The sequence below is a fragment of the Heloderma suspectum genome, chromosome 1 (assembly GCF_057233095.1).
Source record: "Heloderma suspectum isolate Gila_16-S chromosome 1, 16-S_ref, whole genome shotgun sequence".
Lineage (NCBI taxonomy): Eukaryota > Metazoa > Chordata > Lepidosauria > Squamata > Helodermatidae > Heloderma > Heloderma suspectum.
The window spans coordinates 241,916,680-242,493,395 of record NC_139458.1 but is presented as its reverse complement, the minus strand read 5'-3'; the positions used below and the strand labels follow the sequence as shown (position 1 = coordinate 242,493,395).

At 42.9% G+C, this 576,716-nt stretch overlaps 1 protein-coding gene and 1 long non-coding RNA gene across 19 annotated transcripts; both read right to left on the bottom strand.

Moving 5' to 3' along the window:
- Positions 1–91,844: 91,844 nt before the first annotated feature.
- SUPT3H (SPT3 homolog, SAGA and STAGA complex component) lies at positions 91,845–571,482 on the bottom strand. 18 transcript variants are annotated; one of them, XR_014786036.1, is made up of 15 exons: positions 570,856–571,119; positions 537,342–537,442; positions 325,699–325,783; positions 286,740–286,826; positions 280,284–280,374; positions 278,306–278,439; positions 238,943–239,018; positions 227,720–227,832; positions 225,261–225,368; positions 220,163–220,345; positions 211,255–211,365; positions 168,669–168,803; positions 166,024–166,120; positions 157,476–157,561; positions 155,187–155,936 (listed from the first exon to the last, which is right to left on the bottom strand). XR_014786036.1 is itself a non-coding variant. In XM_084822165.1 (14 exons), the coding sequence occupies exons 3-13, from the start codon at positions 537,440–537,442 to the stop codon at positions 157,520–157,522; spliced, it is 1,131 nt and encodes a 376-aa protein (XP_084678291.1). In that variant the 5' UTR covers positions 539,887–540,021; positions 571,408–571,482; the 3' UTR covers positions 155,187–155,936; positions 157,476–157,519. The 18 variants fall into 18 exon arrangements, 15 of the variants coding, with proteins under 15 accessions (XP_084678267.1, XP_084678291.1, XP_084678259.1 ...); XR_014786057.1 differs by lacking the exons at positions 166,024–166,120; positions 168,669–168,803 and adding exons at positions 198,750–198,824; positions 340,246–340,286 and having other exon boundaries at positions 570,942–571,119; XM_084822165.1 differs by lacking the exons at positions 166,024–166,120; positions 168,669–168,803; positions 570,856–571,119 and adding exons at positions 539,887–540,021; positions 571,408–571,482.
- On the bottom strand, positions 357,968–373,508 carry LOC146358868 (uncharacterized). Its single transcript, XR_014786065.1, has 2 exons — positions 373,321–373,508; positions 357,968–370,148 (listed from the first exon to the last, which is right to left on the bottom strand). It is a non-coding gene; the product is annotated as an uncharacterized LOC146358868 (long non-coding RNA).
- Positions 571,483–576,716: the final 5,234 nt, after the last annotated feature.

Here is a 576,716-nt window from a genome sequence, read left to right as displayed (position 1 = left end):
GGAACGCTGTCACCTTTCCCGCCGAGGCGGTACCTATTTATCTACTTGCAATGTCTTGCTTTCGAACTGCTAGGTTGGCAGGAGCTGGGACTGAAGACGGGAGCTCACTCCGTCACGCGGCACTCGGGTCTCGAACTGCTGACCTGCCTTCCTTCCGGTCTGCAATTCAGCGTCTTAACCACTAAGCCACCCAAACATTGGGAAATAAAACTTACAAACTGTCACTTTGTGTATCTGCAAAAAGCCTCCTTCATGGGCAAACAAATTCCATCCAGAAACTAAAGCAGGGCTGGCTTTTACAAAGGAGTTATCTATGCAATTCTGAAGCTTTCACATGTTCTGAGAGTAATGTTTATAGCCATCACTGAGGACGATAGAGTGATGATTCACTAGGGGTTCTTTACTGCTCCCAACAGTCTTTTCTTCTAGCTTTAGTCCCATAGAAAGTTCTTGGGATCTCTGCCCTTAGTTGTTGAGGACAGATAGAACCAGGGGCATCATTAAGGAGGCCCCACTTGGGCACAGGCTCCATAACTTTTTTGAGCTGTGCCCCGGATCTTTTGAGCTGTCCTAGTTGCCATTTTTTTTACATTTTCCCATTGACTTGCATTGGAAAACAAAAATGGCCATAACTTTTTTTAGTTTGTATGATAAATACATGAAATTTGGAAACCTGCTAGCCCCCATGGAGCTGATAGAACTTGCCCAATTTCAGGCAGTTAGGTCTAGTGGTTTTTGTGCTAGTCACAGGTAAAATTTGCTATTTTCAAGAAAATCTGTCAAAGCAAAGAGCTATAATTTTTTTGTGCTTCCACATAAGTGCATAGAGTTTGGGAACCTGGCAGCCCCTATAGAGCTGACTGAATCTGCCAAATTTCAGACACTTAGGTCCAGCAGCTTTTGTCCTAGCCATGCGTAAAGTTTCCTTTTCTCAAAGACTAAAACAAAAAGTAAAAACTGGCAAGCCACATAGTGGATTACAGATCCTAATCAGCAGGTGTTTAAGGTGACAATTAGGTGGTCACTATCCCTAATTTCTGGTGTAGGATTTTTTTTGAGGTGCAAAAAACCTCTCTCCCCCTACTTTTCTGCTCTTGCATGCCCACTGTTGGGAGCTTGCTTGCAGTGAAATTTTGAAGAGGGAGAAGGAAGGGAAGAAAGAGCTCCATGTGAAATACTGGTATTTCACGCAGCATCTGATTTTACTGCCCCAACCTGGAACCTTTGGGTTCTGCAGAAGTTTAGTAGTTTCAGTACAGCAAAGATCCAATCAGCCTCCACAAACTTCTTTCTCCCCCTCCACTGTAATTTATCCTAAATAGCTGTAGGATTCAAATTATTCCAAAGGAAGGATTAGATGAGGTGGCATCATGCTCGAGGAACTGCTGAGGCTTTTAAATAGGTTCAACAGTTTTAAAAAAGCTAGAAAAAGCCCTCAGCCACCTCACCTCATAAAATTAATTTAAGTACATGCAATCTTTACAAACCCTCCACAGCCTCCTAAATTCCTCTGTAGTACTACCTCTCTGAAAGGAGCCACTTGGCTTAGGGAATTCTCTCTACCCCACCCCACCCCACCCCATGCATTTCCAATCACCATTCTTCTTTTATTTTTCCTTCCCCTCCCCTCCCCTCCCCTCCCCTCCCCTGTTCTTTCTTTCTTTCTTTCTTTCTTTCTTTCTTTCTTTCTTTCTTTCTCTTCTTTATTCCACCCAGAGCATATTGTGGGGAATTCTTAAAGAGAATTCTCTTTGTGGGCAAGAGAAATTCTGAACTGTATTAAACTGGGGCTATTTTGTTTGTCAGTTGCCATTATCCAGCAATAGGAAGGGCTGTAGCTCAGAGTTAGAGCACATGGTTGGTATGCAGGACCAGGTTCAATCCCCAGCATTTCCAGGTAGGGCTAGGAAGGAATCCTGCGTGAAACTCTGGAGAGCCACTGCTGCCAGTCAGTGTCAACAGTACTGTGCTAGATGGACCCAGGGCCTGACTCAATATAAGTAAGCTTCTTATGTTCCTATGAACAGAAAGCTTTAATAAAATATGAGTTTTTGGTTTGTTTTTTAAGTGGAGGGGAGATGTTGTTGTTGTTCAGTCATTAAGTCGTGTCCGACTCTTCGTGACCCCATGGACCATAGCACGCCAGGCCTTCCTGTCCTGCGCTCTCTCCCGGAGCATGCTCAAGTTCATATTCATTGCATCAGTGATGCTATCTAGCCATCTCATCCTCTGCTGTCCCCTTCTCCTTTTGCCTTCAATCTTTCCCAGCCTCAGGGTCTTTTCCAGAGAGTTTTCTCTTCACATCAGGTGGCCAAAATATTTGAGCTTCAGCTTCAGTATCTGTCCTTCCAATGAGCACTCAGGGTTGATTTCCTTTAAGACTGAATGATTTGACCTCCTTGCAGTCCAGGGGACTCGTAAGAGTCTTCTCCAGCACCACAGTTCGAAAGCATCGATTCTTTGGCGCTCAGCCTTCCTTATAGTCCAGCTCTCACAGCCATACGTTGCTACTGGGAAAACCATAGCTTTGATTATACGAATCTTTGTTGGCAAGGTGATGTCTCTGCTAATTACTATGCTGTCTAGGTTTGCCATAGCTTTCCTCCCAAGGAGCAAGCGTCTTTTAATTTCATGGCTACAGTCACCATCTGCGGTGATCTTGGAGCCCAAGAAAATAAAATCTGTCACTGCTTCCATTTCTTCTCCTTCTATATGCCAGGAAGTGATGGGGCCAGATGCCATGATCTTAGTTTTTTTAATGTTGTTTCAAACCAGCTTTGCACTCAACACTTTCACCCTCAACAAGAGGCTCTTTAGATCCTCTTCGCTTTCTGCCATTAGGGTGGTATCGTCTGCATATCTGAGGTTGTTGATAATTCTCCTGGCAATCTTAATTCTGACCTGTGATTCATCCAACCTGGCATTTCTCATGATGTACTCTGCATATAAATTAAATAAGCAAGGCGACAATATATAGCCTTGTCGTACTCCTTGCCCAATTTTGAACCAATCGGTTGTTCCATGTCCGGTTCTTACTGTTGCTTCTTGACCCTCGTACAGGTTTCTCAGGAGACAGGTAAGGTGATCTGGTACCCCCATCTCTTTAAGAATTTGCCACAGTTTGTTGTGATCCACACAATCAAAGGCTTTAGTGTAGTCAAAGAAGCAGAAATAGATGTTTTTCTGGAATTCTCTTGCTTTCTCCATGATCCAGCGAATGCTGGCGATTTGATCTCTAGTTCCTCTGCCTCTTCGAAACCCAGCTTGTACTTCCGGTAGTTCTCGGTTCACATGCTGCTGAAGCTAGGGATGGCGGAGAATTTCTTCCCAAATCTTTGGGGGGCAGAGCACCAACGCATTCGGCCCCCCGAAATCGGCGGTGAAATTCTCCGCCCCCCCCCGGGATGGGACTTACCTTTGGCGAATGTCCCTCCCGGCGGCAGGTCCCAGCGGTGATTCATCGGCCTTTCGTCGGGGGCAGGGGCGGCAGCCGGTCTTCCGACCGGCTGCCGCCGCCGCCATTACAAAGTGTAAAAACAAAACAAAACCCCGTGATAGGCTACGTAACGATTAACGTAGCCTATCACGGCTAGATTTCCAAAGTCAGCCGTGATAGGCTACGTAAATTGTTACGTACCCTATCACAGGTGACTTTGAAAAAAAAAAAGCGCGTACGCAAATGGCGGCGCCCTATGGGCGCCGCCATTTGCGTTCCTTATTTGGTCCTGGTAGTTTACGTAAAGATTTACGTAGATTACAGCGTAGTCTACGTAAATCTTTACGTAGACTACCGGGACCAAATAAGGAATGCAAATGGCGGCGCCCATAGGGCGCTGCCATTTGCGTATGCGCTTTTTTCCCCCCCAAAGTCACCCGTGATAGGCTACGTAATGATTTACGTAGCCTATCACGGCTGACTTTGGAAATCTAGCCATAATAGGCTACGTTAATCGTTACGTAGCCTATCATGGTTTTTTTGGTTTTTTTTACACTTTGTTTCGCGGCCGGGGAGACGGGGCGCTTCTTCCCGGCCTGAATTTCGGCCGGGCGAGGCGGGACGCCTCCCCCCCCTCGCCTGAACTTTGGGGGGAGAAGCGAAGCGCCTCCCCCCCACCGCGAAGCACCCCTGCGAAAAGGTAAGTGACTTTCGTACATCCCTAGCTGAAGCCTAGCTTGTAGGATTTTGAGCATCACCTTGCTGGCATGTGAAATGAGCGCAATTGTGTGGTAGTTTGAACACTCTTTGGCATTGCCCTTCTTTGGAATTGGAATGTAAACTGACCTTTTCCAGTCTTGTGGCCACTGTTGAGTGTTCCAAATTTGTTGGCATATTGAGTGCAGCACTTTAACAGCATCATCTTTTAGGATTTTAAATAGCTCAGCTGGAATACTGTCATCTCTGCTAGCTTTGTTGTTAGTAATGCTTCCTAACGCCCACTTGACTTCACTCTCGAGGATGTCCGGCTCAAGTTCAATGACCGCACTATCATGGCTATCAGGGACATTCAGATCTTTCCTGTATAGTTCTTCTGTGTATTCTTGCCACCTCTTCTTAATCTCATCTGCTTCTGTTAGGTCCCTGCCTTCATGCCCGTCTTTGCACAAAACATTCCCTTGAGATCTCCATTTTTCTTGACAAGATCTCTAGTCTTTCCCATTCTATTGTTTTCCTCGATTTCTTTGCATTTTTCATTTAAGAAGGCCTTCTTGTCTCTCCTTGCTATTCTCTGGAACTCTGCATTCAGTTGGATGTATCAAAGCACAAATTACTTTTGCAGGGGGGTTGCACCTTGATGTTCTGCGTGCTTAATCAGAAATAAGTCCGGAGTTGTGAGCATGGTACTGCAAGCTTAATACAGTGCCTACCCAATTCTGTCTAATGAACTGACTACCCTTTCAGCTCAGTCCTATGCATGTTTCGTCATTTTTTTGTTTGGGTTTTTTTTGCATGAACTCTAGCTTCAGTGGTGAGGGAAAGGCACTTAGTACATGCTCAGAGTTTCTCCATAACTTAGCTCTAGTTTTGAAAACAGACTCATTGGCTGAATCCTGGGGAAGCCTTGGCACAAATGTAGTTATGGGGAGGAAGATACCATGAGAGCTTGCGCATAACAAGGAGGAGGTAGAAGAGTGTTGCACAAACCAAGACATCTGTTTTTATGAAGAGTTGCTGGAGGATGGTAGGATGAGGAGGGATGGTTGCATGGAGGGGAATAGAATTGGTAGGGGGAGAATGTAAGTGCTCAGTGGTGAAAGAAAAGCATTCTGCACATGCTCAGAGGCACTCTATATTTAAGAACATAGGAACAGCTGTGCTGCATCAGACAAAGGTCCATCTAGTCCAGCATTCTGTTCACACAGTGGCCAACCAGATGCCCACAGGAAACCCACAAGAAGAACATGAGTACAACAGCACCTTCCCACCCATATTCCCCTGCTGCTAACATTGGTGAAATGTAAATAAATTCTAGTAACTGTAAATCTGCATGCATGTATACTCTTCAGAAACTTTGCAGGTTTCTTGCCTGGGGGACACCTCTAATGACCTGTGCATTTTCATACAAATTTACCCAAAAACTATTGGGGAAGGGGTGAATGGAAGGGAAAGCAAATCACTCCCTCCCCCAAATTGGAGAACTCCCACATGAACTGCTGCACCTATCCTTCTGAAACTTTTACTGGTTTCTTACTTAGGGACAACTCTAGGCTCTCTGTAATATTCAGAACAATGGTCCACAAGGAAAATAGGGAGATAACTATGTCCTCTTTTGGGGACCTCAAAATGTCAAGGGCACCCTTGCACAAAAACCCTTGTGGCTAGCATTCTGAAATTTGGCAGACATGATCTCCTCTGATGGGGAGATGAATCCTGAAATTTTTATCCAATTCTTCCAAGTAATAAAAAAGTTATTGACAGTTCCCTTTAAAAGAAAATCAAAATATAACCCCTGCATCTATTTTTCTGACATTGGGCAGGTGTAATCCCCTTCTAGGGGGCTACTATGCCTGAAATTATCACCAGTTCTGAGATTTTTTTAAAAAATTTCCCATGGTAGTCCACAGGAAGCATAAAGACTCGTTTTTCTAAACCTTGACTCAGGTTTGGTGCTGAGCTGAAGTGGTCTGACTACAAATTGGCCAGAGCAGGAGCGGGATGTTTTCCAAAATGCTGAATCAGGGTCTGAGTTGAAGGGGGGGGGGAATCAGTGCACACTTCTTATGTATGTGTGTATGTATGTAATCTATGCACACACACAAGCAACCCCCCCCCCACACACACATATCTATTAGAGGTGTACTTAGACTAGTGTGTGTGAATTTGTGTTATGGGCCTGTGCCCCGGATCTTTTAAGAACCTAGCAACACTCCTGGACAGAACTGTGAACGCCCTCAAAGTCTAGGGAGTGTGAGTTCATGTCGTCTGCCAGGTTGCTAGTGCTACTGCTGATTGGATATTAGTCAGCAGGGCAGTTTCTTTCTCTGTTGCTTGCCAAAGCAGCAGTAAGGACTCCAGTATAGAGGCTATTGGGGGATTTTCATTCCCCAAAAGTCTAAGGATTGGTGAGGCAGGACAAAGAAGGTTTCTGCTTTGTATAGACATGAATGATCTCCTTCATCATCTCCCCCCACTTTACCGACAAATGCCAGCATGCTACATCACATTCCACCCTTCATCTCCTTTGCTCCATAAATACCCCATAATCAAATCCTACTTCTTCTCAAATTCCATGGATAAATACAATAAGAACATAAAAAAGCCATGCTGCACCAGATGAAAGGCCTATCTAGTCCAGCATTCTGTTCATACAGTGGCCAACCAGATACCCGAAAGCAGAACATGAGTGCAACAGCACCCACACCCTTATGTTCCCAGCAACTGACATACATGTCTATATGTCCTCTGGCCGATATGTCCAACTTCATACACTGTTTCTAGGCATAACCTTCTCCTGTCCTGTGCTCCCTTTCTCACATTTCCCAACCACCCCTTCCTCTTTGCTCTTCTGCTGCTGTTCCCCACCCTTATCCAGTCATTGCCCCTCCCCACATCCTCTCCAGCATCCCCATTTAAGCATTCAGCGTTCAGTTTTTAAAATGAGATGTTAGAAATCTCACACACATCAAGCAGTGTCCCTTTCCTCCCTTATCTTAAGTAAAGAGGTACTGATTGTGGTTACTAGTAGTGGGAGAACTACATTCTGCATGTATGCAGAGATACTCTTTGCTGTATTCACATAATTTACAGAATACAGTCCTAGGGAAATATGATGAGTAAATCTGTGCCTGACAAGATGCTCCCTTCTACACAGGAGCCGTTGGGGGTTTTATCAGACAGCCGCAGAGTCCTTGTCTAGCCTTGACCACATCCTTTTCTCTCAGCCTTAGTTCCCAGTCTGTATAACAGTAAGTCATGGACTGACTGAGTTTAAAGATTTTCTGTCACAGATGATGAGCCAGTGCACACAATCAAGCAGCTCACCTTGGCTTATTTAACAGCTTTTTTGTAGAAAGAAAAAGGCTGGAAGAAGCCGTGGGAAACCACGGGAGCTTTACAAATGGAGGGCAATGTCATCTCGACCTCCCATAAAATTCCATGAACGGAGCAGAGCTATTACCCAGTAAAAGCCGCATCCAGAAGCATCCTCTGTTAAGGCAGAAGGGATGTAGGAAGTGGCTTGGGAGAACTTCCTTGGGTGGGAGAACGTGCTCATGGGAAGGTAAGAAGGCTTGGTGTAGATGAGGCATAGGCTGGGGCTTGGAGAACCCCATTTTTGGATGCATTGGCCACCACTGCCCAAATTGGCTCCTCTGCTGCGAAATCTGCTGCAATACAGGACTTCTTCACAAGGAGCTTTTATCCTGCTATTGAGATTGGTTACTCATGGAAGTTTGTGGGTCCTTTAGATGACATAGTCAACCTCCAGGGCATTTCCTGCACTAAATGAACTTTATTCCATTTTCAAAAAGATTGGAGATAATGAGCTATCAAATTACCACACTTGAGTTCCATTTCAGTTCCCTCTGTGAAAAAGGAAAAGCCACAATAAGAAGAGCTAGACCACAGCACCATCTAGTGGCTGTATAATGAAACATATGGAAGACTCAGATAAGGGGGGAAAGGAGGGGGAAAGGGGGGAAGGAAGCATATGTAAAGGGAGTCTGTTGTGATCCTGCATTTAAAAGGGAAGCAGAAAGCCCCATTTTAAATGTGGGATTTTTATAGAATCATAGAATAGTAGGGTTGGAAGGGGCCTATAAGACCATTAAGTCCAACCCCCTGCTCAATGCAGAAATCCAGGTCAGAGCATCCCTGACAGGTGGCTGTCCAGCCTCATCTTGAATGCCTCCAGTGTGGGAGAGTCCACCACCTCCCTAGGGAATTGGTTCCATTGTCCTATTGCTCTCACAGGCAGGAAGTTTTTCCTGATGTTCAGCCAGAATCTGGCTTCCTGTCACTTGAGCCCATTCTTCTGTATCCTGCACTCTGGGATGATCGAGAAGAGATCCTGGCCTTCCACTCTGTGACAACCTTTCAAGTACTTGAAGAGCGCTATCATATCTCCCCTCAGTTTTCTCTTCTCAAGGCTAAACATGCCCAGTTCTTTCAGTCTCTCTTCATAGGGCTTTGTTTCCAGTCCCTTGATCATCTTTGTTACCTTCCTCTGAACCCTCTCCAGCTTGTCTGCATCCTTCTTAAAGTGTGGTGCCCAGAACTGGACACAGTACTCCAGATGAGGCCTAACCAGTGCTGAGTAGAGGGGAACTGGTACTTCCCAACAAATATCGGGGAAATTGAAGTCCTTCATTACTACCACATCATGCTTCATGAAAAATTGGCTATTTGCTTTTCAAAAGTTTCACCCTTGTCTTCTCCTTGATTGGGTGGCCGGTAGTAGACTCTGACCACCATGTTCCTTTTATTCTTTGCTCCATTTATTTTAACCCAGATGCTCTCAATGGGGCTACCAAGCTCATCCGCCTGTATTTCTGTGCAGAGATATGTATTTTTAACATATAGTGCAACCCCACCTCCCTTTCTGTTCCTCCTGTTCTTTTTGAACAAGTTATATCCTTCAATTGCTGTATTCCAGTCATGAGAGTCATTCCACCAAGTCTCAGTTACACCTATCAAGTCATAATTTCCCTCCTGTTCAAGTTTGTTCTGTTTGTTTCCCATACTCTGGGCATTAGTATATAGACATCGAAGACCATGTGCTTTATAGTCTGGCTTTCTTCCTACATATTTTTGTAGACTATTATTGGGCACTATTAGAGCTGTTCTCTCCATTGCGGTGCATGAGCCTTTTTCCATTGTTACCCCCAACTTTACATCTCCCTTCCCCGTAGGATTCAGTTTAAAGCCCTCCTGATAAAGTTCTTTATGCTGTGGCCAAACACATTCTTCCCAGCCTTTGTGAGGTGCAAGCCATCCCTTGCCAACAGTCCATGTTCCAGGACGTATAGCCCGTGGTCCCAGAATCCAAATCCCTCACATCGGCACCACCTTCATAGCCAGTCATTCACCTGGAGTATTTTTCTTTCCCTTTCTATCCCTCTTCTAACTACTGGAAGGATGGATGAGAAAACTATCTGGGCCCCAAAGTTCTTGAGTTTCCTTCCCAAAGTTTGAAAGTCTGACGTGATTCCTTTGTATCCCTGCTTGACGGTATCATTTGTTCCCACATGGATAAGAAAGGGATGCCTGTCAGTGGGCTTTATGAGGGCAGGCAACCCTTCAGTCATGTCTCTAATCCATCCTCCCGGGAGACGGCATACCTGGCGAGTCCACAGGTCTTTGTGACGTACTTGGGTTTCGATCCCACGCAGCAAGGAGTCTCCCGCTACTATTACTCTTCTCTTCTTGTTGTTGTAGGCCTGGGTTTCATCACCTCTGCTTGACTGACCTTCAGCCTCATGCTTGCTCTCATCCAGTTCCCCTGTAATTCTTCCTCTGCAGGCTGTTCTCCAGTCTCATCCTCAAGTACCTGGAAACGGTTCCATAGCTCCACTGCTTCCATGGTGCAGAGTGGCTTCTGGTTCTTCTGCTCTTAACTGTTACCCTTTTCCAAGGAGTATCCTCTACTTCATTTTTCCTCCTCAGCATTTTCCTCTTCTGCCTCAGCTTGCTGTTGCTCTTCTAGGTTCTGTTCTTCATTTTGCTGCAGTAGTTCCACCATTCTGTCCAAGAACTCTTTGTGTTCTCTTACTCCCTGGAGGGTTGACAGTTGCTGCTCCAGTCCTCTTTCTTTTTCTTCCAGCAGCATGATCAACTTGCACTTGTTGCAGGTGTAGGCCATGTTGTTCTCAGGCAAGAAAACAAACATTGCACACACCTTGCAGGTCACCACCACTGGAGAGTCTTGTCCTTCCACAGTCTCTTTCCCCCTTTTGTGTCTAGCTTTCTGATTGTTCTAGAGTAGCCTGTGCTTGGTCCTCTACTGACTAGAAGTTCAAAACAGAGTCCCACTGGTATGGAAGTGTGCATTACAAAAAAAAATAAAATTTAAAAAATGTTTTAAAAAATGTTAGGGGCCTTCCCCTTGACCTCCACAGCTGAACTCCCCTGGCCAACTCCTGTTTGCTCTCCCTGATTCGCTCTGAACGCTTGTTCTCTGGGAACTTGCTTGCTTCTATAGTCCCTACATCAGCTAGAGCAGCTTCCTGTGCTCTGCTCATTTTAGGCTGGTGTAGAAATGCTCACAGCAGCCATTTAAAAATCTCACATGAACCACTATTCCCATGTCATTTGATGGCATAACCACTCTTCTATTTTAAATACTGAGATGAAAGGACCAAAGAACAGTAGGCAGCTTGGTCACACATTCTGTATCAAGGAGCATCCAGGAAACTGCAATATGTTTGAGCCTCATGTTGGGAACTGTTATAGAGTACTTGGTGCTATTATTCCCAGTTCTTAACATGTGTAGAAATAAATACTCTGGGGTTGGCAACATGTTGCTTGTATGTTATTTTTCCTCAGTTTACTGTGATGAATAAGGAAGGAATAAAAAAGCAGCTCTTGTTTTTATATGCCCACCGCTCAAATGTCATGGACCCTTACCAACACCAAGAAAGGAATATACTGACTGTTCTGTTCTACTCCATTAAAGCTTACAGTAGATCATGGCCAAACTACATTGTTTCTCAAATATCTTTCAAACAGACATCATTTTACTTTCTGGAACATGTGCTTCTGACATGACAAATCTGTTTCCCAAAACAGAAATCCAAGATTTGTTTCTCTAATTAGACAATGAGGAACAGAAACTGCTGATGGTTAGGGATAACGTCATCCCATTTGGTCAACCTGGCAGTTTATTTCCTCTAATCGCATACCACTAGTATATGCATATGTGTTTCTGTGACCACTACATTTTTCTGACTCTTACTTGTAATGAAATTGTCACTGTGGCTCCAAGAGAGAGAATGAGTAGGCTACCCACTCTGTAGAAATGTTGGGGTAACTGGACAATTCCAGAAACAACACTGATTTGTACATTTCACCATGTCCCACCAAAAAAATGTTAGTTGATGAACATGTGCATCATTAAGATAGTTCATTAGTAATTTTTCCCCAAGTGGCTTTTTAAAACTCTACTTTATTCTACTTGAGTATTACCTCAGAGTCGGAATGGCAATGAGGAAGGATTTGGAATCTATGCACTGTTTCTTCTCTCACTTACCTTTTCCCCAGTTAGTCAGCAGTTCTGAGGATTCAGCTGTGATTGTCATACCATTCACACAGCAGGCGGGGAAGGATTGTTTGTTTTGCCATCAACCGCCTGAGTTTCCCGATTACTGCCATGGCAGGGGGCAGAACCACCAGCTAGCCACTGAAGAGACTTCCACAAGGAGCCTAGAGCTTCCTGCTTCAGGCCACTGAATCTGGACTCAGCATGGGTGGCCAGAACAACTGCCAGCCACCAGGAACCACTGAATGATCAAGGAAACCAGGGGAAGGATTTTTGTTGCTGTCAACATCTCCCTTAGGCTTCCCAGGCACTGCTGTGGTGAAGATCAGCAGAATATCAGAAGTTTCCATCAGCCAGCCACTGAGAAGGCTTCTGGAATACCTGTCACTGTATTTTCATGTGTTTCATAAATTTGTAATCTGCCTTGTGTAGGTGGTGTGCCTTGAAAGGTAGGACAAAAATCTTTTAAATAAATAAGTCAGAAGTAACTTCAACAGAGTTCATTCAGAGTTACTTCCTACTAGTAAGTGTGAATAGGAACGCAGCCATTTTTAGGACCAATTCAGACATTGCATGTTTAGGTGTACACCTAAAAATGAAAAAATGAGAATGTGACAAACACACATCTAAAAGCATTTATATTATACAGCTACATTTGGACCCAGCCTATATGTGAGAGTGGCAACCTCCATCTATAAATGCATGTGTAAAGTTGGGATGGGTGATTTAAAAGCCCAGAGGGTTGTGGTGCCTTGGGGCACTTTCGCTCTACATCCTGTCTCTCCAACTGAGCTCATTACTGGTAGTGGAGCCCAGCTGGGAGAAAAATGCCTGGCAGATGGACTATGGAAGTAAGACATAGGTGGCAAGGGTTTAGCACCCCTGTGACAAACCCCTACTTCTGATATGGCTCAACAGTGCACACTAGAGCATCTGCTAACTAAGTTAGCACCCTGCTGGACTACCTGAATAGGCTTATCTCACTTTTCTGTCCTAAAACCTTACACGTTCTCTCTTTCTCTCTCTCTTTTTTAATAGGTTAACTTGCACAAACTGGCTTGGTGTTTTGAGATGTAAGTTTACAGCAATTAGGAAAGTGAGTCCAGTCACCAAGTAACTTTCTGATTTGCTGGCTAGACCACTGACATCAGAAATGGAGGCCATTGCATTACTGAACAAATGATAACATCAACAATCAGTCTTTGCTAAGGTGCTGGCTTTTACTGAACTCATATCCCTATAAAAGTAAAGGTTAATTCCCTCCTTCTGGAGTCTTCCATATACCATCTAATTGGAGGCCAAGATGCTTTCTCTCAGACCATGCTCTCTGCAATGAACTCTGCATTTGCTCTGGAACCCAAGACTCTACTCAAGTAGATAACATGGAATTAGATAAGTTAGATTGACTTTATTGATTTTATCTGAAATTCTGTGTGTGATTGTTGCTTTCCCTTGTTTTTTCCTCTTTTTTCCTTTCCTTAACAAATAAACTCCTTTTTTTAAATTTTTGGGTATTTGACTGTGTTGTTTTAAAAGGGAATTCTAAACTCCATGTGAAGGACCGCATGGTTACAAACCTACTTCTTGTGTTTGGGGGATTTAAAAAAGGAGGTTGTTATGTTCTGTATTTCTAGGTTTTGGGAAAGAAAATCCAGAAAACTTGGGGCATCTCTACACCAGCCTAAAATCCTGCATTTAAAACGAGGCTTTCTGCTTCCGTTTTAAATGCAAGATCACAACGACTCCCTTTTTCACATGCTTCCTTTTCCCCCACCCCCTTCCCCCTCCTTCTCCCCTTATCTGAATCTTTCATTATCTTTCATTAATCTCGTTCCTCTTCTTGCTGCTTTCCTTCTTTTCAGGGAGGGAACTCAAGTGGAACACAATGGGGTAATTTGAGAGCTCATGGGCTTTCTTCACTCAGAGCTTTTATCTTGCTATTGAGATGGCTCTCTGACAGAAGCTTGCAGGCTCTTTACATGACGCTGTTATTGTCCAAGGCGTCTCCTGCACTAAATGCCCTTTGTTCCATTTCTAAATAGATTGCAGATAATGAGCCATCGAATGAGCTGCCCTTTTGCTTTCAGCAGTTTTCTTGTCTGTAACAGATCATAATAAATCAGTTTGTAAGATAGTTTCTGGCCTTGAAGTTATTCCAGAGTAAACCCACTGACTTCATTGGGACTACTTGGTAAAACTGCCTTGAGAACTGCAGCATTAACTGAGGTGTTAGGACCAGGAAGAAGACTCTCTCTCCCCCCACCCCCATATGTATATATATATGTTTTCACAGAGTCTAGCACAATGCCATTCAAGTCTTGCTACGAGTTGCAAAGCTGCTACTGTAAAGCAGACATTCCCTATTAATCATACTTCCACTGAGACTGATGGAAAGTTTGCTTCTAATTTCAAAAGCAGGCCTGAATGTTAATAAAAATAATTGACTTCTGTTTGAGAAAGCCATTTCAGTTATTTTAAAGCAACCAGCACTAGAAATAATAGAAATAGATACAGCTTCAGCATCTCTGAAAACCCAACAGCTCTTGCTCTGCTGAGGAACAGAATCTGCACAGCAGCCAAAGAGATTTATCTGAATGAACGCCAGCCCAACAGTAGCGTAGAGTTGGAAGCCTAAGAACAAAAATAGGTTCCTGTTGGAATCCCCTGCTCATCTGGACAAGATTAGAGAAACCCCTGCTTTATAATTTGTGAGTGACAGGATGGGAAAAAAAGAAGCCAATTTACAACAGTAGAGGAAGCTCTCACAATTAGTATAGCTCTGAAAACAATGGAATAGGAAGGAGCCTATTGTCTGCTGCTTCAGAAAAGGAACTATTAGAGCAGTGATACAAGTAGCAACGGTGGCTGAGGCTAAATATAGAACCCACATGTCAAAAACTAGTCCTTATGGTGAGCAGAGCTTTGTGCTTAAGACAGCTTTAAAGCCAATGGAAATCCCTAATATTAAGTGTTCCATTTCCAGGTAATATTTTCAACTATGCACAGTGCCAGATCAATCGCAAGGCTAAGTAATATTAGTGGGTACAGTATTTATTATGATTTATTAAAAGTATTTCTGTGCTGCCTTTTAGTCCAAGACTCTCAAGGCGGTATACAATACAAAATTTAAAAATACTTCAACCCATAGAAATGAAAAACTGAAAAGCTTAAAAGCAGATTGGGAACAAGAGCAGTAATCAACTCAGGAACAGTTACGGAAAGCAAAGGCAAATAAAAATATCTTCACTACTCACTGAAAGGCAAGCAATGGGGGAGCCAATCTAATCCCCCGGGAAGGAATTCTACAGAAGGGGTGCTACCACAGAAGAGGCCTTGTCCCATGTTCCCACCAACTTAACTTCATTTGTTGGTGGAACATAGAGTAGGGCCTCAGATTATGATTGTAAATTTCAGTCATGCTCATATGGAAGCAGGAAGTCCTTCAAATATCATGGCTAGAGATGCAAAATTTCCAGAATTTTTGAGGCCATAGAAAACCCCTTTCCCCCCACTTTCCCCCGAGAAAAAGACAGAAATTCTGGAAAAAAATAGAAAAATAAGCAATAACTATTTTTTAGCGCTCTTTAAAGATCTAAAGTCACTTTGTTGCTTTAAGACAGCCTTCCCTAATCTGGTGCCCTCCAGATATTTTGGACTTCAGCTCCCATTAGCCTCAGGCAACATGGCCAATGGTCAGGAATGCTGGGCACCATAATCCAAAACATCCGGAAGGTACCAGCTTGGGAGGGCTGCTCAGGAACATAAAGCAGCCTTTCTGTTCCTAAAGTTATTTTATGTCTAACCTTGTTTACTCATAAAATTATTATATTTTAAAACTTTCAAAAGTAAACTCAGTTAGTAAATATGTAATTATTGTCTGAATAGATTAGAACTACCTTAAAAGATTGCTACAGCATCAGAAACACAGGACTCTATAGAACAAACCCAAATTGTCAAGAATGGACATTTACTGTCGAGAATGCACAATGGTGACTCTACTCACATGGTGGGAAACTGAGCATAAATGTCTATCAGTAAAATACACTTTACATCAATAATTTTAATAAGGAATGAAAGAACTAACTATGCTGGGAATCTTACAGAGAGGATTAAAAAAACATTTTCCCCCATGACCTCATTTTTTCCAGACATTTTACATCTCTAGTCTTTCTATAAAAGTGTTTTTATTACATAGTTTTTAGAAATCATTTTGTGGGGAGTAAAGGCTGGGCAACAATATATAAATACATTGTCTTAAATTCTAAAAGAAAATATTTCATAATCCAAAGCTCTTCAGCTTTTCGGAAAAACTAAACAAAAACGGTCCTCAGAAAAAATGGGGAAAATAGGTTTTTTCCCCCTAATCTTTCCTTTCTTTTTTTTTCCTTCTGGGCCTTCACATCTCTAATCATAGACCCAAGCTGAGAGGCCCATCACTACGGTCAGGGATTCTCAAACGTTAATGTATTGCGCTTCTCCAAGCAGATAAAAATAACTGTACAAGCCTCTCTGGATGTGAGAGAGGCTTGCCTTGAGAAGAGAAGACTGAGGGGAGATATGATAGCTCTCTTCAAGTACTTGAAAGGTTGTCACACAGACAGGAAGGCCAGGATCTCTTCTCTATCATCCCAGAATGCGGAATAATGGGCTCAAGTTACAGGAAGCCAGACATCAGGAAAAACTTCCTGACTGTTAGAGCAATAGGACAATGGAACCAATGACCTAGGGAGGTGGTGGGCTCTCCCACACCGGAGGCATTCAAGATGAGGCTGGATGGCCACCTGTCAGGGATGCTCTGACTTGGATTCCTGCATTGAGCAGGGGGTTGGACTTGATGGTCTTGTAGGCCCCTTCCAACCCTACTATTCTATGATTCTATGAGGCAAAGAAACAGAGTGGAGATACACTTGTCTAGAGATAAGAAGCAAAAAGAGCAAAAGGAAATGATTTGTCAAAGCAAAAGCTTCCTTAAAAAAAAAAAAGGAGGGCTGTTCTTTTGAACATGTATACTATCAATCAAAGATTAGCACTGTAATTTCTGGTCCGAGGCATGTGTGTGTGTGTGTAAGATAAAGGAGCAGTTCAAGTCTCCTCTACAACTGTCTTCACCTCCCTAGGGAGACACTTTTGAGAACTGCTGCACTAGACCATCCCAAGCATATGATTGGGTGGCATTTCAGAAATGACACCACTTTTGCTTTGCAGCCAACTAACAATCAGCTCCTACACTTGGCTCGCTATCTTTCTTCTCTCCTAATTTTTTGCATCACAGAATTGGCAGTAAGAGGTCATTGGTGTTCAATCAATCTAGGATCAAAGAGCCAACGCTGTGTGGTTGTGAAGAGAGTCTACTAGAATGGGTCAAACTGGTTCACCAAGTTTAGCTGGGCCACCTCTAGATCTGTGAAAGGGAGGCCTTGGGTTGTGAAAAGGAGACAGAGAGCTGACTTGCTCTCTACAGAAAATGGTGCTATGGATTCTTCTGTTTGAGCGTTAATGCTGTGAAGCCTTATTTTATACTCAGGCTGTATAAATAAACCCTATGTCACAGAAACATCATAAATCTCTAATGACCTACTTATATGGAAATTGAATCTTGGATAACCACTGGAACCCCCATGACCTTTTTGGGTCTCAGCTCATCAGAGAGCTCCCTGTGCAGCTACACAGCCTTCTTTAAATGTCCCCCATTTTTCTTTCTCATGGGAACAGTCTGTGATTGTCCCTTTAGTATTTCAGTTTTCAGGATCTCCCATCCCTTTTGAACTCTCTTTTCCTTCAGGATTTCTATCCATGGTATCTCACCCAACTTTTCTCTGAGCTTTTTGAAATTGGCTTTCCAGTTTTCCAAGGTACACATCCAACTAAGCTCAGTTTTCACAGCTTTATCATGAATTCAAAGTGACATGCTCACTTTCCCCTTTATGCCACTTCATCTACCGTTTCTTCCCTATGATTACACCCAGGACATCAGATCCCCTTGGTTCTTCTTCCATTTTCTAATAGATGTTGTCAGCAAGATAAGTCAAAAAATTATTGGATGTTCCATTCTTTGCAGAGTTAGACTTCCAGCAGATGTCAGGATAGTTGAAATCCCCCATTACTATTTGTTACAAGACTGGGAGGAGGGGATCACTTTTCCTCACGATGGACCCCTTCTTTATGTGGGTTCCCCAAGAAAAGAATCTCTGATAGGCTGCCATCAGTCGGGATGAACCTCCTGACACACCCTACTCTATCCAGCTGCTTGGGAAGTTTCTGAGCCCTCTTGCCAAGAACCCCTCCCTTCAGGCCAGACCCCAAAGAGAAAAAGAAAGGTGCTTTGGATTTTCCTTCCTAAAGCCCAGAAACAGAAAGCTTTCCCAAAACCATATAAAATCTTAAAACATAAGTGGTACCTTTCTAATCATGTGGTCTTTCAATGGGCAAGAGTTTAGAGAGAAAATCCTTTTAAAATAACACAGCCAAATGTCCAAATATTAAAAAAAAGAGTGTATTTAGGATAAAGGAGGAACAAGGGGGGGGGGACAGGGAAGGCAACAATCACACTCATACACAAAATTCAAATAAAAGGCAGCATATCTTTCAATAAAATAAAAAGGCAGTATTTCAACAGAATGAAATTTAACAGAGATAAATGCCAAGTTCTGCACCTAGGAAAAAGAAACCAAATGCACAGTTACAAGATGGGGGAAACTTGGATCAACCATACTACAAGCAAGAAGGATCTTGGAATTGTGGTAGATCACAAGCTGAATATGAGCCAACAGTTTGATGTGGCTGCGAAAAAGGCAAATGGTATTTTGGGCTGCCTTAATAGAGGTATAGCTTCCAAATCCCGTGACATACTAGTTCCCCTCTACTCAGCACTGGTTAGGCCTCATCTGGAGTACTGTGTCCAGTTCTGGGCACCACACTTTAAGAAGGATGCAGACAAACTGGAGAGGGTACAGAGGAGGGCAACGATGATCAGGGGCCTGGAAACAAAGCCCTATGAAGAGAGACTGAAAGAACTAGGCATGTTTAGTCTCGAGAAGAGAAGACTGAGGGGAGACATGATAGCGCTCTTCAACTACTTGAAAGGTTGTCATAGAGAGGAAGGCCAGGATCTCTTCTCCATCATCCTGGAGTGCAGAACACGGAATAATGGGCTTAAGTTACAAGAAGCCAGATTCCATCTGAACACCATAGCCATCTTTGTCACTTGAGGCTCAAGTTGGCCTTCTACCAACTTCGCTTGGGGGCCCAGCTACACCCCTATCTGGACAGGGGTAACCTGGCTTCAGTTGTCTATGCTCTGGTAATCTCCAAGTTAGATGACTGCAATGCGCTCTACATGGGGCTGCCTTTGAAGACGGTTCAGAAACTGCAGCTCGTGCAAAATAGGGTGGCCAGATTGATAACGGGGACCAGAAGGTCCGAACATATAAGACCGACTCTGGCCTGCTTGCACTGGCTGCCTGTATGTTTCCGAGCCCAATTCAAGGTGCTGGTTTTAACCTATAGAGCCTTACATGGCTTGGGACCACAATACCTGATGGAGCGAACCTACCCATATACTGGACTCAACATCTAAGGCCCTCCTCCGGCTGCCTACACCGAGGAAAACTTGGAGGATGGCGACAAGGGAGAGGGCCTTTTCGGTGGGGGCCCCAAATTATGAAATGATCTCCCTGATGAGGCCCACCTGGCACCAACACTGTTATCTTTTCGACACCAGGTTAAAACCTTTCTCTTCTCCCAGGCATTCAGCAGCATATGATAAGTTTTAATCAATCCTGGAATGTCTTATGGTTATGATTGTTTGCTTTTGAGATTGTTTGTTTGAAGTGGGTTTAGGTATATGGTTCCTTTGTGTATATTGTCATGTGTTTTTTATATAAATGATTTGTAATCTCTGTATATTGTATTTTTAATGTTTTTGATCTTTGTAAACCACCCAGAGAGCTCCAGGCGGTATAGAAATGTAATAAATAATAATAGAAATGTGATAAAGAATAATAATAATTCATAGTAGTCTTTGGAGATCCATTCAACATTGGTCCTGGCTGTATCATTTATTCCCGATCAGCAGGAGAAAATAATAGTCACTTAGTTTGATGAGTCTTGGTAGTCTCTCCATCACGTCTTCAATACATGCTCCAGGAAGGCAACACACCTCCCAAGATGACGTGCCTGGTGTGCACCCAGCTGTCTCCGTACCTCTTTGTACAAGCTTGTCTTCTTTTTTGTTCTCATTTGGGCAAGACTTCCATTTTCTGAAGGAAGCTCTCTTTTCTCTAATAGCTCCCTTGACACTGCTTGTTAACCATGCCGGCAACCTCTTGGACGTGGTGCTATCTTTCCTAACCTGCGGTATACATTCTAGCTGAGCTTCTAATATTGTGGTTTGAAGTAAGCTCCAAGTGTTTTGAAGGGATTTAACTTCCTTGGCATCTCCTGTCAACTCCTTTTTTTACCAGTTCCCTCATTTTAGAGAAGTTTCCTCTTTTGAAGTCAAATGTGACTGTGTTGGATTTCTTTGGCAGTTTTCCATTTAAATATATATTAAAGCTGATAGCACTGTGGTCACTGTTTCCAATTGATTCAGCAACACTCGCATCTTGTACTAGGTCCTGGGTGGCATGAATTAGAATTAGAATTAAATCCAGGGTCACCTCTCGCCTGGTCGGTTCCATGACAAGCTGTTCTAGGGCACAATTGTTTAGGGCACTGAGAAATTTAACCTCTTTCTTAAATTCGTTTGTTAAATTTTGCTTATCAATGGGACCTTCTCAAACTGGGGAGAGGTAACGAGTGGGGTACCACAGGGCTCAGTCCTGGGCCCAGTGCTCTTCAACATTTTTATTAATGACTTGGAGGAGGAGGTGCAGGGAATCCTGATCAAATTTGCAGATGACACAAAATTGGGCGGGATAGCTAATACTTTGGAAGACAGAAACAAAATTCAAAGTGATCTGGATAGACTGGAGCGCTGGGCAGAAAACAACAGAATGACATTTAATAGGGATAAATGCCAAGTTCTGCACCTAGGAAAAAGAAACCAAATGCACAGTTACAAGATGGGGGATACGTGGCTCAACCACACTACAAGCGAGAAGGATCTTGGAATTGTTGTCCATCACAAGCTGAATATGAGCCAACAACGTGATGTGGCTGCAAAAAAGGCAAATGCTTTTTTGGGCTGCATTAATAGACGCATAGCTTCCAAATCCCGGGAAGTACTAGTTCCCCTCTACTCAGCACTGGTTAGGCCTCATCTGGAGTACTGTGTCCAGTTCTGGGCACCACACTTGAAGAAGGATGCAGACAAACTGGAGAGGGTTCAGAGGAGGGCAACAAAGATGATCAGGGGACTGGAAACAAAGCCCTATGAAGAGAGACTGAAAGAACTGGGCATGTTTAGCATTGAGAAGACAAGACTGAGGGGAGATATGATAGCACTCTTCAAGTACTTGAAAGGTTGTCACAGAGAAGAAGGCCAGGATCTCTTCTTGATCATCCCAGAGTGCAGGACACGGAATAATGGGCTCAAGTGACAGGAAGCCAGATTCCGGCTGAACATCAGGAAAAACTTCCTGACTGTAAGAGCAATACGACAATGGAACCAATTACCTGGGGAGGTGGTGGGCTCTCCCACACTGGAGGCATTCAAGACGAGGCTGGACAGCCATTTGTCAGGGATGCTCTGACTTGGATTCCTGCATTGAGCAGGGGGTTGGACTCGATGGCCTTGTAGGCCCCTTCCAACCCTACTATTCTATGATTCTATGATTTGTCATGACTGGAATATGCATTTATCCAGTCAATGTGGGGGTAATTGAAGTCACCCATTATTACAACACTTCCTCGTTTGGATGCCTCCCTGATTTCATATTCCATCTCAGGATCACCCTGAGCATTCTGGTCTGGGGGAAAGATAGCACGTTCATAGTAATAAATTACTTTTGTGTCCCAGTATTGTCACCCACAGCACTTCTGTGGAGGAATCTGCCCCTTTTAGGTTTTCTAGTCTGCTTGACACTATGCCCTCTTTGACGTTCAGAGCAACACCACCTCCAGTTCGCCCTTCCCTGGCCTTCCTACAGAATTTATATCCAGAGGGGACCATATCCCACCAGTTTTCAGTTATGCCCACTATATCTACATTCCCCTTTAAAACCAAACACCCCATCTTGGCTTGGAGGCTTCTAGCATTAACTAGAATGCTAGTTCTAGTTAATGCTGCAGGGTTTTCAAACCCTGCAGGGTTTTCATAAGCCACTCTCTCCCAGCCACAGTCCTTCCAACCTGCAATATGGGAACAATGAACTATATTTGCTTTGGAATTTGCATTAGCAGGGTAATTTTTAAAAATGTTTCACACTAAATTGAGTTAGAAACAACTGCTGCTTTTGGTTGATTTCTATTGGCAGTTCTCACTTTTATAGAATCATAGAATAGTAGGGTTGAAGGGGCCTATAAGACCATCAAGTCCAACCCCCTGCTCAATGCAGGAATCCAGGTCAAAGCATCCCTACTTATCCCTGGGGACATTTAAAAATAGCTTCTCAGTATGCATCAGAAAATGATCCATCCAGATAATGATTCTTTCTACGCTTTTTTACATCTATGTGTCCTTTCTTCTGTTCTCCTTTTCTAACCTTTCTATTCCATTCTGCCTCCCACCTGATTTTCTATTGCTTCCCTCTTAACAGTTGATCAGCATCCTGTTGCCAATGAGCACAATTAGTTCACCCAACTGTTTTGGATATCCCCCTCCCATCTCCATTTTTCCCTAAATATTTTTTGTGTGTATTTGCACAAACCTCTGAGTTTGCTCCAGTCCGTTTATACCTCTGTTTTGCATATGGCTACTGCCATTTTGGTTATTTTAGTGATGTCACTCAGAAAATTCAACTGCATTCAAATATAAGATAATTGTACCAGCTGCATTGGGTAATGCTCCCATTTTGGGTGTAGTTCTAAGTGGTAGTCACTACTTTTAAAGCCCTAAATGGCTTTATGTATCTTGAAGGATCACCTTTCCCCATATGAGTCTGCCCACTCTTTGAGATCATCCAGTGAGGTCTTCCTGAGTGTGTCCCTTTACCTAGTGAGGTTCTTTTGGTGGAGGTGCAAGAAAGTTTCTTTTTTTCCCCTGCGGTGGCAGCCAAAATGTGGAACTTCTAGGCTCCAAAGAACAAAAGAAGAGCCATGCTGGATCAGACCAAGATCCATCTAGTCCAGCATTCTCTTCACACAGTGGCCAACAAGCTGTCTGTGAGAAACCCAAAAGTAGGACATAAGAAGGTTCAGTTTTGTTCCACTTTACCAGTGTTCTGCTTGAAATAACTTATTTTCCCTCAGGCTTTTAATTTATCTGTTCGATAGGCTCTTTTTAGTTTTTGGTGCTAGTTTCAAGTGCTAGTTTAATATTTAACTGCTGTATTTATATTTAAATTTTGTATTTCCTGTTTAATATTGTTGATATATTGGTTTTGATTAATTGTAAGCTCGAGTGTCTGTTTTATGCGGTGGAAAGGCAGTTCTAAGTACTCCAATCAATGAAACAACATTAATTAGATGAGGGTACTTTTTTTTTTTTACTTGTCCTATGTAGTTGATTCCAGCCTTGTGGTTTATGGGTTGTCATTGTGGTTTTGTAGAGGTCAGACTCTATATGAATCAAAAATATTTTAAGTGGCATTCAAACGTCATGGGTTATATTTCTTTGGGTGGTATATGATCAAAATCCATTGCTTGTTGTTCTGATTTAATATGCTTTCCCATTTTTATGGAAGTTGAAAAAAGGAGGCAAAGTCTCAATATTATGCTTGAAGTGGAGAAATGCGGGAGGGAAATGGGGCTTGCCAGCCAGAGCCCACCATGAGGATTGCCTTGCCATCATTGCTGCCCCAGGCCACGGGGGAACGTTTTTTAGGGATTTAAAAACAAACAAACAAACACTGCCCAACTTTTAATGATAATTGCATTTTTGAAACTATTCAAATATTTCACCCCCTGAAATTAACCCCCACCCCTGTTTTGGGAGCCCCTTTCATCAACCCATCCCCCCCGCCCTCACTGCGTAGATAGTTCCAACATTCAAGCTTTCTGCTCAGCCCTATTTTACACATTTTTGAGACAACGTTCTTCAGACAAATCCATACAACAGCTGGAATAGAAATCTCTTTGCCCCCAAATGTGCAGTGGAGCAAGAGCCAGGCATTTCTGTTCTCCTCTGCAACAAGAATGTAGGGTTGCTTAATGCAGCATTAACTTTGGTGTCAACTGTTTTGGGGAGAGCCGTACATTAGCAGTTCCTAGTGGGGCCAGCAAACGTTGACTGGTGGCAGAAAGGACAGGTGGTTGCCCCAACCAGGAGCAGCTGCATATCCTGTGTCCTGTGTTGGGGGAAGGCTGACTGAGAGCAACAGCAGCAGAGTGCTGCCCTCTGGCAGCGCCCCTGAAAAAGTGGTGTGGGTGGCGTTTTTGCACCTTCACCAGTTTAAGCTAGGTGCGAGGGACCGAGGAAATGCCTGAGGTCACTGCTGCTTCAGCTGAGAAGAGAAATCTACTTAAAGAACATGTCAGCTGTGCTCCTCCAAGGTGAAGTAGTTTAAGTGGCTCCTGGGAGAGAAAGGAGGCAGCTACAGCTGGAGATTGTCTCCCCTCCCTCTTTTGAACAACATTTTGAGGGTTTGGGGGAGATTCCAAGTTGATAATCTGGCAACACTGCAAAGGCCAGTTAACGTCGTCCTGTTCAAATGCTACTGAAGCACCCAGAAATCTCTGCTTATAAGAGACTCCTGCAAGCTGCCATTTCAAGAAATCTGTGTCCCCTGAGGCAGATGCCAAGATGCTAATCACCACCAGTGGCATGATTCAGTGCTTGTAGTTCCCGCTCTCGGTTATTGCTGGCTTGCAGGCAGACTTTACATCAGCCATAGCTCAAAATTGTGAACAGATGAGTAGATTACTTACTTGAGCTGTAGTCAATTATGACATCACTCTTGTACTGAAATCCCAGCGCTTGGCTCTCTCTGTATGCGTTTGAATCTACTTTAAGGTTTGGCCAAGTGCTACTGGACTTACTCACTTGCTCCATCTTATCTAAAACAAGCTGCTTTTACCAACATTTTCAGACTCTGAGATCAGCCAGAGCCAATTTATTGATCATTCCAACACACTGACTAAAAGTTGCACGTGCTAAGGACGTTTGGCTCCTTTGATTCTGTTTTGCGGAAATCCCAATAATCTTCATCCGAAAGAATGGAGGTGGGGAGATACTATTGGTGTTTTTTAAATATGTACAGAAAACATTTTCTTTAAAGTGATGGCAACTTCAACTGGATTAAGAAGATGTCTGTTCCCCCCACCCCCCAAACTGCTCATGAAGCTTTTTCTTATGTAGTGCATGTATGGGACTAGCCTAGAGACCGAGAACTCAGGCTGTGACGGACACCTTTATTTATTTATTTATTTATTTATTAAATGTGGTACAATTTTTAATTCCCATGGCAGTTTACAACGTGCATTAATAAAAGAATTATCAAAATCAAATCAAGTATATAAAACATAGCAAATACATAGGACATACATAAAAATAGCAAATACATAAAAACAGAGCAAAAACAAGCACAGCAAACAACAGCAGCACAGTAGAAAGCAAAACAAGATCTAGAGGCATCTGACAGTCTCAGTATCCAGAAATTTGGAGGTCGTTTTAGAGCCAGGTTTTCACTGTTCACTGGAAGGCAAGCAGTGACTGGGCCAGGCGGACCTCCTTCGGTAGGGTATTCTCTAACTATAGTGTCACAATCAAAAAGACCCTTTATTCTGTGCCATTTTGGGAGGGAGGGGGAATCCCTGAGTTGGGGAGGGCGGTGGGGGCTGCATGTAGCTACACACCGCGTGTTGCCCGTCCCTGATATACTTTGCTTGTCTTGTGATGAACTTCATGTTTAAATAAATATACACAGAAAAAAGGCCTCCTTAAATTAACATGTAATGGGCTGGCATGCAAATAATTAAGTGGTTCTGTAAAGAATGACTTCCTTACATTAGCAATGAATGTTATTCATCTTCTTAGATTTGTATGGAGAAAGTCAGCCTCGTTTGTTGTGGCCGATACTCTGCAGAAACTTTAAGTGAGTTAACACTGAGATTCATGCTAATGAAATGCAGTGTGAGTTTAATAGTCAGGGCCAGCCCCAAGTTCTTGGATGACCAAGATGGGCAACCATGCCCCTTTTGCCACCAGCCTGCTCTCGCTTTCTCCTGGGCTGTACCTCTCAGGTACATTTGCTTTCAGGAGCCAGAACTTCCCTTCCCTCTCAGCTGGGCCGCTATGTTGCTGTTCCTGGCTACAGAGTGGGAAGCATAGGAAGAACCTGGGTAACCTAGGAATCGCTGGTGACTAGAACCGCAACACGCTTTTTGACTGGGCTAAAGCATGGTGGCAGCAGAGACGTAAGCCTCCTTGTAAGCCTCGAGTTCTCCCTCTGCCAAATCAATAGTGGATGAGACTAGTTAATAAACGTTGATATCCTATATCGGTAATCTTAATATGGCTTGAAAGGAAAATGCTAGGTTTTCCTTGAATTCTGGTGCATTATTTAATATTAAATATTAGTGCACAAAATGCTTCAAAACATGTTATTTATCTTCACTTATAGTTACGGAGAGGATAATGGTATGAAGTAGGTTTAGGTGGAAGATAATGATAGAGGTTGCCTCCCACCCTAATTTGTGTCATCTCCCTCTGCGGTTGTTTAGTTACCTGCCTGGTATGTTGAAGATCTACTTGACGCAGTCATACCCCCCTGGCCATATGTCCAACAGACATGCGGGAGTGCCCAAAGTGCACACAAATGTATGCATATAGAGCTCCTCCATGCAAGGGGGGATCCTGGGCCAATCAGCCTTGCGTGGTGTTCTGCGCACATACGACTGTCATGCTCCTTCACATGGCCAGTGGTGATGGGGGAATGTTCAGTATGTACTTTGGCAGCAGGCCATGGAGCAGCATAACCCCCTCATGCAGTCTTTCAGTGCATGAGAGGATTCATGTGCTATAGAGGGGCAAGCATGGGGACTTGTCTCATCCCTAAAGAATCATCTCCCTGTTGTGCCCCATCAGCATTCTGGCAGGACCAGCCCAGAACTGGATGAGACCTCAGAGGAGGAAGGGGGACCTATTGCTGGTCCTAGAGCTTGCTGGGGCCAAGTTGGTGGATGCTGATAGTCCTTCTGAGAGTACCACCTGGGGGATGCCCCATGTGAGGCACAATTTCCTATTCTTTATTGAATTACTGCATGTTCCTGCTTGTTCTCTAAGTAAACACAATATTTGGTTCTTTTTTTATAACCAGTTTTTATTGATTTTTTAACAAATGAAACAATAAACGAAAAGACAATTTGGGAATACACTGACTACCATTTGTCATCAATATCCTATATTACTTTACAGAAATTGCTTCACCTATACTCTATTCATCTATCCTATTCCCTTCAAATCCTGTTATCCTAACAAATCTCTCCTTAATTAACCATAAGTTTGTGGAGGTTTTAATGTTCCTTTGTGCCTAATCATGTAACTTATAAATTGATGCCAAGTTGTATGGAAGTCTTGTTTATAGTTAATGTTCCTAGTTGCTCTTTTGACATAGATCAGCTTTTCCATAAACACGATTGACCAAACCCTGAGGTACCATTGCTGTATTGTGGGTCTGTGTGTTCCTTTCCAGCTGGCTGCAATTTCCATCCAGGCTGGTGACCATAAGGAAGGGCTTCTCCACATCAGGTATTTTATCCTGCAACTTTACCGGGGCTTCTGCTTCCGGATTCTTTGCAGGATTAAGATGGGCTCCTTCACACACACTTCCTGGGTTTTTTTTCAGGAGGATTGGCTCTATCTGCAAGTTCTATATGTTTTGTTATACAGCCACTAGATGGTGCATTTGTTATAGCGCCACTTCCTCTTTACATGGTCAAATTCAAACTGCTTCTTTTTATTACCTCATTCTCTCTGTTTCAAACAAAGCTGTGGAAATCATTGGAAAGCATGGGAGAGGCACTGGAGGTTGATGATGTCATGTAAAGGACCTGCAAATTTCAGTGAGTAACCAATCTCAATCGCAGGATGAAAACCCGATGTCAAGAAGCCCAAAATCAGTAGTTCTTTGTCATCATTTTTGTCATATATCAATAGCAGAGCCATAGCTGGAGACAGAGTTGCCCTGTTATTTTGCCAGCTTCTACAAACACCGCCTGCCAAAACTGTTGTATAATGATTAGGACTGTGCATCACTTTGGTGCTGAATCCAAATATCGAAGCGAATCAGGGTGCTTCAGGGGTGCCTCGGTGAGATTCGAAGTGGATCAGACCAGTACTGAGGCTGTCTGAAGCGAAGTGATTCATCGCCGAAGTGCCTTGGTCCGCCTCAGAGATTCAGAGCTATTCTGATGCCTTCTGAAGCCCAGGCAGCCTGTCTCTAAATGTATCAACTTGTGAAAGATCAGGGAGGGGGAGAGGAGGAGGGAGGGGGAAGGGGAGAGGAGGAGGGAGGGAGCTTTGGAGAATGGCAACTCAAGTTGCCAAATTAGGGCTGAATGTAACCCAGCAGTCTCCAATCAGTGACAGTGGTGGAGGAGGGGGTGAATACTGTATATATTGGAGATCAGCCTGTGTTTGTTTCATTTTGAGAGAGGGTGCTGGATGCTTAAAGTTGGTTAGAGAGAGCTGTTAAAGTCCCTTAGTTAGTTGGCTAGATCTGTGTGGTGTATGCAGCGTTGTCGTTCTTCTTTCCCACCCAGCCCTTCTCAATTCACCTATTCCCTTTCTTTCTTTTCTAGATTCTTTATTTAAAAAACCAGAAACATTTTGAAAGTACTTTAATTTCCTTGCCATGCCTTGTTCTTTGGTTCCCCCCCCCGCCCTTCTCAATTCAAGTATTTCTTAGTAGTTTTCCCTTTCTTGCTTGCTAGATCTATGTATCTATGTATCTGTCTATCTATCTATACATACATACATACATACATACACGTACACACACACACACACACACATACTTTCCTTGTTCTTGGCTCTCCTGCCCCCCCTTCTCAGTTCCTGTATTCCTTCCTTTCCCATTTTTGAACTCTATATCTTTTCCCTAAAAAAAAAATCAATTAAAAACCCTTTTCTTTGCTTGTACATAGTTCTGTATTTGCTTTTCTTTTGCTCTTGTGTGTCTGTGTGTGTGTGCTTGTGTTGTGGTCAAGCAAACTGTGTGGCAAAGCACTACACACAAGTCCACATTTCATAATACAGTGGGCAAAGCACTACACATACAGTCAGGGCCAGAAATATTGGAACAAGGATAACTGTTTTGGCAGTTGGCCTCTGTACACCACCACACTGAAGTTGAAAGGAAACACACCCAGATGGGAGCAAAGTCAGGACTTCCAGCTGTAATTCAAGGGGTTTGACAAAAGTGGGGCACTAACCATTTGGGAAGGACAGCCAGTGGCCTACACACACACCCATCGTTGGTGGCTTATAAGTAATGGAACAAACCAACATCATTTCAAACTGAATAATCGCCTTTAATACCTGGATGAAAATCCTTTGCAGTCAATGACTGCCTGAAGTCTGGGACCCATGGACATGACCCAATGCTGAGTTTCCTCCCTCAAGATGCTTGGCCAGGCCTTTACTGCAGCTGCCTTCAGCTGCTGCTTGTTTGTGGGTCTTTCTGCCTTTAGTCTTGTCTTCAGTAAGTGAAAAGCATGCTCTATTGGGTGGAGATCAGGTGACTGACTTGGCCAGTGAAGAACATCCCACTTCTTTGCCTTGAGAAACCCTGGGGTAGCTTTTGCTATATGTTTTGGGTCATTATCCATCTGCTGTATGAAGCGGCGTCCTATCAGTTTGGCAGCATTTGGCTGAATTTGAGCAGAAAGTATAGCCCTATACACTTCAGAATTCATCCTGCTGCTTTTATCAGCAGTCAAGTCATCAATAAACACCAGTGACCCGGTTCCATTGGCAGCCATACATGCCCGTCCCATAACACTGCTTCCACCATGTTTGACAGATGATGTGGTATGCGTCGGATCAGGAGCTGTTCCTTTCCTTCTCCATACTTTTCTCTTCCCATCATTCTGGTACAAGTTAATCTTGGGTTCATCAGTCCAAAGAATCTTATTCCAGAACTGGGCAGGCCTTTTTAGGTGTTTGCTGGCAAAGCCTAATCTGGCCTGTCTGTTCTTGAGCATTACCAGTGGTTTGCACCTTGTTGTGAAGCCTCTGTATTTACATTCATAAAGCCGTCTCTTGACTGTACATGTTGACAATGACATGCCTACCTCCTCAAGAGCATTCTTGCCCTGGCTAGATGTTGTGAAAGGGTTCCTCTTCACCCTGAGCAGAATTCTGCGGTCATCCACTTTAGTTGTCTTCCGTGGTCTGCCAGGCCTTTTGCTGTTGCTGAGCTTGCCAGTTAATTCCTTCTTTTTCAGGATGTTCCAAACTGTTGCACTGGCCGCTCCCACTGTTTTTGCTATCTCTCTGATGGGTTTATTTTGTTTCCTCAGCCTAATGACGGCCTTCTTCACTCACATGGACACCTCTTTGGACCTCATGTTGTGAGTTCCAGTGAACAGCTACCAAATGCACATGTAACACTCAGAACCACCTCCAGGCCTTTTATCTGCTTGAATGGTCATGGGGTACCCAGGAAACAGGCCACACCTGGCCATGCAGCTGCTTGTCAGCCATTCGTTCCATTACTTGTGAGCCACCAATGATGGGCGTGTGTGTATGCCACTGGCTGTCCTTCCTGAATGGTTAGTGCCCCACTTTTGTCAAGCCCCTTGAATTACAGCTGGAAGTCCTGACTTTGCTCCCATCTGGGTGTGTTTCCTTTCAACTTCAATGTGGTGGTGTACAGAGGCCAACTGCCAAAACAGTTATCCTTGTTCCAATATTTCTGGCCCTGACTGTATAACATCCATTATTTACATAATACTGCACTGTGTGTCAAAGTAAGCCCGATATGAGGCATCTTTGGGGTCTTGGCAGGGACAAGGTGGGTGAGGTTTTGCTGGGACTAGCAGTACTGGTAGCCAAGCTGGCTCTCCCCCAGTCTGGATCGTGCGTCCTGGTGTAGGGCAGCAGAGTGTGGAGGCCAGTCGCAGTGCCCGGAGGTCAGTGAGGAGGCTGGTGCAGGCAGCAGCAATTGCAAAAGGAGCAGTATCTCTGTCTGTAGTGGAGGAGGGGAGCCCGCTAATGGACGTCACATCAGAGGTGTCTGATGTCCTCAGCATGGTGGAGGATCAAGAGGAGGACACACAGCAGGCAGAGGCTCAATCTCCAGCATCCGACCCCTCTTCCATTGTTCCCTCTGCTCCTGTGGTGACCCCCGAGCCTCAAGGCAAGCAGAAACAGCAGGGCAGCATCATGTGGGACTACTTTGAGTTGGGAGCGGATCCCAGCACTGCTTTGTGCTGCCACTGCAAGGCGTCTCTGGGCAGGGGGAAACAGCCAGGGCACTACACCCCAGCAGCCTGCTCTTGCACTTAAGGAGGCAGCACCAATCGGTCTTGCTCGGGGAAGAGGCCCCCGCATCCCAGCAGCCAGGCAGCAGGGGCAAGCAGAAGGTTGGTGCAAGCTCTCCGTCTCTCATCCTCAAGAGGCTTAGGCAGGCCACTGTGGAGGAGATGGGGTGGGGGAAGCATGGGTCCACCAGGCGGAGGTTTCCAACACCTGACCAGATCAGCAACTGCATTGGTGAGATGGTGGCATTGGACAACTAGCCATTCAGCCTCGTCAAAAATGCAAGGCTCAAGAGGTTGATGGCCCTTGTGGTGCCCTGCTACAAGCTGTGTTTCACACCACCCTTAGCAGGTGGGTGGTGTCCTCCCCGTACCAGGCATGCAGGGAGAAGGTGCTGGACTGTCTGTGTCAGGCAGAGGTGCAGATGATGCACTTCACCTTGGACATTTGGCCCAGCGAGGGCGGAGAGTATGCTTACTTGTCCCTGATGGCTCACTCATGGGCAGCCACAGGGATGGCCATGGCCAGCACTCATGGGTAGCCACAGGGATGGCCATGGCCAGCACTTCTGGGACTGGGAAGGATGGGTATTACTAGGGATGTGCGAACCCACCCCTGTCCGGGTTCTCTGAGTGCCTGCCCAGCCCCTGCCCTGACTCGCCAGACCCCGGACTGTGCTCGAGCCCCTCCCATGCTCAGCAAGCAGCCCGCACTCACGCTGGTGGCCTTGTTGAACTTGTTGCCATTTTTTGAAAAATAAAATGGTGATCGCAAAAATGTACATATTTGTGTATGCACAAAAATGTGCATTTTTGCGTATGCGCATATATATTTATACATTTGCATATGCAAAATGCACATTTTCCAAATGTACATGTTTGTGTATGCATGAAAATGCACGTTTTGCTACTGAGGTGAGTGCAGGCTGCTCGCAGAGCATGAGGGGGGCTCGAGCACAGTCCGGGGTCTGGCGAACAGGGGATGGGCGGGTGCTCGGAGAACACAGATGGTGGTGGGTTCGCACATCCCTAGCAATACCCATCCTTCCCAGTCCCAGAAGTGCTGGCCATGACCATCCCTGTGGCTGCCAGAGTGAGTCCGGGCTGCTCGCTGAGTGTGGGCAGGGGTTGAGTGGGAACAGGGGCTTGGCAAGCGGGGCTCGGGGGTGTGGGCACAGGTGGTTCCACTGGATTTCCAGACAGAATTGGATGCCTGAACCATCCCTAGGTATTGCTGGGCCCTTCTTAACATGCAAGTCATGGACCAGTCCCGCACGACAGCAAAGATTATGGAGGCCATGAGCCACATGGTGGAGGGGTGACTGGCTGGGCACCAGCTCATGTGCAGTTACATGGTCACAGACAGGGAAACCAACATGGTGAAGGCTGTGCATGAGGGTGGATTTGAGGGCATCCACTTCATCACGCACATCTTCAACCTGACCATGAGGGATGCCCTTGGAATGGGCAGCACCGAGATGTATCCCACACACACCCTGTCTGGCACCTGTAATCTGCTGGAGAGCTGCAGGAAGGTGGCTGGGCACTTCCACCACAGCATAAAGGGCAGTAGGCTGCTGCAGGAGAAGCAGGCGGAGTTGGGGCTCTTGCAGCACAGGATGGTGCAGGACGAGTCAACACACTGGAACTCCTCCTACCTCATGCTGGAGCGTATGGTGGAGCAACAATGTGCTGTCCATGAAGTGTCAAGGGTCAAGGACGTTAGCATCCAGGCACCCCTGGGAAGGCAGCAGTGGGATGCTATGTCCCAGCTTGTGGTGGTCCTCAAGCCATTCCTTGATGCCATCGAGACCTAGGGATGTACAAAAGGGACTTACCTTGTCCCGCAGCTTGCTTCGCGGTGGGGGGAAGGCGCTTCACTTCTCCCCCCGAAGTTCAGGTGAGGGGGGGAGGCGCCCCGCCTCGCCTGGCCGAAATTCAGGCCGGGGGGGAGGCGCCCCGCCTCGCCTGGCCGAAATTCAGGCCGGGGAGAAGCGCCCTGTCTCCCCGGCTGCGAAAGAAAAAGTGAAAAACAAAAACAAAAAACCCGGTGATAGGCTACGTAACGATTAATGTAGCCTATCACGGCTAGATTTCCAAAGTCAGCCGTGATAGGCTACGTTAATTGTCACGTAGCCTATCACGGGTGACTTTGGAGGAAAAAAAAAGCGCGTACGCAAATGGCGGCGGCCCATGGGCGCCGCCATTTGCGTTCCTTATTTTGGCACGTCTATGTAAAGATTTACGTAGACTACGGCGAAAATAAGGGAACGCTATTTGCGTTGCCCTTATTTTCGCCGTAGTCTATGTAAATCTTTACGTAGACTACCCCTGTCCAAATAAGGAACGCAAATGGCGGCGCCCATGGGGGCCGCCATTTGCGTACGTGCTTTCCCCCCCCCCAAAGTCACCCGTGATAGGCTATGTGACGATTTACGTAGCCTATCACGGCTGACTTTGGAAATCTAGCCATGATAGGCTACGTAAATCGTCATGTAGCCTATCACGGGTGTGTGTGTGTTTGGGGTTTTTTTACTTTTTTATTTTGTAATGGCGGCGGCGGCAGCCAGTCGGGAGACCGGCCCCCGCCCCCGCCAAAACGCTGCCAAAACGCCGCCGGGACCCGCCGCCGGGAGGGACATTCGGCCACGGTAAGTCCCATCCTGGGGGGGGCGGGGGGCCAGGGGGGGCGAATGCCTCGGCGCTCGGCCTCCCAAAGATTCGTGGAGAAATTCTCCGCCATCCCTACCGAGACCCTGAGCACCAGCACTGCCCTCCACAACCAGGTAATCCCTGTGGCCAGGCACCTGCAGAAGCAGATGGGTAGGTTTCTGGAGACCAAGGATCCCATCACAGGCAGGCGCTTCCTGCCAGATGTGTGGGAAGTGGTGCAGTGTTACCTGGTAGAGCCTATGGAGAACTGGTCCATGGACCCGATGGCCTACTGGTCATCCCACAGCCAGGTTTGGCTGGACTTGGCTTGGGGGTGAGGGAAAGGTTCAGCTGCCTACCAACCAGAGTCCCAAGCGACAGGGTGTTCTCCATGGTGGGTGATGTGGTGACACCCCACTGCTCCTGCTGGGAAGCTCACTTAGTGGAACAGCTGGTCTTCCTCAAAGTCAACCTACCCCTGTTGAGATACCCCACCACCAAGCCCTCGGACGAGTGAGCGGCACGCCCACTCACCCTGTTGTTTCTGTTTATTTTGGCTGGCTTTTTGTCTTTATTTGAGTCAGGCAGGGCATTATATTTCATTATTACTATTACTATTATTATTTTATTTAATCATTTTAGTGGGCTTGTTTCTTTTGTTTCCAGCCCAGTTCAACACAGAACTCAGGGTCTTCTGTATTTCAATGAATAAGCGCCCTTAGCAGGCTTGTTTTGTTTGTTTCTGGCTCAGTTCAACTCAGAACTTTCTGTATTTCAATAAATATGCTCTCTTGGTGGGCTTGTTTTGTTTGTCTCCAGCCCAGTTCAACTCAGAACTCAGGGCCTTCCATATTTTTTTGTTTGTCTCCAGCCCAGTTCAACTCAGAACTCAGGGCCTTCCATATTTCAGTGAATATGCCCTCTTGGCGGGCTTGTTTTGTTTGTTTCCAGCCCAGTTCTACTGAGAACTCAGGGCCTTCTGCATTTCAATGAATAAGCGCCCTTAGCAGGCTTGTTTGCACCCTGCTGCACCCACAGGTGTCTCTCTCTCCACCAGCCTCGGCCTGCCTCGGCCTGACTCCGCCACCATCTGCCTGCCCACCCACCCACCACATGCCCCATGCCTGGGTGAAATAACTGGGCTTGGTGGCTTCGACACCATGACCTATTGCACATTTGCACCCTGCTGCACCCACAGGCATCCCTCCGCCAGCTTCTGCCTGCCTCTGTCTTCCTCTACCAGCCTCCTGCCTCAGTCTGTCAAGACAACTGTCATTCTTTTGAAATCAATGTGCCTGCCTGGCATGGGTGGATTTCTGTTTCCAGGAAGAGGGACGTTATGTCTGAGGTGTCTGATGTCCTCAACATGAGAGTGATGCACATTCTCCAGTTTCAAGTCCTGATGAGTGAGGCAGGGCATATTGTTACTCCCTTCTCCATATCCTTTTGCATTTAGAGAGTTTTCTTTCTGTATCTGCTTTTAATTTGCTCTCGCTCTTTGGTCCAGTCAGACCAGTCCAACTCAGGAGGACCCACTGTCTGGCATTTGTTAATGAATTGAATCTGCCCTCTGGGCAGGCTGCTTGATTCCAGCCTCACTTCAGTCTGGACAGCTAGGACATATTTGCATCCTGCTGCACCCTTGGGTGTCTCTCACTTTCTGCCTGCCTCTGCCTGCCTGCCTGCCTGCCTGCCCACCCACTGTGCGCCTGGGTGGAATAGCTGCGCTTGGTGACTTTGACGCCACGGGCCTATGGCATATTTCCACACTGCTGCACCTACAGGTGTCTCTCTTGCTCTGTGCCAGCAATGTGCCAGTGTCCTTGCCCGTAGCTGCTTCTCTACCTCCTCTGCCAGCCTGTCTGCCAGCCTGCTTTCCTAGTCAGCCAAAGACAGCCTGAGGTCACCCACTGTGACGCTGTAGTACTAGGGGAGAGGCGTTATATTATTTTTATTTTGCACTACCTACACCAGAGATTAGGGATAGTGACCTCCTCCTAATCACCTCTTAAACACCTAACTTCTCCGATCCCTTTCGTTTATTACCTTTGGTTTGAGTTTCTGAATACAGCACATTTTACATGTGCCTAGCACAAAAACTACTGGGCCAAACTGTCTGAAACTTGGCATGTGGGACCACCTCCATGGGGGCTGACAGATCCCCAAATTTCATGCACTTCCATGGAAATGTGAAAAGTTATAGCTCTTTGCGTTGAGAATTTTTGTTGAAAAAATCAAATTTTACCTGTACTTAGCACAAAAACTGTCTGAAATTTGACAGGTGGGATCACCTCCATGGGGTCTGACAGGTGTCTAAATTTCATGTATTTATCATGAAAACTGAAAAGTTATGCCGTTTCTGTTTTCCAGTGCAAGTCAATGGGAAAACATCAAATACGAATAATTTGGATATCCGAATCTCTCTTTGGATCCAAATCCAAAGCAAAGTGGACTGGGTCAAACTGGTCTGAATCAAAGTGTGTGTCCGTGCACAGCCCTAATTATGACACATGACCACTACATATGAAAAATGTACCAGTCATATTACAGTTCCACCAATACTTAGGGGTGGTTAATTTGTACATCTGGCTTTTTTGTGGTGTTAAATACCACCCTTATACAATTTAAATTGTGTTTTCTTTTTGTGGAAATAGATTTCATTGGACCCTGTCTCCATAATTTTACCCCTTTTGTTTGCTTAATTTACATTCCCAGATCCTTTCCCCATATTTGCTTGATCCCTCCTATATTTCCAAATTGCAAATCAGAGATAAGTAGGGATGTACAAAAGTCACTTACCTTTCCGAAGGGTGACATTTGCGGTCGGGGGGAGGTGCTCCGTCCCTCCCCCCGAAATCTCTCCGGCCGGCTCCACTCTGTGGCAATTCTGCGGGGCCACTAGCCGGGGCCGCCCACAGCCAGACATCCGGCCGCTGGGCAGCCTGCACAGGGACGCAAATGGCGGCTGCTGTAGCCGCCGCCATTTGCGTCCCTGTATTTTGCCATGATAGGCTATGTAAATATTTACATAGCCTATCACGGGAAAAAACCAAACAAACAGCGAACGCAAATGGCAGTGGCTATGGCGGCTGCCATTTGCTTTCCCTTTTTTTTTTGGCCGTGATAGGCTATGTAAATATTTACGTAGCCTATTACGGCAAAAGAGATGGGCGCAAATGGCGGCCACTACGCCATTTGTGCCCCTCTCTTTTTGCCGTAATAGGCTATGTAAATATTTACGTAGCCTATCACGGCCAAAAAAAAAAGGAACACAAATGGCAGCCACCGTAGCCGCCGCCATTTGCGTTCCCTTTTTTTTGCCGTGATAGGCTACATAAATACTTCCGCAGCCTATCACGGCTTCCGCAGGGACGCAAATGGCGTCCCTGCATTAGCTGGATAGGCTACATAAGTATTTACGTAGCCTATCACAGCTATAATGAAGAAGTGAATGGTGGCCGCAGCCGTGGCCACCATTTGCTAAGCAGTGTGAACGGCAGCAGGTAGGTGTCCCATTTCACACACCACGGATTTTGGGGGGCCGAATGTACTGGCATTCGACCTCACCGAGATCCGTTGCAGAATTCTCTGACATCTCTAGAGATAAGCCCATATAGGATTGAGGTTATTCTTCTGATTTCTGTGTTTTCCTGATGTCTTAAATTCTGTTAGCGGGCATACTGTTTGTGCCTTTATGGTTAGACTATTAGAAAAATCAAGAATTTGATGTATTTGCATCCAATTGAATTTTACTTCTTGTAGTTGAGTTGTAATTTGTGTGCCTGTTTTGTGGGTTAATCCCATGTATGGATCTGTTATCCTATATGAACTCTTCGAGTCCCATAATTGGAATTGTTGAAGTGTATGTTTGTTGTAAAACAATTGGTGTAACAGAATGGGGATAATGGGAGTGGGGTCAGGCATGAGTTTATCTTTCCATTTATGCCATACTAGTAATGTACACTTCTGGAATGGATTTTCTATTCCTTTGAGGTTTTTTTAAATTTAACTGTTCTACATATCAAGCCATGTGAATCCAGATTTTTTTTTTTTGCCCCTTTTGATTTATAATTTGCAGCAGCTGACTAATTTGGTAAACTGCACAATACATTTCTATATTAGGTATCCCAATACCCCCTGCTTTATTTTGGTGAAATAGTGTGTTATATGTAAGTCTAGGTTTTATTTTTTTGAATAAACCGCATAATTAGTTTTTGCCTTTTTTTGAGGTAGCCATCAGACAGGTGGAAGGATGATTGAGCACCTTGCTTTTTAAATTTGGGGTGGGAGGGTTTCCTGCATTATTATTATGTCTGGGGTTTTCTTTAAGAACACTCTGGACCTTCTGGTGTTTTTGTTGCGAACCCATAGCTTTTACATTAAATGACACTACTTTCAGTTCTGCCATTTAAGTATCTGATTGATTGCCAAAATATGCATATACTTCCATATGCCCTCCCCCTCATACGCACTTACCTACAGGCGCATACAGTGTATAGACACAGCCTTTTTGCTTAGGATTTTCTTATTCCTATATAGCCTCAGTATGTATTCCACACATATCACACCTTGAACAAACCATAACAATATTTATTTATTTATTTAATTTATTAATTGCCCATCTGGCTGGTCACCCAGCCACTCTGGGTGATGTATAACAATAAAACAGTTCACACAATAAAATTCAACATCAAAAACATCACATTTCTAAAATACCCTAGCCCACCCCCAAATGCCTGCCTGAAAAACCACATTTTTAATGCATGGCGGAAGCTCATTAAAGAGGGAGCATGGCGGAGTTCCACAGGGTGGGGGCCACCACAGAGAAGGCCCTCTCCCTCGTCCTCACCAGCCTAGCTGTCCTGGCTGATGGGACAGAGAGAAGGCCATCGGAGGCTGATCTTGTTGAGCGGTCTATCTGGTGTTGCTAGAGGCACTCCTTGAGATAGGCTGGACCGGAACCATATAGGGTTTTTAAGGTCAAAACCAACACCTTAAATTTGGCCCGGAAAACAACTGGTAACCAGTGCAACTCCTTCAGCACTGGAGTGATGCGATCTCGCCGGCGACTGCCTTTAATCAGGCGAGCCGCCGCGTTCTGTACCAGCTGCATCTTCTGAACCGTCTTCAAGGGTAACCCCACGTAGAGCGCATTACAGTAGTCTAAACAAGAGGAGACCAGGGCATATACTACCAATAGGAGCAGATGATCAGGAAGATAGGGGCGCAGCCACCGTATCAGATGGAGTTGATACAGCGCTGTCCGGCTCACAGCTGACACCTGAGCCTCCATGGACAGCTGGGAGTCTAAGATGACCCCCAAGCTACAGACCTGGTCTTTCAAGGGTAACTGTACCCCATTCAGCACCAGCTCAGCATCCCCCAACCTCCTCTTGTCTCCCACCAAAAGTACCTCGGTCTTGTCAGGGTTCAGCTTCAGCTTGTTCCTCCCCATCCAGCCACTCACCGTCTCCAGACATTTGGACAGGGATTCTACGGCCTGATGAAGATTTGAACAAGAGGTAGAGCTGCATGTCATCCGCATACTGATGACACCGCATCCCAAACCTCCTGATGATAGCCCCCAGTGGCTTCACATAGATGTTAAATAGCATTGGGGAAAGGATGGAACCCTGTGGCACCCCACAAGTGAGCGGCCACAGGTGTGAAACCTCTTCTCCCAGTGCTACCCTCTGGTACCGTGATACGGTGTCTCCAATGCCCAACCCCTCCAGGCGGTCCAGGAGGATACCGTGGTCAACAGTATCAAAAGCTGCTGAGACGTCAAGGAGAACAAGGAAGGAGCATTCGCCCCTATCCAGAGCCCTCCTCATATCATCCACCAAGGCGACCAAGGCCGTTTCTGTCCCAGGCCCAGGCCTGAAGCCCGACTGAAATGGATCTAGATAACAGGCTTCTTCCAAGTGTGCCTTCAACTGCACCGCCACCACCCACTCAATCACCTTGCCCAAAAAAGGCAGATTCGAGACTGGGCGAAAGTTGTTCAGAACTTGGGGATCCATGGTGGGCTTTTTTAAAAGTGGTCTTATCACTGCCTCCTTGAGGGCTGATGGCATCACTCCCTCCTCAAGGGAGGCGTTCACCACCGCCTGGATCCCCTCACCCAGCCTCTCTCTGTAGCTCATAATGAGCCAAGATCGGCAAGGATCAAGTAAGCAGGTGGCCGGCCTTACAGATGAAAGCACCTTGTCCACTTCATCAGAAGGAAGAAGCTGGAACCGATCCCACAAAACCAGTGTGCCACAGACCACCTCCTGCTCACTAACTGTATCCACAGCACACAGAATAACACTCCTAATCCGGTCAATTTTATCTGCAAAGTGCCTTGTCAAGGCCTCACAGGAGGCCTTAGAATGCTCCAGCGGTTCCAGAGCAACTGGACCGACCAGGCTCTGGACCACTTGGAACAGCCTCCTGGGACAGCACTCTGCAGACGCGATAGCAGTAGATATCTCAACTAAAACATTATTCCCCTTTCCGATTGTCTGGGAACATGCCTCCAAGGGTTCCTGTGTCAAGGTTAGAGTTTCCATGACTACCATAGGGGGTAATCAATGTGAGGGGGAGCACAATTTCAATGGGATCACCGCTTCTCCCTCCACTGTGCATATATTTGTAGGTTAACAAACACTTTTATCTTATATATATAATTCAAAGTTGGGAGTTAGTTGGTCATCTCTTTTTGACTGCCTTCCCATTGACTGATTCTCATGAAACACACTGCACTGGAAACCTTTTGACACACAGATTCCACAAATCACTGTTTTCACAGTTCAAAGTTGGGAGTTTATTTATGTCCATAAAGATGTTTAAAAAAAAAAGAAAAAGAATTAGGCTATCTTCTATACCAATGTACTATAAAGTTTTATTTTTAATATCAAAAAAGTCAAGTATAATTAAACATAATTAATTGCAAATTGGAGCAAAATGAAATATGAACACAAAAAAGTCTTTGTACACCTTTATAAACAGAGGTGCAGGCTAAAGTACAATGATATGCCAGTAACATATGGCCTATAAACAAATCATAAAGGGATTAAGAGACACCTACAATTATAAATAACCCAGTCAAAGTTTAGTTATTGCTCAGAAAGGAAGTCTCTAGCTGTCAAATTTAACAAAATAATATTTAAAAGTCTCTGTGCACCTTTATAAACACAGGTGCAGGCCAAAGTACACGCAGGTTTGCTGAGCTGTGTGCGCTCATTGGCAAACCTCAAGATTCAAGTTGTCGATGGACCACAAGAAGGACGTTGCAGTGGCCGCCCTGGAGCTTACACCAAGAACACTGAATTTAAGGAGGTTTTGTAAAGTTAAAAGATGTCACACTTTGAATGTTTCAATAAATGCAGTTAGTTAAGTGAAACCTTTTGTTAGATTTGATTTTTCTCCACAAACTGTGTTCATGGGTAACCAACTCATAGAAAATAAAACAAAGCCATAATGTTATAACGGAATACTCTGGGGGGGGGGAAGCTGTCACCCATCGGGTTTCATGCATGTGCCACCTGTAACGGCAGTGGCACTCTGTTCCTCTCATGCCACTGTTGGTCCAGTCTCTGCCTTTTAGTAATTTAATCTTCTTGCGCAGGTGCATTTGGTTGTCTGTGTTTCCTCTTTTTTCCCCCTTGATCCTTCACATTCTGCATCCAGTGAGTCTGGATCTGTTGCTATTTCATCTGCGTCATCCTGTTCTCCAGGTGAATTCTCTGCAGGGGTTAGGTTTAGGGCCTTTAGAAGATAGTCTGCTTCCTTTAGAGTTCATTTAAAACATTTGTATCCCACCGTATATCATTAAGATCTCAAAGCGGCATACAAATAAAATCAATTTAAACAGTATAAAACAATAAATAAAAGACCTAAAAACATATTAAACTATTAAACAAGCTAATACCAGTTAAAATCTAAAACAATAAAACAGTTAAAGCAATGTGCTAGGGAATACATTTAGCCCTCAAAGGCTTTGGTAAAAAGCCATGTTCTTACTTGGTGCTGAAACGAGACAATGTCTATGCCAATTGGGCCTCCAAGGGGAGGGCATTCCACAAATGGGGTGCCACAGCAGAGAAGGCCCTCTCCCACGTCCCACCATAGTGTATGGCTTGCACTGGTGGGATGCAGAGGAGGACCCCAACAACAGAACTCAGTCCTGGAGCAGGCATATATAGAGTGAGGCGCTTCCTCAAATATCAAGGCCCCAAGCCGTTTAGGTCTCTAAATGTCATCACCAAAACCTTGAAATCCAACCGGATGTGTATTGGCAGCCAGTGCAATCTCTTTAAATCTAGCGTTATGTGATTTTTATAAGAAGTTCCAGTCAGCAGTCTAGCTGCTGCATTTTGCACTAGCTGAAACTTCCAAGTCGTCTTCAAGGGCAGCCCCACATAAAGTGCATTGCAGTCTAATCAGGAAGTTACCAGTGCGTGTACTACTGTGACTAAGTTATCCCTGTCCAGGAAAGTCCATAGCTCAACCGAATCGGTTAGATCAACCGAAGCTGGCCCCAAGTACTCCGGGCCACGGAACCCACCTAGAGCTCCAATGACAGGGATGGGTCTAGGAGTACTCCCAAGCTATGCACCTGCTCCTTCAGGGGGAGTGCAACCCCGTCCAGGACAGGTCGCTTACCCAATTCCTGGACTCGGGAACCACCAATCCACAGAGCTTCCATCTTGTCAGGATTTAGCTTCAGTTTATTGGCCCTCATCCAGCCCATTATAGCCTCCAAGCACTGGTCCAGCACCTTCACTGCATCAGCTGACTCGGACGACAAGGAGAAATAGAGCGGAGTATCATCAGCGTACTGGTGACACCCCACCCCAAAACTCCTAATGACCTCACCCAACGGCTTCATATAGATGTTGAACAGCATGGATTGAACAGCAAGAATAGAACTTAATAGCCATGGGGTAGAACAGGAATCCCCCAACACCACTCTCTGGAATCGGCCCTGCAGGTAGGAGTGGAACCACTGTAGCACAGTGCCCCTGACTCCCATCCTGCAGAGCCGATCCAGTAAGACACCATAATCAATAGTGTCAAAAGCTGCTGAGAGATCCAGGAAGATCAACAGGATAGCTTTCCCCCTACCTTTCACCCGGAGTAGGTTGTCAGTCAGAACAGCCAAGGCTGTTTCAGTGCCATACCCTGACATGAAACCAGATTGAAATGAGTCCAGATAATCAGTTTCCTCCAAGAACGTCTGAAGCTGCCCAGCCACCACATGCTCAATCACCTTGCCCCAAAAGGGGATATTGGCAATGGGGCGATAGTTCTCACACACCTCTGGGTCCTGGGAGGTCCTCTTCAGGACAGGGTGCACTACTGCCTCTTTCAAGGCGGCAGGCACCACCCCCTGACAGAGGGAAGCATTTACCACCCCCTGGACCCACCCAGCCAATCCATCCCTGCTAGATCATATTAGCCAAGATGGGCAAAGGTCAAGCTTACATGTGGTGGGCTGGACTGATTCAAGCATCTTGGCCACATCATCAGGCTGCAACAACAGAAACTGATCCCAGGAAACACAACCAGATGGAACGATGGACACTGCCCCAGACTCTGCGATAACTGTGGCATCAAGTTCTGAGCAAATATGAGTGATCAAAGTGCTTAGCAAATTTATTACAGCAAATGACCGAGGGTTCCAATCCCAATTTCTCTGAGCCCAAGCAAGATCCCAACAGGCTCTTCACCACTTGGAACAATTCTGCTGGGCGACATTTCAAGATGAGGTGATAGAGCTGTAATAAGATTTTTTTTGCCATCCTCACTGCTGCATAATAGGCACAACGAAGACTCTTGGCTTCAATCATACTCACTCCAAGACCTGCGACACCTGCACTCTAGCCATCGTCTGGCCTGTTTCATTGCCCATAGATCTTCTGTAAACCAAGATGAGTTATGGGCTCCACAGCACCGAAGTGAGCTCTTGGGAGTGATTGTATTGATGGCCCTTCCCATCTCACCATTCCATGGTGAGACCAAGGCCTCAACTGAATTGCCAGCCCTATCAGCTGGAAAATCCCCCAGAGCATCCAGGAATCCATTGGATTCCATAAGTCTCTGGGGGTGGACCATCTTAATCGGTCTCCCATCCCTGCAGGGAGGATCTGCTACCGCCAAACCAAACTTCACAAGGAAATGATCTGACCATGACAACAGGTCATTGCTGAACCACCACCTCTCCGAAACCAGATCATTCCTCATCCTCCCAACAGCAAAAACCAGGTCCAGTGTATGTCCTGCCACATGTGTCGGGCCAGTGATGTGCTGAGTCAGCCCCATGGTTGTCATGGTTGCCATGAAGTCCCAAGGCAAGCAGGCCCTGTCAGGATAGCCTCGGCGTGAATGTTGAAGTCCCCCAGAACCACTGTCCTAGGGTTCTACAGCACCACTTCCAAGACCACCTCAGCCAGCTCAGGCAGGGAGACTGCTGGGCAAAGGGGTGGGCAGTACACCGGCAGCATACCTGTTCTGTCCCTTTGGCCCAACACAAGTCACAGACCCTCAAAACTGGTGCTAGGATGGATGGGTTTCCTTGTGAGGGGGATGGAATCCTTATGGATGACAGCAACTCCCCGCCGCCCCCCCAGCCCTTCAATCTAGGTTGGTGCTGCACTGAGTACCCAGGTGGAAAAAGCTGAGACAGATCCACCCTGCCCAGCTCATCCACCCAGGTCTCAGTAATGCACACCAGGTCAGCCTCTTTACCCACAATCAAGTCATGGATTGCAATTGTTTTATTATGGACTGACCTGGCATTCAAAAGCAGCACCAACAGATCATAGGGTGGGCTGATAGGGCAACCTAGATTTTGAGGTATGGGAGAAGGACTAAAAGATGGGATAGGTTTCAAATAACTGTCCCACCTTTCCCTTACCTGGCATGTCCAACCCCCAACGCCATACCTCCCTCTGCCCAAGATTACTCCAAAAGGGGCACCCTGTTCGTCCCTTCACCCCTGAGATTCACCTGAGCACATATACAACTTTAAAAGAATATAAAACTATCAACAAAAGGCCAGTACAGCCAGACAAACAAACCAAGCCAGTAAAACCTGTAACAACCTAAAAATTAAAATAGTCCTACTCCAAGTCTCCTCTCAAGCACTCCACATTTCTACACTCCCATAATGCTGTCATCCAGGCGATGGCTAGCCTCTCTAGCCAATTGCCCCAACCACTCAGCTCTCACCTAAGGGATGGTTGGAACTCAGCCTCCCCAGCTATCCCACGCTCTCACTCTGGCATAGCTCACGCGCCCAAAACATTCACGCATGAGCATGAGCGTGTGTGTGTGTGTGTATACGAATATACACACACACATATATAGACATATACATATATATATATATATATATATATATAGAGAGAGAGAGAGAGAGAGAGAGAGAGAGAGAGAGAGATGCTTGAGAAGGAGATGGTGCCCTCCTCACTCCCTGAAGGAGTAACCCAAAGGGCCATGCCCCCTTCAGTGGCAGGCTTGCCACCTCAGCCAGCCAACTTATATGTTTCTTGCCAAGAAGGGACAGGTGGAGGTTGTCTGCAACAGCTGGTTCAGTACCTGAGGGCCTGGTCCTGCAGGGAATGGTTGTCTGCCAGGGAGAAGTCCACAGTAGCTCTGTCCACAGAAGAGAGCAGTGCTGATAATAATGGTGGTGGTGGTGGCAGCAAGCAAGCAAGCAAGCAAGCAATAGCAGCAGGCACTGGCTGTTCCCTGGATCGTGGCTTCTCCTCCTTCTCCTACAGGTACTAGCTCTTCCGGTCCACCTCAGCCAGCCGGCCAGCAAGCCATATACAGTTGCTGCTGCATATGTTCCATTTACCTTGTACACAATTAACTTGACTGGATGTCCCCATCTATATCCAATCCCAACTTGGCAAAGTTGCTCTGTATAGGGGTGAAACACCCTTCTTTTTTGTAAAGTTTTAGGACTCAAGTCCTGAAAAAATTGTATTTGAGCCCCTTCATATTTCAGCTTCTCCTGCTACCTTGCAGCCTCCAGGATGGCCATTTTTGGTGAGTCTCTCCCGAGACATGCTATTATGTCCTGTGGCTTTGCTCAGGTGTGTGTGTGTGTGTGTGTGTGTGTGTGTTGCATAGAGGGCCGTGTGTACCTGATCAATTTCTGAATTAACTAGGTCCAGTTCAGGGAACAATTGCACAAACCTTTTAGTTAAGAACTCACTATTGGTTCCCTCCTCCAAATTCTCCTTGAGCCCTCTAATATGAAGGTTTGGCCTCCAACTCTTGGTCTCTGAGGACTACACCCAGTCCTGGAGATCTGCATTACACTGGATCAGTCTTGCCAAAGTGTTTTGATGTTTTAAGCCAAGAATTAGGGCTTCATTGGCTGTTTGAAAAGGCTGACAATTTTTCTCCAATTTTTCGGTCCTTTAACAGCTGGATAGCCTGAGCCCATTCCTGCTCATTTGCTTTAGTTGGTTAACGAACTCAGCCATCAGGTCATTTGTTTCTCTTGGGGCCTTTGGACCCTTCCCGCCATTTAACAACTCCTTGTCATCTTCCCCAAGGCCTTGCTTTGAAGCTTCGTTTTTGGCTTCAAAAAAGGTGGTAAACTGACCATCTTTGTTCTGCGGATTGCTCTGTGTCACGCCAAGTCCCCTTCTGTCTCCCTATTTTAATTCAGTAGCTGTTTTGCATGTGTTTGTTTAAGTTGTTTAACTTAAGTTGTTTATTGTGGTATGTTGGAGCTTAAAATGCTACCTTAGTTTGATGACATCATCAATCCCCCCCCATATTTGGTTCAGCTACTTGATGATGTGTTCTATTCTTGGTAGATTCAAGGATAATATATCTCGTCCCACATGCTGGGCTTTATCCGCACAGTCAAGTGTATTTAAGAGAGTCCTGCCACTCTACATAGCTCAGTAGGTGGTGGCAGAGGCTTACCTTTGACAGGTTTGTGATTAAGGTAGACCCAAACTGGGCTACCAGACTCCTAGCTCCGCCTTTGGGCCTGCCAGAAACAGCTGGTCTCCGCCCCAAGACCCACTCACGTGCCAGAACATTGTATCTCAGGAGTTGGCAATCCTATAATTAAAGCACCCACAATTTAGTGATGGGGGAACAGTGGCAGCCGGGGCATCCCACGTAAGGAGAAAATGGGCTGGATTCTCTACAACACAGCAGTGTTCTGGCATAGTGGGGAAGGACAAGACATGTCTTGCTGCATATCTGTATGATTCACAACTCTTCAGACTTCTTACCAAGAAAATCCCAAAATAATCTGCACAACTATAACAGAATTTGCAACAAATGTAGTTTTGAATTTGCCAAATTTACATTTTATACTAAGGATACAATTTGCTTTTTAATGGCAGAATTGCAGCTCCTTACTCCCACCCCTGCACATGCCACTCAAAGTAACTTGGCTTAACAGAATAACCACGATAATCTTTTACAGAAAAGTCCCTCTGAAAAGTAGTGAACTGTAAACCTAAGCCAATTCCTTCTTCTTACCTCACAGATGGTTAGATCTATCCTTTCCAAGTACTAGTTCCCCTCTACTCAGCACTGGTTAGGCCTCATCTGGAGTACTGTGTTCAGGAGAGACTGAAAGAACTGGGCATGTTTAGCCTTGAGAAGAGAAGACTGAGGGGAGATAGGATAGCGCTCTTCAAGTACTTGAAAGGCTGTCACAGAGAGGAAGGCCAGGATCTCTTCTTGATCATCCCAGAGTGCAGGACACGGAAGAATGGGCTCAAGTTACAGGAAGCCAGATTCCGGCTGAACATCAGGAAAAACTTCCTGACTGTTAGAGCAATTCGACAATGGAACCAATTCCCTAGGGAGGTGGTGGGCTCTCCCACACTGGAGGCATTCAAGATGAGGCTGGACAGCCATCTGTCAGGGATGCTCTGACTTGGATTCCTGCACTGAGCAGAGGGTTGGACTAGATGGTCTTATAGGCCCCTTCCAACCCTACTGTTCTATGATTCTATGTTTAATGGTGGTATAATATTATACCAAACTGCTCAATGCATTAAAGCAAAGCAGCCATAAAAAATTATTTTATTTAAACATGACTCAGTTTCACCTTCAGTTGGTACCACAAAAATTTTTGGCCGCCAAGCTCCAAAAGTACAACATTAATACATAAAGCATGAGATACTTTAAAATACTTAACTAGATTTCTCTAGAATAATGAATTCATGTTATACAGTGATGTGGCTTAATTTACCTGATGAGAGACTTTTAGAAAGCTTTTCTCTCAAGATGTTGACTGATTTGGCCTATGTAACCATAAGAGAAGTTGTGTTCTAGACTCCCTCTTTCTCTCCCTCCCATTGACTGACAATCCAGCACCATCATATTTTTGCATTTCATTCCCCAAGCTGCACATATTATGCACATTCCAGTTTTTAAAATACAGGTTTTAGGAATGATTTGATGTGGCTTGGAACAGAGACATACTTACACATTTATAAGAAATCCATTTAAAGAGAAGAGGAAGGGAAAGAGGAAAAAAAATCCACACACACCCCTCCCACTTTTCTCTCTCTTCATTTCCAGCACATGAAATCACTTACTGGTCATTTTCAAACCCACAATGTCAAATTGTGGTTGTCCCAGAGGGAGGAAAAAAGACAGTTCAACTTTGCATTTTCTTAGTCAACTACTCTGAAGCTGTCGTGGCTAAGCTCAATAAAAAATGATGAGCTTTGAGTTTTGTTCTAGTAATGGTAGAAACATGTGTTAAGAGCTCCATACAGTGTTCCTGAAAACACCTTTTTTGTTAGCCAAGTATTCTGCCAAAAGTCAGAACCAAAAACAATGATGCTGTTGCAACACTTTTATTCCAATCATGCAACGTTTTCTCTCTCTTTCAGAAGTTGCAGTTAGCTCAGTCTCTCAGCACAGTCATTCCTGAGTATGTGTTTTTTTCTGACAAGAATACTAGCAAGACTGCCAGAAATTACACTAAGACCCCTAATTTATTTTACATGAACTACTGTCAGGGGTTGCTGGGGCTGTGACCAGGGACCTTTGGATTTGTGTTCTCCTCTCTTTGTGGTGAGACACTCAGAGCTACAGACTGAGAGGCTCCCTGGGCTATGATGTCCTCCCAGGCCCCAGGATAACTCCACCCATTGAATCAGTACATTGGTTTCACCTGAGCATAGGGCTTCCAAATCATCTGGGTCAGGCTTGGCCTTCGCCTGGACAACAATCAGCCTTGATGGTGTCTCCCTGACTGCTAGAACTGGCTGTCAAATGTAAGAGGGGGAGCTCCATTGCCTGCCTGCTGGATTCCCTTCAGGTTTCCCTCATGCCTCCTGCTTCCCATCTTCCTGGCTCTCTAGGCTGCCTACAACCTACCATTATGACAGCAAACCAATGATAGTGACTGGCCATGTCCAGTAAGGGAATGGATGTTTCTTTCTAGAGATACATTTTAAGGCCTTAGATACCTTTGTTTTATCCCAGGGTAGTTGCTGTGGTCTTAGTACAGGAAGAAATGCTGGTTATTCACTTCTAGTAAATTATGTCAAGCCACCAGTGAGAAATTCACTAGGGGCTACTTAGTGGGAAATGCAGTACTGATGTTGCACTTCTGACAGAGTAACTAAGGAAAGAAAGTATATTCTGAGCATATACTGGCCCAATTTATCTTACTGAATGACTAATTATTACAATGTATCCCACTTTTCTGCCAATGGCTCTAATGAACAACTCCCGAATGTAACCTATGAATAATGGATTAATATCTGACGTTCGGAACTAATTTATCAGTCTGGCATTTGTTTCTGTAATAGTAAAGAATGGGGAAAAAAGAACTGTATCCATTTTTTTCATTTGTTATGTAACATATACAGAATTCTAGCTTTCCCTCCAAGAAAATAATTTCCATGCAGAATAAAAAGCCACATAACCCTCATGTTTGAAAAGAACATGTCAATTTTGTTACAACTGAACATGGTTGGAAGCCAGCCTGTGGCCACTTCAAATGGACGGCTGCTAGTGTTACCAGTCAAAAGACACTGACTGGGTTCGGATAACATGCCACAGCTTCTTGTGGATTATTTAACCCACATCAAGCTGCGGCGCCCACAGGAGCCACATTGCATATGCAAACTCCATTCAGGGGTTGTCGTGTTATGTGAACCCAGTGAGCATGGGTTATGTGAGGGCTAAACAATCTTTGCATAACCCAAAAACAGACCTTGTTATCCAGGTTTATACAACAAGACATGCAGCCCCCTCTGAGTGGGGGCTGCATGTTCAAAATGGTGGCCACCCCCCCACACATATGCCGCTACCTCATCGTTGGTTAAATAACCTACGGTGGGCTGTTGTGTCATGCGAACAGCCCCATGGTGTAGCTATTCTGTCTTTTCTTGGAAAAAAAGATGGAAGAAGCAGTGAGAAAACAAAGGTGGGCTATAAGTTGCAGATGACATTTTCTGGCTTCCCCATAAAATACCATGAATGAGTGATTGCATGACAAGTGATTACATCCCTGGAATTTACATGACAAAAGCATCTGGAGTATCCTGTGTAGATTATCTCCGTGTAGAAACAATGTCACATCTGAATCACCACCTAAATAGAAAGAAAGCAGCCTGATTCAAGTTTTATAAAATTGTAAGCATGGAGAGAATACTGGGATACATGTGCAGTCCCCTCCACTCCCAGCCTCTCTGTGTTGATGGTGAAGGTCTGTAGAGAAAACGGCCAAGTTCACACCATCAAATCGACACGTAGCGGCTTAAAGAAGCCACCATGGTTTGCAGGTGCCTACGGGCACCCATTCCATAAACCAAACCCGCCTCATAGCTTGACTTAGATTGGTTAGAAATATTTACTGGAACCTAATTTCCTAAACTACTTTGATTTTTCTTTCTCATTTTATATATAGAGGATGACTAAATATGGTACCCCCCCCAAAAAGTGAAGTAGTATAAAAACCTCACTCGATACTCCTCATCCCCTAAAGCCTTAGAATCCTAGGCTACTTGGGGTCAGAAGGTAAATCGGAATGATTTCACTGGCACGTCTTACCACCCATTTCAAATAATGAAAATAGCTTTAAAAGAAAATAAAAAATATTGATCAATTAAAATTATCACCAAATTCCAATCAATCCCCCCCAAAAAACAACTTTAAAAGTACTATAAAACCCACTTTTAGAGAACAAAATGTCACAGATACAAAGTCCCATACAGAGTTCTTCAAACATGAAGAATGAGTCCTCATGCCCTGGTGTATTTTGGTGTAATATAGAGACCACCTTGCTTACAAAATTCGTAAGAATTGTGTAGATTCCTTGTGATTCAAAGTGCAGCACCAAGTGCTTACTTAGTGTTGCACTTAGCACAACACCAAGGCACTGCCTCTGGCAGCTTTGCCTTAAATACCTGAGGGAAGAGCAGAAGCTGGTTTGCAGCCACTTGACAGCAAAAAGGAGCAACAAACACAGGGCTCCACACATTCCACCCATCCTACTCTCAGCCCCCCTCGTAGCTTGTCATGTCATGCGAACCCAGTGACAGTGGGTTGTTGGTGTGGTTAACAAACCACCCACAACTCTTAGGCTGTTTTAGGGTTGTGGGTGGTTTATTAACCATGGCAACAACCCACCCTCACTGGGTTTGCACGACACAAGGTGTGTGTGTCGTTGGTTGTATGTGTGTTGATTTATGGAATGCCGCAAACCATGGTAGGTCAATCTGATTGTGTGAACCAGAACACTGTAGCTGCCATCAGCTAAAGGCAGTTACAATCCTCTGCATGATCCCTGATGGCACAGAGTTCCCAATGCCACAAGGGATTGTAATCACATGCAGGTGACTGAGAGCTTTTCTACATGAGGCATTTATTGTGCACTTGCGATTCCTTATTCATGGTTGTTTACAGGCTGTTTAGATGACATCATGATTCTCCAGATTCACTTCTGTTTTTTCAGAGCACTTTCAGGTTTTTTTACAACAGGAAAATGGGGTATTATTTCTGACCACGATGTTTGTCCTTGTGTATTTGCGCTATTCTGCTATAGTGCAATGCCACCTACAGGTTATGTAATGGAAAAGTAGGAAAGGAAAAGCTCTTTGTATAGAGCTTGGATCTCAATTCTGCAATGAAACCGAAAGTAGATACAGCAATTAACAGCCTCGTGTAGAAACGCTTTGAGTCTACAGCCTCTACTCAGACCTTCCAGATCAGCCAAAGAAGTTTGGGGGTGGAGGGAGCAGGGGTGGCAGTATATTTATAATGCCTGACTAGGGCTAGTGGCCTTACGTGTTGAGTACTCATCATGGGATTTGCAGAAAGCATTTCCCCCCCAGTTAAAAGCACTGATCACTCACTAAATGGTGAGGTACTACAGCTGACTGGAAAAACATTACTGGGATTTTATAGTCCAAAACAAATTTTGTGGGGAAGAAAAAATGATACATATTACAAAACTAACAGAGAGTTTATGTCCCCACCATTTCATCATGTAGTGGTCAACTACGAACAGTATATGAAAAAGCGTATTGCCCCTCCAACTCATGATCTCTTTAAGCAGCATTCAGCTAGGCCTAGGTCAAACAAATCCCCTCATTCATTAGGCCCCTGTAGGATGCAAACTACTTAACAACTTGATAATCCCCTTCAGCCCTTATTAAATCAGCAACACACTGCAGGTGGGAAGCCAAGCTGGAAAGATGAAATAGCTCCTCACATAATCTGCAAAAAAGAAAAAAGACAAAAAGGATACATGCACCAAAAGGCATCTAGGGTTTCACAAGCTTGCTGCCAACTTTTGCAAGATGGATTCCCAATGTCCTCACTCTTCCCAGAAGTTTATGAGAGCATTGTGTCTGCCTAATGTGACAATGATGTCATTCTTGTTCTTAGCATAGGAGAACAGACCTCCGGCAAGGGCAGTGGAAGTCTTTCATACCTGACTGAGCTGGACTTGCAGAACCCACAGAGTTCTATCCATAAAGCACAATGCTATGATTTAAAAAATAAAATATACAATAACTTAAAAAGTAGACAATTGATTTAAAAAGTAATCCACAATATATAGTTATTTTCCAGTGGAAATGGAGATAGGCAAATCTGTTAACTTCCAGAGTGTACAACATTCATAGAAGGTAACAGATACTGAATCCTTTCCAGTTCTACTTGTATTTTAAAATGTCAAGCTTGGTATAGGAGAAAAACTACATATATTACAAATGAAACAATAAAACAGAAAGAAACAAAAGAGAGTTGTGGATAGTAAGGATGTCAAGGGTATAGATACAACTCAAAATCTGCTATGGTTTGCCTAATTTGTCTGTGTTAGTTCCTCAAGTAGTCAAAACCCTTCACTCAGATTACACCAACTTTGTTTGTGTTAACTCACCCATCAAATGTGAGGCTCTCCTCCATAGATGTCTTTTTATCAGGGGTCAATCTTTGTGGGTGTTCTACTTTTCCAATGTAGCAAAGCTATGCTATGTATAACTAACTGAACTTAAAAAGAAAAGCAATCTGGGAAGAAAATGAGTTCTTTGGATCCATATGTTTTGGTTTTAAGCATGTATATTCTGCTTTTCATATATATAAACCTCCCCAAACCAGTTTACAAAGTGTTGGATAAAATATGCTAGTAATGGCTTTCCAAAAATAATAATGACACATACACTATAATGGTGCTGTAATGACAGCCCACTGGTTAAAAAAACAAACAAACATGGGCTGTCAGAGAGGAAGGCGAGAGAATGCCTGCGGAGCTCCAGGCACTTCCACTTTTACTCAACAACCTACAATTGGCTCATTTGTAGGTTACTGAGTGTGACGTCTGGACCTGGATGTCACACTTGACATAAAGCAGTCAGATTGGATATTTTAAGATACAGGAAGGTGATCTCTACCAAATGTTTCAGCCATGTCCCTTACCTTATGACATAATTAATGGCCCCATTTTTGGAGAGGTCAGAAAGGGGGTATACCCCAACAAAATCTGTCAAATTGGACAGTCTAGAATTATATACACTTTTCCCCAACGAGGAAAAGGTTTCCTCTTATGATATAAGAGGGGAAACATAAATCTCTTAAGTTTCCTCTTATGATATAATCATTGGCCCCCCAAAAGGTGTTTTGGGGGGCTGCCACCCCCTAAACTTACCAGCAGCTGCCCATAAGACTGGCAGTTTTGGGGATGCCACAACTTTTGTAAGTTGTCCAGATAGTTAAACCTTTTGTACCTTATGACATAAGTATTTTGACACGGGCTCTTGGACTATAATGCGCATCTATGTTTAGAGGAAACCCAATGAAAACCAAAGATAAGATCCACAGCAGGCACTATAAGAATCTGGATCAATAACAACCATTAGATTATTTTCATTTTAGTGCTAAATCTTCATTCCACTGAAGAGCTAAATAATCAGTGCCACAGGATGGAGGTTAATACCAATTTTAAGATGAGAGTTAATATGTTTGTTGATTTTGCATCTCCATCCTTCCACACCTTAATTTTTATAGGCTGCCCCATACTGAGGAGTCAGATTATTGGTCCCTCTAGTTCAGTAATGTCTACTCTAGTGTTTCCTAAATTTGTAATACTTGGGTTCAGTCCCCCCCTCCCTGGATTAAGACTGGAAGCACACTTCACTTGTACACTCCAGAAGTTACTAGTATTACTTCTTCCTCTGAGGCAGCGCAGAACAGCCCCGTCCTCCGCACTCGCCAGAGGAGCACGGAGCGGCTGCAAAGGGGCGTTCCGGGGCAGGGAGGGCAGAAATGCCTGTATGACGCATCCAATGTGTCATATACCAGCCTCCTTCCCTGCTCAGCCCTCCCATGGCTAGACAGCTGCAATCGGCTGTCTAGCTGAAAATGCAGGGCAGGAGAAGCGCGAAGCGAACGATCCCCTCCGTGCTTCTCCTGCCTTGCTTTGGATAGGTGGTCAAGTCCGAGTTCAGAGGTGGCCGCCTATCTGAATAGTATTTCGCCCTTAATATTGCCTTCTGGCATCTGCCTTCCATTTTGCCTGGTCAAAGCTTAGGAATAAGACTGTGCATCCTGGGCAATGGCAGTGCCTGGTGATTCTGTCACTTCATTCAGTTGTATTCATTCCTCCCTCCCGCTCTATTTATTTGTAGGGGAGGATGCATTGTATTCTTATTTCATGCTTCCTCCAAGGAGCTCAGGGTGGCCTCCTCCCTACCTCCTGCCCCATGAAGCAGGAGGGTACCTCCTGGCACCCTCCAGATACGTTAGACTACAACTCCCATCATCCCTAGCCAGGGTGACCATCTCCCCAATGATGGGAGTTGTAGTCCAACACATCTAGGGGGCACTAGATTGAGGAAGGCTGCACTAGATGCTCCATCCATCCACCCATTCCGATTTCTCAAGGCCAAATTGGAGGATGCTCTTACTCAGATTACTCTCCTAAATGTAATGGTGAGCAAGATTGCACATTGTATCCCAACCCTGCCGGCATGCCTGTCCTGCCTTTGATGCCCTTGGACATCCATCCGTGCATATTATAGGCAGATGCCTTTTTGTACAATTTCAACATATACGTAGGCCTAGTCTGTACAGCTGATTCCTAGATTTTATCTGGGATATCTATTGTGCAATCCAGGACTTTTTGTGTTACACCCACACTAATGCACCAGGGGCAGGATAGGCATGCTCTAGCTGTTTACCCCATGCATGGGAAAGCAAGCCAGGTAGGAGTATGATTCAATCATTTATACTACCTGTTTTGAAATTTTCCTAAATTGCTGGGCTATTTTTGGTAATGGGCCACCGCAAAAAGAATGGATACATTTGCGATTAACCACCAAAGCAGAATGGTTAGCATTTCACTTCTGCTTGGTTAGCATTAAGAATTAGACAAATGAGCAAGTGGATTTTGTTTAGGGTCCCCTCTCCACTAAATTGTCCTGCCTTATGTTCCCCCTTCTTAACAGAAGTTCATGCTGCTTGGAACCAGGCATATAAAAAGACAGGATATTTCATTTATTCTTCTTAGGATGATATCATCTTTACATTTTTATACATGATGCTAGAAACCCAGAGAACTTTACACTGCTTGTTGCCCGTGCCAAAGGTATTTTCCTCAAAGCAATCCTGTACATACCTACTCAGACATAAGTTCCACTGCATTCAGTGGGGCTTACTCTCAGAATTGTAGCGCAAGATATTTTGTCCTCCCCCTGCCCACCAAAAAAAGTATGCAATTATTTTTTAAAAACTGCCAGTTTAAGACCGGAGGTAAGGCTATCTCATGTTGGCTCAAGTTGCACAAAGCCAGGAAACTGGAAGCTGATGCCTTAACTGATGTGCCCTGTGATCAGTCATGACGTTGTGCAATGTCACAAGCTGTACTTGCCTACAACTTAGCCTCCATGCACCCACAGTTTTCCTGGGTCTTTCAGGCCAAAAGCCAGATGGAGTGCCAGGGGCCAGCAAAGATGCCACACATTTTCCTGGACCTGTATTGCTTTATGAATCATTTGTGTTGCTAGAGGAATCCTCCTGTGAGTTAGAATCATAGAATAGTAGGGTTGGGAGGGGCTTACAAGGCCATCGAGTCCAACACCCTGCTCAGTGCAGGAATCCAAGTCAGAGCATCCCTGACAGATGGCTGTCCTGCCTCGTCTTGAACGCCTCCAGTGTGGGAGAGCCCACTGCCTCCCTAGGTCATTGGTTCCATTGTCGTATTGCTGTAATAGTCAGAAAGTTTTTCCTGACGTTCAGCCGGAATCTGGCTTCCTGTCACTTGAGCCCATTATTCCGTGTCCTGCCCTCTGGTATGACCGAGAAGAGATCCTGGCCTTCTTCTCTGTGACAACCTTTCAAGTACTTGAAGAGTGCTATCATATCTTCCCTCAGTCTTCTCTTCTCATGCCTAAACATGGACTAAACATGAGTTGGCTCATGCCTGTTTGTTGCTTATATCAGTAGCTGGCAGGATTCACCAGTAGCTGCTTAAACAGTGAGAAGGCTTCTTCTAGCACCCTTTACCATACTTACGTTGGCTCAGAACAAAGGAAGGTTGGTGTGGCACTGAATGGCATGTCTCACTGTGGTGAATGACATTAACCAGCGTCATGCCGTTGGTTGGCCTTTCACAACCTGTTCGTTTCCCTGCGAAGGAGGCAGTCGTTTTTCTGCCTCTTTCACAGAGATGTTGAGAACTCTGGAGAATGTTCTCACTGTGTGGGGCTTCAGTGCTTACCTTACTGTAAGGAGGGCTGAATGTACACATAGCAGTTAGTTATACCGTTATCATACTGCAGTGATAACTGTTGGTGCCCATTGGTGTCATGTGCACCAAGAGTTATCATTGCAGCACGATAACGGTAAAACTGCTACGTGTAGATTCAGCTGAGATGACTGGGTGGGGGTGGTGCACATAAGCATTCACTTATATGTCGATTTCATAAAATCTCTGCATCATTCTGCAATTAAAAAAAAATAAAGAAAATGTGCATTTATTTTCATATGCAATTTTTTCTAACATACAAACTTTGTACACAACTTTCCCTAATATACACATTTTTATGCAATTTTTGAGCCAAGAACTTCATCACAAAATTTGGAGAAGTGTGCAGTCTGAAGGGTATACGTGTTCCTCTGGGAAATGCAGGCCAAATGAAATTCTCTTCCATCCTTAGTAGGGAAGGGAGTGATTATGCAGCTAAACAGCACACAGAGTAATCTCAGCTTGTGTAAATCAACTATTTTTCTCAATGCTCACTGGAACTAGGTCAGTTTAAGTTCTGCCATTGCAGGAACTTCATTAGTTTACTCAGTATTGTAGTACTTTTAAATATACTTGTTTTCACTGTCCTAAATAAACACTGACAGTTATTCAAAGTTGAACCAATAAGGGACTGAAACTGGTGTCAATATGATTTAAAAAATCATGTGCCTCTAAAACTAGCACAGTGGGAATAATCCCCCCCACCCAACACACACACAAATATACACTCCCTTTCTCTCTCTGTGGCTTTCCACAGCATGGTATCATGTCACACAGCAGAAGAGGTGAATGTATTGAAGCCATTCATCCTCTGCTGATGTGGCTACTATATTTCAGTGAAAGATAAACAGACAAGGGAAACAGCATGTGAGAATGCAAAATGCTGTGCAGGATCAGAAAGACAATTTTATAGCTACCCATGAGGAAGTGGCAACATAATTCACAGTTGTCATTCCTACTTGCAAGCGAGTTCGATTGAGGTCTGTAGGAAAAGACATATTGCAAATTTCTCCATTATACAATTGCAAAAGATGAGGAAGATCTTGTTTATATTAAGACGGTGCTTTCTATGTAGGCCAGTGATAACTTGAAGAGTGGGTAATATGCATCTCACCTGTTTGTACACTGAGGAATTAGCATGGTCACATTTTAGTATTAGCCAAACAAGAGGCAATTTGAAAAGGGGTAATTTTTTCCATTTCAACTTCCCTCACTATAAAACAAAACGAATACTAACAAATAATTTCAAATTGGTTCCCTCTGGGATGCCCTTTTTGTCCACTCATTAAAACATGAGAAATGTGATGATTTCACTGGAAATCCACTACATCGCTCAAAGTGGCCCTTCGTTAAAGGACTGCAAATTTATTTCAGATAAATATCTGGACCTAACATTTTGCTTTTGCTTTTATAAATATTGAAGATTGTGTGCTAATAAAGAGCAAACACCAAGTGATGTGAAGCTTAAGTTTAAGTAGAATGTGGAGTTGTGCATTGTTGTTGTTGTTGTTTTTAATCTAGCGTAACAGAATTAATTAATTAATTAATTAGGAATTTTCTCTCTGAAATCTCTGGCTAGAGCATGTGGCTCTCCAGGTGATGTTGGAGTGCAACTCCCATATGCTGGCTAGGGCAGATGGGAGCTGCAGTCCACCAGCGCCTGGGGTGGGGGGCACTTGTTCCATGTCCCTGGTCTAGAGCTTACTGTTCACATTTCTAAGAAACAGCTCAGTTCAGTTTCAAAAGCTGCTCTGGCCAAGAGGCTTTCGTATGAAGAAAACACCAATACTGAAACCTAACTTGGATATGTAAGATCTTATTCCACCCTTTTATCTTCTCAGTACAGTCCAATAAAGAGTGTGGATGAAGCTGGAAAGTTTTCAGACCTTCCAACTACTGGCTGGTTTAATTAAAGATGACTAAGAATCAGGTAACACAGCCTGCGTTTGATCCCTCTGGATTACTAGGCAGAAGAACAATATGCAGGTGTATTGTGTGTTACAATGCTGTGCTTTCAAACTGTGGTTTCTGTGATAGCAGTGTCTCTTTCCAGAATGTATCCATGGAGCATCGGTTGCGTCCGGAGCGCTTCTTCGGTGGCCGTCCAGGAAGGTCTACCAATAACCATATAGACAATATTGGGTTATAAACTGGCGATAACTGTACTGGTTACAGCGTAGAGTTTGAAATGGTACGGAGCTGGATCCGATCATCAGCCTGCCTGCCTGCTGACCGATGCACAGCCCAGCCCAGCTCAAGTGCTGGGTGGCCCTAAAGGGGAGGCTTTGGCCAAAGCATGGGGTTGACCATGCCACCGCATAGGCCATTCACATGTCCCCCCCTGTTCCCCTGGGAGTGGCACCAGCATGCCAGCCCCCAAACTGGGCTGGAGCCCTGTGACCCCCCAGGGATCCCCCTTCCGCTGGGGAGTGGGGTGTGTACCCCCTTTCCCCTTGACTTGGATCCAGCTCAATGCCATCCTCCACAAGAGGCGGGCATTGCTTCCGCCTGCCTCACTGCCTGCCTCACTGCAGCTGCAACCCATTCAGAAGTGCCCTTGTGAAGCCAGGCCTCCTGGCCCACGTCCAAGAGGTGAACGCCATCAGGCCAGAACAACTCCTGTCGATTAAAGGTGATGTCCAGGTACTGAATGAAATGGCTTCCCAACTCCTTCACACAGTGTCCCATGGCCTTGTTGACCTTCTTCCGGGCACCTTCCACGGTCCCTGGATCTATGGCCCCCTGCCACACCTGCCGTTGCAACAGGTTAGACCACATGATGTCAGTGTCAAGGAATTGGCACCGTACCTCCGCCAGGTCTTGCTGTGCCTTGCATGTGCAGTTCAAACCCTTGCGCTGCCCCAAGTCATTTCCTCCCAACTGTATGATGACCAGATCTGGTGGGGCTTGCCTCTCGGCTTCTTGGCCTGAGTCCCTCCCACAGCATCCCCCGTCTTCCCAGCCACGTGACCGTCACTCTTTCCTTCAGCCTTAGGTGGCACCCCCACTGCTGGTCCCTGACTCGCCGGCACCTGCTGTGCCTGCGGGCTAAGTTGCTCCATACATGCTGCTACCCGAGCCAGGGCTTCGGATGCCCTTCAGCATTGTGTGGGTCTCGGCCTCAGGGTTTGCCTCTCTGCAGCGGATACTCACTGTTGCTGTTCCTCTCTGGAGTGCGTTCTTGCCTGCAGCCCGTCGCTGTGCTGGTGATGCTGCCCAGGATCTTCTGGGTTGGCCGTCCTGTCCACGTGTCCGTGGTGTTGCTCCACACTTACGCTCTTCTTCTCGGGTGGCATACCTCCCCTAACTGAGAGCCTGATAGAAGCCAACTCTTCTGTATTCATGCCTGTTGGAGCCAGGACTCCCCAGTAGCTCCTCAAACCATGTGTGCCTCTCTCACTGGGAGCCCTCCCCCCTTTTTGGGTCCCACAATCGCATCCAGTAACATGCACACAACAGCATTCTGCCCCCAATCCGCATTTGCTAAAGGCCTGTCCCCTTTGTGCCCTTCTGAGGAGGGGAGGGGGGAAGCCCTTCCTGGTGCACAGGGAGGAGGGCAATAGCCCCCTCTTGCCACCTTGCAATAGCCTGGCATCATTGAGCAGGGGGGTGGACTTGATGGCCTTGTAGGCACCTTCCAACCCCACTATTCTATGATTCTATGATTCTATCATTGCCATTATCATGACCTAAAGCTCAGCCTAGTGCCAGCCTGCTCCACTTTGAACCTGTAGCCCAACCTTCATTATAACTATTACTACCACCACCACCACCACCACCACCACCATTGTTCTGGCCTGAAGCTGAGCCTAGCATGCCTGTAGCCCAGCCTTCATTATCATTACTACTATCTTTATTAAGGAAAAAGCTGCGCCTGCCATCAACATGCTCTGCTTTGAGCTGTAGCCCAGCCTTTATTATTATCACCACCACCACTGTTCTGACCTGAAGCTGAGCCTAGCATGCCTGTAGCCCAGCCTTCATTATCATAGAATCATAGAACAGTAGAGTTGGAAGGGGCCTATAAGACCATCGAGTCCAACCCCCTGCTCAATGCAGGAATCTAAGTCAAAGCATCCCTGAGAGATGGCTGTCCAGCCTCGTCTTTAATGCCTCCAGTGTGGGAGAGCCCACCACCTCCCTAGGTCATTGGTTCCATTGTCCTATTGCTCTAACAGTCAGGAAGTTTTTCCTGATGTTCAGCCGGAATCTGGCTTCCTGTAGCTTGAGCCCATTATTCTGTGTCCTGCACTCTGGGATGATCGAGAAGAGATCTTGGACTTCCTCTCTGTGGCAACCTTGTGGCAACCTGTGGTATTTGAACAGCGCTATCGTATCTCCCCTCCATCTTCTCTTCTCAAGGCTAAACATGCCCAGTTCTTTCAGTCTCTCTTCATAGGGCTTTGTTTCCAGTCCCCTGATCATCTTTGTTGCCCTCCTCTGAACCCTCTCCAGCTTGTCTGCATCCTTCTTAAAGTGCGGTGCCCAGAACTGGACACAGTACTCAAGGTGAGGCCTAACCAGTGCTGAGTAGAGGGGGACTAGTACTTCACAGGATTGGAAGCTATGCATCTATTAATTCAGCCCAAAAGAGCATTTGCCTTTTTTGCAGCCACATCACATTGTTGGCTCAAATTCAGCTTGTGGTCTACACCAAATCCAAGATCCTACTCGCTTGTAGTATTGTTGAGCCAAGTGTCCCCCATCTTGTAACTGTGCACTTGGTTTCTTCTTCCTAGGTATAGAACTTGGCATTTATCTCTATTAAATGTCATTCTGCTGTTTTCTGCCCAGCATTCCAGTCTATCAAGATCACTTTGAATTTTGTCTCTGTCTTCCAGGGTATTAGCTATCCAACCCAATCATTATTACTATAATTGTTACTATCTTTATTATTGCCTAAAGCTGAGCCTACCACCAACACACTCTACTTTGAGCCTATAGCTCAGCCTTCATTATCATTATTTTTATTATGGTATAAAGCTGAGCCTCAGAAGGTAGCCCAGACTTCCTTATTATTATATGTAAATATTTTCATGGGCTGCGTGGAGGGGGTGGGGCAGGCCCTAGGCTTCACCCCTAGCCATTGGGTAAACACAACCAATTGCCCTATTTGGGACCTTATTGCAGAGGAATTGGGGAGAGAGAAGCATTCCCCTGTCAAAGGTTTGCGGGGGGGGGGCAGCATACTCTGCCTGTCTCCAGAGTGGGGGTGGGGGTGGAATGGGCCATAGGCTTTGTCCTGGGCTCCTTGGGTGAGAGCACCTGAATGTCCTGTTATAGGCCTCACTGGAAGTGAGAAATTGAGGGGGGTGGCTTTTTGGCCACCAAAGGTGTCTTTGTGCCTCAGTTCAAGCCACTGGGGACTCTCCCCAACCCCACATGGCAACCAACCCTACCCAGCACCAGGAGGTTGCTGCTCTTGCCTTCATGGCTCCTGTTCCCCATTGCCCCCATTTGTCTCCACTTCCCAAGAAAGCACACCACCACATGCCCTCCATGACCAGCTCCAACCTTGTTCCTAGAGATGGTGGAGAAATTCGCCACAGACTCCAATAAGGCCAGATTCTTTAGAATCCAGCCCCCCAGAGTCCATGGCGGAACGGACTACTGCCCCCTGCCACCCCCCGAAATCCTCCCCAGACGGACCCTAACTGCTGCCGGCCGGTCCGGGTCCATCCACTGCTGGTGTCCATCCGCTGCCCTGGACTGTGGCCGCAAATGGCATCCGGCGTAGGGGACATCATTTGCATCCCTGCTCTTTTCAGTGATAGGCTACGTAAATATTTACATAGCCTATCACGGCAAGGAGCAGGGACACAAATGGTGTCCCCTATGCCGGACGGCATTTGCGGCCGCAGCCTGGCAGTGGACAGAAGTCCAGCTGTGGATGGGCCTGGCTGGCGGCTCCGCAGACTCGGAGCGGAGCTGGCTGGGCAGGATTCCAGGGGTAGGGATGGATCACCTCCCCCCACCCTGTGGACGCCCGGAACGGTAAGTGGGTTTCGTACACCCCTACTTGTTCCCATTGCTTTTATTGGGCTGGTCAGCGCTGGTCCAGGCAGGAACCTCGACTAACTTTCTCTGCCACTTTCTTTCCTCTAGGGATGTACGAAACCCCCCTTACCTGGCTCTGCCGGGTTCCGTTGGGGGTGGGAGGTGCTCCGTCCCTCCCCCTGGAATCCTGGCCGGCCAGCTCCGCTCCACAGGGATTCCGTGGAGCCACCAGCCAGCTCCGCCAGCAGCCGGACATCCGGCCACTGGCTAGCAGGGATGCAAATGGCGGCGGCCATAGCCGCTGCCATTTGTGTCCCTGTATTCAGCCGTGATAGGCTACGTAAAGACTTACGCAGCCTATCACGTCTGGGTTAAAAAAAAAAAAAAAAAGCGTACGCAAATGGCAGCGGCTACAGCCGCTGCCATTTGCGTTCCCTATTTTGGGTTGTCTTAGTCTACGTAAATATTTACGTAGACTAAGACGGCGAAAATAAGGGGGAACACAAATAGCATCCGCTTCGCTATTTGCGTTCCCCCTTAGTTTCGCCATCTTAGTCTACGTAAATATTTACATAGATTAAGACAACCCAAAATAGGGAACGCAAATGGCGGCGGCCATAGCCGCCACCATTTGCGTACGCTTTTTTTTTTTTTTAAACCCAGACGTGATAGGCTACGTAAGTCTTTACGTAGCCTATCACAAATGGGGGGGGGAAGACTGCAAATGGTGGCGGCAGCCGGTCGGAAGATCAGCTGCCGCCTCCGCCGAAGCTGCCGCTGGAGCCACCACCGTCCGGAACATCCGCCCCAGGTAAGTCTCGTCCTGGGAGGGATCCGCGGGGGGGTGGCAGGCCGTTCCGCCACGGAGTTCGGTGGGCCGAATGCACTGGCATTCGGCCTCACCGAGATCCATGGAGGAATTCTCTGACATCCCTACTCTCCTTACTCGGCTGCTCCCTCTTCCTGCGGCAAATGTGCACGTGGCCTCCTTCCCGCTGTGCCTGTGCGCTGTTTTCTTTGTAAGTCAGAGGCAGCAGGGTGAGGAGGAGGCCCAGGCCAGGGCCTCTTGAAATAGCCGAGAAGCAGACTGGGGGGAAAACTCATCCCTCCAGGTCGCTCCTTCAGCCCCACCACTATAAGCACAGCCAGTGCTTCTGACTGGGCTAAAGGAGGTACGGCCATAAGCAGCCCCCTCCTTCAGAGCCTTCCTGGCTTAGCACCCACGCCACAGTGCAAACCGGGACCCCTGTTGAGTAGGGACCCAGGCATTGTTCTGTATGCTAAGCTACCCCTACCCCAGGAATTATCAGGAGGCATCACATGGAGGCAGTTCATATTTGCGGAACAAAGCTAAAGCTGCAAGCCTATAATACTTACCTGGGACTAAGCCCTGCTGAACACAGTGAGACTTATTTCTGAATAAACTTGCATAGGCTTGTGTTGTACATCTTTATTTCTGTGGGCCTAACAAAGCCACCACTATTTATTTATTTATTTATTTATTTATTATTTCATTTCTATACCACCCAATAGCCAAAGCTCTCTTGGAGTTTGTTTCTTTTGCTGCTGTTTTTTTTTAACAAAGCAGTGAGTAATATGCTGCCAGACATCCTTATTTTAACAATATGGTCAGGGCTTTGGGAGAGGATTTTCCATTGTCTTGGAAGTGGGTGTATAATTGTACTGAGATTGCTTTGAAGCACATGGGAGAGCAAGGTCCTAGACTGAACAACAGTTGTGTCAAAATAGCAGCAGCGGATGAGAAGGCAGAACACCAAAACTAGACACTCATTAGAGAGGCAGCCAAAGAAATCAAACACAGAGTAAGCCTTGATTGAAAAGGCCTGTGCTGGCTGAGAATGGAGAAGCAGACGTGGCTCAAACAGGAGACAAAACCACATTCTCATCCAGGCTTTGCCCCAAACTAGAACGTACTTTGTATCTTTAGCAGCATACTGTAGGGTCCATGTGAGGTTATATTCACATGAACTTTTTCCATTAGGAGGTAACTCAGTCACAGCAGATATCTCCACTTGGAGTTTGCCATGAATTCACATCAGTCATATCAGCTTCAAACTCAACATTCACAAGCCCTGAATCTCCTTAGATATCTATCATAAGTTTACTAGAAGTCACTTATTGTGTAAAAAAATAAAATAAAAAGTGTAGAGGTATTTACCTTAATTTGTGCCTCTGGAGTTTCTCAAGACCTTCCCTTATGGATCAGTAACAGTTTGGCTACCCATATGTAATGTTGGTTATGTCTTTCTGTGTGTGGCGCCTCATGTTTATAATCTATGCATACCTCTGCATTAAGGATCCGATCTCGTCTGATCTCGGAAGCTAAGCAGGGTCAGCCCTGGTTAGTACTTGGATGGGAAACCGCCTAGGAATCAGGCTTCCTGCATTGAGCAGGGGGTTGGACTCGATGGTTTGTAGGCCCCTTCCAACCCTATGATTCTATGATACTTCCATTTGTTGCATACTTATTCTACATGTTTCTATAAGACAACCTTCCCCCATTTGGTGCCCTCCAGATGTTTTGGACCATCATTTCCAGCCAGCATGGCCCATGGTTAGGAACGTTGGGAGCTGTGGTCCAAAACATCTGAAGGGCAGCAGACAAGGACTAATAATCCATTGTCACATAACAAGTTGTCAGTGGCAAAGTTGCATCTTCAAGAGAGCCACCTATAGTTTTAATTCCACACTGTGGTGCTAAACCCACATCATGGGGCATATAGCCAAACCAAGCAGGTATGATGTAATCCCACAGAATCCTGTGTGGCCAAAATGTGCATCAGGGGACTAGTATAGACTGAAGATTTAGGTGCATATGGGGTTGGGGGAGAACCAAGTATACTTGGGTTGTGCATTCAGCCTCCTTAAAAACCAATGGGCAGATTTTCCCCAAAGCTATGACTAATTGTATCCATGACCTATATTAAGGGTGGTGTTACTCAATGTCCTCTTTGGACACATGTAGAAGTGTACACATGTTCACGGATACACCCGTTGAGGGACCTTTTAATTTTGGCAATAGCACATCTTGGCAGAAGTGACCCAATGACACACACACACACACACACACGCACAAAAGTTCCTTTAAAAACAAGAAATTTTATTAAGCTCACAAGAATCAGAATGTGCACAATGATACTTCCAGGGGAATTAATTGATTGGCAAAATGCACTTGTCAAAACTCTTATGATGGATTCAGTTAGTTCATAGATAACAAACAAAATTAGGAAGAGCGAGCTAATGTAGAAAAAGATAAAATGGAGAGTTTAAATATCCATGCACTGGGTTCGAATGATGGGAAAATTAGCTTAGTTTCTGTTTGGCATCTAAACTGAGGGCTCCACTGCAAAGGACGACTAGGTTGCAGATATGTCTGGGTCCAATTGGGCTGGGCTATGGGCTCCTAAAGATATTGCAGAGGTTGGGGTTAAGAAAATGGGGCCCTAAAACTAGTACTGGGAGACAAACAAAGAGAAAAGAAAGTTTTAGGGACGAGCTTGCTAGAGCGGGGAGGAGAAAAATCCTTACAAAGGTATGGCTTGGCACAAAGGTGGTAAACCAAGGCTAGTCCTTGCAAGTATGGGTGGGCCAGCCAGAAAACCAAGGGGGTTTCTCCATGACAGTGGACAGAGAAGCAAATGGAGGGTTCCTGGCTGACAGCTGGTTGGCCACTGTGTGAACAGAATGCTGGACTAGATGGACCCTTCATCTGATCCAGCAGGGCTCTTCTCATGTTCTTATGCTCTAATGAGTGAATGTCATCTGACTGGCAGGGGCTGCTCAACCAATAAGAGAGGCTCCCACGCCTGTCCAGGCTCCCCCCACCTTCTCCTTCTATAAACTCCTGGGAGGTTTCCTCTTGTGTCTTCACAAAAGCATTCTCCTCCCCCCCCTCCAGCATTAATTACTTCTGTACAGCACGAAACATTACAGAAACATAGCTGTAGATCCTTCTCCCTACATTAAAGCTCCATACAGCTGGCAAAGTGCTTCAGAGCCTTTAGGAGACTTAACCCTGTGAATACTTGCAGCACTCTGGCTCCAACCAGCCCTTTTTCTAATCCCCTTTCTCCTTTCCCCTGAAGCTCCCAATGCTGCAAAGGAGCAAAGCTGTGAATTAATTACTTCCAAAAAGAAAGGAAGTAAACATCAAAGACAAGTCTCATTGAACACAATGGGAATTACTTCTGAGTAGACACTCGTATTTTTGTGGTGGGAAAGACAGGGACAGGAAAGCAGCCCCCTTTTTAACCCAATGCTGCACACAATCGAAGGTGCGAATTAGTTACTTCTGAACGGCAATGGACCAAACAGATCATCGCAGATTCGAGATAGCGCTTTATAGCCTTTAGGGAATTAGTGCTTTAAAATGTGCTATTTCAGGAGGGGGATCTCTGTAAATTTTGAGGTGCGCATTAATGGGGAATAAGCCTCATTGACCACAATGGGAGTTACCTCTGAGTAGACACTAATTGGTTTATGCTGGAAAACACGGGATGGGACTCACAGGGACAGAAAACACCCCTTGACCACAGTTACGGTGAAAGGCACACCTCTGAGCAGGGCTAGCATACCCAAGGGCAATGCAGGGGTTGGGGCACACAGCAGCTATACTGGGGAGACCCCGACTTGAGGAAAAGAACTGGACTTAAAGTAGTCTCAGGAAATCCAGATTTTCCATGAAAAGCTCCAGGTGTTGCAGGATGGCCACGACATCATGTGCACCGAACGACCCTGAAACGGAGCCAGCTCTCAGCAAAACAACACACGCCCCAAGTGATTTCAGTGGAGTAAGAACTGATGTGGGTTACTGGGGCCAAATGAGGCTAGGGGAGGCTAGAAAATGAGTGGTTTTAGCAAAAGGAGGACCAGTCAGATGCACTGGAACACTGAGGATTTGAAGCCCCAGGTTGTTAGGCTGTTTAAACAAAGGCAACAGAAGGATACAAGGCTCTAAGTCCAAAGATGACAATACAAGAAAACGACAGGGGAAGACACCCAGGTGGGATCAATAGTGGTTTTAGACTCACAACAAAAGACTGGGATGGCTTGCCACTCACATCAAAAGGGCTAGCTTGGGAAGGGCACAATCTAATCAATGCTGTGCCTGAAGATAGTAAAGCTCAAATGTTGGGAAATTCCTGGTCAAGTGATTGAGTCATCCCTAGGGAAAATCACTGTGTGTCCAAAATCTGCATACTTATCTAGAATTTAATTATTGCCCACTCAAGCGGGGGAGCCTTGATTGAGTGATGTTCAATTTGAGTGGTTTTGCTAAATTTGGACCTGTGTACATGACTCAATATTGCTTTCCTTCTGGCAAGATTGCTTGGCTAATTGTCCTGACATGACTCCAAGCCCTGGATCTGCTCCATGCTTGGGCTGAGTCTCTTAAGATGAACACATCAAAAGTTGCAAATACTCAAGGAGCTGGCTGTGAGCGGCTCGCCATCAGTGCACAACATTTTTTTTTGTTGAGGACTGCATTCCCTTGTGGGTAATCTGTTGAGGGCTGCATCTCAGTACTGAGTGGGGCCAAAGCCAGCAGAGGGCAGGGTCAGATCCAAAAGTGGGTGGCTCAGCCCTTTGATCTTTCTGCCACTCTGTTCCTGTCTCTCTCTCCCACCCCCTTTTTTCTCTCTCCTTCTTCCTTCCAGCCCAGCAGGATGCCCAGGAAGGGACAGATGGCTCTTGCCAGAGGTCTGAACTGATCACACACAGGCTTTTAAAATTAGGCTGAGAGTCACTGCTCACGCCCTGTATCAATGGTTTTTGAACTTCCCATTTTCAGAGATCCCATTTTCCACTCACACTTATGTGTGAGTAAATTTACACAAACAACTGGTTTGTCCTATTGGGCCTTCTTGTTGCCCTTCTTGATAATGCATCTCAGAACACAAATAACTCTGTCCTGCAGCTGCATATTGCAGGGGAATATCAAGAGTACTGGGCCACCATTTGTCAACCTTTACTGATCTTTCACTTAGCAATCCTTTAAGAATTTTCTAAGAAACTCCAAGCTTTCCCATGACACTGCTAGGAAACCACCCTTTTACGGTAGTGTAGTGGCAAATTCAGAAGTGCAGTGTCCCTTCATGATGGTCACAGCCACGCCCCTTCCCAAGATTATACAACCTTGTGAGATTATACAATAAAAAGGAGCTTTCAATCAGATACTTTGTGTGGAGTTCTAATTTTTGCCTTGGGATATGGAGGGTAAAAAACAGAAATACCAAAATCAAACAAAAGTCAAGGGGTTGTGGGCAGTTCAATGTCAAGGCAGCTATAGAAAATAGGATCTTCCACCAATATCATAGGGTAAGGGATTCAGGACTGGTAGGAGAGGGAAAGGAAGAAAGACTGGCCCGTTCTCTTTAATTTAAACGTTTTTTCCTATTCTAATATATACGTTTTGTATTTATAACAAAAATGGTCAATATCGAAATCAGATTGATTATGTCCTTTGCAGCCAAAGATGGAGAAGCTCTAAACAGTCAGTAAAAACAAGACCTGGAGCTGACTGTGGCTCAGATCATGAGCTTCTTGTTGCAAAATTTCGGCTTAAATTGAAGAACGTAGGGAAAACCACCAAACCATTCAGGTATGACCTAAATCATATCCCTTATGAATATACAGTGGAGGTGAGGAATAGATTTAAGGGATTAGACCTGACAGACAGAATGCCTGAGGAACTATAGACGGAGGTCCGTAACATTGTTCAGGCAGCAGCAACGAAATCCATCCCAAAGAAAAGAAATGCAAGAAAGCCAAGTGGCTGTCTGATGAGGCTTTACAAGTAGCTGAGGAAAGAAGGGAAGCGAAAAGCAAGGGAGAAAGGGGAAGATATATCCAACTGAATACAGAGTCCCAGAGAATAGCAAGGAGAGACAAGAAGGCCTTCTTAAATGAACAATGCAACGAAATCAAGGAAAACAATAGAATGGGAAAGACTAGAGATCTCTTCAAGAAAATCGGAGATCTCAAGGGAACGTTTTGTGCAAAGATGGGCATGATAAAGGACAAAGAAGGCAGGGACCTAACAGAAGCAGATGAGATTAAGAAGAGGTGGCAAGAATACACAGAAGAACTATACAGGAAAGATCTGAATGTCCCTGATATCCATGATAGTGCGGTCACTGAACTTGAGCCGGACATCCTAGAGAGTGAAGTCAAGTGAGCCTTAGGAAGCATGACTAACAACAAAGCTAGCGGAGATGACAGTATTCCAGCTGAGCTATTTAAGATCGTAAAAGATGACGCTGTTAAAGTGCTGCACTCAATATGCCAACAAATTTGGAACGCTCAACGATGGCCACAAGACTGGAAAAGGTCAGTTTACATTCCAATTCCAAAGAAGGGCAACGCCAAAGAGTGTTCAAACTACCACACAGTTGTGCTCATTTCACATGCCAGCAAGGTTATACTCAAAATCCTACAAGCTAGGCTTCAGCAGTATGCGAACCGAGAACTACCGGAAGTACTAGCTGGGTTTCGAAGAGGCAGAGGAACTAGAGATCAAATCGCCAACATTCGCTGGATCATGGAGAAAGCAAGAGAATTTCAGAAAAAATGTCTATTTCTGCTTCATTGACTACACTAAAGCCTTTGATTGTGTGGATCACAACAAACTGTGGCAAATTCTTAAAGAGATGGGAGTACCAGACCACCTTATCTGTCTCCTGAGAAACCTGTATGAGGGTCAAGAAGCAACAGTAAGAACCGGACATGGAACAACTGATTGGTTCAAAATTGGGAAAGGAGTACGACAAGGCTGTATATTGTTGCTCTGCTTATTTAACTTATATGCAGAGTACATCATGAGAAACGCCGGGTTGGATGAATCACAGGTCGGAATTAAGATTGCCAGGAGAATTATCAACAACCTCAGATACACAGACGATACCACCCTAATGGCAGAAAGTGAAGAGGATCTCAAGAGCCTCTTGTTGAGGGTGAAAGTGGAGAGTGCAAGAGCTGATTTGAAACTCAATATTAAAAAAAACTAAGATAATGGCATCTGGCTCCATCACTTCCTGGCATATAGAAGGGGAAGAAATGGAAGCAGTGACAGATTTTATTTTCTTGGGCTCCAAGATCACTGCAGACAGTGACTGTAGCCATGAAATTAAAAGACGCTTGCTCCTTGGGAGGAAAGCTATGGCAAACCTAGACAGCATAGTAAGAAGCAGAGATATCATCTTGCCGGCAAATGTTTGTATAATCAAAGCTATGGTTTTCCCAGTAGCAACGTATGGCTGTGAGAGCTGGACTATAAGGAAGGCTGAGCACCGAAGAATCGATGCTTTCGAACTGTGGTGCTGGAGAAGACTCTTACGAGTCCCCTGGACTGCAAGGAGATCAAATCAGTCCGTCCTAAAGGAAATCAACCCTGAGTGCTCATTGGAAGGACACATACTGAAGCTGAAGCTCCAATATTTTGGCCACCTAATGCGAAGAGAAAACTCCCTGGAAAAGACCCTGATGCTGGGAAAGACTGAAGGCCAAAGGAGAAGGGGACGGCAGAGGATGAGATGGCTAGATAGCATCACGGATGCAATGAATATGAACTTGAGCACGCTCCGGGAGAGAGCGCAGGACAGGAAGGCCTGGCGTGCTATGGTCCATGGGGTCACGAAGAGTCGGACACAACTGAACGACTGAACAACAAATTTATAACAAAACAATATTTAAAAGCCACTTTGCACAGTCAGAAAGATTTTACTCCCCACAACCAAGTGCAAAAGACAGAAAGGAAATCTTCTGTTTTGTTACTCAAGATGATTTGGAGACTTATTCTCTGACCCTTTCCAGCATTCCATGGTTAGACAATGGTGTTGGTTTTGGGTTTTTTTAAGAGATCAATGGGGCATGTTTTTAATTAATAAGTGAGCAAAAATTCTCCACTGGAAATTACCAATGACTCCAGTAACCAAATCAGAGACCCACCACTGAGACATGATGGGATAAAAGGTGATTGTACTGTTGCACCAGAGTTGGACCCAAGGGCACCTGTTTTCCTACACACACAAGCCTTTTGCTACATAGTTCGACACCACCACCACCTGACATTTCTCCAGAATAACAACACAGAAAAAGCAGTTTGTAGCAGAACCCACTTATTAAAAGCAAGGTGGGGAGGGGGAGGAAGAATCCCATTTCACACAGGGCAATTAAGAGTCAATAACTGTAAGTGAGAGAGTTTGGGTTACATAATCACAGGGTTGTGTGTGTGTTTTTAAAAAAGTGTGGGCCAGCAAACATTAAACCAGAGGATTTTAGCTGGGAAAATGTGTTAATTTTCACCACCAAAAGGAAAGAAAAGATTTTAAAAATCACATATTCACAGTATGACTCAGACGCATTACGTAGCAAACAAAATGGATTCCAGGCCCAAATTTACAAACAGTTCAACCCACCAACCCCTCCCTCCCTCCCTGCAAACGTATCCTGAGTAACAACACAGATAAAGCAATTTTTAGCATAGTTGGCTTCTCCAACACTGAAAGCAAAGGGGAGTGAGGGGGAGGACTAATTTCTCACACACATATGTACATGGGAGCAAGTCCCATTCACTTCAGTGAGACTTACTTCTGAGTAGATCTACATAGGATTGCATATACAGTCAGGGCCAGAAATATTGGAACAAGGATAACTGTTTTGGCAGTTGGCCTCTGTATACCACCATAATGAAGTTGAAAGGAACACACCCAGATGGGAGCAAAGTCAGAACTTTCAGCTGTAATTCAAGGGGTTGGACAAAAGTGGGGCACTACCCATTCAGGAAGGGCAGCCAGTGGCACACACACACACACCCATCGCTGGGGGCTCATAAGTAATGGAACAAACCAACATCATTTCAAACTTAAGGGTCGCCTTTAGTACCTGGATGAAAATCCTTTGCAGTCAATGACCGCCTGAAGTCTGGGACCCATGGACATGACCAAATGCTGAGTTTCCTCCCTTGAGATGCTTTGCCAGGCCATCACTGCAGCTGCCTTCAGCTGCTGCTTGTTTTTGGGTCTTTCTGCCTTCAGTCTTGTCTTCAGTAAGTGAAAAGCATGCTCTATTGGGTGGAGATCAGGTGACTGACTTGGCCATTGAAGAACATCCCACTTCTTTGCTTTCAAAAACTCTGGGGTAGCTTTTGCTGTATGTTTTGGGTCATTATCCATCTGCAATATGAAGCGGTGTCCTATCAGTTTGGCAGTATTCAGCTGAATCCGAGCAGAAAGTATAGCCCTATACACTTCAGAATTCATCCTGCTGCTTTTATCAGCAGTCAAGTCATCAATAAACACCAGTGACCCGGACCCGGTTCCACTGGCATCCATACATGCCCATGCCATAACACTGCCTCCACCATGTTTGACAGATGATGTGGTACGCTTTGGATCAGGAGCTGTTCCTTTCCTTCTCCATACTTTTCTCTTCCCATCATTCTGGCACAAGTTAATCTTGGGTTCATCAGTCCAAAGAATCTTATTCCAGAACCGGGCAGGCTTTTTTAGGTGTTTGCTGGCAAAGGCTAATCTGGCCTGTCTGTTCTTGAGTGTTACCAGTGGTTTGCACCTTGTTGTGAAGCCTCTGTATTTACATTCATAAAGCCGTCTCTTGACTGTACATATTGACAATGACATGCCTACCTCCTCAAGAGCGTTCTTGCCCTGGCTAGATGTTGTGAAAGGGTTCCTCTTCACCCTGAGCAGAATTCTGCGGTCATCCACTTTAGTTGTCTTCCGTGGTCTGCCAAACCTTTTGCTATTGCTGAGCTTGCCAGTTAATTCCTTCTTTTTCAGGATGTTTCAGACTGTTGTGTTGGCCACTCCCACTGTTTCTGCTATCTCTCTGAGGGGTTTGTTTCCTCAGGCTAATGATGGCCTCCTTCACTCACATGGACACCTCTTTGGACCTCATGTTGTGAGTTCCAGGGAACAGCTACCAAATGCACATGTAACACTCAGAAGCACCTCCAGGCCTTTTCTCTGCTTGATTGGTCATGGGGCACCCAGGAAACAGGCCACACCTGGCCATGCAGCTGCTTGTCAGCCATTCGTTCCATTACTTATGAGCCACCAACTATGGGGGGGGGTGCATGCCACTGGCTGTACTTCCTGAATGGTTAGCGCCCCACTTTTGTCACACCCCTTGCATTACAGCTGAAAGTCATGACTTCACTCCCATCTGGGTGAGTTTCCTTTCAACTTCAATGTGGTGGTGTACAGAGGCCAACTGCCAAAACAGTTATCCTTGTTCCAATATTTCTGGCCCTGACTGTATCTCATCATTTAAAAGCACTTGGCACACACAAGCAAATGATGCCAAAGTGTCCTGTATCACAACAAGAACAAGAACAATAAGTGTCATCTTAAGTTGCAGCACCATAAATTGAAAAGGATTTATATTAAGGATAGAAGCCACCCATCAATCTATCAATTTGCAACACACACACACATCAAGCCCAAATACATTTTTACACAACATGGCAGACTTAAATGCATTCCCCTAAACCCTGTTTATTCAGTCACAACCCCATGGAAAGATTTTTAAATGAATTAACTAGACTCTGATGGGAATAGATTTTTAAAACAAAATTATTTGTGCTGAGGGGAATGACCCACCACTGCAGGAGAATGATCCTCTACCCACCCAGAAATTAAGAAAGGAAATAAGCAACCACCACCAGCAAGAGAAAAAAAAAGTAGCAGTAGGATCATACCAGGATGGTGATGACGACAATGATGACATTGATATTTTTGAAACTGTCTGAACCCCCGCCCCCCATGAGCCTTGAGGAGTCAGCACACGTCACCATCACCACGCACTCACACAGGACCTGCTCAAAAGTTAATTGAGACAGCCCACTATATTAGCTCTTCCCTTGGCCAGAAGGGCTCCTTACCACAACCCCTCTGAACCCCTCCATTTTTAGAAGGAGCAGGGCTACATTTGACTGGCTGGCCAATGGAGTTCCCTGAAAGTAAGCACATAGTTTTTCATTTTTTGTAAACTCGTGGGGCTAGTCCATTGCCTGTGCCTGCACAGTTGCTGAATTAGGAGCCCTGCCTGATCCCCAAGCAAGCACAGGAGGTGGAGAAAACAGCCAGGGAGACTGGTTGATCACAGATAGGGAAGGGAGGGGGGAGACTGAGTGAGAGGAGAGATAGATTGATTGCGGGAAGGGAAGGGAAGGGAAGGGATGCACACAATGCACAAGCAAGCACCTCTCCACCCATTTCTCATGCTGATTGGCTAGCGACCCAGTTGGGACCTGGCTCCAAAACAAGTACAGGGTTGACAACCCGTTGAGACCCACCAGGACTACACTCCTGCCCTTTTATATTAAGTACAATGAGCTGACATCAGCATGTTTCTGCTTGAGATTGGGAATGATTTGAATCTTGCTTAAAGTTCACATAGAAGAAATCTCTCTCTAGTTTTGGTCACTGTGAGCAGAATATCTTCTATCAGCTTGCTCTGTCATAGAGCTGTCTTTCATGTTGCATTCACACGTCTGCTTGCGTATGAGGAAAGATTCATGAAAATATGAACGCTCTGTAAGGATGCCACACAAATGTTGAAAAAGCAAGAATAGCCATGCTGGACCATGAGAAAAATATCCAAAATCCATCGTTGGGCTATACCTTTATTAGGATTAACACAAAAAATGTGCAAGTGTTTGAGTTCTGCAGAATTCTTCATCAGGTTAGGTGACAGAAAAAGTAGGTTGCTCTCCCTTTTGTCCTGCAATTTTTGAATTCTTTGATTTTATTTTAAATCATTTTTTGAAGGACAGACATACACAAGCCTACCCAGTGTTGGCGTAGACATCTCCTTTGATTTTTTTTGCCAAAAAGCAGCAAAAATGAATACAGCTGTTGACAGCAGTAATGAAAATATTCCACTGCAGCAAGGCTAGAGCTCCATGTGGACATGGAGTTCTAGAACAGCCTCCCGCCAACCTGATGTTTTGGCTACATGTCCCAGGACTTCTCTCCATTGGCCATGATGGCTGGCGCTGATGGGAGCTGTACTCCGAACATTGGGCCCACATTGGGGAAGACTGCTCTAGAAGGAGGCTAAGGAAAATTCCAGGTGTTTTCCATTTTCTGGGAAAACCTCAAGCCCCTCTCTCACATGAAAATTATACCAGAAGCTGGCCTTGCACAATGGCAGATCCTGCTTCATACAATATATGAGGGCTTGGAGAGATGGGAGTGGGAATTGCATCTGATGCTTTCAGGCACGGCTGGGGCTCAGGAGAGGACCCCTCTCTTGTACCATACAGCTCAAACAGTTTTCTTCCACCAAGGTGCTGCTGTGGGGGAGTTTCAAGATCTATCCACAATGACACAAGAGCCACTGGGGCCTCATGTTCCTGTTTGAAATCTTGATCTCAGTCAGCTGTTATTGTTTTCGGCATCTTTATTGCGAGATGAATTTCACAAAGAGCATAATTGCAGACACATTTATCCTACCAGTGTATTCAATCTTGAACTCTTTCTTTTTTTTTTAATCCATTTTGTTCCCTGGGTTTATTGGCTGGAATGAGTTATGTCTGCTGCATCTTGCCCAAAGCTCTTTAGCTGTCATGGAAAGTTCCTGAGAAAGCTCCCTAGATGAAAACAATGACACTGCAACTTAATGCTCACTGCCATCATGCCATGTGCAGTGATTTATCAATACCCCTTCTACTGTAGAAGCCAGTGAACAGATCCGTCACAAGTGCAGGGATAGTAATACGACCTGCCAACCAGATAGATGGAGATCCCCATGGAGATTAAACAGACGGCACAAGAGAGAATAGAGACCCCTATAGTGTTACAGCAAAGAGGGAGGACCCTGCCTTGTGGGCTTCAATCCAGACTAAGTTTAACAAACACTTGCTTCCCTCCATCAGAAATAGACTTAAAAGATCTTTTTTTTTAAAAAAAAAAAGGTTTCCCTTTCTCAAACCATGATTGTAATGACATATTCAAATATAACGTCAGTATTCTCACCTTTTGCTTTGTCTGCTTGGTCAATTAGTGGTGGCCATAGGCTGAAAACAACTTCCTTTATGAGAAGATATAACAAAAAGAATTTGCCAAAGGAAGGTGGGGGAAGGATGCTGAGGGAGCTCTTGAGAATAAGTAGCTGAGCTCCACCCTTCACAAACACAGCCAGTCAAGGGAGTACACCTGTTCAGCTGATGGTGCCAATTTATATTATGGGTCACCACTCCTCAAAGGCCAGTTGCACTGAAGGATGAAATACATTCTTCATCACTGGCAGAACTGTTCTTTACTGTGTTTGAATAATGGCAAATCCTTGGTTTCCTAACCACTAGTCCCATAATTTTTGTAAGGTGAGATGCTGGCACAGCACACAATAAAATCATATACATGAGAAGACCAACTAAGATCTATCTGGAACACAGAAGTGAGGTTTCAGCCCAAAATTATTACTTAAATCAAATTTTCCACCATTGGTTTTGAATAGTTTCCAATATTTTAAAATCAGTTTACATTTATTTATATATCTAAGTATCAGTGAAAGGAACTACATTACTATTTTGTTTTGGTTCAGCTTTCTCTGACATATCTTTAAGAAACTTGCAGTTTCAGCCTGCTATTACATTATGTGAGCATCTTAATGTGCTTCATCTCAAGCACTTGAAGAATTAGTGACAGGCTATAAATAAACCAAGTTTTAGAGATGAGAAACAGAGAGGTTTTTCTGCAGGAAATTAGTATCTGCTTGTCATAAAAAGCTGCCTTATCAAATCAGGCCCATCAAGTTAAGTCCTCTACAGTGACTGGGTATCTCTCCCCAGTTGTGGACTGGAGCCTTTCCTGCAGATGCTAGGGATTCAGCCTTGGGCCTTTTGCATGTGAAGAATGCTCTCTGCTACCAAGCTACAGTTGGCTGCTACCAAGCCCTTCCCAAATTCCCAAAGGGTGATACTTAGATCACCCTTCAGATCAAGGGAGCTGAACCTCCTTCAGCCCATGGGCCAAATTCAATTTGGAAGAAACGCTTGGGGGCCTAATTACAGTGGTGGAGTGGGGTGAAGGTAAAAGGGGGCAGGGCCAAAAAACCCACACCATTATATTTTAGCTTAAAGCGTTCGCTGCCAGTAACAGAGAATACATCTACACCGCTGCTTTACGGCAGTGTTGAAGTGCCCTGATAACTGTTGGTCATAACTGCACATCACACACTCGATATACTGCTTCTGTAGCGTTATTTTCTGCTTTTTCTTCTACATCATCCAAAATATCTCAACAAATGCCATTGTGTGTCTTACGAGGGATAAATGCGCAAGAGGGATATAGCGTCACCATGATGGGATCGTAATGACGTGACACAAGGTGTAGACCTGGCCTAAGCCCGAGGAGCAGCATGTGAACCTTTTGGAATTGGAAAAAAATGCACAAAAGCTGGGGAACCACCACATGACCTGTGGTTGGGGGGAAGGGGGCGTGGCCATCTGGGGAAGCCTGGAGGGTCAGATGAGGACTCTAGCTGGGCCAGATCTGGTCCACAGGCCTGAAGTTTAAAACCCATGTTTAAATGATTCCATGCACGGCTACTCTCTGTACAAGTACGGGACAGTTTTATACTGAATGAAATGGTAAAGCCCTCTTGGTTTATAACAACCGGCAGGAAGGGAACAGCCAGTGGGGCCAGGGAGGTGATTAATGCCTCCTTGCAAGAGGCAGTGGTCCTGGGCTGCCTAAAAGAGGTGGCAGTCAACTCCTGAAGAAATCCTCCCTGGACGCCAAAGATCTTAACAACTTTAGGCCGGTGGTAAATATTCCTTTCCTAAGCAAAGTCCTTGAGCAGGTGGCAGCCAACCAATTCCAGACTCTCTTGGATGAGACCAATTATCTGGATCCATTTCAGTCAGGGTTCAGGCCAGGTTTTGGCATGGAAATAGCCTTGGTCACCCTGTATGATGACCTGTTTTGGGAGAGAGACTGGGGGAGGTGACCTTGTTGATACTCCTAGATCTCTCAGCAGCATTCGATACCATCGACCAGGGTATCCTTCTGGGGTGACTGTCTGAGTTGGGAGTGGGGGGCACTGCATTTCAGTGGTTCTGCTCCTACTCAGATGGCCAGCTCCAGAAGGTGGTGCTTGGGGAATATTGCTTAGCCCCGTGGATTTTCCAGCTTGGGGTTCCTTATGGGTTGGTTTTGTCCTCCATGCTATTGAACATCTCTACATTAAACCATTCACTGGGGTCATCCAGAGTTTTGGAGTGTGATCCCATCAGTATGCTGATGACATGGAGCTCTAATTCTCCTTCCCATCTTCGTCATGAGGCTGTGGATGTGCTAGATAGGTGCCTCGCTGTGACAATGGACTGGAGGAGGGCTAATAAACTGAAGCTCAGTCCAGACAAGACAGATCCTGTTGGTGGATGGTTCTTCTGATTGGATAGATGGTGGTCTTCCTGTTCTGGATGGGGTTGCACTTCCCCTGAGGGAGCAGGTTCATAGCTTGGAGGTTCTCCTGCAACCATCTTTGTCACTTGAGGCTCAGCTGGCCTCAGTGGCACAGAGTGCTTTCTACCATCTTTGGTTGGTAGCCCAGCTATGCCCTTATCTGGACAAGGATAACTTGGCTTCAGTAGTCTGTGCTCTGGTAACCTCCAAGTTAGATTACTGCAGTGCACTCTCTGTTCAAAGGCTGTTCTTGAAGACCGTTCAGAAGCTGCAGCTTGTGCAAAATCCAGCAAGCAGATTAATAACATGGACCAGACAGGGTCTAAGATATACATTCAGGGCCAGGAATATTGGAACAAGGATAACTGTTTTGGCAGTTGGCCTCTGTACACCACCACACTGAAGGTGAAAGGAAACACACCCAGATGGGAGCAAAGTCAGGACTTTCAGCTGTAATTCAAGGGGTGTGACAAAAGTGGGGCACTAACCATTCGGGAAGGACAGCCAGTGGCCTACACACACACCCATCGTTGGTGACTTATAAGTAATGGAACAAACCAACATCATTTCAAACTGAATAATCGCCTTTAATACCTGGATGAAAATCCTTTGCAGTCAATGACTGCCTGAAGTCTGGGACCCATGGACATGACCCAATGCTGAGTTTCCTCCCTCAAGATGCTTGGCCAGGCCTTTACTGCAGCTGCCTTCAGCTGCTGCTTGTTTGTGGGTCTTTCTGCCTTTAGTCTTGTCTTCAGTAAGTGAAAAGCATGCTCTTTTGGGTGGAGATCAGGTGACTGACTTGGCCAGTGAAGAACATCCCACTTCTTTGCCTTGAGAAACCCTGGGGTAGCTTTTGCTATATGTTTTGGGTCATTATCCATCTGCTGTACGAAGCGGCGTCCTATCAGTTTGGCAGCATTTGGCTGAATTTGAGCAGAAAGTATAGCCCTATACACTTCAGAATTCATCCTGCTGCTTTTATCAGCAGTCGGCTCATCAATAAACACCAGTGACCCGGTTCCATTGGCAGCCATACATGCCCATGCCATAACACCGCTTCCACCATGTTTGACAGATGATGTGGTATGCTTTGGATCAGGAGTTGTTCCTTTCCTTCTTCATATTTTTCTCTTCCCATCATTCTGGTACAAGTTAATCTTGGGTTCATCAGTCCAAAGAATCTTATTCCAGAACTGGGCAGGCTTTCTGAGGTGTTCGCTGGCAAAGGCTAATCTGGCCTTTCTGTTCTTGAGTGTTACCAGTGGTTTGCACCTTGTTGTGAAGCCTCTGTATTTACATTCATAAAGCCGTCTCTTGACTGTACATGTTGACAATGACATGCCTACCTCCTCAAGAGTGTTCTTGCCCTGGCTAGATGTTGTGAAAGGGTTCCTCTTCACCCTGAGCAGAATTCTGCGGTCATCCACTTTAGTTGTCTTCCGTGGTCTTCCAGGCCTTTTGCTGTTGCTGAGCTTGCCAGTTAATTCCTTCTTTTTCAGGATGTTCCAAACTGTTGCACTGGCCACTCCCACTGTTTTTGCTATCTCTCTGGTGAGTTTATTTTGTTTCCTCAGCCTAATGACGGCCTTCTTCACTCACATGGACACCTCTTTGGACCTCATGTTGTGAGTTCCAGGGAACAGCTACCAAATGCACATGTAACACTCAGAAGCACCTCCAGGCCTTTTCTCTGCTTGATTGGTCATGGGGCACCCAGGAAACAGGCCACACCTGGCCATGCAGCTGCTTGTCAGCCATTCGTTCCATTACTTATGAGCCACCAAGGATTGGGGGGGGGGTGTAGGCCACTGGCTATCCTTCCTGAATGGTTAGTGCCCCACTTTTGTCAAACCCCTTGAATTACAGCTGAAAGTCCTGACTTCGCTCCCATCTGCGTGTGTTTCCTTTCAACTTCAGTGTGGTGGTGTACAGAGGCCAACTGCCAAAACAGTTATCCTTGTTCCGATATTTCTGGCCCTGACTGTAACCAATGCTGGCCCACTTACACAGGCTGCCTGTATGTTTCCATATCCAATTCAAGGTGCTAGTTTTAACCGATAAAGCTTTACATGGTTTGGGACTGCAATACCTGATGGAGCACCTTTCCTGATACGAACCTACCCAGACACTACAATCAACATCTGAGGCACTCCTCTGAGTGCCTTGTTTGAGGGAGGCTTAGAGGGTGGCAGCAAGGGAGAGGGATGTTTTGGGGGTGGCCCCCTAATTATGGAATGCCGTCTCCAGTGAGGTCTGACTGGCACAGACATTGTCATCTTTCTGGTGCTAGGTTATGACTGTCCTCTGCTCCCAGGCAATAGTTGGCATATGATGGAGCATTTATGCCAGTTGTTTTTATCAAGTCCAGTATCTTACTTTAACTGTTTTTAGCTGTTTTAAATTGCTTTTTTTACATTTCTATATTAATGATCTTATGTTATGCTTTATTATCTTGCATTTGTGGTTTACAATTTTTCTGAACTGCCCAGAGGCCTTTGACTATTAGGTGGTATAGAAATGAAAATGAAAATGATGATGATGATTTAGTATATACATCGGAAAATTGATTCTCTTAGTGCTCACTCAAACAAAGAGCTTCCTGCTTACACAAAATGAGCATGTCAGAGAAAATGGTTCAGTCTTGCCTTCTTGACATGCTATTTTTCCAGGTCCAAGGGAGTTCCCCCCACCTCCCATGAGGAAGCATCCTAACATGCAATACACCCACACAGCATGAACTGATGCAGTTCAAGAAAAACTACTAGTTTTATGGTTTTGTATCAACTGCTAGGAGGATTAGTTGTTGTTGTTCAGTCATTAAGTCCGACTCTTCGTGACCCCATGGACCATAGCATGCCAGGCCTTCCTGTCCTGCGCTCTCTCCCGGCGTGTGCTCAAGTCCACATTCATTGCATCCGTGATGCTGTCTAGCCATCTCATCCTCTGCCGTCCCCTTCTCCTTTTGCCTTCAGTCTTTCCCAGCATCAGGGTCTTTTCCAGGGAGTTTTCTCTTTGCATTAGGTGGCCAGAATATTTGAGCTTCAGCTTCAGTATCTGTCCTTCCAATGAGCACTCAGGGTTGATTTCCTTTAGGATGGACTGATTTGACCTCCTTGCAGTCCAGGGGACTCGTAAGAGTCTTCTCCAGCACCACAGTTCGAAAGCATCGATTCTTCGGCGCTCAGCCTTCCTTATAGTCCAGCTCTCACAGCCATACATTACTACTGGGAAAACCATAGCTTTGATAGACGGACCTTTGTCGGCAAGGTGATGTCTCTGCTTCTTACTATGCTGTCTAGGTTGGCCATAACTTTCCTCCCAAGGAGCAAGCGTCTTTTAACTTCATGGCTACAGTCACCGTCTGCAGTGATCTTGGAGCCCAAGAAAATAAAATCTGTCACTGCTTCCATTTCTTCCCCTTCTATATGCCAGGAAGTGATGGGGCCAGATGCCATGATCTTCGTTTTATTAATGTTGAGTTTCAAACCAGCTTTTGCACTCTCCACTTTCACCCTCAACAAGAGGCTCTTTAGATCCTCTTCGCTTTCTGCCATTAGGGTGGTATCGTCTGTGTATGTGAGGTTGTTGATAATTCTCCCGGCAATCTTAATTCCGACCTGTGATTCACCCAACCCGGCGTTTCTCATGATGTACTCTGCATATAAGTTAAATAAGCAGGGCGACAATGTACAGCCTTGTTGTACTCCTTTCCCATTTTAGGAGGACTTAAATATCATGGAACCTTAGAATAGTAGGGTTGGAAGGAGCCTACAAGGCCATCAAGTCCAACCCCCTGCTCAGTGCAGGAATCCAAGTCAAAGCATCCCTGACAGATGGCTGTCCAGCCTCGTCTTGAATGCCTCCAGTGTGGGAGAGCCCACTACCTCCCTAGGGAATTGGTTCCATTGTTTTATTGCTCTAACAGTCAGGAAGTTTTTCCTGATGTTCAGCCGGAATCTGGCTTCCTGTCACTTGAGCTCATTATTCAGTGTCCTGCACTCTGGGATGATTGAGAAGACATCCTTCCTCTCTGTGACAGCCTTTCAAGTACTTGAAGATCGCTATCATCTCTCTCCTCAGTCTTCTCTTCTGAAGGCTAAGCATGCCCACTTCTTTCAGTCTCTCCTCACAGGGCTTTTTTCCAGGCCACTGATCATCTTTGTTGCCCTCCTCTGAACTCTCCCCAGTTTATCAGCATCATTCTTAAAATGTGGCACCCAGAACTAGACACAGTATTCAAGATGAGGCCTAACCAGTGCTGAGTAGAGGGGAACTAGTACTTCCTGGGCTTTGGAAGCTATGCTTCTATTAATGCAGCCCAAAATTGCATTTGCCTTTTTTGCAACCACATCACATTGTTGGCTCATATTCAGTTTGTGATCTATAACAATTCCAAGATCCTTCTCACTTGTAGTGTTGTTGAGCCAAGTATCCCTCATCTTGTAACTGTGCATTTGGTTTCTTTTTCCTAGGTGCAGAACTTGGCATTTATCCCTATTAAATTTCATTCTGCTGTTTTCTGTCCAACGCTCCAGTCTATCCAGATCACTTTGAATTTTGTTTCTGTCTTCCAAGGTATTAGCTATCCCGCCCAATTTTGTGTCATCTGCAAATCTGATCAGCATTCCTTGCACCTCCTCCTCCAAGTCATTAATAAAAACGTTGAAGAGCACTGGGCCCAGGACTGATCCCTGCGGTACCCCACTCGTTACCTCTCCCCAATTTGAGAAGATCCCATTGATAAGCACTCTTTGAGTCTTATTCTGTAGCCAACTGTGGATGCATCTGATCATTGTTTCATCTAGCCCACTTTGACCTAGTCTGCTCATCAGGATCTCATGGGGCACTTTTTCAAAAGCTTTGCTGAAGTCGAAGTATATTATGTCCACAGCATCCCAAAAGTCCACAAGGGAGGTTACTTGAGCAAAAACTGAGATCAGATTAGTCTGGCAGGATTTGTTCTTGACAAATCCATGTTGGCTTCAAGTAATCACTGCATTGTTTTCAAGGTGCTTACATACTGATTGCTTTATAATCTGCTCCAGAATTTTCCCAGGGATTGATGTCAGACTGACTGGCCTGTAGTTCCCAGGTTCCTCCTTTTTGCCTTTTTTGAAGATAGGGACAACATTAGCCCTCCTCCAGTCATCTGGCACTTCACCCGTCCTCCATGATTGCTCAAAGATAATAGACAGTGCTTCTGAGAGTTCTTCTGCCAGTTCCTTTTTTACTCTAGGATGCAGTTCATCTGGCCCTGGAGATTTGAACTCATTCAAAGTAAGCAGGCATTCCTTGACAATATGCCTATTGATCTCAAGGTGCAATCCTGCCCCTTCAGCTTGTACTTCACTTTTGCCAGGGGTGTGTATCTCTTTTGGGAGAGGACTGAGCTGAAGTAGGAATTGAGCACTTTTGCCTTTTCTTTGTCCTCTGTTATCATTTTGCCATCCCTATTTAATAGTTGGACCACCATTTCTTTCCTCTATCTTTTACTATGCACATATCTGAAGAATACCTTTTTGTTGCTTTTAGCATCCCTCGCTAACCTCAGCTTGTACTCACCTTTAGCCTTCCTGACGCCATCCCTGCAATTCTTTGCTACCTGCCTTCCTTTGATTTCCTATATGTTTGCTTTTTTGTTTTCAGATCATCTCTTGTGAAGCCACATGAGCTTCTTCTGTTGTCTTCGACCCTTTCTTCTTGTTGCAATTGTTTGTAATTCTGCTTTTAGATTTTCCTTTTTTAAAAACTCCCACCCATCTTGGACTCCTTTTCTCGTTAGAGTTGCTTGCCATGGGACCTTGCTGATCATTGTTCTGAGTTTATTAAAATTGGCTTTCCTAAAATCCAGGGTACGCGTTTGGCTACACTCGGCTTTTGCTTCCTTTAGAACCAAGAACTCAAGTATAACATGGTCACTTTCTCCCAGAGTTCCCGTAACTGCTACTTGATCCACTAAGTCAGCTCTGTTGGTTAGGATCAAGTCGAGGATAGCTGATCATCTAGTTCCTTCCTCTACTTTCTGCAGTAGAAAGTTATCAACAATACAAGTCAGGAATCTCTTGGAGGGGCCATGTTTTGCAGAATTTGTCTCCAAACAAATATCAGGGAAATTGAAATCTCCCATTACTACTACATTATGCTTCCTTGAAACACTGGCAATTTGCTTTTCAAAAGTTTCATCGTCATCTTCTGCTTGACTGGGTGGCTGGTAGTAGTCTCTGACCACCATGTTCCTTTTATTCTTTGGTCCATTTATTTTAATCCAGATGCTCTTGATTGGGCTCCCAAGCTCATCCTCCTGTATTTCTGTGCAGAGATACGTATTTTTAACGTATAATGCAATGCCACCTCCCTTTCTGTTCTTTTTGAACAAGTTATATCCTTCAATTGCTGTATTCCTGTCATGGGAGTCATCCCACCAAGTTTCAGTTACACCTATCAAGTCATAATTTCCCTCTCATATTAAGAGTTAAAGTTCATTCTGTTTGTCCCATACTCTGGGCATTAGTATATAGACATGGAAGACCATGTGCTTTAAAGTCTGGCTTTCTTCCTACGTGTTTTTGAAGACTATTATTGGGCACTATTAGAGCTGTTGTTGTGTCCGTTGTGGTGCATGAGACTTCGTCCATTGTTACCCCACCTTTATGTCTCTCTCCTCCATAAGATTCAGTTTAAAGCCCTCCTGATGAAGTTCTTCATGCTGTGGCCAAACACATTCTTCCCAGCCTTTGTGAGGTGCAACCCATCCCTTGCCAACAGTCCATGTTCCAGGAAGTATAGCCCGTGGTCCCAGAATCCAAATCCCTCACGTCGGCACCACCTTCATAGCCAGTCATTCACCAGGAGTATTTTTCTTTCCCTTTCTATCCCTCTTCTAACTACTGGTAGGATGGATGAGAAAACTATCTGGATCCCAAAGTTCTTGGGTTTCCTGCCCAAAGCTTCCAAGTCTGACATGATTTCTTTTGTAGCTCCGCTTGGTGGTATCATTTGTTCCCACATTGATGAGAAGAAAGGGATGCCTGTCAGTGGGCTTTATGAGTGTAGGCAACCCTTCAGTCATGTCTCTAATCTGTCCTCCTGGGAGACAGCATACCTGGCCAGTCCACAGGTCTTCACAACATACTTGGGTTTCGATCCCACACAGCAAGGACACTTCCACTCCTCCTCCTCTTCTCTTCTTTTTGTTGCAGGCCTTGGTTTCATCACCTCTGCTTGACTGACCTTCAGCCTCTTGATCGCTCTCATGCGGGGTCCCCTGTAATTCTTCCTCTGCAGGCTGTCCTCCAGTCTCACCCTCAAGTACCTGAAAATGGTTCCATAGTTCCACTGCTTCCACTGGTGCAGAGTGGCTTCTAGTTCTCCTGCTCCTAACTGTCACCCTTTTCCAAGGAGTATCCTCTACTTCATTTTTCCTTGCCTGAACATTTTCCTTTTCTGCCTTGGCTTGCTGTTGCTAGGGATGTACGAAAGGGACTTAACTTGTCCCGCAGCTTTTTTCGCAGTGGGGGGGAGGTGCTTCGCTTCTCCCACCGAAGTTCATGCAAGGGGGGGGTGTCTTCCCGCCTCGCCCGGCCAAAATTCAGGCCGGGGGGGAGGCTTCCTGCCTCGCCCAGCCGAAATTCAGGCCGGGGAGAAGCGCCCCGTCTCCCCAGCCGCGAACTTCAAAAGAAAAGTAAACAAAACGCCCCGTGATAGGCTACGTAACGATTTACGTAGCCTATCACGGCTAGATCTGCAAAGTCAGCCGTGATAGGCTACGTAAATCGTCACGTAGCCTATCACGGGTGACTTTGAAAAAAAAAAAGCGCGTACGCAAATGGCGGCCCCCATAGGGAGCCACCATTCGCGTTCCTTATTTGGTCCCTGTAGTCTACGTAAAGATTTACGTAGACTACGGCAAAAATAAGGGCAACGCTATACGGAAGACCGGCCGCCGCCGCCGCCATTTCCCAGTAAAAAAAAAAAACAACAACAAACGTGATAGGCTACGTAAAGATTTACATAGCCTATCACGGCTAGATTTTCAAAAAACACTGTAATAGGCTACGTAAATCCTTACGTAGCCTATCACGGCTGACTTTGGGGGGGAAAGTGTGTATGCAAATGGCGGCGCCCATGGGCATGTTCCTTATTTGGGCACGTGTAGACTACGCACATTTCACGGCAGAGCAGTAAAACTGAGGGGAAAATTACACAAAATTCCTAGCAGTGGACATTCACTCCTGTGCCCTTGTGCAGGACCAGAAAAAAACTGTGAACGTGTTAGGGACACTCTGTGAGGTCCTTTCTTCAAGATTTCTATGAAAAATTTTAAAAATCCATTCTGAGGCAAAGGGCGCTGAGAAGGGAACAGTGGTGGTGGCACTAGTGAGATCATGAGGAGTGGCGGGGGGGGGGGGTTTGCTGATTTTGCTGGGCAGCTCTCTAGTCGTTCCGAACAACCCATGGTAAAATTGCCCTGCCAGGTTCAGACATCAGAAAAAATCTGAGATCATGCCATCCTAAACAACCCTATTACAAGCTATGGGTTCTCTGGGTAGCTTGTTTGCGAAAACAACCCACAACAGAATAAATGCTCCAAGCTTGAATGCCATGCTAAGCCACCCTGCAACCACCCATGACAACAGCCCAGCATGGCTTAACATGACATGCGAACCAGGTCAATGCCAATAGCTGTTTCTGGAACTGTAATGTTTCTGATGTGTTTGTTGTTTATTCGTTCAGTCACTTCCGACTCTTCGTGACTTCATGGACCAGCCCACGCCAGAGCTTCCTGTCAGCTGTCGCCACCCCCAGCTCCCCCAAGTGACAAACTCAGCCTCCAAGGGACGGTTGAAGTAGAATTCACATTTTACCCCTTGAACAATGACTGAGAAACTGGAGCCCACCTGATTACTATTCCTGTTTTTTGGCCATCTACTCTAGTTCCTCCCACCCCCACTGATTAAATTGAAGAAACAGTGTATTGTTTAAGCTGCAGTAGTTGGACACTACTAGGTACGCATTCGTAACGGTAAAAGCTGTGAAAGGCAGAGTGTTGTGTATAAAGAATATGCTGCAATTTTACTATAGCTTCACATTTAAGGCTGCCAAAAAAATAAATGATCATGCTCTAGCTGTCTCTCACCATATGTTATGTCACAGGAAGAGAAAGATGTTCTTAGGGGAAAATTAATAGCATATTCTGTGGCTGCTGTACTTCCAGTAACAATAGCTGACCCCACATGTACTCAACTAACTTAACAGTCTTCCATTCAGTCATGGGAAAAGTTAATTAAAAAATTAACTTAAAGTTAAAAGTTAGCTCCTTTTAAAATTATTTTGAGTTAAGTAAAAGTTAAATATTTCAAGTTTAACTAGGTAAAAGGTAGATTAAAAAGAGTAACTAGTTAAAAGTTCAGTTGATTTGTGAGAAATGCCTGGAACATGGTGAATTGCCTAGGAGCACTATTTTTCCTTTTCAGGTGCAATTAGTGGGTTTCTTTTTCATAAGCCCGCAAAAGCACACTAATTTACTTGGAAGGTACCCTGCTTTACCTTAAAACAATGTTATAATACTTGTCATAAAATGTTCAGAGTAACAACTTACTAATACCTATGTTACATCCTTGTTCTGCCACCTGGAATGAAGACACAAGACAAGCCTTTAGGTAAAGGATCACAACTACATCCACTAACACGTAAGGATCTGCAGCACTCAGTGCACCTGGGTTAAGTGTGGGAACCCCCTAGCCCCAAGAAACTTCTGCTACTGTCCCCTAGTATGAGGCTGGGTGATCTCATCCTGGCTGAAAGCACCAGATCAACCAAGAGCCGATCTGGGCTTATTGCCTGCCCACCATGAAGCTGAGCTGAGGGACCCCCTGGTGACTCCAGCCTTTCTCCTCTGGGTTAGCTTTCAATGAACTAAGGCCTAAGAGCTGCTTCTTGCCTCCATCTTTCTGAGCAGGCTGGCCATAAGAGGTAGGATGGGCTGGTGACCTTGCATCATCCAGGGTGCTCACGACGACAGCCTATTCACCATCCTGGGTGCCCACTACAAGAGTAAGGCAGCTTATGCTTGGCTTAACTCCCACACCTGCTGACAATTAAGTTTTACAGGCCCTGCTGCAGTCCCCGGAGGAACAAGTTCCAACACTCTGCTGACAAATGGACACCATCATCACAACAGAGGTGTGGCAGATTCTGCCTAAGCCCAGGGTGAGGAAGAGAAGCAACCCCAGCAGCAGCAGCAGCAGCCAGTTCTTAACTTTACAGCTTGGGCTGGCCCTAGCAATCCTGCTGAGGTGCAAAGATCCCCTCCATTCTCTCCTCTCTAACATTTTGGACCAGATAATTGTCAACTTGGTTTTAATGACTCCAAGTCCCTCCAGATCTGGTGATGTAGGAGACGCCCAGTGGTTTGGATTAGATCATTCTCACCTCCAAAGCATCTGTGGCATCCTGTCCTGCCTGGCCCTTGCTGAGGGTGTCCTGAAAGAGCTGAATCTGCAAGGGAGATCAGGCACTGGCAATTCCATGATCTAGGCTCAGGATGTAATGGGCAAGGAAGATCATTCTGTATGAGGCGCAGAAACTCGAGTCACATAACCCTAGAGGAGCAGGAGTCCTGGGAGTTTATGACCTGCACTGACTGTGGCAGGGGTGTCATTCTGTAGCCCAGCGGTAAATTGCAATTAGGATAGGGAAACAATCTTTAAAAATCTTAAATCCCTGCTGATGTCCTGACCCATCCACAGCTGAGGCCGTTTCTCAGCACACCAGCAGCCCCTAAAATAAATCTAAAAAACAATCCCACCCCCTGAGTCCAGCTCTGCCTGCAGCTCAGCCTCCAGGAGAAGGTCCTGCCTCCAAAAGGGCACAACATTCTCAAGCTGCAAGAATTCCAGCCATACGAGGATGCCAGCGTGAATTTGGCCTGACACCCTGATGTGGCGATGCCCCAGCCATGGGCCCTTCAGATGGCCACAAAGCCTACAGAGGAAGGCACAGCCAGGAGCCACCACCTCGCACACGAAGGTAAGGTGGCCTCCTAGCTCCTGGAGCTGCTTCAGTATGATTTGCCGGGCAATATGGATGGCTTCTAGCCTCTCCCTGGCAGCACAGATCTTGGCCGCAAAAGATAGCTGCTTGTAAATACCCATGGTGTGCTGCATTTTTAAAGCATTGTCCCTTTGCTATAATTCTAGAGTTCTGTTCCATTCTTGTGATATTACTACTTTATTGGACTGGATGTGTTTGGAATTTAAGATTGTGTTCAACGGGATCTTATGTATGCTCACTTGGAAGTAAATCTTACTGATCTCAGTAGGGTATGCTCCTAAAAAAGTGTGTATAGCCTTGTAGCCTAAATATGTATATGGAATTATATGTTGTAAATCACCTCAAGGGCCCTGTTGGTCCCGTAGGTGCCTCATAAATTGAATAAATACAGACATCAGCTCCAGGGGATGCTGGGGCCCAGACAGTTGCAAGCCCTTTGGATTTGGGTGCCTGTCTCCAAAATGCCCTATGACAAACCCAGCCTCTGTGCTCTTCCCGGCCCTGCCAGTCGACCAAGACTGAGGTTTTGGAGACACACAAATGAGTATCAGCTAAGCTGCACAAGACAGCTTTGCTCTTTCTGGTATTGATTTTGCTTGTTTTGAAGTTAAGCATATCCGTAAAAGCACTCCATTTTGCCTTGAGGTAAATCTCATAAGGTATATTAAAAAAGAAAATAAAAGATTCTTTGGCAGCAATTACCATCTCAAATAACCTGCCTAGGGTTGAGAAAGCATACCAAAGGCCTCTGCAGAAATAGCTTTCATTTGGGCTGTTTATTTTCATATGCATTGTTCAACACTTTACTGCTGTGGCAGGGTAGTTAGCTGTCAGCTCCCATTAAATGTTGTGTCAGTTGTCCCTATTCAAGGTAAGAAACCCCAATAATAGTTCATCTCCCTCTTTTAATTTAGGCTACTTCCACTGCCAGGAAGTAAAGTTAACTAAGGCAATAATGCATAGTACACACATAATGAGCTTCGACTAAGTTCCATCCACAAACATGCATCACATCCAATGAAAGAGTGAGATTTCCAAGCCACCATACTGCATACTACAGGCTGGCATATTGAGTTACTTACAGCAAGCCCCAAATTCTGAACAGGCTTGAGGAAACTTAATTTCAGTTCCGACATCAAGCCAAATTATGGTTCACACTAACTATAGTTTGAGCTTCCAAACACACATGCAAATCATAGTTCAGAGCTGTTTGCCCACTTTCATTTGTCACCTTGCCCAGCATTCCCATCTCTTAATTGCAGTCATCTCTGGAGGCAGAGCATGGCCGTATCTGTGGTTTGTCAATTCAGATATCACATAATTTCAGTCATCATTATTTATACAGTGTAACCAATGTGCATACTTCATGTGCAGCAGGAATGTGCAGCAGGACTGGGGAACCTCCAGCCTATCCATGCTCACCAATCTGGCCCGCAAAGATGCCTGGGCACACTCTTTTTCCGCCATCACACCCACTTGCCTTGTTCTTGTCTTTGGTCTCTTCCCTCACCCCCATTGAGATCTCATTCCCTGAACTTCGTTTCTGCTTCTTCTTTTTTTGGTCCTTCTACTGATCTTTCATTAGTTCCACTGAATTCTTGTTGATAGAATGCAATCTGTGCTTTGCCACATGTTCTGGATCATTCTTGACCTCTGGTGACCTTCCAGCAAGCGCTCCACATTTCCAGAATGCTGTTCTATTCTAGAAGTTTCCGGAGGTTTTCCACAGATCCTGCAACAGCATTGTTGAGACCTGCTCAGCCAGGGCTAAAATTTCCTCAGCTTGTGCTTCCACTTGGTCACAGCTAAACCTCAGTAAAGTTAAACTTTTGATGTGACTGAAAGATATATTAAACTGAGAGGCTCGGTGATTAAACATTTGAAATGCAATGTTTGAGCAAGAGGTTGTGCCAAAGGCTTCATGGAAAATGTGGGTTTTGAGGAGGTATTAGAAAGCAGTAAGAGCTGTGTTCTGGGAGTCAGGTCCAAGCATAAGGGGCAGCAACGGTGACATCATTTGGGGGAGGAGGAGACCTTTGGACAATAGAGTGTGGTGGAGCTGGAGGAGCAAAGGCCACAGGCAGGGATGTAGCAGGATATAACAGCAAAGAAGTAAGGAGGGGCAAAGCCATAGAGGGCTTTGAAGTGACAAGGAGCTTGTGCTAGATCTGGAAGAGGAAGATATAGAGCATTTCTACACCAGCCTAAAATCCCGCATTTAAAACAGGGCTTTCAGACTCCCTTTATATGCGCTTCCTTCCCCCCTTCCCCCCTCCTTTTCCCCCTTATCTGAGTCTTCGATATGTTTCATTATACAGCCGCTAGATGGCACTGTGGTCTACCTCCTCTTATTTTGCATTTTCCTCTTTTCATGAGGGATCTCAAGCGGAACTCAAGCACTGTAATTTGATAGCTCATTATCTCCGATCTTTTAAAAAATGGAATAAAGGGCAAGTAGTACGGGAGATGCCCTGGAGCTTGACGGCATCATCTAAAGGACCCACAAACTTCTGTGAGTAACCAATCTCAATAGCAGGATAAAAACTCCATGTGGAGAAGCCCGTAGACATTGTAAGGATTTGAGAAGGGACCTCACAGGAGGTATCAATGGTTTTGGAAACAGAGTGTTATAGGTGAAGGGAACAAGGTGAGACAGTGGAGGAGCAGAGAAGAGAAGGTTGCAATAGTTTAAGTGAGAGGTGCTCAGGGCATGGACCAGAGGTTTTGCCAAAGGGACAGAGAGGAAGGGCCATATTTTTCCAGTGTCATAAAGAGAGAAGCAACATGACTTAGAGACAGACTGAAGATAAGCAAAGAAAAAAACAGATAAAGATAAAGCCAAGGATAGGCACCTGGATGATGACACTGGCCCCATACTGGTGTTCGCCTGCAACATGAGTAGGGATAAACTAGGGAGAGGATGTGGGCAAGCCTTGCCTCAAGGTCCCCACATGCCTGGCTGCTTTAGATATCTTTGTGCATTAGCACAAAAATCTGAAGGGGAGTTATTTATTTATTTATTTATTTATTTATTTATTTATTAAATTTATTAATCGCCCATCTGGCTGGCCACGCTGGGCGATGTACAATGTACAATAAAACAGTTTAAAACAATAAAATTCTACAATTAAAAACATTTTCTAAAATACCCTAACCCACCCCAAATGCCTGCCTGAACAACCACGTTTTTAATGCACGATGGAAGCTCATTAAAGAGGGGGCATGGTGGAGTTCCCTAGGGAGGGAGTTCCACAGAGTGGGGGCCACCACAGAAAAGGCTCTCTCCCTCATCCCCACCAGTCTAGCTGTCCTGGCTGATGGGACAGAGAGAAGGCCATCCGAGGCTGATCTTGTTAAGTGGCCTGTCTGGTGCTGCTGGAAGTGCTCCTTAAGATAGGCTGGGCCGGAACCATATAGGGTTTTAAAGGTCAAAACCAACAGCTTGAATTTGGCCCGGAAAACAACTGTTAACCAGTGCAACTCCTTCAGCACTGGAGTGATGTGATCTCGCCAGCAGCTGCCTTTAATCAGGCGAGCCGCCGCGTTCTGTACCAGCTGCATCTTCCGAACCGTCTTCAAGGGTAACCCCACGTAGAGTGCATTACAGTAGTCTAAATGAGAGGAGACCAGGGCATGTACTACCGATGGGAATGCGCTTACAACTCTACCCATGATCAGCAACCCTGATAAAGCAGGAATCCCAAATGTGTGTGTGTGTGGGGGGGGGGCATGCACGCCTTCAGTTGAATGTGCTTACAACTCCCTTTCAGACCTTCAGGCTAAAACAGCCGGGTGCAGGACTTGCATGTGTATGTGTATGTGTTCACCTTCCTGGTTTAGTGCTTCTTGTGTTGCAGGCAAACGTCTGCACAGGGCTACTGTCAATGAATAAGGAGAGTGTACATGGAGAGGGGAGTTTAGGCATAGAGATGAAACGTTCATTCTTGGACATAATGAATTTCAGATGATGATGAAGCATTCTCGCAGAAATATCAAAGAGGCAGTTGGAGGTGCAGGGCTGGAGGAAGGGGAAATGTTCTGGGGTAGAGGATGGTGTCCTCAGCATATAGGTGCTTCTGAAAGCCATGGCATTTGATGAGATCACCCAGAAACAGTGTGCATGAGAGGGGGAGCAGATGGCTAAGAAAGTCTGATTAGACAGGTAGGGAGAACCACCAGGGGACAGAACTGCACAAACTTATGGCATAAAGGAGAGTGATGAACTGTATCAAAGGTAGAGGAACAATCATGAAAAACTTGGGCTCGAGACCTTTAGATTTTGCAGTACAGAGGTTGTCAGTGATTTTTATGAGGACAGTTTCCATGCAGTACAGGGGCAGAAGCCAGATTGGAGGGGGCAGGGTCAAGAGCGTAGCTACAGGAGTGAAAATCAAGACAACCAGATTAAGCAGCACATTCCAGGCAGCTGGAGGTAAAGGGTAGAAGGGAGATTTGGTGGTAGTTGGAGAGGAAAGATGAGTTAAGGATTATCCTTTTTAACAACAGGAGGGGTAGGGGAATGTTTGAACACAGTAAAGAAGGAACCAGAGGAGAGGGAGAGGCTAATTATGTGATGGATAATGGCAATTAGGAATCAGGAGGGGATCAGAGGGGTGAAAGGGATGGAAGAGAAAGGAACAGATATCACAGCAGATGGTTTTGGTTTTAGTGTTAAAAGAGGAGCAGAGAGAGTGAGGAGCAGGGAGCAGGAAGGCAGTGGGGCAGGTCTTAGCATGGCATGAAAAGTCGAGAAAACACTCTGATGATCCATAGAGTTGGTGTGGATCAAAGAAGGGTAGGAATGTTGTTTGGCCAGGTAGATGCCAAACAAGAAGGAGGAAAGCATGAATTTATAATGGATGAAATCATCAAATGCCTTTGTTCTTTTCCAGAGGCATCAGCTGCAGGAGAGTAAGAACAAAGATAATGAATGGAGTGAGTGAGCCAGGGCTGGAGATGAGAGGGCTGAATAGTTAATGGGGAGAACCAAGAGCTGATGACAGGAGTGAACTGCAGGCGGTAACTTCAGAGTCTACAGAGCAGTGACAAAGGAAAGAGGAGACGATAATATACTACTTTTCAAGAATTTAAAGCGTTTTGCATCTATTGTCTCAATAATCCTTACAATATAAATCAAGTCAGGCCTTCTAGTCAGAACAAGTAGCACAGCCTTCCCCAACCTGATGCCTTCTAGATGTTTTGGACTTCAACTTTCATCAGCCCCAGCCACTATGTCCAGTGGTCAGGGATCCTGGGAATTGTAGTCAAAAACATCTGGAGCAGACCAGGTTATGGAAGGTCAGACTAGCATTTTTAAAGCTAAGATTAAATTGGAACCAGGAACCAGAAACTTCCCATCTTTCACTGTCACTTAGCACCAGTACTCAGTTAAAATATATGGGAACGACAAATGCTTGCCCTTTTTCCTTTGACTATGTCTGTCTGTTTCTCTCTCTTTTGGCATTCTTTTTGTCTCTTCTCACTTCTGCTCCTGCCCACCAAGTTTGGTGACAACAAGGTTTTCACTCTTCCAACAATGTACAAGATGCAGGTGAATTGTGCCAAGTGCCTTGCGTCCACATCAGGCTGAAAAAACTGAACACTGGTGCGAAGTCCATGTTGTTGTTGTTCAGTCGTTCAGTCACGTCCGACTCTTCGTGACCCCATGGACCACAGCACGCCAGGCCTTCCTGTCCTGTGCTGTCTCCCGGAGCGTGCTCAAGTCCATATTCATTGCATCAGTGATGCTATCCATGACATGCCTCTAAATCCAAAGAGGTAAGGACTAATAGAGACAGTGATGCAAGTATTCTCCCATCTCTCAATGTCGCCACAAACAGATGGGAAAGGGACACAAACAAAGGTTTGGAATTCTCCCAGGCAGGTGTAAATAGCCTGGGAGGAGGCTGCAGTTGTAGCTATTCTTCAGTCTGACTTGGTTCAAACATAATGCCAAACCTGGTGTGGCTGTGAGGAGATTAGAAGCATCCACTTCCATTTCCAGCTAACCATGGTTTTTCATTTTGTTGAAACCAGGAACTACTGTTACTTTAAACTATGGTTTATCTGAACAAGCCGGGATAATAAATTCTACTTTGATCATGGCTTGTTCAGACAAGCCATAGTTTAAATTAACCACAGTTTGTCATAGTTTCAATGAAACAACAAACTGTAGTTACTTGAGAATGGAAACAGATACTTCCAAGCTCTTCATGGCTGTGCTGGTGGGAGCGGGACAGGGAGAGCACATTACAGTTTAGTGCTATATCTGAACACATCCATTGTTTCCATGTGTATAATTCAATTCATTTTTAAGGCAAAATTTTATTTTTTCTGCCCCCCATCTTAAATGTTTTCACAAACAAAATTTTACCAACAAGCTGTTTTTAAAATACAGAAAACTACAGTCTGAACTCCCTAAACTTATTATAATTTGCAGCAACTGCAATGAAAGCCTTTCAGGAGAAAGTAAATAGCAAGCCCACTGTGTAACAAGACCTATTGCTCTATCATTTCGCTGTTTTCTTAAAAAAAAAAAAAAAAAGCACAGCCTTACTATATTTGACTCATTCATTGAATAGATGTTTTTCGTTTGATTCAAGTTTGCTCTCTCTCTCACTCAGATTTTGGGAAGTGGAATGATTAACTGATTTCCATCATCATTCTGCCTATAAGTCACAGCCTGAGATGCTATTTCAAGTTCTCATCAACAAAGATTTCATTATACAAGGCCATAATTTTTAACCAGAGTTTTAGCAAAAGGGTTTAGTCTCCAACTGAATGAGGCCCATATGTTCTAGGAACACGCAGAAAAGGCATGCTGGGGAAGGGAGCAGGAGAGTGTAACAGGTCTATTTCAGTGGCTGAATAAACTTCCACCCACATCAGAGCACAAAGACACTCTGGACCAGTCTCTTTAACCCCTTATCTAAACAGAATAAATCAGAAATACAATTTTTGATTGATGCTGCAGGAGTTGCTTTCTTAGCCCCATAGCAATTTAAAGTTCTCACCAAGTGAGAGTTGTCCAAAGGGCAGAGCTCTTTTTTTACAGTCTGTTACTTCCCAGGTGGTTTGACTTGCTACCCAGGCTGCGATGCATGTGCTGTCATGGCAAAAGCCTGGAGAGACATCAACTGAGATCAGGACAATATTGTGTGGCTAAGCTGCGTTCAGAGCAAGTACAATGAAATATACAGACATGATAGTATTTGATACACTTATGCCCTGCCTTTCCTCCAAGGTACTCAAGGTGGTATATATGGTCCTTCTCCCATTTTATCCTCACAATAGTCCTGTGAGGCAGATCAGGCCTCAGATAAATTGGTGGTTGGCCTAAGGTCACCCATTGATCTTCATAGCCAAGTGAGGATCTGAACCAGGGTCTCCCCAGCTCTAATCCCACACTCTAACTACTACACCACACTGCCTTAATGGGCAAAAAATGAAAGAGGTGTCATCCCCATTTTATAAAAGATAAACTGAGGTGTCAAGATTAAGTGAATCACTTCTACATATGTGGCTAGAGTGCCCAATAGTGAAATCCTTTTGGGAACAAGTGATCTCTTTCCTGTCACGAATGACGAATCAGACAATATGTTTCCAGGGTGAACTATTATTATTGACTATATTTTCTGGACAAAGTGATCAATTACGACATAAAGATTTGATTGGATTCCTTCTTGGTGTGGCTAGATCTGAAATTGCTCAATAGAGTCTGGACAACAGCTTTATTAAAAAAACCTGACAAGTCAATTAAAATACCTAAAAGGAGAAAGACATATGGACAATTTTGGAGAAACTTGGTTCCCTTTTATTTATAAATACAGAAGGGAAAGGAAAGGTTCCTCCTGTGCAAGCACCGGGTCATTACTGACCCCTAGAGGGACGCCACTTGCGCTGGCGTTTGCATGGCAGACTATAGCGGGGTGGTTTGCCATTGCCCTCCCCAGTCGTGACTACCTTTCCCCCAGCAAGCTGGGTACTCATTTTACTGACCTCGGAGGGATGGAGGGCTGAATCAACCTGAGATGGCTACCTGAGACCCGGCTTCCGCTGGGATCAAACTCAGGTCGTGGGGAGAGTTTCGGTTGCAATACTGTTGTTGTTTGGTTTTAGTTTTTGTGAACCGCCCAGAGAGCTTCGGCTATTGGGCGGTATAGAAATAAATAAATAAATAAATAAATACTGCCGCCTACCACTCTGCGCCACACGAGAGCATCAATTGAAGTATTGGAAAGACGTATTGACAGATTTGTCCTCAAGGAAGTAGTAAATACAAAATTAATATTTTAAGGTTTGATATTTTTATTATATAGCCTAAATGGCAATGATTCTTGATGTAACCCTGAATAGTCTACACAAACATGCAGGAAGAAAGCCAGACCGTGAAGCACATGGTCTTCAATGTCTATATACTAATGCCCAGAGTCTGGTAAACAAACAGAACGAACTTGAACTCTTAAAACAGGAGGGAAATTATGACTTGATAGGTGTAACTGAGACTGGTGGGAGGACTCTCATGACTGGAATACAGCAATTGAAGAATATAACTTGTTCAAAAAGAACAGGAGGAACAGAAAGGAAGGTGGGGTTGCACTGTATGTGAAAAATACATATCTCTGCACAGAAATACAGGAGGATGAGCTTGGGAGCCCCATCGAGAGCATCTGGGTTAAAATAAATGGAGCAAAGAATAAAAGGAACCTTGTGGTCAGAGCCTACTACCGGCCACCCAATCAAGGAGAAGATGAGGATGAAACTTTTGAAAAGTTCAAAAGCCAATGTTTCAAGGAAGCATGACGTAGTAGTAATTGTTGTTCAGTCATGTCTGACTCTTCGTGACCCCATGGACCATAGCACGCCAGGCCTTCCTGTCCTGCGCTGTCTCCCGGAGCATGCTCAAGTCCATATTCATTGCATCAGTGATGCTATCTAGCCATCTCATCCTCTGCCGTCCCCTCTCCTTTTGCCTTCAGTCTTTCCCAGCATCAGGGTCTTTTCCAGGGAGTTTTCTCTTCGCATTAGGTGGCCAAAATATTGGAGCTTCAGCTTCAGTATCTGTCCTTCCAATGAGCACTCAGGGTTGATTTCCTTTAGGATTGACTGATTTGACCTCCTTGCAGTCCAGGGGACTCGTAAGAGTCTTCTCCAGCACCACAGTTCGAAAGCATCAATTCTTCAGCGCTCAGCCTTCCTTATAGTCCAGCTCTCAAAGCCATACATTACTACTGGGAAAACCATAGCTTTGATTAGACGCACCTTTGTCGGCAAGGTGATGTCTCTGCTTCTTACTATGCTGTCTAGGTTGGCCATAGCTTTCCTCCCAAGGAGCAAGCGTCTTTTAATTTCATGGCTACAGTCACCGTCTGCGGTGATCTTGGAGCCCAAGAAAATAAAATCTGTCACTGCTTCCATTTCTTCCCCTTCTATATGCCAGGAAGTGATGGGGCCAGATGCCATGATCTTTGTTTTATTAATGTTGAATTTCAAACCAGCTTTTGCACTTTCCACTTTCACCCTCAACAAGAGGCTCTTTAGATCCTCTTCACTTTCTGCCATTGGGATGGTATCATCTGCATATCTGAGGTTGTTGATAATTCTCCCGGCAATCTTAATTCTGACCTGTGATTCATCCAACCTGGCGTTTCTCATGATGTACTCTGCATATAAGTTAAATAAGCAGGGCGACAATATGCAGCCTTGTCGCACTCCTTTCTCAATTTGAACCAATTGGTCGTTCCATGTCTGGTTCTTACTGTTGCTTCTTGACCCTTGTACAGGTTTCTCAGGAGACAGATAAGGTGGTCTGGTACTCCCATCTCTTTAAGAATTTGCCACATTTTGTTGTGATCCACACAATCAAAGGCTTTAGTGTAGTCAATGAAGCAGAAATAGACGTTTTTCTGGAATTCTCTTGCTTTCTCCATGATCCAGCGAATGTTGGCGATTTGATCTCTAGTTCCTCTGCCTCTTCGAAACCCAGCTTGTACTTCCGGTAGTTCTCGGTTCGCATACTACTGAAGCCTAGCTTGTAGGATTTTGAGCATCACCTTGCTGGCATGTGAAATGAGCGCAATTGTGTGGTAGTTTGAACACACTTTGGCGTTGCCCTTCTTTGGAATTGGAATGTAAACTGACCTTTTCCAGTCTTGTGGCCATTGTTGAGTGTTCCAAATGTGTTGGCATTTTGAGTGCCGCACTTTAACAGCATCATCTTTTAGGATTTTAAATAGCTCAGCTGGAATACTGTCATCTCCACCAGCTTTGTTGTTAGTAATGCTTCCTAAGGCCCACTTGACTTCCCTCTCTAGGATGTCTGGCTCAAGTTCAGTGACCGCACTATCATGGCTATCAGGGACATTAAGATCTTTCCGGTATAGTTCTTCTGTGTATTCTTGCCACCTCTTCTTAATCTCATCTGCTTCTGTTAGGTCCCTGCCTTCTTTGTCCTTTATCATGCCCATCTTTGCACAAAATGTTCCCTTGAGCTCTCCGATTTTCTTGAAGAGATCTCTAGTCTTTCCCATTCTATTGTTTTCCTCGATTTCTTTGCATTATTCATTTAAGAAGGCCTTCTTGTCTCTCCTTGCTATTCTCTGGGACTCTGCATTCAGTTGGATATATCTTCCCCTTTCTCCCTTGCTTTTCGCTTCCCTTCTTTCATGAGCTACTTGTAAAGCCTCATCAGACAGCCACTTGGCTTTCTTGCATTTCTTTTTCTTTGGGATGGATTGAGTTGCTGCCTCCTGAACAATGTTACGGACCTCCGTCCATAGTTCCTCAGGCACTCTGTCTATCAGGTCTAATCCCTGAAATCTATTCCTCACCTCCACTGTGTATTCATAAGGGATATGATTTAGGTCATACCTGAATGGTTTAGTGGTTTTCCCTATGTTCTTCAATTTAAGCCGAAATTTTGCAAGAAGCAGCTCATGATCTGAGCCCCCGTCAGCTCCAGGTCTTGTTTTTACTGACTGTATGGAGCTTCTCCATCTTTGGCTGCAAAGGACATAATCAATCTGATTTCGATATTGACCATCTGGTGATGTCCATGCGTAGAGTCGCCTCTTGTGCTGTTGGAAAAGAGTGTTTGCTATGATCAGCGTGTTCTCTTGGCCAAACTCTATTAGCCTTTGTCCTGCTTCATTTGGTACACCAAGGCCATGCTTGCCTGTTATCCCAGTTATTTCTTGACTTCCTACTTTAGCATTCCAATCCCCTGTGATGAACAGGACATCTTTTTTTGGTGTTAGCTCTAGAAGGTGTTGTAGGTCTTCATAGAACCGATCAACCTCAGCTTCTTCGGCATCAGTGGTTGGGGCATAGACTTGAATTACTGTGATGTTGAATGGTTTGCCTTGGATTCGTACTGAAATCATTCTATCGTTTTTGAGATTGTACCCCAGTACTGCTTTTCCCACCCTTTTGTTGACTATGAGTGCTACTCCATTTCTTCTAAGGGATTCTTGCCCACAGTAGTAGATATGATGGTCACCTGAATTAAATTCGCCCATGCCTGTCCATTTTAGTTCGCTGATTCCCAAGATGTCGATGTTCAATCTTGCCATCTCATGTTTGATCACCTCCAGCTTACCTTGATTCATTGATCTTACATTCCAGGTTCCTAAACAATATTGTTCTTTACAGCATCGGACTTTCTTTTCACCACCAGACACATCCACAGCTGAGTGTCCTTTTGGCTTTGGCCCAGCCGCTTCACTCTTTCTGGTGCTACTTGGAAATACCCTCTGCTCTTCCCCAGTAGTATATTGGACACCTTCCGACCTGAGGGGCTCATCTTCCAGCGTCATATCTTTTAGTCTTGTGATACGTTCCATGGGGTTTTCTTGGCAAGAATACTGGAGTGGGTTGCCATTTCCTTCTCCAGTGGACCACATTTTGTCAGAACTCTCCGCCATGACCTGTCCGTCTTGTGTGGCCCTGCATGGCATAGCTTATGGCTTCACTGAGTTACGCAAGCCCCTTTGCTACAACAAGGCAGTGATCCTAATTTCCCCAATATTTGTTGGGAGACAAATTCTGCAAAACATGGCCCCTCCAGGAAATTCCTGATTTGTGTGGTGGATAACTTCCTCCTACAGAAAGTAGAGGAAGGAACTAGAGGATTTGCTATCCTTGACTTGATCCTAACCAACAGAGATGACTTAGTGGATAAAGTAGCAGTTACAGGAATCTGGGGGAAAGCGACCATGTTATACTTGAGTCCTTGGTTCTAAAGGAAGCAAAAGCTGAGTGTAGCTAAACGCGTACCCTGGATCTTAGGAAAGCTGATTTTAATAAACTCAGAACAATGATCAGCAAGGTCCCATGGCAAGCGACTCTAATGAGAAAAGGAGTCCAAGATGGGTGGGAGTTTTTAAAAAAGGAAAATCTAAAAGCAGAATTACAAACAATTGCAACAAGAAAAAAGGGTCGAAGACAACAGAAGAAGCCCATGTGGCTTCACAAAAAGCTTAGAGATGACCTGAAAACAAAAAAAAGTACACATACAGGAAGCAGAGAGAAGGCCAAGCAACAAAGGAAGAGTACAGTCAGGTAGCACAGAATTGCAGGGATGGCATCGGGAAGGCTAAAGCTGAGAACGAGCTGAGCTTAGCGAGTGATGCTAAATGCAACAAAAGGCCTTCTTCAGCTACATGCACAGTAAAAGACAGAGGAAAGAAATGATGGTTCAGCTATTAAATAAGGATGGCAAAATGATAACAGATGACAAAGAAAAGGCAGAAGTGTTCAATACCTACTTGGCTCAGTCTTCTCCCAAAAGAGGGTCTATGATCCCCCTGGCAAAGGCTAAGTACAGGCTGAAGAGGCAGGATTGCAGCTTGAGATCGATAGGCATATGGTAAAGGAACACCTACTTACTTTGAATGAATTCAAGTCTCCAGGGCCAGATGAACTGCATCCTAGATTAATGAGGGAACTGGCAGAAGAACTCTCAGACCCACCGTCTATTCTCTTTGAGAAATCATGGAGGACGGGTGAAGTGCCAGATGACTGGAGGGGGGCTAATGTTGTCCCTATCTTCAAAAGGGTTAAAAAAAAGAGGAACCTGGGAACTACAGACCAGTCAGTCTGACATCAATCCCTGGGAAAATTCTGGAGCAGATGATAAAGCAATCCATCTGTAAGCACCTTGAAAACAATGCAGTGATTACTCGAAGCCAACATAGATTTCTTAAGAACAAATCCTGCCAGACAAATCTGATCTCATTTTTTGCTCAAGTAACTGTCAAGGGCTCCTTGGAGGGCTCTCTCAGTCTAATCCAGTAGCCAAGTCCAGACACAGACAAAGGGATTCTTTTCAAAGCTTTATTCTTCTTTTACAACTTAACAGCTCTACAGGTAGCAACTAGATCTGAGCAGCAGCATCCCTATGCCCTAAGTTAGAACAGTTGGTCCCCGTTTGAAAGGCAGTTACTAGCAGACCCCTGAATATAAGGACTAGGGAGAGTCCCTCCCCTTTTCCCTTGGATTCTCTGGGCGCAACCGTTCTTTGAGCGCCAACCGGGCGCTACGCCTCCTTTCCGCGCTCTCCATTTGGCGCCGCTCTCTGCATCTGCGCCGCGCATCCACTAAGTCTGCTATCTCTGCTCGGTCACTCCCTGGACTGCTTTCGAGTCTAGGAATGCTGGTGGGAGGAATCTCCGCCAGCTGTGGGCCCTGGGAAAGCGGAGCATGCTCCTCTCCCAGGAGCGACTGCTCTTCCTCAGAATCAGAACTACTCTGGGATTCTATGGGCTCAGTGTCCACCCTGACAGTAACCTCCCTTGTGGACTGTGGGAATGCTGTGGACATAATATACCTTGACCTCAGCAAAGCTTTTGACAAAGAGCCCCATGATATCCTGATGAGCAAACTAGCTCAAAGTGGGCTAGATGAAACAACGATCAGATGGATCCACAGTTAGCTATAGAATTGGACTCAAAGAATGCTTATCAGTGGGATCTTCTCAAACTGGGTAGAGGTAACGAGTGGGGTACCGCAGAGCTGAGTCCTGAGCCCAGTGCTCTTCAACATTTTTATTAATGACTTGGAGGAGGAGGTGCAAGGAATGCTGATCAGATTTGCAGATGACACAAAATTGGGTGGGATAGCTAATACCTTGGAAGACAGAAACAAAATTCAAAGTGATCTTGATAGACTGGAGCGCTGGGAAGAAAACAACAGAATGACATTTAATAGGAATAAATGCCAAGTTCTGCACCTAGGAAAAAGAAACCAAATACACAGTTACAAGATGGGGGTACGTGGCTCAACAACACTACAAGTGAGAAGGATCTTGGAATTGTTGTAGATCATAAGCTGAATATCAGGGAACAATGTGATGTGGCTGCAAAAAAGCAAATGCTATTTTTGGCTGCATTAATAGAAGCATAGCTTCCAAATCCTGGGAAGTACTAGTTCCCCTCTACTCAGCACTGGTTAGGCCTCATCTGGAGTACTGTGTCCAGTTCTGGGCACCACATTTTAAGAAGGATGCAGACAAGCTGGAGAGGGTTCAGAGGAGGGGAACAAAGATGATCAGGGGACTGGAAACAAAGCCCTATGAAGAGAGACTGAAAGAACTGGGCATGTTTAGCCTTGAGAAGAGAAGACTGAGGGGAGATATGATAGCGCTCTTCAAGTACTTGAAAGGTTGTCACAGAGAGGAAGGCCAGGATCTCTTCACGATCATCCCAGAATGCAGGATACAGAATAATGGGCTCAAGTGACAGGAAGCCAGATTCCGGCTGAACATCAGGAAAAACTTCCCAACTGTTAGAGCAGTACGACAATGGAACCAATTGCCTAGGGAGGTGGTGGGCTCTCCCGCACTGGAGGCCTTCAAGACGAGGCTGGACAGCCATTTGTCAGGGATGCTCTGACTTGGATTCCTGCATTGAGCAGGGGGTTGGACTCGATGGCCTTGTAGGCCCCTTCCAACCCTACTATTCTATGAACCCATGATTTAATGTTGTAAGAGATAGTAAGAAGCATCCTGTGTGTATGTTAGGTTTTTTGTGGTTTTGTTCTTCTTTTCTTTTCTTTGTTTCCCTTTTTTTTCTGGTTGTTGTTGTTTTTTGTTATGGGTGTTGGTTGTATGCAATTTGTATCACTGAATTTTTTTTTTTTTAAGTTTTTAAGAAGATTAAGTGAATTGGCAAGTATATGCAGGGAAATTTAAGAGGAAAAAAAAGAACTAAATATCCCAAATCCCAATTTGTGCCTTCTCACTGTTGTTTGTTACCCATCTGTTATCTCATCTAATGGCTAAATTTTGATTGTATGCCCTCTTGCAGCAGGGCCCTGTCAAATACTATAAAACTGATGGTGCTTAACAGGGGACACATACATGCATAAAAAGCAAAAGAGAGAGGTCAAATGTGCTTTTAGCGGCATGTGTAAAAAGGCAAAAACCTCCCCAATTGTCTGCAAGATGTAAATAATTACGCTTTCATGACAGCCCCTATGCTTTCTGAAGACCTGTTGTATTTGATATGATAGTGGGTGCATTGCTTTTCAGCACACTTGAATCTACTCCTGTCTGTTCTTTCTTGTACTTTCTGCAGCCCTGTGTCTAGTCTCCACCTTGACCCAGTTTGCATGATCAAAGCAGCCCACCATAGCATAAGCCACGGTGGACTGTGGTGTGTGCCACGCGGGGTTTGACTATTCAGCACTCAGCCATGGCTTGTTGTGTTATGTGAACCCAAGCAGCAGGGGTTGTGGCGTTGTGCAAGGATTAAACAACCCTCACATAACTCATGGTCTGTTGTTGGGCTGTGTGAAGGTTGTTCTATAATTTGAACCAGCCCATTGGGTCGGGAACATCTAGATCAATGGAGCTGTGCCTAGGGATGTAGGCATTCTGTGTTCCCACACTGGAACTACATCTTGTGTCTGCATACAAGGGGACATGATATCCACTTTAAAAAAAACTTTCATAATTGCCCCATATATCTATGCTGTTAGTGATGCACTGGATTACTCAGGGCCACAATGACTAATTGACAGGGTTCAGCTAGCAAATGTGAAGGTTTATGCAACTATTCTTGCAATTTATAAGCAAATGGGGAGGGTACGCAAACCTGGTAGAAATGAGGCTCACGCTACCCACATTGGCCCAGTTCGCATGATCACAGGGTGATTAAGAAGGCTTGTTAACCACCCTGCATGTGCCAGTTGAGTGCCAGCTGATTTGCATAATTACCCTCCCACCTGTTATGGCCTGTTGTGGTCTGTTGTAGGGTTGTGGCATGGGTTGTTAACCATCCCAACAAGCCACCCTCACTGGGTTCAGACAACATAAAAAGCCAGGGTGGGGGCTTGAATTGGCAACCTGGTGCCCATGGGTGCCACAACCCACAGAGGCTAATAAGCGACAAAGGGCTGCAGTGATGGCGCGAACCAGCTCAGAGTCAGTCCCTGATTCCTTCCCCCTCCCAGTTTTGCCTCTTTAGGATACTGTGACCTGGGTCGCATGTAATGAGAAGCCACTGTGGGTGAATTTCCCCATGGGACTTCTCGTTGTGGCAGTGGCCGACATTTTGAATATTCGAGCTGCGGTGGGGTGCACCATAGCTTGTCGTTATGTGCAAACATGGTGAGCACGGCTTGTTGGGTGGTTAACAAGCCACCCAGAACCAACAGCCCGTTTTAGGGTTGTGGGCGGCTTGTTAACCACTCCAACAACCCAGCCTGGGTCACATGTAATGACAAGGTGTGGCTCCCCCACCCCCAAAAGCAGCTTGAACATTCAAAAGGGTGGCTGCTGCAGCAACAACAAACCCTGTGAGGAAATTCACCCACAGTGGTTTCTTGTTACATGTGAACCTGCCCACTGAGAGTCCCCTGAGAACAGACCGTGTTACTTCTACAGTCTGTTCAGCTCCTAAAGCATCAGTGGTACTAAATAAATATTATGTCATAGGTGGAGCAGTAGGGTTAATCAGGAGATGGATGCAAGGGAGGAAGCACAGATAGATATCTGATACCCCACCCCACAAGATGCAGGTTTCCCTCTCTCCATACTGATTTAATTTTGAACCTTTGCCCCGCATCGTGTCCATGGAGCTAGATGGACCTTGAGTCAGACCACTGCATTACCAAGCAACCCTAAGTTCTGCTGTTTTGGGAAGAGTCTGCCTGCGTCTGAAAAGGGGCTGTTAGGACAACTCAGGCCCTGCATGACCCGAGCAGAACTGCATATGTGACTCTTTGCCAAAACCTTTCACATGAACCCATTGTGTCCTCATTTCCACTATTTATTCCTCTCTCTCAACATTTGCAAATTGCAGATCTTGCCTCCAGCAGACAATCACAGAAGCACCTACCAAGAAATGTTTTGCGCTGATTTTTAGCCTTCCTGTTTAAGCTGGATGGAAGGAAAAATTATTAGCCAGTTTTACTTTGTTTAACCTTTTAAACCTTAACACCTTGTTAAGCTTTGAAACCCTGACCCCCCCCCCCAATTGGGTCAGAACTGAATTAGAAGGTAAAGGCAAATTTTGCCTGATAAGAAAGAGGAAGAATTTTATTTATTTATTCACAATATTTCTGTACCACTCCACATCAAAAGGTTTTGGAGCAGTGAACAACAAAGATAAAAGAATAGAACACCATATTGAAACAATTAAAACATTTTAAAAGAAACAGATTTGTTGTATTGCAAGAATCCCAAGACACTAGATACAGCTACTTAAATGCATCTTTATTCTAGGCCTTCACTAGGCCTTTCTCAAAACTGAAACTCAAGCAAAACCGTCTCACTCTCCAATCCTCCTGACTCCTCCCTTTCACTTCCTCTTCCTCCTCACTTCTTTCCATGCCTCTGCTACAACTCCCAACATGCAATTCACCTACCACAATACCGCATATCCCACTTATTTAAAAAAAACAATACCTTTTTCCCAACCAACCAATACATAAAAGACTAGCACATCTCTACAAACAACGTGAGACAAGTTGTCCTCGAATTAGCAACCTTGTTAATTGCAGCTGATGTAAGAAAATTACAGGACATAGTCTTTAGCCCATGCAGGCTGTCGTCTGGTGTGTTGAGAACGTTGAACAGGCAGAGGTCCTGGTTGGCTATTCTGTGCAAGGGGTAATACACTGGAGTTATCAGTGCCAACTAGGTGACCAGAAGTTTCAGTAACAGGATCATACTGAGTAGGAGCCAGGTTGCTGGCATTCCAAATCTGGCCATTTGTAGCAGTGTCAGAATGAACAGGAGCCAGGTACCAGGCATTCCATATCTGGCCATCAGACAGTTTATAGGTGTACTGTCCTACCCTATCGAATACCTTGAGGGGTAACGTGAATCTTGGTTCGCCTTTCCAAATGATTTCTGGTTTCTTCACCCGTAAAAACGAACCACATTGTATTCCTGGTTCCTTGGCTCCATAACGGTGGTCTGTATACCTCTTATACTTCTGTTGTTTCTTTTGTACAGTTTGCCTCACATCTGACTGTAGAGAAGTATCTGGCTTAAGCATGTGTAGTCCAGCAACACTAAGCTTTGTGTGCATCTCCTTCCCGTGTAATAATTCAGATGGTGACTTCTGTGCTGTGGCATGTCTTGTGGCTCTATAAACCTGTAAAAACTCTGTAATGAAAGGTTTCCATGCCTTGCCTTCCAAGTCAGCTGTTTGTAGACTTTCCTTCAAATTTCTGTTAAAATGCTCTCTCTCTCCATTCACCTGTGGATAATAAACTGATGAGCGTCTGTGTTTGATATTCCTTTCTGACAGAAAAGTTGGAAACTCTGCCCAAGTAAATTGGGTGCCATTATCTGAGATCAATTATTTGGGTTCTCCTTCTCTACTGAAAACTGAAGTGAGGAACTTGATAATGGTAGCAGAAGTAGCATTTGGAGTAAAAGCCACTTTGGGCCATTTACTAAAATAGTCTATAAGGATAATGGCATAACGACAATCAGCATGCCCCTTATCAAACGGCCCCACAATGTCAATGGCCAGCTTCTCCCAGGCTGAAACAGGCAGTGGGACAGGCTGTAGTGGAGGCACACATGTGGTTGCTGTCTTGTCATGAAACTGGCATGTCGCACTTCAACTTGCATATCCATTCCAGGCCACCAGTATAAATCACACAGTCATGTTTGGTTCGTACAATCCCTTGATGCGTATCGTGGGCCAATTGTATCAGTTTTGCTTGTAATTCTGGTGGAACAATGAGACAATGAGTACCCTGGATCACTAATCCATCATATAAGGACAATTCCTCATGAATATTAAAGAAGGGCAACAGGGCCTGATCCACATAATGCATATTGTGTGGCCATTTCACCATGAGGTAATCCCATAGTTTGCATTGTACTGGACAGGACAAGCAAGCAGCTTTAAACTGCTCCTTGGAAATAGCTGTCAGAGCAGATGTGATGGAAGCAATCATCTCTGTGTCCTCATCTTGTTCAGTTTCTGAGGATGGCAAAGGTAGCCGGGATAAACAGTCTGTAGTAACATTCTCAGTGCCAAGTCTGTACTCCATCTTGTATGTAAAAGCCAACAGTTTAGCAGATCATCTGGTAATCCTCATTCCTGCCCTCCCCAAACCTTTAGTTGTAAGCAAGGTTGTCCATGGATTGTGATCAGTACGCAATGTGAATGCGTGACACCACAAAAAGGCCCGCCATTTCTCTGTAGCCCATGCACATGCCAGTGCCTCCTTTTCAACTGTAGAGTAAGAGCTTTCTGACCCTTGTAAAGTTCTGGATGCAAAAGCAACTGTCCTTTCACTCTTGTCTCCATGAACTTGTGTAAGTACAGCCCCAAGACCATAGTCAGAGGCATCTGTAGTCACAATGGTAGGTAGTGCCGGGTCAAATAAGGACAATACTGGGCTATGTATAATCAATGATTTCACTGTCTCAAAGGCTCAAAGCTGGTTTGTGCAGCTGATGTCCACATCCAGGGTACAGATTCATGAAGTAACAGACATAGGGGTTCTACTACAGATGCATAATCTGGCACAAAGATTGTAATGCCTAAGAAGGAGCGCAGTGTTTGGACATCTTTAGGTGGTGAAGCATCTGTAACTGCCATGACATGGTCGGGATCAGGTTTCAATCCATTTTGTGATATAATATGCCCAAGGAAAGGTTATTCCTTCTGTCTGAACACACATTTGGAAAGGTTCAACTTTAGTCCTGCATCTGTTATGCATTGCAAGACAGTTTGCAGATGTTTTTCATGTTGTGCTGGGGTCTGTCCAAATACGATAATGTCATCCAGATAGCACTGAACTCCTGGCTGATTCTTAAGAATCAGAAACGTCATCTTTTGAAAGGCACTGGGGGCTGATGTGAAACCATATGGGACACGTTTAAAGCGAAACAAGCCATCATGGGTGATGAATGCAGTGAAGTCTCTACTGTCCTTATGTAATAAGACTTGATGATATGCACTTTGTAGGTCAAAGGTGGAGAATAATGTGGCTCCCCGCAGTTCAGTAAAGATTTCTTCTATGTGAGGGAGTGGGTGGCTATTAACTACTACTGCCTTGTTTGGCTTCCTCAAGTCCACACAAAGACAGATATTTCATGTCTTCTTTGTAATCACAACAATTAGGGAAACCCACCCAGAAGAATCAATAGCCTCAATGGTGTCATTCTGCACTAATTTTTTTAAGTTCCTGTGACACGTCATCTCTCACAGCAAATGGTAACCGGCATAGTTTCTGTTGTGCTGACCTCACATTGTGTCTAATTTTAACTTTGTGAATGAAGCCTTTTGCACAGCCTAATTCTTCTGTGTTGGGAGCTATTATAGTTGCAAGTGAAGTATGAACTGTAGTATTGTTGGGTGGTATTGAGGTGATAGACCCATTGAGTACTTCCATCTGCAGTGCAACAGGGTGGGAGTTCCCTCTGGTACAACGTGGAACTCAGCTGCCACACAATTTGTCTCAATGCTACTTTTGCTGATAGACAACCAAGAACTGAAATTGGATTCCGTGAGTAACATATGAGAGGCAATTTAGGTGCTGTAAGTGGAAAGCTACTGACGTATTGTATATAAATAGACTTGGGCAGTATGGAGACTGCAGAGCCTGTATCTAACATCAACTCAATGTCCTGGGACTTCCATACTGTACTGCTTTGAATCTTTGGGAAGGAAACTAAAGAACTTTGGGGCCCAGATAGTTTTCTCATCCATCCTTCCAGTGGTTAGAAGAGGGATAGAAAGGGAAAGAAAAATACTCCTGGTGAATGACTGGCTACGAAGGTGGTGCCGACATGAGGGATTTGGATTCTGGGACCATGGGCTATACTTCCTGGAAGATGGACTGTTGGCAAGGGACGCGTTGCACCTCAAAAGGTCTGGGAAGAATGTGTTTGGCCACAGCATGAAGAACTTCATCAGGAGGGCTTTAAACTGAATCCTACAGGGGAGGGAGACGTAAAGTTGGGGTAACAATGGACGAAGGCTCATGCACCACAACGGACACAACAACAGCTCTAATAGCGCCCAATAATAGTCTTCAAAAACATGTAGGAAGAAAGCCAGACTATAAAGCACATGGTCTTCAATGTCTATATACTATGCCCAGAGTATGGGAAACAAACAGAACAAACTTGAACTCTTAATACGGGAGGGAAATTATGACTTGATTGGTGTAACTGAGACTTGATGGGATGACTCATGACTGGAATACAGTAATTGAAGGATATAAATTATTCAAAAAGAACAGGAGAAACAGAAAGGGAGGTGGGGTTGCACTATATGTTAAAAATACATATCTCTGCACAGAAATACAGGACGATGAGCTTGGTAGCCCCATCGAGAGCATCTGGGTTAAAATGAATGGAGCAAAAAATAAAAGGAACATGGTGGTCAGAGTCTACTACCGGCCACCCAATCAAGGAGAAGACGTGGATGAAACTTTTGAAAAGCAAATAGCCAATGTTTCAAGGAAGCATGATGTAGTAGTAATGGGGGACTTCAATTTCCCCGATATTTGTTGAGAGACAAATTCTGCAACCACATGGCCACTCCAAGAGATTCCTGACTTGCGTGGTGGATAACTTCCTCCTACAGAAAGTAGAGAAAGGAACTAGAGGATCGGCTATCCTTGACTTGATCCTAACCAACAGAGATGACTTAGTGGATAAAGTAGCAGTTACAGGAACTCTGGGGGAAAACGACCATGTTATACTTGAGTTCATGGTTCTAAAGGAAGCAAAAGCTGAGTGTAGCCAAACACATACCCTGGATTTTAGGAAAGCTGATTTTAATAAACTCAGAACAATGATCAGTAAGGTCCCATGGCAAGCGACTCTAACGAGAAAAGGAGTCCAAGATGGGTGGGAGTTTTTAAAAAGGCAATTCTCAAGGCACAATTACAAACAATTGCAACAAGAAAAAAGGGTCAAAGACAACAGAAGAAACCCATGTGGCTTCACAAATAGCTTAGAGATGATCTGAAAACAAAAAAAGCACACATATAGGATGTGGAAGGAAGGACAAGCAACAAATGAAGAGTACAGATAGAACAGATAGCACAGAATTGCAGGGATGGCATCATTTCCCCCCCCCCCACTGTTTTAGTCTATGTAAATATTTACATAAGCTATTATGGCGAAAAAAAAGGAATGCAAATAGCGCCCACTACGCTATTTGCGTTCCCCTTTTTTTTGCCATAATAGCCTACATAAATATTTATGTAAGATAAAACGGCGAAAAATAAGGGACGCAAATGGCGGCCGCCGTAGCCGCCGCCATTTGCGTACACGGTTTGTTTGGTTTTTTTGCCCAGCCGTGAGAGGCTACGTAAATACTTACATAACCTATCACGGCAGCCTGGCTGGACGCAAATGGCGTCCGCTACGACGGCCGCCATTTGCATCCGCAGCAGCCCGTGCATGGCCGGAACTCTGGATGCGGACGGCCCTGGCCGGCTGTTCCGTGGAGCCACCGCGGAGCGGAGCTGGCCAGGCAGGATTCCGAGGGGGGAGGACCGGATCGCCTCCCCCCCACCGCAAATTAATTCTGCAAAAAGTTAAGTGACTTTCGTACATCCCTAAGCAAGAGGTGTTCCGTGATGCAGGGCATCACTGTCTTCTCTACCAACTGATCCCAGATCATTTCCTCTGCCACATCTCCAAAATTACAAGTAACAACCATTTCCCTCAAAGCAGCGATATATTGATCTGTAGTTTCTCCTTGCTTCTGTCCCTACTGGCAAAATGTATAGCCTCCCACCACAATATTAACTTGAGGCACAAAAAAGTTTCTTAAAGCAGCCAAAGCTGTCTCATATTTATCATCCACAACAGGTGGATCTTCTAAATTATAGGAGATCCTCTGAGTTTCTGCTCCCAAGCAGTGGATGAGTAATGTACGCCTCCTTGCATAAGTTCCTCATCCTGACTAGCCAGCACACAGGTCTCAAACATTCTAGTCCAAGAAGTAAATGGAACCACTGGCTCACCCGGGGTTTGGAGGAAAGGTGGCGGTGGAGTCAAAGGTCAAAGAGCCATCCCACCTTCGGCTCCAAGTTGTTGTATTGCAAGAATCCCAAGACACCAGATACAGCTACTTAAATGCTTCTTTGTTCTAAGCCTTCACTAGGCCATTCTCAAAACTGAAACTCAAGCAAAACCGTCTCACTCTCCAATCCTCCTGACTCCTCCCTTTCACTTCCTCTTCCTCCCCACTTCTTTCCATGCCTCTGCTACAATTCCCAACATGTAATTCACCTACCACAATACCACAAGATTCTGAACTTAATAAACGGCGGCTGGTCACTCAAGGGAGGGGTCTCAGAATAACAATGTCTTCATGAGGCACCGAAAGCAACACGTTAGTGTCTGCCTGACCTCCAAAGGCAGGGAGTTCCACAGGAAGGGGGCCACCACACTGAAGGCTGTTTTCCTGGTGGACTCCAGCCAGACCATGGGTCCATGTGTTGCTAATCTGACATGCCAAAGCATAAGTGACAGCTTTTGTTATCTCAGTGAGACCCTTTGTTTAAAACATTCCTTAAGATCCTCCTGTTCATCTTTCATCTCGATCTGTGATGACCAGAGATACTAACGTAGAAGACCCATCTCCTTCCCCCTCCTCTCACATCAGGAAAGAGAAAGAAAAAACATTTTCTTTTTTCTCTCCTGACAGGCACTTTGAAACCCATCTCCCACATCTGATGGGCCATCTTGAAGTAATAATTTAGGGTTGTTTTATTTTAATTACTATGGGGGGGGGGGAATAAAAAGACCAGCCCAAGTCTCTGGATCTTGGAGGGATTCTTTCAATCCAGAAAGGACCCTCACACTTGCTGCTCAGAAGTGCAATCTTCCCATTCTTTTCTTCTAATTCCCCTTCTAGTTCCAGAAGAAGCTCAACAGAGCTTCCAGCACTCACAAATTCAACAGATAAAGAGAGGTAAATCTTTGCAGTTAATCCCCATTTTCCTTCTAATTGGTCCATAAGCCAATGAATCCTCTCTCTCTTTTCTAATATTCTACCCCATCTCCATCTACTTTCTTCTTAAATCCCTGCATTTGCTCTATGCCTGCCCCCTACAAACTTTCTCATAATTCCCCTCAAAATCTGTTTCTTCCACATTCAAATCATCTCAGGCAGAAACTTCTTTCCATTCCCTAATTTCTATCCCCTTCTCCATATTTAGCTACACACATATTTTTCTAAAATATCACAGATTTTGGGCTGACATTTGCCTCCCCCTTTAAGGGCAAGTTTTCATTCATGCTTATTTATTTATTTATTTATTTATTTATTGCATTTATATCCCGCCTTTTTTCCTCTTGCAAGGAACCCAAGGCAGCTTACATTATCCTCCTTCTCTCCATTTCATCCTCACAACAACAGCCCTGTGAGGTGAGTTGAGCTGAGAGTCTGTGGCTGGCCCAAAGTCACCCAGTGAGCTTCCATGCCCGAGTGGGGACTAGAACCCGGATCTCCCAGCTCCTAGTCCAACTTCATTTCTTTTTGAAGTGCCACACTTCCATCACCCCGTTTTGATCTCACACACAGTGGCGGCTGCCTGGTTGCTCCAGTGTCAGTGGGGCAGTGAATCCACTCTGGGTTTCAGTCAGAACCAGACAAAACTCTAAAGAACTCTAAAGGCGCTATCCAAAGTCACCTCTTGGATAGTTCCTTTAGAGTTCTGATTGGTTCTGACTGAAACCTGGAGTGAATTCACTCAGAACCACCAGTCTCCACTACACACATGCACACACATGTGCGTGCGCACACACACAGTCACACAATGTTCGATATTTTTCTCCTTTAACCTTCTTGGTGTTAATGTCTTTTGATGTGTGATTCTAATTCCCCTGAACTACGTATGACTCTAATTCCCCAGATATGTAATTTTAGTTCATTTGAATTTTTAATAAAAGACACAATTGCTCTGCCTGGGGTTTCTGACTCCCTCAGCTTTGGGGGTATCAGGTTTTCCCACATGCTTAGACTTCAACACCAAAAGACTTGTCATATATATGCTTGGTTTACATGTATGTAATGTGCACACATCCATGTGAATCATAGCATACACTGTAACAACTGGTTCCTCTAGTTTTATCTACTCCGATGCAAAACATTTCACCAGGTTCTCAAACAGGGGTCTTTCCCAACTTAGATCCTTCTCTTCAGTGGTGATGTCAGGGATTGAGCCTGCGATCTCCTGCAAACAAAGCACGTGCTCCACCAGGGATTGATGGAGCCTCTCCCTAAATTTTCAGTGTGTTACTATGATGTACACAGATTCTCGGGTACCTTCAAATATATAGTACCTGAGATCCAAACTCCCATGGTCAGGCAGCAGGAAAGTTGCCCGAACAAGGCCATAGTTATTACATTGTCTAGCAAATTGCATGAAAAGTCTCAAGGGGAATGTGTTTGTAGCACCTCAGATTCTGTCATATAAATACATAGTGTTTCCTTAGCCTTGCTTGAGGCACTGTCTTCTATACCTTTATTCCCAGCTTAGCCAAAGAAGCTGGATTTCAAATTATAAGTACTGGATTGCAACAAGAAATGATGAAAATGTAAAACATGGGAAACATATTGCAAATCACTTATTGGCAGGCCAGTTACCTCATTCTAAAACAGATATATGTTCAGGCTTTTTGGAATTCTCAAATTAGAGCCCAGAAGACCTCACTGAAGATGGACATTTTCTTCTGGCACAAGAATATGCAAGTTAAACGTTAGATGTAATGTTTGTGCAGACAAGTTGCAGGCTCGAAGTCCAAAAAGCAATTCAGCTCTCTGTTGAATCGCTTTTTCTAAATAATGCATGTAATTTTCTGCCTTTGTCTTTTGAAAAAGCAATATATGTGGGACCGCTGATCCTTTTCACTTTTCATTTAAATCATCAATAAATTTATAATGGCATAATCAAGATTTACATGAATCTAATAACCACTTCTTACCTTATTAGCCAACGTTCTCTTTTAGTTGTCTAACAGGCTCTACATGACATTTATTATAAACAGCCAATTGTAAAGAATAGCGTACAAAACAAGTTGTCGATGTTGAAGTTCTAGAGGGGAATCTGGGAGATACATTTAAATTATCTGCTTTGTTCCTGTGAGCACTTAATTCACAGAGAGTTAGAGGTGTTCAGATTTATACCTATTTAGCCATGTGAAGGCAATGGAGGGAAATATTCTGGAATTCAACTATTCTGGATTGGGCTTTTACTCCGGTACTGCCTTATCTATGTGATTATAAAATTAAGGCTGCAATCCTATCCCCACTTACCTAGGAATAAGCCCTATTGAACTCAATGGGACTTACTTCTGAGTAGACACGTACAGGATGATGCTGTTAATGTTCCTTCCTCCTTTGGTTTCCTGTGGTTATCATAGAATCATAGAATAGTATATTCAAGTATATTTGTCTGACTCTGAATGCTTCTTGAATTTTAGTGCTGGGTGGCAATAACTAATCATGATTTGGCCTGTAATGTTTTTTAGAATCTGTCAGCAGACTACAAGTCTTTGTGTTGATGAAATATCATTACCTGCACTGGAATCTAGCCTAGCTGTAGTATTTCAAGGATTCTCTCACACCCCATCCCACTGCTGCCATTCAACACCACCTAACAGGCAGGAAGCAAAGGGAGTGAGCAGGACTTGAAGAAAAGAGGCAATTGCCAGTGAGAAAAATTGATTGCCGGTGAGAAAAGAAAAGCTAACCCATAGATTCAGTATAATAGAGTGAAGACAGCGAAATAGGAAAGATAGGAGCCAGGGTCAGGGTGGATAAAAAATGATGATTTTTAACATTTAAATTGGATTTTTTTAAAATGTAAATATCAAACTTCTCTTAAAGGATAATTAGATTAATATTGAATAATCTAAATAACAGCATGTTGGCCCTATAGTTAATCTCTGAACTGAATCAATGCCTCTACTTGACATATTGATCACTAGACACTAATAACCCATGGCCAGTAAACCAGAGGCATGGCCCAATAACCCAGAGTTCTGGAATTGGGTGTCAAGTAAACAACTCAGGGACAGAGCATCCCTGGGTTGTTTACCGCAATGGAAGTGGGAACCAGAACTCTTGCTGCATTTCCAACAAACCACGGTTTGTTAACTATGGGTTATTGGCGACATGCGAACCAGTAATTGAGTTAGAGAAGATTTTTCTATGCAAGTGAAGGATCAGTTTGAGCATTTCTCAGATATGATTATTTACACTCTACCTAATACAAACATAAGCATTTCATTTTTACCTGATGAAAATAGTCTGCACAGTAACTATCAGGCCTTGCTTCAACCTATTGGTCATGGGCATTTCATTTTTGTGTGCTAGTTTGTTTTTGTAAGGGCAGGGCTGGGCCAAGAGAGAGTGAAGCAGAAAGAAGCAACACTGGGAAGAGAAGACAAAAAAAGAGAAGAGAGCTACAGCTGTCATGCCCTCACTAGAGGAATCCTCCTCAGAGGAAGAACTAGCGCCTCCAGAAACCAAGGGCACACTAGATCAGCTGCTGGCACCAGACCAGGAGGAACCTGGGCCTTCAGAGGAGATGGCTGCAGGACCTTCCCTATCAGGTTGCTCTAATCTGGAGCAGAGGCTGAGCAACTCCCTGGTCCCGAGGAGCGCCATGGCCTCAAGCGTCAGGCCAGTAGGGCTCCTGTGAAAGGAAGTACTTGCTTACAAAGAAGGTCTCCTCAGGAGAAAGTAACTCCTCTTGAGTAGGGCTCTACCGGAGAGCTCTAATGGACAGCAGCTGAGCCTGGGGGGGAGCTCAGCAGCCTTTGGGGGTAAAGGCCTTCAGTCAGAGCTTGCTAGTTGCTGGGAACAGTGTCTCACAAATTCCTCCTGCTGTGTCTCCTGGCTCTGCCTTGTGATTGAACCTCTGTGCTAGAGACCTTGGACTCCTGCTTGATTCTGCCACTTATCAGCCAAATCTTTGTCTGTAGATCACCACCAGTTATAGACCCATATTACATAAAACATTCAAAACATAGATATAACAACTCAGAATTTTACTCTTCAATCTTGTCACCAAAAATAGCAGACATTCCTAATTAAAACATTAGCTGTTTCTTGCCAAAAGAATACACCTTTTTAGTAACCTTTTTTCTCTCCATTTGGAAGTACTTTTTTTTTTTTTTTTTTTGCTAAATAGACCAATCTGCAAGGAAACTAAGGCAATTTCTTTGGTTTACCAGAAAGTTAACAAAGAGAGAAAGATCTTCTTTCTATAGATCTTCTACATCTATACCTTCTCAACAGCAGTAGTAATTATGGAACTCAGAGATCATTATATTCATTTGTCTAAAGCAGATCTGGGGTTATGATTCTGGAGATAATAAACAGGATGATCTAAAAAGCTCCTGCATATTTCCATGCCTGGTCCCTTGGCTGCCTCATCTATTTATTAGTGTTCTCTTCCTTAGTTCAGTAAAAGCAAGCTCAGACTCTCCTGCTACTGGCTATGTAGAGCTCTGAAACCACATGTTTATTTTCCCCCAGCTATAAAAAGTTTATAAGGGTAGCTGGTATTCTTATGGGCCACTGTGCAGTGATTTGCTACTGCATTCCACTCTAATGCAGAAAGGGCTCTGTGTTTCATACCAGAGGGAAATCCTTGTGATACGGCTGTCCGGCAGCCAACAAGAGTACAGACACCTCCTGAAATATACCACTGATTTTCCTTTTTAACAAGCTGATCTATGAAATGGGGAAAAGCTCTACATCTGTGAGGAATGATGAATCTGGACAGCCCAAGGCCCAAGAATATTTGTAGGCACAACATGATATCATAATAAGCGAACAATGTTTCCCCCTTTAAATAGATCATGTAACAGGTACACATTACCCTTCAGTATTAGCATGGAAGAAAAACTATCCCAGCGCTCCTTGCATCTCAGTACTAATCATTTGCTATTATAAAGTTCCCATTCATTTCAATTGAATTGTGCCTATTAACTCCTCCAGTAGAGGAACTGGCTTTCGTAATTTGTTCGCCCCTCAAAGCAGGGTCATAGAACATAGCTGGAAGGGAATCTCCCAGAATACGCATCATACCCAGGTGCCTGCAGAGCAAGAAGCTCCAGTCCAGACCATTCAAACAAGTGAACCAAAGCATACTGCATAGGGAGAGGGGAGGGGGCAGTCACGAGCCAAACTAACTTTCTGTAAACACTGCAGCAAAGTGATGATCACATTACTCATGTAACTAGATAAAACAGCCCTCAACATAGGGTGTCTCTACATCATGGGGGGGAGTTGTTGTGCATTCGACGTTCCTCAAGCATGGAATTTTCCAGGTGCTTTACAGGAGTTGTCCTCCAGTGGTTTCCCTGCACTTTCCCCCTGCTTATCCCATTTTAATTCAGAACAGGGAAAATACAGTATTTCCTCTGATCATGCCATGAAAGCACCAGCGCCAGCCCGTGTACTTGTACCATGGTGAAATGAGCCGCTATGTGTGAGCGGTTGTGTGGGGTGCAGTTATGATGATGATGGCAGTGGCAACGACGGGGTGGGAGTGTCGCCACACCACACCTGCGTCCTTCCACCTCCTCCTCATTCTGTATTATTTGCTGGCACAGCACAACACGGTGAGAGTCTGTAAGAGCAGTGGAGCGGCCTGTTGCCATGCTGTGATCACAAAACCTCCAAAGAGCACAACACAGAATGGCTGACAAGGCGGAATTCCCGCAGTATGCTGGGCAACTGAAAGCCATGTCTTGGGGGGGGGGGTCAGGGGGTTGCTGTCTGTCCATATTGCATGGCTGTGTCAAGCACCACCCACCAAACAGTAATTTGTGAGGGGAGGGAAAGGGGTAGGTACCACAGAGGAAATTGTGCGATGCCCCCGCCACATGTAAGGATTTGTCGTGCAAGAGTAGCAATGTTTATGAGCGGCTCCCTCCACCCCCGATGAAAAGATAATAAGTTAAATGTAGCGAGATAAAGGGCATCTCTACACCAGCCTAAAATCCTGCATTTAAAACGGGGCTTTCTGCTTCTGTTTTAAATGTAGGATCACGACTCCCTTTTTCACATACTTCCCTCTCCCCCCTCCCCTTCCCCCCTCCTCCTCCCCCCCATATCTGAGTCTTCCATTGTCTTTCATTGATCACGCGCCTCTTCTTGCCGCTTTGCCTCTTTTCACGGAGGGAACTCAAGCGGAACACAACGGGGTAATTTGATAGCTTATTATCTGCGATCTATTTAAAAATGGAACAAAGGGCATTTAGTGCAAGAGACGCCTTGAATGATCACAATGTCATGTAACGAGCCCACAAAGTTCCGTGAAGGAGCAATCTCAATTGCAGGATAAAAGGTCAGTGCAAAGGAGCCCATTAACAACCAGCAGACAAAGGCTGCGCTTGAACAGGAATTAGAAACAGCCTAGCTTACCCTATCCATAAATACCCACTTGTAGCATGAGAGTTGACGTTCCTATTGCGTGTTTAGATCTGTAGTGCTGAAGTGGGGAAGCTGTGAGGATTCTGAAAAGGCAAGGAGTAGCAATATATACTTCCTATCTTTGTTATTGGCCTTAGTTTTTTCTTGTTTATGCAAAGTGCCCTCTCTCCAGAGTTTACATTACCAAAAGCCCCACTTATATACTCTAGATGCAGGGCCAACCCAAGACATTTTGCTATCTGATGAGAAGGACAAAATGGCGCCCCTCCCATTCCTTGTACAAAAGCTGATCAGATTAGTAGTTGAATCTTCCCTCAGCACTGGCAATGGGCCTGCATCCCCCTCCACATCTGAAGGCAGCAGGCTAGCTTAGGGGCATGGGGCCAGCCACACCTCTCTCCTCCAGCATCTTGCTGCTACATCTCAGCATCTGCCGCTTGAGGCAATTGCCTCACTCTGCCTCATGGTAGGGCTGGCCCTGTCTAAGTGTGAGTGATATAGCCCTATACAACAAGGACAGAGTGATATAGCCCTATACAACGTGCCTCATTGTCTGAGTTTTGTGTTCCTTGGCTGGGGTTTATATACCATCCATACTGTGCTATGATTGGCTGTAGGGCTAAGAAGGGAATGCTTGTGGGAAGAGCGGGACTGCACTCACTAGTCCTGCCCCTTACCCTGATGCACTGCCGAGCCATATTCCTCCAGTGGCCTCATGTACAGTGTTAGTGAGAAAGGGTTGTACATGCACAGGGCTCTTCCTCACAGTCAGGAACTCTGGGCCAACCAGGGTTCCTGACTGAAAGGAATTTTTGTGTGCACATGCGGCCTTTTCTCACTGACAACATATGCGCAGCCACTGGAGAGGCTTGGCCAGTTGGCATGTCAGCATCCCAGGCTGGGCTGGTTCCACTCCCCCTTCATATATTCACTGAATACATGAGGGGGTTACTTCCTAACACCCCTCTAGCTGGCACCTTATCTTTCACTATTGTTCCATGGGTGAAGAAGGGCAGCAGCAGTCATTTTGGGTTCTCCATTGACTTCAATGGGAACAGTTTAACTTCAGCTGTCTCTTTTGGTGGCATCATGTTATGCCATCCCTGGGAGTGGGACTCACCTGGTTATGTTCTGCAAAACTATGTTCTGACTAAGTTCTGCACCTCCCTTATGAATTCCTATTGGGGGTCTTACGTTGATTTTAATTCAGCATAAGTCTTCCTCAAGTACAACACAAGTGTACACAGCATCAATCTTATTCTCTGTGCTACTTATTCTCTCTCAGGTAGCATAAGTATAATTTATTTTTTAATTTCCAAGGAGTTGTGAATGATCCCAATGCCCTTGCATTCACTGGCCAGAATACTGGAAGGCAGGAAGAGGAGCTTTATTTCTTGTTAACCGGGGCCCCATCTACATGGGGCTTTTACTCCAGTTCTACTGCACCCCCAAGTTGATAGTGTCAGATGACGTACACTGCTCTCCATAGCTAGCCTGGCGTTTCTTGCCCTAAATCTGTTTTTTTCAAACCCATTTTGTGTCGGATTTTCCTGTCACAGCAGCTTCAGTGCTGTTCAGGACTCCGTGTGACCTCAGCTGGCTTCAGCACAGGCTGGTGGAAGTGGCACTGATTGGTGGAAGGGAAAGTAGCATGGGGAGAGGGTGTGGGGAGAGCAGAGGGGTAAACATGTCTACCCGGAAGTAACTCCTTGCCTTCAGTTCCACTTTGCTGAGTACAGGAGCAGCCCCGCTGCTTTGAAACTGCACAGTTGTGAATGTGGGCTCAGGCGCTGCGTCTCACTTTCCATAGTCATTGAGCTTGTGGGATGGGGGGAGCCAGACAGGGGATCAGTCACTGCCTCTCACTTTACATAGTCATTGAGCTTGGGAGTGGGGTGGCGGGGGGGGGGGAGCAGCCCTGCTGTTTCGTAACTGCGCAGCTATGAAGGAGCACAGCTAAGAAATGGTGGACGCCTGTTGATTTGAAGCTGCTCAGCTAAGAAAGGGTGGATTCCAGGGTGGACGATTTTCACGAACATGTACTCAGAAGCACCTCATTGAGCCTGTGTTTGGGGGATCGGGCAGTTAATGTACGTCAAAGACAACGTGCTCTCCCTCCTCGCCAGCTCTGCACTCTCTGCTCTCAGCTGCCTCCTTGCCTGCCAGCCTCATAAATGTGTGTGCATGTGGCTACGTGGGGTTTGTCATGAATGTCTACTCGTAAGCAAGTCTTCCATTGCACTTCATTGAACACACGAGGGAAGGGGAGCAAACCTCCGCTCATTGGCTGCCCCGCACCTATGCCATTGCTGACGTCCATTTCTACTTGTGGCAGGACTCACCCATCCCAGCCCAATTAATACAGCTTCAATTCCTGTATACACTACAAAAGCGGAGGAATACAGCACTGCGTGTACCGTGGAAAGAGTTAATTCAATACTGTGAAAATGTGGCTTTTGCCCAAAACTCTTCACAAAGCGTTTCCATTTAGATCGGCCCCAGGTATGCTGCCTGTTCTTTTCTGCATAAGTAAAAAGGCCTCAAATTTATTTTTAAAAGCTTTTGATTCTGGGTCTGGGATATCCCTGAAATATAGGATAGACCTTTTTAAGGCTCCTGGCATTTATGGCTCTGTTAGAAGGTGTGTGAATAAAAGAAATGTACATGTATCCTGACCTTCTCCTCCTGTAAACAACATGCATGTACTCAACATAACTTTAGGATAAGAGTTTTTGGATTGTAACTGCCATCCAGTTGGCTTTCCTCAGAGCTCAAGTTGATAGCTTACTCTTTTTTTTCAAAGCATGTATTTCTTACCTGACAATATACTTATGTATACTACGGTGTACCTTTTTTTAAAAAAAAATAACAGCCCAAATGTTAGCACTGGGCACAAGGTCTGTGCAAAATCTGCTTCTAAATGCTCCTATAAGCCGCAAGAAGGGAATAAACTTGGCATAAACAAACAGCAGGTGACAGAATGCTGTAAAATAAACAAGCTGAAGTCAAGGCAACTATTGAGGCAACTCAGTAGCTGCCACCAGCCTGATAATTAATGGTGGGGAGAATAAATGACTACTGTTGAGGTGAATCTTTTTTCTTTAAAAAAATGTAATTTATCATTTATTTTTGTTCTGCGTTTTTTCCCTTGCTCATGCTAAATGATAATAACTGCCAGGATTAGCTCCACTATTTCATTACTGTTTGTTTATTTCATAGGTCACAATTATCCCTAACAGACAAATTGACCTAACTGCCCCCACCCCCCAATAAGATGCATGTGTTGAGGTGGCCAAATTTTCTAATAAAGTGCAGTCCTTTTAGAGCTATGGTCCTAGGAAAGCCATTAATCTCGCGATTAGTAGGCCTGCCATTGTTTGCCCCAAGGAACCAGGTTGTGGCCAGTAAACACAACCAGGGAAGCAATGCTAATGTCAGGTGCAGAAGGTCTCCAGGATGTAAAAACTTGAGGCTCACAGGAAGGGGGTCTTGTGACATTCTGGGGGTGTCAATTCTTGAAAAACTAGATTTGATACCTGAGCAGGGCTTAGGGGTGTGGCTTAGGGTGTGTAAAGGGACAGAGCTAGAGACGAGAAGGCTCCAAAAAATAGATTAAAGAAAGACAAAAAACAGGGCACTTTCCCCATTTTTTAACTCCTCCCTCCCAATTTTTCCAGGTGGACAGATTGGAGATCATTTATACACACTACATACCTTTTCCAACAGAATGTCACATCTGGACCAAGTAGGCATGTGTAGGTGGCTTTAAAGAAGAAGCCATCAATGTGTATGCCTGACAGGGGCTAGTTGACAGCCTGGAGATTTTGGCTGACAGCCTGCAAGCCCAGTGTCAGGGCTCTGAACCTTGAGACTCCAAGCCAAGCCCTGAGATCTTACAACCCTAGGCATTGCTCCCTGGACCACTGGGATGGCTGGTCAGAGACAAGAACTGCAGACAGTCCTACTTGGAACACTCACATAGCTGTCGGGAATCCCCCTTGCCCAGGGGACCCCTCTGGAGCTAAGGTGACACCAGGGGGTCAATCTAATTCCACTGTGTGGTACACTGCTCCCAGACCTGCTGCTTTCCTGCATTCTGGGCAACTATTTGCTGAAGAGGGCTACCAGGTTCTCCATCTCCACCACAGATTACCACCTTCGGCCAGATCAGGGATTTCTACTAGACTATTGCTTACTTGCCCATTTGCCATCTACCTACCTGCCCACGGTACTTGCCCACCCTTGTGTCTGAACTCCTGGAAGCTGAGTGGTCAACAGTGCAATCCATCAATGTCTATCACCAAAGGAACTGCAGAGAAAAATGAGCCAAAGTCTTCATTCCCTGAAAGGCTGGTTTTTGCAAATACTTTTAGCAGGTGTGATAAGCAAAACAATCAACAAGTAATGATAAGAAGTCTAAATGAAGACATCCTAATATCATCTGAAGAGTACAATTCATCAAGAGGTTTAGCTCTACCTGTCATGGCTTGACCAGGAACAAAGTTTTTTATCATTACTATTGTACCACATGTGTTACAATCATTAATGCAAGGATGTTTATGTCATCACCCAGCTGTTTTGTGAATGGCCACTGTTACTAAAGTAATTATCATTTGCCTCTTACCTAACACTTTACAATCTTCCCCAAACATATGTATATACCTTAACTCAGGATAACACTTCATGCATCTGATGAAGTGGACTGTAGTCCACGAAAGCTTCTGCCATAATACTGGTGAAGGCTGAGCAAAGAAATTTGGAAAGCTCACCTTTTGTTTTCTTTACTTTTTTTTACAGAATACTGAGAAATGTATCCTTTATATACAGTATTAAAACCAACCCCTTCATGGATCACTGCCTTGTTGTGGCGAAGGGGCTTGCGTAACTCAGTGAAGCCATAAGCTATGTCGTGCAGGGCCACCCAAGACGGACAGGTCATGGCAGAGAGTTCTGACAAAATGTGGTCCACTGGAGAAGAAAATGGCAACCCACTCCAGTATTCTTGCCAAGAAAACCCCATGGAACGTATCACAAGGCTAAAAGATATGACACCGGAAGATGAGCCTCTCAGGTCGGAAGATGTCCAATATACTACTGGGAAAGAGCAGAGGGTATTTACAAGTAGCGCCAGAAAGAGTGAAGCGGCTGGGCCAAAGCCGAAAGGACACTCAGCTGTGGATGTGTCTGGTGGTGAAAAGAAAATCCGATGCTGTAAAGAACAATACTGTTTAGGAACCTGGAATGTCAGATCAATGAATCAAGGTAAGTTGGAGGTGGTCAAACATGAGATGGCAAGATTGAACATCGACATCTTGGGAATCAGCGAACTAAAATGGACAGGCATGGGCGAATTTAATTCAGGTGACCATCATATCTACTATTGTGGGCAAGAATCCCACAGAAGAAATGGAGTAGCACTCATAGTCAACAAAAGGGTGGGAAAAGCAGTACTGGGGTACAATCTTAAAAATGATAGAATGATCTCAGTAGGAATCCAAGGCAAACCATTCAACATCACAGTAATTCAAGTCTATGCCCCAACCACTGATGCCGAAGAAGCTGAGGTTGATTGGTTCTATGAAGACCTACAACACCTCCTACAACTAACACCAAAAAAAGATGTCCTCTTCATCATAGGGGATTGGAATGCTAAAGTAGGAAGTCAAGAAATCACCGGGATAACAGGCAAGCATGGCTTTGGTGTACAAAATGAAGCAGGACAAAGGCTAATAGAGTTTTGCCAAGAGAACACGCTGATCATAGCAAACACTCTTTTCCAACAGCACAAGAGGCGACTCTACACATGGACATCACCAGATGGTCAATATCGAAATCAGATTGATTATGTCCTTTGCAGCCCAAGATGGAGAAGCTCTATACAGTCAATAAAAACAAGACCTGGAGCTGACTGTGGCTCAGATCATGAGCTTCTTGTTGCAAAATTTCGGCTTAAATTGAAGAACGTAGGGAAAACCACTAAACCATTCAGGTATGACCTAAATCATATCCCTTATGAATACACAGTGGAGGTGAGGAATAGATTTCAGGGATTAGACCTGATAGACAGAGTGCCTGATGAACTATGGACGGAGGTCCGTAACATTGTTCAGGAGGCAGCAACTCAATCCATCCCAAAGAAAAAGAAATGCAAGAAAGCCAAGTGGCTGTCTGATGAGGCATTACAAGTAGCTGAGGAAAGAAGGGAAGCGAAAAGCAAGGGAGAAAGGGGAAGATATATCCAACTGAATGCAGAGTTCCAGAGAATAGCAAGGAGAGACAAGAAGGCCTTCTTAAATGAACAATGCAAAGAAATCGAGGAAAACAACAGAATGGGAAAGACTAGAGATCTCTTCAAGAAAATCGGAGATCTCAAGGGAAAGTTTTGTGCAAAGACGGGCATGATGAAGGACAAAGAAGGCAGGGACCTAACAGAAGCGGATGAGATTAAGAAGAGGTGGCAAGAATACACAGAAGAACTATACAGGAAAGATCTTAATGTCCCTGATAGCCATGATAGTGCAGTCACTAAACTTGAGCCGGACATCCTAGAAAGTGAAGTCAAGTGGGCCTTAGGAAGCATTACTAACAACAAAGCTAGCGGAGATGACAGTATTCCAGCTGAGCTATTTAAAATCCTAAAAGATGATGCTGTTAAAGTGCTGCATTCAATATGCCAACAAATTTGGAACATTCAACAATGGCCGCAAGACTGGAAAAGGTCAGTTTACATTCCAATTCCAAAGAAGGGCAACACCAAAGAGTGTTCAAACTACTGCACAATTGTGCTCATTTCACATGCCAGCAAGGTGATGCTCAAAATCCTACAAGCTAGGCTTCAGCAGTATGCGAACCGAGAACTACCGGAAGTACAAGCTGGGTTTCGAAGAGGCAGAGGAACTAGAGATCAAATCGCCAACATTTGCTGGATCATGGAGAAAGCAAGAGAATTCCAGAAAAACGTCTTATTTCTGCTTCATTGACTACGCTAAAGCCTTTGATTGTGTGGATCACAACAAACTCTGGCAAATTCTTAAAGTGATGGGGGTACCAGATCACCTTACCTGTCTCCTGAGAAACCTGTACGAGGGTCAAGAAGCAACAGTAAGAACCAGACATGGAACAACCAATTGGTTCAAAATTAGGAAAGGAGTATGACAAGGCTGCATATTGTCACCCTGCTTATTTAACTTACATGCAGAGTACATCATGAGAAATGCCGGGTTGGATGAATCAGAGGTCGGAATTAAGATTGCTGGGAGAATTATCAACAACCTCCGATATGCAGATGATACCACCCTAATGGCAGAAAGCGAAGAGGATCTAAAGAGCCTCTTGTTGAGGGTGAAAGAGGAGAGTGCAAAAGCTGGTTTGAAACTCAACATTAAAATAATAACGATCATGGCATCTGGCCCCATCACTTCCTGGCATATAGAAGGGGAAGAAATGGAAGCAGTGACAGATTTTACTTTCTTGGGCTCCAAGATCACCGCAGATGGTGACTGTAGCCATGAAATTAAAAGATGCTTGCTCCTTGGGAGGAAAGCTATGGCCAACCTAGACAGCATAGTAAGAAGCAGAGACATCACCTTGCCGACAAAGGTCCGTCTAATCAAAGCTATGGTTTTCCCAGTAGTAATGTATGGCTGTGAGAGCTGGACTATAAGGAAGGCTGAGCGCCGAAGAATTGATGCTTTCGAACTGTGGTGCTGGAGAAGACTCTTACGAGTCCCCTGGACTGCAAGGAGGTCAAATCAGTCAATCCTAAAGGAAATCAACCCTGAGTGCTCATTGGAAGGACACATACTGAAGCTGAAGCTCAAATATTTTGGCCACCTAATGCGAAGAGAAAACTCCCTGGAAAAGACCCTGATGCTGGGAAGGACTGAAGACAAAAGGAGAAGGGGATGGCAGAGGATGAGATGGCTAGATAGCATCACCGATGCAATGAATATGAACTTGAGCACACTCCGGGAGAGAGCGCAGGACAGGAAGGCCTGGCATGCTATGGTCCATGGGGTCACGAAGAGTCGGACACGACTGAACGACTGAACAACAAAATTAAAACCAAGGGAGAGGCAGAGAAGTGATATGGAACTTCCAGTATTAAAGCCAGTGTTTTAGTGAAAATTAGATTCTCTCTTACAGCATGAGCATTCAGAAATAATCTTAAACACATGGACCTTCTGTCAGCATCCACACTGGCTTGTCATCTGTTGCTCTCTGTCTTAAAAATACACCAATAAAAGGCTGCATCTGCCGAATACAACACGAATGGTGAACTGTTGGTCTGTGGTATAGGCTGTATAGCCCCATGTTAATATATGTGTAAAAATACCCACATTGGATTGTTTGACTTGAAGCATAAACATGTGCTTAAGGAAGACAAGTTTGACAGCTCAGGGACCTAATCTTTTCATTAGCAGCCTTCAATGTCTATTAGCCTGTCTCCCTGGATTTCCTTTTGTGCCACAGCTAGAAACAACTTTTGCAACAGTACAAATAGGTGTGTGCAAAAATTTGCATTCTTTATATTAAAAATGCTTCAAGATGTAGCTAGCATGGGGATTGCTTTCTCATACTATAGGGATCCCTCTCTAACCATTTCCTGCTCACAGCCAATTGCTAAATGACTTGTTCCTCTATCACTTACACTTTGCTCGGTTCATAGGACAAATCCAATCACAAGGGCAGTTACACATATAACTGCATTGGGCTTTTAAAAAAATTGGGAGCTATCATAGCTTAGGTTCCAGGGCTTAGTCTGAAGGCACATGAGGCAGCCACCATGCTGAAGCTAAGCAGGTCTGGGTCTGGTCAGTGCTTGGAGGGGAAACCACCTGGGAACCACATGTAGCCACCTTGAGTTCCACAATGGAAGAAAGGTGGGATATAAGTGTAATAAAAAATAAAAAAAATAGGTGGAAGCAGGCAAAACGTTACACAGAATGTTTTTTTCTTCTTCCTTCCCTCTTTGGATAAATATGGCAACTCAGCAATAGGACCCTATGATCTATTTTCTCTCCAAACATCCATTACAAATAGCAAGTTGATGTGCTTTGCCTTGTCATCTGTGGTGATCAACAGTATACCAATTTCTTAATTCCCCCTCTTCAGCATTTTCTACACCTAAATGGTCTTCACTTATTCTGTTTGGATGCAATATTTGATGGCCATACAATGACTTTTTAAAATGTTCCTGTGAGCACACAAACAGGAGGAACTTACTATGGAATTGGCCATATGTCACAAAACATTTCTAGGAACAGTCCCATGAGCTAGATGCCAGAGGAGCCAGAGCGTATGCTCATAGGACACCCTGCCAACCTGTCATCAGATGGTAAGAAAATGCTTAGAAGGAAGCACTTGGAGAGTTGGGGGTGGGTGGGGGAACCCCAAATATCCTATATTAGTCATCTTTATTGAAGAATTGCCATATCCTATGCAAGATGTGGATAGAATTGTTTCTATGATATGGAAAAGCTGGGTCACACAGCAGGTTTGTGGTGCGTGCGTGCGTGCGTGCGTGCATACACATAGACATAGCAACATCATCATATAAAGTTCGTTCACTGACATATCCCTTGGTCACAGAGGGCTGGTTTCCATTTTTGACACAGATACTCTAGGGTGGGGGGGGGTGTCAGAGGGTCTTGATGCATGGCGAAGACACATGCCCTTTGCCCCATGTAGGGTCTCTCACAGTTCTCACCCTCTTCTCCTCCCACAGAAACAGCACGCCTTGAATTCTATGCGAGACTGCAAATCAGGAAGATGGTTGAACTGGAAAGGAGGGCAAAATATGCCACCCATCGTCGGACACTTTAATTATCAATGTCTGAGGAGGGTTTTGCTCCTACCTAAGTATTGTGCCCAAACTCTAGCTCCTTTATTTTCTCACTGGTTTAAGACCAGAGTTAAGGCCATCTCATGTTGGCTTGAGCGCCACAACACCAGGAAATTAGAAGCAAAGCCTAATCAGTCATGATGTAACACAATGTCACAAGTTGTGCTCACTTACACTTACCTTCCATGCACCCACAGTTTTCCTGGGTCTTTCAGGCCCGAAGCCAGATTGAGTGCCTGGGACCCTCCCCTTCCAAGCAGGAATCTACGAGCCCTCTAAATGTGTGCATCCCACCAAATCCAAGGTTTCAAAAGGTGTCCCTGTTATTTCTTTCTTATTGGTGTACTTCTATTTCTCTTTTATTTGTATTTTATTTGATGTATTTTCAATTGGTGAGTTTTAATTGCAATGCCACTTTTTCTGTATTTTATTATTAGCTGCCTTAAGCACTATTTCAGTGGGAAGGTGGAATATAAATTTAATAAATACATAAGTAATAAATCATATCCAAAACAGGTTGAGTCCGTGTTCCCTCATCTGCCACCCTAGTGGCACCTTTGTCTTGTCTGGATTAAGCTTCAATTTATTCATCCTTATTCACCCTGGAGTCCATTACTGACTCCAGGCATCAATTCAGAATCTCAGTGGCTCCCCTGGGTTGAGATGGAAATGAGAACCTCAAGCCCCAAATCCCCAGATGACTTCCCCCAGCAGTTTCCTGTAGATGTTAAACATTATGGGGGACAGACAGAGCCCTGTGTGACAAGGCTGAACAGGAGTCCCTCATCAATACATCCTGCCAGGGTCCAGCACTGTGGGGTATTTGCTGAGGGCCCATTACAGACCCCACAGCCAGCCCCTGACCTGTCTGCGAGCGAGCCTGTGAAGAGGAGGCAAAGGGGAAGCCCGTCTTTTCCTTCCCGATGGTCAGGTGATGTGGGGCTGGCATGGATCTTGGTGCCAACTGCTGATGTCATATGTGGGTGTGGGAAGCCACTGGCAGTCCCCAGCACCAGAAAGGGCTCAGAAAGAACAGAGGAGAAGGTGTGGCTACCACAGCACAGGCAGCTTGAAAATGCCACAGATCAGCTGGCAGGTGAAGTGAGCTGAGCAGCTGGCAGGTGAGGGGGGCAGGACCACCTCCCCTGTCCAGTTCCTTGTGTGGATCACCAGTCAAGGTGACCAAAGCTGCCTCCATCCTATGCCCAAAGATGGATTAAAATGGATGTCGAAAGGAAGTGGTGGGTGGTCCTCACAAGAATGGAGGCTGCAAGAGTGACACCAGAAGAAGGACCTTGCAGGCCTGGAGGGAGCACTGCAGACTGCCTGAACCATAGGGTGGGCAATCCTAGGTACATATTAACATGCAGCATTTGGGGTTTGAATTGGGACTATCTCACACAAACCTCATGTCAACCATGCTCGTGATAGTGCATGAAGTTGCCATTTTTAAATGTACTTTATACATGTATTTACCACCCTCAATAAATGATTTTAACCTCTAGTGAGTAGAGGAGCAGGCACAGGCTAGTCTAGAACAATCAGAAAGCTAGACACAAAAAGGGAATAGAGACGATTGAAGGAAAAGACTCCCCAGTGGTGGTGACCTGCAAGGTGTATGCAGGGTTTGTTTTCTTGCCTGAGAACAACATGGCCTACACCAGCAATAAGTGCAAGATGATCACGTTGCTGGAAGAAAAAGTAAGTGGATTGGAGCAGCAACTGTTGACCCTTCGGGGAATAAGAGAACATTAAGAGTTCTTGGACAGAACGGTGGAACTACAGCAGCAAAATGAAGACCAGAAGCTTGAAGCGCAACAGCAAGCTGAGGCAGAAGTGGGAAATGCTGAGGTGAGGAAAAATGCAGGATACTTCTTGGAAAAGGGTGACAGTTAGGAGAAGAACTAGACGTCACTCTGCACCAGTAGACGCAGTGGAGCTGTGGAACCAATTGCAGGTACTTGAGGATGAGACTGTAGGACAGCCTGCAGAGGAAGAATTACAGGGGAACCTGCATGAGAGTGCGCAAGAGGCTGAAAGTCAGTCAAGCAGAGGCGATGAAACCAGGCCTACAACAACAAGAAGATAAGAGTAGTAGTAGTAGTGGTGGGAGACTCCTTGCTGCGTGGGATTGAGACCCAAGTATGTCGCGAAGACCTGTGGACTCGCCAGGTATGCTGTTTCCCGGGAGGACAGATTAGAGACATGATTGAAAGGTTGCCTGCACTCATAAAGCCCACTGACAGGCATCCCTTTCTTCTCATCCATGTGGGAACAAATGATACCGCCAAGCGGAGCTACGAAGAAATCACGTCAGACTTTGAAGCTTTTGGAAGGAAACTCAAGAACTTTGGGGCCCAGATAGTTTTCTCATCCATCCTGCCAGTAGTTAGAAGAGGGATAGAAAGGGAAAGAAAAATACTCCGGGTGAATGACTGGCTACGAAGGTGGTGCGGGCGTGAGAGATTTGGATTCTGGGACCACGGGCTATACTTCCTGGAAGATGGACAGTTGGCAAGGGACGGGTTGCACCTCACAAGGGCTGGGAAGAATGTGTTTGGCCACAGCATGAAGAACTTCATCAGGAGAACTTTAAACTGAATCCTTCGGGGAAGGGAGATGTAAAGTTGGGGGTAACAATGGACGAAGGCTCATGCACCACAACGGAGAGAACATCTCTAGTAGCGCCCAATAATAGTCTTCACAAACACGTAGGAAGAAAGCCAAACTATGAAGCACATGATCTTTGATGTCTATATACTAATGCACAGAGTATGGGAAACAAACAGAACAAACTTGAACTCTTCATACAAGAGGGAAATTATGACTTGATAGGTGTAACTGAGACTTGTTGGGATGACTCCCATAACTAGAATACAGCAATTGAATGATATAACTTGTTCAAAAAGAACAGGAGGAACAGAAAGGGAGGTGGGGTTGCACTGTATGTGAAAAATACATATCTCTGCACAGAAATACAGGAGGATGAGCTTGGGAGCCCCATCGAGAGCATCTGGATCAAAATAAATGGAGCAAAGAATAAAAAGAACATGATGGTCGGAGTCTATCCACCCAATCAAGGAGAAGACGATGATGAAACTTTTGAAAAGTAAAAAGCCAATGTTTCAAGGAAGCATGATGTAGTAGTAATGTGGGACTTCAATTTCCCTGATATTTGTTGGGAGACAAATTCTGCAAAACATGGCCCCTCCAGGAAATTCCTGATTTGTGTGGTGGATAGCTTCCTCCTACAGAAAGTAGAGGAAGGAACTAGAGGATTGGCTATTCTTCACTTGATCCTAAACAACAGGGATGACTCAGTGGATAAAGTAGCAGTTACAGGAACTCTGGGGGAAAGCAACCATGTTATACTTGAGTTCTTGGTTCTAAGGGAAGCAAAAGCCGAGTGTAGTCAAACGCGGTACCCTGGATTTTAGGAAAGCTGATTTTAATAAACTCAGAACAATGATCAGTAAGGTCACAGGGCAAGCGACTCTAACGAGAAAAGGGGTCCAAGATATGTGGGAACTTTTAAAAAAGGAAATTCTCAAAGCACAATTGCAAACAATTCCAACAAGAAGAAAAGGTGGAAGACAACAGAAGAAGCCCATGTGGCTTCACAAAAAGCTTAGAGATGACCTGAAAACAAAAAAAGGACACATATAGGAAGTGGAGAGAAGGCCAAGCGACAAAGGAAGAGTACAGGCAAGTAGCACAGAATTGCAGGGATGGCATCAGGAAGGCTAAAGCTGAGAACGAGCTGAGCTTAGCGAGGGATGCTAAATGCAACAAAATACTTTCTTCAGCTACGTGCACAGTAAAAGACAGAGGAAAGAAATGATTGTTCAGCTAATAAATAAGGATGGCAAAATATTTACAGAGGACAAAGAAAAGGCAGAGGTGCTCAATTCCTACTTTGGCTCACTCTTCTCCCAAAAAAGGGTTTATGACTCCCCTGGCAAAGGCTAAGTACAGGCTGAAGGGGCAGGATTGCAGCTTGAGATCGATGGCATATGGTCAAGGAACACCTAAAAACTGGCTATTCTCTTTGAGAAATCATGAAGGATGGGTGAAGTGCCAGATGACTGGAGATGGGCTAATGTTGTCCCTATCTTCAAAAAGGGCAAAAAGGAGGAACCTGGGAACTACAGACCAGTCAGTCTGACATCAATCCCTGGGAAAATTCTGGAGCAGATGATAAAGCAATCAATCTGTAAGCACCTTGAAAACAATGCAGTGATTACTCGAAGCCAACATGGATTTCTCAAGAAAAAATCCTGCCATACTAATCTGATCTCAGTTTTTGATCAAGTAACCTCCCTTGTGGACTGTGGGAATGCTGTGGACATAATATACTTCGACTTCAGCAAAGCTTTCGACAAAGTGTCCCATGATATCCTGATCAGCAAACCAGCTCAAAGTGGGCTAGATGAAACAACGATCCAGTGAATCCACAGTTGGCTACAGAATTGGACTCAAAGAGTGCTTATCAATGGGATCTTCTCAAACTGGGGAGAGGTAACAAGCAGGGTACCGCAGGGCTCAGTCCTGGGCCCATTGAAAAATTGGGAATGACATTTAATAGGGATAAATGCCAAGTTCTGCACCTGGGAAAAAGAAACCAAATGCACAGTTACAAGATGGGGGATACGTGGCTCAACCACACTACAAGTGAGAAGGATCTTTGAATTGTTGTCGATCACAAGCTGAATATGAGCCAACAATGTGATGTGGCTGCAAAAAAGGCAAATGCTACTTTTGGCTGCATTAATAGAAGCATAGCTTACAAATCATGGGAAGTACTAGTTCCCCTCTACTCAGCATTGCTTAGGCCTCACCTGGAGTACTGTGTCCAGTTCTGGGCACCATACTTTAAGAAGGATGCAGACAAACTGGAGAGGGTTCAAAGGAGGGCAACAAAGATGATCAGGGGACTGGAAACAAAGCCCTATGAGTGCCTCCCACGCTGGAGGCATTCAAGACGAGGCTGGACAGCCACCTGTCAGGGATGCTCTGACCTGGATTCCTGCAGTGAGCAGGGGGTTGGACCTGATGGCCTTTTAGGCCCCTTCCAACCCTACTATTCCATGATTCTATGAGAAGTATACATCTGTATCATTCTCCTGCCCACCAGGGGGCATTACTTACTGGGATCCATATCAAAAAAGTTTAAGTATGCCAAGTTCCATTCTTTTAACTCAATGTGCATGATTTTAGGCTTAGTATTTCTCTTGTCTCAGGCACAGAGCCAAGTAGATCACTATAGAACACAGGGAGGGAGAGCAGGGGTCGCAGGTGCATGGTACAATTTAAGTAACTCCCCAAAAGTACAAACTCTAGGGAAGCAGGAGGGAAACTTGGGAGACTAGTAGACTTAGGAGTCAAGGCAACTAATTATTAACTGGCTAGAATTCTCTTCAGCAATATTTTACACTGTTGCCAAAGCAAGGCAAATTTTTAAATGGCGATTGCACTGCCTTTAAAAGCAAACTAAATGAACTTGTTTGGGACAGCCCCAAAAACAGACTCTGAAAAGATGGAAAATTAAAACAACAGTTTCAGAGGCAAAGAGAATGGTATGTTACTAGAATGGAACCAATTCTATTAATTGAAAAGGGTATCAAGATAAAGATATGTAAGTGCATCTCATTATTTAGCCATAGGTTGCACCGGCGCTATCAAACTGCAAAGCTTTCCAAGAAAGAATTATTGTAGCTCAGGAATGAGTGAGCTGCAGATCTTTTTTGATGGAGCTTTCTAGATAACATTGCTTGACGATCAACAGTTGCTGCAGATCTAGTCTGCAAAGATACTGAGACTGTTCGCATGACGTGACTGCCCGTACGTCATTGAAGCCATGGTGAGGCTGTGGCACTTGCAAAGGGTTGCATTTTGAATATGCAACCCCCACTCAGGGGTTGTTGTGTTGTGCAAACCCAGTAAGCATGGGCTGAACAATCCTCAAAGAACTCGTGGTCTGTTTTAACCCACACTCACTGGGTTCTCATGACACGATAATCCCTGAGCAGGGGTAGCATATGCAATCTGGCGCCTGTGGGCACTGTGGCTCACCACAGCATGTCATCTGAACCCAGTCATTGACTGGGTTCATACAACATGATAACCCACAGCCAAGGTTGAGTATGAGTTGAGTGTGGGTTGTTGTGTAGTGTTAACCAAGCTGCACAAATAAACCATGGTTTGTTAACCACAAAACACATGAAGAGAATCTACGGTTTGTTGTTGGGTTGTGAACTGTGGGTTGTTTGTGGTTAGTGCAGCTGGGTTCATACAACACAACTATCTATGGTTCCGTGACAATGCACACACAACCCATACTCAACCTTGAGTGTGGGTTGTCACGTTGTGTGGACACAATAGGTGCTTCCAACCAGACGGCTAGTTGCACTGACAATGAAAAGGCCTTGCACACCTATTGCATCTATTCTTCCTTAACAGATGTTTTTGGTAAGAAAAAAAAAGATGGAAGAAGCAGTGAGAAAATATGGTTACAAATGGAAGACAATGTCATCTCCCCACCCCCACCCCAATAAAATTCTGTGTTTGAGGTAGGGCAATTGCAGGATAAATGTCACATCTGGAAGCACCGTCAAGCAAGTCAGAGCTTTATTCCTCTTGTACAGTGACCACTCAGTGAAGTGACTGGGTAGATTCAGACAGTCATTTGCTGTTATGACAGATTAAAAGATTATACACTCACTACGAAGGAACTGCAACAGCACAGAAAACCAGTAGTCTGGTTTCCAAATCCCATGACATACTAGTTCCCCTCTACTCAGCACTGGTTAGGCCTCATCTAGAGTACTGTGTCCAGTTCTGGGCACCACATTTTAAGAAGGATGCAGACAAGCTGGAGAGGGTTCAGAGGAGGGCAACAAAGATGATCAGGGGACTGGAAACAAAGCCCTATGAGGAGAGACTGAAAGAACTGGGCATGCTTAGCCTTGAGAAGAGAAGACTGAGGGGAGATATGATAGCGCTCTGCAATTACTTGAGAGGTTGTCACAGAGAGGAAGGCCAGGATCTCTTCTCGATCAGGACACAGAATAATGGCCTCAAGTGACAGGAAGCCAGATTCCGGCTGAACATCAGGAAAAACTTCCTGACTGTTAGAGCAACACGACATTGGAACCAATTCCCTAGGGAGGTGGTGGGCTCTCCCACACTGGAGGCCTTCAAGATGAGGCTGGACAGCCATCTGTCAGGGATGCTCTGACTTGGATTCCTGCATTGAGCAGGGGGTTGGACTCGATGGCCTTGTAGGCCCCTTCCAACCCTGCTATTCTCTGATTCTATGACACCCAGCAACACAGAGAGAGACGTTTTTGCTCTGCTGTTGCAGGAATACAGTAATGCTCCCCCCAGTGTATAGCAGGGCATTAGGGGTTATGTCTCTCCACCAGTGGTGTGGTGAAACCAGGGCTTGCAGGGATGCAGCACCCACGCTCTTTCATTAGCAGGGATGCTGCATCATCGGCCACATCCCCCCTCAGAATTGCCTGTTCCCTTTGCCTGTTCCCTCACAGTAACTTGGGTGACGACGGTGGGCTGCGGATTTTACCAGCAACAGTATATCCTTCCTTGTTGTGATGCGAAGTATTTTGGGGTGGCTTGGTTTTGAATGAGCAATTAAGACCCATTAGCTTTACAGAAGACCTGCTCCTAGATGAAAACTCCTAGACCTGGGTTGTTGCTATGGATCAACACAGCTGCCTGCAATTTTGGACTCTCCTTGGGGGCGTGGCTGTGGGGACATCATGATGAGTGCCCGCACTTCAAAATTTACCACTACACCACTGTTCTGCACCACACTGACAGCTGCCCAGCAACCAGTTAGCATACCACAAATGACCATCTAAATCCATCTATTGCTCAGTGAGGGAGTGGTGGTATTTTGGTGTTGAAATTAGGTAGAACTGTGGATGTCAGCTCATCCTATCTGGGGGGAAAGTAAAATTGGTTGGACTAGCTAAAAAAAGATGCCTGACACATGTTATAGTGTACTGAGGGTCTGTTTCCCATTTATCCAGAAGCAGTGGCACTGCTGGCTCTCTAACTAAAAGAACCCTACCCAAGTGTGACTCATAGGACATCCGCATTAGATTTTCTATAGCATTTAATTTTCCACAAAGGCAGCTGCAACCAAACCTACATTAAATATAGGCTTGGTAATACTTCTGACATACGTAGGCTGTCATGAAAAATTAATGGGAAACAAGAGGGAAAAACCCACATGAGTGAGGCAGCTGACTTTCTGAAACGGGTCTGTAAAGGGCTTGTGGTTTTTGTCCCACAGGGTTTGAAAGAGCATTTTAAAGTCACATAGGTATTATCAGTTTGGGGGTAGAGGGTTGCTCTAGGAATCAAACTCTATCCATTCTCCTACAACACACAAACAATTCTAATGGAAACTAGCTAGGTCTCTGTACCTCTGGTAGCCATTAGGTATGATATAGGAGATGACTTTTTTTTGCTGGCCTTAAGATTTTTCCTGATAATGACATTTTTAACATTTTGTTACTATAACTGGTACTCTCTGCAGAGGTACAAATTATGCATTTTTAAGTCCCAATGATTTCTATGGGAAAGTCAAGCATCTTCTTAAGGCTGCAAGCCTATGTGTACTTTCCTGGGTATAAGCTCCATTAAACACAATGGGACTTACTTCTGAGTAAACATGCATAGGATTGTCCTGCATATCTCTCAAAATCTCTTGGATTTCAACATGCTTAATTTTAACTAGAAGTGTGTGTGTGTGTGTGTGTGTGTGTATGTGTATATGTGTATATATATATATATATATATATTCCCAGTATTTCACCCCAAGCAATTTTAATTTAGGATGACATTTTGAGATACCCTCCAACCCTCAATCTCTCCTGCAATTATTGCATTGTTCATCAGTTTTATTGACCACAGCAAGTCTGGTGCACAATAGCTCCTATGAAGAATTTTATATTGTACCTCACTTACGTTTCAGGCCATTGTAAAACTTCTTGCACAGCTTTTTATTTCTTCCAAAATACATGTTCTCATTTTCCATTTATCTTTGTTATATCAGCTTTACTAGTTGTAGTGAAAAGTCCCATTTGAAATATAAAAATCTTTTCTTTCATAACTGAGGTTCAGCTGCCTTTCAGGCTCCATAAGGAAATTGTCTGCCCTTACGTAAACTGGAGTTGGGTGATATGCACAGCTCAGGGGGAACTGCCTTGTCTGACTCAAGGACTGAAATTTCTTACCCACCTTTTCTTCCCCTCCTTTTGATCCTTAATATCTGTCAAAGGTTCCTGAGCATTATGTGCAGGACATGTCTTACCCAATTTTCATAGAATCCACCTAGACACACTCTCAACCCACATGACTGGCTTCTGCTATTTGGATGGAGGCACTGACCCAATTTCCATTCCTAGGGAGTTTATTGGGCAACCTATTTCCCCTTAGCTTTTCTCTAAGCAACAGAATTGAAATTTCCCCCTTCTGGCAACCAGCTTGATTGATAACTGGCAAACAGAGGGAGAAAAGGTGGAGGCAGTGACAGACTTTGTCTTTCTAGGCACAAAGAGTAAAGACTGCAGCCAGGAAATCAGAAGACGTTTACTTCTTGGGAGGACAGCAATGACAAATCATGATAAAATAGTGAAGAGCAGAGACATCACACTGACAACAAAGGTCCGCATAGTTAAAGCAATCGTATTCCCCGTAGTAACCTGTGGCTGCGAGAGCTGGACCATAAGGAAGGCTGAGCAAAGGAAGATAGATGCTTTTGAACTATGGTGCTGGAGGAAAATTCTGAGAGTGCCTTGGACTGCAAGAAGATCAAACCAGTCCATCCTCCAGGAAATAAAGCCAGACTGCTCACTTGAGGGAAGGATATTAAAGGCAAAACTGAAGTACTTTGGCCACATGATGAGAAGACGGGATACCCTGGAGAAGATGCTGATGCTAGGGAAAGTGGAAGGCAAAGGAAGAGGGGCCGACCAAGGGCAAGATGGATGGATGATATTCTGGAGGTGACGGACTCGACCTTGGGGGAGCTGGGGGTGGTGACAGCCAACAGGAAGCTCTGGCGTGGGCTGGTCCATGAAGTCATGAAGAGTCAGAAGCGACTGACCGAATAAACAACAACAAAGCCTCAGTGACTGCTAGCTGTTTCCTGGGGAAAAGCCTTGTTCCTCATGTATGTGTATAAGGGTCAAACTAGCCATGATGTTAACTACATCTTTGAATCCTGTGGTTGGGATTCTCCTCTTCTTTTAAAGTAAATACAACCACAGGGTCCCTGATCCATGGTGCAGGGGAGGGATCTTTAATTCACCCCACTCTCTGTGCTGTTTTAGTCCTGAAAGTTCTCCTCCTCTCTGAAGTTGCAATTTATAGCATAGAAGCTTTGGGATGATTTTCAGCAAGAAAATGACTCAGGAAAGGGTTAAACTGAGCCTCTCTACACCAGCCTAAAATCCTACATTTAAAAGGGGGCTTTCTGCTTCCGTTTTAAATGCAGGATCACCATGGACTCCCTTTTTTCACCCGCTTCCTTTCCCACCTCCCCTTTCCCCCTCCTTCCCCCCCCCATCTGAGTCTTCCATATGTTTCATTGGTCCATCTCCTCTTCTTGTGGCTTTTCCTTTTTCATGGAGGGAACTCAAGCAGAAGACTAGCGGGGTAATTTGATAGTTCATTATCTCTGAACTATCTAAAAAAAATGGAATAGAGGCCATTTAGTGTGGGAGATGCCCTGGAGTAGGGATGTCAGAGAATTTCACCACGAATCTTGGGGAGGCTGAATGCCAGCACATTCGGCCCCCCAAAATTGGTGGCGAAACGGTCTGCCACCCCCCCCGCCACCCCCGGGACAGGACTTACCTTGGGCAAATCCTCCTGGTGGCGGCGGGTCCGGCGGCGGCTCGGCAGCTGCGGAGGCCGGTCTTCCGACCGGCTGCCACCGCCGCCATTTCCAGGGGGGAAAAAAAAAAAAGTGATAGGCTATGTAAAGATTTATGTAGCCTATCATGGCTAGATTTTTAAAAAATACCGTGATAGGCTACGTAAATGTTTACGTAGCCTATCACGGCTGATTTAAAAGAAAAAACAAACAAACGCGCATATGCAAATGGCGGCGCCCATGGGCGCCGCCATTTGCGTTCCTTATTTTGACACGTCTTAGTCTACGTAAACATTTACGTAGACTAAGACGGCGAAAATAAGGAGAACGCAAATAGCGTAGACGCTACGCTATTTGCGTTCTCCTTATTTTCGCCGTCTTAGTCTACGTAAATGTTTACGTAGACTAAGATGTGTCAAAATAAGGAATGCAAATGGTGGCGTCCATGGGCGCCGCCATTTGCGTACGCACGTGTGTTTTTTTTTTAATCAGCCGTGATAGGCTACGTAAACATTTACGTAGCCTATCACGGCTGACTGCAGGGACGCAAACGGCGGCAGCTACGGCCACCGCCATTTGTGGACCCGGCTGGCCAGGATTCGGGGGGGGGAGGGATGGAGTGCCTCCCCCCCGGCCAGAATTTGGGGGGGGGAGGGACGGAGCGCCTCCCCTCCCGGGCAGAATTTCAGTGGGGGGGACGGAGCGCCTCCCCCCCTGGCCAGAATTTTGGGGGGAGGGACGGAGCGCCTCCCCACCACCGCGAATCAATTTCGTTAAAAGGTAAGTCACTTTCGTACATCCCTACCCTGGAGGTTAACAACGTCATCTAAAGCAAACTTCCATGAGTGAGCAATCTCAATAGCAGGATAGAAGCTCCATGTGAAGGAGGCTACTGCCTCCCTTCTTGCCATAGTTCCAGGAGTGAGACGGGCGGGGTGGGGGATCTCAAGCATGGGATTCAAAGATATGGTTAATGTCTTAGTAAAAATGCATAGGAGAGCTACAGTGTGTGTGTGTGTGTGTGTGTGTGTGTATATATATATATATATATATATATATAGAGAGAGAGAGAGAGAGAGAGAGATTTACATTTATATCCTGCCTTTTTTCCTCTTGCAAGGAACGTAGGTTAGGTTAGGCTGAGAAGAATCAGTGACTGGCGGAAAATCACCCAGCGAGCTTCATGGCCAAGTGGGGACTTCTGAGTCCCAGTCCATGACCCTAACCGCTGCACCACATGGGCTCTCGGGGGGGGGGGGGAAGAGAGAGAGAGAGAGAGTTTTATTTTTATGTGATCTGACTGACACATGTTCCCTCTATGGTCTTGTACCTAAATTGTGATTATTTAAACCTATTAACTGGAAGTACTGGGTTTTTGACTGGTGAATTCTCAAACTCGGTGGCTTCTCCTACAGATAAAAAACACTACAGGTAAAAGCGGGACGTGGGAAAAGCCAGGCAAACAGAAGTCTTACTTCATGGAGACCAAGGCGATAGGCTGTCTGTCCCAGGTACCCCTGCTCAGTCCAACCTTCCCCTAAGGAAGCTCCTTTCTTAGGGAAGGTATTAAGAGTACAGAGCAGGAAACAATCTACTTCATCTGCAAAATCCTCCAGATTCACCACACTAGAGATCTGCAGTCTCAGTCCTATACCCACTTACGTGGAGTTAAGCCCCATTTAACTCTGTGGGACTTACTTCTGAGTATAGGATTGCACTGTACTGGGAAAACCTAGTATCTGTAAAAGTAGTTCTGAAGTGGACCCTACCAAACTAACAACAGTAAAAACAATAACCAGAACCCCTTAAAGTCATTAGAAATCCCAGGATATGTCTTTTTAAATAGTTGAGAGATGAGTTTTAGTGCACAATCTTAAGAAATTACCAAATGAACATTGTGAGACAAGGAAAAAGCTTAATCACTACTAAATCACAGTTTAATCCAAAGACCACTGAAACTATGAAATGTTTTCTGTTCTGATAATACAAGTAGAGTGTCCAAAAAGCACAGGGTTATGGACAGGTACTTGTTTTGCTGCGGAGTGATAATAAAATGCTTGCCCCTGTACATTTTCCTGTTGTACTAAAAATACTTTGAGACTGGATAACCAGAACTGCACACAGTATTCAAAGGTGTGATTGGATTCTGGATTTATGAAGTGACATCACAATACACATTCCAGATTACATTCTTTTTCCCTGATGGATTCTAATAAACTGCATGTCTTTTTGAATGCCAACATTTTGTATTATTAATAATAACTCAAGAGTTGTTTTTTGAGTACAAGGAGTGCGCATAGAAGCTGGAAATTGTGCATAGACAGATTCTTACCACTCCCATGCATACACACTGGATATCTCAAAATTGAATTTCAGCAGTCATCTTATTATCTTGAACTAGCCAAGATCAGATTTAAAATCATGCTGTGTCCCCTTCCATCATGGAAAACTTATTTATTTATTTATTTATTTATTTATTTATTTATTTATTTATTTATTTCATTTCTATACCGCCCAATAGCCGAAGCTCTCTGGGTGGTTCACAAAAACTAAAACCAAACAACACACAATAAAACAATTTAAAATATATAGAACATTAAAACCACAATATAACAATACAACCACAATAAAACCTAGCAGCAGTACAGGAGTTTAAAATACAGATTTAAAACAGCAAAGATAAAAATTTAGAAAGCTAAAATGCCTGGGAAAATAAAAAGGTCTTCACCTGGCGCCGAAAGAAGTACAATGTAGGCGCCAGGCGAACCTCACTAGGGAGCTCATTCCAGAGCCAGGGTGCCACAACAGAAAAAGCCCTCCTCCTAGTAGCCACCCGCCTCACTTCCTTTGGCAGGGGCTCACGGAGAAGGGCCGCTGATGATGATCTTAAGGTCCGGGCAGGCACATATGGGAGGAGGCGATCCTTCAGGTAACCTGGCCCCAAGCCGTTAAGGGCTTTGAATGTTAACACCAGCACTTTGAATCGGGCCCGGAAATGGACTGGCAGCCAGTGCAGCTGGAAAAGTACTGGCGTAATATGAGCTCGCAGGCCAGTCCCTGTTAACAATCTTGCTGCCCTATTTTGGACCAGCTGAAGTTTCCGGACCGTTTTCAAAGGCAGCCCCACGTATAACGCATTGCAGTAATCCAGACGAGAAGTTATCAGAGCATGGATAACTGTAGCTAGGCTATCTCTGTCCAGATAAGGGCGTAGTTGGTATACCAGCCTAAGCTGATAAAAAGTGCTCCGTGCCACTGAGTTCACCTGTGCCTCAAGTGACAGTTCTGGATCCAAGAGCACCCCCAAACTACGAACCTGATCCTTTAGGGGAAGTGCAACCCCCTCCAGAACAGGTTGAATATCACCTAGCCGGGCAGACGAACCACCCACTAACAGTACCTCCGTCTTGTCTGGATTGAGTTTCAGTTTATTAGCACTCATCCAGTCCATTACTGTGCCTAGGCACTGGTTCAGAACAGCCACTGCCTCACCTGGTTTTGATGAGAAAGAGAGGTAGAGCTGGGTGTCATCCGCATATTGATGGCACCTCAGCCCACACCTCCGGATAACCTCCCCCAGCGGTTTCATGTAGATGTTAAACAGCATGGGGGATAGAATAGAGCCCTGTGGAACCCCATGGCACAATTGCCATGGCACAGAGCAATAATCCCCCAGCACCACCTTCTGGAATCGGCCATCCAAGTAGGAGCGGAACCACTGTAGTGCAGTGCCTCCAACTCCCAACCCAGACAACCTATCCAGAAGGATACCATGGTCGATGGTATCGAAAGCTGCTGAGAGGTCCAGGAGAATCAACAGGGTCGCACTCCCCCTGTCCCTCTCCCGGCAGAGGTCATCCCACAGGGCGACCAAGGCAGTTTCCATTCCAAAACCAGGCCTGAAGCCCGATTGAAATGGATCTAGATAATCCGTTTCATTCAAGAGTGCCTGGAGCTGTCCTACAACCACTCGCTCAAGCACCTTGCCCAGGAAGGGGATGTTGGCCACTGGCCTATAATTGTTAACATCCTCTGGGTCCAGGTTAGGCTTTTTCAGGAGTGGTCTAATTACTGCCTCTTATCTGGGACTACAGTGCTGCCAGGGGTGCAATATGTGGTGTGCGGCTTGGTATGCAATGGTGGGCGGGCGGGGGTGGGATAGGGGCATCAGCAGCACTATGGTGAAGCCCCACTCAAGCCCAGCACCAGCCTTAGTCCCTAGCAAAGGAATCTTTTGCTACTATCCATAACAGTACAGTGATCGCATTTAAACATGTTACTCAGAAGCAATGGTGCAGTGGAGGAAGGGCTTGCAGGGATGCAGTGCTGACATTTTTTGATTAGCAGGGATGCTACTGTCATCTACCCCCCCCCCCCGCGCCGAATTCCCTGTTCCCTCTGAGCTTAGCTGCAGTCCTCACAGTAACTGGGGGAAAATGAATTTTCCCAGCAACATTATATTGCTCCCTGTTGCAATGCAAAGTATTTTGGGGTGGCCTGGTCTTGAATGGGCAATTAAGACCCAATGGGTTTACAAAAGAGGGCCTTTTCTGCTGTGCCACCCTTGCTGTGGAATGAGCTCCTGGAGAGGTTCGCCTGTCACCTACGTTGTATTCCTTTTGGCGCCAGGTGAAGACCTTTTAATTTTCCCTGCAGTTTAGCACTCTAGTCTTTTAGCTCTGCTGTTTAAAACCTTTTGTACTTTTATAGTGTAGTTTCAAGCTTTCATATTTTATATTGTTTTATGTTGTACTTTGTGGTTTTAATTTTTGTGAATAGCCCAGAGATCGTTGGCTATTGGGCGGTATAGAAATGAAATAAGTAAATAAATGATCTGCTCCTGGTGGAGATGAAAACTGGTTTGGACTGTCCATGGGGGCTTGGCTATGGGCCTGTCATGATGAATGCCTGCACATCACAATTTCCCATGGCACCACTGCTCAGAAGACTCCCTGGGCTTAATGAGACATACTCCCTGGGGGGATTGCGGCCACATAGCCTGGCCCTGTTCATGTATGCTCAGAATTAAGTCCTACTGAGTTCAATGGGACGTATCCCCTGGTCAAATTGCAGCGTTACAGCACAATCCAATATGTGCTGACTCAGAAGTAACTCCCACTGGGTTCTACGGGGCTTACTGCCATGTAAGTGTGTATAGGACTGCAGCCTTAATCTTGCAAATGAAGAATTGTCAAAGTTTGCTCAAGGCAAGAAGCCATTAGCTGCAGAGCAAGCAACTCTTTGCAGGTCAACTAAAATGCAATTCAGTCTTTTAGACAACACTATTCTTTTAAAAATACTTTACTGCAAAATGATTTTTAAGAAACAGCAAAATTATTTTAAAAGTTAGCCCTCTTTCTTATATAATGAACTTTTGTGAAATGCACTATTGATGTAAAAGCAGTACTAGAAAAAGATAACAGGCTCAACGTATTTCTAGAACTAGTGTGATGCCACTGATGACACTTCTGACAAGGAAGTAAACAAGAAGGCAGTGTTAACTTGGGCTCTAGGAAGAAGGAAAAGACTCTGTTTACCAAATGTGACAGGACAAATAAAGTTAGTACAGAAAATCCAGTTTTATTTCCAGCCCTCCTGAAAGGAACAATGTATAAGCAAGAACGATGTAAAGTGTAAAAACATGATTTTGAATTAACTCCTGTGACTTCATATGCTGTTTAGAATTCTGTGAAGTTTGATTAAGCTTGTAATGCATTTGACCTTAACAGACTTGGTTCTTCGCTTATTATAGCAGAGGCCACGCCTTCGGATCCATGTAGCGTCAAGATTCTGTACCATTCCCAGCAGCTTGCCAGGGTTTCAGACAGGGGCATTTCTTGGCTCTCCCTGGACATGCTGGAATTTGAACTGGGACCTTCTGCATGTAAATCCCGTGCTTTTATGGCCTTTCCCAAATTCAAAGGTACAACTTTTCACCAGTTTTTTTTAGGGATGTCGGGGAATTCCGCCACGGATCTCGGTGAGGCTGAATGCCAGTGCATTTGGCCCCCCAAAATCCGTGGCAGAACGAAGCCCCCCCCATGAAAGGCACGTGAAACAGGACATGCCGTTCGCGCTGCTTTGCGAATGGTGGCCGCATTCGCGTATCCATTCGCTTCCTCATTATAGCTGTGATAGGCTATGTAAATACTTACGTAGCCTATCACGGCTCAGGCAGGGATGCCATTTGCGTCCCTGCGGAAGCAGTGATAGGCTGCGTAAGTATTTACATACTTTACGTAAGTATGATAGGCTATGTAAATATTTACGTAGCCTATTACAGCAAAAGAGAGGGGCGCAAATGGCATAGTGGCCGCCATTTGTGCTCATTTCTTTTGCTGTAATAGGCTACTTAAATATTTACGTAGCCTATCACGGCCAAAAAAAAAAGGGAACGCAAATGGAGGCCGCCGTAGCCGCCGCCATTTGCGTTTGCTGTTTGTTTTTTGCCGTGATAGGCTATGTAAATATTTACGTAGCCTATGATGGCAAAATACAAGGATGCAAATGGCGGCGGCTAAGGCAGCCACCATTTGCGTCCCTGTGCAGGATGCCCAGCGGCCAGATGTCTGGCTGCGGGCAGCCCCGGCCAGCGGCTCTGCGGAATCGCCGCGGAGTGGAGCCAGCCGGAGAGAATTTTGGGGGGAGGAGCGGCGCGCCTCCCCCCTACCGCGAATGTCACCCTTCAAAAAGGTAACTGACTTTCGTACATCCCTAGTTTTTTTAGACTGGCTATATAGCTGTGATATAGCACTGTAGTAGCGTTGTTTTATTTACTAGGTTTGGATGAAGTCTGGGCTGAATATTCTCTCTGTACAGTAGCACAGTCATTTATCCCCCATGGAATATGTGTGTGTGTGGGGGGGGTGATATTTGGTGACATTTGGGAAGTGGGGTGAAATTTTAAGAACTTTTGGGGCTTTCATTGTTCTCCAGGAGCACCGAGTCTCAAATTCTAAAGGAAATGCTGCTTGGCTGCTGAGAACAGCCAGGCCACCACTTGAAGCCGTGCCAAAGGTTTTCTTTCCTCTTAAAAAAAGGAAAAAACCCTCAGCCACTTTATCTTTAAAGGTAAGCCCACTTGAAAGTTCTTAGAATTCACACCCCCCCCCCAAATATTAACCCAGTCTTTTGGTGGGAAGACTTTTTGTTCCACCTCCTGAAATCACCCATCCCCTCCAAAAATCTGGGCTGAATATTTTGGCTCAGCACTAGTTTGTATGCTGCTTTTTGACCAGACTCCTGAAAGCGTCTGTAGCCAAACACTGAAAAAATGAACACTGAACTTTCTCACCACCACATCAGATGATGGTTCGGAGGCAGGGGACATTTGTGTGGAAATGTATCCCTCCCCCACCCCACAAAAGATGAAAACAGATTCACAGAAATAGCGACACTGGAGAATCAATTTTGCCAACTGCTCTCACTAAACATCAAGTTTCTAAATACTTCTCTGGGAGCACGATCAAGCTCTAACAGCACAATCCTATAAATGTCTACTCATTGTGCATCATGGTGCTTAATCTCAATAAGTGGATACAGAATTGCAGTCTAAAACACCCAATTTCAACTGCAGTTCACAAATGTAAAAAAGAAAAAGGACTACAAGATTTAGGGAGCAATCCTATGGGGACAGTTGTCCGCCTCTGAACTTGGAGGCAACCAACTGTCCAATGCAGGGTGGCGGAGTGTAGAGGGGGCTGCCCTGCATTTGTGGCTCGACGGCCAGTTTCGGCTGTCTAGCTGTGGCTCCTCGGACTGGGGATGGGGGGAGGCTGGACGGCACACAGGAAACGTCGTAATAGCGCTTCTGCCATCCCCTCCCTCAGGAACACCCCCTTTCCCCCTCCTCTGCGCTGCTCTTACGAGCATGGAGCCAGGGATGAAGCGCGTCGCCTATGAGGTGGTGGGGGAGGGGAGGCGGTTTTCTAGGAACCGACCTTGGAGTGCTGGCTCCGAGCTTGGTTCCCAGAAAATGAAAAATCCTATGGCTGTCTAGCAGCTGTCTACTGGCCACAGGATTGCACCCTTAATAGATAAATTACCTACAGACTAAATGCAGCCAAATTGACCATAGATATGCTTATGTGTTGTTTTTAAAAAGGCAGAATCTACATGTTAGAAATAAGTACTGAATAATCTCTCCCACTGAATTCAATAGAATTTAAAACGCCTCACATTCTGCTGGATCATATAGCATTTTAAACTATTTGGCCATAACCGGTAAGCAAATTCTGGGAGCCATATCTGGCCTTTTGAGAGCAGTTAATATCAAAATCTCAAGTGTCCATAAATTTTGGGGTGTTACTTGGTAAGATAATGTTGCATATGAAAACCAGGAAGGGTTTTCAGGGGCGGCGGGGAGGGGAATAGCCTATCCATATGAAAACAATAATCACATAATATTTATTGTCTGGGATTGAAATGTTTCAAATATTCAAAGTAATAAAATGTCAGGAAAAGCTAGACTTCCTGATGTAAAGAAGGCTATAAATTTCTTTGTTCATCAAGCACTAGGTAGAAAAACCCAATGGTATTTTATGATAAGCAAAAAAATAATAATGAAATAAAGTTTTAAGTTGAAGCTGTATAGAACCCTCAGAGGGCACAAGAGACTTACCTTTGGGAGTCTGAAGGAAGCAAATGGCAGCCAAGAGCACAGTCCGTGTATAATAAAGTTCAAGAAAGTTTCAACTATAATTTTAGCAAGTAGTGAGGTATTTATTTCTTGAGCATCCAGCTCTGACAATTCCCACCCCTGACAATACATGAGTGTCAGAAATATACCAGCTGTTGCCCCCATTGCACAAACCAGCAAATAATTTCTTGTTTGATATCTTTGCTTTTCAAATCATTGTATTGGATTGTTTTTTAAAATACACATTTATTTTTGTAAACCCCTTTAATACCAGACTAGTTTTGAGTCTTTAGAACTAAAACCCAATTATATGGCAGGAACTATAATACTTCTTGGCCTCCTTCAAATAACAACTATGTATTTTTTGGGTCCAACAAGTTTAGGTCACAATTAAAAATCTTGCCTGTACTATAGTGAAAGGAAAATCAGGATGTGTTCCCATTCCTGTAGTTAGAAAGAATGCTTGCACAGCTTCTGGGTTCATGGTACTAAAATCCAAGATGCTTTTCCGCATGCCCATATTTATGCGTTGTAAGGTGTGTGGTTTTTTAAAAAAATTTCTGGTAGTTTTTCCTCTATCTTTATAAGCCGTCTTATAATTCCTATTGTTAATAGCAAAGAGGAATCACCATGCTATTCCTCCACTTCTACAGAACTGATGCTCATTCCAGTAGTTATTAACATTCCTAGGAATAAGATATAAAGATTTCATCTGAATATATCATCCTATGCCTTTTAAAGGATTGTTTCCATTGCCAGCACATCAATGATTTATGCAAGTTAAAGTATCTGATTCCTGTCCTTCCACAATATATAGGATTTTTGTGAAGTGTCATTATCTTAAGGGACCATAAAAAGTTATATTACAATATCTACCCTTTTACTGGTTTTAAAGGCCATCTGGCCTTACTTAAGCCACCCAATGTACATTCAATTCCTTCCGGGATGGTTTTGTTGCATAATTTTGGCTTGTTGCCCTCTGAAAAAGTCAACGATTTAATGCATGCCACTAAGTTTCCCTCGCTGGACTGCTGTTCTATACAGATGTACAGTTGGAGTTTTAAAAACCTAACCTGGTCCCTAGTCTCAAAAAACAAAAACAAAAAAAACAACCTGCAGAAGATTCACTTTGCCAATAAAATGTAATAGAATAGTCTTCAACTGGGGGCTAGACCTGTGACAAATGCCACTATCTATTTATCCTTAAATTATCTGTGGAAGTGTTTATGTACTATGAAACATTCTGCATGAACTAGACAGGAAGCTATAAAATATTTTATGAGAACTGCACATGGCTGACGGCAGAGTTTTAATGTAAACATGGTCCCATCTAAATCTGAAGAATGCCAGAAAAGAATTCTTTCCACAGCAATCCTGCTTTGACCCAAGACACCCGATCCTAAAGAAACTGCTTCCAATCCTTGCAAGCCCAAGAGCCTCCTGAGGAGTGTGAAGTAACACCAACTTTGGTTGATTGAAATGGAAGACAGTAGTGGTCTCCCAACAGTAGCAGGGAGAGAAGTAATGACCGACACTTCACACTATTAAAGGGAAGTCTGATTTAGAATGTATATATTAGCTGTTTTCCATTCAAACCCTTGAAGCTGACTAAAGCCCCAACACAGTAATATATGGGAAACAGTTTCTTATAAGCAGGCTTAGGATTCTACATGTTTTAAACATGCAGATTTTATGCCTGTTTTACATGTGAGTAGACTAAAGCTCAGATAGGTTTCTCATCCTACACAACAGTCAGACCTACTCCTAATCTAGGCACTGATAATGAAATCCCTATATACAGTGGCAGAATTCCAAGGCTATGATATTATTTCTCTGCTTCTTGTGTAAATAACCTACAAGCCAGTTCTAAAAGCTCAGGTGGGGAAATGCATTCTTTGATAATATAGACACGTAGGGGTTTATACTTTGAATGACTTATCTTACTCCCAATCATATTGATTGGCATATACATTTTCATTCCACTATTTGAATCTGCAATAAGGAACCAATATTATTTGCAAACCAAGAGGTATGTAAACACAAGTCTGTTAATATATGGTGCTTGATCTTAAGTGACTTATGAAATTCATATTGTACTTCTTTTTTTACATAATGTCTCCCTTGAAGATTTAGCTCTGCTGCTTATCCCTTTGGGACATATTCCAACACAACATTAGGCATGTTGACTGATTTCATTGGGCTTATGTATACCTAACTATGAGCTTTTCTACACATGGCTGTTAATCCGCTGTATCTATGTTTCAGTTCCAGAACTGAGATCTAAACACTACACAAGAAGCATTTCCTTTTCTGCTTTTCTGCTACATAACCTCTAGGTGGCACTGTGGTATAGTGGAATAGTGCAACTACACAAGAGGAAATAGTGCTTTCTTTTGCTTTCACAATTAAATGCCACATTTTCCATGCTTTAAAAAATTCAGTGAAAGTTCTGGTTAGACAGAGAAGCAGAACCAAGAGTTATGACGTTGTCTAAAGAACCCATAAACAACCATGAGTAGGGAATGACGAGTGCACGGTAAATGCCTTGTGTAGAAAAGCCCCTTGTCAGAATGTTACCTATGCAGCCCAAGGATGATGATTATAAAATATAATCCACAGCAATGTCCCAACACTTCTCTTGTTATTGTGAATGACATCTTAATCCTAAATCAGGGGTGGGGAACCTGTGCCCTTCCAGATGTCTTTGGACAACAGTTTCCATCATTCCCGATCACAGGTTATGCTGGCTAGGGCTGATGGGAGTTGGGGTCCAGCAATATTTGGGAGGCCATAGGTTCCCCACCCCTATCCTAATTGAACAGAAGCTCTTTCTTTAACAGAATGAAATGGCAGGATCCAAACCAATATGCACAGTATTAGGATAGAAGCAGCAGCAAACCCACTCCAAGGATTCCTGGATGAAACATTATCTGGACCCATTTCAGTCTGGCTTCAGACCTGTTTTGGGATGGAAATTATATTAATCATCCTACTGGGAGCTATATAGAAGTGTGTTCCTGTTCATTCTGCTAGACTTCTCAGCAATTTTAATACCATTGTTAATGGTATCCTTTTGGCCTCCCTTGCTAGGATTGGGCTGCGGTGGCTCCAGTGGGTAGGTGTCAAAACATGGTGCTGGGGAACACATACTTAAACCCTTGGTTCTGGGGTCCCACAGGGTTCAATCTTGCACCCTATGCTTTTCAACATCTATATGAAGCAACTGAGATATTTTGGGGATGCGGAGTGGGTTTCATCAGTATGCTGAAGATATGTAGCTCTACATCTGCTTTTCATCATATTCTGGTGAGGCTGTAGAGGTTATGAATCAGTATTTGGAGTCAGTGAGTAGCTGGATGAAGATAAACAAACTGAAATTAAATCTGGACAAGACAGATATGCTAGTCATTACAAAGCTTACTGGTTCAGGGATAGGCTGTCAGTCTGTTCTGGATGGGTTGTACTCCTCTTAAAAGATTAGGTCTGTAAAATCTGGACTGGCCTTGTTATAAGATGTTCAGGCATCAGCTGTGGCCAGGAGGACTTTTGCCCAGCTTTTGCTATGTGCCAACTGCACCCATTTCCTGGTATGGTCATACACCATTAGCTACTTTTCGTTTGGACTACTGTAACATGTTCTGTGTGTTTTTGTATAGATAAAATACTATAAGAATAAAGACTAAGATTATGAGGTGGTATTATAAAAGTGAAAACTTCAAAGAATACTGTATTTACCCACTGTGTGAATATATATAGGCTGGTGCAAGAGAGTGAGACAGAATGTAAGTTGTTTCCCTTATAATTTTTTCTTCTTGGAGAAAAGAAAGGTTATTATATGGGTTTATTGAACGAACTTAGATTTTATAAATAATTGCCTGTCAGACTGTTCAAGACAGACAAATATACAGCAGACCAACAAAAACATAATCTGTCATATTTCTAAGAGAAATATATGTTGATTTTTCATTCTCTGGGGTTGTAAGTGTACCAGTAAGAAAGAAATGCCAGTGCCTTTTCTGCTTATGCATATTTTTTTTAAACAAATGTAAAATCTGGGAAAGATACAGCTAGAGAAGGAATTTTTATTCCAGTATTCTTGGCCCAAAATGTTTTCTTTTGCCTATATGCCCGAAGATCGAAACCAAATACAATAAATGCTGGTGTCCTTTTAAAAAGTCTGGATGTTTACAGCAAGCATATAATTTTCCATCATTATGGATGCCAAGAAAAATAAGAAATCATGATAAAAAGAAAGTTTAATCATACATTTCAGCAAGCGCAGACAGAACATCAGAAATGTTTTTTCTTCTTTATTGTACATATTATTTTTAGTTCTTTAACATGCAGATTAGTTCCAGAAAAATGAAATAAAATGTTTTTTTAAGTACAACTATGCCACTATACTATTGAATGTATCAATTGCAATAATTCACCAGAAGAAGAGCCACATTTTCAATTTAAATTGCCCAGTGAGGAGGATGGTCCATATAATAATTCTGTTTGTTGACTGTGAACATCCTCTGTTTGGAATCTTTAACTCCTTGGCCCTTGTCATTAATTCTACTGCAGTAGCATTTGTCAATGGAGGGTTTAAGCAAAACATTCAGTGAGTGTCCAGTGCATAATAATAGCCAAAGCCATTGCTTTTTTCAGTTCAGACCTTACCACAGAGTCTGCACTATGTAGCGCTATAATCTTCATGAAGTACAAAGAAAATCCTGTATGAAACGTACAAACAAATTAACAATAATTGATTAATCTCCCATGTAGAACTTGAAAAATGAGAAAAGAACTCAATTTATTTTGTTCTGGAACACTTGTAATTACAAATGAAAGGAATATTTTTTGTAATTTTATCTTCTTTGAAATAAGTAGAAAAGGAAAAGTACAGACTGAAGAAAAGGCAATGCATTAGATGGCCCAGAAAATAGATGGGATGGAGTGAAGAGAGCTGCTGGCTTCTTCTGCAGAATTCAGAGGAAGAGTTGCAGGAGTCAGTAGCGGCAAGACAGAATCATAGAGCTCAATGTTCTGATTTAATACAATTCTGAAAGCACAAAAGTGACATCTTAGTGAAGATAAGCTTTTATGTAGTCACTAGTAAGATTCTTTTTGTCTTCAGTCATGTCTCACATTTTAATATTTTTTTTTCAGGATCATTAAGACTTGGTATTGTTTATCTCAACCAGGAAAGCTTTTTATCTGATCTTGGGCAGTGCCTTATATTTCAGCTAAAATGCCCAAAGTTTAAGCATAAAGGCCAAAGATAAATGCATAATTGTGTGTGTGTGTGTGTGTGTGTGTGTGAGAAATATGCATGGTTCTGGGTCATGGAATGCTCTACATGTTCTGTAGGGATCTGCATTGGTTGAGTTTGTTGAGAAGCATAAGGCAGCCCGCACTGGCGCACCAAGATTATTAATAATACCTAGTATTTACACAGGGCTTCCCCTAAGAGTTCAAATAACATAAAATACATTATTTTCAGCAGTGTTGCTGCTGCTGCAAAACCCAAACCACATCTTTTCCTGTATTAAAACTTCACTGTATACACACTTCACTCTTGCAACTGAAAATTTGTACTGGAAATGCAAAAAACTACCTGTCTTCCACCAAGTCTGCTCCCTGTGTCTCTGCATCACTCTCTGATCTGAGTGTGCTTCCTGACTGAAGGAGCCTCGCCCAGATCATGAACTGACACAACACGCAGCCTTGTGTAAGGATGGGTAGATTCTGCTGCATCTCTGCATAGGAAGTGATTATAAATGGTTCAGGTGTGCCACACCTGATGCAGAGAAGCACCAGAACTACTCACCTTGACATAACCCACTGTGGGTGTGTGTTTTGGGTTCACAGGAGGTTATTTTAATTTCATAATTAATTTATCATAGCAGTATTCTCATAACAAACCAGTTGGCAATTACTGCCTTACAAAAACCCAGTAAAGTAGGCCAGTATTATTATACCCATATTGCAGAAGAAAACCAAGGCTAAGAGATGACAGGCTGCCCAGTGAATTCATAGCTAGACTGAAAATTTTATAGCAAAGACTTCCTGGCTTACAGCTCCTGGACTATACATTTATTTTCAAATTACACTGAATGAATAATGGCCGTATAAGCATAGTTTTAAAAATACATCAGTCTGAAAATGATTTTCCTGATAAAGAGAAACAAGCAAGATAATGTGCAGTTTAATGCACAGAAAATAAATAATATGATGGCTTCTTTTTGTCCTCATGTATAAATGATATATAGTCATGAATTAAAATTTACAAAAAGGACACCACAGTTGGATACGTAGGCTGGCACTGCAATGAAATCTAGTGGAAATTTCAAAATGGTGTGAACTGCATTTTCATCCACCTACACAATATTCCAAACATCCTGCCATTACTTAGCTAAATGTTTAATTTAGAAAACAAGAGTAACAATTGAGGGGGCTGAAGAAAGAGACAAGAGGCAGCCAGTTGATAGTCACAACAAACCAGCCCACTCACAATTACACATGCAGTCATTGGAGGGTTTTTTTTCCCCTCCAAAATTTATTTTTCCCTTTCCATGAAGGGGACAAGGGGAAAAATCACCTTAAGATAACACTGTCTTTCCTGTTGCTGTAGCCACAACCATATTAGCAAGCAAGAAAAGTCATCCCATTTCTGCGGCAGGCACTCTGTCAAAGAAAGAAAATCTGTAATGAATTATCACATCAACTTAAACAAGGAAAAGAGGCAGAGAGCAGTGCAAGGCTTTCTTCCTGTTTTGTAGACTATTCTGGCTGCAGTCTAATAGCAAATGTAATCTTAACATTTCTGGTGGGGAAGCATTAAGCAACCACTTTTTCTATTAAAAGCCCAGTGTGGTTAGCAAGTGGTTAGTGATTCTATTTCAAGACATGTACAGAAATATGTCATCCTATTTTGTTAATTACCTAATACATAAATAAATGGGGGTCAAAACTACTATTATTATAATCTTTCTGTCCTTCACAAACTCATGCAATCTCTTCACTATGTATAAGATCCACTTCTGCCATAAGTATAATAAATTACTCTGGTGTTTTAAATTTCTCTCATGGTAATTTTACAGTCTGGTGCTAAAATCTCTTTCAGTTATAGAAACAGACATCAGTATCATGACAATACCCAGTCCATCACCCATCACTTCATCTACCAGATGGATTTCTCCCAGTAGCATTGTTGTTTCTAACACTGCCTAGTATGGCTTTTGAAAAAGGGGCAGAAATGACCAAAGTCAAAACTATAACGTGAGGAAGGCATAAAAGCACTACTTAGAGTTACTGAAATATTTTCATGGCTTTACTTAAGGCAGCTCAAGATTCTTGGCATTCCTTTTAATGGTAGAAAATACATCATGAGCTGTGATATCACCATCAATACGGATTAACTATACAGTACAGAGGAAGAGAACATGTGACATCCAATTTCTAACAAGTGTAAGTATTGTGCACATCAGTAAAGAAATTTCCGCTGAAAGTAACCTAGTTATAGACACAGCTACACTCTAAAACACTTTTTTTTCTCAGAAAACACCTCATCCTGGGGTAACTTCAACTTAAAGGAACCTTGATTTAACTACTAGGTCTTCTCACAGTAGCATTATATGCTTGGTACATGTAAGCTTATATCTTTCATACACACACACACAGAACTACGAATTGAAGGGGGAGGGGAAAGAGAACACAATTAGCTCAAGAAGTAGTAAAAATTGTATTTTCGTTAATTAAATCAATATTGCATTCACATGGGTTGTTATTCAACTAAAAGTTCTAAATAAATAGAATATTAAACTGTAGAATGTTACACAAATAAGTAAGTAGGAGGTGGAGAATTTAAAAAGTGATAAGGAGAGATCCATAGAAACACAGGCCTATCTGCTCAATATTTATGCTAAGAAAGCTTGTTAAAAGTATTATTTATTACATGATTGTTCAATATATAAATAAATATGTCAGAGAGTAGTAAAACGTAATACAGGCAATAGGAAGAATTTGAAAAGGTTATCTGTACGTGATGAGTGAGTAACAACATGTCTGATTATCTCCAGCATTTTATCTTATATTGAAATGTGCTAATGAATTTTAAAAGATGGGATGGTGCTGGCAGTGACTGACCAAACTGATGTGATATGCAACAAAGAACCCTTGGGTCCAGGACAATACAGGAGAGTCTCATTGACAGAGCATCATGTGAACCCAAGTCTCCTAGATCCAAATCTGTCCACACTCGTTTTCATATTATTATTCACACACACATGCACACTCATACACACACATAAGATAGATATTATATATAGATATATTAAGAATTTCTACCCCAACTTTCCACTCAAGATCTCCAAGGCAGCTTACAATCAAGCTTACAACCAAATAAAACAATATACAATAACCAACAATAGTTAAAACAAGGTAGACAAAAAAATAAAATAAAAGAGCAGTATCACAGACTAAAAATCAAAAACAGCTAGTAAAACATCATTTGATGTTAAAAAGCTGGGGAAACAGGGCAGACTGCTGTCTAAAAGCTAGTAAAGAAGGAGCCCAGTGGATTTGCCAGGGGAGGGAATTCCAGAACAGAGAAGACCCTCTCTCTAGAAGCTACCAACCTAACCTCTAAAGGTAAGGCATCCAGAGAAGCACCTCAGAAGAAGATCATAGTTGACAGGCAAGTTTCTATAGAAGAAGGCATTCTTTAGATACTTTGGTTCTAGACCATTTAGGCAGAGCTTTATAGGTTAAAACCAGGACTTAGAATTCTGCTCAGAAACAAAGTGGAAACCAATGGAAGTCTTTGACTACTGGGCAAATTTGTTCCTCATAGTGAGCCCTGGTTAACAACCTGGCTTCCATGTTTCAGATTAACTGACGTTTCAAAACACTTTTTTTTGAGGTAGCCCCATGTTCAGCACATTCCATTTATCAAGCCTGGATGTGAAACGCCCAGAGAGCTTTGGCTATGGGGCGGTATAGAAATATAATAAATGGAATGGAATGTTACTGAAGCACGGGTAACTGTAGCAGATCTCTTTCAAGGAAAGTGGGGAGGGGAACTTATCCGCTAACCAAAGAAAGGCACTTTATGCTATGGACAATACTTGTACATCCATCACTAAAAAGCCCCTGATTTCTAAAGGGGAATGGAAAGCAATGACATTCAGCACAGGTTGATCACCACTACCATGGTCAGATAGACCACCAGCCAGCAACACCTCTGTCTTATTAGGACTGAGCTTCAATTTATTAGCCCCCATCCAATTAATTGGGGGACCGCGGTGGCTTAGTAGTTAAGACGCTGAACTGCAGACTGGAAGGTCGGCAGGTCAGCAGTTCGAGACCTGAGTGCTGCGTGACGGAGTGAGCTCCCATCTTCAGTCTCAGCTTCTGCCAACCTAGCAGTTCGAAAGCAAGAAATTGCAAGTAGATAAATAGGTACCGCCTCGGCAGGAAAGGTAACAGCGTTCCGTGCACCTCCGTGTTCAGTCATGCCGGCCACATGACCATGGAAGTGTCTTCGGACAGCGCTGGCTCTTCGGCTTAGAAACGGGGATGAGCACCGCACCCTAGAGTCGGACACGACTGGTTGGGGACACCTTTACCTTTTTTATCCAATTAATTACAGACTGCACATACTTATTCAGAACATCCACTAATTCACCTGAATGAGGTGAATATAACAAACAGTGTTGGATGTCACCGGCATACTGATGACATTTTACCCCAAATCCCCTGATGACCTCTCCCAGCAGTTTCATATAGATGTTGATTCTCACAGGGGACAGAACAGAGCTCTGAAGAATCCTGCAGCACAGATGCAGCTGGGACCTCCCCTTCTATGAGGCACTTACTACGTCTGACACCACCTAGTCACTCCCCCTTGACTAAATATTATCAAGATAAATGAGGAACGAGCACTCAGGTAGTAGGCCTATCCACATCCCTAAGCTGCAACAACTGAAACTCATCCAAGCAATTGCAACTGGATGTGTCTATGGGAACATCTCATATATTATGCATTTACTATGGAGTCCACACTGGACAACGGACTGGTTTAAGATTGGGAAAGGAGTACGACGGGGTTGTATACTCTCACCCTACCTATTCAACCTGTACGCAGAACACATCATGCGACGTGCTGGGCTTGATGAAGCCAAGGCTGGAGTTAAAATCGCTGGAAGAAATATTAACAACCTCTGATATGCAGATGATACCACTTTGATGGCTGAAAGCGAGGAGGAGCTGAGGAACCTTATGACAAAGGTGAAAGAAGAAAGTGCAAAAGCTGGGTTGCAGTTAAACCTCAAAAAACCCAAGATTATGGCAACCAGCTTGATTGATAACTGGCAAATAGAGGGAGAAAACGTGGAGGCAGTGACAGACTTTGTCTTTCTAGGCGCAAAGATTACTGCAGATGCTGACTGCAGCCAGGAAATCAGAAGATGTTTACTTCTTGGGAGGACAGCAATGACAAATCTTGATAAAATAGTGAAGAGCAGGGACATCACACTGACAACAAAGGTCCGCATCGTTAAAGCAATGGTATTCCCCGTAGTAACCTATGGCTGCAAGAGCTGGACCATATGGAAGACTGAGCGAAGAAAGATAGATGCTTTTGAACTGTGGTGCTGGAGGAAAATTCTGAGAGTGCCTTGGACTGCAAGAAGATCAAACCAGTCCATCCTCCAGGAAATACAGCCAGACTGCTCACTTGAGGGAATGACCTTAAAGGCAAAACTGAAGTACTTTGGCCACATCATGAGAAGACAGGATACCCTGGAGAAGATGCTGATGCTAGGGAAAGTGGAAGGCCAAAGGAAGAGGGGCCGACCAAGGGCAAGATGGATGGATGATATTCTGGAGGTGACGGACTCGACCTTGGGGGAGCTGGGGGTGGCGATGGCCGACAGGAAGCTCTGGCGTGGGCTGGTCCATGAAGTCACGAAGAGTTGGAAGCGACTGATCGAATAAACAACAACCACACTGGAGCAGATATAATTTTCTTTTAAACTTAGCAAATGAGTCCATGGCTCTATATGATCATCCTAAGATCCAGCACATAAAAGGCCACCATCTGTTCAGAAAAGGGGCCACTAGATGGCATTCCATGGATACAATGGTGGTGAAACACTTTTTATTTGCTACCATCACAGAGTAGCCCTTCAAATGGGCTGTACCTTGTGTTTGGTTAGATTTGTTCCACGTTTTTCTCCATCTATGTTCTTGTTGTCATCCAAGCTGTATCATTACCCCAAGTTCCCTGGAATACTAGAGATTGTATCTGGTTCTAATATGCAGGAGAGGATGTCTAAGAATGATAATAATACCTACTGGCCAAAGCTTCTCCATATTCCAGAGACTGATCAGACTATCAACAGAATCACCAACCACATCAGCAGGAAATCCCCCACAGCTGTCAGGAAATAATCTTGGATCCATTAGTCTCTGAGATGAATCAACCAAACTGGTTCCCCATCCTGCTGAGGTCATGGATTGCTGTCAGTCACCCCCCCCACACACACAGATATCACCATTGTTCTGTTGAACCTAGAGCATAAAATCTTATTAATGATCTGCCATACGAGTCACACCCATAACTTTTTGGGATAGCCCCATGGTTGTCATGAATGAATGAAAACCTGAGCTATTCCTGACAACAGGAACTCAGTATAGATATTTGCTGTTTATTTTGTGAATTTATATACCTTCCTTCAAAAATGTTGCCAGGGTAGTTTACAAAAAAATATAACAATATAATATAATGTCATAAAAATACAATCATAAAACAGCTGTTTAAAAGCAGTAGTTAAAACAGTTTAAAAGGCCTGGTAGAATAAAGAGGTCTTACCAGGTCTTACCTGGCCTACAACAATGTAGGCGCTAGGCAAGCTTTTCTGGAGTGAGCCAAAGAACTTCGAAGTATTCCAGCCTCAGGGTCCTCAATACCAGGTCCAACAATACCTCTGCCAGTTAAAGCAGGAGCCTGTTAGGCAGCAGTGTGGCCGATATACTAACATGGTCTCTAATCTACTGAGACAGCCTTAACAATAGATACAGACACTTGAACCAGGGCCTTTCCCAGATCAGGGAACCTGGAAAAGGAGACTGACTTTTTACAGATCATATCAATCCCACCTGACGATCAAGTTTATGCTGATGCTTTACTGCAGGGGTGCAGAACCTTTTTGGTCCCAAGGGCCACATCTGGGGTTGGCTGGGGATTGCACAGATACGTATAAACGCATGTGCGTGCATGCACACACACACATGGGATTGGCTGCTTCAGGGTCATTGGGGGTGGGAGGAGACTTATGTCTCCTCATTCCCTCCAGCAGCTGGTGTCAGTGGAGGAGGGGAGAGGCTTTCTTCCCCCTCCTCAACCCCCATTGGGAGTGCGGTCTTTTCCCCACAGCCCAGCTAATGAGCTGCATGGAAAACTGGGTGGGGCACCTGCAGGCTTGGTGAGCCACAGAAGGTGGTGGAGGGCCACTTATGGGCACCCCTGCTTTACTGAGAACACAGCTGGACACAACTGGGAGAGGCTAACACTATGCCCTTCATCCAGCCAGGCCTTAGTTGTGTAAGTCAAGTCAGTGCCCTCATCCAAGATTAAATCCTGGACAGCTGTTATTTTTGCACACGCTGACTTGGCATGGGTTCAGTGGTGTATTGTCACAGCACCCTGGATGGGAGAGGGACCAGAAATTGGGGCAGACCTTACCTTTTTCCTCACCTAGCATGTCCAACTGCAACTGCCACATCTCCTCTGTCCAGAAAAATAATAAGTAGAGCACTCTCATCCCTTTCTCCCCACACACATACTACAGTTTATTATTATTATTATTAGTCATTTCTATACCAACCAATAGCCGAAGGCCAAATAATAACCAGTATAAGATATGCCACAAAGGGAGGGAGAGTAGGGGGGCGGGCTACATTCCACTTTGCAGACACTATAGCATCAGTTTTTCCTTTGTGGATAGGATCCTTGGAGAAGTGAGGCCTACCACTTGTGTGCTGGGCCCTTGCCCTTCCTGGCTTATAAAAGCGGTGGTGGGGAGGGGACTGGCTGAGTGGGCAAGGGTAGTGGTGAATGCCTCTTTACAGCAAGGTGTGATTCCATCTTGCCTAAAAGAGGCAGTGGTCAGACCTCTGTTTTGTTTTTTTTAAACCCTCCCTGAACCCCACTGCACTGGATAATGGGCACAATTTATAAAATGCTGGTTATGACCTATAAAGCCCTATACAGCTTGGGACCAGGCTATCTGAAAGATTGCCTTCTCCCATACGAGCCTGCCCAGGTTTTAAGATATTGGATACCTTTTAAGATATTTAAGATATTGGAGGAGGCCCTTCTCTCAGTCCTGCCACCATTAGAGGCATGTTTGGTGGGGACACAGGGGGTGGGGACTCAAGGGAGGGCCTTCTTGGTGGCCGCTCTCGGACTCTGGAACTCCCTGCTGAGGAAGGAGAGGTTGGCTCATTCTCTGTTGTCCTTCCACAGGCAAGCAAATATGTTATTCGCCAGGCAGGCCTTCAGCACAAAAGCTGGTCTGCAGCTGAAGGGGTTTTTACATTGGCTGGTGCCGCTTATTTTGTTGCATTTTAATTGTGTTTTCAATTTACTTGTTTTTGTGGTATGTTTTAATTAAGATTTTGTTTTAATTTTTTTTTACTGTTAGCTGCCTTGAGTGCTGTTTTTTGCCAGAGTGGCAGGAAATAAATAAATAAAATTAATAATAAAATAAATAGTTTTGCAACTCTAAATGTAGGGTATTCGCAAGTGAGTAATTGTTTCTTAAACCATGCTGTTTTTAAGGTCTCCACAACTCTCATCAGTGAGGAATAAAAATCTAGCTCTCAACCTGAACTAATCCACAGTGTTCTTCCCTCAACAGAGGGTTACCCTCCAAAATCAAGCCCATAGAGCAAGGGGTGCACAACCTTTTTGCTTCCAAAGACCTCATCTGGTGTTCGGGGGCTGCACATGCATGAACATATACACGCTCCCCCTTCCCCAATACACATCCACAACCACTCATTCATTCATGAACACACACACACACACACACCCTTCCCCGCATACACACAAAATTTTCCCAGCTTTTACAGCCTCTGTACAGGTCCCTGCCACAGAAGCCCTGTTCCCAGAGCATCTTTTTTTTTTTTGCAATTGCAGAGAGAAAGGTGAGCTGTGAATGACTGGAGGCAGTTGGGGCTCTTCTGGGGGGGGGGGGTTGCCAAAGGGGCTTGGGAGGCCACACACACATATCATAGAGAAGACATCTAGAAAAACATTTAAAAAGAGAGTTTCAAGCTGACTGCAGTTCAGGACTGAACCCACAGAGGGACTTCCCGTTCTTGTTTATGAGAAGAAATATTCTTTGTGAAAAATGGAAAACATTTCACTTTGTGTAGAGCAATTCTTCTATTGTTTTCCAAAGATGGGAAGCAATGCATGAGTGAAGCTCCAGAATTCACTTTTTAAGGCTGCAATCCTATGCATGCTTACCTGGGAGTAAGTCCCACTAAACAGAACAAGGCTTACTTCTGAATAAATGTGCACAGGACTGTGTTAGAGGTGTATTAATTAACCACTACATGGTAAGAAATAATCAGTTTGAACATACAGAGTCATTAAAAAAAAGGTTAGACAATGTCATAAAAATTAATAGCCTAGAATGAAATATTTAAACTTAGGCCAGACATTAACCGTATAAAAGAGATTCAATATACCACAACAACCACAAGTCCAAAGATGTCATAATTTTGCAGCCTGCCCAAGCTATTTAGAGTTCACATTTTAAATTTCATGCAAAAATAATGCATTTACCTTCTTGACCTTGAAATTTTAACAGTTTTATAACCACAGCAACAACCTTTAACACACAAATACAACATTTCATGCTACTGTGCAGCTTATATTGAGATAAATGAACCTAAGAATAAACTTGGATTCAGATTAAAGTTAAATAGTTGAATTCTCCACTGTTTTGGGGATGGATTTTTGGCAGCCACACACACTCAAGTTTGATTCAGGTCATCTAGGAAACAATGTAGTCTATTCCCAACCCCCTCATATTCAAAACACACTTCATTGTCTCTTGCAAGCAAATGCTTACATGTCTGGAAGATGATATCAAAGACATCCTATCTTGTTGTATTCAGCAATGTATTTCAGCAGTTCCAGCTTTAGTTAGGGTTCCAAATCCCTTTCCCCTGCCAAACAAACAATTGCCTTTAATGTACATAGGGCAGCAGATAATCACCACTGTGTACACAGATCACTTTAAAGATCATCAGGGGTGACTGGGGTGATCATCAGAGAACACTCAGGTGAGAGGAGGAAGAGGAGGTGCTGTTGATGGCTATGCTGGCTGTGGATGATGGGAGTTGTAGTTCAATGCATCTGGAGGACACCGAGTTGGAGAAGGCTGCTGTATGCCTTTCACAGTGGCATCAATGCTGGGGTGTCCCTAAGGACCTTGTAACTAGAATGTGCTGCAGAAATCCCAAAATCAAACAATTCTGACAGCAGATTCTGAATTCTATCCCCTAGGAAGGAGTAGACTCCCAAAAAGGTTTATTGGGCTATGGAAGTGGTCCAGGAAGGGGCTGGAATATATTCTGTGCACTGGGCTGAGGGCTGGCATACCAATGTCAATGTCAGCAGCCTATGTTTTTGTGCCAGACCTGATGAAAACAAAGAGGAGAGACAGATTTTTCCCTAACAACCAAGTAATAAACATATAAAGGTCAGAGTAAAAAAAAAAAAGTTTGAATGTTACAAACATACAAAACATCTATTCATACCATATAAAAACAGAATTTCAAGTACGTACATTTTAAGGTGAATATTTTGCTAAGCATTTTGCTGACAAACAATTATGACAATAGGACAGCTATCCCTTCTAAGGTGGTGAATGCTTTTCGAGCATTCTGGTCCTCTTTAACATCTTAGAAATTATGCCCCTCCCTCTTTCAAAAGTGAGTAATTTAGACCCTGCTTTTCCTATAGTGCATCTATCCACTTTGGTATTCCAAGAGACAAAATATACCTTGTCATTCAACATATATGTTTATTAGAATCATTACACTCTGAATAATTTATTTAAAATATTTCTTGGCCGCCTTTCAGGGCAGAAGCCCTCCCAAGGCGTCATATAGCAATAAAATACACAGAAGCAGTTAAAATAATAAAAGTGATTAAAACATAAAAACAACAATAAAACCAGCAACAATGTTAACAATGTTAGATGCATGTACTCAAACACAAGCTCTAGAATTTACCATCTCTTTCTGTTATACTAACTTTAGGTAATGAACTTGACACACTCCGGGAGAGAGCGGAGGACTGGAAGGCCTGGCGTGCTATGGTCCATGGGGTCATGAAGAGTCGGACATGACTTAATGACTGAACAACAACAACAAATTTTAGGTACCTGGCCTCATGGGCTAATACTTCCTCACCATGAGTATGGTATCATGGTAATATTGCAAGGACCTGAGGCCAGGCACCAAAATTCATGTGATTCTTCCCTCACTTTTAAAATAACAGCAACAACAACCAGGTCTGTTTGCAATTATGCACTCATACAGTGCGTGTAGATTACACTGGAGGATGAATATATGGGTCACACAGCACTGAATATATGTGGTAGGGCTGTCACATATGCCTACCATGTTAAACCTCTTACTTGAGATCATCCTAGATAATTTGGAAACTTATAGAATTATTGAATCATAGAATCTTAGGGTTGGAAGGGTCCTATAAGACCATCAAGTCCAACCCCCTGCTCAATGCAGGAATCCAGGTCAGAGCATCCCTGACAGGTGGCTGTCCAGCCTCGTCTTGAATGCCTCCAGTGTGGGAGAGCCCACCGCCTCCCTAGGTCATTGGTTCCATTGTCGTATTGCTCTGACACTCAGGAAGCTTTTCCTGATGTTCAGCCGGAATCTGGCTTCCTGTAACTTGAGCCGATTATTCCATGTCCTGCCTTCTGGGATGATCGAGAAGAGATTCTGGCCTTCTTCTCTGTGACAGCCTTTTAAGTACTTGAAAAACGCTATCATATCTCCCCTCAGTCTTCTGTTCTCAAGGCTAAACATGCCCAGTTCTTTCAGTCTCTCTTCATAGGGCATCGTTTCCAGTCCCCTGATCATCTTTGTTGCCCACCTCTGAACCAGTTTGTCCGCATCCTTCTTAAAGTGAACTGGACACAGTACTTCAGATGAGGCCTAACCAGTAGAGGGGAACTAGTACTTTACGGGATTTGGAAGCTATGCTTCTATTAATGTAGCCCCAAATAGCATTTGCCTTTTTTACAGCCACATCACATTGTTGGCTCGTATTCAGCTTGTGATTTACAACAGTGCCAAGATCCTTCTCGCTTGTAGAACTGTTGAGCCAATTATCCCCCATCTTGTAACTGTGCATTTGGTTTCTTTTTCCTAGGTGCAGAACTTGGCATTTATCCCTATTAAATGTCATTCTGCTGTTTTCTGTCAGTGCTCCAGCCTACCAAGATCACTTTGAATTTTGTTTCTGTCTTCCAGGGTATTAGCTATCCCACCCAATTTTGTGTCATCTGCAAATTTGGCAAGCATTCCCTGCACCTCCTCCTCCAAGTCATTAATAAAAATGTTGACAAGCAGTGGGCCCAGGACTGAGCGCTGCAGTACCCCGCTCATGACCTCTCCCCAGTTTGAGAAGATCCCATTGATAAGCACTCTTTCAGTCTGATTCTGTAGCCAACTGTGGATCTACCTGATCGTTGTTTCATCTAGCCCACTTTGAGCTAGTTTGCTCATCAGGATATCATGGGGCACTTTGTCGAAACCTTTGCTGAAGTCGAGGTATGCTGAAGTCCACAGCATTCCCACAGTCCACAAAGGAGGTTACCTGATCAAAAAATGAGATCAGATTAGTCTGGCAGGATTTGTTCTTGACAAATCCACATTGGCTTCGAGTAATCACTGCATTGTTTTCAAGGTGCTTACAGACTGATTGCTTTATCATCTGCTCCAGAATTTTCCCAGGGGTTGATGTCAGACTGGCTGGTCTGTAGTTCACAGGTGCCTCCTTTTTACCCTTTTTGAAGACAGGGACAACATTAGCCCTCCTCCAGTCATCTGGCACTTCACCCATCCTCCATGATTTCTCAAAGATTTCTTAAAATCTTTGATTTCTCAAAGACAGTGGGTCTGAGAGTTCTTCTGCCAGTTCCTTCATTAATCTAGGATGCAGTTCATCTGGCAGTTCATCTTGCAGTTCATCTGGCCCCGGAGATTTGAACTCATTCATAGTAATTAGGAGTTCCTTGACCATATGCCTATGTCAAGCTGCAATCTTGCCCCTTCAGCCTGTACTTCACCATTGCCAGGGGTTTGTGTGTGTCATAGACCCTCTTTTGGGAGAAGACTGAGCTGAAGTAGGAACTGAACACTTCTGCCTTTTGTTTGTCATCTGTTATTATTTTGCCATCCTTATTTAATAGCTGAATCACCATTTCTTTCCTCTGTCTTTTACTATGCACGTATCTGAAGAAAGCCTTTTTGTTGCTTTTAGCATCCCTCGCTAACCTCAGCTTGTTCTCAGCTTTAGCCTTCCTGACGCCATCCCTGCAATTCTGTGCTATCTGCTTGTACTCTTCCTTTGTAGCTTGGCCTTCCTTCCATTTCTTATACGTGTCCTTTTTTGTTTTCAGGTCATCTCTAAGCTTTTTGTGAAGCCACATTGGCTTCTTCTGTTGTCTTCCATCTTTTTTTTCCTTGTTGGAATTGTGCCTTTAGAATTTCCTTTTTTTTAAAAACTCCCACTCATCTTGGACACCTTTTCTCATTAGAGTTGCCATGGGACCTTACTTATCATTGTTCTGAATTTATTAAAATGAAGCCACATAATAAAATTACTAAAAACAGCAGCAAGATAAAACAGACAAAAGCCAGCAACAGGTTAATGAAATGCCTGGAAAAACTGAAAGGTCTTTAGGACCTGCTTAAAACTCTGAAGTGAGGGAGCAAAAATTCTCAGGGGAGGGAGTTCCAAACCTGCAGGGCCACTAAAAAGGCCCTGTCCTTTGTATCTGCCAACCTCACTGATGTTAATGGTGGGCCAGAGAGCAAAGCCTTTGAGGCTGGCCTCAGGGCACATGCAGGCTCATAAGAGAGGGGTAGTGGTCAGAGTGTTGGACTGAGACTCAGGAGATCTGGGTTCTAGTCCGGGTTCTAGCCATGAAGCTCACTGAGTGACTTTCGGCCAGTCACGGACTCTCAGCCTAATCTACCTCAAATGGTTGTTGTGAGTATAAAATGGAGAGAAGGAGGACCATGTAAGCTACCTTGGGTTCCTTTAAAGAGGAAGGCAGGATATAAATGTAATAATAAATAAATGAATAAAAAATAAGGGTGTAGGCATAATTTAAGCAATATGGTACCATGCTGTTGTGGCTTTAAAGATTAAGACAACACTCTGAATTTGTGCTTAAAAATAAGTCAAAACAATGTCATATGCACAGGCTATCTGGCCACCACAACCTGAAGCTTCCAGACTATGTTTAAAGGCAGCCCTAGAACATTACAGTAGTCTAGTCTAGAAGTAACCAGTGTATGTATGACTGTTGTTAGGTCCCCTTACTCCAGAAGGATTTTTGCAAGTGAATGAGAAATGGTAAAAGGCACCACCTGTGCCAACCAGAAGATTTTTTGCCATTTGTGCTATAAAAAAACAAATATAACCACATTTAAATAATCACGAAGAAACCGACATTGCACTCAAGCAGGAAACTATAGAGAATGCAACTGTGCAAAGGGCAAGGCAAGGCACACTGCTGGGGTGAAAGAAAAATGTGAACATTCCTTCCATGTTTCTTCCTAAATCTACTTTCATCTTCCAATATGCATAGGACCAGTGCTTTTCTAAAATGAGAGGTGCTGGGGCTGAAAGTGGTCTGGCAATCCCACCTTCTATCCTGGTAACCTTTTCGCCATCCCTAGGTTGGGTGACTGTGGGCTGGCTGGAGTGGTGAGATGCAAAATCTTAGGACTAAACTAATGTGACATGAGATCTGTTACTGGAACTCCCACAATTTTCGTGGGGGGTGGGGGAATCCAATGGGGCTGTGGAACTGGAGGAGTTTTTTCCTAACCCACTCCCCATACCACAACATTTTTCTGACCTGAACTGCATGATATTTCCATTTGATTTGCAGGGGAAAACACACCGATAGCATAAGTGTACCTGCATATTTTCCCCCAGGGGTCGAGTTGCAGGAGACTGAGCCAGAAAAATGGCAGCATTGCAAAGGGTTAAATCTCCTTCCCACAGTGCCACAGCTCCATCTGATCCTCCACCTTACCCTGAGGTTGCTCCTACCTTTGTGGAAAGCTAGGAAACCTGTGGTCAGATCTCCTGTAAAGTCACATCTAAGTTGGCCCTTATTCATTATTACTACCTCACATGTTTTAGGATTGAACCTTAGCACTGAAAACACATTGCAGGCCTAAGCTCTAATGGGTTTTGTCTCCAATTAAGATCCAATTAACAAAAATTTGTATCTAATGCTAAAGTAGTGAATCTCTTTATATTAAATCCCTTCCCTTTATAACATTAGCAATAAAGGCTCAAATTTAGCTTCTCCACAATCAATCAGTTCAAACTACAAATGCCCAACTGATGAAACAGTACAGCGCCCAAGGGCCAAACCCTGTGTTACATAGAAAGGGCTTCTTAATCTTTGCCTAGGGAAAAGCAGGTTTAGGAGGAGGATCTGAAGTGAGTAAGTGGAGGGAGCAGAAGAGATGCTTAACTTTTTCCTCACTCATGGCTTCACTGCTCCAAATTGCCCCCCTCAAGCTGCTTTTCCCCTGCAGGGTAGACTTTGAGTTTGGAACCTCCTTGGGGTAAAGTGGTTTGGGGTTGATTTTGAGCAAAGAACAGTGAGCATGGAAAGGATTAAGCATCTCCTCCCTTCCTTTTTTTGCTCAAAAATCCCTCTTTTGAAGCCACTTTTCTCCAGAAAAAGCAGCCCCATTGGACTTTTGTTACACACAGATCTATGTCATATGCAATTCTATCCTATTAGACAATTGCCATATTACTGAAGTTCTGTGTTGTGTTTGCTTTTTCTGTGGACAGGGAAAATAGCAGTGCAAATGCAGTTTGACACCCTGCTGCTCACACAGGAGCAGTTGTTGCTTGTCCCTGGACAGTAGGCAAGGGGCAAACTGCAAGGATGAATCAAAGTGTCAAGCAGAAGAGTATTTTTGTCCTCAGATTTGGAATGCCTCTTTACCACTTTTCATACACAAAACATTCACTGTTAGATGCTCCTGCTCACTTAAGTAAAACTTATTTTATCATATCTATGATCATTCCTCCGTTCTGTATACATTTTGTAGATAGTTGGGACTGCCCAGGAGGAATGGGAATTTTCAACCTTTTATACCATACTGCCCTTTATGAATGTACATTTTATGGTACTTTTTTTTAGTTCTACAGCACTTTGGATACTGTTCAGAACAGCAGTGTATAAGGAATGAAAATAAATAAAACAATGAAAAATATTTTTCCCTCTGTACATATGCATAGTTCAGAAACAGGGTCCCAAATTCTATGCTGTGCCTGCTCCATTCATGCTTTATCACCTTTGGAAATCCTCAAACCATTTACTCTGCACAAGGTTTTGTTAATGAAAGCCATCATTTAATGTCCTTCTCCAGTTATTCCTGCTATCAGATGTGAGGTGGGTGGTGACTCAGGAAAAGGCCTTTTTAGTTGTTGCTCCCTGCCTTTCCAGGGAGGCTTGCTTAGTGCTGAACAGGCTTTTAGGCATCACATGAAGACCTTTTTTTTTTGCCCAGGCCCTTTTAAATTGCTGGTGTATGGAGCTTTTAATTGCTGGAGCCAGTTTTATTCTTTTCTTGCTATTTTCTTGTTTTAGTTGTTTCTATTACTTTTATTTATCATATCGTTTTAAGTTTAAACTGGTAAGCCACCTTGGATTTCTTTAATTTGAAAAACAGGATAACAATATTTTAATAAACAAATAAATAAAAGCACCACATCACACCCCACTCTAAATTATTGCACTGTATCATTTTACAGCTCAGGAATTGAAAATGCAAAGTAGCAATGTGCCTTACCTACATCTAAGCCATTAAATCAGTTAGGTTGTGGATTTGGATGTCCCTGTTCCCAGTTTTATTAATTAGATTGCAGCCATTCTTTCACCATTGAATCAACGGGATTATGTAGTTTATCATCACTTATGTTTCTCTGTAGTGCATCATCATTTATCTGGATTTTACATATACAGCACCATAGTCTCTGCTCCCCATGGAGTCATCCATCTTATGCCCCAAATCCTGGTGTATGTGCATGCAATACAAGAGCAAATCCATGCATTTTGATGTTAAAGTTTGTGACACTAGATGCAATCCAAACAGTTAAAATAGAACTGATTACTGCTATTTTCATAAGGTGTTAATTGTAATCACTGCAGTGGAGTAAGCCTAAGCATTTATTTGCAGGGGAGAAGTCACTGGTGATTCCTTGCTTTACTCCACTTCAAACAATATAGCTGATGTAGAAATGCTGGCAAAACCAATATTATTGCTGCTTGGATGGCACAGACATGCCTGCACAACTTGTGACAAAGCTGAATGCAACTTACTAGCCATGGGTAGTGGCTTCCAGTCAGGCCTCTACAACCTGTGACCCAAGTTGAACCATGGATGAGGACCCACCAAAGACTGGTAAAACCACCTGTTTTTGCTGCTTAGCTCTGCAAAAACAGAATATGATGGATGTCAAGAACCTGGTAAACCGTGATACCTAGGATACCTGGCTGGTGGGCTGTGTTTGACTTGGTGGATTACAGATTGTTCAGGCCTGGTATCTGCCTTTCAAAGCAGTTGGAAATCGATCAAGCTTAAGGATATATAGATTTGGAGGTTAGATTCATACCTATAATATTCTGGCAGTGCCAATATGTTCTAAGGATTAGGAGTTAAGCTCAGGGGAGTAAACTCAAAGGCCATGTTACACAATAATTACATTCGCAACCACAGACGCCTTCCCCTCCTAGTTACATTAATTTCTCTGCTATTATTAACGACATTCTCATTAGCAGTTCTACTGACTTCAAACAACAAGGGGATGATCTCTGGTCTAGGTTATCCCACTGAAATTGTATTGACTTCATGGTAAGCCTAACATAATTTTGTGTCCTAGTCCTTCAGTTCCTTTTGCTGGCACCGCATCAAAAGCCTTTAACAAATTCTGTTCCCACTTCCCAGGACTTGTCTGATATCATCATGAAGAAAGAAAACAAGGCAAAAGGATGATGGCATCTGCTCCAGTAAAAACTTGAGGTACGGGAATAGTGCATGAATGTTTGCCAAAAGGAGAAAGAAGGAAATTGGTAGGGAATGAACTATCATTTTAAGTTTCTCAGCAGCTACTGTAAACAATGGTGAGAGAAGCTAAAAAAATAAAATAAAAAATAAACTATAAAACAATACTTGGCAGTAGCTTTCGCAAAACAAACATACTTATGCAAAGTTCTTCCCATCACTGCCACAAACTTTAATAGACTTATTCTTTTGAGTAAGAAAACTTCTGGAAATAAAGTCAAGCTGGAGGCCTTAGGGGAGACATATAGAGAAAGAACGTAACTGTAAGGTTGGATTTTGTTTGAGAATCAGGGCAGAGCATAAAAATTCAGACATGTGCCCTACTAACATTAAGACCTCCCACAGTGTGTAGTGGCCTGATTAGACACTTCGCTAAATAGGGCTGCATACAGTATCTCAAGTTTTCATTTAGCTTACAAACATTTATTTCGGGTTGCTGCTCTGGCCAGGGCCAGACAAATGAGTCTGTGTCCTAGATATTGTTATTCCTGACAAACTCTGTTGAGTATTTTAAGGCAATTTGCTTGGAAGAGAAACAGTGTGGTTCAGAAAGCCGAGCTGGGTGGGAGGGGGTGGGTTGCAAGAGCCAGAAGATGCTGGGATTTAATATTAACTACACTACTTACTTACTGTGTGGCCTCCAAAAGACCATTCTCCCTTTATGGCGTTTCAGTTTCCCTGTCTTTAAAATTGGGATACTATTACTTCCCAGGAGTGTTTCAATGGATTACAAGGAGAATGTTTGTTTAATGCTTTCAAAATATAGCATGTCGTATAATTATTATTTGCATTAGGCCATTTCTCCCCATTGTTTCTTATGGCTAGATACCAGGATTACTGCAGTGGATGTTGAAATAGGCAGCTACTGGCCTACAGGAGTGGAATTTTCATGTAAGCAATTGAAAAGGCTTGGAGAAAAATAGATATTTTCCGTCAGTCGCTGCAGCTACTGGCTGCTTGGGTAGATTTTCTCTTTTTAATATTATCACAGCATAAACACATATATTAAAGCAATGATATTTAACAATTTCTTGGCTGATAACGTGTTTTATGCAAGGGGTGTTCACTTTATCATATATACATTCTTATTTTATCTTCAGTTTGATAAATTTCACTTGTTTGGAAAATAAGAGCTCATCTAGTACAACAAGCATAGAAAGCTGTACTGCAAACAGAGAGACTTCCTCAGTTTGCATGGTCATTCACTGGCAGAGGGTTTGGGTGCGGCTGGTTCTATTACTGCTCAGTGCTCATTACTGCCTGATGTGCTCAGTTTCTACTGAGGCTCTTGTTCACCAAAGCAGTGGGAGGTAAGAGGAGTTAAGGTAATGCATCAGTGGCTGCCAGTGGCGGAGATGAGAAGAAATAAAAAGCAAAAGAAATATACTATTTCAATCAAAGTCTGAAATTTGTAGAAGTGGTTTTGGTCTCAATATAAAAAAATATTTATCCAAGAAACTCCTACTCGGGTGTGAACATCCTACTTCTAGTGGGATTTTGTTTGGCAAAGTCCTGGGGAAGAGTGGAAGCTAATACAGAACATGTCTATAAACAAATATATTTATTTAGTACAGACTGACACATTCACTAGAGTATTTCAATGATTATAAAGTGTAAAAGTATTTCCTAGAGTGGTTTCCATTTGTGATTCTGCTAATTTATTGAATCCACCCCATTCTTCATGCATTGCATATCAGGAGTTATTTTACCCAACCAGATTGAAATGTGTGTTTGGCGGCACATCGGTGCCTAAAAATTTAGGCACCCCACTTGTGCCTAAAAAAATTTGCAAGTAGCTTCTGGTCTATTCACTTTTACTGAATAGCTGAGTTGAAGAAAGAGACTTGTACTTTTTTCAAGGTCTACATGTGCTGATATGCAGATGTGTTGTGATGCAATGCAAGAATAGCCTAAAACAGCAAATCTGCTAAGGCTTTTTTTCATGCAGGATACTAGGAAATAAACAAAACAAGACAAGCAGATAATAATCAAGATATATCGTGGTGCAATTATTGCATCAAAATATTTAATTCCAAAATGGACATTTCCTTTAATATAACAAAAACAAAAGCTGACTAATCCAAAGGTTTAAAGGAACGTATTTCAGAACTGAATTAAAATTACATATCCAGTGTATGTTTTGCAACATATGTCAGCCTCAAGCCTTCTATGACTTCTGCTGTTATGAGCTAAAATACGAAGCCATGGTGGATTCAGACCCACAGATCAGAATATTGCCACTACAAGAGCATTGATCTCCACCAAGCAGCAGCTTCCCTTTTGCTTGTTGGCTTTTGATTGTAAATCAGTTTGTGGTAACTCTTGTATGTCAAGCTCATATTTTAGTCCTTCAGTAGCTCTGAATTGCCTCGGGTTTGTGGGTTTTAAAACAGACTCTTAACATTACTGATGTGGCATTTTGTTTTCAGTAATTGATATTAATTTTCAGGTTGCACTTCTGGTTTCAATCTGAAAAGCTCTCAGAGGACTGCAGCTAAGGAGTCCATAACAAAATGGCAAGGGATTGTTTTGTTTCCTTTCAGTTTTGGAAAAGTTTAAACTGCCATTTACTCTCCCAGTTTCTCTTGCATTAAATTTTGCCCCTGAACATTACGAAACATGAATGTCTGTCTGGCTGAAACAATTATTTTGGAATTTCTGTGAGTAGCGCAGGTCTGGAATCTGGTGATAATCAACATTTCTACAAACTCAAGTTGATACAATGGACCTGTATTACACGCGTTAAAGTGACTATGAAAACAGCAGCCATTTATTTATGGGGAGATACGATGCCAACAGCAGATGCTTTCCATATGTACAGCACAATTCCGCAATCTCCCACCCTCCATTGTTCTCACATTGTAGAATGAGTCCAGAGATAGCACCACGGCTCAGGACAGGCTCTCCCAGTATTGTGCTGCTGAGAGCTGTATTCCTAAATACATTGAAACTGCATAAAAACAGGGGGTTTAGATAATGAATGTGTGTAGGCTTGGGTTCTGAAGCTAAACACATTAACACTTTAAGGTGTTCTTTGACAACCAGGAGGGTCAGAGAAGTAAAACAGTTCCTCAGATCATTTTCAAGCCCCAAGGAACTGGTGCTAAGGCCATTTGACCCAAATATGTTGCCAGTACTGTTAGTGGCAGTTCAGAATTCCTCCTTCACTAAGTTTTACATAAATACTAATATGATGGCTGAAGACAAGATAGCTTAGCATTTAGATGATACCGATGATATTGTATTTAGGAGTGCATAGGGTATTGTCTTGTGCTTGGTTTGGATCAAGGTTTACACTTTCAAGCTGCTCCCTCCCCCAACCCTTCCCCCAACCCATGGTTTTGGGTTGCCCTATCAACTTGCCTTCTAGCCTAGTGCTGCTGCTTTTTAATGCCAGGTTCATCCATCAAAATACATCTATTATCTACAATTTAATCAGGATGAAGGGGCCATCCTGGCATGTTTAACTGAGATCCACTTTTGTCCATCTGTGTACACAATGCAGCCCCAACCTAATCAGCTGGAGCAGGAAGGGGGTAAAGGTGAGTGATGGGATTGCATCAATCCTACTGCATACCTCTCCCGGCTGCCCAGCTGATTAGCACTGGAAACCAACTGGTGCACTCCTTGGCTGTTCCCATTGCTAATTACCTGGGCAGCAGGACAAGGGAAGGCAAATCAGCTGGGAAGGGGGCCTGCAGGTGGCATGGAAGTAGGCTGAGAGCTGCATGTGGCCCACAGGTTGTCCGGGCTAGAGGGTTAGGGAGGGGTGTGTTGGTGTCATCTATGAAGAACCCTCCTCCTTCACCAGGTGACCAATTTGCTCAAGTCTAGATGTGAGTGTTTTTAATTTGTGTTTGGACTGTGAGGGATTCTACTGGTGTACCAAGCACCCTGCTGCCTATCAGTCTCCTTACCTGAGCTAGCTGAGGTGGTATCGAGCATCATGGAAAACTTCAGTATGTTTGTTCTGGGGAATTTCAGTATTGAAATCGCCACCTTGACGGGGCTGTCTCAGGTCTTCATGGCTTCCATGACAATGGGGCTATCTCAACATATCACTGGTCTGACACATTCTGCAGAACACACTCTTGACCTGTATTTTCAACCAAGTGGGACGAAGGAGGTCTCGAAATGAGGGAGAGAGGGAGCGTTCTCTGTAACCCAATTGTCATGGTCAGATCATTCCTTGGTAAGATTTACGCTGGTAGCTGCTATTCCTTTCTGCAGGTCTGGTGGACTCATGAAGTTGGTCCACCTCCAGGGAAATCCAATTATGGAATCCAATGGATTCCTGAATGGGGAAATTTCCTGTAGATGTGGCTGGTATGAGTGTCAAAGCCCTGTTCTCATTTTGGAATAGTGAGCTGGAAAGTGCTACTTCTGAGTGTCCTCTCCCTTGCTGTAGAGCCCAGCTAGCTCCATGGTTTACCAGGGAATTGGGGACAATGAAACAGACAGCTAGAACCTAGATGATTTAAGTCCCACAATGATTATGACTGAACACAAGTAAGAGCACATTATAATGCTTACTTTGGGGCGGTGATGGCAGTGAAATAAGCCTACTTCCCTGACAACATTGCATCTTTGGATAGCCATCTGTTCTGGGCATTCTCAGAAAATGGCTGCCATGGAAGAGGCTGCCAATTCACAAAACGGTTGCCAGGGTGGGTATGGTCAGCAACAACACACCCATTTCCCAGAAGGCAAACTGGTGAGCTAAAAGAAAAGTGACTTGCCCAAGAAGCTAGGTGCTGTCAGGGTGGACACTGAGCCCATAGAATCCCAGAGTAGTTCTGATTCGGAGGAAGAGCAGTCGGTCCTGGGAGAGGAGCGCGCCCCTTTTTCCCAGGGCCCGCAGCTGCCAGAGATTCCTCCCACCCACATTCCTAGATTAGAAAGCAGTCCAGGGAGTGACCCAGCGCCGATAGCAGACTAGTTAGATGCGCGGCGCAGACGCAGAGAGCGGCGCCAAATGGAGAGCGCGGAAAGGAGGTGTAGCGCCTGGTTGGCGCTCAAAGAACGGTTGTGCCCAGAGGATCCAAGGGAAAAGGGGAGGGATTCTCCCTAGTCCTTATATTCAGGGGTCTGCCAGTAATTGCTTTTCAAACGGGGACCAACTGTTCTAACTTAGGGCATAGGGATGCTGCTGCTCAGATCTAGTTCCTACCTGTAGAGCTGTTAAGTTGTAAAAGACTAAAGCTTTTAAAAGAATCCCTTTGTCTGTGTCTGGACTTGGCTACTGGATTAGACTGAGAGCCCTCCAAGGAGCCCTTGACAGGTGCAAGGAAGAGTGGGGTCTGCGTTCCAAAAGACAAAACCACTCTTTTGAACCCACAGTTTTCTGCCCAACACCCATTTCACAGAAAGCAAAGTGATGATGCTCAGACATAAGTAACTTGGCCAAGGAACTGTGTACAAGGCAGAGGTGGGGTCTGATCCCCAAACAACGTATTTTTCCCCAAAGAGCACAACAAAATACAAATTCAAAATACTATTTCACAGAAAGTAGACTATGGGCATCTCTATCCCAGCATAAACTCCTGCATTTAAAATGGAACCTTCTGCTTCCGTTTTAAATGCAGGAACACAAGGACTCCCTTTTTTCTGCCCCCCCACCGCCCGGTATCTAAGTCTTCCATTATCTTTCATTGATCTCGCTCCTCTTGCCACTTTTACTCTTTTCATGGAGGAAACTCAAGCGGAACACAACAGGGCAATTTGATAGCTCATTATCTGCAATCTATTTAAAAATGGAACAAAGGGCATTTAGTGCAGGAGACGCCCTGGAGGATCACAGTGTCATGTAAAGAGCCTGCAAACTTCCGTGAAGGAGCAATCTCAATCACAGGATAAAAGCTCTGTGTGAAAAAAGCCTGTGATTCTCTGAGCATCACAAAATGCATGCCTGTATACACAGACACACACAGCAAAACATGCACCAACACAACAAACTGAAAAAAATCCCAGGCAACACACATACACACACACATTAAAAACAAATGAATCCCCTCTCTCTCTCTGTTTCTCCTACACACATGCACACACACACACACAGGCACCCCCTCCCCACACATATCCCTCTAACCTGGTAGGATACTCCCTGCTATCCCCAGCTGCAGCCACCCACCATTTTCATTTTCTAAGAATGTCTCTGGTACCCAGAGGCATTCTTGGGAACAAAGATGGCACTGGAGATGGGCACTTCACTTGGCAGCATGCCAGACTCTCAGTTAATCTTAAAGAACAGAATGAATATCAGGAGGGCCTGGCCGGTGCCAAGAGAGGTGACTGTGAGCACACTGGTTCGAGGCCCAAGAGTTAGTATTTCTAGACCCTGGTGAGGATATATTTGAACCCATGGAGCTCTGCTTTGACAAATTTGCAAAACACTCCCTGCTGACCTCACCAAGCAGCTTCAGACAGATATTTAAAAGTATGGTGGTGAAGATGGAATTTTGCAATACTCCACAACGCAAGTGTATGAGATTGAGCAGAAACCTCCCCCCACACTACTTTCTGAAACTGACCCTGCAGATATGAGCAGAACCACCATAATAGTGTGACCCCTAAACAAGACCCACAGAGAATCAGTTTCACCAAAAAGCACCTGGAATTGAACTGACACCACCTTCCCAAGTATCTTGCCCCCAAAAGGGATATTTTGTGACTGGGTGACAGAGCACTGCAGGTAATAAGTGCAGTCAGGTCTGTAAAATATTCCTCATGAGCCCAATTCTGGGCTTCAAGATTTTCCTAATGCACCATAAAAAGTGAAACATACCAATGTCATAATAAGTTGCTGCTATTTTGTCCAAGAAAGATATGGGAAATCCTGGAAGGATTCTAAAGTCTATGCACTTTGGAACAAGGACTGAGATAGAGTTACACTGCAGAATGTAAACAGGGTTAGAAAAGGCATATACCCACAGACACAATAAAAGTATTCTTAGACATGACATATTTATTTCTTTGTGCTGTGTACAGTCACATAAAAACATGAATACCCTTGTTCAACATGGAAGAAGGACTAAAAAGAATTTTCCAGCAAACCAAAATATACTGTGTTGTGTTTGGATGCAAAGCTAAACTATGGTTTAATGTTATGTGAAGAAGCCTTGGGTTCATCACCTCCCTCTACCCCTCTCCTTCTTCCACCAGCATGGCTACGAGGAGAAGTCATACTCCCTTCAGCAACAAACCAGCTTAGATGCCAAATCTCTGTCACTCCTGGAAGTGGCTGAGAATATCTGTCTTGCAAATTTTTCCATGATTAGCGTTTTCATCACAGAACAACTGGATCAATAACACAACTGTTATAAGAGTCAGACTTGATTTTAATTATCTTATTTGCTTTTTTAATGTAATACAGTTGTTTGTGTCTCTCTCCCCCCCCCCTTTATTCCTTGTTGCTGTAAGCCAAGGGTTGAGAAGCTTGACTAAGACTGGAACCCTAAACACAATGGGACTTCCATCCAAGTAAAATTACAGCTGAGGAAAGAAGGGAAGCGAAAAGCAAGGGAGAAAGGGGAAGATATATCCAACTGAATGCAGAGTTCCAGAGAATAGCAAAGAGAGACAAGAAGGCCTTTTTAAATGAACAATGCAAAGAAATCGAAGAAAACAACAGAATGGGAAAGACTAGAGATCTCTTCAAGAAAATTGGAGATCTCAAGGGAACGTTTTGTGCAAAGACGGACGTGATAAAGGACAAAGAAGGCAGGGACCTAACAGAAGCAGATGAGATTAAGAAGAGGTGGAAAGAATACACAGAAGAACTATACAGGAAAGATCTGAATGTCCCTGATAGTCATGATAGTACGGTCACTGAACTTGAGCCGGACATCCTAGAGAGTGAAGTCAAGTGGGCCTTAGGAAGCATGACTAACAACAAAGCTAGCGGAGATGACAGTCTTCCAGCTGAGCTATTTAAAATCCTAAAAGATGATGCTGTTAAAAGTGCTGCACTTAATATGCCAACAAATTTGGAACACTCAACAGTGGCCACAAGACTGGAAAAGGTCAGTTTACATTCCAATTCCAAAGAAGGGCAACGCCAAAGAGTGTTCAAACTACCACACAATTGTGTTCATTTCACATGCCAGCAAGGTGATGCTCAAAATCCTACAAGCTAGGCTTCAGCAGTATGTGAACCAAGAACTACCAGAAGTACAAGCTGGGTTTCGAAGAGGCAGAGGAACTAGAGATCAAATCGCCAATATTCGCTGGATCATGGAGAAAGCAAGAGAATTCCAGAAAAACGTCTATTTCTGCTTCATTGACTACACTAAAGCCTTTGATTGTGTGGATCACAACAAACTGTGGCAAATTCTGAAAGTGATGGGGGTACCAGACCACCTTACCTGTCTCCTGAGAAACCTGTACGAGGGTCAAGAAGCAACAATAAGAACCAGACATGGAACAACCGAGTGGTTCAAAATGGGGAAAGGAGTACGACAAGGCTTTATATTGTCGCCCTGCTTATTTAACTTATATGCAGAGTACATCATGAGAAACGCCGGGTTGGACAAATCACAGTTCGGAATTAGGAATGCCAGGAGAATTATCAACAACCTCAGATAGGCAGATGATACCACCCTAATGGCAGAAAGCAAAGAGGATCTAAAGAGCCTCTTGTTGAGGGTGAAAGAGGAGAGTGCAAAAGCTGGTTTGAAACTCAACATTAAAAAAACGAAGATCATGGCATCTGGCTCTATCACTTCCTGGCATATGGAAGGGGAAAAAATGGAAGCAGTGACAGATTTTATTTTCTTGGGCTCCAAGATCACCGCAGACGGTGACTGTAGCCATGAAATTAAAAGACGCTTGCTCCTTGGGAAGAAAGCTATGGCAAACCTAGAAAGCATAGTAAGAAGCAGAGACATCACCTTGCCGACAAAGCTATGGTTTTCCCAGTAGTAATGTATGGCTGTGAGAGCTGGACTATAAGGAAGGCTGAGCGCCGAAGAATCGATGCTTTCGAACTGTGGTGCTGGAGAAGACTCTTACGAATCCCCTGGACTGCAAGGAGGTCAAATCAGTCCATCCTAAAGGAAATCAACCCTGAGTGCTCATTGGAAGGACAGATACTGAAGCTGAAGCTCAAATATTCTGGCCACCTAATGCGAAGAGAAAACTCTCTGGAAAAGACCCTGATGCTGGGAAAGACTGAAGGCAAATGGAGAAGGGGACGGCAGAGGATGAGATGGCTAGATAGCATCACTGATGCAATGAATATGGACTTGAGCACGCTCAAGAGAGAGCGCACGACAGGAAGGCCTGGCGTGCTATGGTTCATGGGGTCACAAAGAGTCGGACACGACTGAACAAATAGTTGGAAGGAACTTTGGACATGGTTTAGGCCAACCCCTTTGCTATTACCATTTGTAACATTTGTTTCAGTGTGGATACACTGATACCCAATCATAGCTACATTAAAACCTTGGATTTCTCCATTAATTTCTCTGTAGCTATAAGGATCCTTTAATCATTCATTCATTCATTCATTCATTCCTTCATTCATTCTCTGTCTCCATGGGTGACTTTAGTTCCTGCAGCAGCATGCATACGTGCCATTGGTATAGATAATACCTGCTAAAGCTGCTGTTCAGTACCTTGAATTTGGCCCGGAAAACAGCTGGTGACCAGTGCAACTCCTTCAGCACTGGAGTGATGTGATCTCGCTGGCAGCTGCCTTTAATCAAGCGAACCGCTGTTTTCTGTACTAGCTGCAGCTTCTGAACCGTCTTCAAGGGTAACCCCGTAGAGCGCATTACAGTAGTCTAAACAAGAGGAGACCAGGGCATGTACTACCGATGGGAGCAGATGGTCGGGAAGGTAGGGACGCAGCCACCGTATCAGATGGGAGTTGGTACAGCGCTGTCCGGCTCACAGCTAGGGATGGCGGAGAATTTCTCCCTGAAACTTCGGGGGGCCGAGCGCCAACGTGTTCGGCCCCCCGAACAAGTTTCGGGGAGAAATTCTCCACCCCCCCAGCCCCCCCCCGGGACGGGACTTACCTTTGGCGAATGTCCCTCCCGGCGGCGGGTCCGGCCGGTGGTTCGTCGGGTCTTCGTCCGGGGCGGGAGCGGCAGCCAGTCTTTTGACCGGCTGCCGCCGCCGCCATTCCAATAAAAGAAAAAAAAAACGCCCCCGTGATAGGCTACGTGACGATTAACGTAGCCTATCACGGCTAGATCTGCAAAGTCAGCCGTGATAGGCTACGTAAATCGTCACGTAGCCTATCACGGGTGACTTAAAAAAAAAAAAAGTGCGTACGGATAATGGCGGCCCCCATAGGGAGCCGCAATTCACGTTCCTTATTTGGTCGCTGTAGTCTACGTAAATCTTTACGCAGACTACGGCGACCAAATAAGGAATGCGAATGGCGGCTCCCTATGGGGGTCGCCATTTGCGTACGTGCTTTTTTTTTTTTAAGTCACCCGTGATAGGCTACGTGACGATTTACGTAGCCTATCACAGCTGACTTTGCCGATCTAGCCGTGATAGGCTACGTTAATCGTCACGTAGCCTATCACGGGGGCGTTTTTTTTTTTAACTTTTAATTTCGCGGCTGGGCGAGGCGAGGCGCCTCCTCCCCGGCCTGAATTTTGGCTGGGCGAGGCGGGAAGCCTCCCCCCCGGCCTGAATTTTGGCCGGACGAGGCGGGAAGCCTCCCCCCCCGGCCTGAACTTCGCGGGGAGAGCAGTGAAGCGCCTCCCCCCCCACCTCGAAAAGCTGCGAGACCAGGTAAGTGACTTTCGTGCACCCCTACTCACAGCTGACACCTGAGCCTCCATGGACTTTTTAAAAATATAAATGCTCCCGCTTGAACAAAGTCACAATGGCAAGGTGCTAAATCCTAAAGGAAATAGAAAATCTGCAAATATTTGTTCTCTGAAATATCCGTGAAAGCAATGCAGGAAACTCCAGAGGAATATCCAGTGTTTCCATTCAGTTTCAGGTATTCACAGATTTAAATAATCTTTTAAGATTACACAAGTTCATATTTTTCTATTCTGCTTTTACCCTCTCCCAGGAACTATGTATTATAATTATACTTGACAAATCATGACTGACATCATCATCTACAACTTCTTAGAAAAATAACAATACTGTGTTCTGTACAAAACACATTAAAACCACAACAGTATTATGTTCCATCCTAAACACAGTTCCTTGGAAGTTAGTCTGTTCTTTGGGGGGAAATTGTTTCTTTGTAACCTGTTGATTGCAGGATGTATATAGGCATCTTTCCTCCCACCAATGGTGACTGACTGACTGTTGCAAATACCAGATTAGATAGTATCCATAACATCAGTAATGATGAGACAGTCTCAGAAATACTTCACAGGATGAGTGTTTTTCCATATCTGTGCTCATGTGGTTCTTCTTTTTTTTTTTTAAAGGTAGTGCTGATGGAGTAGGAAAGGCCACCCTTTCTTTCATGGCAATGCGATTCCTCAGCATTTTGTTTCCCTACCCTTGCCTAACTCCTATATGTCTAAATTTAACCTGGAGAGTATTTGTAGTCTCCTAGAAGTCATTCACCCCAAGGGAGTCCCCTCCTTCACATAGTCCATTATGCCATAGCGCTTCAGAATCAGAAAAGGGTTTTAAAAGTTATTTTATGTATGTATGTATGTATGTATGTATGTAATGCGTAACAATACATTAACAATAAGTATCACCTGTGATACTCTAAAATTATCTACATAAATCCTGAATAATGTAATAATATATAGAAATAGCATGTATTTCAGAAAAAAATAGTCTATAACGTATATCTGAATCAAACATTTTACATTATTCTAACATCTGATTAATCAGCTTTAAATGAAAAATCAGATTATGCAAAACAATTAATACTGGTATTTTGTCCAACTTGCCAAAAACCAATGAAGGGGTAATCTAGCACACTCGCTTAATTTGATTAGTTGCGTTAGACACAAAAACGTCTTACAACTCCCAGCATGTTTTTTTCTCTCTAAACATGTATAAGGTTGCAGAGTCTTGTAAATTCTATTTATTTATTTTGGTATCAAATACCAACCATATAGTAATTTATTTTTTAAAAATATTTTACATGAGCACAGCCAACATTAGTTGCTGCATTAGAAAAAGCACATTCAAGTTCTGAAATAACTTTCTCCACATGTTTCTAAAATATTCTCCCTTACACAAATTTTAATCTATTAAAAGTAAATTTCTGATAACCTTTTGGTGTTAATGAATGATAAGTATAATTTTTCAAAGTCTAAATACTGTGTTTCTCATTTCTGTACTAACATAATTACTTCTTTCAACGCAGCTGAAACCAATACGAAGAGTCCGGCACAAACATTCTCTTTAACACATCCCAATTTCATCAATATACCACAAATAAGGAAGGATTTGATCATTTCAAGTTAACACTGGGAAACAAGTCTCAGGGAATCTCTACACCAGCCTGAAATCCTGCATTTAAAATGGGGCTTTCTGCTTCTGTTTTAAATGCAGGATCACGACGACTCCCTTTTTCACGTGCTTCCTCACCCCACCTTTCCCCTTCCTTCTCCCCATATCTGAGTCTTCCATTATCTTTCATTGATCATGCTCCTCTTCTTGCCGCTTTTACTCTTTTCATGGAGGAAACTGAAGCGGAACACAATGGGGTAATTTGATAGCTCATTATCTGCGATCTATTTAAAAATAGAACAAAGGGCATTTAGTGCAGGAGACACCTTGAATGATCATGGTGTCATATAAAGTGTCCGCAAACTTCCGTGAAGGAGCAATCTCAATCGCAGGATAAAAGCTCAGTGTGAAGGAGCTCTCAGTGATAACATGACCAACAGTTAAAACACCTCAGTCTCAACCATGCTAGTGCTAGGCTAGTAATACTTTTTGTCACTGTGGCTCTATCCTGCGCCCTGCCCCCTCCACCACTTTCCACTCTTGAGCACATGACTTTTCCAAAAGCAGGAAAGTATGTCTGCCAACTTTATTTTCCTTTAGTAACAAGACCACAAAAGACTGAAACATACAACTTTGTCAGCCACCACCCTGTTCTAAATGATTGTATTTTAATAGCTACATATAAAAGCCTTGCAAGTAAATTATATTCCACATTTTCACTCTCTCAGGCAGAATATGGACAGTCCTCTAGTAGCATGGTCCTTAGATGTATCAACTACTTTATGATTCAAAAAAGAAGCCCAGATCTTTTTATTGTAATTTTTCTATTTCTGAAAGCCTGCCCAAACGTGTTCCAAGTTCAGAAGTTATTAATGTCAAGAAGCCAAGATCCTTTTTGCCATAGTTTGCTGAATAAGGAAGGAAGAAGACTGTCTGTACTCGACTGTCCTTTTCTTCTCTAGCCCAAGTTTGAGCCAAAGAAGCAGGAAGAGGTGAAAGATGAATGTGAAAAAGGATGGTGGGTTTTTTTAAAAAACAAAATCACAAAGAGAAATAACAAATAAGTGAAAAAATATGATTTTTAACAACAAAATCACAATGTTCTAGAAGGCAAGACTAACCACTGTATCTTTAAGACAGATAGTCTCCTCTCAGGAAGACGACAGGCTAATTATAGTGTTCCTGCCAGAGGGAACTCACACATGCAAACCATTATGTAAAATATAAGGGGTTTTTTTTCTTCAAGAATGCTCAAGATCATTAGACATGGTTTTCTCAATGCTAGAAAATCAAGCCAAAAATGAAAATAAACAGTTTCAAGTATATGCAACACAATTCCCTCAGCATTTATGGAAATATAGGAAAAGAAGTCCTAGAAAAATGTGGGTTGACATTTCATGATGTTCTGTTTTTTTCACCTCAGCACTCAACGATTGCCTTCTTGTACTATATTATTTCCAATTTAATTGTATTTCAGAGAGTGAGGGTGGCGGTAACTGTGGCCATTCACTGGAGAAGATTTCAGTCTAGTTTCATCTTACAGCTAACAAACAACAGGAAAGAAGCAACAGGAAACATGGATGAAAATTAAACTCATAAATTACAATTAGAAAAGAATAGTTCTGAAAGCATTGGGTGATGCTGGGAGTAAAACACAGAAGAATCCTATGCTAGGACAATTAACACACTGCACTGCTTTCCTTAATTATCTGCTCTGGTAATTTAAGGTCAAGGTGATGACTCAGTTGATTTAACAGCTAAGCATGCAAACTCTTATAAATTCTGCTGTAAGTTACGGGTGAGCTAACAGCAAATGGTTCATATAAATAGCTGTAGGAAAAAGATATTTCATTCAATGTATTCTTTAAAGCCAAGGAAAAATATTTTAACTGGAAGCATAGGACTTTAGTAGGTTCAAATGCAACTACCCTTTTACTCAGTATTAACAAAATTGCACCAGGATGCAAATCTTCAAATGACTGTTTTGTCTGTTTTTTATGCGCTGCACCTAATCTTTCTTGACATTCTATCATCTTCCTCTGTTGTTGAACACTGGTGTTCTACCCACAAGGATACTGCTGTAACCAGCAAGCAAACCCCTAAGTATCACTGCCAAACCATTATTCATCAAACTGCAGTAATGGCATGCTTGCCGTTCAGGATGCCTTTGGTGAGAGAATCTAATCCAAACGGAAATAACAGTCATCTTACTGAATTTATTTTCAGCTTCAGTTGGGAAAGGTTTCAATATAATGTTACATCTCTGATGCAGAATTTGTTACTTTAATCTCATTGTGGAAAAAATTGCAAGCAATCTACAATGCAAGAACTATATTATATCAAAGATTAATTAAAACGTTTGATTTAATTAAATCTTTGCATTATATTAATTAAAAATTTTCTTTTAATTAAGTATTTTCATTATAAGAATCCAGGGAAACAGCCACTGTTCATTCACATAATATCCAATTTTTATTTCATGTGTAAAACAGCAACAGTGCATGATACTATTAACACTAGGTACTCTATACTGGAGCCTGGAGACTCTTCTTCCTTGCTTCTTCTCATCATGATGTTGCTTACAGCAGGGGTGGGCAGAAGGTAGATGTCCACATGTTTTGGACTTCAGCTCCCAGAAGTCCCTACCAGCATGGCCAATGGTCAGGAACACTGGGAGATTCAGATGGTATACCCAAGAACATACCCAGCAGTAGAAAGGAACAAGATGTTCTCCATTTCCTGTAATCAGGGGAGTGAGCCCTCCAAAGAGGAAGAAAAAGGTGATCCATATATGCAAGCTAATGATAGGCTGACTATTATCATACTTAGTCAAATTTAATATCAAATTTAGCTTTCTAAATTTTTATCTTTGCTGTTTTAAATCTGTATTTTAAACTCCTGTACTGCTGCTTTTATTGTGGTTGTATTGTTATATTGTGGTTTTAATGTTCTATATATTTTAAATTGTTTTATTGTGTGTTGTTTGGTTTTAATTTTTGTGAACCGCCCAGAGAGCTTCGGCTATTGGGCGGTATAGAAATGAAATAAATAAATAAATAAATAAATAAATAAATAAAATAGTCCTGGATCTGCCATACATTCCCATAAAAAAGCAGGTGTGCAGAGAATCTTGCCACCAACCTCCAACTCTATGACAGAACACATCAAAAGCATTCCTCCCTATCAGAGAGTCACTCACCATCTTGGAACATGACTCCAACGTTTCAATCTGCTGAATTGTGGCTGGAGGGAAGTGGTTGTATTTTGTGATCATCTAAGTGATTTATGCTTTTACTAGAAGAACTGATGTGGAGGTGTAAAACATGCCACACAAGAATGTGAAAATGCAAGAGGTTCTCAGTGATTTGCTGTACTTGCATCTTAGTTAACAAACCCAGATTTAAAAATGTACTTGAATTATCAGACAAAAATGTATGCCATTGTCTGAATATAGTTTCTGACTGATTTCAGTGTTTATTAAATATGTACTTCATTTTTATCCCACCCTTCTGCCAAAGAACCTGGGATGGCGTGCATGTTCCCCTCTCCTCTCTATCCTAAAAACAACCCTGTTGAGTTAGATTAGGGTAAGAATTGGGCATCTTGGCAGCTTTATAGCTGAGCAGAGATCTGAACCTGGGTCTTCCTGCTCCAAGTCTGGCATTTTATCCAAAAGACCATACTGGTGGTAATAGTGGCTAGTAAGAGTTCTACTCAAATATTTTGGCCACCTAATGCGAATAGAAAAGTCACTGGAAAAGACCCTGATGCTGGGAAAGATGGAAGGCAAAAGGAGAAGGGGACGGCAGAGGATGAGATGGCTAGATAGCATCACCGATGCAATGAATATGAATTAGAGCACACTCCGGGAAATAGTGGAGGACAGGAAGGCCCGGCGTGCTATGGTCCATGGGGTCATGAAGAGTCGGACACGACTTAACGACTGAACAACAACAAAGAGTTCTACTATTCTTTACAACCCCTCCAGCTCTATTTGCCACCAAAATGAGCGCTCATTCATGAGTTATATTATCTCCATTGCCATTGGAAAAAAGCAGCTACAGAATTCATGCAACAGAATGGGCCTGCCTACACAAGTTAAATGTGTTCCTACATTTATTTATTTATTACATTTCTATACTGCCCAATAGCCGAAACTCTCTGGGTGATTCACAAAAATTAAAACCACAAAATACAGCATCAAACACAATATAAAATATAAAAGCCTAACACTGCAGTATAAAAATACAACCAGAATAAAACCTATCAGCAACGCAGAGATTTAAAATGCAATAGCACATTTAAAGCAACAGCTGGTGCACAATGCGGCGGACTGCCTGATTAAAGGCAGCCGTCAGCAAGACCACATCACTCCAGTGCTGAAGGAGTTGCACTGGTTACCAGTTGTTTTCCAGGCCCAATTCAAGGTGTTGGCATTGACCTTTAAAACCCTATATGGTTCCAGCCCAATCTATCTTAAGGAGCTCCTCCAACAACACCAGGGATGCCGCTCAACGAGATTGGCCTCGGAAGGCCTTCTGTCTGTCCCATCAGCCAGGACTTCTAGGCTGGTGAGGACTGGGAGAGGGCCTTTTCTGTGGTGGCCCCCACTCTGTGGAATTCCGTCCCTAGTGATCTCCGCCATGCCCCCTCTTTGATGAGTTTTTGCCGGGCTTTGAAAATCTGGCTGTTCAGGCGGGCATTTGGGGTGGGTTAGGGTTTGTTTGTTTTTAGAGCAATGTTGTTTTGTTCAGTTGATTATGTAAATTTGTTGTATTTCGTGTTGTTATTTGTATTGTATGCCACCTAGCGTCGCCAGGTAGCCAGCCAGATGGGCGGCTAATAAATCAAACCAACCAACCAGCCAATAAATCAGAGCTAAAAGACTAGAATGCTAAAATGCCTGGGAAAATAAAAAGATCTTCACCTGGCACTGGAAAGAACACAGCATAGGCACCAGGCAAATCTCTTTAGGAAGATCATTCCATAACCGGGGTGCTACAGCAGAAAAGGCCCTCTTCCTGGTAGCCAGGTACATGGGCCTGGAACACATACAAACTTCAAGATGCTCTGCACATCTTATTTTTATGGGTGTCTGTGTCAGATCCTGGATCTGACATAGCTATTTTTAAAAAAAGACAAGGCTAAAGGAAATTAGTGTATAGTTCTTTCAGCAATTGGCCTTTAAATGAGACAATTTTGTCTTCCTGTCTCACTGGAACTGAGAAAGACTGAGTAGCTTGGTGAGGGATTGTTCATGACTGCTAATTACCTTGCTGTAAGTCACTTTCAACATTATTTTTGAAAGCACATTTTAATTTCTGAAGCAAAATTTTTTAAAATCAGAAAAATCCATGTCAAAATATATGGGACTGAGAAATGACAAAAGCCCTCTTCAGAAATTCAAAGAAAGCACAGTGGATGCAGATGGAGGATGGGATCACACAGACGCCACCACAGACTTTCGCATAGTCTTAACATGCATATGAACTGCGCATGCTCAGGCTTGTTTGTTCTGTCAAGAATCCTGATTTTTGGAGGGTAGCTGATTATCCATAGAAAGCCTAAATATGCATAGATACTGTACAGACAGTGTCATCAACTCATGTAGGTCAGAAGGCAAATGCCGTGAGACCCCTCACCCTACCCAAGTCTGTTTACTGTATGTACTTTGAATATCTGAAAAAGGTCTCGGGTAGCTCCCAAACCAGGAAAATATTTTTAAAAGCTTCAAACAAAAGAGAATATTCTCAACTACAGCAGGAGGCTGAAATAGGTTAAATTGTTACAACCCATTTTTTCTAGGTTTTAACTCACATGTGATGACATAAAGCTAAGGGGAAAAATCAGTTTGGAGTTGAAAATGATTTAAATTTGCCAACTGGGAGTATGCCAGGCTTAATTTGGATGTTGGCATTTCCAAATTTGCACAGTTCTAACTTTAACCTGATGCAGTCTAAAAGAGTGGGCTTGGTAATAGTTATGAAAATATTCCACATTAATGCAGTACAACTGACAGTCTGTTCTCAAGATAGCAAAGCATGGAATCAGAATGTTTTTTAATTGTTTCACACGAAAAGAGGGTGATGATGATATTATGATCCTCTGAGGAAAGGTATCCATGGCAAAAATGCAAGAGAGGAATAATATCTAATACCACATCAAAATAATGATCGCAGGAGAAAAAAGGGCTAGGATTCCCCCCCCCTCCGAGTAGCACTTGTTCTTATTTGCACTTGTTTTCCACATTGAATAGACACCCCCCCAATATCCCACCTCTATAAACTTTCAGATTGAAAGATCCAGCAATTGGAATAAATTATAGCCAAGCTTCATCTGCAGTATAGGGATTTTTTCTGTCAGAAGCCTATTTACTATATATCCCGCTTACTGAAATATGCAGCAACTCTTTGTAGTATAGCCATCACATGGTTACCAATGAAAATGTGTAGTTAAGTAGTTAGTGCCTAAGACAGCCATAGAATGTCCTTGGAATAAATGGACATAGTCTGATAAATGTGATGATCAGGAATGCCAACAGGTCTCTCAGGATTCAGGGCTGAAAATCAGTTAATTTAGTAAAAATGGTCTTCTTGTACTAAATGAAAAACAAACAGAAATTTTGTACATTTATCATTATAACTACTTTAAGCCCCATTCCAACTCTTATTAACACACAGCTCTGTACAGAAAACTTTTCTGGCTAATAACTTACCTTTTTCTCCCCTCCCCATTCCTTTGCCTCCTTACAATGAATTCAGTGTTAGACCCATCCATTCTATAGCAGTAGAATTTGGGGTCACAAACCAAACAATAGAACTTTACTTTATGTACACAGTAGCTGATCACAGGATTTTACATAAAACTTATCACACAGCCTGTACGGACATTGTTATAGTATTGTTTATTTCTGTGACACCTTTTGGTAGCTCACAAAGGTTAAAATATAAATACACACAAGATACATACACAGGGTTCTGAACTGTTCTAGAGCCATGCCCCGACCTCTTAGAAAGGACTCACACAAACATTTTCTGCATGGAGATTTCAATGTGAGGCCACATGGTAAACAGCATTATCATGCTCGTAGACATTTCCCTGATTTCTGTGGTTGTGGGAGCATAATAACGCTCAACTTGGGACTATAGGTTGGGCAACAGTTCCTCTATTATGTCAAGACCTTCACACAAGTAAACAGGTTACACACCCTTACACTTCAGTACTACCATAGTAGTGATTATGGGCAGTGCCCAGTCTCCCTACAACACATGAAACTACACAAATATATCCCAAAGGGACTGATCAAAGATCTATTTAAAACAGTAACTATTATTATTATTCCACTCTTCTACTAAAAGTAAAAAGGTAAAGGTGTCCCCAACCAGTCGTGTCCGACTCTAGGGTGTGGTGCTCATCTCCATTTCTAAGCCGAAGAGCCAGCGCTGTCCGAAGACGCTTCTGTGGTCATGTGGCCGGCATGACTGAACACCGAGGTGCACGGAACGCTGCTACCTTTCCTGCCGAAGCAGTGCCTATTTATCTACTTGCAATTTCTTGCTTTCGAATTGCTAGGTTGGCAGGAGCTGGGACTGAAGATGGGAGCTCACTCTGTCATGCGGCACTCGGGTCTCGAACTGCTGTCCTGCTGACCTTCTGGTCTGCAGTTCAGCGTCTTAACCACTAAGCCACCATGGCCCCATAGACAAAATCATATAATCAGTAAAAAGTACAAATATTGAAACCTTCATATTGGGTGTCCAGACTATTCATTTTTCATTAGATTGGGTAGTATTTGTGCAGGGGTAAGGCTTGCACACTGCAGGGATGCCAAGAGGCATGCAGTGCATCTCTGCACCCAAACACACCTTCACTCTCTCCATTCTTGGTACAGGTTCCCTGTCAGTGAGGGCAGGCCACTCTGCATCAGGGGTGGAGGGATGGTTTTGCCCTCACCACACTGTTGTGCAGTGCCTGAATTCTCCCTCACTGAAATAAATATAAACTGTTCATTTATATAGGAGAAAGTAAATGGATCCACTCGGAGGTGGGAGGTTCTTGCTTTCTGCCCCTGGCTCCTATCTATGTAACTCAGTTCCTTGGTCACAGTAAGTGTGACAGAATGTCAGGAAAGTAGGATGGAACTTGGAAATTGGTGTGTGTGTGTAAAAATAAGTGACAGAAACCCAGAGATAAACTAAGAATTATTTAGTGAAATATTTTGGCTTCCACTTTCATCAGTAAACAGTTGGATTTTGAGCTAGATACTGGGAGCCAAGGTGCCAATAACAACACAGCAAAGGATGGCAATGATTTCCATCAGCTACAGCAAGTTCAAGAAAAGTTTTAAAAAATAATTAAAAGCATAGCTAAAATTTTAAATACTATTCACCAAGTTAAGTAAATCCAATTGTGCCGGGGGGGGGGGGGGATCCAAGTCTGAACTAGAGAGGAGCACCAAAAGCACATGATGATGAAATAGTATTTTGAAAAATTCTTCATGAGAATATATCTATAAAGTAACCTTGAAGCCAAGAAAAAAAAACACGTTTACCATGTCTCTCCGTTCGTAAATTTTTGTTATGAACATTCTGTCTCAAAAATTATTTTAAGAACTGAGCTCCAACAAGAAATGAGCTGTTACATGCCTCATCATATGATAAAGAAACAGCATCAATATCAGCACCAGTTTAGTATCTATGAAACCCCTTCAGGAAAAGATGCTTAAGAACCTTTAAAAATATTTTACATAATATTGTCTTTTCTAGATAAACTCATGATTTTGGAAGTGAGATTATTCTTTACCACTGTTAGCCCTAGATAATTAACGCTGCAATTGGCCTGTTGTGCTCTTGGTTCAGTATGTGTGCAAATAATGGCAATGTAATATGGCATGATATTCCAGAAGTATCACTACTCTATACTGTCATACAGAAGAATGGGGACTGGTTCATGGCAGAGGCCACATCCAACATGTCAGATGTATATCAAAGTGCATAAAAAGTGGTAAAGCCTGGGTCACTCATGATCATTAACTGTTTTAAAAGTAGTGTGAACTACTATTTAGCTACTTCTTAGTAAAAGTAATTGGAACTACTGTTGTAACTTCTCTGATGTGGTTAAGTAGTTTCAACTATGGGTTGTGTCTGTGTTATGTGTTTTTACTTCCCCTGAGTTAAAATGTAAAACTTTTGTTTGTTTGCTGTCAACCAAAACAGTGTACTGTACTTATTAGGGACTTTAGACATCTACTTCATTCAAACAACCTATGCTAATTGTTCTGTTCCAGTTGAACTTCAAATGAGGATTACTCTCTAGAAGTCATAGAATCTTCTTTTCTAGATACATGTGTCAACTACAAACTCCATGCAGGCCTTCCCTCTCCTCTTTTGCAACTGCTCTCTTCATGGGCCAGGCTCAATTCCTAGAATATTCTGATTGCACTCCTGCCTCACTGAAATGCTACATACTAGGTTTGGCCTGGCCGCTTTTACATCATGGGAGTCTCCATCTTGACTGGAAGCACTTATTGAGGATGGTTAGGCAAAGCAATCCACAATGCATGCCTATAAATACTTGTTATTGGTGAATAAAAATGACATACATGGTTCTAAGCAGGAATGGAATATGGGATTGGACTGCCCCATTCTGCTTAATCAGTGGACTGCTGCTTTGGAATCTATTCTATACCTATCACATCTATGGATCTTACGCTGCATCTTATTCAGCAAACACTTTTGTTTCATGCCCACTGGACACAGCAACATCTCTTTAATAAGGGATTGTCTAATTCTGCTAATTCTTGGCAGTTCAATGCAGCTAATGCTTCTTTTAAACATATGTTTTGGTAATGTCCAGTAGTTGCTTCTTTTTGGGAGGAGGTTAATATATGGAGGTTAATATGCTCTTTTAAATTATTTACCTTCTTCATGGAAATTAACAAAGGCTCAGTGTAAATGGATTCTCTGCATCCTCTTGACATCTAAAAAAAGATATTACAACATAGGAAAGATAAACGCTCACCTCCTACAGTGCAATGGATTGAGGACTTTATAACACTTTCAACATTTGAATGGGTGGCATATAGATGCCACCTTCAAATGGCTATTTACTTGGATATCTGGTTGGCTTTTATTGACTCCTATGTATAATTACTAGAAATTGTATTTTCATATATATGCAGTTCATAGGTATTCATTGCTATGGATATATAAATATTTATGTATGCATATTTTTAAAAGCTGGGGGGGGGGAAGGGGAAAAAAAAGGTATTTTTAAAAAGCCAAAGGTTTCAAAGGCAGTCTTGGGATTCAGTTATGTGCCAATGGCTGCAGCTTTGGTTCCTCTATAACTTGGTGATTTCAATCTTTTCCACTTATACTGGTAGCAAAAAGCCAAAATCAACATGAAAGGTCTTTCTAGCCAAAAGTGGCCACCCTGAGGAACCAAGTATTATTAACCAAAACTGCTAATCCCACATCATTTAGTAGCTAGTGAGTACACACAGCAAAATCTTGAGTTCTTCTGTACACTTGGAAAAAGTATACCTATATACATCTGAGGAAAAGCAATTATGTCAGATCAAAGTGTTCTAACTCATCCTTCTGAGTGATGGTTTAGATCTTTCTAGACAGGGAGTTATTCATGTGAGAGCTGATTCTAACTTGTAGTCTATCATCTGAATTCTTCAGTCTCAGGAGAACTGTAGTATGTGCCCTTTCCAGACACATTGGGTTGGGTCTAGACTTTCCCTCCATTAACAGATTCCTTCTGTTTCTGGAGGAAACTGCTCTAGGAAGGGGATGGGGTAGCGATTTTCTCTTATACACATTACCTCCTGCAGCCCGCTGTTCCAGAGAGTCCCTGAACCCTCCAGAACAGTATGATGGGCAGGAGGAAAGGAGAATTGGAGAAAATTGCCTTCACACTCCCTTTCCTGCATATGTGTCATGGCCCAGGATCCTGTTCCCACTCGCCAAGTCAGGGGAAAACTCTGAGGATAGGGATGATTGGGTCCCTGAAGGCAGTCTCCCTAGTGAAGGTTTGTGCAGAGAAAGTGTCTTAAGCAAACAGTGTGGCTTCTATTCCTAGTTCCATAGGAGGTACTTCTGCTTTCCTCCTTGGACTAATATCACTCCTCCCCTGAACTACTGGCAGCCCCCAAACCGTCCACTTATATCCAAGTCCCTGGACCACAGGAGATATACCAACACGTTGGAGCACACACTTGTATAATAGGATACAGATCCTTTCATTTCCATGTAGGTTCTCCCAAGGGAAGCCCAGTTCTGGAGTAACACTTCCACCTTCTCAGTGAGTCTCATGTCTGTCCTGATCTTGAAGCTTGCTCCATAGTACACTCCTAACTCTCAGCTGCCTGACCTGCACCTTGTCTACTTGACCAGAGTATACCAACAGGTTCCAGCCTAGAACAACACATTATGTGATCAAACAATGGCAGTATTCAATTGTTATTACTGTTAGTTTGTCATGTATGTTTTTTTAAGCCAGGCCTTTTAAAACTGGAAGGGGTACTTTCTTGATAAACAATGGTAACAACAGAACGTGCTAAATAATTCTTTTAACAAATAGTGGACCAAGTCTCCCCTCCCATACACACACAAGCAGCCACCCCAAAGGAAGTTTGGGAGTAGCATTCAACAAAGTTAACCCCCCCCCCCCGCCACTACAGCTGAATGAAAAATAACTAACTAAAACGTGTGTGTGAATGCATAACTTCTCTTTGAACCTGAGTCTTTAAACATACATATTCTGGTTTGTATAAAGTTTATCTGTATGTGTCTAAGAACATATATAAAACAGATATGGAAACACAAACAAATCCTGTAAAACATGACTTCCATGACATTGGATCCAGACTTCTCTACAGCTGTTTATTTAACATCCCTATAAATAAACCAGGGTAACAAGCTTGGTGCATTCTTTTTTCTTTTTTATGGTAATTAAATGGCAATAAAAGAATACATTTTATAACATTTCAAAACGATGTAATGTATTAAAACTGATATTAAGAACTTGCCTGGGCACTTTCATTTTTCCATTAAAGCAAAGGTTTGGAAGTTACTGCACTAATTTAACTTAAACATGGTGATACCTGGAAATAGACAAATGACATTTAAAAAATTGTGTTTCTACTCCTATAATTAAAGTAGCTTGTTTAACATGTTTTGCTCAAGAGATACAAGCAGTATTATGAGCACTTCTGCACTATGGGTTGTACAACAGATAGTCAGTGGATCTAATTTTAGCACATGACATACAGTATATAATGAATTGATAATGGAAGATGAAGCAGTCGTTATAATTATAATGGCAAACTGGATTTTTGTCTTAGTTTTTGTAAAGCTTCAATTCCAATTTATCCACCCCACCTCCCATAAATATTAGTGCTATTCTGAAAATGCTGAATCTTCCTTTTTTGGCACTTTGTGTGTGTGCGGGTGAAATGAAAACTCTGGCAAATGAGGCTAGGAGGGGTTGTAATTTTGAATAACCTTCTCCTTGAGGAGGAGGACAGGATTTCAGCTTACCTTTTTAAGTGAAGGTGGTGGCGTAGAGGTCTTCTTTCTATTTTTTAAAAAACACCTCCTGCACTTGAAGGAGCCCAGGACTCTTCTCCAGCCTGGCAGCTCTTTCTGAACCACAGGAGACCGCATTACCCTCTCTCTCCAGTAGGCATTCAGGAAAGGCTATGTGGCTGCAAAAGCTGTTTTGCAAAGCATGAGCAATTGAGGATTTTAGAGCTTTAAAAGAATTCTGCACTTCCTTGCCACAACACAGAGCAAGCAAGATAAGCATTTTTCTAAAGCTCCAAAAGTCCCATTTGTTCTTTACAAATAAGCTTTTTGCAAAGAATGGGAGTTCTTCCTATGGTAGAGGGCGAAGTCATGTGGTCTCATGGGAGTTCAAGAAGTGCTGCCGGGCTGGAGAGGGATCTCATGCTGGCAGCGTTTTTCAAGTTAAAAAAGAGTAGAAGATCCTTTAGCCACCTCCCCAAATTAAAAAGAAAAAAATCCTGTCCGGCTCCCCAAGGAGAAAACTTTCCAAAATTCTCCCCCTCCCTGGGAAACAGGGAGAGAAAACAATGCCTCTTTCACAAGGAGAGAAAAAAATCCTGAAAATAGGGGGCAGAATTCAGCACAGCACTAATGAATATTATCTTCTTTTTTGGTTCAGTTCTCTGTATTTTAATATAGGCAATCATTGCAGCTATTTATACTCCAAATATTTTCAGTATGTTTAACAGTTATTTCAAGCAAATCTTTTCACAGCTGTACAACAATATAAAGGGGGAAAGTCACAAAAATGTGTTTCAGCATTTATCTGAACTGATGCATAGCATTAAAATTGTGACAACTGCTTATAACACAGAAACCAACAAAAACATGTCATTTCAGTTTAGACAGCAGTATTCCCCCCCTCCCGCGCCCCAACAAACAGGCAATATATGGGCTGTAGCTACTGTTGCCAGCTAGAAGAGCTTCCGGGATTATCAGACCATCGTTTGGGAATAGAGCTCAGGACCAGCACCACTCTGTGCTCTGCCTATGACCTGTAGGTGGCTTCTGCCATTTCAGTACCTGGCTGCTGCCATTTAGTTTGTTTTCTTAGTTAGTCTTATTGTTTCTGAGTGTGTTTCAGGAATTATGCCATTGCTGAAGTGAAAGGGGTGATGGTCTTGATGCTGTTTGCCATTTTAAATTTTATTAAAGGGCAAGATGAGTACTCTCCAGCTGCAATGGCACAGTGCAGAAAAGTTCAACCTCTTGAACTTTAAAATTAGCAGTTTGTTTTCTGATTTTAATACTTGTTTGTTAATATCTCTGTGCCTATTTAATAAAATCAGGGTTTATCCAGTGGCAGGGAATAGCTCTGGAGCTGTTTCAGCCCTAGGATATGTGTCTTTGAGCATAGGCAGAGTGTCTTTTTCTTCACAGACAATTTTACATCTTCATTACTAAATTCCTGTTGAGTTCTAATTTCCCCCTCTCCCCAAACAGAGATTTCTACGAAGTACAACATAAAGTCAAACATCATGTCTAATTACCAGTAAATTACTGGAAACCTGATCCAAAATGATACATCATGTCAGATAATCCTAATTAAATTCTTTTGTCTATCACTTTAGAAATATGAAACTTATTGAAACCATTACCAAAAATAGTGAACTGTTTAATTACTGTCAAGCCATCTGTTATTTCACAGGATACTTCATAACAACCTCTGAATTAATGTACATCTACAAAACCCTTGGTTTTCTGGATGTTTTTAGAATAATTTCTTTAAATTGTTTTTATTCAAAAAATTTAAAAATAAAAATTTCAAACTATCATGTGTACAATGTAGACTTCTAAGTAGGTTTTTAAATTAGTTCTCTGCATTAGATTTAACTCAGTTGCACTGTGCAAACACTGTTTTATAATAACAATCCTCTCAGTGTCCAGTTCTATAACTCCACATCTTTTAGAAGTAATGAGCCCCTTTCAGAAAGGAATAATGCTCCTGAAAAAAATGAAAATGTCTATAAATTCCAAACTAGTATTTTAAGCTATTTCTCAAGTCCATTTCTACGTGTTTTTTGTCCACAGCTTCAGCACTGTGTTTAAAATAAAACAGAAGATAACTTGATTCTTCTCATTCAATAATAACCCTTCCTAAGTGGTTAAGCACTAAGTCGGTGAGGACCAACAGTAGGAATGTGTCTTTATCCACAGGCAGCCAAAAATGTACCATCTCATCTTGGAGTAATTTATCCAATAAGATGATTTAGGGGACAGTTCAATGGCATCAGTTTTGGAAGGCAAAAGCAGAGGGGAAGGAATATAAATCAAAGGTGACTGGCAGGTAAAGGATATATGCAGCAATCAGCCAAACCATGTGCACACTGGCACAAATTCAACAAGATCATTTATAAAAATTTTAAGTCGGGAATACACAAAAGGGGGTCTGGTGCTAACTAAATCCACAGATAGATTACACGCCACTGAAATAAACACTTCCAGATGCTGGTGTACAAAAACCTTTCACAGAAAGAAATGTTTTCTTTCATAAATTTGAAGGGAGGAACCTTGGGTAAAGGGGAGAGGAAAACAGGGGCTCCATACTGAGACCTGACTTCCTACTGCTTTTACGGAACTGGTCATTTTTTTCCAAATACATAGTGCAATACACAAGAAAACAATGTCCTGAAATATAGCACTAACTATGTACATTTTAACATAATCATGGTTTGCTAGCAAAAAGAGTACCTAGGGGTATTTTATAAATCACTTAAAAGTGATGTGCCCCCATTGACTTTACCTCTAGTTCTCATTGATGTTCTACATAGCAAGGATTTTGCTCTTAAAGAAAACAGAATTTCCTGAGTATTTTTCTCCACCTATTTATATAAAAGTCTTATATGCTTGGTGAGCAGTTCATAAATTATGCAAATTATATAGGAAGGATCAGTTTCCAGCATTTGATCCAAAATATTTAACAGCATAGGCTGTTAAGACAGGCTGGCTCACAGTGCAGTGCTCAACCCAGTTTTGACAAATACCTCAAAGTTTGTGTTTAGTTTCAAATTAATAATAAAGCTGACTTTCAATAGAGAAAAGGAAAATAAATGTTATATTGTCTATGCACTGCTTTATTTCTCTTTACATATTTTATTATGGAGCATGACCACTATAGATAGCATGGCCACATCCTTATGTTATTTAACACATGTTCATTAATAATGCTCTTTAGAAGCTGGTTCACATGCTTTCTTGGGAATCTTCTTTTTGTTCACGAAAGTCATCCAATTGTGACAGCAGTGAACTGTGAGATGTGACGGTGTATGGATCTCAGCTTCAGCAACTTAACACTATTCCATTAGACCCCTGCCATTTCCTTAGCTCTCTCCTGCCTCAGCTAGCCCCCAACCGCCTGACTAGATTATACCCCTCCCGTGGAACTCTCTAGATTTGCTTCAGCTAGGCCTGCCTAGAACAGCAACGTGCACAGTTCAGTATAATGAAATGACAACAAGTGTTAACGAGAAACATTGGGACATCTTTGGACTGTTTTCTGGGAGGAAAAGTTTTGAATCAACTCTTACTCTTGGGGCTTTTTACAGAGTGTACAGCATCTTTTAAGCCCTGAATGTTTTCAACCATTACATTAAGTACATTAACACTGCATCTATCACTACCTGCCAAGATCACTATTACAATGTTGGTGATTAGTAGTATGCACAACCTAAAACTGAGAAAAATAATTGTTCTAAGGCAATGTTCAATGAGACAGAGCAATGGGAAGCAGAGAACAGTGGTGTTTTTCCAGTCCCATTTTGTATACATTTTGATGTGGCTGTAAGAGAGTCAGAGCCTTATGAGGGAGAGAAGCAATAAAAGAAGGAAGTGGCATTCAGCCAAAAGAAAATCCAGCCGTAACCAGCAACAAGCAGAGGCTGCAGCATCAGTAGAGGGAAACGTTCAGGAAACCAGGGCATAACCCATTAGCCAAAAGTCGAGTAAGTGCTGGTGGCTGACCAACAGAATCTCCAAATGTCTAACAATGTGTGCAGCAGCGGATGATTTACCACAAATGGGGTAAAAGGGTGGCAGTGGGGTGGGGGTTAGAAAAGGGAGAATAACTTAGTCTGTTTGTTAATATCCATGGGGCAGACTGAACTTCAATTTTTAAGGTTCTACTGGAAACATTTAATTCAGTGTTTGGGATAAAATAATGACCGTGTCAAATTATGTTACAGTGCCTTACCCTAGCAATTTGTACTCTAAATTTAAATGGCAAAACCTAAACTCCAAAATATGTACCAGGAACTTTTGGTTTACAATATATATGTTTTAAATATTCTATTTACATTCTTATTAATATACTTTGGTCTATAAATGATCAACTCTGGTTTAAAATCTTCCATGAACATAGGTCCTTTATAAAACAAATACGATGGCAATGCTTTATTTATAATAGATATATTTAAATCAAGGCACTCAGAAACTGTTGAGTGCGCTTGAAATGATGTGCTCTACATATCAACTGCCCAGTAGAACTAATATCACTAAAAGCATACTACATCATATTGGAACAGACAATGAGGATGAATGACAGCTTTTCATACTCATGAGGCCATGTGCCTCTTACTCCTTCAGCCTTCTACTTCTGCTTGTGCAGAATATCATCCATTTCTATGCCTAGTACATGCAGATCCACATATTCAGAAAGTAATGGAGCAGTTTTAAAATGACTGTGACAATCATAATCCAGTTTCTTATTTTAAGCCATGATATAGCAAGAAGAGTACTGAAACTGAATTGCATACTGTTGGAGAATATATTACAGAGCGTCAAGTAAAATGTTTTCTAATTTATGTGAGTAACGGCAATTCTCATCAACATTAGATGGAGCCAAAGGAGTGAAATAATAAGAGAAAAGAGATCAGGGAGTAGGAGCCAAATGAAATGCAGAGCAAGGTGCCTATATAGGATCAATCAATTAACCCAATCCTATATGTGTCTACTTAGAGGTAAGCCCCTTTGGGATCAATGGGGCTTACTCCCAGGTAAGTGAATATAGGACTGCAGCCTAAGTAGCAGTCTAGGCAATGAAATATTACATTATTATATGTATGTAGAAAAAGGATGTCACTTCTATTTAATTACAAGTTAACAGTGGAGATGCTTTGACTTATTCTAAGATTCTCAAGGGTGTGATCTAATGCAGTGGAAAAATTTCCACAATGGCTTTAGGCAGGATAAAAAGAACACATGGGGAGGGGCTGCTGTTTCTAGCAACCCAGTTGCACATGCTTAAATCTGGATCCAACCCAACTGATGTAGCACCATGGGTTTGCAGTCTGTTTAGCACTCCCTGCTAAATCACTACAGGTCCAATCCTATGGATTAGATACCTATTAGACAGAGGTTTCTGATTTCAGAGCCCTCCATCCATTCTATGCTTTGCCAGCAAGTGCCTTGCAGGTCAGGAGGAACAACAATGGCTTTTTCACTTCCCATTCCTCCTTAAATGCATTTTAAGTTAGATGGGCCTCTGAGCCTAACTCTCTTACCTTGCTGAGGGTGGGGACAGGAGCCGAGAGCCTTGTGGACCTGGTGGATCCTCATCCTCTCTCCCCCACACCCACCCACTATCCTGCCCCCCAAACACCCATTTCCTCCTCTCCTGAGGTTGTGACTCTGACCCTGGGAGAAGGAGCTATGACAGAGCTTTCTGTGGCAGCTGGGGGCAGGGGGAGATTCACCATCAGATCTCCTCTTCTGAGGTCAGAGCTTTGCAGCATCCTATGGTGCCTCCAATGCTGTCTAGGGGCTGTAGGATTGCTCTATAAACTACTTTTAAAATTCTATTGTATTTAAACTACAGTTTCCAGCTTTGGTATGGCAGTTGCTAAAACAAACCAAAAACAAACCAAATCAAAATTGGTCAAACGCTCTAATGTGCATTTGCTGGCATGTGAGCAACAGACCTTGCTGGACTGGATTTTGTTTTAAATGTTAATAATTTGAATTCTTAATAAGGGACAGAATATTCAACACAAATGAACCCATAACAACATTTTTTATCAGTTATTATGACTCTCAAAATAGTTGGGAATTTTGCTTTCTCCTCTTAAGATCTGTCACAAAGGCACAATGTATCCTGAGCTTTATATAATTTCACATGGAGATGATAATGACCATGTGACGGCTGCCTGAAATGGTTTTCTATGCTGGCTGTTTCCACATGGCAACACATGTGTGTGCACTGGCCCACCATGTGCACTGGGCTATTTCTCTCCTTTATGCACAATGTACATGACCAGCTCCACTTGGAGACCGCCAACATAGGGAACAACGTAATGCAGCTATGTGGTGGTCGTATCATATGCAACGACCCTTAGCTTTCCTATTCTGTGTTACATCCTGTATTAAATTGATATGAAATTTAAACTCAGGCAAATGGCCAAGAAGGAAAATACTTTGCAAGTGCAGGAGTCTATATATTTCTTTTAAAACAATTTCTATCCCATGGCATTAGCCTATTCCCAGTAGAGAATACCAACTTATTTTTCATTTTGAAGATTATTTTTCATTTAGTTAGAGACACTTTTTGGCCTACTGCCATAACAGTTTCACCTGAGGTGCTCAATAATCTCTCAGAAACTCACAGCCTGTCATATTTTAATGCCTCAGCATAAAACAACACTGTCTTTTGAATGACTGTATTGTTAGCACAAGTGGATTAATCTTAAATCAGCAGCATGTCTGAAGGGGAACTGGAAAAAAATCCCAGAACTGCAAATTATTCAATCATACACTTTAAATGAAGAGATATTGGGGAACTATAAGATATGTTGAAATGGTAATTCAGAATTGGGGCTATAAGATAATTAATTATTTGGTCAGCTGGCATCTTCAGAGACAGGGGGAGTGTGACCTGGTTGATTCTCCTTGATCTCTCAGCAGCTTTCGATGCCATCGACCATGGTATCCTTCTGGGACGACTGTATGAGCTGGGAGTGGGAGGCACTGCATTACAGTGGTTTCGCTCCTACCTGGAGGGTTGGCTCCAGACGGTGGTGCTTGGAAAATATTGCTCGGCCTCATGGATTCTCCAGTATGGAGTGCCATAGGGGTCAGTTCTGTCACCCATGCTACTTAGCATCTACATGAAACCATTGAGTGCAGTCATCCAGAGTTTTGGGGTGTGTTGTCATCAATATGCTGATGACATGCAGCTCTATTTCTCCTTTTCACCTTCTTCAGGTGAGGCTGTGGATGTGCTGATTCGGTGCCTGGCTGTGACAATGGACTGGATGAGGGCTAATAAACTGAAACTCAATCCAGACAAGACTGAGATGCTGTTGGTGGGTGGTGCTTCTGACAGGATGGAGGGTGCTCAACCTGTTCTGGATGGGGTTGCACTCCCCCTGAAGGAGCAGGTTCATAGCTTGGGGGTTCTCTTTGAGCCATTTTTGTTACTTGAGGCTTAGGTGGCCTCAGTGGCATGGAGTGCCTTCTACCAACTTTGCTTGGTGCCCCAGCTACACCCCTATCTGGACAGGGATAAACTGGCTTCAGTTGTCTATGCTCTGGTAATCTCCAAGTTAGATGACTACAATGCACTCTACATGGGGCTGCCTTTGAAGACAGTTCAGAAACTGCAGCTCGTGCAAAATGCAGCGGCCAGACTGATAATAGGTACCAGAAGGTCTGAACATATAACACCAACTCTGGCCCACTTGCACTGGCTGCCTGTATGTTTCCAAGCCCGATTCAAGGTGCTGGTTTTAACCTATAAAGCCTCACACAGCTTGGGACCACAATACCTGATGGAGCGCCTCTCCCAACAACAACCTACCCGTACACTATGCTCAGCATCTAAGGCCCTCCTCCGGCTGCCTACATCCGAGGGAAGCTCGGAAGATGGCGACAAGGGAGAGGGCCTTTTCGGTGGTGGCCCCCAAATTATGGGATGACCTCCCCAATGAGGCCTGCCTGGCACCAACATTGATATCTTTTCGGTGCCAGGTTAAAACCTTTCTGTTCTCCCAGGCATTCGGCAGTATATGATAAGTGTTTAATTGATCCTGGAATATCTTATGGTTATGGTTGTGTGTGTTTTTTAGATTGTTTGTTTGAAGTTGTTTTAGATATATGTTTCTTTTGTGCATATTGTCTGTTCAGTAGTTTTTATGTAAATGGGTTTTAATCTCTGTATATTGTATTTTTAATGTTTTTAATCTTTGTAAACCGCCCAGACAACTCCGGCTATTGGAACTATAGAAATGTAATAAATACTCCTACTACTACTCCTACTCCTAATAAGAATTGATAATATTAAAAAGAATATCCATATTTCAAAACATTAATGAAATTACCTTTTAAAAAAGGGGGGCATTTATGCCAATTTAGAACTTAAACTACCATACATTACCAGAATGGAATCCATTATTTAATATTTCCTTATCCGACAGATTTTGGAAAGCAAGACATAGAATTTTAAAATGCAGGACAGACAGACATCTTACAGCTACAAAGGGAGAAGAGAACTGGCAAATCTGCATGGAGCTTAAACTTCAAAAGTCTCAAAGCCTGCCATTTGTGCCCCATCAATTAATCAAGAGGTAAACTTTAATTTGATATTAAGACTTCAGCTGATTCATGCTTGCAATCCCATGCAAGACACGTAAACAAAAACATTCTTATTTCTCTTGGGATATCAACCAGGAAGATAATATATGGGGAATCCATGATTCACATCTTTAAAAAACAAAGAGAACCTAACAGGCTTGAATCATCCCATCCCTACTTTCCCCATCATCAGCCCTCCAAGGGAAGCACACATGCAGGCAGCACAAGCGGCATGGCAAATCCTTACACATTTCCCATAGCCCCATCCAGACTTTCAACTCTGTCCAATTCAGTTACTTATGCTTTATTGGATTTGGCCTAATGTATCTAACGTTTCTGATAAAATGTTTGTTTTTGTGTGGAAAAATTCCCATGTTGCTCATACAGCTAAAATGCATTTGATGGATAGATTACTTAACATTACTTGTTTAGAAATATATTTAATTCCTGTATTGAATTAGGGCCCTGTTATATAATTGCATGGAAACCATATTCTAATTGCACTATGAAATGTTTACATATTAAAATATAACTTATGTGCTTATTACCTGCTCTAATCTTACCAAGAAGCAAGCTTAGACAGCTGTCTAAGCACTTCTCTTCCAGCTAGAGAGAGGTAGGACAGCAAACGACCACCCTAGTGTGTGTGCTGCTCAGGAACTGGAGGGTATGAAGCAGAGAGCAAGGGCCTGAAAATACAGTGGGCAAGAAAAGGACAAACAACAATGAAGAAATACTAGCAGTATCATTTGAGGAAAATGTTTAGTAGGTAAGAGATGTAGACGGATAAGCAGCAAGAGGCAGTTGCTTAGGATCTGATGTACAGGGATTGCCAGGAGATGTTTGTGGGAAAAGGCAACTAGTACAAACATGGGTACCTAGAAGCCACAGCATCAGGAAAACTATATAAGTAGAGGTTGCTGGCTCGGTAGGGGAAAAAGGGGTTTGTACTATTTTATCATTTTTAATAGCATGCAATATTTCTAAACTGATATAAATACGTAAACGTTGGACAGTGTAATTTCTTAGCAATTAGAATATGGTCTCAACAGAGAACAATATGGGTAATCAACAACACAGTTTGGGGCAAAAGGTGTACTCTGTTGGAACATATTGTGAGAGGAGTGAAAAAGCAAGTAGAAATTATTCAATTAGCCAAGGGATTTTAACTTGCTAGTTAGTAATAAGCTATCCTGGTGATCTTCTTGTGGGCAAAGGGTGTATAGAGCTGTCCCCTTCACTGAAATGAATTGGGAAGACCACAAGTGCAAGAGTTTCATATGTGCATCACAGCACATCTGTGGCTCTGGATTGTATTTAGTGTTCCATTAATTACATTATTAAAAAAAACACTTTTGGGTCATTGGGAAATAGTTTGAGCATGAGTGGCATGAACACATTAAAAAAGAAAAAAGGAGCTCTGCTGGTTTATAGCAATGATCCATCTAGTTCAGCATCATGTTTCCAACAGTGAGCAGACAGAAGCTTCCAGGTAAGCCCATCAACAAGCCATTAAGGTGTTGTCTGCTGCTCCAGCTCCTAGTATCCAGAAGTATTTAGCCAACATAGCTAATAGCCATTAATAGATCTAAGCTCCATGAACTTGTCTAATCCCCCTTTAAATACATCTAAGTCAAGGCATATCATAGTATCCTGTGGCAGAAAGTTCCGTAAGTTAATTTTGCATTGTCTGAAGAAGTACATTTTTTGTCTACAAGAAAAAAGGCAAACATTTCTCTACACTTTTAACATTTTTATTGCTTCTTATTACCCATCATCATTACTTTTAGGGCACAATCTTATGGCCACCAGACATTGGCTAGACAGCCATAGGTTTGGTTGGTTCCTGGAGAACCACCTCCCCGCCCCTGCCTCTGCTCCCTTGTAGGCATCGTGGATCGTCCCCGGGCTCTGCGCTCATAAGAGCAGCACGGAGCAGGGCAAAAGGGTGCATTCCCAGGGGCGGGGAGTGCGGAAGTGCCAGTACGATGCTTCCTATGCGTCGTCCGGCTTCCCTACCCCTGCTCTGAGGTCCCACAGCTAGTCAGCCGAAATCGGCCATCTACCTGCGAATGCAGGGTGGTTGGAAGGTAGAGAAGAAGATCCCCTCTGCGTTCCTCCCTCTGTGCACTGGATGGGCGGCTGTCTCTGTGTTTGGAGGCAGCTGCCTATCCTGCTAGGATTGCTCCCCTAATGAATAAACTTGTTCTGGTGATTTTCATAATCCCTAGAAGATCTGGAGTCTGTTCAGGTAAAACTTCCCATACCAAACTTCCATGTGCAATGAGATCACAGGTCTCAGGTTCAAATGTTTCCTCCACCTCCTTCCACCACATGGAAACTGTTCTTGCATGGAATTACCCTCTATGTATGGTGAGGGGCTAGCAGTAACAAAGTTATGGGCTTAGATCCAGAGTAAAGATACTTCTGCTTACAGAAGGGCTGGTGATCCAACTGAGGCTGCTACTCAGGCAAGGGAGACAATTTTTGCTGATCTCTCCTTCCCCCTGCAGTCTCCTGCACCACCTCCCATACTCTTCCGGAGGCTCCTCCAACCGTCTGAAGCATATTTTCAGAGGGTGCAGGGGGCTGCAAGAGCAACTGGCAAAAATCACCACTCCCGCTTCTATGAGCAGCAGGTTCTGTGACCGTAACTATGATCACATGATCTCTGTATCCAACCCATGAACTTGAGACATGCTTCCATTCTCACTGTATACACCGTATTTGTGGGTGTGTCTGTGTCTGTAGTAGTAGTAGATGTAGACACATATTTCAAATATTTTCTGACAGCTTGCACCTTTAGAACTCTACTTGTCATACAAACATAACTTTATAAATGAAAATGCTTCTAACTTTAAAAAATTGGCTAATTTTAACTTTTATTTCATATTTCTATGGAAGAAAGGTTGGTGCTAAAACCACAGAGACCAGTGTGCTTTTCTTGTAAGTTACATCCTATGTTACACTTGCATAGACGATGAAGGTTCCATGAAACCAGTCTTTCTGAATTTCTAATCCTCTCACATCAGAGATGAATCTTTGTTAGAAGCAAAATCTGGCAGTGAACTAATTTTAGAATATTCATTTTTCACAATATTATAATACCTATAATTTAAATAACTACATACAAACTATGTAGAAGCCAGGGATATTCTAGACAAACAAAAACAATAATTTAAAATTAAAAGGAAATAATATTTAAAGGAAAAAACTTTTTTGTCTTTCAAAAAAAAAAAGAAAATACTGTTTTATTTCCCAAAAGAATTATGCCATTTTAAAAAGAAAAATTATAGCTCCCACAAATTGCTCTCAACAATTCCAAAGCTTCTTCATTTGACCACTTTAAAATCAAAGTTCTTTAAAATTATAAATAGAGCTCCTTATAACTCTGTTATTACATACTGTGTATGGGGAAAGGGGCCCAATCTTGTGGCTGTAGCGTCGAATGGCCTCTCTGATGTGGGCAGGCTGGATGGCATCGCTCTGAGCCTCTGCACCACAAGCTGCAGTGCTCTGCAACAGAAAGCACATACGTCATGACTCAATCAGAAACACACAACAGGCAGACACAGTACATTAATTAAGAAAATAAACCTCTAAAAATGGACTGGTTTCTTTTTTTCTGGGGACACAACAGCCTGTCACATTCTTCATATTACAATAAAACCAAAACACCTATTAACAAATCAAAGGATACTTTTATATGAACTTTTCCAAGAAGATCAAGAGAATATCATATACGTTCTCTGAGCATTTGAACACAGAAAGATTAAATGCTCAAATCCAAATGATGAATTCTTAAGCATCAAGGAACTACAGTTTCAAAAGCATGGGCAAAATCCCTTGATACAGCTTCCAGCAGTCAGGCCTTTAGGATAAGGCACAAATGGCTATTAGCAAGCCCCAGCCCTGTGTCCCTCTTTACTACATTGTTCAATGGCTGCTGCTGATTCGAATTTCTGCACTGGAAGAAGAGAAAGAGGCGTCTCTTCAGGCAAGCACTTTCAGCCTCAGATGCGATCATAGGCTTTGCTGGCTCCTACAATACTAAGACCCTTTCTCAAACTGGGGAGAGGTAATGAGCAGGGTACCGCAGGGCTCAGTCCTGGGCCCAGTGCTCTTCAACATTTTTATTAATGACTTGGAGGAGGAGGTGCAGGGAACACTGATCAAATTTGCAGATGACACCAAATTGGATGGGATAGCTAATACCCTGGAAGTAAGAAACAGAATTCAAAGTGATCTTGAGAGGCTGGAGCACTGGGCAGAAAACAACAGAATGAAATTTAACAGGGATAAATGCCAAGTTCTGCACCTAGGAAAAAGAAACCAAATTCACAGTTACAAGATAGGGGATACGTGGCTCAACAACACTACAAGCGAGAAGGATCTTGGATTTGTAGATCACAAGCTGAATATGAGCCAACAATGTGATGTGGCTGCAAAAAAGGCAAATGTTATTTGGGGCTGCATTGATAGAAGCACAACTTCTAAATCCTGGGAAGTACTAGTTCCCCTCTACTCAGCACTGGTTAGGCCTCATCTGGAGTACTGTGTCCAGTTCCGGGCATTGCACTTTAAGAAGTATGAAGACAAGCTGGAGAGGGTTCAGAGGAGGGCAACAAAGATGATCAGGGGACTGGAAACAAAGCCCTATGAAAAGAGACTGAAAGAACTGGGCATATTTAGCCTTGAGAAGAGAAGACTGAGGGGAGATATGATAGCGCTCTTCAAGTATTTGAGAGGTTGTCACAGAGAGGAAGGCCAGGATCTCTTCTTGATCATCCCAGAGTGCAGGACACAGAATAATGGGCTCAAGTGACAGGAAGCCAGATTCCGGCTGACTGTTAGAGCAATGCGACAATGGAACCAATTACCTAGGGAGGCAGTGGGCTCTCCCACACTGGAGGCATTCAAGAGGAGGCTGGACAGCTATCTGTCAGGGATATGTTGACTTGGATTCCTGCAATGAGCAGGGGGTTGGACTCAACTGTCTTGTAGGCCCCTTCCAACCCTACTATTCTATGATTCTATGAAGACCAGGCTCTTTTCTTTATATCAGGAAATTAGGAATGTGTCATTGGTTGCAATTACTAATCCTAGCAACATTATTTTAATATCCCTTAATTTGGGGGGGGGGCATTAGTAGCACCCCCCCCCCCAAATTTGCCTCATTTGTTTCCTGAGTGAAATTCTGTGAAAACTCTAGTTGTACAGCATTTTTAGTTAGCACAGAAAAATCATCAGTAAGTAACTGTGTTGTCTGAGTGCTTTCAACTACATCTGTCAAGAAAGAGCAGTTCTAGTTTTGCCACATTAATAACTATCTTGACTTGTGACAGACACCGGGCCCTGCATAGTTGATGTGTTACACTTTTAGTGATGTCATCCATCCACTTTCCAATGCAAGACTGAGAAAATTAAATTCTTCTGATGTTCTGGCAGTGATCACCGGCTAATTGAGATCACAATTTACACACTCTGTGGTCAGGTATGTTTGCTTGCAAATGTGCACACTGCCAAAAAAAGTAATAGCTAGTATTATGTACCTGTTGTGCCAAGCTTACATATATTTATTCTGCTCAAAGTCTGGTAAAATTCCACCAGAGGAGATTCCTAATGTTTGTTCAGCAATGTTTGCTCTTCCACATGGACCACTTATCTTTAATTCTGTAACTTATATAGTATTTCATTTTCAAGAAGCATTTCTCCCCAGGTTGGAAAGTCTAACAAATCCTTTCCAACAAGCTAAATCTTATAGACAGCCATGATAACAAAAATCCCTGACATTGTTAAACATGAATGTTAAATATTACGAAGGATAGCCTCTCCCCATTAGGTTTCTGAAATATCAATATTTCTAACTTCCTAATTTATTTTAGACATTTCTATCCTGTTATTCAGCTGAGAAGGTTCCCATAGCACCTTACATAAAATCAGAACAATGAAAAATTAGTAAAACAATTAAGAGCAGAGCAGTTAAAAATTCAGCTATAAAGAACAGCATTAAACAAGAAAGTTCTGGACAAATAAAGGTTTCCATTAACTCCAGGGAGGGGAGGGAGCCCAGTACCGCATGAACCTGTGGAATGCCTTCCACAGAGAGACTTGTCTGACATCTACATTATGGTCTTTTCAGCACCAGGTGAAGACTTCATGATTTGCCAAAGTAGCACAACAACAGAGAAGTCCATTTCTCCATGCACCACCCACCTCACCTCTGATGTTGTGGAGGATCTGGGGAATATCCTAAGACCTGGGCAGGTTCATGTGAAAGGAGGCAGCCCTTTGTGTATCTGCATCCCAAGCTGCTTACAGCTTTAAATGTAAAAAGGAACACTTTGAATTGTGCTAGTTAGCTGTTTCAAAATTGCCTCATACACCCAGTCCCATTTAGTAGTCTAGTTGCTGTATTTTGACAGCCCCACAGATAATACACTGCAGTAGTCCAAACAGGTAGGCATGGATAACAGCTATTAAGAAAACTGAAGTCTTGCTCAAACAAGAACAAAAAGAAAAACTAACTTGCATAAAAGAAATGTAAGAAGACAATAAGGGATACAAAAAAGGAGTCTGAAGAGCATATTGCTAATAACATTAAGACCAACAATAATTCTTTAAATAAATCAGAATGAGGAAACTGGATAGGGAGGTGATTGGTCTGCTGGATGACAATGGAGTTAAAGGAGGATAAAGGAATATAAGCAGAGAAGATGAATGAATGCTTTTTTTACTTCACTGCAGTAGATACCTGCCTGAACTGATATTTTCAGGAAGGAAATCTGAGGAACTGAGGCAAATCACGGTGACAACAGGGGATGTTCTGTACCATATCAACAAATTGAAAACAAACAAATTACTGGGTCGAGTCGATATGCATCCTATAGTTCTTAAAGAACTCAAATATGAAACTGCTAATAAAAATATGTAATGTATCCCCAAGATCAGCCTTGTACCAGAGGAAAGTCCAACTCCAATTTTTAAAAAGGGATCAGGCGAGGGGATTCCAAGAAATTACAGACCATTAATTTAAAGTTTGTTCCAAGTAAATTGGTGGAAAGCATTATTCAATATAAAATTATCAGTCATACAGAAGGAGAAGTTTTGCTGAAGAAGAATCAACTTGGCTTCCGCAAAGTCCCATCTCACCTTTTAGAATTCTATGAGAGTGTCAACAAGGTTGTGGGTAGGAGGGATGGGGGTTGGACTCGATGGTCTTATGGGCCCTTCCAACCCTACTATTCTATGACTATTCTATTCTATGATTCATTAGACATAATTTACCAGGACTTTCAAATGTTTTTGACAAAGTCGTTCACCAAAGACTCCTGAGCAAGCTCAGCAATAATGGGATAAGAAGAGACTGGTAACTGGTTAAAGTACAGAAAGAAAGAGCAAGGTTGGTCAGTTCTCACAATCAAGGGATACGGACAGTGGAATCCCCCAAGGATCTGTATTGGGGTTGGTGTTTTTTAATATCCATAAATAATCGAGAGTCAGAGGTGAGCAGGGAGATGGCCATGTTGGCTGACATCACCATGTTATTTAGGGTGGTTAAAAGAAGGGACAGTGAAGAGCTCCAAAAGGATCTCTCCAAACTGGAGCAATGGGAATTAAAATGGCAAATGTAGTTTGATGTAAGTGTAAAGTGATGCATGTTGAGGCATAAAATCCTAACTTCACATATACAATGAACGGGTCTGAGCTAGTGGTGATTGATCAGGAAAGAGATCTTGGGGCTGTGGTACATTGTTCTATGAAAATGTTGACACAGTGTGGTGTCATGACCCCCACCCCTTGGATTTTCCAGTGTGCAGAGAGGATTCTGATGAGGATATGACACAGGCTACTTCCTCATGAATAGAATAGTCAGACCCTATGGTCTTATAGGCCCCTTCCAACCCTACTATTCTATGATTCAAGACTCTCCTGGCCAGAGGACACAGCCCTGCCATCATCCTATAGCTCGGAGGATAAGTCCCTGGCAGAAATCTTCCCAGCTTTGAAGAACTCCCAGGTTACAAAATCAATCAAGGGCCTTTTAAGAGTCTAGTCAGCTCCTCCAGGAGGTGAGACAACACCCTACTATTTGTTGTAGTATAAGAGTTTCAGCCCGCAGGACCCACTCAGAGCTATCCAATGTCCTGTTTGTTTGTTTTTTCTTGCCTTGTTCTTCTGCCTACCATTGGATGCTACCAGCTTCCCTTGTGAGCATCAAGCGACCACATACTGGGATAGTATGGCTGCTGTAAAAAAAGAAGCAAATTTCACGTTGGGGATGATTAGGAAAGGAATCAGAAATAAAACTCTCAATATCATAATGCATTTATGCAAATCTATGGTATCACCACATTTGGAATACTGTGTACAGTACGGTACTTCAAACAAGATATTGTACAGCTGGAAAATGGGCAGAAAAAGGCAGCCAAAATAATCAAGGGGCTTGAGGAACTGAGAAGAGGTTAAAATATTTGGGACCCTTTAGGTTAGAAAAAAGGGCTAGTAAGGTGTCAGGGTGGAAACTGAGCCCATAGAGCCCCAGAGCAGTTCTGATTCTGAGGAAGAACAGCAATCTGTGGGAGAGGCGCTCGCTCATCTCTCACAAGCACAGCAGCTGGCAGAGACTCCTCTTGCCGGCATTCCTGGGATAGATAGTGACCCTGGCAGTGAGAGAGCACTGGAGGGGGGCTTGCTGGATGCTCGGCGCAGATGCAGGGAGCGATGACAGATGGAGGGTGCAGAAAGGAGGCGCTCCGCTCGTTTGGCGCTCAAACAACGGTCGCGTGCCGAGGACCCAAGGGAAAGAGGCTCTCCATAGCCCATAAGTTCAGGGTCTTCCCGTGGTTCTCCTTCAAATGGGGACCAACTGCCTTATCTGGAGCTTAGGCTACTCTGCTATCTTTCCCCAGTGCTGTTCCTTGCTTAGTAACTAGTGATTAGTATCTGAAAGAGTCATAAAGTAATAAAGCCTTGGAAAGAATCCTCATCGTCTGTGTCCTGAGTTGGCTATTGGAGGGGACTGCAAGAGGCAGCTAGGGCGCTCCTGACATAAGGGAAGAGATCATAGAATCATAGAATAGTAGCGTTGGAAGGGGCCTATAAGACCATCAAGTCCAGCTCTCTACTCAGTGCAGGAATCCAAGTCAACACATCCCTGACAGATGGCTGTCCAGCCTCATCTTGAATGCCTCCAGTGTGGGAGAGCCCACTACATCTCTAGGTAATTGGTTGCATTGTCATATTGCTCTAACAGTCAGGACGTATTTCCTGACGTTCAGCCAGAACCTGGCTTTCTGTCACTTGAGCCCATTCTTCCATGTCCTGCATTCTGGGATGATGGAGAAGAGATCCTGGCCTTCCTCTCTGTGACAACCTCTCAAGTACTTGAAGAGCACTATCCTATCTCCCCTCAGTCTTCTCTTCTCAAGGCTAAACATGCCCAGTTCTTTCAGTCTCTCCTCATAGGGCTTTGTTTCCAGTCCCCTGATCATGTTTGCTGCCCTCCTCTGAACCCTCTCTCCAGCTTGTCTGCATCCTTCTTAAAGTGTGGTGCCCAGAACTGGACACAGTACTACTAACCAGTACTGAGGGGAACTAGTACTTCACGTGATTTGGAAGCTATGCTTCTATTAATGCAGCCCCAAATAGCATTTGCCTTTTTTGCAGCCAAATGCAGATGATAGTGGTGTCTAGAATTATGTATGGTGAAGTGAATACTAGAACCACAGAGTCAACCAATGAAGCCATCATGATGGGAGATTGAGAACAGATAGAAGGAAGTACTTCTTCACAGAGAATGTAGTTAGACTATGGAGTTTGCTACCCCAAGACGAAGTGATGGCCACCAACTTGGATGGTTTTAAAGGGGGATTAGACAAATTCATGGAGGACAAGGTAATCAATGGCTACTAGTCATGATGGCTCTATATTACTTCCAGAATCAGAGGCAGTATATTACATCCACAGTATGCTGCAGCATTCTGTGGAAACAGAATACTGTACTAGATAGGTCTTTGGTCTGATCCAGCATGGCTCTTCTTATGTTCTTGTCTCTTTCTGGATAGGGTTGCAGCTGGCATGCCAGCCTAACGTGGTGGAAAGCGTTTCATGCCAGAAAGGCTACTTGTGCCTCCAAAGAAAAGGCCAGATCTAATTGCATATAGTTGTACAGGGGAAGCCTGATTGAGGTATCTGATAGGCTCCCAGGAGAATTCTTGTCATCAGATCCTGACGACATGCTGGTGCATGTTGTTATCATGCTCTACAACCATGTGTGGTAATTTTATTAATAATAAGAAAATAAAAATAAAAAGAGAGATGACAACCTGCAAATTGTTGAAGTGGGGTGTCACGTATTTCCTACATAGCGTCCACTATAAATTAAAAAATATATATTGCCTCTGGTATCAACCCCTATTGACACTACTAATATAAGTTTAAACAGACTTAAGCAAGTTGTACTGTGGCTTGCAGGTTCTCTAACCCAGAACACACCCTACTTTTCATCTGTGTTAACTAGTTGTTTTCAAAACACCTTTATTAATAAACAAAAGCCATCCAAAACTGCATGGTTTTGCTCAGGTGTACCATGCAGTTTGGTGGTTATAGATACAATTTTAGTGCTAGGTAAGACTAATTTAAATTAATCACTAAATTATTATCTTGCTTCTCTCCAGTAAGGAAGGTGATGGTGGTGTAGAAGTTTCAGGATTTCCCCTTCCTCTTTTACATTTCGAAAAGTCTAATGTTGATGCAGAGTATTTCCTCTGCTGTCCTTTTAACACAAATGAAGAGATGCTGCTTGTGTTTTAAGTTCAGCTTTAAATTTACCACCCTCCCTGTATTTCTACTAAACTTTTAACCTGAACGAGCATTAAACAATGGCTATACAATTTTACTTAACTGCCTTACTAATGCTGCTGCATAGCCGTATTGACAGTCATATGCTGGGCATAGTCAAGGTGTTCAGATAGCCTAAATACTCAATGGAAAATGCTATTCATATTGCCTTAGGGCCTAGCTGCGCAGAAAATATTTGTAGATGACAGTCAGCAAAGGAAAAGTACTTTGCAATACTACTACTGAATGGATGTAGCATGTGTACATATTTCAAGGTCTGAATATTCAGTACCTCTAAGAATAAAGCAAATGTTTAATCAGACTGAGTTCTAGACAACAGTATGGAAGATTTTAGGCACTCCCTCTGACCTGAAGTGAGATTTTCATTGGTACACAGAAATATTATTTGAACTCAGGTGGGAAAAAAACTCTTCTGATATTCTTCTGTGACAAAGCCGCTGCTGTACCTTACTGTACTTTGAACTGAGATCTTAAGCCTGAGTGAGTCACATAATTCTTTTTTGTGCTGGAAAAACCATCATAAGATGACCCATCGCAACAATTTTTATAGGGTGACATGATCCCATGGATACTCCATAAATTGCAGCAAACAGTGTAATCTAAAGTGGGGTCAGCTGAGAGGTAAGATCTACTGCTTTGTCCAAGGCTGTGCCAGCTCACGCCAGACAGAGCAGACAGGTGTGTATGTGTGTTTTGTTTAGTTTTTCTCCTGGTTTTGAAATTTCTCCCCCTCCTCTTGGATACAATGGGACAGAAAATTCCTGTAACATCTCTAGGCTGGCAAAGGTGAGTGGCCTGCCTCTGGGCTCCCTCAGGAGAATGGATCTGGTAGATCCAAGAATAACTCTGCCCCACCCACAGAGTGCCCTATTTCTGGGTCTTCCCTCAGCTACCACCCATGGGGACACCACTAACATTGCAGCTACACCCACAGAGCTCTCTGTGGGTATAGCAGAGGGCTCCTCTCCACCACCAGAAGGGCACCTCTGCTTAATACCTACCCCTTCCAGGAAGCTAGATCAGGGGGTTAGGATTGCTCTGAAACTCACTAATATCACATCCTGGAAAATTACAGGAAAACAACATTTTCCACGATGCTGTATGTAGGAAACTGACTGTAAGAGAGTACATCCACAAGATAATTTCAGCATGTGAATATTGCAAAGAAAAGTCGCCGAAAATGACTCTCAGCCCTCAGATAAGTAAAACCATAATTTCCAAAGCACCTTTAATTTCCATTTGAAATTACACATTTGGCAGCATAGAAGTGGAACATATGCTGGGGATGCCATAACTCTGCATTTCCAGCATTGAGTTGGGGGTTGGACTAGGCCTACAAGATCCACTTTATCTCTATGATTCTAAGTGGAAAGTAGCTTTTTGCAAAGTATAGAATGCAGTTTTGAAAGAAGTGAAATACTTGTTCCCTGGATTGTCATCTTAAACCTACTTTTTTCCTTTTTCGCTGTTTGACTTTGGAATCTTGTCCAATGCTGCCATTCCCAGTGGTTCCAGACTGAATTTTTCCAAGGTGCTGTGGGCCTGTTGATGGAGGGGTGGGTGTTGTTGGTGGTGTATTTTCAGGAGAGTCTGGGCTGGTTTTCATACTCGCTGTCTGCCCTAAAACGTGCATCTAAAAAAGAGTAAAAGATAAAATAAGTGTTTGCCAAGTGTTCCCTGAGTATATGCAATGGGCAGTCATACATTTGGTAGTGCAGGCATAAATCCAGAACATTTCTAGACTTTGGTTGGAAGCTGGGGCACTCCAAGTAGAGGAATAATATGCCACTTAATATAGTAAAATCCTTGAACAGATTACACTAAAATGCATATGTAATACAATATTAAAAACAATATAAAATAATTAATAATAAACGTTACAGCAAAACAAAAGTAAAACAGAACAGTGACATAGTCCATTACAAACCAGGGAAAGCCTGTGTAAACAGATACGTGTTCAAACGGCATCTGAAACTTGCCACAATTTCTGCCTCTTGAACCACGCATGGGAGAGTGTTCCAGACAGTGGGTGCCACTACTGAGAGGGCCCAGTTTCATGATAATACCTGGCAACATTCTATTGGACACAACACAACCAATAGGGTCGCCTCTGAAGATCTCAGGGATTGACTGGTTATATATAGGGGAAGGTACTCTGCTAGGTATCCCAGTCCTGAGTTATTTAGGGCATTTTATGTCAACAACAGAACTTTGAACATGGTAGCTAAGGGCAGTATCCCATGGTGGTCCTACCCAGACAAGGCCCATTCATTTCAATGGGTCTACTCTGTGTAGGAGTCCCATTGGATACTGCCCTAATAGGCAACCAGTGCATTTCTGGTGCAATGTGTGTACAGGTGCAATGTGTGTACAGCTAGGTGCTCCACTGAGCATCCTACCTGCTGCATTCTGTACTAGCTGCAGCTTCCAAACCAGCTGCAAGGACATGTCCACAGAAAGCATTACAGTAGTCTAGTTGTGAGGTTACCAGTGTATGGATCACAGTGGCTAGGCTGTCCCTTTCCAGGAACAGGCATAGTTGGTGCACTAGTCAAAGTTGGTAATGGGCGCTCCAGGCCACTGACGTCTCTTAAGCTTTCAGTGACAAGGATGGATCCAGGAACCCCTGTAAAGTATGTACCTGTTAATTCAGAGGGAGTGCAACCCTATCCAGAACAGACAAACAACCCAATTCCTGGATCCATTAGTTGCCCACCCATAGGGTCTTATCAGGATTTAACCTCAATTTATCAGCCCTCATTCAGCCCATAATTGCATTCAGGAAGTTCAGAATATGCACAGCCTCTCCTGACTGAGTTGTTACAGAGAAATAGAGGTGGGTGTCATCATGCTGATTGCACCTGGTCCAAAATCTCCTAATGACCACTCTCAGTGGCATCATATAGATGTTAAATAACATTGGGAACAGGATAGTGCCCTGAAGTACCTCACAGTTCAGCTGCCAGGGGACCAAGGCATAGGCACCTAATGTTATTCTCTGGACTGATCCTGTAACTGTGATGTGGTGCCCCCAACTCCCAGAGATGGTATCGGAGGTTATCGTGGTCAATGGTATCAAAAACCACTGAGAGATCGAGAAGAAGTAACAGGGTTGCACTCTCCTTGCCCCTCTCCTGAAGGTTATCCATCAGGACATCCAAACTGAAACTGGGCCGGAACCCAGACTAGAACATATCAAGGTGATCAGTTTCATCCAAGAGTGCCTGCAGCTGAGATGCCACCACAATCTTGAGCACCTTGCCCCCAAAGCGGGTATTGGTGACCGAATGGTAGTTAGTATAAATCTCTGGGTCCAGGGAAGGGTTTTTTTCAGGAGTAGTTGCACCATAAAGCAGAAAAGCAGAACAGCCCTGGAAACTGTGCAAAATATTATTTTCATTTTGATATACACTTTAAAATCAGGACATTGTATGCATCTTAACAAATTAATGAAAAATACTAATCTCGCTAAACACTCATCCCATGAATTCAGATAGTGCCATAGTAGCCTAACTCAATTTCTAAACAAAATAACAACAACAATAATAGTCTATGCTCTGGAACACAAATTCGTAATGAAGGAATACTGTTTCCCAAGCAGCAATGGAGGGGTCATTCATTCAGGTGCAGATCTGTTCCAAAAGAAAACCAAACATCTTCATGGGGCCTGGACCACATGATCATGCAATGATGCATTCACCACTCCCGTGATCCATCTGGTCAGTCCTCCATGGCTAGCTCAGAGAAGCAATGATGGGCAAGCGTCGAGAGAGCATGTGGTGGGTCTCACAGATGCAAACATCTTGCCAACATCCTCAGGATTCAAAAACTGAAATTTATCCCAGAAGACAGGAAAAGGGAATGTACTGGGCACTTCGACAGACACTGTATCTATGGCATTCAAGATGGCTGATTTTGTCCTCGACGTGTTTGGGAAACTCATCACAACAAGCCTCTGAGGGCTCCAATACTGAACAGTATCAACACTAGGGCTGTGCAGGACCCCCCAATCTGCCTCCAAGGCTGCTTTGGGGCTTCCGAGGCAGGCCTGATTCACTTTCAACTGATGCGAGCCCCCACAACCTGCTTCAGACTCCAGAGCCAAAGCAGGATTCAAATGGCTGAACCCCACTTCGCCTCCTCGCCGCAAGTCCCCAGCTCCTGTTCCAGGGAGTCACTGCCACCGCCGCCGCCAGCTCCTGGTCCCTTGGGACGTGCAATGGCAGCCATTTAAAAAATGGTGACTCTGTGGAACAGGAAGACAGCTGCTGGTATGTGTCCTGAGGGCCTAGGTAAGGAGCTGGGTGGTGGCGCGGCTGGGCTTCTGGATTGCTGCTAAAGCACTCTGGAGCAACCCAACCTGCTTTGTGCCACTTCTGCCCCGCCTTGCCTCGGAAGTGTCCCGCTTCAGTTCAGAACTCAGGCTTTGGGCACAGCCCTAATCAACACTCCCATATCTATACTAGGACAATCCTGTGCTATGTTGTCCTCCTTTTTAGATCACGTTGTGCCCTAGGTGCAATTTTAAAGCCACATTTGGCTATAAAAATATAACCAAATACTTGACGCTTTAGTCTTCAGCCACAGGCAAAGAAAAAGCTGAATTCCACGCTGCAGCTCTCTGCCTGGGAGGAACACAGAACCTCAGATTTCTTACCTAGAAATCTAGACTACGTCAAGAGTGATCTTACGTAGCCATTTAAGACATATAATCTACCCGCCCATAGGATACTTGAGGAATTTGATCTTTGTGAATTCCAGTATGAGCTGGCCTCATCTGCACTTCCTGGAATAATGTACACAATGGAATTCTACTGTCTCTACATTCCAAACATTCCAATACAGTCCTCAGCAAAAACTACTACAAATTAAAAATCAAATTGTATGTAAAAATCTGTACTTTGAGAGAAAATACATTTAGAAATGTGTATTATGAATTTTTGTAGGGATTTTTTTTTTGCACATTAATGCACAAATGGGATGGAACAGATTTATGGATGAACACATGCCAGCTGGAAATACAATAATTTGTCCATCCCTTATATTAGCTATAGCAAAAAGCTAAACCCAACATTTTGCTTTGTTAATTTTCTTGACAGCAGTTAATAGTTCCTTGTGGTTGTTAATAAATTTGAGGTTAAATAAACCTGTATGTTCTAATCTGGTGAAATTCTAGCTAATCTGATCTCAAACCACCATAATTCCTTTGTCCTCTCAAGCCCCTTTCACATGTTATTCCACTTGAAGGGGCTCTATCCAGTTGAAGAGTAATGGAACCACAACACTGGTCCTACCTTCAACATTGCACCTGCTTCCCTGGCTTGGTCCCTGACTGCTGCATTGAGGGAAGCTCTGAAGGAGGAGGAGCCGGCTGTACTCATGGAGGCTCCTCCATGTGTTCAGGAGTGTAGGCCCACTACCCTTTAATTGTGCAAAGCCCTTTCACATGGAATAATGCATGAAGGGCTTCAACCAACTTATTAAGAGAGTGTATGCTGTCTAGGCCAGGAGTTAAGAGATTGAAAGTTTCACATGGTACCCCAATTAAATTTCTCCCCCATAATACATATCCTACTCTTTAGCCCTGTAGATGATGGCAGGTAATGAATCTTTGGGTTTTTTAGTCCCTGTGGTAAAGTTGGAGTACTCAGACATCTAACTAATTTGGTGCTGGGGTAAGAGGAGTCACATGGAAAATTGATTAGAAGAGCTTCTAGTTGCTCCAGTTTTACTGCTGGGACTTAATTCCCCCTAAAATATACTCAGAAACTGGGATTTGAACCCAGCTCTCCCTCCCACAAGTCTACCACAATCCATTATACACCCTGGTACTGAGTAATATATCCTTTCCAGAGGTACTCACTTACTCTGCCACCATTACCTGCTAGCAGAATTATTTACAAGCAGGAGGGCTACAGTTTGTGGTGTCAAGTGCTTAAATGGTCTTCCTCATCAGTTGATCCACACATGGAACGACTTTAGTCAGCCCTTTATGAAGCAAGCTACAGCTCTTTCTACAAATAGATCTGAAGGGGCTTCCTAAATACTTTAGTCTCATCCATTTTTTCTTGAAACGAAAGGATGCAGTCTGATCTCTCTTATCGATCTGTGTAAGGAAGAAAGATAGGCTGGAGCTATTCCCTACCAACAGAACTTCTCATGAGCAAGCATCCCAGCACGGTGCAGGTAATTCCTCTGCTGCTCTTTGTGGGCTGCACATATGCAAAAAGTAACACAAGAACATGGGCATGGGGGGAACTCTCCCAGAAAGGAAGGGGCTTGGGCAGAAGCAGCCTAGCAGCTACCAGCAATATTTTCATTTCCTGAAATTTGAGAGAAAGGGCCTGTACTGCTTGTTGGATCATTCAATAAAGGACCAACAATCAAATGAAGTATGTTAATGTCACTGGTGCCTGATATATTTACCTGTCTACTGTTTATTACAAATAAATAAAACATTTAAAAAAGGGGGAAAGGGCTTGTACTGATAAACACATATAACATTTATGAGAAAACCAATACACTGAAAAGACTAAATATATATTTACCTCGGTAGAACTATGATACTGAATGAAAGTAGCAGATATTGCATGACTGAAAGGGTCACCGGCTTTGGGAGCCATGTCCTGCTTGACCAAAAGGGCCAGGTCCACCAGCTAAGGAAACAATGGCAATTAAAAAAAAGTCAAGGTTTAAAGAGCCAGAATTATTAACTTGTTTAGCTACTTAATTAACAAAAGATCAGCAGTGCAAGAGGAAATGATCTTTTAAAGTTTTTGTTTCAATTTAGTCCTGGAAAATATCGCAGCCATTATGCATTATGTGTTTGGACAGGTGTGAGCCCTTGCCTTTCACATGTGGGCTGGTACATTCCCAGGTGAGTTTCCAATTATGACACAGAAAAATTGGTGAATCACACAGAACTTGCACATTATGCTCTATTAGACCATAATACCATTTTACACTCCAAGGCATAAGCACAGAATAAATGAAAGCCAAAATATATAGTACACTTAGGATTATGTGGTAGGCACGAAGAAAGCAAAGTGGCTGTCTGATGAGGCTTTACAAGTAGCTGAGGAAAGAAGGGAAGCGAAAAGCAAGGGAGAAAGGGGAAGATATATCCAACTGAATGCAGAGTTCCAGAGAATAGCAAGGAGAGACAAGAAGGCCTTCTTAAATGAACAATGCAAAGAAAGCGAAGAAAACAATAGAATGGGAAAGACTAGAGATCTTTTCAAGAAAATCGGAGATATCAAGGGAATATTTTGTGCAAAGACGGGCATGATAAAGGACAAAGAAGGCAGGGACCTAACAGAAGCAGATGAGATTAAGAAGAGGTGGAAAGAATACACAGAAGAACTATACAGGAAAGATCTGAATGTCCCTGATAGCCATGATAGTGCGGTCACTGAACTTGAGCCGGACATCCTAGAGAGGGAAGTCAAGTGTGCCTTAGGAAGCATGACTAACAACAAAGCTAACGGAGATTACATTATTCCAGCTGAGCAATTTAAAATCCTAAAAGATGACGCTGTTAAAGTGCTGCACTCAATATACCAACAAATTTGGAACACTCAACAGTGGCCACAAGACTGGAAAAGGTCAGTTTACATTCCAATTCCAAAGAAGGGCAATGCCAAAGAGTGTTCCAACTACCGTACAATTGTGCTCATTTCACATGCCAGCAAGGTGATGCTCAAAATCCTACAAGCTAGGCTTCAGCAGTATGTGAACCGAGAACTACCGGAAGTACAAGCTGGGTCCCGAAGAGGCAGAGGAACTAGAGATCAAATCGCCAACATTCACTGGATCATGGAGAAAACAAGAGAATTCCAGAAAAACGACTATTTCTGCTTCATTGACTACGCCAAAGCCTTTGATTGTGTGGATCACAACAAACGGTGGCAAATTCTGAAAGAGATGGGAGTACCAGACCACCTTACCTGTCTCCTGAGAAACCTGTACAAGGGTCAAGAAGCAACAGTAAGAACCAGACATGGAACAACCGAGTGGTTCAAAATTGGGAAAGGAGTACGACAAGGCTGCATATTGTCACTCTGCTTATTTATATGCAGAGTACATCATGAGAAACGCTGGGCTGGATGAATCACAGGTCGGAATTAAGATTGCCGGGAGAATTATCAACAACCTCAGATACGCAGACTATACCACCCTAATGGCAGAAAGCAAAGACAATCTAAAGAGCCTCTTGTTGAGGGTGAAAGTGGAGAGTGCAAAAGCTGGTTTGAAACTCAACATTAAAAAAACGAAGATCATGGCATCGGGCCCCATCACTTCCTGGCATATGGAAGGGGAAGAAATGGAAGCAGTGACAGATTTTATTTTCTTGGGCTCCAAGATGGCAGATGGTGACTGTAGCCATGAAATTAAAAGACGCTTGCTCCTTGGGAGGAAAGCTATGGCAAACCTAGATAGCATAGTAAGAAGCAGAGACATCACCTTGCCGACAAAGGTCCATATAATCAAAGCTATGGTTTTCCCAGTAGCAACGTATGGCTGTGAGAGCTGGACTATAAGGAAGGCTGAGCGCTGAAGAATTGATGCCTTCGAACTGTGGTGCTGGAGAAGACTCTTACAAGTCCCCTGGACTGCAAGGAGGTCAAATCAGTCCATCCTAAAGGAAATCAACCCTGACTGCTCATTGGAAGGACAGATACTGAACTGAAGCTCAAATATTTTGGCCACCAAATGCGAAGAGAAAAGTCACCAGAAAAGGCCCTGGTGCTGGGAAGGATTGAAGGCAAAAGGAGAAGGGGACGGCAGAGGATGAGATGGCTAGATAGCATCACCAATGCAATGAATAAGAACTTGAGCACACTCCAGGAGAAAGCGGAGGACAGGAAGGCCTGGCATGCTATGGTCCATGGGGTCACGAAGAGTTGGACATGACTTAACGACTGAACAATAACAAGAAGAAAATAGTTTGGTTTATTTTGAAAACTGTAATAAAAGGGTAATTATTTTCTAAAATACATTCATTTACCTGTGCCACAGTCTCATATGCTAAATAAGCCAAAATTTCCATGGCAATTGCATTTGGCTTTATTTCCATGCTGCTACAGTCCAACCAATCTCGGAACTTCGAAGCTTTCTTTGCTGTGCAGAGAAAACACAAAAGAAGTTTAATGTTAACACTATCTCTTCTCTTACAGATAGCTACTTATGAAGGGTAAGAGCTGAAGGCCTTTCTCAGTGGCTGCTCCCAGGTTATGGAACTCCCTGCCAAGGGAGGGTAGGTTGGCTCTTTGCTGTTCTGCTGACAGGCAAAGACATTTCTGTTTAAACAGGCCTTCACTTGCAAAATCTTCTGTTGGGTTAGGTGCTAGTTTTATTCTGTAAGTTTTGGTGTTTGGGTATAGCACCTGTAAGTGTTATATATTATAATAATTACAATGTTTGGCCAATTGGACATGGTACTGGTGACCACCTCTTGTACATGTTTGTAACATACCAATTAATAGCAATATCACTAACAAAAATGACAACTACATATTATTTACGGGCAATAGCATGCTCTACAGTGAAAATAAAAACATGATGTGGTTTATGCATAACATGCGGTTCCTATGACCATGGTTTACTTATTAATTAAAAACATTTTTACCACAGCTTCCAGTCCAGAGGACACCCCTCCCCAGGCAAAGTACAGCAAAAATAACACAAAATGAACAAACTGCACATTAAAATCAACAATTAAAACAACAAAACAGACTAAAACTAATTCCAGCTTATACAGAGACAAATGCCTACTGAAACAAGTATGTTTTTCTTGCTTGCTGGAAGGCAAGAAGTGAGAGAGACAAGCAGGCTTCTTTTGGGAGGGCATTCTAAAGTTCAGGTGCCACAACTGAAAAGACCTTGCCTCCGGTGTTTACCCTCCATATTTCTGCTGGTGAAGGAACACAGATGTTACTATTTGCATGCAGATGGGTTCATACAGGTGGAGGCAGTCCTTCAGAATCAGATACCCAGGTCTTAAGGTCTTAGATTGATTCAACGGTCAATATAAGCACTTTGAATTGGACCTGGAAATGAATAGACCACCAGTGAAGAAGGAACAGTACTGGTCATATGCTCTGTATGACTGAGGTCAGTTAACAGGGCTGTAGCTCAGTAGTAGAGCACATACTTCCCTGCAAAAGGTCCCAGGTTCAATCGCTGGCATCTCCAGGTAGGGCTGGAAAAATTCCTCCCTGAAACCCTGGAGAGCCATTGCCCATGAGAGTGAACAATACTGGGCTATATGGACCAAGGGTCTGACCTGGTATAAGGCATTTCCCTCCTAACATTGTGGCCAGGGCATTCTGAAACAACTGTAGTTTTAGGATATTTTTCAGTGCAGCCCCATGTAGTCTCATGTGGATATAATTAAGGCAGAAATTTTCATGGCCAGATCTGTCTCTTGCTAGGAAAGTCCATAGCTGGCACACTGATTAAAGCTGGTGAATAGTACACTCTGGCTACCAACACCACCTGAGAATCCAAATGTAGCACCAGCTCCAGGAGTACCTCCTGAGAAGGGGGCATGCAATCCCATTGAGAAATAGGCTGTACACCTATCATCAGATCAGCAGAAAAAACAGCCAACAGTTCTTCTGTCTTGACTGGATTAAGTTTCAGTTTGTTCGTCCGTTTCCAGTTCATTACTGACCTCAGACACTGATTTAGTTTCCTCAGCCACCCTGGGTTCAAATGGAAAATAGAAAGAGCTCAGTACCATCAGCACTGCAACCCAAATCTCTGGATTATTTCACCCAGTGGCTTTATGGAAGACAAGATAGATACCTGTGGCACCCCACATGCCAATGGCCATGTAGTAGAGCAGAAGTCCACCAGCACAACCCTCTAGGACCCAGCCTCCAGGAAGGACCAGAGATACTGAAACATGGTCAAAGGTACTAAAACATGCTGAGAAATTCAGGAGACATCTATTTTATTAAAATATTTATATCCTACAATGTCATATTAAAGGGATTTAGGGTGGCGTGTAGAGACACACAGTCAACAGAGATGCACTCTTTCTATTTGTCTCCTTGGTTAAGGCATCTAACAGAGCAACCAGGTAGGAATCTCGCTACCAAGACTGAAAAGGATAGAAGTAAACATTTTCTTATATGAATCTCTGGAGCTGAACCGCCACTACCACATACTCAAGCATTTTACCGATGCATAGTATATTCGACATAGGGTAATAATTGTTAATACTGGTAGAACGCTATTAAGATTGGGGGGGGGGGCTTTATAGTGGTCTCTTTTAAGGCCACCAGAACCACATCCTCCCTCAGTGAAGCACTAATAGTTTCCACCACCAAGAGGTCACTCTTCCTCTGGTACCTCCAATAAATCCAAGTATGCAGGTGGGAAGTCTGACTGCTTCAAGAATCCTGGCCACAGCGTCAGGCTACACAAGCTCAAAATTATCCATGTAAACATAAGTGCTATATGTATATCAAGACCCACATTTCTAACTGCAGAATCCAAGTGAGAACAGACACGTGATCTTATCTGCAAAGCGCTTAGCAAACTGGTTACAGCAAGCCACCCAGGTTCCTTTATCTTTCCCTTCGGGCCATGATGAAAAGGGCCCTTACCACTCAGAGCAGCTCCATTGCATGGCTCTATACAGATGCAATGATGGCAGAGAAATATCCTTTATTTGCTGTCACCACCACCACCACCACAACCACCACCACACATTAGGCTTTAAAGTGAGTTCTAACCTTGCTTCCTGTGTCTGTTTCCAGTCTCCTAGCTGAGCAGAGCATAGCAGAGGAAGCTGCTCCAGCTGTCTAGGGGCTATACAAGGAAGCAAGCTCCCAGACAGCGAGTGATCAGAGCGAGTGGACAGGGAGAACAAACAGGAGTTGGCCAGGGGAAGTCAAGGGGGAGGCCCCTAATTTTTTCCCCATTTTTAAAAATTTGTTTTTCTTGTAACACACACTTCCATACCAGTGGGACTCTGTTTTTAACCTCCAGTGAATAGAGAACAGGCTATTCCAGTACAATCAGAAAGCTAGAAACATAAAGGGAATAGACACTATGGAAGGAAAAGACTCTCTAGTAGTGGCGACCTGCAATGTCTGTGCCATGTTTGTTTTCTTGCCTGAGATCAACATGGCCTACATGTGCAACAAGTGCAAGTTGATCACGCTGCTGGAAGAAAAAATAGGGGACTGGATGGCGAGTGTTGACCCTCCAGGGAATAAGAGAACACGAAGAGTTCTTTGACAGAATGGTGAAACTACAGCAGCAAAGTGAAGAACAGAAGCTAGAAGAGCAACAGCAAGCTGAGACAAAAGAGGAAAATGCTGAGGTGAGGAAAAATGCAGTAGAGGATACTCCTTGGAAATGGGTGACAGTTAGGAGCAGAAGAACTAGAAGCCATGCTACACCAGTGGAAGCAGTGGAACTATGGAACCGTTTCCAAGTACTTGAGGAAGAGACTGGAGGACAGACTGCAGAGGAAGAATTACAGGGGAACCTGCATGACAGCGAGCAAGAGGCTGAAGGTCACTCAAGCAGAGGCGATGAAACCCAGGCCTACAACCACAAGAAGTGAAGAGCAGTAGTATTGGGAGACTCCTTGCTGTGTGGGATCAAAACCCAACTATGTTGCAAAGACTGTGGATTTGCCAGGTATGCTGTCTCCCGGGAGGACGGATTAGACATGTGACTGAAGGGTTGCCTACACTCACAAAGCCCACTGACAGGTATCCCTTTCTTCTCATCCATGTGGGCGCAAATGATACCGCCAAGCGGAGCTACAAAGAAATCATGTGAGACTTTGAAGCTTTGGGAAAGAAACTCAAGAACTTTGGGGCTCAGATAGTTTTCTCATCCATCCTTCCAGTAGTTAGAAGAGGGATAGAAAGGGAAAGAAAAAAACTCCGGGTGAATGACTGGCTACGAAGGTGGTACCGATGAGAGACATTTGGATTCTGGGACCACGGGCTATACTTTCTGGAAGATGGACTGTTGGCAAAGGATGGGTTGCACCTCACAAGGGCTGGGAAGAATATGTTTGGCCACAGCATGAAGAACTTCATCAGGAGGGCTTTAAACTGAATCCTACAGGGGAGGGAGACGTAAAGTTGGGGAAAACAATGGATGAAGGCTCATGCACCACAACAGAGAGAACAGCTCTAACGGTGCCCAATCATAGTCTTCAGAAACATGTAGGAAGAAAGCCAGACTATGAAGCACATGGTCTTTGATGTCTATACACTAATGCCCAGAGTATGGGAAACAAACAAAACAAACTTGAGCTCTTAATACAGGAGAGAAATTATGGCTTGATAGGTGTAACTGAAACTTGGTGGGATGACTCCCATGACTGGAATACAGCAATTGAAGGATATAACTTGTTCAAAAAGAACAGGAGGAACAGAAAGGGAGGTGGGGTTGCACTATATGTTAAAAATACTTATCTGTGCACAGAAATACAGGAGGATGAGCTTGGGAGCCCAATTGAGAGCATCTGGGTTAAAATGAATGGAGCAAAAAATAAAAGGAACATGGGGGTTGGAGTCTACTACCAGCCACCTAATCAAGGAGAAGATATGGATGAAACTTTTGAAACACATGATGTAGTAGTAATGGGGGACTTCAATTTCCCTGATATTTGTTGGGAGACAAATTCTGCAAAACATAGCCCCTCCAGGAAATTCCTGACTTGTGTGGCGGAAAATTTCCTCCTACAGAAAGTAGGGGTAGGAACTAGATGATCAGCTATCCTTGACTTGATCCTAACCAACAGAGATGACTTAGTGGGTCAAGTAGCACTTACAGGAACTCTGGGGGAAAGCGACCATGTTATACTTGAGTTCATGGTTCTAAAGGAAGCAAAAGCCAAGTGTAGCCAAACCCGTACCCTGGATTTTAGGAAAGGTGATTTTAATAAACTCAGAACAATGATAAGTAAGGTCATAGGGCAAGTGACTCTAATGAGAAAAGGAGTCCAAGATGTGTGGGAGTTTTTAAAAAAGGAAATTCTAAAGGCACAATTGCAAACAAGTCCAACAAGAAAAAAAGGCGGAAGACAACAGAAGAAGCCAATGTGGCTTCACAACAAGCTTAGACATGACCTGAAAACAAAAAGCCCACATATAGGAAGTGGAAGGAAGGCCAAGTGACAAAGGAAGAGAACAGGCAGGTAGCACAGAATTGCAGGGATGGCATCAGGAAGGCTAAAGCTCAGAACGAGCTGAGGTTAGCGAGGAATGCTAAAAGCAACAAAAAAGCTTTTTTCAGATACGTGTATAGTAAAAGACAGAGGAAAGAAATGGTGGTTCAGCTATTAAATAAGGATGGCAAAATGGTAACAGATGAAAAGGAAAAGGCAGAAGTGCTCGATTCCTACTTTGGCTCAGTCTTCTCCCAAAAGAGGGTCTATGAGGCTCTTGGCAAAGGCGAAGTACAGTTTGAAGGGGCAGGATTGCAGCTTGAGATCAACAGGCATATGGTCAAGGAACACCTAATAACTTTGAATGAGTTCAAATCTCCAGGGCCAGATGAACTGCATCCTAGAGTAATAAAGGAACTGGCAGAAGAACTCTCAGAACCACTGTCTATTATCTTTCAGAAGTCATGGAGGACGGGTGAAATGCCAGATGATTGCAGGAGGGCTAATGTTGTCCCTATCTTCAAAAAGGGTAAAAAGGAGGAACCTGGGAACTACAGACCAGTCAGTCTGACATCAATCCCTGGGAAAATTCTTGAGCAGATGATAAAGTAATCCATCTCTAAGCACCTTGAAAACAATGCAGTGATTACTCGAAGCCAACATGAATTCCTCAAGAACAAATCCTGCCAGGCTAATCTGATCTCAGTTTTTGATCAGGTAACCTCCTTTGTGGACTGTGGGATTGCTGTGGGCATAATGTACCTCGACTTCAGCATCGGTTTCGACAAAGTGCCCCATGATATCCTGATGAGCAAACTAGCTCAAAGTGGGCTAGATGAAACAACGATCAGGTGGATCCACAGTTGGTTACAGAATCGGACTCAAAGAGTGCTCATCAATGGGATCTTCTCCAACTGGGGAGAGGTAATGAGCGGGGTACTGCGGGGCTCAGTCCTGGGCCCAGTGCTCTTCAACATATTTATTAATGACTTGGAGGAGGAGGTTCAGGGAATGCTGATCAAATTTGCAGAGGACACAAAATTGGGCGGGATAACTAATACCCTGCAGGACAGAAACAGAATTCAAAGTGATGTTGATAGGCTGGAGCGCTGGGCAGAAAACAACAGAATGACATTTAATAGGGATAAATGCCAAGTTCTGCACTTACGAAAAAGAAACCAAATGCACAGTTACATGATGGGAGCTACTTGGCTCAACAATACCACAGGCGAGAAGGATCTCGGAATTTTTGTAGATCACAGGTGGAATATGAGCCAACAATGTGACGTGGCTGCAAAAAAGGCAAATGCTATTTGGGGCTGCATTAATAGAAGCATAGCTTCCAAATCCCATGAAGTACTAGTTCCCCTCTACTCAGCACTGGTTAGGCCTCATCTGGAGTACTGTGTCCAGTTCTGGGCACCACACTTGAAGAAGGATGCAGACAAACTGGAGAGGGTTCAGAGGAAGGCAACGAAGATGATCAGGCGACTGGAAACAAAGCCCTATAAGGAGAGACGGAAAGAACTGGGCATGTTTAGCCTTGAGAAGAGAAGACTGAGGGGAGAGATGATAGTGCTCTTCAAGTATTTATTATTATTTATTTCATTTCTATACCACCCAATATCTGAAGCTCTCTGAGTACTTGAGAGGTTGTCATAGAGAGGAAGGCCAGGATCTCTTCTCGATTATCCCAGAGTGCAGGACACAGAATAATGGGCTCAAGTGACAGGAAGCCAGATTCCAGCTGTACATCAGGAAAAACTTCCTGACTGTTAGAGCGATAGGACAATGGAACCAATTACCTAGGGAGATGGTGGGCTCTCCCACACTGGAGGCATTCAAGATGAAGCTGGACAGCCATCTGTCAGGGATGCTTTGACTTAGATTCCTGCACTGAGCAGGGGGTTGGACTCGATGGTCTTCTAGGCCCCTTCCAACCCAACTATTCTATGATTCTAACCTATTACAGGTCATATACATTACATGTTTTTTCCACCATCATCCAAGCTACCAAGCTGTTCTATTAGCCTAACTCCTCAGCCAGCCAGGTTCTATCAGGTCAGAGAGGGATTCCTGGAGCAATTGTGTCCTACCACCAGGGTGACCTCCAAATTCCAGAGATTGACCATCAACCTGTCATAATCAGCAAGAAGCCTCTCAAGAGCCATACTCACAAAACCAGCATCAGTTTTTGTAAGTTTGCACCAAAATATAACATGGGTCATTGCTGCTGATTTTAAGACTCCACAGATTTAAAACTTAATTCACATTTTTAAAAAACCATGAAAACTTAAACACACTTTTACGTCAATTTTAGATATCCTTAAAAAAAGAAAGACCATCTGACACTCTAACTACACAGCATACTGGCAAGTTCTTACACCCAGATAGTTTCCACTTCAAGTTATGAGTAAGCTGATTCTAGTACATGGCTTTCTGGTTGACTTGGAAAAAAAACACACAGGTCGCTCATAAGCTAGTATAGAATGACATGAAAGAATGTTTCATGTTGTTGCTTATGACCAAAATTCATGTCAGGTTGACCCAGTCATCCACTTCTCTCAAAGTATGTTTCATTCTTTAAGCAAAGTCTATATGGTACTTCTCAGGTTAACAGGCTTTAAATCAGATGATTAATACATAGCCATTATTCTTATTTTCATATACGATTTTCATTTCTGCGTGTACATGACTGCTACAAAGCAAGTTCAGAATCCTGAAGAAGAATACCATGCATTTAGTTTGAAATACTTTCTCAAGTTCAAGAGTTTTCCATACTATTATTTTGCATATTGAAGATTTACATTGGTGTAGTCCTGATTATAATTATTAGGTGAAAAATGTAAGTTCATCACAAGCCTTTCAAATATTGAAATGACTTTAATTTGAAGAATCATCAGCCTAACCATTTACAGATGTCATGAAATGATCTACACCGAGCTCGCAAGCACTGAAATAGCAAAAACACCACTTACAACCCAAGCTTTCCCAGTGTTTGACATTTACAGAGGATACAATTATGGATGTGTCATTTATTTTTCACATTGTGATCTGCAAGTGAATCAGTCATTTCTCCAAATCAAACGCTTCTTGTGGAAAACAAGATAAGTGCCTTTTATTTAAAGACGCTGTTGTGCTTTCATTGACTATTGCAATGTCATGTGCTATTTTGTCATGCTTTTTACAGGCTCTTTCACTGCTCTCTCTCTCTCTCTCTCTGACTTCTAACTCTTAAGCATTATCTAACTTCTTCTGTGGTGATTTGTTGTTGTTGTTATATGATGAAGACCATTAATTTAGAACCCATTGTAACTGCGGCCCACTCTCTGGTGTGTTGTTTTCCAGTGACGGTAAAGCCTTAATGCTTTCATTATGTTATTTGGTACAATAGCAGCATGCACTAATGCTTTTTGTAATTTAAAATAAGCTCCATGAAAAAAGCTACAGATTTTAATTCAGAAAACATGTTTGGTAGACAGAGAAATTAAGTGAAATTTGTTAACATTAGCTAATGTGAAATAATGACTAACTAATGATGGAGAACTTTATTCATCACCTGCATCTGAACTTTGTCAGGCCTCACTAATGAGGTACAGACTGTTACTCTGAGAAATATCAACCCCTTAATGTTTTTTTCCAACCCAGTTTATCCATGTCTGGGGTCAAAAAGCAGGTGGTTGACCTGCCTTTCTGTGCCCTTATCCCTCACTTAAACGTTCACTTATATCCTATTATCCACTTATTCTGTTATTTGATGGTGCAGTGGACCAATGGAGTAACTTGCTCCTGTGGGCCTTAACTACACCACAACCTTAGTTGCACATTTCCCCATTACTAATGAATGTCTTGAGCTGCCATCCCACTTTCCTCTTCCCTGCTTGGAATTCTAGTATGAATGCAATTGCAATCAGACAGGCTGAATACTCATGCTTGTATCATTTCAACAGCTTCTGCTTCTTCTTCAAATGCTTTTCTAAGGTGCAAAGTTGTTCCAGGATTTGGTGAGAGGTTTTCTGATTACATCTTGATGGCTAGCCAACCAAAATCATCAACAGTCAGCTTCTGCACAACATTTGCAGAAACACTTTTTTTTCCAGAGCTCAACTTTCTCTGTACAGGTAATGTACACTGAGACTGAATGCAGGAAGGGAGCTTCCAGGGTGGCCCCTCTACTCTGAAAATATTACACGTGTTCATCCTTAATTCAGGTAGAATGACATGAAGAGGGACCCAATGGGCATAACTAGTGCTCTGCATAAGCAAAGCCCTAGAATATGCCCTAGATCCCTCTGCAATGCTCTGGATTTCTATAGCAGGCATTTGAGGTGCTTAAACAGATGAATTGATGTGGAAATGCTCCCTTGAAAATAAAATCCATTGAGACGAGAGATAATGCTGCTCTTTCTAGAACTGTTGTTTGGCAAAGAAAACACTGTTTTGATAAGATATTCTCTGTCCCTAAAACTATCTTTTGTTCCAGCACTACCCAAAACAATGAACTTTTGAACAACTACTCACTTGCCCAAGGTTCTGTTTGCATTCTTGACCACATTTGAGAGAAGCAACAAAGTGGGAGTGTTCACATGACATGGCAGCCCACAATGGGTGACAAGCTATGCACTGTGGGTTGTTTTGTGGACAATCCACAGTATGTGGTTGGTGTGCCTGACAGACGACTGGGCACACCACCCACAATGTGTAGCTTTCCCCCGGCTTCCCCCTCAGTCCTCTAGCCGGCTCCGCCTGGCATCCCAGGGGACCTGGCAGCAGAACCCATCTTATGTGTCGCCAAGATCCCATCCCCGATCTGACCGTGGTTGGAGCCATTTTTTGTTTTAATTTTCCCAGCCCCGTTTTGTGCAAAAACAGGACCGAGGAAAACTTCTTTGCACTTCCCTGTGCCTGGGAAATGTATGCTAATGTCCCCCCATTTTTTCCTTAGTTTTATTGCTGTTGCACCAGTGCTCAACAGCGGGTTAACAAAGAAAACCAGCTTGCCCCAACTGTTGCAGTTGCACTTAGCAAACATACAGTGTTGGAGTCAAGGATAGCCTGTATCTTAGCCCCCTGCACCCAGTTTTCAGAGTGTACCACATGCAGTTCCCCTTCTCCCTCAAGATCGCTGAAGCATAGACAACTAACCCTTATAATTTGGTAAATCAATATACAATAAAGCCAATGATTACATAGGGAAGGAGATGAGTATGTGTGAAAATGATCTTACGCGTGCTCAGAGTGAGGGAGGATATGTTTTTTCCACAGAGACATAACTTTCCACAGGGTGGGATGGAGGAAAATCACCCAGATTGGTTGGGAAAAGGCAAAACCAAATCACAAATATTGTATAATTTTAAGTAACTTGTATTTCTTTAGGTTGCTGTTAGCTTTAATCAAAGAGTACAACTGCTTCGTCCTTATAAAATAATATTCCTAATGAAAGAGAATACTAATTCCACAAGCCAAAGAACTATTCTGGTGTAGCTCTAATTATGCAGAAGCTAAACATGGTTAGGAACTGGGATGACGACCTTCCCCCAGGCCTACCAGATATCTAAGTGCTCTAGATAATCAAAAAGGACCTACATGAGTAGTTGCTGTCCTTCAAAATCATACTGGAGTCCTTGGGCTCCAGTATGATTCCACCATTGGCTCTCCTCACCTACTATAAATGCTTCCTGAGCAGGCCAAGACTCTCCTTGTCCAAGCTCTGACTTCAGATTCTTTGCTTATTCTCTACTCTTGGTTTGACCCCCGTTTGTGACTTCTGGCTCCTACTTCTCAGCATTCAACAGCTGCCTACAAGCTCACCTCTGAGTCCCATACTCCCACCTGTCAATGAAGGAATTGTCACAGGCACAGCAAAAGGCAAGGACAGACCTGTTTTTCCAAAGCTGTCCCTGTCCGCTGTTCTTGTGAAGCTGCCATAGTGAGACGAGGAGATACAGAAGGCATTCTCCCCTTTCTACCAGAAGTGGAGATGGGGTGGGGATGCTCCATGCTCTATTCACTTGAAGCTACAATATATTATTCTTGCAGGTGAATGGGATATATAAAATCAGTCACATATGGCACAACACTTACAAAAACTCAATTGACGGCTTTCACAGAATTCTGCATATTGTGCTGAGTCCATCATTCGTGCTTGTCTCTCTGCCCTCTGAAAAACAATATAAGTAACACTTATTACTGTTATACATATGCATTTCTAAATATAAGCACCCACAAAACCCTCAGAACCATCGGTTTGACAGACACCCTCAAGTCCAAATGGGTAATATATTAAAATACAAGATGATCCCATTGATAAGCACTCTTTGAGTTCGATCCTGTAGCCAACTGTGGATCCACCTGATAGTTGTTTCATCTATCCCACTTTTAGCTAGTTTGCTAATCAGGATATTGTGGGGCACTTTGTCGAAAGCTTTGCTGAAGTTGAGGTATCCCATCTTTCCTCCATGAAGCTTAGGGTGACATACATAATCCCTCCCCCCTCCCATTTTATCCTTTATTGCATCAACTACAACAGATGTTATAATATTGCTCTAAAAAGACTTGAAGCCAGAGACACCTCTTCACTGCGTCAGCCTAGCTTAACTGTAATCCATCTACTTCTCATTACACAACTAATTTATTTGTTTCCTGAGCAAATTGGCAAGTCAGCAAACATAGCAAAACAGCCACACCAAATCCATCTTCTGTTTTGCTATGAATCCCTATACTTACTTAAGCTCCTTACCTGAGCTGTTCTTCTTATTCAACTTACAAGACAGCAGTCTTTGCCTAATTTGTGTGCGATTGGTGCCACAGTTCAGAACACATGTACTTTGAGGGAAATCCCAGTAATTTAAAATAGGCCTTACTTCTAAGTATGTTTCCTTAGAATTACTATCTAAGTGCTTGTCTAGGCCAGACAAAGATATTGGACATTTTGACTAAATGTTCTTCAAATGGGCAACATTCCAGAAAGCTAATTCACAAAAAGGTTGGGAGACCTACAAGAATTTTTTTAAAGATAAAGCAGAAAAGCAGAACAGCCCTGGAAACGTTGCAAAATATTCTTTCATTTTGATATACACTTTAAAATCAGGACATTGGATGCATCTTAACAAATTAATGAAAAATACTAATCTTGCTAAACACTCATCCCATGAACTCAAACAGTGCCATAGTAGCCTGTCTAACTCAATTTCTAAACAAAATAGCAACAATAATAGTCTATGCTCTGGAATACATATTCCTAATTAAGGAATACTGTTTCCCAAGCAGCAATGGAGATGTCTTTCATTGAGGTGAGGATTTATTCCAAAGAAAACCAAAGACATCTTCATGGGGCCTGGACTAACAAATGAGCAGGGCATGCCTTTAATCACAGGTTGACGCATTTTGTTGAGAACTCTGCACTGAGAGACAATGCACAGTACCAACAGTTTAGCTGAAGTGGGGATATAGCGCCTATCTGCTTACTGGTGTTATCATTCATTCCGAGTAGTTAAATAGATGAATTATAGAGCATTCTGCACAGTAAAAAAAACAAACACAAAAAACAAACTTTGCATGCTTTCCTTGGACCATACTGAATGATGCAATAGATCTGTAATATAAGTTTAGCCTTCAAGAAAGTGGATTGCTTATATCTTTCAGTATGTGATGCTGAAAATACCAGCTAGATTAACAGTTGTTAATAATAACAGCCTAAAAAAGATTTTGATTCCATCTGAAATCCACTCTTGATTACTTATTAAATTTGTTGGGCAAGTCCAAAGCAAAAGGCAAGGATGACTTAATTAAATTCAGTGTTTAGAGGAGCAGTGCTGATCAGCTGCCTGTCTCTAAAGTTTTAATAAAAATGCATCCCCCTCCCTTTTACACCAATGTTTATGTAGAAGCCATTAGCTTACGACATCATACTTTAACATCACATTTTCCTAATTCTGAAGCTCCTTCATTGTACAGACATCACATTGCGTACGAAGTGGAGTTTGCCAGCCTGTAAGAACTATCATCCCCTTCATGGATCACTGCCTTGTTGTGGCGAAGGGGCTTGCGTAACTCAGTGAAGCCATAAGCTATGCCGTGCAGGGCCACCCAAGACGGACAGGTCATGGCAGAGAGTTCTGACAAAATGTGGTCCACTGGAGAAGGAAATGGCAACCCACTCCAGTATTCTTCCCAAGAAAACCCCATGGAACGTATCACAAGGCTAAAAGAGATGACGCCGGAAGATGAGTCCCTCAGGTCGGAAGGTGTCCAATATGCTACTGGGGAAGAGCAGAGGGTATTTCCAAGTAGCGCCAGAAAGAGTGAAGTGGCTGGGCCAAACCCGAAAGGACACTCAGCTGTGGATGTGTCTGGTGGTGAAAAGAAAATCCGATGCTGTAAAGAACAATATTGTTTAGGAACCTGGAATGTCAGATCAATGAATCAAGGTAAGCTGGAGGTGGTCAAACATGAGATGGCAAGATTGAACATCGACATCTTGGGAATCAGCGAACTAAAATGGACAGGCATGGGCGAATTTAATTCAGGTGACCATCATATCTACTATTGTGGGCAAGAATCCCACAGAAGAAATGGAGTAGCACTCATAGTCAATAAAAGGGTGGGAAAAGCAGTACTGGGGTACAATCTTAAAAATGATAGAATGATCTCAGTACGAATCCAAGGCAAACCATTCAACATCACAGTAATTCAAGTCTATGCCCCAACTACTGAGGCCGAAGAAGCTGAGGTTGATCGGTTCTATGAAGACCTACAACACCTTCTAGAACTAACACCAAAAAAAGATGTCCTCTTCATCATAGGGGATTGGAATGCTAAAGTAGGAAGTCAAGAAATCACCGGGATAACAGGCAGGCATGGCCTTGGTGTACAAAATGAAGCAGGACAAAAGCTAATAGAGTTTTGCCAAGAGAACATGCTGATCATAGCAAACACTCTTTTCCAACAGCACAAGAGGCGACTCTACACATGGACGTCACCAGATGGTCAATATCGAAATCAGATTGATTATGTCCTTTGCAGCCAAAGATGGAGAAGCTCCATACAGTCAGTAAAAACAAGACCTGGAGCTGACTGTGGCTCAGATCATGAGCTGCTTCTTGCAAAATTTCGGCTTAAATTGAAGAACGTCGGGAAAACCACTAAACCGTTCAGGTATGACCTAAATCATGTCCCTGATGAATATACAGTGGAGGTGAGGAATAGATTTCAGGGATTAGACCTGATAGACAGAGTGCCTGAGGAACTATGGACGGAGGTCCGTAACATTGTTCAGGAGGCAGCAACGAAATCCATCCCAAAGAAAAAGAAATGCAAGAAAGCCAAGTGGCTGTCTGAGGAGGCTTTACAAGTAGCTGAGGAAAGAAGGGAAGCGAAAAGCAAGGGAGAAAGGGGAAGATATACCCAACTGAATGCAGAGTTCCAGAGAATAGCAAGGAGAGACAAGAAGGCCTTCTTAAATGAACAATGCAAAGAAATCGAGGAAAACAACAGAATGGGAAAGACTAGAGATCTCTTCAAGAAAATTGGAGATCTCAAGGGAACGTTTTGTGCAAAGACGGGCATGATAAAGGACAAAGAAGGCAGGGACCTAACAGAAGCAGATGAGATTAAGAAGAGGTGGCAAGAATACACAGAAGAACTATACAGGAAAGATCTGAATGTCCCTGATAGCCATGATAGTGCGGTCACTGAACTTGAGCCGGACATCCTAGAGAGTGAAGTCAAGTGGGCCTTAGGAAGCATTAGTAACAACAAAGCTAGCGGAGATGACGGTATTCCAGCCGAACTATTTAAAATCCTAAAAGATGATGCTGTTAAAGTGCTGCATTCAATATGCCAACAAATCTGGAACACTCAACAGTGGCCACAAGACTGGAAAAGGTCAGTTTACATTCCAATTCCAAAGAAGGGCAACGCCAAAGAGTGTTCAAACTACCGCACAATTGTGCTCATTTCACATGCCAGCAAGGTGATGCTCAAAATCCTACAAGCTAGGCTTCAGCAGTATGCGAACCGAGAACTACCAGAAGTACAAGCTGGGTTTCGAAGAGGCAGAGGAACTAGAGATCAAATCGCCAACATTCGCTGCATCATGGAGAAAGCAAGAGAATTCCAGAAAAATGTCTATTTCTTCTTCATTGACTACGCTAAAGCCTTTGATTGTGTGGATCACAACAAACGGTGGCAAATTCTTAAAGTGATGGGAGTACCAGACCACCTTACCTGTCTCCTGAGAAACCTGTACGAGAGTCAAGAAGCAACAGTAAGAACCAGACATGGAACAACCGATTGGTTCAAAATTGGGAAAGGAGTACGACAAGGCTGCATATTGTCACCCTGCTTATTTAACTTATATGCAGAGTACATCATGAGAAACGCCGGGTTGGATGAATCAGAGGTCGGAATTAAGATTGCTGGGAGAATTATCAACAACCTCCGATATGCAGACGATACCACCCTAATGGCAGAAAGCGAAGAGGATCTCAAGAGCCTCTTGTTGAGGGTGAAAGAGGAGAGTGCAAAAGCTGGTTTGAAACTCAACATTAAAAAAACGAAGATCATGGCATCGGGCCCCATCACTTCCTGGCATATAGAAGGGGAAGAAATGGAAGCAGTGACAGATTTTACTTTCTTGGGCTCCAAGATCACCGCAGACGGTGACTGTAGCCATGAAATTAAAAGACGTTTGCTCCTTGGGAGGAAAGCTATGGCCAACCTAGACAGCATAGTAAGAAGCAGTGACATCACCTTGCCGACAAAGGTCCGTCTAATCAAAGCTATGGTTTTCCCAGTAGTAATGTATGGCTGTGAGAGCTGGACTATAAGGAAGGCTGAGCGCCGAAGAATTGATGCTTTCGAACTGTGGTGCTGGAGAAGACTCTTACGAGTCCCCTGGACTGCAAGGAGGTCAAATCAGTCCATCCTAAAGGAAATCAACCCTGAGTGCTCATTGGAAGGACAGATACTGAAGCTGAAGCTGAAATATTTTGGCCACCTAATGCGAAGAGAAAACTCTCTGGAAAAGACCCTGATGCTAGGAAAGACTGAAGGCAAAAGGAGAAGGGGACGGCAGAGGATGAGATGGCTAGACAGCATCACGGATGCAATGAATATGAACTTGAGCACGCTCCGGGAGAGAGCGCAGGACAGGAAGGCCTGGCGTACTATGGTCCATGGGGTCACGAAGAGTCGGACACGACTGAACGACTGAACAACAACAACAAGAACTATCATGCAATTTGCTGAATACAATCTTCACAGGTTACAGAAAAGCCAAGTGCTGCATTATCATAGCTTTCTGATCACACCTTTACTGTAACATATTAAAGGGAGACATATGTATGCAAATACAAAGGAAAACCATGACTAGGAGCATGTTTATATTTGAATTAACTATTTCAGCCTTTATGGTGAGCACAGGGGAAGCGAGCAGGAAAACCCAAACTCCACTCAATGTATGCACAGAGTTAGAAATGTACAAACCAAGGCAACAGGAATGGGTAGAAACTCCCTGCCAAATCCCCATAGCTTTCTGCACTGTGAGACAGCCAAATATGGGACTGCATAGAGGTAACAAAGAACATCTATTGCACATACCAGCTTCTAGTTAAATGAAGATCTGCTTTTAATGAACAGAAAAATGGAAAAAGTACTATAAAGTAATTAAATATCACAGTTGAAAATTGCACTGCAAATCCTAGAGCTCTTAAAACTTATCTCAGCACTTTCATTATACAATTTAACTGACTTGCTTTTCTTAAATCCACTTTTAACTTAAGTGGAAACCAAAGAAAAAAGGGCAGAGGGGCATAAAGCATCTTAAAGACTTTGGGTCTCATGCTGAAACTAACAAAACTTTTTGTGACAGAGTGATGTTGTGATAAAATGTTGTGATAAATGTTGTGATAAAACTGCAGATTTGGCAATAAAGAACAGATACACAGGCAATTTTTTGTTATCTTACTTATCCTTGCATTATAAAGCAGACCCTTCTTTCCGTCATATCCATTAGTTTGAATGAGTATGTAAGAAGTAGCAGTCTTTGATGTCATGCAGCTGTTTTATACATATACACATTGTCCTAAATCTTCCCACCTAGCAAACAAATCTCATAGATACCAAAGGCAGGATAAGATCTCAACCCTGAAAGGACCCCAAGAGGAAACTAGATCATCATGGAATCTCTTCTTTCTCCTTCTACCTGAAATAATGTGTTGATTGTGGAATTTTCCATGGATTAGTCTGTCAGGGTAATCTGGGAGGAACCCAGCAAGCTTGGCAGTAACTTACCAGTCAGGTGAGCTACAAAATGGGAATGCTCACACTCACTTCTTGCTTCCTTATCAGGAAGAAACTGTGAAAACTCCCTGCCCTTCATACATCTTACCCCTCATCCAGTATCGGGACTTCAAGACTACTGAACTTGACAAACAGATGACATGCTACCTTTTGTGGATTGATCCCTATTTGGAAAAATAAGAATAGCTCCCCAGTTTATATGACAGATAAAGATTACTGCAGCAACACTGGTGTTAAGACAACTGCCCCGTGCAGCAAATACATAATGTGAAACCTCAGTTCTGTCATCTTTAAATGCTAATGTATATACACTGAGGAGTTCTGGCCCATTCAGGGTTTCCAGGAATGTGTACACAGGCTTTTAAAGATGTTAGTATTTACCCACAATTTACATGTTCACTATGAAAAACAGCAGTGTAACACTGGCATCCCTGCAGCAATCTTGAAGCTCACTGAAGCGTGAAAAATGGGCTTTCCACTCAGGTGTGTGTGTCCTCCTCTAACTGCTAATACTTCACTACCACCACCCCAGTGCCTGGATCAAATTTGGAACTTCTTTTAAAAAGATTAAAAAGACTAAAAAGACTTTAAAAAAGCACGTGAAAGGATGTGTGCATATCATTCATTCATTCATTCATTCATTCATTTTCTACCCCACGTCCTGGCAATGTCCTTGAAGTGGCTTACAAAACATAAAATACATTATTTGTTGTTCAGTTGTTAAGTCGTGTCCAACTCTTCATGACCCCATGGACCATAGCATGCCAGGCCTTCCTGTCCTCCGCTCTCTCCCAGAGTGTGCTCAGGTTCATATTCATTGCATCAGTGATGCTATCTAGCTATCTCATCCTCTGCTGTCCCCTTCTCCTTTTGCCTTCAATCTTTCCCCAGATCAGGGTCTTTTCCAGTTAGTTTTCTCTTCGCATTAGGTGGCCAAAATATTGGAGCTTCAACTTCAGTATCTGTCCTTCCAATGAGCACTCAGGGTTGATTTCCTTTAGGATGGACTGATTTGACCTCCTTGCAGTCCAGGGGACTTGTAAGAGTCTTCTCCAGTACCACAGTTCGAAGGCATCAATTCTTTGGCGCTCAGCCTTCCTTATAGTCCAGCTCTCACAGCCATACGTTGCTACTGGGAAAACCATAGCTTTGATTAGACGGACCTTTGTCGGCAAGGTGATGTCTCTGCTTCTTACTATGCTGTCTAGGTTGGCCATAGCTTTCCTCCCAAGGAGCAAGCGTCTTTTAATTTCATGGCTACAGTCACCGTCTGCAGTGATCTTGGAGCCCAAGAAAATAAAATCTGTCACTGCTTCCATTTCTTCCCCTTCTATATGCCAGGAAGTGATGGGGCCAGATGCCATGATCTTAGCTTTTTTAATGTTGAATTTCAAACCAGCTTTTGCACTCTTCACTTTCACCCTCAACAAGAGGCTCTTTAGATCCACTTCACTTTCTGCCATTAGGGTGGTATAGTCTGCGTATCTGAGGTTGTTGATAATTCTCCCGGCAATCTTAATTCCGACCTGTGATTCATCCAACCTGGTGTTTCTCATGATGTACTCTGCATATAAATTAAATAAGCAGGGCGACAATATACAGCCTTGTCGTACTCCTTTCCCAATTTTGAACCAATCGGTTGTTCCATGTCCGGTTCTTACTGTTGCTTCTTGACCCTCATACAGGTTTCTCAGGAGACAGATAAGGTGGTCTGGTACTCCCATCTCTTTCAGAATTTGCCACCGTTTGTTGTGATCCACACAATCAAAGTCTTTAGCGTAGTCAGTGAAGCAGAAATAGATGTTTTTCTGGAATTCTCTTGCTTTCTCCATGATGCAGCGAATGTTGGCAATTTGATCTCTAGTTCCTCTGCCTCTTCGAAACCTAGCTTGTACTTCCGGTAGTTCTCGGTTCACATACTGCTGAAGTGAAGCCTAGCTTGTAGGATTTTGAGCATCACCTTGCTGGCATGTGAAATGAGCGCAATTGTACGGTAGTTGGAACACTCTTTGGCATTGCCCTTCTTTGGAATTGGAATGTAAATTGACCTTTTCCAGTCTTGTGGCACTGTTGAGTGTTCCAAATGTGTCGGCATATTGAGTGCAGCACTTTAACAGCATCATCTTTTAGGATTTTAAATAGCTCAGCTGGAATACTGTCACCTCCGCTAGCTTTGTTGTTACTAATGCTTCCTAAGACTTGACTTCACTCTCTAGGATGTCTGGCTCAATTTCAGTGACCACACTATCATGGCTATCTGGGACGTTAAGACCTTTCCTGTATAGTTCTTCTGTGTATTCTTGCCACCTCTTAATCTCATCTGCTTCTATTAGGTCCCTGCCTTCTTTGTCCTTTATCATGCCCGTCTTTGCACAAAATGTTCCCTTGAGATCTCCAATTTTCTTGACAAGATCTCTAGTCTTTCCCATTCTGTTGTTTTCCTCGATTTCTTTGCATTGTTAATTTAAGAAGGCCTTCTTGTCTCTCCTTGCTATTCTCTGGAACTCTGCATTCAGTTGGCTATATCTTCCCCTTTCTCCCTTGCTTTTCGCTTCCCTTCTTTCCTCAGCTACTTGTAAAGCCTCATCAGACAGCCACTTGGCTTTCTTGCATTTCTTTTTCTTTGGGATGGATTTCGTTGCTGCTTCCTGAACAATGTTACGGACCTCCGTCCATAGTTCCTCAGGCACTCTGTCTATCAGGTCCAATCCCTGAAATCTATTCCTCACCTCCACTGTATATTCATCAGGGACATGATTTAGGTCATACCTGAACGGTTTAGTGGTTTTCCCGACGTTCTTCAATTTAAGCTGAAATTTTGCAAGAAGCAGCTCATGATCTGAGCCACAGTCAGCTCCAGGTCTTGTTTTTACTGACTGTATGGAGCTTCTCCATCTTTGGCTGCAAAGGACATAATCAATCTGATTTCGATATTGACCATCTGGTGACGTCCATGTGTAGAGTCGCCTCTTGTGCTGTTGGAAAAGAGTGTTTGCTATGATCAGCATGTTCTCTTGGCAAAACTCTATTAGCTTTTGTCCTGCTTCATTTTGTACACCAAGGCCATGCCTGCCTGTTATCCTGGTGATTTCTTGACTTCCTACTTTAGCATTCCAATCCCCTATGATGAAGAGGACATCTTTTTTTGGTGTTAGTTCTAGAAGGTGTTGTAGGTCTTCATAGAACCGATCAACCTCAGCTTCTTCGGACTCAGTGGTTGGGGCATAGACTTCCTAGGGAACTCCGCCATGCCCCCTCTTTAATGAGCTTCCGCCGTGCATTAAAAACATGGTTGTTCAGGCAGGCATTTGGGGTGGTTTAGGGTATTTTAGAAAATGTTTTTATTGTAGAATTTTATTGTTTTCAACTGTTTTATTGTATGCTGTACATCGCCCAGAGTGGCTGGGTGACCAGCTAGATGGGCAATTAATAAATTTAATAATAAATAAAATAAATAATAAAAATTACTGTGATGTTGAATGGTTTGCCTTGGATTCGTACTGAGATCATTCTATCGTTTTTGAGATTGTACCCCAGGACTGCTTTTCCCACCCTTTTGTTGACTATGAGTGCTACTCCATTTCTTCTAAGGGATTCTTGCCCACAGTAGTAGATATAATGGTCACCTGAATTAAATTCGCCCATGCTTGTCCATTTTAGTTCGCTGATTCCCAAGATGTCGATGTTCAGTCTTGCCATCTCATGTTTGACCACCTCCAGCTTACCTTGATTCATTGATCTTACATTCCAGGTTCCTAAACAATATTGTTCTTTACAGCATCAGATTTTCTTTTTACCACCAGACACATCCACAGCTGAGTGTCCTTTCGGCTTTGGCCCAGCTGCTTCACTCTTTCTGGCTCTACTTGGAAATTCCCTCTGCTCTTCCCCAGTAGTATATTGGACACCTTCCGACCTGAGGGGCTCATCTTCCAGCGTCATCTCTTTTAGCCTTGTGATACGTTCCATGGGGTTTTCTTGGGAAGAATACTGGAGTGGGTTGCCATTTCCTTCTCCAGTGGACCACATTTTGTCAGAACTCTCCACCATGACCTGTCCGTCTTGGGTGGTCCTGCACAGCATAGCTTATGGCTTCACTGAGTTACGCAAGCCCCTTCGCCATAACAAGGCAGTGATCCATGAAGGGGAAAATACATTATAACCTACATAAAATGCACATGCATGCACAAATAGCCGTTTAGCAAGGAAAAAGAGAAAGGTCTGCAGTAGGACAGTGGTTGTGAAACCAGCTTTGGTGGGGCACATAGGATCTCTGAAAGGGGGCTTTTCTACATGAGGCATTTATTGTGCACTTGTCATTCTCTAACCATGGTTTTTTATGGGTTCTTTAGACAATGCCATGACCCTCCAGTTTCACTTCTGTGCCTACCTAGAACTTTTGGCATTTTTTTTTTTTGAACAGGGAAAATGTGGCATTTAATTGTGAAAGCGAAAGAAATCACTTTTTTCACTTGCATATTTATGCTATTCTGCTGTACCACAGTGCCACCTAGTGGTTAAATAGAGGAAAAGCAGGAAAGAAAACACTTTTTGTAGTGCTTGCATCCCAATTGTGTGATGAAAATGAAAATAGATATAGCAGATTAACAGCCAATTAACAGCCTCATATAAAAAAGCTCAAAGGCAGAACATTCCAGGAAGGGACAGGTTCACGAGGCATCCTTTTCCTCCCCACCAGACAAGAGCTGGATACACTAGAGATGCCCCTTGGCAGAGGACCTTAACTAGATTTGTGGGACTAATTTGGAAAGATGTTTCTCAACCTGATTTGGGAAGATATTTCTGAGCCTTGCTTTGTATTAATAATAGTTCCCTATATGATTTTAGAAAAATGTCAGAAATGTGGACATTTCTATTTCCAGGATTGGATTGGTATCCCAATCCACAGATCCTTAAATGTAGCAACAGGTTGCACACAATTTCACATGAGAATCTTTGCATACTCACCTGCATAACAGATAATTGTTATGCAGGCCCACAAAGTAAAGACAGAAGGGGGTGGAGGCAAATTGAAAAGGTCTGAGATAATCTGTTTTAGGATTAAAGATGACTATAGCAAAAGCTGCTTCCAATCTAGTCTGCTTAATTTAATCCCTCCACTGATTTCAAGGAGACCTGTGGAAGTGGTTTTTCCTATTAGGACAGAAATAACGATTTCCTATTCCACCTCTCAACTTGAAGAACAGCAAGTTGGCTTGGGGTGGGTGGGTGGGGGGATAGAAGGGTCTGTTTATTCCTGCCCCAATTTCTTTCTGACTGAAGATTAGGAATGACCTTTTCTCTGTGGTTTCTGCTTCACGAACAGCTCTAATAGAGCCCAATAATAGTCTTCAGAAACGTGCAGGAAGAAAGCTAGACTATAAAGCACATGGTCTTCAATGTCTATACACTAATGCCCAGAGTATGGACTCGCCAGTCTTACAGGCCCCTTCCAACCCTACTAGTCTATGATTCTATGATATTATTTAAGATTTCAAACCAGCAAGTTTTATTCAAGTTCTGTTTCACATTCTAAATACAAACTTTACTGAAAAATATTATTGTTTTGTGAAATTAGCCCAATTCACATCACAGAATGGCAACCTAATTAAAATTAGGGAGGGGGAAGAAGTCCCAAATTGCGGAAGGTAGTTGTTACGGGTGAGTTGGAGAACACTAATTTTGAGGATTTATTCAAACCTGAAATGCAAAGTGAAACCCACTAAAAAACAAACCTATGCAAACCCCATACCAAGGAGAAAGCTAGAAAGTTGTTTGCATCCAACTGTGTCTGTAATTATCCCACCTCATTCCCAAACAACATCGTTGAATCTACCTACCATGCACAGATAAGTTATGATTCCGAAAACAGTCAAGTATACATAAATATGAATGGGTTGCAAGCAAACTTTCGCATAACTCCTCATGATCAAGACACTTTCATAATGTTCTAAATATATAATAATGTAAGATTCAAATACTGGTATAACAACACAATTTTTCTGCTAAATGTTTATCCTGGGATGTAGGGGAGAGTCAAATGGGATGGAAGGGTGAAAGGAGAGCAACTGTATGTGGATTCATTAGCATGAGCTTTACTGATAATTTATCCTGTTTCCTAATGAAAGCAAAAAACCTCCCCCCAAACCCACCATGTCTCTATTAAAAAGCAATCAGATTTGGTATGTTGGTGACACTTTAAAGAGCACATTATGTGGGAAAACAAAATAAACATTTACCCTGGCAAACGAAAGTAGGTTTGGGGTTTTGACATGCTTGGCAGGCAGGCAGAATTATATTCACATCAAGCATGCAGAAAACCTAATTTAATATTTAAATATTTGCTTAAGTAATATATTATTTTAAAACAACACATTAGAAGATACATTTTTGTCAAGATGTTTAAAAGATTTGAGGAAGAACACTCCAGTGAAGCAATACATTTGGATGAGATCACATACTTTTTGTTCCCTTCATTATACACCCCATTTGCTTTCAGAGGATAAAATTATCGTCTCTGTGTACTGAATGTTTCAGCAAAGGCTATTTCAAAATGATCATTTAACCAATTTCGAACTGTCTATAGAAGCACCTTTTGAGAAGTATATCTTGTTAAAAAGTAAACATTTCTCAATGCCAGCAATATTTTGACCATCACATATAGTCAGACTCACCAACATGACTACTTTGGTTCAGATTTCACCACAAATTGTTACTTAATCTGAGTTTATAACACAGTTCATTCTAACTAAGAAAAGGATCCTCAGATGTTAAGCAAACGACAACCAAGGCAAAAGGCTCCCATGCCCTACAGCCCCTAAGCCTATAATTAAGTCTAGGCACCTGTCCCTGAAACAATAACGTTTTCCTCCTGTCTGCCCTGTCTGTATTTCCCTTTCTTTCCTCTGTTGCCCGTCTGTTGAATTATAGATTGTAAGCGTCTCCTAAGGAGAAGGACCTGTCCTCTTGTACTTTGTAAAGCACAATGCATATGGATGGCACTGTATATTTAGCATATGGATGGCTAAATAATAAAAATAGTTATAAGCTCTATCTCAAAATAAAAATTAAACTCTTATCAATTATTTGATATTTTACTTACTGAAAATATCACAACAAAGGCCAAAATAAATAAAAAAACTGAGCATCATGTTTCATAATATGGCTGCCCCAGGAAGATGTCTCTTGAAGGAGCAAGTCATTCATGTGTACAGACTTGCTACATGGATGACCGACACAGTGTGGTCTGTCTCTATGCCTCTGCCAAAGATTCCTGGTAGTGACTTGCACCAGCAGGCCACTACACACAAACGGCTTGCTGCATGGAACTGCTGCCATGCAGAGGCCATTTTAAGCAAACTTTACAGTAAATGTTGACCACATTCCCTGAAATTTTGTCCATTTCTTTCTCTCATTTTTTCTGAAAATATATTTGTATGAAAAAGCTGTGCAGAAATGAATTTAGATCAGAATAAGATCAGCATTCCTACTCTTTTCTCCTCTACCTCAAGATTCTTCAAGACAGCTCTCATAGCTGCCTCTCTCCACTCTTACTCCCCCATCCAAATATACCACCATTTACGCTGAAGTCACCAAAAAACAGGATTTTTGTTTGAGCCTGGTGCTGTGAACATTCTCCCGCCCCTCCCGAAAACGTCAACCATATATCTGTTATTAGTTCTTGGATTGCGGTGAAGAGGTAGTTTCTCATATTATACCGGCAGCCATCATTTTTCAGTCAGAATGCCCTGAAACAACACTATATCTAGGACATTTTGAGAAAAGAAAATGGTGGCTGCCAGCTGCCTTAGAGAGCTCTGCTGCCACCACCACTTCAGCAGTAGAAAAAAAAAGTTTTAAAAAGAGAGACCTGTTGCTACCTCTCTATGGTAAGCCTTCCAAACCTCTTAAGGAATTTCACATAAACCCACACCCTCATAGCCAAATGGCCCCACAAACTTTCTTTCTCTTAATGGGGTGGTAAATTGGTGGTGGTGGTGTGTTGCAGCTACACACTAAGAGACAGGTTCAGGTTCTTCCCTGGAGGTAAGAGTTGGGTATCATCAGCAACCTGGTGACCAGATCCCAAATCTCTAGATGATCTCCCACAGCAGTTTAATGTCGTTGTTAAATAACAAGGCTGTTTCTTTGCCAAAACCTGGCCAGAACCCCGACTGAAATGGATCCAGATAATCGGTCTCATCCAAGAGTGTCTGGAGCTGGTTGTCAACCACTCACTCAAGGACCTTGCCCAGGAATGGAACATTTGCAACCGGCCTATAATTATTAAGGTTTTCTGGGTCTAAAGAGGATTTCTTCAGGAGTGGTCTCACCACCACCTCTTTCAGGTGGCCTGGGACCACTCCCTCTTGCAAGGAGGCATTAATCACTCCACAACTCCGCCTGCTGTTCAGTCCCTGCTAGTTTTATTAGCCAAGAGGGGCAAGGATCCAATATGGAAGTGGTTGCATGAACCTGTCCAAGCACCTTGTCGACGTCCTTGAGCTGTACCAACTGAAACTCATCCAAGAAAACTGGACAGGACTGTGCTCTGGATATTTCACCAGATTCACCTGCAGTAATGCTGGAGTCTAAGTCCCAGCAGATGCAAGAGATTTTATTCTGAAAGTGCCGAGCCAGTGCATTACAGCTGGCCTCAGATAGTTCCATAGCATCCTTAGGGCCAGAATGTACAAGGCCCTGGACACCCCTAAAAAGCTCCACTAGACAGCATATGGACGACTGAATAGAGAAAGTGAAATATTTTTTCCTTGCTGCTCTCACTGCCTTTGAATATGCCTAGCCATAGGTACACACCAGGGTTTGATTGCATCCACTAGGAGTTTTTCACCACCTGCACTCAAGCTGTCTCCTATTTTGTTTCATCACTCTCAGCTCTGGGGTATACCACGGAGCCGTATGAGCTCTGCTCTGGAGACCGTGCTCAGGAGTGATCATGTCACCTGCCCATTCATTTCTGCATTCCACAGCTCGATCAGGGTTTCAACAGGAGTGCCAGTCACATCAGCTGGACCCCCCGCCCCCACCCTGAGCCCTCTGGAAACCACCTGGATCCATCAGCCTCTGGGGGACGACCATCTTAATAGGTCACCCACCCTTGCAGAGGGGAAAAGTTGCTGTAAGTCTAAACCTCAGCAGGTAGTGATCTGACCGTGACAAAGGGACTGATGCAAAGTCCCCCACCTTCAGATCACCATCTCCATGTCCAGTTGAGAAAACTACGCCTAGAGTATGCCCCGTTACATGTGTTGGACCAATGACATGTTGGGACAATCCCATGGCTGTCATGGAAACCATGAAATCCTGAGCTGCCCCAGACAAGGTGCCCTCAGCGTTAATGTTGACATACCCTAGTATTTCCATCAACAGTCTGTATACCAACAGAATCCCTAATCTGTCCCACTGACCCAACACAAGGTGCAGACACTCCAGACCAGTAGTCACATGGACAGGAAGCCTGTAGAGGGAGATGGAATTCCTATAGACCACAGCAACCCCCCACCCACTCCTCAGCCCTTAAGCGTTTCCTGATGCTGGACCAAGTACCCCGGTGGGCATAGCTGGGAGAGAGTGACTCCTCCCTGCTCACCCCCCCCCCCCCAAGTCTTCGTTATACATGCCAGATCCACTGCCTCATCCACTGTCATGGATAAGGGGCGGCGGCGGCGGGGGGGGGGCTTATTCTGAACCGATCTGGCATTTAAAATCAGGCACTTAAAAGCAGCATCCGCTGACCTGAGGGCAGGCTGATAGGGCAACCACTAAACCTGCAGGTGCGGGGAGGACCGGAAGACGGCATGGCCATTAACTGTCTGGGCCACGTTCTCCTTACCTGGTAAGTCCTCCTCACAATGCCATATCTCCCTCTACCCATCACTACACTGATTAGCTCCCCCCCATCAGCCCCGCCCCACCCAAGCACCAAAGAACTACTGTGTGAGATCATCTAGAGATTCTAGATGGGAGATCATTCCATTCCAGTCAGGTGGTCCAGAAGTATACCATGGTAATGGCATCAAAACCACTGGAAAGTTCAGCAGAATTAACAGGGATGCACTCCCCCATCCAGTCATCTGCCATGACCAAAGCTGCCTCAGTCCCCAAACAGAGTCACAGTGAAATGGATTGAGGTAATCAGTATCATTCAGAAAACACCTGCAGTTGTTGCTACACCAGACTCGAATATCTTGAATATCTTAATCCAAAACAGTATATTTGAAGGTGGCTGATAATTATCCAAAATGGTTGGAACTGAGGAGGGCTTTTTCAACAAAGATCTTACTATGGCCTTCTTCAGAACTACTGGTGCTATACACTCTCTCAAAGAGGTGTTTATTGCCTCTTCCATCCAAACAGCCAGTCCATCCTTGACTTTAATTAGCTGGGAAGGGCAAGACTTGAGTGCCTCACACCTCAGTGGATTCCATTTACATCCTCAGGCTGTGCAAGCTGAACAGTATCCACAAGAACAGGATAAACAGTTGCAAAGTTGCAGAATCCATAGACTCTGTAATTGATGTGAAGTAAAAGTAAAGAATGATTTTATCTACAACTTACCTTGCAAACCAGTCTCAACAGGCCAATGAGAGATCCTCCACTCCCTGCTGAGGGCCAGAATGTAGAATAGAATGTCTCTCATCATTTGGAATAGTTCCACTGTCTGACTTTCATGGCAGGAAAGTGAGATTTCTTTGCCACCATCACTGCCAAGGAGTAGGCCCTAAAATGGTCTCTAGCTAGTTGTTCAGTCAGATTCATTCCATCCCTGCTGTGTCATCACCCGCAAATCCCCAGAGAACTAAGGAATTAATTGGGCTCTCACAAGCAAGAGAGGGCTCTTCAGAGCAATCGCATAAACGTCCTGGGCCATTCCCTATAATGGAGGTCAGCTATGGAACAGCAAATTCCTCCAGAACTCTCAAGAATTCATCCAAATTGAAAAGTCTGCAGGGGCGGACCATTCTAATAGGTTCCCAATACTTCCATATTTTATTTTGTAAAAAAGGCTTTATAAACCAAAAGACTCCCTAATTAATGCTATTTTTCCAAACACATATACAAGAAAACCCTATTTGAGTGTACAGTTTTTAGAACATAAGGACAGCCATGCTGGATCAGACCAAGGGTCCAGGTAATCCAGCATTCTGTTCAGACAGTGGCCAACCAGATCCCTTTGGCAAGCCCAAGCAGGGCACGAGTGCAATAGCACCCTCCTGTTTATGTTCCTAGCAATCAGTATACAGAGGCATACTGCCTCTGACACTGAAGGTAGCATATAGCTATCAGGTCTAGCAGCTAATGATAGCCTTATCCTCCAGGAATTTGTCCAATCCCCTTTTGAAGCCACCCAATTTGGTGGCCATTACTAAATCTCATGGTAGCAAATTCTACAGTTTGTGTGTTCTATAAATAAGTACTTCCTTTTATTTAATAGGGATAAATGCCAAGTTCTGCACCTAGGAAAAAGAAACCAAATGCACAGTTACAAGATGGGGGATACGTGGCTCAACCACACGACAAGCGAGAAGGATCTTGGAATTGTTGTCGATCACAAGCTGAATATGAGCCAACAATGTGATGTGGCTGCAAAAAAGGCAAATGCTCTTTTGGGCTGCATTAATAGAAGCATTGCTTCCAAATCCCGGGAAGTACTAGTTCCCCTCTACTCAGCACTGGTTAGGCCTCATCTGGAGTACTGTGTCCAGTTCTGGGCACCACACTTTAAGAAGGATACAGACAAACTGGAGAGGGTTCAGAGGAGGGCAACAAAGATGATCAGGAGACTGGAAACAAAGCCCTATGAAGAGAGACTGAAAGAACTGGGCATGTTTAGCCTTGAGAAGACAAGACTGAGGGGAGATATGATAGCACTCTTCAAGTACTTGAAAGGTTGTCACAGAGAAGAAGGCCAGGATCTCTTCTTGATCATCCCAGAGTGCAGGACACGGAATAATGGGCTCAAGTTACAGGAAGCCAGATTCCGGCTGAACATCAGAAAAACTTCCTGAGTGTCAGAGCAATACGACAATGGAACCAATTACCTGGGGAGGTGGTGGGCTCTCCCACACTGGAGGCCTTCAAGACGAGGCTGGACAGCCATTTGTCAGGGATGCTCTGACTTGGATTCCTGCATTGAGCAGGGGGTTGGACTCGATGGCCTTGTAGGCCCCTTCCAACCCTACTATTCTATGATTCTATGATCTGTCCTGAATCTCCCACCAGTCAGCTTCATGGGATGAGCCCTGATTCAAGTATTATAAAGAGGGAAGAAAAATGTCTCCCATCTTCTCCACCCTATGCATAATTTTGTACATCTCTGTCATGGCTTCCCTTACTCACTTTTTCCTAAACTAAGCAGTCCCAGCCATTTTCCTTGTGGGAGTTGCTCCAGCCTCTTTGCCATTTTGGTTGCCCTTTTCCAATTCCACAATATCATTGTTGAGGTGTGGTGACCAGAAACGTACACAGAATTTCAAGCATGGTCGCACCAAAAGGGCAGTATGATATTGGGAGTTTTATTTTGATTCCTTTCCGAATTATGCCCAACATAGAATTTGCTTTTTTTCACAGCAGCTGCATACCAGGTCAACATTTTCATCAAGCTTTCCACCACAACCCCAAGGTCTCTTCCTTGGTCATTCACAGCTAGCTTGGATCCTATCAGCATATACATGAAGTTGGGATTTCAGTTAGTAGTTTAGGTATACAGGAAATACTGAATATTAACTATATGACACATTGACAGCTCTGATACCCATGGAACCACTAACAAGAAAAATGTGCAATATAAAGCATGCAGATTATTTCTAGAGGCTATATGAGTAATTCCTTTGCTTTCAAATGTCTTCCTGAGAAATAAACTGCATTACTGCTGTAACTTTGAAGCACAGCAATATTTGAAACAGATACAGTGCCTTCATCACAGCCTAAAACATCTGTAGCAGTATATCAACAAAGTGTGCACAAATGAGAAAGTGCATGCATCTCTGTATCCTGATGAAACATGTATAACTTGACTTTATATAGAATAATCCAGATTCATAGAACTGTTAGATGCAAATGTACCTGGAAAAGCATATAAGCAGCGGCTGTTGTAGTTGGTGATTTGTTTGTGTAATACCTTTGTATTATACTGAATACATTATATGCATTTATCTTTAGTTTTATGATGAACATTGCACATTCAGTTAGGTCTTTGATATGGTTCTTGTGTAACATTTCTATATTTGTTTAGAATTTGCTCCAACTGTGATTTTGATTGCACATTCCAGAAATTTAACTGATTTTTTTAAAATATAAAAAATTCTAAAAATGGTAATAAAAAGAAAAAAACATACACGATGTTTCCTACATACATTTTTGTTGTATGTCTGCTTAAAGCATGAACAAAGGAAAAGCTGGCCTGAGTGACAGTACAATTCAATAATACAGTAAAATCAGCAGAGCAATCCTAACTATCCAAAGGGGGGTTGGATGATGCAGAAGTACCCCTCCACTGACAGTGGGTCTGTGAATACTGCAGAGGCCCCAGCACACCCACAGATCTCTCTGTGGATGTAACTATGCCACTGACAATACCAGGCATTGGGCCCTGAAAAGGGGACAGAGGCAGCCTTGGATCTGCTGGATCCAAGGCCACTTCACTTTCCAGGGAGGCCTGGGGCTGGCATACATAATTTTCCTCCACTGGAACCAATGGGGTGGGGAGAGAAAAAAAGCTTGGAATCGTGTGGGGGAAGGTAAGAGGGAAAAAATAATCCCACACACTTCCTGCCCTGGCCGGTGGGAGTCACCAAGGCTTTGGAAGTGGCAGAATACACCCCACACCCCACTTAAGATACATTTGTTAAATGATTAAAACAAATTATTAGGGCCGTGCACTGCTTCGGCCTGAAGCCCAAGTTCTGAGCTGAAGCGGGGCACTTCAGAGGCGAGGCAAAAGGGGCACGAAGCAGGTCAGGTCACTCCAAAGCACTTTGGCGGCATTTTGGAGTAATATGGGAGCCCAGCTGTGCTGCTACTGTTGCCCCAACTCCTTACCTGGCCCCTTGGGGCATGCACCAGCAGCTGTCTTCCTGCTCCAGGGAGTTGCCACTGTCCACAGTTCTAAGTGTTGGGGGTCCTTGGGCAAGATGCTTTCAGTGCCTGCCCCTTCCTGAGAGGCACCTCCTCACCACTACAGCTGGCATCAGAGGTTGGCATTATTGGGTGACTGCTGAAGCCCAAACACCAGCAAGGTGCTCACTGCTGGCCATCAGAAGCCTCTGGCACTGCTCCTGCTCCTCTTCCTTGCTGTCTGCCTGCTCACCTGTCCTTTCTGAGCATGCAAACTATGACAAGAGTAAGAAGGAGCAGCAGCCTCCACTTGTTTTCCCCTCTCTCCCTGGATAATGGTATTGAGTGGTGCCTACAGATAAATGGAAACAAAATGGGCAGTAGTCACAGTGGTGATGATCATAGAATCATAGAATAGTAGGGTTGGAAGGGGTCTACAAGGCCATCGAGTCCAACCCCCTGCTCAGTGCAGGAATCCAAGTCAGAGCATCCCTGACAGATGGCTGTCCAGCCTCGTCTTGAAGGCCTCCAGTGTGGGAGAGCCCACCACCTCCCCAGGTAATTGGTTCCATTGTCGTATTGCTCTGACACTCAGGAAGTTTTTCCTGATGTTCAGCCGGAATCTGGCTTCCTGTAACTTGAGCCCATTATTCCGTGTCCTGCACTCTGGGATGATCGAGAAGAGATCCTGGCCTTCCTCTCTGTGACAACCTTTCAAGTACTTGAAGAGTGCTATTATATCTCCCCTCAGTCTTCTCTTCTCAAGGCTAAACATGCCCAATTCTTTCAGTCTCTCTTCATAGGGCTTTGTTTCCAGTCCCCTGATCATCTTTGTTGCCCTCCTCTGAACCCTCTCCAGTTTGTCTGCATTCTTCTTAAAGTGTGGTGCCCAGAACTGGACACAGTACTCCAGATGAGGCCTAACCAGTGCTGAGTAGAGGGGAACTAGTACTTCACAGGATTTGGAAGCTCTGCTTCTATTAAGGCAGCCCAAAAGGGCATTTGCCTTTTTTGCAGCCACATCACATTGTTGGCTCATATTCAGCTTGTGATCGACAACAATTCCAAGATCCTTCTCGCTTGTCGTGTGGTTGAGCCACGTATCCCCCATCTTGTAACTGTGCATTTGGTTTCTTTTTCCTAGGTGCAGAACTTGGCATTTATCCCTATTAAATGTCATTCTGTTGTTTTCTGCCCAGCGCTCCAGTCTATCCAGATCACTTTGAATGTTGTTTCTGTCTTCCAAAGTATTAGCTATCCCGCCCAATTTTGTGTCATCTGCAAATTTGATCAGCATTCCCTGCACCTCCTCCTCCAAGTCATTAATAAAAATGTTGAAGAGCACTGAGCCCAGGACTGATGAAGTGAGCCCAGGCAAGGAGGGAGCCTCGTAAGGGCATACTGTCCAGGGGCCCCCAAATCCTAGAGAAGGCACTGCTCACCACCATCACAGATACCCATTTGCTTTTCCTCTCCCCACAGCTGCAACGTGCATCACCACCAGAGCGAGGGAGGGTGCAAGGCAAGTGGAGGCTTTGAGGGAGAAAGAAATGGAAAGAGAAATTATGAGAGTAAAACAACAGTCTAGTGAGGGAGACAAACAGAGGGAACATGAAAAAGACTTACATAAAAGCCCCAGATTAACCCCCAAAGACTTTGCCTCTTACATCCCAGGGCAAGATCCTCAAATTTTTTTATCCACATTTGAGAAAGCAGGATTTAATTGGGGTACTGAACAGGCAGACTTTATGAAATTTATTCCAATCCTGGTAAAAGGGGAATTAGCAGAAGTATATAATACATTTTTGTCAGATAAAGATGTTCCCTATGAAGACTTTAATAATGCTGTGTTTGCACATTTTAAACTTGGGCCTGACTTTTTCAGAAAGAAGTTCAGGACTCTACAACCCCATCCTGACAGATCTTTCACTGAGTACAGTTCCAGGTTGATTGATCTGTTTGAGAAATGGGTGACAGGAGCCAAAGCAGACACAAAAGAAAAAAAATTTTTTTTAATGGTTTTAGATCAATTTTTATTCCAACTCCCCAGAGAAATAAAGCTGTTCGTGAAAGACCGTTCCCCCAAAGATGTTCAGAGTGCTGCTGAAATTGCTGACCAGATGGCACTGAATAGAGGTGGCTGGGACAAAAGAAGGGTGAATTTAAACCTGTTTTTAAAACTTTACCTCAGAAGGAGGAAGTTAAGAGAGGGTATTCACCTGGACAAGAAGGAGGTTTCAGACTGTCCAAACCAAGAGAAAATTACCGCAGCCAAGTAACAAACAGCAGGGAGAGAACATGTTTCAATTGTGGGAAGACTAGCCATTATAAGTGTCAATGTCCAAGTCCACAACCCAGAGCAAATATATCTAGTCATGCTGTGAAGTTAGTTAAATGTGTTGAAACACCTACACAAGCTTTAGCAGAAAGCACTGACAAAACACAGATGGTACCTCAGGGTAATTTTAAAGATCTGCAAATATTACCTGAAAAGGTTATGTTGTGTGGTTTAAAAGTGTCAAATTTGTCCCAGCTGGATGATGAGCTCACAGAAATGGTACAGATAGATCAAAAATATTTGGGTATTCTGGATACAGGGGCTAAGATTTCACTAATTAGGGCAGATCTGGTAGAAGAAAAAGACATAATCCCTGGAAAGGCATGTTATATAAAAGGGATTAATGGCACCCACAGGGAAGTTCCAGTTGCCAGTGCATATCTACAGGGGAGATGTAGAAAAGGAAAATATGAGATGGCTGTAAATTCGGAGCAAACAGAAGCGGTGATAGTTGGGAAAAATGTGATGGGGCGAGGAACCCAAATTTATGTTTGCCCAGAGCCTTCTGAAGAAAATTCTTTGACTCAAACTGAAAATGAGAAAGAAAACTTGAGTAGGCCTTAGGAAAGCCTTGGTAGTAGTGTGGAGAGAACTAGTTAGGCCCGATTACCATGGCAACCCCTGAACATGGCCTAGAAGTACATCAGTTACACTGTAACAACACAGCCACAACAAACTGAGACTGTATTAAAACAGCTGACGAAAAGGGAAGCTTTTAAATAGCAGACTCTCACAGACCCAAGTCTAGAAAGTATCAGGAACATGGCTAAAAGAGACCAAATAGATTTGTCAAATGGGGGTGGGGGGGAGATTTATCTGGAAAAAAGAGTTGCTATATAGACTGTGGATCTCTAGGAGAGGCAGATCTTTGAAGGAATAGCCATTTGAACAGTTGGTAGTCCCTGCCAAATACAGAAAAGTATTGCTGGAAATTGCCCATAATCCACCTTGTGCTGGGCATATGGGTATAGAAAAAACAAAAGAGGTTGATGGCTCATTATTTTTGGCCTGGAGTTGCGAGGGACACATATTTTTTCTGTCAGTCTTGTGAAACTTGTCAGTTGGTGGGTAAACAGGACTATAAAGCAAAAGCACCTTTACAGCCACTGCCAATAATAGGAGAAGCTTTCCATATGGTATCAATTGACATCACTGGACCATTTCTACAACCTACCCGGAAGGGAAAGAAATATATCCTAACAGTGATAGACTTTGCCACTAGATATCCCGATGCAGAGGCCCTATCCTCAGTCAGGGTAGATTCTGTGGCGGAAGCACCGCTCAAGATCTTTATGAGACTAGGATTTTCCTCAGAAATTCTTTCAGAAAGAGGCTCAGTCTTCTTCTCTGAAGTAATGCAGACAGTCTGGAAAATGTGTCAACCAGTTACCATCCACAAACCAATGGGTTGGTTGAGAACTTTAATGGCACCCTAAAAGAAATGATTAAGTTGTATGCTAATGAACCTGGGAAAGACTGGGATGACAAACTGCCCTGTTTTTTGTTTTCTTATAGGGAAATTCCTCAGGTGTCTACAGGTTTTTCTCCATTTGAATTAATGTTTGGGAGACAGGTTAAAGGGCCCCTCTCCATTCTGAAAAGGGTTGGGAAGGAGAGTTGGGGGAAGCCAAAACTTCCACTATAGAGTATGTCTTCAGACTGAGAAAAAAAAAAGATTCCATGATGGAATTAGTGAAAGCCAGTTTAACAGCTGCTCAGTTAAAACAGAAAACATGGCATGACAAAGATGCACGTAACAGACAATTTGAAATAGGGGATAAGGTTATGGTATTCCTACCCACTAGGCGAGATAAAATGACAGCTGCCTGGGAGGGCCCATACATTATAAGGGACAGGGTGGAAGCCATAGCCAAGGCAGAACCACCTAAAACAAAGAAACAAGTATGTGCTCTTCTGGGAACGGCTGGGTATTATAGAAGATTTATCCCCAAGTTTGGAGAGGTTACTATACCTCTGCACGCTCTCATCAAAAAATGTCAGCCAAATTTGGTGTAATGGTCTGCAGAATGCCAAAAAGCCTTCGCGGATTTGAAGGAAAAGTTAATAAAATGCCCAATCTTACATGTACTAGACTACAGAAAGCCATTCTTAATAGCCACTGATGCTTCAGACTCAGGTCTGGGGGTTGTCCTGATGCAAGAACAAGAGAATATAGGACACCCCATGGCATATCTAAACTGAAAGCTGAACCAACATGAGAAAAATGATTCCGCAGTACAAAAGGAATGTCTAGCCATTGTGTGGGCTTTAAGTAAGCTGAAGTGCTACATATGGGGTCAGCAATTACCTTACTGACTGACCATAATGCCTTGAGATGGTTGCACTCCATGAAAAACAGCAACTCCCAATTATAAAGATGGTCCTGGAGTTTTGCAGGAGTACCACATGTCAATAGAACATATAAAAGGCAAAGAGAACATCTTGGTGGACACCTTGTCTAGGTATCCTGTTACATCAAATTAAAAGAATAAAGAAGCCAGTTAAGCTGCATACAACCTCTCCAGTTAAAGAAGAAGATGAGTCCAACGTGGTTGCAGCAAGGTGACCGACAAGCCTCACAGAAGAAAAGAACAGAAGAAAGAAGAAAGGAAAGACCAAAAGCTAAGAACTGTGCCAAGGAGACTTTTATCATGAACTGCATCCAGTGTCCAGTTGCAGGGGGGTGACCGGCAAACACCCAAGAAGAAGATTAGAAGATCTGAAGAAAGAAGATTATACACAAACGTAAACTGTAAGTGGGTTACCTACCCTTATTTTTTTGGAAAAGCTGCACACTGTCCTTAGTTAAGCACAGTGTCACGCTTTTCTCAAAACGGAGGGGGTAATGTGGCTATTCAGAATATGTATATAGTAAAGGTTTGTATATGTGTATGGTGGCTGGTATGTGTCTGGAATGACTGACAGGTGAGTGTGAGGCGGGGTTTGGCAGAGTGTGGGCAAGAATGACAGTCTGGCAGGTGGAAGAAAGGGGGAGTGGCTGAGTGAGAATGGAATGCAGTGTGATTGGATGGGAGCTTGTGCAGAAAAAGGCGGGGCGATTGCTTCTAGGGAGTCAGATCAGTCTGGGAGGAAGGTAGATTGGGTACAGCTAGAGAAGTCTGAGTTGAGATTGGGGAATAAGAATGAGAACATCTAGTGAGATAGTCTGTGGGATAGAGAGTGTGTCAAATAGTGTGAGAGACAGAGTGAGAGGTTTTTGAACATAGAGCTAAAATCAAGAGTTATATTGTGTCGTTTATAGCACTGACTTATTTTAATTATCATCCCTGATATCCTTTCCTCATCCCAACCCAGTTCCTATTTCTAATCCTGTTGTATCAATTAAACCTTCTTTGTTTTCAATTATAAAAGACAGTTTTCTTTTCTGTGATTAGGAAGGGTTTCGTGGAATAACTCCACATGCTGGCTGCTTGGTCTGTGCTACCAAAAAGAAAGAAAGCAGCTCTAAAAGGGTTATTGGTGGCAGTAATTGTGAGAGTGGTGAAGCATCACAATACACCAACAGAGGATTGTGGGTGAGAGCCTAAAAGTGGCAGTGTGAGGAGAGACACTGACCAAAGCACCTGACCAGGTGACTAGAAGTAGGATCATGAGGTGGTCAAAAAGCCTCAGGTCCTCACAGGCTGCTCCTCCTTGCTTTCACCACTGCTTTCACAGCTGGAGAGGTAGATGAACAGCAGCGGCCACAGGGCACAGCAACAGCATGGCCACAGGACAGCTGAAGGGTGAGCCTTGATAGGTGCCCAACAGTGCTGACTCCTGATTCCACCCTTCTTGTCCAGCCTCCTACATTTTACCAAGTCACACCTCTTATTTACTTTGTTAAAACATCTGGGGAGGAGAAATTTGCCTCATACCATTAAAATTGTTGTTAAATGTATGCTCCACCAAAAATAGAGTAAACAATGGAATTTGGTTGAAACCTGCAATCCATTTCTTCAGTTATAAATCCAGCTCAATAGCCTTAGGATGCAGAGCACAACCATGTTCCCATGCTAGCGACTGGCCATTCAGTTTTGAAGTGTATATGGTTACAGATTTGGGAACCTATCTAACTACACTTTATCTGAAGACAGCACTACAATTATACAATAGAAGACCATTTCCATTTGATGAGAAGGTTGGCATATATAAATATTTTTAATTATTTCAAAGTGGATGTAATGTGTGCATCCTTTTTCTTTTTCCAAAAAGTTGTTTGATTTGGTTTTCATAAGGATTTCCATTGCCAGATGCTGTGAGTAGCACAATGTTTTTCCTACAGATGTCTGCAGCCTGTGAGAATCAGCAGTGCTTTGAATAACACCCCCAGTATAACAGTATTCTTGTCATCGGTGCTGTATATTATAGCATATGAATCCCACACAAGTGGATGAACAGACTTTAAATAATACCATCTGACAATAAGAGAAAAAAGTTAGAAATCTGACAAAGCCTTGGAAATGGTTGTTAGCCTTGGGAAATAAAATCCAGGCCATGGGGTGGGGGTGGGGGTGGGGGTGGGGGTGGGGGGAAGGCTCATCCTTCTTTCCTTTGAACGGACCAAAACCCTACTTCCTACTATTCACAGGAAAAGATTGTACCATTATTTAAATACTAGTTAAGAGGTTATCACCTTTCCTTTTATACATCAAATTCAAAATCTTATTTTGCTATGAAGAGCAACATCCCAACTCATTTAAGGCTGTTTTACACACTGCAGTATATGAAACAAGAATACATGAGGTCCAAAAACTCACTGTATACTGACATAAAACAGGTGTGCAAACATCAGTATTTACAGGGGACTTCACTTGAGTGGAATCTCCAGCTATATGTACATGTCTTTCATAACACACACACATTTTTTTCTGGCATTAAATGAAATGGCTCTCTCACAAGAACCTGTCACCCAATCCTAAGGACACTTAGGCAATTTTCAAATGTGTACCACATGCACTAGACTAACTTGTGAGGGAGAATGAATGCCCCGCCCCCTTGCATCTACGCGGACAGAACAAATGTCTGACCCGAGGGAGCCTTCATGCATACAGCTGTATACATGAAGGCTTCAACTGCACAGGGTTCCATATAGGGTGGAAGCTTTTGTGCCTAAAGCTGTATCCATGAAGACTTCCTCTGGCAGACATTTGCACTGCACACATGAACATCAGAGGCAGAGTGAATCGGTGTGTGTGATGTTGAAGGTGGGGCTAGTCACTTCCCCACCACACATACATGCAACACATGAAGGAAACCTCTGAACAAGCCTTTAGTTGCAATCCTAAACACTACTTGGAAGAAAGCTCAGTTTAATTTAATGGAGTTTATGTTCACATAAACATATTTAAACTTAAGGTGTAAGGAATATTGAAACATGTGTTTTTGATATTATTATTCATTTTAAATATTTTTGTTTATATTATTTTCTTCTTACAGCTTGTAAAGGCATAATTGCCAGAAATTCAGTGACTTATATTTACATCCTTCAGGCTGTGAAGGGAAAGTTCCTCAAGTTCAGCTGACAAATCAAGATGAAACGCTTGGCTCATGATACGTCTTCCTAACTCTCCCAACATTTTTCCTCTATTTAAAAAAGTTATGTTCTACTTTAGGCTCCTTCCAAGTTAGCCTTCCTTCCTAATCCATACTTCTCATTTTACTGGGGAAGAGTTTGGTTCAATGCTCAAATAATGGAGGAAAAGTTAGGGAAGTCCTTTAATGAAATCCACAAGCTCTGCTGCCTGACTCCCCACAATTAGTGCCAGCTTACACTGCTCAATATGTAGGTACTACATGCCCAATTTCAGAGAGTTTGAACAAACTATGTATAATCTAGAATAGAATTGTCAGGCTTTAGAATGGTGGAAGACAGTTTGACCTACCTGCCTTAGCTACACAAGTAGTTGTACACCTGCATAATACAGAGATGTGCATGTGTATAACTATTCACAAAATCAAGGTTATGCTGTATTATTCATGTATTATACACCAAGAGGAATGGAAGACCATGGGGCAAGTATTAGGGAATGATTCTTCCATTAGCATATTTGAAAAAATAAATTGTATGGATATTTCTTTAATGAACTGGTACATTCTGTACAGACAGTCCTAAATTGTCATTGACAAGTTGTCACCAGCCTCACTATACATTTTAATGATTTTTAATCTATGAGTGATTATCAGTCTATGCCTGACAAATCACTATTGATGGAATGAAAGAAATGTGATACGTTTAGTAAAGCAGGGTTGTTTTTTTTTGTAGGAAAGTAGTAGGAATATGCAGACTTAAAACTATCTCTGTTACTTGATATCAGTCTTACCTGTCATTTCTGAGAATACTATTTTCCAATACATCTCTCTTCAAAAGTGCAATGACACTTAAAAATGCAGTCATCTGGACAAAAATGCAAAAACCAATAGTTCAGATTCTTCTCTTTCTTCAAAAATTAGCAAGCCATGCTCACTAACATGGGGAGACTCAAACAAGTAGCAAAGCATAGCAAGTCCTCACCTAAGAAAACATCAGCAGAAAAAAGTCCTACAACTCTCAGTATGCCCCCACCAGGTGGTGGGGGCATCCTGGGAGTTATAGGACTTTTTTCTGTCTAAACATGCATAGGATGCCCTTAAAATATTTCTGAACTATATGGGAGAAGCACCATAATACAACAGCATTGGTTAGCAGCAACTCTCCACTCTCCAGTGCTCTGCAATAAAATGCAGGCGAATCAGTCTCCATTTCCACTGCTTACTGGGATGTTAGCACAAATCACCACTTTACAAAGGCATGTCTCTACAATACGAGCCCAGGTCTTGTACTTGGCCACAGTAATAGAATCATAGAATAGTAGGGTAGGAAAAGACCTACAAGACCACTGAGTCCAACCCCCTGCTCAATGAAGGAATCCAAGTCACAGCATCCCCGACAGATGGCTGTTCAGCCTCATCTTGAATGCCTCCAGTGTGGGAGAGCCCACCGCCTCCCTAGGTAATTGGGTCCATTGTCGTATCGCTCTAACGGTCAGGAAGTTTTTCCTGATGTTCAGCTGGAATCTGGCTTCCTGTCACTTGAGCCCATTATTCCTACATTCCTACAGTCTGGGATGATCGAGAAGAGATCCTGGCCTTCCCCTCTGTGACAACCTTTCAAGTACTTGAAGAGCGCTATCCTATCTCCCCTCAGTCTTCTCTTCTCAAGGTTAAACATGCCCAGTTCTTTCAGTCTCTCTTCATAGGGCTTTGTTTCCAGTCCCCTGATCATCTTTGCTGCCCTCCTCTGAACCCTCTCCAGCTTGTCTGCATCCTTCTTAAAGTGCGGCGCCCAGAACTGGGCACAGTACTCCAGATGAGGCCTGACCAGTGCTGAGTAGAGGGGAACTAGTACTTCCCGGGATTTGGAAGCAATGCTTCTATTAATGCAGCCCAAAATAGCATTTGCCTTTTTTGCAGCTACATCACATTGTTGGCTCATATTCAGCTTGTGATCGACAACAATTCCAAAAACCTTCTTGCTTGTAGTGTTGTTGAGCCATGTATCCCCCATCTTGTAACTGTGCATTTCATTTCTTTTTCCTAGGTGCAGAACTTGGCATTTATCCCTATTAAATGACATTCTGTTGTTTTCTGCCCAGCGCTCCAGTCTATCAAGATCACTTTGAATTTTGTTTCTGTCTTCCAAGGTATTATCTATCCCACCCAATTCTGTGTCATCTGCAGATCTGATCAGCATTCCCTGCAGCTCCTCATCCAAGTCATTAATAAAAATGTTGAAGAGAACTGGGCCCAGGACTGAGCCCTGCGGTATCCCGCTCATTACCTCTCCCCAGTGTGAGAAGATCCCATTGATTAGCACTCTTTGAGTCCGATTCTGTAACCAACTGTGGATCCACCTGATCGTTGTTTCATCTAGTCCACTTTGAGCTAGTTTGCTCATCAGGATATCATGGGGCACTTTGTCAAAAGCTTTGCTGAAGTCTAGGTATATGATGTCCACAGCAATCCCACGGTCCACAAAGGAGGTTACCTGATCAAAAACTGAGATCAGATTAGCCTGGCAGGATTTGTTCTTGACAAATCCATGCTGGCTTCGAGTAATCACTGCAGTGTTTTCAAGGTGCTTACAGAATGATTGATTTATCATCTACTCCAGAATTTTCCCAGGGATTGATGTTAGACTGACTGGTCTGTAGTTCCCAGGTTCTTCCTTTTTACCCTTTTTGAAGATAGGGACAACATTAGCCCTCCTCCAGTCATCCGGCATTTTACCCATCATCCATGATTGCTCAAAGATAATAGACAGTGGTTCTGAGAGTTCTTCTGCCAGTTCCTTTATTACTCTAGGATGCAGTTCATCTGGCCATGGGGATTTGAACTCATTCAAAGTAAGTAGGTGTTCCTTGACCATATGCCTATCAATCTCAAGATGCAATCCTGCCCCTTCAGCCTGTACTTCGCCTTTGCTGGGGGGTCATAGATCCTCTTTGGGGAGAAGACTGAGCTGAAGTAGGAATTGAGCACTTCTGCCTTTTCTTTGTCATCTGTTATCATTTTTCCATCCTTATTTAATAGCTGAACCACCATTTCTTTCCTGTCTTTTACTTTGCACGTAGCTGAAGAAAGCTTTTTTGTTGCTTTTAGCATCCATTGCTAACTTCAGCTCGTTCTCAGCTTTAGCCTTCCTGATGCCATCCCTGCAATTCTGTGCTACCTGCCTGTACTCTTCCATTGTTGCTTGGCCTTCTTTCCACTTCCTGTATGTGTACTTCTTTGTTTTCAGGTCATCTCTTAGCTTTTTGTGAAGCCACATTGGCTTCCTCTGTTCCACCCTTTTTTCTTGTTGGAATTATTTGTAGTTGTGCCTTGAGAATTTCCTTTTTTAAAAATTCCCACCCATCTTGGACTCCTTTTCTCATTAGAGTTGCTTGCCATGGGACCTTATTGTTCTGCGTTTATTAAAATCAGCGTTCCTAAAATCCAGAGTACACGTTTGACTACACTCGGCTTTTGCTTCCTTTAGAACCATGAACTCAAGTATAACATGGTCGCTTTCCCCCAGAGTTCCTGTAACTGCTATTTTATCCACTAAGTCATCTCTGTTGGTTAGGATCAAGTCAAGGATAGCCAATCCTCTAGTTCCTTTCTCTACTTTCTGTAGGAGGAAGTTATCTGCCACACAAGTCAGAAATTTCCTGGAGGGGCCATGTTTTGCAGAATTTGTCTCCCAACAAATATCGGGGAAATTGAAGTCCCCCATTACTACTACGTCATGCTTCCTTGAAACACTGGCTATTTGCTTTTCAAAAGTTTCATCCTCATCTTCTCCTTGATTGGGTGGCCGGTAGTAGACTCCGACCCCCATGTTCCTTTTATTCTTTGCTCCATTTATTTTAACCCAAATGGTCTCGAGGGGGCTACCAAGCTCATCCTCCTGTATTTCTGTGCAGAGATAAGTATTTTTAACATATAGTGCAACCCCACTTCCCTTTCTGTTCCTCCTGTTCTTTTTGAACAAGTTATATCCTTCAGTTGCTGTATTCCAGTCATGAGAGTCATCCCACCAAGTCTCAGTTATACCTTTCAAGTCATAATTTCCCTCCTGTATTAAGAGTTCAATAATCAGAGTCTTTTCTAATTACTATTCAGGTATGGCTGTTCATGCCCTGTACTTAAAAAAATCCAAATGATTAGCAGTGATGTACTGATTTCTTTGATTTTACTCAGTGCAATTTTTAAACCAAAAAACAACATTGCATTTTATTAATTTTGCATAAACTTGGCCTACACTGTTATTCACATGCACAGTTTTGTAGTATCTAGAATTTGGACACAGATCTCCTGCCAATTTGTGTTCTTTAGTTCCAGAATGTTCCGAATGTTTCTCTGAGCAGTTGCAGAACCCATTTGTGTGCCTCCACATGGATCATGTAGAAGAACAAGCTGTAAATATGCATAGAAGAAATGCCAAGTAGCTATGCACAATACATAAACATGTTCTACCCTTCATCAGTGAAGTCTTTTTAGTTACCACGGGCACCTTTTAAATTATATTTGCGCAACTATGGAGTCTAAAAACATGGTTTTAACAAATGAATAAACCCTACATTTTGCTTGATATAATACCATGTGCTTGATGCAAAACTATATGTTGTCAGATTCTGCACACATTTAATGAGCCGAACCACAAAGACAAATAGTCTAGCACATGACATCAGGAGCAATGCCTGGCCATTATCCATGGTTACAATTGTTAGAGCAACATATTTAGAAATCTAGGTAAGTCTACACTACCACACAAACATCAAAGTAGACAAAGCAATCCTTCTGCTATTGTCAAAAGCTTCCTTGTCTAATGAGCAAATGAAAGTTGCTTGTTGTTAATGGAACAGCAACCTTCAAAGCTACATTTTAGGAAAGGTGGTGCTTAAAATCCATTTTTTGCAGTATCTTTTTAGTCACACATTTTGTCATCAAGCTGTCTCCAAAAAGAACCTAGCATCAACTCTGGTTGGCAAGGAGCCTATTTTTCAGGTACTATTTTCTTCTATTCAAGTTGTTGGCCTTCCACTGTTTATTCAAACACGAGATGGACTATGAAAGCAGTATGGTGCCTGTGCTGCTGAATTATTGCTATGTAACACCCAAGAGTTGGAAATATATTCCTAAACTAGAAGGCAGAGTGACAGATGAATAGTGTTCCTTTTAATCCTAAGGGAACAACAACTGAAATGCAGCATTCACAGAGTGCAATATTGTTTGCATTCCAGTTCAAATTTCTGATGGGAAGGGCTTTTCTTCTGGGCGGGGGGGGGGGGGATCTCCATTATAAAACAAATGACAGCAAGTAATTTTATTTAAAAGAAAAAAAAGAAACGTTCTACAGTAAATCATACTTTTTAACGAACTAAAAGCTTTTTCAATGAAAAAAAAACATGTTTTTCTTTATTTTACTACAACATCTGAAGGTTATATGGGACAACAAACCTTTTACATGGACAAGCAAAGGAATACTAAATTAGAACTGTACACTGGAGAATCCAATATAAAAAGCACAAATCCCATCAACTTTCAGTTAACCAGACGTCATGTTCCTGATCATGGTTTGGAAGATTGGGAACGAGTTCTGTCACCTCCCATTGCTCTTTCCCTCCTCCCGTTGCATGCTCCCGTTGCATGCTTTATGCATGCTCCCGTTGCATGCTTTATGGAATACTTCCTGGTTTGACAAAGCAACAGTTTGCCACTGCAGCTAAACTGGCAAACTGTGATGTACATGATGAGTCTTACAAACCAGAATTCTAAACTACAGTTTGATCATGGTTTGCAGGGCTCATTCAAACCACAGTTCCAAAAGTTTAGAAGTAATGGCAAACTGTGGTTTAATCCAACCAGGAAGTGTGCTGTTATGCTGAATGTGCAAGGGAACAACGGAGCACAAAGGACAGAACTCGTTCTGAATCCTCCAAAGCATGGGTTGGACTACTGAGAATGCGACATCCAAATACAGCCCCTACATAGTAATGCTTTAGATCAGGACTGGGGAACCCATGGTCTGCTACGTCATTTTATACAGCCTACGGTATTTCCACCCACTGATAAGTTGAGCTCTGGGAGAAAGCGGGTGTGGCTGCAAAGTCTCACTGTTCTGGAGCCCACTCTTCCCAAGGATCACCTGTTTCCCACTGATTAGCTGAGCTGCATGTGGGAGGATTTCACTCAGATCATAGGGGGAGGGAAGGTTTAAACCTCCCCTCCATACATGAACTTGATGAAAATCACACATGCATGTACTGAAGAGCTGGGCAGCAGGGAAGAGGGAGTGTCTATGGAGTCTGCAGATCAGCAGGACCTTGCAACCCCCTCTTCCCCATTGCTCAGCTGTTTCCCACCAATCAGCTATTCAGCAGGGAACAGCTAAGTAGTATGGAAAAGGTATTGCTTGCTGGGTGGGGAGCAAGCAGCTCCCTCCCCATCTGGGGCGGGAGAGCAGAGTGCTTTGAAACTGGACCTGGCTAGATCTGTACTTTCAAAAGGCATTCCTTCCCAGGTGGGAGACGATGACCTGCCTCCCTTACCCTAGTAAGGACAGCAGAGTACTTCGAAAGCAGTTGATCCACATTTTCAAAAGGTGTTCATTTTGTGAAGAAAGGGTGAGTGTGTGATTATGATGGATGGTGTGTGAATGAATGGATGAGGGTGAAGGGTGTGTCTGGATGTGTGTGTGAAATCAATGGAACTTGTACAACTGTATGACACTGTAAAACATATTTGCAAGTATTCATTTGCTATTTTTTTGGCCTGAGGTGCAAGCTAAGGACAACAATCATTTCGGGCCCATCCAGGGGCTTATTGGTGGTGATCGGGCTCTATGTTTTCTTAGCACACACTTTTTCCTGAAGTATAAAGTATGCTGGTTTGGGAAGGGGGATATTTTAATATCAATTCACACATGCATGCACATCACTTGATATCTTATCACATGCACCTGACAACTCACAGGTGTATGTGTGGAATGACCACTGAAAAGTATTGCAGACCAGGCAATGTAAGGTGATATGGAAATCTGATCTGTGGTGTTGGATGTTTGAGTTTTTATTCATACATGCAAGTTACTAGTTGATGCTGCCTTCATCTGGTGATGTATATGCATCTATGAACCAGCCCTTAGTTCTAATATTGGAATCGTAAGTAAGGACTAGAATTAGATTTAGCAGAAAGAGCTTTTAAAAATATTTTCAGTTGATTTGACTGCTCTGTTGTAATTAATTTGTGAGTTTTCAATACTGGCATCAAACTTGAGCTAAAAATGAACAATCACAGTTATGTGCTACCCATGAGAAAATTGTGAAAACACAAGCAGGTTGTCAGAACTGTACTGTCTCTTACCTACAATCAAGAGGTATCTAGATATTTTACCACTGATACATTTATGGTTGGTAATAGAGATATTATTAGAGATATTTCAGACCTTGGGTTTGGAACAACGCAGTGTTGTCAAGTCACTAAGTCAACTTTCATTGCTGTATTCCTCCCTTCAGTACCACTTACTGAGGGGAAGCATTTAAAATATAAATCAATGGGATATAACAACAACTCGAACACAAGATCTTAAATCACCACAAGAATATTCTCTTTTCAATTGATTTTCCACCTCGTTATATGAGTTTTGTTTTCTTCCATAATGATTCTCACCCCTTTGTCAAGAAATCTCCTTAATCTTATATGAAAGTTAACAGAAATATACTCAGCTCAAATTATTTGATGGGATAAGTGGATATTTTTGATCTATTTTTAAAAAATAGTTAATATTTCAGAATCATCATCCTGGGTTTTTTTTTTTGCATCAGTGATGCAACTACATGATGGAAACAAAAACACATATCATTCAATTTAAACTGTAATTTAAATAAATAAATAAATTATAATTTCACAAAGACAGTTTTATAGAAATACAGCATAAACAATATTTGCTTTCTGTATAGCTCATCATAAGTGAAACCATACCACTAAACAATCATATCCTGTTTGGGTCATAATGACATCAGAAATACATGTTTATCATCTGCTTTGGACAAGTTAGCATGTTTTTGGCCCAGGGCAAAGTGGAACTGAAACCATTTGCAGTTGGCCAAACCAAGATAACCACACATTTCTGAAGTAATTGATACCTAAAAGGAACATAGCCTTTAGATCACAGTTCATGATTTAAGTACACTAATTCTTTAAAGGAGGTTGTTAAAGATTTTAAAGAGCCCACTGGACTTCCTCCAAAATGTAGCATGCAGAAACCATACTCTACTAAACATGAAAAATACGATATTCTATACTACTTTATATACTAACTACCACCTTCTTTTAGGGAATGGAACCTATTTCCTATGTTGTTTTTAAAGCCCAGGACAAAGTTATTCATTTTTTTAAAGAAAGGGTCCTCAATAAGAAAAGACTGTGTTGACCAAACAGCTTTGAGAACGCAGAATGCAATTTTCCCATTTTCCAGTCAATTTTAAGTTTCCTAATATAACAGAACAAGTTTGTTTTACTGAATCTTCCCTTTTAAAGTGTGCATAATGTATATACACTCTGGTGCAAATCCCTCCTCCTCCCCTTCTTGATTTTAAATAACACAGATAAGTTTTTTTGAACTGGGTTTGCAAACCCTAGCTAAGAGGGAAGTATTACCTATAGTATTACCTATCGTTTGCATTGGTGTGGCTGGAACACTTGGGCCCTGCGATTGTTATTGGAGGCTCTGCTCAAAGTGCCCTTGCATGCTGAGGTATGGCAGGTGGCGACTCAGAAGCAGTCCTTTTCAGCAGTAGCCCCACAGTTACAGAATACCCTCCCCAGAGAGGCCTGCCTAGTGCCTACTTCGTTATCTTCTCGGCGACAGCCAAAGACCTTTTTTATTCTCTCAGGCCTTTAAATTCTTTGTGCCTCTGCTGTATTTTAAGTAGTTTAATCTTAATACCTTTAGTTCTTCTTCTGATGCCTGTTTTTAGCTTCTGCTGCTTTTAATCACTGTTTATTGTGCTGGTTTTGTTTTTTAACATGGGAGTTTGCATTTTATCTTCATGTCTATTATATGTCGCCCTGAGAGCTTTTACCTATAGGGCATCTAATCAAATTTTAGAAATAAATGAATAATATTAAACCATATGTCATGGAAGGTTGGGAAACTGAAAATGCATATAAATGTGTACATTTGGCCTTTTGTTACATTGAGACCTCAATTCTCTTTCCTATCACACCTAAGGAGAGGATGTCAGGGGTGCAGTTGTGGATTTGTGTGACCTTGTGGGCAGTGCCAGCAGTGTGGCCCTGCAGTCCCTTTCTGCATGTGATACCCCTTTACACAATTCATGCATCAACAACTGCTTCCTAGAATGGATCTTCTGTAGCATATAAAAAAGGAACGATCTGCATATTCTACCAGTTTAATTGTTTAAAAGTCTTGTTAGAAACTGCAGTTTATTTAACTGACTGCAATATTAACTTCTGTGTTCTGATCAATATATTTATATTTAGCTTTATATATTTAGTTAAAGTCATGTTCTGATCTGCATATCTCACTCATGTTATTGCTTTACTTTTCATTCAAGCTACTGAAGAGGTATATGATAGCTCTCTAGAGGAGCTGGGTGGGCAAAGATTGGGAGTCGTCAGAGTGGTGACTTTGTGCCTCTCTGAGATCATAATAATTTAGAGTCCTGTTGCTCCATTAAGTCAGTAGGTCATAGAAGCTACTAAATTATTGGGATTTTTTAGGATATGTTTAGTCCCAGTGGTAAATCTGGGTCAACTTAAAACCCATTTAAATTGCCTCACATGGGGTGCCAGGAAAGGACAGGGGTAAGGCCTCTTGGAAGGAGGACAGATTATGTCACGCCATGATTAACACTAACAAGGTAAGAGAGTGGGAATTCACAATAGAGAGGGAAAGAGGGAGAGAATGGGCAAGCTCACAGCAGCTGCTCCTGATTGCTTAACTCTGGTTAATAGATTGTCAATGTTATGCCTGCAACAGGCTCTAGTAAGAATAGGATCTGGAGCTGTCCATGCCATCACATTACAGCTTGAAATGCTAAATGTCAGATATAGCAGCCCAACAGCCAGCACAGAGGTTTCTTGCTAATAGAGAATTATTTTTCTACAGAGCCATGGCCACAGTGAAGCTGCGTAGACAGGAGACGTGTACTGTGATAGATAAATAAATAAATGTTTTAATTCTAAAATAGTTAGAACCCTATTAAGGAAATGTTGTAGGAGACATCAATGTTACCACTGTAAGCTAGCTATCAAGAAAGCACCATGTGAGACAAAAAGGGTGACTAGATATGGATAAACATCTTTATTATGCTACAGTTCTTATGAAAAAAAAAGTCCAACCTCCTATTATGATTTAAGCAGGAAAACTTCAGAATATGAAAAAGCTCAACATAGATAAAAGTACATTATCGCTTCACATCAACAAGAATGCACAAATATGTCTGTATTGTGGAATGGTTGAGGTTATATAAGAAAAGAATGGAGAGGAAACATTATGCCATGAAAATCTTAACTAGCACTTCCCAAAGTGGCGATAAAGATGAGTGTGTGCCTGCGTGCACACACACCTTGGGGCCAGAATAGCTGTATAAATTAAGATAGCATTCTTTTAAACATATGGCTGGCTTGCTAGAAGGTTTTATTTTGCAGATGTAGCTATTCAGGTTCATTCAGTGAGGAAAATACCACTAGGCTGCCTTTGTAACATTCGAAGATAAACATTTTATAGAAAAGCTTGAAACTACTGTTCTATGACAGCTAGAAATTGAGTTATAGTGCAAACCTATGCATATCTACTCAGAAATAAACCTCGTTTAGTTCAGTGGGACTTGGTCCCAGGTAAGGGTATATAAGATTGCTGCCTTAGTTGTTTATCTTTAAACTTTTACTTAAATGGCCAACAGGTGAAAACAAATCATGAAATAGTTTCTGTTTTGCCTTTTCATGTAGAGTGGCTCTGCTCACTTGCCTGGCCAAGGCTCTTTCACATGGGACACACTCTTCATTATCTGGAGGGTGATATTGCATTATCACTTAAGTGAGTCAGCATGACATGCAGATGTGGGCTGTGGGTGAGGGAAGGACCCTGCCACAGAGCAAGGGATTGGATTAAATCACCCTCAATTAATTGTGTGAAGTAAAACTTTTAAATAATTTATTTAGGGAAAAGGTCGAGAATTTACCTCCATTCTCTCTTGTTTTACATCATCAATCTCATCATCTTCAAACAAGGCCAAGAGTTCCCCAGTCTGATCAATAGAGATAAGAAAGTCTTGAGCAATTTTCTGTCGTTTGTTGGTGCTGCTGCTGAGTTTGTCTGAAAAAGATGGAAGAGAAAAACAAACAATGTTATTTTGGTGCAATTGTTGACAAAATACAAAGGGTTGGATCCAGAATATTACTTCTTGAGGATGGAAGGCTTTCTCTGTCTTCGGAAGGTTTCTGATCAAGACGAGAAATCCTGCTAGTGGAGTGAGGGAAGAGGTAATTTTTGTTGATTTCTCCCTCCCTGTGCCTCCCCAAATCTGCTCCACAGGGTTGGGGGACCCTCTGGAGCGGTGGGAGAGTTGGCACTGGGGGCTGCAGGGGGAGTGAAAATCAGTGAAAATTGTCTCCATCCCCCACCCTGCCCCTGTTTCCCCTGGCGGGAGTGCTCTGGACAACAGTCAGGCATGCTACTGCTAGTGGAATAATACTCTGGATATAACCCAACATATTTTGTCAAAACATCGCTCCTTAAATGGGACTCTGGAAATCTCATTTGCGCATGCAGTTTACATATATATGTAAGAACAACACCCAGGTGCTGAATCAAGTGTGATGGTTTAAATGTCGCCCGATATTTCTCCTACAAACATTCATCTCCCTTGACTATAAGTCAATTTAAAATGTGGAGCAATATTGTTTAATAAACCATGGGTGAAGATGAGAATTTTAAACCTGCATAAAACTGTAATATTACTGATTGTTGACTAATTCACTTGATATAATGACATGACACAAGATATAATTCACCATGTGGTGAGACCATTTCTGGCAGGGATCCATATCAAGGTTTTTTAATTTTGAAAAGCAGCCATTGCAAATAACAAAACTTTATACGTATTTGTTCTGATCAGTTAAAACTATACACATTTTCTCAAAACTTGCTACCTCAGGGCAGGAAAGAAAATCTGTAGGTGCCCTATACAATGGGCAGCACAACAAATAATGACAGTTGTCCTCTATCTCTCCTTGCCCACGGACAGAGACCTTGGTCCCATGGAACTTTAAGGAACCTCCCTTCCAAATAGGCAATAGGCATAGTTTGAAAACACAGCTTCATAAAAGCCTTTGTTAATAAAGGAAATGTAAGTTCATATCCATATTGCTACAGAGTGTGATTATATATGCCTATACCACAAAGTAAACCTGGTATTTGCTAAATTTTCCATATTCCAATTACAATCTTTATTTACAAAAACATACTTTCATGTACTAAATATAAATTGGGGAAGAAGACACTCTTTTAATGTAACATTTTTGCCTAGTCATGTCCTTTTATGTGAGCAGTAGGGCTAAGTGATCAATTGGAAATTTAAGGAAGTTACGCGCTGACTTGAAGTTAATGAAAGCCAGCCCAGTGATTGCACATCTGACAACTAGGGGAAATATAAAAGGGAGAAATAAAAGTGTTTTCAAAATACATTGGCTGCTTAAAATTTGAAACCCTCCTAGCTGTATATCAGAATGAAGTGAGTTTAAATTATGGTTGCTTCATAAAAGGTGCTAGGTTCTTTGATAATAAATTAACAAAATGTCTATTCAAATGAATTTTGAAGTCAAACACCTTCCCAGGTGCCCCACTGCAGATTTAGGCTACCACATGTAAATTACACATGTTGAAATCAATTAAGCCTTTTAATCAGCACCAGTTCCTTAGCTCAACACAGCTCTTGACATTAAGCAGCTCTACTTATCATTTGGTTGCTGGACTGACATACTGCACATTTATAAGTAATCTGAACAGAAAAGCACAAGGTTAAATGGAGTTTCCAACTGAGTAAATATTTTTGGATGTCTAAAGCTATCTACATGAGGAATATATTTTTCATTTGGTATATACAGTGCATATGCTGAATATTCTCCATAGAAAAACAACTTATCTAGAACTTTTTCTACCTTCAAGAAGATCATCTTCTTCAATGCCTTTGACAACTTTAGATTTGTAGTCTCGGAAAAACATATACTTTAGTAGCCTTTTAAGCTTTTTCTAGGAATTAAAGAATAACAGACACTTACTACAATTAATATAGACACTAACTGTCAGAGAAAGAATCATAGCAGCAACTTAAAAGTACCATAGCAGTAACCTTAGAATACGTACACAACATTAGGTACATAGACTGAGAACGCAGTCATTGATAGGATACCATTTACGGACATTCAAGTTTAATCAAAGTTAAAATATCAAATCTAAGTCTGTCAATGAACATAAAATCAGATTCCTTTGTACAAATATATTGTAATTCAGTCTTCCTTGTACAGCATGTGCTGTTTTTTCAGCTGGAGCCTGCTTTGCTGGGTGCACAAGATGGAAAGTAGTCAGTAAGCCAATCAAGCTATACAATGAAGACGTCTATTGGTTCAGCTTTCCTTTGTTTACTTCGAAGCTGGAAGGTGTGTGAATAAAGCAGGTTACGAGTATAGCATGCTTTCTGGTTAAGCAAATGTTATTTCTTCTTGGAAACTGGATGATACCTTGCATTTATCTCAGATCAAGATAATCACCCAAAGAGCATTTAGTGTTGATTCAATTCAGCATGTGTGCTTTTAAGAAGCCAACTGTCTATTATTGTTACAGTATAGGAAAAAAAATACATGGACTTGTCCAATATTTTTCTTAAGCCCAATCACCTAATATTTTTACACATGTCAACATTCAGGGAGAAGGCAAAGCCTGCCAATCAGTTCACATTGACTAGGGGCGAAACTCCGCATGATGCTAAACACCTTTTTAGCACTTCAGCAAAATGGAGTTGGAGGCACTGAGCTGCACTGCCTCCTACTTGGATGACTGATTCCAAAAGGTAGGATTATTGCTCTGTGCCCTGGCAACTATGTTATGGGGTTCCACAGAGCTCTATTTTATCCCCTATGTTGTTCAACATCTACATGAAATCACTGGGGGAAGTTATCTGGTTGTGTGGCTGAAGTGTCAGCAGTACGTGGATAACACCCAGCTCTATCTCTCGTTTTCATCAAATCCAGGTGAGGCAGTGGCTATTCTGAACCACGGCCTGGGCACAGTGATGGACTGGATGATGGCTAATAAACTAAGATTCAATCCAGACAAGATGGACGTGAGGTCAGTGGGTGGTTCATCTGCCTGGTTAGGTGATGCTCAACCTGCTCTTGAGGGGGTTGCACTCCCCCTAAAGGATCAAGTTCATATTTTGGGGGTGCTCCTGGACCCAGAACTGTCACCTGAGGCACAGGTGGACTTGGTGGCACAGAACACCAGGTAGCTGGTATATAAGCTTAGGCTGGTATACCAACTACTCCCTTATCTGGACAGAGACAGCCTAGCTACAGCTATCCATGCTCTGATAACCTCTTGTCTGGATTACTGCAATGTGTTATACATGGGGCTGCCTTTGAAAACTGTCCAGAAACTTCAGCTGGTCAAAAACAGGGCAGTGAGATTGTTAACAAGACTGGCCAGTGTGATTATATTATGCCAGTGCTTTTCTATCTGCACTGGCTGCCAGTCCATGTCTGAGCCTCACTCAAAGTGCTGGCATTAACATTAACGCCCTAAACAGCTTGGGGCCAGGTTATTTGAAGGATTGTCTCCTCCCATATACACCTGCCCAGACCCTAAGATCATCGTCAGGGCTCCTTGTCTGGGAGCCCCTGCCGAAGGAAGTGAAGCATGTGGCTACCAGGAAGAGGGCCTTTTCTGCTGTGGCACCTCAGATATGGAATGAGCTCCCCCAGAGAGGTTTGCCTGGCACCTACATTGTACTCTTTCCAGCACCAGGTGAAGACGTTTTTATTTTCCCAGGAATTGTAGTATTTTAGCATTCGAGCCTTTTAGCTCTGCTGTTTTAAATTTCTTATTGTATTTTATATCTCTGCATTGCTGCCAGGTTTTATTCTGGTTGTACTTGTATACTATAGTTTTAAGCTTTTATATTTTACATTGTTTTTATGCTGTACTTCTGGTTTTAATTTCTGTGAACTGCCCAGACAACTTTGACTATTGGGGGGTATAGAAATGTAATAAATAAATAAATCACTTGGAAGCATGTAAAGGTTTAAAAATTGTAATATTAGATGGGATGCGGTGGGGTGAATTTTCACTGGGATTACTGCTGGGAGGGGACGGTTAAATAAAAATCCCCACACACCTACCATTAATTCTTTAAAAACGTTGATGTACTTCCAAGTCATATGTTTATTGTCATGTAATTTGGTCCTAGGTCTAACTAGATCTACCAGGCATTTGTCTACCACAACTTTGATTAGAATGGGTCCCATATTTGCCTAATCACAGACAATTGGATACCTTTTAACTAGATGAGTTGGGGCAAGGTGAATGAGAGAAATAAAATCTAGTTTGGATTATTTAGGGTCTTTGTAATGTGTGTGAAGGTAATGAGGAAACAGCTAGGATGTTTCAAGGGGAAGGAGCCTGTGGGAAGGAGGACCAGCCAGCTGCACCAGGTGGATCCTGAGCCTGCTTCTGCCCCCGCCAAACAGGTACTTAAGGTGGGGCTGCCAGAGGCAGCGCCTCGGCGTCGCACTTGGAGTCGCATGGAACAGCACCTGAAGACCCACCCATCTGCCTCTTCAGAGACACCAGCAGCCACAGATACCAGCAGCAAATAGCAGCAGCAGAGGGCAGCAGCTTTGAAGACCAAGGAGAAAGGGGCAAACGTGGATTTTATCTGCTCCTTCTTAGCTGTTGTTCTCTTTTATCTCTTTTTATCTTTTATATTCTTTTACACTGTTGTACATTTTATATCCTAACATTTTAATATGTGCCTGGGAGGACTATTGAGCAACTCAGAGGGTCGAGGAGGTGCCACCATAACTGTGGTCATGGGCAGGGGGAGGTATAGCATTGGGGGATTAACAGGCCAACTGAGGAGAAGAGGGGTTAGACACCTTACAGCTGTTCCCTCTTCTGGTTCTTCCCCCAACCTGACGGTTCCTGGCAGCCTTACCAGTCTGCCCTCGGGTCTGGTGCTGCTGCTGCTGAATGCCAGGTCGGCCCAAAATAAGACCTCCCTCATCCATGATTTGATTGTGGATGAGGGGTCTGACCTGGCATGTATTACTGAGACCTGGGTGAGGGAACTGGGAGGGGTCACTCTCTCCCAGCTGTGCCCTCCTGGGTACTCAGTGCAGCACCAACACCGACTTGAGGGTCGGGGAGGGGGGGTTGCCATGGTCTATAGGAATTCAATCTCCCTCTCCAGGCTTCCTGATCATTTGAGTGCAGATCTTGAGTGTTTGTACCTTGTGTTGGGTACCCGGGACAGATTAGGGATTCTGTTGATGTACCGCCCACCCCGCTGCCCATCAGACTCCCTGCCTGAGCTGATGGAGGTGGTCTCGGACTTGGTGTTGAGGACCCCTAGGATGATGGTCCTGGGGCATCTCAACTTCCATGCTGAGGCTGTATCTGGGGTGGCTCAGGACTTCATGGCAGCCATGACAACCATGGGGCTGTCCCAACATGTCATTGGCCCAACGCATATAAAAGGACACACGCTTGATCTGGTTTTCTCGACTGGGCAGGAGGATGGTGATCTGAAAGTGGAGGAATTAGCATCTGTCCCTTTGTCATGGTCAGATCACTTCCTGCTAAGGTTTAGACTCCTGGCAGCCTTCCCCCTCTGCAAGGGTGGGGGACCTATTAAAATGGTCCGCCCCCGGAGATTAATGGATTCCGATGGATTCCAGAGGGCTCTGGGGGATTTTCCTGCTGGTATGGCTGGTGCTCCTGTCGAAGCCCAGGTCGCTCTGTGGAATGCAGAGATAACTTGGGCGGTTGACACGATCGCGCCCAAGCGCCCTCTCCCTCTGAGCAGAGCCCGGCCAGCTCCTTGGTATACACCTGAGCTGAGGGCAACGAAGCAAGAGGGGAGACAGCTAGAACGCAGGGGGAGGAAAACTCGTGCAAAGTCTGATCGAGCACAAGTAAGAGCCCACTATCAAGCCTACTCTGTGGCGGTGAGGGTGGCAAAGAGACAGTTCTTTTCCACCAGCATTGCATCTTCTCAGTGTTGTCCAACAGAGATCTTCCGAGTGGTTTGCGGCCTGTTACATTCTGGGCCAGGGAGAGAGATGGTGGAACCCTCAGTGGCACGCTGTGATAAATTTGCAAGGCACTTTGAAGATAAAGCTGCTCAGATTCGTCATGAATTGGACACCACGATTAATGCAGTTCCATTGGTAGAGGCATTCAGAGCACCGTCTGGTCCAGTTTTATTGGATGAGTTTCAGTTACTGAGGCCTGCGGATGCGGACAAGGTGCTTGGCCAAGTCCGATCGACCACTTGTGTGCTTGACCCTTGCCCTTCATTGCTTATTAAATCAAACAAGGAGGGGATTGTAAACAAGGAGGTTGTAAATTCCTCCTTGAGAGAGGGAGTGGTGCCTGCCGCTTTAAAAGAGGCGGTAATTAGACCACTCTTGAAAAAGCCTAACCTGGACCCAGAGGATGTTAACAATTAAAGGCCAGAGGCCAACATCCCCTTCCTGGGCAAGGTGCTTGAGCGGGTGGTTGTAGTACAGCTCCAGGCACTGTTGAATGAAACAGATTATCTAGATCCATTTCAATCAGGCTTCAGGCCTGGTTTTGGAACGGAACCTGCCTTGGTCGCCCTGTGGGATGACCTCTGCCGGGAGAGGGACAGGGGGAGTGCGACCCTGTTGATTCTTCTGGACCTCTCAACGGCTTTCGATACCATTAACCATGGTATCCTTCTGGATAGGTTGTCTGGGTTGGGAGTTGGAGGCACTGCACTACAGTGGTTCCGCTCCTACTTGCATGGCTGATTCCAGAAGGTGGTGCTGGGGGATTATTGCTCTGGGCCATGGCAATTGTGCCATGGGGTTCCACAGTGCTCTATTTTATCCACTATGCTGTCTAACATCTACATGAAACCGCTGGGGGAGGTTATCCGGAGGTGTGGGCTGAGGTGCCATCAATATGCGGATGACACCCAGCTCTACCTCTCTTTCTCATCAAAACCAGGTGAGGCAGTGGCTGTTCTGAATCAGTGCCTGGGCAGAGTAATGGACTGGATGAGGGCCAATAAACTGAAACTCAATCCAGGCAAGATGGAGGTACTGTCAGTGGGTGGTTCGTCTGCCCGGCTAGGTGATATTCAACCTGTTCTGGAGGGGGTTGCACTCCCCCTAAAGGATCAGGTTCGTAGTTTAGGGGTGCTCTTGGATCCAAAACTGTCACTTGAGGCACAGGTGAACTCAGTGGCACGGAGCACTTTTTATCAGCTTAGGCTGGTATACCAACTACGCCCTTACCTGGACAGAGATAGCCTAGCTACAGTTATCTGTGCTCTGATAACTTCTCGTCTGGATTACCGCAATGCGTTATACGTGGGGCTGCCTTTGAAAACGGTCCGGAAACTTCAGCTGGTCCAAAATAGTGCAGCAAACTGGCCTGCAAGCTCATATTACACCAGTACTTTTTCAGCTGCACCGGCTGCCAGTCCATTTCCGGGCCCGATTCAAAGTGCTGGTATTAACATTTAAAGCCCTTAACGGCTTGGGGCCAGGTTATCTGAAGGATCGCCTCCTCCCATATGTGCCTGCCCAGAGCTTAAGATCATCCTCAGCGGCCCTTCTCCGTGAGCCCCTGCCAAAGGAAGTGAGGCGGGTAGCTACTAGGAGGACGGCTTTTTCTGCTGTGGCACCCCGGCTCTGGAATGAGCTACCTGGTGAGGTTTGCCTGGTGCTTACATTGTGTTTCTTTCGGCGCCAGGTGAAGACCTTTTTATTTTCCCAGGCATTTTAGCATTTTAGCTTTCTAAACTTTTAGCTTTGTTGTTTTAAATCTGTATTTTAAACTCCTGCACTGCTGCTAGGTTTTATTGTGGTTGTATTGTTATATTGTGGTTTTAATGTTCTATATATTTTAAATTGTTTTATTGTGTGCTGTTTGGTTTTAATGTTTGTGAATTGCCCAGAGAGCTTCGGCTATTGGGCGGTATAGAAATGAAATAAACAAATAAACAAATAAACAAACAAATGACTGAGAACATCAGAAAGGACTAGCTGGACTGCATTCAGTGCTCAAAAGCCCTCTGAAATCTAGGCTGGATTTTTTTTCCCACTGAAGAAAGAATTCAGCTTGACAGACTTCCATTTCAACCTATTTTAAGAGAGCTTCAGCAGGTGCATGGTATGGAAATGTAATTAAAATAAATCCTACACTCTGAAGAAAATATGTGATGTGAAGAATAATGAAATGAGAGACAGGAAACAAAGTTGAAAAACCAATTATAACAAAGCAATTCTGTTTATAAAGAGCTTGTTTTAAACTTAGCTACATGCATTAACAGCTTAATGTGCACCAACAATTAATTTTAATCATTGTACCTTATCTTTGCGCATCAGAAAAATAAGATCTTCTGCAGAGATAACTCTTGCTCCTCTCATTTGGGAAACTTCAGAGGCTTGCTGCAACTGCAAACAAAGGAGCAAAATGAGATGAATAGTGGCAGTGCTGTCCTTTGTAGTACTGTGTTTATTTAAATGCATTAGCCATAGACCATAAGCAATATGCAAAAAGGCCATGCTGGGAGAACATAAACAAAATCTAAGCTGAGGTATGATTCCTCAATAGCAAAATTTAGAATTTCAGAAGATAAAGCACAAGTAAAATTACAACTTACATCTTCACAGGCCAGTTTAGGACTTTGTTTTGCTGATCTTATTTCGACAGCTGCTATTGCAAAAGCATTTTATCTTTGGGTCTTTTCCTCCTAAAAAGATATGCTATCTTACAAGCAATTGTAGCATGTGAAATTTCCTGTAGATTTGAAGACAACTATCTAGCCTTCACATCAAGGCAGCAAAAGAGTAAGTAATGTGGTGATTCAATAATCCTCATAAATACAGTCCTGCAATTCAAGACTAACTTTCCTGATATCACCCTTCTAGCAGCTTAGTCAGCATTGCCTGAAAAGTCAGGATGGAGAAGGTTGCTCCCAAGGGCTATTATATTAGATCACTGAAGCTTTTCTCAAAGTATTTTTTTGAAATACTTTATACCAACGTAGGAATCTGCTGGACTTAACCAGCATGCTATCTTATTTTTTCAGCCCTTCTAACCTGTATATTCACTATGTATTCACGTAACATCTTAAATGCACACTCCAACGACTGCATCCAGTGGATTGTATCCAATGTTAGTTTAACCTAAATCCCATTCATTTCAATGGGTCTATTGTAAGTAGGCCTAACACTGGCTACAACCCCAGTGGAGTAACAAAGAGTTAGATACTGAGCTAAATAAGACAAACATGGATAAGAAATATAATTCGGGGATGAAGAGCCACATAGTAGGTATTCTTTCACATAAGTAACATTCTTTTTTCTTTTTCTTGGCCAGTGCATCAGCAGATGAGTTTGGGCGTTTAGCCTTTAAAAAAAATTTTCTCGCCACCAAAAAGGCTAAGGACCTTCCTGGTGCTGGCGGGTCTGTTCTACCCTCCTCTGCTACCGACGGAGGGGGAGAAATCTTGGTCATCACGGCCCCTTTTGTGCTTGTGGAAGTAGTTGAAGCAGCCTGCTCATGAGACATTTGAGCTTTAGGCATTCCTGGAGGGCTTATTGCCAAAGAATTGCCTTTAGCCCGTCTACCCTATTCTTGTGTGCCTGTTCAGAAAGGGATTGGCAGTGATGGCAAAATTCTACCTTGTGGGATTCACCCAAGCAAAGCAGGCAGGGTGAGTGACCATATGACAAAGGCACTTTACTGCCACAAACAGAACATTTTCTAAAAGGGGCCTTTTGGGCCATAGGCTGCTGAGACGCCACCATCACCGATGGAGTGGCGCCTGTCTTGTCTTCTTCTCTGTCTTTATGGGGGTTTCTTTTTTAGACACAACCGAAAATAAAAGGGAAAAAATACACTAAGAGTTGCTAAGAACAGCTCAGTGTTGATGAAAAGGTCAAAGAAGCTCCCAACGAGGTAACCGAGAAGGTGGTTGAAAAGGAACTGAGGGGAAAGGTGGGAACCTGCGCAGTATATACTATAGATGGTGGGTGAAGGGTTTCTGCCAAAATGCTGCTCAGCTTTAGAAGTTTCCTGAACAAGTCTCTGTGCAGGCGCAGAGCCAATATGCGTGATGCACAGAGACCATGACGAAGAACTCACAATTATGAGCATTTAGTGCCTTAACTCTTGCTGAACTAGCTCTGTATTTCAAAGCAGGGTAATTTCATTACACACTGTTAGCATTTGATCCCAAACCTCCATCAAGTTACAGAGAAAATGAAGGGACAAGACACATGACCTATGGTATCTGAATTTGCAAGTCCACATGCAGCCATATGCCCCATGTTTAAAATGTCTGCTTTCATGTTTCAATGGCAGTGTCCTTTATTCTGGTGTTTGTCCTAGCACTCCTACTTTTCCCTTGTGAATTTCCCTTTATTCAGACAATTACAACCTAACTGTGAAAAAGCTCACCTAGTTACCATCTCTGCACTATCTCCTCTTTGCTTTTGCATTCTCATGAACAAATCTCAATGACACCATCTGCCTTTCAGCACTTCAGCAAAATGGGTTTTCTGCAGGGGTACACAGAATTAACTTTTAAAAAACCCTCTCCAAATAAAGGTCTCCCACAAAGAATTGGGAAATGCATAAACACAGGAAACCCAAAATGTACTACATGGAGACATTGGGAAAGATACAAAACAAAACAAAGTGCTGGTACAGACATAGACTTAAAAAAAAAAAAGCTACATTAAATTTCATTTTCACATTTGTAACATGAGACAATAAGCAAAAATCTGTTTTGGAAAATATGTGTTAAAGAATTCTTACTCATCTTTCACAAATGCACCTGAAAATAATTTCAAGAAATTACAACTTTCATATGCCATGCTAGCAATAGTTTTACTCTGTAGTATTGGCTGAATAAGTATATTATTAATCTGAGATCTCATGCTGGTACGACTTGAAATAGGCCTATTCAGGACTTTAAAAGATCAACAAAAACAGTAGCTGTTTCTAATATGCAAGGAAAAAAGCTTTCACTTTTGGCAAGTGTTCAGCAGGAAAAAGATTCAGTCAATAAATCATAATACTGGACTGCATTATTTTTTTTCAACTCTAATCACATGCATACAAAATGTGAACTGTATCTGGTATGTACAACACAAAACACACTGAGGAAAAGTCTTCACATTTTTCCTTTGAAATGCTCAGGAGGGCCTTTGCAGCTACAAAGACAAGAGAACTTTCAGGAATTCAGAAGTCACAGTAACATAATCTTACTTGAAACTAGCTGCAAAGTATAAGAATGTGAAAAATGATAGTTCCATTTCTTTGGCACAGGAAAGTAGCTTCTTATTCTGATTAGTTTAAGGATACACAAGGTACTTGAATTTCCAGCATAAAATATAGAAAAGCTGGGTAAAATTATAATACAAAGAACAGGATGAATACCTCATTGGTGTAATTTGGATGAACTCAGTGGACTTAGATTCAAGCATGCATTTACTCAATATATTTAATAAGCGCTTAGAAAATTGATGTGAGTATGCTGATAATACAACACATCTTTTTCAAATTTCATATAGAGCCAAAGAACCCTTTGAAGTAAACAGATAGTATAATATAAATCACATAGTGTAACACATTTTTAGTACAGTATGGCCACAACTGAATACCAAGTTGGGTTTATACCCATGATTTCAGTACACCTGTGTGTTTGACTGTACCCATAGAGTGCCAGACAACCTTATTAAAATTATAAGAGATTTGGCCACTTCAATGGGACAAAGACTGCATATATAATTCTTACATACATCCAATGTTTTAATATAGTTGCCCGCATATTCCAATTTAGGCTATGCAAAGCTCAATCTTATGTGCTTGAATAAGTTCTACTGTGTTACTATTTTATGCAAGTAGATTACAGGCTTATTACATTTGTACCTTCATTTCCATAGAATGCCATAACTCAAATACTAGACAATATTGTGACTTCATTTACCTTTATGGAAAATAGGTAATTCCATTGGGAACGATCTGCAGAAACTTAACCATGCTTATGTCCCATTTAAATTGGTGAGACTATGTGAAATTTGAAACCGAATGCTTACTGTTGTAACAATGCTAGGCAGCTGAAGATTTATATTAAGGTCACAACTAAAAGGATTATGGGGCACAGAACAAAGTTACACGCATATTGGTCTGCGAGCTTTGCGCATCACCTTGTATATGTATTTCAAAAGTAGGTAGTTTAAAAATGACCATCTATTTCATTGTAACTAACTGTACATAACTGAGCCCAATACCACTGTGAAAGGACTTTAGCTAGGATCTACTGGGAAATGCTCAGCTCCACCTGTTTTCTGGATTAGAACTATCTATCCACAAGCCGTGTACTCCCAGATGAGACACTGTAGGATTATGTTTTATTAAGAATGTTATAACAACAGTTTCCTTGAAATGTGAAAAAAACTGAGATCGTAGACCATAACAGTATTGTATTACTACAGCAAAATTATGAATTGTATGAAAATTAGCAAAGTTATGAAACACATTTGCAGCATAGCAACAAGCAAGCCAACAATTGCTTAAGAAAAGTAAATAATGTGTTTCTATTTTGGATCTAACAAAGAAAGCAGTATATGCTTATAAAATCTTAGAAGAAATTACTAGGGAGTGACATTTGAAAGGCCTAATCAAAATTTAAATGATTCTATATACTATGTTGTGGCTGTGAAAGATGAAACAAAATCACTTTATCACCATTACTATAGTCTGGGTAAAATCCAGTGATGTCCGTCTGCTGATGGAATGAATCTTCTTTCCTCCTGCAGCCCCTCCCACATCCCCCAAATTGGTGGATAATTGGATGACCCTCCAGAACAGATTTGGGGTGTGTGGAGGGTGCATATGGGAGGAGAGGAAGGCCCTTTGTACACAATGTTGGATGTCACCCTTTATCTATAAAGCACTTAAAATTGCTAGGCATTGGATAATTACTTGCCTGCAGGCTCACAAACTAAAAAAACAGAAAGGGCAAAAGAGTGGACAGGAAAGCGGGGAGGGGAAAAAAGAAATAGGGGGAAATGGGTTCTGAATGAACAACTAGAACAGCTTAGGAGTTTATAAAAAGAAATGCAATGCAGGTTTGTAAAAGGAAAAAGAAAGAAAGAAAGAAAGAAAGAAAAGATCTTAAGAGGCACAGAAGAAGAATACTGAGGAACAGGAAGCCTAAACAGAAGATTAGGCTAACAGAGCAAAATGGACAAGACGGCACATGAGAAGAAATCAAGGAAGAGACTTAAGAATTAGCAATATCATAAAAATCCATAAAAACAAGAAATTTGAAATAAATATGGATAGGAAAAGGTAGACAGTGAAGAGAAAAATAGGATGGTAATACATGATCAAAATGCTGAGTTACAAAAAGAAGTTAGCAGCAGAATATAGAAAGATGAGAAGTTTTGCAAATATTTGCAACCTACGTTTTCACTATGCCATTGTCATATATCACTTCTCTCAGTTTTTTTTCCTCATAATGCTCATAATTCCTGCCTCCATTTCTTCACCATAACGAAGATTTCAAAATGTCTGAAGTATACATTTTGACTTTGAGATACAATACTTCATATTAAAATGTGTGTTGAAAAAAGCTATAATTAAAATTATACTTGTACAGCAATGAGATTCAGAAATAATGTTTTAAGAAATACTGTATCTGCTTTAATTATGAGTTAAATTTAATCACAGTTCATCTAGCTGTATGTTTTTGCATTTATAGATAAACAGAGTGTAAATTTTTAAATTCAGACTGTGTCAAATAATCTGAAGAATTCATTATTAATCCAGGTCTTTAAAACTTATTAAATGTAACACATTTTCTAGCCCTACCATATTTTGAAGTTATATAAATTAGGTAAATGTAGTTTGTGAATTTTAGATAATTTCATACATTTTGTAAGCTCCTTAGACCTTGTGAGGGCTTGCCATAAAAGATGGGATCGAAATAACTTCAACAAATAAATAAAATAATTCTCCAAAATGTAAATATTACAAAACCCCAGTGGTTTTTGGTTGTTATTTTTATATGTCAATATGGAAAAGTTCCACAAGTGAAGTGTGGAGGGTGGTGGTGAAGTGCTCATGAATGTCTACAGATATTATAAAGACGCTGTTATGTCAATTGAAAACATTTATTTTTAACAGCATCGTTTACCATGATCTAGAAACCTGTGTATGCTAATTAGATTTTTCCAAATAGTTTCATGTTAGGCTTCTCCGTCCATTAATCCCAAAATATATTTATAAGCTCCCACAACTTTAAAAAGAAATGTGGGTGTTTGGTACCAGAGCTGCCCAGAGCTACACAAATGTGTGTATATCTGTATGAGTGCATCAATGCCATTTCCCCCTGCAGCACTATCATGCTAACCCCCCAAGATTCTCACAAGAATTGTCAGAAAAACTCTGGTGCAGTGTACTTACACAGGTCTCGTACTTGGTTCCAGTCTTAAAATTAATAAAACCACTTGATAGTTTGAAGGCCTAGGTAGGCCTAGGTAGGCACCACAAGTGATGCCTACTGCAATACTGTGAGGTTTTTTTTACAGAATCTTGGGACATTCCCCATGGAATAAACCAGTGCAAGCTAAGGATAATAACATTACCTATTTAGGCTACCTTCTTAAAGCTCCTGAACTTTCAATAAAACCACTCGCAGAAAGTGCCAAGGAACTTTTCTGACAACTTTTAATTAATAGATAATAATTCAGGATGCACCTAGGATTGAAAACTTGGCCAGGATGGGACAATACAAAAGGTGTGTGTGTGTATGTGTGTGTGAGAGAGAGAGAGAGAGAGAGAGCGGACATAAGCAAGTGATCAGGTCGGGGTCACTGGGGTGGGGAAGAGGATGCAGCCTCCTCCCTTCCAAGCGACCCTGAAGCAGCCGGGATCTCTGTTCTGCTGCTAATGTAGACCCGGCACGGACTGGCAGTGGCTCTCTGGGGTTTCAGATTTGAGTTTTTCCTGGCCCTACTTGGAGATGAAAGAGATTAAACCAGAGACCATTGGCATGCAAGGTATTTGCTCTACCACTGAGTTACAACCCTTTCTCTCTCATCAGGAACCATGCTGACACTGAAACATCTGAAATATCACAGATGAAAATAGGAAACGTCCTTCTTCTCAGACCAAGAATCACTACCCGAGTCCTCCTCACAGCCATCCTTGTTGCCCACTGCAGAAGCTCCTACTCCCTCTGCTATATTCATGTACTCTGCAATCACCTGCTTTCCACCGATTTAAAAGCCAAGAGGTATCTGTTCCTTGGGTTACAGGACTCTGGATAGGGGTGAATACTCCTTCCCTGTTCTCCTCGACCTCTCAGCAGCTTTTGATACCGTTGACCACAGTATCCTCCTGGACTGCCTGGAGGGGTTGGGCATCGGAGACACCGTATTGCGGTGGTTCCGGTCCTTCCTCTCCGGCAGGTTCCAGAGGGTAGCACTGGGAGAGGAGGTTTCGGACCCGTGGCCGCTCACTTGTGGAGTGCCACAGGGTTCCATCCTCTCCCCGATGCTATTTAACATCTATGTGAAGCTGCTGGGGGATATCATCAGGAGGTTTGAGGTGCAGTGTCATCAGTATGCGGATGACATGCAGCTCGACCTCTCATCAAATCTTCACCAAGGTTGGCCGTAGAATCCCTGTCCAAATGTCTGGAGATGGTGAGTGGCTGGATGGGGAGGAATAAGCTGAAGCTGAACCCTGACAAGACCGAGGTACTTTTCGTGGGAGACAAGAGGAGGCTGTGGGATGTTGACCTGGTGTTGAATGGGGTACAGCTACCCTTGAAAGACCAGGTCTGCAGCCTGGGGGTCATTTTGGACTCCCAGCTGTCCATGGAGGCTCAGGTGTCAGCTGTGAGGTGGACAGTGCTGTATCAGCTCCATCTGATACGGCGGCTGCGCCCCTTCCTTCCAGACTATCTGCTCCCATCGGTAGTAGATGCCCTGGTCTCCTCTCGTTTAGACTACTGTGATGCGCTCTACGTGGGGTTACCCTTGAAGACGGTTTGGAAGCTGAAGCTGGTACAGAACGTGGCGGCTCGCCTGATTAAAGGCAGCCGCCGGCAAGATCACATCACTCCAGTGCTGAAGGAGTTGCACTGGTTACCAGTTGTTTTCCGGGCCAAATTCAAGGTGTTGGTTTTGACCTTTAAAACCCTATATAGTTCCGGCCCAGCCTATCTTAAGGAGCGCCTCTAGCAACACCAGACAGGCCGCTTAACAAGATCTGCCTTGGATGGCCTTCTCTCTGTCCCATCAGCCAGGACAGCTAGACTGGTGGGGACGAGGGAGAGGGCCTTTTCTGTGGTGGTCCCCACTCTGTGGAACTCCCTCCCTAAGGAACTCCGTCATGCCCCCTCTTTAATGAGCTTCTGCTGTGCATTAAAAACGTGGTTGTTCAGGCAGGCATTTGGGGTGGGTTAGGGTATTTTAGAAAATGTTTTTATTGTAGAATTTTATTGTTTTAAACTGTTTTATTATATGTTGTACATCACCCAGAGTGGCTGGGTGACCGGGCAGATGGGCGATTAATAAATTTAATTAATAAATAATAATAAATAATAAATAAATATATGCTAGAAAAACATAATTGTCCTGCAGTATGTTATTAACAGTTCAACATATATCTCAGAGGTGCTGTGTGGAAAGTGGCAGGCTGTGTGCTGCATGGTCCATGCATGTGCATTTAGGCTGATGCACCCTAGAGACAATATGCACACCCTCCCCTGGCAAGGTTTAGCAGCTAAGACTGCAGGAAGGGACCGGTTATCTGAAGAACAGCAACTTGAGCAACAACTCACACCAACAGAATTTTAATAAGACACCCCTAATAGGCAAGAAGAGGCAAGGGCCAAGAATCCACCAGAGTTGGAACACATGGCACACATCATCAGAAGATTTCACAGCATGACAAATCCCCAAATTAATCTGAAGACTGCCATTTACAAACCTATGCAAATGCACCTTTGGACTAAAATACACATTCTAACACGCACATGCACACACAGTTCAGATACACAGTTTGTCACAGTGGGCCCTCAGCCCAGCTGAAATGGGTAAGGTTTGTTGTGTTTGTGGAGCCTTATTTAGGGTTCCTTAAAGCAATGAGTTACATGATCTCATACCCTCTTTTCTGATACTTTTAAACACATTTAAAGAACACACACTAGCACAAATTTGCATTATTTTGAGACAGTCAGTAAAATGTTCTTTTGTTGGTTACAACTCATGCTAGGTGGCGATTACATGGTATATTATAAACCTATGAAAACACTTCCTTTGTTGCTGTAGAGAGTAGCATTTATTCAAAACTCGCATCCTTAAATTGCTTACATAAGGAAACTGCATAATGATTTATCAAATTAAATGCAAAAAAGGCAAAATATCCTCTCTGGTGATAGTGGTGTCTGCGTGCTTTCACTTGGGATATCTAGCATATTTAAAAGTAGATTATGGCCCATTCTCAACAATAGCAAAGCATAAAACTAAAGCAGGGTTGGGCAGAAAGTAGCTCTCCAGACGTTTCAGACTTCAGCTCCCAGAAGCCCTTGCCAGCATGGCCAATGGTAAGGAATGCTGGAAGTTGAAGTCTGGAGATCTACTTTCTGCCTACCCTTGAACTAAAGCAACAAACCTCACTGATTCTCCAGCTATCAAAAATCAGATATAATATGCTTGCTGAAAAAAACTATGTACAGATCTTTGGACTGAGTAGATAAAATATGGCTATTAGAACTTTGAACAGCAGCCCAATTTTATGAACCACTAAGCTCAAACAGTACGTTCCCCTAACTCCTGGCACTAGCACTCCTGACACCTCAACTGTACCACACAAAGGTGGCAAGACGGGGACCACTGACTCTCTTACACAGGGTCCAACGAGGCCACTCAACAGTCTTGGTTTTGTGTCTTGGAGGCAAGATTTTATTTAGGACTTCCTCTCCTATGAATCATTTTAATGCTTTTAAGAGGCAAGAAGGACAGAGCCTCATGGTTCTAGCCCACTTTTTTTAACACAGCCTGCAGCCTCGGCACAAATGTCTGTTTGCACTGCAATAGCGCAAGCAGCTGCCGTAGATTGAAGATTCAGCAAACAATTAACCAATAAGCCTCAAAGGTGCCAAAGGACCTGGCACTGGATTTCCAAATCTCACTCAACATCAATTCTTAATTATCCGTAATTTCTCAGACTATTTTATGGTCTATTTTATTGACTATTTTATACATTGATTTAGAGCAAGGAGAAATAACAGCTTTTAAGTTGTGAGAAGGTGGTGAAAGAAAATAAACTTGCTGGACAGAGTTTCCTTTTTAATGCTACTGCAAAAATAAGAAAGGGTGTCTATTTTGTAATTACACTGGATCAAACAACAGGAAGGGAAAGTAATATTGAACCCACAGTAATTACTATACTTCCTTCCTTTTGGTACAGGTTCTAACATATGGACTAAGATTGTCCAAATAACTCAAAATCAAACTCTCAAGGAGCCAGTTTAGATGTCACTTCAGTAAGCGAGATTCTACAACATTCACTGTAAAAGGTTCATCAAACTAATTCTCAAGAGTGAAATATAAGACAGCATATCTACCTTGAGGCCCTTCAGCATTTTAACACAGAACCACAAAAATATCTCAGTGACTTAATGTTGTTAAACAAGAGCTTTCAAACAGATTTTTTCCTGTTCAATGTCCACAGAGAAGTCTGTTTTTGCTTCCCTTACTATCAGACTTCTACAATTTGTCTAACTGAGCCAAACACATGCTTTTGTAGATATTAAGGAAAAGCAAAACTTTCTCATATATGCACAGTTCAGCTTTTATGACTTTCCAGTTCACAAACCTATATGAGTCCTTCTGTGCCATCACCCCAATACGTTGGCAACTCTGATGTAGAGATTCTATGGTCATATTAGTCTGCTCTGGCTTTGTGCTATTAATCTGGTAGTGCAGACACTGATGCAGATGTAATAGTTAAGAGATTAGAGATCATGGCAAAGGCTCATGTGCTCCCCCCCCCAACCCCATTGCTCCTACAAATTGTTCTCTCCCCTTTCTTGTCAGCATTAACCATGAAGTAAAGTCACATCTGCACTGGCTCTAACCATGGTTAACTCTAACTAGGTTTCTTTGTAACAAAGCTTTGCAATCCAACTCCAAAGCCCATTTGGTACTAACCATGCTTAGGGCTGGTTGCAAATCTAATGCTAGGAGAGAAAGTGGCAAGTGTATAAGCAGCCTGCTCCCAATCTCTAAATCATGCTTACATCTGCACCAGGCCTCTGTGTGTCCCTCAAATCACAGGGTTGTATCCAAATGGTGTCCCTCCACTAATGGAAGGCACTTAGATCCAATGAAGACTTCCATGAGTGGAAGGGGGGAATTTTTCACTGATTCCCCCTTCCCTTTGCAGTCCCTTGCACCCCCAACTGCTCCACATGGTTGGGAGGCCCCTTGGAACACTACTGGACATGGCATGGGGGGCTGCAGAAGGGGTTCACTCCCTCTTCTGCTCATGGAAGCCTCTACTGGATCAAAAAGCTCTCCTTTGAAGCAGAGGAGCTCGATCCAGTAATAGTGCTAATGACCACTAACAAGACCGTAAGTTATGTCCTCATATTCCACCATTCTTTTCCTCTCCATATTTTTAGATTTTTTCACCCACCATCCCAAAGGTATGTTTCAATTCTACATTTCAAAAATATAATTTTAGCAGTTAACAATAAATAGATAGATAGATAGATAGATAGATAGATAGAACGGAATGCCCATTAATACCTCTGGAATCATCATAATGCCATTAAATACATGAAGGACCCAAATGACAGAGAGGTGTATATATGCATACAAAGATATATCTCATAGTGACCTGGTTCACAAAACACAACAGCTCAATGTGGCTTTATTTACCAGTGGGGGCTGTCGTGTTGTGCTGGGTGCCCACAGGCACCGTTTTTGTATAGTGCTTGCAGCTGCCTGGCTTGCTGTGGCTTATGTTGTATAAGCCCAAGAAGCAGGGGTTGTTTGAGGGTTAGATAAGCCTCAAATAACCCTAAAACAACCCACAGGTTATTTGAGGGTTGTATAACCCCAAACAACCCCTGCCGCCTGGATTCACATGAAATGACAAGCTGGGTGCTTGTGAGTGCCCAGCACGATGTGACAGCTCCCATGGGTAAATTAAGCCATGGTGGGCTGTCTTGTCATGTGAACCAGGCCAGTGAGAAAAACTGTTTTATTGGCTGTGTAATCTTTTACTAGTCCCTGAGAGCAACATATTGATAGTGCCTTCATAGTATAGAAAGAAGTAATAGAAGTCTTGATCTCTCCTAACTCTTCCATAGTTGCTAATAAATTCTTTTTTTAATCACCTTTTGTTGCCAGAATACTTGATTTTGAGATATTAAGCAGATCCTCAAAATGTACGCTCGGATTTGACGCACTATTTGCATGGAGACAGTATAGCACAATGTTAGTTTAGCTTTGTTTGTTTGTTGATTTATTTTAGCCAAGGCCTTGGACAGGAATGCGAAAACAGTACAAGCATTTTGAACAGGTCATGTGGAGGGATTGTTTGAAATACTCCTCACTGCTGCAAGCTAAACATACTTTGAATCTTCATTCTAAGTTTGATATCACTGGTAGTTTCTTCTTAGAATTGAACATCAACAAAAACAGATGCTTAATTATCTCTCAAGCCAAAAGAGAACTGAGGTCAGAGTTAAGGAAATGTGGGAAATTTTATAGTATAACACACTCAATGTGTAGTTCTTTCTGTGGATAAGAATAGCAGCTTAGGCTTCTAGTACATCTACCTTTAATTTTATAAATGCCCTTATATTCAAAACATACAAAAATAGTTTTCTGGAGTGATTCTGACATCTCACAAAACCTGGAATATTTTTGATGCCCCAGAAGAAACTGCACAACCTGAGATCCACAAAGCCAAACACTGCCCAGCGACTCCAAAGTACTTGGCAACCTGCACACCCCTGTATTTCCCTACCAGGCAGGCAGGGAAAACAGGGCCACCATACATGGCTGATAGGCTGTGTTTCACACGCAGGGACTGGGAGGGTCCACAACCTTTTCAGGCCTGCTTTATATAAAAACTATGATGGACATAAAATAAAGCGCAAAGATAGATTTAGCTAAGTTCACATGACAAACTGTGCTTTGGATGGCTTAACTGGAGACATTACTAGAAAAATTTCGCGTGTGTTTATATAGTTAAAACAATATAATAGTTAAAACAATTTACTGCAGATCCAGCAAGTGGGATTACAAGGTAGCTTCCATTATAATCGCTGGTTTCTACCTGCTTAGAGTTTCTGGGGGAAAAGTATTTCTTTTTATGTCTTTCATACCATAAAATAACTGAAGAGTGAATTTTGAAATGGAAAAGGGTTTAAATATGTGAGAAAAATAGTCACTCTTATTTTTCCCATATATTTTAAAACCCTTTTCCATGTCAAAATTAGTTCTTGATAAAAGAAGAATTTTTCTATATCTGAAGTAGGGTTACCTAGCCTCCTACCTTTGCTATACGCTATATGTAGTCTAATATGAGACCTAAACAAACCCCTAAATAAAGATGAAATTAGCTACCAAGTTCATCACCAACATGGAGTTTTTACTGAGAGTGTACTGAAATTTTTAGATATTTATTATTGTATGCATCGTATTTAACCTGTTTTATTGTGTGAACTGCCCAGAGAACATTTTGTTATGGGACATCATATAAATAACTTAATAAAGATGTAATGATTTCTTTAAACTCTCTATGGGTGAAAGAAGTGATTGTTCCCTGGATCTAGCTATGTAGAATGAAGTACAGCTCAGGGGTGGAGAGGAGGGCAGGAAGAGAAGGTTGGATGCAGCATAGATATTCTAGTAGTAGCAATCGGAGTAGGAGCTGCAGGTGGCAGGGCTAGGGCTACCCCCTTGCAGCCCGGATGCACATCTTTAAACCTCTCTGGATACAACAGCGGACAAAGCTGTTGCAGCACCCATTCCCTCCCTGGCCCTGTCATTCATCTCCCATCCCTCACTGCCTGTCTTTTTCACCACAGAGATGGGGCAGAGGGACAATAAGGCCAGGAGAAAATGAGCAGCTGGGAGCTGTGGATAGCCCCCCCCCCCCCACACACACATTGATGAAACATTGATGGAGATGGAAAAATCAGCAATGTTTGAGATTTTGGAGATTCTCCAAACTCCAGCTTGAAACTCAAGACTGATTGAGATCTGTTTTCCTTTTTGTTCAAATAGAAAAATGTATATTTTGAATGGGAAACGAGTACATTTTTTAAAGTGTGTACTCAAAGAGACACCCCCACAGACATGAAAATGTGTATTTTCTGAAAAATGCTCATTTTTTAAAGTGCACATTTTTCAAACATGAACGTAAGTTCGGGAACATGCGTGTTCCCCCCCCCCCCGTGCTTGCGTTCATGTTTGGAGCAAATTCAAGTAAAAAATGAAACAAAACAAAAGTCTTATTCATCCTTAATCAAGAAATGTAATGGTGGACAGGGCAGGAGGACAGCAAACCTACTGGCAGTTTTTTCAGTCCCTGGTCATAAGGTGCCCAAGCCCAGGTTGACAACAGTAGTAACAGCTAAGATAGTATTGAGTACAGTTGAAGTAATAACCTGCTAATGCGTTATGTACTCTTATTTGCTTAACAACCCATTGAATTGGTGTGTGAAAATCAGCACTTTGGGAAAGGGACAGTCTCTGATGATATAACCTTAGTTTGGCCTTGCTATCAGACAGCCTAACCTGTCTGATAGTAATGAAATAACAGGGTATGCTTTTGGTCAACTGGCTTCCCCAAAACATTCACTGTGTTCAGGGACTTTTAAATGATATACTTTCTGAAGGACAAATACAAATGCGCAATCAGTGAAATCACGCTGCCTATAATGGAGCAAGTAGACTGAAGAACACGTATTTTTTCTCATGAACAGATAATATCACCTAATAAAAAGAGGAAAGAAAGAATACACTAGGCATTTTTTTTTCATTTAAAGATTTACTGTATCATAAACATCCATTTAATTTATTATTTACATCAAGAATTTTTACTCTGCTCTTCAATCAAAAAGGCTCTAACCAGAGGTTACATATGATCAATTAAAAACAGGCATTCCCTGTCCTTAGGCTTACAATCAAAATGACAACACACAAGAGGAAAAAGGGCTGAGGAGAAAAGAGGAAAATTTTAATTGAAATATCATTTTACTATGAATTTTTATTTGAGGTAATTTAATATACTCCATAAAGAAACAAGAGATCACATACTGCACTCATAATTACTAAATTTCAAGTTTATAAATAGTCCACAGACTTTCAAATTCAATTTCTTTTAAAGGGTTGAATCCTAACTGTGCCCATCTGCTGGGAGACGTTTTTCACTGCCCCCACTGAAGCCCCCTAGGCCGCCCCAAATCTGCTCCAAATTGTTGGGGAGGGGCTCTCCAGAGCAGATTTGGGGAGCATGAGCGCAGGCAGGGGGAGGAAAGGAAGGGGAAGTGCAATGGAAGTCTGCTTGTGCAACACTGGATGTCATCCAATATTGTATTCCATACACTGGAAGAAAAGGAGACAAAAAATACAGAAAGGCCCACTAATAGAACAAAGTAGTTTTTGATTATCAAAAAAACAAGACTGAAAACAACCAGTATCCATTAATATTTCTGTAAAAGTTGCTTATAAATCTTAATAGCTTGGAACAAACTTTGCAACTGACTCAGTTCCATAACACTGCGTATCCATGACCACTAAAGGCCATATACTATTCTAAAGACCTTTGCAATCAAAAGGCAAATAAGTCTGGTTCATTCATCTCTGTACATGGAATACAGTTTCTAACTCTTCACTATCACATGAATATCCACAATTTGTATATGGGATGCCCTTAAATCTTCCTCTGAAAATAGCTGACGGAAAAACACTGAAGACAGTTAATGAAAACGGTTCCCTATATTTTGAAGCCAAATAACAACTTCATTAGCAAAGACTACTTGTACAATGGAGAACAAATTTTCACAGCAGAGGTTATAGAGCTCCGATAGCCAGTATTTTGACCTGCTGGGATAAAAAAGATTTCACTTTATTGTAACCCAAGGGAAAAATATGAGGTACTGACATATGAAAAGTACCAGAATTTCTGGGAAATTCTTCCAGTCAATCTTAAGCGTCTTTGCATGCTAAATATATCAAGTTAGATGCATCCTCCAAGAATAAAAATCACAGCCAGTAAGTTCCAGCCAGGAGCCAAACCTTGACTTCTACTGAGAGAGAACCGCTTCCTATCCTAAACACTGCTGATGGTGCATATGTGGACATACCAAATATTTTATGAACAATGTTTGACAAAAGCAACTCACGTTTAGAATTCACATCCCTACCATCCATCCCTCTATTCCAAACAAGCATTATGCTAAGACCTGAAGGGCAGAAGGCCAAAATTGGCTCCCTTTTGCAAAATAAAACCTAACTACAGTCAGGGCCAGAAATATTAGAACAAGGATAACTGTTTTGGCAGTTGGCCTCTGTACACCACCACACTGAAGTTGAAAGGAAACACACGCAGATGGGAGCGAAGTCAGGACTTTCAGCTGTAATTCAAGGGGTTTGACAAAAGTGGGGCACTAACCATTCAGGAAGGACAGCCAGTGGCATACACACACACCCATCGTTGGGGGCTCATAAGTAATGGAACAAACCAACATCATTTCAAATTTAAGGATTGCCTTTAATACCTGGATGAAAATCCTCTGCAATCAATAACTGCCTGAAGTCTGGAACCCATGGACATGACCAAATGCCATTGGTGAGATCAGGTGAATGACTTGGCCATTGAAGAACATCCCACTTCTTTGCCTGGAGAAACTCTTGGGTAGCTTTTGCTGTAGGTTTTAGGTCATTATCCATCTGTAATATAAGCGGCATCCTATCAGTTTGGCAGCATTCGGCTGAATCTGAGCAGAAAGTATAGCCCTATATGCTTCAGAATTCATCCTGCTGCTTTTATCAGCAGTCAGGTCATCAATAAACACCAGTGACCCGGTTCCACTGGCATCCATACATGCCCATGCCATAACACTGCCTCCACCATGTTTGACAGATGATGTGGTATGCTTTGGATCAGGAGCTGTTCCTTTCCTTCTCCATACTTTTCTCTTCCCATCATTCTGGTACAAGTTCATCTTGGTTTCATCAGTCCAAAGAATCTTATTCCAGAACTGGGCAGGCTTTCTGAGGTTTTCGCTGGCAAAGGTTAATCTGGCCTTTCTGTTCTTGAGTGTTACCAGTGGTTTGCACCTTGTTGTGAAGCCTCTGTATTTACATTCATAAAGCTGTCTCTTGACTATAGATGTTGACAATGACATGCCTACCTCCGTAAGAGCATTCTTGACCTGGCTAGATGTTGTGAAAGGGTTCCTCTTCACCCTGAGCAGAATTCTGCGGTCATCCACTTTAGTTGTCTTCCGTGGTCTGCCAGACCTTTTGCTATTGCTGAGCTTGCCAGTTAATTCCTTCTTTTTCAGGATGTTCCAAACTGTTGTGTTGGCCACTCCCACTGTTTTTGCTATCTCTCTGATGGGTTTATGTTGTTTCCTCAGCCTAATGATGGCCTCCTTCACTCGCATGGACACCTCTTTGGACCTCATGTTGGGAGTTCCAGTGAACAGCTACCAAATGCACATGTAACACTCAGAACCACCTCCAGGCCTTTTATCTGCTTGATTGGTTATGGGGTACCCAGGAAAGAGGCCACACCTGGCCATGCAGCTGCTTGTCAGCCATTCGTTCCATTACTTATGAGCCACCAACGATGGGTGGTGGTGGTGGTGTATGCCACTGGCTGTACTTCCTGAATGGTTAGTGCCCCACTTTTGTCAAACCCCTTGAATTACAGATGAAAGTCCTGACTTTGCTCCTGTCTGGGTGTGTTTCCTTTCAACCTTGGTGTGGTGGTGTACAGAGGCCAATTGCCAAAACAGTTATCCTTGTTCCGATATTTCTGGCCCTGACTGTATATCCTTGACATACTGGATACATTCTGTACTTCGGTTTTGTCATTTGCTCTATAAATGCACATCCAAGACCTATCAGCCTTTCATAACACTATTTTGTCATACAATTAGAACTAATAGTTCATTTTTACAGTAAGACAAAAACATTTTTATGGACACACCTCAGCCCTGTCTTAGCTATTGACAATGGTTCTGCATTATCTGTGTAAAGGATTCGTACGTGAAAACCTGCCAATATAGGGGGATGCAGTTCATTAGCCATAAAACAAGGGGCTAAATAATGTAAAAACAGATTAAACAACATTGGTGCAAGGATACACCCTTGCTGAAGGCTTTCAGTTATTGAAATAGATAACATGAGCAGAATCCAACACTTAGTCCCCCCGCCATTGATTCCTTTCCACCCTGTCAGTTCCCTTCTACTAGAGGTGGGTCCTGCCAATTCCGTTGCGCAAGCAGGACCAACCTCTTATGCAAGGGAGATTTAGCACTTCCTAGAGGAACCCCCAAACAGGTCGAAACAATTGTTTCTGGAAGGAGGCAGGTTGGTGAAGCTCCCTTATGCGAGCTGCACCACCCTGCCTCCTTCCAGAAACGAGCATTTCTGCTCGTTTTGGTTGCCCCTTGAAGCACTAAATCTCCCTTGTGTAAGTGGTGGGTGCCACTTGCAGAAAGGAATCTGCAGGGCACATGAGAATTGGTGGGCTGCTGGATATTGCTCCATGCCCTATGGACAACAGCATACCTTATGAAAAACAAGAGCCTTTTCTCAATTGAGGTTTGACACAATTTATCCCAAAATCTCTTCAAAGAGATGGAGTCAAATGCAGATTGAAGACCTATGAAAGTTTATTTATTTATTTATTTATTTCTATACCGCCCAATAGAATTATAGAAGGGGCCTACAAGGCCATCTTATTAATTTGAAGACTGGGTTGAAGAGCCGAAGCTCTCTGGGCGGTTCACAAAAAGGACTAGAATATTTCTCTACCAAATGAGCTAAAACTACACAATGATCCACAGTAGATTTCATCTGTCAAAATCTAGCCTCTTCCATGCCAAAAATATATTCAGATTCAACCCAGGCTTCGAATTAGTAAGAATCGTGCATATAATTTACCAATAATTTACAGAATATTAACTGGCCTATAATTATTGGGATCTGATCTATCTCCATTCTTAAAAATGGGTCCCATGTCACAGGAATGTGACCTGTTTGATAGATGGGTGGGGGCACACAAGCATGAGAGCAAATGGGTGTATATGCAAATGAATGGGTGTGCATGTGGGCATGCAAATGAATGGGCGTGTGTTTGTGTGTGTGCGCATGCGCGAATGGATTTGTGCGTGTGCCCAAGAAAGAGAAATGATGCATGTATGAGTATGTACACATGAAATAATAAATTTGAGGGGAGAGAAGTGCACCAGCGTGCAGGAAATGCACCAGCAGGCAGCGTCATCCAAGACAGGTTGGAGGCGGAGTTTTGAAAGCAGAAGTGTGGAGAAAGGGAGCATGAAAATATCCTGGCAAGACCTCTCACAGCAAGGTAAGTTACTTAGACTGAAGTGCAAGCTCTGTAGCTGGGGTTTTATGGGGCTGGAAGGAGCCTGGCCAGTCCTTGGCCTAGAAGGGAAGATGCTGCAGCATGGCTGGTTGAAAGCCCAGTTCAGCGCAGATACAGACACATGCCCCACATACCGAAAAATACCAGTAAGGTGTGAAGATGGATGGGCACGTTTGCAATAAGGTGCCTATACACAGTCTCCACCCACCCACCGCCCTCTCTCATGCGCGCATGCACACACCACACACCTACTCTGCCTGACGGCTAACCACTGCTGCTAGAGTATAGCGAGTCTCTTTATTTCTTGGAAACCCTTTCCCGATAACAGCTTACAGCCAATTCTGTCTCTAGGCCTCTTATGCTGAAAGTTAGCCGCTGGAATGTTCACAGCACCAGAGCACACACCACAACAGCCTGGCCAGCGGATCTGAAGGACAGCACGCTCCGGCCTCATCCGCTGGCCAGGGGATCCGGGGACGCTGCAGCTGCAGGGGCCCTACTTCACCCTTCCCTGCCAGAAAGAACACCTACCGGCACTGTGGCCAACCTGGCCCCATCCATCAGCCAGAGAAGGAGCTGGCGCGCCAATCCCTGCCTCCCTCTCCCCGACCCGCGGCCCATTCCCTTACCTTTGGTGTCATGTCTATTACATTGCGAGCCTATAGGCGGGGACTGTGTTATCTTTTAATATCTCTACAATGCTTAGAGAATTTTAGGTGCTTTATAAATTAATCATCACCATCATCACCATCATCACCATCATCATCATGTTCAAATTGTGCATACGTATCAGACCATTTTATTTATTTTTACCTTGCTCTTCAGCAAAAAAGGCATCCTTTTATTTAAACAGCACAGAGAAAAGCACAATAAATGAGATACAATTGGTTGGAGATAAAGCCGAAGTATGTATATTAAAGTATATTAAAGAAGAGAAACGACCTTGGGCATTTGCTGTGTGTGATGTTCATGAGCAAAACTTGGCTTTCCTGAGAGAACATTCATAATAAACAACAATGCCAATCGTTCTCAAAATGTTGTCTGAATTTCAATATATTTTCCTCAGAGAATCATGTTTGTAACTTTCTTTTTGAATGGACACATTTGAGCTAGCGTGGGCCTTTTTGTGGGTTCTCACTTACACTGTTGTTTTCATACTGAACTGGTAAAACGTTGAACATTTACTATCTTGAAATAGCATTTACTATCGTGGACATGGCTTGTGATACAATTTACATTGTACAAATAGATGTTTTAGAGCATAAATCTAAGTCAGTGTAACAAGGCCCCATTCCTCACATTTTCAGTTAAACAGGATGTCGGGTAAATAGCAGGGCTGCGAAAACTCTTGGGAGAGCTGCTACTGGTCAGTGTAGTGGCCAACACTGGGCTGAACAGATCAGTAGTGCGCCTCGTGTGGCGCAGAGTGGTAGGCGGCAGTATTACAACCGAAACTCTCTCCACAACCTGAGTTCGATCCCAGCAGAAGCTGGGTCCCAGCAGGTAGCCGGCTCAGGTTGACTCAGCCTTCCATCCTTCCGAGGTGGGTAAAATGAGTACCCAGCTTGGTGTGGGAAAGGTAGTCACGACTGGGGAAGGCAATGGCAAACCTCCCCGCTATAGTCTGCCATGAAAACGCCAGCGCAAGCGGCGTCCCTCTAGGAGTCATCAATGACTCGGTGCTTGTACAGGAGGAACCTTTCCTTTCCTTCAGTAAAAAATAGTTTCCTATGTTTAAATAAAATGTGCTAATCCCACTAAAATTAGACGGTTGTATCCAATGATAAAGTAGACCCTATGAAATGACCAGGACTTAAGTTGGACCAACACTGGATACAACCCAGAATGGTAATGGTGGTGATGGTACTGAAAGCCTCTAAATGAACCAGTAAAACTACTTAAATAGAATTGCTTTCAATATGTGACAGTTCTGTGTAACTATTTCTCACACACTACATTTTATGATCAGTAACACTGCACATTTCCCTGGCAAGTCTTCACTGCTGAATTTAATACATCTTGTATGCTAAATTAAAAAGCATGTACTTTTATTATAATGTTTACATTCTGGTCTGCACCTAAAAATGTGCTTATTGCAGCACACTGCATGAATAAATGAACAATTATTTCTCAGTAGCATGTAAAATACATGGTGATGTCAGTAGCATTAAATTCCAGTGCCAAGTTAGGAAACAGCTACATTTAGTTTAACTAAATATATATATCAATATTATACTAATTTTAATAAGAGGGGAAAGATTTACTTTATTTTTAGTTCAGACATGCAGTCATGTGCAAAGTAATTCAATACTCACTGTAAATAATATGAACGATGAAAATTGTTTTACAGCTGGTTTTAATCAGCTTCCTTTGTTTAACATTAGAAACTAACCTCCAGAAGACATATACAAGCTGCACATCCTACAGGTAATAGCATCCAGATGGGATACTCTTATTGAACATCATGCTCAATATAATAAAGAATATACTGTGAAACAAGCACCTTGGCATAGTCCTTGATGTTGACTTATACAGCTCTTTCCTTAGCACTTGCATACATTGAAACTATACAGAACTCCTCATATGTAGAGCAAAGGTGCCTTCAACTCAGACCAAGATTTAAGCTATTATTCTGCAATGGCAAATACTAACTTCCTACTGATGTCTTTATTTCTCTAGGGAAGCTATTTACAATATTAGACTATCTAGCATTTTTGCTGCAATACAGGCCAAAGTGCCATGGCTGTGCATCATAGCATGGCTGTTACAGGATCCATTTCAGGTTATGATGGGGCAAATAGAGAATAGAAGTTATGATGGATTATGGTAGTGAACTGGATTATGCAAAGCAAGATGGTTTGCCAGTTCTAAATAGGATCACACAATCCATAAAAAGGGAGAAGTCAGGGAACCAAGTCTTGTGGATTCTTAGATGGCCCAGGGTGCCTTTTTGTGGCCCAGGGTGCCTTTGTGTACCAATTAAATCTGAACTGCTGCCAGTACCCATTCCTAGAGAATAAGGATCTAGCTCAGTGGGTTAAATAACATTCTATGAGCCGCCCATGTTGTGCGATCTGGCCTACTGCCTCGTTTGTTGTGACACTTATACTTTGGATTTCCCTTTCCAGGTAAGCTTGCCTAAGCTTCACAGATTAAGTATCAAGGGGTGGGGGGATTGGAAATCATTTCAAAGAAGTTCTTGTGCTGGCTTTATTTCGGTTGTTTCTGTGTTTCATTATGTTTTATTTGATATGCCTTGAATAAATGAATTTATTTGGAAATAATTTTTAAAAATAATAAGACCAACTTCACCTGAATGTGGCTGTAATTTTAAAAGGAAAATGTTCCATGAATACAGGGGGAAGTCTCAGGCTTTTAATATATTTGCTATTTAGTTTTTTGAAAAGTAACAATGTTGTAATAAAAATAAAATCCAGAGGAGGAATCTAAGGGCAGAATCCAACGCTGTCCAGCCACTAGCACAGCTGGCCACCAACTCCGGTCCACGTGTGGCCAGCCCCACCACTTCTGGGCCGCAAGTGTCCCCTACCGTTTGCGGAACCACAGTTTAGAGCTTCAGGTGGTATAAATTTAGCCCTTGGTGGTATAAAAGACAGGGGATGGGGGAAGAAGCAGAAAAGTTTTTTAAAAATACACCAGATCTTGTTATCATAACGACTGTACTATAGGCTCAACAACAGCTACCAGTGACTCATTCAGTCAATCACCACTTTGAAACTGAGGATATTTTTGTTTTTAATGTTGTGATAATTGTGCAGGCAATTTCATGTTGCAGAATATAGAAAAATGGTTTACATGCACATTATAATGAAATAGTGAGAAGGACATTAAAAATGGCAAGGGGAAAAATAAAACTGTGAGAAAAAAACTGACACTTAGGAATGCATAAATGAAAGCGGATAATGAGGTATGTAAATCATGGGTGGGCAGACTTCAGGCTTGTGAGATCTATTTTGTTTTTTTATTGCAACCCCGAGATCCACCCACTGGAGACATACACTTGGAGATAAAGAATTCCGAGTTCAGGAATTTGTTTTGAGTATCAGCAATGAAAAGAATTCCTAGCCTTTCCACACACAAATCCACTCCTGGTCATTTCAAACTTTCTTCATTCATTTCAGCAGTATAAGTTTGGTTGGTGTGGGGGATCCATTCTGTTGTTTCCTTTGCTAACAGCTGGCAGTTTGAAATCCTTGCCAATCTACTGCTCTACCTTTTGTCCACCCTGATATAAATTATGTTTATTTGGCGTTTGGGAATTTGGAGATTCTGATTATTATTTTTGATTATACTACAGAGCTGTATAATCTCTGGGGATTAGAGATTAGAGATGGGGGGGATTAATGAGAAGTTGGGAGGAAAGCTTTAGTCACCAACAATGGTGACTGAATATGAGCCAACAATGTGATGTGGCTGCAAAAAAGGCAAATGCTATTTGGGGCAGCATTCCAAATCCCAGGAAGTACTAGTTCCCCTCTACTCAGCACTGGTTAGGCCTCATCTGGAGTACTGTGTCCAGTTCTGGGCACCACACTTTAAGAAGGATGCAGACAAGCTGGAGAGGGTTCAGAGGAGGGGAACAAAGATGATCAGTGGACTGGAAACAAGGCCCTATGAGGAGAGACTGAAAGAACTGGGCATGTTTAGCCTTGAGAAGACTGAGGAGAGATAGGATAGCGCTCTGCAATTACTTGAGAGGTTGTCACAGAGAGGAAGGCCAGGATCTCTTAATAGGATCATAGAATCATAGAATAGTAGGGTTGGAAGGGGCCTACAAGGCCATCGAGTCCAACCCCCTGCTCAATGCAGGAATCCAAGTCAGAGCATCCCTGAGAGATGGCTGCCCAGCCTCGTCTTGAAGGCCTCCAGTGTGGGAGAGCCCACCACCTCCCTAGGGAATTGGTTCCATTGTCGTATTGCTCTAACAGTCAGGACGTTTTTCCTGAAGATCAGCCGGAATCTGGCTTCCTGTCACTTGAGCCCATTATTCCGTGTCCTGCACTCTGGGATGACCAAGAAGAGATCCTGGCCTTCTTCTCTGTGACAACCTTTCAAGTACTTGAAGAGCGCTATCATATCTCCCCTCAGTCTTCTCTTCTCAAGGCTAAACATGCCCAGTTCTTTCAGTCGCTCTTCCCAGGGCTTTGTTTCCAGTCCTCTGATCATCTTTGTTGCCCTGCTGTGAACCCTCTCCAGTTTGTCTGCATCCTTCTTCAAGTGTGGTGCCCAGAACTGGACACAGTACTCCAGATGAGGCCTAACCAGGCTGAGTAGAGTGGAATTAGTACTTCCTGGGATTTGGAAGCTATGCTTCTATTAATGCAGCCCAAAAGAGCATTTGCCTTTTTTGCAACCACATCACATTTGTTGGCTTATATTCAGCCTGTGATTGAGAACAATTCCAAGATCTTTCTCGCTTGTAGTGTTGTTGAGCCACATATCCCGCATCTTGTAACTGTGCATTTGGTTTCTTTTTCCTAGGTGCAGAACTTGGCATTTATCCCTATTAAATGTCATTCTGTTGTTTTCTGCCCAGCGCTCCAGTCTATCCAGATCACTTTGAATTTTGTTTCTGTCTTCCAAAGTATTAGCTATCCCACCCAATTTTGTGTCATCTGCAAATTTGATCAGCATTCCCTGCACCTCCTCCTCCAAGTCATTAATAAGAATGTTGAAGAGCACTGGGCCCAGGACTGAGCCCTGGGGTACCCCACTCGTTACCTCTCCCCAGTTTGAGAAGGTCCTATTGATAAGCACTCTTTGAGTCCGATTCTGTAGCCAACTGTGGATCCACCGGATCGTTGTTTCATCTAGCCCACTTTGAGCTAGTTTGCTCATCAGGATATCATGGGGCACTTTGTCGAAAGCTTTGCTGAAGTCGAGGTATATGATGTCTACAGCATTCCCACGGTCTACAAGGGAGGTTATTTGATCCAAAAATGAGATCAGATTTGTCTGGCAGGACTTGTTTTTGACAAATCCATGTTGGCTTCGAGTAATCACGGAATTGTTTTCAAGGTGCTTCCAGATGGATTGCTTTATCATCTGCTCCAGAATTTTCCCTGGGATTGATGTCAGACTGACTGGTCAGTCTTCTCCATCATCCGAGAATGCAGGACACAGAAGAATGGGCTCAAGTGACAGGAAGCCAGATTCCGGCTGAACATCAGGAAAAACCTCCTGACTGTTAGAGCAATAGGACAATGGAACCAATGACCTAGGGAGGTGGTGGGCTCTCCCACACTGGAGGCATTCAATATGAGGTTGGGAAGCCATCTGCCAGGGATGCTTTGACTTGGATGCCTGCATTGAGCAGGGGGTTGGACTCAATGGTCTTATAGGCCCCTTCCAACCCTATGATTCTATTATTCTATGACCAAGGACTGAGAATGGAAAATGGCAAATAAAGGTGGGGGGGAAGCTTTTAAAATGTGTGAACAGTCTGTGTGTGTATTTACACACATGTATTTCATTATCTAAGGTTAACATGATGTATGCTGCCTTGAGTTCCATGACAGAAGAAGCGACATACTGTACATGTATTTGATAACAAGATAAAGTATTGTATGAATCTGTCTGAGCACTGAAGATGTCAGAAGCATTGCTCTGAACCCCTTTGCTGTCAAGTGCAGCGACTGAGCACAAAGGACAGGCTGTTCCCTGTTGTGGCACCAACACTCTCTGACCTTGGAACCCTGTCTCTGACCTTGGAGCCAGGTAACTCAACAATCCTATGGCCCCCACAGACACTGTCTAGGGGTCACAGGATTGCTCTCTTAGCTGCTTGTACTATTTCCCTGAAACAGAAAGGTAGGATAAAAATACTTTAAAATGCAAATATACATTCAACACAGCCTGCATTCAGGTGTCAGAATAAACCATAGTTTTATCACGATGGGAAAGATCCTAGTCTCCTTCTGGCTCATGTGGTTTCTCCTCTTCCCTCTTCCACTGCAGTGCAAGTTCACAAGTTTTCACTTCCATTTTTGATTAAGTGCAGTCTAGTGTGCTGTGAAACCTTCAACTGCGGTTAATCTGTGGTAGTTGAAACAAACCAACTTGACACAAACCAACTTCAGTACGTATGGTTTGCAGTTGGCTTGTTTCAAACAAAACACGGTTTGCCAGGTTCAAATGACACAACAAGCTGTGGTTAGTCAAAAACAGAAGTGAATGCTTCCAAACACCTCCTTGTGTCCATGCCAGAGGAGGAGAGGGGAGCAGGAGTGTGTAAGCCCAGGGAGAGGCTAGGCTCATTCTCATGATATAAAACACAGTTTGTTGTGAAGTCTGAATGCAGCCACAATATATGAGCCATGTCATAATGAAGGTTATTCCTCAGTTAACTGCATTAACTTTATGGTGTACATTTGTCTTCATTTTATTTTATACATTTATGTTTGGCTATACTTACCGTACTTGAACAAAGGTCGCTGTGAAGAATGTGGTCGCTGCTGTTGTAATATCAAAGAAAGATTCCATTTCACAGATGGAAAGCAATTACTAGTGATATGGTGAAGCAGCAGCAGCAGGAAGGCCTGCCTCCCCCAGCAACAATGTAATATGTAATACTGACAATCTGTGTCTCAGCCACTGTCAGCTCTGCTGGTCTGAAAGCACAGTATTTTTTATAGCATATAAAAAATTATTATAGACAAATAATGGACAGCCTTCCAGGATATGTCTTACTTAGTGTATATCCTGCTCCCAAATATATAATGACTTAATTGTGCCCTTTTAATTTGTCAGTTGATTTGGCTGAGTTGTCAAATAACCGTTCTACTGGAAGAAGAAGGCAGGGTAATATTTCAAATAAGTTTGTTAATCTCCTTAGTCTGTTAAAATAAAACTTTTTTTGGTATCAAATTTTATTGCATTCTTAGAATGTACAAATTGATTGGCTGCTAAGTTTAGTTTAGTTGTCTGTTCCAGTTAGAAACCCCCACAAAATAGAAGAAAGGCATCACATTGAACTTGACATGCTACAAGTGAATGGAAATTTGTTTTGCTGGTGTGCTCCCTCCCCACTTCTTTCCCCTTCAAGATCCAGGTGCAAAAGCTTGCTAAAATTGCTGCAGCAGGCAGTTATTTTAAAGCAATTTCTGATTCAGTGTTTTATCAAGCCCAGGAGAAAAATATTGTAGAACTACTGCATTTCCACAAACTTACCTTTTAAGTTAGAGCTCTGAGTAAAAAAGGGCCCAATACAACCATAAGACATTTAATAAAATTAAGCAGAAACTTTCAGAGCAACATGAAATATGTTTGAATTCCACATCGTGTACATTTTCTTTACAATGCTGATCATCTACAACATTTAACATACATGAAACTGAAGAATAAGTGTGTCTGTTATATATTAACCATTTATTGTGTGATGGATGTATTTGAAGAAAATGTCTTGGAGCACAATTCTTAGCATATCTATTCAGAAATAAGTAACATATAGTTCAATGGGTCTTACTCCCAGGTAAGTCTGTATAGGATTACAACATTACATAAGAAGAGACATGCTGGATCAGATTCTGTTCCCACAGTAGCCAACCAGGTGCCTATGGAAAGCCCACAGGCAAGACACGAGCACAGTAGCATTCTCCTGCTCTTGTTCCCCTACAATCATTCATTCATTCATTTTTAAAATGTATAAACTGCCCTTCATCCACAGGATCCTAGGGCGGTAAACACAACATGAAAAACAAACAAAGTCAATATAAAACCATACAATTCCACGTTAAAAAAACAAATTAAACAATAATATTGAAATTGGTATTGAGAGACATACTGCCTCCAATACTGGAGGTAATATATAGCCATCATGACTAGAAGCTATTGATTGGCTTTTCCTCCATGAATCTGTCTAATCCCCCTTTAAAGCTGCCCTATTATTATTTTTATTACTATTACTATTATTGTTATTTCATTTCTATACCGCCCAATAGCCGAAGCTCTCTGGGTGGGTCACAACAATTCACAATAATTACAAACCACAATTAGAATGTTACAATAAAACATAGTAGTTGGTGGCCATCCCTACATGTTGTGTTGTTTACGTGTTGTGTGAAAAGTGCTTCCTTTTTGCAGTTCTCAATCTCCCACCATTCAGCTTCATTGGATAACCCCAGGTTCTAGTACCCCAGGTTCTTCCCCCAAAGAACTCCCTAGTTGCTGCTCATGTTCACTTGCTTTGGATTGTGAGCTCCATAGGACTGGGAGGTTACCTATAGAGCTCTGTAGCTTCTGGCCCTGCCACCAACTAGCTCAGTGACTCACCTCAACAAGCAGAAGCCCATCCCACTAGAACTACAAACATACAGCTAAGGAAGAACAATCCATCCATCAACAACAGACGCAATAACTAGAGATGTGAAGATCCGGAAAAATTCGGAAAAAAAGTTTCTTTTCCATTTTTTTTCCAAGGACCGTTTTTGTTTTTTTCTGAAAAACTGAACAGCTTTGGGTTATGAAATATTTTCTTTTAGAATTTAAGACAAAATATTTATATATTGTTATCCAGCCTTTACTCCCCCCCAAAAAAAATGATTTCTAAAAACAATGTAATAAGAACACTTCTATAAAAAGACTAGAGATGTAAAATGTCTGTAAATAATGAAGCCATAGGGAATTTTTTAAAATCCTCTCTGTAAGATTCCTAGCATAGTTAGTTCTTTCATTCCTTATTAAAATTATTGATCTAAAATATATTTTACTGATTGACATTTATGCTCAGTTTCCCAACATGTGAGCAGAGTTGCCACTGTGCATTCCTGACAGTAAATGTGAATTCTTTAACAGCTTTAGTTTTGTTCTATAGAGTCCTGTGTTTCTGATGCCGTAAGCAGCCATTTAATGTAATTCTAATCTATTCAGAAAATTACAAATTTACTGAGTTTACTTAAAAAAAATTAAAATATAAGGATAATTTTATGAGCAAACTAAGTTATACATAAAATAACTTTAGGAACACAAAGGCTGCTTTACATCCCTAAAGCAGCCCTCCCCAACCTGGTGCCCTCCAGATGTTTTGGACTACAGTGCCCAGCATTCCTGACCATTGGTCACGCTGTTGGAGGCTGATGGGAGCTGACCAAAATACCTGGAGGGCACCAGGTTGGGGAAGGCTGTCTTAAAGCAACAAAATTATTTTAGATCTGTAAAGGGTGCTAAAAAATAAGTATTGCTTATTTTTCAATTTTTCCAGTTTTTCTGAAACCCCCCTCAGTTATACAATTGAGTAAACAAGCAAGGAAAGGGAGTGAATTAGCCCTGCCCATCGTCACTTTTGTCGTTCCTGTATCCATGAAGGCTCTCCATACTGTTTTGAACACTGATTTTCCATGAGTACAGGGCTACAGAAATGCATGTGGAGGGGTGGGGCTACTGCGCTCCCTCTCCTCGTGTGTTTATTCAGTTTTATAATGCCTGAATAAGGCTAATGTCAGAACTGAAACAGTTCCAAAAACACCAAGGAGCCTCAAGCAAGAAGCTGGAGCATCTCCCCTATGAGAGAAGGTTACAACAACTGGGATTGTTTAGCCTGAAAAAAAGGCGGGTAAGGGGAGACATGATAGAGGTACACAAAATTGTGCATGGTGTGGAGAAAATGGTTAGAGAGACATTTTTCTCCCTCTCTCACAATACTAGAACCCAGGGTCATCCTATCAAGCTGATTGGTGGGAGATTCAGGACAGATAAAAGGAAGTGCTTCTTCACACAGCGCAGAGTTAAACTATGGAATTCATTACAACCAATGTGGATGGCTTTAAAAGGGGGTTAGATAAATTCCTGGAGGAGAACGCTATCAATGGCTACAAGTCTTGATGTTATGTGCTGCCTTCAGTATCAGAAGCAGTAAGCCTGAGTACAGCAGTTGCTGGGGAACATGGGCAGAAGAGTGCCATTGCTCTCATGCCCTGCTTGTGGTTTCCTGGTTGACAGCTGGTTGGCCACTGTGTAAACAGAATGCTGGACTGGATGGACTCTTGGTCTGATCCAGCATGGCTCTTCTTATGTTCTTAAGCCACACACACTCCCCGCTTGGCCTCTTCCACAAGTCCTATGTAAATCTCCGTTTGCTGCTCCTGTTTGCTTGCTCTGGATCACAAGCTCCTTGGAACTGGGAGGCTACTTATGCAGCTGTAGGGTGGCTGCTTGAGGTGAGTCACCCCAGCTCAGTGACTCAGCTCAAGCAGAAACCCCTCCTATCAGGACCATGTGCTAAAGCACATGGCAGCAGCCCTCTTTACCTCTTCCACTACAGCCACGTAAAACTTCATTTGCTGCTCCTGTTCGTTCATTCCTGAATGCCCTAGCTTTTGATGGTAATGAGTATAATCCATCCCCTCCTGTGCAGTTCTGCACCTGGAAGGGGATTTCCACTAGCCTCCCTTTAACTACTACTGAGTGCACAGCAACATGCCCTGCCATTACCTGGAATCATGCCCAGCACTGCATGAGTAGTCAATACGCACAGACTGAGGTAGCTGGATTTCACTAAAGGAAGCACTCAAGTTCCTTTGTCGATACTAGCCAGGCACACTGAAGTGCGCTCAACACTGCATGTCGATTAATGCAGTCCCATTGGTAGAGGCGTTCAGAGCACCGTCTGACCTCGTTTTATTGGATGAATTTCAGTTATTGAGGCCCGAGGATGTGGACAAGGTGCTTGCCCAAGTCTGGTAGACCACTTGTGTGCTTGACCCTTGTCCTTCATGGCTTATTACATCAAATAAGGAGGGGATGTCTGACTGGGTCCAGGAAGTTGTAAATTCCTCCTTGAAAGAGGGAGTGGTGCCGGCTGCTTTAAAAGAGGCGGGAATCAGGCCTCTCCTGAACAAGCCTAACTTGGACTTGGAGGACATTAATAACTATAAGCCGGTGGCCAACATCCCCTTCCTGGGCAAGGTGCTGGAGCGGGTGGTTGCGGGACAACTCCAGGCACTCTTGAATGAAACGGATTATCTAGATCCATTTCAATCAGGCTTCAGGCCTGGTTTTGGAATGGAAACTGCCTTGATCACCCAGGGGGATGATTTCTACCAGGAGAGGGACTGGGGGAGTGAGACCCTGTTGATTTTCCTGGACCTCTCAGCGGCTTTCAATACCATCAGCCATGGTATACTGGATAGTCTGGGTTGGGAGCTGGAGGCACTACACTGCCGTGGTTCCGCTCCTATTTGAACAGCCAATTCCAGAAGGTGGCACTGGGGGATTATTGCTCTGGGCCATGGCAATTATGCCATGGGGTTCCAGAGGGCTCTATTTTATCCACTATGCTGTTCAACATCTACATGAAACCACTGAGGGAGGTTATCCGGAGTGGCTGGATATACCATCAATATCCAGATGACACCCAGCTCTACGTCTCTTTTTCATCAAACCCAGGTAAGGCAGTGGCTGTTCTGAATCAGTGCCTGGGCAGAGTAATGGACTGGATGAGGACCAATAAACTGAAACTCAATCCAGACAAGACGGAGGTAACTGTTAGTGGGTGGTTTGTCTGCCCGGCTAGGTGATATTCAACCTGTTCTGGAGGGGGTTGCACTCTCCCTAACGGTTGAGGTTCATAGTTTGGGGATGTTCTTGGACCCAGAACTGTCACTTGAGGCCTAGGTGAACTTAGTGGCACAGAGCACTTTTCATGAGCTTGGGCTGGTATACCAGCTACGCACTTATCTCGACAGAGATAGCCTAGCTACATTTATTCATGCTCTGATAATCTTTCATCTGGATTACTGCAATGTATTATACTTGGGGCTGCCTTTGAAAACGGTCTGGAAACTTCAGATAGTCCAAAATAGTGCAGCAAGATTATTAACAGGGACTGGCCAATGAGATCACATTATGCCAGGACTTTTCCAGCTGCACTGGCTGCCACCCCATTTCCGGGCCTGATTCAAAGTGCTGGTGTTACCATTCAAAGCCCTAAACGGCTTGGGGCCAGGTTATCTGAAGGATTGCCTCCTCCCATATGTGACTGCCCAGATCCTAAGATCATCCTCAGGGGTCTTTCTCCAGGAGCCCCCTCCAAAGGAAATGAGGCAGGTGGCTACCAGGAAGAGGGCCTTTTCTGCGGTGGCCCTAAGGCTGTGGAATGAGCTCCCTAGAGAGGTTCACCTGGCACCTATGTTGTACTCCTTCTGGTGCCAGGTGAAGACCATTTTATTCTCCCAGTATTTTAGCATTTTAGCTTTCTAGTCTTTTAGCTTTGGTGTTTTAAATCCGTATTTTAAATCTCTGCATTGCTGCTAGGTTTTATTCTGGTTGTACTGTGGTTTTAAGCTTTCATATTTTATATTGTTTTATGCTGCGCTTTGTGGTTTTAATTTCTGTGAACCGCCCAGACAGCTTTGGCTGTTGGGTGGTATAGAAATGAAATGAATGAACAAATGAATTAATGAATAATGTGTACTGTCTGGCCTAGGGCCAGTGGATTAGGGAAGCCCTATTGGGATTTCTTTCCAAATGAACAGTAGATTGTGCCACCTGTTACACACACATACACATGCGCGCGCGTGTGTGTGTGTGTGTGTATATATATATATATATATTCTCAGTATAATATTATATAGTGATATATAATATCTATAATGATATATAATATCTATAATATTATAGATATTATAATAATCACTATAATAATCAGAGGCAAAAAATAAACTTTTGTGATAATATATATTTCAAAGTATAGAACTAATATGGTCCAGAGTAACATTACTGCTTCTCTCCTCATTCCATAGTCACTCAATTATGTTATTTCTGTGCCTTCTTTTTTACTTTTACTTTTGTGTGATCAATCATTAGGCACACTAGTATTTATTTTTTTAGAAAGAACATACAATTCTCCCTTAAATGTAGACAACCAAAGCATAAGCAACATGACAGCATACTTTTTAAAGTGTGATGGTGATGTTTTGAGAAAGGTATTGCCTTAGCCTCGCCAGCAAGTCATTAATAGCAAAATTAAGGCTGCAGTCCTGTACGCGCTTACTTGGGAGTAAGCACCATGGAATTCAATGGGGCTTACTTCTGAGTAGACATGTATAGGATTGCACTGTACATATTCGAAAACAAAGAAACACTAAACACTAGGTGTCAGTGTAAGAAATGGAAAAAATATAAAAAACCTGTTGTTTCCAATCAGGTGGATAAGCTAAAAAACAAGAAACAGCTGTGACCACATTTGCTTGTAACTGCATAATACTGTTAACAAGCCAATCTTCCTTAAAAAAAACTGAATCCCAAACCATCAGGTTCACTTGAAATCATATCAGTTGAGTATTGGAAGCTACAATGATTTCTCTCTATTAAATGCCACTGAAGTGGTTGTAAAAAATACACCCAAGTACCTTACAACATTAGGCATTAATTTAATCTGTCAATGCTTGTCAAGGGTGCATTCAGATGGCAGCTGACCCTACCAAGTATAGCACAAAGAAAGTACCTTTGGGAGGAATAATCTGGCACATGGTTTTAGAGCTACAATTGATCATTTGGAATGCACTACCCCTGATGATCCTGCTCGTCCATTTGGATTGGCATTGTCCCGGTATGGTCAAATGTGCTGGTTTCAGTATGCCTGATTATGCAGAACTGTTATCTGCAATCATCATATACTGTGAAATAACCTGAAATATAACTAATTCCTCAGCACACTGTCTTCATCTGGGCACAACTAACACATGAAATGAAAGATGGGTCGTTTCCAGAAATGGCAGCACTTGGTGTTGGTTTTAACCTTTAAAGCCCTAAACAGCTTAGGACCTGGCTACCTAAGGGACCACCTGTCTCATTACGAACCTGTCAAGTTACCAAGACCTGCAAGAGAGGCCCTCTTCAGGACACCATTGCCCGCAAATACTATTGTTCAGGCATCCATGAAAGGGCTTTCTTCTGTGTTGCTCACAAACTGTGGAATGCGCTTCCTCAAGAACTACAATTAGCTCCCGCTCTCTTAGGGTGTGAAGGAGCATCCTCTTAATTTAGCTTTTTAAATTATGTAATTGTTTTAATGTTTTGCAGTTCTTAACTTTTTTGTTGTATTAAGGTTTTATTGCGTACTTGTTGTTTACTACTGTGAATGCTGCTCAGCGAATGAAAGGGATCCTTCTGTTCACAACAGTGAGTCAGACCAGCATTGGTCTGACTCACTTTTGAGCATCCTCTGAAAACTAGACACCCCTATGGGCAGAACGGGGAGGTATTTTTTTGCTAATTTTCCCTGCTCCCTGCAGATTTTGGGGGGCATAGCAGGGAGGGGGAATTGCCATAGATCACTCTGCCCCCTTCCTCCTGCAAGCTGCTCCATGCAACTCTGGATCCAATCCAATATCCATCTAGAAATAAATTTGACTAGGAGTTTTCCTGAGTTCTTTTGTAATAAGTTAATTTGGGTATGAGAGCAACAGTCTTTTGTTTTCCAGTTAGTCATCAGTTCCAAATCTGTTTCATTGACTGGGCCCTTGAGATAACAGAACAATACTATTTTGGATTTTCACTTATCAAATAATTAGTCATTTCATTTATCATGGCCAGTACATTTTTCCAGAGACCTTGAATTAATGGGAAAAACAAAAATAAAAACAAGAACGAAGAAATGTGTCAAACTACAGCGCCAATTAAGAACTAGTGTTTGATAAATACAACTAAATCTACTCAGTGTTAAGCACTACTGATACTGAGCTTTGAAGGTCTTTTCTTCTAAATTGGCAGATAATCTTGGAAACATATTTCCACATCCAAATCCACCCTATTATAGCATTTACCCTTTCAAGCACCTTTAAAAATACTTTTAAAATTATGGAGATTTTCATTTTTTAAAAAACCTATTTGATAGCTATCAGGACAGAAACAAACAATTTTTATGCATTTCTCATTTCTTGAATTATCATATGGTTTAGAAAAACATAATGCCAATTGCCACTCCCTCCTGCTGTGACATCCTGATAAATGAAAATATGCCTTTTTGTAGGATTTTTGTATCTCCCAACTTGGTTCTTCACCAAGACAGGTGTGCCATAAGTCTGCAGCACCGCAGATATGTTTAACTGACTGTACAGTAGGAACAGAATGAATACTCCAAGGATTTTGCCCAGATGGTTTTTGTGACCTCCTTTATCCATTCATGTAAACACACCATATTTTCCGGTTTGCTGAGTTGTATATACACTCTACGACTTTGTACTAAGCCGGAATGTTTAGTTAGCCAGAAGATTGTTTCCATCCTGAGATTCATTAGATCCCTATGGGAACTCCACTTCCTTTATTTTATACAATCACAACGTATATTAGTTTGTCCTATTTTGATAACCCCTTTAATTAATGTCCTGCACAGGAAGCTTTATTACTTCTTTAAACAATCTCATAAAACAAGGGCTTTTCCTGGTACTGGGTTGGCAAGAATTGACAGCTGCAAATAACTTTCTAAAGATGGCTGAACAGTATTTTACATGTACTACTCGACACCAGTTAATTTCTGATGATTAACACACTGTCCCCCTTTTCTTCTTCTTTGTTTTGAGAAAAATTGAAGAGACGCACAGAATTACAGCCCATATCATTAGTTCACAAATAGAAACGTCTGCCTTCATTAAGGTTTACTAACTCTAGATATCTGACAGTAGAGGAAAAGTCACATTTATATTTTAAAGTACTGAAGAGACTCTGAGGCTCAGTTCAGACATCACATCAAACCACAGTGGGAACCATAGTTAAGACCCTACATCATGGCTTAACCTTTGAGATTTAAAGCAAACAAATCCTAGTTTAGAGCTGCTTCTCTCTTTTTCGTTTCCTATCTACTCAGAATTCCACTTCACAGGTTCCACTTCTCATCGCCATATGAGCAGCAGTCTCTTGAAGTGGCACAATTTCCCTAACTATGATTTTTCGAGGTTTTGTGAACTCAGACATACCAGCAAACAAGTTGTACTTTGCAAACCAGTTTAAAACTGTGGTTTTTTAGGGATGTCGGAGAATTTCTCCACGAATCTCTGGGAGGCCGAATGCCAACGCATTCGGCCCCCCGAAATTGGTGGGGAAATTCTCCGACACCCCCCCCCAGGATGGGACTTACCTCTGTCGAATGTCCCTCTCGGCGGCGGGTCCCGGCAGCGTTTCGGCGGGGGCCAGTCTTCTGACCGGCCGCCGCCACTTCCCAGTAAAGTAAAAAAAAAAAAGTGATAGGCTACATAACGATTTACGTAGCCTATCGTGGCTAGATTTTAAAAGTCAGCCGTGATAGGCTACGTAAATCTTTACGTAGCCTATCACGGCTGACTTTGAAAAAAAAGTGCGTATGCAAATGGCGGCACCCATGGGCGCCGCCATTTGCGTTCCTTATTTGGGCACGGGTAGTCTACGTAAACATTTACGTAGACTACGGCGAAAATAAGGGCAACGTAAATAGCCCTTTGCCCAAATATGGAACGCAAATGGCGGCGCCCATGGGCGCCACCATTTGCATATGTGCTTCCCCCCCCCCAAAGTCAGCCGTGATAGGCTACGTAAAGATTTACATAGCCTATCACGGCTGACATTGAAAATCTAGCCGTGATAGGCTACGTAAATCGTTACGTAGCCTATCACTTTTTTTTTTTTTTTTACAATTTACTTTTTTATTTCGCGGCTGGGGAGACGGGGCGCTCCCCCCCAGCCAGAATTTCGGCCAGGAGGGGCGGGGCACCTCCCTCCCTGCCAAGAATTTCGGAGGGAGAAACGGAGCGCCTCCCCCCCCCACCGAAAACAGCTGCGGGACCAGGTAAGGGACTTTCGTCCATCCTTAGTTTTGATATCCTGGTTTGGCAGACCCTTAGTTTGTAAACGGACACAGCTTCAGACATTGCACCAAGCTATGGTGTCACTTTAGAAATCATTGTTTGGCATTATGTCTAAATGCAGTCCATGGCTGATATCATAAGCATGCATACCTGGAAGTTATTAAAAATCAACAACTTTGCATCTATATTCCAAAAATGTATTTAAGATTCTTATGTAACAATGCATATGAAATATGTATGTAATAAAGAATATGAAAGCAAAAATGCAGAAAATTCGGGAAAAGCCTATATTAAACTCAAATTAGTCGTTATTGCTATATGTCTGTTGATCTTCTACACTTGATCAGTTTTCATTTTTCATGAAAGGAATATTACTGATAATTAAAACTGATCAATATTTCACATGTCCATATTAAATACATACTGAGAAATTAGAACTGAAATGCTAATGAGATATTGGCTGGGTTTGGACACAACACTAGACCATGATTTGTTTAGCTTAACTCTGGCTTGTTTGTATGTCCAAACACACCTCAGACAACCAACTATGGTTTGCCTGGGGTCAAAAAATGTTTTGAAACTGATGGTTTGAAGCTGGTTTGTGAATCTTAGCTTCTGTTAATTGTGGTTTGTCTTTACATCCAAAGTAATTATCCTGGCTTAATCCTAATTTGTTGTGTCACTTCATCCCTGCTTTCGCTGACCTCTCCATCCCTCCCCACTCTGCCCAACTCTTTGTTTCTTTAAGCAATTTGTCTCAGAAATACCATGTGCTGTTGATGGTAACAAATGAACCTTGGCTGATATCAAACTGCCATGGTTCCTGGCTCTGCTCTCCACCAAAGGTTCTGGTGGCAAAAGGAGACCCTGGAGGGCAGACGTTCTACAGAGTCTTCTTCCCAGTGTATCAGGTATTCCTGCTGCCTCTGCTGCTCTGGGCAGATAGCATCAGTGGCTCCCAACACTGACAACACTTAGAGGTAGTGGATGTTGGAGGCACTCTGTGTACACAGTCTTCTCCCCAGTCCTCCTGGTGATGCTACTTCACCAAGCCCACAGTAGTAGCCATGGGAAAAATAGCCCCACCCTCCAGAAATATCAGGCTTATGCTCAGCAGCCACGTATTTTCAGTCTCTGAGGGGGAGGGGTTTCCTCACTCAGGTTGATGCCCAACTGCTGTGGCTCCTGGTGCTTCTCAAGGACCACAGCAACAAATGAGGCCTGTGGGTGGGGGAAGGGAGTTCTTCAGAGTCCTTTACCCAGTCCACCAGGTATTCGTGCTATTCCGCATTTCCTGAAGGGTGCAGACGCTCATTTTCTGAGGGGGGTGTCTAGGTTTATTTATTTATTACATTTCTATACCACCTTTTCTTTAAGGAGCCCAACCTAGTGTACATGATCCTCCTCTCTATTTTATCCTGACAACAACACTGTGAGGTAGGTTAGGCTGTGAGTTAGTGACTGGTCCAAAGTCACCCAGTGAGCTTCATGGCAGACTGGGGACTAGAACCTGGGTTGCACCAGTCCTAGTCCAACTGTTTAACTGCTACACCACACTGGCTCTGGATTCATACTAATTACTCAAGAAAAGTGTGTGTGGCAATTGCATACATTTCCTGGTGTGTTAGCACATGCATGTCACAGACAAGACACATTATATCTGGCTTGGGTAAGATTTCCCAGCCTGACTTCTGCATCCTTTGGATGTAGCAAATAGAGAATCCACAACTCATTCTGTTGGTAACAGCCATTCATGGAGTAAGTTATAACTTCCATTATAACTTTCCCACCTTGCCACATACTGGTCTCTGACTGGAATCGTGGAACTTCTACTTTGATTTTTAAAATATCTTACCAAATTAATCAGCTGAGTGTGGACAACATCTTCCACCAATACTGCAGACTCATGTAGAGGCCTACGAGCATCTCCTAAGGAAAACCTAAAAGGCAAGTATTAAGAATTACCAAATGCCACACACACACACACAAAACACATACACACAGAAAAAATCTCTCTGTGTTAAAATAGTAATGAAAAGGAATTAGACTATACGATACAAATGAATTGTAAGAATAGAACACATTACAAATTAAATATGACAACCAATAGAAGAATTTAATTTGAAATTATTGCACAAATTATCTCTAATAGTTCTGTATTTTCACTAACCTAGACTGAACTATTTACTTTGGACATTTATATCCCACCCTGCAACAAGTTCTCAATGCAGCTTACATAATCACAGAAATAATTAAAATACAATTAGAAATTAGGACAAATTAAAATAAAACAGCCCCCCCCCCCCCAATATAGAGGTCTTTAATGTCATTACAGTGCCAGGCAAAGTAGATCCTGAATCATCCCGAAAGGCTGCACTGTATGGCAGTGTGAAGGTACAATGGTGGTAGAGGACCATCAGCACCACAGAGTATGCTCAATAATGAGCTCTCATTTGTGTTCAGTCAGATTCATATTGAGTTTTCCCCCAACTTGTGTTCTAGTTGTCTCCTGGCCTGTTTCATTGCCTTCAGCTCCAGCATATACCAAGGAGGTGAACAGACTTTGCTCACTGGGAGAGGGCTCTTAGGAGTGGCCATATCAACAGCCAAGAGCAACTCCGCATTCTACAGAGTAATGAGGGCATCCACAAAAGCACTATAAACCCCTGAAGCTCCTCCAGAATTCACCTGATTTCATCAGTCTCCAGGGGCGGACCATTCTAATAGGTTCCCCACACCTGTAGAGAAAAATGGCTACCATTAGTCTAAACCTCAACAAGGAGTGATCTGACCATGACAACTGTTGTTGTTGTTGTTCAGTCGTTCAGTCGTGTCCGACTCTTCGTGACCCCATGGACCATAGCACGCCAGGCCTTCCTGTCCTGCGCTCTCTCCCGGAGCGTGCTCAAGTTCATACTCATTGCATCGGTGATGCTATCTAGCCATCTCATCCTCTGCCGTCCCCTTCTCCTTTTGTCTTCGGTCTTTCCCAGCATCAGGGTCTTTTCCAGGGAGTTTTCTCTTCACATTAGGTGGCCAAAATACTGGAGCTTCAGCTTCAGTATCTGTCCTTCCAATGAGCACTCAGGGTTGATTTCCTTTAGGATGGACTGATTTGACCTCCTTGCAGTCCAGGGGACTCGTAAGAGTGTTCTCCAGCACCACAGTTCGAAAGCATCAATTCTTCGGCGCTCAGCCTTCCTTATAGTCCAGCTCTCACAGCCATACATTACTACTGGGAAAACCATAGCTTTGATTAGACGGACCTTTGTCGCCAAGGTGATGTCTCTGCTTCTTACTATGCTGTCTAGGTTGGCCATAGCTTTCCTCCCAAGGAGCAAGTGTCTTTTAATTTCATGGCTACAGTCACCGTCTGTGGTGATCTTGGAGCCCAAGAAAATAAAATCTGTCACTGCTTCCATTTCTTCCCCTTCTATATGCCAGGAAGTGATAGGGCCAGATGCCATGATCTTCGTTTTTTTAATGTTGAGTTTCAAACCAGCTCTTGCACTCTCCTCTTTCACCCTCAACAAGAGGCTCTTGAGATCCTCTTCGCTTTCTGCCATTAGGGTGGTATCGTCTGCATATCGGAGGTTGTTGATAATTCTCCCGGCAATCTTAATTCCGACCTCTGATTCATCCAACCCAGCATTTCTCATGATGTACTCTGCATATAAGTTAAATAAGCAGGGTGACAATATGCAGCCTTGTCATACTCCTTTCCCAATTTTGAACCACTTGGTTGTTCCATGTCCGGTTCTTACTGTTGCTTCTTGACCCTCGTACAGGTTTCTCAGGAGACAGGTAAGGTGGTCTGGTACTCCCATCACTTTCAGAATTTGCCACAGTTTGTTGTGATGCACACAATCAAAGGCTTTAGTGTAGTCAATGAAGCAGAAATAGACGTTTTTCTGGAATTCTCTTGCTTTCTCCATGATGCAGCGAATGTTGGCGATTTGATCTTTAGTTCCTCTGCCTCTTCGAAACCCAGCTTGTACTTCCGGTAGTTCTCGGTTCGCATACTGCTGAAGCCTAGCTTGTAGGATTTTGAGCATAACCGTGCTGGCATGTGAAATGAGCACAATTGTGCGATAATTTGAACACTCTTTGGCGTTGCCCTTCTTTGGAATTGGAATGTAAACTGACCTTTTCCAGTCTTGCGGCCATTGTTGAGTGTTCCAAATTCGTTGGCATATTAAATGCAGCACTTTTAACAGCATCATCTTTTAGGATTTTAAATAGCTCAGCTGGAATACTGTCATCTCCGCTAGCTTTGTTGTTACTAATGCTTCCTAAGGCCCACTTGACTTCCCTCTCTAGGATGTCTGGCTCAAGTTCAGTGACCGCACTATCATGGCTATCAGGGACATTAAGATCTTTCCGGTATAGTTCTTCTGTGTATTCTTTCCACCTCTTCTTAATCTCATCGGCTTCTGTTAGGTCCCTGCCTTCTTTGTCCTTTATCATACCCGTCTTTGCACAAAACGTTCCCTTGAGATCTCCAATTTTCTTGAAGAGACCTCTAGTCTTTCCCATTCTGTTGTTTCCCTCGATTTCTTTGCATTGTTCATTTAAGAAGGCCTTCTTGTCTCTCCTTGCTATTCTCTGGAACTCTGCATTCAGTTGGATATATCTTCCCCTTTCTCCCTTGCTTTTCGCTCCCCTTCTTTCCTCAGCGACTTGTAAAGCCTCATCAGACAGCCACTTGGCTTTCTTGCATTTCTTTTTCTTTGGGATGGATTGAGTTGCTGCCTCCTGAACAATGTTACGGACCTCCGTCCATAGTTCCTCAGGCACCCTGTCTATCAGGTCTAATCCCTGAAATCTATTCCTCACCTCCACTGTATATTCATAAGGGATATGATTTAGGTCATACCTGAATGGTTTAGTGGTTTTCCTTACGTTCTTCAATTTAAGCCGAAATTTTGCAAGAAGCAGCTCATGATCTGAGCCACAGTCAGCTCCAGGTCTTGTTTTTACTGACTGTATGGAGCTTCTCCATCTTTGGCTGCAAAGGACATAATCAATCTGATTTCGATATTGACCATCTGGTGATGTCCATATGTAGAGTCGTCTCTTGTGCTGTTGGAAAAGAGTGTTTGCTATGATCAGCGTGTTCTCTTGGCAAAACTCTATTAGCCTTTGTCCTGCTTCATTTTGTACACCAAGGCCATGCCTGCCTGTTATCCCAGTTATTTCTTGACTTCCTACTTTAGCATTCCAATCCCCTATGATGAAGAGGACATCTTTTTTTGGTGTTAGTTCTAGAAGGTGTTGTAGGTCTTCATAGAACCGATCAACCTCAGCTTCTTTGGCCTCAGTGTTTGGGGCATAGACTTGAATTACTGTGATGTTGAATGGTTTGCCTTGGATTCCTACTGAGATCATTCTGTCGTTTTTGAGATTGTACCCCAATACTGCTTTTCCCACCCTTTTGTTGACTATGAGTGCTACTCCATTTCTTCTGTGGGATTCTTGCCCACAATAGTAGATATGATGGTCACCTGAATTAAATTCGCCCATGCCTGTCCATTTTAGTTCGCTGATTCCCAAGATGTCGATGTTCAATCTTGCCATCTCATGTTTGACCACCTCCAGCTTACCTTGATTCATTGATCTGACATTCCAGGTTCCTAAACAATATTGTTCTTTACAGCATCGGATTTTCTTTTCACCACCAGACACATCCACAGCTGAGTGTCCTTTCGGCTTTGGCCCAGCCGCTTCACTCTTTCTGGCGCTACTTGGAAATACCCTCTGCTCTTCCCCAGTAGTATATTGGACACCTTCCGACCTGAGGGGCTCATCTTCCGGTGTCATCTCTTTTAGCCTTGTGATACGTTCCATGGGGTTTTCTTGGCAAGAATACTGGAGTGGGTTGCCATTTCCTTCTCCAGTGGACCACATTTTGTCAGAACTCTCCGCCATGACCTGTCCATCTTGGGTGGCCCTGCACGGCATAGCTTATGACAACTGACTTATCCAAAAATCCCCCACTACCTGACAACTATCCTCCAGTCCAGTCCAGAAAACCAAGAGTGTGTCCTGCTACATGTGTTTTGCAGATGACATATTTTGACAGCCACATGGTTGTCACAGTGGCCACAAAGTGCTGATAAGACAGTTTTGGCATAGATGTTGAGGTAATCCACAATAGCCACCCTAGGAGACCTCGACACAGGGCCAGTTCCAGGCTTGGGTGGGCCCATCCATGGCCCCCTCCACCACTGACTGGGCCCTCAGTTCAGTAACTCCTGCCACCCTTGGTGGAAGCAGTCCTCTTGCAGCTGCCATCAGCCTCCTCTCCTCCTCAGACTCTCATTTCCATAACTTCCCCTACCTGTGACTGCCATAATAGGGAATTAATGTTTCCTTCAGGTGGAGTTCGTAATCATAATGTGCAGCAGCAGTCATAACCACTCTACAGCAGTGCACAATGGGGAAGAAAGGGTGGGGGGAGGCCAGGTTAGTCCCATCCATGACTTTGTTGCAAAGTGTGTATGTGTGTGTGTGTGTGTATGCATGCGTGTGTGTGTGTAAAAAGGCATGGAACCTCAAAGCATCTGCAGAAATGTCTCGAGATGCATCCTATCTAGCATTTGGCTGCACATATTTATTTCTGCAAGAAGTAGCCTTGCCAAACCTTATATCAAGGTTATTAAAGGCTGGGGACTAACCAGGAAGTCTGGGATCTTCAGTGTGGCCTATGGCTCTGCTATGAAATATTTATGAATAGCAGTATATAAATGTTGAAGAAAAATAAAATTAATTAAGTCCTAATTTATAAGTGTTAAAAATAATACATAATACAAATATCACTCTCCACAAAATGTACTGAGCCATCTTCATAATAAAATTCAGAAAAAAGATCATGTCTTTAGTAGGGTGGAAAAGCTAACAAAGCAATGACTGATGCTACATGCTTCAGCATTAGTGTCACCCACTATTCTCTGCAAAGTGTGTAGGAGAGTGGAGTGAGGAGGACTGGACATGAGCACGACAGCACACTGAATTTGCCCTTTGCTAGCATTTTTTATCAAGGGAAAAGTTGTGGAATGAGCGTCAATGGCCAGTGGCCAAGGCTGGGGGAGACTTGGCTCACAGAGATGTTTAGACTACTAAGATTGCAGGGTGAGCAGTAGCACATGGGAAGAGGATTTAGAATTAGGGGTCTGTATGGAATGCACTGATAGAAGGATTCTGGCAGGCAAGATCTGGAAGGGTGGCACATTGGGACTGAGTGGTGAGGGGTATTCTTTAATTAGTGATCTTACCACTGGCCCCTTCCACATCAAGACTGAATCATCGGCTGTCTAGCTGTGGGACCTCAGAGCGTGGGAAGTGGCAGCCGGACGATACATAGGATGCATCGTACCGGCCTTTCTGACTTCCCTGCCCCGACACGCCCCCAGGAATGCCCTGTTTTTGCCATGCTGCATTCCTCTTCCGAGCGCAGAGCGCAGGGCCGTTCCGCACTGCCTACGAGACAGTGCGGGAGGGCGTGGAGGTCGGTTCTTAGAGGATCAAGCTATCCTATGGCCATCTAGCCGCTGACTAGTGCCCATAGGATTGCTCCCTAAACTAACCAACTTGCCTAACACCCCACATGTGAAACATGCATTGTTATTTTTTAAGAGAATGGGCCTAACCACCCAAAGTCCTTTTAAAAGTCTGACAAATACAGAAGGAAGAAGAAAGTCCCAATGCTGTGTTTGCAAAATAGCACTGAAGATTGAACTGACAGCAAACCACCATCAAAAGCCCCTCTAATAGGGAAAGTGTGATAGTATGGATAAACACTGGCTGAGGAACACCAGTTACACTAACTGAACCTCACTGACAGCAACAAACAATAAGGGAAAGTGCATTTCAGGTCAGAGTCTTTGTTAGGAATCCAGTTTTCGAAGTTGAAATGGAATGAATGACTTAAGAAATCCTCACTCCTTCTGATTGTAGTTAGCTACTTGCACATTCTCATCAGGGTACTTTTGCAGAGTTTTTGTTTTTCTTCTGTATACAAATGGATCTACAAGCATTTCAGTATTCTTATATTTAATCAAAATATTTGTGTTATTGTCTTTTAGTTCTAAAAGGCTTCCAGATAGAACTATTATAGATGCAAAGAAAGCACTTTCTATGTACCTGCAATCTAAAACATAAAGCATATTTTCTGAAAAGTGTTGGCATTTTAATATCTTCTTCTGTTTTGTCATATAAAAGAATTATCTGGGCAATATACAGCAATTATTCATAACAAAACATTATTTTACCCAGTGCATCTGTGATAACTTTCAACAGAGATAAAAGCTTTCACTAAAATAAAAAAGGAAAGGAAAGGAAAGCACAAATATCCTGGCACTCATACTTGAAATTAGGAATGAGCAACTGGGAGTCCAAAGGCTTCACATCTGGCCCTGAGCCAAGCCGTTAATTCCAAGAACTGCCTTATTATGCACCTCAGCTATTTTTTCCAAAGCAAGCCAAAACATAAAGGGGTCTTTAAACCCCTTCATTTGTAGTGTGAACAGCAACAGGCTGTCAGTATTAAAAAAAAATATGCAACACAACATCACTATATTGAGAATTTCTTCTGGATGTGGCAGCAGCAACGATGGGGAAACTTTCAGTGAGGTAATGACATATCATATCACATGTTTTGTATGCTGTTGGTGTTGTTTTTATTAGTAGAAAGGAGGTTTCAGCAGGAACCACAAGTCTCCTGTCATAATTGGTTCTAGCCTCAGTTGTGGAGCGTAAGAGAAAAATGCCAAAGCCCCATTATCAGTTCTCCTTTACACTTCTATGCTGCCCAATAGCCAAACCTCTCTGGGCAGTTCACAAGAATCAAAAGCCTAAAATACATCATAAAACATAATATGAAACCTTTAACACAAAAAAATTTAAAAGAATTTAAAACAGCTAAGAAAATTAACAATAAAAGACTAGAACCCAACATGACAACAGACATTTTTTTAAATGCCTTATCATACACTGTCAAATGCCTGAAAGGAAAGTCTTAATCTGGAACGAAAGTTAACAGTGATGACACCAGGCAGACCTCATTGGGGAGAGCATTCCACAGTTGGGGGGGGCCACCACTGAAAAGGCCCTCTCTCTTGTTGCCATTCTCTGAAATTCCCTCCCTCCTTTTATCCTAGCAACAGCCATCCTGCACCAAAGAGGGGTCATTAGCTGGTGTTTGTTTGTTAGGGGCCAGCAATGGCTGGGTATGTTGTAATGCCGGCACTGTCTGTGTCAAGGCCGGTGGCTCCAGGCGTTTTTTCAGGATTAGGTCCCCAAAAAAGCTGGCCAGAAAACAAGAGCATGGAGTGAGTGGCAAACTTATAAAGTTTGGTACTGTGATAAGTGCCGGTAACTGAGTGTCAGGCAGTTTAGAGACCATGTGACAATGTGTTGCATGGTTAGAGGTTGCCTTAGATCACTTTAGAAAGTGAAGGGAATGAGAATGTTGGTGATGAGTATGGTAACGTGGGTAGTCTCTAACCCTATATTCATAATGATGCTGTCTTGGCAGTGAATGGTCCTCATAATAATGTGAGAGAGACCTGTAGAAGTGGGGGATTCTATGGCTTTCCAAGTGATAAAGAAAACCTCCTGAAGAGGCCAAGGAAGCCATTGAATTCTGTACCACCCTGTGACTGGAGACCAGCCTTCAGAAGGTCGAAACTAGAGCTTAGCTTGCTATCTTCAATTTTTTGGCTGAAGCTACTCTTTTTTCCAACTGGTTTAGTTCGGCCAATTCTACAAGATGATTTTCAGTCAGTCTGGAAGCAAACCCTGCCTCAAAAGCTTCAGACATTTGGACTCTCCTGGGGCTAACTTACTGCTCCAGGATATGAGAAAGACAGGTTATCTAAAAGACTGTATTCTTCCCTATGAGCCTACTCGTGTCCTGAGATCTTCAGGGGAAGCCCTTCTCGCCATCCCGCGATCATCACAGGCACGCCTGGTGGGAATGTGGGAAAGGGCCTTCTCAGTGGCTGCCCCAAGGCTCTGGAACTCCCTTCCCAGGGAGGCAAGAGTGGCACCCTCCTTGATATGCTTTCATAGGCATGTAAAAAAAAATTGGTTCCAGCAGGCCTTTGGGGATAACTAGTTTGGACCTGTCAAAATGTGATGTATGGATACTATTTTTGTTGTTGTGGTTGTCTTTTAATATTTTAATATTTTTACAATTTTAATATCGATGATTTAATTATATTTTTAACTTTTGTATAGTTGTATTTCTATTTCTATTTATAGGTTTTAACTGTACAAATTTTAACGTTATAAAGCTGCCTTGAATCCCAGTATTGGGGGGAAAGGCGGGATAGAAATAACAACAACAACAACAACAACAATGAGAAGGCCAGAGTGATCCTCAAACAACGTATTGTAGACGTTGAATGCCAACATGATCTAGGTGTAACCTAGAACCACATTTCAACAGGCAGAGCATTCCAGTCAAATAAGCCAGCAAACTATCTATTTCTGATTCTGCTCCAGAAGCATCATAGAGCTTTTACATTAGCATTCTTCAGTGTCCTCCCCTCAGCATTTCTGGAGGAAAGATATTGTCAAATCCCCTACCATGAATGAAAGTGCCCCTGTGACTCTGAAGAGGTCAAATCGGTGACTAATATTCTTCTGTACTACTCTTTGTAGTGTCAGGGTGCCCCTGTTGCCCACTGACTTCTCCAATAGTCAGAATCAACACTTAGACAAAAGGGCTACTTTCCAAGGCTCTTCCGTGATGCTTCTGGGTGCATCTGTTGACGTCGAGCCAATCGGGCTGAGTGCCAAACCTTGGCCCCTGCAATCTCTCGCTTGTGCCTGCGTCTGCACCTCACATCTAAAAGCTCAGGTTGTACCTCCCTTTCCACGCCTGGTTCACTGTCGCTCCCAGGGATGTGAGCCGGGGGGGCTCCCCCTCCAGCTGTGCCTCTGAAGTCTGAGAGAGTTCCTTCCCCATGAATTGTATCTCCTCCTCAGAATCAGAGCTGCTTTGGGACTCTGTGGGCTCAGCTACAACCCTGACATGTATTGTCCTACGCAAAAAAATTATTGAACCTCTTTTATTAAAATTGTCAGGCCATTTGGATGCTTTTTATGTCCTCTGGTTTTTTTCTGATCAAAATGCAGCCACCTCTCTTAGAGTTGCCAAATTCTGTGCTGTGACATGCAAAACCCACCAGGAACTGACTTCAGAGACTCTGTAACCCTCCTTGGGAAATTGCAATATGATCACAAACTTTATAACATTGTTGCGAGGGAATCTGTACTTCCTTGGAGAACAGTCTCAGAGTAGGTGATAGTATGGTTCCAGCAAGAAGCATCCCCTGGATTCACCTTCTGATACTGAACCCAGGCACTCGAATTACAGTCTTGTGGGAGTCTTGGTTTCTCTAGGATTGGCATTAGCAACTGCATAAGAGTTTGAGGTGCTGTCTATGCTGAGGCTGGCTGATTTGGAACTGGCATAGGCTAAGGTTTGGTGTTGGACTCTATCCTATGAGCCATCTTCTTTCTGTTTTTCAGTCCCGGAAACCAGGGGTTATCAAGGCATTCATTTCAGGACTTGGTCTGCTTGACCTGTTCGGTCTCAGCCAGCAGTACTGAAGAGCCAGTTTTGAGCTGTTTGTCTGAGGGGATGGCCAAAGCATTCGGTATTGCAAGGTCTGCTATTCCTGGTACCAGGGACAGTTGCCCTGAAGCGCTTTCCATTATGTTGTGCACTGGAAGAAGCTAAGAAAGACCCAGAGACAGTTTCTTGTAAATGGAAGCTGATGCAGTATACAGAGGCTGCTTCAGTGTGGCGATATCTGCTGCCTTGGGGGCTTGTTTCCACAATAAGACATGGAGGCGTACCATTCTGCTTCTGCTGGCCTGCTTCGTAAAGGCCTGGCAGTGGGCACACGAGTCCATCCAGTGTGCCTTTTCGAGGCAGAGAAGGCAGCTGGAGTGGCCTTTGGTCAATGGTATCTTCTCGCTACAGCAGGTACAATTTTTGAAGAAGGCCATGAGCCCCAAAGGGGCAGTGAAGAAAAAGAAATAACAGAAGATACGAAAGTAAGAAAAAGGGAGAAAGAGAAGGACTGTGTTCTCCATCCCAGGAGGGAACAGAAGGTTTTTAGAGGCTTTTTTTTTAACCATAAGGCAGGAGAACATTCCAAATGCTTCTAGTAACTGCGGGAGATGAAAAGGAACTGAGAAGCAGTTGGGAGACACGCCAAGAGCATTGCAGAGGGGCTCCCACCTAAAACCTCTGTTTAGTTCTAGAATGTTCCAAATGACTGTTCTAGGCAGGCGCATAACCCATATGTGTGAGTCACAGAGACCACAAAGATGAACCATGGTAGCTAAGATGGTTATTGTGGGAGAATGTCAACCTCAGGAAGTCAGTGATATACTGTATATGACTCGGAGAATTGGTGGCTTATGGTCTGAGAATATAGTCCATATAACCAGACATGTCAGCTGTGATAATACCAATGCCCAAAACAATGGAGCACCCAGGGTTGCCTGGTTTGTGCATTTTGTTCAGTAGCCATGGAATGTTGAGTGTCAGTTGGGGGGAAAAAAAACCTGGGATGGGGTAACAGAGTATCTTAAAGGAAGGCACTGGTGGCTGGCTGGCTCCGTGAAGAACATTCTTACCACATATTTTCTTGTACCTTCCACTTGTTCCTTCTAAGATCGAACCTGGGTGGTTGAGTATCAGTATTGAAACAAAATGAGGCCACCCAAAATGGGTTTCTACACACTGGAAGACTGCCTAGGTATGCAGATGTTTGTAAACTAAAATAGATTTTTATCCAGCAATCCCAACAGCCCTGTGACCTTCTAGGTCCTGTGGAGAGTTGAGGGCATAGATAAAAAAAAAAATCAAGAATAACTCATTTCATTGTCTGGAGGCAATGAATACCAAAAACACAAATTGCCATGTCAAATTTGATGTCAAAACATCTTTTGTTTGTGATGTGTGCTGGGAGGGAGGAACATATTGCTGCCCAACCACAGGTGTGCTAAACTCCTGAATTTCTACATTGCTTTCTATGGGTAACTCTCAGTTCTGCCCTGGGGGAGAAGAGAAACAAATCACTGGGCAAATTTAGTCTATGGCTGGGAGCAGTTGAGACACTGAAATGTTACACTGTTGGTTGAAAAAAAAAGAGTAATTGAGGATGGGGGGACTGACCTGATAAGTTTCATGAGGGTATAAAAACTCAACTATACAGAGATGTTTCAAAAGAAAGGAAAGGGGATCCTTTTTCTGTTTCCTTCTCTCCAGAAACAGCTCCCTCAGTCCCAATACATAGCGATAAAATGCTCAGTTTCAGAACTGGCAGCCAACCCTAAGCATGATACCTCTAGTGCTATATAGAACATCTTGGATATATGTGTGTATATATCCAAGATGTTGGATATATATACACACATATACACTACAAGGCTTCTGTTCCAGGCTGGCTGGAGCACTGAACAGGAACATGGAGCATAGGGTTGGACTACATTACCTCCAAGGTCCCTTGCAACTCTAAAATGCTATGATTCTATGCTTTTATAGGTGTTCTAGCATGCCAGAAACTGGAATGGTTCCAATCCAGGGGTTACTGAGGACTCTTTCTATCCAAGCTTTACCTAGTCAGGCAGCCATGAAAGATTTTGATAGGCTTCAATCTAAGTACTGGTTTGATACCAAAGTTGTTGTAATAAAACTATACTCTGCTAGACCACTTCTTTGCATTATCCTGTGTTCCTGAAGAATCTTACACTATTATCACACCAAATTTGGTTCTGTATATGTTAACCAATAACTCAGCCTATTCTGTTTGATTTATATCAACATAAAACAGAAGCAAACAATACCTTAGTCACTCCCAAAATTATTAAATTTCAAGTTAAGCACTTTCAGTGTAAATTAACTGTATAAATCCTCTGACTGACAAAAAAGGAAACATATAACATAATTCAGTCCAGTTGTAGTATCTAATATGTTCCATTTGCCACAGAGGGGATCAAGAAAGAGATCGCAAACTGGACTGTGATCAATCGTTTCTGTAAAATAAGGAATAAGTTTGTCTCAGTCTCAACAATATCATCCAATGATGAAGGAATTTAGCAAGGCCCAGAAGAGATGAGTATTCAAATGTTTCTCTCAAGGGAATAGGATGAAAAACAGATAAAGAGAAGAGGAAATCAAAACATAATCCCAGTGTATATATACACAGTAAGTGTTAACTAAATGTGGAAATCCCTAGCTATTTTCAGTCTAAATTAAAACTGCAGAAGTATTTTAAAATAAATCTAAATTCTGCAAAATGCTTGCCTTTAATGCTATTTTGAAGTCATTTTTAAACACCCTGTTCAGATTTCTAATAGTCATAAACAACATTTAAATATCAAAGTTTTATAAAATAGACAGAGGAACTTCAGTTATATGTTGATTTCTAAGTCCATATTCATATTTGGATACTAAATGGTGTGGCCCAGTTTTGAACAGTCTAATTGTTCAGTAGAAATGTAGGTACTAACATTTCTGGAAGTCACACCAGGCATTAGATATTCCTTTATAAACTTTCTTTCATTTAGGTACCACAGCAATCATTTTGTAAATTAAAAATGTGTAGGAAGCTTGCTTACATACTGAAGGCCACTAAGACACTAGTAGAATAAAGTCTTGTTGTATGGCTTAAATATCTCTCAGTTACAGCAAACTAGCCGGAGGTCCCATCTGTGAGTGCCACAGAGTCTCTTGATCTATCCCTGGTTGCATTACTCTTGCCAAGCGAGTCCCCCAAAGCCACAGCTACTTTAATTTGCTTAGCCCTCCGAAGGCATAGTGGATCTTTATTACCCTTGTGAGTGGGTCAGTTGCACAAGTGTCCCATCATGTGGCTGTTGCTGGCTCAGCTGATTGGATCTCACAACTGGTGATTCCTCAAACAGCTTTGAAAGGTTTGGCCTGGTTGCTTTGGAGAGTTAGGAAATCTTTGATCCTACATGTTGAAGTCCATGACTGTATCATGAGCTATGCTGAAGAAAGTTGTACTGAATTTATGCCGAGGGCTTTTCAAGAAGCATCTTCCTAGTGCAGGTTGACTGAATAATCTTGGATGGAGCCTTTTGCTGGGAGGAGACAAGCTATCCTGGTAGTTTGTAAAATAGGATGACTTCTAAAGGCCAATTGCCAAAGCAAACATAAATTACTGCTATTTACTGCCCATCTTAAATAGCAGGAGAGCAAGAATTCTGCAAGTAATATTAGCTTTTATAACTTGGATAATCTGCAAGTACAGCCACAGTCTGCAATATGGTAACAGTTAAAATTGGTCCTATACTGTGCTTTAACTTTGTTTGTTGAAGAAGCAAGGACCCTATTCATAGATGATCAAGCAAACTGTGGTTTGTTTCACCAAATGTTGGCTTATTGTCCTCAAAGTGCTTTGCAGTAGCCAAGGACTGGGAAAGTGTCACCGTGTCACCAGTACTCTTGCTGTTGGCTGGCTGCAGAATGGGGTGGGGAGCATGAACACTCTTCTCTTTGGAAGCAAGCCTCTGAGCAAAATACAGTCCTAAAGCTTCTCTTTGCTAACCCTTCCCTCCCTTCCCTCCTGAACAGATGTCCTTCCTGCTATTGACATTTTTTCAAAAAAGACACAAGTTTGTTGTTTTTCTCAGTACTGGTGAGCAGCGAGCAGAACAACAGATGTTCAGAAGACTTTGTTCCTTAGGAGGTGGGCAAATTTCGGGGAAGGTAGCCCAAACTATGAAATTGCACCTGTTGAATTGTTGGTTCAACAGGTACAAAGAACAAATGTGTGTTTTGCTAAGAGCAGAGGTGTTTTTTAAAAAAACATTTCTCTCTTTAAATATGGACAAAAGCACCCCTGACCCCTTTACTTATTTTTTTGTTGGGCAGAGCGACAATATTTACGCAGTATGGCCAATGGTCAGGAATGCTTGCCATTGGAGTCCAAAACATCTGCAGGGCACCAGGTTGAGGAACATAAAGCAGCCTTTATGTTCCTAAAGTTATATTATGTATAACTTGGTTTGCCCATAAAATTATCATTACATTTGAAAACTTTGAAAAGTAAACTCGGTACATTTGTAATTATTGTCTGAATAAACTATACTTTTAAAATATAACATACCAAACATGGTAATTTTATGACCAAACCAAGTTATACATAACATATTTTAGGTTCCTAGTTTATGTCTGAGCACAGGGAACTTCAGCAAGTGGTCCCTGAAACATCTGAATTAACCCAGAAGCCAGAAGAAGCAGGAAGAACTGGAGGCAGAAGAAGTCAAGTCCAGAACAAAGTCCAGGTCTCTGTAGAACAAAACCCAAACTGTCAAGAACGTACATTTTCTCCCATATGGTGACTCTACTCACATGCTGGGAAACTGAGCATGACTCGGAGCATCCCAAAATGTCTATCAATAAAAAGATAGATTGGATCAGTAATTTTAATAAGGGATGGGAGAAATATCTATGCTGAAAATCTTACAGAGAGGATTAAAAAAACATTTTTCTGCATGGCTTCATTATTCCCAAACATTTTACATCTCTAGTCTTTCTGTAAAAGTCTTCTTATTACAGAGTTTTAGAAACCATTTTGGGAGGAGTAAAGGCTTGGTAACAATAAATAAACACATTGTCTTAAATTCTAAAAGAAAATATTTCATAATCCTAAATTGTTCAATTTTTCCAAATTTTCAGAAAGAAACAAAAACAGTCCTTGAAAACCCCCCAGAACCCCCCCCCCCAATTTTTCCCCAGGCCTTCACATCTCTATTTCAGGCTGTGGTTTCTTGGCCCCCAACACACCAAAGTGGGCAGGTTTGGATGTACACACAAACCAGAGTTAAGCTAAACATATCATGATTTAGCATTACATCCAAAATCCAGCCTATCAATTGCTGTACAATTATAACAGGTTTACGTTATAAATCAGGTGCCTAAGTCTGCATCAACATCAACTACTTCAGAGTGGCTAAAACATCTTAGGATGGCAAGTAGACTGTTCTTCCTAGTTCAACCACCTGTGATTTCAGAGGAGCTCAGTGCAATGCCACTACATTCTGTATCTGAGTACAGTACTCTCACCTAGAGAAGCACTGTAACACAGACTCTTCTGAATGAGCCAGAACAATGTTGAGCAGACGTCTGGGACGAGAACAACTTTAGATGTGCCACTGGGCTGGCATACTCTTAACTGTTGCTTTGCTGGCCACAAGGATCCACACTAGTTCAGGTTGTCTTTACAGGAGTTAAATCACTTCTGCAACAACGTTCTACTCTGTGATACAATATTCCCACATAACAATAAGTCAGGAATCCTGGCTGAATTTTTAAAAATATGCTAGTGCATGCATCCCATTTGCTCCCCTCTTCACATCAGCAGGTAAAAAACCCAGTGAGAGGATAGCTTTGTGTGATGTCCAAACCCACGATTATGGTTAAATGCACCCAAACATGCCAGGATTGTAGGCCAGCTATAAACTAGGGTTTGTTGTTGGTTTATGAGTACTGGCTTGTCTAGACACTTTTAATATTAATCCTGGGTTCAGACATCACACAAAGGTATCCCCTTGCTAGTTTGTTTACCTGCTTGTGCGATGAGACAAACAAATGAGGTGCATGCACTAGCATGCAGCTAATTCACATTGTGGATTATTAAATCAGCATTCCCTGTTTATTGTTAGGTGTGAATGCTACCAGCTGATGTAATTCTCAGAGGTTTAGCATGTTACCAGTATAACCATACCTCTTTTAATATATTTTTAAGTACTGAATATGCTTTTCTAATGAAAATTATTGAAGTATTACATGATAAAATCTCTTTAGGTAAAACTCATATAAGATACTTTCCTCAGCTTTCAAACAGTATACTTAAATATTTAAAAATGGTATAACCCACAATCTATTCCAGGCACCAATGAAAGAGAATATGTCGACATGTCGCCTGGAAGCACTTTATAGCAAACATAATAAAGATAGCAGAAGTTCTAGTTCAATCCATTATAAATACCTCAATTCTTCTTAAAATCACAAGAACATATTTTTAGTTAAGAATTCAAACATGCTTCTTCTTAGAAGACTTCATTTAAGTGCAATTTGGCAGGATTTTTGGAACAAGAAAAGAAGAATTTTGAAAAGAATTGATGTTTTAAAGTCACTCAAGTTTTGATCTATTTGCTAGAAAAACAAAAGCAGAAAGTTTGGAGGATGGTTACATTCTATGACCATTAATTACATTTTGGTTGCTGAGTTAGTCTCCAAAAGCTCAGGAGCTATATCCGACACTAACGTTGCAGCATTGGGCTTTAGAGACTAAATGGAAATTATATGGAAAACAATGGTCTTTTAAAACCCAAATGAATTTCTGAAGCTCGAATATTTTGGCCACCTAATGCGAAGAGAAAACTCCCTGGAAAAGACCCTGATGCTGGGAAAGATTGAAGGCAAAAGGAGAAGGGGATGGCAGAGGATGAGATGGCTAGATAGCATCACTGATGCAATTAATATGAACTTGAGCACACTACGGGAGAGAGCGGAGGACAGGAAGGCCTGGCATGCTATGGTCCACGGGGTCACGAAGAGTCGGACATGACTGAACGACTGAACAACAACAACAACAACAACAAAATATGCTTTTAAGAAGTGATTGATCTATGAGATGTATAATGACCATTTGGAGCAGCATCATATGGTGAATGTCAGCCCATTAACCTCGGAAATAGTTGGGTGTGCTGCATGGGAATTGCTATAGATCAAGGTTGGAGTCTGGCTAATGGGGTTAGGAAGGAATTTTTCACTGAGATCCCTCATTAGCCACGGGATTTGGGGGTTTTCAACTTCTCATAGTGATCCTGAAGATATATTCAGATGGGGCCGATGGTGTTGCAATAGACTCTTTTTACAACAGGTTGGAACTTGGCAGAGATGGGGTAAGAGGGATACTGTACCCATGTTCCTTAAGGGGGAAGCCTTGGGTATCTGAACGAGTCTCCTGCAGTTGAGAAGCACTGAGAGCCATGGCCCCCAAGAGAATAGCTAGGGGTGACCATCAGCAGCGTGGACTGGCATCTGCCTCACACCATTCTCCTCTCTACAACTCCTGAGCAGACAGACAACTGAATGCTATGCACATTAAGACAGAAATAAGTCCTACAACTTCCAGCATACCCCAGCCAGCATCCTAAGTCTATTTCCAACCTAGCATAGAGCCCTCTTTTTTTCCTTCCACTACTGGCACAAATGCAAAGTATTTTTAGTCACATAATAGCACTGGAAACTTTAGAATAACCTATACAAGAAAATGCCAAGCATCTGAGCACCATTTTTGGGGATGGAAAGGCAGGGTATAAATTGAATGCATACATACATACATAAATGCATATATATAGAAAGCTGTTTTGATGCTGATGCTGTGTCCTTTTAAAAATTTAACTCTGGAAATTCCCCTCACTTTTCAAAACCAAACACTAAACTTCCTGGAACTGAAAACACTGACACTTTCTATTAAAAGATGTTTAGTCAACAGGTAACTAAATATTTACAAATAATTTCTTCTATGTCACACATTGCCTGACTTATGTGTGAAGTTGTTAAAAAGCACAACACTGCTTGCAAAACTTAAGTGTGTGCTCATGGAGGGGGATGAGGGGGAGAAGAGACTTGTGCTCTATCCATAAGCCCTCACTTCTTCCAAATGAAACCAAAGATCCCCTTGATAAGGAAAGTGCAGATATCAGAACTAAATAAAATCCTGTTATTCAGAAAACACAGCTGTTACACTTACCGTGAGCTGTTTTTCCCTGACTTCTCCTGGAGTAGGTGCAGTAAGGTATGGGTTAGCCATAGGCTCCCTGTTGATTGGCAGAACTTTCAAATTTCTCTAGAAGTTTTTAGTCCCTGACTCCTTAGCTTCCCCTTCAGCTTGAGTTCCCCAGTCCAAGCACTTGCCAAGCCTAAAGAAAACCCACTCTGGAAGGAGAATGAAAAGAGAAAACCCTCGGGGCCCAGCTCCCCCGACCCTAAGTGGAAGGACCAGCCCCCACAAGGAGACAGTGACCACAGAAGAAGGGTACAACAGAACTTTTATTATTGAACATCCCTTTGCAGACAAGGAAAACAGTAATGTAATAACCCACAAGAACTGCAGGCGCAGGAAAACATGAGTACAGCATACACAAGAACTGTAACAGACCCAAGTAATAGTGGAACCAGCTTGCTATCCTGTACCAACCACCCCAGAATCAGCAGACAGGCAGGATGGAGCTACTCCAGGAGAAGTCTGGGAAAAATGGCTCATGGTACGTGTAACAGCTGTGTTTTCCCCTGACTTCTCCCTCCAAGCTCCAATAAGGTATGGGACATACCAAAATGACAGCAACCCAGGGAGGGATAAAGAGGGTGGAGAGGAGGACCACCCTCCAGGGGCTCAGTGAGACACAGTCTGAAGCACCCTCTGGCCAAAGGCCGCCTGTGCAACTGTCCATTTACAGATATTGTACGGATTCCTGAGAGGAACAGAGGCCCATGCTTTAGACAGCATGTGTCTGTGACAGGTGAACAGTATTTGCAACGAGGCAATCCACAGATTAAAAGCTGCCCTCCCAAAGGGAAGGGGGGGGGAGAGGGAAGAGTCCAAGAGAGGGGGGTGTCCGTGCATCCCCCCCCTTTGAGGATGGCTCCATTGGAGATGGCCGTTTCTCTGCTGATACACACACGCACACACACACACACCTGTATAATTATTCACATATATATTATTCATTGTTGTTGTTTTGTTTGTTTGTAGGTGGGGTGGGCAAGCGAAGATGAGGAAGCTCCAGGCCCCAAAAGAGAAGGAGCCACCAAATGAGCAGCTCCCCAAAAAGGCACGCTTAGTGCGCCAGACAGGAGAGGCCCCCACCCCGCCCCGTGAGGGCAAGCTGTGGGCAGTGGATGAACGACCACTGCCACGGAAGCTGAATCCTAGGGCAGCCTCCGTGCACATGCCCTGGAGGCAAACGATGGGGCATCCACCTGCCTGATCCCCAAGCAAGGAATGAGGCTCAGGCCTCCAGTGCACTGGATGCCAGCCAGAAGAGGTCTGGGGCCAGAAGCAAGGGAAAGAGGAAAATTGCACCCAAACGCTGCTGCTGAAGCAGAGCCACATGAGGAAAGCAAGCGAGGCCGCACATGAGTGTATGAGGAGGAGGAAGGTGGCTGGCGTCCAAGCTCCTGCAGCTCATTCTTTTGCTGGCTAAACAAGCAGGTACCTTTGTCCTGAGCACCAGGTCCTCTCTGAAAGAGGGCACAGGTGGGAAGCACAAACTGGCTGAGAGAAAAGGCCCCTCTGGAGCGGGGGCAGAAATAACTGCCCCCTGGCTGTGAGGGACCCCACTGGGATAAGCTGTGAACCCCGGGTCCCTTAGGTGGTGTGGGTGGGCACAAAAACAAGAAGGACTCAGGGCCAGCTCCAGCACAGGCCCTGCCCAAAGGAATGGAGAGGCGCTGCCCCAACCGTTCCACACCAGCACTGGGCCCCTCCTTTGATTGGAGGCACAGGTAGGGGGAGAAAAACCTTGATCCAACCTGGCGTAACTTTCCTCTGACTTCTCCCAGGGCTGTGCTTCAAAAAGGTCTGTCTGCCTTCAACAGGCAGAAAAGGAAGACTGGGGAACTCAAGCTGAAGGGGGAGCTCGGGAGGCAGGGACTAAAAACTTCCAGAGAAATTTGAAAGTTCTGCCAATCAACAGGAAGCCTATGGATAACCCATACCTTATTGCCGCTTGAAGGGAGAAGTCGGGGAAGACAACTTTTACATTCATATATATTAAATGATTTCCCCCCCAACGGAGCAGTTTTTAAATGAAAATAAATTAATAAAGTGAAATAATACATTCAACTTTGCTTATATACTTTCAGTGTTTTCCATAAGTATAAGGTAAGTACTGAAGCAGGGGTGCAAAAGCTAAAAGCTGCTTCACCCACACACATAATTTTCATGTAGATGAATTGCAGACAAATATGAATTGTGATTTGAATGCAATTAGTTTTGCTATGCTAGGAGTGCATGGTGGATTCTCAAAGCGTGTACTTACAGCAATTACTTACACTTATATGACACCATGAAGCACAAGTGTTTCTGTTTTTATTTTTCCTTTGATTCACCTAGGAAAATTATGAGAAACAGCCCAAACTAATATGATTCCCAACGTGTGTGTATTAAGCACATGTAGAAATACTGATACCGGTAACATCATGTATAACTCCTTCGAATACTGAACTCAGGTAGTGAGTGCCAACAAAGCTGTAGCCAAAACAGTGTCACTGAGGAACAAGAGGAAGGTGTCAATATGCTCATGGGATGCCCAATGTTTGGCAGATGTACAAAAAGCAGCTCAGTGAGGACTGAACTTGTTTAGTGGACATGAATGCTGACTGTTGGGAGAAATGAGAGAGAAAACCAAGGGGGAATGGAGTATCCTGGCATAGCTATGTGTATGTAATATGTCTGCTCTGCATCTCATGGTATGTTGTTGGTTTTTTGTTCTGAAATATTTTTGTGTTGTGCATACTGGGTTTTATCCAATGGTGTCATTCTGCTGCCAGGTCCAGGAGAGGGGAGATTTCCCTTCCCCCCTGCCCTCAAAATCTGCTCAGAAGGGCTGATAAACCCTTTTGTGCATTGCAGAAAGCTGCAGGGGGGAGGAGAGAAAGAGAGGTGCCGTCTAGCACAAAATTAGGTTAACCCACAATGTCATATCTGTTTGTCGAAATGTGAGAGAGGACGTGTCTCGAATGCAGTCTCTTTTACACCATGCAGCTGTTTTCTATGGTGCAATTTTTAAGTCAAATGCTCCCAGATCCCGTGAACTACAAGACATAATTCTGTTTTTCTAGGGGCACACAAGCAAGCACATTTCATTGCCACTTTGAAGGATTTAGAAGCAGCTCTGTTCAGAAGTACTTGCATTTTAGTTCCGGGCATGGGATCATGGCAGAAAAGGCCCTTTCCCTAGTCACCCCCCACCAGAAGGCATGTCAACTTGGAGAGTCTTCGAAGGGTGAACTCATGGCATAGACAGAGACAAGATGGTGCCTCATGTACCTGCGTTCTAAGTAGCGTCACATTCCACCACTCATTTGAAGATGACATGTAGTGGATTTTCCTTGTTGCATAGCGGATGGTGGGAGTGACCAAGCTATCTTGGCATGAGAGTTCTCACCCCGAAGCTGTCTGGCCAATTCTACGGATCATCCCACCTGTTGTGCAATTCCTCTCTCAGTTCAAAGTGACTGAAGCGGAGCACCCAGCCAGAGATTTCTACAGAAACCCCCATCTCCCACCTGCCTTCTAAGGTATTTGCATTTCACTGTTGGGACAGAAGCGTCTTAACCACTTGGAAGCCACTCTGCATGTGACAAAATTATACAGAGCGTATATGACAGGAATAGAAGTATCTGTCCACACACTCACACACAGGCATGAATACTATCCATACAAACCACAGGAAGAAATTTGAGCTCTCTTGTCATGAAAGAGGAAGAAAGAGACAGAACGGAGAAGTTACCTGCCTAGGACATCTATCAGGGCATGAATACAGGGAAATTTAGGAATATTGCTTGTTTTGCATACTCAACTGGCTTCCTCAGCATCTGGAACAACCAGGCCTGAAGAAACCCACATCCTAAGCCACAAGCTGTAGACACCTGGACTTACTCTTCCTGCAGGATGACAACAGCTTTTCAATCTGGTAATATCTGGTAGACATCCTCAACATTTGTATAGTGTTTTTTAACTAACAAAATTGCAACGTCCTTCCAGAGCCTTACTGTCATGAGCTACTAAATGCAAGAACTCCATTGGTCTTTTGACTGCTTGGCTCACTCACACTAAAAGCAGTGACTTAAAGCTAATACAACCAAATTTTTCCTATATATTGAGAACTGTAATAGGATTCCACAACCATTTCAGTTCTCAAAATCAGCTATATGTGCCATTCCTGCCTGGAAGGCTCCCAAGGCTTTTTCTCAGTGGAAATGATGAGTGCAACTTCCGTTGCAGGAGGGGAAGGCGCCAGCCGGGGGGTCTTTGTGTGTGTTCCCTTGGAATGATCATAAAGCCTCAAACGCTTTCATGGCGAACAAAAAGATGCTGGTGGATCCCTAGTGTTGAACAACTGCTGGGCTGTACAAGTTGATCTAATCCACCATAGACTGCCGCACACAGGCCCTGAGGCCCTGTGTGTTTATACCCTGTGCAGCAGGAGTGGGGAAACATTTTAGCCCACGGGTTGAATTGGCTCCAGACAAGCATGCTGGAGGGCTGCAGGCCTGCAGTGGCCAGGGCCACCCCTATGGCTGGCATGATGCCCTGACATGTTTGTCTCCCCCCCTCCCATTTGCTCTCACACAGAGTGCCCCTCGCATGCTATGTTCACATGCATGCAGTGGGCTTTGGCCACCCCTCTCCTTCCCTAATTGGGGAAGAACTCAAAATGGACTATGTGCCATCCCTGCCCAAATCAGGGGAAGTGAGAGGTGAGCAAAGCCCTCTTACACGCCACCTTGAGGAGCAGCTCCTCGAGGTGCTGGCTCAGGGCTTGGAAAGGGGACGTCCCTAAGAGAAACAGCCTAGCAGGCCAGATGGGGGAGGGTCATAGGCTGGACTCTCTGGAGGACTCCCAGGGCTGCTGTACAGCAACGCTTAACATCCTTCGGGAGGATGCAGTCTGCTCATTCACATTAAATAGCTGAAGGGCATTACAGTGAGAGGCAGGCAGGCCTAATGCACGGTTCATACGCATTATGCTTTCTTGAATAAATAGAGGGCAATCCTGTACCCACAAACCTGAGTCAACCTGTTTTTCTCTGCTTAGTGTTTCCAGCTCCATGTTTTTCAGATTGGAAAAAGGGCTACTGAGAACCACAGACAGGTGCATTGTTTTTCAATTACTGCCATTTTATAGTGGTAGTTCTAAAACATCAGAAAACTGATTTCCCATCAGGAAAATGGAAAGCATCTAAATTTGCTGGCATTGGTAATTTGACTCAAGACTGTTATGCTTTGTTTTTTTCTAAAATACGAAGTGAGATCACAGGAATTACAGGTAACATTACACGAGTTGGATACTTTTTAAAGATCTCTAATTAAATATCACATGACATCTGTTTTTAAATCATACTTCAAAAATCTAGGAAACATCTTTAGATTTTGGTCTGCTGTTATTTCAACCTGTAAGCAGATGACCAATGCTTTAGTAATGTCTAGACTTTTAATGTGCTTAATGCTATCAGCTGCTTGCAAAAGACCACAGTTTGAAATGCTGCAGATGGGACTCCTAACAATACAGCAATTGCTATTTTCAATATATTTTTCAAAGGAATCCAGAAAATGAGCACACTACGATACAATGTTAGAATCACCATTTTGTGTTTTAAAAACACATTCAACATTCTGGCAGGTGGCATAATACTTACAAGGAATGCAGTGACAAAACCCTGTTCAACAGTATTTGCGATGCAAGGTTTGTGCAACTGAAGAAGGAACCCAGTGGCCAGTCCATGCCACTTCATGTGAGCCCACATGCAGCCTGCAGCATGACTGAATGCTTTTTCATAAAAAAACATAGGAATCCAGCGTGACAGTGTCAAAGCTAGGCTACAATCTTTCTCCTTGGCATCCCAATTTTCTATGGATTTTTTTTCCCCAGAGAAACACTGACTCATGTGAGCTGCAACCAGCAGCTCAAAGAGAGATGATCTGGACACAGATTTACCACCTCAGTCAGCACTAGGCCTCTAACAACCAACTGACAGGAAATTGAACAGTTACTGCTATCTATGGCCAGCACTGCTACTGCCACTGGATAAATCAAAGCCTCTTCTTTGAAGGCTAATCCCCACATCACAGTTAATACATTGAAAATAGCAGCATGAAGAAAGAAGTGAATAGGCCAACAACACACCATAGATAGAACTTTCATATTATCAACCCAAATCCAGTCAGTTGCAAGTAACCAAGTGAAACACATCCATCATAAACCAGTTCAGTACAGGCTCAAGGATCTGAGGGACCATCAAGAAAGGCACCCTCAGTGAGCTCCTCTTAACCTGGAAAGGGCAAGATGTGCGAACTGAGAATTTCTTAACACTGACAGAACCCGAGTATGGTGTGTGTATGCTTTACTGATAGGTGGGTAGGGGGGCAACCTAAGCTACAATCCCATTACTATGAAGAAGAAATATTAAGGCTAGACTATAGATCATGCTATTGGACAGTTATGGACATTTGTCTTCCTATAGCCCTATTCAGGCATGCAAAGCCCTTACATGTGCCCCTGATGTTGTGTATGTGACACAAGCCCCTTAGACATCTGCATATACAGTGTGAATGTCTGTAGAAGGGAGGCCGACACGCATGCAGCTGTCTGCTTATAGGCCTCCCTTCTACGGACATTTGTACCATATGCATGAATGTTGCAGGAGGGCTACATAACGCACACAGCGTTGAGGCGGAACAACATAGCATGGCCCCACTTGCACGATTAGGTAAGCCTATTTTTTGCATGCCCAAATAGGGCTTAAATCTATTGTCTAGATCTTGTGAGGCTTGCTGGAGCTAATCAGAGGTAATGTTAGAACAAAGCAAGCAACTTTCTGAACGGTGGGTTGCTGGCCCAGACCCTGCTCTAGAACACGGAGCATGTGCTTGTGCAGTTAAACCACGACTTGTAGTTGGAGAGATAGTTAGATCTGTGCTTCCCTATGTGACATACTCTCTTAAGAACCAGTCCCAGAGTTCCTTGTGCATAGGCATGAGGGACGGACAGCTGCTGCTGGTGCAACAAACACCATAATAATCAAGGACTTTTATCCCAGGAACAGCGGGAGCCTGTGCTGCTGGCAGGATTTACAGGCCCAATATACATGCAAGTAAATGTCTAGTATACACACACACACACACACACACACACACACCACATGTACTGCATGGCTGGCTAAGAATTCAACATTCTACTATGTGGCAACAACAAATAAGCCACCTAGGTATTTTGTCTATCAAGTGTGAATTTGCAAGAGAAATTGATTTGGGGAGAATTATTCATGGTTTTGCAATGAAAAAGACCAGAAAAATAAAGCTTTAAGGTAGATTGATCTGTCTATAAAATGTTTGTATTCATACTGGTAGATTAGAATAAAAAATCAAAACAGGAAGGAGGAAGGCTACTTGCTACGTGTATGAAGCTTCATCTAAGGTAAGGGAATGCATGTCTTATGTTTTTGGACAATTCCATGAGAAGCCAACAAAGCCCCTGATTTCAGCAACCAGACAAGAGTCAATTCTGGCTTCCTGTTGTACTCTCTTGACCCTTGCCTACCCTGACTTATTTAAGCTAGCTGGGAGGGGCTGGTTGAGTAGATCCAGGGAGTGTTGAATACTTTTTTTGTGATGGAGTGGTGCCCACCACCTTGAAGGAGGTGGTGCTGCATCCACTCCTGAAAAAGCCCTCCCTGGATCTGGAGGTTTATACCAGCTACCGCCCAGTCACAAATCTCTCTTTTCTGGGCAAGGTGCTTGAGAGGGTGGTGACTGGGTAGCTGCAGATGTTCTTGGAGGATACTGATTATCTCAATCCATGTCAGTCTGGGTTCAAACTTGGTTTTGGGACAGAAACAGCTTTGGTCAGCTTGATGGATGACCTCTTGTGGAAACTGACAAAGGAAGGGAGTGTGACACTGTTGATCCTGCTTGATCTCTCAGTGGCTTTTGATTCCGTTGATTCTTCTGGATTGTCTCTGTGAGCTGGGAATTGGATTGGTCCTCCCCTCCCCTCCCTGGCAATTATGCTGCAGGATGCCACAGGGTACCAGCTTGTCCCCCATGCTATTTAACTTCTGTATGAAGCTGCGGGGGCAGTCATTAGGAGATCTGGAACAAGCTGTCCAATATGCTGATGACACCCAAGTCTGTTTCTGTGTAACATCTGAATCAGGGGAAGCCACACGTGTTCTGAACCGTTGCCTGGATGTAGTGAAGTGTTGGATGAGGGCCAACAAACAGAGACTGAATCCTGACAAGACATAGATTCTATGGCTGGGTGGTTCCCAGGGACAGGAACTGGATGGTGGTGGGGGGAGGGGATTGCTTGTTCTAGACAAGGTTGCATTCCGTCGGAAAGAAGTACATAATTTGGGGGTGCTCCTGGATAGATCATTGCCATTAGAGGCACAAGTGGCTTCTCTGGCAAGGAGCATGTACTACCAGCTCTGGTTGGCATGTCAGCTACCCTCTTTCCTGAACAAGAATAGCCTAGCCTAGTAGTACATGCACTGGGAACCTCACATTTAGATTACTGTAATGCACTTTATGTGGAGCTACCCTTGTGCTTGGTCCGGAAACTTCAGCTGGTGCAGAATGTGGCAGACAGAATGCTGAGCGGGGTACTTGGCGGTGTACATATTATATCGGTGTTGAAGCAACTGCACTGGCTACCCAAAATCTTTCTGCTGGCATATAAAGCCCTTGGGAGCATTGACCTGCAAGATCGCCTTCCTCAGCACAGACCACACCATCGTTAAGATCATTGGAGGCGGCCTTGCTGGTTGTCTCACACCCTGCAGATTGCGGTCTTGCAGTGACCTGGAACCAGGCCTTCTCTCTGGTGATGTCAACCTTATGCAATGCCCTCCCCCCTGGTATTCAGGAGATGCTAACTGTACCATGCTCTAGGTGCCAATTAAAGACCCCTGTCTTTACCCAGGCCTTCCCTGAGTGAGTGTGCTGCCCAGTCTGTTTGCTCATTAAGGTGTTCTATTGGTTTTAATGTCCTTATCAATGGTTTATATCAATGTATTGTATTTTAATGTATACTACAAAGTATTTAAATCTCCTTGTAAACTGCTTAGATATATTTTTAAATATGGTAAGCAGTATATAAATCTATTAGATAATATAAATAATAATATTTACTTCTAGCCCTGCCTTATAGTTGAAAGAAGGGGCATGGATGGCTCCCCCCACCCCTGCCCTGACCCCATCTGAAAAACTATCCATTTGAGGAATCCTCTTTGTGGATAGGGAAGTTTCTATTTTTATTCAGAGCATCTTTGTAGGAAGATACCAGCACATTTTTCAGAATAGGTTCTTTATATTTAGTTTACACAAAGAATACTTAAAGATGAAAATCTAGATGCAAAGTTTTCCATTAAGGTGAATGTGAACAACATGGCCAGTTTTTGCAAGTATAAGCAGAACTAGAAATGAAAAATATTGTTTTAGCTTGGGAAAACAAATTTTTTTGCACATGTAAGTGAATTATGGTGGGTTTTCCTGTTGCTCATAATTTTGATTTTGCAAAGAATTAGAAAACGTGTATTATTTCTCAAAAGAAATGGAGGCCAAGAAAGAAAACTATTCTGTCTGGTATTATGAAAAAGATCTGAAAATTAAATACAAACACCAGCAACTGAAAAGGATCTTTGGTGATATAAACAGAAGAGGGTAGAGCGATAATTATTTATTCATCATAAGTAGTAGCTCGGTGTGTGTGATAGTTCTAAATATAGGAAAATAGGTGCAACTGCACGCTTCAACAGGGTGTACATGGCCGGTGGCTGTCTCTGCGTCGTAGGCCACATTCTGCAGGCCCAAATTATATTGCAACTTCCATTCAAATGCTGAGAGTTTCCTTTTTGGCTCAGATAAGATGCTGCAGAAAGTGCTGTCATTGACACATATCTTTTCTGGTGTACGTTGTGATGTGCAAAAACAAAAGTAAGCCTTTTCCTGAGGGGTAGCTATGTTAGTCTGTTGCAGCAAATCATAAGAATGTCTTGTAGCATCTTTGTTTTGTTGTTCATTCATTCAGTCGCTTCTGACTCTTTGTGACTTCATGGACCAGCCCACGCCAGAGCTTCCTGTCGGCCGTCGCCACCCCCAGCTCCCCCAAGGTCGAGTCCTTCACCTCCAGAATAGCATTTTGACCATCTTCTGACCTGGGAGTCCCATCTTCCGACGGTATACCAACATATCTCTGGTTGTACTGATCCATTTAGTTTTCACGGCAAGAATACTGGGGTGGGTTGCTGTTACCTTCCCCAGGGATCGTATTTAGTCTGACCTCTCTGCCCTGACCTTCCTGTCTTGGGTGTCCCTTCACGGTTTAGCTCATGGCATCATTGGGGTGCTCAAGCTCCAGCACCTCAGCAAGGTAACGATCTCCTTTGCTGGAGTGTAGCATCTTAAAGACCAACAAATGTATTGTGGCATAAGTTTCTGTGAACTACAGTCTATCTGATGTACACAGTATTACCTTAAACTGGCATGTATATTTACATTTGAGTATAGATTTTTTAAAAGTAAACACTGAGTTCAGAGAAAAATGAAATGCAAGAAATACAGACTGTGACAATTACATACAGATCAGAGGCAGGTAAAATAGTTAGTGACCATTCACCAAGTGGTTTTGATAGCACAGACACTGTTGCCTATGACGGAATGGAAGTTGCATCAACCAGTGATGGCATGTGTTATCTTGCATTTGAACCCAAGTTTTCTAAACCCACATCCAACAGCCTACTCACTGGTCTGCACTGTGGCTTCCAAACTCCATGCTTCCATGGAGGGATTAGTGGAGAAGACACCATGCCTAGTGGGTAGGTAGAAGTGCTGGGGGACTGCTAGATCCAGGCAGAATTCTGTAGGTACATAGGGCAATATGGACAATGGAGGATGCTCGTAGTAATATTTCCCTCTAGCTCCACCTACTCTTCATCCAGATTTTTCAGCCATGGCAGCCTCTGACTAGTTAAGACTGTCAGAATATGTGTGACAGAACAAGTATATCTAATGTAACTGTAAGTCAAAAATTCTGGCTTAATAAACCATGATGTGAATGGACTGCATGCTGATGCAGCCAGCCTGTTCACTCCCCTTTGCTTCTCCCCACACACTAGAGAGCAAATAAACTAGGAAGAGATAGGTTCACATGTCATCTGAATCCAGAATTATGGTTTAAGTGTGCCCAAAGAAGCGGAGATCCATAAACCAAGAGTAACTCCTGGTTTAAATCTGATTTACAATCCTGGCTTTTTTGAGAACACTAAAACATGATTGCAAGTTTGGACATAACATGAAGCTATCCCTTCCTGCTTTATGTGCCTGCTTATGTGAAGGGGGAGCAATCATATTGTTTACATCATGGCTTTTTAGCTTACAGTTACTTGCGAACATGGCCACTATGAAAATACTTGCTTTAAAAAATGTTATTTTACAGAAATGAACACATAAACAATAGTTATATTGGAATGTGTTTGATTTCTTGTATCTAATCCATGTTAGTAAAAAGGAAAACAAAACAGTTCTCTTCCATCCCCACCCCCCAAACAATGATAAAGTAATAGATTTCCCCGCCTTCCCATCCACTTAACTACTACTGATTGATCATATATTTTCAATAATGCCCAGGAGTACGTCATTATGACGGTGCCCCTTTATTCATGTTTTAGAAATTTACCTCAATATATAAAATACTGTAGTTATCAGGCTCTGGGGATATCTATGTAGAAGTTATAAACAGATTCCACTCTTCGAAAGAAAAAAAACTCCCTTGCTTCTGTCAACCTTACTTGCTGGGATAATTTCATCATAATGAGTACATCCCATATTTGAATAAACCACTACTAGATAGAGCTTTTGCCTCATCCGAGATATGTGCAATAAGAAGCTTTGCTGTTATAAATATTATGGGCATTACCTAGCCAATGGTAAAGAATTTCAAGCCCCATTGCTATCGCTGAAAGAGTGAAGCATGTGCTTAACCCTCTTCCATTGAAAGCAATGGAAATTAAAAGTGCTTAAACTTTGGCTGCAGTCTTAAAACTATGTTCTTAATGTTTTTTAGACTAACCTACAGAAGAACGTTAAATCTAGAACCATGACAGTAGGTCATGGTAAACCTTCATAGTGCACTGGAGGTATTTCTATGTCAAAACAGTTTATTTTTCATTATAAAACATACCTCTCTCCTCACCACTGTGTGGGATACATACAGTGCACCACACATTTCATGACTCTGAATCCATTTCTCCTCTATATAATATGGATTTTGGTGTGTTCTTACATCTGCTCCATTTTCTTGGTTGCCCACACCACAACTCCAAATTTTCTAGGGCTTTAAACGTAACTTTGAATATGAAACAAATTGCCTATGGAGCTCACATTGTCCAATTCTTAACCATTCACAAAATTATACGGTTAATTGCTCCTTTTTCTGCTGGAATATAATATTCTGGAGATGGATTATATGTTCTCTAAGGCTTTCTATTTTTTCAATTTTATTGGTTTTGACATTTGCCATTATATGATAGGCAGAAACCCCCTGAAGATCTAAAAAGCAAAAGATGCCCAAACCACATGAGAAAATGTCATTTAATTTCAGAAAACATAGGTATATCAGAAATGCTTATTCTTCGGACAACAAGTAAAGCTTTCTCATCCCACTTTGGATTTTCCAAGTTCTTTTAAATATGGATTTCCCAAACTTGTCATGCCCATTTTTATCGTTATTGATTTTGACTGCCTTCAGCCACAGGGGCTTAAGGTACAGAGTTTTGTGTTTTAAATTCAGGCCAGCTGTTTCAGAGCTCTTCCAAAGGCTGCAGCATGTAACATGTGTAAAGGCAGAACTACAGTGGATTAGTGTATTATCAGGGATAATTTTAAGAAAATGTTTAGATATTGTACGATTGGAAATTGGAAAAGTGATCTACATACACAAGAGTAGTGGTGTGACAGCAACAGCAGCAAACAACATGTAAAGAGCTAGTATGTAGAACTGGCTCACAGCCACTCACAGTGTACATACTATATAGTTCAAGCAAACAGCAATTGGTTTGAATTCAGCCAGGCAAAAATGTATCTTTGAGCACATGAACAGGCTCGCTGCATATGAAAAAAAGTCTCTACTGTCAAGTCTGACATTTCCCAACACTCAACTGTATTAATTTTCAAGATCTTATTTAATCTTACCGAAGTAATGTACCGTTGGAATGGCAGTTTATACTGAGCTTCCCTTAAAAAGGAACATAATGGAACATATACAATTGTATTATGACTCTTTCCCCAGAGACTCTCTGCTATTTCAAGACCTAGATCCCTAGCCTACAATATTTTACATGAATCTCTACTAGATTTCAAGGTGCTAATCATTCTACATTATGGTGAAAAATGCAAGGCCTCTTTTTGAAGTAGGTTTCTGCAATGTAGATAAGTTTATTCTAGGATATTTTCCAATCCATATATAATTCCTTAACATTTTCTCCCAATTGGCAAGCCAGAGAAGTTTCAAGTAGATGCCTCTCTCTAAAATGTTTTACTCAGTGTATACCTGGATTCTAATCCAATTCAAATAAATGTAGCTAACTTACTTGGCAGTTTTATGCACATATATCTAAACTGGGCCATCTGAATATACCAAGCCAAATCACCAATTGATCTGAGCTCAAATTTCTTCGGATAAATTTAAGGAAAGTAACTCTGATTTCTCCTTATTCTCCTTGTAACCTGATAGTGGACTATATTGATCAATTATCTGCCACAAATGAGTCATGGAGCTCTGTGGTTGTTTGAAAGAAAGCATATCAGCAGCATACATTGATATTTTAAGCTGACTAATTCCTATACATTTGCTGACTGTTTCTGGTGGCCACAGTCAAGGGTTCTAAAATTAATGAAAAGCACACCGTTGTCTTGTCCCTCTGGAAAACATAATAGGGAGGTTTAATTCTGCATTTTTGAGACTTTTACAATGGGGGCTGAATTGTATTTTATTAAACTATACAAAATATTAGTATTTTTAGTTAAGGAACCTATTCTTTATTTCCAATGGCTATTTTGAATATTTTTGTTGTAGGAAAACATAAAAACAAGAAGAGTGTAACAAAGTCTTTTGAAAATTACTTTTAATACTTAAGGGGAAGTAAAAATGCCACCTTCAGACTTGTTTGAAATTATCAAGCCAGGACTGAAATTATGGAGGAATAGCCCTTACAAAAATGTGATCTTCAAACACACACTAAGGCACAATCCAATCCAAGCTTCTGGTTAAGTCTTAGAAGGAAGACTGTTTTCTTTCTTTTTAAGGTTTTTTTTTTTTAAAGTAAGCCTGGTGTTGCTCTTCCTCAGGAAAAAAAATATGGATGAGTCCCCCTTTCAATCCTCAAGCAGTAGACCACACAAAGACATGTTAACTGGTCAAAGCTCAGAAATTCCAAAAGGAAGTCCTGTGGACCAAAGAAAGCAGCATCTTTTCCAGGAGAAACTATTTGTAAGAGAAACCTAACTAAGGTTCTTAGAGCTCAAAGTCCTCCAAGAGTGATCCATCTAAACAGATTATCCAAGGGGGTAATTTCTCTTCATAAATAAATATTTCCCTTTTTATTTTAGTGATAACACATCTGTTGAACTCACAGAAGCAGCTACTATCCAGTAACATTTACTGGATTTTAATAATTATATTTAATTAATATTTTTAATTTATTTTTAATAATCTAACAATTTATAATAATCAATTTATAATAATTAAAAGAAAATAATTTATAATAATTAATAATAATCTAACAATTTGGTTAAATGACCACCAAATCACCGCCCGTACACCTCATCCAAGTCAAACAAACATTAACAACTCTGCCTTTTCGATATATGAAGCCAAATATGCAAACAAGATCTATTTACATACCAAAATGATTTATAGAACTTGTTTGGACTTAATTTCCAGATATTCCTAATCAAGCAAAAGCAGAGCCGGCCCTCCCATGAAGCACAGTGAGGCCCCTACATGAGGCTGCAGAGTGGGAGAAGTGGCAAATTGCACTGCTCCCCCTGCCTGCCACTTCCATTGGGTGCTCTGGAGAGCCCCATCAGCTGCTCTCCCACCATGGCATTTGCTGCAGTGACAGAGCGGCTGGCAGGGCTCTCTGGAGAAGCCGCCTGCCCTCTCACTCGCCATGTGCCTCTTTACTTTTCCCACCATGCAGCTGCTTCTTCCAACCACATACAGCTGATGGGGTAGTGGCAGAAAAGGTAAGGGAGGCATGCAAAAGGAGGAGGGTGATGCGGCAGTGCATGTTCTCTCCTGCCTCAGGCAGCGAGAGAGCTTGCACTGGGGCTGAGAAAAAGCCTTAGGATAGAAGGAATGTGGGAAATCTTCTATTACACTAATTATGGAAAGCTGACCACCATTTGAAAGGAACCTGTGAATCAATTACTAGAATGGGAGAATTTAAGAATGTAGTTAACTCTCCCACTGAATTGCAGACTCTCATGACATATCACAAACTGCTGTTGAAACGCCCATCCATTTCAAAAGAGGAATTATCATGTGAAATAGGGAGCTGCTGTTTGAAAAAGGCCCAAACCAGTTTTTATGAGCAGCACTAATCACACTGTTCTATGGAGCCAAGCCATTGCTTTGGACTTTAGCTTTGTTTGCTTCAGTAGAAGGCATCCTTCAGTTAAAGTCCAGTCATAAGGGATTGCCTCTTGATAGTGCACCCTCAGACTAGTACACCCTCGGACACATTTCTCTGGTGCCCACCAAGGTGTCCTACCCCTTCTGCTTGAAAAAAATAAAAATAAAGGTTCTTACTGGCAGCTGGGATTGCTTCAAAGCAAAGTCAGGGCTTCTAGCTGCTCTCATCTTTTCCCCATCAATGTCTCTGGGCCACATGTGGGGCTCAGAGGCATTTTTAGGAAACAAAGATGGCAGGTGGCTGCAGGCCAATGCTTTCATCTGCAGGGTGCCCATTTTGTGTTGGTGCTCAGTACAGTTTCTCTAACTGCCAAATGTGCCCATTGGACCCAAAGGTGGTGGAAACGCATCAGCAGCAACGGAGCATGCACATTTTCTGCAGGTTCCCAGGATCGCTCATCTGGCCCATACCCCTTCCAGTCCACTAGATATTGCAGGCGGCCACGAGAAAGGTGGGAGTCCAGAATCTCTGCGGCCTCAAACTCCTCCTCCCCCTCCATCAGCGGCGGGGGGGAGCCGGCCGAGCGATGAGGGTCACCAGAAACCAGGGGGGACAGCAAGGACCGATGAAAAACAGGATGGATCTTCATGGAGGGGGGGAGAGCCAGGCGAAAAGCAACAGGGTTAATCTGGGCCGTAATCTGGAAAGGCCCCGTGCGGCGAGACGCGAGCTTCTTTGCGGGTGAGTGAGAGGGGAGGTATTGGGTGGACAGCCAAACCCAGTCCCCCAGTTGCAGAGACGGACCCGGCTGGCGCTGCCGGTCTGCAGAGGCCTTGTAGGCTGTCTTGGCTTGCTCGAGGGAGTCCCATAGGAGGTGGTGTACCGCTCGCAACTCCTCTAAAAAGTAATGGGCCGCTGGCACCGAAAAGGGAGCTAAGGTGGACGGGAAAGCCTTGGGGTGGTAACCAAAATTGGCAAAAAATGGAGTTTGGCGGGTGGAAGCATGGCAGGCATTGTTATAAGCAAATTCTGCGAGAGGCAGCAAGGAAAACCAGTCATCTTGCTGGTAACTGACATAACAGCGCAAATATTGCTCCAGAGTCGCACTGGTGCGCTCGGTCTGACCGTCCGTCTGTGGGCGGAGGAAAGACGGAGCATCACATGGAGACGCCCAAGTAGCTCCCTCCACAAATGGGCAGTGAATTGGGCCCCCCTATCCGAAACGAGACCCTCGGGCCATCCGTGGAGTCGGAAAACATGTGCCAAAAACAGCTCCGCTGTCTCCCTGGCTGTGGGCAACCCAGAGCAGGGGATGAAATGGGCCATCTTAGAAAACAAATCCACCACCACCAGAATGGTGGTCTTACCATGTGAGGGAGGCAAGTCAGTGATGAAGTCAAGGGAGAGCAGTTTCCAAGGTCCTGAGGGGGTAGGCAGGGGGTGAAGCAAGCCTGTGGGCTTGCCGGAGGGGGCTTTCAACCACTGGCAGGTTGGGCAGGAGGTGACATAGGACTTGACGTCCCGACACACATGAGGCCACCAAAAACCCGCATCACTCCATGCAGGGTCTTGGCAAAGCCAAAATGCCCAAAGGTGGGGGAGTCGTGGCACTGATGGAGGACCTTATTTATTTATTTATTTATTTATTTATTTATCTCATTTCTATACCGCCCAATAGCCGAAGCTCTCTCACGGAGGAGTCTAGAAGGCACATAGACCCGACCGGAATGGTAAAGCAGGCCACCTCGCAAAGAGAAGGTGGTGTGTGTGTGGGGGGAGAGGCTAGCCCCAATTCCTCCACTTTTCCTCCACTGCAGAAAAGCATCCTGAGCCTGTGCAGAGTGACGGAGCTCCTCCCATGAGTGAGACACCACAGCTGCCGCCAGGCTCTGGGGAGGAAGAATCAGAGGGGGGGATTTCCCTCACCCCCTGGCTGGAGGTCCAGCTTAGGACAAAGAGCATCTGCTTGTAGGTTGTCGGAGGCCTTCACATGGCAAATCTGGTGGAACCGGGGGGAAAAAAGCGACCACCTAATCTGCCTCTGGTTTAAGGCACAGGCTGTCTGAAGATGTTCCAGGTTCCAGATGATCAGGGGGAGGGGGTACTTGTCAGGGGTCGAGACCGAACTAAGGGCTCTATAGTCGTGCACCGGGCGGAGTTCTACAGATTTTTGGGCCACAAAGATGGTAGGGGAGCAGGAGGGGGAGGAGGAAGGTCGAATGAAGCCACGTCTGAGGTTTTTGTCCAAAAACTCTCGCAGAGCTCGAAGTTCCAGCTCCGACATTGAATACAGCCAGTCAGCGGGGATGGTCACCCCCGGAATGAGGTTAATGGCACAGTCAAATGGGTGGTGGGGGGGGAAGCTGGTCAGCCTCCTTCTTGTCGAATACATCCCGAAAAGCTGCATACTTCTCTGGGAGGGTCACGGTAGCTGAAGAACTGTCAGCAGCAGACAAGGAGGGGGAGGAAAGGGTTAAAACCTGGACTGGGACTGGCACCTCGGTCAGGAGGCAATGCTCCCGGCAGTAGGGAGACGAGAACTCCACTTGCTGAAGCCCCCAAGAAATCTGAGGATTATGCTTAGAGAGCCAGGAAACACCTAGCACGATTGGGTATTGGGGAACCTTGGCCAAGTGAAACTGAATCTGCTCAATGTGGGACTGGGCGCGCAGAGTGAGCAGAGCTGTAATCCCGGTCACCGCGCCCGAAGAAAGAGGACGCCCATCGATGGTCTCCACTGCCAAAGGGGCAGGAAGAGGCAGGGTAGGAATCTTGTGGAAGGGGGCGAAGGTTTCATCCATGAAACTGGTCGTAGCCCCCGAGTCCACTAAAGACAGGGCCTCCACCCCACCCCACTGGGAGGAGTGGAGGTGAACATGCAACAGCAGATGGGGGGGGGTTGCGGAAGGCACCCACCGGGTGTGGAACCGACCCCACACTGGAGACCCCCTACAGGCTTGAGGGACAGCCTAGCCAGGCCTGGGGGCGAGGAGGAGGAGGAGGAGGAAGGAGAGGAGGGGGAGGCAGAGGAGCTGCGGGTCTAGCGTGGCAGGTTTTGGCAAAATGTCCCAGTTTTCCACACCGAAAGCATTGGCGCTCAGCGCGCCGCCGCTCTAGTTCCTCTGGGCGAAGTGGGGATCGGGTAGTTCCCAGCTGCATCGGGGTCTCCTCCGCCCCGGCCGCAGGGGCGGGGGGTGGGGGCAGGAAACGGGGGGGAATGGGAGGAAGGAAATCTAGGCCCCCAGTGCCCCGCCGGGTCTGCCGGCGCCCCTCCAGCCGACTATCTATCTGGAGGCAGGTCTGGATGAGGTCCTCCAAAGTAGGCGGGCTAAGCGTGCTCACCAACTCGTCCAAGATCTTGTCGTCCAAACCGTCCAAAAACTGAGCCACCAGTGCAGCATCACTCCATTGTAAATCCTGCATCAGCAAATGAAAAGTTGTCGCATAGCTGGAAACTGAGTCCTTGCCCCGCTATGCCTCCTTTCCGTGCTCTCCTTTGCTCATCGCTCTCTGCGTCTGCATCGAGCATCTAGCAAGCCTCGTTCCCGCACTTTCTCACTGCTAGGATCACTATCAATCTCAGGAATGCTGGCAGGAGGAATCTCTGCCAGCTGCTGTGCTTGTGAGGGATGAGCTGCCTCCTCTCCCACAGATTGCTGTTCCTCCTCAGAATCAGAACTGGTCTGGGGCTCTATGGGCTCAGTTTCTACCCTGACACTTGGGAGATGTCTCACCATATAATGGAATCACAGAACAGTAGGGTTAGAAGGGGCCTATAAGACCATCAAGTCCAACCCCCTGCTCAATGCAGGAATCCAAGTCAGAACATCCCTGACAGATGGCTGTCCAGCTTCATCTTGAACACCTCCATTGTGGGAGAGCCCACCACCGCCCTAGGTAATGGGTTCCATTGTCGTATTGCTCTAACAGTCAGGAAGATTTTCCTGATGTTCAGCTGGAATCTGGCTTCCTGTCACTAAAACACATTATTCTGTGTCCTGCACTCTGGGATGATGGAGAAGAGATCCCGGCCTTCCCCTCTGTGACAACCTTTCAAGCACTTGAAGAGTGCTATGATGTCTCCCCTCAGTCTTCTCTTCTCAAGGCTAAACATGCCCAGTTCTTTCAGTCTCTCCTCATGGGGCTTTGTTTCCAGTCCCCTGATCATCTTTGTTGCCCTCCTCTGAACCCTCTCCAGTTTGTCTGCATCCTTCTTAAAGTGTAGTGCCCAGAACACAGTACTACTAACCAGTACTGAGTAGAGGGGAACTAGTACTTCACATGATTTCAAAGCTATACTTCTATTAATGCAGCCCAAAATAGCATTTGCCCTTTTTGCTGCCACATCACATTGTTGGTTCATATTCAGTTTGTGATCTACATCATTTCCAAGATCCTTCTCATTTCTTGTTGAGCCAAGTATCCCCCAATCCTGCCCCATTAGCCTGTATTTTGCTTTTGCCAGGGGGGTCATAGACCCTCTTTCGGGAGAAGACTGAGCCAAAGTAGGAATTGAGCACTTCTGCATTTTCTTTCTCATCTGTTATCATTTTGCCATCCTTATTTAATAGCTGAACCACCATTTCTTTCCTCTGTCCTTTACTATTCACGTAACTGAAGAAAGCCCTTTTGTTGCTTTTAGCATTCCTCGCTAAACTCAACTCATTCTCAACTTTAGCCTTTCTGCCAGCATCCCTGCAATTCTGTGCTACCTGTCTGTGTACTCTTCCTTTGTCCTTCCTTGCACTTCCTATATGTGTCCTTTTTTGTTTTCAGGACATCTCTAAGCTTGTTGTGAAGCTACATTGGCTTCTTCTGTTGTCTTCCGCCTTTTTTTCTTGTTGGACTTGTTTGCAATTGTGCCTTTAGAATTTCCTTTTCTAAAAACTCCCACCCGTCTTGGACTCCTTTTCTCATTAGAGTCGCTTGCCATGGGACCTTACCTATCATTGTTATTAAAATCGGCTTTCCTTAATTCCAGGGTATGCTACACTCGGCTACACTCGGCTTTTGATTCCTTTAGAACCAAGAACTCAAGGATAATATGGTCGCTTTCCCCCAGAGTTCCTGTAACTGCTACTTTATCCACTAAGTCATCTCTGTTGGTTAGGATCAAGTCAAGGACAGCCGATCCTCTACTTCCTTCCTCCACTTTCTGTAGGAGGAAATTATCAGCAACACAAGTCAGGAAACTCTTGGGAGGGACCATGTTTTGCAGGATGCGTCTCCCAACAAATATCGGGGAAATTGAAGACCCCCATTACTACTACATCATGGTTCCTTGAAACATTGGCTATTTGCTTTCCCAAAGTTTCATCCTCATCTTCTCCTTGATTGGGTGGCCGGTAGTAGACTCTGACCACCAGGTTCCTTGTATTCTTTACTCCATTTATTTTAACCCAGATGCTCTCGATGGGGCTACCAAGCTCATCCTCCTGTATTTCTGTGCAGGGATATGTATTTTTAACATACAGTGCAACTCCACCTCCCTGTCTGTCCCTCCTGTTCTTTTTGAACAAGTTATATCCTTCAATTGCTGTAGTCTAGTTATGGGAATCATCCCACCAAGTCTCAGTTACACCTCTCAAGTCATAATTTCCCTCCTGCATTCAGAGTTCAAGTTGCTTCTGTTTGTTTCCCATATCTGGGCAGTAGTGTATAGACATCGAAGACCATGTGCTTTATGGTCTGGCTTTCTTCCTACATGTTTTGGAAGGCTATTATTGGGTGCTATTAGAGCTGTTGTTGTCTCCATTGTGGTACATGGGCTTATGTCCACTGTTACCCCCAACTTTACGTCTCCCTTCTCCGCAGGATTCAGTTTAAAGCCCTCCTGATAAAGTTCTTCATGCTGTGGCCAAACACATTCTTCCCAGCCTTTGTGAGGTGCAACCTGTCCCTTGCCAACAGTACATCTTCCAGGAAGTACAGACCATGCTCCCAGAATCCAAATCCCTCGTGTCGGCACCACCTTCGTAGCCAGTCATTCATCCAGAGTATTTTTTGTTCCCTTTCTATCCCCCTTCCAACTACTGGAAGGATGGATGAGAAAACTGAGCCCCAAAGTTCTTGAGTTTCCTTCCCAAAGCTTCAAAGTCTGACGTGATTTCTTCGTAGCTCTGCTTGGCAGTACCATTTGTTCCCACATGGATGAGAAGAAAAGGATACCTGTCAGTGGGTTTTGTGAGTGCAGGCAACCCTTCAGTCACATCTCTAATCCATCCTCCCGGGAGACAGTATACCTGGCAAGTCCATGGGTCTTCGCAACATACTTGGGTTTCGATCCCATGCAGCAAGGAGTCTCCTACTACTACTACTTTTCTCTTCTTGTTGTAGGCCTTGGTTTCATCGCCTCTGCTTGACTGACCTTCAGCCTCTTGCTTGCTCTCATGCAGGTTCCCCTGTAATTCTTCCTCTGCAGGCTGTCCTCCAGTCTCTTCCTTAAGTACCTGGAAACAGTTCCATAGTTCCACTGCTTCCACTGGTGTAGAGTGGTTTCTAGTTCTTCTGCTCTTGTCACCCTTTCCCAAGGAGTATCCTCTATGTCATTTTTCATCGTCTCAGCAGTTTCCTCTTCTGCCTCAACTTGCTGTTGCTCTTCTAGCTTCTGTTCTTCACTTTGCTGCTGTAGTTCCACTGTTCTGTCCAAGAACTCTTCGTCTTCTCTTATTCCCAGGAGGGTCGACACTCACTGCTCCAGTCCCCTTACTTTTTCTTCCAGCAGCGTGATCAACTTGCACTTGTTGCACATGTAGGCCATGTTGATCTCGGGCAAGAAAACAAAAATGGCACAGACCTTGTAAGTTACCACCACTGGAGAGTCTTTTGCTTCCATAGTCTCTTTTCTCTTTTTGTTTCTAGCTTTCTGATTGTACTGGAATGGCCTGTCCTTTTGCCTCTACTCACTGGAGGTTAAAAACAGAGTCCCACTGATATGGAAGTGTGTGTTACAAGAAAAAATAAATTAAAAAAATGTTAGGGACCTCCCCCTTGACCTCCTCCGGCAAACTCCTGTTTGCTCTCCCTGTTTGTTCTCTCTGATTGCTCGCTCTCTGGGAGCTTGCTTGTATAGCCCCCTAAACCAGCTGGAGCAGCTTCCTCTGCTCTGCTCAGCTAGGAGGCGGGAAAGAAGAACGCAATCCTATGCATGTTTAGACAGAAAAAGTCCTACAACTCCAAGCCGGCTAGAGAATGCTGGGAGTTGTACAACTTCTCTGTCTAAACATGCATAGGTTTGCACTCTTAGTATCCAAGACTTCTTAAATGTTTTGTTTTGCAATCAGTTGTGAATGGAAGCTTAGAGCTCGATAGCCATATAAATACACTTTAAAATTGGCAGAGGCAGAATCTGTTAAAGGAGGGCAGTTGACAGCATCACAACAAAAATAAAAATACTAATTTATTAACCCAATTGCAAGCACAGGCATCCGTTTTTTTTATTGCCAAACAGTATCACCTTCTAATGTTTTCCTGCTAAGACCTCTTATACCAGGGGTGTTGTACCCCTTTCAGCATGAGGGCCAAATTCAAGTTCAGATAAGCTCTCGGGGCACATGCTCCAGTGGTGGTGGTGGGGCTGAAAGAGAGTTTGTGGGGGGAAATACCAGCATATTTTCCTTTAAAACTTTGACTGCCAGTAACTAAGCCTTAGGAGAGGCATTTCAAATTTTTAGACTGGGAAAGAACCGCAGTGAGGGTTGCTCAGAAAAAAGGGGTGAGCTCAGGGGAAGGAAGCCTGACCACCTGGAAAACCCCAGAGGGCTGGATTGGCACCAGAGGCAAGGAAAGATCATAATCTAAGCCAAAGGTCTGGCTTTGAAAGGAGTGTTTAACGTGACTGAAGGGCAACAGAGTGGATAAGAATGAACCCCCTGTAAAAAATATGTATTCAAAAAAGTAAGATCCTTTCACTGTTCAGGGGCATACAACCCCATTTAGAAACAGCTGGAAAAATGTTATGGAAATACAAGACTCCAATCATTTACAATGGCTTCTGGAATAGAAATCACATACAAGAACATGGGAAATTATTTCACAACCTATGAGTGCTTCTCTAAGTTACAAGCAGGGAGCAAGCCTAAGGCTACTAGACACTGTCTAGAGGGCCATAGGATTTTTTGGTTACTGGGAACCGAGGTTGCAGCCAGGGCTCCGAACACAGTTCCCAGAGAATGCGCTCCCCTCCCAGCTGGTGTGGTTCTCTCTGTGCCAGCTATTTATTTATTTTATTTATTAAAACATTTCTACCCTGCCATTTACCATTAAGATCTCACGGCGGCGTACAGATAAAATCAATTTAAACAGTATAAAACAATAAATAATTTAAACACCTAAAAACATATTAAACTATTAAACAAGCTAATACTAGTTAAAATCTAAAACAATAAAACAGTTAAAGCAATGTGCTAGGGAATGCAGTTAGCCCTCAAAGGCTATGGTAAAAAGCCATGTTTTTACTTGGCGCCGAAACGAGACCAATGTCTGCGCTACTCGGGCCTCCAAGGGGAGGGCATTCCACAAATGGGGTGCCACAGCAGAGAAGGCCCTCTCCCATGTCCCACCATAGTGTATGTCTCGTACTGGTAGGAAGCAGAGGAGGGCCCCTCCAAAAGATCTCAGTTCTCAGGCAGGCATATACAAGGAGAGGCGCTCCCTCAAATATCGAGGTCCCAAGCCGTTTAGGGCTTTAAATGTCATCACTGAAACCTTGAATTCCAACTGAAAGTGTATTGGCAGCCAGTGCAATTCCTTTAAAACCGGTGTTATATGGTTTTTATGAGGTGTTCTGGTCAGCAGTCTAGCTGCTGCGTTTTGCAGTAGCTGCAACTTCTGAGTCGTCTTCAAGGGCAGCCCCCATGTAAAGTGCATTTGTTGTTGTTCTTGTTCAGTCGTTCAGTCGTGTCCGACTCTTTGTGACCCCATGAACCATAGCACGCCAGGCCTTCCTGTCCTGCGCTCTCTCCCGGAGCGTGCTCAAGTTCATATTCATTGCATCCGTGATGCTATCTAGCCATCTCATCCTCTGCCGTCCCCTTCTCCTTTGGCCTTCAGTCTTTCCCAGCATCAGGGTCTTTTCCAGGGAGTTTTCTCTTCACATTAGGTGGCCAAAATATTGGAGCTTCAGCTTCATTATCTGAAGTACTGCTGAAGCCTAGCTTGTAGGATTTTGAGCATCACCTTGCTGGCATGTGAAATGAGCGCAATTGTGCGGTAGTTTGAACACTCTTTGGCGTTGCCCTTCTTTGGAATTGGAATGTAAACTGACCTTTTCCAGTCTTGTGGCCACTGTTGAGTGTTCCAGATTTGTTGGCATATTGAATGCAGCACTTTTACAGCATCATCTTTTAGGATTTTAAATAGCTCGGCTGGAATACTGTCATCTCCGCTAGCTTTGTTGTTACTAATGCTTCCTAGGGCCCACTTGACTTCACTCTCTAGGATGTCCGGCTCAAGTTCAGTGACCGCACTATCATGGCTATCAGGGACATTCAAATCTTTCCTGTATAGTTCTTCTGTGTATTCTTGCCACCTCTTCTTAATCTCATCTGCTTCTGTTAGGTCCCTGCCTTCTTTGTCCTTTATCATGCCCGTCTTTGCAAAAACATTCCCTTGAGATCTCCGATTTTCTTGAAGAGATCTCTAGTCTTTCCCATTCTGTTGTTTTCCTCGATTTCTTTGCATTGTTCATTTAAGAAGGCCTTCTTGTCTCTCCTTGCTATTCTCTGGAACTCTGCATTCAGTTGGGTATATCTTCCCCTTTCTCCCTTGCTTTTCGCTTCCCTTCTTTCGTGAGCTACTTGTAAAGCCTCATCAGACAGCCACTTGGCTTTCTTGCATTTCTTTTTCTTTGGGATGGATTGAGTTGCTGCCTCCTGAACAATGTTACGGACCTCCGTCCATAGTTCCTCAGGCACTCTGTCTATCAGGTCTAATCCCTGAAATCTATTCCTCACCTCCACTGTATATTCATCAGGGATATATTTAGGTCATACCTGAACGGTTTAGTGGTTTTCCCGACGTTCTTCAATTTAAGCCGAAATTTTGCAAGAAGCAGCTCATGATCTGAGCCACAGTCAGCTCCAGGTCTTGTTTTTACTGACTGTATGGAGCTTCTCCATCTTGGGCTGCAAAGGACATAATCAATCTGATTTCGATATTGACCATCTGGTGACGTCCATGTGTAGAGTCGCCTCTTGTGCTGTTGGGAAAGAGTGTTTGCTATGATCAGCATGTTCTCTTGGCAAAACTCTATTAGCTTTTGTCCTGCTTCATTTTGTACACCAAGGCCATGCCTGCCTGTTATCCCGGTGATTTCTTGACTTCCTACTTTAGCATTCCAATCCCCTATGATGAAGAGGACATCTTTTTTTGGTGTTAGTTCTAGAAGGTGTTGTAGGTCTTCATAGAACCGATCAACCTCAGCTTCTTCGGCCTCAGTGGTTGGGGCATAGACTTGAATTACTGTGATGTTAATAGTCTAATTGGGAAGTTACCAGTGTGTGTACTACTGTGGCTAGGTTGTGTCCAGAAAGGCCATAGCTGGCGGATCAGCCGAAGCTGGCCCCAAGTACTCCGGGCCACGGAGCCCACCTAGAGCTCCAATGACAGGGATGGGTCTAGGAGTATTCCCAAGCTATGCACCTGCTCCTTCAGGGGCAGTGCAACCCCATCCAGGACAGGTCACTTACCCAATTCCCAGACTCGGGAACCACCAATCCACAGAGCTTCCGTCTTGTCAGGATTTAGCTTCAGTTTACTGGCCCTCATCCAGCCCATTATACCCTCCAAGCACTGGTCCAGCACCTTCACCGCATCAGCCAACTCTGACGACAAGGAGAAATAGAGCGGAGTATCATCAGCATACTGGTGACACCCCACCCCAAAACTCCTAATGACCTCACCCTACGGTTTCATATAGGTGTTCAACAGCATAGGGAATAGAATAGAACCCTGTGGCACCCCACAGCTTAATAGCTATGGGGTAGAACAGGAATCCCCCAACACCACTCTCTGGAATCGGCCCTGCAAGTATGAGTGGAACCACTGTAGCACAGTGCCCCCGACTCCCATCCTGCAGAGCCAATCCAGTAGACACCATAATCAATAGTATCAAAAGCCGCTGAAAGATCCAGGAAGATCAACAGGGTAGCACTCCCTGTCTTTCACCCGGAGTAGGTCGTCAGTCAGAACAGGCAAGGCTGTTTCAGTGCCGTACCCTAACATGAAACCAGACTGAAATGGATCCAGATAATCAGTTTCCTCCAAGAATGTCTGAAGCTGCCCAGCCACCACATGCTCAAGCACCTTGCCCCAAAAGGGGATATTGGCAATGGGGCGATAGTTCCCACACACCTCTGGGTACAGGGTGGCCCTCTTCAGGACAGGGTGCACTACTGCCTCTTTCAAGGCGGCAGGCACCACCCCCTGACAGAGGGAAGCATTTACCACTCCCTGGACCCACCCAGTCAATCCACCCCTGCTAGATTGTATTAACCAAGAAGGGAAAGGGTCAAGCTTACATGTGGTGGGCTGGACTGATTGGCCACATCATCAGGCTGCAACGACAGAAACTGATCCCAGGAAACACAACCAGGCGGAACACTGGACACCTCCCCAGAGTGCGATAACTGTGGCATCAAGTTCTGAGCGAATACGAGCAACTTTCTCCTCAAAGTGCTTAGCAAATTTATCACAGCAAATGACCGAGGGTTACAATCCCAGTTTCTCTGAGCCCAACCAAGATCCCAACAGGTTCTTCACCACTCGGAGCAATTCTGCTGGGCGACATTTCGAGGATGAAATAATAAATGTATAATAAGATTTTTTGCCATCCTCACTGCCACATAATAAGCAATGAAGAGTCTTTGCTAATCGCCAGTCGTACTCGCTCCAAGACCCATGCCACCTGCACTCTAGCTGTCATGTGGCCTGTTTCATTGCCCACAGATCTTCTGTGAAAAAAGGTGAGTTATGGGCTCCACATCACCAGAGTGAGCTCTTGGGAGTGATTGTATCGATGGCCCTTCCCAAATAACCATTCCATGGTGAGACAAAAGCCTCAACCGAATCACCAGCCCTATCAGCCAGAAAATCCCCCAGAGCATTCAGGAATCCATCGTATTCCATACGTCTCTGGGGGCGGACCTCTGGGGTTGAACCCCCCACCCCCATCAGAACATCTCTCATCCACCGAACGGCAAAAGCCAGGTCTAGGGTATGTCCTGCCACATGTGTCGGGCCAGTGATGTACTGAGACAGCCCCACGGTTGTCATGGTTGCCATGAAGTCCTGAGTAGGCCCTGTCAGGATAGCCTCGGCATGGATGTTCAAGTCCCCCAGAACCACTGTCCTAGGGTTCTCCAACACCACCTCCAATGCCAGATCAGGCAGGGAGACTGCTGGGCAGCGGGGTGGGCGGTACACCAGCTGCATACCTGTTCTGTCTCTTTGGCCCAACACAAGGTACAGACCCTCAAAACTGGTGCTAGGATGTACTAGTTTCCTCATGAGGGAGATGGAATGCTTATGGATGACAGCAACTCCTCCCCCCCAACCCTCCAATCTAGGTTGGTGCTGCACTGAGTACCCAGGTGGGCAAAGCTGAGACCTTTCCACCCCGCCCAGCTCATCAACCCAGGTCTCAGTAATGTACACCAGGTCAGCCCCTTTGTTCACAGTCAAGTTATGGATAGTAATTGTTTTATTATGTACTGACCTCACATTCAAAAGCAGCACCAACAGATCAGAGGGTGGGCTGATAGGACAACCTAGATTTTGAGGTATGGGGGAAGGACAGAAAGATGGGACAGATTTCAAATATCTGTCCCACCTTTCCCTTACCTGACTTGTCCAACCCCCAACGCCATACCTCCCTCTGCCCGAGATTATTCCAATAGGGGCACCCCATTTCTCCCCTGTCCCCTGGGATTCACCTAAGCACATATACAGCTCTAAAATGATATAAAACTAATAAGAAAAGGCCAGTACAGCCAGACAACAAACCAGGACAGTAAAAACTGTAGCAGTAACCTAAAATTAAAAGAGGACTACTCCCCCTCCCCCCTCAAGCACTCCACACTCATACACTCCCATAAGGCTGCTGTCAGGAGCGCCCTAGCTGCCTCTTACAGTCCCCTCCAATAGCCAACTCAGGACACAGATGACGAGGATTCTTTCCAAGGCTTTATTCCGTTATGACTCTTTCAGATGCTAATCACCAGCGACTAAGCAAGGAACTGCACTGGGGATAGATAGCAGAGTAGCCTAAGCTCCACATTAGGCAGTTGGTCCCCGTTTGAAGGAGAACCGCGGGAGGACTCTGAACTTATGGGCTATGGAGAGATCCTCCCTCTTACTCTTGGGTCCTCGGGACGCGACCATTGTTTCAGCGCCAAACGGGCAGAGCGCCTCCTTTCGGTGCCCTCCATCTGTCACTGCTCCCTGCGTCTGCGCCGAGCATCCAGCAAGGCCCGATCCCCCGCTCTCACTGCCAGGGTCACTATCTCTCTCAGGAATGCAAGCAGGAGGAATCTCTCCCTGCCGCTGTGCCTGTGAGAGATGAGCGAGCTCCTCTCCCACAGATTGCTGTTCCTCCTCAGAATCAGAACTGCTCTGGGGCTCTATGGGCTCAGTTTCCACCCTGACATCTGTTATCCAGGCTATGGCTAGCCTCTCACCATAGCCAATTAGCCCCACCCCTCAGCTCTCACCTAAGGGATGGTTGGAATTCAGCCTCCCCAGCTATCCCAAGCCCTAACCCTGGGATAGCTCACTCACCCAAAACATGCGCGCACACAGACAGCTACACGAGAAGGGTGTGGTTCCCTCTCCTTCCTCACTCCCCAAAGGAGCAACCCAAAGGGGGGACCCCCCTTGGTGTCACCCCCTTCGGTAGCAACCCCACTGATGTTGGGCCTGCCACCTCAGCTGGCCAGCTTATATAGCTCCTTCCAAGAAGAGACATGTGGAGGTGGTCAGCAACAGCTGGTTCAGTACCCAGGGGCCTGGTCCTGCAGGGAATGGTTGTCTGTCAGGCAGAAGTCCAGTTGCTCTGTCTAGGCGAAAGTCCACAGAAGAGAGCAGTGCTGATAACGGTGGTGGCGGCGGCGGCGGGACCAGCAGCAAGCACTCCTTCTTCACTGGATGATGGCTTTGCCTCCTTCTCCAACAGCTATGTCTGTGCACTTGGAAATGGAGCACAGAGAGTGGGAAAAGGGGGCAGTCGCAGGTGTGGGAAGGAGAGGAGACCACAAAAAACACATGACACAGCTTCCTATATGCCACATGGACTCCTCTCCCCCTCCCTGAAGCTATGGCTAGAAAGCCAAAATTGGCTGTCTAGCCAAAAATGCAAGGCTGCCGTAGCCAAAAATGCAGGGCTGCCCTAGACGTCGGAGGCTGCCGACTATCTCAATAGGACTGCACCCGCAATTACTTTTACTTAAAATGCTTCCCTAATGTTTTATTTCAAGTGCTTTATATAGTTACTGAAAGATTTTCATATACTTTATAATGAATGATATTTTCAATTTATATTTTTGATTTTTAAAAAAAATCTACAGAGAAATTCAGAGTAACTTTGAACAGGATTCACATTTATAGAATGCGTTTGCTGGCTTAGACTTACCATCATTTGTCCACAACTTTCAGCTAGTTCACACCCATGGGTTGTATCCAATATTAGTCCTGGTAATGCGGGGAAAATAATTTTCCACAGAAAATTTTCCAGTGCTTAATTTTCTATGGAAAATTTTCCATTTCACAAGTTCATTGGTAAAAATGAATGTATACTCATTGCAAATACGATATTCCACAAGCTTGGCGGTTTCAAAGTTGTGATTAAAGTTTTTTAAGTGATTATCCCGCGCAAGTCTGTGAGAGAGAGAGAGTGTGTGTGTATATATTATATGAACGCAACAAGAGCCATACTGGATCAGACCAAGGGTCCATCCAAGTCCAGCATTCTGTTCACACAGTGGCCAACCAGCTGTCAACCAGGAACCCACAAGCAGGGCATGAGCGTAACACCACCCTCCCACCCATGTTCCCTGGCAACTGGTGTACATAGGCTCATTGCCTCTGGTACTGGAAGTAGCACACAGAGCCATCAAGACTATGAGCAAGCCACTGATAGCCTTTTCCTCCAGGAATCTGTCCAACCACCTTTTGATGTCATCCAAACTGGTGGCCATCACTATATCCTGTGACAGTGAATTCCACAACTATGTGCTTTGTGAAGTACTTCCTTTTATCTGTCCTGAATCTCCCACCAATCAGCTTCATAGGATGACCCCGGGTTCCACTATTTTTAGAAAGGGAGAAAAAGGTCTCCCTATCCACATTCTCCACACCATGCATAATTTTGTACACTTCTATCATGCCTCCCCTTACCCTCCTTTTTGCCAAGCTAAACATTCCCAGCAATTGTAACCTTCTCTCAAGGGGAGATGCTCCAGCCCTTGATCATTTTAGTTGTCCTTTTCTGCAACATGTTCCAGCTCTACAATATCTTTTTTTAGGTGTGGTGACCAGAGCTGTACACGGTATCCCAAGTGTGGCCGCACCATAGATTTGTATAGGGGCAGTATGATACTGGCAGTTTTATTCACAATTCCTTTTCTAATTATGCCTAACATGGAGTTTGCCTTTTTTATAGGGATGTCAGAGAATTTCTCCACGAATCTCGGGGAGGCCGAATGCCAGCGCATTCGGCCCCCCGAAATTGGTGGAGAAATGGTCTGCTCCCCCCCCACCGGGACGGGACTTACCTTGTGCGAATGTCCCTGGTGGAGGCGGCTCTGGCGGCGGTTCGGCAGGGGCGGCTGCCGGTCTTCCGACCGGCTGCCGCCGCCGCCATTTCCAAGTTAAAAAAAAACCAAAACACATGATAGGCTACGTAAAGATTTACGTAGCCTATCACGGCTAGATTTTTAAAAAACACCGTGATAGGCTACGTAAATGTTTACGTAGCCTATCACAGCTGAGTGAAAAAAGAAAAAAAAACCCGCGCGTACGCAAATGGCGGCGCCCATGGGTGCCGCCATTTGCGTTCCTTATTTTGGCACGTGTAGTCTACGTAAACATTTACGTAGACTACGGCGAAAATAAGGGGAACTCTTACATGTTTATGTACACTACACGTGCCAAAATAAAGAACGCAAATGGCGTTGCCCATGGGCGCCGCCATTTGCGTACACGCGTTTGTTTTTTTAAAGTCAGCCGTGATAGGCTACGTAAACATTTACATAGCCTATCACGGCTGACTGCAGGGACACAAACGGCGGCGGCTATGGCTGCCGCCATTTGCGTCCCAGCAGGACAGGATTCGCAGCGGGAGGGATGGGGCGCCTCCCCCGCGGCCAGAATTTCAGGGGGGAGGAACGGGGCGCCTCTCCCCGGCCAGAATTTCGGGGGGAGGGACGGAGCGCCTCCCCCCCACCGCGAATCAACTTTCGGGTTCAGGTAAGTGACTTTCGTACATCCCTACTTTTTTACAGAGGCTGCACACTAGGTTGACATCTTCATGGAGCTGTCCACCACAACCCCAAGAACTCTTTCCTGGTCAGTCACTGCTAGCTCAGATCCCATCAGGCTATACTTGAAGTTGGAATTTTTTGCTGCAATGTGCATCACTTTCCACTTGCTTACATTGAACTACATTTGCCATTTAGATGCCCATTCTTCCAGTTTGGAGAGATCCTTTTGGAGCTCTTCACAATCCCTCGTTGTTTTAACCACCCTAAATAATTTGGTGTCATCTGCAAACTTGGCCACTTCACTGCTCACTTCTAATTCCAGATCATTTATGAACAGTTTGAAAAGCACTGGTCCCAATGCAGTTCTTTGTAGGACCCCGCTATTTACTTCCTTCCATTCAGAGAATTTACCATTTATTCCTACTCTGTTTTCTGTTCTTTAACCAGTTACTGATCCATAAGAGGACCTGTCCTCTTATTCCATCACTGCTAGGTTTGCTCAGGAGTCTTTGGTGAGGGACTTTGTCAAAACCCTTTTGGAAGTCCAAGTAGACAATGTCTACCAGATCACCCCTGTCCACATGTGTACTGACATTCTCAAAGAACTCTAAAAGGTTAGCGAGACAGGACGTACCTTTGCAGAAGCTGTGTAGATTCTTTTTCAGTAGGGCTTTTCCTTCTATACACTTACTAATTTTATCTTTAACCATGCCTTCAACCAATTTACTTGAAACAGCCATTAAACTAACTGGCCTGTAATTTTCCAGATACCCCCTGGATTCCTTTTTGAAAACTGGCATTACATTGGCCATCTTCCAGTCCTCTGGTACTGATCTTAGGGACATGTTGCATATTTTGGTTAGATGATAAGCAATTTCATATTTGAGTTCTTTGAGAACTCTAGGATGGCTACCATCTGGGCCTAGTGATTTATTTGCATTCAATTAATCCATAAGGTTGAGAACTTCATTTTTGGTCACCACTATTTGCCTCTGTTCCTCAGACTCCCTTCCTGAAAACATCATTTCATGCACAGGAATCTGTCCTATATCTTCTGCAGTGAAGACCGATGAAATGAATTCATTCAGCTTCTCTGAAATCTCCTTGTCCTCCTTCAGTACTCCTTTAACTCCATTGTCATCCAGTGGTCCAACTGCCTCCATAGCTGGTTTCCTGCTTCTGATATATTTAAAGAATTCTTTTTTGTTGGCCTTGATGTTGTTAGCGATATGTTCTTCAAAATGCTTTTTTGCATCTCTTATTGCCTGCTTGCATCGCCTTTGTGCAAGCTTGTGCTCCCTTTTGTTTTCCTCACTTGGGCAAGACTTCCATTTTCTGAAGAAAGCTCTCTTTTCTCTAATAGGTCCCTTAACACTGCTTGTTAACCATGCCAGTGACCTCTTGGACTTTGTGCTACCTTTTCTAACCTGTGGTATACATTTTAGCCGGGCTTCTATTATTGTGGTTTTGAGTAATCTCCAAACATTTTGAAGGGATTTGATCCCCTTTTAACTTCCTTTTCACCAGTTCCCTCATTTTAGAGAAGTTTCCTCTTTTGAAGTCAAATGTGACTGTGTTGGACTTCCTGGGCAATTTTCTACTTAAATATATATTAAATCTGATAGCACTGTGAGCACTGTTTCCAGTTGGTTCAACATTTATATCTCGTACTAGGTCCTGGGCAACACCACTCAGGATAAAATCCAAGGTCGCTTCCCCTCTAGTTGGTTCCATGACCAACTGTTCTAGGGCACAATCGTTTAAGGCATTGGGAAATTTAACCTCTTTCTCGTGGCTGGAACATGCATTTATCCAATCAATGTGGGGGTAACTGAAGTTGCCCATTATTACAACACTTCCTTGTTTGGAGGCCTCCCTGATTTTGTTTTCCATTTCAAGGTTCTAAGCATTCTGGTCTGGGGGCCAATAGCATGTTCCCAGCACTAAATTAATTTTGGAGCTTGGTATTGTCACCCGCAGCGCTTCTATTGCCTACCCTTTTTTTAGGTGTTCTAGTCTGCTCGACAGTATGCCCTCTTTGATGTACAGGGCAACACCTCCCCCAGTACGCCCTTCCCTGTCCTTCCTATAGAGTTTATATCCAGAGATGACCATATCTCACTGGTTCTCTCTGCTCCACCAAGTTTCTGTTATGCTCACTATATCCACGTTTTCCTTTAAAATCAAGTAATCCGACTCTCCCATTTTGACTCGGAGGCTTCTAGCATTTGCATACACAGTATCCCTCCCCAGATGCCTCTGGTGTGCGCATCTTTTGCCATGGGATGTTGGCCCCTTTGATTGGCTTTTATGTTCTACCATGTACTCCTGGCCTATTTCCTCCCCTTCTACATTTGGGCAATCAAAAACATTTTCATCTTCATCCCTTTGGAATGATTTAACCTGAACCAGATGCTTCCCAGCTCCTGTTGGCTTTCCCCCAGGGTTTAGTTTAAAAACTGCTCTACTACCCTTTTTATGTTTAGCGTCAGCAGTCTGTTTCCATTTTGGTTCAAGTGGAGTCCATCTTGGCTTGTCCCAAAATGTTCCCCCAGTGCCTAACATATCTGAACCCGTCCTCTCTGCACCACCGTCTCATCCACACATTGAGACTCCTCAGCTTTGCCTGTCTAGCTGGCCCTGAGTGTGGAACAGGTAGCATTTCAGAGAAAGCTACCTTGGTGGGCCTGGATTTCAACCTCCTACATAGTAATCTAAATCTGGCTTCCAGGACCTCACAACTACATTTCCACACAGTGTTGGTACCAACATGGACCACGACCATGGACTCCACCCCAGCACTATCTACTAAGCTATCTAGATGGTGAGTGATATCCACAACATTCGCACCAGGTAGGCAATTCACCATGCGGTCTACATGCCCATCAGAAACCCAGCGGTCTATGTGTCTAATGATGGAGTCTCCCACTACCACAAACCCACCTCCCCCAGGAGGCACATCCTCGGTGTGAGAGGATATTTGTTCATCCTCCAAGGAATGGGTCCCTTCTAAGGGATCATTTTCCTCTTCCTCAGAATGATGCCTGCCTTCCTTCCCCAAGACTCACATTCTCTGTGACAGCAGAGGAGCTGTCACCCTGGGAGTGGGACACAGTTAATAGATTCCCGAAGGTCTCATCCACCAACCTCTCTCCTTCTCTTAGCTTCTCCAGGTCAGCAGTCTTGTTCCTTGAGAGCCAGGAGCTCATTACCCTCACCACACGTGTGTGTGTATGTCTCAGAGTGAACTAATAAGCAGTGACAGTGACACTGAAGGTGCCCCAACAACTGTAGTGGAAGGGAGTTGAAACAGATGAGTGGTTGTCAGCATATCATGCACAGTTCTTTGGGTTGCTAAAATTAATTAGGGCACAACCTTAGGACAGCCAGTATTCCCCATACTGACTGGGGAATTCTGGGAGTTGTAGGACTTTTTTCTGCCTAAACCTGCAAAGGCTTGCACCCTTACTATCTCAACAGTTTTCAGTACCTTAATTTTTTTTCTTAAAATCTAAACAATGTAAAGGAAGGACATGCTGTTGTCTTCACATTTGTACAAGTATTCCAATAAAAATTTCTATATAACATTTAAATAATCTCAAGTGTGCTTTAATTTTTTTCCTCCAATGCTTCAGGTCAAATACTTCTGGATTATTGGGACAAAAAATCAACATGGAGTAGTAGTATTTTTAGCTTTACTATTTATTAAATACAAGTAAACTAAACATGCTAAATTAGATCTCTCTAGGGTTACGGTTGGTGATGCTACATCCTAAGCCCCTGTAGCGTATGAACAACAGGAGGTTAGGAATAGGACTGTGGTCCTTGTAGCATGAGCTTGTGAAGGTAACTGCCTATTTTATCAAACATGCCTAAATAGCCTTCTCCTATATTGTGAAATATATTATAATTTTTTCAATATTCAAATTTACAGCTCACTGGCAACTCACAAATCACTTCTTGTGTAGTCCCCACTGACGTCAGTGGTACCTTATGAGATTAATACTACTTGAATTCTCTTGAATTCTCTTTTTCCAAAGCTTGAAATTAAAAAAAGGACTAAAAAAACAAACCAACAAAACCAACAGAGAAACAATGTAAAGAAGAATCACTCAGTAGGTGATCTGCACAGCATATATATTAGTATGAGAGTAGCAGGGGAATAAGTGATACCATCTTTAGAATATACACGTATTTTATTCTCATGTTTTACATTTTGGATATTAAGTTGCCTTTGAGACCATTCATGGAAAACCAGAGGATTTTAATTAAATAAATAAATGAACAAACAAACAAACAAACAACCTAACTTGTTTTTTCTTGGTCTATGTCAGCTTCTTCAAAACAGAGCATTCCTTGCTCTGGTACAGCAAAATGAAAATTGAACCTATCTTTAAATTTGGTCCCCATAAACAATCTATGCTGCATATCACCCATTTTTAAAAATAACTACTTACATAGTACCTAAGAATATGTTAAGCAAAATGTTACAGTCTCACATTAGAATGATTTAGGATGCAATCCTATGTCCCCTAGACAGTGTCTGGGGGACATAGGATATTTCAGTTTCTGGTATCTGAGGTCAAAACCAGAAACTGTGCTCCCTGCCCCCTCCTCCTTGTAGTTGGTATGGTTCTTCCCCATCTCTGTGCTTGGAAACGGAGCATGGAGATGGGGAAAGGGGGGGGTCCTGGGGGGGAGGAGACTGTGGAAGCCACTTTATGCAGCTTCCTATGTGCTGCATGCCCCCACCCCCGCTTTGAAGCTCCCTGGCTAGATAAGCAAAATCACCTATCTAGACAAAAATTCAGAGCGGCCAGAGCACAGAGGCGAGGATCAATTCTGTGCTCCAGCCGCCCTGCGCTGGATATTCGGCAGCCTCCAACTTCGGAGGCTGCCAACTATCAAGATAGGATTGCGTCCTCCCTTGAATAACAATAAATCAAGATTTATATATTTTCTTAATTGTAGTTGTTTTTAAAATAGCTAAGTAGAGTTCAAAAATACACAATTAGAGGAAATGGCAGTATGCAACTTTCATTTGCATAATGCACAAATTGTTCCTAATGAAGAATCTAAAATCTCTTATAACAGGATATGGGGGAGGGAGAGTTGGAGCTCTCCAACTCTCCCTCCCCCATAAAGGCATTCAAGTGACTAGTTTCATCCAAAAGTATTGCCTTACATTGGCTAAAACGATCATTCAAGAGATCTGAATGAAAGTTTGAAAATAACAGAATTCTGGCTTCTTAAGAGTTTTACTGGGTAACACTGCTTTACTTATAGGCACGGTTACCACTCTGACTTTATAGGGACTCTTACCATTCTAAAAATACTGTCCCACAGCTGTTTAAAATTTATTTTTTTAGACGATAGCACCACTGTTTGGTTGTTTCCAATTTCTAAAACCACAAATAGTAAAAGTGTACTCAGTCTACTGCAAACATAAATAGCAAATGCACGCTTCAGCACTTTTAAAAGGATATGGAAATTGGCAACAAAAATGCAGTTCATGTTGAAAATTTACGACGGTCTTGCCATATTTCTTCAGAAATACAATCAGGTAAAATTAGGAAGATCTCTACTAGCTGGGTGGCATTTTTGCATTGATGTGTTTCTCTTTAAAAAAAACAAACAAACCCTGAAAGACATTCATTATGCAATTTCTGGCACTTGATAAAATACAGCAATGGTACCTTTGCTAAAACCACACGCTCTACACTTATGTTTAGCATTACACAAACTTCTTTCACCTTAGATATCCCCTGGCATTAATACATTCAATCAGAATCCTCCCATATTTAGGGGAAGGGCCATAGCTTAGTGGTAGAGCACATGCTTTGCATGTGCAAAGGTCCCAGTTTCAATCCTTTGCATCTCCAGGAAAGGCTGGAAAAATGCCTGTCTGAAACACGGGAGAGCCACTGACAGTCAGTGTAGACAAGACTGATCTAAATGGACCAATAAACTACAAATAAAATACATATACCACAAGCAGTCCTTTAGCAGCATTAAGCTCAAGGTAGTTTTTCATATATAACATCACCAAAACGGTCCAGCTAATCTTTGGGGAGGGATATCTTTTACCCAATTTGGCTAATGTGACATTTTATTGTTTTAAGCATATTACAATCACAGGAAATCACAACATGCTTTCATAAGGTTTTAAGTAATTTAGGGTGCAATCCTGTGCATGTTTGGACAGAAGAAAATCCTACAACTCCCAGCATTCCCCAACCAGCATGGAGTTGTAGGACTTTTTCCTGTCTAAACATGCATAGGATTGAGCCTTTAATAGCTTTAGCAACCAGATTTTCCCAGACACCACTGGATTGGATCCAGCCACATTACTGGTCAACACTCTTGAGGTGCCACACCCTCTTACCTATGATCCTACACATATATACCGCATACTCACCATGTAGAGCTTAACCCTACCACTTTATAAAAGCTGAGCATGGATGGAGAGAAGGAGTGACAGAACACTATCTGAGAAAGATGTGAGGAGTCTTCTAGTATGTATCCACATACTGTTCTTCCAAAAATCTCCTGCTAGCCTAGAATATAGCATCCAAAGCTTCTGGACAAATTTATCTTGGTAGCAGCCAGTTGTAAGCAAAGATCTACAGCAGTAATATAACTCTTGCAGAAATATATTGCCTTTTCATGAGTTGTAAACCCCAGTAATATGGGGTAATATGCTTCTTTATCTGTTGGGGATGTGGTACCAAGTAATTATTGTGATTTTAATAATATTTTATAAAAGACATACATCTGAAGTGAAAGGCCATAAAAACTGTTTTGTCCTGCCCCAATTTTAGGAGAGAGGAGATCAGACAGAGAGAGCAACTTTTGAATCCAATTTTACTTTCCACACAACAGCTGATCTAGAAGTGAAAACAGTGCTCATCCCTCTGTCCACAAACTGCACAATAAGGGGATGTATTAGGTCAGAGACGATGTGCCAAAGGACTGTCCCCAAAGCAATCATTTGGGGGATAGAGGGAACTGAACTCCAGAGAACCAATTAGTAAGAAGACCCTGAGGAGGCCAACACTGGGGGTCCAAGAGCTCTCCAGACACAACTAGCTCCCTCAGGCTTGTTGCTAATCAAAAAAGAGGGAAGCCTCATGCAAGAGTGGAGGAGAGAGAGCATGACCCCCATGGCTCATCCACAATCCTCCAAGCCATGGTTTGGGGGTTTATCTGAATTGAGCCACTGAGTTCTTGTTCAGTATTATTTTAAACATTAAAACATACATCATTGGCTTCAGAAGGACAGTCTTGAACCCAGTGGTGTCCGGAGCATGTAGCTATGATGTCAGAGCATGCTGTTTGCATTCCCAGAACATTGAAGACTTTTGCAAATATATCTCAGGCAACCATGAGAGCTAGAAATTTGTTTTATTATCTGTAAATGAAAGCCAAGGTTCTAAGATTTCTACCCCACCTGTCATATTCTGGGCACTCTTTGACTACGAGTCAGCCAATGTTAAGCATATTTAAGTCTCACTGGGATCACTGGCTTATGTCCATTATGCCAACTCACATGCAGCCATCAACCTGTGCAGTTACGTTACTGAGCTGCCTTGAGCACTATTTTTCGTGGAAAGGCAGGACATTAATTAATTAAATGAATGAATGAATAAACCAGTGAAAGCTACAGTAAAGTTCTTTGAACATAAAACAACATGAACAATTTATTTAATTTGCACACCATGCTTGTGGCTGGAAAACTCTCAGGAAGCCAGCAGCGTGCATCAAGAATTGTCAGGATGTTACAGCGGGACTCCCCAGCATCGTTCTACCCAGCAGCTCCAGGAAATCAGAGGGCAGGACGACTCTTGAGGATGCTCAATGTAGCACCAGCTTTTCCAGAGTCACCCAATCTGGCAGCTCCTTGGGAAGCTAGTGTTGTTTGCTGCCCCTTCAGTCAACACACTTCTGGCCAGGGACAGCTCTTGGCATCTGCTGTTGGGGATATTCCCTGGCAGCATGAGAAGTGCACACTTGCACAACTCTTTGTTCTGTTTTTTTGTGATGTAGGGGTCTCCTGTAAAGTTAGAACCCCTCTACTGCCCTGCCCCAGCTCTTTAGCCACCTTGTGTTTCCACACGCAGCCATCCCCCTACCTATTTTTAAACCTATAACAGGTAGTGCAACTCACTGGGCAACAGGCACAAGATTCTTCCAAATATTCTCTTTTCTATCTTCCTCCAGTTTGGCATCAGGGGATGAAGATCAAGTGTATATTGGTTGTCGTTTTTTAAGGGCTAGTGCCAGTTTTAAACAGACCCACCCCCCACTGCCCCGCAAAAAGTTATGGACAATGACAATTAAAAATCGCTAATATTTTATTAGTATATCACAACTTCTTTTTAAAAAATCCATATAAATTATTTGGAATTTATCATGTTAAATAAAGTTCCCTTGGAAATATTAGCTTTATATTACTCACCATAAAGTAGGCAAACTAAAATAAAACTTGTATTCCAATTTAAATAACTGAAGTACTTATGCTTTATTTTGATGAGTTTGTTCATTTAATTTAAAAATAATTGTACCTTAGCAACCTTGGACCTCTTAGTTTGTGAGCTCATTGCCCTAATCATATACTTAGATTGTCTGCCGGCCTTTGACATTATGCTTTGTTATGGAAAATTAATGCCAAAAGCTCATTAGAAGAAAAATATTGGTTTAAATTTTAAAGCTGTTTGCAAAGGATAATTTTAAGTAGGAAAAACCATGTTATAAATATGTGAGTTTTAATATGTGGTTTCCACTCTGTAGCTAACACAGACTACTCCATAATTTGGATGACAAGACAGGGCTCTGCATCACTGTGGATCCCCTTTGGTAGGCTGAACTAGAAGATGACTTTAGACAAATTATATCTCTTCCATTAAACATGCATGAAAAATTGTGGGAGTTGTACTAGGGTTAGCACCCACGGAAGTAATCATATTTTCCCTACATAAAAATGAGAGCATGCATGTAGATTACATGCCCATCTGTTTCACTTAGTGCTGTGTTGAAACCCCACCTCCCTTTCACAATCTCTTTGTTTCCCTCCAAAGGAGAGAGTCATTTTTCTGCCTCTTTTGCAGGGATGTTGAGAATTTTGGAGACATTTCTCAAACTTAACCAGGATGACCTCCCTTGGGGCTTTCCAGTGCTGCTGCTTGCCTGAAAGCTGAGTATTGTGGTTGCGGTTGTTCTTGTTAAAAAGACTTTTAACAGCAATACAACAAAACAAAAAATGTCTCACTCGGTTTTCAGGCACTCAGCAGGCAGCAGCACTGGAAAGCCCCAAGGGAGGACGTCTTTGTGAGTCCTCCGGGGGGCTTTCCAGGAAGCTCAAACAGCCAGAGAGGCTGCAAGGACAGAGTGGGATAAGAATGGTAAAGTAATGAGCACACCCACCATCATTACCCTCAGCCACCTCCTTACAGAAAGGTAAGCACTGGAGCCTTGCACACTGAGAAATGTCTCCAAAATTCTCACCCCTTCCAACAAATTTTTTTTTGCCCTTCACCCAACAAATGGTTGAAAATAAATAGAGCGAAAAATTCAGCATGATGCTAGGTTCATCTGTGCAGTCGGCAAGTGTGACGAGGACATCAAGGGTAGGCATTGTTGGGCACCTGCCAAGGGCGCACACTCCAGCAGGGGCCCATTGACAAGAGCTCCCTGGGGTCACTCTTCCTCTTCATCATTCCAGCCTACTTGTTCTCCTGCCTCTTGCTCTGACCCAGACAATGGAGGTGGTGAGAAGGAGAAGCAGTAGAGGCCACTGCCTACTTGCAAACTGGCTCTCTGCCTATCAGGCAAGCAAGTGGTAGCAATGATGACAAAGAGGATGAGGAGCAATAGCAGCTGATGACAGTTATGGTGAGAGAACATACTCACTGAGGGAGGGGGCCCATTGAGGGTGTCTTGCTCAAGGACCCTCACATATCATGGGGTGTGACTTGATTGTTTTCATGCTTTTTGTACAAATATTTTACTTGGACCCAGATTTAAATATGTTTAAACCATTTACATTAAATTAACAGCTTAATTTCTGTAAGTAATCATTATTGTTATTATTCCTACTTTATTTAAACTAGTGTAAAGCCTTTTATCTTCAGCAAAGGAGATCGTTACCTTGTCGTGGTGCTGGAGCTTGAGCACCTCAATGACGTCATGAGCTAAACCGTGAAGGGACACCCAAGACGGGAAGGTCATGGCAGAGAGGTCAGACTAAATACAATCCCTGGGGAAGGAAACAGCAACCCACCCCAGTATTCTTGCCATGAAAACTAAATGGATCAGTACAACCAGAGATATGTCGGTATACCATTGAAAGATGGGACACCCAGGTCGGAAGATGGTCAAAATGCTACTGGGGAGGAACAGAGGATAAGTTCAACTAGCCCCAGATGTGATGACGCAGCTAGCTCAAAGCCGAAAGGACGGCTAGCAGCCGATGGTAATGGTGGTGAACGACGAATCCGATGTTCTAAAGATCAACACACCATAGGAAGCTGGAATGTAGGATCTATGAGCCAGGGCAAATGGGATGTGGTTATTGGGGAGATGTCAAGAGTAAATATAGACATTTTGGGTGTCAGTGAACTGAAATGGACTGGAATGGGCCACTTCACATCAAATGACCACCAGATCTACTACTGTGGACAAGAGGACCACAGAAGAAATGGAGTAGCCGTCATAATTAATAATAAAGTGGCTAAAGCAGTGCTTGGATACAATCCAAAAAATGACAGAATGATCTCAATTCGAATTCAGGGTAAGCCATTTAACATCACAGTGATCCAAATATACGCCCCAAACACAGATGCTGAAGAAGCAGAAGTAGATCAGTTCTATGAGGATCTGCAGCATCTACTGGATAGTATGCCAAACAAAGATGTTATTTTCATTACAGGAGACTGGAATGCTAAGGTGGGTAGTCAAACGACACCTGGAATCACAGGCAAGCATGGTCTGGGAGAACAAAACGAAGCAGGACATAGGCTGATAGAATTTTGCCAAGACAACTCACTGTGCATAACAAACACTCTCTTCCAACAACTTAAGAGATGACTTTATACATGGACTTCACCAGACGGTCGAAACCGAAATCAGATTGACTACATCCTTTGTAGTCAAAGGTGGCGGACATCTATGCAGTTGGTAAAAACAAGACCTGGAGCTGATTGTAGTTCAGATCACGAACTTCTTATTGCACAATTTAGAATCAGACTAAAGGGAATAGGGAAGACCCACAGATCAGTTACATATGAGCTCACGAATATTCCTAATGAATATGCAGTGGAGGTGAAGAATAGATTTAAGGGACTAGATTTAGTAGATAAGGTCCCGGAAGAACTATGGACAGAAGTTCGCAACATTGTTCAGGAGGCGGCAACAAAAAACGTCCCAAAGAAAAAGTAAACCAAGAAGACAAGATGACTGTCTGCTGAGACACTGGAAGCAGCCCAAGAAAGAAGGAAAGCAAAAGGCAACAGTGATAGGGGGAGATATGCCCAATTAAATGCAAAATTCCAGAGGTTAGCCAGAAGAGATAAGGAATTATTTTTAAACAAGCAATGCGCGGAAGCGGAAGAAGATAATAGAATAGGAAGGACAAGAGACCTCTTCCAGAAAATTAGAAACATCGGAGGTAAATTCCAGGCAAAAATGGGTATGATAAAAAACAAAGATGGCAAGGACCTAACAGAAGCAGAAGAGATCAAGAAAAGGTGGCAACAATATATGGAAGATCTGTATAGGAAGGATAATCATATCGGGGATAGATTTGACGGTGTGGTCAGTGAGTTAGAGCTTCACATCCTGAAGAGTGAGGTTGAATGGGCCTTAAGAAGCATTGCTAATAACAAGGCAGCAGAAGATGATGGTGTCCCAGCTCAACTGTTTAAAATCTTGCAAGATGATGCTGTCAAGGTGATGCATGCCATATGCCAGCAAATTTGGAAAACAAAAGAATGGCCAACAGATTGGAAAAAATCAACTTATATCCCCATACCAAAAAAGGGAAGCACAAAAGAATGTTCAAACTATCAAACAGTGGCACTTATTTCACATGCCAGTAAGGTAATGCTCAAGATCTTGCAAGGTAGACTCCAGCAATTCATGGAATGAGAATTGCCAGATGTACAAGCTGGGTTTAGAAAAGGCAGAGGAACTAGAGACCAAATTGCCAGTATCCGCTGGATAATGGAGAAAGCCAGGGAGTTTCAGAAAAACATCTCTTTCTGTTTTATTGACTATTCTAAAGCCTTTGACTGTGATATTAATAATCACAAATTGTGGCAAGTTCTTGGTGGTATGGGGATACCAAGTCATCTTGTCTGCCTCCTGAAGAATCTGTATAACGACCAAGTAGCAACAGTAAGAACAGACCACGGAACAACGGACTGGTTTAAGATTGGGAAAGGAGTACGGCAGGATTGTATACTCTCACCCTACCTATTCAACCTGTACGCAGAACACATCATGCGACGTGCTGGGCTTGATGAAGCCAAGGCTGGAGATAAAATCGCTGGAAGAAACATTAACAATCTCCAATATGCAGATGATACCACTTTGATGGCTGAAAGCGAGGAGGAGCTGAGGAACCTCATGACAAAGGTGAAAGAAGAAAGTACAAAAGCTGGGTTGCAGTTAAACCTCAAAAAAACCAAGATTATGGCAACCAGCTTGATCGATAACTGGCAAATAGAGGGAGAAAACGTGGAGGCAGTGACAGACTTTGTTTTTCTAGGTGCAAAGATTACTGCAGACGCTGACTGCAGCCAGGAAATCAGAAGACGTTTACTTCTTGGGAGGACAGCAATGACAAATCTTGATAAAATAGTGAAGAGCAGAGACATCACACTGACAACAAAGGTCCACATAGTTAAAGCAATGGTATTCCCTGTAGTGACCTATGGCTGCGAGAGCTGGACCATAAGGAAGGCTGAGCAAAGGAAGATAGATGCTTTTGAACTGTGGTGCTGGAGGAAAATTCTGAGAGTGCCTTGGACTGCAAGAAGATCAAACCAGTCCATACTCCAGGAAATACAGCCAGACTGCTCACTTGAGGGAAGGATATTAAAGGCAAAACTGAAGTACTTCATCATGAGAACACAGGATACCCTGGAGAAGATGCTGTTGCTAGGGAAAGTGGAAGGCAAAGGAAGAGGGGCCGACCAAGGGCAAGATGGATGGATGATATTCTGGAGGTGACGGACTTGACCTTGGGGGCGCTGGGGGTGGCGACGGCCTACGGGAAGCTCTGGCGTGGGCTGGTCCATGAGGTCACGAAGAGTCGGAAGCGACTGACCGAATAAACAACAAAGCCTTTTATAAAAATGTAATATTTCTTAGACAGCAAGAGGGAAAAACCATGTTAACACAGCTTCAATGAAGATTTAAACAAATGTAAAAATATACTGGCACCATTCTTTAGGTAATTCACTAAAGTGAATTAAATTCACTAAAGATCAAATATTATTCTGACTGAATATTAGATAGGGCCTGGCTTGATCATGTGTCCAATCTAATATCCATGTAAATAAATCTTGAATGAACTCTAAAATGAGAAACAATTACTATAGCTTCCCCTGTCATCTGTTCATTATCTCATCTGTAATATCCCTATTAACCATAGAAAATGCAGATTTGTGGTGAGCCACATTTGGAATCACATGTACTACCCTTTTCAGTGCGTTAAATTAGAAACCCTTCATACAATTAAATTAAGGGCGCAATCCTACGGCTGCTAGTCAGTGGCTAGATGGCCACAGGATAGGTCAGTTCCCAGGAACCAACCTCCACCCCCTCCCGTGCTGCCTCATAGGGAGTGCAAATTGGCCCCACACTTCTAAGATGAGCACGGAGCGGCGAAAACAGGGTGTGCCTGGGGCAGGCCGGGGTGGGCGGAAGTACCATTCTGACGCTTCCTAGGCGTTGTCCAGCGTCTGCCCCTCCCACTCTGACTTCCAGCAGTTAGACAGCCAAAATCGGCAGTCTAGCTGCGAGTGCAGGGCAGCTGAAGCATGGAGGGGATGATCCCCTCCACGCTGCTCCTGCCCTGCATTAGATAGGCGGTCGCCTCCAAGTTCAGAGGTGGCCACCTATCCTAATAGGATTCCACCCTAAAAGATTTTAATTAAATTCAAGTCATGTTTTAGAGTCAAATTAGGCATTAATTATGTAATGCATAGTTACATCTAATGACAGTTTAATTGACAGTCACATGTAGCATCGCACTGTCATTTAAAATAAAATAAAATGCAGCCATAGAAGGCTGCAGTCTTGAGCAGAAGACTGGTAGGAAGAGAAGGGGTTGCCTAACCTTTTTCTTCCACTCCTAATCACCCAAACTGCATTTTCCCCATGGAGAGAAAAGGAGGTTTTGAGTGGAAGTAACAGGACAAAAGAAATGGCCTAGGCAGCCCCTGCCAGTCTTCCACTCAAGATTACAGCCTCCCACAATTGCTTTTCTCTTCTGTCAGGGGAAAGTTATAACACATGACTGTGTGAAATGTGTAACTGGGCTCTCAGAACAAGGATTTTTAGAGGAAGAATTCTTCATTTTTGCATTTCTTCTCTAATTTTAAATTATCATAATCACAGACCCAATCTTGCCCAAAGTTAAATATACTTAAATCCCACTGATTTCAGTGGGAGAAATAAGCATGGGCATAACTCTCCCATGGAAAGAATTTATATTGGGCCAGTGGTACTTAAACTGAAATCAGTAGCACTTAGGTATGATTGCCTTGGTCACTGCTTTTCCAATTTAACTCTACATTTAACTATTTTCCCTAGTGAATGCATCTTTTTTAAAAGAGTATAATGAATAATACTATAATAAATTATTTCCTGATGATGCATGGTACTAAATGAGACTGGAACTCAGCATGTTTTAAATCAATTAAGATACTCCTGTCACGCTTTTGTACACTTCCTGTGTTGCCCATCCTCCTCTCTCCCCCTACCTCATCACCACCCTTCTGAACCCTATTCCATTTTTCATATACAATTGCCCTTTAGGGAAGATTCCCATGTGCCACGCTTCCAAACCGGTATTTCAAACCAGGTCATAGTTACAGTGCCTCAATATTATTTAACCAGAATTATTGACATATTCCCATCTCACTCACACATGTACAGATACATAATTCCCTTATATCAAACTCAAATGGTTGAATGCCAATAGGACTGGAATCAAAATGCGGTCACTGAGAAACCAGAGGGAGGTATGAACAAGCACAGGTGAACTCTGACATATACAGAAGCAAGAAACTTTTTTTTAAAAAGGTCAAACCCTCAACCAAATAGCCCAATGAGGGAGGACTGATCATGCTCAGTGACCTCCATGAAATGTTGAGTGTCAGCTGGAAAAGGAAAAAAGGGAAGTGAATTGGTTTGCTTGAACCCTTTATAATATCCTGGAGGAAGGCACAGCTACTTGGAGCACTGAAGAGGAGCACTCCTTTTATGAGGTAAGAATATAATGCAGCATTTTGTTTCATGGCCCATTTATTCTCTTTGAAACCTGTTCAAAAACTGCAGTTCATGTAGAATATGGCTGTTAGATTAACTGGGGCTGTATGTTATGTTAATTAGGCCAGCTACGTTGGCTCAAAGTCCATTTCCAGGCACATTTCAAAGGCTTTAACCTTTAAATCCTGTCACAGCTTAGGACCACATACACCTACCCTATATCGGGTGTATGCGGTGCGTCTCCTGCAGACTCTCCCCTCCCTCCACCATCTGAGATGAGGTGGGTGGTTATCAGAGAAAGGGCCTTGGTGGAGGCACTCCAGTTGTGGAATGCTCTTCCCAGAGAGGTTCACCTGGCACCTGCCTTATGGTCATTTGGGCACCAAGCAAAACCTTTTATTTTCCCAAACATTTTTGATACAATTTTAATTCTGCTGTTTTATGCTGCTGTTATGATTCTGTGGCCTTTTAAGTTTATTATGTGTTTGAATTTACATTTTTTATTTTTTATTTTTGTAAACCACCATGGGAATATGATTGGAGGGCAATATAAAAATTCCAATGAAAAATAAATAATAGAATCATAGAATAGTAGGGTTGGAAGGGGCCTACAAGACCATCGAGTCCAACCCCCTGCTCAATGCAGGAAGAAATAAATCTTCATATCTACCTACAGCCTCTTCCAAGACAACAGCATCTAAGGGCGCAATCCTATGGCTGCTAGTCAGTGGCTAGGCAGCCACAGGAGAGGTCATTTCCCTGAGAACCAACCTCCACCCCCTCCTGCACTGCCTCGTAGGCAGCGCGGAACATGTCAGAAAGAGGTGATGCAGGATGAAGGTTGACATCTGCCATTTGTGGGATGATCTGTATGACTGGCTCAGAGTGTCCACCAAAACATGGTCCTCATCGGCAATGTGAAGAGCACTCAAAAGGATGCTTTGTTGATTTGCCCACTGGAACACATCCATCGTGAGACACACAAGCTTGGATGAATGTATGCCCCCTTGCTTTTTGATGTGCTACAATACTGCAGTATTGTCACCCAGGATTTGAACATGCCTTGAATACACGCAGAGCTTTCCAAGCAGCAAGAAACGCAAGATAGTTTATATGATGATTCTGCTCCACTGTAGAACAGGTTCCCTGAATCGAAAGTGGACCACAGTGAGCTTCCCATCCTGAAAGGGAGGCCTTTGTCATTGATATTTGCGGGGGGACGACGACGCCACGATATAAGTTACATGGCTGCATTCACCATAGAAGGGCCTTTGCTATCTTGTCTGGAAGTTTCAGACAATAACGTCGAGTTTCAGAGGTGAAATCGAAGTTTTAGAGCAATCAGTTCTGTTCCCCCCCACAAATTGTTTTTGTGAATGTTAACAAACCCAACCCAACCAAAACATAACAAAACCATAGTAGTAGTAGTAGTAGTAATATACAACAACATATTCTAAGATCCTGTTTCAAATAATACAATATTCAAAAAAGAAAAGAAGGAAAAGAAAAAATAGGTCACACATAAACTTCAGTGAAAGCACACCAAATATCCACATATAAGTCCATCTGCAAGTTATGCCTATATACCACTCTTTTAAATGTTGCTAGTGTTGCCAAGTCTTCAGTCCATTGCGCTATAGGTGGTGAGCTTTTATCCTTCCAAAAACGTAATATCAGTCTTTTAGCAATCACAAGGGCGCGAAAAGTCCATTTGCGCTGACCACGTGTTACATTCCAAGAAGCAGGTATGTAATTTAAAACAGCATTTACATCAGTAAATATTAAAGAGCTTTCCAATACAAAATTTATCTGTATAATAACTTCCTCCCAAAAGGAGGCAACCACTGGGCATTTCCAAAACATATGAATAAGAGAAGCACTGACTGCATTACACCTCCAACAATTAGCCAAATTTGACAAACCTTTATTTAAAAGGCATTGTGGTGTCCAATAGACCTGAAATAAAAGTTTCTGCTGAATAAGGCATAACCAAAGATGCATTGAAATGCCTGATACAGATGGCAAAATGGCAGTCCATTGATTAAACAAAATAGGACGTTCCAATTCCCTGTTCCATTCCTGCTGTAAACCACTTGCATCATATTTATTCATTGATAATAATGTTTGTAGACATGAATCGTAGGTCAATATATCTGATCAACTTCAATAAGTATTTCCAACAGTGAAGGAGACTCCAAAGCAGTAAAAGCAGCAGGACAGAATCTAGATACCAACAACTGTTTCAACTGCAGGCACTGCCATTCCGCTGTAGCAGGCAAATCAAATTGATCTTGCAAAGTTGAAAATAACAAAAACTCATCAACCCACTAATTGATCCAGGGTAAAGATCATTTTATCTGTCCAGGTCCACCATAAAAACACTTTCTTCCCAATTCTTAAATCTGGATTTCCCGATAAAGTCAGTTTAGCATGGGAAAATGGATCAAGCTGTAATTGACGTGACATTATACACCAAACTTCTCTAACTGCCAAAATTGTGGGAGGAGCTCTGTCTACCTTGATATGCCGAGAACCTAATGCCATACATTTAAAGAGAGGCTCCAGACAAGAAGATTCCAACACTGACCAAGGTGGAAAATCTAATCTGAGTGGAAAAGACCAAAATTTAGTAGAGATCAGCAAATAAGCCCGATGGTACATAATTAGATCTGCAAAACCAAACCCGCTTTCATTAATTGGAAGCTGCATCCTTTTTAAAGATATTCTTGGTGGAGAGGAACCCCAGAAAAATTTACGAAACAAATCATTAAGTTTTTGGAAATATTTGCCAGGTATAAGTATAGGGATCCCATGTATAACATAAATAATTCGAGGTATGGTATTCATCTTAAGTGCATTCACCTTACCCCATAAACTCAACTTTAAAGATGCCCATCTATCTATATATCATGAAAGATCATTAATCAACTTGTTTAAGTTCAAAGTAATCATTTGAGATATATCTCTAAGGATAATTAGCCCTAAGTAAGTAATAACCTCTGGGCATCATCGAAATTGCCAGTTGGGTAATACACTAGCGTATACCCTATCTCTAATCAGCATTATTTCGGACTTTGACCAATTAATTCAATAGCCGGACAGTTCAACGAAAGTATTAATCAATTTCATCAAAGCTGGAACCGACAACTGGAGTCTTGAGATAAGAAACAAAAAATCATCAGCGTAAAGGCTAATTTTGAATTCTAAACCAAAAGGGACAAATCCATGAATACTATTATTTTCTCGAATAGTACACGCCAGGGGTTCCAAACATAAATTGAATATCAATGGGGAAAGTGGACAACCTTGTCTGGTGCCACGCCCAAGTAAGAAAAAAAAAGCTGAGAATAAACTCTCGCTCTAGGAGCCAAGTATAAAATGTTAACCCGCTTCAAAAATTCTATAGGAAAACCAAAATTAGTCAATATGATAAACATAAATTTCCAATGAATTTTGTCAAAGGCCTTTTCTGCATCCAAGGAAATGATGGCTGCCTGATCAGTTCTTTCAGAGTTTAAAGCAACTAAATCAACAACTAATGTAAGATTATCAGCCCCCGGTCTATTTTTAATAAATCCCACCTGGTCTGGTCTAACCAATACAGTCATGACTTGTTGGCCAAGATTGCTGTTAATATTTTGATATCTACATTAATTAATGATATAGGTCGATAGTTAGCACAGTAAGTATGGTCATTGCCAGGCTTAGGAATCATGGTAATATAAGCATCATATAACGATAAAGAAAGGGAGCCTGCTTGAAAAATATGATTATAGAGGCAACTTTGGGGGTAAAAAACTAGAAAATGTTTTATAGCATTCAACTGGAAATCCATCTGGTCCAGGTGATTTCCTGGTATTCATTTTCATTATTGTACTCATAATTTCCTCTAAATGCAGAGGAGCTAAAAAAAGGAGCTGTTGTGAGGAATCTAAATGTGGAAGATTAATCTAAGGGAAAAAAGCATCCATATCTTGCTCTGATATCTTATTACCAGTACTATACAGATCAGAATAAAACTTTATACATTGTGAATTTATATCTGTAGAAGTATATACTTTGCCACTCTCATCTTTGATAGCTGAAATGACATTTTGATGCTGATGGTGCTCAAGACAATGTGCAAGGATCTTACCATTTTCCCAATATTTCTGTCATAGACAGGTCAGAGGAAATTCCGCCTACTGCAAAAGAATATTATTCAACTCATGCTTAGTACTCTGTAGCTCTTGATAGACTTGTGCTGTGCGGGAAGTGGCAAACTGAGTTATGAGATATTTCAGGTTCTTATTTAAGTACATCTGTTGAGTTTTTTAAAGCTTTTTTTTATAAGAAGCATAAGAGACAATTTGGCCCCTTATAAAAGGTTCACTAGCCTCCCATTCAACGGCGCACAAACCTGCTGTGCCCTCATTAATACTGAAGTACTGTGTTAGTCCAGCTAACTTCTGGGTTTAAAACTTCTCATCATTAAGAGGAGAAACAATGAAACGCCAAAGACCGGGGGCCCTAGGAGTATCAGAAAATGGCAGTTCCAACCATACTGGGGTATGATCTGACACTACCCATGTGTCAATCTTGCAATGTTTTATTTGACATACTAAAGTTGTAGAAATAAAAAAACAGTCTAATCTAAAACAGTTATGGTGAACTGGTGAAATAAAAGTATCCTCTCTATCAGCCTGGTGTAAAATTCTCCAAGCATCAATTAAACCATATTCCATCATATAAGCCTGGAGCGCCAATCTCACAGCAGAGTGAGTCTTAGGAGAAGGTGTACTCCTATAAAACAAAGGATCTAAGACCACATTAAAATGCCCACCCACAATCATAATCATAAGTAATATCAACCAGTTTAGCAAAACAATCATGAAACATAGCCGGAGAATCAATATTAGGCTCATATACATTGATCACAGCAATTAATTTACCCATATACTTTCCTACCAAGATCAAAAAACACCACTCAATATAAAAAAAAATTACCTGTTGAACTGAAATAGAAAGTCGCTTATGAATTAAAATCGCAAGCCCTTTACACCGTGTTGAAGTATCTGTGACATAGGCCTCCTCAAGCCTGTCCTTTTGCAACATCTGTCTATCTGCAGCCATCAAATGGGTTTCTGGTAAGAAAGCCATGTCAGCATTAAGCTCTTTCAACTTAGTAAGAATTCTGTCCTGTTTATTTACATTTCACAGTTCCTTGACATTCCATGAAGTCACATTAAACACTGAAAAACAAAAACAAATTATTTGTCCCTCCACCCAAACACATCTTTCCAAATTTGCAAACAATAACTAAATTTATATACCATAAATGGCACAACAAATACATCCTTGGTTTACATTTAAGACTAACAATTTCAGATATCATCAAAGTAATTCTTGTTACATAGAAACTGAGAAATTTTAAATTATTCAGAAATACGAACAATAGTTGAAAATAAAATAACCAAAATAAAAATAAAAACCAAATAATCCAGTTTGTGTCCACATAACATAAAAAAGTGTGGGGAAAAAAAACCCAAGAGACCAAAACAAACAAACAAAAACATTAACAAAAGCAAAACCTAAAAATAAAAACTTTTGCCTTCCATTTGGACTAACATGAAACACAATGCTCAGCTAGGCCCCTCCTGCAAAATAATAATAATAATAATAATAATAATAATAATAATAATAATAATAGGATTTTAAAAAGCCAATTGAGTATTTTAACTAATATTTTATCTGGAGATACACACACACACACACACACACACACACATATACATATACAAATGCATATTTACACACACATAGATACACAATGTATGTATCTACATAACCTTATTAAGCTAAATGCAATATAGTAGTTACATATAACCTGTATTTACTCAAAATGTGTAAATTAAGATACTCAAAAACAAAAATTATATATACACGGTTATACATATACAAAAGGAGAAGAAGGAGAGAGAAAAAAGGAGGGGGAGAAAGAATAGAAGAAAGAGGAGGGGAAGGGAGGAGGGGAACCAGTAGTACACAATGCATTTGATCTGGCATGTCGTCCAGACTTCTTATCAACTACAAACCAAACAAATATACTTAGAGCAGCCAGAGGGGGAGAAAAACAAAACAAAACAAAAAATAGAAAATAGCTGGATTCCAACTCAAGAAGCTGAAGAAAGATCTTTCATCTTAATTTTAATGCCAGTGAGAAATGATTCTGCAGCATCTGAAGTTAAAAACTTCTTTATCTGGCCTTCAAAAAAATGCAAAATATGGCCAGATATTTGATATGATATTGCAGATTAATGTGCTTTGCCAAATTTCTCGCCTTGGTATATTGTCTTCTTCTATCAGTGATTTCTTTAGTATAATCAGGAAAGAGTATAATGTTGTCGTTGGCTGGCCCCACCGAAGCTCTCCTCTTTCTCTTGCTAAATTCAAGAGATATTCTTTCGTAGAGGCACGTAGAAATTGAACAATAACAGGCCCTGCTCTGGAATCTCATGTAGAACTGGGAACATAATAGGCACGCTCAATATCAAGTGGAAAATCAGAAGGCAAAGCCAATAAGTCACGCAGAAATTTATCCATGAACTCAGCAAGATGGAGATCTGTAGCCAGCTCTCTGAGGCCAAGAATACGCAGATTAGCTCTCTGAGCAAAGGCCTCCAGTTGAGAAATTCAAGCAGACAATTCACTGTGAGAAGCATCCATAGCAGTTTTGTGAGCAGTAAGGTGCATTAACTTTTGACTCCATCTTTTGAAGACAAATATTCATCGAGTCCACAGACCCTTGAAGAGTAGTGATGGAATCCTGAATTGTTTCAAGCTTCTTTGACTGCACTGACAACTGCGAGGACATATTTTTTTTATCAAAATGAGCAACTCCTCTCCCTCTATAATTTCTTTAGAAACCTTTGCTGGGGGGGGGTAGTTGGAGGGGTTGGCGGCGTTCCCAAGCTTTTCTTCCCCTTCAGTGTTGCCATCCTCTTCTCACTTCCAAAAGCACAACAAAGAAATATAAGTGCAGAAACAGAAAACAAAAGCTTAAGCAAGTTTAAGTGCAAATACCCAGATAACGTGACCATCTCAAAGAGGTAATTTTAAAGCTGAAACTTGGGAGGGATGCAGTGAAGAACTGATCATGACGCCATCTCCACCCGCAACCATTTCTGTAATGATTGTATCTGAAGCCTTGTCCAATGAACAAGATGGATTTGAAAGAAGCTGTGGTGAGGCCCTTGCTGAAGAAACCAAATTTAGATCCCATGGTTCCAGATAATTACCGCCCTGTGTCAAATTTGCCATTCTTGGGCAAGGTGCTGGATTGTGTGGTGGCCTCACAACTCCAAGCAGTTTTGGATGAAACTGATTATTTAGATCCATTCCAATCAGGTTTCAGGCCTGGTTATGGGACGGAAACAGTCTTGGTCACCATGGTTGATGACTTACAAAGGGGAATGGATGGAGGAAGTGCTACCCTGTTTGTTCTTCTGGACCTTTCAGTGGCTTCCAATACCATTGACCGTGGTATCCTTCTGCATCATTTATCTGGATTGGGCTTGTTTTAAAGTGGTTCTGGTCCTTTCTGGAGGAGCGGTCTCAGAAGGTGGTGCTGGGACACTTCTGTTCCATCCCATGGCCATTAGCTTGTGGGGTGCCACAAGGTTCTGTCTTGTCTCCCATGCTTTTTAACTTCTATATGAAACCACTGGGGGAAGTCATCAGGAGGTTTGGGCTGAAATGTCATCAGTATGCGGATGACACTCCGCTCTACCTCTCGTTTCCATCTGCATATCCCAGGGAGGCTGTGGAACTCTTGAACCAGTGTCTGGGAGCTATTTTGGGATGGATGAGGGGAACAAGCTGAAACTTAATCCAGACTAGACAGAGGTACTGTGGGTTGGGAAACCAGCTACTTCAGATGAAGGTTTACAACTGGTCTTAGATGGGGTTGCACTCCCCTTAAAGACCAAGTCTGGGAGTCCTCCGGGACTCTGAGCGAACTGGGGAAGCCCAGGTGGCTGTGGTGTCCAGGAGTGCTTTTTATCAGCTTAGGCTGGTATGCCAACTGTGGCCCTATCTGGAGAGGACAGACCTTGCCTCAGTTATCAATGCACTAGTCATGTCCAGGCTGGACTACTGTAATGCGCTATACATGGGTCTGCCTTTGAAGATGGGTCAGAAACTCCAGCTTGTGCAGAACACGGCTGCCTGAGTATTGGTGGGGCCGAGGCAATTCAATCATATAACGCCTATACTGCGCCAGCTGCACCGGTTACCAGTGCGTTTCTGAGCCCAGTTCAAAGTGCTGGTTTTGACCTTTAAAGCCTTAAATGGTTTGAGACCAAGTTACTTAAAGAACCACCTACACCCATATCAGCCTACCCACACTTTAACATCAGAAAGAGGGGCCCTTCTCATTAGAGCAGTCAGGTGGGTGACCACACGTTAGAGAGCCTTCTCTGCAGTGGCCCCACATCTTTGGAACAAGCTGCCGTCAGAGGTCCGCCACGCCCCCTCACTGCAGACTTTAAAGAAGGCCTTGAAAACATTAATGTGACTGCTACTGCTGCTAACATCATTGTTGGTTTATTGTTGGTGTAGTTTATTGTTGGCTTCTGCCCTGAAAGGCAGCCAATAAATATTTTAAATAAAATAAATAAAAATAACCGTGACTGTTGCCACCATGTACCCCAGCAATGTTTGGATAGTGTGAGCAGTGATAATTGAAAATGGTCTCCCGAGAGCAATCAGCTGATCTTGTCACTTCCAAGGAAGATAAGTGCGTGCAACTGTCGAATCCAGCAGTGCCCCTACGAACTGGAGCTGTTGTGTTGGCTTCAAAGCTGATTTTCCCCTGTTGACCTAGAATGCTCCTAGAAGGTTCAGAACAATCCAAATGGTACAACAAAGTGCATCCTCAGAGTCCAAGACAAGCAGCCAGTCCTCCAGGTAAGGGTAGACTTCGATGTCCTGAAGTCGCAGATACGCACAGACAACTGCCATGCATTTTGTAAAATCTCTCAGGGTGGTTGTCAGAAGGGCAGGACCCAAAACTGGAACTTGTCGGTACCGATTATGAAACGTCTGCAATCTCTATCTAGAAATATGCATCCATCAGATCTATGGCTGCAAACCAGACATTCTTATTATTTTTATTTTATTATTAAATTTATTAATCGCCCATCTCGCTGGTCACCCAGCCACTCTGGGCGATGTACAACACACCATAAAACAATTTAAAACAATAAAATTCTATATAAAATATATATTTTTTTAAAATACCCTAACCCACCCCAAATGCCTGCCTGAACAACCACGTTTTTAATGCACGACGGAAGCTCATTAAAGAGGGGGCATGACGGAGTTCCCTAGGGAGGGAGTTCCACAGAGTGGGGGCCACCACAGAAAAGGCCCTCTCCCTCGTCCCCACCAGTCTAGCTGTCCTGGCTGATGGGACAGAGAGAAGGCCATCCAAGGCTGATCTTGTTAAGCGGCCTGTCTGGTGTTTCTGTAGGCGCTCCTTAAGATAGGCTGGGCCAGAACCATATAGGGTTTTAAAGGTCAAAACCAACACCTTGAATTTGGCCCGGAAAACAACTGGTAACCAGTGCAACTCCTTCAGCACTGGAGTGATGTGATCTCGCCGGCGGCTGCCTTTAATCAGGCGAGCCGCCGCGTTCTGTACCAGCTGCAGCTTCCGAACCATCTTCAAGGGTAACCCCATGTAGAGCGCATTACAGTAGTCTAAACGAGAGGAGACCAGGGCATGTACTACCGATGGGAGCAGATGGTCGGGAAGGAAGGGGCGCAGCCGCCGTATCAGATGGAGTTGATACAGTGCTGTCCGGCTCACAGCTGACACCTGAGCCTCCATGGACAGCTGGGAGTCCAAAATGACCCCCAGGCTGCGGACCTGGTCTTTCAAGGGTAGCCGTACCCCATTCAACACCAGGTCAACATCCCCCAGCCTCCTCTTGTCTCCCACCAAAAGTACCTCGGTCTTGTCAGGGTTCAGCTTCAGCTTATTCCTCCCCATCCAGCCACTCACCGTCTCCAGACTTTTGGACAGGGATTCTACGGCCAACCTTGGTGAAGATTTGAATGAGAGGTAGAGCTGCGTGTCATCCACATATTGATGACACTGCACCCCAAACCTCCTGATGATAGCCCCCAGTGGCTTCACATAGATGTTAAATAGCATCGGGGAGAGGATGGAACCCTGTGGCACCCCACGAGTGGCCACGGGTCTGAAACCTCCTCTCCCAGTGCTACCCTCTGGTACCTGCCGGAGAGGAAGGACCAGAACCACCGCAATACAGTGTCTCCAATGCCCAACCCCTCCAGGCGGTCCAGGAGGATACCGTGGTCAACGGTATCAAAAGCTGCTGAGAGGTCGAGGAGAACAAGGAAGGAGCATTCACCCCTATCCAGAGCCCTCCTCATATCATCCACCAAGGCGACCAAGGTCGTTTCTGTCCCATGCCCAGGCCTGAAGCCCGACTGAAATGGGTCTAGATAATCAGTTTCTTCCAAGTGTGCCTTCAACTGCACCGCCACCACCCGCTCAATCACCTTGACCAAAAATGGCAGATTTGAGACTGGGCGAAAGTTGTTCAGAACTTGAGGATCCAAGGAGGGCTTCTTTAAGAGCGGTCTTATCACTGCCTCCTTGAGGGCTGATGGGATCACTCCCTCCTCAAGGGAGGCGTTCACCACCGCCTTGATCCCCTCACCCAGTCTCTCTCTGCAGCTCATAATGAGCCAAGATGGGCAAGGATCAAGTAAGCAGGTGGTCGGCCTTACAGATGAAAGCACCTTGTCCACTTCATCAGGAGGAAGAGGCTGGAACCGATCCCACAAAACCGGTTTGCCACAGGCTGCCTCTTGCTCACTAACTGTATCCACAGTGTGCAGAGTAACACACCTAATCTGATCAATTTTATCTGCAAAGTGCCTTGCCAAAGCCTCACAGGAGGCCTTAGAAAGCTCCAGTGGAGCATTCTTCCGACAGAGGGAGGATCGAAGCCATTGTGATCATTCGGAACTGTCTGGGAGTAATAAACTTGTTCAAATTCCTCAAATCCATGATGGGACGGAGGCCTCTGTCCTGTTTTGGTAGGGTGAAATACCTCTGGTTGATATGGAAGAACACTTTGTATTGCTCCATTATGGAGCACAGTGGTTGTTTCCAGGAGGAGGACCTGCAATGGAGGAGTAACTCAAACAACACCCAGTTGGGGGAGGGTGTGAAACTCTATCATGTAACCCTGACTGATTATACTTAACACCCAGCTGTCTATTGTTATTATCATACAGGTCAGCAAGAAACGAGCCAGGACAGACCCCAAAAAAGGTTGGCCGGGGATGACAAACATTGGACAGTCAAAGTCGTCACTTAGAGGATGACTCAGGCCTACTATGACCCTGACAGTACTTTGAAGGAGGAGCGGTGTGCTTCTTCTGTGGTGGAGGTGGTTGGTATTGTTGGAACCAATTAAACTGATGCTTGATCGTGTATGGTTGGTGACGGAACCACCTGCGTGGCTTGTATTGGAGCTATGAGGGTGAGGACACAAACCCATTTTTTGAGCGGGTGTCTTTGCTTTTTGGACAGAATCCATTTGTCTGTCTATTTTGGCATTGAGGAGCCACTCACCATCAAAGGGCAAGTCCCCAATTCAGGATCAAGCCTCAGGACCAAGCCCGCAGAGTGTAACCAGGCACACCTCTGAAGTGCGATCGCCCCAAATGGTGACTTGGCGCTGCAGTCAGCTTCATGACAGGAGCTGTTAATCTGCTGCTTTGACAGTTTACAGCTTCTGAGTGAAATACTCTGGTGAGATCCCTTTGGTCCTCTGGGAGGTAAGGGCAGAGAGAGTCCATTTTCTCCAGTAGGAACAGCTGGTATCTGGCCACTATGGCCTGATAATTTGCTACATGGAGTCCGAGAGCAGCGGAAGAGTACAGTCTCCTTCCTAAAAGATCCAATCTTCTACCTTCCTTGTCAATGGGTGAAGCATGGACCTTTTGTGACCGACCTTGCACCGACTCCACAGTGCACCTGGGGACGGGCCCAGGATCTTTTTTGAGCTGTGCCCCGGATCTTTTGAGCTGTCCGAATTGCCTATTAATTTTACAGTTTCCCATTGACTTGCATTGGAAAACAAAAATGGCCATAACTTTAGTTTGTAGGATAAATATATGAAATTTGGAGGCTTGGTAGCCCCCATGGAGCCAATTGAATATGCCAAATTTCAGGCAATTATGTCCAGTGGCTTTTGTGCTAGTCACAGGTAAAGTTCGCTACTTTCAAGAAAATGTGTCAAAGAGAAGTGCTATATTTGTGTGTGTGTGTGTGTGTATGTACTTCCACATATGTGCATGGAATCTGGTGACTTGGCAGCCCCTATGGAGCTGACTGAACCTACCAAATTTCAAACTGTTAGGTCCAGTGGCTTTTGCACTAGCCATGCGTAAAGTTTCCTTTTCTCAAAGACTAAAACAAAAAGTAAAAACTGTCAAGTCTTTAGAGATCCTAACGAGAAGGTGTTTAAGGTGACCATTAGGAGGCCACTATCCCTAATCTCTGGTGCAGATTTTTTCTGAGGTGCACAAAACCTCTCTCCCCCTACTTTTCTTTTCTGCTCTTATATGCCCACTGTTGGGAGCTTGCCTGCAATGAAATTTTGCACATGGAGAAGGAAAAGAGCTCCATGTAAAATATTGATATTTCACACATAATCTGATTTTCACTGCCCCAGACTGGGACCTTTGGGTTCTGCAGAAGTTTAGTAGCTTCAGTACAGCAAAGGATCCAATCAGCCTCCACAAACATCTTTCTCCCCCTCCACTTTATTTTCTCCTAAATAGCTGTAGGACTCAAATTATTCCAAAGGGAGGATTAGGACTATGTGGCATCATGATCGAGGAACTGCTGAGGCTTTTAAATAGGTTCTACAGTTTTAAAAAAAGCTAGAAAAAGCCCTCAGCCACCTCACCTCATAAAGTTAATTTAAGTACGTGCAACCCTTACAAACCCTCCTCTTTCTTTCTTTCTTTCTTTCTTTCTTTCTTGCTTGCTTGCTTGCTTGCTTGCTTGCTTGCTCTCTCTCTCTCTCTCTCTCTCTCTCTCTTTCTTTCTTTCTTTTTCTTCCTCTTCTTTATTTCACCCAGAGCATATCGTGGGGAATTCTTGAAGAGAATTCTCTTTGGCGGGCAAGAGAAGTTCTGAACTGTATTTTACTTTATACAAACAGACAAGAGGGTTGGTTTTTCTCCTTCTCCTCACTCAAGCCTTTGAGAAGAGTGGGTTCACATGGTTGCAGAGAAACAAATCTGGGGCTGTTTTGTTTCTCAGTTGCCATTATCCAGCAATAGGAAGAGCTGTAGCTCAGTGGCAGAGCATATGCTTGGTATGCAGAAGGTTCCAGGTTCAATCCCCAGCATCTCCGGGTACGAAAGAATCCTGCCTGAAACTCTGGAGAGCTGCTGCCAGTCAGTGTCAACAATTCTGGGCTAGATAGACCCAGGGCCTGACTCAGTATAAGGAAGCTTCCTATGTTCCTCTGAACAGAAAGCTTTAATTAAAAAAAAAGGGGGGGTTGGTTTGTTTTTTAAGTGGAGGGGAGATAAATATTGCTAATTTATGCAATCCTATGTATGCCTACTCAGAAGTCCCATTATGTTTAATGAGGCTTACTCCAAGGAAACAGTGCATAGGATTCCAGCACAAATTACTTTTGCAGGGGGGTTGCACCTTGATGTTCTGCGTGCTTAATCAGAAATAAGTCCGGAGTTGTGAACATGGTACTGCAAGCTTAATACAGTGCCTACCCAATTCCGTCTAATGAACTGACTACCCTTTCAGCTCAGTCCTATGCATGTTTCGTCATTTATTGGTTTGGGGTTTTTTTGCATGAACTCTAGCTTCAGTGGTGAGGGAAAGGCCTTAGTACATGCTCAGAGTTTTTCCATAACTCAGCCCTAGTTTTGAAAACAGACTCATTGGCTGAATCCTGGTGAAGTCTTGGCCCAAATGAAGTTATGGGGAGGAAGATACAGTGAGAGCTTGTGCATAACGAGGAGGTAGAGAGGAATTGCACAAAACAAGACATCTGTTTTTATGAAGAGTTGCTGGAGGATGGTAGGATAAGGAGGGATAGTTGCATGGAGGGGAAGAGAATTGGTAGGGAGAGAATGCTCAGTGGTGAAAGAAAAGCATTCTGCACATGCTCAGAGGCACTCTATATTTAAGAACATAAGAAGAGCCATGCTGCATCAAACAAAGGTCCATCTAGTCCAGCATTCTGTTCACACAGTGGCCAACCAGATGCCCAAAGGAAACCCACAAGCAGGACATGAGTGCAATCGCACCTTCCCACCCATGTTTCCCTGCTCCTAACATTGGTGAAAAGTAAATAAATTCTAGTAACTCTAAATCTGCATGCATGTATATCCTTCAGAAACTGTGCAGGTTTCTTGCCTGGGGGACACCTCTAATGACCTGTGCATCTTCATACCAAAAACTATTGGGGAAGGGGTGAATGGAAGGGAAAGCAAATCACTCCCTCCTCTGAATTGGAGAACTCCCCTTCCACTTGAACTGCTGCACCTATCCTTCTGAAACTTTGCTGGTTTCTTACATAGGGACAACTGCAGGCTGTCTGTAATTTTCACAACAATGGTCCACAAGGAACATAGAGAGATAAGTATGTCCTCTTTTGGAGACCTCAAAATGTCAAGGCCACCTTTGCACAAAAACCCTTGTGGCTAGCATTCTGATATTTGGCAGACGTGATCTGTGATGGGGCAATGAATCCTGAATTTTTTTATCCAATTCTTCCAAGGAATTAAAATGTTATTGACAGTTCCCTTTAAAAGAAAATCAAAATATAAACCCTGCACCTATTTTTCTGACATTGGGCAGGTGTAATCCCCTTCTAGGGGGCTACTATGCTTGAAATTATCATCCAGTTCTGACCAAGAGAAAAAAGTTAGAGCTTTTTTTCCTCCTAATTTCCCATGGTAGTCCACAGGAAGCATAAAGACTACTTTTTCCAAACCTTGACTCAGGTTTGGTGCTGAGCTGAAGTGGTCTGACTACAAATTGGCCAGAGCAGGAGTGGGATGTTTTCCAAAATGCTGAATCAGGATCTGAGTTGAAGGGGGGGGGGGTGTCAGTGCACACTTCTTATGTATGTACGTATGTAATTTATACACACACGCAAGCACACCACACATACACACACACACACATATATTATATTGTTATATTGTGGTTTTAATGTTCTATATATTTTAAATTGTTTTATTGTGTGTTGTTTGGTTTTAGTTTTTGTGAAACGCCCAGAGAGCTTCGGCTATTGGGCGGTATAGAAATGAAATAAATAAATAAATAAATAAATAAATACACACACACACACACACACACACTGGACTTGCACTTAGACTGGCTGCGGAGGGGACAAGATTGGGTCAATCACTGGAGCAGTTAGCGCCAACAAAAGTACACAGATTGGTGAATCTATTAAAGGAGAAGGTGTTGGAATCTTTGGTTTTGAAGGCTTATTACCAACCCTCTTTTTCTTCTGCTTTTTGAGGCTGCCGGATCCTGAATTTCGAACCTTAACCTTCTTCGAAATCTTTGTCATGACCGAGTGCTAAAGAGCATCCCAGAGTCAGAGGGTCATCCCTCTCAGCAGAACCTGAGGGACAAGGAGATGCCAAAGACATACCCGTCTTATCCTTTACATGAGGATCAGCCGAATGTTTTAGATCACAGAATCATAGAGTCATAGAATCATAGAATAGTAGGGTTGGAAGGGGCCTACAAGGCCATCGAGTCCAACCCCCTGCTCAATGCAGGAATCCAAGTCAGAGCATCCCTGACAGATGGCTGTCCAGCCTTGTCTTGAATGCCTCCAGCGTGGGAGAGCCCACCACCTCCCTAGGGAATTGGTTCCATTGTCATATTGCTCTAACAGTCAGGAAGTTTTCCTGATGTTCAGCTGGAATCTGGCTTCCTGTAACTTGAGCCCATTATTCCGTGTCCTGCACTCTGGGATGATCAAGAAGAGATCCTGGCCTTCTTCTCTGTGACAACCTTTCAAGTACTTGAAGAGCGCTGTCATATCTCCCCTCAGTCTTCTCTTCTCAAGGCTAAACATGCCCAGTTCTTTCAGTCTCTCTTCATAGGGCTTTGTTTCCAGTCCCCTGATCATCTTTGTTGCCCTCCTCTGAACCCTCTCCAGTTTGTCTGCATCCTTCTTAAAGTGTGGTGCCCAGAACTGGACACAGTACTCCAGATGAGGCCTAACCAGTGCTGAGTAGAGGGGAACTAGTACTTCCCAGGATTTGTAAGCTATGCTTCTATTAATGCAGCCCAAAAGAGCATTTGCCTTTTTTGCAGCCACATCACATTGTTGGCTCATATTCAGCTTGTAGCCAACAAAGCTCTCCTCCACAGCTCTGCTTTGAGACTGTCAGATCTATTCTTCTGTGCCTGTTTAGTGAATGACTGGCACAGGGAACAAGCGTCTGCCCTCACTCAGGCAAAAAAGGCAAAGAGAATGAGGGTCAGTGGGGGGCAACTTACTCCCACAATTGACACTTCTACGGAATGGGGCCTTTGTGGCCATACGAAGACTGCAGCCATGGGAAGCGACAAAGACGAGTGAACAACCAATGTTTTTTTTTTAAAAAAAGGAGAATGAAGACAAACCAGAACGATGAAAAGTAGAGAAAAACAATGAACAAAGTCCTCAGCAGCAGTGTAAAGACACTGACAGACAAAATTCTCTCTCACGCGTTCGGAACTTCTTGAAGAGGCTACCGCTAGGTGGTCAAAAGAGAACTGAGGGAATGGGTGGGAACCCACTGGGACATGCGCGGTGGATGGTGGGGGACTCCCACCAAAACATTCCTCAGCTTTAGACGTTTCCCAAACAAGGTTCAGCACAGGCCCAGAACCCATATGTGTGATGCACAGAGGCCACGATGAAGAAGCGTACGTGGTTGTATTTGCCTAGGTTGTATTTCCTAGGCTTGTCATGGAACAAGGTGTCTGAATAGAATGCAGAAACCTTAGAAAAAATAGAAGTTTCATTTTCTTTCCACACAATGAATGTTCAGTTGAACTCCTCTCAAGACAGGGTCAGAATCCTCATTGCTGGTCCTTATTTACCGGACCAAATCAAAAGATCTGTGTTTTCAACTGTCAAAAAGATCTATGTTTTCAACTGTCATCCACATTTACATTTTGAAGTTTCACTGAAAGCTATGACAACAAAAAAGAAAACATTTTAGGTTTCTATATAAATATTCAATTTTCAGCTTCCAATTAGTTATGGGCAAACTGCCATCTAGCTCACACTAGATTGGCTTGGACATAAACCAAGCAATTTCTCATAATATGGGCAGTGGGCATTGTGAATTTGCCCTCAAAGCCCTCTCTCCATCCAGCCCCAAATGCTGTCATTTGCAGCTAGGGACTGTGGAGACTTGAAAGGTTGCAAATGTCAGGTCCATGGCCCACAGGAGTTCCCAGTGGGGCTTATGCTGGCTGGGCAAGGGTGTCAAATAAAGCCAAATCTCACAGATTCCCTGGATGCCTTTGAGAGCTTTACAAGAAGGCTTCTCCTGCTTGCATGAAGCATTTTCAGGCAGACCTGGATTATGGCGTTCTGCAAGTTTCTCAGTCCCTGGCTGCCCTTGATGGCTTCATGCAGCCAGGAGAAGCCCTGCTGGGAACAACACTGGCTGTACAAAGCTGTCATTTTGGAGATTGGAGGGCTGGGTAGGTGGGAGGGGGGCATAAATGAGGAATTACTCTCCAGGTCAGATTTTAATTTGAGCCAGAGAAAAATTTAGAAAACTAATGCTCACCTTTTCTTTGAGGTGACTATTACAAGCCCCTAGCTTGAAGCTTGTACCTAATCTCAGATTACGGCAAGGTTCTCCAACATCTCTACTTCGAACTGACGATATACGTCATTATTAAAATTAAGATAATTTAATACATAAATGTAGATCTTTCATTTTAAGGGATTCAAATTAATACAGATTAGTAAAGTGACTGAAATAATTTCATACCAGAACATATCTTTCAAAATAATGGAAGTATATTACAGCAGAGTTGAAATTGTTTCTCTAATACAAATACTTCAGCTTCATAAACTGAAGATACTAGAATATTCTCAATAAGCTTACTGTCTTTAACTGTACAAATATAGATTAATTTCTTTAGCAGCATTACCAAAGCAAGAATTTGTTTTAGTTGTCTGGATAGCATGCTAAGAAAAAAATATAACACCAACAATAGTGAAAAAAGAAACCAACAATAGTGAAATGTGGTTGTCTTTAGCTTGTAACTACAAATTCATTCTAATTTGGCCCCCAGAAACTGCGACAATATTATCAGTCATACATCTTTTCATGAATGTTGTTACATGCAGCTAGTTAAAACAGAAGGAAATACATTATCATTGTAATTTTATACCATACATAATAATTTTTCACAGAATTTCTTATTCTGCAGTATGGAGTGGATTATAGGACATATAATTCTCACATGCTGTTTCTAATTCAGGGGGAAACAACAGACTAAGATGTGGAGCAGTTCTAGCCAAATCTTCATCCAGACCCAAAGATCACGGACGCCACTGTAATTGAGAAACATTCACAACCAGATAGCTGTAGAGTTTTGTTTAAAATAATACCTCTTCTACACCAGTTCCAACTAAAACATTAATGTTCTTAAAGCTTTTTACCAAGATGCCTAGAGCGGAATTTCCACAAGATTACAGCTTCTTGTTTTAATTTACAGGGTTTCCTTTTATAAAAAGGGTATTGCTCAAATCTTAAATATGTAGCTATTTTCACATTTAACAAAATCTGAAAAGTTTTTCCCCCTCCTTTCAAAGTTATACACTCTGCCATCAGAACTCAACTTGCCTTTTGAATTATCTGGCATTTCATAGTGGAAAACTAATTATACACCCTTTCATAACGGTATGTGCAAATTTAACATATAAGGTATTTGAATTTATTATGGCAAAGCCTTACAATTCTTCCAATATTTATTCACAAAGTCCAAGAATGTAGATAGGTGAAATGGCAAGTTAATCTGAAAACACACACACCTATTATGCTTTTGGATTAATGTGGTAACATTAAGTTCCAACTTTCTGTGTATTCACCACCTTCAGTGTATCGCAAGTACAATACTGAGGATGCATTTCCCCTCAGTTTACTACTTGTGGATGTGCTCCTACAACTGTAGAAGTGGTACAACCAGCAGGGTTAAATTGCAACTGGAAGCTCCAGCAAAAGGATACTGCTATTCCTCCACTAGGATGATCCCCCACCTGCAGTCTAGAGTGGTATTATTCCAGAATACTTACTCTAGAAGAATTTTGCTGATTGCATATGTCAGTAAGAACATAAACAGAGCTGTGCTGGATCAGACGAAGGGTCCATCTAGTCCAGCATTCTGCTCACACAGTGGCCAGCCAGCTGCCTGTAGGAAGTCCACAAGCAGGACATGAAGGTAATAGCACCCTCCCACTCATTCTCCTCAGTGACTGGCATACAGAGGCATACTGCCTCTGATACTGGAGGTAGCATATAGCCATCAGGACTAGGAGTCTTATCCATCATGAAGTTCTCTAATCCCCTTTTCAAACCATCCAAATAAGACCTTAGATACAGGTAGTGTGCTGTAAACTAAAATGATACTTCTTATTAGGATAAAGATTTTGATTTATGTGAAATTAATAATAGCCATTTTAACTACCCAAAATTATGGTCCATCCTTTTAAAATATTTTGGCAATGAAAAAAACACAAGCAAAGTTTTCTAAGCGCCTTAAAAGTTCTATGTACCTATAGAGATTCTTAGCATCCATATTTCACAAAGCAATTGGAACAACCTTAAAGATTAGGACTTCAATTATTTTTCAATAAACTCAAAGAAGATGGTAATAACTTGTTTTTATCTTGCAAGATTGTAACATCACGAAGACAGAAGCAGAACATCAAGTTCTATGGCAATATTCTGCCAAAATAGTTGGTACAACCTACCCTTTGCAGTTAGAGGTTGGTGTAGCAAGCCTTTAAAATCAGGCATTTTGGTTAATCCCCTTCATGGATCACTGCCTTGTTGTGGCGAAGGGGCTTGCGTAACTCAGTGAAGCCATAAGCTATGCCGTGCAGGGCCACCCAAGATGGACAGGTCATGGCAGAGAGTTCTGACAAAATGTGGTCCACTGGAGAAGGAAATGGCAACCCACTCCAGTATTCTTGCCAAGAAAACCCCATGGAACGTATCACAAGGCTAAAAGAGATGACGCCGGAAGATGAGCCCCTCAGGTCGGAAGGTGTCCAATATGCTACTGGGGAAGAGCAGAGGGTATTTCCAAGTAGCGCCAGAAAGAGTGAAGCGGCTGGGCCAAAGCCGAAAGGACACTCAGCTGTGGATGTGTCTGGTGGTGAAAAGAAAATCCGATGCTGTAAAGAACAATATTGTTTAGGAACCTGGAATGTCAGATCAATGAATCAAGGTAAGCTGGAGGTGGTCAAACATGAGATGGCAAGATTGAACATCGACATCTTGGGAATCGGCGAACTAAAATGGACAGGCATGGGCGAATTTAATTCAGGTGACCATCATATCTACTATTGTGGGCAAGAATCCCTTAGAAGAAATGGAGTAGCACTCATAGTCAACAAAAGGGTGGGAAAAGCAGTACTGGGGTACAATCTTAAAAATGATAGAATGATCTCAGTACGAATCCAAGGCAAACCATTCAACATCACAGTAATTCAAGTCTATGCCCCAACCACTGAGGCCGAAGAAGCTGAGGTTGATCGGTTCTATGAAGACCTACAACACCTTCTAGAACTAACACCAAAAAAAGACGTCCTCTTCATCAAAGGGGATTGGAATGCTAAAGTAGGAAGTCAAGAAATCACCGGGATAACAGGCAGGCATGGCCTTGGTGTACAAAATGAAGCAGGACAAAAGCTAATAGAGTTTTGCCAAGAGAACATGCTGATCATAGCAAACACTCTTTTCCAACAGCACAAGAGGCGACTCTACACATGGACGTCACCAGATGGTCAATATCGAAATCAGATTGATTATGTCCTTTGCAGCCCAAGATGGAGAAGCTCCATACAGTCAGTAAAAACAAGACCTGGTGCTGACTGTGGCTCAGATCATGAGCTGCTTCTTGCAAAATTTCGGCTTAAATTGAAGAACGTCGGGAAAACCACTAAACCGTTCAGGTATGACCTAAATCATATCCCTCATGAATATACAGTGGAGGTGAGGAATAGATTTCAGGGATTAGACTTGGTAGACAGAGTGCCTGATGAACTATGGACGGAGGTCCGTAACATTGTTCAGGAGGCAGCAACGAAATCCATCCCAAAGAAAAAGAAATGCAAGAAAGCCAAGTGGCTGTCTGATGAGGCTTTACAAGTAGCTCACGAAAGAAGGGAAGCGAAAAGCAAGGGAGAAAGGGGAAGATATACCCAACTGAATGCAGAGTTCCAGAGAATAGCAAGGAGAGACAAGAAGGCCTTCTTAAGCGAACAATGCAAAGAAATCGAGGAAAACAACAGAATGGGAAAGACTAGAGATCTCTTCAAGAAAATTGGAGATCTCAAGGGAACGTTTTGTGCAAAGATGGGCATGATAAAGGACAAAGAAGGCAGGGACCTGACAGAAGCAGATGAGATTAAGAAGAGGTGGCAAGAATACACAGAAGAACTATACAGGAAAGATCTGAATGTCCCTGATAGCCATGATAGTGCGGTCACTGAACTTGAGCCGGACATGCTAGAGAGTGAAGTCAAGTGGGCCTTCGGAAGCATTAGTAACAATAAAGCTAGCGGAGATGACAGTATTCCAGCTGAGCTATTTAAAATCCTAAAAGATGATGCTGTTAAAGTGCTGCATTCAATATGCCAACAAATCTGGAACACTCAACAGTGGCCACAAGACTGGAAAAGGTCAGTTTACATTCCAATTCCAAAGAAGGGCAATGCCAAAGAGTGTTCAAACTACCGCACCATTGCGCTCATTTCACATGCCAGCAAGGTGATGCTCAAAATCCTACAAGCTAGGCTTCAGCAGTATGTGAACCGAGAACTACCGGAAGTACAAGCTGGGTTTAGAAAAGGCAGAGGAACTAGAGATCAAATCGCCAACATTCGCTGCATCATGGAGAAAGCAAGAGAATTCCAGAAAAACGTCTATTTCTGCTTCATTGACTACGCTAAAGCCTTTGATTGTGTGCATCACAACAAACTGTGGCAAATTCTGAAAGTGATGGGAGTACCAGACCACCTTACCTGTCTCCTGAGAAACCTGTACGAGGGTCAAGAAGCAACAGTCAGAACCAGACATGGAACAACCGATTGGTTCGAAATTGGGAAAGGAGTACAACAAGGCTGCATATTGTCACCCTGCTTATTTAACTTATATGCAGAGTACATCATGAGAAATGCCGGGTTGGATGAATCAGAGGTCGGAATTAAGATTGCTGGGAGAATTATCAACAACCTCCGATATGCAGACGATACCACCCTAATGGCAGAAAGCGAAGAGGATCTCAAGAGCCTCTTGTTGAGGGTGAAAGAGGAGAGTGCAAAAGCTGGTTTGAAACTCAACATTAAAAAAACGAAGATCATGGCATCGGGCCCCATCACTTCCTGGCATATAGAAGGGGAAGAAATGGAAGCAGTGACAGATTTTACTTTCTTGGGCTCCAAGATCACCGCAGACGGTGACTGTAGCCATGAAATTAAAAGACGCTTGCTCCTTGGGAGGAAAGCTATGGCAAACCTAGACAGCATAGTAAGAAGCAGAGACATCACCTTGCCGACAAAGGTCCGTCTAATCAAAGCTATGGTTTTCCCAGTAGTAATGTATGGCTGTGAGAGCTGGACTATAAGGAAGGCTGAGCGCCGAAGAACTGATGCTTTCGAACTGTGGTGCTGGAGAAGATTCTTACGAGTCCCCTGGACTGCAAGGAGGTCAAATCAGTCCATCCTAAAGGAAATTAACCCTGAGTGCTCATTGGAAGGACAGATAATGAAGCTGAAGCTCCAATATTTTGGCCACCTAATGCGAAGAGAAAACTCCCTGGAAAGGACCCTGATGCTGGGAAAGACTGAAGGCAAAAGGAGAAGGGGACGGCAGAGGATGAGATGGCTAGATAGCATCACCGATGCAATGAATATGAACTTGAGCACGCTCCGGGAGAGAGCGCAGGACAGGAAGGCCTGGCGTGCTATGGTCCATGGGGTCACGAAGAGTCGGACACGACTGAACGACTGAACAACAACAACAACATTTTGGTTAATGTATGGGAAATCAAGCCATCCCTTCACTTCCACAAGAACTACCCATGTTCACCACAAGGATATTTACTCCAAAATGGCAGTCAGACAGAAAACATAAAAATATTATGAATGTTTATTATCCCATATCTACAAGGACGAGGCTGTAGCTCAGTTAGAAGAGGCCATTTTATATGCCACTGCTACAACGGCCTTTTCTGACATAATTACATCAGCACCCTGTGCAGTAAACCCCCTCCCTCCTACTCCCTCCTGGTCAGTAAACAATCACTTCAGATTGTTACCTTAGTATGACTTAGTTTGATATTTGTAGGTTTGCACTGACATAAGAGATTAAAGACATTAAGGGCGCAATCCTATGGGGATAGGCAGCCGTCTCCGAACTCGGAGACGACCACCTATCCAAAGCAGGGCAGGAGAAGCACAGAGGGGATCATTTCCTCCACGCTTCTCCTGCCCTGCATTTGCGGCTAGACAGCCGATTTTGGCCGCAGAAAGGAGGAGCGGGGGAGGAGGCTCCCAGATGACACATAGGATGTGTTGTACCAGCATTTCTTTCTGTCTTCCCCACTCTGGAACACTCCTGGAACGCCCCGTTTTGGCCGCTCCATGCTCCTCTTCCAAGCGTGGAACGCGGAGCTATTCCACGCTGCCTGCGAGGTAGCATAGAAGGGGGGGGGGAGTCAGTTCTCCGGGAACTGACCTTGGAGCACAGGCTCCGAGGTCAGTTCCCAGAAAACCACATATCCTATGGCCATCTAGCCACTGACTAGCAGCCATAGGATTGCTCCCTCCAAAGAGTATATGTTGTTTTAGGATTGTTCGTAGCTCATCATATCTTAATATTGTGTAATACCACATCTACTAACTAATTTTTCATTTCACTGGGATAACCATTTGAGATTGTTTACAAGAGAGAATGGACAACAGTCACGATTGCATATGAGGGAACAAGCTATCAAACTGACTATCTATTAAGAAGGGGCAAGAAGTTTAAATACTGCTGGTGCAATGTGACTGTCACACGTTAGATACTGTCAGGATTGTGATTTCCTACATTTATTTATTACACAAATGTATATATCATTTTATGAAAGGATATTGGTATTAGCAGTAAACAGCATAAAAATCACAGTATCAAATACAAATAAATCTTCACGTGATCAGTGACAAGATAAAAGATTGGGCTACCCCTCAAGGAAAGCATGTATAAAAAATGAACATGGGGTACTTTTTTTAGCTTTGTTTGCTAAATACAAGTCAAATAAGCATGCTAAATTAGATGTCTCTAGGATATCAGAAGATTTTCCAATACAAACTGAAGATTTTCCTATGCAAATGACCCTATGCAAATTAACCCAATTTGCATTAACCTAATTCTCTTTTGAAAATTTTCCAGAAAGCCCACATCACCGAGTACGACATCAATTGAGTCAGACCCATCCCAACAACTATAAGCCAAACACCTCTTAAATAATAGACCATTTGCTTTGGGAGAACTTCAGTTCAACCTGTTTTATCTGTATGCCGCCCTGAATTTTATTTGTATGCCACCCTGAGCTCTTAATGATATAGGGCAGGATACAAATGTTTTAAATAAAATAAATATTCACCAAAACCAGCATAGCCTCTAACGTGAACAATCTGCATTCTATCACACATGTAGAAGCTACCACACACAGCTTGACAAAGAAGAAGCAACAGGCAGACTCCTTTTGCCTCTCCAATACAATGCCAGAAACTCACTCTCTACTGGAAGCTGTGCCAATATTAAATATAGACATATCCATTATGTTCAGACCAGGGGTCCCTACCTTTTTGGACCCATGGACACATTTGGGAATTTTGAGAAACTGCTGTAGGCACAATTACAAAATGGCTCCCATGGAGGATATGGCTAGACATAATGGCTGCCGGGGGGGGGGCTAGTCAAACATGAGCTAAGGGGGGGAGAGAGAAATAGTGACGCTAGAGACTGGGGTGTGGGGAGAGAGACAGCAAAGGTCTGTGTGGGCAGAAGAAGGAGTGGGGCCAGAAAACAACTCTTTCCTTCTCTGCCTGCCCACCTACAGCCGATCTGCAGCAGGTGCAGGAACAGGAAGGAGAACATGGTGCCCTAACATTTTTCAAGGTTTCTATTTAAAAAAAATAATAAATTTAAAGGGGGCAGGGAGTGGAGAGCTCTCTGTACACTCTTGGAGGTCCCCTGTGGGAACCCCTGGTACAGACAAATCCATCACTTGTCTTACCTTAGACAAACACCATGAATTATGCTGTAACTGACTGGTCTAGTTGTACAACTGACTGCTGTAACATACTGTCCATCAAGCTGCAATCCTACTTGGAACAATTACTGCCAAAGCTAAGAAACAGAGGTGATTTGTCCCAAAACTCATCCACTGTGCCACTTAATAGGCCTATGTGATGGTACTATAGCACATTTTGCAATAATAGCTGTTCCCGGTAGTAGTGATGACCCACACTGATCTGTTTCTATATTGTCGTGGTTATTGCTAGTTATTGTGACACATCCTATGTCAGGATTGATTCTGAGCACACGGAGATAGTTAGCAGCTCAGATTCAGAAGAGGAACAGCCAGAACCGGGGGATGCATTTTCTCAAGCTAGTTCAGGTATGGGTAGGCGTGCTTCTCAGGTTAAAAAAAAAAAAAAAGTAAAGGTGTCCCCAACCAGTCGTGTCCGACTCTAGGGTGTGGTGCTCATCTCCATTTCTAAGCCGAAGAGCCAGCGCTGTCCGAAGATGCTTCCATGGTCATGTGGCCGGCATGACTGAACACCGAGGTGCACGGAACGCACGGAACCTTTCCTGCCGAAGCAGTACCTATTTATCTACTTGCAATTTCTTGCTTTCGAACTGCTAGGTTGGCAGGAGCTGGGACTGAAGACTGGAGCTCACTCTGTCACGCAGCACTCGGGTCTCGAACTGCTGTCCAGCGTAACTCCCAGATGGCCAGGACTGAAGCCCCCCTCTTACCACCCTCTGTGAGATGCCGGGAGGAGGAGAGTGGGTGCTGTGACCTAAGAGATGCTAGACTGCGGCGCAGAGCTAAGAGGGAAATGTCGGGGCAGAGCTCAGACCGTCAACCCGGTTAGCAATGTGTGAGAGGCGACATAGGGAAGCATCAATGGAAGGGTGGGACATCCCTCCCTAAGTTAGTCTAGTCAGCAAGCCTCATGTCAAACTGCAGACAACTTCAGTGTTCACATTTGAATCCTCTGCAGGCATTCCTTTACAGCCTGAGAGTCTTCGAGGATTTGCATCTGTAAGGAACCTGTTGATAATTAATTAAAGGCATGAGACTGAAGCCTCTCTATTTGTATGTGTGAGTGCATAAGGAAAGAGGGGGGCCAAGGGAAACGTGACATCCTAAAACTAATCTATTCACAAGCTCAATGGATTTCTCTATGTCATATTAGCCCATACTGTCCTTACAAAAATGTATTTGCATCAAAACATCTAGGTATGTTGCCATTATTTGAAAAAGCAAATAACACAGCATGTAAAACTGTCCAAGCTCAGTGGACTCTGGACTGCAATCTATATATTGAAAATAAGCACACAGAGTGATATGAACTTCGTGCATTGCAGTTATTCAACATAAAGATAAATAGTTGACAGTGACTTGAAGTCTTTTAAAATTAGAGGGAAAGTGCAAAAGCTGGAAGACAAGGTTCACAATTCTGTTTATTTCAAAAACACCAGAAATGTACTTAATACTGTACTGATTTAAATGTTACTTTCTCATTAAATTCTAAGCAGAATGTTGACATTATGCAGTTAAAGGACTTCAGAATCTTGAAAACTAAACTTAATAAAACTGGGAAAAATGACTATATAATGAGAGCAATTAACTGCAGGAAGAAATTTCAAACAATAAAGCTATATAGAAATGAATGAGTGTGTTTCACACAGTACCAAGCAGTGACCACCCATGTACAAAAAAAACTTAGAAGTAATATGCTTCCTATAACAATTTCAAAAACATCTTTATGACCACACACGTGCACATACAATGTGGCAAGAGAACGATACTTTTCAATATTTTATAAAACTATGTACTTGCCTCCTGATTACATTTAGAAATATTATATCCAAAAATCCAAAGAACCATTCCAGCTATAAAACAGTAGAAGCTGTTTGAAAAATCCTTTCAAATATTAAGTCACAAAAGCCCCGTTAATTACAAAACCATTAAATATAAAAATGTCAGAAATTACTAACTGCAGAATTAGAATGTTCTGAATTATTCTCTCAGTACTTAGAATACCATTTACAGAAGAAAAGCGACACACACCTAAGTGCAGTTGTTCATTTACACAGTGCGATCCCAGCTGTAGTGAAAGTGGGAAACCTATTCTCTTGGTTAAGGCAGGACTCAGCCTCAGTGATACTACAGCAGTAGTTTTCAAGTGTTACACATTCACACTGTTCTGTTGCAGGCAAAAAGATTATGCTACTACCAAAGAGCAGGCAGCTCCTTACTCCATATTTAAAAGTCCATTAAAGTAGCTTATAATGTGTTGTGCAAGCATAGCTATGTATTTTTAAACAGGTCAGTAATTTGGATAGATTTTAAATGGCATCTGGAGCAAAGCTGCATTGCCAACTTGCTCTGTCCTGATACAGTCAAGAACCTCTGCTTGGGCAACTAAAACTTGGCTGATGTACATCTAAGCAGAAATATTATTGCCCAAAGTGGAACAAAAAACCCTTAGACACCAAGCCTATCATGGTGCCTATCACAGGCCATTCATTTACTCTTGGGTCAATGGACCATAGAGAGTAGACTGGGATGGGCAGACTTCAGGCTTAGAGGATCTACTTTGTTTTTTCTAGAAGCCCCAAATCCACCAACTGGACCTAAACTGAAAAACAGTGGCTTAGGGGGCAGACGTACACAAGGTTTAAGGAATGAGGTACCTCTGAGTACATGCTCAGACCAGAAATTTGTTTTTAGCACCCAAAGTGAGCTCACAGTTCTTTTACCTACAAACCCACTCCTGGTCCTGTCCCCCCACCATCACCCTGTGCTCCCCCAACATTCTTCATTTCAGCAGCCCAATTTGAGGCAAAGAAGCATTTTTCATTTCTTGCTATCGTTAAACAACTGGGAATCAGAAACCCTTGCTGATCTACTGCAAATCATCCAGAGATGTAGTAGTAGATCCCAATCTACCTTCTGCCAACCGCTGGAGTAGACAACTTTAACAGTTGGCAAATAATAAAAGGATCGAACTTCCAGGTTTTCTTAAGAAACAATGCTCTAACGTTTATCATCTATTGCAATATTGTCTAAATGCTTCAAAGTTATCAGGTGTTTGGGCACCTGACAACCTCAGGCTACGATCTTATATTTCCTTTGGGGTAGACCTGAAGCATTCCCACAGAAAACAATGAGGGATTTCTTACGATTACTAAAATTAAATGGATTGTGAAAAGCCACCTATCCTGATAATTCACTTTGGGATTCTATCTATGGAGAGGAGATTAGGAGAAGGCTTTGGACTTTGGGACTCCCTTCCTAAAACAGTGAGAATATGGTGCAGGAACTGGGAGGTAAATAAATGAAAGACCTAACCGATTCATTTACCACCATCTCCCTATGTTAAGAGAAGCAGGAGGGCATGTGATTCCAAGGCCTGCTTTTTGCTCATCTGGGGCAGAATCTCGGGGGTGAAATGTAACAAAATTGAAGGAACTCCTAGCGACTCTAACGAGAAAAGGAGTCCAAGATGGGTGGGAGTTTTTAAAAAAGGAAATTCTAAAGGCACAACTACAAACAATTCCAACAAGAAAAAAAGGCAGAAGACAACAGAAGAAGCCAATGTGGCTTCACAAAAAGCTTAGAGATGACCTGAAAACAAAAAATCACACACATAGGAAATGGAAGGAAGGCCAAGCTACAAAGGACGAGTACAGGCAGGTAGCATTGCAGGGATGGCGTCAGGAAGGCTAAAGCTGAGAACGAGCTGAGGTTAGCGAGGGATGCTAAAAGCAACAAAAAGGCTTTCTTCAGATATGTTCATAGTAATAGACAAGGAAAGAAATGGTGGAACAACTATTAAATAAGGATGGCAAAATGGTAACAGATGACAAAGAAAAGGAAGAAGCGCTCAGTTCCTACTTTGGCTCAGTCTTCTCCCGAAACAGGGTCTATGACCCCCCCCCCCCCGGCAAAGGTGAAGTACAGGTAGAAGGGGCAGGATTGCAGCTTGAGACTGATAGGCATATGGTCAAGGAACACCTAATAACTTTGAATGAGTTCAAATCTCCAGGGCCAGATGAACTGCATCCTAGAGTAATGAAGGAACTGGCAGAAGAGCTCTCAGAACCACTGTCTATTCTCTTTGAGAAATCATGGAGGACGGGTGAAGTGCCAGATGACTGCAGGAGGACTAATGTTGTCCCTATCTTCAAAAAGGGTAAAAAGGAGGAACCTGGGAACTACAGACCAGTCAGTCTGACATCAATCCCTGGGAAAATTCTGGAGCAGGTGATAAAGAGATCAATATGGAAGCACCTTGTAAACAATGCACTGATTACTCAAGAACAAATCCTGCCAGACTAATCTGATCTCAGTTTTTGATCAGGAAACAAAGATGATCAGGGGACTGGAAACAAAGCCCCATGAGGAGAGACGAAAAGAACTGGGATGTTTAGCCTTGAGAAGAAAAGACTGAGGGGAGATAGGATAGCACTCTTCAAGTACTTGAAAGGTTGTCACAGAGAGGAAGGCCAGGATCTCTTCTCCATCATCCCAGAATGCAGGACACAGAATAACGGGCTCAAGTGACAGGAAGCCAGATTACGGCTGAACATCAGCAAAAATTTCCTGACTGTTACAGCAATACGACAATGGAACCAATGACCTAGGGAGGTGGTGGGCTCTCCCACACTGGAGGCATTCAAGATGAGGCTGGACAGCCATCTGTCAGGGATGCTCTGACTTGGATTCCTGCATTGAGCAGAGGGTTGGACTCGATGGTCTTATAGTCCCCTTCCAACCCTACTATTCTATGATTCTATGGTTTTATGAATGCACGTGTGCACACACACGATCATCTAACCACACCAGCCCTCTCCCAAAGACACAGATAGCGCAGCCTTTCTCCTAAGTATAGATACCCCCTTCCTCCACCACACCGTCTGATTGGAGATTGCTGGCGTCGGTTCTGGCTGAGAGTTCCTATTTGCCAAAGCATACTCCCCCCTCCTCCTGCACTTGCCTTCCCGCCTTCCCCCTCCCTCCTCCTCCTCGTCCTCCTCATGCCCCTCCGCATGAGCATTCAGAAGTTGATACATTTTGGAGACAGCCTGTCTGGACTGCTCAGGCATTATGCAGAACTCTGAATATACTAGACGGAGGAGGTGCTTCGTGGGGGGGGGGCTTCACCCCAGGATGCCTTGGTACTGCTCTGACCTGCCTCGTATTACAAGGATTTTGCTCTGAATAAGCCTGCTTTGCCTCATTATTTGGGTTTTGTAAAGAGGTGGTGCACAGCGCTATTGAGAACTCCTGGAGTTCTCAATAGAAGACTCATTAGAAGACTGGAGACGAGCAAATGTTGTCCACATCATCAAGAAGGGGGAAAGATCCAGGGGGATTTCTTCATGACAATGGAAAGAGATGGAAGGAGAAGCCAAATGTGACTTACCTGGATTTTTCAAGGAGCCAGCTTTGGTCTGCACAGGGCTCCACAAGCAAGTGTATCACAGCTGCTTCACAGAACAGACCTCTGGGTGGGGAGGGGGGTTGGAGCGAATGTCATCTGATGGGCAGGGGCTGCTCAGCCAGTAAGAGAGCCCACCCCCCAGGCTCATCCCCCTTTCTCCTTTGATAAAATCCTGCAAGGTTTTCTTCCCTGTATCCACAGAAATCACTCTCCTCCTCTCTCTCTTCCCATCCCCCCCCCCCAGTGACAATCATGAAAGGAACACCATGCTCTCGCTGCCCTGCTGTGATCAATCAAAGCTTCAAAACTTTGACATTAAGGCTCTCTAAATGTGTTATTTCAATTCATGGGAATCTTGCGAATGCACAGTTCAGGGACAAGCCTCATTGACCACAATTGGAATTACTCGTGAGCAGACACACATGTTTGTGCTGGGAGAGACAGGGAGGGGAAGCCAGCCCCTTTCTAACCTGATGCTGAGCAGGATGGGGATGATGATCGAAGGTGGAAGTAGTTATAGCCGAATGGCAATAAACCAAACAAGGGAGAATCACAGCTTTGAGAAAGTGGTTTACAGCCTTTAGGGAATTAGTGTTTTAAAATGTGCTATTTCAATTGGGCGGGGGGATCCATGTAAATTCTGATGTGCGCATTCAGGGGACAAGCCTCACTGAGCACAATGGGAGTTACTTCTGAGGAGACACTAACTGGTTTGTGCAGGGACAGGAAACACACAGGAAACACCCCTTGACTGGGGTCAAGGTGAAAGGCACACCCCTGGGCAGGGCTAGCATACCCGAGGTCAATGCAGGGGTTGGGGCACACAGGAACTATACCACAGAGAACCCGACTTAAGGAAAAGAACCAGACTTTAAGCAATCTCAGGAAATCTGGTTTTTCCCTGATAAGCTCCAGGGTGGCTGCTGGATGGCCACGATGTCATGTATCCCTAACGACCTCCAAATGCAGCCAGCTCGGAGTAAATCGCTCATGGAGATACCCGCCAGGAAACAACAGACCAATTAGTCAGATGTCAAAATTCTCGAACAGAGTATTAAGTGGTCACTCTGAGCATCTAGAAAATAATGTATTAATTATTAGGAGTCAACATGGGTTTGTCAGGAATAAGTCATGCCAGACCAATCTTATCTGCTTTTTTGATAGAGTGACTAGTTTGGCAAATCATGGGAATGCTGTGGACGTAGTATATCTTGATTTCAGAAAAGCATTTAACAAGGTTTCCCATGATAGTCTTGCTGACAAAATGGTAAAATGTGGATTGACCAATACTACAACTAGGTGGATCCACAGCTGATTGACCAACTGTACCCAACCAGTGCTAATTAAGGGTTCAGCATTCTCCTGGAGGGAGGTCTCGAGTGGAGTGCCGCAGGGTCCTAGGCCTTGTGTTGCTCAACATTTTTATGAATGATTGGATGAGGGTGTAGAGATGTTGCTTATCATATTTGCAGATGGCACAAAGCTAGGAGGGCTAGGCAATACCATAGAAGACAGGATCAAAATTCAAAAGGATCTAGACAGGCTGGAACACTGGGCCAAATCTAAGAAGATGAGATTCAACAGAGATGAATGTAAAGTACAAAAGGTACAAAAAAATCAAATACACAAATGCAGCACGGGGAAGACCTGGCTTGGCAGCAGTACATCTGTCGTAGGTGTCTTAGTGGATCACAAGCTGAATATGAGCTAGCAGTGGTATGAGGCAGCTAAGAAAGCTAATGCAATCTGGGGCTGTGCTTCATTAATAGAACCATAGTGTCCAGCTCATGGAAAGTAATAGTTCCACTCTATTTTGTGTCAGTCATGCTGCATTTGGAGTTCTGCGTCCAGTCCTGGGTGCTCCATTTTAAGAAGAACAATGACAAGTTGGAGCGAGTCCAGAGAGCAGCAGCCAGGATGGTGAGGGGTCTGGAAACCAAGCCCTAAGAGGAATGGTTGAAAGAGCTGGGTATGCTTCGCCTGGAGAAGAAAAGGTTATGGGAAGATATGATAGCAGTGCTCAAATATCTGAAAGGCTGTCATGCAGAAGATGCAGCAGGCTTGTTCTCTGCTGCTCTCAACGGCAGGACTAGAAGCAATGGATGGAAATGCAGGGAAGCAGATTTCGGCTAAACATTAGGAGAAATTTCCTAACAGAGATTGCTGATCAGCAGTGGAGCAGGTTGCCTTGGGAAGTGCATGGTTCTCCTTCTCTGGAGGTATTTAAGCAGAGGCTGGATGGCTATCTGTCAAGAATGCTGTAGCTGTACCGTGAAGTGCAGAGCCTGCATTGAGCATGGGATTGGACTAGATGATCTCTGAGGTACCTTCCAACTTTCTGAATCTATAATTCTATGCTGGGAGGTCCCTAGTTCAAATCTTAGCTCAACCATGAACTCTCTAGGTGGCCTGAGGCAAGTCACTGTTTTCATAACGAATAATGCTGGTAATGACAGGCATCACAAACAAAGCATACATGAAGTAACTTGAATACTTATAAAGAATGGAGAAGTGTTTCCTCACAAATGACAAATATGGGGGGCAGTATCATGCGCCATCACTGATTATGCTGCACCAGTGGGACCCACCACCAGCGCAACAGAAAGCTAGTGCTTCCTAGAGCAACCCCAGAAACATGCCAAAATGCTTCTTGGTTCCACTATGGGACAGGTCAGTGGAGTTCCCTTTTGCAAGCACCACTGCCTATTCTGTTTTGGAAATGAGTGTTTCAGGACATTTCTGGTTGCTTTAGGAAGTGCTAGCATCCCATTGTGCCAGCAGTGGGTCCCATTGGCACACCGGCAGAGTTGGATACTGCCCAGGGTTGTTTTCTCTTGAACATTTATTTCTTCAGTATACTACAAATCTCACAGCACAGAGGGCCAGTTGAATGTTTCATAACCTGTTCATAAGTATCACTACCCACACAGAGGAGAAATATTCTTCACATCTACTCAATTTTCTCACCAAAAATGTGCGAAACATCAGCTATGCCAGCAATATGAGTGCTACATATTCAAGGATGCAGACAAAGATAAAAGAACACAATGCTTAAGTTGATTACATACCATGTACTGCACACTCAAACTTGTTGACCAGTCTGCTGTGGATAGTTGCACTGAAGCTGTTTCATTTCATTAATTTATTTTGTCCAAGAATTATACATGTTTTTCTCTGTATCGATAAGTCATTGGATGATTCTTAGAGATTGACTAGCAAAGGGATGCCTAATGCCCTAATCCCTCTCAGGGACACACTGAAATGTAAATGCTGAAGATGCGCACACACACACACACACACACACACACAGTCACACGTTCTGGAATACTGGAACATTCTCAAAGTACTAGTGAGAATTAAGGATGATGAATTTTAAAACGAGCTACAAGAAAAGATGTAAAGATCCTGAGTGATGTAATGCAAACTTTGGAGATTGGTATTTTGTGTGCGGTTTGGAATGATATACTTCAGCCACTCAACAAATGCAGTGTAAGCTTGCAAAGTGCTGAAATTGACCTTTCCACTGCTGTAAGTCTAATGAGGACTCTTGCAACTGTTCTTCAGCAAATTGGGGCAGTTATGAGTACAAGACTAAGGGAGCTCCAAGTACTGCTAACCAAGAGTGTAATTCAGCCAGACACTGCAAAAGAGAGGACAGGAAATGATGCAACTGCCCACACATGTAGCAACAAGTTAATACCTTCATCAGAATTCCTGACAAACTGAAGAGTGTGTTAGAACATAGGATCAAGGCCTGCACTGATATTAAGAGTCTTGGCAATTCTGAGCCTAATATTTCAAGTTACCAAGTCAGTACAGGCATCAACATTTGTGTCAGAAATACCCAGACAATCTCCCAACATATTTTACTAAAGAATTTCAGCAATTCATTGGATTCACATCCTTCCCAGGTATTGTGAAAAAAGATAACGAAAGCAAATCTATTTGGGTGTACTATGTTATTATTGAATCCCATGTGATAGAATGCTTCTCAAATGTTGAAACTGCACTGCTGCTGTATTTGTCACTAATGATCACTGACTAAAGTGAAGAACATTCCTTCTCCCTTCCAAAAAAGGATTAGAAATGTCCTCCAATCCACCATGACTCAAAAGCACCTCACGGCTTTGTCACTTTTGAGACAGAGATTGAGATCTTTGGATTACAATGATCTGAACTTTGCCAAAGCCAAGAAAAGAAAAGAAAATCTTGACAAAGTGTAGTGAATGATTTATATTTGAAGATGTTCTCTTTGTTTTCAATTCATTTGTTAATTTTAGATATTTGATGATATTGAGATATAGATATATATCCCTCCCTACTATTAGTCTTGGGCCCCTCGTATCCTTAATCTGGGCCTACATGAGAGAATCTGTTGATTTATGTTTAAATCAGGCACGAATAAAACAAGTTCAGCAGCCACATTCTGCTTTCCATCTCTGTAAATTCTAGACATAATATACATTTTGACTAAGTTTATTCAGGCAGTCTCTGCTTTAAAAAGTCTCATTACTAGAAGTGCAAGAGTGCTGCGGTCCAGGAGCAAGGTGTCTTGGCAGAGCTAAATTACATATGTGGGGAAGCCCCACGTAGCAACTGCCCCAGTGTTCCAGACTGAAACTGGTCCTATGAATCCCTCACTTTCATGCGCACTGAATTCATACATTTTAAAATGTAGCTGGTCCATATGTGCAATAAATGACATTTTAAAATAAAATCCCTGACATTTTGCTTTGCTTTTCAAAATATCCAAAGGCAATAGTTCACACAACATTTTGCAAATAGTTTTAATGGTTTGCAGAATTTTCCCGTTTCAGACGGGAAAAAAGTCCTACAATTCTCAGCATGCCATAGCTAGCTATAGTGGCTAGGGAATGCTGGGAATTGTAGGATTTTCTTCTGTCTAAACATACATAGGATTGTGCCCTTAGTTACTTTAAGAGCTCTTTAAAGTATTACTGGTTGCCTTTTGTTCTCACACCTTAAAAAGGAATGCATTTCCAAGATGTTTTCTTTCAAGCAGGGTAATTTTACATCTACTAAAAAAAAAGCTAAATATTTATAATAACTGTTGATAGCCACAAATATATAAAATGTAGACATATGTCTCATGACAAATACCAGCTGAATGTGTAATTCAAACATCCAACCCAAATTAAAAGAGTTGCTACGTTATAGTTTCTATTGCATTTCAAACTGAAGAACAGATCCTTCAAATGTATACATAATAAAGATAAATTAATGTAGTGGATACTTAAGTTAAGAACGTTACACTGTCACACATCTGACTATGTTCCTGAAGGACAGAAGACATGGATGCTTGGACCAAAGAACACCTAGCTTTCAGGACACAAGTTTTCCCCTTGAGGCCAAGGTAAGCTGACCTGGAGATAGTATGTAAATGAGACCTTCAGGGACATGGTAGAAGTGTCCTGCTCCAGGGCTGACAGCTTCTCTGCTGTCCTGCAAAATGGTTGTCTTGGAGAAGGAATGTGCCTTCTCCAAGAGGGAAAGGATCCTTTAGAATAGGGGTGGGCCACTTCTAGGCCAAAACACCTGGAGAGCTACAACTCTCATGATCCTTCACAATTAGCTATGCTGGCAAGGTATGAAGGGAGTTGTAGGCCAAAACTTCTGGAGGGCCACAAATTGCCCTCTCTTATTTCAGAAGAAAACCGTTCTTTGGACAATGAACTGATATCAACTTATGCCAACAGGGCCAGCCCAAGACATAGTGCCTGTGGCAGAGTCACAAATGTTGCCCTACTCCCCAAGTCAAGGTGCATAAAATCCCACAAGGATCTCTTTCTCTTCCTGGTAATAAAGAAATAAAATAATTAATAAAATAAATAACCATTTGATGCCCTTTCATGTCCACCTCACTCTGCCTGATGACAGACACTCTGCCTGTCCTGCATGCCAAGGATATCTCTCTGAGCTGGAAGAGTGGATGATTCAACCATTAGGAAAATAGAGACTGTTTTGTGATGGGAGTGTTAACTACATGGTGAACTGCTAGCCTGGTGCAAAGGTTGTGGTTATCATGGTCAAAGAAGTCTAAGTGCCGTAAGGGGAGATGCACACAAGTACATGAAGTGAGCAAAATGGTAATCTGGAAGGAACGGAGAGTCAGATCAACAGAGTCACATTTGATTTTGAAAGAAGAAAGTTCTCAAAAATTAGGGGACTAGTTAAAAGAAATTTGAAAGGGAGAGTCAAAATATCTCCAAATAGCTTTGAGGTTATTTAAAACCACAACAATAGAAGTTCAGCTCAAATGTACCACAGATTAGAAAAGGTACCAACAAGTCCAAGAAGATGCCAGCATGGTTAACAAGCAAAGTCAGGGAAGCTATAAAAGGCAAGAAGACTTCCTTTTACAAAATGGAAGTCTTGCTCAAATGAGAACAAGAAAGAATACAAACTCTGACAAAACAAATGTAAGTTTGTTCTTCTTCAGCAAAGCTGGGTCTTATACGCATTATAATTTCATCTTTAATAATGCTTTCCATCAAATTTACCTTTCCTTAAGGCAAGCAGCAACAACAAAAGTCCTGTCTGACTCATATTTTAGAGTTCTATGAGAGTATCAACAAGCACATGGATAGGGATGATCTGGTAGACCCTCACCAAAAGTTTCTGAGTAAATTTAGCAGCCATGGGATAAGAGGATGGGTCATCATTAATTGGCAGCCAGTTAAAGATCAGGAAGGAGGAAGGGGAAAAAGTAGGCCCCACAATGAAGTGAAGCTGTTCATAAATGATCTGGAGTTAGGGATAAGCAGTGAAATAGCTACACAGACTATGAAGAACTCCAAAATAATCTCTTCCAACTGAGGGAATTGGCAAGAACACAGTTCACATTCAGACAGCCCTAACTTCACATATATACTGATGGAGTTTGAACTAATGCTGGGAGAGCTCAACACATGCTCAAAAGCAATTGATTCAGAAATGTACTAAGCTTTTTTTTAATTAAAGCAAAATAATTCTGCTTCTTTTCTGTGCCAACCTAACATTCAGAGGTTACTCACTTGCTCCCTCCCTCCAGCCCTCCCCAATCCCTAAAACCTTCTTCCCTTTAAAAGCTTAATGGGCAGTGGTGACAAAAGGAGGGGCGCGGCATTCAGGCAGTGTAAAGGAGGGATGCCTGTCCCTCCCATCTTCCCTCTCTGGTTTCAGGATATGGTAGAAAATTTGTGGGAACAGATATTTGAGTGTTTCCATTTACTCTTGGAAGACAATATTTGGAGTGTTTCTGGAAGAGTGTGTAAATGGTGCCAAATCTAGAAAACCAGAGCACATGGAAGAGTAGCAGCTTTCCGACTGCCACAAGACCATTTTATTTAGACTGGCTTTCAGTGGACAGAACTGGGAGGATATTATTAATTTATTTGTGTAGTACCTTCACTGCACCTGGAGCTTAAGTAACATGAGCAAAAAAAAAAAAAAAAAGGCAAGTCTTTACATCAAGGAGCTTGCAGTATAAATTTTAATAGTAAGGGAGAAAACAAAAAAGAGGGGAGGGAAGGGGAAACAATGCACGAGACTGAGCTGAATCCTGAGGGAAAGAGCAGGTCACAATTTTAAACAAACAGAAATGATTATATAGAATAACCCTGGTTGATGCACTGGAAAATATTTTTGCTTTCTTTTAAACCTTGAAAAAAAGCATCCATGCATCTTCAGAAAATGACTGTATATTTATATCACTAACAATAACCTGTGATAAAATGACAGCATGTGCTTCATATATTCTAAAAGTTTTAAAACAAAACGTTACAAGGCATTAGTACAAGGATTTCCATTGTGGTTATAACTGTAGTATTTTGAGCTGACTTATGGTTTTGAAAAAATACCTTAAGAAACACTGTGCCTTCTAAAGACGAAAACAATAAGAATACTGAACAAAATGCGTTACGCTTAAGTTTCTTAACAATTTATTCTAAAATGTTCTCAGTTGTGCATTATTGGGCTTCTTGAAACCACTAGCTCATAGACAATGTAGCAACCACACCTTACTGCAGCCTATGCATTTTTTGTGATTCATTTGTTTTAATCCAAGGATGACAAGGGCCATTCAAATCAGCACAGTTATACCTTTCTTCTTTACAGGAAGGGAAAGAGTTGGCAGGTCTTGCCCAGTTTCACATAGGTCCATGTCCTGGCCACTCCAGTCTCCTCCCCTCCCTACCCACCGAAACGCCCCCTTTCCCCTCTCCAAGATTGTGTTTCTGACCTCGGAGGGCAGCCACCACGGTTCTTTCTGTGCTGGATGTGAGGAGATGGGTGGGTGGGGGTCAGATCTTTGACTCTCCCTTCCAAGCCAAGCCAGGTTTTGTCAACTACTGCATGAGGTTGCATGTTCCTACAGCGGGGGTAGGCAATGGCACCCATGGGCGCCAGTGCACCCTCCGACACCTTTCCTGGTGCCTGCCGAGGTGCTCTAACCCACCTAGCTTCTTTTTTTAATAAAATAATTTATTACTGGCAGCTGGGATCACTTCAAAGTGAAGTGGGGGCTCAAAGACATCCTTAGGAAATGAACATAGCAGGTAGTTGGAGGGTGATGCTTTCATCTGCATCACACCCATTTTGTGTTGGTGCCCAGGACAGTTTTTCAAACTGCCAAATATGCCCACAGATGCCAAATATTTGTATATTCCTGTCCTACATCAACTAAAGTTGTTCCAGTGAAAAATATCACCTCAATTATTTTCCACATGATCAGTCTTTAGTATGACAAATATGAACCTAGGAAGCTCCCTTATACCAGGTCAGACTATTTGTCAGCTTGCCCAGTATTGTCCATCTGACCAGCATCAGGCTTCCAGAAAACTCCAGTGATATCATGAGTGCCAACTCCCCTTCCTCCTCACATGCAAAGTTGGGACCATAATATCAGCACAGGCCTATGAGGAGAGGTCTGGCTTAGTATGTGAAATTAATTGGCTTCATGGCAAAATATGGGGAAGCTCCGTGTACGTTTGTCCCAAGGAGGTAATCTTCAGATCTCGCCTTGAGAATAGTGAATTTTAGCTCCCGTGCAAGTCCCCTCTTCATGGGTCAAGTGCTTCTCCTCTCACATGCTAGCAGTCACATCAACCAGACTTTAAAGAAAAATGTGGGCAGGAGCATGATTATTCTCCCTCATCTATTAGATAATTTTTGAATCTGACTTTTAAGACTTTCCTGCAAAGAGAGATGTGCTGGGTGCATACTTTGAACTGATCATCTGGATAAGCCCTACTTGACTGGGATGTAGATAGCACTTGTCTATAAGGAAATAAATTTTGCCATTCTCTTTGATCTGAACAATAGCTTTTTAATGCAGCACACACTGTTTGCATTCCCTGTAAAGGAATTAACATTTCTAGACAGGGTGGGAAACAGTTACATTAACAATGAAGTTGTGTAACACTTTTGCATATTATCTTCTTACAGTAACCAGCATTTTTTTTTTTAGTTTTTAACGTTAGAGGATTTGCTATCAATTAAGTTTCATCACTGTGCACACTTAAGATGGAAAACACACTTGCTCAGATCCAACGCCTTTAAGGTATTTTAGCAATATCTTCATATTTTGATGTTTTGTTTTTAATTGTACCTGTTCCACATTCAGGTAACTAGACAGTACCTGACCACAAGCCAGCCAAGTGGTGCAATTATTCATACTATTGGTAATAATCACGTCTGCATATCTGCTGCATAAACCTCTAATTACAGAGTCAGGATATCCCCAAGGCTTGGGAAACAACATTAGCTTCACAATATGAATTTAACAAGCTCAAACTTATACATGGCTAAGAAATCTTTTAAGGAAGCATGAATCCTGCCAAATCTAGAATGAAAAAACTCTTAAAAATTAAAAAAAAAAAGGTTTCCAATTTTAAATTTTATTTGGAAAAAAGAATGATGCAATCCAAGTTGCAACTGAATACCAACAATTGAAAATGCCAATTTGTACACAGGAAAGCAATAAGAATGTATCCTCTGGACCCAAATAAATGACACTTCAATATTTCAAGTAATAGAAGATGTGCCCCGGTCTAGTATTCCAAAGATTAATTTTCCCAAAACATATAATTTTATGTACCAAAATATTAAAGGATCAGGCAAAAATGAGTATAAAACAATATTTCTTCCTTCAACAGACCATGCATTTCTAAAAACAGTCCATATAAGAGCTTGATGAACAGGGAAAAAAAACATTCTCTAAACTAAAGATACTGAATGCTCTTGGTCCTAATTTTTTTCTTATTCTCTATCATAGGTAAGGCTCTGTATGTGTTCTATGAGTCCACACACTGAACAGGGCAACTTTCCTGAGAATCTCAAGCTGTCATTGAAAAACAAAAACATCGAAGCATCCCTTATGGGTGAAAATTTGTGCTTTTGAGTGTGAGTGTAAGTAAATTAAATGCCCAGGATGAAATCCAATGGCATGCAAGCAGACTTCTGCTCCTGCAACAGAAATGTCTCCCTCACCAGCAGAGCTCCATGTGCCCCCTCCCCAATCTGCTGCAGAGAGTCCCCACATAGCACATGGTAGGCTGCAGGGAGAATGTGAACTGGATACCACTCTTACTAAGATCTCAGAAGTCAGAAGGATGCCGAATAAAATTTCCAGTGGCCAGTGTAATTCCTTGCCGCCCCCACCCTCTCATTAGCAGAATTCGTTATAGAAAATAGCAAAAGTAACATCATCACGCAGAATGTTACCTGTGTCATAGAATTCAGCTTTCTGTGGCACAGAGTTGAGATTTTTTTCCTTTTTTTCTAAGCATACGTCAACACAGTAGATAGAAAATAGCCCTGGTTAGTAGATACAATACAACCCTGGTCATGGGTCTACAAAACAGCAGATAGGGATAAATTTACATGAACTGGAGACATCTGTGAGCATATGAAAGCCCAAGTGTAATTCACATTAAATTTTAAACGAACTGTTACAGAAAGAGAGCACAGAAGATTGCCTCAGCAATAAATTAATATGAAAGACCTTTTGTTTGAAAAACTGCACAGTTCAAAAATGGTAAGAAAACATATGAACCCTCTGTGTTTATCCCATGGTAAAGCTTTCCAGTGTGCCTTTTAAATTTAAACCTGAGCTTCCCCAGGTAAATGCTTGTGGGGGGAAAATGTAGCAAACATCTGCAGCTCATGCAAAGCATAAATTATAAATTTGACTCAGCCAAAGTTAAACATTTTTTAAGTCACACTGATTTTAACAGATGAATTAAAACATACATATGCATAAATTTCTTCCTTTGAAATCAACGGGATTTAAAAGATTTCAGTTGTGACTGGATTGTACCGTATATGAATTTATTAGAGCCATTTCTTATTTTTAAAAAATACACAAGGAGCAGCCCAGCGAAAATACATACATATACAACAATGAGACTTTCCTTTTTTTTTTTTTAAACAACCTTAGCCTAGCAAGCTTTACACACATGCAGTGAGATCCAATGAGCGACATGAGACTTCCATGCACATGCTAGGGGTTATGCATGTGCACCAGGGTCTTCTTAGTCATTTTATGGCAGAACCTCTTGCCTTCCTCCCAACAAACAAAAAGATGCCCCTGAGGACTGGGAGCCTTCAGGAGTAGCTAAAAATGCAACTTGAAGATCAGCAGGAAAAACAGAACTGAGAAATCTCCAGTGCACATACGACACTGCTTTGTTGATTACAACAGTTTAACATTTTTAAAAGGTTTTCAATTAATGAATGAAGAGGGCTTCCAATGGCTTCCTTAGAGATTAACTGCCCCTTACACCCATGATGCAAGTATTTTTTTTTATGAACCTGGGCGCTGTCCAGTTCAATAAAAGGCTAGAAAAAGTGGTTTACTAGCTATAAAGCCTCTCTTATTAAAGATGGAAATACTCAGACTCAGCGTCTTGCAAAGCCCTACAGTCCACAAAGTGAAAATTCCTCTCCTGGGATTTTTTTTTTTTTTAATGATATGGGGCTAACCCCCCCCCCAATAGAATCACCTTTTAAAAGGCAAGAAGAAAAAACTTAACCAAAGTGCTTAAAATAACACAAACGAATACACCTTAGGATAAACAATTAATAAGCTGCAGATCCACATGTTTTAAATAAGCAGAAAGATGGTAGATTTACCAACTGAAAAGGAAAATATATTTTTTAAAAAATACAGTAGATTTCGGAGGACATGAAATCGTTTTATGAGGCCACCAACCTCTATCTGTAGGTGAGCAAATGTGTGAGGGAGGGATATCAATGAAAACTAAATGGACTTAAGCCACCTCGTAAATATTTGGTGACAAGTTTTGACATCTAAAACATTGACATTGTTGATACAGACATAGGGAAAATGTCAGCTTACTGACTGGAACTATGATTCAAAGACTCTTAGAATAAATGTAAATATTATATACCAACTTCCTCAAAGGTACAACTCTACCAAACAAGCTCTCTGATACAGTCTGAAGCCACAGTTAATCTAATAGATAGATATATAAATATGGAAATAGAAAAACTCCAGTAACCTATTACCTTCAGTTAGAAGGCTGTGTGATTGAACTACCAGGTAATCCTGAGTATGTGTAAGTAGAATTGAGAGCAAATAGTATCTAGATCGTTCACCCACACAGAATGAAAAAGTCTAGGAAAAAACCACTACACACATAAACCAAAAACTTGTGTGTTAATTTTGCTAAATGCCCAAGGCAACCAAGCTCCCAGAGAGCAAGCGATCAGAGCGAGCCAACAGGGAAAGCAAACAGGAGTTCAGGAGGGGAACTCCCTAACAAATTTTGTTTTCAATTTGTTTTTGTGTAACACACACTTCCATACTAGTGGGACTCTGGTGTTAACCTCCAGTGAATAGAGGACAAAGCACAGGCTATCCCAGTACCATCAGAAACCTAGAAACATAAAGACTATGGAAGGAAAAGACTGTCCAGTGGTAGTGACATCTGTGCCATGTTTGCTTTCTTGCCTGAGATCAACATGTGCAACAAGTGCAAATTAGTTACACTGTTGGAAGAAAAGGTAAGAGGACAGGAGCGGCAACTGTCGACCCTCGAAGGAATAAGAGAACACAAAGAATTCTTAGACAGGACGATGGAACTACAGCAGCAAAGCCAAGTACAGAACCTAGAAGAGCAAGAGCAAGCTGAGGCAGAAAAGGAAAATGCTGAGGTGAGGAAAAATGAAGTAGAGGATACTCCCTGAAAAAGGGTGACAGTTAGGAGCAGAAGAACTAGAAGCCACTCTGCACCAGTGGAAGCAGTGGAACTATGGAACCATTTCCAGGTACTTGAGGAAGAGACTGGAGGACAGACTGCTGAGGAAGAATTACAGGGGAACCTGCATGAGAGCGAGCAAGAAGCTGATGGTCAGTCAAGTAGAGGCGATGAAACCAAGGCCTACAACAACAAGAAGAGAACAGTAGTAGTAGTGGGAGACTCCTTGCTGCATGGGATTGAAACCCAAATATGTTGCGAAGACCCATGGACTCGTCAGGTATGCTGTCTCCCAGGAGGACGGATTAGAGATGTGAATGAAGGGTTGCCTACACTCATGAAGTCCACTGACAGGTATCCCTTTCTTCTCATTCATGTGGGAACAAATGATACCGCCAAGCGGAGCTACAAAGAAATCACGTCAGTATTTGAAGCGTTGGTAAGGAAACTCAAGAACTTTGAGACCCAGATAGTTTTCTCATCCATCTTTCCAGTAGTTAGAAGAGGGATAGAAAGGGAAAGAAAAATACTCTGGGTGAATGACTGGCTACGAAGGTGGTGCTGAGGCGAGAGATTTGGATTCTAGGACCACGGGCTATATTTCCTGGAAGATGGACTGTTGGCAAGGGACGGGTTGCACCTCACAAAGGCTAGGAAGAATGTGTTTGGCCACAGCAATATGAACTTCATCACGAGGGCTTTAAACTGAATCCTACAGGGGAGGGAGATGAAAAGTTAGGGGTAACAATGGATGAAAGCTCATGCACCACAAGAGACATAACAACAGCTCTAATAGCACCCAATAATAGTCTTCAGACACATGTAGGAAGAAAGCCAGACTATGAAGCACATGGTCTTCGATGTCTAGATACTAATGCCAAGATATGGGAACAAACAGAACGAACTTGAACTCTTAATACGGGAGGGAAATTATGACTTGATAGGCATAACTGAAACTTGGTGTGATGACACTCATGACTGGAATACAGCACTTCAAGGATATAAATTGTTCAGAAAGAACAGAAGGAATAGACAGGGAGGTGGAGTTGCACTATATGTTAAAAATACATATCTCTGCACAGAAATACAGGATGATGAGCTTGGTAGCCCCATCAAGAGCATATGGACATGGAGCAAAGAATAAAAGGAACATGGTGGTCAGAGTCTACTACCGGCCACCCAATCAAGGAAAAGACAAGGGTGAAACTTTTGAAAAGCAAATTGCCAGTGTTTCAAGGAAGCAAGATGTAGTAGTAATGGGGGACTTCAATTTCCCCAATATCTGTTGGGAGGCAAATTCTGCAAAACATGGCCCCTCCAAGAAATTCCTGACTTGCGTGGCGGATAACTTCCTCCTACAGAAAGTGGAGGAAGGAACTAGACGATCGGCTATCCTTGACTTGATCCTAACCAACTTAGTGGATCAAGTAGCAGTTACAGGAACTCTGGGGGAAAGCAACCATGTAATACTTGAGTTCTTGGTTCTAAAGGAACCAAAAGCCGAGTGTAGCCAAACGCACACCCTGGATTTTAGGAAAGCTGATTTTAATAAAGTCAGAACACTGATAAGGTCCCATGGCAAGTGACTCTAATGAGAAAAGGAGTCCAAGATGGGTGGGAGTTCTTTTAAAAAGGAAATTCTCAAGGCACAATTACAAAAAATTACAACAACAAAAAAGGTGGAAGACAACAGAAGACGCCAATGTGGCTTCACAAAAAGCTTAGAGATGACCAGCCACCAAACAGGCATCCCTGCCGGTTCCTCCTGCCCTTCAGGCAAATGTACCCTTTCAAAGGGGTAGGGAAACTAGTGGCAGGGAGAGGCCTTGTGCGTGGTATGCTTCAGATGCTCCCCCAACTGTTTTCTGCTGCTTTTCATTGTTTTTCCTGCTGGCTCATTTTTATACAATTTTTGCTGCTATTTGCTGCTGTTTTAACCTGCTTTGTTTTTAATCAACCAATTTAATCAATCTTCTTTTTTTACTTCGTTAGCTATCTCGAATTTTTGCAAATAATGCATTTTATGGCTTGGATCCAAGGTGCCCTAGGCAAACAGAAAGGAACTGCTAACCATGCAAGTTATCCCCCTCCCCCATTTCCTCTTGCTACAGCCCCCTACACCATATCCCGTAATAATCCAGAGGATTTCCCAACCCTCAGCAGTATTTTTTCCCAGGGCTATGGTGAGGACGTGGTGGTGGGAAAATCCCACTGCATGGGCAGAGCTCCATTCACACTTCTTTGGATCCACATCTGTTATTTATTTATTTACTTACTTACATACTTACTTACTGTGTATGTATACTGTATGGTATGCACACTGCTGGGAGAGAACATTCATAGCTTTAGTGTCATCAGTATGCTGGTAACACCCAGCTCTAAAATGATTTAACTAAACAATGCCATCTCTATCCTAAACCGGTATTTGTACGCCATGATCAAGCAGGTGAGGATGAACAAATTAAAACTGAATCCAAACAAGACAGAGGTGATGATGGTGAGGAACCTTGGGGCCTCAAAGAGGGTTAGTATGCCTATGATAGATGGGACTGAAGTATCCTTTCTTTCAGGAGCATTTCAAGTGGCATGAAATGGAAGATGATCTTGCCTTGTTTTTCTCTCTCCAGACGTCTCCCTATCTCAAGATGTCCAGTTCGACTGGAGTCTTTTTTCCTTCCACGAGAAAATTCTGTCCCAGCCTGACAACAGCAGAATCTTCAGTATTTCCTGTCAAATCCCACCTTGCAAAGGCCTGCAAGATCCCTTTCACTCAAAAAAGCAGACTATTCTATTTATCCCAGAGGGAGGGAGAGAATGAGTCTTTTCACCTGAAGCAACTTGAACTCTGTTTGCTGACCACTCCTCTCCTGGAATCTACAATTCCCAGAGGCTTGCAGCTAGGGCCTCTTAGCCAGGGGCTCACCTATGCTCATGTCAATCCCATCTATCACCCATGTGCACACTGCCTGTGAGGATATTTTCATTTTGTATCCATATAAAAATCCTTTTAAAACCCCAGTGGGAGTTAGTCAAGAGCCAAAAAATTCCAAGTCACTCAAAGAAAAAACAATTATTGTGAAAGAAGCCAATTTAAATGTAGAAGCTTTGCAAAAGGATTCACAATTAATTATCTAGCACTCAACAAGCTCAGAAGGAGTGAGATATCATTAGAATCATAGACACTGCAGATATCAGTGTTATGAGAACATCTCGTAATAGCAGTAATAAAGACTATTCCTGAGTAAGGCTAGATTCTCACAATCATCTGAAGAAGCATACACAGTGTGAACTCACACATTCAGTGAAATGTGCAAATGTCCTTATTGTGAGGCCCGATCCTTCCACATACTTTCTCCACCACGCAGAAAGGAACAACAGGGATCAGGGCCATCATGCTATATTTCTGCCTTCAGAATGGCAGCACAAAGGCTCCAATCCTCCTGTCTCCATTTCCCAGCAGTCTGAAAGGTACAGCAGGGATTGGGGCCCTTGTTCTGAATTTCTGGTTTCAGAAAGGTAGTGTAAGGTCCTGATACTTCCACTTTCCCACCTGTGCATTCTAACACACACAAGCGTGCGCGCGCACGCGAATTCCATGAGGGTCAAACGACACATTACTTTAAAGATGTAGCCAGTAGCTTATGTTGTGAACCGCGCAAACAGCTTCAGCTATTGGGCAGTATAGCAATGTAATACATACATACATACATACATACATGTCTTTTGTTTTTACTAAAAAAAAAAAAAAAAAGTAAGCAGGGGGACCCTAGTGTCAGGGATTGGGTTGGGATACTAGTGTTAGGGTCTGGGGATCTTTAACCCTTTGCTCCCCACTGTAGTCCCTATTTGGATCAAGCCTCCAGTATCTGCAATTTATATTACAGCTCAACCACTTCTTGGCCATTCAGGGAGGGACCCAACACACACACATACACACACAATGCACATAGGCACTGCACATAGAATCCACTAGATTCCATTGTGCAACATGGAATCCCACTACAAACACTGGAGTACTGCCATGAAGTATAATAAATAATAAATAGGCTTTCATGGGGCAGTTAAGCCATAATAACCTTTGAACTGCTGCTCAGAACTTTACCAAACTAATAAAGGCTTGGCTTCCTCGACACGTCTGAATAAAGTACATCAGTAGTTTTCATCAAAATTTGGAAGATTTCCCTGTTTAAAAACTGGAGTTAAAAAGGTAAATGTGTTAATGTTCAGCACTTTTTAACTTGCTGTACCTGTGTCAATTTTTACTAGACTGGTTTGAAATTTGGCACAATTGTAGACATAGATCATGAATGACAAATCTCAAGTGATTAGCTTAACAGGCTTATAATGGCAGGGGGGCTCCCATTAGTTAATCCCATTAACTAATGGGACACTCATTTGCCCCAGTTCCCCACCCAGCACAGAAGACAAGATCAAGAATATGAACAAGAAACTACTTGGAACAGATCCATGGTTGCCATAGGACCATGAAGTCAGGAACCACTCCCAATAGTGCAGAGTCTGCACGAATGTTAAAGTCTCCCCAAACACCAAGACCATTTGCTAAGACCACCAGCTAGCTCAGAAATGCAGCCTGCACAATGGATGGTATACTAACAGAACCCCTATTCCGTCCTGACATCTACCTTCAAGTATATGCACTGGAATGGGGTTCTTGGAGAAGGTATCTCGATAAGCCACTGCAACCCTAAGGCTTGCCTGCTACTGCACAGAGAACTTTTAAGGGCAGAGCTGGAAGAGATTCCGGGGGGGGGGGGAGTTTCTCCACAACAATGGAAGAAGTGAATGGAGGATTACCCAGATATTTTCAAGGAAGCAGCTTTGGTGCACTTTGGTCTGTGCAGGGCACGAGTGAGTGCACCGCCCCAGTATAAGTTGCTTCACAGAATACTTCCAGGTGGGGTGGAGTGAATGTCATCTGACTGGCAGGGGCTGCTCAACCAATAAGAGAGGCTCCCCTCCCCCAATCCAGGCTCTTCCTCCCCTTCTCCTTTGATAAAATCACTCTCCTTCTCTCTCTCTCTCCCTCCCTCCCTCCCTCCCTCTTCCTTCCTTAAAGCAACAATCATTACAAGAACAGACTGTTCTCTCTGCCTTGAACCTGCTGAAGTTCAAACAATCTCCTTCTCTCCCGCCCCCATTACTTCCTTCCATAAAGCAGCAAAGAACACAGCATTTCTCCCTCCAGTGTTGTGATCAATCGAAGCTTTGACATTAAGGCTCCTAAATGTGTTATTTTGATTCATGGGAACTTCAGTAACTTTGGGAGTGCACATTTCATAAACAAGCCTCATTGACCACAATGGGAGTTACTTCTGAGTAGACACACTTATGTTTTTGTGCTGGGAAATGTAGGGACAAAAAACAAAGGGATGGGAAACCAGCCCCCCTTCTAACCTGATGCTGTGCAGAATCAGATGATTGAAGGTGGAAGTAGTTACTGCCGAATGGCAATAAGCCAAACAATGGAAAATCGCACCTTTGAGAAAGCACTTTACAGCCTTCAGGGAATTAGTGTTTTAAAATGTGCTATTTCAATTGGGCGGGGGGATCCATGTAAATTCTGATGTGCGCATTCAGGGGACAAGCCTCACTGAGCACAATGGGAGTTACTTCTGAGGAGACACTAACTGGTTTGTGCAGGGACAGGAAACACACAGGAAACACCCCTTGACTGGGGTCAAGGTGAAAGGCACACCCCTGGGCAGGGCTAGCATACCCGAGGTCAGTGCAGGGGTTGGGGCACACAGGAACTATACCACAGAGAACCCGACTTGAGGAAAAGAACCAGACTTTAAGCAGTCTCAGGAAATCCGTTTTTTCCGTGATAAGCTCCAGGGTGGCTGCTGGATGGCCACGATGTCATGTACCCCTAACGACCTCGAAACGCAGCCAGCTCGGAGTACATCGCTCACGTCGGCACCCCCTTGGTTCCTGAGCCTCAATCCAATCAGGTCTCCATGATCCAAGTCCGGTTTCCTACCTTCAGCCCAGAGGGACTGTCCTGACTGGATGAGAGTCGGCCCAGAACTGGGGCAGGCAGGCAGCCAACAAAGGGTTGGAGCACCAGCCTGATCCCATCACCCCCTGCTCTCAGACTGTGACTTCGTTCCCTCCAGTCCCTCTCAAAGCACATCCCTTCTACCACAGAAGCCCAACAGCAGGACTCAAACTGACAGAACAAATAAAGCGTTAGTGTTAACTCCAGTCCAGGGAGATTCGAACAAATCAAACTTTTATTAACACAGAATCCAACAGTCCGTTACAGAACTTTCCCTCCCCCACATCCACTTTTCCCAGAGGCCTACTTGGTTTTTATTTAAAGGGATATTAACACATGGACCATCAGTAAAGGCAAAGCTTAAGGCAGACTGCACACTAAAAGAACATTAAAACAAACTCTATCTGCTTATCACATTAGCAGGCTATTTATAATACAAAAATGTTTAAGTCTCTAAAAGTAAACAACCTTAAAATATACATAATTATAAGTATAAATAGTCCAATCTTAAATTTAAAATCAGATGCAACTGAACCAGCTGAAAGATATGGCCACCCAATACACTTTCCTAAGGCTACATAACTCTTTCCATCTCGCTGGGAGCAGAAAACTTCATTGCCCATCATGTGGGGAAAGAAGAAGCAGGTCAATATAGCATGACCAAGAAATGGAAATCCATGACAGGGCTATCCAGAGCAAGTTTTCTTAGTTTCCAGTGGGGAAAACCTACCCACTGTACCAGACACTGCTGCCAGGCAACCCTGCAATGTGTCTGGCTTCCTGCCATCCCCAGTCATGACAAAAGGCATTTCACCAGTTGTACATATTGGGCTGCATTCCTTGTATGTCACTTAATATAATTAAGCTTGTGATATTTACTCCATTAATTGGTTAGATCAAATAGAAATCTTTTGATCAGTTTAACAGGTGCCACCAATTAATCAGAAACACCTTTCTTAAAGGTCATTTATATTCCAGTACTTATAAACTGCAGATGCCAGCTGCCATTCCCTCCCCCCCTCTCTCCCTCCCTCCCTCTCTCTCTCTCTCTCTCTCTCTCTCTCACACACACACACACACACACACACACACAGACATGGAAAGAATGCCTCTAAGACAGGGCCTGCTGTCACACAGAGAACCAAACAAAGTATGGTTTTTCACTTGTTTCACTGACATACAAATTTAAGCAGATTAACTAAAATCAATTAACTTGATATGATCAATCAACCAAGATATCTTTAAGTGGCTGACAGCCTTATTATAAACCACTGAGATAAAACCAGTGGGTTGGATCCAGACTAATTTAGTTAAAGTCAATGGAAGCTAAGATATGACAAACTTGTCCCATTGATTTGAATGAGGTCCAAGTGCAACTAACTCATTTTGGGACCATCTCAATATTTCACACAATATGGCCCGGACTACAGTTGCGGCCTCAATATGCCACATCAAAATTATAATTAAAAAGTGCACTTGAGACTATAATATTCTTACCACTAAGGTAAAAAAAATAATCTTGATTTGCCAAAAGGTTCACTTGGTTACTTAGCTGTCAGGATCCAACACACATACAAAAAGGAAATCTGTCTTGCTGTCAGGATACTTGGAAAAGGATGGGCTGAAGGTTGTGTATTGGGTTATGTACAGTATTACAAATATGGTGGTAAATCTGCTTGAGATCTAGTAGAAAGACTGCTGATGAGCATGTGAACTGAAATGCTGAAAATAGAATGATTCCTGTTAGACTCAGAACTTACAATATTTTCTGCATTAGCCAACTAGGCTCTCAAAACCACATTAAGTAATTTAATTTAGAGTGCAATGAATAGGCTGCTTGACAGACCTGAGTTGCCTCCTCTAAGGTATCAAAATTAAAAGCCTTGCAAGGATGTTGGGCAAGTGGAAGATGAATAGCTGCAACCTGCTGGTATGCTATTCTAATCCTTTTCTCTCAGAGACCTGCTGAAGTGAGAAAAGATATGCTTGAACGGGTATATAAATTAAAGAGATGACAAAACTCAAAAACTGCTAATAATGTCTGCTTAACATTATTTTTATAAGGTTTTTATAAGGTACTTTTTATAAGGTTTTTAAAATGTTTTGTTATAATCATAGTTTATAGTACTGTTCTTTGAAAATAACACTGTGTGATGACATAGCTGAACACAAATTAATTTGTGTTTGGCTTGACAGAGGCAGGTTGCTTACCTGTAACTGTAGTTCTTCGAGTGGTAATCTGTGCATTCACACATATGGGCTCTGTGCCTGTATGGAGCCTTTATTCGGGAAACTTCCATAGCTGAGGAATGGTGGTTTTTGCAGGAACCCTCACCCACCGTCCCACTGCGCATGCCCAAGAGGGTTCTCGCCAATCTCCTCAGTTCCTTGAGACCACATATACAATCTCAGATCCGAGGACTCCTCGATATCAATACAAAATTAACACTAACACTGAAGAGGGGATGGTGGGTAGGTTGTGTGAATGCACAGATGACCACACGAAGAACTACATTTACAGGTAAGCAGCCTGCCTTGCTTCTTCGTGGTCTTTGTGCATCACACATATGGGTGATTAACAAGCCAACTTACCGATGGTGGGTAAGAGTGTCATCATAGTACCGACGACAATACTGCTCTTCCAAATGTGCAATCTGCTCATGCGTGCACATCTAACTTGTAATGCTTCACAAAGGTAGATGGGGTAGTCCACATTGCAGCTTTGCATAGATCCTGCAAAGGCAACCCCTCTGCCGAAGGCTGTAGATGTCGACAAAGCTCTCGTTGAATGCGCTCGGATTCAAGGCAAAGACTCATGACCAGCGAGCTGGTATGCCAATTTTATAGTCTGAACTATCCAAGCAGACAGACTTTGGGATGAAACAGGTAAACCCTTATTGGGGGCTCCTAGCAGGCAAATAATCTCTGCAATTTATGAAAAGAGTCAGTTCAGGCTTTGTAAAAGGCCAGAGCCCTGCAGACATTGAGGTTATGTAAATGTCTTTCCAACTCTGACGATGGTGATGAGGAAAAGGCTGGTAGGACAACAGATTGATTTATATGAGAATCCAATGCCACCCTCGGAAGAAAGGTGATGTCTGGCCAAAGGACAACCTTGTCCCTATGAAATACAGTGAATGAACTGTCAATACAGAGAGGACACAATTCACATGCTCTCCTAGATGAAGTGATGACCACTTAAAAGGCCACTTTCCAGGAAACTAAACTGATATCAATAGTAGCCAGGGGTTCAAACGGCTTTGACAATAAAGTTCCTAGCACCAAGGAAAGATCCCATTGTGGAGCCACCGCTCTTACAGGAAGAACCAAATTCTGTAATCCACTCAGAAATAGTTTGGTGAGTGGATACACAAACACTGAAGATCCCTGTATCTGTCCCCTCATTACTGATAGTGCCACCACATAAACTCTAATTGAAGAGAATTTAAGACCCTTTTGAAATAAGTGATGGAAAAACAACAAAACATCTGAAATCAAACAAGAAATGGGGGGAGGAGCCTTAGATTCAGCAACTTTTGAGAAGTTGTCCATTTATTACTGTAAGAACGTTGGATAGCCAGTCTCCTTGCAGAGTCCAATACTTGTTGAGCCGGGAAGTGGACGGATCCTTGTACTCACATTAATGAATCCTCCATACCGTCAGCTTCAGTGTATCCAGGTCTGGGTGCGTAGGATGACTGGAGACATTTCCCACTCGTGAGATGTTCGGAAGGTACAACTGAGTGAACCTGCCAAAATGTTGTCTACTCCATCGCTGTGAGGCACATACTCCTGGGGACAATCCAACTGTAAATCTTGAGGGTGACTCCCACCAGTTTTGATGAGTGGGTGCCTTCTCGCTTGTTTAGGTGCCAAAGAACAGAAGTGTTGTCCATTAGAATTTGAACATGTCTGTCTCTGAGGTAAGTTGCAAAGGCCCGAAGCACCTTCCACACCGGAAGTAGTTCCAGGAAATTTATGTGAGCCAGATGTTCTACTTTTGAGCATCAACCTTGAATTTGCAGGGGTCCATAATGAGCTTCCCACCTAAGAAGAGAAGTGTCTATGGTTAAAACTCAAGATGGAGGGGGCTGTATAAAAGGAATGCCTCAGCTGAGATTGTGAGGGTTCATCCACCAATGAAGAGATTGAGCAATGTGGTCTGGAAACGCAAGTCGGGTTTGAAGTGCATCGGTCTCGTTGTGGAAAACTCAAATACACCAGTTCTTCATGGGCCGCATTCTCAAATGTCCCCACTCCACTAATGACACCATTGCTGCCATATGCCCCAACAGACATTGGATGGCATATGCAGAAACATATCTGTCTCTGTACAGAGCACTCGCCAGATCTGCCAATTGGACCTCATGATCCCAAGGAAGATAAGCACGACCTGTCTTGGCATCCAAGAGCACACCTATAAATTTTATAGTCTGAGTAGGGGATAAGGTTGATTTTTCCTCATTGAGGAAAAGACTCAACGTGTCGAGAAAATTCAAGACAAACATGATGGCACGATCCAGTGCCTCTTTGGAAGAGTCAACTAGAAGCCAGTCATCTAAGTGTGGGTAAACTTCGATGTCCTTGAGCCACAGATATGTGCAAACTACTGCCATGCATTTCATGAATATCCTTGGTGCAGCAGCGAGTCCAAAGGGCAGTACACGGAACTGGAACATATCTGGTCCTATGGCAAAACAAAAGAACCTCTGAAACTGTAAAGTAACAGGAGAAAAACTCCTGCTCTTCCAATCGGAAGAAACACATTGGATGGCTGCTTTCAAATGAAGGGACTCTGTTTCTAGATGTAACACTGTCGACGGCGGAGTTACTCCAACAGTTCCCACTGGAGGGAGGACATCGAATTCCATCTTGTATCTGCGATGGGCAGTAGTCAACACCCACTGATCCGAAGTTAACGCACACCAAGCTGGGAGAAAGAAGGATAGACAGTCGTGGAATGGCAGAACAGGGAGGTGAGGAATGTCCTGAACAAATACAGTATCAAAGATGCCATTTGGAGGAGGTGTCCGCCTTAGTACGGGGTGGATAAAACTTAGAAGCAGAGTATTGCTTTCTTTGCTGTTGCTGTTATGACTGGTACCAAAAGGTACAGTCTGCAGCTTGCTTCTGATAATATGGAGGCTGTTGTCAAAACCAGCATCGAGACCTGTATGACTGCTGCTGTTGGGACTGTCTGATTCCCATCTTCTTAGCTGTTGTTCTCACTTTCTGCACATAGTCCATTTGGTCATCTGTTTTAGAATTAAATAAACCTTCTCCATCAAAAGGTAAGTCTTCAATTCTAGAATGGGCCTCAGGTGTTAGGCCAGCAGACTGGAGCCATGCATGACACCATAGTGCAACTGAGCCTACCATCGACATCGCACTGCAATCCGCCTGATGATGGGAGGTACTGATCTGTTGATGGGAAAGTTTATCTGCTTCCGCTCAAAACACTCTGGTCAGTTCCCCTTGGTCCTCTGGCAAGTAAGGAAACAGGGAATACATCTTTTCCCACAAAAATAATTGATAACAGGACATCGCTAGCAACACAAAGTCCCAAAGCCACAGATGAGTAAAGCCTCTGTCCCATAAGGTCAAGCCTGAGCCCTCCCTTTATTGACCAGAGATGCATGAGATCACTGAGATGGTCCCTGAGCTGACTTAAATATTATTTAGTTGAGACGTGGATGTGAAAAAAGGAACACGGCATCCTTGTACTTACCTTATACATCAACTCTAATCTCTTCAAAGTGGGAGCCATAGAAGATGGGGCAGAGTATGTCTGCTTCACCATTTGTAGAAGGGTTGGCAGAAACGGGATCGCTACCAGTACTGACACCTCAGAATACACAGCATCAAATTTTCCCATCGGCTGTTGGACATCTATTCCTAAGGACTACGTTCATAGAACTTGTTCTGAAAAGTGGCCCATAACCTCCGAAGGGGAAGCTCTATCATGAGCACCCACCACATCATTGGGAAATGAAATAGATGGCAGAATGGAAGAAAGAGATGGAGAATCAGACTGATAATCTTCTAGTGAATCATGGGATAATTCCAACTGAGTGACAGCCTTCACTTACTTGCTTTGCTCCTGTACAGGTGGAGATGTACAGGCCTGGTTAGGCCTCACCTGGAGTACTGTGTCCAGTTCTGGGCACCACACTTGAAGAAGGATGCAGACAAGCTGGAGAGGGTTCAGAGGAGGGCAACAAAGATGATCAGGGGACTGGAAACAAAGCCCTATGAGGAGAGACTGAAAGAACTGGGCATGTTTAGCCTTGAGAAGAGGAGACTGAGGGGAGATAGGATAGCGCTCTTCAAGTACTTGAAAGGTTGTCACAGAGAGGAAGGCCAGGATCTCTTCTTGATCATCCCAGAGTGCAGGACATGGAATAATGGGCTCAAGTTACAGGAAGCCAGATTCCGGCTGAACATCAGGAAAAACTTCCTGACTGTAAGAGCAATACGACAATGGAACCAATTACCTGGGGAAGTGGTGGGCTCTCCCACACTGGAGACCTTCAAGACGAGGCTGGACAGCCATTTGTCAGGGATGCTCTGACTTGGATTCCTGCATTGAACAGGGGGTTGGACTTGATGGCCTTGTAGGCCCCTTCCAACCTTACTATTCTATGATTCTATGATTCTATGGCAAAAGGATTATCAGGAGGAGTCTAATCCGTATTGCCTCTAGTCAGTTGTAAAGAAGTCAAATGTGGAGGCACTGGAGGTGGTGGCTGAAAAACATCACTATCTAGTGGATGTGAAATTGAAGCTGATGGACAAGGTCCGTACCGAAATGTTGCTCCTAAGTATCTAGCTCGGTCGTAGTAAAGATCATGATCTCTTCTGAGTCTCCAGTCGTCTCATTGGAAAGATCTTGGAGGAGGCATAGACCAGCCCAAGCATCGATCCCAATCCTGCTGGGGAGAGCAAGGTCAACTGCAATAGTCCTCTTCATATTACCGAAGGGGCGACCAGTACCTAGAGGTAGGATCCATTGGAAAGGAGGAAGATTGTGGGCACCCATACCGAGATGACTGCAACCCTCGGTCTCATAAGTGTGCTTCTGGAGATTGGGAGCGTCGATCCCAAGGACTGGAATCAGGTTGGTGCAGAACAGGAAAAAGGTCTCTAATCTCTCCTTCTGAGATGATAGAGGGTCCAGTGGTACAGTGGAAGACAATACCGAGGACAATGTTGGAATTGGTGCGTTTAGAAGAGGTGGGGGAGGAGAGATCCCTGACTCTGAAGTTCTTGGTAGAGTCTTCTTAATCTCCTTTTCCCACTTTTTCTTAGGTATGGTCTTTGATGCAGGGTTAGCGGGCTTGGCCCTTTTAGAGATCTTCTTAGCCGCAGACACTGCCAGTGAATGGCTAGGTGCGGGTGGGTCCATTAGCTCCACCTCTGATGTGGACTGAGGAGGAGAGGCTAATTTAGAAAATGGCATCTCCTTAGATCCTGAGGAACCTGCCTGAGATTGAGGCTTCTGGCTGTCCACTGCTTGAAGAGCCTTTTGCCACAAAATCACCTTTAATCTATCAGAACTATTTTTACGGGCTTGCTTGGAGAATGATTGACAATGGTGGCAAGCCTCCACGACGTGAGCCTCCCCAAGGCAAAGAAGGCATAAAGAAGGACCATCAGATGGGGGCAATTTGCTGCCACAGCGGACGCACTTTCTGAGGGGGGCCTTCAATGACACACGCCGACAAGAAATAAATAACTTTTCTAACTACTTTCTTTCTTTTCTTTTTTTAAGAAACAAGACAAAACAGCAAGAAAAAACAAAAAACCTCAGCATTAGACTCTTGAAAAGATGGATGATGTTCCCAAAGAGGTAGCCATCACGGCAGTCGAAAAGGAACTAAGGAGATTGGTGGGAACTAGCTTAGGCATGCACAGTGGGATGGCAGGAGGGGGTTTCCACCAAAAACAGCGTTTTTTAGCTATGGAAGTTTCCCCGAATAGAGGCTCTGCACAGGCACAGAGAACCACAAAGAAGAAAGAAAAGTTTTCAGTTGGTGTTTCTGAGGTTTCATAATGGCTAAACAAGAAACTGGACTGGAGAAGAAAAATGAGCATGTATTCCAAATAAGGGGTCTCTCTCCACACACCCCAAATTAAAGGACCAAGAAGAAAGCCCCCCAAACTTGACAAGATTAATGTTTAAAATAGAAGCACATAAAATATTTCACAGTATAGATAAAACTTTCCACTTCCATGTACCATCATGAAAGACACTTCCTCAATGCAGTTAAGGCTCAGAATTCCATGGTAAATTAGCTGCCAGTTGTAATTATATACATTGGAACAAAAAGAAGCCCAGTGATTTATTAGCTTTTAAACAGAACATGCAAAATGTGATTGGCAAGAAATTATGGCACTATTCTTGCCTGACAAGGCAGGTGGTCAAACTGTCTCAATGCAGCTTGATCAAAACAGCAGGCTCTGTGGAATATCCAGAGATTTTAGCCTTCACTTAATAGTGAAAGTTGTTAAATTCCAACAATCCCTCTTTTTTTCTCCTTCCTTCCACTCTGTATTTGGACTCTAGTTTACAGCAAGTGTTGATTACATGTAAATAATGCTGGTTATAGGAAAACGATCATATGACTTTGAATATTCTGATCCCAGAATGAAAAAGTGTGTCTTCGAATGTAGAATAAATTGTTTTGACTCATGTTAATAGTCAAGTCTCATGGCCCCCTTTACCCAGCTTAAAAATGCAGGCTGTTCAAAAGCCACAGCAGCAAAGCTTCTGAACTTAACAGAAGGGGGGAGGGAGAGTATGAGACCTCCCAATTTCCTATCACCTTTCACCATTTTACAAAACACACACAGAGCCTGCCAAGAAAAGGTACCAGGAATGTTATATTTAATGATGTGCCATAAATTCTGCAACAACCCAGGATATTTCAATAAGTGATAGGGTTATGAACACATACAAACAATTCTGGATTTCCAGAAGATTAATATATCCAAATACTACAAGACCCGGTAACTTCTTATTATACAACCTAAATTGGAATGTTAGACCGCAAATCAATACAATGAACCATAATAAGAATTATTTCAAGAACACTGATAACAGTGTGCAATACTTTAGCTACGTATTCTATGATTGGAAGGTCCATCACAGTAGATATGGGGCATAGGGAGTATAAGGCTGGAAAAACAGTACACTGAAATATATGTACCCTGTATCTTGTTGGAGAAAACAGCATACAATTTGCATGAAGTGGTATTAATTAGCATCCTTCACAAAGTATACATATTAGCTTGAAAACTATTTTTTCTTGCTATAGAATTTGAGCATTTTTCTCAGAGCTATGCACAAATGGCTTTTCAAAATTCTCTACCCTATCTGTGGGCAGAGAAATGGGGGGGGGGATAATTTACTGAATTTCTCTAGGGGGAAGAGAAATTATCAAGTTTCTCACAACTAGGGCTCACCACTGGCAGGGGTGTAGCACCTTTAAAGGCTGCCTTTAATCAGCTGCCTGTGAGATCACATCACTCCAGTGCTGAAGGAGCTGCACTGGCTACCAGTTGTTTTCCGGGCCAAATTCAAGGTGATGGTTTTGACCTTTAAAACCCCATATGATTCTGGCCCAGCCTTTCTTAAGGAGTGCCTCCAGCTACATCAGATAGGCCGCTCAACAAGATCAGCCTCAGATGGCCTTCTCTTTGTCCCATCAGCCAGGACAGCTAGGCTGGTGAGGACGAGGGAGAGGGCCTTCTCTGTGGTGGCCCCCACTCTGTAGAACTCCCTCCCTAGGGAACTCCGCCATGCCCCCCCTTTAATGAGCTTCTGCCATGCACTAAAAACGTGGTTCAGGCAGGCATTTGGGGTTGGTTAGGGTAATTTTAGAAATGTGATGTTTTTAATATTGAATTTTATTGTTTTGAACTGTTTTAATGTTGTACATCGCCCAGAGTGGCTGGGTGACCAGCCAGATGGGTGATTAATAAATTTAATAAATAAAAATAAAATAAACAGCAGCTTTCTTTTTTTGTAGGGATTTGGGGGGGGGGTTGTGCTGCCACTGCAAATGGTAATAGCACCAACTGTATTAGCAGGCTGCTCCCCATTTTGCATCCACAACAATGCAAGTGTGATGGGGGAAGTGTTGTGTTGAGCTCCAGGGAAGAGGTGGAGCTAGTGCTGTGCCAAAATCTGTACTCCAATTACCTGGACATTTTCTTCCCCTATGAAAGAGGTTTCTATCTGATCCACTCCATTGCCAGAGTCTGTCCTTGTCATCTATTTTTCTGCACATCTTCATTTATTTACAATACAACTCACCAATTTCTTTCGCTCTGTCTATCTAGCAGGGGGGGATTGGGAGAATGGGGTTCGTTCTGACATTACACAATCTAATATTCCACAGGATCTTGACAAGGTTCCACAATTCCTTTTTTCTTGTGTACCATGCAAATATACTAGAATGTGTAGGGATACACAATGGTATTTTTCCATAATAAGGATTATTTTAAAAGAAAATCCTTAATCCAACCCCCCTAAAACATTAATGTACAAATCACCAATGAAATCAGGAGGATTTCCTTCTAAGAGTGCAATCCTACAATCCCTGGCAGAGCATCTCAGGGACCGTAGGATTTTTCAGATTCTCCCTCCTGACGATGTAGACCCTGCTACAACTTCGGGAGGGGTAATTCTCAATCTGATCTCTTCCCCACCCCCTCACAGCTGCCATGGAAAGGACTGTGGTGCCTCCTTTTTGAGGTTGCAAAAGTGGCCTGAGATGACCTTGCAGAGATCAAAAATTACTGTGGAATTTTATTCTTTAAACTGTTTTATTATATATTCTGTACATCGCCCAGAGTGGCTGGGTGACCAGCCAGATGGGCAATTAATAAATTTAATAAATAAAAATGGGAAGTTCTGGTGGGCACGGAGGGGAAGGAGGAGAACAGACTAGGATTGTCAAGGGCTCCTTGGAGGCCTCTGTCAGTCTAATCCAGTAGCCAAGTCCAGACACAGACAAAGGGATTCTTTTCAAAGCTTTATTCCTCTTTTACAACTTAACAACTCCACTGTTAGCAACTAGATATGAGCAGCAGAGTACCTATGCCCTAAGTTGGAGCAGTTGGTCCCCGTTTGAAAGGGAATCACTGCCAAACCCTGAACTTATGGGCAAGGGGGAGTCCCTCCCCTTTTCCCTTGGATCCTCTGGGCGCAACTGTTGTTTGCGCGCCAACCGGGCACTACGCCTCCTTTCCGTGCCCTCCATTTGGCGCTGCTCCCTGCATCGGTAGCATCATGCGTCCAGCAAGTCTGCTTCCCGTGCTCTGTCACTCCCAGGACTGCTATCTAAGCTAGGAATGCCGGTGGGAGGAATCTCTGTCAGATGATGGCCCTGGGAAAGATGAGTGCGCTCCTCTCCCAGGAGTGGCTCCTCTTCCTCCGAATCAGAACTACACTGGGATTCTATGGGCTCAGTGTCCACCCTGACATCATCCCCGCTCCCATGAGGCCCCCCCTCGTGCTCCTCCCCTCGGGCCCCAGGTTTGTGAGGGTACAGCTGGCAGAAGCGCCTCAGCAGCAACGGAACATGCACATTTTCCACGGGTTCCCAGGATCGCTCATCAGGCCCGTACCCCTTCCAGTCCACCAGATACTGCAAGCGGCCACGAGAAAGGCGGGAGTCCAGAATCTCTGCGACCTCAAACTCCTCCTCCCCCTCCATCAGCGGCGGGGGGGAGCCGGCCGAGCGATGAGGGTCGCCAGAAACCAGGGGGGACAGCAAGGACCGATGAAAAACAGGATGGATCTTCATGGAGGGGGGGAGAGCCAGGCGAAAAGCAACAGGGTTAATCTGGGCCGTAATCTGGAAAGGCCCCGTGCGGCGAGACGCGAGCTTCCTTGTGGGCGAGTGAGAGGGGAGGTATTGGGTGGACAGCCAAACCCAGTCCGCCGGTTGCAGAGACGGACCCGGCTGGCGCTGCCGGTCTGCAGAGGCCTTGTAGGCTGTCTTGGCTTGCTCGAGGGAGTCCCATAAGAGGTGGTGTACCGCTCGCAACTCCTCTAAAAAGTCATGGGCTGCTGGCACCGAAAAGGGAGCTAGGGTGGACGGGAAAGCCTTGGGGTGGTAACCAAAATTGGCAAAAAATGGAGTTTGGTGGGTGGAAGCATGGCAGGCATTGTTATAAGCAAATTCTGCGAGAGGCAGCAAGGAAAACCAGTCATCTTGCTGGTAACTGACATAACAGCGCAAATATTGCTCCAGAGTTGCACTGGTGCGCTTGGTCTGACCGTCCGTCTGTAGATAGGGGGTGGAGGAAAGACGGAGCATCACATGGAGACGCCCAAGTAGCTCCCTCCACAAATGGGCAGTGAATTGGGCCCCCCATCTGAAATGAGACCCTTGGGCCATCCGTGGAGTCGGAAAACATGCGCCAAGAACAGCTCTGCCGTCTCCCTGGCTGTGGGCAACCCAGAGGAGGGATGAAATGGGCCATCTTAGAAAACAAATCCACCACCACCAGAATGGTGGTCTTACCGTGTGAGCGAGGCAAGTCAGTGATGAAGTCAAGGGAGAGCAGTTTCCAAGGTCCTGAGGGGGTAGGCAGGGGGTGAAGCAAGCCTGTGGGCTTGCCTGAAGGGGCCTTCGCCCGCTGGCAGGTTGGGCAGGAGGCGACATAGGACTTGACGTCCCAACACACACAAGGCCACCAAAAATCCCTCATCACTCCATGCAGGGTCTTGGCGACACCAAAATGCCCAGCTGTGGGGGAGTTGTGGCACTGATGGAGGACCTTCTTGCGGTGGGGTCTAGAAGGCACATAGACCCGGCCAGAATGGTAAAGCAGGCCACCTCAAAAAGAGAAGGGGGGAGAGTGTGGGGGGGGAGAGGCTAGCCCCAATTCCTCCACCTTTGTGCGAACAAAAGCATCCTGAGCCTGTGCAGAGAGAAGGTGCTCCTCCCAAGAATGAGGCACCACAGCTGCCGCCAGGCCTTGGGGGGGAAGAATCGGCAGGGGGATTTTCCTCACTCCCTGGCTGGAGGTCAGGCTTACGAGAAAGAGCATCCGCTTGTAGGTTGTCGGAGGCTTTCACATGGCAAATCATAAGGTGGAACCAAGAAAAAAAAAGCGACCACCTAATCTGCTGCTGGTTTAAGGCATGGGCTGTCTGAAGATGTTCGAGGTTGTGATGGTCGGTTCTAACTTCGACTGAGTGCTGTGCCCCCTCCAGGAAATGACGCCAGGTCTCCAAAGCAGACTTGATGACCAACAGTTCCCTCTCCAAAATGGTATAATTCCTCTCAGACATGGTCAGCTTCCTGGAGTGGTAGGCGCAGGGTTGCAGCCCGCCACCCTCCCGATCTGGCTGAAAGAGCACCGCCCCCACCGCAAAGTCAGAGGCATCAGTCTGCACCACAAAAGGCTTCCTCGGGTCGGGATGTAACAGGATCGGCTCAGAACTGAAAAGCTTCTTAAGTTCCTCGAAAGCCTGTTGGGCCGATGCCGTCCAATGAAAAGGAGATTTCTTGCCCTTAAGGAGGTCCGTGAGAGGAGAAGTCAGCCGAGCAAAGCTGGGCAGGAACTTTCTGTAGAAATTAGCAAGCCCTAGAAAACGTTGCAAGACTTTCTTGGTGGATGGAGCCTGCCAGGAGAGGACAGCCTGGACCTTTACAGGATCCATCCTGATACCGTCAGGCAAGATAATGTAGCCAAGAAAGTCCAAAGAGGTTAGGTCAAACGCACATTTCTCCAGCTTGGCATAAAGATGGTGCTCGTGGAGGCACTGGAGGATGGCAGAGACATGACACTGATGGGCGTGGGGGACCTCAGAAAATATAAGTAAATCATCGAGATAAACAATGAGGAAAGTGTCCAAATAGTCCCAGAAGATGGCATTCATAAAATGCGAAAACGTGGGGGGGGGGGTCGCAGGCGAGCCCAAAAGGCATCACTAGATATTCATACGCTCCGTACCGGGTCCCGAAAGAGGTCTTCCACTCATCCCCCTCCCGGATGCGAATGAGACTGTATGCGCTACGCAGGTCCAACTTTGTGAAAATCTTGGCTCGCCCCAGGTGCTCCAGCATCACAGGTATGAGGGGGAGGGGGTACTTGTCAGGGATGGAGACCGAATTTAGATTTCTGAAATCGTGCACCAGGCGGAGTTCTCCAGATCGTTTGGTCACAAAGAAGGTAGGAGCGCAGGTGGGGGAGGAAGACGGGCAAATGAAGCCGCGTTTGAGATTCTTGTCCAAAAACTCCCGCAGAGCTCGAAGTTCCGGCTCCGACATCCAATACAGCCAGCCAGCCGGGATGGTTGCCCTCAGAATGAGGTTAATGGCACAGTCAAAAGGGCGGTGGGGGGAAGCCGGTCAGCCTCCTTCTTGTCAAACACATCACGAAAAGCTGCATACTTTTCTGGGAGGATCATGGTAGCTGAAGGACTGCCAGAAGCAGACAAGGAGGGGGAGGAACGGGTTAAGGCCTGGGCTGGGACTGGCGCCTCCTCCAGGAGGCAATGCTCCCGGCAGTAGGGAGACGCAAACTCCACCTGCTGAAGCCCCCAAGAAATCTGAGGATTATGCTTAGAGAGCCAGGAAACACCCAGCACGACTGGGTATTGGGGAACCTTGGCCAGGTGAAACTGAATCTGCTCAACGTGGGAGTGGGCGCGTAGAGTGAGCAGAACTGTAATACGGGTCACCGCGCCCGAAGAGAGAGGACGGCCATCGATGGTCTCCACTGCCAAAGGGGCAGGAAGAGGCAGGGTAGGAATCTGGTGGAAGAGGACAAAGGTCTCATCCATGAAACTGGTCGTAGCCCCCGAGTCCACTAAAGACAGGGCCTCCACCCCACCCCACTGGGGGGAGTGGAGGTGAACATGCAACAGCAGATGGGGGGGTTGGGGAAGGCAGCCACCCGGTGGGGAACTGACCCCCACACTGGAGGCCCCCAACAAGCTTGGGGAGCAGTCTAGTCAGGCCTGGGGACGAGGAGGAGGAGGTGGGGGAAGGAGAGGAGGGGGAGGCAGCGGAGCTGTGGATTTAACTTGGCAGGTCTTGGCGAAATGCCCCAGCTTTCCTCATCGAAAACATCAGTGCTCAGCTCGCTGGAGCTCAAGTTCCTCTGGTGGCAGTGAGGCTCGGGTAGCTCCCAGCTGCATCGGGGTCTCCTCCACCCCCAGCGCCGGAGCGGGGGGTGGGGGAGGAGGCAGGAAACGTGGGGGAATGGGAGGAGGAAAATCCCGCCCCCCGACGCCCCGCTGGGTCTGCCGGCGCCCCTCCAGCCGACTATCTATCTGGAGGCAGGTCTGGATGAGGTCCTCCAAAGTAGGCGGGCTGGGCGTGCGCACCAACTCATTTAAGATCTCGTCGTTCAAACCATCCAAAAACTGAGCCACTAGCATGGCATCATTCCACTGTAAATCCTGCATCAGTAAGCAAAAGGTTGTAGCGTAGCTGGAAACTGAGTTCTTGCCCTGCCGGAGGCGGCAAATCTCCCGAGAAGCCGTCTGCATGCGCGGGGGGGGGTCACTGAAAAAATGGGCCATCGCTGTCATGAAACCTTGAGAGTCCCCGAGCAGGGGGTCATTAGCGAGCAGGAGCCCCGAAGCCCATCTAGCTGCCATGCCTTGCAGTAGATTAATGATGAAACCCACACGAACCTGTTCCGTCTGGAAATCCTCAGGCCGAAGACGCATGTACAGCTCCGATTGGGCCCTGAAAATCTGAAAAAGTCCTTTCTCACCAGAAAACGTCTCTGGCAAAGCCACCGGGCACTTGCGGCAGGGGGGAATCGGAGGTGGAGGGGGTTGAACCGCAGCCTGTAGATTCTGCATAGCAGCCATCAGTTGAGCCATCTGATCACGGAGCATCTGGTTCTCTTGCGCTAGAGCTTGCACCACCGGGTCCCCAGCACCCTCCATACGGCAATAGGAGACGAGAGAGAGAGAGAGCAAAAAGAGGAACGGGGACCAAGCTGTCAGGGGCTCCTTGGAGGCCTCTCTCAGTTTAATCCAGTAGCCAAGTCCAGACACAGACAAAGGGATACTTTTCAAAGCTTTATTCCTCTTCTACAACTTAACAACTCTATTGTTAGCAACTAGATATGAGCAGCAGAGTACCTATGCCCTAAGTTGGAACAGTTGGTCCCCGTTTGAAAGGGAATCACTGGCAGACCCTGAACTTATGGGCTAGGGAGAGTCCCTCTCCTTTTCCCTTGGATCCTCTGGGTGCAACTGTTGTTTGCGCGCCAACCGGGCACTACGCCTCCTTTCCACACCCTCCATTTGGCGCCGCTCCCTGCGTCGGCGTCACATGTCCAGCAAGTCTGCTTCCCATGCTCTGTCACTCCCAGGACTGCTATCTAAGCTAGGAATGCCGGTGGGAGAAATCTCTGTCAGCTGTTGGCCCTGGGAAAGATGAGCGCGTTCCTCTCCCAGGAGCGGCTCCTCTTCCTCCGAATCAGAACTACTGTGGGATTCTATGGGCTCAGTGTACACCCTGACAAGGATACAGAAAAGCTAATGGTCCCGTCTCTGATAGCCTAACTGTTCTAGATGGCCTCAGAGGCTTGTCTAGAGGTAAAATTATAACAAGGAGGACGGAGAGGTGAAAATCGCCTCTATCACTCCTCCCATCTACCAGCAGCGGCCCAGCAGGGCACTCAGAAGCCTCTGAGATTGGAGGCTTCCGTCTAGCGAATGTCAACCCAATAAGGTTGCTTCCTAAATGTATTTATGCTGCAGCACCAGGAACTTTCAGAAGATCACTTCACTCTCCTTGCTAGATATGTGAAAGTTAAGGAAAAAAGCAGGCAGTGATGGCACGTGGCGAGGAGGTCCTTTATTTTTCTCCAAGGTCTTTTCCAATGATTCCAATAGAAAACTTGTAAATTTGGGGGAATGTTAAAAAAACTAACTTCCTATTAAATACTTTCTCTTTTAGAATGGATTAACAAACAAGCCACACAGTTAGAACTTGATGTTGGAAAGGTCCTTTCCAATACTGCTAAATACAAAAGAACATCAAGAATTTGGTCCGGGAGTGCAATCTAGGACTCTGGCAAGCATATTCCTCCGAAACATGGCAACAAGCCCTTTGTACAATACAGACTCTGATCAATCTTGTTTTGCACCTGCTTCAGATTCCTCCACCTTCTGACTCATGTGAAAGAAACTGGTCCATGTTTGGGAATTCTCACACTAAACATGATTCTATTTTCAAAGATGTGTTCATTGTTTAAATATGACTATTTTGTCCACAATATATTAACATTGTCTTTAAAGTAGTTATAAAATTGAACTTGATATGCAAATATGCTTAACAGCGTGACTGTCTGAGACAGTTCCTGTCCAAATAATACATTTTCTTTTGTTTACTGCAAATGTTTTTGTTTCTGTTTTCAACTTTTATTTTTCCTCAGATGGCAAAAACTAAGATACATGTGCTTAGGTGCCATAGGTACAGCAGCTTCTGTCTCTCTCCCTTTCTACTGGGTATTTTCACAATTTTGCTTGTATGGAATTAAAGCTGCAATCCTGTACACTCTTGCCTCAGAATAAATCTAATCAAACTCAATGGGGCTTACTTCTGAGTAGACAAATATTGCCGATGAGAGGTCTGGCTTCATGATATTGAAATGAGACCCTTTGTAGCAATGGGCTTACCATTAAAAAAAAAAAAAGCACTTTTGAACAACTTTTCAAAAAACCCTTTTGAGCACACTATGCATAGGGACAGGTGCTTGTGGGAAGAAAACGCAGCATTATTGCAATGCTGGTCAAATGTTACTTTGTGAAAAGAGGTTGTGTGTCGGTCTGTCTGTCTCTCAGAGCCATAAAACCCAGACACCTGGAACTTGGCATGCTTACAAAGGGAACCGAGGGGAGTGCAGTCACAAGGTGGCAGAGTTCCCTAACTCGCCCACAGCTTTGCAGTCAAGACCATTTGAAGCCAGGGGGGAGTAGTTCAAGGGGCAGTTATACAGTTGCTGTGGGGCAGCCTCCCTCAAGGAAATGGAGGGGCAGATCCCTCCCTCAGGACTAATCATGACAGAGGCCATGCCTAGGGGTGCCAGTGTGTGTCTGTCTGGGCTCACACTATCCTCTAGCTAAGCATGCACAGGATTGCAGCCTGCAATCCTATATTTGCCTACTCAGAAGCCCTATTGAATTCAATTGATCAGAGCTTAGTGTATTGTTTATTAGAGAATTTATCCATCTTTTTCATTTCTTTAATTAATCTGTTTCATGGGAAATTGGTGATTTTACATGTTCCATGCTCTAATGTGGTATCTCATTTGCCTCTCTTCAACCACAGTAAGTACGCTAAGAGGTTAAAACAAATGACATAGGTATTCCACCAATTAATCAGAGAGGGGTGATAAAGATTAGCCTACTTAACTAGGCTATCTAAATGCAGGTAATATGCCCTGTTGAAATTGAAAACTTAGGCCTTCATGATGTTCAACCTGATGTTCCAATCCAAACATAATTTATCTGGCATAACACGATGATGGTATAAGCAATATTTGTAGCCTTCCCCTAGTACAGCAAAGATTTTTGAGTTTATCTAGTATAAGCAGCTGTCCACAAAAAGCATGTTTTTGTAGACAGCTGCTTACACCTTCCACTCTGGGAGAGAACCAAGATCCACTGGAGACTCCATAAAGGAGGATAGGAGAAAGGCAGGGATATTCACCAAATCCTCCTTCCCTCCTGCAGCTCCCTGAGCTACTTCCCACACTGTTCCAGAGGGCCCTCAGACCGCCAGGAAATATTATCAGGAACAGAGGGGGAGGGGGAACTGACAAGAGTTACCTCCCTCCTATTTTACCCACAGGAGCATCCAGTTCATCGAGTTCTGCTCTCCACAACTTTTGATCCAACTCAGAGTATGAAGAGTGCAATATGCTATCACTCTCATTATATCATATATATCATTATATCAGTTGTTCTATTGCACATTATTTCTGTTCATTGGGTTAAGTATGCCCCTTTGAAAAATCATTGCCTTACAATTTCACTGCTTATCATCATCATCATCATAAACATTTCTGTAATATAGAATATGATGTGCCCAGTCACATTATCAAATTCCAATTAATAAATAGGGGGGAAATGTTCACCCATTTCCCTACATTCATGGGGGGAGGGAGTATACTCTGGACACCAAAATGTCTAACAATAAAATAATTGTAACTCATATTTACTTTTACACAAAGGTTGTATCTTGTAATTAAGATGCTGATCATTTGGAACTGTGCAAAAACATCTTCAACATTTTTAAAGAACTAGGCGAAGTTATTTTTAAAAAAATCAAACATATGTGCTTTTTTCTGTTTATGTCTTCGGAAAGAACATTCTGTATAATGAAAAACATGACCAAATTTTTCACAGTACATCACTATAAAACCCTGTAATTGACTTCTGGGGTTGGTTTACTCTATGTCTATTTTTGTCTACATAGAAAACAGAAATGATGTGGTGAAAAGACCAAAATGTAGGTCCCATTGCAGGATAAGGCTCCATCCTGATTAGCAAAGTAGTATCATGTTTTCTCTGGGAAACATGCCCATTTTGTAGAAGGGAATTCAGTCCACATGAACTCCCATTAAGACACACATATGCACACTCACACACACACATCCATGGACTCAAGTCTGTTAAGTCGAGCTTGCAGACACTGGCGAGTGCTACTCCCCACTTTGGTTGGACGAGAATGGATCTCCCGAGCCCTTCTACTGAATGGAATGGAATTCTATGACTTTTATTAGAGATTGAACTAACAAATGAATTTCCAACTATTCATTTTTTCAATGTACAGACCAGCATTAAGCTGCTGTTCATTATTAATTTAGTTTAACCTGAAATGACCTGTGTTTAAATATGATTTTTCTACAGTTTTCTAAAAAAATTGCAATGGAATGCCTTATAGGACCTTAAGGTTTACTCCTTCAAATTTATACTAAACACTTTGCTTATTGTGTTGTTCATAGAATTTTTTAAATTGTTCACTCCTGAAGTAGTAGCTAAAGTAGTATACCTGTGTACAAGACTATCACTGAGTCTAAATTGTGTGTCTGTGTGTGGGGGGATGGGGGGGGGGACAGACAGTATAGGAGAAGGTCTATTAAAGATCTATTAAAGAAATCCTGTCTTTGCATAAAAATAGAAAGACAGTGAAGGAAGGGGCATCAGAATGACCCAATGGTTTCTCCTAAAACTAGCCCTGGTAGAGAACTACACAAGCACACTATCTTCAGCTACTGGGGAAAATTCCCCACAGCAAAGAGCAGTACACAGGTGCTACCTCTGGGTCTGTGGGGACTCAGGAAACTGTGCTGGCTGCGTGGAAATCTCTTCCCATATAGCCCACACAAAAACCTGCCAAATGGGGAGAATTCTGGCTCTCAATAGTTTGTACTTTGCTGTCAAAAGGATTGCAAGGGGAAAGAGAACTGGACATTTGCTCAGTGGGGCAGGAATGGGCTAAGAGAGAAGGAAAATTTCCTGTACTACTTCAGCAGCAGCATCAACAACATCAGCAGCAGCATCTAGTGCCAGTGTGCATAGTGCTTTACATAGTATAAGAGAATAGGTCCCTGGCCCAAGGAGTTTACAATCTAATATTCAACAAAGGGGAAACAAGTGAGGAAGCGAAGTGGAGGCAGGGCTAAACCAGGAAGCAATATGCCGTTGTTTCAGGAACATGTAGCTTGGCTTAGTTACTGTGGGGCATAGGAACTAAGGGATTGTGACACAAACTTTATGGAGAAGGTGGGATTTCAGGAAGGATTTGAAGGAGGTAAGAGAGATGGCATCAAACAGGTATTCTGGCACGCAGTTCCAAAGCATAAAGAGCAGCAAGGGAGAAAGGGCAAGGCCTTTTTTTTTTAGAGCAGCACACCTCTGGGTGAGGGTGGTGGAAATGGAAGATGATGGGCAGGGAAGTATTGGGATATAAGAGCAGGTAAATAACAGGAGGCAAGCCACAGAGGACTTTGAAGGTAAGCCATAAGGAGCTTGTGCTGGATCCAAGAACAGGAAGCCAGTGTAGAGATTTAAGGACGGGTGTCACTTGATCAGAACACCAAATGATTTTGGCAGCAAAATACTAGACAGATATGAGGGAACCAAAGTGAGACAGTGGAGGGCCAAGGAGAAGATTGCTGTAGTCTAGACAAGAGATGACCATGGCATGGACCAGAGTTTTTGCTGAGGGAACAGAAATGAAGCACTGCATTTTTGCAATGTTGTAAAGGGAGAAGTGACATGACCTGGCAAAGGACTGAATATGGAGAACGAAAGTGAAAGAGGAGTCAAACATAAAGTCAGTGCCTTTTCAACAAGCTGAGTGGTAACACTGTCAACAGTTAAGGAGATTGTACAAGGACAAGGAGGGCTTGGGAGCAAAGATGAGAAGTTCAGTGTTGGAAATGGTTTAGTTCACTCAGTCAGAACAATAAGCCAAGGTTTGCTTAGCCTAATTGTGTTTTGTTTTAACGGACTTCTACACATGAGGCTAAAATCTTGCACCATTACTGGGGCTTCTGCTTCTAGATTCCTTGCAGAATTAAGGTCACCTCCCTTACACGTGGTTTCTTCCGGGGGGTTTCTTTCTGGGCAAGTTCTATATGATTCATTATACAGCCACTAGATGACGCTGTGGTATAGTGGAATTCTGGAAATTCACCAGAATTTTTTTCGTGCTTCAAAGTGCGATAAAATCACTTATCACATTGTTGCCATCGAGAATAATGCCGCTATAATGGCCAGAAAGCATGGGAGGGGCCCTGGAGGTTGAAAGTATAGTGTAAAGGACCTGCAAAAAACAGTGAGTGATCAATCACAAGTGCACAATAAAAGCCTCATGTAGAAATGCCCGATACCTGAACCCACGTCAGGGAACAAATAATGGTTTGGGGGGGGCAATAAACCCCAATTTGAGAGCATGGTTTATGAATCTGAGCTTGCTTTAACTGTGGTTTTGATTATGATTATAATCCAGAATATTGGCTGATTCCTGTTTTGTTTCTGTGCTCCACCCAATCCCCTCACCAATCCACAAAAGTTCAAGGCAAGAGCAAATGAAAAAGGAGCTCCTCAGGCTAAACTATTCTCACTTGCTTCCACCCCACCCCCCAAATACGTAATCCCTCCTCAGTGAACCGTGGAGACAGTGGCATGTCTGAACTCAGGAGGGAAGGATCCAGGGGGGAAAGGTTGATTGGAGAAGAGGAATTATGGCAGGGGAGATGGCAACCAGAAAATAGGAGGGCCTGGCATCAAGGGGCCACATGAAGCAGTTAAGTGAGGACATCAAGACAGTCAATTCATCAAGAAAGATGGGAAAGAAAGTGGAAAGGAAAGAGCAGGGGTAAGGAACCTTTTCCGGCCCAAGAACCACATTGGCTCCAGGCAAGCAAGTCAGGGGCTGCATGCCAGCAGCGACCCCTGCCCTGTGATGGCCCAGAGTCATTCTCACATACACACAGAATACACTCCCCCTCTCAAAAATGCCCTCCCTGGCACAGCAATTAAGCTTTCAAAAGCCTTATTAGTATGAATGGAAGCTTTTTAAAAGCCTAATTGCAGCAGGGGGAAATGGGGGGGGTAGCATTCGGGAAGAGGAGGTAGCCCTTTCCTCCCCAACAGCCACTCTCCCCAAAAGATGCCCACACAAACACACACACACACACACACACACACATATACACACCATCAATTGGGCTTTTAAAAAACCTGGCTGAATCAAGGGGGCAGAGGGGACACAGGGTAAATATCACCTCTGATGAGCTGGTACTAAGACATTCCCTGCCTGGAGAGAGAAGTGGGGCGTGGGGATAGAGGTGGTAGCCCAGATGGAGAACCTCTGCAGGCTAGAAGTTCCCATCCCTGGGATAGAGGGAGGTGTAGGAGGGGGACAACTGGAAGAGGAAGGAGAGAGAGAGGAAGAAAAAGCAGAGCAGATGGTTTCCATTTTAGCATTGATAGAGGCAAAACCTTGAGTCCATTACATGTGGTCATTTGTACATCCACACACCCTGCTGCGTTTCTGCAATTTGCAGTAATGGGCAGCCATCAGAGAGATGGACCTGCATCTAAGATCACACATGGTCTCGCATAAACATATACACCTGTATATAAGAACGGCATACGTGTGTGGAGAGTTAAGCCAAATGAGCGGTGTCCTTGAGGAGTGCTCCTCAATGCTGTGGCTCAGAAGACCCTCGTTCCCCCTCCCTTTTCTGAGGGGGGTGGGGCTTCAGGGAGGGGAAGGGGCTTCAGGGAGGGGCCTCACTGGAGGCCTCTGTAGACCAGATGGGGAGGCGTGGCCTGCTGAATTTGGCCTGTGGACCAGAGTCACATTAGACCTGCTCACATGTAAGGCTAAACTGTGTAGGGTGACATGGATGTGCATGTAGCCCCACCCCAATGTCCCTGCATGCTCAGTACCCAGTTAGCTGAATGCACGTACAGAGTTCCTGCGATCGTGAACCCTGCTGTATCAGGTATTCTGATTGCAGGGAGTCTGGAGGTACATCCAGCTGAATGTGCTCACAAGCCCCTTCAGACCTTCATGCTCAACATGTGACAGTCTAAACAGAAGCCAGGCACATCGGGATGCTGGGGGCGGGGCTTACGTGAGTGCCCACGTCCTCCTCCACACTTTAGCCCTACACACGAGCAGGCAAACAGCTGCCTAGGGCTAATGTGGAAGCCATTTGAAACTGCTTGAGGTGGTGGCTGCTACACCTAGCTAGCTTTTTTCTGTAGTGGCTCAGCATACTATGTTGATTGTCACCGGGCTGCTACAAGAATGTACCACTATAGTACATACTATGCAGCAGGGTATGATCTGCATGGCAAATCCAAAATGGTTGAGCAGCTACCACGCAGATATCATTTCAGGCAAACCTACATGCGCCAAACATATTGTCAGAAATGGCAATGAAACATTAGCTCTGTTCAACCATGTGCCTGCTCACATGTAGGGCTAAACTGGGTACGGGGACGTGTGAGCCCATGTCGCCATCCCTGCTTTAGCCCTACATGTGAGCAGGAGCACGCCTGAAAAGGGCTATTGTGCTACTTCATTCCACAGTTTTGTAGTCAGATTTGCAGACTCCTTACCACCTAAGGAACACATAGGCGAGACACATGAGTCCCTCCATATTTACAAGAGAAATAGGGAAAGAAGTGTATTCATGCACACATCATTTTTGCCCACTTCTGCTTTATATAGCAGATATATGTTTACAAATCAGCAGACAGCAAAGAAAACTTTGTATAGGAGTCACAGGACTGAACCAACCAGCTAAAACTCTAACCTTGCCCCCAACTACGCAGTCCTGCTGAAAATCACTGGGATGGGGGTGGAGATTTATTTTATTTCAGAGTTACAATGGGTTCTCTTTCTCATTGAAATTTTTCCTTTCCTTTCACACATTTACTTTGAAAAGTGCACTCCTCTCTGTTGCAGGAGCAGCAGCAGCAGTCAGAAGGCAGAAATCACAGGACCCTCTGAGACTGGCTGCAAGAGCATTGCTCTGAAAGCTGCTCTCAGGCAGCTTTATGGCTCCTGCCCCCAGAGTGCCACTCCTAGAGCAACGTCCAGGAAGTGGGAGGTCACTGGAAGCAGCATCCTTGAAATGGCAAGTGGGGCTGATCAGCAGTAGGGGAAGGGGGAACAAGGGGCCATCTGCAGTGGTGATGGGGAATTATTGGAAATTGGTGGCAGCAGCAGCACTGCTGGTTGTTCAGGGGATTCCAACATTGTGTGGGGGCAGCAACACTACAGATTGTTCAGCAGTGGGGGAAGATGGGGGGAGCACACAAGAGCTTGGGGCAGGGCTGTGCACCCCTGAGTTCAAAGAAGGCTTGTCAAAGAGCCCTATTACCCCAAATATCGTTTAGTATTGTGTGATGGTCATGCATCCATTGAGGAAAAAGCAAATGTTTTAGAGCTGCAGCTTAGTATTTTCCATTTTAAACGTTTTAAGATTAAAACTACAGTTTTATAACTTTTATGAACTGTAAAACTCAAAATTGCCATTGAAAATAGCCTGTCACTTTTGAAGCCATTTGATCTATGTTCCAAATTACACATGTTAATTCTAAAGCATGGGAAAAGTTCTCCATTATGATAAAAACTAAGGTATTTTCATCATAGAATCAGTACTTTAGAATTTGCATGTGCTAAAAACATCCAATATCTGATATTCACAAGACGACTTTAAAACATAATGTATTAAATGGGTGTATTGGAACTTCAAGCTATGTAAGAGAGTTTTGATTTGACCAAGAATGACCCACACTGGGACTACATGCTAAGAGCACATGGTATGGGGTGGGTGGGGGGAGCCCTCCTTTAGACGTTTGGTTTCAGAAGCAGTGGTAGAAGACCCTGCCCTTTCACGAAGAACTATGGGGCAGATTACATCAACTTATTTTGGCAAATGAGCTCAGTGTGCCAGCTAGCTGACAAATTAGCTTCCAGAAACCACTGACAGTAGCTTACAAAGTCAAGCTGTAACTCTAACAACAAAATGTTGATCTCAGTAGAAAAGTCTTGTTTTGAGATATATTTCTAAGTACTTTTCAAAGCAGCGCCTTTTATAGGGCAATAAACTGGAATGAATACATAGCACAAAAGTAGATTTGTGACTACATTTATAAAGGGCCCTTCGGGCAACGTTTAGTAAATTGAATTACAGTGACACTTCAGATCATAATACATCAGCTTAAAAGTCTGCAGGGTAAAGGCTTGGGAGAAAAACAGAGTCTGGGATGCAAAAGTTGGATGATCTTTAATAGCACTCAGAGTAACTTATTCACAACAGACAAAGTACTAGGACAGGACTTTGGGAACTGAGAAGGACAGGGAATGCCAGGGCTTTCTCAGAAACCCATGGTAATAAGAAGTGAACGATTTTCACTTCTAAGTTAGAGAGCACTTTGAACAAATAAGAAACAACTCCTTAACATTTAGATAATTCCAAATTATCAAATGAGTCCCTAGAGATGACCAAACGAACTCACAGTGAGCTCTCTCACCCCATGGTAACTTGGTTATCTGTGTTATCCTCCTAAGTAGCAAGAAGGATTTAAGAAAGATCTGCGTCATGTGCAAAATATATGGCAGAATGTGAAATCAAGAGTGAATTCGTACAGGTTTATATCATTTAGCAATTCTTCTGGTCTGAACTGCCATGCGTTTTCATCTGATTCATGGATATTGCATTCGTTGGACATGCACCTAAAGTATAAAAATGTTAGGAGTAAGGAAATCAGCTGTGACAAAAAGGCAACGCCACATTTCATTTATTCAGTTCACACAATCAGATGAATCAAGCAGTAAAGCTTTTCCGACTGTACTCCCTTAGTTTGCAGGCGCAGACTAGAATATTCCCACACAAGTAAAAAATAACCTCGCATATAGAAAAGGAGCATGTCAGGAAAAAGGCTAGGCTGAAGCCTTCCCCTATATAATGCTGGCTTTTTAAAATGAGAGTTATTTTTTCAGGAGTGCATTTAAACATTTGTTCCCACTCCTGCAGTCTGAAGTGGTACCATGCAGTAAACTTGATTCTGCTAATTGTATGAACTGTCAAAGTACAGCCCACATTCAGGAAAACACACTGGGGTGCTATAAAGTACTCTTTGAAACCAAAACTATAATGCATGAACGCAATTATGTCTATTCATGCAATAGGATTAATACTGACATTTCAGGTATAAAGAATATCTTAAACACAGTTAAGAAAACAAACCATTGCATTCGTATATACAAGCATGCAAAATATCATCTTCCACCAATGCCAGAAAAAGTATGAGTTGTAAACAGAAGTCAATTGCCTACGTTCTGTAGACTGAACAGGAAAAAAAAATCAAACTGAATGGTAAACTACCAGCCCTTTCTCTCTCTGCCCGCAACCCCGAACCCTCAATGATTCTTTGTAATTTGTCTGAAGTAGATCCAAATTAGGTATTCTTCATAGCTCTTTCATCAATATATGTTTAACTTGTAGAGATGCCACAAATTTTTACAAGTGTTTCATTTTTCAAAAGTCTGGTATCATTTTTCTTGAAACTGAGCTATAAACAATACTGCTGCAGGGCTAGAGCAAACCCACCCTAAACAAAATTGGGTACCACAAAGTGATATTTAGCTTTTCTTTTTAATAAGTAAAAGATCATGTAAATCAACAAAGAAACAACAAATAGCCTAAAATACCATAAAATGCTGAAAACATAAAAAAATAAAACGCAGTTTGTTAGATGTGATGTTAGTATATCCTATTACAGTATTAACGCTGTATATTGAGGAAAGAATATGCTACTTCTCATTAAAGTTTAGTGTTATTCCATTATCTAAGTGGAGAGAGAAGGGATGTCACATCCCTTAGTCACATCTAGTTTACATGGGAGCTGCCCTTGAAATGTCTCTAGGATCTTCAATTGTGCCTTGATGGTGTATGAAGGATAGCCACTACCTTTGGAAGCTGGTTTAGCCCGTTTTCAGCATTCGCATTTTATAAAATTGCCCCAATGAAGAAGCTGTTGTCTCTAAAACACATTGGGTTCGAATAAAGAAGTTTCCCTTCGGCTCCTCTGTGAATGCATCCGCTTTTTGCATTTTGTCCAGAACGTGACAGCAATGTTAGCTGATACCTGGTGAAGAAGTATATTATACCCATTTAGCTGCAGTGATTTAACAGACATGTGATTTAACAGACCAATTTTTCTCCAGGTCCAATTCAAGGTGCTAGTGATTACCTTTAACGCTCAAAATTATTTGGGCCTGTGTTACTTAAAGGATTGTCTCCTCCCATACCATCCCTCTGCACTCACTAAGATCTGTCAGGGAGGCATGCCTTTGCATCCTGACTATGGCTGAAGCAAGGCTAGGTGGAACGCACCTTCCCCCACGGCCACCCCTAAATTGCAGAACTCCCTTTGTCCAGAAGCCCAAATGGGCTCCCTCCTGTTTATCACTCCTGAGTCAAGATGTTTTTTTAAAAAAACAGACAGGCTTTCCATTTGCCTGTTTGAGTTTTTAAATGACTGAACTGTCATTTTTAATTGGATTTTATCTGCTGCAGCTCACTCAGCTTTAGTATCGTAATTTAAATTGTTTTATCTAGTATTTTAGATTGTTTTTGAAATTATGTAAGCCAACTTCACCACTGCTTTGACAATGGTTATTGGCCTGGGCATTGGGGGGAAAAAAAGGCTTTGCAATAACATCATGAGTATCAGGGACCTTCAGGGGAATATTCAATCCCATCCAAAGGCAATTAATGAGGCTTTCTTATAGTATTATAAATCTCTTTACACTTCAAATATTCTAGCTCTTTCAGAAATTGACTATTATTTGGCCAGAGGATTACTGAAGCCTCTGGATCCAGCTCACAAAGCAATACAACATCAGCCCATAATCAATTATGGAAATTCAGAATGTATTAAAAAAATCTCAAAATGGGAAAACACTGGGAATGAATGGCCTGGGGGATAAATTCTATAAAGCCTTTGCTATAATTCTGACTCCATATCTTCAGGTACTATTTAATGGTATTCTAAAAGGGGTGCAATCCCAGAGTCCTAGAAACAAACATGACTAGTGATACTTCTCAAACCAGGGAAGTATCCGATGGCTCTAGGATCGTACCGCGCGATTTATCTCCTGAATCAGGATACAAAATTGTTGTCAGCTATTATGGCCTATAGGATAGACTTGTTTATTCCAGAATATATCAACTCGGATCAGGCGGGGTTCATCCCAGGTAGACGTCTAGCTGATGTAGTCTGAAGAGTCCTGAATATAATTCACCATTGTACTAATAATAAGCTCTCCACTACATTCCTTTCATTTGATGCCTTTAAGGCCTTTGATAGGATTGAATGGAGGTTCTGTAAACAGCTATTGGCAAAATTAGACTTTGGGGACAATTTTTTGCTCCTTGTGGAGCAGATTTCTTCTGCATCACAAGAAGTGGTGTGAACAAATGATATGGACTCTCCTCTCTCTCCATTAGAATGTGTGACTAGGCACTTTCACCCCTACTTTTTGTAATTGAAATGGAAGTATGAGCCAATACTTTGAGAGCTAATCTCCAGGAGGTGAATATTCAAGGTAAATCTCATCTTTTAAGTCTTTTTGCTGATGATATCTTGGTTATTTTTAAGACACCAGTTATAGTTATCCCAGAGCTTAAAGCCATTCTTGCAACGTTTTACCAAGTGACCAGCCGAGAGATTTAATTATTCAAAGTCCAAAATGGTATGTATGAATACACCTTTGGAAATACACCTTATGCTGAAATCTAGTGCGGGGTTGCAACTCCAGTCAGGATGTCTCAAGTATTTAGGGGTATTTCTAATAAAAGACCTAAAGCAGCTTTGTAAAGGAAATTACTCTTTTATTACAGGAAATATGATCCAAGTTACTGTCATGGCGCAAATTAAAGCTTACCTGGTTGGGAAGAACAGCAGCTTTAAAAAATGTCAGTTCTCCCCAAATTTTTGTTTTTATTTCAAACTCTTCCGATATGGTTACTTCAAGTATGTGTTCAAAATTGGCAGAGAATGTTAGAAGCTTTTGTCCACACAAGTAAGAGGAGTAGATTAAGTAAATCTAATTGTTATAGAAGGTCATGTGATGGAGGATTAGGTTTCCCCAGCCCGAGACTCTACTACCATGCAGCACAGTTGAGCCAATTACTGCGGATAATCCTAGGGATGTTGGAGAATTCCGCCACGGATTCCTGGGAGGCCGAATTCCAGTGCATTCGGCCCCCCGGAATCCATGGCGGAATGAAGCAACCCCCCTGCCACCCCCTGAAATGGGCCCGGAACGGAGCCTACCTGTTTGCGGCCGTCCGATGCTCTGTGAATGGCTGCTGCATCTGCGGCTGCCATTTGCCTTCCCACAAATGGCTGTGATAGGCTATGTAAGTATTTACATAGCCTACCATGGCTAACGCAGGGATGCCATTTGCGTCCCTGCAGAGGCCGTGATACGCTACGTAAATACTAAGGTAGCCTATCATGGCAATAGGCAGGAATGCAAATGGCGGCCGCTACACCATTTGTGTCCCTGTCTTTTGCCGTGATAGGCTACGTAAATATATACGTAGCCCATCACGGCAAAAGACAGGGATGCAAATGGCGTAGCGGCCGCCATTTGCATTCCTGCCTTTTGCCGTGATAGGCTACGTAAATCTATACGTAGCCTATTATGGCAAAAGACAGGGACGCAAATGGCGGCGGCTACTTTGGCCGCCATTTGCGTCCCTGCACAGTCCAGCAGTGGCCAGATGTCCGGCTGTGGGCGGCCCTGGCAAGCAGCTCTGCGGAGTCGCCGCGGAGCGGAGCCGGCCAGGGAGGATTTCGGGAGGAGGGACCAAGCGCTTCCCCCCCACCATGGATGTCCCTGGACGAAACCAGGTAAGTGTTTTGTACATCCCTAGATAATCCGTGGTGAGGTTAAAATCCCACGGGTGGAGATGGAGTTGCAGTTTTGCAATCATTGTATAATGAATGGGAAGAAACGGGAAACCTCTCCTCCACTAAGAGGTTTCCCGTTTCTTCCCATTCATTATACGATGATTGCAAAGCTGCATAATCCATTTTTTAAAACCTCGATGTCTGTCTAGTCAATGTGGGTTAAGAAACTGGCTCCCCTCCCTTCCCCTACGAATTCTCAATCATCCGTGTTTTCATCATAGTAACAAATATAAGCAGTATTGTAGTTGAGAATCTAAAGGTACATACCAGATTAGAGATCTGGTGGCAAGAGGGCAGCCAATTACAAAAAGGGAATTGCCTGACTGCTTGGAGATTTGTCCCTCTTGGCTACAAATATTTCAGATAGTGTCCCCTTCTAGACATGTAGTTGCTAAAGGGGAGGCTTCCTGAACCCTGACGGAATTTGAAGAACGGTGTGTTCAATCAGGGGAGTTAGGGAAGGGGATCCTATCAAAATTATACTCTTTGATACTTCGTTCTACCACACGGGACTTGTGTGGTTTAAAATCTGTTTGGGAGGCAAATTTGGTATCTTCAATATCTGATGCAAACTGGAAAGCACTGTGGTCACAGTTCCCATTCCACACCATTTCTGCTGGGCTCAGAGAGAATGCAATTAAATTTGTCCATAGATGGTACTATATCCCACTTAGATTACATCGTATGCACTCCACTTTATCTCCTAACTGTTGGCGAGGTTGAAACACTATAGACTATTGGATGCACATGTGGTGGGAATGCTCCAGGGTCTGTGTGTTCTGGTCTCAGATTTCTGGAATAATCTCAGACATTATATCTCAACCTCTTAGTCCTCACCCACTACTTGCTTTATTATCCATTTATGACAATGTTGGTAGAAAAATAATATATAAGGACTTGTTAAACTTCTTGTTAGCAGCGGTCCGTTTAGAAATTACTGCAGGTTTTACTTTACAAAGTTGGCTAACAAAGGTTTGGCAAATGGCTCTGGAAGAGTTTCTGATGCATCATAGCAGACTTCTTCAAGGGCTTAGCAAAATGGACTGTTTTACTGAAATTTGGTCTCCCTTCTTTGTGTTTGTGAATAGGGGTGTTCCTGAGTACACGCCCCCAGAGACCCAAAAGTCCTTTTGGAGAGATTTACTTTATTGAATTTGTTGGTACCATAGTATATTTTTAAATTCCGAACCTAAAATTTGATCATTTTCTGTGAATGTGCATTACATTTATATGTTTATGTGATGAGTTTATAATATGTTGTATAAATTTTTAGAATTATTTTTTTCCAAAAAGACAATGGAAAGTCAGGATATGCATTTTCTAAAATATGTACATAAATAAAATAAGTGCAAAGGCTTCTTGCACTAGTACATCTATAATTATGCAGAAGGGGTTACCTTGTTACTTGTTTTCTTTTTTGTTGTTGTTATTTTAAGGCCCCACTTAAAAGCCATTTACTTCATACATATGAAATTCCTGTGCTCAAGCAATGTCTCTCAGAGCCCCCTCCACCCATCCTATGGCAATAAGTAGTTTTGACATCAGAGTTCTATATGAGAGCAGAACTGACATTTAAGAAACTGAGTAAAACTGAAACAGTAGACATGCTTGGTTAATCTGAAATGGTAGACAATATTAAAATGTACTGTATGTACTAAAATGTACTAAAACAACTGTGGAGGTTATTAATATACACTGCTCTGTATATTAAATATTGATAACTCTTGGCCAAGATAGTAATATTTTAAAGGATAAAACTTTTTTTTCTTTGAGTCCAGTAACTGTCCTACATATCACAGTCTTGGATTGTGGATTGGAGCTTCCCAGTAGCTAAGCAAAAGGTGAAATGTTAAATTATTAAACAGATCTTCAGTTTATAAATAGCAACAGGAAAACACACACAAAAACAAATACAAATGAAAGATACATACCTTTATATAACCAATAATCATAACATAAATGAATTATCAATTATAATAAATTCTGCAAGGTCCAAAAGTTTAATATAGCATTCCTTTAAATGTGGGGGCCCTAAAGCATATTTTATTTTTTATGTATTTATTTCATTTATATACTGCCCAACAGCTGAGGCTCTCTAGGCAGTTCACAACAATTAAAACCATAAAATACAACATGATAAAAACATAATATAAGACTTTAAAAGTTTAAAAGTAGCATGTAAAACCAAAGTAAAACCCAACAGCAGTTACAACCCAGGGAAAGCCTGGGTGAAAAGGTGTGTTTTTAGGAGGCGCTTGAAGCATGTCACATTTTCTGCCTTCAGAACTGCATGGGGGAGGGTTTTCCAGAGGGTGGGTGCCACTACAGAGAAGGCCTGCCATTGGGGTACTTCATGGCGACATCCCTTTCATTTTGGAATGACCAGCAAGGCCTCCTGTGATGATCTTAGATGTCACCTGGTTATATATAAGGGAAGGAGTTCTGCTAGATATTCTAGTCCCAAGTTGTTTAGGGCTTTGTATGACAATAACATAACCTTATATGTGGCTTGGTAGCTAATGGGCAGCCGGTGCAGTTCTTTTAACACAGGTGTTATGTGAGCATAGCTAGGTGTCCCATTCTACACTAGCTGCAGCTTCTGAACCAAACGCAAAGGTGGCCCCACATAGAGTGCATTGCAGAAGTCTAACTGTGAGGTTACCAAGTGCATGGGTCACCGTGGCTAAGCTATCCTTATCCAGGACGGGTGTAGTCGGTGTACCAACCAGAGTTGGTAATGGGTGCTCCGGGCCACCAAGGCCACCTGGGCCTCTGGTGACAAAGATGGATCTCCGAACTACAGATCTGCTCCGTCAGAGGGGGTGCAACCCCATCCAGAACAGACACCCCAATTCCTGGACCTGGGAACTGCCAACCCATAGGGTCTCTTGTCATATCGGGATTCAGCTTCAGTTTATTGGCCCTCATCCAAGCCATAACTGCATCCAGGCACTGGTTCAGAACGTACACAGCCTCTCCCGATGCAGATGTCACAGAGAAATAGAGTTGGGTGTCATCAGCATACTGGTGACACCTTGCCTTAAATCTCCTGATGGCCATTCCTCCACTCTCCCCTAACATCCGAAATTTCTTCCTGCAATTGCCTGATATATCTTCCATCAGGAGTGTCCATTTGTCCCACAAGGTTTTCACAGAACACATTTCCCCACATCATCACCCTTCCAAAAAGAATGTGGTATGGAGAATATCCAGTTCCCAATTTATTAGTATTTAGCAAAGCTGCTAGGACTGTGGATAACTTCTGTGCCCAACCCTTCCTCATGGATGAACACAATTTTCTCAAGGTGTTTTTAATGTCTTGGTTCCATCTTTCTACAACTCCACTACTTTGTGGTCTATATCTGATATGGAGCTGGTGTTTTATTCCCAACGCCTGTAGCATTAGTCTCATGATTTCTCCCACAAAAGCCTCTCTTGATCTGATCCCAGGATGTGGGGTGTCCCATATCTGCAGAACACCTCTTCATAGAGTTTCTTAGCTGTTATTGCAGCTGTATTGACTTTAGTTGGAAAAGCTTCTGTCGAGGCAGAAAAGACATCTATGACCACCAAGAGATATTTGTATCCCTCTTTTATGGTGGGTAACAAATCAATAAAATCAATCTGCAAATGATGCCATGGTCCCACTGTATGTTGCCCTCATATTATAGGACAAGAGGTGCTTCTATTAACTTTGGCACATTTGTGGCATCCATGTACAATGCGCGTAACCATTTTCCTTTGTTTGGGCCAAACTCCTACTTGGCGATCTTTAAACAGGGTACCTTCTACCCCTTCATGAGCCCATTCATGAATCTGTGTTACAGAAGATGGAAATGCGCCAGTAAAAGAGGGGTATCTGCAGATGTTTTGATAACAAGGATGGCACTTTATGACCACAGAAATGTCGGAGAGTCAGAAGGTGGTGCCAGTCTGTCTTCAACAAACATCAATTCTGGAAATTGGGAACATGATATATTATCAACAAAGAATATACTGAACCCCTCTTTGATTACTTGAAAGGTTGTCACAGAGAAGAAGGCCAGGATCTCTTCTTGATCATCCCAGAGTGCAGGACACGGAATAATGGGCTCAAGTTACAGGAAGCCAGATTCCGGCTGAACATCAGGAAAAACTTCCTGAGTGTCAGAGCAATACGGCAATGGAACCAATTACCTGGGGAGGTGGTGGGCTCTCCCACACTGGAGGCCTTTAAGACGAGGCTGGACAGCCATTTGTCAGGGATGCTCTGACTTGGATTCCTGCATTGAGCAGGGGGTTGGACTCGATGGCCTTGTAGGCCCCTTCCAACCCTACTATTCTATGATTCTATGATTCTATGATCTCATGAGCCCCAATGAGGGAAAAGGGTACAACCCCCCCTCCGAATCTGCCATTGTTCAGGAGGGGCGTGGTTGCATCTGGATCGTTTGTATGTGCACATACCAACATACCCTTGATCATATATATATCATATATATATCATATATCATATATATGATCACACATATATAGCACATACCCTTGATCCACGGCATACGTATTAAGTGCTCTGGCCAAGTACTTGATAGCGTGTGGTGAGTATGTGTTCGGTAGAATTCAGGGAAAGGATTTTACTGTCTGGGGCTTAGATAAGGCGCAGTTATCTTTGTTCTGTCATAGTTACTGTTTGGGTCTGGGATATAAGACTTAAGCTTGGGCCGGGCTGACACTGTATTACTGTTGCCTCAGTGGGCCAGTTGCGGCGTAGACCAATCTGGAGCTGAGCAACAAACAGGGACTAACTGTATATTTGGTCATTTAATGCACCACATTTGGGTAACTAAGTATTGACCAAGAAGGGCGCAACTCCTTGAGGATTGTTTTGTGCTAAGCTCTTGCCTAAGAGGCGCGCAACCTCTTAAGTGAGATTTCTTTGTAATTAAGTTTCTACCTAGGAGACGTGCAACCTCTTGAGCCTCAGAGATCATGCAACTCTCTGGGGAGTTTCTACTTTTGCTTATTTCTTCTATTTCAATAAATCTCCTTTTCTTTCCTCTACACTGGTTGTGTGTTCTCATAAGATCCCAAACTTCTCAGCCTGATCAACTGAGTGGTCCTGGGTAAATTGAAATCCATATTTCACACCATGACAGGTGAGGGGCGAGAGAGCATGTGGTGGGTTGAACAGATGCAAGCATCTTGTCCACATCCTCAGGCTCCAAAACCTGGAATTGATCTCACAAAAGATGCAATCGACACAGCATGTCAACAGACACGGCATCAATAGCAGTGTTCAAGTCAGCATGAAGGTGAGTGATTTTATCCTTGAAGCATCTTGCAAACTCATCACGGCAGGCCTCCACCGGTTCCAGTATTGGATTCACTGGGTTTGATATATGTAACCCCCTAACCACTTGGAAAAGCTCAGCTGGATGCGATGCAGGTGGCAAAGTGAGCCTTCTTTGCTGCCTTCACCCCACGCAGTAAGTGCAATTATACGTTCCTATGCATGTTGGATCACTTTCATGATGAGTCTTAAACCACTTATGATCCAGCCGTCTTTTGACCTGTTTCATTGTCTGGAGCTCCCCAGTAAACCAGGCAGCCTTCCAGGCTCCACAGTGCTGAAGAGAGCACTCAGGAGTGATTGTGTCAATGGCCCTTCGCACTTCACCATTCCATAGTGTGACAAGGGCCTCGATGTAATTGCCTGCCCTGGCTACTGAGAAATCCCCCAGAGCATTCAGGAATCGTTCGGCTTCCATAAGTCTCTGGCGGCAGACCATCTTAATGAGTCCCCCACCCCTTCAGGGAGGGACTGGCACCATGAGACCAAGTTTCACCAGGAAGTGCTCTGACCATGACACTGGGGTAATTTCCACCCTGCCAATAGCCAGACCACCCCTTCACACCCAGAGGCAAAGACCAAGTCATGAGTATGCCCTGCCCTATGCATTGGTCCAGTGACAAACTGAGATAGGAAGATGAACCTTCAGAAATTTCCCAATAACAACAACATCCTTTTGGTGCAGGGCAGCTCAACCACTGCTGGAGGATTATGGCCCCTATCATTACGTTTCTAACATTAATCTGAACTATTTTTATACATCTTTGACAATCCAGGTATGGGATACCACTGCATCAACATTTTATAATAATTCTCTCTCAATGAAGTATAAGCTGTATTGTGTTCTTTTCCAAATATAATTCCAGATGTCCACAAACGGACTGATCTTAAGACTCTTGCCCAATTATATATGTAGCCTAGAGGTTTATTGTCTAAGTGATACAACTCAACATAGTCTCTTCTTGAGTCTTTTTGTTGCCAAGATTCCATAGCCAGTCTGACCTTGAAGACTGGCCCTCTACTGCCTCAGCCAATCATTACGAAATTCCTTATCTGTACAGATGCAGACAATGAAGTTCTAAAATTGCCCTGGGAAGGAAGGAAGGAAGGAAGACAAAAGAGGCAGCCCTGCCGCTGCTACCAGTGTAGTAAAGCCCTTCCGAACCAGATCAGACCCCACTTCCAAAAAGGCTACCCTAATTTTCCACCTGTGAATGGGGATGGAAAATTGGAGCAGCTGTTTGGTGTCAGCCTTAGCTGAGAATTGGGGAGTGCCTCCAAGCCAACTTTTCCCCTCTAAGCTTCTTCCATTATTACTGTTTTAGAGCTGCTCACAGCTCTCTGGAACTCCCTTGCCTGGCCAGGTGTCCCTATCCTCAGGAAATGGGAGACCGCAGGGGATTCCAGAGTGCCCCTATCATCAGCAACTAAGAAAGTGCAAGGGCCCCTGCCCTTTTGTTTCCTAATGGGAAGAGTGCCTGAAGGTGAGGAGGTTTTCCTCTCACTCCTATTAGCACTGTCAGCACCAAGGGGACTAAAAAGAGCAGCTCCAAGCAGTGCACCTTTCATTGGGAAATCTCAGGCTATTATCAGAGGTCCCTGGGGCAACTTTCCACTTCCCAATGGAAGGGGTACCCAACAGCCACTCTCTCCCACTCCTTTTAGTGCTACCAACATCAGCATGACTAAAAGGAGCATGATAGTTGTGCTCCACTCCCTCCTGCAGGTCAAAGGGGGTAGGTAATAAGCGGTTTGTTGATGGGAGGAGAAGGGACTGATTAACAAGTAAATCTGTTTATCTCTTCGCCCGCAACCAAAGATGGGGAAGTCTAATGCTGACCTACTTGTCCTTAGCAGATTTTTCTAGAAATAAAATGTACTGTTTCAAAATTCTTTTTTCCCCCGGTTCTTCCATAATCCCAATTCAGAAGCTAGAATTCTACAGAGCCTAGGTCTGTTCAATTTCATTTAAAATTCTGGTTTAATTAAAATGTAATTGGTAGAGCAACTAAAAATCTAACAATCAATTACAATTTCTTTCATCAGATTGCAATCCTACTCTTTAGGCATTTTCACAAGTGACTCCAAAATCAGTTGTTGAATTGCATACAACTGTAACACAAATGAAGGGTCCATTAGATTTTTCAAATAGCCATCTTCTGCTGTCAACATTGCATTAACGACATGCACATTCTATGTATAAGAGACTAAGGTTGCAATACTACATACACTCACCTGGGAGTAAATCCCATTAAATTCAATGGATCTTACTTCTCAGTAAACAGAAACAAGGTTGCACTTTAAAGGCATTCTTAGTATTACTTGTGAAAGCATCCATAGTCTTGGAAGACTCAAAAACAGATGGCTTGTTTTTTAGGAAGGGCCACTAAAACAATGTTTCAGAATCCTGATAGTTGTTGTTCAGTCATTCAGTCGTGTCCGACTCTTCGTGACCCCATGGACTATAGCACGCCAGGCCTTCCTGTCCTGTGCACTCTCCCGGAGTGTGCTCAGGTTCATATTCATTGCATCGGTGATGCTATCTAGCCATCTCATCCTCTGCCGTCCCCTTCTCCTTTTGCCTTCAGTCTTTCCCAGCATCAGGGTCTTTTCCAGAGAGTTTTCTCTTCACATTAGGTGGCCAAAATAGTTGAGCTTCAGCTTCAGTATCTGTCCTTCTAATGAGCACTCAGGGTTGATTTCCTTTAGGATGGACTGATTTGACCTCCTTGCAGTCCAGGGGACTCGTAAGAGTCTACTCCAGCACCACAGTTCGAACGCATCAATTCTTCGGCGCTCAGCCTTCCTTATAGTGCAGCTCTCACAGCCATACATTACTACTGGGAAAACCATAGCTTTGATTAGACGGACCTTTGTTGGCAAGGTGATGTCTCTGCTTCTTACTATGCTGTCTAGGTTTGCCATAGCTTTCCTCCCAAGGAGCAAGCGTCTTTTAATTTCATGGCTACAGCCACCGTCTGCGGTGATCTTGGAGCCCAAGAAAGTAAAATCTGTCACTGCTTCCATTTCTTCCCCTTCTATATGCCAGGAAGTGATAGGGCCAGATGACATGATCTTAGTTTTTTTAATGTTGAGTTTCAAACCAGCTTTTGCACTCTCCACTTTCACCCTCAACAAGAGGCTCTTTAGATCCTCTTCACTTTTTGCCATTAGGGTGGTATTGTCTGCATATCGGAGGTTGTCGATAATTCTCCCAGCAGTCTTAATTCCGACCTCTGATTCATCCAACCCGGCATTTCTCATGATGTACTCTGCATATAAGTTAAATAAGCAGGGTGACAATATGCAGCCCTGTCGTACTCCTTTCCCAATTTTGAACCACTCGGTTGTTCCATGTCCGGTTCTTACTGTTGCTTCTTGACCCTCGTACAGGTTTCTCAGGAGACAGGTAAGGTGGTCTGGTACTCCCATCACTTTAAGAATTTGCCACAGTTTGTTGTGATGCACACAATCAAAGGCTTTAGCGTAGTCAATGAAGCAGAAATAGATGTTTTTCTGGAATTCTCTTGCTTTCTCCATGACGCAGCGAATGTTGGCGATTTGATCGCTAGTTCCTCTGCCTCTTCGAAACCCAGCTTGTACTTCCGGTAGTTCTCGGTTCGCATACTGCTGAAGCCTAGCTTGTAGGATTTTGAGCATCACCTTGCTGGCATGTGAAATGAGCGCAATTGTGCGGTAGTTTGAAAACTCTTTGCCGTTGCCCTTCTTTGGAATTGGAATGTAAACTGACCTTTTCCAGTCTTGTGGCCACTGTTGAGTGTTCCAAATTTGTTGGCATATTGAGTGCAGCACTTTAACAGCATCATCTTTTAGGATTTTAAATAGCTCAGTTGGAATACTGTCATCTCCGCTTAGCTTTGTTGTTACTAATGCTTCCTAAGGCCCACTTGACTTCACTCTCGAGGATGTCCGGCTCAAGTTCAGTGACCACACTATCATGGCTATCAAGGACATTACTATCATGGCTATCAAGGACATTAAGATATTTCCTGTATAGTTCTTGTGTATTCTTTCCACCTCTTCTTAATCTCATCTGCTTCTGTGAGGTCCCTGCCTTCTTTGTCCTTTATCATGCCCGTCTTTGCACAAAACATTCCCTTGAGATCTCCAATTTTCTTGAAGAGATCTCTAGTCTTTCCCATTCTGTTGTTTTCCTCGATTTCCTTGCATTGTTCATTTAAGAAGGCCTTCTTGTCTCTCCTTGCTAGTCTCTGGAACTCTGCATTCAGTTGGATATATCTTCCCCTTTCTCCCTTGCTTTTCGCTTCCCTTCTTTCCTCAGCTACTTGTAAAGCCTCATCAGACAGCCACTTGGCTTTCTTGCATTTCTTTTTCTTTGGGATGGATTGAGTTGCTGCCTCCTGAACAATGTTACGGACCTCCATCCATAGTTCCTCAGGCACTCTGTCTATCAGGTCTAATCCCTGAAATCTATTCCTCACCTCCACTGTATATTCATCAGGGATATGATTTAGGTCATTGCTGAATGGTTTAGTGGTTTTCCCGACGTTCGTCAATTTCAGCTGAAAATTTGCAAGAAGCAGCGCATGATCTGAGCCACAGTCAGCTCCAGGTCTTGTTTTTACTGACTGTATGGAGCTTCTCCATCTTTGGCTGCAAAGGACATAATCAATCTGATTTCGATATTGACCATCTGGTGATGTCCATGTGTAGAGTCGTCTCTTGTGCTGCTGGAAAAGAGTGTTTGCTATGATCAGCGTGTTCTCTTGGCAAAACTCTATTAGCCTTTGTCCTGCTTCATTTTGTACACCAAGGCCATGCCTGCCTGTTATCCCGGTGATTTCTTGACTTCCTACTTTAGCATTCCAGTCCCCTATGATGAAGAGGACATCTTTTTTTGATGTTAGTTCTAGAAGGTGTTGTAGGTCTTCATAGAACCGATCAACCTCAGCTTCTTCGGCATCAGTGGTTGGGGCATAGACTTGAATTACTGTGATGTTGAATGGTTTGCCTTGGATTCGTACTGAGATCATTCTATCATTTTTGAGATTGTACCCCAGGACTGCTTTTCCCACCCTTTTGTTGACTATGAGTGCTACTCCATTTCTTCTAAGGGATTCTTGCCCACAATAGTAGATATGATGGTCACCTGAATTAAATTCGCCCATGCCTGTCCATTTTAGTTCACTGATTCCCAAGATGTCGATGTTCAATCTTGCCATCTCATGTTTGACCACCTCCAGCTTACCTTGATTCATTGATCTTACATTCCAGGTTCCTAAACAATATTGTTCTTTACAGCATCGGATTTTCTTTTCACCACCAGACACATCCACAGCTGAGTGTCCTTTCGGCTTTGGCCCAGCCGCTTCACTCTTTCTGGCGCTACTTGGAAATACCCTCTGCTCTTCCCCAGTAGTATATTGGACACCTTCCGACCTGAGGGGCTCATCTTCCGGCGTCATATATTTTAGCCTTGTGATACGTTCCATGGGGTTTTCTTGGCACGAATACTGGAGTGGGTTGCCATTTCCTTCTCCAGTGGACCACATTTTGTCAGAACTCTCTGCCATGACCTGTCCGTCTTGGGTGGCCCTGCACGGCATAGCTTATGGCTTCACTGAGTTACGCAAGCCCCTTCGCCACAACAAGGCAGTGATCCATGAAGGGGCGAATCCTGATATAAGTTGGCAAATTCTCTGTACAACCTAATGGTGTTTAAAGGTGGTGCACAACCTTAAAAGAATCATATGGTATAGCCCTCCCAAGATCATACCACTGCAGATACGTGACATCTAAAACTCCACGGCCATGGAAAGGTAGCAGCACCTCCCGGGAAGGAGATACTTAGCCTAGCCTTTCCCCTGATATAGTAACTTCCCATATCTAGGAAGCTTTTAATAATGTGCCTGCATTTTTGAAATGGTGCAACCTTAACAGAGCCTGTTATCACATGGTTCTTCTGAATATGCAGCTTGGCTCTGTGGGTGAGGGACTGGGAATTTTGCATCCAGTAGAGAGAGAAAATGGGATTGAGAAAATTGCTAAAACTCCTGGCAATCTGGAGATCTTAGTGGTATATTGGGGAAGAGGGAGGAGTAGAGAGAAGGGTATGGAACAGTCAACAGACAAATGTAGGGAACAGTGAACAAGGAATAAAGAAAGGAACTAGAACTGTGTGTATTTTTTGGAGCAGTGTGCTCTTGAGAAGTAGGCATGATGTAGCAATTTTAAAAATCAGCCTAGTGGTTGTAGAATGTCTGGAGGAAGATAAGAATGGTGCTTAAGACACAATGAAAGCAGCTAGCCCAGCCTTCCTCACTACAACTCCCATCAGCCCCAATTGACATGGCTAATGGTTGAGGACGACGGCAGTTGGTCTGAAACATCTGAAGTGCACCAGGTTGGGGAAAGGTGACCAAACCCTTTGAAATGGGCTGCTCCAATCTGATGACTGGGTAGGTAGACAGTCTCCCAAACTGGAGACTGGCTGCACACAGCTTGCTATCAATCAAATATCCAACTTCTCTTTCAGAAAGGATTGACTGCCTCCCATGCGGAGGAGTAGAGGAGGCAAAGCTACCCGTAAGAGGTGAAGGATGAAGATTGCTCAAGTAAAGAGTACCCCTGCATAATGAGCCAGACTACTGATACCAAACCAGTGTCCCCAGAACCTGGTAACAATTAACAAGATAATAAAACTGAAATTAACCCTCTCCTCTCCTCAGAATTCCTTTCATGATCTTCATATGATTTTGTCCTCCCCTTTTTACTAGTTCAATGTTTCACATTGTTTCTCACACATCATGCCCGCCATTAATTTGGTTGCAGAATGCCCCAGCACAATTATTCATCACCGAACAAAATTAATGTTTAACTGAAAAATAACCACTCCCTGATTATTCAGATGTTGTCAGAATTTCAGAACCACAAGAAAAAGAATAAAAGTTTTCAGTTGTGTATTCACAATTTCAAGGTCCCCTGTATGCTGACTGGTTTATACTACCACATCTCAACATTATATTAAATGTCTCTGGAATATTTAAAAGATAGTCATATGCATAGATTTTACGTTACTTACTATCTGCCAAATCTCTTATCAGATAGAACATATCTAGTCTGTCAGCTATCAAGTCCAGGACTCAAAATACACTCCATGTATCAAAGGCCATTAAAATTAATAGTGCCCAATATTACAATTCAAACCCAGCTTTTTTTGATACTTCAGTGCCTACCCTTTGAACAGTTTAAAATGAGTTTTGTTAATCCTATTGAACATGTCCTAAATCTAAATACTTCTTAATGTATTGGAAGCATCTGGAACAAGTATAAATGTAAAGCCAGGAAGAAATTAGTGTTGCTCAACTACACCTTTGCAAGGAAGGGCTTGAACACAAAACGATGGATAACATGTATATTCAGCTATAATATTTCAACCTGAATCTCTATTGAGGCTTTAAAAGAATTAGCTTGTATTTTTCCCTAGTGCAAATGCTGTGAGGTAGGTTTACAAATGCAGATCGAAATCTGCAATTGCAATTACTAAAATAAATGAAAAATCTATAAGGAGCAGTGAAACTGGCATGCAACTTAAAGAACTGTCAAGAACCATATTGCCTAAAAATAAGCTTACAATGACTATTTTAAAAGCTGTGTGTGGTCTTACCCATATATTTTGGCAAGATGCACTTTCTCCAACCACAGCTAGAGTCATCCAAAAGCAGTGGCACTGGAGAGTCTCTGTCTCACCTGTCAAAGTTGAAGAACGTTGTTCAGCAGACCACCATGAGTCCATGGATAGGATCCATAGTGCTGCAGCAGCTGTTCTTGATAAGGTTTCTTTAACTATAGACGGAACACTCCAAAATTCTTCCATAAGAGAATCACCCCTTAATATGTTTGCATACACAAAATGTCTATGCCATTCTATAATTATCCTCTATCTGAATATCTGCAAATGTATTCGCTGATACAAATTTTGGTGGCATCACTAACAGACTTAAAGACACTTCTTTCATCAGCTATCTCATTAAAAGCATTTGATTGTAGAATCAGATGATGATAGAGTTAGAATATTATTTATGGATTTTAAAATAGGCTTTTTTTGGTTTTTTCCTATAAACATAAACTACTTCATGTCAGAATACAAACTGGCTGTTAAGGTCAGAGGATGTAAAGGAACGGCTGAATATGGCAAAATATTCAAATCCCATACTACCCCTGTTGCCACAGAGCAATTATAGGTCTTTGAACTGTGTGCATAACAGAGCTGTGGATCTTCTGTTAAAAGAGTGCAACTTCACTTTCTAGGGATGTGAATATTATCTAAAAATAGTTCAGTCCACCAGCTACTAAGAAAACTCCTGTACTTTAATTATTGGCAGTAGTCTATCCACTGAGCAAAAAGGCTCTAGAGAGATTACTTTCACTTTTCCCAAGATATTTTTAGAGTACTAACTAGCATAGTTTGGATATTATTTTTCTTTGGTTTTGTCAGTAGCATGTTTGAAATAAATTTCATTAAGTGGTAGTATAAGTAACATTGCATTGTGGGTAGCAGTTTCCTGCTTTAACCTAGCCACATCCTCAGCTGTTATATGAGACATGTTTCCCATATTTTGTGCAAAGTTGACTTTTTTCCCCCTGAAAGCAAAACAAGACTGGAGGATAAAACAAAAAAGATAATGGTTTGACCAACTGCTTGCAGTAGGGCTATATTTGAATAAAAATATACCTTAACATATTCTACACATTCTGAAAGACAACTGCATAGAAAAAATGCATTTATTAATAACAAAACAAAAGGGAAACATGGATTTTTATCACTATTTCTATAGTACGTTTAGCATATAAAGTGATTTACAAACATTTTCATTCTCACAATGATCCTTTGGGGTAGGGTCATTAATATATCCCTCATGCAGATGGAACACTGAGACTGATGGGAATATGGCTTGCCACAAACCATACAATGTGCTGAACCACATCTCTCAGGCTTGGCTGTAAGAGTTAAAATGGTTACTATCTGAATAACAAAAAATGTCATTAAAACCTCAGATTACTAGAAACAAGTGCCCATTACAGATTAAAACTGCATTCCTTGCATGTATGACCTACTATACTTGCAATTTCCCTAAGCCAAGATGCTCTTGTCTAGTAGCCGAAAGATTCATAAAGGTGGCTGGCTGCTCTCCTTTGGGATCTGCTGTGAGAGAGGATACCATACTTACACCCAGACAAGTAAAACAGAGAACATGTTGGAGAATTCTTCCCAGTCTCACTCACTCTGGCTGGAGGAGCCAGAAGTCTCGAAGCAGTTCTCAAGAGTTTCCGAGCCTAATAAGAACATAGGAACCTGGAGGCTTTCTCAAAATTTCCCGTCTTTTCTTGTGGATTGTGACCAGAGTATCTAGGAGACTGCATCTGCCCTCTCCCAGTCATCATCCTAATAAGAAAACACACACACAGGAAGTCTCTTCACACTCCCATCCACACATTCATTCAACACACATGGAAAGCAGGATCATGGCCACTGACCCCAACCTGCACGCATCCACCTCAGATCTCCACATGTTGGGCAAAATGTCTCAATAGTCTCCACATACTTGCATTTGTGTATTCTGAAAGCCTGTTTTCACATTCTGCCCAACATATGATGGTCAGGGACAGGACCAGCAGGGATTATTCTGCTCCCCCATGCATTGGTTGAACACGTAGATGGATGCTTGCAAAGGAGGCTTCTGCACACTCTACCTTACTAGTCTGAAGCTTAATGAGAGTGCTTCTTCTTTACCTTTCAGCCATACATTTGCAGGTGTGCACTTCAGCACACCGATCTCCGAAGGGAGAGAAAAGGACCTCAGCCTTCCTCTAATGAGTTGCAGCTCACCCCCCAATTTCCCCACAAAAACTGCTGGATAAAAATAATGGATTGGCCTCCCTTTTTTTCCGCACTTGAAAAACGCTGCTGTACTTGCAAAAAGAAGATACATTACCTAGCTAGCAGTACGAGATGGGGCAAAGAAATCACTTTGGGAACTCAAAAGAATTATTGTTTGGATAAGCCCTTAATCTTTTATAAGGAAACCAATTTTAGGCATGAACTAATCTTTAATCCCGAGTGGCTAATGTGATGCAGCAAGAAAGCCACTGTGGTGGTGTTTAAAGGGTAGTGTGCATAGACCAGAGAAATACAGGTCAAATTCCCACTCAACTATGAAGCTCATAGGGTAATTCTGTGCCAGTCACTAACCCTCAGCCTAGCCTATCTCACAGAGTTGCCGCAAGACTAAAAAAATGGGAAATTCAGTGTAAGCCACCCTAAGCTTCTTGGGAGGGAGCGAGGATACAAGTGTGATTAAAAATAATAAGAAAATAAAAACAACCCCCCCACACACACTATCAATATATTTACTAGCACTACAGGGAAACCCTATAAATTTCTACAGAGTGTCTTCTAAAATTAACTTCCTACTGATGTTAGGCCATTCAGTATGTAAGTAGCTACAAAGATAAAAATGTAAAAGAAATGAAATAGTATTTCCAGAAAATGTTCAAATAATTATTGAATGGATATAGCATCTTCAAATCTGTCCATTATGTGGTGGCGGGGGGTTGGCGGGTGGGCTGTTATACGCTACCACTGATTTAGGCAGCTACACATGACAAACTACTCCAATTAGTTGCTTGGTATTTTGGCAATAATAACAGTTTTTATAACAAGCTAACACCACTGGTGATATTGATTCAAATTTGGGAGTTCACTCTGGAAGAAACATGTTGATGCAAAATGCTGAAATACTATAATTATACACTATATGTTGGAGTAGTATGCTAAATAAATTAAGGGGAGACAATTACAAGATAAAAAGTCTCAAGAATGCTCAGAGTACAAAGGAGAGTGAATTGCAGGTAGTTTACGGAACACAGTTCCATAACAAAAGTTCCTGCAACATTTCATGCCTTTAAAATAGTGCAATATTTTATTTCGATGGTGTCAGCTAAAACAGCAGTATCTGCAAGCTGGTGAAAAAGCCATCCTGCAGTCATGTCACAGGCATCTTATGTTATTTATTATGACCAAACTGAAATAATCATCTATAGGCTATTAATACAAGACATTCTTCAAGTAGCCAATGTTTAAACCTGTTATAAAAAAAATTCTTCAGTATAAATAAATGTTCTAAAACATATTATGTACAATGTACACAATGTTTAATGTCAACACACACAAATGTTTAAACACCACACAAAAAGTGAAGATTACAGGTTTTCCAAAGAGCTTTTGAACGTTTTGTGGTTTAGTTGGCTATAAAAAGTGGAGGAAAGTCACCTTGTTTATGATTTTATAGCAAAAGAAATCTAAGTGCACTGATTACTACTGTGCTTTTGCTTTTAATATCAGATGGTGGAAGCTCTCCCTCACTACCTGCTAGAATGCAAACTACAGGACTCCAAATGCTTTCCCCATTCATGACCAGAGACACCTTTTGCCAATTCAATTCAGAAAACTGAATACTTACTTTTAAAGCAAAGAAAAAGATATTTCTCCTTTGCCGTTGCTAGTATCAAGCTACGACAGAAATTTCTGGGCAGCAGTGTTGTCAGTTGTTAGAGAGAGAACTATTAATGTCTGCTTCATTGTATGTCCAGAAATCATTATAACTGATGGTTGATAAGTATTATTTTTTTGAAATAAAATAATATATTTTACCTTTGCAAAGCTCTTTAAAAAATAAAAAGGAATGCATGACTTCTCTTTCTTCCTTTCCAAGAAGTACAAACCATTTTTGAGGAGACAAATCATGAAAATTGCTTATATTTAAATGCCCATGAGAAATTTCCCTCACTTTTTACATCGTATATTCTCCATCATAATTATTGATGTGATGAGAATTAAAAAGAAATCCATTGCAACAAATACAAATTACAACTGCGCAAAGGTGTAGTTAAATGTATATTTCAGCTACACAGTGGCACAAAGATTAATTTTCATTAGGTTCAAATGCACCTCTCCTTGCTCAGCAAGAAATCTGGAGAAAGACAACTTAATATCATCAGTGAGGAAAATAGGGAAGTTGATTTTCAAAGTCATAACAGTAAGTAAAGTATATAAAAGGAAATATAAAGAAATACACCAAAGTTACATAAACAGTGGCACTAATGCTTAATCATATTAGGGAAGTCATTTAAAAATTACAATCAGGTTGCTGTGAGAACTGCAGATTTCAGTAATAAGTCAAGATACAGCTTAGCTACAGCTTCCTTTTATAAATTAAAAGGACTTGGCTTAGAAGTAACTACACAGTTCTATATCCTATCCCAAGTTTCCAAGTACTGTCCAAGAAACATGAGTTTATCAAAGTTTCCAATTAAGGAAAAACTACACTCACAAATATTTTGATGCTAACAACTAAAATCTGCTTATTAAGTCCTATACACACTTAGCTTGGAGTTAAGTCCCACTGAACTCAAAGGGCCTTACTTCTGAGGAGACACACATAGGATTGCATTGCAAGACTGAAATGCTATGCACACTTAGAGGGGCTTAGTTCCACATAATCATGCATAAGATGAAATTGTAACAAGCAAAAAGCTAATACTGCCATTATATTAAAACTGAACAGCATCCAGTATACCATGTATATGTGACAGAATTAATTTCCACTGTTAGTTTCTTTTGCTTATTTCATTTTCATCTATGTCACCAAATTATTTGACTTTACCTAATTCAGATATCAGATGATGGTATTAAGGGTGGGGGGAGATAAGAAGTAAATATGACACCTTAAGAACTACTAAAGACAATGTAGGTTATTCTAAATGCAGAGAGGGGATGGGGAGAAATGTTCATAAGCAGATGTTAAAGTTGATGGTCAAAGTCATTTACTAAAAATTAAATGTATACCTTTTTTCTCTCCAAGCTGTACTGATTTCTGTCCCTTCCCCTAACCTCGCCCCTTATCCATTATCATCCCCACCCCCCACGTGCTTTACAAGTCCACAAAGAAGCCCAGCATCACCTTCCTGCAATTACTAATCACCGCCCTGTTTGGGACCAAGTAGAACAGAAAGAATGCCACCCAAAACCATCTCAGCAACGATATGCACAAATGCTCAAAAAAATGCTTAGAAAGCAGTAGCTCAGCATTTTCCAACAGTTGGCTCAATCCCTCAATAATGCCACTAAAGCTGTGAGTGTCAAGTGCCAATGCTCTATGACCATGTTAACAAGGTAACACACACAAATATATGAACAGGGCTAGGGATCAGACAGTTTCCAATGTTGCCCACAAATGAGCAAATCAAGAATGCTAAGACACAATGTCTGTGCACATTATTCTTTAGTCTGCACAGCACATTGTGATTTGAGGCCTAAATCTATAGACAGAACACCACCTCCTTTTAACTATGTGCAGTAATATGATTAAAGCTTCTGATAGATAATCATATTTTGACACATTTAAAGAGGCCATATAAATGTACATGCCAAATTACCCATTCAAATCTGATTTGTGTTCTTTTTCAAAGCAGGCATTCGCATTGACTGCCGAAATCTGTTTACAGAAATCCCTTTTTGAAGAGTTAAGCACTGTTTTTTTTCTATAATGCATTAAGTATATAACCATTTAACATTAGCTATCACAACCAATATCAAATGTCCCGTACGCTGCATCCTCCCCGTCTCCATTTTAAAATGTGCAAGTCGCAATATGCAGATGACAGGTTCTCTATGAAACAGAAAAGGCTGACATATAATTGTACTTAATGTTCATTACATAAAGCTGCCAACTAGCCTTGGGAGCACGTAACCTAGACAGACATGATTTAAGGTTTGCAAAGGAATCCCCAGACTAACACTTCGGTGACAGCCAATTACAGCCCCAAAAACACAGCCCCAGTAAGCAGTCTCCTAGTAGAACTTGAGGAAAGGTAAAGTTTCTTACAATGAGTTACAGATTCACAAGCAGAGGAAGACAAGAAGAAAAAGAAAAACAGAAGGAATCCAGCTACCAAGCAAATGTGAAGCAGACCCCAAGATCGTGATACAATCCAAAAATGTAAATTATTGTAAATCATCACTGTTGTTCAGAATTTCACACAGACGTTTGTGCCAATTCTAGTATACTTCTCCACAGACACAATAAGGAAGCAGGGAAGGTTGGGGCGGGGGGGGGGGAGAAAAAGGCAGGGAAACTGGGAGAGTATAAATGAAGTTCTGCTGTCCATATGCTTTAACGGCACAGGAGTTTAGGCTCTTTCAGCATTTTGTATGCTCTCCAAATCCTCATGAGTCACAAAAATTAAAAAGCTCTATCCTTCTGGATGCCAGGAAGGGCCTTACCACGGGCCTTTTGTCAAACTTAAAAAGGGGGAGGAAAGGAAAAGCCACAGTGTTGGGCAGTCCCACTTTACTTGACTACTATGATGTCACAAACCACATGATTCTGTCTCTCCAGTAACCGTGCTTGCAAAAAAAAGGAGTTTTAAAAGCTTTTGCTTTTTTGGATTGTGTGAATGCTTCATTCGCCTCACAAACAACCACAGAACCACAAGTGCGGTGCAAACTTTCTCCAAAAGAACACAGCAAGAAAGCCTTTGGTTTTTAAATGGTTAATCTCAACAGGTCACCAGCAGCCACCGAGACCAACAAAGTCAGTAAGTGCTCTCAAACCACAGTCTATTCAATAATAGTAGATCTGTCAAATATTTGCTCTTTTTCTTTTTTGTTTTGTTGCCTTGCTTTTTGCATGTTACTAGTACTTCAGAGTTTTTTGACAGAAGGGAAAAACATAGAATCTATGCGCACCAGGCATGGTGTAAAACTAAAACAAAGCTTGGCTATGGTTTGTAATTTCAGTATAAGGCTTCAAGCAGTCTTTGTACCAGAGGATACACACACTGTGTGACAGGAGGGGAGAGCTATGGCATCGAACAGTCTCTTCAGCTCAGTGACACCTTGTCAACAAAACTTCTTCTGGGGTAAGTGTTTGCATTTCCAAATACTATGAAATATTGTCACAAACTATTTGCTGCTTATGTACTACCTTTCTCTTTAAAAGCACTATGTTTGAACATAGTGAAAATAGAAGAGACCATAACATAGTTAATTTTTTTAAAAACTAAAAATCTAAATAGTAGATAACACACTCTATTGCTTCTGCCGCAGGTGTGCTCACCTTTTAGCAGTTCCCTGTGTGATTATGCATATATGAAAAAAGCATGGCTATAAGTGCAGTATTCAAAATTTAGAATTACTATGCTGACCATGAATACTAAGCACATCGTACGAAGGACTGGGAAGTAAGATGCCAACTGTTTCAGAGTTCTATCATCACTAAGCAGTCCAGGTCACTGCAGCACGCAAATTGGACTAATTTACATAGTTCCCAATACCTGGTGAAGAACATACTCCCCATGCAATTTTTCATTAACACCACGAAAATGGCATCCCAATCCTAATGCCTTTAACTGTGAAACCCTATGCATATTCACTTGGAAGTAAGTTCCACTGTAAATAAATCTTACTGATTTCATCTGAAGCTTACTTCTAAGATGATTGCTTAGGATCACAGTCTTTGCCAAATATGTATATAGAACATAAGATCTTATCCATTTGTTTCTGCTCTCTACATAAAAAAAGAAATTGCTTTTACCAATGCACCAAAAGTTACAGGGACTAGAAACAAATATACATACAAGCTATGAAAACCTTTGCCATCAAAACTAGGAAGTAGCAAAACAGAACAAAGATGCATGATTCTACAACTGTAGTAACATGTCTGAAGAAGTTCTGCATAACATACCTGTTAAAATAGACATCTTAAAATATCATCATAGGATAATAAGTGAACTCCGTATATATACTCCACCTATTTGAATGCCTTTACATGAAGAAAGCTACCAAGCTATAAAGCAGCACCACTAACAACCTTTTGATCTTTCCCATCTATGATCTGTTTTTGAAATTATGTCAGTACATATATTAATACCACATGAAATAAAATATTGCCCATTTTTGTTTAAGAATACATAATATAACTGAATAGCTTCACTGACCTCTCTAGAGTTGGCAAAGTAGTTGAGATTTAGTTTCTAAAGATGTACTAAAAAGCTGCCTAAACCCAAAGACTATACACAGTCTTTTGACCTGTGGTCAAGATGTTTTTTTCTTCCTTTGAAATACTACAAAAGTATCTGTTTAAAAGTATCTAAACATCACCAACATATTACGAGGAAAAAATTCAGAACACTTACAATATTTTCATAACGCTGTCCATCTTGGCTCAAAATTTTGTTGGGGCTGTAAGCTAATGAATTTTCCTTTTCCTTCAAGAAAAAAAAAACCCTGATTGATGCTTGAAATGCTTTCCGTGCATGTACCTACATTGAGCTTGTATTGTATCTAGCTGATGGTTGGAGTTCACTTTACCCCTCCTACTTCACACGTTTCAACTGGCTCTTGTTGGAAGCATATGAATCCACTGCAATCTGCGAGCACAATTAGACATGAAGTAAGGCTTGCACTCATGGAACAGAGGGACCTATTTATTTTCTGATATACAAAGACATCTGATGCATTACATAGTCCTATGCTTCAAAACCTACTTTCTGCAAGTTTGTCACACTGAGTTGCAGTGTAATTAGGCAGTCAGCATGCTAAAATGTGGCACAAAAAAACAAGGTTTTTAAAGTGGCAGGTAAAAAAAAACTCAACTGAAACCTCTGCTTTAATGAAGCACAGCATAAATGTAGCCAGACCACATTATCCCAGTGTTTACAACAGGAAATACAGTTTACATGTATAGGACTTTCTTTTCCTTTAATCCAAAAAGAGATTACTAGAAATATAGTTGGCTAAAGTTATCATAACATGTAGTGCTGACTGGTCAAATCATCTACTTTGGGCCATTCTTTAAAGTACCTGAAAGGTCCTGGGACATGGGCAAAGCATCCTTCCAAATGTGCCACATTTAAATAAGGTTGTCTAAGCAAATGTGCCCTTGGAGACAGGCTATAATGATTTTTTCAGGTGAAAGATATTAACTCTTCCTGACAATTTGGTGGTGGCAATACTTGAACTGGTTAAAGCTATTTGTTTCTGTTCAGTTGCTGTCTTCTAACAGACCAATATAGGCAAGCGAAATATATCTGCATTTTAGTCATTTACAGCTGACACATGTCAATGAAGTGTTCTGATTCATGTCACTGGAAATTATCATCTGGTCCTTCATTAGTCTCTCTGCATTCTGTTCAGTAAACTATCCTACTGGGGCTCTTATAATCAGCCATATTATCTTTATCAGCCATGTTATCAGCTGTCAGTTATGAAGTGAACAAAGGCTGATCTTGGGGGCTGGAAAGGAAACATCTGATTTCCTCAATTTACATCTGATAGACATTTATGTAACCTTAAAAAACATATCCTCGTATGTCACAGGGAAAGTCTGAATATGCAAGTAACTGCATTCCATAGCTGGAATCCATACAATATGTAAAGTAAATGTAAAGTAAATATTAAAATTAAGCTTGCTAATTTATTGTAGCAGCAACAGTAAATATAACCTAAGCACAATCCCCTGTGATCATATAAATGAATGGAACGCTAGAGCTCTTGTACAGCTGCCATTCCTTTCAATGGGGCTTATGATGGAAAATTTTCTGCTGGATTATGCCCACAATTTACATCTGATCCTTCAGCACATATATCAGTAAATATATGGGATGAGGGGACCAAATCTTTCTTCAATATTCATGTTGTTCATCCTTTACTGCTTTTAACAGACACTGCCCAAAGTACAAAATGAAAGGGTAGGTTGCATTTTCAGTAATCTACATACTGTGCTATATCGCATTACATGCTGATTAGCCAAATGAAAATAAATCACCAGTTTATATAAATAAAAGTGTCATATAATGGTGCCCTTAATATGATTTATACTCCCTGAAATAATAAAACATGAGTTACCACTGACTACAATGTTATTTACTCTAGAGTTTTCTTATCAGAGTCAATTGCCTGAAAAATCAGGCAATTTAGGGAAAACTATACCCATTCTAATATCTTCAAAGTATTTTGAAAATTTGGTGAGGGAACGGCATATAGAACATTTCCACTCACATTAGAGGTCCATCCCTTTCTGCAATAATGACTTTTTTATTTCATGTCTTTCACATTTACACACTTTTGTAATACTACACAGACAATAAAATGAATTAGTTTATTGATCCTGTAAGTATCGATATTCCCCTTATTGCTCAAATCCCCTAAAAAGATAAATGTTCCAGTTACTTAAAAGAATACCAAAATATTTGACAGTTAAAACAAACAAGTGAAAAAAGCTAATTCATAGGAGAGGCTAAGATTTTTATCAGGCATACAGGATTAATCTTTATTGAATGGAAGTATTCACAAATCAAAATGTAACTCTACTTCAATACTTTCATACAGCGCTAATCAATTACAAACCTTTTCTAGCGATTCAAAATCCATGTGCTTTTAATTTTATACACTGGTGGTCTAAAATATAGAAATGAGGTTGAGCTAAGTCAGTCTGTATAGAAACTTTTGCTTTTTTCCCCAATAAATATTCATCTAGAGGGGTTTTTTTTTTGGTTTTTTTTTTTGAAAGAGCTGCTCATATGAAGACTGTGGTAATATTTCTATACTGTACCTCCTTGTTGAAGTAAAGGTTAGGGGTTATCAAAATACCTCAACTGTATATACAAAAAAAAAGAGGAAAAGTTAAGTATACACATGAAAAATCCAAGGGAACTATATTATTTATTTTTGCATTTCCTATGATTAATGATGCACCAGTGCATACTTGAAAACTGAAGTCAAAGTAGTGGTAACACCTCAAATTCCTTTATAAATTGGACAAATGTCAAATCTGATAGGCTGTATTAACTAGCCTACCAGAAACGTTAAAAGATTCTACCACCCCACTTTAATATACTACAGCACTATTGCAAATCCTAGTAATGGCCTTAAAATAAATTTTAATTAGAATGCATAACATCTGTTTTCTTCAGTGGGTTTGACTTCGGTTTAAAAGCATAATCCTATGCATGTTTACTCCAAAATAAGTCTGACTGTTCAATAAGTGTTTGGGACGCAACCCAAAAAGTACAATTCTATTTAAAATTTCAATTGCTGTAACTTGCATAAAATAATAAAACATGTAAATAATACTTAATGCTTTAAAGTGTTCACATGGACATTTACCCTATCATATGGCAACAAAAAAAAGTGACCTAAAGGAATAGCATAAAAGCAGAGCAACAGACTGTTTAGGTCTAGCTTTATAGGCACTAAGCATCTTGCAGTCTCTCCCCTTCCAAGCATCTGTGTCAAACAACAGGAGATAGAGAAGCACACAATTAATTTTTGCTATAGATATCCAGTAAATTCCTACTTTGGGTATTGAAGTTGATGGAATGGGTTCAGAAAACCTACTGAATATATACCATTAATAAAGCATTACAATGAATTGCCCATTTAGCATAACACAAAGTATAAGAACTTGGAATTGAGGAGGTTCAAAGTAACAAATTTAGAATGGTAAATCCTGTCACGTTTTAAGGTTGCTGCTCAACATATTGCAGAAATTCATCTTTCCCAGGGCAATTTCAAAAACAGCCAAGAATTCTGCTTACATTTTAAGCTTGCATTTCCATTTTTCTCAGGAGAAATAGTTTTTAAAATATATCAAAATTAGGCTTAGAAACCTGTACCTGAGGCAGCAATCCTATGCAAGTTTACTTGGAGGTTCCACAGGACAAGGTAGGGCTTACTTTCAAGAAAACATGCATATGATTGGAGGTTTGGTCATAAAGACAAATTAGGAAATGTAAGTATCTCCCTTGCAAAGCATGTCAGGCAGGCTTACAGTGCGACCACAGGCTTTTGTCTATAGACAGCAGACAGCCACATAATTCTTGTGACTTTAAAAGCTCTCTCTCTCTTTAAGCTAACAAGTCAGCAACTGCTATGAATGGACCAGTTACATTTGAATCATACTGCTGACAAAGGCTACCACCCTCTTCACATTAGGTTGTCTGAGGAGGTTGCAGCCCAGTGTTTCTATTTCTATGGCATCCCTCCACCTGAAGCTGCTCAGCCCTATTTTTTATAGCCTCTCATGTGCTTTGTTTTCAGGCTAATGGCATTTCCATTTATAAACAAACTTGTTATAAGAGTTACCACTCAGTGGTCATGATTTATTTATTAATGGGATTTTTATCTCACCTTTCAAGACCATAAGGAATGCTCAAGATGGCTTACAATATTTAAAATCAACCGCAAAATGAAAAAAAAACAAAACAGCAGCACAACCACACTACAATAAAGGGGATTTAAAAAAAAAAAATACACGCCAAACAGTAGGCTAGCATAATCCGGAAAGCAAAACCAATTGAGTTTAGCGCACCAAAGCCATTGAAGATATTGACCTTAACGCATATATAACACTGTGCTAGATCATAGCCAGTAGTTTTCTTACACTCACACACACATTCACACAGTGATAGACATAACATTTTAAAGATGAGTATCAGGCAAAATATCTTTTTACGCTCTATTTATTACATTATAAACCTGTTTAACACTTCCACTAAGAAAAGTATCCATTATTCATGCATCTGTTTCCTGCTCACAGTCAAACACACACACATGCACACCAACTCACACACCCACCCACCCACACACTCTACTTGTCAGCATTCAGCTGACTGCCCTGGGCTTCAGCATGCAGCTATAAGCTTCCTATTCCATTACAAACTTGTCTTGAAGATTTGGAAAGGGGGGTGGGGTGGGAGAGAGGAAAGAAGACCTATATGCTAACTTCTGACTATTACCTTACTGACAGAGGGTAATTTGGATTTTTTTAACGTTCCATTTTGTGAAAAATATATTTACTATTTATTTAGATTAACTGCTATACATAAAATTTAATAGATATGTAACAAAATCTAGTTTTCAAATTTGACCTGTGTATCAGAAAAATATTTTCAAAATATTTCCATTTTGAATCAAAGCTTGCTCTTTCTAAAACTCAGAATTAGTTACTATTCTACTATGCCAGATGAAGAGTTACATATAATTCAAAAAGTGTGTATCCTCTTTCATTAGGAATAGATCCCATAATATAACCCCAACACAGCAATATCTGCTTGGACTAAAAACAGAATGCACTTTTTTGGGGGGGAAATATTTTGAAAAATTAAATATCTCCATATCAAGTTACCTGCATTTTCTACAGACTTATGTCAAGAATAATTTCTATCTTATAAAAATAATCCACATGATTAAATTGAAGGTTAAAACCATTATTTCCTCTACTGTCTGGTTTTAAGAAGCGATACATTCATTGAAGTCAGGTACTTTTAGAATTAACAATAGCTTTCAACTTTTAAAACGTTAGATCTAATAACCCTATGGCAAAGATGTTTCGGTAGCAATTCAATAAAATGGATTTTGTTGTTGTATGTTTTTAAAGATATGGGCTGCAATCATACATGCATACTTCTATGCATTTTCCATTGAAATCAATGGGACTCACCTCCCAACCCATGTGTTTAGAATCATTGTCAGACAGCCCAAACTGAAATACATTATTTGGAAGCATGCCCAACTGTTTAGGAGCAGCATGAAAGCCACTAGTTCACCCAACCAACAGTACAGTTAAATAAAATCATTTTATTTCATTTATATCCTGTCTTTTTCGAGGCAGTGTACAAGGGTCTCCCAACCAGGCACTGACCAGACCCAGATAAGGTTAGCTTCAGCAAGACTGTGTCACTGAATAGATCTTTAATCATAGGCCACAACTCAGAAAGTTGCTTGACTTGTGCCAAGGGCTTGCATGCACTCAGTGCATTAACTGGGGCGGGGGGGGGGGGGGAGAGAGAGAGAGAGAGAGAGAGGAGATAGCTGCTATTCCCAAAGTTAAACAAAAACATTCCACTAAGTGCATAGAATAAGAGTGCAATCCTATACACATTTTCCTGGGAGTAACTCCCATTGAACTGAATGGAACTTACTTCTGAGTAGACATACACTGAATTGCGCTGTAAGCTGTACTTACGTTTTTGCAGTAAATTGTTAATTTTTGTAATGGCTCTGCCATCTTGCTAGGATTTATTTTCTTGATAATACTGTATATAAATCTTTTAATGTAAAGATGTATTAAACTTAATAGGAACAAAGAGTTTTCATGAAATGCTACATTCATATATTACATTTACTTTTATTTAAAAGAGAGAGCAATCTCACGTTTTCTTTAACTGTAATGGAAACATCCTTATGTAAAGAATTTTAAGAACACAAAACTTTCATGTAAATATCATGGTTGATGAGGAAATCAGTCTAAACTTAATCAAAGTAAGATATTTAAACACTTGTAGCAAGGCTGATGTTTAGAAGCAACCATTATACAAGCTTTTCAGTATCAAATTGAGAAGCAGTAAGGAAACCATCCTGCTATCTTCAAGTGAACACCTATAAAATAACCTAGAAACACAACATAGAAAATATATCAAACAATAATTTATTTATAACAAATATTTACATACTGCTCTTCCAACAAAAAGTTCTCAGAGTGTACTTTCTTCTATTATGGAATTTTCAATTTGTAAAGAATAATCAGAAAACCACTGGAATGCTGCTCCTTTAGGATATCAAAGGACTTTCAATAAAGAAGCACAGGAGAGCATTTGAAAAATAAATAGAAATATAAGTTCAACGACATACAAAAAACAGTCTTTAATACATCAAGGCGTTGTCCCTGTATTTATTCCCCAAAATAATTGGTGCTATTTTAGTGAAAAAAAACTTCACAAAATTGTATTTATAAAAGGATACTGTAGCTTCCCAGTTTTCCAGTAAGCAATACTAAAATTCAATTCAAATGTCTTTTTCCATCAAGCAGTTTAGTAATTACAACAATGAATGACTTCTTTAAATGGCAAGGCCCCCAAATAGCAGTGTTTACTCAGGTAGCATAACCTAGTATACATTAGCAGAACTTCTCTCTTTTTCCCTAAAGAATTTTCAGCATAAAGGGTATTCACTTCATTTCTCTTCCTTTCCAAACCACTCCCATACAGCATCTGAGTTCAGGGAGGCACTTCAGGGGTGTGTGCGTGTGTTATTTTGTTTTTTAGCATTCCATTTAGATATATATCGATCCAGTCACTTTTTCTAGCTATAAACTGAAAAACTTTAGAAACATGAAAACTCAAGACAACCAGGTATGTTTAACATTTTATTATTGAAAATCAGAAAAGCATATAGTTAATAACATACTTAACACAGTTTGTTTAGACAAAAACAGCTGAACTTTCAGATTCCAAAAACCCATAAAGAATCTTAAAAGTGACTGATCAATCCAGTCAAACCATCACGTGTGTTTTTAAAATCAGATAAATTTGTTTGCAAAACCTGAAAGTATGAATTACTGCAATACATTTTTCCTGTAAAAACTGCCAGTATGTCTAACACATAATATATCAAAAAGATTTTCTAATTACATCTTTTACATAATGAGAAGGATGTCTTACATTTGCGTGTATATATGTAAAACATTTAATTCATAGAACATGCATTTCTAGAAGTACAAATACAGATAGTAATAGTTTTTAGTAAATGCTAGACTAAAGCAACAATGCTATTAATCTTTACTTGGGAGCAAGTTCAAATGAATTCAGTAGATCTTACTTCCGAACAAACATCATCAACATACTAATCAGCTTAAGGCAAATCTGCAGTGAACATTCATGGAATATTCAAAGTCTGAACAAAAATGTTACCCCTCAACTTTGTTTGTTTTAGGAACAGGCATTTTAATGTGTTATTCAAAGTGTACATTCTTTACAAAGAACGATTTTCTCTCTTAACCATTATATTTTGATATGCTTCTAAAAAGCAAATTCTACCAATCTTCCTCTATCTCCTTCCACTTTAAAACACTTACTTTAAAAATGTGTGAGCCTATGATGTCAAATGATTTAAACAGATGGAAGAGGAAGCAGGAAATCAGTTTTAAAATGCTAGAACAATCCAGGCACTAATCCATCGATTGGGATCTGGCCATTAAATAATACATGGTGGATAAAAGTAGAATAAGGCTGCAATCCTATACATATGTACCTGAGAGTAAGTCCCATTGATCCATTCTGAGTGGACATATATAGGATTGCACTGCAAATGTACTAGCAGCATGACAGCAGACAAACACTGGAACCGTACGACACATGTGAATATGTTATAGAGAAATATTCTGTCAAAATGCAAACACCATTTACAGAGCTCCCAAGACATAGCAGGCAAATGTTGCTGAATGGCAGTTACATTTCATCATATATGCAGAAGACAAAAAACAGTTGAATCAAATGAATAGCTTTTTGGCTCTGATAAAATGCAACATAATCTCTCTGCTTCCAAGATTCTCACCGTATCCAAAATGTTTTAAAAGATTCTGCTTTTGCTTTCTCTCCCCGCCTTGGCCCTTCTCTCTGTTGAATGCAGTCCTTGACATACTTGGTTCTTATCAATTACTGCAGCATCTTCCTCCTCCTAGATGCTAAAACTCCTATGCAACATACAGGAAGCACAGTACAATTGTCACATGTATATGCAAGGTCTGAAGACAATGTGTTTTGGTTGCCTGCATGATCTGACATTACAGGCTGATGATGCCTCCTAGAAGAAATACAGAATGTCTGCATACAGTAACACGCCTTGAGCAAACCCTTTCTGCTGCACCATAATGATCTGATCCAAAAACTCAAGAGTACCTCAAACAACAGGCTACCTGTTCTAGCCATGCTTAGGAATGTGGCCAAATCATTTTATTGATTTAACCTTTATAGGAATGCTACATATTCTCAGAGCAAAACATTTCTAATGTATTTATAATACGATACACCTCTGAGAAGTCTACGTTAAAAAAAAATATCTAAGGGTATAAGACTGTCTCCCTTGCCCTTCATGATTCTGTTCAGTTTTCTGGTATGTTGATTAACAAGCTTTCATTATTTTTAAGCCTCTGTTTAATTGCACTGGAGGGACACAGAAAGGCAATCCACTGAATGTTATTCCTACATATGCCCCATTGAAATAAATGCTAGAGTGAGAGCCATGGCTGACAGATTTGATAGTCAAACATCAAAACAAATTCACAACTTGTAACCACTTAACCCCCAATACAGCTCACAAAAAAGGGGGAGGGAAGGATACCAAGTTTCTGAAGAGCTATCATACATGGCCAGTAGTTTGGGTATAACTTGGTGGGTTACAAATTGTGCAGGTCTAATCTAATAATTTCTTTAACAAAATCTGAACAATTACAAGTTCAATAACTGCTACTAAGTCAACATGCCTATGGAAATAGTTATGTCTGTGGAAATAGACAGAACTTGCTTGTAGGGCTGTGTTGTTTATGTCTAAATACACATTTCATCCTAGTTCTAATCACAATACCTATAAACATAAAGTTTACACTTCCAGAATTTGGAGGGTGGGAGAGGAGAGCTGCATGCCAGTTCATAAAGGCATACATGGGAAGTTGTAAACTTCCAGAAAACTGTAGTTCTTCCCAGGATTCTACAAGTACTATTTCTATACATTTCTGTTGTATATGACACTGGGCAGTATCCAATACTGCCGCTGAGCTCTTGCTCAGTGGCGCTTCCTTCTACAAGCTTCGCTGATCTGCCCTATTTCAGAAATGAGTGTTTCCACTAGTTTCCAGGGCCCCACTAGCACATATGAAGGATTGGCTGCTACCCACTCTCTTCATGCAAACATGAATCCTATGCACTTTGACTGAACATTAAAACCGATTATTTAGAATTCAGTTTTGATTGTACTCTATGCATTATTGTGTTTATCACATTCTCAAACCTGTAGATCAAACTTCAACACTGATAGCTATGAAAAGGTAACCCCAGCCCCTGAAAATAAAACTAACACATTCTGAGCTACCGGAATTTTATGATGTTTGAAAGCCTCGCCAAATAATGCAAGTGTGAACATAAGCCAAGAATAAGAAGTCAGTTAAAAGTCTATCAGCATATAAAATGGAGAACTTGTTCATCTATATTTGGATTTCCTAAATTGTAAGGCGAGTCCACAAGGAGCACAACTGAGGGGTAGGATATCTGTGGGCAAGGTGATAAATACTAACACCGAGTGAAACCTCCAGGAAAGAAGAAAGCAAGAAAGCTAGTACAGTTTCTGGTAGCCCAGTATCTCTAGTTAAAGGCACACTCCACCTTCACACTTTCTAAGGAGCAGTCGAAATGTACTCCTTCAGATGAACCACTTCAGAGTGCAATTGGGGAAAATGCTTGAATGCTCCCCTATGTGAAAACACACTTCTCTGTATGGTGTGATAGCACATCAGGGAGAAAGCCGGGATAAATCCTTCTCTCTAGTATGCTAGTTGTCCACACCCAGCAGGTGGCTTTTACATGGGGAGATCAGACAGGTGTTTAATACTCTATCAATCTGAACATGTACAATCCAAGAATCACTACATGCTTCTTTACACATTTGAGTTGGCTCTTAACCCTTTGTGCTTCTTTTTATAAAAGAGGAATGGAAGTGTATTTGGATACAGGTGGTATAGACTGTGCAGCCATCATTGCATGCCATAACTGATGGGCAAGCATACCTTCACATGAAGGGCAGACATATAGATGGAGAGATCCCATATCTAGATGAAGGGGTGGATCTCAAACTCTTCCTGTAGGAAAGTTGGTCACATGCAAACTGTTGCAGTGTGTTTGGCTCTATGTGTTTCTGTGGTAGTCCTTTTGTGTTTCCTGTAATCTTCTTCCCAGGATTGTTAGCTGCTCCTTCGAGTAAAGCTTTTTTTTTTTTTTTTCAAATGCACAAAAATAACTCTGCATTGTAGGTGACCAAAAACAGGAGGGTAGAGGGAAGCTTGAGACGCTTATGTTGGCTATTGCAGCATATAGGATTGGGCAAAGTCCATAAGGACTCATAGTACCTTGGTTTACAAGCAGTACAAACAGTGCTTTGCACCCAGGCCCCAGACATGTGGCTCACTCCTCCAATATGTAGTCCAGTTCCCTCTACTCTCATTTGTGTAAACCACAGTTTGCCCATTTCAGCTGAAATGGCACATGAAGATCTCTGCAAAATGAGGAGAAATTTTATTTATTTATTTATTTCTAATAATAAATAAACCCAATAATAAATAATAATAAATAAACCCAATAGCCAAAGCTTTCTGGGCAGTTTACAAATTAGAGGAGCATATGAGCCCACGGATTGACTACAAACACCCAAACCATGGTTTGCCATTAGATATGAGCCAAGCCTATGTTTTTGTATTGATAGTGACTGCTGCATTTTGTACATATACGTACAAAAACCAATAGTTTAAATTTGTGGATAGGAACTGCAGCACAATGGCCAGGCTGAGAAGCAAAGCCAAATGAAAATAATCACAAGAAGGTTAGCAGTGCTTAAACAATTATATTGTTTAAGCACTGTTATATAAATAAATGTTATATAACTGGAACTGTCATATAAAGGAATGCAGAATCTCTAATCAGTTTGAGGTATGGACTACACCGATTATCAGTGGGATATATGGGTACATATAACATGAAAAACCGCTGGTGTGGATGTACCTTAAGGGACAGGGTACACAGAAAAACTATTTGTAGAAAATTAGCAAAGGGAACTTAACCCTGACCCACTTACGTAGCTGCCCATAGCAGGGAGGTGCATATACATTTACAAAAATAATAATGGTGATAATTCAATCAGGCTAAGATGCTAAGCTTCCAATCAGAACACACTTACTGAAGTTACTACAACTGGAGCTGCTGGTGATTGAACCTGGGACCTGTTGCCTGAAAAGATTCTGTACTACCACTAAGCTAGGGCCCCTTCCCAAACCTTTTAGATCAACAAAGGACACCCTGGGTTACCCATGAAACAATTGCAGAGCTTGGTCATATAGAGACTGGGAGACTATAATCACATAGAGATTCATGAAAGTCTTAACCTGAGAAAGGGATAAGGATTAATAGGTAAGTTAAACAACAACCCATTCGTCAGACACCATAGAAATAAATACAAGGGAAGTTGCAAGCTGTATAACAAATACTAAAGGACAACAATCCATCTTATGAAAAGAAGAAAATGTAACAATCCCAACCAAGATAAGGGGATCGAACAAATACATGTTTTAAAAGTAAAAGAACTACCAAATGTGATGTATAGCACCCAAAATCTAGTTTTACCCTACAACGATAAAGTGCCTCCAGGGCCTCTTTCTACAAAAGTAATCCAAATAAGGACACAGATGCAAAGGCAAGTATTATACATACCCCTGGGCTTCTGCCACCAATATGGTTTTCTTCCAGTTTCATCAAATGTACTTAAGGTTTCAATTTTAGGTGGAATCATCTAATCAATACTGTATAATAAATATCCAAGAGAGTTTTTTTAACCAAATTAATTAATTCAATATTAACTAAACTCAACAAGTTATAAGTTGTACGTAACATTTGGATAACTTTTTTTTTTAATTTGCAGCATTGCCAGAGAGGGGGAGGGTGGGCTAAACATATCTCATCCCCCTACTTCTTTAATGCACCCTTGCCCAGTCTGTACCTAGCCCCTCCAATACACAGAAGTGAAAAACAGGTCAGTGACACATTCTCAAGGTCAAACTGCACAGTACTTCAAAGATGCAACTATCAGCTACATCTCCCCCCCCTTTACACTTTAGGTCCACAGTGGGGGCAATGGATTAAAGTACCCCTAAACCCCCATGCTAGGGTCCCCATCTGGATCAGGTCCCCTGCGCTTACTTTGGAGTAAAAATGTATGTGTGACTGCCTGCCAAACTCGGAGAATCATGGGTGGTGGGGTGATCATGAGGGTGTGGGGCAATTAAAAGGTTGTGTGGGGAGGGCCAATACTGGGGTGATTATGGGGAAGGTGGGCAGGATGGCAGGGCAATGATGGGGATATAAAACGGGCAGGAATTTGTATGAGTTTTCTGTGGGGTGGTTGGGCGTGCATGCGTGAGGGAAGGAGGGAGAGATTTGGGGGTGAACTTCCTATTAATGTGGGTTCAAATAAGTAGTTTTAAGTTTGGGGGCTCAGACTCCACTTTTGCTTTACACTCAGGTTCTTGGGAAAGTTACTTGTCTTTCAGCCTCACCAGTTTGCCTTCTGTGAAATGAAGGTTTTGACAGTGGCCATACCCACCAAAACGTCCATTTTGTGAGTAGGCACACATCCCCATGACAGCCATTTTGTGATGGCACTCACAATGTTTTCTCAAAATTCCACACATGCCCACTGGCCCAAAAACGTTGGGGATCCTTGTCCTGAAGACACATGCCTAACCTAACATCTTTGGAAATAAGTTCATTGAAATCAGTGAGACTTACTATCAACATGAAATCTTAGGATCAATATTCCAGCCTCTCTAGATAATGGTAAAATTGAGATATATTACCAGAAAATCTTCCTTAGAAATATGTTCTGGTATATAGGATGTGACACAATGTCCTAGTGAAGATCAACTTTTTATTCATATATATTCAAGGTCTACATAGTCTATTAAGAGAACAAGACCAAATTCTTCCTGGGGCAGCAAAACTGCATCTGGGCTATATAATTTCAGATTCATGTGGGCGGCTCCCATGATTAAATGTTCTATCCTACAGAAATCCCCTCCACATAGAAAACTTTTATAGAAGAATTGCAGCCTAGCAGTGCTAGTTTTTTATGACCCAATCACCATTGTCAATATATGAAGAACAGGAATCACATCTCTCCTTACCTATTGGTAGTGAATTCTTACTTTAGCAGCAAATTTGTTGGCAGCTAATTAGGTTTCTCACTTAACCAGCAATTGAGAACAGGTTTTGAACCTTCTGCCCTGATTTCTTAACCACAGTGTTCAAGGATCACTGTTCTAAACCATACTGGCTGCTTCAAATATGACTAACATCCTATATGGACAGCACTTCCACAAATAAAAAAGCAAACAAAACATGTATGTACACTGCCCTGTGTGGCATGCTGCAAGTTTTTTTCCTATGCAGAAGTACTGTCCATATAGACTGTTAATCAAGTTTGAAACAGACCTCATTTTCACTTTATTACTATGGAGTATGATCAGGGGAAGGGGACCGCGGTGGCTTAGTGGTTAAGATGTTGAACTGCAGACCGGAAGGTTGGCAGGACAGCAGTTCAAGACCCGAGTGCTGCGTGACAAGAGTGAGCTCCCGTCTTCGGTCCCAGCTCCTGCCAACCTAGCAGTTCGAAAGCAAGAAATTGCAAGTAGATAAATAGGTACCGCTTCAGCGGGAAAGGTAACAGCGTTCCGTGCACCTCAGTGTTCAATCATGCCGGCCACATGACCACGGAAGCGTCTTTGGGCAGCGCTGGCTCTTCGGCTTAGAAATGGAGGTGAGCACCACACCCTAGAGTCAGACACAACTGGTCGGGGACACCTTTACCTTTTTTTTATGATCAGGGGAACTCCTTCTTCATACCTACTCACTTGGAAACTCAGATGGTCAACCTGGCACTAAAGCATTCACAATCTACCCTGTAATTTACAGGGAATGAAAACTAAACCTAAAGCCTAGTGGCAATGGAAAAAGGTTGTCATACAGTGCAGCAGTAAAAAACAAAAAACAAAACAACACTGGAGAGCTTTAAAGTGTACCAAAAAAGACTTACGGCTCATCTTCGGATTCAAGAACTAATTCCCACTGGTCTTATTTTGTATTTTAAAGGTGAAAACCACCTGAAATGTAGTTTTTGCAGCTCTGGATATAACAAGTGGAATTGTTTACAAATGTTTTAACCCCAGAGAGACTATCTGCAGTTTTATGCACAAGTGTCTCAAATTCTCTAAGACAGTAAGGAAATAACCAATACATTATGAATGCCAAAGAAATAAAATATTACAAAGATTAGCCATACTGTACTGTAAAAAGATACCAAGTGTTCTTGATACCTGTCCGCTTGCATTTCTATAAAGTATCAGAATTGCATACTGATACAGCAAGATGCCAGGTGCAATGGAGAGTTTTATGTAAAATGTCTTCCCACCCACAGAAAGAAAATGCCTGACAGCAATGCATCAAAGAGTTATATTACATGGAAGAAAAATAGCAAAGGGAAGCTTACATTAGCGAGATGAAAGACTACCAATCTTACCTAAAACATTTGAGAATTATAGTTCAAAATTTCACTTTTTTGTGTTTATAAATTTAAGGCATTTGAGGTCATGAACATAGGAGAAGATAACTGAAATGTGCAGGGTTTGGAGAATAATCGAGGTATGAGGACAGACATGAAAATTATTTCAATTCAGAATACAGACTATGGCTTGAAGCCAGAGGAGCCCATGCACTCCCCGTTACTTTCCCCTTCAGATGGCAGCAGGCCTTTGCACCTCATGGAATGCTGCCTTGGATGGACCTTCTAACTGCTTGGGCAGCTCCTTGGTGATTGTGCATTGCCATTAGGAGTCTAGCCTCTGTGCAAGCTACAGCCATGATCTATAAGTTCAAGTGTATCAAATACATGCATCTTAGTTTTCCTGGGATTTTTCCCCCAGCACTCCCATTCCACAAAAATCTTTAATTCTCTTAAAAAAAAAAAAAAAGGAGCCATGGGTTTAAACATGGCACAGAACCTCCTAAAAATTAAACAGCCTGGAAAGCTCAGTAGACAAGTACTGTCAACTAGCATGTGACATATGATCTCATGGGATGGCAGTGAAGCATCCACACAATAATTTATATTGTGCATGGGTTTGGCTACATTAAATGGTTGCCTGATGCAAGAGAGTCAGATACAATGTTGATCATACTATTTATTTTGCTTATCATATATTGCAATTGCCTGTTGAGCTATAGAACTTAAAACACAAGATTAAACTTTGTAGACTGCATTCATGAGTTTGGCAGGAGTAGTAGAAGAGATTAACATCTGGGTGGAATGAGCCTCTACAGATTGAAATGGGCACTTACAGCCAAACTAGAAAATACTCAACTGTTTTGTTACGTACAACTTGGAAGGAGAATAATTGATGTGACTAAGATCAGGTGTACATATTAATACTGATTCAGCGACAAAGCTGCTGTTGTCCTACAACCCATCTTGGCCTTGTGCAAACTGGCTATCTATATCTAGCTCTGCTTATTTCTTTCCCTGGAGTATCTGGTTGGTAGAGTGCTGGGTTAAATGGATCCTTGGTACAATCCAGCATAGGAAACTGTTATGTTCGTATGCTACAGTGGATCTTGCAACCAATGAGTGTTGACTTTGAGAGAAAGAAACTGGAGAAGTTATGAGAAAATTGTTTCATGTTTTGGAAGTGTTTCACAAGTAATAATTTTGGTTTGTGACAGATTCAAATGTTATGCCCCAATCCCCTGATCTCTCTCCCACTCTTTGGTTTCTGACCTCTTATGGATCTCTCTTTCCTGGCAATTCTCTCTGAAGCCATAAAAATCAAGTTTATAATCCATTCCAACAGGATTTAAAAAGAATGTTTTTATTACTTTAAATCTCCAAACATTACCACAAATAACAAGTACTTATTATCGTTCATTTTGTTACAGGATGTTATTACATGTTGTCAGTCCTTATTCAAGTGCCTTTTCTGTTAATTTCAGCTCTGTAATATTTCTTATCATTACTCCATGTAATTCAGGAATCCATAAACCTGCAAATGATGCCGGTTGTCTTTTTCCATCATTACTGTTGTTCATATGAGAAACAAAGGCTTGTTAAATAGAAAGGAAGGTGTTTGGTTTTGTTGTCCCTTTAACAGTCTAGTTTGGTGTGTCAGTTTTCAGTTAAGGCTATGCCTTTTGATACCAAGTGCCCACATGGGTTGCAGCGCTATCTTTCCACCTTTCTGTAAATTCTAGTCTTACCACAAAGAGAAAGATTAGTAGGTCCTTATACAACAGGCCATCAAATATACCAAGTAGAGCAACTTTGAGGTTTAAATCCACTTGCTGCTTTGTGATCAATATTTCTCTAAAACTGGTCTCCTAATATAGCTTTGCCTTTTGACATGTCCACCACATGTGGAAATATTACCCTTAACATTACATGTTACAACCCCTCCAACATAGGGGTGAGTGGGTGCGCGAAATGTACAACAGTTTCAGTGGAGTGACATACTAGCGATGAATTAGTTTAAGGGACGATTCTCATATGGGTACAGAGCCTGAATGTTGTGGCTTCTACTTCCAGGTATCTACCCGTTTATTCTCATTTAGGGTTTCTCCTATATCTTTCTCCCATACCACCTTGAAGCCCTCTAAAGAGCTTCTTTCATATTGCATTAGAATGTATTTCAGAAACTAGCTTTTTAGACCCCAAGGTTGTCCTGTCTATAAGTTCCTCCATTGGACTTTATTTTCTAACAACCTACTCCCTAATTGAAGTGTTGGAGATAAAACATATAACTTGTCTCAGTTGTAGCCAGTCTACAGTTAGAAGATCTAATTTTTCTTTAATTTGAGCTTCCAAAATGGGCTTTGCCCCTTCTCCCCCTACTTCCTGAATTGCATACTCCTCTCGTTACTGAAGAATAAGGGGTGGTCTGCTAAGGGCAATAAAGGGGACATGTATGGGACTGACCATTTTTGCAATTTTTTCCAAATTTTTAAATTACATTCCAAAAAGGGGTTGGATATCCTCTTCAAAGTCTTAGTGGGCTCTCCCACACTGGAGGCATTCAAGACGAGGCTGGACAGCCATCTGTCAGGCATGCTCTGACTTGGATTCCTGCATTGAGCAGGGGGTTGGACTCAATGGCCTTGATGGGCCCTTCCAACCCTACTATTCTATGATACATCCAAGGGTAATGCCAATTCCATTTGGACCCAAGGTTTGTCTTTATCTCCCTGTATCAAAAATATTTGACATAGTTGAAACACAGACTCTAGGGGCTCCTAACTTCGCCCCCTTCCTTTTATGCCAAAAAAAAGATAGAATGTATTTGCCAAGTCTCACCCTCTTTTTCTTGTGAATAAACCTGTCAAATATGCTTTGTCATCCCAATAATGTTTTATGTGGAATTGCTATTGAAAGGACCTTAAAGAGGAAAGTAACCTTCAGCATTAAAGTCATTTTGGCCATTTCAGTTCACCCTAGCCAGGATAAGTAAAGTTTTTCCCATCCTCTGATACTGTTCTTGCTTTATGCCAGAACTGGGGAGAAGTTCAGTTGTTTTAATTCTGCCACATGTTTATAGATTATCACTCCCAGAGAAACTTAATGTGAACCCAGACAGTGTTTGTATATCGTTTTGTGTTTTTGGAGCTAAGTTAACACATAATATTTCTTACTTACTATAGTTAACTTATGATAGTTAATTTTTAGCCTGGCTACTGGCCCATATTCTGCAATTTCTGTCTGGATCTCTGGGATGTAACCTAATGGATCTGTGAGAAACAGGTCAATATCATCTGTAAACATGCTAATAAGGTATGTTGTCCCTCCAGTACCAATGCTTCTTATATTGGGATTTTCTTTCAGTGCTTTCAGCAGGGTTCTAGTGACATAGCAAACAACAGTGGGGAGACAGGGCAGCCTTGCCTTGTCCCTCTAAATAGATTAATTGGCTCTGCATCAAAGCCATTTACTCTCATCATTGCTTTAGAGGTTTGGTAAAGCTCTGAGATAACTCTTGTGAACTTTTCTCCTAAATGCATACAGCCAACCAATTTAGGTAGAAAACACCAACCCAAGCGGTGAAAGGACTTGCATGCATCTAATCTTAGTAGCACTAAGGGTCTCTTGGAGTTCGTACTCCAGTGGACTGCATTTAGCATCCAACTAATCAGGTCAGCTAATTGACTTTGTGGCATGAAGCCTGCTTGATCTGAACTTATATATGAAGTTATAAAGTCTTGCTGCTAGGGTAGCTGTAAATAATTAAGTCTTGATTTAGCAGTGCTATTGGGCTATAGGACTATGTCATCTTTGGATCCTTCCCTGATTTCAGCACTATTATACATCTAGATTATTTCCATGCATTAGGAATTGCCTCTCCAGCTGGAATACCATTAAAAGTTTAAGTAAATATGGTGTCAAGTGCTCCTTGTATTTTTTTTATAAAATTCTTCAGTGAATCCACTGGGCAAGGGGGCCTTGTTCTTGAGTTTAGTGATTGCTCTTTGAATTTCTCCTACTGTAATATTATGGTTCTGCTCACTTCTATGGCTCTCCGATATCTATTAAATTCCTATTTTATCTAGGTATTTTCTACATTAGCTTCAGGAGGGTACTCTGATATATACAGCTGTTTATAAAATTTAGAGAAACATTTACTGATTTATTTATTGTAATGGCATAATTCTCCCTGACCATTTTGTACTAACATTATTCTATTTCTATTCCTTTGCATCTTTAAAGTATAAACCAGTAATTTAGAGTTTGTCGCCAAATTCCTTGTATAAAAATGTTTTTACTGTAGTTTTGTTCACTTCTGATGCTTCTAGCTTCTTCCTTGTTTCTAAGAGGTGTACTTATACATATATATATATCCTGTTTCTTTGTGCTTATTTTCTAAATTCTTAATCTCTTCTTGTAATTTTCTGTTTTCCCTTATTCACTTTTTTAGAAGTTGCCAACTCTCCAATACACTTCCCTCTAATTTCTGCCTTCATTGCTTGTGACGTTACTTAGAATCATAGAATCACAGAACCATTGAATAGTAGGGTTGGAAGGGGCCTACAAGACCATCGAGTCCAACCCCCTGCTCAATGCAGGAATCCAAGTCAGAGCATCCCTGACAACTGACTGTCCAGCTTCATACTGAATGCCTCCAGTGTGAGAGAGCCCACCACCTCCCTAGGTAATTGGATCCATTGCCGTAGTGCTCTAACAGGAAGTTTTTCCCAATGTTCAGCCAGAATCTGGCTTCCTGTAACTTGAGCCCATTATTCTGTGTCCTGCATTCTGGGATGATCGAGAAAAGATCCTTGCCTTCCTTTCTGTGACAACCTTTCAAGCTGAAACGGAGAAGCCTTTCTTATTGGTTCAGGATGCAGTTTATCTGACCCTGCAGTTCATCTGCCCCTGCTTTGTTCTCTATTCATTGGGGAATAAAAACAGAGTACCACTGGTATGGAAGTGTGTGTTACAAGAAAATGAATTTTTTTAAAAAAAAGTTTAAAAAAATGTTAGAGGCCTCCCCGTTGACCTCCTCCGGCAAACTCCTGTTTGCCCTCCCTGTTCACTTGCTCTGATCGCTCGCTCTCTGGGAGCTTGCTTGCTTGTATAGCCCCTAGACCAGCCAGAGCAGTTTCCTCTGCTCTGCTCAGCTAGGAGGTGGGAAACAGCTTCAGGAAAGTTCGTTGTAAAATAGTTAACCATTTCATCCTTTATTCTGACTGAGATTTCTGGGCACATTAATTAGAGAGGGTTCAATCCCCATGTAAAAGAAGTGGGTTGTTGATGATATATATTTAACATTGTGATGACAGAAGCTTGATCTGCTATACTTCCTCCCTGTATTTCTGAATCTATGATTGCAATTTTCTCTCAATATGGAGAGAAAAAGGTGAAATCTCTCTGATCTGGGTTAAACTTTCTCAAGGAATTTTCCAAGTTCACATCTTCAAGGATCCTAGTGAGGTTTCTTCATAAAGCATTTTTAAGAGGTCCAGCTCCTTCTGTATCTAATTTTTCATCACAATTTTTTTTAAAAAATCACCTCCCATAATCACCTCCCCTTCTTTGAATGCAGGTAGAATTTGAAAAACTTCCTCCAAAAATGTTAATTGTCCCAAATTTGGTGCACATATAGTTCCAGCTGTGAACACGATGATCCCATATTTCCCCTTAATGAACAGGTATCTTCTCCATGGATCCCTGATTTCTGCCACATTCAGAAAGTTAAAAAAAAAATTGGCGACGATAATATCCACCCCTCTAGACTTAGATGAACAAGGAGCTGCAGAAGGAGCTCTCTCCTTTTGATGTGTTTGGAGGGAGGTTATCTCAGGTCTGACCTGGGCAACATAACTTGAGACTCTCCATCTTTTAACAGGTGTTCCCAGCCCCTTCACATTAAATGTTAATACTTTTAGATCTCCCATTGCTTCATATTGCAGTTACATTTTTTTTCTGATGGACAGTTTTTATTTTGAAAATTTCTATGCATTTTTACTTAGAACCATATAACTAATACCAACTATTTACAAAAACTTGAACATGTGTTCATGTTGCCAACCGAGGTGGGGAAACCTGGCAGGGCCCCCCCTGCAGATATTTAAAGAACAATCTGCTAGTGCTTGGCCAAACTGGGGTGGGGGTGGGGCTTTTAGAAAGCATCTTTCATTCTTACTTCACTATTACCTTTATGCCTTTAGACTTTAGTTTATAGCTGCTCCATTTTTATATAATTATTAGAATTTTTTACTTCTACAACTTTCAACAGTATAGGGATATTTTTCCTAGCTGTATATCTGGGATTAGAGTTGTTAACCAACTCACCATAAATGTTGCCATATTTGCACCTTCCTCTGATTCCGATATCCCTCATACATGAATATTCTGGCAATGATTTCTGTTCTCTAAATTCTCATGCTTTGATTGCAACTCTTTTGTAGCACAAATTAGGCCTTGACTTTTTTTTCATATTCAGTGCCCATTTCCAGTGCTTTATTTGCTGTGTCTGCAACTCCCATGACAGTGGATGTATCTAGTTTTTCTTCCATGGATTTAATAGCTGTTGCCCACTCAAAAGCCATCTCCTCTCTGTGCTTTTGAAGCGCTTCATTTATTACAGCTAAGATCTCTTTTGCCTCCATTTCTCCTCCCCGACTAGCAGCCTCAGTAGTCATAATGGATCCCTCTCCAGCATCTACAGGCCCTGGGGATCCAGCAAGGTTTCTCGGACCAAAGTAGATTAAGTCTTGCTCCCAGGCTGTTAGTATTCCCTGGGACATCTCCTTCTTTGTCCTCATTTTGTTTAAGTCATTGTGGGCTCCTGCTGTTTTGTGCAGCGGTTTTAGCTGTAGCAGTAGTCAAAGCTCTTATTTCAAGTTTCGGTTTTCTCACATGTGTCTGGCACCACCCCCTCCATTCCAACAGTTTATAATGTTTTGATTTGGGGAGAAGAGAATACTTATAAATGGTTATTGTGTCAAAAGAGCAACTACCATGGAATTAGAATTTAAACATTTTTCTGCCTCACAATATTTCTGTGGTTGCCAAGTAGATATAATATATTGAGTTGGATCCAAATTAAGTTAGTTGAACTTAGGTCCCATTAAAATCAATGGGCATCCCATTCTGAGGGCATGTAGGGGAAGCTGGTAGTATCTGATGGGAGTCAGATCAAGGCAGGTAAAGTCCAGTCAAGGAAAGCAATGTCAAATCACAGAGAATGAGTCAAAGAATGGTGCCAAGGCAGTATCCTCTGGTCAGAAGGGCCTGCATAAGATCTGATTGTCTGCCCCTTCAGGAAGCAGACTGAGCCTCATCTTAATCCTCCTCTGTGTACTGAAAGGGCTGAGGACCTCCTCAGGTATGCCCCCCTCAGTGCAAATAGTCCACGTATCTCTTGTGACATTTTTGTAGAAGTTGGGGAGCAACATGGGGAGCATGGGTTGCAGTTTCCCATGACCATTCTTTTGGCTTGTACCCTTTCCATTCCATAAGGTACTGGAGCTGTCCCTTCCAAACTCTGGAATCTATTATGTCCTGGACCTCAAACTCATCTTCATTATCCACCTGCACTAGGAGCAGGGGCACCTGTTTTCAGCTTGGATCAGAATCAGGAGTGAAGGGGATGAGCAGTGACAAATGAAGGACAAGATAGATTTTAATTTGAGGTGGGAAGGCAGAGATGAAAAGCTACAGAGTTGATGATATGGGTGGTGGGGAATAGTCCCAGGGGCTTATAGCCCAGTGTATTAAATGTACACATAGTGTGGAGGTGTCTTGTGGCAAGCCAGGTGCATACAGGGGTCTCCCATGTAACGAGATTGTTCTGCTTTGCTTTTTTATTGGCCTTCTCATTGTATGCATTTTTGGCTTGGTATAACAAGTTCTTAAGGCCATTCTGGATTGCATTTTGGATTGTTGTTCTTATAGAAAAATAGATCCCTTGCATGTACCTGGACCATTGTCGGGAAAGTAGCAAGGGTGGTACCCATAACTGGATGCAAGTACTGATTGTAAGCGAGGAAGAAAAGCTCTGCCAAATTGTCCTGTTAATAAGTGGCTCAGCAGCATAATTACTGTCTTAATGTTTGATCTGTCTGCCTATCTGATTGTTGAGAGATGTTTAATGACTGAAATAGTGCTTTCCAGGCCCTTGATCAGAGATGAATCTGTTAGGGAGGCCATGGGGTTGAAACATATTATGAACATAGAGTCATGCCATCACCTGGCATAGGTGAGCCTACGTACGGAACAAAGTGGGCCATTTTTCTTAATGAATGTATTATGAACGTATGAACGTATTATGAATTAATACGTATGATGAACGTATGATGAACATATTATGAACATAGAGTCATGCCATCACCTGGCATAGATGAGCCTATGTACATGTCAGGAGTGCCCTAGCTGCCTCTTACAGTCTATTCCAATAGCCAACTCAAGACACAGACAAAAAGGATTCTTTTCAAGGCTTTATTCCTTTTACAACTTAATGACTCTTTCAGATGCTAATCACCAGCGACTAAGCAAAGAACAGCACTGGGGAAAGATAGCAGAGTCGCCTATGCTCCAGGTTAAGCAGTTGGTCCCCGTTTGAAGGAGAATCACGGGAAGACCCTGAACTTATGGGCTAGGGAGAGATCCTCCCTCTTTCCCTAGGGTCCTCAGGACGCGACCGTTGCTTGCGTGCCATACGAGCGGAGCGCCTCCTTTCCATGCCCTCCATCTGTCATCGCTCTCTGCATCGGTGCCGAGCGTCCAGCAAGCCCCCCTCCAGCACTCTCTTGCTGCCAGGGTCACTATCTATCCCAGGAATGCTGGCAGGAGGAATCTCTGCCAGCTGCTGTGCCTGTGAGAGATGAGCGAGCTCCTCTCCCATGGACTGCTGTTCCTCCTCAGAATCAGAACTGCTCTGGGGCTCTATGGGCTCAGTTTCCACCCTGACAGTACGTTACAAAGTGGGCCATTTTTCTTAATCATCTACCACCATCAAAACTGTTGTATAACTTTGTGATGGTGATAGTTCAACGATGAAGTCCAAGGTCACAGTTACCCAGGGTCCCCCTCATATGGGCAAAGGTTGAAGCAGGCCTTCTGGTTTCCCGTATTGGTCCTTGATGTGAATTCAGATTTCAGAGGTGGTGACATGGCATCACACTTCCTTTCACATCTGGGGCCACCAAAAATTGCTGGCTACTAGGTGAAGCATTTCATATAGTCTGAAAGGGCCTGGTGGAAGTGCATAATGACAGAGATGAAGGCCTCAAAGACAGGCTATATGTGCGGGAACATACAAACAGGACTGCAGGTGCAGTAATCCACTGGACCAAAACTTTCCTGGTGGGGCGAGTCTTCCTCCTTGGCCGGAATCTGGATCTGTGCCTGGGTATAGGGGGTCCTTCTGCAGTTGCTGATGGATAAGAGGTATTAAGTCATAGTCTTGGACTGTTGCTGCAAAATTGCCGTGGTCTGGGATACTTCTTTGAGTTTCTTGAGTATTCTGGCTTTCTAGAGAGGGTGTCGGCCCAACGGACAGTGTAGGATAGTGAACAACTTTGCCAATAATGCAGTCTCCTCTTAAATTCTTTATTGATTCCATAGTTTTCCTGCCCAGCTTATTCCAATGCTCAGCGTTATTTGTAGTTCAGATTTGTTGTTGATACCTTCTCTTAACCTGCTTTGCTGCAAGTTAAATGCACAGTCTCTCAACTTCCATTCAATGGTCTGGTAAACAGTTGCTTGCCCTCTTCATGGCCCATCTTTGTAAAACTCAATAGACATGAACCATTTGGCTGGGGGGAGTCTCAAGATTCTAACCAGTGATGTGGCATAGAAAATATTCCACAGGAAATTTTCCAGTGCTCTATTTTTCCACAGAAAAATTTGTATTTCATAAGTTCATTAGTAACAATGGATGTATGTCAGTCGCAAATACGAAGTAGACAAGCATGGCAGTGTCAAACTAACAGTATTCAGGTGATTATCCCTAGCCAGTATGTGAGAGAATACATATATGTGATTGAAATACATATATGTCTCAGAGTGAAATGGAACTAACAAGTAATGACACGGAAACTGAAGGTGCCACAACAACCTTCGTGGAAGAGACTTAAACTCTGTTGAAAGAGTGGTTGTCAGGATATCATGTACAGTAGCAGTTCGAAAGCAAGAAATTGCAAGTAGATAAATAGGTACCGCTTCGGCGGGAAAGGTAACAGTGTTCCGTGCACCTCGGTGTTCAGTCATGCCAGCCACATGACCACGGAAGCATCTTCGGACAGCGCTGGCTCTTCGGCTTAGAAACAGGGATGAGCACTGCACCCTAGAGTCGGACATGACTGGTTGGGGACACCTTTACCTTTTTTAAACATTATTAGTATGTCAGCTGTTTTCAGTACCTTAAATTTAAACTATGTAAAAGAAGTATATGCTATTGTATTCCAATACAAATGATTACATATTATAACATTTAAATCACATTAAGTGTACTTTGATTTCCCCCCTCAAATATTTCAGATCAAATACCTGTGGTGTACTAGGACAAAAAATTAGCATGATATACATTAAAAGGTTTTCTTTGCTAAATACAAGTAAAATAAATATGTTAAATCTGAACACTCTCTAGGGCATCAGAAAATGTTCTGATACAAGCTGAAAATGCTCCACTGCAAATTACTCTATGCAAATTCACCTAATTTGCACCAGATATTTTTCCAGAAATTTTTCAAATTAAAAAGTTTCCAGAAATCCCGTAACATTAATTCTAACATGGATCATCATCCCCTCACCCTTAAAAAAGTTTATAGCCTTCCCAGTACAGAAACAGTAACTGGGAGATGAGACCCAAACTCCTTGTATTTTTCAATTGTAAGGGTTGAATGAAGTTTTTCACAATGAACAGTGATCAATTTCTATATAGGAATATATAGAAAATATAGATGAATGGGTCCAAGTTATTAACTTTAGAAAACATGAATTTGAATTATGAATTTCACGCTTACCAGTACCTTTCTAAAATGAAGATTTCTTCCACCTTTCTTCATATTTCAAGTATTACAAACCTGTTATCATTTTAGCTGAGCAGTTACTGAGCCTTCCAAATTTGTTTTTATTTCTTTACAAATGTAGGGATCTGAACACATTCTTGTTGAAACATCCCCTTGGTATGGGTTATCTATGGGTTAGCTTGATAGAGCCAGTGTGGTGTAGTGGCTAGAGTGCTGGACTGGGAGCCGGGAGATCCGGGTTCTAGTCCCCACTCCACCATGGAAGCTCACTGGGTGACTTTGGGCCAGTCTCAGCCCAACCTACCTCACAGGGTTGTTGTTTTGAAGATAAAATGGAGAGGAGGGGGATAATGTAAGCGCCTTGGGTTCCTTGCAAGAGGGAAAAAGGCAGAATATAAATGCAATAAATAAATAAATAAATAAATATCTCCCACACCTCCTACATGCAGCACTTCTACTCTTATACAGAACATTTACCATTCTGTAAAATCATATTGTCTCAATTTAGATATCAGACCTGAAGGAAGGGACCACAGCTCAGTGGTAAAGCACATGCTTTGCATACAGACAGTCCCATACATATGATCTCCACGTCATTAAATTTCTAAACTGCCCTTCAATTCAATAACTCCCAGGGCAGCTTAACATAAAAATAACACCACCACATCAAACAAAATAGTAAGCAGAATAAGAGCAACAGTGAAAGTAGACAGTAAACTCTCCAGGCAGCAAAAGCTCAGGAACATAAAGAAGTCTTTGTCTGAACACCAGAAAGATAACATGGGTGCTAGGTAACCCTCCCTGGGGAGATAATTCCATAAGCAGGGCATCCAGGGTGTCAGGATTCCACTTTTGCCTACTGAATACTCCAATAGCCAAATCAACACTCAGACAAAAGGGCTGCTTTCCAAGGCTTTAATTCTATTTACCCTAATGAGGCGTACAGATGCTAATTGCTAGAGACTCAGAGAATTACAAAGGAACCGCCATCTAGGGGTTCTAAGGGGAACTACATCAGTTGATCTCTGTTTGGGAAAAGGGCAGCAATTCTCTTAACTTAAGGGGTGGGAAGGAAGATCTCCCCCTCTCCCATGAAGCTTCTGGGCGCAGCTGTTGACGTCGAGCCAGTCGGGCTGAGCACTGAAGCTCGGACCCTGTGATCTCTCGCTTGTGCCTGCATCTGCGCCTTGCATCTAAAAGCTCAGGTTGTCTTCCCTTTCCACACGTTGTTCACTGTCACTCCCAGGGATGTGAGAAGGGGGGGCTCCCCCTCCAGCTGCGCCTCTGAAGTTTGGGAGAGTTCCTTCCCCACAAGGTGCCTCTCTTCCTCAGAATCAGAGCTGCTTTGGGACTCCATGGGCTCAGATACAACCCTGACACAGGGAGAGAGAGGCCACTCCCTAGCCAAGGGCTTCTAAAAAGGAACACAGTGCATGAACAGACTGATGTGGAAATAAGACATTCCTTCACGGATCCAAAATTCCAAGTGGTGAAGGGCTTTCAAAAGCAAGCAGCAGCACTGAATTGGGCTCTGAAACCAATCCAGTGCCAGTGGACATATCTCAACACAGGCAACTTGTTCCCAATAGAAGAGTACTGCCTTCTACCCACACCGATATGTATTGTAATAGCCAACAAAAATGTCATGCTTTATGTTAACATGAGTGTGACCCAGTGCATGAGTGTGCTTGCTTTGGCCTGGCTACATACTCAATGGAGGACTTTGTCAAATCACTATGGCTCAGCTTCAATTCCCATATGCAAAATGAGAAGGGTAAATGATCTGCCTCATGGAGTTGTGATTAAATACATCAGATAAGACACAAGAAGGACTATACAATTTTGGCATTTAGTATAATCATTAGCTTGTGCACTGAGCCATTTAAAACGTAAGAAGAACATTGTACTCTGAAACCAAAGCCAGCCTGTTACTCATAAGTGCAAAGATGCATAATTGAACACACTTCTGACTGCATATTCAACACAATATAACAAATATAGATTTGATTCATAACTAATTAAGTTACAAGAAGATTGAGTACTCTAGCTTTCTTTCATAGAGCACTTAAGAGTATTTTTACCAATGTTTCCGAATCATAATCAGAGGAAGACAATGGGACATCTGTTAACAATGCAAGAATGGTTCAGCAACAGAATAATTATTTAAGGGTCCCCTTCCATAGATGACCCTTAAATATTATGGGTCAGTACTATTTACTCTTACTGAGACCTATTTTTAGAGCTAAAAAGCCAGCAACTACACTCCACTCTGTCTAAGAGGGGGTGGCCAAATGACTGAAAATGATGACAATGCAAATTTTTAAGGCTATAAAAACAGTCTGAACTAAGAGAAACAGTTTCACACAGAAGAGGCAGAGAACAGTGGATAAGCACATGCTGTTTAATGCCAGGACTTGATCTCTGCTTCCTCTTTAAAAAAAAGAAAGCCAAGAAGAAAAACGTTACTGCCACATCATGAGTGAAAACAAGTTGTATATTCGGCATTCTATGATTGCAAAGTATGATTACATTTATATCCCATCCTTCCTCCATGGAACTCAGCATAATGTATATGGTTCTCCCCACTCCCCAATTTTATCTTCACATCAATCCTATGAGGAAGATTAAGCTGAGAAACCGTGACTGGCCCCGTGAGCTTCATGTGTAAGAGGGATTTGAATCTGGGGCCCAACATTCTAACCACTTCTGGGAGGGCTGATGTTTTATCCCAAAACACTGCTAATGTGACTAAATATTGTTTTTAACATGTTGTTACCTGTCCTGAGATAAAGAGTAATGAGGCTAAAAATCAAATAACATTTGTAACACAAATAAAAAAGCTCCTTTATCAAAAAGAAAAAGAATCCAATTCTATTTTCAGGGGAGGATTTATTAAGCTCAGCTATAATTCTAGGCTAACTGCCACATGAGGAGGTACAAAGAACAACCTCTCTATAGAGCACAGCAACCTTCCCGCACCTGGTGCCCACCAGATGTTTGGGACTTCAGCTCCTATCAACCCTAGCCAGCATGGGCAGTGGTCAGGAATGCAGGGAGTTGTAGTCCATAACGTCTGGGGAGGCACCAGGCTGGGGAAGGCTGGTTTAGTTGGTCACAAGCTTGCCTAAATAATTTCTTCATCTATGACTTATCACCACACTCTCCCACGTACTGATGGACTGATGGTAGCTTCAGAATCCTTGCCAGCTGGGCAAGTGCCATGATTCATTTTCAATCAAGGCATGTAATGAAGGAAGTAAATATTGTACAGGTTTCTGCTCCATGGCTATCAAGGATTTTGTTTACCACTTCCCCTGATGTGCAGTTTTGTATCTTGCTTCCCTTACTAGATCTCAAGTGTAGCTTTGATTGAGAACTTTTCTAAGAAAAACTCCACCCACTCCTCTTTCCTTCTTCCTGCTTTCTCCCTTGCCCATGTTAATTACTCTCCCTTTGCTACCAGCTTCTCTTCAGGACAATCCTCTAGACAACTGATCTGATTAACGGGCTGTATACAGAATATAGCACCCAAGACCTTTGCTCTAATTTTCATTGTGGTATAAATATGCAAAACTACATGACACAGTGTGTCATGTTCCTGTCCTTTTTAAAGTAAATCAATGTTCTATAACAAGAAAGTAATAAAACAGAACTTTCTCTACTGTCACGTCAGACATTCCAAAAACAAAGGCAGATAAAACGAATGATGTAAGTAGGCAACAGAAGAGAACACAGTCTGCAGTCATTATCATGGCTGCAATCCATCTGAATCTCCAGGGTCTGATGCAGTCTGCTGAGTAGGGGCATAACAATGTTACTTTAAGAGCTGAAAGCAATAGAAGCCTTTCTACAGATCAACACTGCACATGTAACATCCCTCCTAAAGGTAGCCACACACCTTCTCTTCAGTTAGGGGCAGGCAGAAGGACAAGTGGAATCTACTGGTAGATATCAGAGTGATTTGCTGTGGATCAGCAAGGATTTCCAACTCCCAGTAGCAACAATAAAAAACTTTTCCTCTCCTAAATTACGCTGTTCAAATTTTAAAAAAAAGTCTGAAGGAAAATAAAAGTAGATTTGCATGTGAAAGGATTTGCATGGGAGCTCCAGTTTGGGTACGGAAAATAAATTCCTGGGCTGAGCAAGTGCTAAGAAGCACTTTGTACTGCTATTACAGGTGGACCTTGGGGTTCCAATGGAAAACAAGCAGATCCCACAAGCCTGAAATCTTGCCACCCATCTTAAATGATTACGCTGGAAATAGAGATGCAATTTCAAATTGGGGACAGAATTCTTGACATGGTTTTAAAGGCCCACTTGTGGATACAGCCAGTCTTACATGGCATAAAAGTAATTTTGAGAGCGTTTGGTGTGATTTTTTATATTTATTTACTTAATTTATTGAAACATTTTTATATTGCCCTTCACCATAGCAGATTTCAGGGCTACAGAGCATAATTGAAACACAAAAATAAGAAAAGAGAAGATAAAACGTTAAAACAGTCTAAACTTCGCTTGATTAAATCCATGAAAACTAGTAAAACACCTGGGTAAATAAAAATGTTTCTGCCTGGCACCTAAATGATAGCAATGCTGGCACCAAGAAATCCTCTTTGAAGATGGCATTTCATAACTGTAGGGCCATTGCCAAGAAAGCCCTCTCCCTCGTGGATAATTTTCATAGTTTTGATGGAAGTAGTAGCTGGAGAAAGACCTCAGTGGATTATCCTTTTCTACCTCATAACAACTACAGCAACATCAATGTGGGGGAATCTCCCTTTTTCCTTCAAAGCAAAGGGATGTGTGTCTTATAATTACTCAGCATGTAGAATCTGCCACCAGAAAAATAAAAGATCCTGACAAATAACCACAGAGGGAAGGAGGGAAAGACTCTTGCTTATCCTCCCTAAACAGCATTCCTACCACTGCCCTCAATAGCTTTTGTCTGCTAAGCTTTTGCACTGATCAGCATCTTGCTAGTCTTGCCCACCCATATGACCATTTACTATTTGTCAGCACAGTAATCTGTTACTATATAATTGTACTTCGACAAGGGATATCCAACATGTGGTTCAGCCTTCCCTGCACTTGTTTTTAAACTATCTGTGGGCAGCACCAGGCCTACACAATGGCCTGGTTCACACGATCACACGGTGCATGCCGGGTACCATCTGCCTAATTATCTGGCTGGGCATGGCTTATTGTGACATCCAAACCCATGTGGCATGGCTTGTTGGTTATTTGCAGCTACTGGTTATTTGAGGGTTGTTTCCCCCCACAACAAGCCACTGTTGGAGGGTATTTGTTGTTGTTCAGTCGTTCAGTCGTGTCCGACTCTTCGTGACCCCATGGACCATAGCACGCCAGGCCTTCCTGTCCTGCGCTCTCTCCCGGAGCGTGCTCAAGTTGATATTCATTGCATCCGTGATGCTATCTAGCCATCTCATCCTCTGCCGTCCCCTTCTCCTTTTGCCTTCAGTCTTTCCCAGCATCAGGGTCTTTTCCAGGGAGTTTTCTCTTCGCATTAGGTGGCCAAAATATTGGAGCTTCAGCTTCATTATCTGTCCTTCCAATGAGCACTCAGGGTTGATTTCCTTTAGGATGGACTGATTTGACCTCCTTGCAGTCCAGGGGACTCGTAAGAGTCTTCTCCAGCACCACAGTTCGAAAGCATCAATTCTTCGGCGCTCAGCCTTCCTTATAGTCCAGCTCTCACAGCCATACATTACTACTGGGAAAACCATAGTTTTGATTAGACGGACCTTTGTCGGCAAGGTGATGTCTCTGCTTCTTACTATGCTGTCTAGGTTGGCCATAGCTTTCCTCCCAAGGAGCAAGCGTCTTTTAATTTCATGGCTACAGTCACCGTCTGCGGTGATCTTGGAGCCCAAGAAAGTAAAATCTGTCACTGCTTCCATTTCTTCCCCTTCTATATGCCAGGAAGTGATAGGGCCAGATGCCATGATCTTAGTTTTTTTAATGTTGAGTTTCAAACCAGCTTTTGCACTCTCCTCTTTCACCCTCAACAAGAGGCTCTTTAGATCCTCTTCGCTTTCTGCCATTAGGGTGGTATCGTCTGCATATCGGAGGTTGTTGATAATTCTCCCAGCAATCTTAATTCCGACCTCTGATTCATCCAACCCGGCATTTCTCATGATGTACTCTGCATATAAGTTAAATAAGCAGGGTGACAATATGCAGACTTGTCGTACTCCTTTCCCAATTTTGAACCAATCGGTTGTTCCATGTCTGGTTCTTACTGTTGCTTCTTGACCCTCGTACAGGTTTCTCAGGAGACAGGTAAGGTGGTCTGGTACTCCCATCACTTTCAGAATTTGCCACAGTTTGTTGTGATCCACACAATCAAAGGCTTTAGCGTAGTCAATGAAGCAGAAATAGACATTTTTCTGGAATTCTCTTGCTTTCTCCATGATGCAGCGAATGTTGGCGATTTGATCTCTAGTTCCTCTGCCTCTTCGAAACCCAGCTTGTACTTCCGGTACTTCTCGGTTCGCATACTGCTGAAGCCTAGCTTGTAGGATTTTGAGCATCACCTTGCTGGCATGTGAAATGAGCGCAATTGTGCGGTAGTTTGAACACTCTTTGGCATTGCCCTTCTTTGGAATTGGAATGTAAACTGACCTTTTCCAGTCTTGTGGCCACTGTTGAGTGTTCCAGATTTGTTGGCATATTGAATGCAGCACTTTAACAGCATCATCTTTTAGGATTTTAAATAGCTCGGCTGGAATACTGTCATCTCCGCTAGCTTTGTTGTTACTAATGCTTCCTAAGGCCCACTTGACTTCACTCTCGAGGATGTCCGGCTCAAGTTCAGTGACCGCACTATCATGGCTATCAGGGACATTCAGATCTTTCCTGTATAGTTCTTCTGTGTATTCTTGCCACCTCTTCTTAATCTCATCTGCTTCTGTTAGGTCCCTGCCTTCTTTGTCCTTTATCATGCCCGTCTTTGCACAAAACGTTCCCTTGAGATCTCCAATTTTCTTGAAGAGATCTCTAGTCTTTCCCATTCTGTTGTTTTCCTCGATTTCTTTGCATTGTTCATTTAAGAAGGCCTTCTTGTCTCTCCTTGCTATTCTCTGGAACTCTGCATTCAGTTGGGTATATCTTCCCCTTTCTCCCTTGCTTTTCGCTTCCCTTCTTTCGTGAGCTACTTGTAAAGCCTCATCAGACAGCCACTTGGCTTTCTTGCATTTCTTTTTCTTTGGGATGGATTGAGTTGCTGCCTCCTGAACAATGTTACGGACCTCCGTCCATAGTTCCTCAGGCACTCTGTCTATCAGGTCTAATCCCTGAAATCTATTCCTCACCTCCACTGTATATTCATCAGGGATATGATTTAGGTCATACCTGAACGGTTTAGTGGTTTTCCCGACGTTCTTTAATTTAAGCCGAAATTTTGCAAGAAGCAGCTCATGATCTGAGCCACAGTCAGCTCCAGGTCTTGTTTTTACTGACTGTATGGAGCTTCTCCATCTTTGGCTGCAAAGGACATAATCAATCTGATTTCGATATTGACCATCTGGTGATGTCCATGTGTAGAGTCGCCTCTTGTGCTGTTGGAAAAGAGTGTTTGCTATGATCAGCATGTTCTCTTGGCAAAACTCTATTAGCTTTTGTCCTGCTTCATTTGGTACACCAAGGCCATGCCTGCCTGTTATCCCGGTGATTTCTTGACTTCCTACTTTAGCATTCCAATCCCCTATGATGAAGAGGACATCTTTTTTTGGTGTTAGTTCTAGAAGGTGTTGTAGGTCTTCATAGAACCGATCAACCTCAGCTTCTTCGGCCTCAGTGGTTGGGGCATAGACTTGAATTACTGTGATGTTGAATGGTTTGCCTTGGATTCGTACTGAGATCATTCTATCATTTTTAAGATTGTACCCCAGTACTGCTTTTCCCACCCTTTTGTTGACTATGAGTGCTACTCCATTTCTTCTCAGGGATTCTTGCCCACAATAGTAGATATGATGGTCACCTGAATTAAATTCGCCCATGCCTGTCCATTTTAGTTCGCTGATTCCCAAGATGTCGATGTTCAATCTTGCCATCTCATGTTTGACCACCTCCAGCTTACCTTGATTCATTGATCTGACATTCCAGGTTCCTAAACAATATTGTTCTTTACAGCATCGGATTTTCTTTTCACCACCAGACACATCCACAGCTGAGTGTCCTTTCGGGTTTGGCCCAGCTGCTTCACTCTTTCTGGCGCTACTTGGAAATACCCTCTGCTCTTCCCCAGTAGCATATTGGACACCTTCCGACCTGAGGGGCTCATCTTCCGGCATCATCTCTTTTAGCCTTGTGATACGTTCCATGGGGTTTTCTTGGCAAGAATACTGGAGTGGGTTGCCATTTCCTTCTCCAGTGGACCACATTTTGTCAGAACTCTCTGCCATGACCTGTCCGTCTTGGGTGGCCCTGCACGGCATAGCTTATGGCTTCACTGAGTTACGCAAGCCCCTTTGCCACAACAAGGCAATGATCCATGAATAGGGTATTTGCAACCCTCAAATAACCCAACAACAGGCTATTGATTATTTGAGGGTTGTTTCCTCCTCCAACAAGCCATGCCACTCAGGTTCAGATGACACAACAAGCCACGCCCACCTAGGTAACTAGGCAAATGGCACCCGACACATGTTTTAGCTGCAGCAATCATGTGAACCGGGTCAGTAATTTTGTCTGCAACACACACACCCCAACATTTGGAATACAGCTTCTTCTTCCACTCTCATTTCATACACTATTCCAGGTGTGCAAAGAGCCACCAGCTTTAAAGTGGATGGAAAGAAGACATACAGGCACACCAACCTTAGCCTATATTAAAATGGCGTATAATCCCAATGGAATATCCTTCTTAGTTTGGATGTACTGCAGTCTAATGGCGAAGCCTGAGAGCCAAAAGCCCATTAGGCAACTTCCAGCTTCTTCAGTCTTCCCTGTCCAATCGGCAACATGGGCTACTAATATTGGACAACTTTACAGGTCTTCCACAGATTATGAGTTAATGTACATGTAACATGTCTCCAGAGGACTGAAGTGTAACACCAGTTGTTTTAAAAAGGGATTGGGGGGGGGGAATTACAGACTGGTTGGCTTAACATCTCTTCCAAGTAAATTGGTGGAAAGCATTATTAAAGATAAAATTATCAGGCATATAACAGGGGTGGTCAACTGATGGGAGTTGTGAGCTAAAACATCTGAAGGGCCACAAATTGCCTACCCTGATATGGAAGGATAGTTCTTGCTTAAAAAGAATCAACATGGCTTCTATAAAATTATATCCAATTTCACTCACCCTTTAGATTGGGTAGATATTTTTTACTTGGACTTCCAAAAGGCTTTTGACAAAGTCCCTCACCAAAGACTCCTGAGCAAACTTAGCAGTCATTGAATAAGAGGAGAGGTCCTCTTGTGGATCTGTGACTGGTTACAGAGCAAAAAGAAGAGAAGGAATGAATGATCACTTCTTGCAATGGAGGGATGTAAACAGTGAGGTACCACAAGGATATGTATTGGCACCAGTGCTTTTCAACTTGTTCATAATCTGGAATTAGGAGTGGCCAGTGAAGTGGCTAAGTTTGTTGGCAACACTAAATTATTTAGGATGCTTAAACCAAAAAGGGGTTGCAAAGAGCTCCAAAAGCATCTTTCCAAACTGGAGGAATTAACATTAAAATGGCAAATGCAGTTCAATGTAAGCTAGTGTAAAAGTGATGCATGTTGGGGCAAACAAGGTGCAGGAAAGGGCAACCAAAATGATCAAGGGGCTGGAGAAATTCCCCTATGAGGAAAGATTACGTCTGGGACTGTTATCTTAAAAAAGAAAAAGTGAGTACAGGGAGACATGACAGAAGTGTATCAAATTATGCATGGCTGTAAGAGATCCAACATCAATGAAGGAATTGTTCTATGCATCAGTAAAGAAGGGATTAATTAGGAAAATATATAAAATTCTTTGTGAAATACAAAGAAAAGGATCTATAGATTATCAAAAGAAATGGGGAAAGCATCTGGGTATTTCCATCACAGAAAAAGTGTGGTGTTGGCTAGGAGAGAATATGGGTTAAGTATTGATTACAGCAATCTGAAAGAGAATTTCTATAAAACAGTGCATCAATGGTATTTGACACTATATAAATTAAATATGATATACAATTTATCTCAGGCTGGAGATATAGAAACGTTCATGCAGATTATATGCATGTATTTTGGAGCAATGATGAAATTAAAAGCTTCTGGCAGTTTGTATTATATTATATTGAACAGATTACAGGCTATAACATTCCAAAGGAACCATTAAGGGCGCAATCCTATGGTCTCTAGTCACTCGCTAGACAGCCATAGGATAGGTCAGTTCCCTGAGAACCGACCTCTACCCCCTCCCGTGCTGCCTCGTAGGCAGCATGGATTGTCCCCGCGCTCTGCACTCATAGGAGGAATGCGGAGCAGCAAAAACGGGGCATTCCTAGGGGCGGGCCAGGGAGGGCGGAAGTGCTGTTCCGACACTCCCTATATATCGTCTGGCATCCGCCCCCCTCCACTCCAACTTCCCGCAGCTAGACAGCCAAAATCGGCTGTCTAGCCATGAATGCAGGGCGGCTGAAGCACAGCGGGGACAATCCCTTCCGTGCTACTCCCGCCCTGCATTGGATAGGCGGTCGCCTCCAAGTTCGAGGCAGCCACCTATCCCAATAGGATTGTGCCCTAAGAGTATTATTAAATTATTTGGAAGGATGCATTGACATAGCTGATGTTGAGATGAGCACAAATTTATTAATAGCTGCTAAAATGTCTATTGCTATGTATTGGTAAAAGAATGCGGCACCACCTCCGATTGGTTCTACAGGATTTGGCATACAGCTATAATGTATAAACATACATATGCTCATGAAAACCGAATGTACAAAAATCAATTTATAAGGAAGTGGTCAAATTTTGTTAATTTGTGGAATGATAAATTTGAAGATGATGTACATCCTTACTCGTTCTTTATGTTACCAAATGGAATAAATCTCCTTCGTAGTTCTTTTTTTGTATATATACTAAATAAATAAATACTAGAATTAAAAAATATGCGTGGCGTGGGGAAAGTGGTAGGTAAGGTTTAACTCCACCTCCCATAATACTAGAACCCAGGGTCATCCCATGAAGTTGAATGGTGGGCGAGTCAGGACTGAAAAAAGGAAGTACTTCTTCACACAGCTTGTAGTTAAACTATGGAATTCACTACCTCAAGATGTAGTGATGGCGACCAACCTGGAAGGCTTTAAAAAGGGATTAGACAAATTCATGGAATATAAGGCTATCAATGACTACTAGTCATGATGGCTATACGTTACCTCCAGTGTCAGATGCAGTGTGCCTATGTACACCAGTTCCTGGGGAATGCAAGTAGAAGATGCTATTGTGCTCATGCACTGCTTGTGGGCTTCCCATAGGCATCTGGTTGGCCACTGTGCAAACAGAATGCTCAACTAGATAGGCCTTTGGTCTGATCCAGAATGGCTCTTCTTATGTTCTTAGTGTATATGAAGTACTTTGAATAATTGAAATACATTATGTAACTACTAAGTAGTAGCATTGTTAGTTTCTATTTTGCAAGAAGTTCTACATCTTCAGTGTAGAATGCCCTTCTTTGTTGGGTATTACTAGGAGAATTATACATCTTAAGTGGGAACTTGCATGAATGTACATGCAAAATTGCTCCTTACCTGTTTTGATATAGCTTTGATTTGGAGGGATTCATGAATTTTATCCTTTACCAGGTCTCTTTTATAATCATAAGACTAAAGTCATAAACAACTAATTCAGACTAAGTTCAACTAGACAAACTGGTTATTTTTGTACAATGCAGTCTCAGCAAAGCTTCTGGGTTCAAATATGGTAAACAAGGGTTGAATGGAATGGAGAAATCCAGCACAACCTCAAATTACAGTTTGGTCTACCAGCATTCTCATGGGCAAGATCATTACTGCTATTTCCTTCCAACATTATCCAAAATTAACTCTCTAGAGTGAGATATGATTTTAATGATGGTAACAACAAAAATGGCATGGAGATCTGAATGGTTGAAATTTAGGGAACATAATAAGGAAATAGCAAAGCTAAAGCACACAAGGTCACATGCAGGATAGAAGCTGGACTGCCTGTGGCCTACAACAGGATTGGCCAATGTTTGCCTTATCAGGGCTGAAGTACATTTTGCATCACAACCAAGCCCCTTTCTGGGATATCTAAGAGCACAACCAAGTCACTGTAAGCTAGTAATTAGGGCTCTACAACAGGCATGGAATAGATGCACCTTGATATGACTGCAACTTTGAACAGATACAACATATGTGGAATCTCTCTGAATATCACAGCTTTCTCTTCTTAAAAGTAAAAATTCAGCCAAACCTTTTATCACAATTTGACTAAAATTTTGGTGGAGTTTTGGTAGAGTTCTAGAAGCCAGGTAAAATAGCTGTGCAGGCCAGAAATGGCTCACATGCCAACCCTGCTGGGCAACTAATCACCCCCCACCCCCACCCCAAGGGAAAGTTGACAAAAGGATGACTGACTCGGGAGTTTATATTTCAAGTTTAATTTTTTCTCCCTGTTATGGGGTGGGGGGGGGGAGGAGAAAGAGACTTATCTTGAACGGGTTATATTATACGGGAGGGGGTAGAGGTCGGTTCTCAGGGAACTGACCTATCCTATGGCTGTCTAGCGAGTGACTAGAGACCATAGGATTGCGCCCTTAATGGTTCCTTTGGAATGTTATAGCCTGTAATCTGTTCAATATAATATAACATAGCATCAATCACAGATAAGAATTTAACATTTTCTTTAAAACAATAGGTAATAGAAGGGAAGAATAAAACGATTGCAATAGAAAAAAGCAGTGTTCCTATAAAGCAAATACTTATTATACAACAATTGTGAAAGACATAACTAATATTTGCTGTGAGCTTGCATTGTTCTCATTTGGTATAAGCTATTTTACTTCTTTCCTTCAGCTGTTGTGATGTCTTGGATGTGTTAGTATGATGTTTGTTCTTATGTCTGTGCATTCTTTGGCATCTAAAACTGTTCTAACAGTTGATAATGTTTCTTCTATTTTGGATGTTATTACCTCTTCTGGCTTAATCCCCCAGTAGAGATTACTGAAACCCAAACCCGTCGTTTTGGAAGCTCTTTAATTCCCCTAGACAAAGCATGGAGTTTGTTAGAGTAGAGATCTCAGCATATGTAAACATTTTAATGGGAAAACTGTTTTAATCATCTTAAGTGTGCAAACAACTAACTTTTAAAACATATTAATCCTACATTAAATTGGAAATATTAGCCTATATTATTCCCATCTCTAATTGATTTTGATGTGCAGAATATAAATTATAGTGCTGACAAAATGCAGCATATTGCAGCTAGATTTCCAACTGTTTATAATTCAAAACACAGATGACACAAATAGGGCAACTATTATAAACAGTGCATAGCTTAACAATTACATTCTCTCGCTCTCTCTCATCATTCAGCAGTTCAGTGTAACCCAAGGAATGATTTAACAGGCACATGCCCTGATCCAACTGTTCCTTCCACGTGCAGGAGTTCCAACATGAAGGTGGTGCTTTCCTGCTTAAAAGACTTCCATTCACTTCAATGAAAGGGATGACTCCGCATGTGCAAAGAGATGCATGCACCAAGCTACTCCTCTCCTCCATGGGTACATTAGCTCTGTGTTGGGGTACTTAATGCTATGGGAACATTTACCATAATAAGCGTCCATAGCAATCAGCAGGATGAATCCACGAAGTATTTGCCATTTATTTAATTTAAAGATTCACTATGGAATGATAATTTGAAATGGGACTCTCTAAAGTCCCAATCCTGAAGACTGTTAACATAGTAAAATAAAAGATGGCTTGAATTTTCATTTCCTAATATCCAGACATCTTGTCTATACTACACAGTATTTTGACATACAGACAAATCATTATTGTGCAATTCTATCAGTTGTAAGCCAAGTCTATATCATAATACTGCAGAATTCTGGGGAAATCAGAAGTTATCTGAAAGTCTTTAATTGTTTTCATCACTCAGTGTTTTACCCCAGAAATAGCATGGCGGGGGGGATTATAAGGAAAACAGCATAGGGAAAGGGTTCAAAACCCTTTGCCCCACCGACACAGTTCCAATTGGATTCCCCCCCACCCCCACTTCCAGCTGTTAGTAAGCTTTCTGAAAAGAGCAGAAGATCCAATCACAGATCTCCTGCTTTCATGTTAGTTTCATTATGGCCTTAAAATGTTACTACAGCCATGGAGATACGTTGTTGTTGTTTTTTAAGTATGGCTTATGAGATGTTTTACTGTCTGGCCCATGTGTACAAAACTGAGTGACTGGATGGCTTAAGTGGCAACTCTGGCAAGCAACATGGCTAAAATGAACTTAATGGAAAGGCTATGTTAGCAAGATCAAAAACTATTTCTACGGAACGATATTGCTTCCTAAGGACTCTAAGATGGACAGAGATTTCACTGAAATCAATATCCCTTACTTCAAATAAATGTGTTTTAAGACTAGAATGTAAATTGTATGAGTTTTAAAAAATTCCTGAAGGAACCAAGAACAGTTATTTTAAAGTGGCAACTTATTGTAAAGCAGAAGCCAAAGGAAACAATTCTAACATTTCTGTCCACAGTCTATTCCTGACATGTAATTATTTTTCTGCTAGTAATATTTTTTTTCAAGAAAACATGCAAAATAAACCTACTGGAAAAATTCCATTAGCCCCAATGAAGTCAACAGAACAGTTCATGAAAAGTATCTCAAAATCAAAGTCTACTTGTTTGGATAGCTTTTAAAGTAGGAACTCACTAGGCCTAAAACAGTATGAAGACGTCTACATCTTCCACTTATATAGCCAACAATAACGTCTACACTGACAGGAATTGTGTGTATACTGGCGGGGAGGGGAGTTTCGAAAGTGCTTAATCAGGAAGTCCACAATTATATAAAAATAGAGGCTTCACAGCTACTTGCCCATAGGATCAGACTGGCCTTCCATACCTCCCCAGACTCATGCCCTTCCTTTGATTTCCAAGCCCAAGCAATGTTCTGTTACAGTTCCTCCCAGCCTGAATAACAAAATATGCATTATTCAATTTAGATAATTTAGATCTAGGAAAATAATCTTTAAAATGTCTAAGAATAGCCAAGAGAAAGGAAATATTGTATAAAAATTGATTGAAATTAAACACAATAGTATGATTTCCTAATAAAGGGTTGGTGCCTCACTAGAACACCAAAACTTTGCTGAAACCATTTTTTTCATTGCCATCTTTTGCTGCTGCATAAAATGGCACTATCAACTGCTACTTTGCAAATCCTACTTGGGTTTTGCACATGGCTTATGTACATACTGCTGAACACATGGGGAAGTGGGTGTTTAGATCACAGCTCTTAACATACAAGTCAGTCCTACAATGGTTAAAATATAGCTTGGAACTGCTCACTTATGGAACCCTCACTATGAGCTTAGCCCTACTATGAAGTGCTGTTGATGCACTTTGAAATCCTCTAATACTCATCTTTTAGAATCCTTCATGCAGATGTGCCACGTAGCATACATTCAAACCAGAAGAAATCTGCATGCAAGACTTCTGGTGTGCACATACAAGTTCCTCTTTAATGTGAATTTTGAGAATAATGGTGCTTGTCAGGAACTCAGCATACACACTGGAGCACCAGTTGAGATCTGGATTGGAGTCAAGATGTAATACCAACAACAACAACAACAACAACAACAACGAAGTCAGTGTCATTTCTGTCTACTGCAGCAGGCAACATTAAACTATGAAGGCTGAAAAATACATAACTATCACATTAAGACATGTCAGGGAATACAAAAATGTTCTTCAAAAGAGCAAATTATATGGACAACCTCTTATACAGACTTGGAAATAATCAATCAGGAGGCAATCAACCACCACCTGCTCTGTTCATCACCACTATCTTTTGACCTGTACGGACACCTATGCATTCCTGAGAGGCAGCAGTGAACTATTTTTCCACAGCTCAGTACTAGCAGCATTGGTTCCAATCCATCATCTTCTGCCTTCTAGCCCTAAAAGGCAGAAAACAGAGAGCAGCCACAGCATTTTCAATTCTTTCCACCATTTGTACCCTGCTTTTCTTTCCAAAGGAAGCCCAAAATGGCTAACAGCAATATACCAAAATGAGGAATGGGCACAACAGGCACATAGAGATGGAATTTCCTGATACCTGGATTTCTGTCCTAAATACGAAAATGCGTCATATTTATTTATAAAAGGTACCAACTTCAAATGTTGTTTAGTTCTGAAGTTAACAAACAGTAGTGATCCACACTATATCCAAACTGCCAGAGTACTTCTGACATAATTGAACTATTTACTGAAACAAGTCTAGGCTTCAAAGACTTAGAATTTATTATGTGCTTATTAGAAGTCAGATGCTATTCTACAAGAACACTTTTATCCTATTTTTTTAAAAAACGCATAGTTCTCTTCCAAGAATAGATATAAGACTTTGTCTCAATATATCACCCTGTTGCTAAAATAAATCAGTTCACATAGATGCTCTACAGTATTTCTCACAATAGCAATTTATGCAGACACATGCCAATTTCCACTAAAGAGACCGGGGATACACTCATAATAATACTGAGAAATGCAATATAAAAATCTATCTAGCCTACTCTCCCTCTGCAATTCTGAGAGGGTTAGTCTTGGGTTGAAAATTCTCTTTAAACTACCTGATAAATCAGAAATAATGATCCATTAAGAATGAACTCATTAGCCTGAGTCCACACACACACACTTTTTTTTCAGACCGATGCATCTTGGACGTATATAAAAGAGAAAATGGCATGTGCTGGCAGGTCAACCTCTCTGATTAATAGGTTGCCTTCCACCAAATCAAGATTTGTAGCCTGGCCTGTTGTAGAAGGCAACTAATCAAGCTTTAAGTATGGCATCTTCCAAATTATGGCATTTTTAAAGGATGAAGCCTATGGCTTTATGAAAATGTACATATTCCAAGATCAAAAAAGAAAAAACTTTCTAATCTCATCACAAAGTAGAACTGGATACCTGTGTTATTATAAATAGATCAACTGTACTTGTAATGATTATTTCTCATTGTCCAGAGCAAGAATAATCAGTTCCAAATGGTCTATACATGTTAATTATATCACAAATCATTTTATTTTAATATAATACATCATTTTACATAAGAACAAGAAATTACTACGAGACACTTTTAAAAAAGAAAAAATAAATTTTGAACATTTAAATCATTTCTTCTCATTTTAAGATTAACACATCAAGCACATGAATATATAGGAAACACAAAAGTTTAGCACAATATATATTGCTTTATCATTATGTTTGTTCTAATTGCATTTATGTTTCAGTCCAACAAGGAGAGTCCCTGCTAAGTTATTTTATCCCTCTTGAAAACCATTTCCAAGCTTTTCCAAATTAGATCATTAATATATATTGGACAAAACTGTCCTGTCCTCCATTGACTCAGTTTCCTAGTTATGTAAATCATGAATATCAAGTTAACAGAATCAAAGAACAGTAGGGTTGGAAGGGGCCTATAAGACCATCGAGTCCAACCCCAAGATATGGAAACAACACTAGACTTACATCATATTCTGCAATTCAGGAGTAAAGTTTGTTGATCTTCCAGTCCCTCTTCCGCTGCTTGATGAAACACTTGACATTGGGCTAGCTCCAGTACTGCTCATCTGAATAAACAGGGGAGAAAAACCACAATGTTTGCAGGTATACATTAGCAAACAACAAACGAAAAATAGCAAATAAGAACCCACAAATGCCATGTGCATACTTTAAAATATCAAGCTTAGCTCTGTTCCATTTTGAAGCTCATAATGCCTTGTTCAGCATGACTAAAAAGTATTATTTTCTCTCATGGACAATCTAAAGCTTTACACTTTGCTATAGAAAATAGGTATGCAAGACCAATTAGTAACAGTGGCAGTAATTTGACAGAATTATTTACAATTATTCGTAATGAATTAGTTTGACAGAATTAAATTAAAAGGTTATATTTTGTTAGGTATTTTGAAATTAATGCTAGAGAAAATATATCTATTCAACTGCTGCTTTACCACCCTAGTTAGGACTATCTCATGTTGGCTCAAACTCCACAAAGCCAGGAAATTGGAAGCTAAGGCTGATTCCTTAACAGATGTGCCCTGTAATCAGTGATGATGTTGGCAGGGTTTTTTAATCATCAAATTTCTTTGGGTTTTGAAAAGGGAACTTATCATTACAGTATTGGCAATCCTACTCTCTCCCAAATATATTTGCATTTGCTTTCTTGCAAGTCAACCTATATTATACATGGGATTATAAATACTAAACTAATGGTAATCATTATTTCATTTCAAGGTGCACACTTAACTTTTTTTTAAGTATACACCTCAAACAAAACAATAGACACAGGTACCCATGTTTGCTAATTAGCACAAATCAAAAGAGTAATAGTAGGTTAACACTTTTATTAGGAATAAACCAAGAGTCACACTCTAGGGAGCCAGCTTTTGAGATAAACAGAAGGCTTCTTTATGCTGAATTATAATAAAAAGGAGGGTCAGGTATTGTTCATTGGCCCTGAAGTTCATAATAAAGGATGTGGATTGCAAATGGAGGTTGCAATTCTATTCTGCCTTACTAAATTATGACCTGGTTTGAATGTAACTCCAACCCATGATTTATTGCCCTACCCAAGGTTTGTCTGGCAAGCGCTCAAACAAACCATGGTCTGTTTTCTCAATCCCTGAGTTGTTCCCCCCCACTGCCCTGCTTTGCCTCCTCCCTCCCTACATGCCAAATGCCTTTGTGGAACCGTAATACTGGCATGCAAAGCAGCTTTTGTTTGCTTGCTTTTTGCTCTTGCCAGCCTCCTCTGTAGTCTGGCAAAGCAACCCATGAACAACCCAATAATTTCTCAAAATTCCAAATGTACCCAATGACCCAAAAAGGTTGGAGACTCTGGAACTTGTGTCATGCAACATATCTGAGTGTCCTTTCAGGGTTATCAATCATGGAGAAAGAGGCTCCTCGGATACAGGAGGCTCTCCGTTTCAGAAAGTTGCCCTCCATGAGTAGAAGGCGATGGAAACACGCAAGGAGGGCCCAGGGCTAGTGTGCTCCCTCTCCTCACATGTTTACTTTAAACACATTCAGAATGCCTGAATAGGCTCTAGCCTACATGCGTTCATACTCATTTGTATACAGGCGCTGGAATCCTGCTTAACCACGGGTACAGATGATCTATACAGCTGTACCTGGGTTTATTATTTATTTATTTAAAATATTTATATTCTGCCCTATATCATTAAGATCTCAGAGCAGCATACAGATAACATCAATCTAAACAGTATAAAACAATAAATAATTTAAACAACTAAAAACATATTAAAACATTAAACAAGCTAATACCAATTAAAATCTAAAACAATAAAACAGTTACAACAGCGTGCTACTTTAGGGAATGTATTAAGCCCTCAAAAGCTTTGGTGAAAAGCTATGTTTTTACTTGGTGCCAAAATGAAACCAATGTCTGCACCAATCAGGCCTCCAGGGGGAGGGCATTCCAAAATCGGGGTGCCACAGCAGAGAAGGTCCTCTCCCATGTCCCACCACAATGTATGTCTCGCACTGATGGGAAGCAGAGGAGGGCCCCTCCAACAGAACTCAGTCCTCGGGCAGGCACATATAGGCAGAGCTGCTCCCTCAAATATCGAGGTCCCAAGCTGCTTAGGGCTTTAAATGTCATCATCTAAACCTTGAATTCTGACCAGTAGCATATGGCAGCCACTGCAATTCCTTTAAAACTGGTGCTATATGATTTTTATGAGACGTTCCAGTCAGCAGTCTAGCTGCTGCATTTTGCACTAGCTGCAATTTCCGAGTTGTCTTCAAGGGCAGCCCCATGTAAAGTGCATTGCAGTAGTCTAATTGGGAAGTTACCAGAGCATGTACTACTGTGGCTAGGTTATCCCTGTCCAGGAAAAGCCATACCTGGAGAATCAGCCGAAGCTGGACCCAAGTACTCTGGGCCATGGAGTCCACCTGAGGCTCCAGAGATGAATCTAGGGTACTCCCAAGCTATGCACCTGCTCCTTCAGGGGCAGTGCAACCCCATCCAGGACAGGTCACTTACCCAATTCCCAGACTCGGGAACCACCAATCCACAGAGCTTCCGTCTTGTCAGGATTTAGCTTCAGTTTATTGGCCCTCATCCAGCCCATTATACCCTCCAAGCACTGGTCCAGCACCTTCACCGCATCAGCCAACTCTGACGACAAGGAGAAATAGAGCGGAGTATCATCAGCGTACTGGTGACACCCCACCCCAAAACTCCTAATGACCTCACCCTATGGCTTCATATAGATGTTGAACAGCATGGGGGATAGAATAGAACCCTGTGACACCCCACAGTTTAATAGCCATGGGGTAGACCAGGATTCCCACAATTCTCTGGAGCTGGACCTGCAGGTAGGAGTGAAACCCCTGTGGCACAGTGCCCCCAACTCCCATCCTGCAGAGCTGATCCAGTAAGATACCACGATCAATGGTATCAAAAGTTGCTGAGAAATCCAGGAAGGTCAACAGGGTAGCACTCCCCATCTTTCACCCAGAGTAGGTCGTCAGTCAGAACAGGCAAGGCTGTTTCAGTGCCGTACCCTGGCCAGAAGCCAGACTGATATGGGTCCAGATAATCAGTTTCCTCCAAGAATGTCTGAAGCTGCCCAGCCACCACATGCTCAAGCACCTTGCCCCAAAAGGGGATACTGGCAATGGGGCAATACTACTCACATACCTTTGATATGTATTGACTGTATTAGTCAAGATGGACAAGGGTGGGATGGACTGATTCAAGTGTCTTGTCCACATCATCAGGCTGCAACAACTGAAATTGATCCCAGGAAACACAACCTGATGGAACACTGGACACCTCCCCAGATTCTGCAATAACTGTGGCATCAAGTTCTGAGTGAATGAGAGTGACTTTCTCCTCGCAGTGCCTAGCAAATTTATTACAGCAAATGGCCAAGGGTTCCAATCCCAATTTCTCTGAGCCCAAGTCAGATCCCAACAGGCTCTTCACCACTCAGAACAATTTTGCTGGGCAACATTTCAAGGATGAGATAATAGCAGTGTAATAATATTTTCTTGCCACCCTCACTGCCGCATAATAGGCACAACAAAGAGTCTTTGCTAGTCTTCAATCATACTTGCTCTGAGACCTGCGCCACCTGCACTCTAGCTGTTGTCCGGCCTGTTTCATTGCCCGTAGATCTTCTGTAAACCAAGGTGAATTACAGGCTCCACAGAACAGGAGGGGGTGCTTAGGAGTGATTGTATTGATGGCCTTTCCCATCTCACAGAACAATCAATTATACTCATCAATACACACTGTGTCACAAGTTGCTTTTAAAGGTGCAAATGCCAATAAGTGTGGAGTTGTTAATTTGCGTATATAAAGTGAAATAACGCATGCCTTCCTTGAAAAGCATATTTCCAATACTCACAATAATACTGTCAAAAGAAAGTCCTCAACACTTATGAATGGTGACTTATAAATGATGTTATGTATGGGAACTGTTTCCTCGCAACATATTTGCCCCTCATTAACGGAAACTTCATCTCAATACTGTCTGGTTCAGACACCCTATCAAATTCCCTTTCCATGGATTGGGTACAGACTTTGTCATGTTTAGAGCAGACCACTGAAATCAATGTGACTTGTTAGTCATAACTAAATTAAGTATCATTGCTTTCAATAGGTCTACTCGAAGTATGACTAAGTTTGGATTCGATGCAATCTGTAGATTTCTCCTAAGCAAGATACAAGATGGGGGATACTTGGCTCAACAACACTACAAGTGAGAAGGATCTTGGAATTGTTGTAGATCACAAGCTGAATATGAGCCAACAATGTGATGTGGCTGCAAAAAAGGCAAATGCTATTTTGGGCTGCATTAACAGAAGTATAGCTTCCAAATCCCATGGAGTACTAGTTCCCCTCTACTCAGTACTGGTTAGTAGTACTGTGACCAGTTCTGGGCACCACACTTTAAGAAGGATGCAGACAAACTGGGGAGGGTTCAGAGGAGGGCAACAAAGATGATCAGGGGACTGGAAACAAAGCCCTATGAAGAGAGATTGAAAGAACTGGGCATGTTTAGTCTTGAGAAGAAAAGACTGAGGGGAGATATGATAGTGCTCTTGAAAGGCTGTCACAGAAAGGAAGGCCAGGATCTCTTCTCCATCATCCCAGAGTGCAGGACACGGAATAATGGGCTCAAGTGACAGGAAGCCAGATTTCAGCTGAACATCAGGAGAAACGTCCTGACTGTTGGAGCAATGCAACAATGGAACCAATTACCTAGGAAGGTGGTGGGCTCTCCCACACTGGAGGAATTCAAGATGAAGCTGGATAGCCAGTTGTCAGGGATGCTTTGACTTAGATTCCTGCACTGAGCAGGGGGTTGGACTTGATGGTCTTGTAGACCCCTTCCACCCCTACTGTTCTATGACTCTGTAACACAAGCATTTATGCACACTTTGAGAACAGCTTCTATACCTGCCATTCTAGAAATATGTTCCAATTCACATAATTTCTCATTCAGTTTTCCATACGTACATTGTGGAATATGAGGACTGTCTGAAGCATGAATGGGCAACCTGTGGCCCAAAATGGAAAAAGGATTTTTAAAAATGGTGCCTGGAGTGTTATGGAGGTCCAAAAATGTCAAATTTAGCTTGCAAAAAAGCTAATTTTGATGCTTTTGGTACTCTAACACTGCGGACCCCATTTTTATTATATTTCTTTTAAAAATTGGTGCCCGGGGGGGGGGGTGAAAATGGTCCCTGAACCTCTCACAGTTGACCACCCGATCTACAGAATCTATTGGTATTTCAATTACATCTTCCTTTTCTTGACTTAACTTGATTTGATTGCATTGACTACACTCTTTCAAAGTTGCCATTAAACACATAGAGAAAGGATCATCTTTTACTAATGAGATAAAAATGTCTCCTCATCTCTTCATACATTCACTGTCTATACAGAAAATCAATCTCTGCTCCAATTTATTTTCACTTCTGAAGTCAGTTTTCCTACCTTTCATGTTATTTAATAATTTAGCATAATCTTTATCTTCTCATTTGTTGTTAATTCTTCATACCTGAAGGAACGCCACAGATTCAAGCGCCCTATGCTGCCAGTTGTGTGTCTCATGTCTCCACTTGTTAACATTTGAAAGACAGGATTGCACTTCACAGGAAAAAGTTATAGCACATCTCCAGACACAACATGTTTTTGTCCAAACGGAACATTTCCCTGCTTTACAATTTCTTGTAATTATAGATGGATAAAAGCAAGCACAGACTGGATACCATGGTAATCTCATCTATGATTGGAAGTAAAGGTTTAACCAATTTGTTTCAAAGTGAGGCAGCCTCACCATTCAGTTTCCAGTACTCATTCTTCATTTGCTCCATAATCAACTGCTGGATGATCACACACCACCAGTGTTGTATGCCACGAATCCAGTAGGAGCAATAACACAAGGCTCAGCACAATCTGTTCTAGTTAAAATAAAAGCTCTAACTGCATTACTCAAGAAACGTTTGACAGTTACTGACAGAAACCAAACTTGTTTGGTACATTGGTATATTATTTGGTAAATTGCTTTCTGTTCGGGATTGATTTAATAAAATGCCCACGTTTGGCCTTCGTCCAAATTCAGCTTCTGGAGCATCAGTGACATCATCAACATTTATTTGCAATGACCAGGCTGTAAAGCACATCCAGTTAAATGATCATTTTGACTCAGCCCTTCGCTACTTTGAGAGTCATAAGAACTTCATTTTCAGCGTGTGTAATGAGAGCTTCTTCTTTTTCCAGAATCTCCTTGTACTTCTGGAAAAGAGGACTATCGGTTGTTTCCTCACTTTCTTTATAACCCTTTTCATAAGGTTTATGAATTCTCCGTCATCTCTCCAGGGTTTAAACAGCATAAGCGATTTTTTTTAAAAAAAACAGCTTCCTCTAACTGTTCTTTAAAGATAAAGAATGATTTATTAGCTGACTCTTTTGTCTCTTCACCAAACATCCTGACATACCATACTGAACCTTTCGTGCATTTTCCAGAACCCAAGAGAAGTAGTCATACCACTAAGCAACTTCATACAGGCACAAATTATCCAAAAGACGAGAATATTTGGGCAAGCAGATGTTAATTAGATCTGGTTTGAGAATGTCAGTACTATCTCGGTCCATTTGTGCTGGGTCCATTTGTGAAGCTCAAAATTCAAAACTCCTATTTTATATGAAATACAGGCCCTGTTCAGACACACAGGGGAAGGGGTGGTTAGGCTAACCATGGTGCAGGGTGGTTAGCACTAACCACTGAGAGAGCCCCTGCCACACATGCAGGTAACCACAGCCCGCACTGTGGTTGCCTAACCACTCACTAGCTACCATGGTTACCGCTAAACTCTGCAGTTCTCTGGACGGGCCACCATGCATCCCAGTGGCCACAGTGGAGGAAGCTGCTGCAGTCAGCCATTTTGGGGCCTCAGTGGAGGAAGCTGCTGTGGGCGGCCATTTTGGTGCTCAGTGCTGCAGCTGCAGCTAGTGGCCATCTTGGTGCTTGGCACCGCAGCAGCGACGGGAAGCCATTTCACAGGGGCTGGGGGGGTGCAGGTTTGGGGGCAGGGGCACCGTTTGAGGATGGGATGACGGTGCTTGGACAGCTGCCAGCCAGGCGGGGATGTTTTCCCTTATTGCAGTAGACACAGGTGCTTGTGTCTGGGAGCTCTAAGTGCTCAAGGTCGCTATGCCAATAACAGTGGCGTGGGACCGAAAGCATCTTTTCTCCCCGTGCGCTTCTCCCAATTTTCGTACTGAGGGCGGGGATGGACAGCAAGGTTGCTGTGTCATGTATTGCTAGGCAGATTCTGAACATGGAGATCTGGAGCACTGGCAGGAGCGGCTAGGCCAATTTCGGCCGCTCTTTCAGAGGAGCTCTATGATAGCACTCAGTTAACCACCGGGGCCTGTTCGGATGTCACACTAAGCCATGGCTAGGGCCTCTAAGCCATGGTTAAAGCCGCTAACCATGTTGCAGCAAGTGGTTAATGAGCATGGTTAGTCCATGGTTAATAAACCACCATGGTTGGGGAAAACACCGTTCAGACGTCACGCTAAGTCACCATGGTGGCTTAAAAATGCTAACCATCACGGTTTAGCGTGATGTCTGAACAGGGCCACAGTGAGAGATACTGGAGTTCCTCAGACTTTCCATACAATTCAGCACAATTTTATCTGTCATTAGCTTCATAAGCGCCGCATTCCTATGTGTCAGAGTTTTCAATTTACTCAACTTCCTAAATTTTAAACCTTTAAAACTTTCACCAAGAAAGTGGGTATTTGTAAGTACCTCGATGAATTTCATGACTTCTATATTACAGAAATAACTTGGAGGGCAGGAGGTTACTCACCTCTACTTTGCTCACTCAGGCTGCTTACATTCATTTAAAAATATAATGAAGCAGGTATATAATTTACCAAAGTATTTGCATGACTAAGTTAAAGACCATATAAGTGTACCGAGGAGTACTTAAGCTTCCATTGAATCTGATTTGATTCAATATCCAATGCCATTATACTCATTTCTATGCCTTGTCTTTCATACTAAATGAAAAGCAAGCAAGATCCTTACTGACAAATAAGAACATAGCAAGATCCTTATTGACAGATAAGCTTAAATAAAATGAGGCAAAGTATACTGCTACTATTCGACATCAACTGGCCTCACCTAAAAGGCTAGTTTTCTGAAACCTCCCTTGTAACAAAGCAGAGGGTAAGACATTAAATCTTGCACACTGATATTTGGGAATGTTAAGGATTGAGAGATATTTCACTTCTACCAGCCCATAACTCAGATTTGCACCCAAAAACAGAGGAGAGCAAATTCTATCCGCTGCAGTACTTAAAGCTAGTAGATCATAATCCCTGACCCTTTGAGACAGAAGAGCTCTGTCCTGCTTAGCTTCCAATAACGCTTATATGATGCCAACAACACTGTAGGCATTATGGACAGCACACCATATGCTGACCAAAATAAGTTATTGAAATCAACAACCAAAACATATCCCACATACTTCCAAGTCCTCATACTTCCAGTCCTCAGATAACATTTAAAAATGACAGTACTACCAGCATTATGAATGCTGGTTCCTTCTTCCACTAATCTGTCTGACTTGAAAAGATCTGGTAAGCTTCCATTTATCCAAAGTCTTCCATTTCTTACATTATTGTTACCAGCAGTAGCTTTGAAAATGAAAAGCAGATGTTAGCATCACTTCCTCTCAGTCAGCAATCTTAAAATATAAGAAATCTTATATTTGCCAGTTATTGATTTACCTTTCACCTGCAAATTTATTATTTATTTATTGAATTTATATCCCACCTCCCCGCCCCCAGGTAACCCAAAGCAGCATACATGATCGTCCTCCTCTCCATTTTCTCCTCACAACAACAACCCTGTGAGGTAGGTTGGGCTAAGAGTCTGTGACTGGCCCAAAATCACCCAGTGAGCTTCCATGGCCATGTGGGGGCTAGAAACCGGATCTCCCGGCTCCCAGTCCAACACTCTCACCACTACACCACACTGGCTCTTATATTAGGAAATATTAGGAAATATTTCCTAAAGCACAAAATCCATTGTAAATATACAAGATTTTTAAAAAAAACCTCTATTAGCATTGCATTTCAAACCATTTTATTCACAAGTCTTAATGTGTTGTTAAATATTTTGCATACTGTTAAGGTCAACATCTCTCCTTGATCATGCAGGCTGTTTTATATTACCATGTTTTCCCTTTTTTACCCAAACCTAAAGAAAACTGAACAGGGAATTACAGACTAGGCCATAAAGTGAGACTATATTTCACAACATATTTGTCGAAAATACAGTATATAAATAAACTATGAGTGTATCATAAACTATTGTCATTTCCCCACAGACCTTTTGAAATTAAAATCATGTACTGTTTTCCATGTATGTACGGTTTCCAATGAAGTTCCAGATTCTCAAGCATATGTCAATGCCTCAAACAAGGAAGTATCATTCTTTATCCACTAGGCTCCACCTGTCCTATAAAAGCCTTCCAGACAAGTTTTCTGTAATGTTTCTCTTCCCAACAGGAATATTTTAAGCATATCTTCCCCCAACCTCGTTGCCTCACTACCAAGCTGGAAAACGTGGACCAAACACAATAGTGCAATACCAACTCTCTGTGCTGAACATTTCATGCAAACACTGACAGCAGCTGAACTCCAATCTCTTGCTCTCATGTGCGCCATTCTCTCAGCCAGGGAGAACACTCTATAAAAGTCTCTCTCTTCCCCCTCACTTTTCACTCTGTCAAAAGATATTTCTAACTGCTAACTTACCATTACCCAAGTCTTTAGAGAAGTACCACAGATAAACAACTTGACTGCCAAAACAACTTTTTATTAAACACATATGCACAGGCCTGAAAAATCCCAACTGCCAGCACTGCCTTGGTACATAAGATATGATGCTTGTGCTCAAGAATCCAGAATATTGATTTTTCAGTCCTGATTGTGTTTCTAATGATAATAAACTTATTTTAGTTTTTTCAGGCCTATCCCATTTATATCCATCATCTAAAAAAAACATACCAGACTTGGAATAACGAGGCATGAGTCATTAGGTTAACTAGGGCCACAAGTTTATTTAACATAACAATATCCGCAAAAATCTTGACACTGTGCAGAATACTCTTAATGCAGGATCCACCTAACAGCTATCCCTGCCTTGAATTAAAATTAGCCATAACTGGCCATGAGTTGGAGGTAGTGCAATAACTACCCCCTTCCCACACCTCTGCATGTGTTGAGAGCCCCTCCTCAGTCACTCCCCATCCCGAGACCCACAACTCTAGCTCAGTAAAACAGGCTGGCCGCAAAGGGATGCTCCACCCCACCCTCCCAGGTCCCACCAGGATAGGATGGTGAGCTGCCAGGACAGCAGCAGTAGCCCCTCTTAACTGTGCCTGCTGCCAGCATTGAGACAGAATGTGTGGCTGCATGTGTCCCACCCCTACCCCAAGCCGCAAATCCACTCCAGTCCTAACCTGCTCGGGCTGGGCGGAAAAAGTGCCATCAGAAATACAAACCAATCTCATCTTTAAAATACCTATATCATTCCACATCTAACATTCATAATTCAGAGTCACTGAACTAGATTCAAGCAGGAACCCAGAGATCATGTTATGCAACCCTTTGACAACTAACTACCCTATGACAGTGTGCCACAATTAGACAGAAGCCAATACAAAAGGCATAAACAGGCAAGCAATAGCTTAGTGAAACAATCCAGGTGACTGAGCCAAGTAAGTTACATTGCCCACTGCAGCACAAGATGAATCCCCAAACTGGGTATTAGCCAGTTTGACCAGTTGTAGCCATCCCCAATATTTCAGAGCAAGAAAAACAACCTGCAAGTCTTGTGATCCTATGTACACCTGCATGGGAGCAAATTCAATCTCCAAGTAAATGTGGATTGGACTGGGGTATAAAACGCTCTATAATTGTATCCAGTTTATATTTACAACTAAAAAGGATTCTCTATCCATCTCCAAGGTCTAGAGAAAATATTCCAGACTTCTATTTAACAAGCTGTTTGAAACCTTCTTTTGAATTGCATTTATTAGCAACCCACATGATATTAAGAATGTCAGAATAATGGCTGTACAGAATGGACAGCCAATTTGGTAAAGTCCTGAAAGAAATAAAATTAGCATTGTTTGTTTGTTAGTTAGTTAGTTAATTAATTAATTAATTACATTTATATCCTGCTTTTTTCACTTTTGCAAGGAACCCAAGGCAGCTTACATGGTCCTCCTCCTCCCAATTTTATCCTCACAAGAACCCTGTGAGGTAGGTTAGGCTGAGAGTCAGTGACTGGGCCAAAGTCACCAGTGAGCTGCATGGCCGAGTAGGGACTAGAACCCAGATCTCTTGAGCCCCAGTCCAATATTCTAACGACCACACCACACTGGATGTAATTAATTAATTACCATATTCTTGTTTTCAGAAGTTGTAATCCTGCTATTAACATGCATATGTTCAAACCCAGCAAATGCCCACCATGCCATTCTTCTTTGCACATTTTATTCGTATAGCTGCATGGCATCTTGGCACAACTACCATCCTTGACAGACAGCACTCTACCCATTACAGAAGGGGTGGGCAGAAAGTAGTTCTCCAGATGTTTTGGACTTCAACTCCCAGCATTCCTGACCACTGGACATGCTAGCAGGGGTTTCTGGGAGTTGAAGTCCCAAACATATGGAAATCTACCTTCTGCCCACCCTGCCCTACAGCAAAGAACATGCAATGGGTCAGAGAACAAGAAACGTAGCTTCCAACAGGAAACAAAATATAGGACATTTACACAAAATCAAAATACAGTCAATGGCAGCAGCAACCCAAGGGTACAGGGCCCATCAGCAGCCATAAGCTTTTAAGAAAAGGTAGTTCTGAAGCCTCTCCAAAAAGCTACAAGAACAGGACACCTATTAGGGCAAGATCCTTCCACAGCTTCAGAATAGTTGTAGTAAAGCATTTGTTTTCCTCCCAGAAATTGAGCAGTTATCCCGCCCGCCCCCCATTCCTCCAGCTGCTGTCTCATTGCCCTTTGTACTTTTTCTGTCCTCTTTCCATATATCCTTAAAAGTGAAAAAGAGAACAGGGGAATAGCAAGTTCCAATGGAGGGAAAGAATGGGAACCAGGGATAGAAGGAATTTCTTTACAGTAAATTTATTTATTTATTTCTATACCGCCCAATAGCCGAAGCTCTCTGGGCGGTTCACAAAAACTAAAACCAAACAATACACAATAAAACAATTTAAAATATATAGAACATTAAAACCACAATATAACAATACAACCACAATAAAACCTAGCAGCAGTACAGGAGTTTAAAATACAGATTTAAAACAGCAAAGATAAAAATTTAGAAAGCTAAAATGCCTGGGAAAATAAAAAGGTCTTCACCTGGCGCCGAAAGGAGTACAATGTAGGCGCCAGGCGAACCTCACTAGGGAGCTCATTCCAGAGCCGGGGTGCCACAACAGAAAAAGCCCTCCTCCTAGTACCCACCCGCCTCACTTCCTTTGGCAGGGGCTCACGGAGAAGGGCCGCTGATGATGATCTTAAGGTCCGGGCAGGCACATATGGGAGGAGGCGATCCTTCAGGTAACCTGGCCCCAAGCCGTTAAGGGCTTTGAATGTTAACACCAGCACTTTGAATCGGGCCCGGAAATGGACTGGCAGCCAGTGCAGCTGGAAAAGTACTGGCGTAATATGAGCTCGCAGGCCAGTCCCTGTTAACAATCTTGCTGCCCTATTTTGGACCAGCTGAAGTTTCCGGACCGTTTTCAAAGGCAGCCCCACGTATAACGCATTGCAGTAATCCAGACGAGAAGTTATCAGAGCATGGATAACGGTAGCTAGGCTATCTCTGTCCAGATAAGGGCGTAGTTGGTATACCAGCCTAAGCTGATAAAAAGTGCTCCGTGCCACTGAGTTCACCTGTGCCTCAAGTGACAGTTCTGGAAAAACTCCAGAAAAGACTCCCCTCAATGGCAAACTCAAATTTGCTCAACAGAAACAGGTGAAGTAACACACCCATCCTCCTCTCAGTCTCCCCATGCCCAGATGTCAGCATGCTGTACTGGCCCTGGTGAGAACCAAAAGGCTACTCTACCCAGTCTCACTCCAGATCATGCCAAAGCTATGAAGCAGTCATGTAAAACCCAGTGAGTCCTCTGTGTAGATGTGCACTGCATAATGGGGGCGGGGGGGGGGAGAGCACTAATGCTGAAATGGTTTGTTACCAGTTAGCCACTTTCTTCTATGGCCAACTTATTTAATTTAAAAATTAAGTAGGTGTATCACATTTTATTTGGATGAACACAACAGCTGATCAGACCACCCTGTACCCTTTAAAATAATTACTTCCCCAGCCAAGAATTGTTAGATGGTTTAGATAATTAACTTCTTTACACATCAAAGTCACATCATATGCATGTCCTATTTCCTTTCTTCCGGACATTAAAAAAAACTCAGCCAACAGCAGAAGCACTCAAATCAATTTTCTCCAATAAATCCAACTAACATGAAACTCAAAACCTACTGTAATATTCAGTGGGTCAATGTACTGCAGTTGTTCTTGCTTTGAATTTAAATGCAGCTGTGTGCCATATTCTACAAAATGAATTCAGATGTTCAGATGGGATTGCAGATTATTTCAACATGCTTTAGTTTATACATGAACCCCTGTAAGAAGATAATATTTGATTAACACTATTTAAAACTACTGATTATGAAGTTCTAGCTAAATTTACGTTATATTTGCCAAATACTTTTCTTCTGAAGAAACAGTAATAAAAAGGGCTTCATTTATAGACATCTATATGAAAGCTATCACACACTCAGCAATTTAATGTAAGTTATTTTGCACATTGAACACTGAGTAATTTCAGCTCCACCCCAGATCAGGAAATATCCATGCAGAAATAAAACTAATCTCAATTTTAGTGTGACTAGAACTGAACCTACCCAACCCTCCTTATGAAAATTATGTTCCTGAATGGTACCAGCAAATGCGTCAAAAAAAGTTTGCTTTGTAGTGGTGCTAAACAGGGACTGGGCTCATGGTGGACACATCATACAACCATTTCACCACTTTAATGTTTTTATCCATGGTGGCATCTCAGATGGAAAGTAAGCCCCTGAAGTGGTCATGTGAATCCACCCTAACTTACAGACTTCCTTTGTTAAAAACTCATTAGGAGACAGAACATAAGTATTACTAACGCTGCTCATTTTCAAAGTCATGATATTTATAGCAAATAATGTGAAAAGATCAGCCTTTAAGATGGAACAAAATTTGGCAGACATACTATGAATGATTCACAATTTGTGAGGAGGCAATAATGCTGCTGTTCAAAGGAGAGGATATCATCAACTTATATGACCTCTCTCTCCAATTAACTTGGAAGTAATGTATAGCAAAACATATGATAATAATAAAACTCATCCTAGGAAAGAATGTCGCCTCTGCCCATCTTGCTTCCTTATTAAGTTCTTCATGTTCAGCACTTACCCCTTCCTAATCAAACCAGGAGGGGTGCATCACTTCTTATGGTGTCAGTGCCAAAGAGCGGGGGGGGGGGGAATAATTTTATGTACTTCGTTTCTCCTCGGTCCCCTTATCAAAGAAGTACTTGAGTTCTGGGCTCCCCACGTTTTTATGAAGGCAGGGTAAAAAGCAAGCATGATCAAATTATAGGTATATGCTACTTCCAGTACCACAGGCGGTGAGTGTATGTACACCAGTTGCTGGGGAACATGGGCAGGAGGGTTCTGATGCAGTCATGTCCTGCTTGTGGGTTCCCAGTCAACAGCTGGTTAGGCACTGTGTGAACAGAATGCTGGACTAGATGGACCCTTGGCCTGATCCAGCATGGCTCTTCTTATGTTCTTATATAAACTTATATTCTCAAGAAGTGGGGTTTTAGCAACGTGAAGTATTACAAAAATCAGCTGTGGTTCACAGCTTTAAAAAGTCTCATGAAGTATACACTGCTGATTTAGATGGGACACCGTTTTCTTCTTCAAGATGTGTTTGTTGTGGGCTAACCAAAGATGTTACAGCCTTGATGTAGATTGCTGCCATCTAGAGTAACTTCCATTGTCACTATTTGGTGAGCCATTTACCACACAGACTGATCTTCTCCATGTTTCTACAAATGACAGTTCAATCTCAGTGGTGAACCACTGCATGCTAATAGCTCACCATGTAAAGTTATTTAAAGCAGGTATATAAGAGGTGCAATGGCATTTATAAAGGCAGAGTTCTGAAGTTTAAAGTAGCTTTGTAGAACCGAGAGTCCACAGTTGCTACTTTACACCAGGTCCCAATAGCTGGAAGGAATAGTTTATTTAACTGTCCCCCAATAGGGACAAACTATGGTATTGTTTATATAGTTCAACATGTTATTTCCAACATCTGTTATCTTTCTGATGTGTTGTGAAGGGATATCCTTTTCCCAGGAAAATCTTCGATTCGCTAAGAAGCAGTGAATCATGTCAGGTTGCCAATGGCTTGGCAACTGAGAAGCTACCACTCTTTTGCTTTCCATCTTCCTTCCATGCAACTACAGCTTATTTTAGCTAAAGAGTAGAAATCATCTTTCTTGTGAATTATCGAAAAAATCTGAAGCTTCAAAATATGTGGAAAATGATGTATAACCCTACCTAGCAAGAGATCTAATCCACAGTTTATACCTGAGTATATGAAATGGACAACATTTACATAAAAATGAGTCTGTGCATGGCATTTACCAAAAGCAAATTGACTAAACCAAAATTACCAAACATTCCCCAAATTCCACAGATCCTTCAGCCTTTCAAACATGAATTTATGGAAGTTTTATAAATAAGACTCATCAGTAGCTATATATGTTTACATATGTGTTGTCTATCTTTTCATTCAATCTCAGGCAATTTCCAATAAAGTATGAGGTATGCATGCTTATAACTGGGAATGAACTTTGTCTCAAATTTTCTTGGTTTCTTATCAACCTTGGCGCACAACAAATGAGAAACTCCAGTTGTTAACAACATGCTTAGTACTCTACTTCTTTTGCACAGCAAATTATAAAATTCTACTTTGGTACACACCGTAAAGCATGACTACTAAGAAAATAAATGTAATTGTTGAATCATAGCCCTAGCCAATACCAAATGAAATTTGCCTGTCTTCTTTCCCAAACACTGGAGCTCAGTGTTATGTTATATGGTATGAAGGAAGAAAAGCCTCAACGCTGACAAACTCTTACAAAGTTGCAATATTTCTAAAGCTGAGATACCTGGGTGGTGGAAGCCCAAGATGCCGCTGCCATTGTGGACTCAATTCAGCTTTGCAGTGGAGCAGGTATGATTGCATAAAATTGATCAACCCAAGTCTGCATTGCAGTTAGGAAGGTATTTCCAAGAATGACATTAGAGCACCAGGAAAAGATACCTGGCACATGCAAAATGCAGAAGGAATATGTTTTGCGCATGTGTCATGCCTAATTGTGAAAGAGAGCCTGGCACACTGAGATGCCTCTGGAGACTAGGAGAATGGGGCGGTGGACTTAATGAGACTGATAAAGCTTTTAAGCTGCAGTCTTTTATCTGTTGCCATTATAAACTTTGTATACTAATATATGCTTTCTACACTAAGTGCATTGTTGTTCTTTTTTCTATTTTTGCATTATGAACTGAGCGCTCTGATTACAGGGTCACACCAGCTAGAGAAGGGCTGTAGGCAGACTAAACTGGTGAAGAAGGTGTGCTTAGAGAATTGCTAGTAAGAAGTGCTTCCAATTTCCATCTGCTCAACATTCCTCTATGTCAGAGCAACCTGTAAGGATGGGGCAGTGGCCAAAGCCATAGTATACTTCAAATCATAGTTTCTGATTCTGGTTTGCTTGTCAATCTGGATGTTATGACCAACCTCAGTTAAACATATCAAACCATGGTTGATGCTATGTCTGAATTGAGTCAATATGTAACATATGTGCATGTAACATATGTGCATGAGAGTGAGCCCAAAGTTCTACTGCAAGTGGTCACCGCATGAAATGTGTATAGAGGGCACTGAAAATGTTGGGTCTTTCCCCCTTTAATATAGGATAGGTCAAGATGTTGTAGAAAATTATTCTTAATTTTCTTTGGCTTGCATTTCTATTCTCTAGGATGGGGGTGGGGAATAATACCCGCTCTACTTAGCAAATAATTACCTCTTTTCTTCTTGTATGAAAGCAAATCCAACAAAGACAACCTTGTTGGCTTTTCTATTTAAAGAGTGTCATAAAGGGTCACTGGCACTGTATAACTGACAGTAGTGTCACTGCTTGCTCATTTTCCAACTGGATACTTCACAGAGCATTTAAGAAGAGTTCAAACCAGGGTTGATACAAATCAATGATTTTTAAAAAACAAAATTTAATTTATTTTTTTTTAAATTTACATCATTTTTTTAAATTTAAATCAGATTGAAATGTTCTTTAAAAATAGTAGAAAAAGAGCCTAGGTCAAAGATATCATCATGAACACTAACTATACAACTTCTAATTATATTCTGTGCATATGTTAACTGTAGTTTATGGAGATGGGAGATAACCTGATCAGTCCTATTCTGCAGTGCAGGTGGTGTACAGAAGAGCATGCTCTTGTTCTCTCAAGGTCTTGCCTCTCTCTAAGTGCAAAGACAGAGAAGGTCAATGAATAGAGCATTTGGGGAGATGGAGTAGATCTGAACAAGGAGAAGTCTGGATATAAATGCGATGGACAGGCAAGGGGAATAGAAAGTGAAACCAAAAATGAATATAACATACTCATGCAGTCCTGACTCCTGAGGAAACTTCTGCCACATGTATCCTCCACTGTATACCTATCTTCTAATGAAACCTACAGCTCTGAATATGTATTAAGGTTATATTGAATAATAATGTACTTCTACTAAAAATGGTGATTAAATAGAATCTTTCTCACTAGTGATTTAAACTCGATTTTAATAATTAAAATTCAGTCCTTCAGAGAAGCGATTTAAATCAAATCCACCCTCGTTCAAACTATAGAATCTGTTCAACAGAATATTTCACCAACATCCCTCTCCACTAACATGACTGCCCCACTTCAGGGTGCCCTGCCCCTCAGTTTTCTTTACAACCTATTCCTACTCGCTTCTTTCAAACAGTGAGTAAGATTTTTATAGCCAATACTAAATGGTCCTCTCCATTCAGAACGAAACACCAAAGCAAGGCTTCTCACTCCACTAATAACTGCTGTCAACTGCAGATATGGTTTACATCTATGGCAGGACTGCTGGTTTTGTACAAGTAGACACCTCATATTTATCACAAGGTGACAAGTTTATCCATGGTTAGAAAAATGGTAAGTATTGTGGACAAACTGGGCTAGATTCAAAGCAGCATAACTCTACTTATGCAGTGGGACCTTCCTGCCTCCTCTACACCACTGAGCATTCCTCAAAATGCCTCTCCTGGGTGAAGGTCACAGGATCCTCCAGAATAGAGGAGTCCCATGTATAGCATGTCCCATGCTAAGACATGCTACAGGGGGCAGGAGGCTGCAGTGAGAGGAGGAAACCGGCAGAAATCATGAAGTGCTTTCCACTTGTGTAACCGAAGAGCAGATTTAGATCCAAACTATTATGATAGTTTGATAGAAACACCATAATCTGTAGACCATCTTTATGCATTCATGCTCTAAGTGTGGCCATACAAGTGTGGGCGCCAATTCAAGTGGCAGATTGTGTTAAGGACAACGGAGGGGGCGGAATGGCACATCTGTGCCATTGTCACAGAGGAGACATTCCCTTGCATTGGTCTCACTGAAATGAATGGGAGCTGAGCAAAGGTGTGGTGCTTGTGCACAAGTCCCATTCATACGCATAAGGCAGAGCTGGTGAACCTGTGGCCTTCCAGATGTTGCTAAACTCCAACTCCCATCAACCCCAGCCAGCTTGACTAATGGTTAGGGGTTATAGGAGTTTGCGTTCTACAACATCTGGAGCACCACAGATAGCCCACATCTGCAATAACACATGTGGCAGGAGAATATCCCAGTACACTGTATCCTGAACCAAAAATGAAAACTGTAGATATGAATACTTAAAATAGTCCATATCAGACTCTCACTTCTGAAACAGTCCAGAGACAAACAAACAAAAATACAAAGGCTTCCAAGAAAGTCACCTACAAAACATTTCTGGCACTGCTCATTATGTCCTGGTTTTATAGATTGCAAACTACTCTATGCTGTTGAAAACATCATGAGATTATAACAAATTCCTGTCTAAACAATATAAAGAGCATTGCATGATAATAAAATCTTGCTCTGACTTTTATATAGAAAAAAATGAGACTGAAAATGTTATTCTAATTTGGGATGAATTGTGGTTTGAATTACCCCATTGTGAAGAAATTCAGAGGTTTCCATCCAACTTTGTACAAACAGACCTTTCCCCTTCTCCTCCCCCCTTTGCCCCTGCAAATTTGATCTGGAGGGTCTCCCAACTCTTCAGAGCAGACTTTGGACCTGCATGGGGGGCTGCAGAGGGGAGGGAATATCCATTCTGCCAGTAGCGTCTGTTTCTTTGGCTCACAAACACCGTTGGATTTCACCTTTGAGACAGCTCATAGAGACTCCCAAGTATCTTAAAGATGAACTGCCAAGGAAGAATAGTTTTTGACATGGCTGGGGGGGGGGGGGAGAGAAAGGGTAGCGAAAGCCTAGCACTGAAATGTATCAGCCTAAGTCATAGGCTGTTTCTGGTCCAAGTATCTTGAGGGCTTTCTAAACGTTATTGTATACTTGGACGAAACAGCAGAAAGAGCAAAAATTTGACTGCATTTACCTGGGCTTCTAGAAACATATTGTTTATATATTTAAAAGATTTATAAGCCATCTTTTAGGGTAAAATCCTCTCAAAGGCAGCATACAAAAAATAACATGATAAAACGCAATTAAAACCAGGTAACACCATATACCTAATGGCACCAAATAAAATCCTGACTCAATAATACATCAAGATAAATAAGTAAGTCTTTAGGGCCCACTTGAAAGCCTGTAATGATGGGGCCTGGTGGACATCAACTAGAACAAAGTTTCACAAACAGGGGGTGGGGGAGTACTGAGAAGGCCCTTAGCCCTCATGCCCACCAGCCTAATAGCTCTGACAAGCGGGCACACACACAGGGCTTCCTATGTTGATCTCAGTGTGTGGGCAGGTTGAAATTAGTGCAGGCAATCCTTCAAGTAACTTGGACTGAAACCATTTAGGGCGTTAAAGGTCATACTAGCAGTTTATATTGGGCCTGGAAATGCACTGACAGCCCATTAACTGGTACAATATAGGTGTCACATGACCCAACTGCCTAGCACCTACCAATACTCGGGTGGCCACACTTTGTACCAACTGAAGTTTCCAAACCATCTTTCAAGGCAGCCCCACATACAGCACATTACCATAATCCAAGCTGGATGTCACTAGAACATAGATAACTAAAGCAAGGTCCATCCCCTCCAACTAATGTTGAAGTTGGCATAACAGACTAAGCTAGTAAAGACCATTCCTAGCCACCACCATGTCAGTTTCCCCCATTAGCGCCAAGTCCAGGAGAACTCCTGAACTGCGTCCTTTGTCTGGAGTGGGACCCTGTTTAGGACGAGTTGCAAGACTCCATCCAGATTAGTGCACAGGGTTGATTTGATTTAAATCACTTATCTGAAGGACTCAAATTTAATGATTTAAATCACGGCATAAATCACTAGTGAGGAAGATTCTATTTAATCATCATTTTTAGTAGAAGTACATTATTGTTTACTATAACCTTAATATATATTCAGAGACATAGGTTTCATTAGAAGGTAGGTACACATTAAGCAATTATTCTGAATTGTTTTCAGATGAATTTTCATCAAACATGGGGTGATAATTTGGTCATTTTAGTGCTAAAGCAGAATGAACTTGTGAAGTCATTCAAGAGATAAACCAGCTCCAGCTGTTCAATTAATCATGATACTTTTGTCATGATGCGCCAGAATCACCACCACCAAACACGCTTTTAAATTGTACTAATAAGATCATTTATTCTTCTGGTTAGTTTTCTTCTTCAACAAACAACATTAACAAAACACTGACATGGCTTTTTCCGGAGGATATATGCAGCAGACGTTTCCTCAGGAGACAGGACTGCATGAATATATTCTGTTCAATTTTGGTTTCACTTTCTATTTCCCTTCCCTGTACATTGCATTTATGGACTACTCCTTGTTCAGATCTACTTCATCTCTCCAAATTCTTGATTCATTTACCTTCTCTACCTTTGCACTTAGAGAGAGGCAAGACTGAGAGAGAGAGAGCATGCTCTTCTGTATACCACCTGTATACCACCTGCACTGCATAATAGGACTGATCAGGTTATCTCCCATCTCCATAAACTGCAGTTAACATATTCATAGAATATAATTAGATGTTGTATAATTAGTATTCATGATGGTATCTTTGACCTAGGCTCTTTTTTTTACTAATTTAGAAAAATTCAAAATTTGATTTAAATAAAAAAATCCAATTTAAATTTTTAAAAATCCAAATTTTTATTTTTAAAGAAAATCATTCTTTTTTATCATCCCTGGTAGTCAGTATCCCTACCAAGAGTGCCTCTATCTTCCTTGGATTAAGTTTTAGCTTGTTTGCCCTCATCCATCCCAAAACCACTTCCAGACCCTGAAATCTTTAATCCCATGCTTTAACTCTACAAACAGAGGGCTAAACAAGACATTATGTTAAATGCATAGTGTCTAAGTGATCCTAACATTTTTTCTCACTCTACTGTAAGCACATCGTACAATGGAGTTTCTCCCACTTTCTTTAGCCCCCATGGGGGGGAAGGGTTAGGAGCTGAGAGTGGGAAGATATAACCCCCTATTAATGCATGGTGACCCCAATCCATATCAGGCCCCTCCTAGAATAGAAAAAGGTTTGTTGTTGTTGTTCAGTCGTTAAGTCGTGTCCGACTCTTCGTGACCCCATGGACCATAGCACGCCAGGCCTTCCTGTCCTCCGCTCTCTCCCGGAGTGTGCTCAAGTTCATATTCATTGCATCCGTGATGCCATCTAGCCATCTCATCCTCTGCCATACCCTTCTCCTTTTGCCTTCAATCTTTCCCAGCATCAGAGTCTTTTTCAGTGACTTTTCTCTTCGCATTAGGTGGCCAAAATATTTGAGCTTCAGCTTCAGTACCGGTCCTTCCAATGAGCACTCAGGGTTGATTTCCTTTAGGATTGACTGATTTGACCTCCTTGCAGTCCAGGGGACTCGTAAGAGTCTACTCCAGCACCACAGTTCGAACGCATCAATTCTTCGGCGCTCAGCCTTCCTTATAGTCCAGCTCTCACAGCCATACATTGCTACTGGGAAAACCATAGCTTTGATTATGTGGACCTTTGTCAGCAAGGTGATGTCTCTGCTTCTTATTATGCTGTCTAGGTTTGCCATAGCTGTCCTCCCAAGGAGCAAGCGTCTTTTAATTTCACGGCTACAGTCACCTTGAGTCCCATGCTTTAACTCTACAAACAGAGGGCTAAACAAGACATTGTAGTCTTGTCATGGCTACTGCAGTGATACTGGAGCCCAAGAAAATAAAATCTGTCACTGCTTCCATTTCTTCCCCTTCCATATGCCACGAAGTGATGGGGCCAGATGCCATGATCTTAGCTTTTTTAATGTTGAGTTTCAAACCAGCTTTTGCACTCTCCTCTTTCACCCTCAACAAGAGGCACTTTAGATCCTCTTTGCTTTCTGCCATTAGGGTGGTATCGTCTGCGTATCTGAGGTTATTGATAATTCTCCCGGCAATCTTAATTCCAACCTCTGATTCATCCAACCCGGCGTTTCTCATGATGTACTCTGCATATAAATTAAATAAACAGGGCAACAATATACAGCCTTGTCGTAGTCCTTTCCCAATTTGGAACCAATCAGTTGTTCCATGTCTGGTTCTTACTGTTGTTTCTTGACCCTCGTACAGGTTTCTCAGGAGACAGGTAAGGTGGTCTGGTACTCCCATCTCTTTAGGAATTTGCCACAGTTTGTTGTGATCCACACAATCAAAGGCTTTAGCATAGTCAATGAAGCAGAAATAGACGTTTTTCTGGAATTCTCTTGCTTTCTCCATGATCCAGCGAATGTTGGCGATTTGATCTCTAGTTTCTCTGCCTCTTCGAAACCCAGCTTGTACTTCTGGTAGTTCTTGGTTCACATACTGCTGAAGCCTAGCTTGTAGGATTTTGAGCATCACCTTACTGGCATGTGAAATGAGCGCAACTGTACGGTAGTTTGAACACTCTTCAGCATTGCCCTTCTTTGGAATTGGAATGTAAACTGACCTTTTCCAGTCTTGTGGCCACTGTTGAGTGTTCCAAATGTGTTGGCATATTGCGTGCAGCACTTTAACAGCATCATCTTTTAGGATCTTAAATAGTTCAGCTGGAATACTGTCATCTCCGCTAGCTTTGTTGTTACTAATGCTTCCTAAGGCCCACTTGACTTCACTCTCGAGGATGTCCAGCTCAAATTCAGTGACCGCACTATCATGGCTATCAGAGACATTAAAATCTTTCCTGCATAGTTCTTCTGTGTATTCTTGCCCCCTCTTCTTAATCTCATCTGCTTCTGTTAGGTCCCTGCCTTCTTTGTCCTTTATCATGCCCGTCTTTGCAAAAACATTCCCTTGAGATCTCCGATTTTCTTGAAAAGATCTCTAGTCTTTCCCATTCTATTGTTTTCCTCGATTTCTTTGCATTGTTCATTTAAGAACGCCTTCTTGTCTCTCCTTGCTATTCTCTGGAACTCTGCATTCAGTTGGATATATCTTCCCCTTTCTCCCTTGCTTTTCGCTTCTTTCCTCAGCTACTTGTAAAGCCTCATCAGACAGCCACTTTGCTTTCTTGCATTTCTTTTTCTTTGGGATGGATTGAGTTGCTGCCTGCTGAACAATGTTACGGACCTCCGTCCATAGTTCCTCAGGCACTCTGTCTGTCAGGTCTAATCCCTTAAATGTATTCCTCACCTCCACTCTATATTCATAAGGGATATAATTTAGGTCATACCTGAATGGTTTAGTGGTTTTCCCTACATTCTTCAGTTTAAGCTGAAATTTTGCAAGAAGCAGCTCATGATCTGAGCCACAGTGAGCTGCAAGTCTTGTTTTGACTGACTGTATAGAGCTTCTCCATCTTGGGCTGCAAAGGACATAATCAATCTGATTTCGATATTGACCATCTGGTGATGTCCATGTGTAGAGTCGCCTCTTGTGCTGCTGGAAAAGAGCGTTTGCTATGATCAGCGTGTTCTCTTGGCAAAACTCTATTAGCCTTTGTCCTGCTTCATTTGGTACACCAAGGCCATGCTTGCCTGTTATCCCAGTTATTTCTTGACTTCCTACTTTAGCATTCCAATCCCCTGTGATGAAGAGGACATCTTTTTTTGGTGTTAGTTCTAGAAGGTGTTGTAGGTCTTCATAGAACCGATCAACCTCAGCTTCTTCGGCATCAGTGGTTGGGGCATAGACTTGAATTACTGTGATGTTGAATGGTTTGCCTTGGAGTCGTACTGAGATCATTCTATCATTTTTGAGATTGTACCCCAGGACTGCTTTTCCCACCCTTTTATTGACTATGAGTGCTACTCCATTTCTTCTAAGAGATTCTTGCCCACAGTAGTAGATATAATGGTCACCTGAATTAAATTCGCCCATGCCTGTCCATTTTAGTTCGCTGATTCTCCAGATGTCGATGTTCAATCCTGCCATCTCATGTTTGACCACCTCCAGCTTACCTTGATTCATTGATCTGACATTCCAGGTTCCTAAACAATATTGTTCTTTACAGCATCGGACTTTCTTTTCACCACCAGACACATCCACAGCTGAGTGTCCTTTCGGCTTTGGCCCAGCTGCTTCACTCTTTCCGGCGCTACTTGGAAATACCCTCTGCTCTTCCCCAGTAGCATATTGGACACCTTCCGACCTGAGGGGCTCATCTTCCGGCGTCATCTCTTTTAGCCTTGTGATACGTTCCATGGGGTTTTCTTGGCAAGAATACTGGAGTGGGTTGCCATTTCCTTCTCCAGTGGACCACATTTTGTCAGAACTCTCCACCATGATCTGTCCGTCTTGGATGGCCCTGCACGGCATAGCTTATGGCTTCACCGAGTTACGCAAGCCCCTTCGCCACAACAAGGCAGTGATCCATGAAGGGGTAGAAAAAGGTTGGAATCACCTAAATACTATGCATTTAACACAGTGCCTAGCTTAGACCATTCTACCCTTGTACAAAGAGGCTGTCCTTTTCAAGATAATTCTGTTTTCTGTACTTGCATCACAAACAAGAGCTTCAGGTATTGGGCGGCATAGAAATGAAATAAATAAATAAATGGGTTCTCACCAACAGTGCTCGAAACATTCCTAGGTGTCAGTGCCAGTCTAAGGCAACACTCTTATCCTGGGCTGAATAAATATTCCCATTTCCTAGGTGTTAGCATTTAAATGTCCCAACAGCTTGGGAGTTTCCCACCCAGTGGGAAATTGGAGTCACTAATGAAATTAATTCTTCTGATGAGAATCTGTGCCATTCAGCTCCGTTCTGAATATAACCAAACTCCTAAACACATCCTCTTGGCAAAGCACACAAATTACATTTGTGACTTGATTCAGGGAAGCATTACATTACAAAGCCAGAAAGTATTTGTGCATTCATAGCAAACTAACAATATGCCCAGAAAACTGAGTACTGTTCTATGAGCTTATATATTGACCAGATTGAATTCACAGAAGAACAGCAGCAATTACTGAGAAAATAGAAGCAGCACAGAAGGATGCTAGAAGTTCTAAGAAGGGGTTTATAGACATAACACATTTTCACCCAAACAAATAAATAGGCATGGGTGCAATGTAGAGTGGTTTGGGTCAACATACCTATGGTCATATGCTACAGTGAACCTATCCTATGCTGCATGACAGTTGCAATCCTATTATAAAGCTTACTTCATTCAGGTGCTAATATTTTCACAAGCTGGCTCTGTAATATCCCCCAAATCCCTCAGATTGTACAACTCTAATCCTGCTACACTGCATCTGCCAGTGCAACTGTATCAGTGTCCTGGGCACAGCAGTACTTATGCCCAAGCTATTTTGGCAAAGCATCAGTTCATAGGATTGGTCGTTTTTGGAAATGTAGTAAAAGCTTGTAACATTGTAATTACTACCTTAGCTCTTGATTGTTGTTGTAACTCTAATACATTTTAGCACGATACAACAAATAAGAATTTTTATCATTTATTTTCAATATTTATATATACCCAACAACATTTCTCTGGGAAATGTACGTGTAAAAAATTAAAACTATAATTATAAAAGCACAACATGAAAATAAAAACAGGATAAAGCCATGACAGAATAAAACTGGCAGAGTTAAAGCAATAAAGATTTTAAAATATGTACCATGGGTTTGTTTCCTGCAAACAGAACCATGGTTTTGAAAAGGCAGTTTAAATACTTTCCATGTGTTGGTAAAAACACGATGGCTGAATTCTAATATACACCAAATCATCAAGCAAGTTTAACTATAGTCTGTTGTGATGTCTAAATTGGAAAACCATAATTTGAGTTCAGCCAGCAAATCAAGATCAGAAATCACACAGGAAGCAACTAACTAATGGCAGTTCACTTCAAGGAAAGGGGCTATTTTTTCTGAGCTCACCACAGATCCTGTAAGGATGGGCCCTGTAAGTACTGGCAGAAAAATAAACAAATGTGGAGCAATGTGAAGCTTATCGAGTTTCAGTATATGGGACAATCAAAATGTTCTGGAGTTGTACTTTTCTGCAAAAAGGTATATTCCTTAAGACAAAGGCCAGTTGGCAACATGAAGTAGCACTGATTTGTATCATCCTGCCAACAACCAGTGATTTTGCCAAAATGGCTTTATAATAAAATAAAATAAAACAAAACAAAAAATAAGCTATTTGCCTGCATATGGCAAAGGAAGTCTTTCTCCATCTAAACATGTAAAGCAGAATTTTAAAAAGTATCAACCTTATTCTATGGCAATTCAGAAAAACAGTGACAATCACATGACTTTCAATGAAAACAGAGTGAGGATAAAACTGGTCAGAGCACTAGCCCTCAAAGGTATGATTCATTACTTAAAAGCAAGAACTGGCCAGCTGCAAGACATATACACATCTTTGACTGAAAAAGCTTCACTATGGTGATCACAGACCACACAAATTCTGCCCACATTATGCTGCAGTCTCCATACGGCAGTGTCACTCTACTATGCAACATTGTGTGAAGCCATGTCAGAAGTGTAGTTTTCCTATAGCTACTCATTGCATAACATGTTGCTTCTTTAGAGTGAAATACCTTTCACTCTACTACCCCTCACCTATGCACTTATGAGAGTATTTATTTACCTCCCAATAGCTGAAGCTCTCTGGGCAGCCTTACATTGTGAGCCTGAGGGTAGGACATTTGTTTTTATTTTGTTTATTACAGTGGCTAGTTAATGTAGGCTCTCTGACAAAATAACGACACAAAATAGGAAGCACAGAATCTAACAGCAGATGAATATATATATACCTAGCATGATACACACTTTCTACTTAAAGAACACGCACGACTAAGCAGACCCCATCCAGTGCTGCTTTAATGGCATGAGAGCCATTGCAGCATGGCTCCTAGTTCTCATACTATTCCAGTAACGTCAACTCTAGACCACGTGGCAGGAATCCATGCATCTGCTTCCCACAGCATTTCTGGGACCAGCAACACTGACAGGGAAAGAACTCACCTTGTGGATTCTCCCTACTTGGCCCAGGGCTCCCAGCTTCATAGCATGGAAGGGAGCCAACTACTGTAGCTCCCATGTCATATCAGAAGGGCCCATAGACCAAATACGCACAATGGCTTATGCTAACCAATGGATTTAGAGCAAACGTATTTGCTCTAAATTAAAAACAACCTTACATTTTCTTCCTTTCTCAAAACTGACATACCATCACTACCACTGCTTTGTGTGTCTTTGCACCATGAGACTTTTCCTACACAGGAAAACCACATCACAAACTATGGATACAATTCACATGCAAATCCCACAGGGAATTGCAAGTGGGATTTGCATGGATTCCTGTAGTGCAGCCTTGTCCAACATGGAGTTGTATCCAATGTTAGTCTTGCATCCAATGTTAGTCTAACTCAAGTCCCGTTCATTTCAATGGGTCTACTTGAAGTATTCTAAGCATTCAGGACCATTGGCCATGCTGGCTGGGGGAGCTGTAGCCCAAAACATCCGGAAGGCATCACATTGGAAAAGGCTGCTTTACTGTGTACATGTGGCAAAATAAGTCACACATGCACTTATCACATATACATGTAGAATGTACGTGTAGAATGCACATAATTTCTAACACAGAAGGTTTATAAGTGTAGATTAGCCTTTGAAGCACCTTTTATGAATCTGTATTATATGCCTCTAATTTCTTCAATTATTTACTGTAAGTATAAGTTGTTTAATTTTTCTTCATTGTGCTGCTTATTACCACCCCCACCCCCAAATAAACTCTGCAGTATATGGAAGCAAGGAATAAGGGAAAGAATGATCCCTTATCTTAAACGGAAGAAAACTAGCTAGGCTTGGCAAGCCGCTCCAGTCAAATATTTTCAATTAACTTCCAATTATTTGACCACGATCAAATATTCCATGAAAGCCACTGCATAGACGGCAGCTCACCTTCTCTATTTCATCGTAGCGTCACTTGTTGATGAAGGAAGGAATGAGCGCAGCTCGCCTCCTGGCCCTGCAGCAGCACTCAAGGGCAAACCTAGCAGCATAGCGCAGTTTTGCTCTCTGACTGACTGCCAGCCATAATTTTAGGTATCTCCAAACAGGGACACAAGCAGCCACCAGCTGCAAAGGCCACTGCCTGGTGAGTAGAGTGTCAGACTAGGACCAAGGAGACCTGGGTTTAAACCCTCACTCAGTCATAAAGCTAATTAAGGCTGCAATCCTATGCCCACTTACCTGGGAGTAAGCCCCACTGAACTCAGTGGAACTTACTTCTGAGTAGACCTACCTAGGATAGCACTGTAAATTATGTTGGGCCAGCCACATACTCTCAACAACCTGGTGAGATGGATTAAGCTAAGATGGCGAGGGGGATGCAAAAGCTTGGATCCAGACTTAGGTGCATGCAGCTGGGCTGGTGAAAGCAACCTTCCCTGTCCCCTCTCTCCTCCAGTCCCCTGAAAATGCTATACAGAGGGTCAGGGGATCCTGCTGAATAGGGTAGGCTGTGAGGTGGAGCATGGAGGAGGGGCAGAGGGGCAGATCTTCCCAAACTCGACAGAAGCACCATCTATGAGCAAAGGGGAAGTCCACCTCTATCAGTCCCATTGCACACACTTAAATCTGTAACAAATCCCAAGCTCCTTGGAGAAAAGGCAGATGCTTTAAAATAAGCAATTCATTAATTTTTTTAAGTTAACATCATTGTTTCACAACTACAGCTATCTAATCTCCTGTAGAATTAACATAAAGTTCAATGCTGTATTGATGGTTTTGTTTATCTAATAACGTTAATGCTTTAAAATGCTTTACTTTACCATTATTTGGCAATATTTGACCAAATCTTTTTTGACTTGTCAAATGTCCACCCCTAAAATTGTGCTGTGCACTCTTGAGAATACCATAGAACCCAATGAGTTGTGATGCTTTTGCTATCAGTTTGTGACATATAATGTCACTCCGAAATCATCTTCTTTAGAATAAACAAATTCATGACTGAGACCATCATCCTCACATCAGCATAACAAGAGTACAAGTGGAAGCACGGGGTCCAACTAATTTCCTTCCCTACCCAGTTTGTACATTATGTTACATTTCTCAATAGCAACCAGCATTCCACCCAATTAATTTCTGAGGGATTATCACACTTCTTGGGCTTGGCTTTATGCCTGAATATGCTCCTTAGGGGGCACATAGTCTTGGGGGGTGCCGCAGCTAGCAAGTCTTATTGCTTTAAGAGATCATGCAGCAATGCCATTAGCCCCAAACTCTTCAAAAGATTATGATGCAAATATAATTGCTACAACATATGTAAGTTTACTAAATTGCACATTGCTGCAGGTTGACATGTAGCTAATTGACTAATCACATTTCAGACACTTCCTCTGTGTTTTAATACACCCACAAAAGTCATTATTCAAACTTCGACACTGATCTCAAACAAGGTTCAGCAAATCTTTAAAACCCTTTACACAACAACAGAAAGAGGATTTCACTGGCTTGCAAATAAAAGGCCTGGTCAAAAACTCAGTGAAGCAAGTGCAAAGACTGATTACATGGATCAGACTCATGGTTGGGGGAGAAAAAGAATATGTGGTAAACTCCATGGGGAGGTGAAAAGGAGGCAGAAACACTTTATAAAAATGTCTTATGACTTTTAACAATAAAATGTAAAAAGACAGTGTTCAAAACAGGGAGCAAGAAAACCATGCAGTTTTGTGGGAGGGGGGTTCAAACAAGGTATTCCATAAAACACCTCATCAACTACATCCATTGCCCGTTTCCATTAAATGCAAGTTGTAAACCACCAAATTAGTTCAGTCCTGAAAACATTCTGAAATCAAATGCCCTTAACAAAACACCCTTAATATTTCAACATTTTGCTTTAACACATTCTCAAATGTTTCCTTCTGGAATGCATAATGTAGTGCAATTTTTGTGTGTGGATCATATTTATCTAACTTGTGTAGTTCCAGAAAAATTAAAACTACTGGGCCAAATCCACGGAATGGGGTGGGGGTGGGGGTGGGGATCACTGAAACCTTCTCAGACTTCCCTGTTCTACACGCGAAGGAGATAATTTGCTATGCTTTCAGTGAACTCCTTTCAGTTACCTACAAGGGACTACAAAAATTTATGATACTATGCTGATACAATCAACTCTCTCTCATAACAACATTATATAGCACTTTTAGCATCCCAATTTCTTCACAATACTTCTCATTCTCTCAGGCACTCCTAATACTTCCATTTTACATAAGAAGCTGAGGCTACTTTGGGATTTGAAACCTGTGCTTCCTTGACTTGTTTTCTTCTTTACAGTGCATACATCCACTTTTCAGTACCTCTCATTATCACAGAATTAGAAAACTAATCACCATCACCCTCCCTGTATCTTTCTATTTCAGCCAGTGTTGCTATATCTGAATATTTTGTCATTTTAACTGATGAATTGTTGGCATGCCTTCTGGCAAAAAACTGTCAATCCAATGTAATAAAATTAATATTGCTAATATGAGAAGGAAAATTACTTTTTAAACATTCAATGTATAATGTAGCTAATAAAGGTTCCGCATCTGTATTACAAACATTGATCATGCAAAACATGTTTTTCCCATGATGTGTGAAAACACCCTAACACTTGATTTGCTGGACCATACCAGCTCACATCAAGGATACAACTAATACCTCATAATCAGTAAACTAACCACCAAAACTCTCCCAGTATTTCACCCGGATTCTTGTTACACAATACTAGAAACCAACATTTAGCTATTTGAGAGCTGGTGCACACGACTCAGCAGCCCATCTTTGGTTAATTAACCCTCAACGAGTTGCAGCATGTGCTGGCTGCCATTATGGTTATGCAACCCCTGATCAGAGGCTTTCAGGAGTTTTTGTGTCATACGACCCTGACGGCAGGAGGTATTTGATGGCTAAACAACCCTCACATAACCCACCATCTGTTGCATAAGCCTACAACAGATCATGGGTTATGTGAGTGTCTTTTAGCCCTCAAATGACCCCCACCGGCCAGGTTCACACAACACAACAACCTCCAATCATGAGTTTATAATGATGGCCAGAACGCACCATAACTCTTTGAGAGTCAATTAACCCACAATAGGCTCTCATGTCATGGGAATTGGCCGAATATATACAGCTAACCATAGTGAAGATGCATATATTTATTCATCTTCAACAATGAGCCTCAGATTACACAATTCAGGAAAACTGGCAAAGAAATGCAACAGTTGCAAAATGGAATCCTATTATAAGAAGGCACATTGGAGATATCTCAACTGACAGAATTAATCAATGAACAAGACAGTGACAGTGTATTAGAGAACACCATGGCTGCTCACTCTTGGCTATTTACACTTCTGCTTAGAGTGAGAGGAATACAAAAATGGGCAGCCATTACTGGAAGTTACTCCTAAAACCTAGACCCATATCACAACTAAGATTGTGCTTAGGCATACTGACAGTTGCAAGGTGGCAATATTGAGGGTACTTTCAGACAGAGGGCTCCTAGTGCTAATGATCAAAAGGCATTATGCAGCTATTCCATCTTCTCTTCCTTATCAGATTTCTTCTGGTAATAAAAAAAGATGGAAGAAGCTTACAAAATGAAAACAACATAATCTGAACCCACTGTAAAATTGCATGCATGAGGCAGTGTGACACAATACGTCTCATCTATAAGCGCCCTGAGACTTAGGGGTGGCATCATGGCATAGGAATTTTTTTTCCCTTGTCTTCTTACTTTTTCTCCACTGCTAGGAAATGAGCAATATTAATTTTGCACAAATTAATAGATGAAAGTGAGGGCAATCTTAGTGGCATATGGGAAGGAGAGGCAATAGTATTCTTTGGGCAGCAAATACAACCCTACTGAAGACACAATCCTATGCATGTTTAAACAGAAAAAAGTCCTACAACTCTCAGCATCCCTCCAGCCAGCAAGAAAAGTCAGTGTGATGTAAGAATTTGGATATGAAGGTCCTTGGTCAGTCATGAAACCCCGTAAGTGACCACGGGCAAGCCAACCAAACCTATCTCAGATAGGAACACAGGAAGCTGCCTTATACCAACTGAGAAAATTGGGCCCACCTAGTTAAGTATTTTCTCTGCTGACTGGCAGTGACAGGAAGTTTCAGGCAGGGGTCTTTTCCAGCCCTACTTGGGGATACCAGAGGTGAACCTGAAACCTTCTGCCACTGAGCTATGGCCCTTCCCCTGCTGTGACTGTGAGGATAAATTTGCAAAAGCATTTGGTACTCCGAGATATGCTATAGAAATTATAGTCAATCATAAAGAAAATAAGCCTTGACCAACTTCCGGACGAGAATGGGGGGAGCAGAAATAATTCCTCTAACCAATATATAGGCGCGCGTGCGCGCCATCCACCTTTTGGTCCAGTCATATTTCTTGCTAGGACGTCGGAGCTCACGACCACGCAGAGATCAGAAGGCAGATCAACGCAAAATGAAACATCGAAAGCTAAGCAGGCGACCTATGCAATCGGGTTTTCTAAAAAGCTAGGAGGCCGTTTTTCTAGGGCCATATGCTAATAACCCCATCCCTCCGCACTGACCTCTCCCTTGCTCAGTTAGTTAAGAGATTCGCGGCATTGGTACAGTTTATGTTTCATTCCTCTGCTTGCTGCCGCTAGTGACTCACTCAAAAGGCTCAAACGCGCACTGGGCGGTGAGCTGTACGCAGGCGGAAGAAACCCGCCGGCCGGACGGCCTGCTCGGATGTCAAGTTCACTCCAACGTGCGCCACCCCAGAGACAGAGGGCGGCGGCGGCGCCGCGATTGCAACTTCCTCTCCCTTCCGCGGGCGGCCAGAGAAAAGCGCGGCGTGACGCCGCAGCGGCGGCGAGGGCGCTGGGAAGGGCGCTCCGCGGGGGAGGAGCCTAGCCGGGTCCGCCACACTCGGCGGAGAGCCCGGTAGCCATCTTCGGTGTGGCACAACGGGCGAGCCGCAGCGTCCTCGCCCGTCCCTGGGCGACTGCGCCGTGTAGCAGCGTCTGCTGCCCTCAAACACAGCTCCGGGGAGGGCGCGGCAATGGGCAGGCCGCCCTTGGCGACCCACCCAGCCCCCCGCGGCATCCCAGCCGCAGTCGCCACTCCAGCAGCCTTACTCGGTGGCGCGCGGTCGCTCCGTGCGGTTCTCTGCCCGCTACACCGCCGCGGCTGGGTCAGCCGCCTGCCCGCGTGACGGAAGGGCAAGGCTGGCCGCTTGCGCGGAGCGGGGGAGGGAGGCCTCGGTGTGCCGGGGGCTGCCTCTGCTTTCACGCTTTGATATAGACATTTGTTTCCCAATGTATCTATGGGAACACAGCATACATGGCATCCACCCTCTTTTGTTAGCGGTAACAGCTGGCAGCTAGGTTAGGCCGAGAGAGTGCAATTCGACCAGAATCACCCAGTGAGTTAAGGCAAGGTGGAACTTGAACCCAGGCTTCCCAAGTCCAAGTTTAACAGCGGTTTTTAAAACCAGTCAAGACCAAGTCCAAGTTTAACAGTGGTTTTTAAGACCTCCTTCAGTGTTGTCACTCCAGTACATGCAAAGACTAAGGGTGTTTCTACCTTAAGGGAAAATCCTGCAAAAATCCACATCCTTTCCGGAGCTTCCTGCTTTGTTTCTTTGCGGGATTAGGAAGGGCTCCTTTACACGGCAGACACATGGTTGGAACTGAGTGCCTTCCTCCTGCCCTGGCATGTGTGTGTGTGTGTGTGGGGGGGGTCTTGTTTTCATAGCTTAACTTCTGCTGTGCTCCTTTCTTGCAGCCTCCAGGAAACCTCTTGACTTACTTCTGAGTAGACATAAAATGTAAGATTGTGCTGTAAGTCTGCAACCCTCAGCACACTTACTTAGGAGTAAGCCCCATTGAACTTATTGTGGTGCTCTGAAGCAACAGAGGATGTTGCTTCTGAGCTTGGTGGGGTGGGGGATCAGATGTGTCTCCCTTCCTTGCAGGGAGGCATTTTACCCTCTTCTCCCTCCAATTGAGAAATGTGCTCAAGCATTTACATGGCAGACACCTTGGAATTGAGGAAAGTCTTTCCGTTTGGGGAAAACACAGGATAGGCTGGGGGAAATCGCAGGAGACACCCTGGAGGGTAATGGCATCATCTAAAGAGCCTGCAAACCTCTGTGACAGAGCCATCTCAATAACAGGATAAAAGCTCCGTGTGATGAACCCCTAAATGTTTTGCACCTACAATGTGTGTGTACGCTCACCTCTCCATGTATTTATGACATGTAAGTCAAGTGCATGATAATGTGAAAAGAGAGCCAGTCAGGAGAAAACAAAAAACTAATACAACGCTACATTGTGCTGGAAAAGCCATCATGAGTGTGACATCACATTTGAGACATTACCCACCCCCTGCCTTCCCTTGTCACGACTTTGCTCCTGCTACCTCCCCACTTTTAATTCATGAGATATTGCAGAGCACTGTATAAAGAAAGTGGTGCTCTGGGGCCTCCTGCACCCTGAGAAAGAGCAGGGATGAAGTTTTCCTCCCATCTAAGGTGCAAGACCCATTCATGGATCACTGCTTTGTTGTGGCGAAGGGGCTTGCGTAACTCAGTGAAGCCATAAACTATGCCGTGCAGGGCCACCCAAGATGGACAGGTCATGGCGGAGAGTTCTGACAAAATGTGGTCCACTGGAGAAGGAAATGGCAACCCACTCCAGTATTCTTGCCAAGAAAACCCCATGGAACGTATCACAAGGCTAAAAGAGATGACACCGGAAGATGAGCCCCTCAGGTCGGAAGGTGTCCAATATACTACTGGGGAAGAGCAGAGGGAATTTCCAAGTAGCGCCAGAAAGAGTGAAGCGGCTGGGCCAAAGCCGAAAGGACACTCAGCTGTGGATGTGTCTGGTGGTGAAAAGAAAGTCCGATGCTGTAAAGAACAATATTGTTTAGGAACCTGGAATGTAAGATCAATGAATCAAGGTAAGCTGGAGGTGGTCAAACATGAGATGGCAAGATTGAACATCGACATCTTGGGAATCAGCAAACTAAAATGGACAGGCATGGGCGAATTTAATTCAGGTGACCATCATATCTACTATTGTGGGCAAGAATCCCACAGAAGAAATGGAGTAGCACTCATAGTCAACAAAAGGGTGGGAAAAGCAGTACTGGGGTACAATCTCAAAAACGACAGAATGATCTCAGTACGACTCCAAGGCAAACCATTCAACATCACAGTAATTCAAGTCTATGCCCCAACCACTGATGCCGAAGAAGCTGAGGTTGATCGGTTCTATGAAGACCTACAACACCTTCTAGAATTAACACCAAAAAAAGATGTCCTCTTCATCATAGGGGATTGGAATGCTAAAGGAGGAAGTCAAGAAATAACTGGGATAACAGGCAAGCATGGCCTTGGTGTACCAAATGAAGTAGGACAAAGGCTAATAGAGTTTTGCCAAGAGAACACACTGATCATAGCAAACACTCTTTTCCCACAGCACAAGAGGCGACTCTACACATGGATATCACCAGATGGTCAATATCGAAATCAGATTGATTATGTCCTTTGCAGCCAAAGATGGAGAAGCTCTATACAGTCAGTCAAAACAAGACTTGCAGCTGACTGTGGCTCAGATCATGAGCTGCTTCTTGCAAAATTTCAGCTTAAACTGAAAAATGTAGGGAAAACCACTAAACCATTCAGCAATGACCTAAATCATATCCCTTATGAATATAGAGTGGAGGTGAGGAATACATTTAAGGGATTAGACCTGACAGACAGAGTGAGTGCCTGAGGAACTATGGACAGAGGTCCGTAACATTGTTCAGGAGGCAGCAACTCAATCCATCCCAAAGAAAAAGAAATGCAAGAAAGCAAACTGGCTGTCTGATGAGGATTTGCAAGTAGCTGAGGAAAGAAGGGGAGCGAAAAGCAAGGGAGAAAGGGGAAGATATATCCAACTGAATGCAGAGTTCCAAAGAATAGCAAGGAGAGACAAGAAGGCCTTCGTAAATGAACAATGCAAAGAAATCGAGGAAAACAATAGAATGGGAAAGACTAGAGATCTTTTCAAGAAAATCGGAGATCTCAAGGGAACGTTTTTGCAAAGACAGGCATGATAAAGACAAAGACGGCAGGGACCTAACAGAAGCAGATGAGATTAAGAAGAGGTGGCAAGAATACACAGAAGAACTATACAGGAAAGATTTGAATGTCCCTGATAGCCATGATAGTGCGGTCACTGAACTTGAGCCGGACATCCTAGAGAGTGAAGTCAAGTGGGCCCTAGGAAGCATTAGTAACAACAAAGCTAGCGGAGATGACAGTCTTCCAGCTGAGCTATTTAAAATCCTAAAAGATGATGCTGTTAAAGTGCTGCACACAATATGCCAACAAATTTGGAACACTCAACAGTGGCCACAAGACTAGAAAAGGTCAGTTTACATTCCAATTCCAAAGAAGGGCAATGCCAAAGCGTGTTCAAACTACCGTACCATTGCGCTCATTTCACATGCCAGCAAGGTTATGCTCAAAATCCTACAAGCTAGGCTTCAGCAGTATGTGAATCAAGAACTACCGGAAGTACAAGCTGGGTTTCGAAGGGGCAGAGGAACTAGAGATCAAATCGCCAGTATTCGCTGGATCATGGAGAAAGCAAGAGAATACCAGAAAAACATCTATTTCTGCTTCATTGACTATGCTGAAGCCTTTGATTGTGTGGATCACAACAAACTGTGGCAAATTCTTAAAGAGATGGGAGTACCAGACCACCTGACCTGTGTCCTGAGAAACCTGTATGAGGGACAAGAAGCAACAGTAAGAACCGGACATGGAAGAACCGATTGGTTCAAAATTGGGAAAGGAGTACGACAAGGCTGCATATTGTCGCCCTGCTTATTTAACTTATATGCAGAGTACCTCATGAGAAACGCCAGGTTGGATGAATCACAGGTCGGAATTAAGATTGCCGGGAGAATTATCAATAACCTCAGATACGCAGACGATACCACCCTAATGGCAGAAAGCGAAGAGGATCTCAAGAGCCTCTTGTTGAGGGTGAAAGAGGAGAGTGCAAAAGCTGGTTTGAAACTCAACATTAAAAAAACTAAGATCATGGCATCTGGCCCCATCACTTCCTGGCATATAGAAGGGGAAGAAATGGAAGCAGTGACAGATTTTATTTTCTTGGGCTCCAAGATCACTGCAGACGGGGACTGTAGCCATGAAATTAAAAGACGCTTGCTCCTTGGGAGGAAAGCTGTGGCGAAAGTAGACAGCATAGTAAGAAGCAGAGATATCACCTTGCCGACAAAGGTCCGTATAATCAAAGCTATGGTTTTCCCAGTAGCAACGTATGGCTGTGAGAGCTGGACGTAAGGAAGGCTGAGCACTGAAGAATTGATGCGTTCGAACTGTGGTGCTGGAGAAGACTCTTACGGGTCCCCTGGACTGCAAGGAGGTCGAATCAGTCCATCCTAAAGGAAATCAACCCTGAGTGCTCATTGGAAGGACAGATGCTGAAGCTGAAGCTCAAATATTTTGGCCACCTAATGAGAAGAGAAAAGTCACTGGAAAAGACCCTGATGCTGGGAAAGATTGAAGGCAAAAGGAGAAGGGTACGGCAGAGGATGAGATGGCTAGATGGCATCACCGATGCAATGAATATGAACTTGAGCACACTTCGGGAGAGAGCGGAGGACAGGAAGGCCTGGCGTGCTATGGTCCATGGGGTCACAAAGAGTCGGACACGACTTAACACTGAATAACAAGAACAAGGTGCAAGAAGAGAGTGTTAAGAGAAAATTGAGGACATGTGGCAACACACACACACACACACACACACACCCCACCGCATGCACACACACTTTCACTCACTAGGGTGAAACTGTGAAACTGTTCACAGTTCAGGTGAAACTGTGGAGCTAGACTTGATGTTTAATATTTTCATGTTGAAGGAAACAGTGGCTTGGCTCTTAGTCCACCACACTTAGCCCATTCTTTCCTTTGTCTCTCAGTATGAACTAGCTATAATTGTATTAACTAGGCTAAAATTTCTCAGAAGCAAGTTTTCTGATCATTTTCTTTTTCAGGCACCTCTCAAACAACTCGAGAATTCCAGCCTCCAGGAGACTATTTGGCAAAATGCCCTGTGGAGAATTTGGGGGAGGGTGGACATATTTGTTCAGTCCCATTCAGAAAAATCTGATGCACCTCTCCATTCCATGTGCCCTCTCATGGACTTCTGCTGGGGCACATCAACAAGGCCCTTATTTTGGAGACTGGGAGAAGCTGCATGTATGCATCACTGCATACAATCTCAGCAGTACATATGCGCAAGATGCCAGCTCATGACCAGCTTTCACCTGTCCATATGACTGACACTAGTTAATTGCAGCAAAGGCTATGTGCTGTTTTGTTTTCACAGTAGCAGTGTTTGCTTTCTAAGCACATCACACT

Excerpts from the sequence above, each read along its gene's own strand:
- SUPT3H (XM_084822091.1), bottom strand. The coding sequence starts at position 483,020 with ATGCCGTGCAGGGCCACCCAAGACGGACAGGTCATGGCAGAGAGTTCT.